Source organism: Molothrus aeneus, chromosome Z (assembly GCF_037042795.1).
Source record: "Molothrus aeneus isolate 106 chromosome Z, BPBGC_Maene_1.0, whole genome shotgun sequence".
NCBI classification, from domain to species: Eukaryota; Metazoa; Chordata; class Aves; order Passeriformes; family Icteridae; genus Molothrus; species Molothrus aeneus.
The window spans coordinates 49,576,933-50,153,648 of record NC_089680.1 but is presented as its reverse complement, the minus strand read 5'-3'; the positions used below and the strand labels follow the sequence as shown (position 1 = coordinate 50,153,648).

The 576,716-nt window shown below is 41.2% G+C and overlaps 5 protein-coding genes across 16 annotated transcripts; 4 read left to right on the top strand and 1 right to left on the bottom strand.

Annotated features, from left to right (window-relative positions):
- The first annotated feature begins 117,411 nt into the window (after positions 1-117,411).
- Positions 117,412-400,780, top strand: NRG1 (neuregulin 1). Of its 10 annotated transcripts, none has more exons than XM_066568740.1 (13): positions 117,412-117,481; positions 255,800-255,977; positions 262,723-262,847; positions 270,470-270,520; positions 273,384-273,434; positions 369,161-369,290; positions 376,071-376,129; positions 381,906-381,929; positions 386,402-386,504; positions 390,146-390,272; positions 390,794-390,924; positions 391,416-391,619; positions 395,528-400,780. In XM_066568740.1, exons 2-13 carry the CDS (start codon positions 255,823-255,825, stop codon positions 396,177-396,179), a joined length of 1,812 nt encoding a protein of 603 aa, XP_066424837.1. In that variant the 5' UTR covers positions 117,412-117,481; positions 255,800-255,822; the 3' UTR covers positions 396,180-400,780. The 10 variants fall into 10 exon arrangements, with proteins under 10 accessions (XP_066424837.1, XP_066424840.1, XP_066424841.1 ...); XM_066568741.1 differs by lacking the exon at positions 117,412-117,481 and adding an exon at positions 225,193-225,273; XM_066568743.1 differs by lacking the exon at positions 270,470-270,520.
- On the top strand, positions 299,638-299,932 carry LOC136568642 (uncharacterized). Its single transcript, XM_066568746.1, has one exon. The coding sequence runs from the start codon at positions 299,771-299,773 to the stop codon at positions 299,930-299,932; it is 162 nt and encodes a 53-aa protein (XP_066424843.1). The 5' UTR covers positions 299,638-299,770.
- A 90,690-nt stretch (positions 400,781-491,470) lies between the features above and the next one.
- On the bottom strand, positions 491,471-505,815 carry FUT10 (fucosyltransferase 10). Of its 3 annotated transcripts, XR_010785277.1 has the most exons (6): positions 505,689-505,815; positions 503,585-503,788; positions 502,628-502,913; positions 496,415-497,250; positions 491,854-495,162; positions 491,471-491,701 (listed from the first exon to the last, which is right to left on the bottom strand). XR_010785277.1 is itself a non-coding variant. In XM_066568940.1 (5 exons), exons 2-5 carry the CDS (start codon positions 503,663-503,665, stop codon positions 494,938-494,940), a joined length of 1,428 nt encoding a protein of 475 aa, XP_066425037.1. In that variant the 5' UTR covers positions 503,666-503,791; positions 505,689-505,815; the 3' UTR covers positions 491,471-494,937. The 3 variants fall into 3 exon arrangements, 2 of the variants coding, with proteins under 2 accessions (XP_066425037.1, XP_066425036.1); XM_066568940.1 differs by having other exon boundaries at positions 491,471-495,162; positions 503,585-503,791; XM_066568939.1 differs by having other exon boundaries at positions 491,471-495,162.
- A 3,736-nt stretch (positions 505,816-509,551) lies between these two features.
- LOC136569127 (protein farnesyltransferase/geranylgeranyltransferase type-1 subunit alpha-like) lies at positions 509,552-518,780 on the top strand. The gene is made up of 9 exons (XM_066569452.1): positions 509,552-509,722; positions 510,451-510,536; positions 511,087-511,201; positions 511,907-512,011; positions 512,680-512,806; positions 513,148-513,296; positions 515,331-515,393; positions 515,896-516,067; positions 517,637-518,780. Exons 1-9 carry the CDS (start codon positions 509,574-509,576, stop codon positions 517,766-517,768), a joined length of 1,098 nt encoding a protein of 365 aa, XP_066425549.1. The 5' UTR covers positions 509,552-509,573; the 3' UTR covers positions 517,769-518,780.
- Positions 518,781-530,597: 11,817 nt separating this feature from the next.
- On the top strand, positions 530,598-575,946 carry KCMF1 (potassium channel modulatory factor 1). Its single transcript, XM_066568849.1, has 7 exons — positions 530,598-531,141; positions 553,437-553,604; positions 561,234-561,373; positions 567,942-568,043; positions 571,846-572,020; positions 574,114-574,396; positions 575,311-575,946. The coding sequence occupies exons 1-7, from the start codon at positions 530,598-530,600 to the stop codon at positions 575,570-575,572; spliced, it is 1,674 nt and encodes a 557-aa protein (XP_066424946.1). The 3' UTR covers positions 575,573-575,946.
- Positions 575,947-576,716: the final 770 nt, after the last annotated feature.

Here is a 576,716-nt window from a genome sequence, read left to right as displayed (position 1 = left end):
GGTAGGAAATAAGTCCTGGAGTGAGCTGTTAGTCAGAACTGAATTAGCAGACAGAGGGCAAATGGGTTATAACTTCATAAATATTTCAAAATGTTTGATAAAATACTTTTTTATTTAGCTCTACACTCATATGTAGTTTTGGAGAGAGGCTCTCCTTAAAACAATAGTGGTCAATAACAAACATCCTGAGTCTACTGATGCATTTTGTTGAGGAGGTTAAAAGGCTGGTATCTCTGAGCAAGACTGCTGTGACCCCAAACTACAGAAATGCTGAACTGAATGTGCGTAAATGATTATGTACAAGAAACTATCTTCATATCTCACTTTTTTATTCACTTTACACTCAGTAGCTAGCTCCATTTCAAGTGTGTTGTCTTTTGTTACTTTTTGTCTGGATAAGTTTAGCTATAAAGTAAGTATTTCTTCTTTAAGATTCTTGAAAATCAAGTGAAAGTTCTCCTTTCTTCCACCTAATATTAAAAGTAACAGGGAAAATAAAGAAAAGTAGGAAAATAGGTAGCTTATTCAGCACATGAATGTGTCACAGCATGCATTAGTCCAAAGTAACTAACTGATATTTTGGAACTATTTTCATAATTTTTCATGAAAAAAAAAACTCTTCAGAAAAGCTGTTGCCTCCTCCCTTTACACTCCTTCTTTGTAGCAAATTTGAGTATGAACTTGATCACAGATTGTGTAACAAATAAGATTGTGATGTATTCATGGTGTTGTCAAATCCCCAGAATTTTCCTGAAGTAGACAATGCAGAGATTCATGTCTGTTTTCCTTGCTTATTAAATGATAGAAGAAGAGCAGTTGTCTTATACTAGATATTCTGATTTGCTGTGAATTACTAGGAAACTTGCCAGAGTTTACAGTTCAAGATACACATAAGAAAAATTTTCTTTAGCGAAGTCATCGTATCACTAGATGTGTATAATAAAACCATCCCTGATTAGGTGAGATTTTCTGGATAATTGTGTGCAAGAGGCTTGCCTAAATCATAGAAAAATTAAATTGTTTAGATTGGAAAAGACCTTTAAGATCACTGAATCCAACTGTAGGTCTGGTGCTGCCAAGTCCACTGCTAAGCCATGTCCCCAAGTGCCACATCCACACTTCTGAATACCTGCATGCCTGCTGACTTGGCCACTTCCCTAGGCAGTTTGTTCCAGTTTTACAGCCCTTTCTGTGAGTCTGACTTGGCTTTAAAACCCACACATTTAATGTGTATAAATTGACCATCTAAAACCCCCCATATTTAATCTGTTGGTGATGATGCATTGTAAAGAGGGATTTTAAATGATCAGTTTTAGGAAAGACAAGGGAGTCATATCCAGGACTTTTTTTACCATTTGCATCTACTTTTCATTTCCATTTTTTTGTGGAATCTGTTGCTGAAAGATTTCATATCACTAGCGATAGCTGCTACAGTGAAAACAAAGTATTGGATGGTAGCTCTTGGATGAACCCACCCAGAGACAGAGAGAAGTGCTTCTTGACTGGTCAGTGTGGGACCAGCAACCTCCAAAAGGAGATGGCATTTAATACCAATTATGTGACTAGATAAATGGTTGTGATTTACCTCAAGAGTTGTCAGCCCATCCAAGCTGTGGATTTTGTAGATGAGAATATTTATCTTAATTTTCCTATACTAACTTTCCCCTTCATTGGGACCTCTAAATGCAACCTAGATAGAGCAAAATGCCTAAAGGATGGTTTATTCAGTCGTTCAGACTCCTATTGCTAGTTCTCCTTGTATATGGAAAGTCCTCAGTTGTCCTTGAAACCTCAGCTGGCCTTTAGGCATCTCCTTCAGCAAAATCATGATGGATTTTAAGGTTATCCTTGGAATTAAGGGGTGTGTTACTTGGGTAGATAAGAACAAGCCTTAGAAATGGTGCTGCCTGAGTCCTGGATGCTCAGTGCAAATTATTTTCCTGAATAATTAGTGAACACTTGGCCTGAATCCCCTTTGTGTGCTCCATAACACAATTCTCCTCAGCTGCTGGTACTCTGAAAATAAAGGTCACATTAGAAAGACTGTGGCACATATGTATAAACAAACAGAATAATTGTAAATTTGAAGCTTTTAGTTTTATTTAAAACTAAATAAACTTCTGTTCTCCAGAAGCCCCATCCTAACCATGTTCTGTTCAGTGATTATACTTATCCACAGCACAACCTTTTGTTGACAGTTTCATTGCCTAAAATATCAAAAGAGAAATACAAAATTTCTTGGCAATGAGCAATTTAAAAATTCAAAAGATGTCTGGATCTGGGTGATGTGGTTTAGTGGCTTCGAGGCTACAGTGGTAGTGCTGGGTTGACAGTTGGACGGGATGATCCTGAAGGTCTCTTCCAACCTTACTGATTCTATGATTTTATTTATGTATAGAATATCTTCTTTCCTTTGGTAAAGAACAAGATAAACTAACAACCTACTGTGTTAAATTTCTCACAGCCTTAAAACACTGATTCTTGATCAAATTTATTTATATTTCAATGAAGTAAGCAATAAAAAAGTTGTTTGTTTTTTTGTTTTTTTTTTTTTTTTTCTGTCGATGATGTTTTAACACTGGGTCCAGTAATGAAAGAATTGGTTGGAATAAGAAATGTTGATATTGCCAGCTAATTAGAATGTCAAGATTCTGGTGTGAGTTGGAATTTTTTTTGTTAGTCCAAATAAAGCTAAATACCATACAGTATTTAAGGAGACCATAATTGATGACATTTTTCATTCAGTTCTATTTACAAAATAAATAGCATTTAAGTAAGGAAGGATGACAAATTGGTGTATAAAAAGGGAATTTTAAACAAAATACTTCTTTAAGAGTTTTACTGATTCATGTTGCCTTCTGAGAATTGTTTTATAGTTTTTTTCCTACTGAAACAGTATATAGTAGCTCTTACTGTGAATGCAGAATAAAGACTGTGGACACAATAAAGAAAGAATGGGTTTGGTCATCAATGGGACAAAAGAGTCCCAAGTCTGACCTGCAAAGGTGCTAAATGCTTCTTGTATTGCTTTGAGCAAAGCACTCAAGATCATATTTGTCAAGAACTTAAGCATATAAAAGAATTTTATTTGTTAACACTTGAGTTATTCCATTAAATGTAATTTCTCTTTCTAGAAAATATGTTTAGGGAAGACTAGTACAAATTTTGGCCAAAATATTTTTCATAGTTTAGGGGATAATTTCTCAAACAAAAAAAAAAGAGATTCTGAAAGCTATGTTTCCAGTTGCTGCTAATGAAAAAATTTTCACTTTTTTCTCCTCTTGGTAGTTCCAGTCACAAGCTGCCATCCATTGTTATGTTTTCACTGTGGCAGTTGTCACTACTGACATGAAATCTTTCAGCAAAAAATTTCACAAGCAAATGGAAATGAAAATCAGATGTAAGTGATATAAAATCCAGGATTTTCATTGTCAAAATTGGTCAATATTTTTTATATTATTTGTTAAACTAAAGTATACATTTTTTTCTTCTTCCAACATAGATCTCTTATTTCTTTACGTAAACTGTTTTTAAATGAAATTATCACTAGGTCAAAAAAGGGGGATTCAACAAAAATGCTTTCACTAAAAAGCTTAGATGAAGACATAATTTTAAAGAATGAAAAATATAGGAAAAATTTCCTCTGAAATGTCTGAGTTTCAAAGAACTATTTAGATAAGAAGCTGACAACAAGCTCTGCTGCAATCTGTGCACAGAAGCTGCAGCTGCAGGAGAACCTGCTGGCAGTTTCTCAGTTCTCTGTGGGAAGTTCTCTGTGACATGATTTGGGCAGGGGAGTAATGTTAGCTCTAAATTTATCTCTGCATTTGATTAGGTTTAATTCCTGTTGTGGGAAAAGAACAAACTAAACATCTTCATAAAAAGCAAAATAGTGAAAAAGGTTGTTTGCTTTTTTTTATTTTCCACCTTACCTGTAAAATCTGCAAATTTATGGTTAATTTAATTTTACTTTACTTCCTTTTCTTCACATAGATATTGCACCTCTTTGCAAACCATCTTCCACTGAATGTCATGTTGTGTTTATATATTTGAGTCAACTCAGTTTGTGGTTCTAAAACCTCTTGATCATCTGTAACATTTACTGAAAGTGTACCATCTGCAGAAGATAAGTTTATTTAACTCCCAGGTTGGATGACAAATTGAAAATATTTTCAGAACTAGGTGGCATGGCTTATTAATTTGAAAGGAGCTTTTTTTTTTGATGAGTTATTTCAGTTTCATTGTGATAGACATCAAGTAAAATCAGAATGGGTTAGACTATCTTGTGGTTTTGTAAATTTTACTATGGATTTATAGACAGCACTGCTTTTTAGTGGGAACAGCACTGTTTCTCAAAGTTATAATGATTCCTTTCCATGGCAGGAGGTTTGGAAACAAAAATAACTTTAAGGCTCCCTTCCAGTCCAAAGCATTATGTTATTCTGTGACTTTGCATCATGAGAAACAGCAAGGGAAAAATGTAAACAGTGTTGTTCTGAAGTTTGCTCAAACAAACTGTGCAGAAATAAACAGTTTTGATCTCCATGTAACTCATGAAAGTATTTATTTCAAAGTTGGTGCCTCTTGTGTAGAATTGCATTTGGGTTTTCTGTCTCATGAAATTCAGGTGATATTCACACCACTGAAAAGTTGTAAGATTTAAGCAACAAATAGATGTAGTGAGGACCCTTCTTAGTCTTTTCCCTCTAGGAATTTGCTTTTCTTCCCCCACTTTGGAGACATGTGGACATTTATCCTAATGTTTCTATCCCAATGCTGGAGTCTTTTCCGATGACTCAAACAGAGGAAATTGTGCTAGGCGCTGTGTGTCTCAGTCCTCTTTGTCTAGGTGTTTCTGAAGTTTTCTTGTGCCAGCAACAGGGGGGATTGTGCCAGTTATCAATACAGAAAAGAGACTCCCTGTTCCAGTAAGACATTGTTTAAGATTTAAGAAACAAACAAGAGAAGGAAGAAAAAGAGTTTTAAAATCTGAAAAGTTACCTAAGCAAAACAGTTCCCCAAAATAGTAATTGAAACAAATGGAGACTTCACTCATAGAAGGTAGAAATAAAAATACACTTGGATCTGTCCTGAAATGTATCTTTCCCTTTGACATTGTCATCTGGGCAAAGATAAGGTTCAAGCATTTTGAAAGAGCCACCTGTATTTCCTATGTAAACAGATACTGTCCCATGCTTTAATAGTCCTTGATAACTTTCCTCTCTAGGGCTCCTGCCTTGTACTATCAATCTGTGCTTTGCTGTCTGTCACAAAAATATTTCACAGTCTTGGTCTGTTTTTCCCTAGATTATCCTAATGATAGCACCTCAAGTATTAACAGCTATAAAGTCAGGCTTCGTATACACTGACTGTCTGTAAGGCATTGGGGAAAAAAACTGTGAAATTGTAAATCTGAATAAAATATATGGCAAAGAGGGATATATCTTTCTGTGTGTGCATGTGAGTGAACAAAGGCTTAAGGTGGGTGAAATCAAGAAGTCTTGATATAGGTTATAATCTGCTTTCTAGTGAGTTGTAGATTAAATTTATTGTAGCAATACAATATAATTTATTCCCTCTGTCTCTAACCCCAGGCAAAAGGAAAGGTATTTGTTTTCAGTAATAAAAAGCTGAAAAATGATGAAATATTCAATGGAGAAATGTTGATGTTTCCTGTTTGTGATCCTGGAACACAAACTTGCAACCTTCACATGCACAAGTAGTGTATGTTGATACATCTCTAGTCAGCTAGTAATTGGTGGTTTGTAGACATAATCTCATCACAATAATTGTGGATGTTTGGACTGTAAATACACACCACCAGAAAAAGACACTAGAAAGCAATCAGAAAGGCTGTGGTAGTAAATGAACATCTGCTGTACTGCTAGACTGTAAAGCTCTTGAAAGCACTGAGAACTGAGAATAGTAGGAAAGATAGGCTTGCATTCAGCCTCAGTCATCTGTTTGAAATCAGCTAAGAGGAGCTGACTAACCTTGAGGTAATAGCATTTATTACCAATGGACAAGCTGAAAGTGCATCTGAGAATCCATGAGATTAGTAATGATTCTTTGCAGTTAGTTTATTAATTTTTGCCTGTGTAGAGTTAGTTTGGAGACAGAGAGCTAATAAGAAGAGACTGAATACTTAAAGTGTTGCATTCCATAGTCATCTTGCAAGGGAATTGGCTCAGAGTGTTATTGGACCTCCTAAAATTTCATATCTTCTGCAACTACACAAAATATGAAAAATATTAAGGGAATTCAAAGCAGCCATTCAGACTTTTAATTAATTGGTTGTGTTTGGTAACATAGTCTCTTTTCCATTGTTCCACCTTCAGTAGTGAAAGAGCAAGGCACGGAATAAAAAAAGTTAGGCAGAAAGATCTGTTCTTCCATATCTGAGGTAAGGGTTTGTGTAGACAGTGTAATGTCTTCTTCTCCTGAAGGCTAGGTGATATCTAAGGGCATCAGTAGGATGGGTGAGGAGAGCTGCAAGCACCTGAGACTCATTCCAGAAAATGCTGATAAATTCCATGAGCAAGATTTTCCAGCATGTCACAGAATGAGGCACTCTTTCAGAGGGCAGGGGAACATGGGCAATCTTGTGCCCAGTGAACAACTATCTCCTTGGCTTGAGTTCCTTCTTGGCCTGTTCTTTGAGGGACTAGCCAGGCATTCTCTTTTCCATGCTGTAGAAGCAGACAAAAGTTTATTTGAGCATCTCATAATTTAGAAGCCTGCAGTAGCTTTGTGCTCCCACTAACACAGGTCTGGTTTCTCTTGGTAGAGCTCAGATTGCTGCAATAAAGTGGGTTGTAGGATCCAGAGCTGATGGTTACTGGTGCTGACTCTGGAGTTATTTATGGAGAACTGTTGCTGGAACCTTTCAGTAACCTGCTGAAGTGGTCAGGAGTGGAACAAACTGCCAGCTGCAATGGTAAATAGGAGGATGTTGCTCATTTCTATGAACGTGCTTTTCTTTAATTCAGTGGAGTGGAGAAAGAGAGTAGTCTTTGGTAATTTGATTCAGTGTAACTGTGTACACTAATAGTGTACCCTATTACCCTTTAGTGGGTGATGGGGGAGTGCTTTCACTGTAGATACAGAAAGTGAGTTAGGGTTTTGGGTGGACGAGCCTTAGGGGAGCCCTTATTGCAGTCTACAGCTTCCTCTAGAGGAGAACAGGAGGGGCAGGCACTGGTTTCTTTTTTGTGGTGACCAGTGATAGGACTTGATGGAATGGCATGAAGTTGTGTCAGGGGAGATTTAGGTTAGATATCAGGAAAAGGTTCCTCACCTTTTGGGCAGGGAAACAGGCTCCCCAGAGAAGTGGTCATAGCATCAAGCTTGACAGAGTTCAAAGAGTTGGAACAACAGGCTCATGGTGTGAATCTTGGGGTGGTCCTGTACAGGGCCAGGAGTTGGGCTCAATATTTATGGGTCCTTCCAACTCAGCATATTCTATTACCCTTTAGTGGGTGATGGGGGAGTGCTTTCACTGTAGATACAGAAAGTGAGTTAGGGTTTTGGGTGGACGAGCCTTAGGGGAGCCCTTATTGCAGTCTACAGCTTCCTCTAGAGGAGAACAGGAGGGGCAGGCACTGGTTTCTTTTTTGTGGTGACCAGTGATAGGACCTGATGGAATGGCATGAAATTGTGTCAGGGGAGATTTAGGTTAGATATCAGGAAAAGGTGAGAGCATATTCTAGGATTCTGTGATTCATTTTTCTGAAACTATGGCATAACTATCACAAGGCTTTTGTATTCTTGCACGCCAGAGTGCTAAGCAAACAATAAGCCCCTGTGACAAATGACTCTTTGCTGTCAGGTGAGGACTAAAGAGTGAATCTTAAGTTTTCCTTAGTGAGTGATTCTTGTTTAGTCTCTTTGGAAGTTAGAATATCCCAGGTTTGCAAAGAAAAATATCTGAATTCAGGTTTACTGAAACCATTGATAATTGTGTGCTCATGGGGCAGAAAGAGAACAAGTAAGGTCTATAAAACAATCTTATATTTTTTTAATGTGGTGGGTTGCACACTGTCAGCCCTGAGTGATGCTGATATACTAGTTTGAAAGCAAACTAGTGAGAGATTAAATCTGCAATTTAATTAGAAAACTAAAATAAAGACAATGATAGAGAAACACTGGTTTAACCTGGCAGAGTCAGAATACAACCTGACACCCCGTGGGTCAGGGTGTTGGTAGCAGTCTGATTGAATGGTGGCTGCAGTCCTCCTGCAGTGACAGGTGTGATTCTCTTGGAGCAGGGATCCTGTAGAAGGGCATGATCTTCCTCTGAAGGTCCAGTGGATGGTGATGTGGCTCTTGTCCTGTGGGAATCCAGTAGGTAGGGTAGTTCTGGTATTCTGACCTCAGATTATATCCAGGTAGGAATGTTTGGTTCCTCTCCCTGGGTGGAGCATCTTGGAATGGGGTGATGTGATTTTATTAGTCATGCAGTTACCTGATGGCCCATTAGCAGAAGATAGCCCTGGGAGGGAGTTATCAGAGATGAGTCACGGAGGAGATAAGGAACACTGCCCCACCTGTTTTGACAGCTTATGAAGATGGTAATAGAATACATACTTTGGTTACTTCTTACATTGTAACCTAAGACAGCTGAATGAAGCAATGCTCAGAAGTTTGAGAAAGCCAGTAAATGTTCTCTTTTTTGCAAACTGTTGTTCTTGTGCAATTTGTTGCAGGCTGCTTTCAGTGAGGCTTAAGAAAAGGTGCCCAAAGCAGTAATCTCAGATAAAAACAGAAAAAAAAATAGGAAAAGTTTATTTAGAGGATGATTGCTGAATATAATTGACACTGAGTCAAAAAGGAAACCTCATTTAAAAACGTGACTCTACTGAAGGAAAATGCTAGAAGATAAATCTTCTCTTTTGGAGCCCTTGCTACCATGAGTGAGAGAAAAAGCTAGAACAGAAGCCTAGTCATGGAGAACCATTGTTGTATGAAATACCCAGACATATCTAGGAGTAAAATGCAGGTAGTTTTGGTCCTTCCTGAGCAGGCTTATGATCCAACAGTTGGCCAACACAGATTCATTTTCTACTGATCAGATACAGCAATTTCACAACTGAGCTGAACAGCAACAAACAGGTGTGTGTGTATGTGTGTGATAATGTATTTTGTGACTCTATTTACATTCCTAGTGTTACTACAATGACAGGACTGACAATTCAGTGCTGCCACTAGCATCAGAATGATTATGACAGAATTTCTGAGCCATTTTACATAGCAGGGAAGAAAAATGGTGGGGTAAAGATTCGATTTCCCACTGCCTGAATGACCCATCAGGCTGCAATCCATCTGCTTTCCTGAACTGCATGTGTTCCCAGAGGCTGCCAAGTGCTGGAATGAGAAAAAGGTGATCCTCAGGGGAGAGAAGAGAGTTTCAGCAGGGCCTAGAGGAATGCTCCTGTTGTATAGGAGAAACAAAAAAATTCCAAAACAAAGCAAAACACAAAAAACCCTAACCAAATAAAAAAACAACCCCTCCCTAAAAAACCCCAAAAAACCAAACCAAACAAACAAGCAAAAAAACCACCACCATCACCATCACCACCAACAACAAAAAAACCCAAAAACCAAAACCAAAAAAAAACCAAAAACCAAAAAAAAACCAAACCAAAAAAACAAAACAAAACAAAACAAAACAAAACAAAAACAAAAAAAAGAAGAAGGAAATATATATTTATGTACAACTGCCATTCTGCCAACCAAACTGCTGGTTTCTGTAGAAAGATCTCTGAGAGTGCCAGATCCTAGCACTGAACAGCCAGAGGACTCTGCAGCAGAGGACACTGTATTGGATAAATGTAACATTTAAGAACAGAATAGAAGTAGCTTCTGATCCTCCTCGGCCATATTTTTACCAGTTCTGTGCAACTGAGCAACTTGAGAGCAAAAATAGTGGAGCAAATGGGAGCCAGATACCTGGGTAATACTGTGGTGATTGTGAGATGGGTAGTCTAGGGCTGCCCATATCTGCAATGACCCATAAATTATATAAGTCTGTGTAACACAGACATAAAAGTCTGGATGGTGAGCAGTGTTCCACTGTGGGAGCCTTAGTTTTCTGAGGGCTCTTTGCCTGCAGAGTTTGAAATAACTGCTGAACAGCAGCAAAACCTGTTTTAATTCATCTGGCACAAGCAGGCACTAGATGTGGTCACATTGCTCCTTAAGAATGAAGGGCAAAATGATGAAGATTTGGTTGACCTCCTGAATACCACAGCCTGGGTCATGTCACCTGAGATTGCCGCAGTTTCCTATAAAGGCTCCCAAACTGCAGCAGTTCTTTTTCAGAGACATCTGTTCCTCCTCTACTTAATTGATTGCCATAGAATAAAATAGATAAAATAGAGAATAGTCTGCTTCTCCTGTTGTACTTTTCCAGCAGTTAATTATTTTCCACATTTTTCTGTCTTCTGTGAGTCCTGGTTTGAACACCAGTTTGTGCAACTGTTCAAGTTCACGGCCTCTGGACCTCATTAGGTCCTTCACCTGATGAAAAGATAAATCCTTTGTGTAGCACAGGGCTTCTTCTTCACATGAGTTGGCACTTACTTCTCAGCTTTGTGTTCAGAAATCATAAGTGATGATAAAGAAGGAAAGGATGATAAATCATCCTTCTCTCCTCTCTCTAAAAAAGTGTGCTCTCTCTCTAATGAAACCTTTATGTGGCCCTTTGCAGCTTTGGAATCCTTTTTCAGGTTGCACAGCAGATCAAGGTTCTGTTGGTATTTCCCTGACCTGGTACTTGTAGAGGCTCTTGCTCTTCCCCTTTCAGGCCCAGCTCAGTACCCAGGCCTGTCAGATGTGAGCTGTGCTGCCCTGCACAACTTCACCCCATGGACAGAGTGGCCATGGACAGACACAGACTACCAAGGGCTGCTTCCACAGAGCCTGGGCCTCCTCCAGCACAGCTAACAACAGCCTCTCAGCTCTGCTTTGCCATGGATCTTCACAGCAAGCAGGCACTCTTGCAATCTTTGCACTCAGACCAGCATCTCCTTCCCCTTGACCTCCCAGGAATGTGAAATCCCTGGTCCTGCAACTCTTTAGAGCTGTGTCTTCCCCTTGACCTCCCAGGAATGTGAAATCCCTGGTCCTGCAACTCTTTAGAGCTGTCGGTAGGAGGGAAGAGGCCCCAAGAGCTGGGTGATGTACCTACAAAAAGAGCTCTGGCATTTCCTTTGCATTGACAGCTGGTGGATATTTGCTTGATGTGACTGAATCATCATGTACAGCACCAGTCTACAGACACAAAGGAATTTCTAAGCCAGACCATTCAGCAGCAGCATGTGGCTGTGCCATGAGACAGAGGGGAACCTCAACTTCAATATCTCTGAGGCTGGTTTGCAAAGCAGTGAGCACACTGCCAGCAGTCATCAGGGGAAAACCACTCAAGCCACCTCAAACACTTGGCTAAACAAACCCAATAGAAGTTTAAAAGCTTTAGCAAGCTGTCTGAAGTGCTTTTCAGGTTTTAGAGCTCAGATGCCGTAGGATTGCTGAGTACAGCCCTGAAAGATAAAGGTTCTCAGTTGTTCAGTTCACTGTCTCATGGGAAACAGTGATGGTAAACTCCCAGGAGGTACCCAAGTCATGCTGTAGCGGCCTGGACCAAGCAACAAAAACTTAATGCAGCAACAATTAATAAACTATGATAAATACATTTGTAGTTTAATAGGAAAATAAAACAGAAGGGAGAAATATTCTCTAACAAGTGCTAAATAGCTTGCTGTCTTGAGTCACTGGGTTTTTATTATCACAAAAATTCTTGCATCATAATTGCAATACCTGGAATCAATAATATGAAATTGGGTTATAAAGAAACATTGCTGTGATGTTAAATACATTATTGGCATACTGAAATAATTTACAATCCAATAATCATACCTCTAACACTGGTTATTGCAAACTGTAATTTGAGAAAGTTAAATTGTGAATTGTAATTCAATATGGTGCTTGACAATTATTCTATTACGCATAAAGATAATAGGCATCACAATTGGCTTGTTTACCTGTGGCAGAAAGCTTTTTAATTTTGGATACTCATTTTAATTTTGGATATTCCAATTGGCTGTCTTTTATAAAACAGTTAGAAGATAACTCTGCTCTTGCTTACCCTTGAAAAGATAAGGGTGATTCCACCAAAGACATTTTGTATTTTTGTGCCATAGATCACAATATTGTCTCTTGAATTTACCTCTTCATATTGTCTCTTGAACTTACCCCTCCTTCTATATGTTAAGAAGAATCTTTCATCTTAATGATAGATTATTTTGGCTGTATGGTGTGGAGCACTTGTGTAAAAAAATAGAAGTTTGTTCAGCTCCTGGCATGACCTCATCCCTTTAAAACTAAAGTAGAGTTATCAAAATGACTCAATTTTAATCAATTACATTTCTGCAGATTGCCTGATATTATAAGCTGGCAGAGATCTAGAAATTCAAAAATCAAAAGCAATACTTTTTAATGCCTCAGATGTTGAAATAAGCTAGTGATTGGTGTGTGACTTCCAGAATAACATATATCAGGAGTAGGATTGTTGTGCTCTTTTTTCTATCTAATTTATCTTTTTGCTTTGTTTTGGAAGACGAGGAAATATGAGACTTACCATAGCTAGAATTTTAGCTACCTTTATCTGATTAAATGGGGTTTTTTTGGTCATTTTTCGTGTATCCCAGCATATCTCTGACATAAGATTCTTAGGAAAGTGAAAGAAGGCAGAAGAAAAATTAGGATATATTATTTTTCTCTTGATAAATAAACCTCACACAAAAGAACCCTGCAAGAAAACTGTGATTCTATTCTTTTTAATTTGTTCTCTAAAGCATTGTGTAATCCAATTGTTTTCCACAGCAATCATCAGAAATTCATTCTGTAACAATAAAGAGGGAACATTTTTTGTTTTGTATTCAAAACAACCTTCTGCTTAGAGCTTCTAAAATGAAGTTAATACTGCACATGTACAGTGTTCTTATTTTGATGATTCTTCAGATAAGGTGAATAAAAAATATAAGTTTTGTTTAATAAATATATTTTTTGTTACTACTATATAGAACCAGTCACAGAATAGGGGGTCGGCTTTTACCTCTATTAAAGAATTTATGATTTTTTTTCTCTTATTAAACAGGAAATTTCAGAAAAAATATTTTGAGTTTTTTTGCCAAAGGACAAAAAAAAATTGTATTGCCTTTACTGATTAAAGTGATTGAAGCTTAAATATAATTTCTGCAGATAAACGTGATGACCTTGAGAAGTGATGTGCTTCAATTTTTGAAATAGGTTGTTTAAGCCAGCCTAATGGCATAGAAGTTTTCTAACCATCTCAAAAAAATCCCAAAACCTAAAAAAAACCCACAATTTTTTTTTCGTGCTGTCTGGAGGTGCTTTCCATGAGCATGGCATCCAGGCTTGGGGGACCAGGGAACAATGCAAGTCTGGTTAGGTATGCTACTGTTAATGTGCCCTTGCAACAGAGAGTGATATTCCAGCAGTGTGCTAGTCTCTTTTTTTAGAAATGCTTATTTATATTTACAAAAATTTTACAAAAGGTTAAAAGAAATGTTGGTGAGATGTTAGATCACTGAATCCATTTACAAGAAAGGGAATCCGGGTTGTCTCTGGTTGTCAAACTCCAGCTGACTGAAAGGTAATGACCTTTTAAGCCAGCAATGGCAATTGCCTTAGAGACTGCCTAGTGAAACAGCAGAATGTTTTTACATGTTAGCTGGCCTTGCAGTCCCCCTAGCCAGTTTATCAGGAGATAGGCCTGATTTGCTTTTCTAACACCTGAGTGACTTACCTGGAGCCTATAACCTAGAAGATTCTCAAATTCTTTTGGTTATAGGAGCAGTCCATTGTCTATTGAGTCCTTATCCTTGATGCATTTGGGGGCAGGCCAGGGCTGTCCGCTCCTCCATGTGCACAGAGAAGACTTGGAATTATTATCCAAAATCATACAGAACCTTATAAGTAAACTAGGTTTTGTCTCTGGCACCAGAGACAACTGACACTCCTTTTCGAGTGTGTTTTCTCACCACCTCAACCTGTTTGTGTCCACTGAATATCCTCAGGGCTATGTTAGATTGTAGCTTCCACTAGCTGTGGTTGTTCCTTCTTCCTTCCACAAATAGCAGCATTTTGAAATGATTTAGTTTTGGTACTTCAATAGGAAGAGTAATATAGTGAATAATGCACTAGCCATTGAGGACATCTCTTAATTTGACAAATTAATGTGATACTTTTCTATTAAAATAATTGCATCCAAGCAATTTTCTTCTAAGAAGGCAAGTAATGTGCAAAGCATAAAGGCAGTGTAAAGAAATGGCAGCTATTTTACCTCTCTGCAATGATTTCGGGAGAGATTGCAACTTGATGCAAAGCAAAATAGCTCAGCCCAGTTTTACTATGAGTGAATACTGCACAACTCGTGTATAACAGCTCTCTTATATAAAACTTGCAAAACAAAAGCAACTTCTGGAATTGTGATATGGGAAGGACTAGGAATTTCAGAGCAGAACCTGACATTGTGTCCAAGACCAGAGGAAGTGAATATATTTTTTCATTTACGCTTGGATATGTTTAATCTAACTTCACAGCTAATTTACAGAACCAACAATAAAAAGACCTGATAGAAAATCCTATGGCACCTGTTAAACAAGGAAAAATGTGAACATGACTGGAGGGAGTAATAATCTACTGAGGGAACGTAGACCTGTGTGGAACGCAAGGTTTTAATGAAACCACAGGCTGTAACAAAATCCATTCAGTCCAGGTTTTGCCACAAGAAAGCAATTTTTTTTTGTCACAGGCTTGTGACACCTGGCATTATGTAAAGAGTTTTGATAAAAGGGATTATGTTCAAACACAAAAGCTTATCCTTCAATAAACTGTGGCTGAATATCTGATGTTGTTGTCAAGACTGACCTCAAAAGGCCTTGTCTATCTCCTGAGTCGCCAGCTAATATTGCTTAAATTAGTGTCCTGGTTCAGGGCAAATTCGGGAGAAAACCCCCAGAGGGGTTCCTCTAGAAAAGCAGATTCAATCGGCCCCTCCCCCAAGCAGTCTGGGAGGAAATACCTCCTTGGAGAAAAGTGGAAAAAAACTGTTTATTAAACAATAAAACCTAAACAATATTAAGCAATAAAACCCCTTGCCACTCCAAAAGAGATGACAAACTTAGAAAGTCTCTTCCCCGGGTTGCAGTTCAGCTCACTCAGTCTCTGATCAGTCCCTCAGGTGCTGGAAATGCCGCGGCCCAGGCCTGGCCCGGTGGGCCACAGGTGCAGCTGCCAGTGCTCCTCTGGGTGTTCAGTCCAGAGCAGGTTTAAACAGCTCCAAGAAAGAGGGGAAAAAAACCCCACAGTCCAGGGAACTTCTCTGCCTCAGCTAGCTAAACTAACTAAAACAAAGGAGAGCTCTGTCCCACTGTCTGTCCCTCTGCAGACAACAGTCAGGAGCAGGAATGTGGAGGGGTGAGTGCAGTGTCTGAAAACAAAAACGGCTGCTTCTTCCCTCCCTCCCATCACTCACTGGAACATGTCTTAAAGGTGCAAAACTTACTTCAGCATAAAAAGAGCAGACGACTGGGGATAAAAGCATCATATAGTCAACCCAGGACAATTAGCGAGTGTACTTTTTATCGCTATGCTACAGGCGAGGAAGGACAGACAAAGAGGTTGAAGTTCAAGGAATCACAGACAAAGTTTTAACATTGACTCAAAAAAATCCAACTGAGGTATTAGCTAGCTGGCCAGGAAAGGGAAAAGTTCCCAAAATGCACCTCAGCTTCTAGAAAATTATCTGATAGCTCATAAAAATTCTTCATCCCTCAGAAGGCTTGAAACATGAAGGGGCACCATTCTCAGGGGCACAGTCCCTGAGAAATAATAAATAGGAGGGGGGAAATCAAGCAGGCCTGTAAGAACAGAGATAGTGTGGGGTCATATAACAGAATCATAGAACCATAGAATGGTTGGGGTTGGAAGCGACCTTAAATGTGACCTAGTTCCAGCTCCCCTGCCTCGGTCCAGGACACCTTCCTCTAGAGCAGGTTGCTCAGAGCCCCAGAAGACCTGGCCTTGAAAAGATGCAGGGATAGTCATCAACAACTTCATGGGGCAACCCATGCCACTGCCTTGCCACCCTCACAGTAAAGAATTTCTTCCTAATATCTAGTGTAAATCTGTCCTATGTCAGTTTTAAGCCACTATCTTGCCCTTATGGAAAGTCCTTCTGCAGCTCTCTTGTAGCCCCTGTAAGTACTAGCAGGCTTCTAGTACTAGCAGACCTACTAGCAGGAGGACTACTTAGATCTTTCCTAAGCCTTCTTTTTAATAACTTCATTCTGTCTTCATAGGACAGGAGCTGGAGCCCTCCTATCACCTTTGTGACATTGTTCTCAACTCCCTCCAACAGGTCCATGTCACTCTTATGCTGGGTGCTCATCTTCAGGGCAGGACACTGCCTGCATGCATGTTTATCTCACACTGACTTTGCACCTCAGACATTGCTGAGAATGGCAGAGCCCAGGCATGGGAATGGTCTTGCAGAGTAGTATTGTTACCAGACATAAAAGGCTTCCTGTAAAATAATAGACAGTTTTTACAGTTTGTTTGGTACAGGAGCAGGCAACTCTTAAATGCTGAAAGAAATGTAGGCGAGGGAGAAGGCCAGCTTGTTTGAACTGAGATCTTCTCTTGGAAGTAAGGTGAACAAGATGCCCAGTATAAGCAAGGTCAGGTGCCATGGGGAGATGACGGTGATGCTACTCACCACTCTAGGGAGAAAATGTGCAGCCAAAGCTCAGCTGGAATTAAAGCTGGCCAGAATTGTGGGAGACAATAGGAAGAGGTTTCTCAAATATATTAATGGCAAAAGGCAGTGTAGAAATAACATCAGCCTCTTACAGGATGAGGATGGTCACGTCACAAACAGGGACATTGACAAGGCAGAAGTGTTTAATGCATTCATTGCTTCTGTCTTCAACATGGATCAGTGCCCTGACTGGAGGAGCAAGGCTCTGAGAATGATCAGCTGCCAATTAACCTTGAGGTTGTGCAGGATCTGCTGCTTCAGCTGAATCCCTACAAATCTATAGGGCTTGACAAGATTCATCCAAGAATCCTCAAACAGCTGGCTGATACCATTGCAAAGCCTCTCTTGATGATATTTGACTGGTCTTGGGGGTCTGGAGAGGTCCCAGCTGACTAAAAGCTGTCTAATGTTTTCCCAGCTTTCAAGAAGGACAAGAAGGATGACACCAAAAGCCACATGCCTATCAGTCTCACTTCAGTGCCTGATAAAGTTATGGAGAAGATTATTCTGGGAACTATTGAAAATTACCTGGACAACACCGTAGCCATTGTCACAGCTAGTTCATCCTCATGACAGGAAAGTCCAGCTTTCCAACTTGATTTCCTGTTATGACTAGGTAACCCATTTAGTTGATCAAGGGAAGCCAGGTGATGTGATTTTTATTTATTTTATAAAGCTTTCAATATTGAGTCTCTCAGGACCCTCCTGCAGAAAATATCCAGCCCACAGCTGGATAAACACATCATGTGGTGGGTGAGCAGCTGGCTCACAGGTCAGGCACAAAGGGCTGCAGTGAATGGGGTAACATCAGACTGGTGTGACCTGTCACTAGTGGGGTTCCTCAGGGCTCCATCCTTGGCCCACTTCTCTTGAACATCTTCATAAATGACCTGGATGCAGGACTGGAAGGAATAGTAAGCCAGTTTGCTGATGACACTAAACTGAGAGGAGCTGTTGACTCCCTTGAGGTCAGGGAGGCCCTTCAAGAGAGACCTTGACAAATTACAGGAAATCACCAACCATACAGGAAATCACCAAACCTGAAGTTTAACAAGAATTCTGCACCTGGGATGGGGCAACCCTGGATGTGTGTATGGACTGAGGCAGGAGGCAGGAGAGGCGGGAGAGCAGCACTATGGAAGCAGATGTTGGGGTCCCAGTTGATGGCAAGTTGAATGTGAGTCAGCAGTGCCCTGGCAGCCAGGAGGGCCAACTGTGTCTATGGGGCATCAGGCACAGCATTAGCAGCCAGGCAAGGGAAGGCATTGTGCTGCTTTGCTGTGCACTGGGATGGCCTCAGCTTAAGTGCTGGGGGCAGTTTTCGGTGCCACAATATTAAAAAAACATGAGGCTGTTAGAGGCTGTCAAAAGCAGGGCCACAAAGATGGTGAAGGGTCTGGAGGGGAAGCAGTATGAGGAGTGGCTGGGGTCATTTGGTCTGTTCAGACTTGAGGAGACTCAGGAGAGACCTCACTGAGGTCTTCAACATCCAAGAGGGCGAAACAGAGGATTAGGTACCAATCCCTTCACTCTTGTGACTAGTGACAGGACTCAAGGAAATGGCATGATGCTGAATCAGGGAGATTTGGGTTGGATATTAGGAAAAGGTTTTTCACCCAGGGGGTGTTTGGGCACTAGAACATATTTCCTGGGAAAGTGGTCACAGCAGCAAGCCTGACAGGCATTTGGAAAACACTTTCAGGTGCATTGTGTGATTCTTGGGATGTCATGTTCAGGGCCAGGAGTTGGATGTGATGATCTTGATCAGTTCCTTCTAACTCAGGATATTCTATGATTGTATACCTTGGAGGTCTGAGTTCAGAAATACAGGTGAAGGTACTAAGTTGGAAAGGATTTTTCTGCTGTTGAGATGTTAGGGTGAAGGAAAACCTCACTGTACTTGCCAAAACAGAATATACTCCATCCTGCAAATGGCTGAGAAAGTGAACTGACCTATCTTTACCCAGATTATCAATTTCTTCCAGCTATGTAGGCTCCAGAATGGATGGATGGATGGATCTCTCAGCAGAACAAAAGTGAGTGTACATTTATTCACTTCCAACATAGGTCACTCCTCCTGAGACAGCATTTGTGGAGGTCTGTTCCAGAAAATGTCACTGATTAAAAGGGCTACAAAGGGCTATAACTAACTATTAACTATTAAAAGGGCTATAATTAACGGCTTATGAAAGCAAGTGAAATTAAGAAGAAAATGGCATATAAGAACAAATCAGTAAAAATAAGTAAATATTTTTCATCAACATGCCATTCTTAGTATGGAATATCTGTGCTGTGGAAGTCTATCAAATATAGTGTATTCCTCTTCCATTTCTTCTTGTGTAGTTTGGCTTCAATCTGATAATTCTTAATGCATATTTAAGAATGTTCTGCTGGGACAATTTGCAAATCTGAAAGGACAATTACAGGCTTGGATTTATTTCTTGGGGGGTAATTTGTTATAGGTCTTATAAATTTCAGCTTGGCATGTGAGAATTTTTCACCAGTGGATAAAATGATAAGGGGAACTCAGAAAATATTCCTCCTCATTGAGCACATTGCAGTGATTTAATGGGATTAACTCATGTAGTACAAATAGCCCAACCCTGTCCAAATGCAAACACTTCTTCCTCTTCCTTGTTTCTTAGCAATGATGCAAACACTTCTTCCTTTTCCTTGTTTCTTAGCAATGATTGCTTTAATTATAACTCTTCATGATTCCTACTGTTTGACAATGGAGTTCTTTCCTTTGTTGATCCCTACTCAGATGTGTTTAAATTGCCAGAAGTTTTGAAGTTTATCCCAAAAGCAGCTATGACGCATTATGAAGTCTGCTTTACTCCAGTCTGCTTGCAAAGGTTTTTGCAATACTTAACTCTGGAATCTTTGCAGAACAAGATGCTTGCCTTTGCAAAAAAAAACCTGTAACATATAGTGCACCTGCCTTTTTTTCCTGTTTGTCTCTTTTGCCTTTAAAAAAAAAAATAAAATTGGAAACATCATAGGTTCAGAACTGTGAAGGATAGGGTATCCCCAGAACTATTAGCCCAATCTAATCCATTTATTTATTAATTATACTTACATATTTTATGAGAATTATGATCTCCCCAGGGCTAAAGCATCTGCTTTATATACAGTATTGGCTTCTGGACCTCAGTGAAGTGCAGTAAGTGCCTAGTCTTCTTGTCTGTTTTAAAAAAAGAACGTAACTGCTGTTTTCAGAGGAAGACTAGCTTTCAGCATAGAACTGGGGCTACCAGTATAAAAGGTTTTTTGCCTTTTTACTCTCATAGCCCAGCCAAAGCTGACTCAGTCTGTTCAATATTTAATAATTCAGGTAAAAAGCGTTTTGGGATTTATTTGTGAAGAATGTTAAATGGAGTATTCTCAGAATTGTCTATTCCCAAAGAGTAATCAAGGCCTTATACTGCCTCAATGCCTGCTTCTGTTCAAGGCCTGTTCTTTGATAACAGCAGGCTGGTCTAGCACCTGAGAAAGTAAATGTGCTTTATTTAGTTACGCTAGAGGATCAAAATTGCTGCACACAGCCTAGGTCATGGCAGAATGAAGTGCTTGAGGGCACAAATCTTCCTTTTATGCTCTGCCAGGTTCAGTAATCCCTGGATTATTCATTTTTCCTTTTCATGGAATAACTCTGAAGATAACTAAATTTCAAGAAGTATTACTTAATGCTTTGGACTCTAGAGCGACCAACCACACCACCACACCCACTGCCCCTACCCTCCCCCACCCCCAATGGAAAAACCAGGAGAAAAAGCGAAAGAAAAGCAAGCAAACAAGCAAATAAAAATATTTCCAAAAGATTCAGAAGCTTAATGCCTTGAATTTTAGAGCAAAAAATAAAAAACAAACACTCCTTCCCTCTGGAAGAAAAAAAAATAAAGAATATAAAGGTACTCAAGTGTCTTTAAGAAAAAGGTACTTAAAACCCCAGTGTCAAATATCAGTGTGAAATAGATTTTTATAAATTTTTGTGGGAAAAGCCACCGACAAAACCAAAACCAAAACCAAAACCAAAACCCTTCTATAAACAGTTCTCATGCAAGAGACTATTTTTCCATCTGCAGCAGGGCATCATCACTTTGTTCCAGTATGGATTCAAGGAAAAGTATCCCTTCTATTAATCATCACAAAGTAGTGATAGTTGGAGTTGAACACTTCAGCTGGAGCTGGAGTATTATGGCTTTCAGCAGCACCCTGTACTGTTTTTTTGTCATAAAAATGAATAAAATCAGGAGAAACACACATTTCAGAGCAAGCCTAGAATTCTTCTGAGGACAACCTGCTTCAAAGTCTTCTTCCCTCTCCTATGTACTCTCTTCAGAGTCCATTTCAGAGCTGTTGTCAAGGGGAATTTAAGGGACGTGGCCATGCTTCCCTCAGAATCATGAATAAGTTGGGGGACCATGAATAAGTTGGTTATCAGTTTACTTATACATTCCTGTCTTTTTACCCCTCCATTTCAGACACATGCTTTGTGCTGCATCACATCTTTTTTAATACTTCACAAAAGGCAGCTACTTTAAATGATTTATTACAGCACAAGTACTTAAGCAAAAGATTAAACTTTTAATCTTCAGCATTTGGTTGAGAGTAGTTTGGCTGAAATGTCAACAAATTGCTTGAGTGTGTTTCCCAAGCTTTAGTTCTCCAGAAAATGGAGTCATAAAGCACTCTGAAGGCCAGAGATGGCCCACAAGGAGAGGTTGATATAATGGCGAAAAAAATCACATTTAAGCTTTTCTAATGTAAAATCTTTACACAGGTTAGTAATTGGCTATTTTTCTGTTGAACTAGTCCTAGCAGATCTTTGCATAACATTAGATAAACATGTTCTGTTTTTACAGTAGTTTATTTACCACTGCATCTCGAAGCTTTTTGCAAATGAGTCAGTTATGTGGTGCCAAGTGAACATCAGATGAGCTCAGAGCAAGAACATCATGTAAAACAGCCAGTTTTATTTCTTTTTTATAGTTGTCACTTATCTTACAGGAAAACCTTAAAGTTCTCTTTAAACAGAAGAAACAGATGTGGAGGTTTTCAGTTTCATATTCCATTTATTAAGATATCATATCTCTTATCTCTTTACTTTCTCATCCAGCAACACAATTTAGGGTCACGTGCTGTGTAACTGACTAGATTTTTTTTCCTAAGTCAAAATGACAACAGGAAAACAGGCACTTAATAGTTCAGTATGTCTTTAATACATGACAAAGTCAGACTTCTGGTTTTGGTACATGCATAAGTGAAAAAGGAAAGTCTAATTGAATGAATCTTAAGTGTCAAGTGGTACACTTCAAATTGAGTCAGTGAAAAGACATGGAAATCTTTCTTCTAGTATCTCTGAATTCAATTCAAAGTACTGAGATTTTCAGAAGCATGGCACCGGCATTTTTCTTGGCACTTTCCCCTTTTCTGCATCATCCTTTACAGTGTTTTTTTCCCCTATTTCCTACCATGGAGCAACAATGGTGAGCTGCATGTTTGCATGCTGGGAGGACTTTCTGGGTTGGAGCAGTCACTTCCTCTTACTCACTGTTATCCCATACATTCCTCTAGCTTCTTCTTGCCTTTCCCTTCATGCTGAAAGCAATACCATTTCCCTCTCATGAGAGTGCCTGACAGTAATATTACTAACTGACTCTCTTTGGGGGTATAGGAATATGTAACCTATGAACTAGCCTAATGGACAGCAAAAAATAATTTGAAAGGAGCTTCTTTGTAGGACTTCTTGACAAACCTGGTGAAAGTTTGAGTTAAAAAACCACAAAAACCCAAAACCAAAACCTCTCCCCTCAGAAGACAGAAAAGAACAACGACAACAACAACAAAAGCACCAATACCAACCAACCAACCAAAATGCTCCCACTCACAAAAAGAAAACATTACTCTAAATCTTCTTATGAGAGGTCATGGGAAAAAGTACATCCAAGTTTAAAACTTAAATTTCTCTAGTACCATTAAACATTTCAGTCATAATTTTCCTAAAATGCCAAAGAATTTTGTTTTCTGCATGTGTAACAACAACAACAACAACAACAACAACAACAACAACAACAGTAATAATAATGATAATGATAATGATAATGATAATGATAATGATAATGATAATAATAATAATAATAATAATAATAATAATAATAATAATAATAATAAGTGAAGGGCTGGCATATGAAAAGATATATCATCACTTAATAAAATGGCCCAATATTTTAAAAAGTAAAATAAAATAAAACATAAATTAAGTTGGAGCATCTCTTCTATGAGGAAAGGCTGAGGGAGCTGAGCTTTGTCAGAGAAGAGATGACTGAGAAGGGACCTCACCAATGTCTAGGGAGAGTGTCAAGAGGATGGATCCAGGCTCTTCTTCATGGTGCCAAGCAACAGGACAAGAGACAATGGGCAGAAACTTATGTACAGGAAATTCCACCTGAGCATGAGGAAGAACTTTACTGTATGGGTTAGCAAGCACTGGAACAGATTGTCCAGAGAGGTTGGGGAGTCTCCCTTACTGGAGGTATTCAAGAATCTTCTAGACATAATCCTGTGCCATGGGCTCTAAGATAACCTGACCCATTCTGTGAGTCAGTGATTCTGTGAAATACAGCATTCTTAGAGAGAGTGAACTGGTTGTTCTGAGAACTGCAGGGATTTACAGAGGTTACAAGTCTTTGGAAAACTAGTGGATATTTTAGGTGCCTAGCACTATGTTTGTAGCATGAAACATTTGGGTCCTCAATATTATGTCCTCTTTCAACTTACTGGTTTATTTATAAAATAAACATAATGGATTAAAATAATAGGTAGAAAGAAACATGCAGTAAATAAATTGTTGATTTGTGAAGAGATGTTTGAGCATCATTTTTAATGAAAGCATATTTTAATGATCAGTCTTTATTGCAAACAGCTGCATAGTATTTTAATTGACTTCTTGGGTATGATTTTCAGAAGGACCTGTCTGTGCTTTAGTTTTTTCACTTCAAAAATAGAGGCGTTATTAGAAGATCTTCTCAAACAGCCTTTTTTCTGTTGTTATGCTGTTAGGTTATCCAGAAATCAGCTAAATTTCTTGCCTCATACATCTGTGTTCAAAGCAGCTCTGGTGCCATACCAGAGCATCCTACTTCTGTTTCACTTACTTAAGTGGAGTTTGAAAGCTGAGACTGTCAAAGATGGTTGGTGTACAGCTGTGATTTTGACACCAAACTACCCTGTGGTTCAGATATGATGGTAGGCTTTGGAGATGATTCCTGCCTTAACAGAACCATCCTGAGACACTAGCATCCATCCCATTTTTCAAAACTTTCAAAAATTAAGGTGATAAATATATCAGAACTGAATGCTGAAGTTTTGCAAGCTATTTTCTATGAGTCTCCCAAATATTTCTACTTTGGCAAACAAAACCTTTAGAATCTGATTCTTAGAAACCACCACTATTCCTTCAGAGACTTTGATGTCTTTCAATAGACTTCTCTTCATCAAGAGTTAGAATCATCTGAATTACTTTGCAAGTCCTAGGAGGGTAACTAGAAAGTAAATCTATGCTGTCTACTCTAGTGTATAATAATTAACTTTTTCTAAAGGAAATTTCTATAGTGATAGAATAGGGAAGTCATAGGACTGGGAGGGGAAAGAATAAGAAATCAATTCAGAATCAATTCTGTGTTTCGACCTCTCTGAAGGATTAATTTATCCCTAAGTTACACTCTGTTTCCTGCCTGTTTTCTGGTTCTTATGTAACTCTGTTCTTTTCCTCAGGAATTAATTTTCTTAATTTGAGGAACACTGAGTTAGTGCTTTGCTTTCCACAACAAGTTCAAGTTTATAATGCTAGCTTTTTTTTCTCCATTAATAGGACTCTAAAAGATACATTTTTATTGCTGTTGTTGTTATTAATTGCAAGAAGATCTTTACAAATACACTCTTGAATTAGGGTAATAATTAAGAAGAAATGTATTTGTCATTTTGACAATACATGAAAGCTGAAGTACATACTCATCTGCATGACTGACTTGACTCATCAAAATCAAAACACACCCTTTCTGTATGGCTATCTTTAGCTCTCAACATGTGTTACTATAGAAATGGTATCCACACTCATCTGTTCTCCTTCAGCAATTTAAAATCCCTTTAATTCATGGATTATCATAAGCTTCCAAGGAAGGCTAACCTCCTTTATCTCTAAAGATTTGAAAATCCCATGGCAGCTAGGCTGCCTTTTACTTACTGCTACAGTAACTGACACTGACTTTTGTGTTCATCTCAAAATTTTTTGGATCAAACATAACAATAGATATAATTTATGAACATTATTAGCTCTTTCTTGAATGTTCAGCAGTGAGCTTCTTTTCTTTCTTGGAAAGATAGAGATAAACTATCTGGACACCTGCAGAATTTCATACCTATTTTCCCAAAAAGAATCAGCTTATACAGTCCCCCTTAGGAACTGCAGATCAGCTTTCCCTGTGTAGCTTCTAAAGAGTAAGGCTGTAGCTTACGTCCCAGTTCTTCCAACTGTATTAAGCTAAAAAATAAATCTTTCCAGTATACATTTCTCATTGATAGTTATTTTAGGTTATCATAAGAGCCAGTTTAAAAAGTGGAGATGGGAGTAATATTAAACCAAGTGGAACTATTTTTCATTTGAGAAAAGATAAATGAAAAAAAATTTTGAATTTTTAGACTGCTGATTGCCTAGCATCTTCAAATGAAATAGCACTGTAGTATTTGTTGAGTCTAAAGAAAATGGAATTTAATTTTCAGGCATTAAAATCTCATTAAGCTCAATTTATCATTGCTAGTATAGCTCCCTCATTTAAAGGTGGAAGAGACTATTATGGGAAGATTGCAACTCCTTGGAAAAAAATCCTAAATCTGTGTGCTAATAAGTTAGACTGATAAAAAGGCCAAAAAGAATACAGCATCTCAGAGAAGAGAACAATACACCCTCTGATTAGACTTGGATTTACAGCTACCCTGTGGAGTTTCCAATCAGAACACATTCAGGTTGTCCTTTATTTGTAGTGTCATGGTTTGGAGCCCAGACCTAATTATTTTATTTTCTCCTTCTGTTACTTCATCATTTATTTTCTCCCCAGGATGATATGCCTAATATTCTTAATAAATTTAGCAGAAGATGCGAGGGCAGATCTTTAGATGCTGTGGATTTATTACCACCATGTTCTTATTCCTCATCAAGGAGCAGGCTTACTTCTATCTGACCTTACACTTTTTGCATCCAAAGACTACTTGATGTGACCTGACTTAGCTTAATTGTGGTTGATGTGTTTTTCAAGATAGGCAGTTACTGTAACTTAACAGTGTAGTTTCTAGGAAATAGTATCTCTGGTGGAGACCATGCTTTGCCCAGAAGGGCATTTGGACTAAAGCAAATAAATGTTTTATGCTATTAGTTGCTTAGGAAGCTTGGTTCTTTGAGTTTCTGAAGAAAAAGTAATTGCTCTATCTAATTTCCTACCAAAATGGAAATCCATTTCCATGTATTTTTGAGCTGAAAATAAGCATTTGGACATCATTATTAACATAATCAACCAAATTTTATCACCTTCTAAAATCAGGTTCTTCCAAAGCATACCACTTGCCCAGGGCAGGTCACTGCAGTGTTCAGGTTAGTGATCTTTTTCTATCCCAAGGCAGAATACGTGAAATTAAAGGGCCTGACTAATTAATGCAGCAACTTCTACATAGGGCAATATGTGCTTTGACTCTCTGCTTTCTAGTTGTTTTTTTTTTTTTTATGTTGGTCACTTTTATCCTTTCAAGCCCACTAGCACTGCATATTTGAGGATCAGGAGTATTTCAGAGTAAAGAGGACATCTCATAATATATATTTGTCTGGTTCTTTTAGTTTTTTGTAATGTCATTTGAGGATGGTTTGAGTGTATTATCTGCCTGCTCTGAAGTTCACTCCATATCCGTTTTTGGAGGTCTCAGGCTCATGCCAAGTGGTGTAATCTAAGCTGTAGGGTAGGGAAAGAGCTGAAGTGTTTTCTGCACCCTACCTTCAGACTTGACTTTTCTATCTCTTGTGGACTGGATCTGGAAAAAAACTCAACTGCTGCAAATTAGATCATCATCACTTCTCTTGATGTGGTGTTTTTCTGAATCACAGATGCTTTTGAGAAAGAACTACTCAGACTTACTTTGCCTTAAATCTTGAAAGGTGATTTTATTCCTCCTTTTTAAATTTTCTTTTTAAACCAATTATAACAGAGAGAAAAAAGAAATACATTTAGGAAATTAAAAAAGAAAGACATAGAGAATAGAAAGGACATTGGAATAGCAGAAAATGGTAAGTATAATTATTTGCCATTGGTGGGAGCATCAACTGATCAAACGGTATATGAATGTGCAGTGTTGTCAGATGTAGTCCAGCAGAGTCCAATGTATTTTTTCCTCAGGTGCACTATTTATAAAAAGAGGGAGAGGGATGAACCTAAATTTGGCAGATGCTGCAAAGAAGTGAGAAGGTACAAAGAAAGAGAGATTCAGCATCAGGAGCCGTAGTTTTATCAGCTGATATAAGCTCCCCAATTAATTTGTCTGTGACCAAGACTTATATCTCAGCTGTAAATCACATTACAGCAGGAGCTACCATACCTCAGGGTTATGGTTGGTTTATTCCCTCAAAACCACACATTTTTTGGGACACCAAATTAAAGAGTTCTCATGGCTTTGAAAAAAAGGATTCATTAAAATGCACATACTACATTTGTATGCAAACGTCGCATTTTATTTTGAAAACCAGTTGCCAGTTGGCTCTGGGGTGTGTGAGTGTCACCTGGGTTTGAGCTGTGAGGAATAGCAAGATGGGGCACAGGACTGGCCTAAACTGTGGAGGCAGCAAGGTGGGAAGTGGTCATCTTTAATTTAGGTACAAGGCATTATATATTCAAAGGCATCCTGCAACACAAGTACTAGAGCTTCTGGCAAACCTTTGGAACTGGGGAAATAGACAAGAAATAAAAAACAAAGCAAGTTTAAGTAAATATTAATACTACTCACACTCCTTTGGAATCAATGGCTCAGCTACCATTTGAATAATGAGCATTACTTTTGTAGATGTTTTTAGAGATAAAAAAGTGGAACAGGAAATTGCATTCTCAGATGATGACTGAAACACCACAAGGGAGAGAGAGTACTCAGGATTTGACAGGAGTTATGAAAGAGAATCAGTAATTTACCCTTAAAGATGAGTCAAGATGTGTACTGATGTCCAGTTCTCCAGTATGGGATGTTCATGTTACAAGCCTATCACCAGGTACATTTCATCACTTTTTCTCTCCCACCTCATCTCCTGAACAGGTAAATCTCTGAGCTACTGTGCCCCAGGTTGAAATTCCCGTGAGTCAACCTGGTAAAGAGAGAAAGTTTTTTTCCAGAAAGTTTCTTCATCACAGTAAGATTCTAGAAGTCCTGAGGTCCCCTTTTTACTGAAGGGGTTTGAAGTAGTAATTACACTTTAATCATATGTGAAGTTAACGCAGGTCAAGGACAAGTCTCAGTGCTGTATTTTGATACACTAGCAATATTAAAACCTGGGCCTCTTCTTATTGAGCCATCCAAATGAACGTTAACAAAGTCAACAGTGTACATTTGTACACAGTCATCCAAAATTTGAAGATTAAAATTTTATCTGATATGATTTTTGTTTAAACCAGAAAGAAAGCTTGAAACTGCATTTACCCATAGTTTGACTTTAATCTTTTATGGGCAGAAATGAAACTGAGGGTGTTGTAGGTGCTTTACTGTTGAGAAATTGTTTTCCTAATGTTTGCTATCTGTGAAGCTAGCTGCTAAGCCTGTTTGAAGCATTACTGAAGAAAATTATATTGAAATAACTTTATTTAAAAATTTTATCAAGATCATGATAGATGAAATTGATTTCCTCTCTGAATCAAGGAACAAGAATGACTGCTTCTTTCCCTTTTTATCTTTAAAAAGTCCAGCTCCTAGAGTCCATTACTACAATTCTCTGCTTTTATTTCCTTCTTTTTTCAAAAATGAGCTGTCCATATGCTTTGAGAGAAAAGCTTGACAATACGCATTTTAAGCTCAGCAATATGTATCTCTCTGTGCTTAGGAAAACAAAACAAACACAGCACATGCCAGTGACTTCAGACACTCTGATTACTGTTCACGTCACACTGCCTCAACAGCCCTGAGCCAAAGAAGCTGAAACTGTCCTGTACACAGACAAGAAGAGGGAAGTCTGACTGCAATATGCAACACTTGTGCATGGCAACTTCTCAGAGCTTGAACAGGGCTGAAAGACACAGAAAGAACATTATTAATTTGTCATAGCTAAACAAGTATGCCTGAGTTATATTCTAACTTAGTGGGCTCATGGGGTCTCTTTTAAGCAAACCCCATGACTTGACACAAAACAGAATACCCCCATGCTCTACTTCCCTGTGGATTTAAAAGGATCTTGTTGCTATTTTTCACCTTTGTTTTCCACCTCTTTGTGCTGTTTCTGGCATTTTTTCACTGTTCATCTCTTTTTCATGCTTTTCTCTGCTTTTTCAAATCCTCTCAGTAAGATTCTTGCTTTCAGTTTTGTCTTCCCTTGCAGATCCTGCTATGTAGATGTCTTCTTCTCTAGCTATCTTGTTTATACATCAGTTCTAAGGGCTTTAAAACAGGCTAAGGGGAAAAGCAAAGTTTACCTGTTGGCAGCAAGAAATTTCTTTACTAATGCACAGCATTTGGACAGCATATCTGGATTTTTCCTTTATCATTGGCAAAACAATTTAAAACAAATATATATGATACGCTTTTATATCTGAAGATTATTTCACTCAGTTGCTAAGGGCAGCAGGCAGGGATCTGCCCCCAGATATATTCTGACTGGTGATTGTTGGGGAGGATGAGGAATGTACAGCAGCAAATGTATGCTGATGAGGTAGCCTTTTACATTTGCTACCAGTGGACACAAAATACAGGACTACACAGTTGCTGTGATTCAGAATGCATTTTCCATATTACATATTTACTTTGTTAATATGGTAAGGACTAAATTTTCACTCTGAGATTCTCAGATGAAATGATTGTTAGTCTCAGTGCAACTGTCACCACCAGATGGTAGCGTTAAAGACTTATTTGGTATGTAAATATTTCAGTCTTTCCAAGGTTTGGGGTTTTTTTTTTGGGAGGGTTTTTTTGTGTGTGTGTGTACATTTTTTGCAGAATGCTTTTGCTTTGTTTAGGTGTAAATCACAGAAGGATCCTAAGGAACTTTTAAAAATTTAAGCTTTTGGGTTAAGAAACATTGGTAATTGGTATTGTAGAGGTACTCAACTGTATGAATTCTAATCCACAGCTGAGATGTACACCAGAGATAAATAAACCTTTTCATGAAACATCCATTCTCTATGTTTCATACTTGGTCTCCTGTGCAGTGGGCAGAACTATGAGACCTGCTAGTAGGGCAGCAATAGGAAGCTGGAGGGCTTTCCCTGTCTGCTTTTTCTTTGTGTTGTTTTTACCTCATCTGTGCTCCTTGCAGAACACCTGGTGCAGTTGTGCTTCCTCCTCTGCAGTGTTAATGTGTCTTTACATCAGTTTCAACATCAGTTTCATCTTGTATTCCTGAAGTTAAAATCTTTGTTCCCGCATAGAGAAGGGGCCACTCTCTGCTAACAAAGACTCCTCAGTTATATGCTGATACATATTGTTGCTCTCCTACAACCTGAATTCCAGTTACATCTGTATACTGTCTTTAGATACTTTAGGCATAATTAGTCATACATTTGCAACCCAGGGATTTCTTTAATTTGCATTGTTTAGACTATAGGTCCTGAATCATAACAGTGCTATTTGGTATCCATTCCTCTAAAATGGACAGAGAATTCTGGAGAAGTGAAGGAATTATGGAAACCTGTTTTGAAATGCCCTAATCAATGCAATTAATTTTTTTCAAGTTAATTTTTTGTTCTGTTTTTTTGTTCTGTACCTATTTTGACCTATTTCATTGGCTGTAAGGCTGTAAAGGGAAGGTGTCTTTCCTGTGGTAGCTGAGTTGTCACAAAGATACATGTGCCCTTTTAAGTCCTAAAGTCATTTATTTTCACATCAAAATCTCAACAAACCTTTTTATACCCAGACTGAAAAGACACTCTGGGTAGGCTGCTGTGTTGTAAGGGTACTGAACTATTAATAAAACAGATTAAGACAGAGAGAATCCAGGTATTTCATGACTTTACATTTCAGAATTTCATGCAGAAGTAGTGCTCACAGGAAAACTAACAAGCCTCTTTCTTCTAACTAAACACTTAGTTACTAAACACTTAGTTACTTTAAAGCTGGATTTTATTTCATACACATCCTGGATCTCTAACAGAGCTGTAAAATAATGTCTAAACTGAAACACAAAATAGAGGGAAGAAGACAGGGAGGAGATGATCATATGAGCCAGATTAAAGATTTCTGCTTTTTATATCTTGAAAAAGATCATTGGTGTTTTATACAGTGCATGGGGAGATACATTTTTCCCAGGTTTATATGTGTACTCTTACTGGAAGCACTTGTGAAGTAGCCTGGGTGAGTCTGATCTTGCATTGCAAAGTTATTTTTGCCAGGAAGCACAATATACTTAGGATACCCCCCATCTTTTTAACAATTCTGATGAGTGCTTAGGATTTCTAAGAAAAGTTTAATTTAGGAAAAATTCCAATTTTTTTCTTTTCAGTAAGAATTAAATTCTGTAGACAACTATCAAAATCTCTTTTATGTTCCTCTTAGAAGGAGACCAAAAGAATAACAGAAAGTATACCCTACTGCAGTTTAGTCAGGTTATGCTTTTCTGCCTTGGGATATATATTTACATTGATTTTGGGGTGAAAAATTTTCCATGATATTTTTAGAGTCATCCCACAGCAGTTTTGAACTCTGTGCATGACTAGATTCTTGATTTGCTGCAAGGGTTTGCAAATAGGAGTGGAATAAGACAAGGTGACCTACCCACTCCTGCATTTTGTGAGCTGAGTATTGCTGCCTCAGCACCAGGACCATTTTTTCACTGGACTTGTGAATGGCTAGTCCTTAAATGAATGGATCAATAATTATCCCTTAAAATAAAATAAAAAAAAACACTTGATCTTCTGTCTCTTCCCTCTCTCAGATCTGGCCCTGGTATGCATTTCACACTCAGCCTGCCTGATGTCATCAACCACAGCTTTCATATCCTTCTGTTATGATGATGTTCATTCAGATGTGTTCCAATTAGTCATAGCAGGAATCATATGTTCTTGTTCATGTCCCTGGTGAGCTGTACACACACATAAGGAAATTTTCTGCCACTTGAAACTTGCTGACTTATAGCCAGCTGGCTTATTGATGTAAAGTGTCCTTTCAGATTTCTCAAAATTAAGGTAAAATTATAGGATTTCACCTAAGATTTTTCCCACCCCTTTGTATTTTGAGAAAGGCTTTTTTTTTTTTAACCCCCACATTTACATTCACAATTCAAGTTTAGTGATGTGTTCCTTATTGCCTTCAAGAGCAAGTGTTGTTTTGGATTTTAGTGTCTGACTCTAACATGAAAGATTTAGGCATTACCGATAAAAGGCAAGCTTTTAATTTTTACAATAGTTTCAATGAAAGCCACTGACTGCATAGGAGATCATGAAGATTTCCAAAAAAATATAGAAAGGAATACTAAGAAACCTGTTACACTCCTCTCTCTTTATCAAGGGCAAACGCAATCCACATTAGAGATAATAATAAAAAAATGCATTTCGTGCCTCTGCCAAATGATATGTGCACATCAACACTGAAAGGTGTGACTCCAACTAGGTTATTTGCTGATAGTCTGGGGGAAAATGAGGATGCAATTTGGATGGGGTTTCCCAGGTCCTGAGCAGGTTTTATAGGAGCTATAAAATTTTCTGATCTGGATCTAAATCAAATCTTGCCGAGGATTTGTGATAGTATCTTGGTCTAGGTTTATATATTCTTACCCAGCCTGGAAAAAAAATTAATGAGACCAAATAGCTGGACAATGCAAAAGAGCTGGTGCAAACATTGTCCACAATTTCCTAGAAAGGAGGACAGGTCCTGAACAAGCTGCATTTGTGAAAAAAGCATTTACAGGTTCTACAGGAAATCCATTGCATTTCAACTATTAATGTGAATGTGATGCCCTGTGCTTGCATAACAGGGTGGTATAAAATTCTGACACGTGGTAAAATCTGCCTTCTGTCTTTATATGACATAAGACAGAGAGAGGAGGGATGAGATCCCCAACTCATGGGGGATGACATACGTTTCTATGACAATTTACACCAGCTAAAAATAAAGTCATGACTACTTAAAAGTCAGGGTAGTAAAAGCAATATTCCCATTCCAAGATAAAAATAAGCAGTTTTTTTGAAGTTCAGAAATAGGTAAATCTGAGGAAGGTATTTTGACCTTGAGTTATGTATCTACATTCAAACCATTTAGTCTCTGCAGCAAACAGTAAACAATTAAAAGTTGAAGTTGTATAGAAAATATATAGAGGGTTAATGGGTTTCTATGGTGAATTGCCTGTTTCTGCATTTGCAAGTTTTTGGACCATGCAAAGAGTACATGCTAATTGGTCCTAGATATGACTTTCTCAAGCAGACAAAGATTTGTCAGTACAAATCATTATGTCATGTCCAAACAAGAAGTGTACAGGAATAGTTTTCCAAATCCAAATAGTTCTCCAAATGTCTCTGTCAGTATTTTTACAGTACCATCGTCTGCAGAGTGGGCTGGAGTTCTGGTTCCTAAATAATTATTCAGTTGAAAACACAAGTGAGGATGTGGTAGGTCACACATACACCTCCTCCTTGTCACAGTGTTTCTTGTGCATGGTTACCATATACTGCTGGAGAAGACAGAGTTGTTACTTTGCCTCTCTGATGTAGGTAAAACCAGCGGTATTTACATGGCCCACATTCTAGCTCAGACCCTGTGCCTAATTTACTGGTGGGTGGGCATAGGTTTTCAGTCCTTAGATGAATCACCATTTGAAGGAATCTGCCTGTCTCTGCTGAATTTCAGGAGAAAGTGCTGTACTGTGCCAAGCAGTGCTCCTCTAAACTGGGAACCCTAGCAGTGTTACTATTTATCACGAGACTCTGTAATTTACCACAGGTTTCAGCTTTCCAAAGATTTATTAAGGGCACATGGCACTTCATTTACAATACAAAGTTTACATCCCTAAGGCTGCTTCATTGACATTCAGTCCCTTTTTACCTGCATCATCTAGTTATATCAACAAAACCATGGCCATTTTGAACAGGCAGTCATTCCAGTGTGAAGAGTCACAGAAGGAAGGCCTCAAATACATGCAAATCCCAGGCAATGATGTGTAGCCTGATGCAGGTGCTACTTTTACACCCTTCTGAATCAGATAACCAAAATAGATAAATCCTGTAAGTATGCCCAGGATGCTTTAGTGACAGTTTTTACCATTTTTGCATGTTAAGATTCGATATTAGGAAAAAATTCTTCATTGAAAGTGTGGTCAAGCATTGGAATAGGCTGCCCAGAGAAGTCATGGAATCACTGTTCCTGCATTAATAAGTGTGTAAATGTGGTGCCTAACAGCATTGTTGAGTGGTAAACCTGGCAGTATTGGGTTAACAGTTGGATTCAATGATCTTTGAGGTTTTTTCCCACCTAAATTTTTCTGTGATTTTCAGACACTCGTGTAACAGTAACTGGAAGAAAGTAAACTTTTTACTTTTCTGTTGTTTGTAAGTAAGGTTATGCTAAATTTAACAGAGAAATACAGGTAAGAATTGAAAAGAAGATAACTTAAAAGGCCAACTCTTCTACTCATTGTCTGAACTGCGAGACAAAATCTCTAGGAGAACAGATTATAAATAAAGTTAAAAATGTATACTGTAACCAGAATAGTTCTTTTATTTTTATCCAGGTCAACAGTGAGATGTTTGATGTTAACTTCCTTTTCTTCTGTGTCTTTTAGATCAGGGTGCACAAAGCTCAGCTTGTGGTAACCTGCTGTACTAGTGCATCCATTCCTTCAAATTATTGTATAGGTGTAAAATTTGACAAGAAGGTGTAAAATTTGTATATAGGTGTACATAGGTGTAAAATTTGACAAGAAGGTGTAAAATTTGAGAAGAAGAAAAATTCTTCTTCTCAAAATACTGGGTATTTATCAGCAAACAATTTGAAAATAACTTCACACTACTTGCACCTCTGTTTAATTTACTTCATCCAGTGAATGAAATCTGGTTTTGTTCAATTTTGTATTTTATCTAAACATAAACAAACCACTCAGGAAAATGAAAGTCTCAGTAAGGTCCATAGGCACTTGCCGTGGCTGACTGTCTTCCTGAGGCAGAGCTCTAGTTACACATATGGGTAAGCTTGCTCCAGAGGTCATGTGTAGTTTTGCAGAGACGGCACTGCAGATAGCTGCTGTCTAGTTAGATAAGTAACCAGATAACTGTCCAGTCAGCCTGAACTTTTCACACACCTTACTGCATGCAGCAAAGTCCATGATGTGTTTTTATGCAGTTCACAATCTTGTCTATAGGTTCCTCCTGTATACTCACTCCCCTGGCAGGTTTTATCATACCCCAAGGATGAAATGCAAAAGGCTGCTTAGTGTTGTCAGTATGTGGATCATCTGGCTGCCAACCTGCAGGATGGATGTTCTAGCACAGTTTGGTACCTAATTCTTACACAGGAGTTTCACCGAAGTAGCATCAAAGAAATATATTGCTATAGGTCTCAAAAAATCCAAAGGAGATTGGAGGAGAGGAAAATAAGAGAAATTAAATCATGAGTCTAGACATCTTTATTACAAATACACAACAAAACAGTGGATAGAAGCCTGTCACTATGATAAAATCAAATATGTTTACCATATGTTGGGCTGCTGGATGAGGACATACCAGCTCCAGCACAATACAACCTTCTGTCATTGCAATACATGTGATTTCCAACTCTGATGAATACCCTCTTATGTCCACTGCCACATCAAGAGTAGTGATATGCTGTCACTATAAATATCTATATATACATCTTTGTCAGCATGATGAAAAAAATTTAAATTAATCCAACAGGATCTGTTTTTTTTTTTCCCAACACAGAAGAGAGTGTCACTCGCTTTTACAATGGCAATCAAATCCCCATTTCAAGGAATACTTGAAATTTTCATGTACATAGATAAGACATTTCATGGAAAAACCAAAATGTCAAGGAATTGAAATGTGTGTTTGTTTTCTTTGAGTGTTGTTTGTGGGTACAGCAGAGTTTGTAAAGAAATAAGGACAAATCTTGGCTTTATAAAAGAGAGAAGGAATCACTGAGTTAATTACAGCATTCTGAGGCTGTCACATGCTGATGCTTCATAGTTCTGTACTGGGGAGTTTGGTCACAAATGTCCTTGAATTCCTGAATTACAAAGATTTTCTCTTATATTGATATTCCTAATAGTGGGAGCTACATGTCAGCCTGAAAAACAGGCTAAGTATGAGCATACCTTTTGAAAGTCTGAATTCTCAGAAAGCCAACAACTGGGTGTTTGGCTATGTCTCAAAGAGGCATAAGGAGGTGTAACTCTTCTTCTCCTCTCTTCGTGATAAAAGGAAATCACATCCCCGGGCTAACATGCTGTGCTGCTACAGAGACACTGGTAGCATTAGAAATTGTCAAAAATGGAAAACCTTGAAACTCTGAGCCTCTGAACTGCATGCATGTCTTCATGGAAAGTATTTTCTTCTATTTCATACTAACTTTTAAAATAGAAGAAAGGAATAATTGTAAATTATTTCAAAGACAATTCTTAGAGTCTTCTAATTTCTTTGGGTTTTTTTTCCCTTTACTTTATTGTGTTGTTTTGGCCTAAGTAGCTGGTACCAGCTTAACAGGAACACATGTAATCCCACAAGATGGGGACTGGTGTTTAAGAAAATGTGCTCAGCATATGTAAAAATAAATGCAGTGCAGTCCCATTAAGACTAGAGCCTGTCAGCCTCAGTCTGAAACAAAACCTTGTGTATTATATCCTCAAAATTTAGGCACAGCATCAATTGTATGGGAGTGTATGGGAGAAAACTGAGTCCCAAAGTCCTCACAGTCTAGATTTCTTTTTCACTTCAAACTTTTTAAACTTACCCTTAATTCTAGGCTGACTAAGATGTCCAAGCTCAGATAGGCTCTTTCTAGTGGGCCTACCATCTGTCTTGGTGTGTTTTTGTGCATTTTGAATGCTTTGCAATGATTGTGGTGTTGTGTTTGATGGTGGAGGCCATGCCTGGAGCTGCTGGTGCAAATGCAGAGTTCAAGAAACACCTTCACTACACAGAATGCAGCACTATATTTGCAAATCCAGCCTGTCTGGATGCCTGGAATAAACCTGCAGGCAGGGGCAACAACACAGTAACATTGAGAAAGTTGAGGTGAATTTTGTTATATTTGCTGTTCAGGGCAAGCACAGAAGTGCAGTTTTCTATACTAGGGAAAGATAACGAAGCAAAGAGCAAAATGAGAAACTTCGCAATAGTGGGAGAAGAGTGACAGCGGTTGTTAGGAAGGGGATGAGTGGGGAGATGCAATAACCCTTTTGACTTAGGCACACAAGAGATTAGCAGCCTGGGAACACCAACTGTTGCCATCCCTAGAAAGTAACAGGATATATATTTTTGCATTGCCTTGCAGTATGCCAGGCACAGCACCAAGGTTAGTGATGACTAAATAAATGACTGGGTCTGTGGACAGGAAGGGAACTCACAGCTTCATTCCCACCATGCCTGCAGACTTTGTAGCCAGGCAGTTCCTCTGCTTCAGATCCTCTGTGACAAGCTCAAGAGCCCTGTCCTAAAAGGATGTTGTAAAGACAGAGTGTTGCAACGAAAGGATTCAGGTCAGTTATCTGATGAATGAATAGCCCCTAGATTCCACTGCTGTGCTTATGGGTTTATATCTGATAGTGACAGTACAGATGGATGTAATCCCCTCTGCTCAGTTCCCTGTACAGGGCTGGGAGCAGATGGTGAGGTTTCATGAGTTTTACCTCTGGTTCTGAACACCATTCTTAGAATTGATCTTGCCTTGCTAATTATTGTTCAAAAGGCAGACAGCACCCTGTCTGCATGGATCCAAAAAATGTCCAGTGCTGAGGAATACACTCTTTCCTTGGGGAAATCAATCCAATGGCCAATAGTTCTCATTGTGAAAAATTTTGCTCTGTGTCAAATAGGAATGTCCTCAGAAGTAAATTGCATCCATTACCTCTCACCTTTTCTGTGTGAATCTTGGCAAAAAAGGAGTCTCAATCTTTTTTGTAGCCACACTTTGGGCACTTGAACATAGTGATAAGGTCTGCCCTAAGCTTTCTTTTCCCCAGGCTGAACAAATCCATATCTCAGCCTTTCCTCACATGGCAGTCTTCCCAGTTCTTTGCTCATCTTTTTGGTCCTTCTTTGAACTCTGTCCAGCCTGTCTGAATCTTTTTTTTTGTGTCCAGCAGGGACCAACATGGAACACAATATCCTAGAGGTGGCATGACAAACACTGAGTAGAGGGGGATAGAGTGATTTTTTTAATCTCTGCAGGGAATGCCTTTTTGGTGGAACCCAAAATCCTCTGGTCTTTGAACAGCAAAGTGAACAGCAGTATATTGTTCACTCCAGTTGAGCTTGTTCTGCATCAAAACCCCAGGTCCGTTTTCTACAGAGCTGCTCCCCAGGTGGGTAAATCTCAGTTTGTGCTGCACTCCTGGATTATGTTTTCCCCAGGGCAATGCCTTACATTTATCTCTGCTGAAAGTAAACCACAAGCTATTTTCTACTTCTTCACATAGAGTTCTAAATGGGCTATCTCCATATCATTTGTTCTGTTTCTAGAACTGTGGTAATCTGCCTCCTGGTGTAGATAATAAAAAATCAACTTCTAAGCATGTCCTGTTCAGTAAGTGGTGTTAATTCATAAAGTCAGAAAGCAAATTCTGGAAATCAAGATCCATTGTCTTGATTTGCTTCTGACATGTACTGAGGATTGCTGCAGCTTCTTATTTTAATGTTTAACAAAGACACATACGTTGGTTGTTGTCAGTTAATTATTTTCTTTTATAGTCAAATAGATTTAATAATGCATCTGACTAAAACAGGCAGCTTTTAACGTAGGTTAGTCAGTACATCTGAAATAAGTATTTTAAATTGGGGGGAAAAAAAGCCCAAAGGATTTGAAGATTATCTTCAGCTTTTTGGTGGGATCCTGCAGCAGTTCTCACATCTCTCATTTGACAGGTAGTAACAACGATGAATCTCTTAATTTTAGAGTTGACAACAAAGGTCTCCATTTTCTTAGTTAGTTTTTTCATTTTTCTTCATTCACATCAAGAATAGCAGGAGAGTCTCTGATCTGGTCTGGACACTCTTCCTGACATTCTTTCAGGTAGGCTGACAGTCTTGTTGTGACCAGGGCTGTGGACACAGCTGTTTGGGAAGGACAGCTTATGCAGACACTAGTCTGCTTTAGTGCCCTGCTCTTGGATAGGTTGCACAGGTGTAGATTGTCAGTATTAGCTGAGCATCTATCTTTGATGGAAATAAACAGTTAACTCCAATGATAGTCACATACTGAACACCTTTTGGATGACCTAATTCCTGTACATATGACTCTTCTATTAGGTGGGTGAACTCTTCTGCCTTATCTCCTTGCACTGATGTGCACTAGATATGTACAAGACTTTGTGAGGAGACCTTTTACAAAAAAGTAGGATCAGAGGTCTAATAGACAGCCCTTTCAACACACTGTTACTGTTTTTACTGTATCTGAAGATGAATAATGACATAATTAAGTATTTTAGCACTGAAAGACTGGACTGCAGTCATGGAAAACGTTTATGCTCTTATTACCATTTTTCTTAGATAATTCCACAATGGTTCTCTGTAATATTCTCTAGAGCTTCAGCTTGATCATATTTATGTTTTTGCATGTTTTTTTTTAATTTCTAAGAAGGCTGCAGATTAACAAATCTGGTCTTACTCATCATTACCAAATATATTTTCTGTCTTCTGCAAACCCTGTGATGACCTCCACAGTAATGCAAATACCTCCACCACAATTACTCAAATCCTATTACCCCTATGGTGAAGTAAATATTTTCTCTGTTTAGTTGTCAGTTTTAAAATTGTTACAGGTCTCCCACTCTGCTTCTGAAGACAGGAGAAGTGTCTAACAGTAGAAACAAAGCAGTGTTAATTTATCATTAAGTACAACTTAGTGTACGTAAGTACTAGTAATGTACATAAGTATGTTACTAGTACTCTCCTTGATATTTATTAGTACTTGCCTTGAGTTGGAGATAGATTTGTGGGTGAAGATCTGCCCTTAAGCTGACATGGCTTATTGGTTAATACTGCAGGGCCCCATGTGGGATATCTCCACTGTAGTCTCTGTTGTGTGCTCAGCATCTCTACTTATTCACCAGATCAGTGTAATCTAGCAGGCTCATTACCTTGTCATGACAGGGAAAATATTCAGAGCATTCACTTCTTTTTACCCTACCTTTGTTCCATGAAAGTGGGAAGTGGGAAATGTGTCAAGAAAAGAACAAGTTGACACCAAGTTTTTAAAATAAAATGAAGTAATAAAATTTTCTTGAGATTTTGACAAATCTGCCAGCCCTGCATAAAACTGTCAGTTTCTTACAGAGTCTTTGTCAGAAATGATAAAAGATGAATAAAATGAGACTAAATCGCAGAGCCCTAGCAGTCCAACCAGAGCTTATTCAGTAAGAAATTTAGATTTTTGCTTAAGCAATCAAGGTTTGGCTGTAAAAAGACCCTTCTCTCTTTTGTTAAAACTTGTGAATATTCAGTAATTGACTGAAGATAACTGAAACGAGTTATCTTCATTGACCATTGTCCCTGAAAAGCCGTGCTCTAACACCTTGACATACTGAATGCTGAGTACCACCGATATCTGTGAGAATAAATACGTGGAAAAATCATCTTTAAAAATTGATCAATTCTTTTACCTTTCCTGTTAAAAAGATTGGCATGATCTAAGGTATTTGACTTGAGATATATTCCTTATCATCAGCAACCTATTTGTGCCCACTTTAGAATAGTTGCAGAGAAATAGGTCTCCTTGTTATAGATAAGGTCAGACCAACTGATGGTCAGCAGTCCAAGTACAGGTCAGAGCAGTCTACTGATACTGTTTACAAAAGGAAACACTTGTCTTAATGTTGGCAGAAACTTGTGGCTTTGCAAAGATCCATTATTAGAAATAGCTTTGATTGCTCTTCTTGATACTTAGCAACATGAAAGCGACAGATAACTAGCAGTTGCAGCCACTGGATAGGTTTCTGACAAAGTGCTTTGTGACAAAAAGCAACAAGAATTTCCAACAGCTCAGACAGCATCAATTCAATGTTTGTCAATAGCCTCCTGCAGAGCAGAAACTAAGGTGAACCCAGGAGAAATTAAAGACCTTGACAGGTGATGTAGATGCCACAGCAATTTCACTGGCAGCAAACCTCTTAATCCTCAACTGAATTTGGGAAGGGATTTCCTAAAGGCTCTGCCCTCCATATCTGCTCCAGCGCAAAGCAGCAGAGCAGCACTGCCTGACTTCTGTCCAACAGCACTGCTGATCAAACCAACAGACAGAATGGAAAATCCACCCTGGTCAGTGGCCCCGAGCATTCATCACCAGAGACTCCAAAGGAGGACTTAGGCCTTTAAACTCTGAAGAGAAGCACCCACTGACTGCTGAGGCACAGCAGGCAGCACGATGGGTGCGTGAGGGGCCTGATTTCACCTCAGAGAAGGTGAGTTAAAAACACCTAGGGGTAGCAACCTAGCTCTTCTCATGGAAAGGCAAGCTGCTGAAACAACCAGCTGGAGAGCACAGCACAGCATCCCATGGGATGTAGTGTCTGGTTCCTCTTCAGGGACAGGGTTTGCTTCCTCTGGGGCAGATCATTGCTTTCAACAACTTTCAACCAAGTGGCACCCCCAAACCTGAACTAACCCTTACACATGGTAGCATTGCCCAAATCCAGGAAAAAATCCAGGTGCATCTGACACATGGAAGCACCCCCAAACCTGGCATCATGCACCTGATGCCCACAGCAACACCTAAAAACCCTAAAGTTCACCCAAAGTAGCGGCAACTACTACACCCTGGCACACTCCCAAAACATGTTAGCAATATCCAAACCCACAAGTACACCCAAACCCGGGGACACATCTTAAATCTGCCAACAGCCCCCAGGTTCAGAGAGCCACCCAGATACACCCCTGAACAGGGCACCGTTCCTCAGGCAGGCAGCACCCCCAACACCTGGCAGCACTGCATGGCCCAAGAAGGGCACAGCAATCCGAGCCCAGTGGGCTGTTGCCATGCCAAGGCATCTGGGACAGCCACTCGGCCAGGCTCCCAGCTTGGCCAGGACAGGGAATGAAGGCCGAGCAGGAAGCCTATGGCCCAGGTCTGGTGGCAGCCTCACCATTGGGCTGGCTGTGCTCTTGTCACTCCTGGGGACATGCCAGGGCACTGGGGCCCAGCCAGGCATCTGGACAAGGTGCAGACCACAGGTGCTGATGGAATTCAGGCATGTGAATATGCCCTGGGAGCAAAGGTCTGCTCCAGAGGGGTACGGACCAGCTATTCAGGGCCAGCAAGGCTTGAAACACGTGGCCATGGCTCTGGGCAGCCAGGCAAGGCCAGTCTGTAGGGAGGAAGGTCTGTGGAAGATGCTACCAACCCTGGCAAAGAAGGTGAGACCCCAGTCCATCCCCTAACATTGATCCCATGAAAGGCAGAAGATAATGATTGGCAAATAAGTATGGGATCTCCCAGCACAGATGAACAGATCACTTTTTGTGACAGGTGAAGAGGGCCAGCCAGTCTTGGGACTGTCATACAGCTGGTCCTGCAGTGGCTTTCAGGCCAACTTTAGAGCTTTTTTCCTCCACCATGGCTGCTAAAAGGTGTGAAATGTCCTGACTGGCCCAGTCTGGGCGTGGCTGTCACTCTTGGCTGCCACAGTGGTATGGAGAAGCCCTCTGACTTACTGGCAGTGCTGAAGCTGCAGGTTTCAGCACTCTGTGCTGGTACAGTTGAGCAGTGACATTTTTCAGGCTGGTAGTGTGAGTTTTGTGCCCACTGTCATTTCCTTGAGTACTTTTAGATCCAGTCTGCCCTGGGTGGCTAGAGAGACCATTGCTACCCTGATGCCACCTGGCTGGCAGTGCTGAGGCTCACTACATCCAGATTGTCACTGGGGTTCCTCACCCCAGCACAAGACACCCAGGTGCTCTTCCCCTTACCAGTGTCCAAGGGTACAGCTGTCACACTTCAGGGTTTTTCACTGTTCCTCTAGGAGAAGTAGATTTGCTTTGGGCCAAGAGGACCAGAACAGAGACTGTCCCCTGCACTGGGAATTGGTGGGGCTGTGCCTTGAGCCCTGTGTCCAGTTCTGGACCCTCAGGACAAGAAAGACATTGAGGTGCTGGAGCATGTCCAGAGAAGGGCAACATAGCTGGGAAAAGGTCTGGAGCACAAGTCTGATGAAGATTGAGGGGTTAAAGTGCTAAACTGGGTTAACACTTGGACTCAGGATCTTCAGGGTCTTTTCCAACCTCTCTGATCCTGTGATATCTGTAAGTTTTATCACAATTATTATGAATAGCAGCATTACTAGTTCTTGGTCATGTTTCTCTCACAAGAAGTCTTCCCTTCTTGCTTTCGGTAGGTGTATTTTGCTTGTTACCTATTTCTCCCCTGCTGTTAGTCCATCATCTAATAGTTTACTGTTGCAAATATTTTTTTTAATGTTAGTATTTTATCAAAAAGTTGGAAGAAAGGATATATTTGAGATACTAAACCCTGTGTAATAGAGACAATTGAAAGATAGATCGGTTTATAAGCTGAAAAAAAAGGATAGCAGTGCCTTTTGGGGCATTTTAAGAAAGGCAACTGAATTCCTTTGGGTGTTATTGCAACTAAGTACCTCACTGCGCTAGAAGAGGACATGCATATGCAAATCTTGCTGAGGACTTTGAAAAGTGATCATGCCTTTTGGGTATGGTGGAAGTGTGTTGAACAGGGTGCCTAAACGAAGGTATCCAGTGTCTGGTGACTCCTCAGCTTTTCTCCTCAGTTTGTAGCACTCAGCAGACTTCCCTGAACACATGAATGGTTGCAGGGCAAGACTGATTCAATAGTCTATCTTCAAGACCAGTTTTGAGCTTAACTGGGCAAGCTGATCTTACACCCGAAGTCATACAAGCCTCTTCAAGGGTATTTCCTTAAATACATGTATCCTCTTCTCAGTGAGGGATTTTGTCTTCAATTTGATTTTCTGCTATTATGTCTTCTATGATTTGGGTCCTATTAATATTAATTCATATTAATATTTAAAGATTCTTGAAGATATTTCCTCTTATGTTCTAACCTGGGAAAAATATGTACAACATAGACTGCATTTAGGATTCAGGATGAGAGGTAGAGTCATTGAACAGGGTCTTACTGAAGAATACAATACTGTGGGCAGTCTTCTGTCTATGGAATATCTTCTTGAATTGTATTTGCTTACCTCAAAGCAGTCTCCACCTTGCCTTGTACTAGAAGCCATAAGGCCTCTCACTAACTCCCTTAACTAGTTAGTAGAAATTAGTTTTTTTCTTTATTGTTTAAAAACTGTAAAATTCCTGACTAGTCTTGCCAGTGCCTTACGTGGAAAAACAGCCTGAGCGAACCCTGTAATTCAGAAAACTGAATCAGAGCTTGGTCCTATATCTCATGTGGCTTGAATAAATACATTCTAATACATCCAGTTAGTATCCAGGACTTATTCACAATTTTTACTGAATTGTGTGTACAGTTCCAGAAGTCAAGGGGAAAGGAAGGTGTGTCAGGAACCTTACAACTTCTAGTCAGAAAAGAAACTAATTTTTTAAGGATTTGAATGTTTTGCCACTATTCAAGCAGCCATTACAGTAACTTGAATTTAAGCTTTCCCACTTTTTGTGCAGAAAATTAGGAGGAATATAGGAAGATCTGTGAGGTTTTTTACTAAGATGTGTTTCAGTTTCTGGCTAGTATGTAGAATTTTAGCTCAAATATAGTTTCAAATGTGCGTGACCTACTAAAATACTAGACTTCTCCTCCATATGCTATCCTCTCTCTGTATTAGATATTCCTTTATAGGATCACTGTCTTATTTCAGGGAAAAGCAGGACTTCCTATACTCTGTGCCAGTGACACCCATCCCAGGAGCATGCAAGCTGCACTTTTGTTTTATTAATTAACACAATATTAGTAAAATACTCTGAAGATGGCAAACATCCTCACTGTGCTAATGTAATTACTGCTTTTTACACCAACTATGTTCCTAAAAAAAGTTATTTGGATATGAATGGTCAAACAAGATAAGAGGCCAGGGTCACAACATGTTCATGGCTTGGAAATCTCAAGTTACAAAGTTCATGGCTTGGAAATCTCAAGTTACAAAAGCATCATTGGTTTGCAGTTTAAAATAGGCCCAAGTGCACTATAAAAGCACGAGCACGTTCTGATGAAGTTAAGGAAATTGTGTGTATGCATATGTATGAATAACGGCATACTGCACAATAATGCAAAGATAATTAAATGCTTTTGGGGAGACTGGGTTGCATTTTCATATTTTTGCAATGATTAATTTTTTATGGGCTCTCTCCATCAAGAGCATCTGTCCCACCTCTCTTTCTTGCCTTCTGTCACTTCCTTCCTATGCATTTTTGTCTGTGCATTGCTCCATGACAAAATGCTGCTGGTCAAATACTGCAAAGTTATATCCTTACAACTTTACAGGCATCCCTGACAGGGCAGGCAATAAGGTGAGAATTCCTTGAACTTGAGTGATGACAGATTTTCAGACCAACTTAAAGAGTCTAGTCACATCCAGAAAGGTACTGCACAGTTAATATTTCAAATAGGTGACTGGTGTCTTTGAATCTAAGTTTAGAACAGTTATGAATGTGCAAATATATCTATGTTTCTTTGAGAAAGCAATAAATAGAATTGTACTTTACCATGAGTTTGCTGGCTGTAAGCCAAACCAAGGAAGCAGAGACAGGCAGTGAGGCATGTATATTCATAGGCTCCTGCACTGACCGCAGCGTTTACCCCAGCTTCGCATAATTTCTTCTTGATACAGCAAACTATTTTTTACATTGTTACAGTATGTCACCCCTGAAGCTCAATCCTAAATCCAAATAGTTAATTATATGAAAAGGCCTATTAACTTGAGTAAGAGGACTACTCATGCACAGAAATCTGTGCAGTATTGGACCAGGTGCTAAAAAAGGAAAGCTGATCCTGTTGTTTTGAGAGGCCAAGACTATAAAAAGTCCCCATATAATTTTAAATTAATTCTCCCAGGGAAGCGAACTAGGAGTTTGAATTTCTGTGTTAGTGATAAGTCTCTCACCTTTATAGTCCATCATTTATATTCATTGGCTGCAACAGACTGGAAGCTGTCCAGAGAGTAGAAATCTGTTTTTTCATTGTGAAAAGATTACTGGTTTCAGTGAAATCCTCCATTGTTTCCCTTTTTCACCAGTATGATATTGCTTATTTACAAAGGTTGTAAGTTCTAATGAATATTATCTTTTGTTCTGTCTCAGCCTGTCAGCAAAGTTTACTAAACTTTGTGCCTTGTGACAAATCCATTTACCAGCTGGATGCAGCATATTTGCAGTGTGCCCTCTTTGGAGATGCTGTCTCTGTGAATTACTGTGGTGCAGACCAAAAACATCTGGCATTCCCTTATGAGGAAAGGTAAGCATAGATCCATTATTTCTGGCCAGTCCTAACAGGGCTCAGCATTTGGCTTCACCAGAAAAAGGAGTTAGGGAAGAACATGTCTTCACCATGTGTGCAGAGATACATGAACCTCAGGGCAAGGAGGCAACTGTCCCTTCACTCCTCTTCCACACTTCCCTTGCGTGAATACTACTGACTTCCTTGTGGCATGGCACCATTCCAAGGAATGAGGAAAAAAAAAGCTGTGGAGGAAAAAAAAGCTGTGGTGCACTCACCAGGACCTTCTTTGCATCTAGAAATTGCAAGGTGGCAATGCAAAGAGTAGACTCTTTTGAACATGTGCTATTGACCAGACACAGCACAGCCATAAGCTCATGCTCAAAATGTTATATAGGACTTGAACTGCTCCCCTTTGGCAGTCATATGGAATCACCATGGCAACCGCTCTACTGGGAACAGCATGGGTACATTGGAAAATACTGAAATATTGAAAATAATTTTGGGATGGAAATCTGATTTGGAAACCAGCTCTTGTATGAGATAATTGACTCTCTCTGATAAAATGCTAGAGAATGCTCACACTCCAAAGAGGGGCAGTTCTTGAGACCAACAAGTTTGTGAAAATGCTGAGAGCTACATGAAGAATTAAAAAAAAACCTCTGGAGTATCAAAAAGATCCCAGTTGTCTGAAGTTGGTCAGTTGAACAGAATAATACTTTTGTCTCTACTCAGTGTGCACACACAAGGGCCCTCAAATTGAATATAAAGTCATAGGAAGAATAAACACATTTTCTTCTTGGGAGAAGATGAAGGAGGTCCCATTGCATGGTTATGCGCTATTTGATGACCCTCACAATACTGCCACGGCAGCTGCCTAGTAGAGAAAGTCACTATAAACACGAAAAGAAGTTGTCATAGTAAGAAATTGTAGGTCATGTAAAGTACATTTTAAAAAAAAGTACAACATTCATTTTGTTGAGATTTTCTTTGTAGTTAAAAAGTTTCCAAGTTTTTTAACACTCCTGGGTTTCCATAATGGTTTACACATGTAACAGACCCAAAGAATTCAATCCAATATGTTTATTTCTAAGGAGCTATTACATTTCTAAGTGAATAACCTTGTTCAACCATTGCCTTTCTTCCTTATGATATTGTCTGATGGATGCTGGAAACAGAGTAATTACAGTTCTTCCAGATTACTGTTCTATTTTAAAGAGAGTGGTTTGGCCCAGTGGGCTGGAACACAAGAGATGGATTCTCTACCAGATAACCTTGGGTGGCTGGTTTCACACCTGTGCACACCAGCTCACTTTGTAGCTGAAAAAGCAGAAAGGGAATGTGGAGTGGATGGCACCACTACTTGACTAGTGCTCGAGTCACAAGCAAAAAACTGTGACACGAGGAAAAAGCTCTATGTAAGAAGCAAGACTGACCTACAGCTACTTCTGAAGCAGGCTTATTTTGGGACATTATTCAATTCTGCTATGTCTCTGTCATTTCATAGCTAAAAACATGTGTATTCCATCTGAACACACTCTGTTCTGTCTGTTCAAGCTGTTTTTCAAGGTTAATGGTTAAATGGCTAAAAATATAAATGAGGACGCTCGCAGGGGTTGCTGGAACCACCATGCAAAATTTTACTTCCTTTGTAATGCTACCCGTTCTTCTCCGTCATCATAATCTTAAAGCACAACAGGTACATTCTCCTATGCATTACAGTTATTGGAGAAGAAAAGCATTTTACTGAACACTGACATTCTAAGCTTTTGCAACAGCTCTTTGAAGACAGAAGCAGATAATCTGAATTGTATTGCAGTTGCAGATACAAAAGACATGAAGAAATAGTCAGTGAATCTGTATTAGTAGTGAATGTCCATTTCAGTTTAAATGTAAAATGTTAAAAGAATCTGTTCTTCAATATCTTTGTGAGGCTGAAATGGATGGAATCTATTTAATACTTGTAAATGAAGTAGAAATATTTGGATGCTAGTGTAAGGCTATTTTAGAGTTTTCAGAGGCAATCAGACTAGGAGCGTGCTGTGTTGTCTAAAGGAAGAACATTTAATTGCTCCCAGAGCTGATGTGAGTCATTGTTTGTTCTCTGTTAGAGCAACACCTCAGTCCTCAGCAGGGACTCTGAAAAGAGTTAGTTCCATAGTATTTTTGTCGAGTTGTCTGCCTGCTGTCCAGATTTCTACGAGGCATTATCTATCTCAAAGGACTTGAAGTCTTACTAGGCAAGACAGCAAAGTTCAGAAGTATACACAAGGAGGAATGAAATGAGTGGCCAATCCCACTTAACAGCTGGGACCAGTATTTTGTATCCTAGAGGTATGTCCTATCTGTCAAAACACTTCCCAGTCTGCTATTCAAAATAATAATTCCAAGGAATCAGAAGAGGGATAAAATGTTGTGCTTTAGGATAAATATGGTGGTGTTAATGATACTTTAATGGCTTACTTGTGTTTTGGATTTTTTTTTTTTCTCAAAATTGTTAAATTTTATATTCAAGCCTGGAGGTATAATGTGATTCTTTCAGATACTTATAAAAATGATTTTTTTGCTCTGCCAAGTGGTTTTCTACATGACACAACATGGAATTTCTATTAATAATCATAATAAACAATCAACAGTGTCAAATGCAGTTCTCCACATTTAGGGTGTTGTAGTCCATGTGCGTGTGTTTCTCTCCTAAATGATGGCACAATGTAGAAGAATAAGGCAGTGTCCATTCAAAGACTGTTCATATTTTCTGATGCCTCAGTTTTCAAAAGTCACCAGAAAACAGAGCAACTGGATTCCTCTATGTCAAATGGCTTGAAATAGTTTAGTGTAGGTTGTAAGGAAAGTTCTGTTGCAGCTGTCATCATTGATTGTTTTTTCAATACTTTTGTTCCCCAACAGCACTAAAGGTGCTATGAGATCTGAAATATTTCTATATAAAATGCGATCTGGGTGAAGTAGATTTGTGAACCATTATGAACTGATGGTTCAGGGTGGCAGTTCAGACTGGCAGTTAAGAGATGTAGCAATCCTGAACTTATGCTATGTTTTCATAATGCATGGTTACATGTCCTCTCTTCCTCTAAGTGATAGATAATTGTATAGAAATTAGAAAGACGTCTAAAATAAATCTCCCATAACTATCTACTTGATATCAAATATTTCAAAATTACTCAGGACTATGAACAAGACTGAAGAATTTCCTACATTTTTGCCTGCAATTTTGGGAGCTTTGGTCCAAATATAGTGCTTTACATTACTAATGACTATTCCTTAATTTGTCTTACAGGTATCCTTAGCTCAGGTCATCATAAATAAATATTTCCAAAGAAGGAAATAATTTCACTTTGATGTTTTGTTTACATCTCCTGCATTGGGGGTTTTTCTGGTCTCATAAATGAGTGCTCCTTTTCCTATGGTGAGATCATTCGTCAAGCTTCTGTCCCACACTGAGTCTCAGATAATCTGGTTGGGTTAAATTTGCAATGATCAATCAAAAACGCTGCAATGCACTGACTTTCTCATGGCTTTGAGAAAGTGGCAGTACATATAGGTACTGCACCATATAGCAAGTATTTGCAAAACTGTCATTTTAAATAGTAGGTTTCTACCTTTCTTGAAGGCTAGTATGATAGAAAATACATATATTCTTTCTACAAGCAACACTCTTCAGCTGACTTTGATCTTCCCATCTTGCAGATTTAATGACAGAAAAGAAGGTTTTGAAGCCTGGTATATTGAATTAGTCATTTGCTCATTTTACCATGCTGTGAGAAGTACAAGCAGAGTAACTGACTAGCTGTTCTCCTGAGGTGTTCTGTACTAAAAGATGATTGGTGTACATTCAATGTTTGGAGTCTTGGCATCATATGCAATTACAGAAGTGGTAATGGAAAGGTTTCAAGAACAGCAATGATGGAGCGCAATAATTTTGGTGCATAATTATGATAGGTTCAATAAGGTGAAGTGCTGAATCCTGCCCCTGGGTTGCAACAACCCCAGGCAGTGCTACAAGCTGGGTACAGAGTGGCTGGAAATCTGCCTGGTGGAAAAGGACCTGGGGGTGCTGGTCAATAGCAACTGAACATGAGCCAGCTGTGTCCGGGTGGCCAAGGTGGCCAATGGCATCCTGGCCTGTATCAGCAATCATGTGGCCAGCAGGGCCAGGGCAGTGACTGTCCCCCCATACTTGGCCCTGGTGAGTCCACACCTGGAGTTTTGTGTTCAGTTCTGGGCCTCTCACTACAAGAAGGACATTGAGGGGCTGGAGCGTGTCCAGAGAAGGGCAACAGAGCAACGGAGCTGGGGAAAGGCCTAGAGAGTAAATACTGTGAGGGGCGTTTGAGGAAGCTGGGGTTGTTCAGCCTTGAGAAAAAGAGGCTCAGGGGCGACCTTATCACTCTCTACAACTGCCCTAAAGGAGGCTGTAGCCAGGTGGGGTCAGTCCCAGGAAACCAGTGACAGGATGACAGAACATGGCTTCAAACTGCGCCAGGGGGAATTTCTTCAGGAAAAGCAGAGTCAATTATTGGAACGGACTGCCCAGGGAGGTGGTGGAGTCACCATCTGTGGAGGGGTTCAAGAAACAACTGGACATAGCTAGCAGTGCCATGATCTAGTTGATGAGGTGGTGATCAGTGAAAGGCTGGAACTGTTAATTTTGTAAGTTTTTTCAGTCTAAAGGATTCAGTGGTAATAAGTCTGTCTTTCTAATCTAGTTTAAATTTTTCTATTTTTGAAAAGTATATTTTATTAATCTGATAAAAAGACAGTGGTAAATAAGAAATAACTATAGCAGTAAAAACCAACCTGTATTGTCTGAAGTATGAATGTAATTCTGGCACTTTGTCAGTTCTCTGGTGCTGTCTGAAAGACAGTCACAATTTAACTACTTAAGAGATCTACAGAAAATCAAAGAAAAGCAGAGCTGATGCTGATCCATGTCAACAGCAGAGCTTTGAAAATGAAAATGTTCACCACACATCAGACCTAACCATGAGAAGAAATGTGGCAGCAAGCATTGAAACACTCATGAGGTGTGGATAGAGATGCCAAACCTATCCTGAATTAGAAAACTCTGCCTAAAAAACACTATATGCTCTTAAAAATCTGAATATTTTATTGAACAGGGGAACAGGGCTGCTAAAAATCTGCAACAAAATCCTTCAAATGCACACATCATATATTCAGACTTAGTCATCATCAAATAATAAAACTGCGATTAAAACAGGAGACAGTGAAAAACAGCTAAAGGAACTAATAGTTGCAAAATAAGTGAGGGCAGCTGTCCTAGATTATGCCACTGTTCACAGGTGTTTGTGAAACCTACAAACAAACATGCTTATATTTTTACAATAATGTCGACTTGGGAAGTTTTTCAGTGATACCAGATTAGCAGAACATCACAGTGATTAATGCCTTAAAGCTAGATAAATTAAAGTTTTGCCTACCTGGCACTTGCTCAGCATATGTATTATTCTGATACTAAGAATGTCTGTTCCAGGTCAGAAGTGTGCTCAACTGAAAAGGGCCCAGTCCTGAGTGAGCCAGATATCAGTAACACAGTCTGGAGCAAATACAAAGCATTAAAGAATTAATCTTGGATAGGTATTCCTCTTTCAATTCAAACCACTACATTATCCAAGATTTACCTCCTATGTATATAGTCCTTGAGAAAGTGGGGCTGACAAGTCATATTCATTAGGTCATTTGATCCATCACTTTAGTTTAGAGCTGGGATTAGATGAGAGGCTTTCCAGTGTGCACATGCTAACTAATGGTTTGGCTTACAGTAAGAGTACAAAAAAGCTATTTAGCACTAGATATTTATGTAAATAAATATTTATTTTACAATGCTCTATTTGGACTCCTCCAAAGTGGATTAAGTTGAACAGCTCAAAGGCAATTTTTCTGTGAAATTTGGTGACCCACAAAAATAGTTAGGGAAGAATAATTGTGGCCCATTTGATTCACACCTGAGCTTATTTGACAGAGAGTTCTCTGTGTTGACAGGTCCTGAGAGCACAGAGCTTGTAAGTCGATTGTAGAGTGGTGTGGTTGCAGCAGACAGGCAGCCAAACAGCCTTGAATGCTCAGTGGAAGCACAAAAGGTTATGCTGTAGAGCAACAGAGCTTTTGTTGGCTAAATAAACAATCATGCTGCTCCAGAGCAAAACAAATTAAGGAAGGGAAATATAAGGGGCAGGGTTGAAATAGCAATGTCAGCTGGAAAGCTGTTGCATAGAGCATTGACTGATGTGAAGGGCTGTAAACACATGGACTTCAAGATTTAAAGGTATTTAGGCATCACTTCACAAAGCCCTGCAGTGTATAATCTGTTTACAAAAGTGACCACTTAATGTGCTCACATTTTTTTAAAAAAAAATTTCTTACCCATTGTTAAGGAAACTTCCCATTCTCACCACTGATGAGACTCTGGCAGTTGCAGTCCCAGTGTCAGAGACTGTCACTGTTGGGACCTCAGCCCCTTTGCAAGCAGGGGCTGCACTGAGCTCTTGGCAGCTCCACTTGAGTCACCCCACTCAAGTCACCCCACTCTCAGTCAGAGGAGACTTCCCAGGGCAGAGTCTCAGAACAGAACAGTTTATTCACAGTGCAGTAACACAGAAACAGCCTGAGCTGGTGCCTCCGAGGAGGATCCTGAGCAGAGGAACCCCTGGGCTTTTACACCCTCGCAGTCCAAGCCGTGTGCAACTCTCAAGCCTCCCAAAGCTCACCCTTCCTCCCAGCCCTCGGCTCCTGCTGTGTGTCCCAGTGTCCCTTTCCCTGGCCGGTGCCACCGCTCTTTGTGCACTTTGCTGTGTAAGGGTAAGCAGCCCATGGCCTCTGTGGGCTCTCAGCCAGAACTCAGCCTGCACCTCAACCTGCATCCTCAACTGCAGCTTGCAGAGCCAGCTACCTGCACCAGGGGTATTCCTCAATACCCATGATGTAAACACAGGCACCAAGTCTTTTCTCTTGCTGCCACAGCTGTTGGTATAGTCATAAAGCTCGATGTGATGTGCCATGCATATTCTTGAGATTGGTCTTCTGGATTGTGTACACGTGTGGAGAGGGTGGCTTTGGCAAGCTCTATGAGCTGTCTTGCACAGCACTGCTTCAGGACAGGGCTTTCTGTGGCATCTTTGCGACTCCCAAGTTTTTGCTGTGTTCAGTAACACATGGTGATCTGAGAATTCAGGTTAGCTATTACAGGCATCTTATGCTTGGTGTTCTGGTGCCACTCTTTGTCTTTACTTGTGGTTTAATGCCATTTTAATCACTCAGTCACAGGTTGCATCTTGGAAACGACAAGGCTTATTATGAAGACAGGTCCCAGTATGGCGCTGCTTTGGATGATTTCCCAGGGGACATTTTGTTTGCTGGCAGTGGTCCCCACCACTGTGCTTCAACTGCTTGTTTCATAAGCCCAGGTCTGACGTGCCCTGGGAGTAAAGTACTGGACTGACCAGGAAGCAATAATATGGGAAGAGGGTGAAGGCCCTGCCCCTCACATCATCTGGGTGGACAGAGCTCATACACAGAGATTTGTGGTAATCAGACACTTATCTGTATCTGGAGTACTTCCTACTGTTAAAAAAGGGTAGATGAGCTATAAATTACTTTCTTTGTCAGTACTTTGACATTGTTTATTATAGCAGGGGGCAGAGGGCTTTGCTGAGTTCAGAAAGTAGTTCATGTTTATATGACAAATGGAAGATGGGCTGAGGAACGTGACTTCAGAAAAAACCATGCTCTCAAATCCATGTTCTCACTCACCTGTTACTCAGGTAACACTGCTGTGCACAGGCACACTGTAGTATGCAAGCACCCTTGCTCAGGAGAGCAGCTGCCTTGCCCTCTCCATTTCCTTAGTTACTCCTCCACGATTCTAGGCAATGCTTCTTGTATATTTTATCAGTCTTGATGGCCTTGTACTGTAAATGTTTTATGTGGAAAGGCACTGCTCTGCCATGGAAGTGGGAAGAACAGGAAGGTGCTTAGCAGAGCTGTCATGCTTCAGAGTCTGGGTGAGTCCAGAATAGAAACCCACAGGCTGGGCTGGGAGGTGTTGCTGAAATCCTCTGCCTTTTTTAACTGCAGTACACCCTGCCTTAAGGGGACGGGAAGTGCAGGCACACCACGCCAGCATCATCCACATGGGAAATTCCTGTGCTAGCACAGAGAGGTGTCTGCAAAGACTGTCCCTATTCCTGAGGCTGCACTGCCACATAGGATGCTGCCAGAAACAAGCATTCCGGGCTCAATCCTTGCTCTACACAGAAAATGTTCTCTGTGACAAGAGAACCTCCTCCTCTGGCAGGCGTTTCTCAGATTTTTCTGGCCTACTCTCCCATAGTTTAATATAATTTTCTAATGAAATCATTGTGATGAAATGAGGCAATTGTCCCACATGGGATTTGAATAAGCTAACACGTGCTTGCCATTAATTAGTTGGGTTTCAGTTCTTGATTTCAAACTATTAAAATAATTAAGTTTGGATGAAGGCTTAATCACAGAAAGTAGCTGAATCTTACAGTGCTGTCAGTGAGAGTCCCAGCGGGGAACATGTTCCTGGTTAGCTGCTTCTGAGGTTTGCTTCTGGTGACCTGCTCATAAGGTCTAATTGGTCTGCACTGAAAGCAGAGTGAAACCAATTAGAACTGCAGAAGTCTGGCACATAGCTGGGGCCAGCTTAGGGAGTTTTTTCTCATTATGGTTTGTTAGAGAATCTTTCCCTCTGGCCAGCTGTTGAAAAATGGTTTATTCTCTTTTGGCAGGAGCTGAAATTCAAGCCACATACTCATGCCCATGCTGCATAAATTTGAACATCTGAAGTCAAGAGTGTGATTAAAAGTAGTGCTGAACCCTTGTCTAAAGAAACATGGAAAGCTATGAAGATGATCCAAATCTGAGTAGGGCAAAAAGTGACTGTACCTCATGCTGAGCTATGACAGTGTCCAAGTCAGGAGTGCTGATGTGAGAATTTAGGTAGCACTTAAAACTTTTTCCTGCTCAAAACCATCCCTCACTCTGTTCCTGCAGGTAGATCTGGGCCTGGGAAAATTGTGCATTTTAAAACACTTCAAGAGGCTTTTCCTGTTTTGCACAAGCTCAGAGAGTGCATGTATGCAATGTAAACATGCCACATGGAACTGAACTGGTATTATTAAATACAGAATCTCTTTGTCCAGGACAGCAGAGTTATTAATCAGCCTGGATGAAAATTGTTTTCCCTGGCTTCCTCTGAATTCCACCCTGACTAACAGCTTCATGACTTAGGAGATCAGTTGTCTCAGCTTCAGTTGCATTATATTTTTGTATGTCTAATTGCTTTCCATTTCTAAAAAATACTCCTAAATTTTTGGCTTAGCTGTAATAAAAACATAGCTTCACAAGTCAGGGTGTTCTGAGGAAAAAATTCTAACAAAAAGACATTTCTTCTTTTATTGTCTTTTAAATTTTTTTTAATCTTGACTAGAATTTTCCTCCATTTTTGTCTACCCTTCTTAGAGGTACAAGAAAAATAAGGCTTTACTGGGGAGAGAAATGAAACCATAGATGACTAAATTGTAGAAAGATGAAAAAAAGGGAGGGCAGTTTCTCCTTGCTTCTGCAGGGTTGTCAGTTCACTGTGAAGTAACAACTAACAATCCAGAAGAGAACCAAAGCAGGAAAGGACCAGAATACAATGTAAAACGATACTGAAATAAAAATAGTGTAAGTATAAATGCAAAACCTTGCCCTGAACCTTGCTGCACTTTGTGTCTGTTTAAAATGGAGGGGATCTGTAAACAGGCAACAAAAATAATCAGAGTTGGAGAGATGGCTGCAGGTAGAGGTGGCCGTATACCAGGTTCCAAGTCAGACAAGAGTTGGAAATCAGTGACAGGATAATCCTCAATGGAACAAGGCACCTCAAGATACTTCAAGATGTCTACTCAGTCTTCCTCACCTTGTAAATCCAGAAGGGGACTCTCAATAATACTGAAAGGAAATCTTTTTACTCATTAGTTAATTAACCTTTGGTATAAGACAATGTTGCTCTCAGTGATGCAAAACCAAGGTTGGAAGCTTTCCTTACTATGAAGGATCCAATCAGTAGAATAGAATTTTCTTAAGTCATTCAGCACACTTTACATACAAAGACTTGATTAGAAGATGTATATTATGATTACTTTACACTGTCAACGTAATACTGGTGGTGCAACACTTTAAATTTCATTACCATATACACCTCCTCTAAGAAGGTTCTACAGCTTTTTATTTCTATGCAAAGGTAAATATAGGTAAAATCTATATATGCAAAGGTCAGTATAGGTAAAATCTTTGCTGAAAAAGCACAGTTTTCAAACTACATCAGAAATATGCAGTATAGCTCTTCTTCCAACCATTGGAAGCATAGTAGTGTTGTTTGCTTGATATTTAAGAGCCAGTGCTTAAGGAGATGGAGGTATGGTACTCTGTCAGCTTTTTTGTGGCTACTATGCTTGCTTTATTTAGGGGCTGCTGGAATTGTGTTGTGTTACTTCAAAATGGCCATTGATATGTTCTAATGCTGTGTATTTGTAGAAATACAGTCCTGTGCATAGATAAGGGCTTAAGCAGGTTTCAAAGTCAAATTATCTCAGTTTGCCAGCATTTGGATAGAACTTTTTTGGTTTTCCGGTATTTCCTATTGATTGTCTTAGGTCCAAACTAAGCTGAACTCTTATGATTTTACAGCCACACGTTTCTGGTTGGGAAAGACAAAAACAGGCTGTACCTACTGGCCTTTGGCCACAGCTTATAGCTTACCTTCCTTCTTGTACTTAACACGTGCTAAATCTACTTTCAAAGAACCAATCTACCCAATTTCCTGAATAAATTCTATTCCAAATGAACATGCTGGAGTAATATTTTCTACAGAAATAGGACTGTTCTGAGTCTGTTTCTTAATGTTATTGGTGGTGGGACACAACCTAAATTCACGCCTTATATTTCAGAAAACTTCTTATGCACAGGAGTGCTGGATTGTTGAGCTTATAATCAAATCCATGTTTCCCAGGTGCCTGGAAAGACAAATAAGTGATATCCTTGTATACTTATGCAACCCATTCTGCTTAGCTTTCGTTTCTTCATCCCCAGAACTGCACTTTTTGGATCTTTCCCATTTTCCTGGTAGCATTGCTTTTTTCCTTTCTTTCTGAGAAGCTGGGCTGAAAATGACTTCGTTTACCTCTTTAATTCACAAAATAAGTTGACTGATATGATGAAACTGTTCCCATTGCTCTCTGAGGACTTAAAACCAAATCTTCACTTTCCTGGCATTGAGAACAGACAGCAAAAGACACTCAGACCTGAGATGCTGATAGGTATTGTAACCACCTGGCCCCTGAGCCAAACCTGTTGTCAGCCCCGGGTTGAGAGACCCAGATAGACTGCAGAGGTCTGGTGACAGGGGAGCTGAATAGGAGATACTGTGAAAAAGATTTCTGCTGTGACTTCAGCAGGGAGGAGGTCAGGCTTTCTTCACTTTGAAAGTGTGCAATGGGAGATGCTTTTCATACAGAGCTCTCCAGCATCCCTTAACTCTTCTGCTAAGAAAGCCTGCCTTTGCCAGTCTTTAAGGATCATAAAGGGAATTTATTGTTACATTATGCTTGTTTGTCTCAGACCAAGCAGAAGAAACATTAAGGAAGGATTGCCCTGCTAGCTGCCAGTTATTAATTTTTTATGAGTGTTTTGAAGTCCAGATCATGTGTTTATATTTTTGGGCTGTATTATTTTTTCCAATTTTTTTGAGCTCTCCTCATGTTTTATCAGAAGGGTTTCCTCTTAAGCTAAGCCATTAATCAGTCACGAAAGAATTATCATGGCACAGCAGCTGTGCAGCTCATTGCAATATCTAAGGCAGGCACCAAAAGGTTTTTCCCAAAGACCAGCAAAGCTTTTTTTCCTGAAGAAAAAGATATTACACCTTCAAGTGTTCTGTTGCTCTGCTGAAGTTGACTCTTGTCACAGCTTGGATATTCACAGCTATCCGCAGCTTGGACGGCTCATCCCAAGAGTGCTCTTCTCCCTATAACTTCAACGAAAGACATTTAAATGCATTATGATAATAGCAGTATCTGATCATCTGCTGCAGACAGTCAGAGCTGCAGGGTTTAGCAGAGAAAAAGGGTGGCTTCAAAAAGCTGTAACTCAGGCAAATTATAACTCTGGGAGGATAAATTCTATGCACAAAATCTGTGTATTATGAAAAGGCACTGCTCTCTCCTGTGCTGAGCAGCCTTCAGGAGAACAAGGATGTGGTTTGCTTTGTCACTTGAGCAACTTGAGCTGAAGCAGTATGCTGATCTTCCAGCCACTGTCCAGCAGAGGACAGGGGCAAGCTGCGCAGTTTTACAATTAGTTTAGGCAGTCCATCAGTACCTGCCAGCAGGGACCATGTAGCCGGGAGAGAAAGCCCTGCACAACTGCACTACAAAGCAACAAAGGCAAGGCCACATGTACAAGGAGGTGTCTGCCAGATGAAAATATTAGGGTTTGGCTGAGGCCTGGCCCAGAAGCAGTTTTGAAGCACTTAGGTCCTCTTCATGTTCTGATGAGAGAGCAGACTAGGCACTTTTTCATCTCTCTGGGACCAGATATGAAATCAAGACTCTTGCAGGAGGTGAAAATACCACCAGGATTTCACAAGGATATTTTTGGCATGCAATAGACAGTGGTGGATCATGCAGATTTCCTATGCATGTCCCTCACAAGCAAGCTGTGGTATGGTGGGAGATAGGGGATGAACAGTGCTGGAGGCTGCCACATCCTGTTTGTGTTCTGTTTGTGAGAAATGTTGCCTACATTGCTAAGAAAGGTAGTCCAGTCTGCACCACTGCTGGGAGAAGGCAGTCAACAGCTCTTCTCATAAACCTTGGTGATGACAGCTGCTTTTCACCCAGTAAGCCTGTGCATGTAATCTGAACCAAAAATGGACTTGCACTTAGCACGCTTTTAACAGGAATCATATCTAGCTCATTACAGTTGCTGTGGCTAATAACCACTGACAGATGTCTAAATAAAACCAGGAAACAGCAACACAGCAGAGGAGTGGGTGGTGCCTGTGCTCCTCTCGGTGACCAAGTTCTGTGTGTCACTTCAGTGATGGGGACTGAGCCTGTGCTGTGATTATAGATAGCACACCTCTATTTCTGTTTTGAAGTATCTCCATATGGGAGTGAAGAGATACTGAAAGCTACCCTAGATTCTCCAGTCTGTTGCTGGCATTTTTCCCAGAATGCAGCCTGCTGAAACTTTGAATTTACCATTGCAGAAATGTTGGAGGAATGGCTTGTGAAGGAATGAATAATCTTTATTTCCCAATTTAAAAAATACATGTAATGTTTCTTGCACCTAGAACTGAGTATAATGAAGAGACAAAACTGAAATAATGGAAGATATTTTTGACATGTTGATGTGCTTAGCCTTAGTCATCTGCCTTTAGTGTTTATGCACTAGGCTTCGAGAGGCAAGGAAATAATAGAAAATGTAGGAAATGGAAATGCGGAAGTAAAAAAAAAATCACTTATGAGGATAATCTCCCATACTTTTTCTCAACTTTTTGCCGATGTCTGTAAATACTACTCATACTGAGATAAGCTAATTGGAAAAAGAGGACTGTGAGCTTGAAGATTCACAAAAACTGTTTTAATATACATCCCTTGATTATAAAATTTTCATTTCTTCAGTTGCTTGGTGACATAAATCAGGCTTAGAGAAAAAAAAGACATGAAATTTATGCAACTTCCCACATTTCAAATTGTAGTTTCATTGCTGTGTTTATAATCTGTGTTAATAGTCTAAACCACTGATAAAGAGGACAAGCAACATAATATGGAATAATTCACAGTGTGCATATAAACACCTTGAAAATCTGTGTGGACAATTTCAAAGCACTTAATGAACAAAGGTTCTTGACTTTAGTCAGCTTTAATGAACTGTCTTTTATTAAAACACTGATTAGTCCTGCTCTAGTGGTAGGAGATAACTTGAAAAGGGCAGCTAGACCTTGAGGCGTGAAAGGATCTGGAAAATCACATTGGAGCCTAGACCTAGGAGAAAACTCTAATTGGCTAGTTTGCATCCTATCCTATCAGATAAATTATGATCAGAGGTGCAGTAAGAGTGCTGTCTGCTTCGCACTACAAATGCTTTCAAGAGCCAATTGGAAAGTGCTGCCAGATGTGTGCACTGCAATTGTGCACACTTTTTGTCATTCACTGATGGAATGGCTTTGAATAAATGGTAGGGAACCCTACTGCATAGTGATGCATGCAGCACATTTAAATTAGTTTTGTTAACTAACTCTCAGCCTTCTGTATAACTCGTACTTGCTGTAGAAGGTGGCAAAGAAACCATCATTTTTCCAACAAGTTAGTTTTGGACAGCTTTCGTCAGTTTTTAATGACAATGTGTGTCTTGAAGGGCTTTGCATCATTCTGCTCGATTATAGAAATAGCTGGAGGCAGCAAAGGGAAAAATGTGGTTATTTTGAGATATGATCTCTGAGTATGGTTGGGGTTTTTTTATCAGCTAGGACAAAGAAAGATGATCAGGAGTATTAGAAATGTCAGTCCAGTGGCACATAGGTGAAGGCTCTTATCAAAATTTAAATGTTAATCAATGTCTCTGTGTTTTCTAGGGCTTGCAAAAGCTCAACTCTGAGAACCTAGGCAGAAAAGGAAGCTTAGTCACCTTTTCCCTGTATGCAGAATTCCTTTCCTTCTTGTATTGCTGGCTACCTTACAACTAGGCAAGCTAAACCTAACAATGTTTGTGTCACATATGTTCCAGCTACTGTTCCATTCAGTACTTGAATGTGAAAAAGAGCACCTGAAAGCCTTAAGTATCATTTTTTAGTGTGCCTAAGTGGCCGTGAAGTTAATGGCTACCTGTAACTTGTCATAGGTCACTAGGGTCCTTGAAGACTGAATTCTGTTCCACATAAAGCATAAGGAAGAGATGATCCAGCCACATGAGTTGTGGTGAGTAGCACGTGGCCTGTAGTTGCTAAAAATTTTGGTTTCAATGATTAGCCTGGCATTGAATACCAATAGTACTTCAAGGTCTCACAATTTTTGGAAGTTATATGCCTTGTCCAGCTCGAGGACTTTCTACCATTATGCCAAATCCTGTATGTGTATGTCCTCCAAGCATTTGCTGTCTGTGAGTCTCACAGAGGAACAGAAACTGAAATGTGTGTGGAAAACCACAGTGGAAGCCATATAGATTATGGATTTTTTTTCTTGTCTAATGGGGTCTGAAAAGTGCCCTGATGTTTCTGGATTTAAGGAAAAAATAACTGACAACAGAATTTTTCCTGTTAGAGCTAGATCTCAACCTTTTGGTTTGTTCCAGTACACCTGCAGCTGAAAGAGGTAACATTGCATGTGCCAAGAGAGCTGTGTCAATGCTCATCTCTGGGAGGGAAAGAAAATGTCCTTGTTGGATCTTTGACAATTTAGTTTCTTTCACAAAAATTGAGTTCCCACAAGTTAAATCAACGTGCTTGATTTCCCATTTCACTCCCCTTTATATTCCCCTTCTACTTTAGAAGTTACAAGGCTGTGTAAAGTCTTGGATTTTCTCTCTTTGGTAAATTGCTATTTACACAATCTGGTTGAATCAGGAGAAAAACAGCAATCCTAATTATCTGTCTGAGCCACCTATTCAGGCTAAAAAAAAGTTTTAGCTTCAATGAGAAGTGATTAATACTTAATATATTTAAGTAACTTGGGAGCTCTCCAAATTACATTTGCAAAGGTCAGGGAGACGCTTGTCTTTTCTGTTATTTTTACAAATTTCTGAGAAGGTGCTACTTCTTCCATTCTTTTTTCTAACACAGAAAAAAGCTGATCCATACTAAGACTGAAAAAAACTTAACTGAGAGGCATGGGCTGGATTCTGAGAAAATAAAACCATTGTCTATTGTATACAAGGGCACACTCAGAAAACATTTGGGTGGCAATTTACAAAATCAGATCCAAGAAGGTATCGAGACACCAGACACCTATATCCTACATCTCCTCCCACAGAAAACTTATGAACCTGGATTAGAAGCAAGATGAGCTGTAGAAATCAGCCCTGGGAATGGACTGCAAGCGCTTGCAGAATATGGTGGTAAAACAGGTTCTGAAGAACCAAAGTACTACTGGGTTTTTTGGTGATTGTGGTCTTGGTTTTTTCATTTGTTTCTCCAGCTCCAGAGTTTGTGTATGATGTGAACAAGTTCTGTGGACTCTGTCTCTGATCTTCAGAAGTATTCAGGTTTTGGTCTATCATTGATAATATCTCTAGTCTAATCTGTATGTGAGAACAAGGATCTAAATACTTCAAGCTTTTCTATCACAAAAAAAAAAAAAAAAAGGAAAGCTGAGGTAACAATTCTTCTCTCACAGACTGATGAGAAAATTATGAGGCACTTGGATTCTCTAGTAACAGAAAACATATGACTTCCTGAGGATGCCTAGAGGGGTATTTAGAGGTACCAGAACTCCCAAGACTCCTAGGACCAGGACTCCCAAAATTTCCTGCTTAGATTGATCACTTTTTATCAGTTCTGTTACCATTTCAAGCACCTGCCCATATGTTATCTTTTAAAAAACACTACAAAGCATTACTGGACAGCAATGTAGGTTTTATATCTGCACAGGATATCCCCAACTACTTCTTTAGGGAGTAAATCTCATGTTTCTGACCTCACCTTACTTGACTCCTTTGCTTCAGAATTGCCCTGCTCCTTGTCTAATCGTGAGCAAACTATTGGAGGAAAGTGAGATTGTCTTAGTATTGGAATACTGTTTTACGAGGAGTGAAGATTCTGTTCATGAAAACACAGTGACTGAAGACAGTGTATGTCCTACAACTCTGCACTTCACTGGCATTTTCTCATGTTTTTTTGTCACTCCAAAATTGTAGGCTTATGTTTGCATCATCTGTATCCAACTGACCATACTGCACTGGCGAGTGATTCTCAAGCTTCTAGCATAAACTCCAGGAGCATGCTGTAATCCTAACTCATTTGTGGGGCTAACTAGTGAATCGTTTCAGTGTTATTCTCCGTTGTCAGATCAAATCCATAAAACTGGAAGACAGGCAGGATATTGCCCTTACTTTCTCTTTCAGAAGCCTCAGCTATTAGAAAATATTAATGACCTTGGTTTGCTCCACTGACCGAACTTAGGTTGCAGGCTTTCTGACTGTGAAGTGTGAAATATGTGCATTTAGGAGATTCTGCATTTCTCTGGTTGTTCTCTCTGGTCAAGGGAACATAGTTGTCAGCTGAATCCTGCAGAAGGTTTTTTTTGAGAAATCCTTGCCAATTCAGCTGCTCTAGCCATTAATAGCTGGATAGTTGTCATAAGGCAACAAGGAGTTGAATAGAAAAATCTTGAGCTCTTTTTCACACTCTACAAGCAATCATCTGAGAAAGACAAAATGATGAAAGTTTCTTTTCCTGGGTGAAGCTTTAAACATTCACTATCAAAAAGACAGTGAAAACTTTTTATCTTGGTGCATACTTTCTAGTTTATCTTTAAGGCAAAGATCTTTTTAAATGTTGTCAATCGAAAGAGTGGGGTATATTAGTCTACAGACATTACTTATTAGATTACACAGAGTGCACCTGGATTTGATCATACAGATTACATTTGATCATACAGATTACTTAGATCTATTAAAAAAAAAGAAACCCAAAATATTTTGAAATCGATGTTTTGTCAAACTTTCTAAAAGGAGGGAAGTTTCATCTCAGGAATTCTTTCCTCAAAGTCAGCTGCTTTGTGTGTTAAATTATTTTATTTCATCACGTCCATTCTGTAGCAGCCTTTCTTGTATGATTTCTCTTTGTGGTGATAGTGATGTTGCCAGTACAATGTGCCCCCACCCCTTCGTCCAGTCCTGGGAGCTTCCCCTTCATCTTCCATGTAGAAATTTTGGCTGCTCCTCTGTGCTCCAGAAGTACCATAAGATATGGAGCTGCTGCTTTGGGATGTGATGTCCCAAAGCCATTGTTCTGCATACAGAGATTTATGTTTGACCTAGCTGATGCACACTCCTTTGATGACCCAGAAAAGAAGCTCATAGTAGGCTTGGAAAGGAGGAAAGCCACAGTATTCATTCACAGAAATTGCAGACATTGAATTGACTGGAGCTTTCTCTGATACCATAAGTTATGTGGAATTGTAATTTATCTTTTGACTTGAGTCTTCAGCAGCATTTCGTCTACCATAAGTTTCAAAGATGGAACGGGCCTCACATTCCTCTTCTAATTTTTTCCCCTGTCTTAGGTTTCTGCAGTTTTACGTGGACCTGCTGCAGCTGCTGTCCTGTACTTGGAACTAATTTCCCACAGTTAATTTATAGGTGTCAAATACTTGCTGTTTAAGTCAGCGTATAACCCTTTATTGGCAGTGACAAGTGAGTACACACAAATTATCCCATTAACCTCAATAAAGCATCCCTTCAATGACACTAATTTTAGCAGGGGCACATGGAAAATTGTTTATTTTTGAATTTAAGGGAAAGTGCCTCAGATTTTCAGCTTGTTTTTATCTCTTGTTTCTGAGGGAATTTTGGAGGGCAAAATAGCTCTAAAGCATATTTATTTCAAAGAGCAGCCATACAGTGAATTGTGTCATTATATTACAGTCTGCTTCAGGAAATCTTTGGGACACAGTAGTAGTGTTTCTTCCATTACTTAACTGCTCCTTATAGAACCATTCAAAATTAGAACTTGTATTAAAAAATAATCCTTTCATGCAGGTTTTGGAGAAGTCTTTTAACTCAAAATATTCCACTGACGTTTTTAATCCAAATTGAGCCTTTATTCCAGTACACTTAAAGCAAAATGAAATGTTCTCCCCTTACATTCTACCTGTTCTCACTTCTTCCGCTGGAAATGAGCTATCCTTCCTTGCACAAAAACAATTTTCTGTCCTGAGTGCATCTGCGGTACTGGTAAAGCTGGTTGTTACATCGCCATCTAGTGATTTAAAATCATTGCAAAACTTACCCGAAGATGTTTCACTGACGGCCAAGTCACAGCGTTGAAGACCCTCACTTGGCTGCAGTGCAGTTGCCTGTCGTTACACGTGGAATGTCCAACCAAAATGAGTGATTTCCTAGAATTAGAAAAATTAATATTTTCTCTGCTGTCAGGGTATTTTTATAAAAATTGGATGCAAGTGGAGGGAGGAAATATGTCAGAAAGCCTTGAGTACAGAGCTAAAAAAAGTTCCAATGTATCATTTTAAAGAAGTATTGATTTGGTGTACTGGAGCATAGTAGCACTAACTGGAAATGAACTTCTGCATTTTCAAGTTAGAGGCCTCCTCCATTCTGTTTGATTTTTAACACAATCTGTATTATCTGTCTTTGTATTCTATTCTTGCATTGAATGCTCATATTCAGCAAGTTAAGATAGCATGGGAAACAAATGTACAGTATGCTTTAAAAAAAAAAAAAAAAAAAAAAAAAAAAGACTTGCCTGGCCAGAACCAGTTTGCTTTTTTGTTTACCAGTTACCAAGTGAGCAACAGGGATGGTCATGTACACATGGTCATCACATTTGTAAAGGTGGATGAAATACTGCAGAAGCCCAGGTGCTGCTTTTGATTTAGATGTGGTAGAACAGGTTAATAGAATGTTTTGAGGGCATTTCTTTGCTGAATGCTTCAAAACAAGCAACTGGTGTTAAGCATATCTTATTTCCTGCTTTTATTATTCACAGATGTGCTGAATGGGGAAGGACATAATTTCTAATCAGAGATACCCACAGCCCTTTTAGTTCTTGCAACAGGGTAATTTCTTACTCTTCATATCTCTCAGTGTTCTGTATCTCTGTATGTGTTGTAGGTGCCATTTTCACTTGGAGGTGCCAACAGTGGTAGTTTTGTCGCCTGTGGACAGCAGAGGGACTTTTGCTAAGATAATGACCAAAAAATTTATGTCTGAAAGAAGTAAGATGGATGTGCCAACCTGTCATTATTTCTCAGAAGTCTCCTTTGTACTGGTAGCTCTGTTAGCTACAAATCTGTATAAGTACCAGTGGCTGAAATATCCTTCCTCATGAGTGTTAAGCTAGGGTGCACCTATTTAAAGTGTCTTTTCTTTGGATGCAACAGAGGGCAAGATGGGCAATACTGCTTTCTGGCAGTATTAAAGAGAGAGATTCCTCTACCACTGGCATTGGGTTCCCAGGAGCAAAAAGTAAGAGTTGAAATATGAGTTCCTCTGTTTTCAGGCTGAGTTATTGGCACTGGCAGTAAATTAACTGCTCAACCCCCACCATCTCTCACTCCTGGTCTTGTACTTAGTGCATTTTCCTATTTAGTCACTTCTGAAATGATCTTTTGGATACAGTTCGGGTTTAGCAGAGAGAAAGTTTCTTGCAGTGCTAAAAGATAAGATTTACATTGACTGCCTTTTAAATTTGATGTGTATTTTCATGGAGGCAGAACTGCTTCTGAAAGCTTCCTTTACACAAATATATTCCTCATCTTTGAGATAATCTTATATATATTATATATAATATATTATATATAATATATTATATATAATATATATAAGATATATTATATATTATAGATAATATATCTTATATATTATATAATATATATATCTTATATATATCATATATATATCTTATATATATTATATATAAGATATTATATATCTTAGTTCACTAGATTTGCATCCTCTTTGTTTGCACATGCATGTAATCTGATTTTCAAACTGAAATACTGGATTCTATATCTACTTGTATAAGTGGTGGGGGAAAGACTGTTTGCAAAATAGAGACATGTGAAAGAATTTTTGGAAAGAAGCTGGTATAAATATCTTCTTTTTACAAGGCGGGAAAAGGGAGCTAATGGCACTAAAAAAATAATTTTTATGATGTTCCCTTGCAAGCCAGAAAGAAAGGCAGAAAATAAGTTATCAAATACTGAGGTGTTATTGCTAGAGAACATAAGAAAGGGATCATCACAAGCCATCTAGAAATTTAAATCTGGGGGTCCTTCTGTCCTGAGCAGTCTATCAGCTGTTTCCATGTCCTTTCAGTGAAGTATAAGGAAAGTCTCCACTCCCTTGAGCACTAAAATTACTCTGTAAGTCACACACATCCCCATATGCTGAGACAATTTGTCCCTAAGAGAACAGAAGCTTTAAAATGCAAGAATTAATTTTCTTTTTATTTTATGTCTCTGCAAGGCTAATTACTGATAAGCTGACTGCACTGGTGACTTGTATTACTGTGTGGGAGTCATCAATTTACCTCAAAACACACTGAGTAGAGAACAGAGACAGTTTTTTGTTCCTTGGGCTCTATAATGGATTTAGAACTATGCTACGTGACTTTGTTACTTTGTCTTCAGGTATAAATATCACCATAAATTGGGTTATGCATATATAGATTTAGTTCATTCTCACATGAGAAATTAGGAAGTTATCCTGACTTTAAATACTGTTAATGCTAGAAAGATATTGATAGAGTTTGATGGTCAGCATGATGGTCACAGACAGTAGAAGACAACACTAGTGACCTGCAATCTTTCTAGAGATGATCTGATTTTTACTATGACAGTATAAGGACCTGCAGATCAGCTCAACTGAATATTACTTTTCTGTCTGAAAAGAGCATTTCTTCCCTGTTCAGAGCCAGGACTGAGGACAACTCTTCATTTTTCTCTCCACTGAAGCTCATTAATCTTTTGTCTGTAGTTGCTGTCTTTCCTCAGCTGTGTATTTTGGATTCTTTCTTTCCTGTTGCCCTATGAAATCAATAGGTCTCTGTACTGGCTACTGTCCACAAATTATATAACAAGGACTCATGGATCTGTTCAAAATTTCTCCAAAAATAACAGATAGTTTCATAGAGGCATAGAATCAAAGAATCGTTTAGGTTGGGAAAGACCTTAGAGATCATTGAATCATTAAATGAACACTGCTAATTTCACCACTAAACCATGTCCCTCAGTGACATATTTGCATGTCTTTCAAATGCCTCCAGGTGGCTCCACCACCTCTCTGGGCAACCTGTTACAGTGATCAACTATTCTTTCAGTGAAGAAATCTCTCCTGGTATTCAAACTGTATCTCCCGTGGTGCACCTTGAGCCTATTTCTATTTGTCCTCTCAATAATTTTGTGGTAGAAGAGGCCAAACCCACCTGGCCACATTGTTCTTTCAGCCAGTTGTAGAGAGTGATAAAGACTTCCCTGAGCCTCCTTTTATTCAGACTAAATACCCCCCACTACCTCAGCCAATTCTCATAACACTTGAGTTCTAGACTTTTTCTAGATGCTTAATTGATCTTCTTTTGACACGATCCAGCAGGTCTTTGTGCTTCTGGCTGCACTATTAATGTCTAAAAATGCAGAACACTTGAGCCTTTTCCTGGTTTTGAGGCATTCCTAAAGCCTGTGGAATGATTTCTGTAGTTCTCCAGCACTGAATAATAGGTTTGCCCAGCCTTTTTTAGAAAAACAGATTGGTGTTTGGCAGCATTATTTTCCCTCTCTTTTTCACAAATCTTTTCAAATCTTTTAGAGCTCTAAAGAGATGACTTGAGAACTGACCCTGCAATCAAATTTAGATGGAGTTGGCCTGTGTGGTTTTAAAAGCTGTTGCAAGGCAGGGATGGAACACATTTTATTTTCTTTGGAATCCCTGCTAAAAATAAAGAGTATATATGGTCCTGTGCTGTTGTACAAAAGCAAATTTGTAATTATTTTTCATTGTCCACATGAAAATGTTCTAGCAGATCTTTGTATGTCTAAGCCAACATCAGATTGACCCTTCCTACATTTTAAGATCCTGTTAGGGAAAGAAACATATTTTCTGGTGCTGAAATTTGTATTCATATCAAACCTTTGAACTTATTCTCCTTATAAGGTATGTGTATTAGCTGGAGTAAGACATCACTCTGTAAACAGCTTAAGCTCAAAGGAATGAAGAAATAAACAGAAATAAATGCCTTCTTCTCCCAAAAAGGTAAAGAAGCATCTTTATTGAGTGATTTTCTGATCATCAAATAAAACCAAATTGTTGCATGATCTCTAATGAGGCCTCATTCTACAGAAATAGCAGCGCCCTTAAAGTATTGATGACCTTTGCTATGCTGTTAATTTCACCTGAGACTGTAAGCAAAATTTTAAAAAGGTCCATCCATGATGGATAGCTCTGTCCTGAGCAGTTCCACTCAGTAGTCTAGTAACCATTGGACATTTTGCCTTTGTGTACATTGGATCATGATGCATGAAGGTGATTCTTGGAACCTTGCAATGTAAGCACCCAATACATTAATTCTGAGAGCTGTGGATCCTTTCTGCTCCATTGACTATTCCATGAAATTAGCTGTTAAAAGTACACTTTCAGGGCAAGTCGCTTTGTATCAGAAGGGAATGTTCCCTTTGGCCATTTGTAAACCTTAACATTTGTTGGAGTGATCTTGAGAGTCACTAGGCATGATCAAATAAAATATGAATGTTATTTCCTGTGGCAGGGTGGCTTATTGGCATTGCTTTTGATTCATATTAAATGAGCATCATGTTTCTCACCCAACAATGTTGAAATTATTGTGATTTCCCCAAAACTTTGGTTTATCTATTTACAACCATCTGCTATTGATATTTGGAGTTCTTTTTGCTTATGAAACATGGTAACAATGGCGTGCAGTGAAGAACTGCTTGCTTCACCATCACATCACAAGAATTTGCAGTGCAAAAATTGTATGTACAGAAACTCATGAACTGAGGCTCCTGTCAGTCAGAATTCCACTGAATAAGATCATCTAAAAATGTTCATCATAAGGGATGATCTGGTTCAAATGGGCTTTTTTTAGGTATGACAATGTGAAGGGAAGCAGGAGTACTCCTGAGGTCAGGAGAGAAGACTGTCACAGAAACTGCTCTCTCCCTTCCTGCTCTTTTTTAATTCCCAATGCATTTTAATTTTCTCTCCAAATGCAAAAATCCATCAGCCTAAGCTGGTGGACTACAGACAGAAGGAAGGTTGAAAAGGGAAAATGGCTGAGAAAAAATAGCATGCAACATCTTGGTGTCCTGGGAATTATAATACACAAAAATAGAGAATAAAGAGCTGCTAGAGTAAAGGGATTTTTAATAAAATGTAGGTAACACCTTAATTAAAAAAAGAACAAGGCGGAAAGACACAATTAGTAGACTGTAAGCAATACAAATTTGAATTATGATATTATTCTTTAATTACCATTTCTTTAATCAAGGCATTTTGATACCATTTCTTTAATCAAGGCATTTTTAGTTTAAGTCTAGCAGATGGTATATCTTGTAGTTCACAGTAAGAGACTGGCCATTATCTTGAGCAACCAGCTCTGAAGACATTTGGAGCTAATACAAATGACTAGAGTTTGATTTTCATGTGGGATTTTTTTGTGTCCAGCCAAATTGCACCAGTACTATCAGAAAGATCAGTCTGGGTTCCTAAAAAGTTATCTCTGAGTAAAATGAGGTCAGAGCTATAGGGAGAGGTAAACTCTCATTGGACCAAATGGTTGCCTGTCTGATGCCATCACAGTTGTGACACCCTCTCTGCAATGCTGTGGAAAGTTTGTCTCAGATATCAGATTATCTGTTTGCAAAAGAGATCAAACATGATCAAAATGTGATGGGGAGGTGGAGTCAGAAACCAAAGTGGTATCATCTGCTTTAGTCAGTGCACCTAATAGAACATAATATCACTTTCTGTAAATAATATTGTAACACTACATCAGCAGAGTTACAAAATGGAATTTAGGGTAGACATACCTAAATGCGTCTCAGTAGTAGCACTTCTCTGGAACTCCTCTGTCGTTCTTCTTCAAGATACATCTTAAAATTTTATTCAGTACAGCTGACTGATAAGTGTAAGTCGTTCATGACTATGGAATCTCAAAATCAGAAAGTTTAGACATTTAGAATTTTCTTAGTTTATGTCACACGGAGGGACTTCCATTGTCTGGTAATTAAGATTTTGCATTGGCCAAGCACTTTAACATACACATTGATTTGGTACTCTGTAAGTTTGCTCTCCTTCTGACTCTTCTGGGAGAGCTGCTTAACTGAGATCTGACTTCAAGTCACAGTGGTGCTTGTTAGTACTGTAGGTTTCTCTCAGTTTACAGGAAACTTTTGAGTTCAGAGCTCCTTGAAGGGCCCAAGTGTGGGACATCAGTGAGAGTAGTGAGTGGTCCCCTGCTGCCTTGTCCCATATGAAGCCTGGCTGTGGGATCACTATAGGGCTAAGCACACCCAGCTACCCACACTGTGCCACCCACTGCCCTCACTGGAGTGCCAGAGCTACAACCCACCCCTGCAGCAATACCAGCTGCCAGCACAGATTCACTTTTCAGAAGCACTATTTTCCAACACGGAAAATTTCTGGTGATTTGCATCCCTTGAGTGGATCTATGCTGAATATGTAAGAACGAACATAAAGAGACCCTTTGAGCTGGAGTGAAAAAACCTCCCTCTTAAGCTTCTTTTCCCAGGGCAGATGGAGGAGGCCTAGGGTGATTCTGTACATCAATACACAATAGTGCGCTTTGGTCTTTTGCTTCTTGTTCCCCACAGTCAGGTCTCCCAGGATGTCGCAGCCTGCCAGCTTTCCACAGCAAGAAGAAGGTGAGGTGTGTCCGTAGGTGCCCGCGGGCTGTCCTGCTGGCCGCGGCCGGGAAATGTGTAGCCAGCAGATGGCATTAGCAGCCCGGCAAGGCCTACCAGGCCGCGCTCCCCGGGCTGCCGGCCAGCCCCGCCGGGACGGACCGGCCCGGACACTGCGGGCAGCTCCCCGGCCTGCTCGCTGCACGGAGCAGGCGTCGGAGCCAAGCTTGCTTGTGCTGTGCTCAACCCGACCCTTGCTGGCACAGCTGGTACCGCTCCAGGCGTTTTGGAGGGGTCACGACATCCCAAAGTGTCAGCGTGCGAATTTTACAGTTTTAATTGGGGGCCGCTAAGCCGTGGGCTTGAAAAATAGAAGAAGAAGGTTTGCCATCTGTCCACCCCAACATACATCTGATACAGTCTTTCATAGCACTTTTGAGGCATGTCTCTTCTCTGAATAAGGTCTGGTACCAGTAACTCATACTATTTCTGCTTGCTCAACTCCTGCCGTGGACAAAGTTACCTGGCTGCACAGTTTTGCCCACCAGATAAGTTTTGCTCCTTATTCCATAGTGGCCATCAGGGTTCTGATGTGCACCTTGTCAGAACTGGCATTAGCTGCAAAGTTAATGTGGGTTTGCTTATCTTTAGCTTTCCGTGTTTTACCATGTATTCAAAAAAAGAAAGCAGATGCATAAATACACAAAACCTTCTTACCCACATATTTTAGTCTTTCTTTTTTTTTTCATTTTTTTGAAATTAATTCCTGTCTCCTGACTATCTGTGTGAGTGAGCTTCTATCTCTATAATATCTTGAAGCTTCTATCACATTGGCTCTTCACTGCATTATATACTGTTCACATAAATTGTAAAACTGTCTCTGCACAAGTGGATTTGCATCATGTACTTAAGAAGGAGTATGTGGAGAGAATGGCATGGAGAAGCAGCAGTGCAGCACCTTCTGGAGCATAGAGAGTTTCATGAACTCATGGGCTGACCATGCCACTTATTTTCAAGAGCATGAGTGTTTTTCCACCTAAAATATCTGGGTGGTAAAACAAATGGGTTCCCAGGCAACCACTGATACCAGCAAGGGTAGGGATCTATGCTTTTACTTGTCTTCTACAGGAGGCTATCTCAGTGTTTCCTAGAAGGGTAGAGACAGGCCAGCCATGTCAGGTATTAATGCAGGCATCACTTATATATGATAGAGTTGTATTAGGCCAGAATACATGCTTAGTGACCATTAGAAGGAAAATACAGATAGATAATCTCACTGCATGCTGCTCCACAAAGAATTTTGGCTCACATTAGTAATATTCTACTAGGAAAAAATAGATCCATGATTTGTAAAGTGAGTCTTTGGGGAAAAGGGGATACTTTAATGTCATCTAGAAAAAGATCAAGCCAAATCCTTCATGTAGCAGATTATGCTTTGGCAAAATTTTGACTGTGTGCTAACTAAATCAATGAATTAGAGTTTTCTAAATGTAGGGAGGTTTTCTACACTAGAGAACTTTGCAATAGCAGTAAGTGCACTGATGCACTTAGGTACAGATTTTAAATCCTTTAGTATTTGATTTCTGGATTGAGTCTTTTGGATGTACTCCATGTTTTAAGCTGCATACTTACAAGGCCAAGAAACTTCTTAAAGTGAAACCCTAAATTCTTACTTGCTGTCAAGTAAGAATTTACTTATATCTACAAAATAAAATGGAGTTGTTACCATGAATCTGTAAAATAAAAAACTCCTTAACCCAATATAGTATTAAGAAGTAGGTATTGTTTCTTTGACCAGATGCACAGGGGGATAGCTCCTCTGAAAGTCATGCATGAGGAGTGCAGGAAAGGTTTTGTTTACATACTATATTTTACCTTCATATTCTTTAATGGTCCCAGAATAAACATACATATGATAATCATTTCCCTAAAATCATTAACACATTTTCTCTCCCCTTTACGCATGTGGCCTCTTCAGTCCTGAGAGTCTCTTCAGTGGAGCCTAGTGCTCAGGGACCCCAGTGTTACAGCTGATCTATTAATTTGGCAGGGCATTGGGGCTGGTGAACTTCCAGTTCTCCTTCTCACACAATGGGCATTGAGCAGTTTCATAGGCCAGTGGTCTTTGAGGAATAAGCATTGTGTTAGCTCACCAGGTGTAGACAATTTATCATCTAGCAACAGAGTGACAGGAGGCCCATATTGTAACTGAACAGTAACTTCACCTGGAGTGTGGGTATTGCTTGCTGAAGTAAATAAGTACATCACATTCTCAACTCCAGAAATGGGTACTTCAGCCATGTGATTTCTCTGTCATTTGGCATTCTTTGCCCATGAGAGAATTTTTGGTCTCCTCTCACAGTTTTGAATATTTTCCTAAAAAACAGGCCTTGCTTGACTCAAAATAGGAGCTGAGGCAGGTATAAGGACTAACAGGACAGCCAGTGGCTGAGAAGTTTTATTCCAAGCAGCTGGCTGAATGACAGAGTTAAATTGGTTGCAAGCCAAAGCACAGTAGCCTTGAGACAAACTCAGGAAGGAGAAGACAGCCTGGAGTGCTATGAGTAATCTAGATGTGCACCTACACAACCCCTAGCAGCAGTTGCATTGTGCTCATCTGAGACAATTCTGTTTTTCTAAGCTGTATATTTCTGCAGATATTTTATAAGACAAGCCACACAGTCCCCAGTTGGGTTTTTCTTGGAATTATGATGTTGCCACTTCCTGAAATAGGATTTTTTTATCTACGAGTTTTCTTTTGGTTGCAAAGTAAACAAGTTAAGCTAACACCCAGGATGAAATCAGCAACATTTGGGACCACAAACTTCGTGGGTTTAGGTTTCAGCCAGAGTATATTATTATAACTTTTTACTGTAATTTTTTTCCCCTCCAAAACTATGTTGGGCTTCATGCCAGCCAATTTTCTCAATATTCTCTGCGGAGTTGTTGGTTTTTTTTTTTGTCTGCAAGAGATTTTCAGAGGTCTGAGAATCTAAGGCAGCTTGTGGATTTCTTCTTGGTTGCTTCTAAACTTCTGCTCTGCAACATTCAAATTCCCCTTTCTCTGTAAGTCTTGCCAGGACATCTTAAGCCCCCCAAATCACCATATGCCTTGAAAGACACAGCAGAGTTTATCAATTTTCTCTCCAATTTCAGAGCTTTTGAGTTGCATCTCTCCTGTCTTTCACCCTTCCCACACAGCTAGGAAATCTAGAAACTTGTTCCTTCATGAAAATGGAGCTTCTTATCTACTTCTGTACCTACAGAACCCATAGTGAACATGAGGAAATTCAATTTAATCCCAGGCATTGGTACTATGGCTTCCTTGCTGCTTTGAAAGTGATGAGTTTAAGTTTTCAGTGTTGTCAAAAGTCCCTTAACATGACTGTCGACTTAAATTTGTGGGAAAGACCTAATTGAAAAAGGCTACTGCAAGGACTATGAATCCCTTATTCCTGTTGTTTCCCACTTTTTACACAGTTAAAGTGTTACGTAGTGCAAATGATGGTAATATTGCACCATGGAAATAAATTTCAGACTCTTACTCCAATGACAATTCTCTTGTTTCTAAGATAAACTCTGGTTTTGCCACTTGCAGTTTCCAGGTTTGCTTTAGTTTCATGATATGTAATGATTTAATGTAATACCATTGTTTTGCAATAGGGAAATACCATTTCATATTATTTCTCCTAAACCATGTATACGTAAGATTCTTTAAGGTAGCATGTCTGTAGGGTCCTTGCACAACAGATCTGAGGTCACAAGAGCTTTTTGTGTGTGACTGAAACTCACGCCTTGTAGGGAGTCTGCAGAGCTTGATATCAGGTTCATTCAACTGCTATTCAAGAAAAGCACAGAACAGGTGATAGTGCATGATATTACCTTGCTCATAAAAATGCTCTGAGATCAAGGGCAGACTCTCAAATGTCATATGACTCTATGAGTCATATGTCAATATGAGTCTATTGCGAAGCTGGAGATATATGGGTATTATCTGTGTTATTACACTTTTGCAGATGGCCAAGAAATGAAAACAACTTGCCCAGAGCCATCCAGCAAATTAGGTCTTGGGGCTAATCAAAGAAAACAATGTTTCCAGCTCTTTAATTTTAAACATGTATGAAGTGATAAAAACTCTCTATATCTGGAAAAACATTAAACACTTAGGGAAATGCAACACTGAGAAATACAGCAACCAATATTGCCCAAGAGTGTCTTTTATCTCATTGCTGTTAATCTGCAGCATTTAATGACCAGCTTGATACTATCATAAAAGTTCATCTCTAACTTCTACAGGTTTTTGAAGAAACACTATCCTCAAAGCAGTAATATATTTGTGTTGTTTTTAGACAGTGGATCTGTAAAACACTAAGTGACAGGTATTTTAATTTGATGATAAACTTGTTAACTCTTTTGCTATGAATCTGACTCTGTATAAACTTCCTTCCTGTGTGAAATAACTTCTCTCTCCTTCTACTTAGGATTCTCAATGGTGAAAGCAGGCTTAAGTTAAGAAATATGCCTTTATTGTGCACAGAGAAAAGTAATTTTTATGATATGCTTGGCTGACAGAGCAAATATTAATTTGTGTTCAGTGTGGTGGTCCTTGATATGTAATGATTGTCTTGTCTCCACTACAACTTTGATAGGTGTGAGTTAAAATCTGATGCATAATAGAGAGGCAGAATCATTTGACCAAAGCATGAATGCTTCCCTCAAGAAACTGCTGTGTAGCAGGGGGCACTTGGGGTGGAAGGTGGAGTGCCAAGCTGGCTTCCTGCTGGAAAAGGAATGTTAGGAGAAGGCATTTTGTGAGCACTTTGATACATTCAGCTTGTTCATTCATGCTGTATGTAGTGTTCCCTGGACAGAAAAAAAACACAGAAAAAACCTTACCTCCACAATCCCAGCTTAAGCAGCTTGACTCTTCAAGCAAGCAGCTCTTCCCTTGGAAGATTCTATTTGCTCTCAGAAAGATTTTTAAGTGGCCTTGCAGTTCTTTGTTGCTTGCCACATCACTCTTGCCCCAACCATCAAAACTCTACATTCCACTGCCTAACTTTTGAAGAACTAAGGGAAAGGGGCCTCTAAAACTTGTGTATTACAGCATCATCTACCAACTGCTGATCAAGCAATCCTGGGAAACAGTGGAAAATTTAGAAGACAGTCATATTCTGCATCTGTAAAGTAGCAAGTGAGTTGGGGGTATTCAGAACAGAATATGCCCTGGATGTAGTTGTAATACCCAAAATGAATGGATTGGATATCCCTAGAACACAGGGCTAAAGGAGGGTGAGTGGATTTCAAATAAGGATGAAATTTCTTAAAATTTTAAATATTTTATACTGTAGTAATAGTGTATAAACTTCAAACTTTCCTCCTAATTACTAAATATAAAATTCCAGAATAGGTAAATTGGAAAGAACTCTAAGAACTCTTTTATCAAAAACAAGTACTTGGGATTAAGATGGGGTTTTTGCATAACTGAATTTTACACTGTTTTGCTGCTTAGGAGAAATATGGGTAATAATTTCCTCAGTCTTACATTATTCTTCCCACATACAAATTGCCATAAACAAAGTGAATATACTCAATAAATTACACCTGGTCCACTTGGCATTTTGCCTTTTAAGAGAAGCAAAATGTTTCTCTCTGAAAGATAGATTGCCTTGGACAATGAGCCATTGAAACTGTTTTCAGGTGGAGTTTTCTGACCAGGCAAGAACAAAGAGACTGATATTTCTTACTTCAAAGCATGAGTTCTGCAAAACACTGCAAGGTGTAGGTGCCATGGGGTATAATACTACATGATACTGCATCTGGCATCCTGTGTTCAATTTCACAGCAGTAATTCCAGTGTTGTTTTCTTCCTATGTAAATTAATATCCATATATCAACAGTGTGGGTGTGAACAGAGTTTGATTACTCCATTGTTCCAGGTTGAAATATATCTCTGAATATATATTTTTGTTATAAAATCTAGAAATGTAAACCAGCATCACCACACTTGTAGGTGTTGAGACAAACTGGGAATTCTCTGCCTGAATAGGTCACGGACTAGGCAGAGGCTAGAACAAAACAGCTAACTGAGAACATGTTGCACAAAAGAAGTATCAGATTGTACTGAACTCCAAAATAATAATAATAATAATAATAATAATAATAATAATAATAATAATAATAATAATAATAATAATAATAATAATAATAATAATAATAATAATAATAATAATAATAATAATAATTATTATTATTATTATTATTATTATTATTATTATTATTATTATTATTATTATTAAAATATTAAATCAATAATAAATAATAAATAATAAAATTATTATTGATATTTTAAATTGCAATTAATAGTAATAATTTTTATTACTATTATTATTAAAAATCCCTCCATGTGACTTCAACTGAAGTCACATGGGGGATTTTTTCTGTCTTTTAGAGTGAAAATACCATTTTAAGCTAGTTAGTACAGATCACTTGAATTTAACCCAAAATAAAAAAAAAATTGGCAGTGGAACTAGGAATTTAAAATTCTGGAAGATAAGAAAAAAGAAAAAAATAATTGGAAACAATCTGAAAAACTTTCTAAAGTCTTTCCTTTTTTTTTACTTGCTGTCAAACTCATGAAGTATGATTCTCTACATAATTTTTTTCAAATAGTTTTTAGAAGTTCAGTTAATCGCTAGTTTATGATATTATTTGTGATAATAAAGCTCCAACAAAAATCTCAGGGGCATGTGGTAGTTTTTCTCCTCTAATTGCTTTTTGAATGTTCACTAAACTATTTCCTTTCTATCTGTGAAGAAAGTATCTGTGATTTATGATGACAATTCTTGGCAAGAGCTGTCTTCAGAATCATGTAGCTGTCAAAATATGTGATGAAGTCAAATGGCCTTAAGGGAGGAAAATGTCATTCATTTGTCATCATGACAAGTGATATACCTCTGTGAGATAGTCTGACATATTAAAGTTTATCCCAAGAATCAAGAAACTTACTTTAATGATTGAACTCCCCCACTTCACAGCTTACCAGCTGTGTCCTTCTTCCTTCCTTTCTTCCTCGCTCTGCGCTTCACCCTAGACAATTTTGCTGGTTCTTCAATGTGAGGTTTCTACCTCAGACCCTTCCAAACAGCCAAACATACTTCTATTTCCTTGTGGTAAGTCCATCCAGGGCTTTATAATCATCTGCACCTTCGAAAATATTTTCCTTTTTTTTTGCCCAAAACTTCTGAAATGCAATCCCTGACCTTGTTATTCCACCTGCAACTGATGGTAAGGTTTCTGTGTAATGCCCTTGACATATTTTTAAGTTACTGCTAAAGAACTCCAGGCTTATCTTTTTCCTTACCAGACAAGCCCATCTTCCTCACCTTCTTTCATGGGTCATGCTCTAGGCCCCTAATCACTTTGATGACATTAAATGCTTCAGGACTGAGATCTCTGATCCAGAATTGCAAAACTAGGCAGTTTTGAGAATCTTATCCTCAAACCTGCTACTGGTAGTTGTTTTGTCTTTGTTTTTAGTTTTGTTTGATGAGTTTGAGGAAGACAGAAAAGGAGGTGCTAAGTCTGGGATGCAGATATGGAAAATGAATATTTCTGCTATACAGAGAAAAAGTTGATCGTATGAATAGAGGTGAAAAAGTGATGTGCTCCTTAGTAAAATGTCTGTTTGTTGTGCTAACAGTTAAGGTAGGTGGAAATATTAGTTTTGCTTGAAACTCCTTGCTGTCTGACAGTGTTTCCCAGTGGGACTGTATTTTGCTTCAGAGATGTTGCACGAATTTTACGGGATTGCTAACAGCAGCTGTGGATATAGGAATACTGCCTCTCTTTGCTGCCTGTAGTATTCCCTGCTGGTGTGCTTTGATCTGGGTCTCGCCTCTTTACACAAGCTGTAGTTTGGAAAGGAAATAACATTAAAAAACTTTCCATTGAGATTTTTCTCTGTGTTCTTGCAAATCGAGTAGATGATAGCAGTAAATAACAGCACCCTTGTCATGTCCAGAACATCACTGATATTCTTGCTTGTGTATCGAAGGAAGAACAGAAGTTCATCACCCCCATGCTCTGCTACTCTGAGCAACCAGTCTGTGCACGTCAGCCCATCAAGCAGTAGCATCCTCATGCTTCTGCTGAGATCAAGTGTCTAAGTTCAGACTCCAGAGACACTGTAGTATAAAATTAAAGTTATAAGAGCAAACAACCAGGAGAAATGGAAGGATGGATTTGTGGGCACACAGGTTGTTTGTAGTAAAGTTAACATATACCGACAGTGTTCTAAATACACTTTCTTCCCAATTAAGGTCCTTAAAATTTTGGGTTGTATTCAGTGCTTAACACAACTACACAGAGTCTAGCAGGATTACACCAGAAAAGTTTTCCATGAGAAGGGAGTAATTGATAAAAAATGTGTTCATTCAACTTTATAGTTTACTGCCTGCAAAACACCTTGTCTTCCTCCAGTGGTACCTGTATTGGAGCAATATATTGTCATTTACTACACTCTGGGGAAAACTGTAATTCAGAAGAAAGCTGAGCACCACCTGCCACAGTATCACAGCTAACAGCACCTGATTTTTTGTTCCTATCTTCAACAGCACTTGCATGGTAACTTCTATGTTCAGCTTTTCTCTTATCCACCACTTTGGCAGCAGAGCAAGACATCTCAAGTAAAATTGAATGTGAATGATGCATCTAAGTACTGGGTCTTTCTTCCACAGTTACTTAATAGGTATTAAGTACTGCAGTAGGGTGGGTTCAGCAACCTCTTCAAGACCATATGGGTCTCGATATGTTTCTGTACTTAAATGTGCCTGAGCCACCAGAATTTTTCACTAGAGGTAGGCATGAGTACAAGCAATTGCAACAAGGAAAGGGAGGTTGTAAATCTGCAGTTAACCACACAGAAAGATTAATTGCCTTTTGCAGCTCTTTCTATTGCTATGTCCTCGATTTGGTATAACGTCTGCTTGAATTATCCTGATAATCAGAAATTTGCTTGGATGGGGGACTTTCTGTCTGCATACAATGAGCTGGACCAAGTGCAACCCTTGGAGATCTGGTAAGGTAGAAGCAGCTTGATCCATATGGATCTTTCTTATATGAAACCCTGAAACCATTATTCAACAAAAGAATGTGCCAGTCCACCTGCAAAGCACCAGGTCAGTTGGTAGCAATCTCAGCCTTTGTGAGTGATGGCTACAAATTCTGGCTAGGTGTGGAGAATGCTCATTCATGTGAGAAGGCTTGTGTTGCAATGAAAACACCACAAAGCTGTGCTTGTGGCCACCAAGGGCTGGAGGAGTTCAGAGGCAGTCTTGACCTGCTGTGCTTGTATGCTGTGGCAGGCAACAGTTTTAAAGGAAGGAAAAGTGATGGCTGTGGGAAGGGGAAAAGGTGGGAGATGGAGTCATCTCCAGCTGAGATGTGAAATATGGCATGGGTGTGGAGCAGCTTCAGAAAAGCAGAGGAATCCTCTGCCATGAAAACAGAATAGTCAAATTTAATGGGCTTCTCTGCCTGAGAATTTAATGCCCAAAGCAGAGAGGTGACAAACTTAGCTTTTTGATCTCCCTAACATGAAAGTGTGCAGAACAGGGGCAGCTTGTGGAAACAGGGTTGACAGGGCAAGTGTTTAGGACAAGGGTTTGACTTAATCCTACAACTGAGAAGCTTTTACCTTTATTATGGAGGACAAAAATCTGCAGGAGGAAGATATGGAAACTGACAGATGCAGGGGATTGATCTGAGAGGTGAATGATAAAGGCAAGTGTAGTGAGGGAGTTAACATATTCAAGGCCTGTTATACACACTGCTGCCCTTGGAAGTGGGTGTTGGGACTAGATGCTCTTTAGGGTCCCTTCCAACCCCTTAATCTTCTATGATTTTAAGATTTTAATAGTCTGGCAGAGGCACTGAATCAGGCATCCCCCAAGGCAGGGATACCTTGAAGTGCAGAGCACATACAAGGGTGGGAGGAGGTTCTGTGAAGGGCTTGCTTCAGCCTGTTGAGTCCCACAGGATTCCATGGCAGCTGTAGGAAATTTACTACTGACATAGGCTATGGAAAAAATAATGAGTATTTGCAAAAGCTATGAGGTGGCCTGGGGCACTGCATTGTACCCAAAACTGTCTGCGCTCTACCCTCTCCTCCCCCTCAAAACAGGATTTATTACAAGATTGCTGTTGTCCTTTTATGCTGTAGGAATCTTACCTTTAACACATTAGTAACATTGTGTACAAAGAGGCAAAGCACACTCAGAAAAAATAAGTATAGTGTGTTGTCTGTTGAAGTGTTACAGCTGTAAAGCTCAAAAGGATTTCACAGGTTTATGTCAAACGTACATATTTAGAGTTTTACTAGCTTTTATTAGTTTACTAGCTAGAGTTTTCACATTCAGAAATAAGAAAAATCCAAAACCTTCTATGTTCCTGCACAACCCTTCTGTAAGGAATATGTAAGACCTTCAGATGTAGATGCTGAAAGCAGTCTTAGCTGCTGGGTATCCCCTTGATACTTTGAAAGGAATGATTCTTCAGTACTCAGCACTCTCCCTTACCACATCCATGGAAAAATAAGATGTCCCTACAAGATACCTCTGCTTGACCACCTCAAGCCATCCTGGTTTCAAATGCAATCCATAGGCTCTGTGAAACATGCACACAATGGTTTCTCAGTGTTCCGCTGACTGATTAATCCTGCGAGCCTGGCAGGAGCTCCAGGGCTGACAGCTTGGAGAGTGCTGTGTGTGCTGCTGTGCATGGAGGCAGGCCATGAGCAACACCTCTGCTGCTCAGGTGGCCGTGGAGACCTGGGTCTGCTTGGGTCTGCACCTAGGGGCCACAGCCTTCCTAATAATTCGTCAGCAAGCGGCTCAGCCTGGGCTGCTAACCCTGCTGCTCAGCCAGCACTGAGAGGCAGTTTATTATAGTGAGTCCTTATCAGTCTGTGCTGGTCCACAACACAAATCCTCCTCTGGATGCACTTAGATGCACTCTTTTGAGTAGCAGAAAAATATTCTGCAGAAGAAAATGGCCTGAAAATGTTCTTGGACTACTTAGAAGAACTGGCCTACAATTTTAACTACAGTACATGTAAAGTGCCCATTCTCCGGATTTGCTTTTTAACTGAAACAAGGGGGGTATGGAACAAAAAGGGAAGCCAGCAGATTGCTGTGCTTATGGGATGCTTTGTTTTGCCAAGCAGGACTGCCTCATGCAGACTGCTTCCTGTTGCTGATAGGTGAAATGCAATTTCCCTTGCATTTCTGCACTGTTATGTTGTTCTTTGGCCAAGGTTATTAATCCACTTTTTTCCCAAGTGCACTCTTCTCTCCATCTTTCCCTTAGTCAGAGGAACTGGTACTTTATAGGTATGTCACTCCCTATCTTTTTTGTCTTCTTTTCCACAGCAAGCTTACAGTTTCATTAACTTCCAGGTAATACTGAAGCTGTCAAAAGCAGTATAAAGTACCCCTACCCACATCCTCAGATGAATTCGGAGAGGATAGGAAGGTGAGTCTTTTCTTGTCAGTTACTAGAGTAAAATCTCTCTTGTGTAAGGAATTTGGGACTCTATGCTGTTTTGGTCCTGTCCATCACAAATGGCAAACTACAGGGGATAGCTAAAGAACTTCTGAACTTGCTTTCAGAAGTTCTTATATGCTAAAGATTACCAAGAGTAAACTTCACCAGAGAAGAATGTTTTAAATCAACATTTAAGTTTGCTGTTCTTGAGTTTCTCACCTGAAAAGCCTGTCATCCCAAATAGCTTGTGTAATTGCCAGTTTATAATACTGACATGGACCAGAGCAAATTCAGTGATGGCACTGAGCACTCAGAGCTTTTCCATCATGGGAAGTTCTATCCATTTCATTTCCTCCAAAACCCCACAATAAATTCCTTCTATTAACTGATGTTTTGGACAATTGAAGGACAGTAAAAGAATTTATGTTGAACCACAGCCTAGATAAGTATGGACCTCATCTGAATTTTCAAATCATGGCTATTTGTCAAAGAAAAAGGTTTGAAATGCTTACATCTATGCTATACTTAGTAACAATGTGTGTGAAATAATTTTATTAGATAGACTGACATGCATACTTTCCAAAGCAGTTGGTAATTAGAAGTGAGTGATATTTCCAATGTGCTGGTTAATGATGGCTGTCATCCAAACATGGTACTTCTGGACATTAACAGATCCATTTGCTAGCAGCATGAATACTGGCTTTTGAGTTGTAAATGTATGTTCATGTGGCTTCCTCTTCCCCCTTGTCTCAAGAGTTACTTGTAATAATGAAACACTCAGATCCTCCTTGAAATAAATTGAACCCAGGGAATTTACTTCCTTGGGTGCAGTATTTGAGGTGCATAGTCTTGATAGCTGCAGGGCTTTGTTGGTATCTCTGTTGCTGTCCCACTCCATCTGCTGTTCCGTGTCAGGTGTGGCCTGTCTCTGGGATTGTGCTTTTCTCTATTTCACTATTCCTTCCACAGAAAATGGCTCAGGACCACCCCTGAACCTCTGCTCTACACATGACAATGGACTTTTTACTTTTGCACATGGGCCAGTGTGTGGAATCAGAAACAGCCAGACATGAGGTGACATCCTTATATTGCAGCTGAGTGACTTGGGGAGAGAAGTACCAGAATTTGGCTGTGTCTAAGTATGAAGTTAGTGATGGTTATGACCTTCATGCAAACCAGCCAGTAAATTTTACAGGTCCCTTCACACCTTAGTTTCTAAACTGGTTATGTTCCCAGTTTGAAACCTGAAAGATTGGGAAAGTATTTAGGTACAGGAAATCTTACTTATCATGCATAATACACTGAATTCCTTTCTGCAGTTCTTCCTTGCAGGAGGATCAAAGCCTATTTCTTACGTAAAAACAATTTTCTCAAGTGTAAGAGGTGGGAAATTGCTGAAAAAGTGATTATCTAAATAATAACTGTGCAAAATATGTTCACTGTAGTAAAAAAAAATCCCTCACTCCTCTCAAAGGACACAAAATTGCTGAGAAGAGCATGGTATACTGGGAAAATGTCAATGAGCAAAGTTAGCTGTGTGTTACAAATGAAGCAGTAATTAAGAGTACATATTCTAGACTTCATGGCCCTTCTTCCATGATTTTTACTATGTGTGTAGTCACCTTAAAATGATTAATTTACTTCCATCAGAGCCAAACTTGGCTAGTAAAGAAATTCAAAACAGAAAAAAAAAACATTGTGAAAGGGGATAAAATCTTCAAAGGCAGCTTCAGCGCACAGTGATTCTGAACTAGAAATACAACAAAGTTTAAGATTTGCTTGTGGACTGCCTGCAGTGTCATCAGTTAGGATTAATGTACTTAAACTTACAGGTCTTCAGTGTCTGTGTGACACTGTTTTTATTGTTCAAAACATTTAAAATCCATGGCACAAACAAGGTAGGATGCCTCTTCTTCTCTGTTTCAGTCCCTTGACTATTTCAGTGCGTATTGTTCTAGAAGGAAAAGTGACATCATCACTATCAGTTTAATAAAAATGAACTGAGATTGGAAAATTCTACGTGCTTCCCTGCAGGTATAGACCTGATTTCACACATACCTGTTGGATATTAACTAACCACTTGAGTCCTGAGGATGGCACTGTCTTCAGAAAACTTTACAGTCCTTTGAGTTACAAATCTAAAAACTTTCTTTCACAGCTTGCCAAGAATAAGCCAGTCCTGGAGTCTTTAGTATCTTTGTGTGCTTACTGTCCATCACCACCCAAGAATACTCTCATGGCCTTGTTTGGTCTCTCAGGCAATCCAGAGAGAAAATATTTTAGTAATCTGGAGAATCACTGTGCTTTGGATGCAGAATAAGCTTGGAGAGTGGACAGTTTGCCTTGTTTCTCTTTCTCTTTTACTAAGGTCAGATACATACAGAGCTCCCAAGCTGTTTCAGCAGGGTATGCAGCACCAGTATTGTGGTAAAATTCCAGGTTATGGGAATACTGGAGTTCTGGGGTGTAACTCTTCATGCGGTCCCAGAGGAAGCTGATCCTGCAATTGTCAGGCCTCAGATGTAAGAGTTTTGGCCATATATCTCTTTAGGCATGGAAGGAAGGATATGAATTTTCAAATTTCCCAGTGCAATTTTAGAGGACCCTCTGGGAGTATCAAATAAAGGTGTCAGGTGGGAAGGACTCCAGTAAAGTTAGTCTCACGCTCACGTGCAGCAGTATGAATGATCATCCCACAGGAGGGCAGAACACATTCTCATGAGCACAGTGCATGGTGTATTTTTCAAGGCAGCGTGGGTTGGACAGCTTTTTAGAAGAGTCTCTGCATTCCCATGTATTGCTCTGAGAACAATGTTTACTGTGTTGCTCAGAACATAGAAATTACTTACTTTTGACCTCTCTGAGAAACTGTGCTTTAAAATGAGCTGTGACAATCTTGTTAACTCTTCTAGGTGGCATTGTGTATCTGCAATGCAGAGTGAAAGTTAGATCTTTCTGATATTTTTTATTTTTCTTTTTGCAAGTGCATAATTTATCCCAGGACAGGAGTTTTTGACCTTCTAGGTTACAAGAATGTGCTTGACATTATGTGACTCTTTGCTAACATCTGGTACAGATGTTGTTTTATTTGCAGAAGTATTGAATCAGTGAGGGTACAGTGCTATATTTGTGGTTAAGCCAGCACAAATAACTTATCACATAGAAAATTTGCACATGAGTATCTGCCACTGGGGTGAAGATTAATTTCCCTATAAAGGATGTTTGGCTGAGTGAGAACCCAAAAGAGGTTAGCCCCATGCCTGTGAAGCACCTTGGAGAGGACTGGGCAGAGTGGAAAGGAAAGACAGTAGTAAGGGGAAAAGCTCTGGAAGTGTGCTGGACCCTCTTCAGTCCTGTTGCAGCCAGTCAGCAGAAGCCTCCTGCCTGCCTGCCTTGGAGAAATAACCTTAGCAAGGATGGCAAGTTTGTCTGGAGAGGAGGGGTGATCTGGAGATGGAAGAGCCTGCTGCTGCCCCAGAGGGGGCCAGATGAAAGGGAACATGGACAGAAAGAATGAAGACTTTGAGGAGGGTTGGCCTCTGGCACTCCTGTGGCAGGTTTTCCTGTAAGTGAAGTGGAGTAGTAATGACCAGGGAGGCAAAAACAGTGCAGCTGCCAAGTCCCAGCTGCACTGTTTTAGCACTGTTTTAGCACACTATCTCCCAGATGAAAGTACTCTCAGCATTTGCTTGGAGGTGTCTGCATGGCCTTCCATCATTGTTGCCTCTGAAGAAGGCTTTAGAATGCAGACATCTCTGTACCACTAAAATATATCCATACTCAGAGGTCATTGTGTGCTGGGGGGGATCTAAGTTCCATGGCCTGAGAACAGTAGCTTGAATGCATGGCAAAACAAGGTTGTGCCTTGACCTCACAGCACGTTCCCTCATTTGAATGGATTACTCTTACAGTCAGTCTGTAGTAACTTAAAAGCCCCCAAAGCAAGAAAAGTTAGATAGTGACTGGAACAATTCCTGCAAACTGGTGTCAGTGTGTTTAATTCCCATCACCACTGTTAAGCCAGGAACCTCAGTCCTGGTCCCACAGGAAAACAGGGAGCTGGCTTCTTACTTTGAAGGCTAATAATTACATGCTTCTGAAGTCAATGTTCTTTTACTTCATCTGGGTCACAATGCAACTATTTGAGTTTTGTCAGGTGGAAGCAGGTGTGTTTAGATGTAAGAGAGCCAATGAGAAAAATTAAAAGTGGCACACTGCCTTGTCTACAAGTTTTAGATTAACTCCAAGTCTTAACTCCATGTTTTCCAGGATTTGGGCTTGTGTTTTTCTTGGCTTGTTTTAAACTAGTTGCCCTATGCTCTAAATATTGCAATGGGATGTTTGTAGTGTAGGAGGTAGTTTTTTGTTTCTGGAAACTTCAGGAATAATCCCTGTGAGGCCAGCACTGTTCCAAATTCAGAAAAGTCAGTAAACCAGAATGTCATCTGCCCAGTCATTTTCAAATACTGAAAAATTCATATCATTTTATCACTGTATCATATCTTGCCCTCTGCATCCTTTCTGAGACCTATCAGATGGAATATATATTATTTATGCATTTATTTTTATAGTGCATATTTTTGTCATTACTTTTTTTCAGGTTAGCCCTAGTATATGTCACCTGAGCAACAAAAAGGAATAATCCTAATTTTGTCCTCTTGGAGGTCACCTCACTCTATCCAGGTGCCTTTGATGTGAACTTCAGAAAGAAAAACATGGTCCTATGTAGAGGGTCTATGTGAGATCTGGGATATATTGTGCCAGACACTGTACACAGTGAGAAAGCATTGCTTCTGCAAGGATTATGAGGAAGAAAGTGATGATTGCATGTGATGGGCAGAAATAGAGTGGAGGTCGTTCCTTTCCAAATGTCTGCTCTGGCTGCTTCCCTGCTCTTGGTGTCCCATGGAGTTCCAGTTGGTATCCAGCTGGACTGTTGAAAGCTACCCAGAGGCCTTGCAACATTGAGGAGCAAGTGAAATCCCTGAGGTTACATATATTCCTGTTCCACACTCTTCAAGAGGAAAAGAGAAATATAATTTCATAATCAGCATGATAAATCAATAGAGAAAGTAGTTATGAAGAGGGAAAGAGAAGTCACCTAATGGCTCAGTGGAAACAGAGCATGCGCAATGAACCAACAATGAAGAAATCAAGTGTTTGGAAATCTCAGAGAGCATATAGCTCATTCGGGCTTGTGCAGTTCATTGTGGCACAGCTCCTTAGTGCATACTAAGAAACAGAGGAAGGAAATCTGAGGTAGTGGGTTTTTCTTCATGGGCGTTTCGAGAGAATTTACATACTGAACGTGCTATCACCCAACAGCCTGTACCTGCATTCAGAGCTGATGGAGGAAAATATTCCAACCTCACTCCTTCCTTGTTTGAGCACTGGTTCCTGTGAGAAGTGGGGCATACCATAAGATGTACCCCTTGTTTCCAAGTCAAGCAACCCCATTTCAGGTAAAGAGGTACACAGTCTTTGCTTATAAAGGGTGTTGCCGCTGAATGCATTTGCAAGTACTTGTGCTTGTGAAAGAATTACATACAGTATATGAAAGAAATCCAGATAGTAGTTCAGTAACAGGTTTGACAGTATAGGGAAAATGTATGCCAGTTCCAACGGGACCCCAGTGTGATTAAATTGCGTCCATTTTAAACATTCATACAGCAGGGATCCTGATCCACCCTTCAGCTTTGGGGGAAGAGATTTTTGAAGGACTCATCACCTCCACAGTTTCATTGAGAAAGAGGTGCTGACAGAATGAGAACTGTCTTACAATTCATGAAGAAACTATTTCTGCCTCCCCTTTGCTAGCAATGCTTTTGCAGGCTTAAATGAGCAGCACTACCAACACACTTGCTCTTCAAAAATACACGAAAATGGGTGAAGTACCACCTTTTAAGTCATCTTCTATCTGCTCCAAACTCTCACATTTGCTTTTCAACGTTGCTTTCTCTATACCTATGGGAATATTTACTAGTCTTCTTTATGTAAAATGCAATCATAGCTGCCACTACTGACACAAGCACAGGAGTTTCCCAAATTTATTCTTCAGTGTTTAATATTTCACACATGTGAAAGAAAAACAAATTTAAAAATCACATTTCATTATGATGCTGATGACATAGAGTGATTTTTGGCATTATGGGGTTTTTTGTTGCATATTGTATATAAAAAGTTTTTTTTCTTTTCTATTTTTAGTATAATGGGTACTGATACATCAAATAATAGACTGATGACTGTGCAGAGAAATCCAGAGCCAGGCTAATGTTTAGCAACAATAAGTATTACAACAAGCATTTCTTTATAGGCAGAAGAAGCATTCAGCATTGCGCTGATACATATCTGAGGGCAATCAATACCTAGTCATGACAACAATGTAATAAGAGTGCTGTGGGGTGTCCTCTCATAATTCATCTTATGATGAATGAACCCACGGCAGGTCTTGCCACAGCTGTTGTGGCACCCATTATCTCTGGAAAAGTCTTCTGAGGGTGTTCCAGACATAAAGGAACAAGTGGAAGCATCAGACCTGTGAAGCATTCAGTAGCCCATGTGTTGGTCCTGCCTTTCCCAGATCAGCAAAACACTGAAGAACGATAATGACTATTCTTCAGGTCCTGCTTTGTTTCTGTAAGCATAGGAAGCCCTTGATACAAGCTCATTCCTTTCAGGAGGGAATGCAAAGCCCTGCCCTGCTGTGCATGTGAGCTCAATTTTGTTTCTGATGGTAGACTGCACACCAGCGTGGTGCCAACACTGCCAGGCCAGGGACTGCAGCCAGGTGACACCTGGCACTTCTTACCAGCCCTGGTATCTAGCAAAATGGCAGGCAGATAATCCCCTGAAGCTAGGACAGAATGCTCCTGTCAGACCAAGTTGTGTATAGGATCAGGCACAACTGAACTTGGAAAAGCCAGGTGTAGAAATTCCTATGATGCTGTATTAAAGCTGTGCTAAAGTGGAGTAGCTTTTAAAAGGCAATGTTTCAATGACACAGAAATGGAGAAAGTGGGAAGGCAGGTGATGTGGTGGGTAGCCTGTGCTCCTTGTACCTGACCCTTGCTCCAGTACCTAGGGTAGGTAGCAGCATGGGAATCTGTTTTGGGGCAGCTTTGGCAAACCCTGCAGCAGCATCTACTGCAATTTCCTTATGCTTCTAAGACCTGAGAGAAGGCAAGATGTTTTGTGTCGTTCTCAGTAATGCCATTTTTCTTCCAGGTATCTTATAGCTACCAGTTCCCAAAGTATCATTAACATTTCCAGAGGTGTGAATAAATGGTGAAGAAGGGGCACTTTTTGCAGTGAGTGGGACTGGAGTTGAAGAAAGCAGTAGCTGACAACCTGTTACAGATAACTAACTCTTAGAAACCTTTTTTTTTTCTGCTAAGTTTTCAAGATGTTGCCTTATTTTCTTGCTCCTTGTTATTTCTGTTTCAATCTCTGGAGCTTGAGGTGCAGCATTAGGAGTGCTGAGAGGAGTAATTCTTGTATGTGAAAAAAAGAGGACATAAACATGAGTGAAACTTTTGTAGCATCTTCCTTAGCAAAAGGATGAGGAGGGGCCAAAACTTTCTTGTTTGTCTGTGTTCCTGGAATCACCCAGATGCCAGAGGTAAAGATGGAGAAGTGTGTTGAAGTGTGTTGTGCTGAAGTCAAGGCTTTCTTAGCTAGAGACTCTCAGCTTGACATTTTCCCCTCCCTTTTCTTGCCTTTAATTGATTCCTTGTCTTTCAGCTGAGTCATGGAGTATCTTGAGGCAAAATGCAGTGGTCATAGGGTCTGGTGTGAAGGAATTGAAGTTCTAGAATACGCTCCAAATTCTGAAGACAGCTGTCTTCTCTTGAGTTGTTCTTCATTTGTATTTCAGTTTCTTCATGTGTGTTTTTCACCCAAAATATGCTGGAAAAGACAAAGGATAGGGGAAGTTATCTCTGGAGTTAACCTTGCCTCATATATTGTCTCTCCTTGTGAAGTGTGTAGCACCTGTACTGGTCAGAAAACAAAGGAGTTCCCAGGAACAAATCATGCCATCTTTGTCAGATACCTCTTGCCTTCAGATGTCCTTTAATTACTTATGTGGCCTGGAGTAGCCTTGTGGGCCTGGGGCAGTTAGGAATATGTCCAATACATGGTGGGAATGAGCACCATTCTGGTGTGTGTGTGTGTGTGTATGTACATATGGATATATGCATAAAACTTTAACCTGACCTCTTGGGAATTCTGTTAGGTTGGTAATGCCTTAGAAATGTCCCATCACCTCTTCTTGTAAGCCATTGTTGTCACTTGTATTTACATTTTAATAAGAATATTATAGAAGTGATGAAAGCAACTTTTGCGAATCCTTCTCATGAAGGATCTGTATCTGCATGTAAATACATGCATGTGTCTGACTTTATGCTGTTTTCTTCATATTAATTGTCCTAGAATCTTCCAAGATAGTGGCTTTGTAGTGTTTGTTTTTCTTGCATCTTTTTATTAAGAGGAGGGAATTAAATAGGCTGTAGGACATTCCTCCTGGGTGCCTCATATGTGGGTTTTGTCCATGTTTATGTGCCCAGATCTATATTTTGTTGCTTCTTTGCACTGTGTAAAGGCCATTTGACCTCTCAATTCCACTGCATTTGTATCTGTCTTACAGAAACTGAATGCACTACCTCCTTACCTCATTCACGGTGACTAACTTATTTAGTTCTGTTTGCAACTGTGGACAGCCAAATACAGCTATTTCAAGCTTTTATAGTATTGGCAAAGTGCTGACTTAGAAACAAAGTGAAGCTAGTTTTAAAAGGCTCAGGGATGATTTAAGTATGCTGGTCACATGGAGAAAAAATTACAGATTGCATCTTTACCTTTTCAGCCTGTGGGGATTAGCCACAAGCTGAAGGTGGTAGAGGGGCAACAGATTAGGAAACAACCATGCTTAGTGATGTAAAATATGCTGTCTGCAAGGAGCAGCCTGCAAGCCCCAACTGCTGTTCAGGGACTTCCCAGTAGAGAATGATGGGAATGAAATCCATGCATGTTTCATCTTGAGAAAATTTCTTCCCTTCTGCTTCTTGGCAGCATCTTAAATGGGTTCTATAATGAGTTCTTTAAAGTAATGCAGTTGTTAACTGTGCAGAAATTTCAGTGCAGTGACCCTAGTGAATTATCAGAGGTAGGTGTAATTATTTGTAAAGTAATTCAGGCCTGGATTATGAAATATTTGCTCATGTCATTCTCTTGAAAAGAGAGGGCGTGCAGCTAGAATGGTATTGACCTTTTCTAGGCAGCTCTTAGATGTGCCATGTAGGAGGAGGAAATGTGGAGGTGCTGATGTTGCCAACACGAACATGGAAGGAAGGGTAATGCCACTGAATCTGAGGATTTTGGGAGAGAGGGGGAACACACCTACGCACTGCAGAGCAGAGTAGTGAGTAGCTGGCAGGAGGCAGAAGTCACATCCATTTTGTTTCTTTGCTTGTGGAAGTGAGTGACACCTTTGTGCAATAAAAGACAAGCAGCTGGTCTCTGATTGTTTTCTAGCTCACTAGATGTGTATGTAATGCAGGGGGGAAAGCCTGTGGGAAAAGTACTCCTAGTGACCAAAAGAGGGCAGAGGAGCTTAGCCAGAAAAACAGGCAGGGCAATGGGAACTGAGAAACCTGTTGAGCCCTCATGGCAGAAGGCTGGGCATTGGTCTTTCTTGGGCGCCATGCCACAGGACAATTTGTGTTTCTTGCATACCTTGGCTCTGCATCAAATGCTGCCTCTTCAAGTATAAAGGTAAAGGGAGAATGGATACTCATCACTCCACTCCACCAAACCTCATCAGTTTACTACGTTTTGGCAGCAGCTTAGTCTCCTTTTTGTCACTTTTTGACATTGGAGATAGTGCAGAGAATGTGCTGTAAAATTGTGTGGTTTGGTGTAGGTGGTGGGAGAGCAGAAATTCTGCTGTTGCTTGGCCATGGTATGTGTCAAATATACACAGACAGGGTTTTGAAAGTTTCAAAAGTCATTTATCTTTTTATCCAAAGGTCACTTTTAACTCATTTGAAAGACCTATAATGGTGGGCCTGCCTTCCCATGTTGCCCCCAGGAAACCCTTGCATTGCCTGACCTTTCTGCTGTTAAGTCCACAACTGCATGTCCCATCTGCTGCAGGTGCAGAGACAGAGAGCTCCATTCCTCTTCACAACAAGGCTTTGGAAACTGCAGTATCTTTTCATGTCTTTTTCCCTTCTAAAGAATGTAATTTCACTTGCAAATCAGTCTTATTGTTATTTCTGACCTCATGTAATTTTTGTTGTCTTTGGACTTTTTCTGGTTGGCCCACCAAACATGGGCTCCAAGATGCCTGCTCAAGTCTACAAACAGTGAAAAGTAGTTGATGCTGAACTCAAAGAGTGCAATGTCACTAAACAATTGTCAAATCACTTTATATCAGATTGTTTTTAAAAGCCATAAAATCAGCTAATGTCTTTATGTGAAAACAAATTTTTGTGTACTCTCTACCATTTTAATATATTCCCCACATTTTATTTCCACACAATTAACAAATAGTTGATTCTTTATTCAGACTGTTTTTACTCTGGTAAACTCACCTTTGGTCCCAATACACAGTGAACAGCAAAGATAGTGGAAAATAGTGCTAGAAAAAGTTCTCAGATGGACAAGTCCTGGAGTGTATATCCATCCCATCCTTGGAAGGCTAGTTTCACTGGCAACTGTATTCTGTAAAATCCCACCCTGTCTCCTGGTTTACCCATCCTTTTTTTCAGGCCTGCTTAGAAGTTAGTGTGTTCTAATATTGGAGGAGCAATTCCATTTGTATTTCCATTTTGCAACCTTCCAGTATTTACAGTTTGTGACAAAAAATCACAGAACTGTTGGTCTGATTTGGTGACATGTTTCAAAAATATCAATACCATCTTTAAAGAAATAGAAAAGCCCCCAGGTTTTTGTCTGAGTCCTTTTGTGTTTACCTCTTGGTCTGTGAACTTTAAGGGGTTCCTGTTTGCAAAAGTGTCTCCACAGCAGCAAAAGAAAGATATTTACTGTTAAATTAAAAAAAAAATAATAAAAATTGTTGGCATCCCCATTGAGTTGTATGACTGCAAGAAATGCACACTATATACATTAAAAAAACAAGATCAAAACCCCCAAAATCGTATGGATCCCAATAAAATCAGGTGAGTAACCAATGCTGACCTCAGTGTTTTAAATTATTGCAGACATTTGAGTTTTCCATCAAGTTGGTAAGTTTAACAAAATCCTGTTTGCTTTCAAAAGTAGATCACCATCAACAGCAGTCAATGGCAGGACCAAATGCAATTTTTTAATGTAAATATATCTTGCATACAAATAGTGAGATTTGGAACCTTTTGAACTCCTTCTGCAAATTCAGATAGCTGATGTCAGCAATTACATTGCATTGCATATTCTCCTTGTTAAAAATGGTTAATGCTTGTCAGTTATCTGTGTTTTGCAGACCATAGCTGTGTAGCTCTTATAGTATAGACAAATATTTGCTTTTTATCATGCAGTTGTTGTAGTAGCAGTTATTTCCAGATGATAATTACCTTTAAGAACATAAATTCTTGTCAACATCAAAGAAAAAAAAATGCAATTTCCCATGCAGTACATATTCTAACAGTATTTTTAAAAGGTCAGATCCTGGCTATTTATAAATAATCCGAGACAGTAATTATTGGGCCAGCTTTAGGTAGTTTTGCAAGGCGTATTTAAGGTTGTTTTTTCCATGGCTAAAATGATATTGGCTGAAGATTAATCTTGCTTCTCACTGAGGAGCTCTGCCCAAGGATCACAGTTCTGCCAGCATTTGAGATATAATCAAAAACTCATAAGTGTTGCAATTTTAGGTTGATTTCTTTGGCAGCCAGTGGTTTTCAGACTACCACAGGCAACTCAGTAGTTTTGGATCATCCCTAAATTGACTGTATTGTTTGCGTCTATTTTGAAGATCATTGAGCTCTCAGCTGGCTTCATCACACAGATGCCTCTGAACGTTTGGAAAAACCCACTCCAGAATAAGCTGGCTTTTGTTAGAGTTGCCTGAATACACATCTATATTGGAGAGCTAATTTGGATTGCAACAGGTTGTGAATTAAAAACAGATTAGCTATTTTCAATTAACAGCTTAAATTGGCAGCATTGACTGCATGTATACAGTGTAATGCAAGGCAAACTGATTCTTTTGTTCTCACAGGATAATGCTCAAGAGGCAATTTCCCAGTGTGTGCCTGCATGGAGCTTATTGATCCAGAAAATTTTTCTTTGGCTACTTACACAAATCGAACTCGTGTCTCTTTGGCTTTTTTGTGCATTGTCTTTAGCTGTTAGAGAGCATGTGTATGTTTGTAGGCCCACTGAAGTGCAGAGAGTGGAGCTGTGTTTTCACTGGAAAGCAGGAAATACTGAGCTATATTTTTAATGGTCTGTTCATTGGGTTTTTTTTTTTGTCCAGACTGTGAGGACCTCTACCTTTGTCATTTAACTGTGATTTATTCTATTCTCCAGAGAACTCCCAAAGCAGGTAGCACACAAAGAACATCCAAACCCCTCAGACACATATTGTCTTGTTTCATACACAGAGGCTTCACCTGCTTTGGCCTGCTTTGTAGAGTCTCAGTTATATATGTGGGTTGATGTCCACACTCACTGATGCACAGAGACTTCCAGCCTAGAACCTGTTAATGCTTAAATATTAAGTCTGCATATAAAATATGCAGATATGGTCTTCAAAGAGGACAGCAACTGCCCACACAGTAGAGAGCTTCTGACAGGGACTAGCTAGGGAAATTCAACTCACTGAAGTAAAAAGTCTTTTCTCCCAAGAGATTTAGAGGTGTCTCAAATGTTGTGCTTTTAAAGTTTTTATTTTATGTGTATTTATTTCACACACACACACACACACACACACACACAGAGAAAATTTCAATGTTGTTATTAGGATTGGGATTGTTGGTGTTTGTTTGCACCAGCTTTAAGTAATGTTTATTAGAAGATCCAGTTTGGATTTGATGATCTCACCAGATTCTATGTATGTCTTTGCAGGAGGAACAGTAAGTTTCATATTAATAATTGCCATAGAAATACCACAGTACAGATGCTTTTTTCTTCAGATTAGGGTACTCCCTGTTGCTCTTCTGATTTTATGGTTTTAATAAACTGTAATTTGAGAAGATTGCCTTGCAGCAAGACAATTGTTTGGCTTGTCATCACTGTCACTTTTTGAATTGACCCAACACATCCAACTCATGTAAAAAAGTGTAGCAGCACTCCTACCTCAGGCAGTAAAGATATAAGTGGTATGTTGACTGTAACTGGTGCTGCTCAGCCTTTCAGCTGCTAAACCCACCCAAGTATGTGGACAAGTGTAATGTAACTGAGGCTTATTGTGTCTGTGATGCTTTTGCTCATGTCCATTACCAGATTCCTGAGGCATCTCCTATGACTGTTAGTAGTGAATTACAGTATTATTGCTGAATTCATGGGGACTGTTTTCTTCTGGATCTGCAGGGAATTGTGAGAATGTATCAGAGAAAAATTACACGTCAGTGGTACAGCCGATGTCCATATGTGACACATATAAGCATGGAGCTCATTAATCTGCAAAATGCACTTGGTCTTGGTATACTTGATTTAGATCAGACATCAGAAACAGGCCATCTCTGATTGTGAAGAAACCTTTATCAGACAAATTATCTCCTACAAAGCAGCATCCTATCTGAGCCTCTTGGATTGTTTACAGTCCCTAGAGTGGATATATGCCATTGCAATTCTAAACATGGACATGTACTTTGTGATAGTCTCAGATAAGTATCAAAGCTAGAAACCCAGACAGGGGCTTTGGGAGGTGGTTGCATTGAACAGAGTTGAAAAGCTTTAATTTTAGGGATGGAAGACAGGGACAGTCTGCTTGTATTTCACTTAATGCCATTTTCAAGGTGAAAATAATGTTTTGGGATCACTGCCAGCTTGATTAAGTGATTGGAGTGGCAGTGGAACAGCAGGAGATAGTATATATGTCATTGCTCAAGACTTTTTGGAAAGAAAACTTGTTTTACTGTAAGTGGGAAAACACAACCCTGGGGTTCATCTTCACAGAATTGCAGAATATTCTGAGTTGGAAGGGACCCACAAGGATAACTGAGTCCAATTCCAACTCCTTGTCCTGCACAGGACATTCCCGAGTACCACACCATGTGCCTGGGAGCATTGTCCACTTGGTGCTGTGACCACTTCCCTGGGATCCTATTCCAGTGCCCAGCCACCCTCTGGGTGAAGAACCTTTTCCTAACAACCAAGTGTCCCCTGACACTTCAGACCATTCTCCTGGGTCCTGCCACTTGTCCCCACAGAGCAGAGATCAGTGCCTGCCCCTCCTCTTCCCCTCACGAGGAAGTTGTAACTGCAATGAGGTCTCCCCCCCTTCAGTCTCCTCATCTGCAGGCTGACCAAACCAAGTGACCTCAGCCACTCCTTGAAAGGCATCCCCTCAAGGCCCTTCACCATCCTTGTGGCCCTCATTTGGATGCTAATAGCTCTATGTCCTACTCATATTGTGGCACCCAAAACTGCACACAGGATTCTGCCCCAGTGCAGAGCAGAGCAGGACAATCCCTTCCCTTGCCTGGCTGGTGATGCTGTGCCTGATGCACCTCAGGACAGAGCTGGCCCTCCAGGCTACCAAGAATCATATTGTTCATGAATGCCAATCCATTAAGTGAATTAATAGTTATGTGTGTAGAAGATTTTAGGCTGGTGCATTTTAATGCAAGTGAGATGAAAATAGCATGGCTTTGAGACTTGTCATTGTGACTCTGGACAACTACAGAGGAAGGAGCATTCATATTTTTAGCTGAATCAAATTTGCCTCAGACTTAATTGGACTACAGATGTGTATGTGTTTAGAAAATAGTGACTGTTGTTTAATTGGTTATAGGTCAGTTAGTTGCATATAATTTTGCATTAAATTACTTGGAAATGGGTTTTCATATGTAAAAAATAGACCTTTAAGAACTGTATCATGCTTATTAGGTTAGCCATTATATAGGTATTTTATGCCACAGCAAAAAAACATAAAATATGACTAGACTCTTCTCTTTATGGAGAAAACTACAGTTAATCAGTAAAGCATAGGTTTTGAGGTCTCCTAACATTTCAGGTCATCCTTGTAGGATGCTACATTCCTTGTAGGCTGAGGCTGGATGATGTCAAAAAAAAAGGAACCCTGAGCATGACTTTGTGCTATTCTGCCTCCCCTGGAGGTACCCCACATTTTAGGGAGATGAAGTAGAAGATGAACTCAAAAAAGTGCTGTGTTTTCAGAACCTTTACCTTTATAATGGTTCAGTAGTGATTGGGAGCCTCACACAACTGTGAAACTGGAATAATGTTCCATAGGTGCAGTATAAGACACCCTCTTCCCAAGGGTCAGACACCATAAGAGTGATGTATGACACCCCATGCTCAGATGCTTGTGGCTGGGGAGCTCTGAAAACACACTGAAATTAAAGAACAGAGGAAAAATCCTGAAAAAAAAAAAAAAGAACAGCAGCATTTCTTAAATGCTGCTGAAATGCCTAAAAGCAGATCAGTGAGATACCATTAGGCTTGTTTGGCACAAATTAGGGAATGCATGAGAAAAGGACGTGCTCCTATTGGAGTGGGCAACTAAAACATTTGCTTTCTTCTTTCTTTTGTTCAGTAATTATCCCTTTGCCATCAGTGGGACTATATTGAATTTTTGTCAAGAACAATATTCTGCAGTTAGTGAGATGAAACAGAGTTTACACTTCTGACACAAAGTGAATGACGTCCTAGGAAATAAAGCACATCTCTTTACAATGAAATTCACATTGACAAAAGGAACTTTCAGATCAAAGAGGCACCCTATATTGAATCTAAACAACTTTTGTTTCAATCCAAACAGCAAGATGTTTTTCAGCACCACGTCACTGAGTGAGATAAAATAAGAACAGCTTTATGGTCCATGTTGGTATTTACATTTTTGTATGGTTGCTATCAGCAGATATGACAGTTAAGATCACAGTACTTCTGACTACCATTTCTTGCTTTCATGTAATTATGAATTTGTGATGTATTTATTTTTACCCTCTTTTTTCTTTGCTTCAGAACCATTTATTTATTTGGAAAGAACTGTGCTCGGGATTGTTAGATGTCTTAGATCCATTGCAATTTTACCCATTCAGTCTCATGCCTTGGTAAAATATAAATCAAAACAGGTTCATTTTAAAAGCAACCAAGGAAATACTTCATGTAATTTTTATGATTATTCTGGTACTTTTTCTTGTCCATTGATAAATTGAAGATGATTATATCATTAAATGTGACAAAAATAAACTAGTCCTTTTTTGTGAAAGGGCTGGGAGAGTTCATACAGATCTTCAGTAGGGAATGATACACTAGGTATTGTTTATTACTCAGAGAATTTCTTCTACTACAATAGGATGTCTTCAAAGTCAGCTGCAACAAGTGAGAATTAATGTATAAATTATTTAGATTATTAAGTATCAAATTAAGAATTGCCAATAGGCACAATATGTATAAATTTCCAAGTATTCCTGCCAAAGGTCCAATATTTTTCGTTTACTTCACAGCATTTTGTTTGGAAAGAAACATTCTACAAAACCAATTTATTCAGTCAGTTAACTAAGAGTGGCTATTTTTGGTTACACAATAGCATAGCACGTAACTTTTGTGAAGTCAAGGGCTAGGCTATGGCCCTTCAGACAAAAGTCTTTCAGTGGTAGAGATGCTGCCTTTCTTGCTCTTGCTCAGTGCTGAAATTGAGTCATTGGTCAATTTACTCTTGTGTCATTTGTTAAATTTGCTTTCATTCTCCTTATGCCTTTCTCGAAACAGATAGAAAATTCACCTCCTTCAAAATTTCTCCTTCCCACTTGAGCAGGTGGCCTTAATATTAGAAAAGGTTGTCAAAGCCAGGTGTTCACCATGTATTCACTACTGTTCCAGGTCATTTTGTCCTTGCAGTTAGACCTTAACTCACAGAGTTACTTCATTGCAAGTCACTGTAGTTACACACTGGGTAACAGCATGTTGAGAAGAGAAGCACTTGCAGTTGCTTTTTCATATACTGAGTTTTAATTTGTACCTTAATTCAAATGCTTCTTTCTGAGGCCTGCTTTTCTCACACTCTGGAGATCAGCAAGTGTTTGGAGTTTCCAGTATAGACAGAACTAAAAAGTATAAAATTAACTAATTAAATTTGTAGTTGAAGGTTGCTTGGAGCCAAGCTTTTTCTTGCTATAGGAGAGCCTTCTTATTGTAGTAATGATGCTGGTACTGATTCCTTCACAAGAGAGAGCTTGCCTCTGCCCTTGTGAAGCCTTCCAGGAACTGATGGATGTGACACCCAGAGAGGTACAGCCCAGTCCCATAGGCTTACCACCTGTGAATAAGAGCAGAGTCTGCATTCTGAATGAGGCATTCCTCCAGTCTTTGTAAAGGAGCCTAGAGGCAGAATTTTTGGAAAGATGTAAATAACTTTTCATGAATGTGTTCAATGCCATTTTCTGTGAGTTAGGAGTTACTTCTGAAGAGAAGTTCAAACACCTTGAACTGGGGTCTGCAGAAAGACCTCACCTGTGGTGCAGGGAACAAGACATTTGGATATGAAATCTTCAGGTTGCAGCCATCTTCTAGATTTCAACCAATTGATTACTACTTAAACCTTCAGGCTGCCTGTAAGATCTAGTGGGCCCACCTTGACTTTGCAGGTGTACAAATGTTTGATGAGATTTAAGCTCTGAAAATCTTACACTCTTCTCAGTGCTAGGGTCAGTGCAATTGCTATTTACCTTTTAAAATTTTGTTTAAAAAGCAACCAGAAAGATCCCTTGCCAGCCAAAGCCCATGTAAAATAAGGATAACAACATGGGCATCATCTTTTGATTTGTAATTATGTGAGGATAAAAAGCCATATGTGAGTGATGACTTGCCAAATGACAAAGGAATTCTGTTAGTATATTTCTGATAAAATATTTCTTATTTTTACAAATTTTTCCTATCAGAGCCCTTCTCCAATATCTTCAAGAGGGGCTTTTCTCTTTATGTTTTCCAGGCATAGATCCATCAGAGTTTCCTCTTCTTTTAGAAAGCAGCACACATAGAAAATCTGTATTCACTGGATGAGTGAAAAGATGCTTACTATCAAAATTAGCCAGCTCCAGAATATATTTAAGTGGAGATTCTAAAAGTTGTAAGTGAAATTAGGAGATCACATGCTCCAGATTTCAGTGTTTCATCATTAATCTTTAAGTTTCAGTTTAAATTCTTCACCTCAATGTCCTACTAACACCTTACATGGAAACATGAGATGCCCAGTAGTTACACTTTGTTTGTGAGGTATTTCTTCAGCACTGTATTTTGGTAAGGACAGTGCTGACAATCTTCTCTAAAACATCTTGGGAGAGGCACTGATGAATGCACAGTATTTCATAAATAAAGTGACTGCTAATTGACCACGAAATGTAAATATTCACACAGAAGTAACAGGTGCATGATGAGAAAAGTGGTCCCTGAAGATTTTTCAACCTATCCTTCAGTCCCCAAAAAGAATCAGCCTTATTCACATTATATACATTCTTCTTTTAGACTTTGTAGTCTTTGAGAATGTCCCACAAGTTGTGTGCTTTGTAGCATAGAAGATGTGAATGTATGGAAAATACAAGTTTTGGGTTTGGTCAGGGTTTCCCTTCTGCTTTTTTTTCTTCTGACTGCACTATTGTGGAGTTCCTTCCTTGATCCCCTCCCTCACACACACACCCGAGGGGAAATTCTATGACTGCTTTTTGCAGAGCCATGGCATCTGCTGTCACAGGTAGGAAAGTGAAGCAAAACAGAGGCAGAGCAGCTGCTGACATAACTGAAGGCTCTGACATTAGTCCTTCTAAATGGAAGGAGAAAGAAGAGAGCTAGAAGATATTTTTAGAAAGTGCCAGGGAAAATTACCTCATGCCTGAGGTCTCTGGTTTTTATCATTTTAAGCTCTAGAGTGAAAAAAAATTGAAATTACCTCTTTCTATTTCTTTCCACTTCCTTATTTATCCCTTGCCATTTTTTCACCCTGTCTCAATAACTGGATTATGCAAGACCTTTAATCAGAAGTTAGTTCCATAAACTTTTTATTGCCTACCTGTCTTCTGCAGATCAGTTGTGTGTAATTTCAGACCTCAAAGACTAATTAACAGAAATCAAAGCCAAGAAGAAGGATTAAGGGGATGTGTGTGTTTAAATGCACTTAAAGTCCATCTCTCCCTGCTACCATCAAAGCCCAAGGTAACTATTCTGAATTTCAGTTTCCTCTGTTCCCATATCCATGGTAGAGCAACTGTCTGGCACAATGCTTGGGTCTTGTGAGCATGTCCAAGTGGGTCTGACCTGCAGCTAGTTGCAGGTTTTTTGAATTTACATAGGCTTGCATCAACTAACAAAGTGCACCAGTATTGGCAGCACAATTCTCCGAGGTTTTCTTCCTGTAACTGCTCTGCTCTTATTTCTCCCATTGCAAAACCCAAGAAGCCTCCTCACAGCCCACTTGGATACTTTTTCTGGAAGAATCTACCAGATCTCCTTTGGTACTTCCACAGATGAAACTTTCTTTGCTGCTGACCCAGCTGTTTTTTTCTCACAGGTTTACTTCTTTGGTGTTTGGTTGATATGGGTCTGTTAGGAAATGCCTGCCCATTCACAGAGTCTGTACCCAGCAGCCCACAGAGCAAGAGAGATGCAGAACTATTGTCACAGTGAAGTGAATTGAATTAATGACAGATGAGCTGAGCTACAGTAAATGGCATAGAGTCCATAGGGGAGGCTGCAGTGCAAAAAACTCTGCAAGTGAAATTAATTTACACACGTATATATATTAGCTGTCAGACAGCATAGTGTTTACCACCCAATACTTCTTCATTTTCTACTGAGTGTTCCTTCATTTAATAGCCAGTGTTAGTCAGGAGGTAAAAGAGTTCAGGAATGGGTACATTCTCAGCTCAGATTTTCTGCAAACTGCAAAGATTACACTAAATTGGGAAAAAGCTATGCAAATTTTTAATATCCCTCTTTGGTAATCATGAATATTATAAGCATGGTTCTTTACTCTGGTTTCCTAAGAAAATGAAGATTTAAAGGTTATGTGTAGGTGGGTACTTCAGTCAGTAAGTTTTGGTACCATGCCTTTGTCTCCCAAGTAAAACTTAAGACTGTTGATGAAGTTCAGGTAAAATTGGCAGCAGGATTCTGATCTCCAAATCTTTGAATTTCTCCAAGTCTTATTAAAATGGACAGCTGGGTCCTAGTATGGAAGGACTAAGATATTAATATCAGCCTTTATCAAAATTTGTGATTCAAGCAGGAGGAATTATGATGACTAACTCTAGAGAGTGCACATTTGGCACATGATATAATATAGTGTTCAAATCCATACAGAAAGAAGTCTGTAATTTCTGCACTTCAATGAAGTATGTTTTTCACTGCAGAAATTCTAAACATGGGACTTGCAGACACTTAATAGACTGCAAAAACCAAGAGGGTGGATTTTTCTTTTGGACTGGGTATTTGATAGCTGCTGCCTGCCTTATGCAGAATACTGTAGTTCCCATAACACCAGTGTTTAGTAAGAGCTATAAGAAAGCAAGAAGTGCTTTCTTATACAGTGTAAACTATCTGCAGAGTTGAGGTGAATTAGCATAGCTGCTTCTGTAGCCTGTAATGTACAATTTGATCCCATCATTTGTGAAGCAAGAAAATGAAACCCATCATTTATCATTACAGCTCAAAGCTATCTATTTGGTGCTTGAACAGCCTCTTGAGAAAAGCAAGTGATACATTTTTATTGCAGCTAAAATATTTATTGTTACCCAGGGATATCTTTCTAAAGGAATACTGGCTGTATGAGTGCTTTTCAGATGAATGGAGGCAGTTTCTCCTGATGCCCAGCTGTCTGTATACCATCCCACATTGACTGCAACAGCTACCATGCAAAACAGCCTTGCAGCAAAACCATTGAACAAGTACTGCTGGTCAGAGAGCCAAGCCCTTGAGGTGCCACTCCCATCTCAGCTGGAAAGCTGTGGGTTTTGGCCCTACAGTGTGCCATGGCCCTTTCATCTGTGAGATCTGAAAGTCTTTGTGTATTAACTGGTACCTGTAGTTATTTTTATGACTTTGTTCATGTTAGCATACAAAGTATCCTTCAGTTTTGAGTGGAATTGAGGTCTAAACTAAGGTCACTGTTCATAGAACTCAAAGAACTACTTTATTTTAAGGATGAAATACCTAAGTGGTCAGATACAGTGTCTGGTATTGTTGGCGAAGACATGTGTGAAACAAGTTTGTAGAGAAAAATAAAAAAGGGAACTGAACGCATTGGTGAAGAGAAACAAAAAATAGTTGACAACTTCTAAAGAGTATTGCTGTACCTGGCAGGATGTTTTCTGGAAGCTTCCTAATTTGCTTTCTAAAGATTAAGTTTCTATAGAAACCTGGAATGTTAAGATACAAATTCAATACAACTTTATCTTTTTAAACACTTAATGCAAAGCCAAAGTGGGTTACGGCACTGTTACAGAAGCAGTGAAAGCAAACAGTCTTTCCAGTATAGGACAGCTCCAGGCTGGACTCACTGATGGTCAAGGCCGAGCCAGTCAGAGATGGTGATAATGCCTCAGTGATAACATATTTTAGAAGGGAAAAAAGTTATTGTGCAAATATAATTATGCTCAGGGAAGTGCAAGTATGTGAGAGGAACATCTCTGTAGATACCAAGGCCAGTGCAGGAAGAAAGAGGGACAGGAGGTGCCTCAGGTGTCAGAGCTGGGATTCCCCTGCAGCCCCTGGTGCAGCCCATGGTGAAGCAGCTGTGCCCCTGCAGCCCATGGAGGTGCATGAGGAGGCAGAGATCCACCTGCAGCCCATGGAGGAGCCCCAGGCTGGAGCAGGTGGATACCTGAGAGGAGGCTGTGACCTAGTGGGGCCTGGGCTGGAGCAGGGTGCTGGCAGGGACTTGCAGACCAATGGAGAGAAGGGCCCATGATGGAGCAGGTTTCTAGTAGGACTTGTGACACTTTTGAGGATCCACAGTGGACCTAGCTGTCCTTGAAGAACTGTACCTTGTGAAAAGAGACCCACAGCAGTTCATGAAGAACTGTCACCTTTGAGAAAGACTCATGCCGGAGAAGTTCCTGGAGAACAGGAGAGTTCTGTTAGAGTTCTGAGAGTTAGTGAGAGGAGTCCCCGTTTCCTGTGTGAGGGACCCATGCTGGAGCAGGGGAATGATTCCTCTCCCTGTGTAGTGGGAGAAACAAGATGTGATGAACTGACTGACCATAATCCCCATTCCCTGTCTCCCTGCACTGCCGGAGAAGAAGGTAGAGTTGGGGAGGAGAAAAAGGTGGAGGGAAGGTGGTTTTAAAATTTGTTTTATTTGTCATTATCTTGCTCTGATTTTAGTTAGTTATATTTTCAGTTAATATCCCCAAGCTGAGTCTGTTTTGCCCATGATGGGAATCAAAAAATGATCTTGTCCTTGTCCTTATCCCAATTCATGAATTTTTCTCTCCCCCATCCAATTACAGAGGGAGGTGATAGAGCAGATTTTGTCAGGTATCTGGCATCCAGGCAGGGTCAACTCATGACTATGAATCATTCTTTGTAACCCTAGGAGCCCACTTAAAGTCAGGGAATAAACTACCTGTGCTTGCCCATGCAAGGAAGAAGCAGAACAGTTTTCTTCTTTTGTCAGTCTTTGTGTCTGTTTTAAGTGTCAAGGTACAGAGAGGTTTGTTCATAACACCAGAAAAATGCCCACAAGTGGGAGCATAACTTCAGCCTCAAATGTTCATCAAAACATTAAATGTTAATGAATGTTTGTCTGTGCAGATATTGGAAATTAATGTAGCTATCTGCATCACATATCCCATTCCTAAAGCCTTTTAATCTTTTTATATATAGGGCAAAGTTATTAAAACTGAAGCCAGGAATACAAATAGCACTGTTCAAAGTTTTCCATTTGGACTTGATTATCTGAATGCACTACCAAGAAATCAGGGTAGGAATTTTATTTTGAAGGGTACATGAGGCTTGGAGATGGCTCTAGATTCTGATTCTTTTTATTGGGGCAAGAAGAAAAGTTAAAAGATGATCTAGAGGTTACCAATACTAACATCATTTGGAGAAGTTACTGAAACTCTGTGAGCCAAAGGCTATTCAGACCATGTGTTTATATCCATGGCACTGCTTATCTGCTACTTGCAGTGAAGATTCTAACCAAGAAAAGGGCAAAGATATCATGCCTTACTGTGGCCAGATGTTGTCAGTCCCAGGGTGTGTATTAGCTTACTGTTGGGATCAAGATATGTGTAGGCAGAGGCCTTTGTTTACTTCCTTCACCCACAGAAGACTTATGGGGAAAGGAAGTAAGCAGAGACAAAGGAGCCTGCTCAGTCTGGATCTGCTTTTCTCCTGAGAGGTTTCACTGCTTAGACAGTGAAGTGAAGCCTGTGTGAGATGAAGACAAAAAAGCAAGCTGAGGAGCTACAGCAGTGCCTTGCTTTCCATGCATGGGAGGATTTGAGCTCCAGGATCAGGAGGAATTATTTCAGAGCAGTCCATGACTGCGTCACTGGAGCTCTGAGATACTTAATCCAATCAGCTAAATATTTCAAACTTTATTTTAAATTACTTCTTTCTTCCTAGCAAACAGTCACCAGATAAAATAAGCATGCTTGCAATTTAATTTACACACCCCCCTGCCCTTTGAAACCAAGTGTCTTAAGTGCATCCATCCTACAGCTGGAAAGGAAAAAAACCTTCTGATTATCCCATTCAGTCCCTGCAGTGTTGCACCCTCCTCACTTCATTCAACAAATCCAGAACTACAGGAATTATTGCTGTCTTTATTCAGGCCACAACTGATGGTGCACATGGAATAAGGTTGCTGAGAAGATACCCAGGTTTTGCTCTGACTCCAAGTGAAAATGAATTTGCTGCATACCCCATTCCCACTAATCATGGCAAAATGCCTTCACTGCTTGGTATCACCCTTCTAGAGCTGCATGATTGGCCTCTCTTCTGCCTCTGCTGCTGCTTGGTGAGGCCAGACTCTCAACCTGTGCCTGTGAGAGGATGTTCACTCAGCTCTCTGCTCACTTTTGAACCTACACTTTCAATCAGCTAAACACATTCTGCTGTTGCCTGTTGTAGCTCTCCCAGGAAAAAGGCCTTTTCCATCCATGCATTTGGGAAATGCAGCAAATTGTCAGTATAAGGGACAGAGAAGAGGAAATCGTGGGCTATGCTGTTCTCATCCCAAACATCAGTTGCCTTAAAGCTTTTGGTCTTTGAGATAACTGGTATACTGACACCTTCTTTCTTATCTCTCAGATAGTTCTGGAACTTAATTAATTGATATTTGTGTACTGTGAACACTTCATCTGATAGGAGTTATTACATATCACAGCAAAATGTGAATAATCTTGGCATGCTCAAACTAGCTCAGCTTTGGTATAGGTGAAAAGAGAATGAATGACACTTACTACATCATAGGGAGTATCTCAGGTTATTTGAAATGCCATAATCCTTCTCTTATGGATTTCTGGGCTATTTTTATAATACTAATTCTGATTAAAAACTCTAAGTCTGACTGTCAGTTCTAATCCATGCTTCATTCTTGCATATCCAGCAATGTTAAACACTCTGACTAGTCCAAAGGCCTTTAAAAATAGTCCCATGTATAGGAGCTTCTGAGGAACATCTACAAGCCACACATATTTCCCTGCTTCTGCAGTAGGAATAGTTTATGGGGCTACACAAGCCATCAGGATGGGTGCTATATTTAGTGTATTGACTTTGATTATGTCCCAGTTTGATAACAGCTGATTTAGTTTTTAGCTGCCTGTTGTTCTGAAGTGAGTAATTGGAGTTCAACAGTGATGACACACTAACAAAAATTGGGTCTTTCAGCTTTCCTTTTTTTCTCATTTTAGTAGCGGCTCAGCTCCTCTTTATAAGCTAAGAAGCTGTATAAAAATGGGCTGGAAATGCATCCACCAAAATGAGTAGTGATGCCTCCTACCTGTGCAGGTACTGCTTTGAGCTCTGACCAGATTTTAGCCAGGCAAAGAAAAGTTTCCCAAAACTCAGCAGCATGTAATCCATGATAACAATGGAGAAAAATGCACATCGCTGGAGTTATCTTGTGTTCCTGACACTTTTGCCTCACTTTATGTTGTACTTTAGGTTGTCCAGTCTGCAGATAGAATTGAAATAGTATTGAAATAGTATTGAACCTACATGTTGGTACTTAAAATGCCCAGCTGACCTTCCCAAGCTGCACGGCTGTTCTAAGACGGTTTTCAACCATAAAGCATGAAGAGTTTAGCACTAGTTTTCAATCAAAATGAGAAAAAATCTTGCAAAAAGCACTTTTTATAAAAATATCTAACTTGATGTTGGTTTTCAATACCCTGTCCATAAAACCAGGACCTTTTTCTCAGTTTTTTGAAACCTAATTTGACAATGTAGGAAACAATTGAGCTAGAATATGTTCCTCTGTTTTATCTGGTCTTTAAATAATTTAGAGACTGAAATTAGTTCAATTTTTTGTTATTTGTACTGAATGATAATAACTTTATTCATTATATGAGCAAGTAAACACAGCAGGTAAATTGTTTGAGGCACATAAAAGTGGAAAAGGATTAGGAAAAAGTATGGGCAGAATGTAGTTGTTCTTGCAGATTTTGGTAACTCTATGTAGTGTTAAAATGGACAGATAGAAAAATAGTAATGTAAAAATGTAGTAATGTAGAAATCATCCTGTTCAAGTGTACATTTCCAATTAGTTTTATAACTTCAAATTCTTAATTTCTGCCTGATACATTACTATAACAAATGCAGCCACATAAACATCATTCTTATGGGAAAGCTGGGATTCATTTGCAATATGGATGTGTGTAAGAACATCCAGAGAACATATTAGATTTTAGTTTTGTTGTTAAAGCTTAAAAAGTGATTTGAAAGCAAAGTTTTTCATTAAACATATGAGAAATTTCACTGTAGGAAAGGTGTTTGCATGCTAAACACAGAAGAACACTGATTGTTTTCTCCAGTGGTTACAGGGGGAGAATGACCCACAGTGTTGTTTTGCTTGGACCATGTAAGTATAACCCAACCACTACTCTTCTTCACAAAGACTCTTCTCTGTTTTCAGAGTGGGGCACTTGGTAAGAAATTTGTCTTATACTTCAGCCCACTGTATTCAACATTGCTGGAGGAAGGTTGCTTTGTAGTGGGGATGTACATGATTGGTCAAGGAGAAGGGACATGAACAGAAGTAACTGTAATTGCTTCTGTGCAGTGGAAGATGGGTATGGAGAGAAGTGGCAGGGGAATGATAAGGGTATAGCTGGTGGGGGTTTTTTGAGGACAGACAGTAGCTGTTTTGAATGCACAGATGGTGGTCGGAATATAGGAAGCTATAGAAAAGCAAGACTTGAAGGATGTCTAAGCCACTTTTTCAAGTGGGCTATGAGTTCAGGTTTCTCTGTTTTCAAGCACGCTTTTAGAAAGATTTTAAAAGAGTGTGGGTGAGTCTTCAGAGTGCGTGGACTCAGCACTCTGTGCAAACTAGCTCTAAATAACCCAGGCTGTCTCCCACAACAAAAGTCAGTGCAGTCACTAGTTACTTTGAAAAACTGTACTCAACTGTCCTAGAATTATAATAATGTTTTGGTAAGAGCATTCAAGTTAATTATTTTTCTTACATATGGTAGCCACTGTGTAACCGTTCTTTGCTGCTGTTTGATTAATATTCCCTAGGTTGACCCTTTTGTTGCTAAACAAAGCCACAGTGACTGTTTTTGCATGACTTTTTTTCATGACTCTAGAAATCCGTTTCATTTTTCTGTCACACAGTCATGAACCAAACAAGGCTATGTCAATAAATCGGGGTTAGTCTTTAGCTTCCTGCAAGCTTATCCCTGCTTCTTGACTCCTATCTCTCCAGACAGCTGAGAGATTCTGTCTTCTTCTCTCACAGCCCCTGGTGATTGCACATCATTCTTTGTGTCCATTCCCCAAGTAAGAACAAAGATAAGATGTGATTATCAGCAGGATATCTTGAAGCCTCAGTCTCTGCAGATGAATACTCATGCCAAAACAGGTGTCTGTCAATCAACTTCCATTTCATATACTTCTTTTTCTTCTTTGAAATTACTAAGTGTAATTGCCCTGATCCTAAACATCATCACTTCCATAAGCCTTATGGAATCACACAGAAACTGTCATAACAGATGAAACCAGTGTTCACTAAGCCAACCAAGTGTCCTGTACAACAAAATAAAGAATAGAACAAGGACTTAATGTTGCTTCATAATCATTACATGAATTTTTGTAAAGTAGTGGCTGTGGGACTCCTGAGCCAGAGATATGTGCTTAGAAACCTGTCAGCATTTTATTATTTGACTAAAAAATTATCTCTGCTCATTTCCCTTTGCTGCTTATCTTTTCTTAGACATCATATAGTTCCTCAGCTGCTTTATTTTCTTTAATCTGAAGGGGTGGCATTTTCTGGAATTCACACCTCTTTGTAAAGATGGATCAGAGACATGTCACAGGCACTAGAGTTTCTGCCTGTTTTGAGTTCATACTCCAGAGGAAGAAAACTCTTGCAGGGAATACTTTAGTTTTGGTTCACCTTGAAGTCTTTCACACATACAGCCTTACTACACATGAACTCCAAAGAAAAAGTATGTAAGGAGTAGGCTGGCTAGTGTCACCAAATAACTCTTTTTGAGCTCTGGCTGACAAATACCAGGAACTATCTATCTCAGTGGTTCCTTAAGTGAAATAAGAACCTGATCCCATTCCACTTTTTTGACAATCCTTTTTTTTCTAATTTTCAAGATGAACACAACAATGTTCTGCCCACCTACAAAGAACAGAAACACACAAAATCCTCTCTGCTTTGGAGACTTCTCATAAGAAAAGCTGGAACAGCAGAGTTTCTGTGACTTGGTGCATTGGTTTCTGACTGCAGCTCCCTGCAGGATGTGATAGATGACATTATACTGGGGGTCTGCTACAGGCCGCCCAACTGGGAAGACTTCCTGGATAAGTCACACTGTGGACAAATCGAAGCAGCTTTCTGTTCACAGGCCCTGGTCCCCATGGGGGCTTCAGCCATGTCAATATCTTTTTGAGGGACAACACAGAAGAGCATAAGCAGTCCAGGAAGTTCCTGGAATGCCTTGATGATACCCTTCTTCTCCAAGAGATACAAAGAAAGGTGCTATGCTGGATTTTGTTCTCACCAACAAGGAGTAGGGGAGGGGATGTAAAGCCCAAGGGCAGCCTGGGCTGCAGTGACCATAAAATGTGGAGTTTCAGATCCTCAGGGTAGTGAGGAAGCCACATAGCAAGTTCACTACTCTGGATTTCAGAGGAGCACACTTTGGCCTCCTCAGGGATTTGCTTAGTTGAGTACCATGGGGTAACTCCCTGAAGGGATGAGAGGCCGTAGAAAGCTGGTTGATATTCGAGGATCACCTTCTCCAAGCTCAGGAATGATGCACCCCACTAAGGAGGAAGTAAGGCAGAAACAGCAGGAGACCTATGCAGATGAGTGAGGAGTTTCTGGACTAGCTCAGACACAAAAAGGAAGCACACAGAGGGTGGAAGCAAGGACAGTATCTTGGGAGGAGTGCAGAGATATTGTCTGAGCAGCCAGGGATCAGGTTAGGAAAGCTAAAGACCTGATTAAATTAAAGCTGTTCAAGGATGTTGAGGGAAATAAGAAAAGCTTTCATACGTACATCAGTGATTAAAGGAAGACTAGGAAAAAACATGGACCTCTCCAGAAGGAAACAAAAGGTGTGATTAACTGGATCATGGAAAAGGGTGAGATGCTAAGAACCTAAAGGTGCATAAGTCTACAGGTTCTAATGAGATGCATCCATGAATCCAAAGGGAACTGTGGGAGAATGTGGCTAAGCCACTATCATATTTGAGAAGTTGTGGCAATATGGTGTAGTTCCTGCTGAATGAAAAGGGGGAAATATAACACCCATCTTTTAAAAGAGAATAAAGGAAGACCTGTGGAACTACAGGCTGGGCATTCTTGGCTTTGTATCTTGCAAGGTTATGGAGCAGATCCCCCTAGAAACTACGCTAAAACATATAGAAAATAAGAATGTGACTGATGACAGAAAAAGTGTCTTCACTAAAGACAAATGATGACTAAGAAATTTGGTGACCTTCCATGGTGGGGTTACAGAAGCAGTGCATCAGAAAAGAGTGACTGATGCCATCTACCTTGATCTATTCAAAGCATTTGGCACTGTCCCACAAAATATCCTTGTCTCTACACTGAAGAGGCATGAATGTGATAGATGGGCCACTTGGTGGTGGATAAGGAATTTGTAAGAAATCAGCAGATGGTGTGTGTTTCCAACAGGGCTTTGCTTCTGTTCTGGAGGGAACTCCTTGTCCTGGCTGTTCTCTCTTGGCCATGGTGTGAATTTGGGAGGCTGAAGGTGAAACACTGAATTCTGGCTTATTGTCAAAGAGCGCTGAGGAAGCTTGCTTCTGCTGGATGTACATTTCCAGGATGCCCAGTGATCTGCTAGTTTTTTCAGGGGCCAGATTTATACTCATATAGCACTGTGTAAAGTACACTTCCATCTTCTAAAAACTGAAGTAGTAACTACTGTTTCATTTCTTAAGCAGAAGGCTATTCACTGAAAGATATTTTAGGGACTGCAATTTCTCTATATATCCTTTATCTTGACTTTTATATCTGTGCCAACACAGCACCTTTTTTGCTGCTTTGATTTCCCTGTGATTCTATCTTGTATTTTGCACTGTTCACTCCAGCTATCTCTGGTTGAATTACACGGAGCATTTCATGTGAAACCAGGCAGAAAATGTAACAGATAACCAAATTTGCTGGTTTTTAGCTGGTGGAAAGTATCTCTCTTGAAGGCACCATAGCACCTGTCAGTGGTTATTCTCTCAAATGTGTGGCAGGTAAATACTGATATTTAGTATTGCTAAATACCTCTGTCACAACTCACAAAACTATGTAGGTTGGAAGGACCTGTGGAGGTTGAATCTGCCTCCCCACCCTCAATACTAGTCCAGCTAGTGCTCTACACAGTGACCAGCTGTTTTTTTAGATAGCTTCAAAAATGGAGTATCCATGACATCCCTAAGACTTTGTTATAGTGGCAATCTTCCTCTTTGGGGAAAAAAAAAATTCCTAAGTTCTCACATTAGTGTCCTGTGTTGCATCTTGTACCTGATGGCTCTCACCCTTTCTCTGTGCATCTCTGAGAAGAGTCTGTCTCCATCTTTTCCCTCCCATGTGGTTGATGAAGAGAGTAGTAGGTCCCTGATAACCTTCTCCTCTTAAACCTGCCTTAAAAATCATTACCTTGCATAAAGAAATATAAGTTGAATGGCTTTAAGAGTTTGGATTCTGAGCAGGAAGGGATCAAGTTTTCAGGCTTTAATGCACAATTTAAAAAGCTGTTGTTCTTTTTGTCTGAGCTTTTCATTGTTTCTCTAGATCAGTGGTTCTCTACTTTTCATTTATATAGAGAAGCTAAGCTGTAAATAAGTGTACTAAGAAATTATAAATGCAGTTTTAATTGAAAGTGTTTTTGTAGGCATATGAACATATTTCAGTATGTCAATATTTTGCTTCAGGACTTCTGAAATAATTCACAGTTTCCATAAAGAAAGGAAAAAGCAAAGTCAAAAGAGGAGTGTTGACAAAGGACTGGTAATAAGCATTTTTCAGGAGCACTGAAATGATATGATATGGTATGTTCTTATACCTTTAAAAAAAACCCACTTTTGGTTTCTTATTTCTTGCTTTGAAGATGCAAACCTTCAAGAGACTCACAGAATGATATGGTGGCAAAATGTGTTATCCCAGTATTTGGGCAGTGAGGCTTCTACAAGCTTTTTATTTGAGACATTTCAGTTTCAACACGCAAAAAATGTTTCAAGAAATAAAGACTTCATTAGAGAAGTAGTGAGTTATTGAAAAATGTTGAACAGTTAAAATACCTTTGTAAGGAAGCAAAGGCAAGAAAAGCAGAGGGTAAACAATCTGCGAAGGATGAGTGTTAAGTAATATGCAATTAGAGGAATCAAAGCTATTGTGCTAAAAAAAGTTATGAACAGCCCAAACAGTTGCTGGAGATCAAAAGGGCTTGGAATAGAGGTGGGCAAGTTCTGAGAAAAACTTTATAAACAATAAGACCTTAGAAGCGGTTTCTTAGAAAAATGTGGAACAAATGAAGCCTGGGTAGGTAGCATGATGTTTTTTAATACGTTTGAGAAGGCTGTTTTGGAAAAGCAAGGAAAATAGCACTGAATAAAGAGTACTTCTGAATAAAATGTGATCTTCAAAAAAACAATAGGCCAGTGTTTCATCACCTCACTTCTCTCTTGTTGAGAGAATGTGGGCTCTTGTCACATGTAAAACAGCAAGCAAACAAGAGCTCATGACCAAATTCCTTTTTTTTTGGTTATTCTTTTAGCAAATCTGAAGAGTCTGGATGTATTTGTAATGTTGGTGATTTTTAGTTAAAAGTTTTTGCAGGCAGACATATAAATAAAAAGCAGCATACTAATAAGTATACAAAAGCGCCAAAGTGACTGAGATCTTCAGTCAAAATAACTCAAGAATAATGAATTAAAACTTTATAAGACATCAGAATTTGGTGAAGTTGCTCTATATCTTGCTTTAGCTGATTCTGCTGCAGGGTAGACATTATAAAAGTGAAATTCCTCCTCAGTCTTTTGATTTTTAAGACACAAATTACTTCAGTACTATTTCTCTGCATTTGTATAAACGGGTGTAAGTCTGTCAACAATCACTTAGCATTAATTGCTCTTCAATTAGTATAATGAGTGTTTGTAATGCTTATGTATGCATTCTAAAGCTTTCTCAAATGAAGCTTAATGTTATATGTCCTTTCTGAAAAATCCCATAACTAATGTGAATGCTGTTACATAGAATCAAATAATCTTTCGGGTTGGAAGGGAAGTCAAAAATCATTAAAATCCAACTCCCCTGCCATAAACAGGGACACTTTCCACTAGACCAGCTTGCTCAGGATCCCATCAAGCCTGGCCTTAAATACTTCCAGGGATGGGGGATGCACAACTTCTCTATGCAATCTTCCGGTGTCTCGCCTCTATTAAAGTACAGAAATACTTCCTAATATCTAATCTAAACCTACTCTCACCTTTGTCATCCATCTTCATTACTAAGTAGTAATGAAGTATAATACCCAGTCAGATTCTGTAAGAACTAATCGGGCAGGGAGATTAGAACTCAGTAAGGAAAGTGCTTATTTATAGCATGGCATTCAGATTCCCTTACTGTTGCCATAGTAGTCGGGCTGAAGAACAGATGCCAAGCTCCTTTCTTCCTCACTGGTAAAATCTTCTACTGTTACATGGCAATTGCCATTGGTGCTCATGGTTTCACTGTACTGCAGCAGCAGCACAGAAACTTTATTTATTAAAAACACCATGACCCTTTCCAATTCCTTGAGTTGCTCACAATATAGCACATAGATACCCAATGGTCCTACATCAATGCCTCAGAGAAGACAGTAAGAACCAAAAAGTGGAGAAGTAGATTGAAAATGTAGTGAGCAATACTTCAAATGTCAAAATATGTGGACTCAAATGCTTTCAAACGGAGAGGTTTCTCAGTCCACCTCTGGTACCTCACTTACAGAGCTGCACATCTGGAATAAAGAAAATCAGAGCTGTCTGATGCTTTTACCTTTGCACCTTCTGTGACAGGGACTATTCCCTCCATAGCAAATTCACAAATGCAATCTGCAAAGGAGACACATGTCAGGTTAATTACAAAGCCCTAGCTGACCTAAACGCAAGAAAGGATTTGAACTGCACTTTTCTGAGGGTAAAGTTATTCATAACAAGAAATCCTGCAAAGATACTTTTTTTTTTTTTTTCCTGCTGCATCCAATGTCTATTAATGAACAGGACAGCAGGTCTGGCATGCTCATGTTTGACATCCAGGTCTTATCATATGCATCTGTCCTTACAGAAATGCTGAAAGATAAACTCAGTCTTGACAGTCTGATCTGCAAGGGTCTGATCTGCAAAGATCTGATCTGACAGTGAAGTCACACACGCTAGGTGCAATAACATCATCTATTCTGCAGCTTGCATGTCTTCCACCCTCTTTAATGACCCCTGTTAAAGGAATCTCCCGTGGGCTGACAAGCAGACAAAGCAAATGAAGGCAACCATTTCCCCCAGATTTTGGCTGGGATGTGTGTTTGTGTGCATGAAAAAGTGTGTGTGTTGGAGGGGGGAGGAATATACAGCAAGAGATTGTGTTAAAAAACATGAGATGGTGTCTGCATATCTGTTTAGTGAATTTATCTAAACATTCCCTTTTTCTCCCATCTTTTCCCCTCCCCTTCCTTCTTTCTCTTCTGCTGCTTGCTGTCAGGAAGGGCCACGTCTGAAGGGCCAATTCAGTACAGCCTGGCACCAACACAGACGGACATCAGCACCAGTTCCAACTGTGAGTCAATTTGCAGCTGGGGGACTCTGAAGCAGCATTGGTTTATGTGCTTGTAGAAGCTGCAAGAACTCTGCACGGCACTTCCAGAACAGGGAGAGTGTAGGTTTGTTAGCCTTAGCTCCCTCTGATTAGAGTAGCATGCAAGTTGTTGAAGTCTTACTAAAAAGCACTAGATAAATGTAGCTTCTCCTGAAATACACATAAAGGATTTTGGTATCTGTGGGCCAGTGCCAGGGAATTCTACTAGCAGAACAGATTTTTTGAGCTGGATGCTGTTCAGAGGAAACTGTCCACCAAAAAAGCTTAGGAAATCTTGTCTGACTAGAGAAGAGGCTGGAAGTCATGCCACAGACAAGGATCTTCATTGAATTGTTATTTTCACAGTTAGAGACAAGAGCTACCGGTCTCAGATTTGTGTAGGAGCACTTTTCTGTGTTCAGACAGGTGAAGAGAACTTGCTTTCAGTTTTGAGGTCCTTGAGGTAATTTGGCTGCTGTCAATTTGATTCGCTGTGGGAGCACCTACAAGGGGGAAGACAAGACATTGCACAGTTCTCTCTCATTATGCATGTATAAAAAGTTATCCTGCACCTGTGATCCCAGTCCCCAGTGGCCCATGCTCCTGATAGGTGTGTTGGGTGAAGATACTCCTAATGGAATTGAAGGAGGGGAAAAAATATTCGTTATACAGAGCAAGTGCAAAATGACCTTTGCTTTTCACTGTTCCTGGAAGGTACTAGTCTCCCATATTTTCCTCTTGGTGATTTTCCTGGTCCCAGTAAGCTTTGGCCCAGCATCACAGAGAAGGTAGCTGAGGAAGGAGATAGTGATTTAAAGGAGAAGTAGCCAACTCTATCAGCTGCAAAATTTGAGAGAATGTGATGGCAAATGCAGAGGACAATAGAAGGCAAAAAAAGGAAGAATTCTCTAATACCCCTGCACTTCAAAGAGAGTAGGATAAGTTACATCCTCTGTCAGGGACTGAGAAAGTACTGGTTCAAGACTATTAGAACTATAAAATTTGTATCTACTCATTCATGGAAAGGTAGTATAAAGCAGTAACAACCTACTGTACAGTGAAGGGATTAGCACTGTTTTTTCTAGATGCACTGTCCTCAGCAGAGTTCTAACATTTTCCATGATTCTACTAAAAATTCTATCTTTGATATATATATATATATATGTTGATACAGATTTTATGAATATACTTGAATAGATTAGTAAAGATCTTGAGCACAATCTGTAAAAGTGACTAATAATGTTATCATAAATAATGCTGTATTCTGTATTTTTAGCTTATTCTGTTTTTATGCTGCACAGTGATCAATGGAAAATTCACAACACAGGCCAATGTGTCACTGACCTCTTACTCTTAAGCAAAGAATTTCTTCAAACCATACTTTTTCATCTCAAATGCTTGAGTCATACTGTGTTTGTCCTGCCTTATAGTTTTCTCACGATTTGTTTATGTCCCACAGTTCCTGCAGTCCGATGGCCCCTTCTGTAAGCTATTGTTTGGAAATGCTGATATCCTGGGCAGTGCATCAAACCAGATGGTTTGTCAGCTGTATCAAGCCTGTGAGCAGTTCTGTGTGTCAGTAAGCACATGGACATGGGCCTTGAGATCAACAGCAGAGACTCACTGTTAAATTGCAGCACACAGTTAAGGAATCTGTGCTAGAATTTATACCAGGTGGAAGTGATTTTAAAAAATTTTTAAATCTCCCAAAGATGGGAAGCTGTCTACGGACAGAATTCAGGCTGATGCTTCACTTGTCATAGAATACCTTTAGCAGTTAATGAGTGGACATGAACTAAAACTCTGGGATTACATTTCTACCAGGTTTTATGTCGAAAAAAAGAAAAAGAAAAAAAGGGAAAAAAAGAGACAAGAGCCTCTGACAAGTATAGCCCCATAGTTTGGAGAGAATTAGTTTCAAAGCAGATCTTGGGTACTTAGAGTCTGAAAACTATCCTACTCTTCCTTTTAGCTTAACTGGTAGTCCATCCTGTACTTGTGTAGAGCAGCACTCTATTTTTGGCTTTCTTTTTTTCTTATTCAGTTTGTTAGAGCACTTAATCAAACTTCAAGATGGACTGTGATTACATCTCAGGCTCCTCTTTGCACAATGATTGATTTTGTTAATGTTTGTTGTGGCTCCTCTCTGGTAAGAGCAGTTTGAGACTGCACTGTATGGGGGTAAAATTCAGACAAGGAAAGCAACAGCCTAGTAATACCAAGCAGGTGAGATATTGATCAAGGCTTTTAAAAATGCTTGGCCAATGAATGTCTTTTTTTCACCTCCATTCATTGGTTTGTAGCCTCTCTGAGTCTCCTAGTCTCCACTGAATTTGCACAGTTTAGTGTTGAAATTATTGTAGTCAAGCAATTCATGAAGATTCATAAAAGCACCTAAAAATGTTTTTAGAACTTTATTGTTATTATTATTAAGGAAGTTCTCCTTTGAATGACAAGCCTTGTACAAACAGGAAAAGATGGTCTATCTAGGTAGACAGACTAAAGGGCAAGAAAAAGGAAGGGGTTCAAGCCATGTAAGCCCATAACAATTTCCCTCTAAGAGATTAGAACAAGGGGCTGAGCATTCTTGGAGATTCTCAAAACTTCAGTATAAAAGGCTCAGAACATGCTGATTGAACCTGGAGTCCATGCTTTGAGTAGGGGTTGGACTACGTGTCTTACAGAATGGCCTTCCAAACAGTGTCATTTTTTAATTCTACTGTCTGTGGTAAATGCAGTAACATGTGTTACACAGCAGTCCTGTGTAATTAAACTCCATATAGCCTGATACTTGGTCTAGTACCTAAACTACAAAAAAGTCCTTCTTCTTTGGAATTAAGCTGTCTCCTCCAAAACCACCAGATGAATGTTGTCTCCTGGTAACATGCAGTTGACAGAAGAATGTGATGTGATTTTTTTGGCATTAAATTTAAGTGAAATCTGCTCTATAAACAGAGCAGCTAAGAATTTAGGAAAAAAGGGCTAGAAATTGAGCTGACAATCTCAAACAAGTACAGAAATCTTCCTCCCCATAAGACTGACCCTGACTGAATTTTTTAAAGGGCAGAAAGACAAAACTGTTCTTTCACAGATGTCTTGGGGATCAGAGCTAGAGGCGTCTCACTCTGACAGCACTGTTCCTGCGGTGTAGCTAAATTGTATGGGTCAGGTCCTGAAGCTGTCAATCCAGTTAGAACTACACCAGTGTTTAGAAAAGAAGTAGATATTCTCCTAAGGCTAAACGACAGTGACTTTGATGTGACTTTGTGATAAAGTCCTGGACTCATTCAGTAGGAAGAAAGTACTGTTGCATTAATGTAATGACTTGTGATATCACATCTAATACTCTTTTACTGTGTGTTTTCAAACCCTGGGCTCCCATTTGGTTTTGATGGACAGCAGATTTTTTAGCTCCAAGAGGTTTTTGGAATATTTATTTTTCTGTAGTGACAGTAGTTTAAACAGAGAGGTCATTATAAATTCCTGCTGTGCACAATAAGCTCTTAAATATTACCTGAGGCAGGGTCTGTGGGAAAAGGTAATAGCAGATGTACTCTTATACCAACTGACATAGATGTGAAAAACAGAATTTTTCTGGGACACTAGCCATTATCCACATCTTCCTTCTGAAACAGGCTGCCATGCTGCGTTATGGGTTTCTTGGCTTTTGTATTTTTCATCTTAAAATCTGTATTCAGAACCCACTGAGGCTGCTTGGGTGTCTGCTCTTTATTTTAGTGGGTTTGGGAATAAGTATTACATCAGCAAGATTATTGATTGTAATTCCATTTATAATATTTTCTGCCTTTTTTTTATTATCTATATAGCCTTAGAAGCTTTTTCTTTAGCCCTTCATTGAAAACCAAACAGTTGCCTTTCTGAGACATGCCAAGGTGTTTCTGCAGTCTGCTAATGACTGCTTACTCTGCTGGCAGATTTCATAGGGAAAATTTGGAAAATTAATCTATATTGCCAACAGCACTGCTGCCATCTGATTGTGCTATTACAAGAGTTAAACTCTTATCCTTTCTGTGCTCTGACTTATACACCGTGATGCTTTGATTCTGTCCACCTCCTAATCATGTCTGTCACAATACAAATTAGATGGAAAGTCTTCAGAGGAGCATCCTGCCCATGATTTTAGCTTTAGCAAGAAATAATTGCCCATGCTTTCTATGGAAACATTTCATTTTATCACAGTTGTCAATTTCAAATTACTGGTTTTGTTCCAGTTAATGAGAGCTGCAACAGGAATGTCAGTCTGGCACATATCATGGTGGAAAGATCTGCAAGCAGCAGAAAAACAGCAGCTCCTGTGAGAGAGGGTCAATGGTGCATGTGAAGCAGCTTTTAAGGATGGCTGGACACCATCCTCTGGATGACAGATATAAAAGATAAAAACATCCAAAATTTCTTTTTAATATATGCAATATAATGTATTTCACAGATATTCTGGAACCTGTTTCATGGGGACATTCAGACAATAGGATCTAAATTAGTTTTTGAAATGCATTTATTACACAGAATTAATATGTGGACACTTTCACTCAGAATTAAGCTAAACTAAAATAAAGGGTTAAGTTCAAGAGCAGAGTATATAAGACAATGAAGACAGAAGAAGAATTTTCCTTCATCCAAATTTTATGAAAATCTCATTGAGATAAATTGCTATAAAACATGCCCTCAGCCAGTAAAAATGAGATTTATCCAGTGATTTGATTGAGGTGTTCAGTAGGGTAGAGATTTGTCCATAGCGGGTATTAGACATGCAGTGTGTGAATGCTCAGAATTGGATGGAATATAGGAGAAGGGCATAAACCGCAGAGGTTTACTTTTAGATCAAGTTAAAACTTTGACTTTTCCTGCTTTATGCAGATATTGTATTAATTGAGTGAATGCTCTTGCATCTGACTCTTTGTTTTTTGATAGGACAAATAGGAGGTGATAGAAATATAGAATAGAATTATTTAAACATGGAGGAATAGACATTTCTACCTCAAAATATAAAATTCAGAGACAGAGACAGAAATTAAAGATGTCAGTTTCACAACATGTGAAACTGGGGAATTCACTGCAAAAGAAAGAGCATGAAGCCAAGGATTTAGTTAAATTCAAAGAAGCATTAGTAATTTACATGAATTACAAGAATAACTATAGAAGTAATAATTATGAGGAAAATTCTGTGAAGGATATTAGATATTGTACTTTGATTATTATTCTAGTATCTATCAAGATGACACAACCTATCAGACAGGCAACATGCAGTAGGCAGAAAATTAACTGAGAAATGTCTGAGATTAGTGTTTATGAGACATAGGATTTAGATGACAGCAGGTCATATCCAAGCTATCACTTGATCTAGCTTCTTTTTTTGAACTTCTCTATCCTCATTTTTATGAGTTAAGCATTTCAGGTGTCCAGCTGCTGATGAGTAAAGGATTCTGATCATACTGATTCTTGGTGAGTCAGGAAAACTGAACTTTTAATGCCAGTTGCAGGAGTATCATGTTGAGCTAACTGTGCTTGGAGTCTGAATATTATCATAAATAACAGCTCAGAGAAAATAAGTGAATAGGTTTGACTCCCAGCCCAGCAAGAAGTCAGTGATCAAGATGTAGAGTTTGAACTGTTCAGTACTGCCATAATAGCAGTGTCCAAGTTTATTAGCAAACTGAAAAGCAACTTGCAGTACCTGTGCATCTTGTGAAGAAGCAATTTGTGGAAACTGACGTGTGGGTTTGCTTTAAGGATCTTTAGGAATGCAAATAAAACATACATATTCAGGTCTGCTGGGACACATTGTGCAACAGACTTTCTCCTTAGTGAAGAAATCAATGAACACAAGGGATCGCAAAATGACAAAACACTGCTCTCCTTCCTTCCATGATTTACAGGTGAAGAAATGTGAAGGGGTTTATATGAGAAGGAGGAAGGAATCACAGTGCAGGTCATTTCACATGTCAGATCTTTCACATGCCAGCTCAGACAGTCCATAATAATTCACATAGAAGCACAGAATCATAGAATCACAAATCATAGAATGGCCTGATTGGAAGGGAATTGAAAGATCATCTAGGTTCAGCACTTACACTGGTAAGTGGCTCAGAGCTCTGTCCAACCCGGCCTTGAACACTTCCAGAGATGGAGCATGTATGTGGAACATGAAAGATGTTTAGATGGTGTTTAAGCTGTTGCCCCTAACATCTGGTATTATCCAATTATACTTGTCCAATGTCTTGAAATTCAATCTTAGCTCAACATCTCTGTATGTTTGTCCTATAAATACACAATCATTTAAAGCCATCCAAAACCTAGGAGACCAGTACTCGCCCCAACATCCAGCCATGCTTCTCTGATGCCTCTCTTTTGTCATTCCTCCCATTCTTTCAACTACAAGAACTGGCTGAAAAACTAGTCAAAACTACAGAGATAGTTTTCAGGTAAATCAATGGATCAGTGGTGAAAGAAATAGCCTGTTAGCGTCTTTGCTTAGGAAAAGGCAGATATTTCAGCTCAACCCTTACTAGACATTAAAGTCAGAACAAGGATTGTATTAGGAAGGCTCAAGTGGGGAAAGGCTTGTACACATAGAGAATTTAGCTGTGAAATGCAACACCACAAAACTCCACTGTTTATTGTTTAGTCCACAATACTAGTAGGATAGCAAGAAAAACTCAGTTCATTGCAGACATTACTGGGAGGCTGGTGAGGCACTGAAACAGGTTGTCCAGATCAACTGGGGATAACTCAGCCCTGAAGATGCTCAAGGCCATGTTCGAGGGGCTCTGAGAAACCTGGTCTAGTGTTCTGACCTATGGTTAGGGGGATTGGACTGAGATGATCTTTAAGTTCTCTTCCAACCTAAACCATTCTGTGATCTTAAGGGTCCCTGCCAACCCAAACCATTCTGATTCTGTTATTATTGGAACATGTCAACACATAGAAAAGACTCAAGCTCCATGCTTGGTGACATTTCATAGGACTGCCTTCCCAACAGGACAACTCTCATTGTCTTCCTATTAGTGTCTGTTGCCAAAAAAGTACAACCTGAGGCTATTTCTTGTACTGTCCCTTGTTACCTGGGAGAAGAGACTCTACCTCACTACAATCTCCTTTCAAATAGCTGTAGAGAGAAATAAGATCTCCCCTGAGGCTCCTTTTCTCCTGGCTAACCACTCCTTACATGACTTGTGCTCCAGCCCCTACACCAGCTCCATTGTCCTTTTTGGACACACTGTGGAGATGAGAGGCAGACAAGGCAGGCCACAACTACAGTAACAAGCTCCCATGCAATCCAAGATATAGCTTTACAGAAGGTTGAGACCTCAATGTAAAATGAGTTCAGTATATTTTGATACCCTGTCACCAGCATGAGTGACATGGAACTGTGTCTGGTTTAGAGTAAGTACAGCAGTCAGGTTTCTAGTTTGCCACGTTTCTATCGTGTTTTAAGACTGTTAGCATGAGCTAAGGAATCAAGCTCCAAAATTTCTTGTCCTCTTTCCAGTTAATGCACAATGGTTTCTGTTTTGCTTACAGAGAAACAAATCACTTGTTTTCTGCTAATGCCTTTTGTATTGGGTTTCATTTCCCTCTCTGATACTGAAGGTTACCAGCAGGCATCAGCTGGCATCTGTTCTTCAATTCGGACCACATAGCTGTATCCTCAGTTTCCATTCTTTGGAAACCTGAACATACCATGATTAAAATAGACTGCAAACAGATGCTTGATGATAAAGAGGTTCCTCTTGCTTGCACTGTTTGCAATTTGTGCTGTGAGGATTTAGTCACAGCCTAATGGCTAATCATTGCAAGGGTTCAATGAATCTCCTGGCCTTAAAGTTTTGGCATAGCCATAATAGCCTGTGGGTTTAATTGGTGGAATTTTTGCACTCAAACCTCACTGAGCAACTCAGAACTGCCAGCCACCAAATCATAGAATCACAGAATGGGTCAGGTTCAAAGGAATGACAGTGGATCAAGCAGGGTCATTCTAGAGCCCATGGTACAGGATGGAATCCAGATGGTTCTTGAACATCTCCAGTGAGGTAGACTCCAAAATCTCTCTTGGCAACCTGCTCAGCTACCTGCACAGTAAAGTTCTTACTCATCTTCAGGTGGACCTTCCTGTGCATCATTTTCCTTTTGTCCATTGTCCTACTGCTTGGTGCTTCGGTAGATATTGTAGAGATGTAGATATTGATAAAGTCCCCTCTCAGTCATCCCTTCTTGAGGCTGAACAGGTCCAGGTCCCTCTGCCTTTCCTCTTTAGAGAGATGCTTCAATCTTGTAATTATCCAGGCGCTACCTGTGTTTCTTGTACTGAGCAACCCAGAGCTGGACACAGCACTCCAGATGTGCCTCACCAGGGCTGAGCAGAGGGACAGGATCACCTCCCACAATCGCTGATATGCTCTTCCTAATGCACCCCAGGATGCCACTGGCCCACTCATCCACATGGACACACTGCTGGCTCATGGACAGCTTGTTGTCCACCAGGACCCCCAGGTCGTTTTCAGCAGAGCTGCTTCCCAGCATCTCAGCCCACATCCTGTACTGGTACATTTTGGAATTATTCTTCCCCATGTGCACTTGTCACAGAACTGACATCAAAATACATGCTCTGTCACACCCTCCTGCTGCAAAATTGATCAATAGGGACATCCCTATTCTACAAGGCATGGAAAGAACTGTAGAGTTGGCTGTATGTACCTTGCACTGCTTATGCATTGGGAAATTTGTCCTTTGGCTTCTGGATGTGGAAAATATTTCTTAGTGCAGAATTTAGAAAGGACTCCTCAGTTTTCTTTCTTTTGCACCAGTTGAACTTCAGTAAGCAAAGATCAGTAAAGGTCTGTATAGCGAAACAAAAAGATCTTTACAAAGAGGTGACTTGAAATTTCTTCTGACAGCCAGCAAAAGCAGGTCACTGTATATGAAAGGAAAAGGCAGAGATGATCCAAGCTTTTTGGAAGCCTGTGTCCAAAGCAGACTTTGTTGATATTATCAACTGTGCACATGCCTCCAAGATGAGTTTGGTGACCCTGACTCATGACAACCAAGGGAATAGTGTCTCTACTCCTGCAGCCCCAGGGCCTGCCTTTATGTCAGACCTCACAGTGCAGTGGAGGGCACAATCCAAAATAGCACTGTTGTCTACTCACCCTTACACTGTTGTAGATCAGGACTGACCCCCTCCATAGCAGTTTGAGACTGGTGCAAAGTGTCCTCCCAAATTTCAAGATGCATGCACATGTCTGCAGGTGTCCAGCCAACAGCCTAGCTCAGCAATCAAGGCAGATCTGCAGCACAAACCACTTCCCATCTCCCTCCTGCTGTGGGTGCACTGGAGGCACCCACATATATGTGTTTGTTTTCCTGACTGCTCCATTAAACCTTTAAATCCTGTATCAAGAATAAAAGTGAGCTAAAGGCAAAGCTGAAGTTGGCCAGGCATGTGTTTATAACAAACACATCTGGGTTTTTTCAGTAATTCTGGATGAAGTTGGATTTTCAGCCCATGTTTATTAACACTCTTAGTTTATGTTTTTGTAAAGCCAGTGTTTCCATGAAAATGAACAGAAATGGCAACATGCTAGAGAATAAAATAAGGGGAAGAAAGCTAAGTGGGGTGGTTAACTGCTCTGGTACCTGGGACCTTCTTTTAGGGATTTGCATATTACTGAAAATGTACAAGAGGGGAAGCAGGGAAGCTGTGAGGAGCTGATTTTAGCTCTTAGTGTCTTGAACTTTGTATGTTTGGGTCAGAAGTGAGCAATTTCAGGGCATGTAGGGCTGTGTTCCAACATGTGTTCATGGCAGCAGGTATTCTGTGCTTGGTGAGAGCATTTGCAAACTGTTATGACATAGTCGATCTTTTTTTCTTCATAGGGTGAGCTTATTATAAATATCCCTGTGTCACATAAACCATCTTAGCAAGTAACTTTGGTGGCTCATAAATCATGCCAGGTGTACCTTGTCTATGTTTCACAGCTGTAACATAAAAGCATCCAACTCTTTTCTTGCACAAGGTAAAGATGTGAACTTTTTAACTTTTAACTTTGCAGAAGGGAAATTTGAGAGACCTTTAGTTCCTATAAGAATTTTAGTAAGTCAATATTATTTATTTAGTTGATTAACTTATTTGAACTTGGTTTTTACTACCATGACAGCATGTGCAGATGGCCTGCATGATCATGGTAGGTCCCTTTGACTGAAACATTCAAGTCTAGTCTAGTCTAGCCTAGTTTAGTCTAGTCCATGAATGTTATAAAATGGGTGGCTATACCTTTGAATGTAACAGTGTAGGCCCCTTTCTAGAAGTCTAAATTGAAATTAGAACTTGGTATTTCTGAAGTGTTTTGTAAAAATTGAGAACAAATTGAGAACAAATAATTACATAGGAGGAAAAAACCCTTTTTTTTCTGCCTAACATCTATTCTCTTTTCGTTGTAAGGTTATTATTTCTTGTCACCTTCACAGACCCTGTAAATTGGCATGTTCCATTTGATCAGAAAGGAGTTAGTGGATGAGTTTCATCACCAAAAAGACTCTCTAAACGACAGGAGAACTTTCAGAATATGTCAATTTCTTTCAGAACAGTAAACCCAGTCCCAAAGTTGTATTTTCCATGATTGCCCTCAGAAATCTTTGCACAACTAAATGCACAGAAAGTGGTTTAAATGCTTAAGTTTCCTTTCTATCCTACTGAAACTTCTGCTTGAGTTCCCAAGTGAATAAACTTCTCCAGCACAACCCTGGAAACTCAACTGCAATTGGATGGGAGTGGCCCATGCCAAGAAAGTACCATTCCTTCACACTGACTACCAAGGAGAACATTCCTTGATGAAGCAAATGCCATCCAGCAACAGGAGCCAGAGTTCATTACAGATTGGCCCATCAGGGAATTAGATTGATAATGATCAAGATTTCATAGACCCAACAAGGCTGAAAATGAAAACCATTGTCCATAGCAAACACAAAGAGAGGATATAATGGTGTCTGAGAGTGGCTGTAACACAGATGGGTCTGGAGAGGGTTGGGAGCAGTTAAGAGTGCACAATCAACTTTTGGAAGTAATGATGCTGGCATCAAAATATGCCATGCTCTCAGATCCTCTCACTTCTTCCACAACATTGATAGTCATGTCATGGAAAAGGACATACTTTTAAAGCATCATATATTTTGTGTAATTATTTTTTATTTTCTGCTAGTCTGGTCTGATTCTCTTATGGAGAATTTTGTTGAAATTTTTTTCAGGTTCCCGCCCAGTGGTTACAAAGCAATGCTTCTTACAGAAAAACTCCATGTGGTTTCCTTGCTTTTCCATGGATAGGACATTTTCTCACAGTCTTACAACCCTTTACAACAAACTAGAGAAAACAGGCACTTGAGTTTTTTCAAGAGTAATTCTAAAATAATCACTACTCCTCCAGCGTTTTAGTTTTCTCTACTCAGGGGTCAGATTTATAAAGGTGATGAGGAATATTTTTATTCACATAACCAGTTCCTCTCAGACTTGTTGACCCTGCACACAAGTTTGCAGTCACGTTACTGTGTTGCAACATATCTTTGAAATAAGAGCAAAACTCCAGTGCGGGTTTTTGCCATGGAATATTCCAAGCTATGAAGATTTGCTGTCCAGCTCCACAGCTGCAGAAGAGCACCTCTGAAAATTCTGGCCTGTGAGTCTCATGGTATTTAAAGGTCTGCTAGCAGTTACAGGAAATCCAAGAGACACAGCAGTTCATAGTACAAACATTTTTGTTGGGCCAAGTGGGTGTTTGCCTCTGGTCTGGCAGGATGCAACAGCCTCAGCGATGGCTTCATCCAGCAACTGCTGAATTGAACCAATAAGTCTGTCTAATTTACTTTATGAAAAATAAGTGGTAGAAGTTTTTCACCTTCCAGTCTATTCCACTTTGGGAGGGAGTTTGCATTGTAACTATCCTAGACCTGCTCTGTACTACAAACTTGGACAATCTCCCCATTTTCTTTCTCAGACCACCACAAGTTCCCATCATCTTCTTAGTCTGGGGAGTTTTTAGCATTTTATGCTGTGTCCAGATTTTCTGATTTCCATTTTGCTGTGTAAGTCCTTTGTTTTTGCCTAAGGCAACATACTTCAGGAATGAGAGAGTGGCTATAAGCCAGGTCAGTAGTGACAGATAGCAAGAAACTGCATGTTGATACAGTCAAGCATCCAACAAAGTCTCCCAAGGCTTTGACTGCATATTAACACCATGCCCCTTTGTGACAGGAAACCCATCCAAGACCTGCATCTCAGGAACTGTACCCTAACTGCCTTCACTGGTTTTGGTATAGATGTCATAACATTTTGATGAAATTTCCACTTATTGAAAAAAAGGAGTTTGCTTCCCTGAAGAAGAAGCTTGTGTCTATTAATGTCTTATATTAGTAGTTTTAGGTAATTTTAACTATGCCCTTAATTTGTAATTTGTGATGGTAGTAAAGTTGTGCATTTGCAGTGAGAGCTGTAAACTGGTGGCACCATGGAAGAAAGAAGAAGAATCTTTGTCACAATGAGTCCTGGGGAGACACAGGAGTCCTTTAACCAGGGTCCCACTGACAGTTTTGTGAAAAACATGTATCAGCACCTTTATAGGATCCCATTTCTGATGGGGACAAGCATTACTGAAACAGGACAAGCCAGTGCAAGAGGCACTATTTAAAAATACACCTGGAATGATTGTTTGGTGGCAAAGAAGTTTGCATCTAGACTTGCAATTGAGGACTGGACAGGTCAAACCACAGGAAAAATAGCCAAAATGTGTAAACAACTAAAAATGAACTACTGCAACACTGTCTGGGATTCTTATCTTATGCAGGACATAATTTTGCATTAAATTAGGTGTTGAACACTGAGACGTGGGGAGGAAATGTGACTGGGCACTCTCCTCCTCCAAGGGGAGAGACTTTTTGTAACTCTGCACAGTGTATGTTCTGTGTAATTAACTATTGGGAAGATGCTTGACTGTGCTTCTGAAGGGCATGTCTTTATTTGCTCAAGCGTTCACCTCTGCCAGTCTCTGTGCACATCACATTCTGCATGGCTGAGTGGAGGGATCCCCCCGCAGAGAGGTTACAGAAACTTGACTGTAGAGATAGGTTTGGGAGTCTGACTTCATGTGTCCAGGTTTGAACATTCTATTCAGATTTTGTCAGGAAACAAAGAAAGTTAATTGCTAAACTTTGGACAGTGAGACTGTGTCTCCCCTCCTCTCCCCTTCCCTCCTCTTCACCTCATTAAAATGTAGTTGCTTCTACAGCTTCCTGGTCTAACCAGCCTTGTTTGATTGCTTTCTCCACACACTCGTGCCAGTTATTTGCTGGGTAAAGGGAAATTCAGAGATGTTTGGGACCTTTTTTGTAGCATATTCTGCAGCCAGGGTCAACTTGCTACACGCTGTCCAAGATCTCTTGACCTTTGGATTTGTTAACCAGAGTTTAGATGGATCCATTTTACCATGGATTTATCCTATTATTAACTTTCATTATGAATTTGCACATTTTATGAGAAAGTGAGTGATTACCACTGTAATGATGCTGTGTCATCATGGGCTGCTTTTAGTCTGAAAACTTGCTCCAAATGGGGTAGGAGTGCTACATGATATCATAAGCCACAACCTATAAAATCTTTATTGGGTACATCACAATTTATCATTTTAATCTATCATCCATAATCAAAGACAGACCTTCAATAATGTGCATTTTTGTAGTTCTTTTCTCTCAGGCACCCTAACTGTTTTTACTGAAATTCTTGTGAGCAAATGCTGACCATTTACCCAGTACACTATGCAGGATGCAAGGAGAATTAATAGGCAAAGGATTCAAAAGTCTTCCTCTCCATTCAGAGGATGATTTTCTCTGGCTTAGAGAGCATTGCACTGCAATTATTTGACATTATGCATTCCAGCATGGTCATTAAAAAATAAGAAAGAATCTTTTAACAATTCTCTTACTAATTAAAGCAATTCCCACAGTATCCATGACTCTTCTCAGGTCTGTAAAACTACCTACTACACAGAAATGTTTCTGGAGCTTTTAACCGAGACTTCAAAAACCCCTCAATTACTCAGTAAGGAAAATAAACATACATGCCTGCACCACTCAAAATAAACCCAACATTAGAAGACACCAGTTTTGATAGAAACCTAGAAGTAAAGCCCTTCTCATATAGCTGCTGCTAAGGCCTACATCCTGTTGGTTTGTGGCCTTAGTCTTGTTATAAGGGTACGTTGTGACTTCATACTAAAAGGCCCTTGTTCTGTAGGTTAAAAAAGGTGTATAATTCACCTTAAGGGACAGAACCTGTGTAACAATACTGGGGGTGAACTACTTTTCTGAACTTTGGTGATTGATTGTAAAAATATGTTTATAGATATGACTTTTTTTGCTCTGGACCTTGCACTAATTAGAGGGAGCAAATGTGGTTGTACTAATGGACTCAGCCCTTAAAAATTGTGTTTCAGTGTTGGATTCTAGAAAAAGTATCATTTTTGTGTCAAATCTTGTATTTATCAGTTCAATTAGTTCTGACCTATACCGTGTTTCCATCTAAGTAAGAAGTAGTGTGTGCATTTTGACACTCCCTGTCTTTCTGTTAACAGGTGCTGCAGAATTATTGCAAAACTGGCTGCTCAGAACAGTTCCCAAGAGCATGAACGGGTGATCACTGGGGGCTGTTGAGTGCTCCGTGGTCACCGCCTGGGAAATGTGGCTGCTGATCCCTCACTCGCTGCCAGTGCCCCGCAAACTGCCCGTGTGAGGACAGGCTGCCCTTACCTCAGGCACACTGACCAGATTGCTGGCACTTGCCCGGTCATGCTCAGATGCCACCCCTCTGCTTGTGGTTGTTCACAAGCTCAGATTTTTCAGCTTTAGGGAAGTAAGTCACAAATTCCATGCTGTAGGCTGTGTGGTGCCAGAAGAAATTCCTGCCATAAGAGCAATGGGGAGCTTCAGAAGCTCCCTTCCTATGACTATTCAATTTTTTTTTTGTATGGAGAAAGCATCCCTAAAATGAAGGACATCCTGATCAAAGAAAGGCTGAGGCGTGTCTGTAACTAAAATAAAGACTGTCACAAAGGGAGATCAAAGCTCCACTGCAGCTAACCATCAAATTGAGGGAATAACTTGCAATGGTTATAATAATTTTAAGACATTTAAAGTACCTTGTTGTAGAAATTGTCGCAGGACCAACAGAAATAGACATGGTACCTCATGGTCTCAGGTGAAAAAAATCGTCTGTGGCAATGAGTTGATTTTAATTAGCATGGGTGACCAATACGTGACTCACTAGAAGCTGTGATTCCTACTCTCCCCAGTGTCCTTGTTATCACAGGCCAGATGGTCCTGTTGGTGGTCCTCTGTGGCAGGGAGCACTCAAGCTGTCCAGAGCTGCAACTGAGAAAGAGAGACAACAGGAAACCCAGTACTCCCAGAAGACTCTGAAGGGGTACACAGAGCCCTCTGTGGGTTTCTTTCTACAACAGGAACCATTTAGATACTTGGAGTATATGTTTTGTGTGTGTAGGATACCACACTGCAAATCCTTGCAATTTTGTGCATGTTTATACTTAAGCATTTGTGCTTCACTCTTTGAAAAAAAATCTCACAAAAATTCTACCAGAAAAAGCCAATTGCAGCACTCTTCCTGTACAAAGCAGAACCAGATTTCTAAAAGTAAAGGAAAGGTTTCCTGCCTTCTGAGATTCAATTACCCAGTCCTACCAATATTCTGACAGAAATGTTTTAAAGTTCATATGGATATCACACAGACACAGATTTTGCATTTGCAAGAGAGAGATAGAGTGCGTTTCTAAATTTGACCTAGTCAGTATTTTGCCCAATAATGCTGAGGTTTGTAGTGAGACCCAGGATATGAATCCCATATTCCTAAACTGAGATTTATCTCACAAGCCTGTCTTTGCATTATACATCAAAAATCTATTCTGTTTTTCATCACCTCCCTTCCCTCTCCACTTTATGAGGGCAACAGCATTCTTCAAAATACTTTCTAGATCTAGTTGTGGCTCTAGTGCTTCTCTTAGAAACATTTCCAGTTCAGGCATGCATAATTTATGCATCATTATATGGTAGAAAATGCTGCAGCCTGATGTAAATAGGGGTCTAGCTGCTGGCAGAATTCTTGAATTAAAAAGGAAAAAATAATTCAAAAATATTCACATTGTGACACCCTGTCTACTCATACATGTAGCATAGGCTTTGCTTTTTCTTTAGTATGGTACACCTTCCAAATCAGGAGGAATGTGAACAACTAACATTACAGGCCCTCACAAAAAAAAAAGCAAAACATCAAGTTCTGGTTATGTTTGAGGGGCCAATTGCAAGGGATTCAATTCAAATATCAATGAAAGCCATTATTTTCCACTCAGAAAGAGCTCACCTGATTCTATTCAGCCTTCAAATGGAGAAGAAAAGAAGGCATTTGCTTTTGGACAGAGATGTGAGTAGATATTCACTGGAGGCATCTTGTTAGACAGCTTTGTCCCACGTGTAATTCCATAGCAGGCATAAGTAACCAAAGACCAGCTGTGTAACACAGACCCTGGGGTTGGCTTCTGCAGTAAATATTCAGTTGATGCAGAGCTCAGGGGAAAGTTGGCAGGGTAAGTGGGACTTTTGCAAACCAAGGTTGAGGAAATAATTCCCATAAAAGAGCACAATCTTCCTCCATAGTCTGGTCTCTTTTTGGGCCTTAGTCACATGGAGGGAGACTCTATACTACACATACATGGGAAAGAGAAGCTAAAAAAATTGGTTTAATGGAAGATAAGAAGCACAGAAAGACAGGGAGTTATTCAGTTAGTAATTATCGTAGGCACTGCCTATAAATGCTGTAATTCTTAAAAAATGTCAGCATTCATGTGCAAATCAAACAGATCAGGTCTATGCGTGTGATAGTGCAGTCAGCAAAATCTTGGATTGTGTCATTGGGATAGAAGCGTTTGGGATTCTGCTGAGCCAGCTCCTTAGAGTTTTTACAGTTAATTCATTTATAGCTGTAATTTGGAATTTATAAAACTCATTGCTTATAATGTCATAGTTTCCCAATGTCAATCAAGATTGGCCTCTGATGCTATCTGATAGCATCAGATATTTTGAAAGTCAGTAGGAAAAATGTATCTGCCTTGCACCAAATCTGCAAGAATTAAGAACATTTGGACTATGAATATCTTTTGAGGAGATAGAAAACCATTTAGGAGGTTGTAGAACAGCTACAAGCAGGAGCTGAACCAGAGGTTATAATGCCTTTTTTGGGGAAATGTAAAAAGTGATTACTAGATTTGGCAGACAAAGCACCTCCTTGCAATACACATACATGTCTACCACATGAAAAAATTGCAGACTGTTGGTATTAATGTCTCCAATATACTCTTCTATGTTACAGACGCTAGTTAATAAAATCCAGCATGGACATGAAAGACAAGTGAAATATTATGTATATATTGTTGGCACTTAGAAGTGCTGGCACTACTGAATGAAGTGTTTTCTAAAACTGGTCCTTCAGGTCAGTATTGCATTTTGTGATAATGGCATTTATTGAAACTCTGAAAGAGGCTCTTTCACTGACTGATAAAGGTTTGTTGCAGTTTGGTTTGGTTTTGGTTCTTTTGGGGGAGTTTGCTTTTGGTGGTTTTTCTTTTGTGGCCCTGGATTTTAAACTTTAGGCATTCAAACATTTGAGTAAGTTTTTAAAAACTAACTTGAGATACATATGATCTGAAAAGAAAGTGATTAATTTGTATTCCTTCTGGTTAAAGTTTCCAGCAGTATTACCTCTCATGTGGTGGAAGTATTTTGCAGTTATAAATTCTGAAGTTTTAATGCTCAACTTACCTGGATGCACATGTATTAAGCCAGGCTGTTTTTGGAGAAAAACAAGCATAAAAAAATCTTTTAAGCTACCTGTGTTTTGGGTAGACATGAGTGAGCTACCCATAGCATGTCATGGCTTATTTGCATGAGTGGCTTTTCGCATTAGTAAATACCAAGAATTAAGAAAATTTTGTGGAGTACAAGTCCTTTTCCATAGCCAAATGTCTGCAGATAGAGTCCCAACAATACCAGAAAGGACCATCATGATGAGTTAACACCCTTTTGACCCAAGGAGCCTTGGCTGTGAGGAGTAGGAGACCTGCTGTGATACATCTCAAAGCCTGGGAGCTGGGATTGAGTGGAGCTGCTAGAGGTGCAGGTCTTGGTGGCAGCAGCAAATACTCAGCCAAGAGCTTGGAAGGCCAAAGTGGTTGAACATGGGTCAGTCATTACTCAGTGACAGGTGAGCACCATTCTGAAAGGGCTGGCATCAGGTTGTGCCATGGGATGTTCAGGTTGGACATCAGGAAGAATTTCTTTGCAGAAAGGGTCAAATACTGGAACACAGGAAAGTGGTGGAGTCGCCACACCTGGAAGTGTTCAAGAAATAACTGGACGTGGCACTTAGTGTTATGGTTTAGTTGGCAAGGTGGTGTTTGGTCAAAGGTTGGACTCTATGACCTTGGAGGTCTCTTCCAGCCTTAATGACTCTATGTTTATATGATTCTCTATCACAAGCAAAGGATTGGGTTCACCCAGTGTGCTCTGTGTGCTGTTAGAGACTCACACCTTCCCCTGGGAGGAATCAACCTCCTGCTCAGGGGTGGTCATCACTGGATGTGGCTCAGGCTCCTGAAGAATGCAGTCACTGTTTTGAAGCATGCAATACCTGGATTTCAAATTCTGTGAGACATTTTTGTCATGCACCTGAGAAGGTATAGACCACTGCAAGAAAAAATAAAGTGAGAGGTGACAAGGAAAGCTGGTAGTGGTGGCACAGCTTTGCTGTGTTCAATAACTAGATGGACAAGCACTCTTCAGAGAGCACATTCCCAGAGCCATGACACCACAGAGCAGACTGTCAGTGTCCCTTCATCATGTGTTTGCAAAGTTAGGTGTTAGTATCCAGTGCTCCGAAGCAACTTTCTGCAGATTTTGAATTTATTAACCACCACTTGCCAGGCAGAGCTTGAGACAATCAGCACAAGGCGAAAAACTCCTCAGAATCATAGTTTTTCACAATGCAATCACCCTGTTTGTAAACTTTTGGTTTGAATCCTCAAATGAATGTGTTCACTAAACACTTTCAAAGGACAAGCCAAGAAATTAAATTTCCAAACTGTCAAACAATGAAGTCATACACTCTAAAGTGATATTTATTGTATTGCACATTATTTTTTTTTTTTTACTATTAAATGTAATCATCTTATCACCTCTCCTGCTGCTAAAATCTTTCTTCTGCCACATGAGAGCCAAGTACTGTTTTTTGGGCTTAGATGGTCTGACTAGTTAGCATGTCCAGTAAAAATCCAAAGTACTGTTCTCAACTTTTGAAAAATGCTTTCTCTATTTTATACTTGGAAAAAAAGGGTCATTGGCTAGAAATCATGTCTTCGGTTTTTTTGTTTGTTTGTTTGTTTTTGTAGGTTTGTTTTTTTTTTTCCCAGCAATATTATTTGGTCTGGTAGAAGACTTAATCTTCTTCCACAAACGTCACTGTAATGGCATCATAGACTTCATTACTGCTAGATATTCAGAAAAGGATCAATATGTTGAGGTCAGAACTATCACTTACTGTTCAAAATGGCAGCTGGAGGGCATTACAGAAAAGAATGACTCTATACTTACCTTTATAATTAATGCATTTTCTTAAATTAGCTGTACGAGAGAGAATACCAGGCTCTTTGGATCTTTGCATGAGGGCAGCTCATATTGTGAGCTTGTAAATCATCTACTATCAAATATCTATCCCTTGGATAAGTTTTTTAATCAAGTTGCTCTTTAATTATATTTTGGCTAATTTTAGAAAAATAAAGGCAGTGCTATGTTTCACCCTTATAAACAGGAAACATGAAATCCATTGGATTTTAAGGTTAACAGCTCAAAACAGAGCACAAGCTCCTGTATAAACATGTATTTGCCACAGACTTTCTTTTAGAGCAAAAAATAAATCACCAGTTAGAAAATAAATATGTAGACTCTTGAGTCTGGTCAGAGCAGGTGTCCAAATGAATGTTACATTAGTACTGTTTAGCAACATAAGCCTTTTTTAAATTTGGCATTATGTGGACTACTTGTCTAATTGCAGGACATACACTGCCCAAGTATTTCAGTATCTTGTTATTCTTGTTAACTCATTCTTAGCTTTCATAGTTTTACATTTGACTTCTGAAAGCAGTGTTTTCTATTCATATTCAGCTTTCTGCAGGACCACAGAGCAGGAATGATGCAGCATTTATATTATTTGACTAAAAAGAGAAAAGTCAGTCTTTGTGATGTGTGTGCTCTTCTTCATCCTTATTAATGTGTCAATGTTTTGGACCTACTTCTGCATTTTATGCATTTGATGTGCTCATTTGCAACAGCACAGAACTTTTTTTTTGTTTCCAGGAATATGTACTGTGAGGTTCTTTCTGTTAATCTAGCAGAAGGCCCACCAATTAGCTAATTGCTCTTTGTTTGTTTTTTGGGGGGTTTTTTGCATTTTTGGTTTGGTCTGGTTTTCTTTGTTTGGTTTGGTTTGATTTTCTTGTTGTTGTTTTCATGTTGGGGGTTTTGTTTGTTTTTTTGGGGTTTTTTTGTTTTCTAATGACTCCTTTCTCCAGGTGCCAGCTGGGACTGAGAGCAAGTTGAGACACCTCTTTGCACTCTGACAGCAAGTTTCAGAGGTCTTAACATCTAATCTGGTCTCAAAAGCTCTTTCCAGAAAGCAAGAGGTCATTTTTATCAATAATAATAATCAGAGATTTTCATCACAAATTAAAATATACACAAGAAATTTTTGCTGGAATAACTGAAAGGATTTGTATATTGTACCAAATTCTTTTTTCAGTTGGCAGAGTGAAAACACAGTATTGTAAACAGAAGCAAAAGGTGGCTGTAGGTGTATTATAAACTCTAACTTGTTATTTAACTTGTTATTTCACTCTAACTTGTCACACTTACAGTAAGTATTATTTTGGGAGTAATAAAATTACCAAAGCTATAACTGACATATTCACTGGAGGGGGTTTTTGGTGGGTTTTTTTTTTGGTTGGTTGGGTTTTTTTAATTATTTTTGTTATTATGTTACATCCTCTTTTTTTTCCTGTTACAGAATTCTGCGGGTGTGCTGCTTCAGAAAAGAAGTATTTTCACACTTGCAGGGGACACTTATGTGCAATTTCTTTGATTCTCACATATTTTTATAGCATTTTGAGTAGCAGTATGAGTTTTCTTCAAAGTACAATGGATACTCTTTTACCTTTTGGGGAGTGCTGCTGGGCGTGTACAGTAAATTCACTCCTTTACCTAAGAAAGAATTGGTTTTCCTCTACAGTAGTTAAATATTCCTTTTCCAACTATATGTGAAGAATATTTTGCAAATATTGTGATTCCTTTCTAGCCTTTGGCCCTTAGTCATGATATGTACCAATTATTTAAAAAAATATTATAGCTCCTAATCAGAGACCAAAAACCAAACAGAATTTTTGAGGCACAATATGAGTATTGATAAATTTGTAAGCACACCTGAATTGTGGCATGTGCTTTGCTTGGTGCATAGAAGACCTCAGAACTTCCTGCAGTTTTCTCATCTTAAAATTACTGCACAGGAATGCACGCTCTAATCAAAATTCAATTCTTTGTAAGAAATTATTTTTCTTCCTTTTTAAAAATTTATTTTCAATCATTTCAAAGATTTTTTTCCTAAATTATAGGTTTGTACTTAGTTTTTTTAAATTAATATTTTTTAATTTAGGTATGTGGATATAGGTGACACAGATCCTGTAAGAAAAATGTCACAGACATTTAAATTTTGGTTTGGCATAGAAATATGCATGGCAATACTAATTTTAATATTTTTAAATTGTTAGTTTTGTGCAACTCAAAAGTACTTTTATCTTCCATATAAATGCAAAATAAAACAAAAGTGTTTCTTCTTATGGGTATAAAACTAGAACCTGACCATCTTTGCCAATATATTCAAGAACCTTTGTAAAAAAGCACAAAATCTTGTAAGGTATTGAGTAAGTTTCAGCTAAAGATTGCCCTTAGGCTGGACAAGGTTTGGTTCAAATACATGTGCCGGGTGGAGGCTATTCGGTGGTAAGATCTAAGAAACATTTGAAACACTGTCATTTCAGCAGGATAATTCACAGGGAAAATGACCTTGTTGGCCCTAAATACTTTATGCTGCTGTAGGCATAAGATATTGGGGTCTTGTTGCTGCTTCAGGAAAGTTGTTTTATGTAAATTAAATGCCCAAAGAATGGCCAAAGCAATTGTTTTACAGGGGAGATTTGACCAACCTTAGCAATGAGATGGAAAGAGATCCTGCAAGCCTGGTTCAAGGTCTCAGCTTGTTGCAGTTTGATTATCTTCCAGATAAAAGTATCTGGATAGCTCTTCATGGACAGGTTTTCCAAAAGAAATAAATCAATCAGTAGGAAATTGAGGAAAATAGCTCCCTCCCCAAATTTCCCACAAAGTGCCTGATTCCCTTGCCCTCCATAGAAAGAACCCACCTGCTAAAATCACTCACAAGTCTTTAGTGGCCTGAGGAAAATGAGTGGTGCTACTTCAATCATTATTTGTGTCAAAGAGAACTGCAGAAGTTATCTCTATGCATGGATGCATTTGTAGAATGAATGAATTGTAGAATGCATTTGAAGACTGAATGTCACTGATTTGAGGAGACAACACTGAAAATTAGTGGTGAATTAGTATTTTTCATCTTTTCCACATATCAGTATGTTTATGTAAGTTTAATGGATAGTGTCTTTGAGTGGACGTGGAGCATCTCAGGAACCTGCTTCTACTGCTACAGTGAAAAGCCTTTTCCACTCCACCTTTATACATCCAAGCCCAAGAGGACCATCTGTAGTTTAGTGGTGTTTCTATGCCAAGATGAAGTGGCTGAGAAAGTGACTATAAGCAGCAGATGCATTTTCTCTGACCCAGGTGACTACCTCATGGGCTGTAGCCTTTTCTCTGGATATAAGATCTCTGAACTTGTGTCTGTGACTTCTGTTTCTGCGATCAGGCTTCCAAAACACTTTGGAGTTGCAATAGAGAGTCCAGTGAATTTTGTGTGTCTTAGCCTCACATTTAACTATGGGATTCTTTTTCTCTTTAGCAATAACTGATCCTGTATGTAAATCATTTGCAGAAAAGCCTGAGAAAACTCAGGATGCTTCTTACCATAGTCACTTCCTTGCTTTTCATCAGGCTTCAGTGAGAAGTACAGCAATTTCAGTGTATATTGACTGTTTCTCAAGATATTTGATCTGAGCCAGTTTTAGAGGAAAACACAGCAAGATGAGACACAAAATATACTGTGATTGCTTCTTCTTCTGCTCTCTCCCTACTCAGATAGGTGTGTACATCTGTGTGTCTCTGTATGTGCATGTGGGAATGAAAACTTTATAGATACTGTTATTTATTAGAAGTGCAGTGACTATAACAGCATTCACAAACTTGTTGTCAATTTAGGTGTGACACAGGATATAGCAATATGCTATCCAGAGAACATGCACAGTCCACACTTTTGAAAGAAATAAAGGAGTGATTGATGATCATGAATTAGTCACAGAAAGTATTAATAGTAACATACACCATTCCTCTATGTTTTGCATCAAGAGACTCTTCTGTGAAAGCAGGCTTTCTTTTCAGTTTATGGATTTGAATATTTGAATGCACATCCATAGAAATATTTTCATCACTTAAGAAGTAAATATTTTAGTTGAGAGTTTTGGAAGATGCTTTCACATAATTATAGTGTAGATCTGAAAACTTTAGTATCATCACCATCCAATAGATAATTTTTTGCAGCCAAAATCTTTATAACAAAGACAGGCTTTGTAGCAACAAATATCCATCTTAGGTTTTGCCAAGAAAATACATTTTCTTAGCTCAAAAATGTAAGAAGTCTTATTGAATTCAGTATTTTGCCATTCAGTGGTTAAAAGTAAGTGCAAGATCTTGGTTCTGCTGTGGCCCTCTTGCAACCTCCAAGTATGCCACAATGCTAGTTTTCCTGGGTTTGCTTCTGACTGTGTCCCTTCTGTGGGTTGAACGGACATGGATAGGTAACTTCATCCTCATATTTCTCCTTCTTCTGCCTTTTTCTCTTAAAATATCATTGAATAACACATCACCTAATAATCTCAGGTCACCAAAAAGTGAGTGGTTTGTATCAGTAGGCAATATTGAGGTAATTATCTTGAGAGACTAATCAGTTCCTCTGTCTTAGTTGGTTTTAAGCACATGGTACCAAACCTATATCACACAATATATTTTTTCTGTTTAAATTATATGCACTTTAGGTGGTATCTGCACCCAAGGTATATTTGGAAATAAGACCTTACAGATGTCTCTGAACAAGAATGTAATTTCCACCATATAGACTGACTCTAGTGAGCTTATCTGAGCAAGGAACACAGATAGATACATCCTCTGAACACATAGACTGCTCAGGGTGCTGGTCTGGGCTCAGGGGGCTGACTGGGCTGTTCCATTCTTTACCACAATTCTTTTGGCAGAGGTGGCATGCAGCTGTGTTACTCCCACTCTGAAGGGACTCAGAGAGCACGGTCCCTCTCTGTGTTTCCAATACCTGTTTGTAAAAGTGGCTCACTGATCCCTTAGGACTAATAAAAAATCTGGAGAGGGGTGGCAGGGCAGAAAATCAGATTCTTTCTCACACCCATTGCCAGCTCTACTGCTGAGATGAGTGGTCCCTGTTGTCTGACAGCCAGGAAGCCCACGGGGTGAGCGGGGGCACTTTCCAGTCCTCTGTATAACCCTGTGCTCTCAGGGCGCTGGGAAGGACACTGGCTATTCAGCACTGGCTGTTCCTCCCACTCCCTGGACAGTTGTATGCACAACTGATTGTCTGAAAAATTAGTCTGGCCAAGTATTTATTTGTGCTCTGATGAAATGTAGGCATGCTGGGAATTTATGTCTCTTTACAAGAAAGGCGTAGCTCAATCTTCTCAGACACATCATTTTTGAAGGGTGCAAGCTGACCGCTTGGCTTTCAGTGTAACTGCAGAAGGGAAGGAGTGCTTTTACTCCCTGTTCCCTTGGCAACGCTCACTCTCGTATTCAGCATCAGTTCTGGAGGCTGGAGAACATAATTAAAGGGGGAGTTGGTCCTGGGGATTTATTCTGAGCGTCTGTTGTTAGGGATGTCACACTTTGAATCTCTGCTGCAACACCTCTGTCCCCAGCCAAAGGAGCTTGTAAAACGAAAAGGGTCTTCTCCAACACCCTCCTTCTCCCTCCCCGGCCCCGTGCCGCCTCCTTCGCAGCCCTTTGCTGTCAGAGTGGGCGAGTGCCCTCCCATGCACTAACCAGGGAAGTGAAGAGAAGGTGGCTCCCAGTGATGTCATTGGCACTCTTCCATCCGGGGAACCCCTGGGCAGAAAAAAATCCTCTTGAGCACCAGACAAGCAGGAAATCTAGATCTATTTAAAAAATTAAAGAAAGAAGCAGAACGGCCACTGTCCACATTGCTATTTTTTTACACATACCGCTGCATTCTGCAGATTTCCCTTGGGGGAGTGGTGGGGGGAGAAGGGGAGAAAAAACCACAAACTTTATGTACATAAACACTTGCTGAGCAACAATGCCTACTCTTTACCTGATTGCTTTAATTTTTTCATTAGCAAATTCAGATATGTGGAATAAATGAAGAAAAACATGTAGGCATTTTTAGGCCCTCCATACCCCAGCTAAGCTGCCAAGGGACAAACCTCTGTCATACAAGTCATTTAATGCAGAGATTTACTTCAAAATTATATTATCTGTCCAACCAGAAGAACAAATAGAGGTTCATTAACATATCTTTATTTGCCTTTCACATACATACACACAACATACAAATACATAAATATATATATACATGTATGTATGTATTTATAATGCTATGGTACCTACAGGCAGAGCCCCATGCCGCTATACAGGACAGATAAAAGATAAAATGTATAAAGGATGTTTTATCCTTTCAAGATCTTTTTTGGACATATGAGACACTGATTTTGTATTTATTAACTTTCTCCTTTAAGCAAAAGAATCCTAATGGCAATAAATGTTCCCAGAATGGCCTTTCATTATTCTGGATCCAACACAAATGTATGGAAAAGTCCCATAGTATTGCTGACTACCCGCTGGCTCTGCTGAAACTCTACCTCAGTAACTGAATACAGAAGCATAAACAGGTTAGGTGTTGGCTTGTATATTGCCTCTTTCCTCTCTTTCAAGGTAATTAGAGATTATTTTTTTCAGACTGATGCAAAAAGAATCAATTTGTCTCCCTCCCTCCCATATTAATTAATAGAAACAGAAGATCCAAACTGAAAGTGAAGAAAATTTGAATGCTGGACTACACTTACTTCAGAATTTTAGTAGGGAGCAATGTTACTTTAATTTATAACTTTTTAAATTAATGCTTTAATTTTATTTTTCTTTTAAAAAATATGAAAAATTTATTGTATTATTAAAGCCCTTCATTCCAGCTGTTGCTTCAACTTTGGAAATTTTTTACCAAAGACCTCAAGTTATTGTTCCTATTCCATAAAAAACAAAATATAGGATCTGTAGAGATACATCCAAATTTTTTTATTATCCAAATTAGAAAATATTTTTTCTTACTCAAACTAAAATCCAGAAATAGATTTCCTCTTATCAGATTAGTTTGGAGTTGTTTTCTTTTCTATTTTAGCTCCTCAAAACCAGTATACTGATTTGCCAATGTATTTTATTTATTCTGTGTTATTTTTAGGGAGTTGATGTGAAAATTCAGAAAACCAAAATCTTTAGTTTTATTCTTTTGGAAAGGTCTAGCAATGCTATTCTTATCCTTTGTGTAAACAAGATACTGGATGATGAACTATTTGATAAGAAAGTATTTCTCTTGCAGCATCCAAAAGTATGTCCTGAACAAACTAGTCTTTTTTTCTTCCCGTTCCTTCTTTCTTTTTTTTTTTTTTTGGTTAAAATGATCATCACAGCGCTGATGTGTTATTGGTGTAGTTTAATTATTGCAATAAGCATGGTCCATTGCAATGGACCATGACTGTAGCATGAGCTAAATCATGTTTCTGTAAACTCCTCCATAGCAGAAGTTCAGGGATACAGGTGAAAAATATCCATCCTTCCCATGTGAAAGCCATTTTGCAAAGGGTCCACAAATTCTAAGTGTTGTGCCCTACTGCCACACAAGTAGCTACTTTGAAAAGACAGTTCAAGGAAACTTTTTTTTCAGTGTCTGAGTCAGTCATGTAGATGAAGATAGGGCCATCTCCTTCAAGATACTGGATATCTTTCATCTAATAGGTTAAAAGGATTAAGGTTCATTACACTTCAGGGTAATGCATTGTCTGAGACTGCTGAGATTGCTCTCCAAAGCCCTTAGTGCCATATTCAGAGGTACAACAAGCCTAAGGGTTGGCTCATCTCATTGACACATCCGGTACAGCCAACTGGTACAAACAAGACATGATTTTGACCTACTGCTCCATAAATCACTTGTTTCATCAGCTCAGTGGGCAGTTTCTATATGCCCCCAGGCTGCAGAGGGTCAGGCAGGGTGGTGGAGTGACTCATCTCCTGACATATTCACTGTTTACAGAATCAAAGGTATCATCATCTGGCAGCAAGCAGCCAAGGTGAGCACACAATGTGTCATATGGCAGAAGGAAGGGTTAGTGGTGAAGGACATTTTTCATAACCCCCTACAAATCATTTTGCAGTCATCAAATTTGCATTGGAAAAATGGTCTAACATATTTTGCTTTCTGGAGAGCAACTCCTCAGACTTAAGCTCTGATGGCCAGAAGTCTGTGACACATTGATGTTCACCTGGGCAAAGAGAGGGAAAAGAGCAGTCTGGATGTGCTCACCTCAGGTCTTTTTGGATTTTTTTCTCATTCTCTTGAGGCTTATATTATTAAGGCTTCCTTAACTTTCATATCAATATCTACTTCAACTAGTGAACATATTCCTGTAACCACAATGTTTCTCATCTCCAGAGGAGACTCTGAGTGCAAGGTCTGTCTCTATGCCAGGGTCCTTTTCTCCATGACGTTACCTGGCAGTGATGCCTGTTGGTCAGAACTGTACTGCAAGAGAAGTCTTGTCATCAGGGGTTTAACAAATTGCTTTGTAGTGTAATAGCATCACTTTTGGATAGCAAACCGGGGCTGACTCACAAATTCATCACAGGAATGTGCTTCTGGGTCTGTACTACAGAAGAAGGGAAAAGGTGACTGTCAGCAAAGGTATCATTTGGTTGAGGCATCTCACACTTTCCATATCTTCCAGATATGGTAGAAGTGAAAAGATAGGTTTTAAAAGGGGAAACCAACTCCTAAGCTAGAAAAATAAGTTTCAGCATTAGAACCAACATATAGGCATACTATGAGATGGCTCTGGCCAGATCACAAAAATATGTTAATCCTGTCCCTGAAGGGAATGAGGTATGCCTTTCATTTCAGCCAAAGCAAGGTTGTGTCTGAATCATGATGTATGGATGTAAAGAGATGAATCAATAGGTAGATAAATAGATGATGTATTTATACACTTAGATTTTATTTAATGCAGTAAACTTGCCAAGTAAAACCAATCAACTAAATAGCACCAATATATCAGCTGAATATTATGGACTAGCTCTCTGTGTAGAGAAAATTGTTATGGCTCCACTGGCAATTGTCAGTTTGGTAGTATTATTAGCTATAAACTCCAATGTTTCAAATTTCCATCAGTAAAGAGCACTGGATCCTCCAGCCTGATGCATAGCAAATGCTATCACATTCCTCTTCACAATCTGAACTCCTGTTCTGATTCAGCTGAAGGGGTTTTTATTTGGTAATGATTTAAAGTGCAGAGAATCCACAACCTCCTTTGAGTTGTCTTTAGTATTAAAATAGAAATAACTACAATTTAGAAAATAAAACTTCATTCTGCCTTTTGTATAGAAGCACTGTCTGGGTTCAGACCTTATTACATGGCTTTTGTATCTTTTCCTTACTAACTTAAGAAATTTTGCATGCTTAGTCTGCTCTCAACATCTTTTCTACATCTCAGTTTTCTTTCAATTGGCTGACAGTTGTTTATGGCTAGACACTATACCAGTTCAGATTCTCCTTTGTAGTACTGTTCTAGACCTAGAGCTCTTTATTGATCTAACTTTTAGCCCCATATACAGTTGAGTCACACAACTGAAAGGGTGATGGATGGGAAATAGCAGGAACTTCAGATGGAAGAAAGGGAACAATTCACAAGTTAAGAATGTAGGTGATTCCAAATCCTTGATGGCTAGAAACTGTTACGATGTTCTTCCTTCTAAGGAAATACTTAACATTAATTCAACTCTTACCTTTCTCTTTGCAAAATTAAAGAAACTTCTTTTCATCTTTCCTGAGAGGCAGATTTTCTGTATCTCAGACATTATTTTAGATTCTTTTCCTGTACCTTCCAGGATCCTTTTTTAAGATGTGACTGAAAACAAACACTGTTTTGCAACAGTGGCAGAAAGAAATTATCTTTGTCATCTTGGACTTTGCCATATTTCATAAATCATACCATACAAAGACTTGCTTAAGCCCACTATACAAGACACCAAGCTCATCTCAGAAAATTGCCGACAGACCTAGTCTTTATTCCTCCAAGAGGGATATTCTTTTCCATTCTGTTTTGGGAACAGTTTCATTTACCTTCTCTCACTTCCAGTCTTCCTAAAGCCTCTGTTAGGTACTAAGCCTGAAGTGGAAGGTTCAGTGTTTTATTTCCGTGCTTTTCCCCCATTTTGGCTCTGAACCATGAATAAGCTCATGAACTTTGGAATTAAAACATTTAGCAGCAGGCAAGCATGTCATAACAGTCAGGTCAAAGCCACTCACAGAACTTTGCTCAGACTTGCAGGAGTGAGGGAAACTGGGACCTCTTTGTCATGCTTTGAGTCTTTCTAAAAAGGTGTGTCTCTCCCCTTTGCCCAAACTTGAAAAGTGGAGGTTGCACTGCAGTGCATTCAGTGTACACATAGCGTGCTGTTTTCTTTTAAAGGGAATTTCAGAGCAGGAGTGGAGAAATGTGCCAGCAAAACATGGAAAAGTAAATACTTTTCAAATGCTGTTTACCAGTCACCAAGACTTAATTTAGTTCTACGCATCAGTTCTCTAAGTGCATCTGTTTCTTAGAAAATTGAGAGGCAGGTAAGGATACAATACCAAAGAAGCTGTTAAAATGTCAGTCTTTGCCAATCATTACCACATAGCTACACTGACAAAGATGAAGGTAATTGCAGTATTTGCATAGTGACAACAATGTGGTGAGCGATTTACGGGTATTTTCGCGTGCTGTGAGACTCACCCTGTTCTCTTCTAGGTTGGGTTTCCAGTACTGGGACACTGCAGACTCTGGAAAGATGCATCCTGTCGTGTTAGGGAGACCCCAGTGGATTGTCTAGGGGTTCAGGGTCTCCTCCAATAAACATTTGGGAATACCAATGCAAACAGAAAGGTATTGCATAGTCTGTACAGTGGTTTTTAAATGTTTCCCTAATTCCAGCACAGTACATGGCAGCAGTACGTTTACTGAGTATTGCTTATGAAAAGAGATGAGGGGTTGATCTCATATCACGATAAGATGCTGTTTGCACTTCACATGAACTGGGTCTGCAACCATCACATTGTAGAGACTTTGTTCTCAAGATGCAGAAAGGACAGGTAAGAATAAGAGCAGCAAGACATGACTGCTCCAAAGAGTGCCTGGGAAAACAGATAAGATGGAAGTACAGAGAAAGGAAGGAAGGCTAGCAGAGAAGGGTGATCAAGAACTTTATGAGAAAGCCTACCCAACCATCCTATATGTTTCTGAGGAAGTAATTTCCTTTTGAGGTTGTATCTTCTTGTCCAATACCACATCAGAAACAATACATTTCCTGCCTGCCTAGGTTGTTACTCACCTTCTGCCCAGAAAAATTAGTTTATACTCTTTTTGATTTTTGTTTTCTCCAAACAACAGCTTTAACTCCCCTTCTGCTAACCCATTACACCTGTAATTTTTGTTAATATTCCTCTTAGGGAGAAGTTATTATGAAGCGAGTTTAAGTGGAGGCCATGTCTTGTCACTTACTGGATACAAAGTATTTGCACTCTTGTCAATCCCTTTTTTGCTTTGGAAAAACTGCAAATAAAGTATTTGTCCTACTCTTAAGGAATTGTTTATGTTCTGTTCTCCTGAGTTCATGACAGGACCTAGACTGACCCTGTAATGGTGTGAAAATGGCAAAGTAGATATTGCTGCCCTCCAAAGAGCATGACTGTGGAGTATAACTGGCTAAGGTCCTTGCAGTAATCACATATAGCAGAATACAACACAATACACTGCATCCAGCAGCAGTTGGTTTAGGCTACTTATCACTTAAAATAGTAACTTGGTGGCTCAATTGTGCAAGGAGCTGTGCAAACACATATTGGATTCACCAAAGATATGCATGCCAGGGAAGAGAGAGGAGCCCGTTGAAGCTGAGGCAAATCTCAGAGTTGTATCCACAGTCAGTGGAACAGACACAGACATCTCTGCATGTACCCCATTGCTGGGAGCAGACACTTTTTCTGAGGCATGTGCAGAGAACTGGCTCGTCTACCTATAGCAACTTTGTCCATAATGATGATAACGGTGATAAAGCCAGGATAGCCTGATTGACAGAGCTGTTTCTAGAGCTACCAGCAGCATTACTTTTCCACTCCTTGAACTCTTGTGTTGGTCGCCAGTTTAAACTGGTGTTTAAATCAAAGCACTCTGAAAAGTGTGCTTTTGGCCAAATCAAAGCACTCTGAAAAGAGAGAGTCCTCGAGCATTTCTAACCCATCTTGGATTATTGTTTGAGCAGCTGCATGTGATAAAATTACAGAATCTTATATACTGTAGGAGCTGTATGCTATCCTTTGGTGGCAGTCGATTCTGTCTTTGAATTGGTGCCTGCACGTCAATCTTATTAGTACCAAGTACAAACCCAAAGGCAAAGACTAGGTTCAGATGGTGTGATTCTGCCTTTGCAAATCAGCCCATACTGGTGATGTCTCGAAAGTTTAACAAGTATGCTTCCTTCAGTGTGGTTTCATTGTATTTAAGAAATATGGACATGTTGTCTTAACACAGCTGGTGGTCTCTCAGTTTTGAGAGTGGTTAGAGGGCCTTGTAGAATAATTTTTATGAGGAAAATGCTGTAGAAACCCCTTTGGGACTAGATTCAGCACTCCAAGTGCTCCTGGAGAGGCTAAGGAAAAATGTGCAGGCTGGGAGATAAAAAGTACTGAAAAGCCTGGGAGGCATTCCAGCCCTGTTCCCCACTGGTTACCAGCTTAGTGAGACACCACATTTTAACCTTCTTACTAATGTCATAGATTGCTGTCTTCGCTAATCTGGTGGACAATCCCAAATTCAGTGTCTGCCCCAGAGGATCCCTGCAGACCCTCTCTCTCTATGTCACCCAGCAGCCTGCAACCCTGCTAGAGAGTTGCAGAGGTGATTTGGAGCTGGGCAAGCATCTAATCTGGAGTAAAACGCCTCTCACATTATTCCCTTAACCAGAGGAGAAAGCAAAGGACACAGATTGTTGCTAAAGCTGAAGAAAAGTCTTGAGTAAAATCAGAGATTTTACTCAGATTAAAATCGGAGTGAGGGAAAACAGATGTGTGAACAAAGACCAGAGGGTGTGTTGGTGTCACTGGGGATCTGTCTCTCAAAGCAGAATTGACTCACTGAGTCCACAGGATGAAAGGTGCACCTGAAGGGCATACAACAGGTCCCAGCCCAAGGTTTTAGGGGCTGAAGGCATTTTCAATCCCAGTGAGTGATACCCAGGGAAAGGTGCATGCAGGAGAATGGATGCTCATTGAAGAGCTCTCTCCCACACTACCCCAACACAATCATGCACTTTCCTACATCACCCTGGTAGAACTTCTTAAAAAAAGATGTCATGAAGAAGCAGCTACAGGTAATGTTTAAAGAATCAGTTTCATCTGGAAATATGTTAGAATAAAGCTTCTTGACCTCTACCTTATTCTTTTTAAACTGGGACGTCTGTATTGCTTGGTAGTTTGCTTCATTTGAACACCATGGGTTTTTATTCAGCAAAATGACAGGTTGGATATCCCAGAAGAGAGGTAAATAAGCTTTTCCTGCAAAATGGAGATTTGTATCCTATAACACACTGCAAGGGAGCTAATGGATCACGGCAGAAGTCTAATTGAGCTGGGACTTCCAAAGAAGCACTCTAAGACAATTAGAGTTATATATTCAGGAACAAACAAGGAGCAGGAGGACTGTCATGGCTGTATGCAACATTAGGCATCACAAAAGGTGTTAGAAACCTGTGAAGGGAGACAGAAAAGAACTACAGAAATCACCCCAAGTCAGTAAAATTCCCTTTACTGTGAGGTTATTTGAGAAGCCTGGTCTATCTCATATGTTGAAGGGAATCAACTTGATGTCACTCTCTAGAGCAATACCTCTAGAAATTATCACAGGCCTTTGTTCTCAGTAGTGAACCAAAGCAGAAGGAAGAAGGCCATGGCTAGGATCCAGAGCTAGAGTAATTCAGACCAGGAAAAAAGTTAAGAGATTTATAAAAAGTGAATCACAATTCAATGAGCAACATGGCAGATCTTTCTGTGTTTGCAGACTTGGAGAAAGTCTGCAAATAATATCAGAAATACTATCACTCAGTTCAAATTTGCTAAAATTGAGTAGGTAACATGAGACCAAAGTTGATGATTTCTGTGATGTTCCGAGGTCCTTAGAAATCATCTTGTGCTCAGATACTATCATGAGCATTACACCTTTTAAACTGTTTTCTTACTAACCAATATCCTCATTACTTATTCATTTGTGTAGACATGAATTTTATGGCTTGAGCACAAGTATTGAAAAGATACAATATCCGCTATGTTCTGCTCAGGTTTTGTAGTGAAAATCTGTCTTCCGGAAGAAATAACTAGTGAGGGAATGCAAGTTGCAAAGACATGACAAATAAAAGCAAGACGCAGAAATTATTTCCAGACCATCAGATGCTTTTCTGAATGTATTTCTGCAGAAAAAATCAATCTAATTTCTGATAAAATGACTGAAGTAGTAGCGCTAGGAAATATAGAAGCTGGAAAGCAAAATGTTTCCTCTTTTTATTCCTAATGCAGTACTTGACTGTGTTAAATTATATATTATATATATTATGCCGTCCTTGACAGTGAACATACATACAAAATATTGCAATAGTCGTAATGTGAGGAAAAAAATCACTATGCAGTGAGCTAGGTGGCAGGAGGCCAACAAGTTTCCTTTTTTGCATCTCACAGTAACATTGTACATCCGAAAGCAGATTTCTGCACTCCATCAGTGTACATGAGTCTGCATACTGGTACAGAAAAAGAGCAGGTTTGTTCTGAGTGCTCTCTACATTGCCAGGGATGGATCTTGACACCAAAATTTTCCTTCTCTCTTAAATAAAAGTCTGATTTTGTTATGCTAAATATAAGAAAGCCCATTTGTTTGTTCTTCTTCCAAGGTTCAGTCAGAGCTTCTCCATTTTGGATGATGAGTGTTGGCTGTCTTTTTCAACCTAGTTAATTCTGTGGTTCCTTGTGTAAGCCTGAGTATCACAGGTTACAGAAAGGGGAAAAGGCAGAGGGGCCCTTCTGTAATTAGGTCCCAGTGGAGAATCTCAGGCCTCTCTCCACAGTCCAGCTCCTTGTCAGCAAGTCCTGGATTACTATTCCCAACATGGCATCAGAGTGGGTCAGAGACTCGGAAATTGCTGTGGATCCTCTTCCAGCATAATTTTTTTTTTACTTTTCCTCCCTGCAATGTCTTTTTTCAGTATGCAGCTACATCAGCAGGGCAGAGAGATAGGTCTGTGAGCAGCCTGCACTGAACACTTAAGTTCATTAACTATTCTCTAGAGCAGTAGCTAGCAGTACAGGACTCATTTCCAGCTAGCAGATGAAAAGCAGGAGGTCAGGAACAACTGAAGGTCAGTAACTCAGCCTGGAAGAGACAGCAAATGTTTTAAGTGCTTATTTCTGTAGCTGATTTTAGCGAATCACTCACATGCTGGTACTTGGAAGAGTACTGGCTGTGTTGCTACACCATCAATCCCTTCTCCACTCAGCTACACCACAGTCATAATTTTAGATCCTAATGAACCACCTTCCCCATGTACTGAATGGGGATTTCCTAACTACTTTTTGGAAAACACTTCAAAATTTCTGGAAAAGGGAAGCTGAGTCAGAGATTGCAGGGATAGTAAGGCAAAGCACCAGGACAAAGAGACCAGTAAAATGTGATATTACCACGAACCACTTCCTGTGGGATATTCATCCCAGCTGCTCCTTGTAGCAGACCTTCCAGCTTCTACGTTACAGTTAACCAACCTCAGGGAGGAGGCTGGTTGTGTTAAAAGGTCCTTGGCTGAGATGCTGTGTAAAAGAGATCCACCTCTGCAAGAAAAGACCAACACATCTAAGCTGTGACATTTGCAAGTGTGTCAATTCTCCTGCAGGCGCACAACTCAAGAAGAAACTCACCTTCTTCCCTGTTTTCATCATGAGCTAATGAGTGTGTAGATTCCATACAGATGGGATGATACAAAGGAATTGCAAAATGACAGGGTACTGATGTTTCTGGGCAGTTTGAGGATGTGCCATGCCTTTAGCATTTATCAGCAGAGAAGTAAGGGGAGCCCTGGCCCAGGTTTTATAACTCTTGTTGGCTTCTGTTACAGCACAACCACCACAAGACAGCAGAGAAAAACTTTGCATGGCTTGCTTGTGTGTCTTTGCCAGCTGGTCTCAATCAGGCATCTATTGGGAAATTGCATTTTAGACCGAGTCTGTAATATGTACCTGTTCTCAACTACCTAGGAATGTTTTTCTCTTCTGCTTGATGAAAATTACTTCTGATAACAGAGCCATCACTGCTCCATATTATTGACCAGGAGAATGTGGTTATGAATAATCTCTCCTTCTCAGCAGCTTGGTGTGCAAGTACCAAGAAATTGCCAAGGGCAGTAGCCAGGTTCAATGGGGCTTTGATCAAATGGGTTTAGGGGAAGGTGCCCCAGCCTGGGTTTAGGGGAAGGTGCCCCAGCCCATGGCAGGGGGGTTTGGAACAGACAATCCTTAAAGTCCCTTCCAAGTCAACCTATGACTTTATATTGGTTGGAGAATTTGTGTTCTCCTACCAAGCTGTCACACATTGCCAACAGAGAGGGAGTGACTCCTTCATCATCACAGCCTTTCTGCCCTACTTCCCCTTCTGTGCAAGGACTGGGCAGTCCCCTTGGTCACATCAGGAAGGCAAACACCGAAGCCAACCCTCCACGGTGCTGCAACCCACACTGCCATGGTGCAAAGCATGCAGGGTGTCCCCTGTGCACAGTGTTGAGAAAGAAACAACTGAATTAGGGCTGCCTTGAAAGGGACATTCATGTATTCAGCATGCACACATTATAATGCAGAGTTTTGTGGTGAGAAATGAAACTCCTGCATTTTCCTGTTCCCCAGGATGTCCTCTCTGTGGCCTGGGGAACTGCTACCCTGTCTTCTTACCTTATTTTAGCCTGACGAACTACTGGTTTTCCAGGCAAATTTTTCTCCTCAGTCACAAAGAAAGGGAGATCCCCAAGGCAAATGTACCAGTCTCTTTTCCAAATCAGGGTCCTCATGTGGGTTTCAGCAGTAAAAAGGGCTTTTAACATCCATGAACCCAGAGATCATGTACTACACAATGTTCAAGAGGAAGTTTGTTACTTAAATGAATTAATTTCACTTAATTAATTTGAATGCATTTCAATAACTCTTAGTGAAACTGGCAAGAACTAGTTAATCAAATGGTGAGGGGGTTTTTGCATGTTTTTGCAGCTATAGGCATTTTAATACTCTGAAAAGAATGACTTCTAGAACTTGCTTGTGTTCCAGTGGATTGCCCATGTGCTGTGAAAAGGAGGAATTACGATATCATTACAATATTCTCAATTAAGCTGATTGTAAAATTTTGTGACATTCCTCAGGAGCTTGGAGGCCTGAGCCCATAAACTTAAAGAACCACAAATTTTTTCTGTTTTCAGAAACTGAGCAAAGGATGCCTTTGCAACTGAGGAGCTGAAAGGACATGTCTCAATTTCTTAGTGTCTTATACAATATATGTTATCAACTCAGACTTAGAGAAAATGTTAACCATCCTAACCCAGGCAGTTTTAAAGTGTAGGGGAACCACAACATTGCTAGTAATGTAGATTCTTTTCTCAGCTATTTACTGAAAGAGAGGGTCTCATGGAAAGAAAAGTATGCTGGAGAAAAATACACAGCCATGCTCATTAAATGAATTGGAGAGAGCTGTTGGCTATAATTCAAAAGTAATAAATAATTGCAGGTTAACAGGGCCTTCAAATTTTGCTAATATGTTCATGTCACCAGTCCAGCAATATCCTAAATGCTGCAGTTCAATGCAATTACAACAACTAACACAATATTTTATGAGAATATTCCTGTCAAAATATGGCACACACTTTGATACTCTTGATATTTTGGAAGTACTTGACAAGGTTTCAATTTCATTATGCTTATTTTGCATGCTTTTGAGTGCTGCCACATTACTAAAAAGCCATTTTACGCACATCAGATCTCTCACCAGGAGGTCATTTCCTTCAGTAGTTCATACCTAAATGTTAATGATTGTTCTCTGTTTATAATATTACTAATGACTAAGCCCTGGTTGTTAGGCTGGGATATAATCAACTTCTATCCCACTTTTGAACAGAGAACTGAAACTGCCTTCTAGCTTGAAAATCCCCTTCATTTTCAATATTAATTAGGGGGGAAAAAATTTAATCTGCAGCTTCAAGCAAACTATGTTTATGACCAAAAGGAAAAAAATTACAACTGTGCTGGGGATTTGTCCAGACAAGTTAAAGCAGAGGCGTATAGACTTTTCCTAGTGTTCTTTTCCCCCACATCTGCTCCTGAACATGTTTGCTTTAACTTGACAATATTGTCACAGGGGGAGAAGCAGAAACAGTGCCAGAGAGGTGGGCTGGCAATGATGCTTCCGCACAACTGGAATGATTTCCCTGTGAATCACCCATGTCACGAATGAAAGTACCCATCCCCAGCGTGGAAGGTGGAGAGGCAAAAGGAAAGGCAAAGTATTCCTTGCTACTGCCTCTCACAATGGAAGTGCTTGTTGTTAACTACTCAGTAACTGTAGGGAAGGGGATTCACTTTCATCATAGGGGGTTTATGTGCTATTCCATTCACACTGTTCATTTTTCATGCCATGGGCACAGAGGCAAGCTACACATTAGAGCTTTGGAGACTTCCATGACTCCCACTGTGCTTATTAGATATTTACTATTGTTAGATATTCATCTATTATTAGATATTTACTTTTGTTAGATATTTATTATTATTAAATACCTATTATTAGTAGACTTTTAGAATAGAGACAAGGTAAAGACCTCAGCAAGCCTTTAAGGAGGGGAAAGGATGCCTTAAGTTTTAGTTTTCTTACTTTCCAGACTCTGTACTGCATTAGTATATAACTCCAAACTTCATATGAAGTTTTAGCAAATTATCCCCACAGTTTAGTTAGACAAAACAATCCTTTTCCAGCCTGAGAACCAAGGACATTGTTGCAGCTTCAGCCCCAAAAAGTGTAAACAACAGCAAATGGAGGAGAGCAATCTGACAGGATGGGCCTTCATAACCTGAAACTGTAATTGGACGATTAACCCCAATTTGTAAATGGAACAAAACTTATAGAAGTATGAAAACTGCTGACACACCTTCCATTTTGGGTCTGTCTTGGGTGTAGCCCTGGCCAGGCTCTTGTACTGGCCAAGGTGTGTCCTTTGGAGGCCTTTTTAATAAATACCTACTTTATTCCTTTAACACTGCCTAGCCTTTGTTCCAGATAGCCTCTCTAGGCATCACATGCACATTAGTCTTTCAGTTGTTCAGTAAGGAAACCCCTCAGAAGGGTTGTTTCCTGGTTACACCTCTAATGGCTCTGGTCCTGGAACAGCAGGAAAAGTGCAGGAGCAGAGCATGATGCTTTGTGGATCTTTAACCTCACCCTGTTTTCCCCTTCCCATGTGTCATTGACAGTTCCCTGCTCCCTGGTGCCCTGAGATCAAAGCAATGCTGAACCAAAGATTCTGTGTTTTGTCTGTGTTTTGGCTTGGTGTAAGTAACAGAATATATTTTTGAGAAGCAGAAAATTTGTCTTGTAGATGGCATTTTCAATTCCAAGCCTTCAACTCATCATTAAATGCTGGTGGTAGACAGGAAATGGAAGATGATGGTCTAGAGGTTGAAGTTGCCGTTTTGGATAATTATATAATCTGTCCTGCAGCACAGGCTCTCTCATGCAAATATCACTTCATCAGCAGCATGGCAGAGAAGAGATGAGGAATCAGAAAATTCATTCATTCACTACAGACTATCGGCTAAGAGCCAAAATCCTCTGCAAATAATACAAGACTTTGGTACTGGACTGTTCTTCAGCACTGTCAAATACTATCACTCTAGTTCAAGCCCTTTGTGCACACATTCCTGCAGGAGATAGAATTGAAAATCCAGAATGCCACACAAATATGTTTAAACTTTTCTTGAATTAAACATTCACTGAATTAAAAAATATTGCATTATCACAGACATTTTTAATAGAAACTGTGTAGCACTCTAACAACACTATCTTTTTTCTATCCCAAAAATGGGCATTAAAAAAAAAGCTTAAAAAATTTAAAAAAAAAATTTAAGCAGCATCAAAAACCCAGAAAAGATTCCTGCGAACACTGGTCAACATGGAATTGTTTCCCAAGGTCTGGCTAGAGGGTTGGGTTGAACAAAGGAATGAAAGAAAAGAGGTATCATATAAACTAGTATATAAATATCAGAACAAAACATCAGATGTTCTTGTGCATCACCTACAGTATCTAGAGGGGTCTTAGTGTCTGAAAAATATTAAGGAAGCAGACCACTCTGTAATCTAAAGCAAACAGAAAGCAAGATTTTTGCTGTCTTCCATAGAACAATTCTTGGAATGTTTCTTAGGTAAGAATAAAATCATTAAGAAAGAAGCAAAAAAGTTCACAAATAGGCCAATAGGCAGCTTTTGAACTTCTTTTTGCATATGTTTTCTGAAGTATTCCAATGTGGATAGGTAGTTGAATTAAAATATTTGACTTTAGTGTGTTGAGCTTAGATGTTCCTCTTAGATTGTCATTGAGAGACTACCAAGTCTTGCACAGTCCTTTGGTCACTAACTGCTGCTTATGTTGTTGCATGTGGGCACCTGTGATGGAGCCAGAAGTACTCTGAGGAGCATCAATGATTGCAGAGCCCTGGAAAGTCCCAGTAAGGGACTCCGGAGCTCACGCAGTGTTTTCATTGATCCTCACAGTCAAAGGGAAGGTGTTTGAAAGGGCCAGTCAGGCAGGTAAATCAACAAATGGTTACAGGCTGGTACCTCAGTCCAGGTTTCGGTTTCTTGGACCACATAACTCACCTTGCGGAACTGGGTGTACTGAGGGCTCATGGGCTCTGTCTGTCAGGGAAGGGGAAGAGCATCTTCAGCCATAGGCTTGCCAGGCTGGTGAAGAGGGCTTTGAATTCAAGGTGTCAGGAGATTGGAACCTCAGTCCCTCTTAGTCCTTCCAGTCTGATGGGAAGTCAGCAAGAGATGCCCAGAGCTTGGAGTGGGTCAGGAGCAGAATACACGAAAAGTTATGAAGGAACTCCTGACACTCCAGCCAGTAAGTCTGCTTCATCAGGGATGGAACTTATGCCACAGACATCACAGGGAATGATCAAGAGGAGTTAAGAGATGGGCTAAGAGGCACCACAGAGATATGGTGGGGTGGCTCCTATGACACAAGCATTGGAATGAGAGGTTACAGGCTCTTTTGAAAACAGGCAGGAGAGACGAGGAAAGAGTGTTGCTGTCTGTGCCAAGAACATGCTGAAGTGGATGGATTTCTGCCCTGGGATGGATGAAGAGCCAACTGAGAGGTCGTGGATCTGGATTAAAGGCAGGGCAGGGACAGGTGACATTATAGCAGGGGCTCACTACAGGCTGCCTGACCAGGAACATTGAGCAGATGAGTCCCTCTCATCTAGACAGATGGGCAATTCAACTACCTCAGTTCTGTTGGATGGACAACACACAGTACAAGCAGACCAGGAAGTTCCTGGATTGTGTTGATGATAACTTTCTTCTGGAAGCATTAGAGAAGCCAGCAAATAGAGATGATATGCTGGATCTTCTTCTCAACAGCAAGGAGGGTTTGGTGTGGAATGTGAAGGCCAGTGGGAGCTTTGGCTGGATCCTTACAGTGTCAGAAAGGGTGCACATCAAGCCAATACTCTAGACTTCAGGAGAGCAGATGTTGGCCTCCTCATGGACACGCTTGATAGAGTATCATAGGAAAAAGCCCTGGAGGGAAAACACACCCAAGAAAGCTGGTTGTGATTAAAGCATCACCCTCTCCATGGGCAAGGAGCAAGATGATTGTATACTTCCGAGTAAGAAAGAAAGCAAAGGAGGTGGAAAGCTTTCATTAATGAGCAAGGAGCTTCTGGCAAAACTCAATCAGAAGAAGAAAGTTTACAGATTCTGGAAAAAGCGATAGACCACTTGGTAAGAATATTGCAAATATATCAAAGCATTCAGGGCTGCGTGCTAAGGTTCATTTGGAATTGAATCTGGCAAAGGATGTCAAAGACAACAAGGGGCAAGCAAAAAGAAGACTTGGGAAAATGGGCTCCCACTGCTGAATGACGTGGGTGCTCTTGTGATGAAGGATAGAGTGAAGACATTGGCTCAGTGCCCACTTTGCTTCTCTCTTTACTGCTAATGCCTATCCTTAGGAATCCCAGTCCCTGGAGGCAAGAGAGAGTCTGGAAGATGATTCTACACTTCTCTGTGGTAGAGGAGGATTGGTTTAGAAATCATTTAAACAAATTCGAAACTCACAGAACCATGAAGTCTGATAGAATGTACCTGTGAATACTGAAGTTTGCAAGTGTTAATCCGATCCATCATTTTTGAAAGGTCATGGAGAATATGACAGATCCCCAAGGACTGGGGAAAATCCAATATCACTCCGATCTGTCAAAAAGGGCAAGAAGGAGGACCCAGGAAATGAGTCAGCCTTATCTCCATGTCTTCGAAAACTGATGGAACAGTTCATTCTGGATGTCATCTCTAAGAATGTGGATGAAAAGAAGGTTATCAAGAGTAACCAGATTCACCAAGCTGTAATCATGCTTGACCAATCTGGTAGCCTTCTGTGGTAGGATGACTGGCTGAGGAGAGAAGGGGAGAGCAGTGATTGTTAGCCTTGACTTCAGAAAGGCTTTTTCCCCAACATGCTCATGGTAGCTCAGGAAGTGTGGGCTAGCTGAGAGGACAGCGGGGTGAATTGGGAACTGGCTGAATGACTGAGCTCAGAGAACTGTGACCAGTGGCACAGGGAGTAGCTGGAGGCCTGTAGCTGGTGGGGCTCCTCAGGGGTCAGTTCTGGGTTCAGTTTGTTCAACTTATTCATCAGTGACCTGGAGGCGAGGCAGGGACAGAGTGTACCCTCAGTGAGTTCCCTGGCAGCACAGAGCCAGGAGGAGTGACCGATACCCCAGAGGGCTGGGCTGCCATTCAGTGAGACCTGGACATGCTAGAGAGCTGGGCAGAGAAGAAACATCTGAAATTCAACAGAGGCAAGTGCAGGGTCCTGCACCTGGGGAGGAGCAACCAGCACAGGCTGGGGGTGACCTGCTGGGAAGCAGCTCCGTGCAGAAGCACCTGGGGGTCCTGGTGGACAACAAGCTGTCCATGAGCCAGCAGTGTGTCCTGGGGGCCAAGAAGGCCATTGGGACCCTGGGGTGCATTAGGGAGAGCATTGCCAGCAGGTTGAGGGAGGTGATCCTGTCCCTCTGCTCAGCCCTCGTGAGGCACATCTGGAGTGCTGTGTCCAGTTCTGGGTTCCTCAGTTCAGAGAACTACTATAGAAGGTCCAGCAGGGGGCTGAAGAGAGGACCAGAACATCTCACCTATGAAGAAAGGCTGAGGGAGCCAGGCCTGTCCAAACTTGAGAGGAGACAACTGGGAGGGGACCTTATCAATGCATAAAAGATTCTGAAGGGAGGGTGTCAGAGGATGGACCCAGACTCTGTCTGGTGGTGCCCAGCAACAGGGCAAGGACCCTGGGCACAAACTGAAACACAGGAAGTTCTATACGAAGGTGAGGAAAAATGTCCTTATTTTGGGAGTGACAGAACAGTCTCCTGAGGAAGGCTGTTGCATATCCTTCTCTGAAGATGTTCAAAACCCACCTGGATGTGATTCTGGGCAATCTGCTTTAGCAGGGAGTTGGACTAAAAGATCTTCAAGGGTCCCTTCCAATCCCAGTGATTTCACAGTTCTGTGATTATGTGAAATTTTGTAAGAGCGCTATATTCTGTAATAATTTTTAGTAGCTTGAAACAAAAATTTTTATCCACACGTGTTTTCTAACATGCTGTTTTTCAGGTTCAAATGCACATCTGATGGCATCAGGCACATGGTTTGATTTTGTACTTACTTTTAACAAGAGGATGATCAAAACATTTGTTCTCAAATCAGCTTTGGCTTATATGCTTTGTGTATGCAAACAGACAGGAGAAGAAGAAATTCTTAGTTGGATTTCCTAAATCCAAAAAGCTATAGATAAAAATTTGCCAATGAAATTTTGTTTTGCAAAGCTTTTGATATGAATTCTGATGCAATACACTGATATTGAAGCTTCTGGGTGGAAAAAAATACTTTAATCCAGAAGCAGCAGAGGGAGCTATGCCGACACAATTAGCTGCATTCCTAGGCTTCTGCAACTGTGAAAGGAGACTTTTGGTTGTATGCTGCCTTTTCCTGGCATCTGTAGAGATTAATATGTTTGGATTACACTAAACTGTGATACCAGCCTCAGGGAACAGGTAATCTGAGAGTTAAGCAACACAATGAAAAAGTAAAACAGGACAAAACATTCAAATGCTCCTAGGTACTAAAATACCTAAAAGACCTTGCAGTTTGGTGGTATGCATGCTTTTCAGGAACTCTGACATTTTTGGAAATCACATTTTTATTTCAAGAATAAATAAACCACTGGGGAATTCCAGTCATTACTTTGGGAGCCCAGACTGGCCTTTAACCATCACCTACATCTTTCTACATCTTCATCATGACAATGGTACCAACACACAAAGCCCTTTGCCATCTCCCCAACACATATATTCTATTGACTGCTCTGAGGTGTAAGCATGCATTGACAGCAAGACACATGCTTAAACACATGGTGGAAAAAAGAAAGAGCTTAATTGCTCATACTTAAGTATATGTCCAAGCCTTTTATAATTCTCCTTGAAAAGATTCACTTGTAAGCCTCTTAATGTGAAGTGGTAAATCCTTTGTGAGTGAAATATCTGGTAAAGCTTTTAAGTTTCACAAAGAGCCCCTCGGACTTTTTACACATGTTGTATGACTTTAAATGTGCATGCCAATCTCTGTGTGTCGATTTGCATATGTTTAAAAAAAAATCTCATGAAGCTACATAACAACATACATATACCTCTTACTGCCTTATTTCCCACCTCCCTCCTATTGCCCCTGCAATTTGAAGGCCAGCAACCACGGAGGGAAATATGTAAAAGCAAAAACAAACAGGGTCTCACAAGTCACCACAGAGTCTTTGGTTCTCAGTGAATTTGACCAAAGCAGAGAAAAAACTAAAGAAAACATAGCCCTGTGGAAATTATAAACTTGAATTATATTTTATATATATATACGGAAATTACTTGACTGAATTCAAGTACTTCTCACAGGAGTATAGAGGAAATGCCAGAAAAACTGGCTATTGACTTTGTATAGAATTATAAAAACATTGGTTTGTCGTTTTGTTCAGTCAGACCATTTTAGTATCAAATTATTTGTTCTTTTTACTCAGTACATGACAAAGTCAGGGAATGACACAGAGATAAAGGAGGGTTTCCAAGGTGCCTACCAAACAGATATTTTTTGAAGCATTTCCCTGACTTCTTTCAAAGTTCAGGGGCAAGATGGGGACCCATAGCACTGCAGGCAGGAAGGGCAGGAGTGTGTACATGGGGACCCATGTAACCATAACTACAAGGGTGTTTTTATCCCACTGCTGAAGACTTGTCCAGAGCTGAAGGTCCTTTCTTCTCCATTATTGTTCTTCTCCACAATTGTTCATACAGGTATTGAAATGGAAGGATTGAAATGTTGCCTCATGATTGAGATGGAAACCGATCTGAAGCTGAGCAAGGGGCATATGGTTGCTCTTCCATTATTGTGACAGGCCTCACAGTAAGATGTTAAAGGGATCATCTGCTTTATTTGTTTAGTAAATTCATGTTTGCCATCCTGGTTTCCCTCACCATCACTTTCTGTCTGTTAATTCATGCTTTTGATAGCTAAATGTGAAACCTCCTGAATGCCACAATTCTAAATGAAGACTTGGGTACTCCCTTACAAATGACCTCACTTTATTTGTTTGTTTATTTCCTGGGGTTTCTTGAGAAAAAGAAATGGTTTATAAAACAGATATACTGAACAGTGCAGTTCCTTTGAAATGCTCTTCAGTTGTACCAAGCTGTTACTACAGAAAAAGTCTGAAACACTGACACAACTCACTACAGAAGAGATTCAGTGGCCCTCAAAATCTTTACCATCCAGTCAATAAACAAGAGAAAAAATCCATAGCAAATGTCAACAGTGTATTTCCATTACACAAAAAAAAGACATAAAGAAGTAACATTAAAATTGACATAACTAGGTAAACATTGTTGGATACCAAGGGGTGAAAAAGCTTATGGGGCTTTTGGTAAGCGGCTGAATTTCTTAATCATCCATGTATAGACAGACCTATAGACCTGGGCATAAAATGGATGTGAGGAGGAAGGGTTCCTTCCTCTAGTGAGAAAAAATGTCAGCAGAATGCATTTTGAAGAACTCTTTCTTTTTCTTCCTTTTTTTCCCCCATACAAAAATACCAACTATAGTTATGTAGCTCTATAATTTTCATCCTGGGACAAGGCAAGAATTGCAACTTGAAGCCCCTCTACATTCTACAGATCCTGTCAAAAACTCTCAAATATTAAATGTTTCTGAGTAAAAAGAAAGCTGCAGTTTTCAAGTAGTAACTAAAACTAGTAGAAAGAGCTTTAGCAGAAGCAATGTATATCCTTGAGCTTGTAATGATGCTGCCATCATTGGAAATTCTAGTCTGTGAAGTGGCAGAAGTCAAGCCAGGTGTTTGGTTTTTCTGGGGGGCATAACTCCTTTAAGGTAGCCTTTTCCAGAACTGATATTAGTCATGTTGGGCAAAGATTGCAGGTCCTCCTTCAGAGGGTGAGAAAACTAGTTGTACAAATATGAAAAAGATTCTGAGATCAAACATTAGTATACTTACCACAAAAAAAAAAAAAAGTGGATTCTTCACAGTTTACACACAGCTGGTCTGATGCAAATGGCAATCTAAAGATGAGTGTTTGCCCTAACAAACTTCAAGGATACTCTTTGTAATATTTATGTGATGGACATTGAAGAAGCCTCCTTTGACATTGCTTGGAAATTTGTTAGCACAAATTTGTTCTTATACCTAAATTCTTAATCACTATGAACCATTGACCTTTTTTGACCTTTTGTAACCTTTAAAACAATGTGTAGATGAAGAAAGAATCACTTATTTTGGTGAACCATTAGACAGTTAGACTGAAATCCCAAGGAAGCAGAATGTGCAGTTATGTAGTTTGACTGAATTCTAATTTAAACACCATCTACCCTCCAAGGCTGCATTTTCAGGGGAAATTGGGATCATACCACACAACACCTGAAATTATAATCTTCTCCTTATCTACACTTCTCAGTTGGGAATAACTCATTTTCATTAAATCACAGATTTGCCATTTCTTATTAGAAAAACAATGAACTACTCTACTGTGTCTTGCAAGAATCATTCTTCTCTGAGTTGGTTTTAAAAGGTTATAAAGTGTTGCTGATACCATTTAGATGGCACAATGTCATCCCACATTTTGAGAGTTTAGCCATTTTCATTCCCTATGCTTCACACAAAAGGTCTCTACACTTCTATAGGTTACAGGTGTTAAACTACCAGAACAGCTTAAAGGCAGCTTACCACAAACTGGAATTGAAGAATTCTCCAATCAAGGAAACACAATATAACGCAGGCACACCTGGAAACTAGACAGACAGTGCTGCTGCAGTTCAGGCTGCTGTGGCCAGCTTGGGTACCTTCATAGCACTGGGCAGCATTCAGGATATTTCTGTGATTTTCTGTCAGGGTGGCATGTTTTGAAGGAAGAACAGGAATGTTTCTAATAAAGAATTTTGTCAGGAGTGCTGGGAGAAGCACACCCTAGGTTCCTTCTGGTGCCACTGAACCGGGATTTCCATGCTGGCAAACTTTCAACTGAAACATCAATGCAGTCTATATTATTCTGAGTCTGAGACAGTGGAGAAAGCATGAGAAAGTTTCAAAAGCAAATATAATATTGCCAGTGTTGCAAGCACTTGGGAGCATAGTGAGGACACATCATTGCGTGGTTTGTTTCTCTTCCCTGTAAGTATTTGGTACGCAAGCAATTCCAATCTTATGAGCCTTTCTTTGGAAATCCTTCCTTTGCTTATAATTGAACATCACTACTGACACAGAGGATCAGATTAGAGGTCCATTAAGCCAAGTAGCTTTACTTCAGGTGACTATGTTTAATAAGGAAATAGTAACAACCCATATGCCAGCTCCAGAATTAAAGACAAAGTAATATCCCAAAGCACGTGGGGCAAGGTCTCCACAACAGGGCTATACCTGCTGATCCTGGACAAATCCTCAGAAAATATAGTAATGGGTTAAACTACTCCCTTTAATGTTTTTGACGGCCTGCTCTTTTTCTCCCCAAATCCATTTAAGGAAATCAGCAGGGTTTGGAGGAGTTTATCTCCCTTACATGTTTTGAAGTTTTCATTGAGGCATTTCCCTGACAGACACAAATTATTTCTAACATTCTTGTCTCATCTAGTGAGTTAATGAAAGTGGAGGCAGTGGCACTGCTGTTTCTGGTGTTAAGATTCCCCTCTTATCATGCCTCCATCAGCCACAAGAAGTCCCTCAGCTACTCCAGGAAGCAACATAGATGTACCAAGTAACACTGGGAACGAAGGAAGTGTTGATCAAGGCTAAATCATGGGTGCAGGAATTTGCATTTTCTCTCCTTGACAGATGAAAACGTGAGCTCAGAAAGTGACAATGCTTGCCCGGTTTAGAGGAAAGGTGCGAAGGTTGCACTTTTCCCTTCCCTTCCCTTCCCTTCCCTTCCCTTCCCTTCCCTTCCCTTCCCTTCCCTTCCCTTCCCTTCCCTTCCCTTCCCTTCCCTTCCCTTCCCTTCCCTTCCCTTCCCTTCCCTTCCCTTCCCTTCCCTTCCCTTCCCTTCCCTTCCCTTGAGAACATCAATTCTGAGAGCAAATAGTCTGATTTTTAAGTATGCTAAGCTCCTGGGAATTAACATTGACCCGGGCCTGGGTCTCACAGCAGTGTACAACACAAATCTCTCTGATACACCACAGAGGTCAAACCTATCTCAAACAGCACACATTAAGCATATTTTTACTTATTTTCCTCTCAGCCCCCGCTGTGAGAAGAGGATAATAGCCTCTAGTGTCATCAGGGTGATAATTGCATGTTTACAAAGCCTTCAGATAATAGAATAATGAAAGCCATAATAATTGAGGAAATAAATAGCAGTTCATTTTCATCCAATTTTAAATACTTTGTAACCACTGGAGAGTGAAAGAAAACAGAAAAAGGGAAATGTGTAAACATCAGAATGGAGGTAACTCCACACATTGGAACAACAGAGAAAATATTATATATTCTTACTGCATAAACCACATTACTTTTCTCCTAAGCATCACATAAATCTGAAGTCAGGCTGTTGAAGCACAGATCAGGATCCATCTACAAAAAACATACAAGTGGGGGAATCAGTGTTTAATAAAGCAAGTTTAAACTTCTTCTTGTGTGATTCTCTATACAAAAATAATACTGAGGATAAGAGCTTAATATCGTTCCTTTTTACTTTTGAGATATAGATCTTGGTAATCTCATATTTGGATTAATACAGCTGTAATTCTGTCACGAAGTTTTAATGGTAACAGAGACCCCAAGATGAAAAACTCCAGATGCCTTATCTCCAAGGTGCATGCAGTTAGGAGGACCTTGCAAGAACTGAAATTGGGAAGTAATCTGAGTGCTGATTTAATGGTAGTTTTATTGGTGTTGTCCTTCCTACAGATTTTATCTGCAGAATCCATCTGTGATCCATGAAGGATGTGTGTTGTACTGGGTGGGGATAAATATTCATGGCTACCTGTGAGCTCTTTTGAACTCTGCTGGGGTGACAGAAGCCAACATGGGCCAGCCTGGATCCTGCCTTTTCTTCAGCACAGCCAGCAGCGACTTGCAGAGGGAAGGTGGCAGTGAGTTAGGGCTGTGGCTGTACCACACCACCTGTATGTCAGGAGACTGCCTTCCTGCTTTTAAGAGGGGATGAGTTTGTTTATTGCATGTGTTTATCTTCAAGGCATATACAAACAAAGAGATCTACCTTCTTGGGCTAATATTCACATTTCCCTCCCACCTGTGACCTGAGTCATTGTCACTACTAAAAGTAGTGTTTTACAGGCAGTGGAGGGATATTCCACCTGACCTGCAACATAGGGAGTTTGTAGGGTAACTGAATGTTCCCTATCTCCTGCCAGGCACTGGCCTGGACCACCCCAGTGTACTAGCACATGGTCTTCATTGTGACTAGCACAGTTTAGAGCCAGAAAAAGGAGATACTTTTCTACTTCATTGTGGCATGCCAGATGTTCCTCTGCGGAGCTGTCCCAAAGCTCCCTGGAACTGGCCACATCTGACTATCTGTTCCCCTGATGCTTTCACCTTAGCAAGAGCTTCCCAGGTCCTGTCCCATCAGGTGAATGCAGTCATTGAGGAAGAGATTTCAGGAGAACATGAACACAGACTGTTTCACTGAAGTTCCTGATTCTGACTGAGAAATTGCCATTTCTCACTGCTACACAGTTGTACAAACAGCTTTTCCCAACTTCTTTTAGGCCTTTGCCAGTTAAATAAATCTGAGTGAAATGAGAATAAAACTCTGCTCTTTTTGCAGTATCTTTTCAGGAGACCCTAGACCCCAAAATCTTCTCACAGACCTAGGCAAGTTCAGAATACTTTGGATGTGTATTAGAGAATCACAGGAACATTTAAGCTAGAAAAGACCTCTGAGATCATTGAGCCCAACCTTTGATAAAGACATTGTCAACTGGACCAGAGCACTAACTGCTACATCCAGTCATGTCTTCAACACCCCCAGGGTAGTCCATTACAGCTTCAACACCAGCCCCTGGGTAGTCCATTACAGTGTTTAACAACCTTTTGCATGAAAAAATTCTTCCTGGTGCCCATCTTGAACTTCCCCTAGGGCAGCTTGAGGAAGCTTATTCTGCCAGTTATTGCCTGGGAGAAGAGGCTGACCCCCACCTAGCTGCACTCACTTTTCAGGCTGTTGTAGAGAGAGTGATAAGGTCACCCCTGAGCCTCTTTTCCTGAAGGCTAAACAACCTCAGCTCCCTCAGCAGCTCCTCATAAGATTTATAATCTAGACTCTTCCCCAGCTTTGTGCCATTCTCAGGACATGCTCCAGCACCACAATGTCCTTCTTGCAGTGAGGAGCCCAGAACAGAACACAGCACTCAAGGTGTGGCCCCACCAGCACCAAGCACAGGGGAACAATCACTGCCCTGGTCCTGCTTACCTCACTATCCTTGGTATAAGTCAGGATGCCATTGACCACCTAGACACAGGTTGGCTCATATTCAGCTGGCTGTTAACCAGCATCCCCAGGTCCTTTTCCACTGAGTTGCTTCCTAGTCATTCTGTCCTAAGCCTGCATGGATTTTTTGTGGCTGAAGTGTAGGAAGTGTAGGCACTTGGCCTTGTTGAATGTCATACAGTTGGCCTAGCCCATTGATCCAGCATGCCCAGATCCCTCTGCAGAGCCTTTATCCTCCCCAGCAGATCTGCACTACCACCCAATGTGGTCTCATCCATGAATTTACTGAAGGTGCACTCAATTGCCTCATCCAGATCATCAATAAGGATATTAAACAGGACGGGTCCCGCTACTGACTCTGAGGCACAACACTGACAGGATGCAGCACCATTCATCACTGTCCTCTAGGCTCAATCATCCAGACACAACACAGAAAAGAGAGCTCCTGTCCAAGTCATGGGCTGCCAGCTTTTCCAGGAGAATGTTGTGGGAGGAAGTGTCAAAGGCTTTACTGAAATCCTTATAGACAACAACCACAACCTTTCCATCATCCACTGGATGGGTCACCTTGTCATGGAAGGAGATCAGGTTGGTAGGGAAGACTGCTGTTCCTAAGCCTGTGATGGCTGGGCTTGATCCCGTGGCTGTCCTGTACCTGCCATGTGATCACATGCAAGATGATCTGTTCCATAGCCTTCCCAGATACAAAGATCAGTCTGACAGGCCTGTAGCTCCCGGGATCCTCCTTCCAACCCTTGTAAATGGGCAACATACTGGACAACCTTCAGTCATCTGGGACCTTCTCAGTTAACCAGGGACAGATGATAAATGATGGTGAGCTCTTCTGCCAGCTCCCTCAGTTCCCTTGGAGGAATCCATGCAGTCCCACAGGATTGTGAGGGCTAAGTGCCACAAGAGGTCACTCATGATTTCCCCCTGGATTGCATGAGGTCTGTCCTGCTCCCTGCCCCTGTGACCAGCTCAGAGGGCTGGTTGCCCTGGGGATAACTGGTCTTACTGCTAAAGACTTAGCAGGTGCTAGGACTAAGACTAAGGCATTAGGCCTTTTCCTTTTCCAATGTTCCACCCCGGGTCCAGTAAAGGATGGTGTTTTCCATGGCACTCTTTTTGTTGTTAGTGTATTTATAAAAATTATTTTTATTATATTTTACACCAGTTTTCAGCACATTGAGTTCTAGTTGAACTTCTGCCTTTCTGATTTTTTCTCTGCATGACCTACAAACATCCTTGTACTCTCCCTGAGCTGCCTGCCTCTTCATTCAAAGGTCATGAACATTTTTTTCTCTGAGTTACTGCTAAAGCTCTCTGTTCAGCCAGCCTGGTCTTCTTCCCTGCCAGCTCATCTATTGGCACACGGAGATGGCCTGCTTCTGCATTTTTAATATTTCCTTCCTAAAATATGTGCAGCCTTCCTGGACCCCGTTGTTATTAAATGCTATTTCCCCAGGGGACTCTGTGAACCTGTTCAGTGCCCTGAACAGGCCAAGGTTCACCCTCTGGAAGTCAACAGTCCAAGTATTTTGCTGATTCTCTTCCTTACTTCTCCAAGAATCCAAAACTCTATGATTGATTCCATGGTCAGTGTGCCCAAGATGGTCTCTGACCACCACATGTCCCACAGCCCTTCTCTGTTTGTGAGGAGCAGGTCTGGCCGGGCATGCCCTGGTAGGCTCCCCTGCCAGCTGTGTGTGTTTACCTTCTACACACTCCAGGAACCAAGTTTATTGGTTTATAAACTAAGTTTATATTTTATATCCTCTGTTAGGAGAACAAAACTATCCATTATTGTGACTAGTAGTTTTTGTGGTATTTCTGACCTTGTCAGAAGAAAAAAATTCTTCGGAGTTTTAGAAATGTATGTCTTTGGTTATTGTCTTAAAAATGGCTTCCAACTGTATAGGCACTGTAAGGACATAGGAAGAATCACTCTTCCTGTTCCAAAGTGCTTAGATACATTAATTAATTAAAAGATACATTAAAGCTACACCAGGAGTATTTTACTTGCATCAGTGTATGAGGAATACTGCCTTTTTCCATTGCTACATTTGGCACAGACTAGGATGGCTGTATTCTACTTTTTCCAATCTAATTTTATCTTTAGTGGGGTGACCTGGAGCTTTCTGTCAGTAGGGACTGTCCTCCTTTATACCTCTGGCTGAAACTGTGGCAAAAGAGCACAGCTGATCCTGTTGAGCACTATGTACCTCCCTCTCAGCTGTCTCAAGGGCTACTTAGAGACCCAGCATTCCTAAGTACCCCCTGGCAGAGTTGAGTGCGTGGCTTGTTTTTCTTTATTGTTACAGTTTCATGCTTAAGGTCAAGAAAATGGGCAATGCTTTTTGACTGAGATTTCCCAGTCCTACTTTAGCAACAGAATGGGACGAAGGCAGGGAAATGGTCTGATCCAAATTGGGCTTCTGGGCTTTTTGATCTTTCCTTGTCCCTTTTCCAAGTCTGTGCTTAGCACAGCTTACATCTCTAAGATAAGGGATATCCTAGATTGCCATGACCTCACATTGTACCTATTAAGGACTGTTTCACTGTGTCCAAAGACTGTTTCATAAACAGCATCGTTGCCTACAAGATGTTCTGGCAGCCAGATGTGTAGGTTTATTCACTAGTATACAAAGAAGACATGACAGCCTTTTGGGGTTTTACGAGCTGAGTCATTGGATAGTGACTAAGAATGGTTATTCATCGGTAGCTGACTACTAAACCGTCTTCCAGCCTTATGGGACAGCACCCATCAAAACTTTGCAGAAAGTTGCCTTTAACCCCATATTTAGTTATCGGATTTTAGGTCATATTATGAATAACATTGTGATTCAGATGTCTTAGAGATGTTCAGAAATCTCTTACAATAAGGTTTCCTTCTCACAGTTATTAGTCATAACGTTTCCAGAAGCAGGTCCTCCCATGTAACTTGAAGATTGAATGCAGGTGCTGGAAAGCAGCCTTCTCCATCCATTTCATAAGTAGTCAATGGAAAAAAACCACAAACAAACAAACAAACAAACAAAAACCCAACCAAAAACCAAAAACACCACCAAAAAACCCCAACAACAACAGAAACAACAACTCTGTGGAAATTTCCTCTGATCAGGAGTAAGAGAAGTTACAGTAAGGACTACTGACTGCAACGAACATTAAGGATATTCATTTTTCAATGAATATCATAGCTTCAATTTTCAAAATTGGGTGATCTTACTTCTGCTGTCTCTGGGGTTTGTGTCACTGGTGGAAGAGCTGCCTCCATATCCCTGAGTGAAGACACTAGATACAAGCATGAAAATCCTTCACCTTCTGCATACCTGGAGGTTTTCAAGGGAATTTGTCACAAAGGTGTTTGTGCTATGCAGAGCAGCAGGCACATGAGACTATGCAAAGGAAACTCCCTCCCCTGCACTATTTGCTCTGCATGAACAAGCCCTACCTAAAACACTTCAGGAGACAGAGATCCTTCAGAACATAAAGAGGACTTTGCAAATGAGTACCACTGCTGTAGCCGAAAAGACATGTTTTTTCCAGCCATAAACATCTGTTGTACCAGCATCCAAAGCATATGCAGTTTGAGTATTGCAGGTTGTCAGTGGAAAAAAAGGAAGAAATTATTAAATTTACCAATAATTATATATTAAATCATCAATTATTTTCATTCCATGTAGAAAAAAAAATTAAAATTAATGCCATCCAAAGTCCAATGAAGAAATCTTTAAAAAAAGAAATGTTGTTTGAAATTGGAAACTCAAGCCTGTATCTAAACCAAGCCCCTTATCATTGTACATTTTTAAAAACTCATCCTACTTGAAATCTGTAAACCTCCTAAAATTACTGTCACGTTCACATGAGAAATACCTAAAATGCCAAGTATTTGTGGATAATTGCTGTTTACTTGACATTTGTTGCTGCCCTGAACTTCAGCAGACATATGCTTGCACAGTTCAGCCATTAAGTTTAACATCGGCCACTTTGCAAAGGTAAATAATTCAGCTGTTTGCATTTGCCTACTAATTGCTGAGAGCAGCCATCCACACAAAGGATTAAGTGACTATTATTCTTGAGAATAATATAAGTCTTTTATTCTGTAAGAAGTCTAAAAAATGTCATTTGGTACTTTCATGTATAGCATCTCTAAGAATAACTTAATGGAGCACAGGAAGTTAAAAATCTGTTTGGGCCTGTATATCAAATTCCATCTTAATGTACTTTTAACTCTAGAAAAACATCTTGGAATGGAAATATTTGGCTCTTAATTTCCATCTACTAGTAGTGAAGCACTGTTTTACTTCTAGAATGAAACAGCTTATTTAAAAAATCTCAAAACAAATAAATAAGCTGTCGTGTCCAAAAGTATTTGAAAGTTTGCAGTAGGCATTAATGAAGACAGCAGACTCTTCCATGATAGGGGTGCTGAAAACAACACAGCAATATATAATCAAATGAATACTTTATGAGTCATTATAAATCTGTCTTGAGATAGTGCCTAGAAACTAGAATTACATTCTTCCCCTAAACACTTTTAACTTAGTGGACTTTATTGCAGAATTTTTACAAGCATCCATGACTTTTAAAAGATTTCCTTCCCTTTGCATTGATAACTCCTCCACAGAGTTCATCAGTAAGAAATCAAAGCATCTCAAGACAGTAGTTTTCAGACTGTTCTGTTCAGTTTGACTAATCTGCTATATATACATCTCAAGGGTTCTTTCCGTGGTTAAATAAATACAGAGGCTTTCGCTGACTCTGGCACTTGCTGCTCTGCAAGTAGCAATAACACTAATTTAGAAAAGGAAAAATAGTTGCACTGGATTTAGCTCTAAATTATTAGATGGTAGCTCTTGCATAAAAAAAAAAAAAATATTTTCTTTGTACCTCTGGCAAAGTGATGGTGTCTAAGGCTGGGGTTCTTTGGTGCATTTTAATGACTTCTACATGGCCTTGTAAGCAACGGCTTGTGTCTGCACAGCAGCGTGTGAGTGATGCTGTGCTGCAACACCACTGCAGGTAGCAGCAGTTGCAGCTGAACACGTGCAGTGCCAGAGCTCTGTAGGTGACTTGAACTTGGAGTAATTCTCTGTCCAGCCAGGCAGGCCCATGAGCTAGTGATGGCTCAGAACTGGCTTCTGGACTATCACTCTGTTGCGACAACTTATGGTTCTCACTTACGCTTTCAAAAAGATGTGAGCTTCTAAACTCACATCTCACAACCTTTAGTTAGCGTGTGCATCCCTGGGTTTATTTTCCTGAGAGGTTTGGAGCTCAGTCACGGCTGAAGTGTGCATTCATCGTCATCTTTGACCCTGCTGCCTTGTGCCAACACCTTTGATGCCAGGTGACACTGGCTAGTGCTGCTGGAGGAAGGATGGATTCAGACGCGTGGCTTAGGCATACAGAAATTCCAGAAGCACCTGTCCCTGCCCATACTAGTGGGAGCTGCAGTCTCAAGACCAGTTTTGCAATTTCAGCAGTTACTTTGCTTCCCACAGCGTTGCTTGGTTTAGCATTTGTTGCTCACCTTCAGGTAAAACTCAGTGTTGCCCCAATGTCTGAGAAGACCCTCCATAAATGTCACAGGCTCACTGTTCTACCATATTCATGGACCTGGCTTTCTGGTAAGTTACCTCTGTCCATGCCTCAGCATTTCTTCATAGACCCTCATCACTTAAAATGTTAGCTATAAGGCGTACACGCACTTGCTGCAATTATTGTGGTCTGGAGGATGCTGGAAAAAGCCTCACTTCAGAGAAGCTGTCACTCTTGTTTTGCCTTCCATAAAATCTACTGAGCTTCTGTTATTCCAAAAGGTTTTTTGGGCTGTTTTCTCTTGTGTAACTTTTGGTCACAGAAAGTGTTTTGTGATTTCATATGACTGTTTGTCTATATCCCTGTGTCATCTCCAAAACTGGCCATGTTACCGTGTTCTGGAAACAAAGCTGGCTCAGAGAAATACATGGCTTGTGATCAGTACTGGTAGTTTTGAAAACAAGTTTGAAGCCCTTTCAATCCAGGGACTGCCTATAGTGCAGCACTTAGCTGTACAAGAACCAGCTTCTTACTTCTGGGTGCTTCTTTCCTTGCAGAATTGAAAAGGGGAAGAGCTGCCCAAGCTTTTTTTTAAAGTTACGTTCTTGCAAGAGCAGTATGTGATTAATGAAGGCTTTGAGCTTGTTATAGGCATGATCAGTCTACGCTGTAAATGGCTATAAACAAAGCAGGGGAAGGTAATGTAGCTAATTCTAAGCCAATGTTTATAAACAACTTGTCAAACTTTATCACTGTTGGTTAATGTCTATTAGTGATGTATTAATACTTTATAAACTATTTATAAATGGAATCTTAATATAGGAAGGAACTTATGCAACTTGGTTCTATGCTTGTTGTTAAGCACAGAATCTTCTTCAGCTCCAGCCTGCACAGGTATTTCTTCTAATGTTCAGAGAGGTAGTACTGCACAAACACTTAAGTTTCAGCCTTGATGAATTCAAAGCTGATATGCTGATAGAAGAAAGAAAAATCACACCATTCAGAAGGTTCTTACCCATTTACTACTAATTATATTCCCCCTGATACTCTGGTCTGATCCCTCTCCAAATGGCTGAATGGTTAAAGTTTGCAGTATTTGGTTGTTGGTCCCAAGTTTCATGTTGGGTAAATATACAGAGGATAATTTTGCGGTGTAATTTTAAGTAACCAGATCACACTACATTTGATCTCCTAATCTATGAAGAAAGTAAAATGCTACTGAAGAGGTAATGATTCACTGGCCTTAAGAAATGAGCAGACAACCCTCTCAAGATGCCACAAGAAAGTGTTAGGATCAGGTATTTCAGTGGAGCTCAGGCCAGGTAAATACACTTCCTTGACCTCTCCTTGCCACATGATCCCTGTAGTAATAAAATTTTTAAAGAATTGTTGATGTCACTTCTTCCTAAAGATGAACACTGTTTAATGCACAGTTTACCCTATTGGATATGTCATAGGGATGTGGCATGTTATAAGACCATATCCAATCCAAAAAAAAGAAAAATTTTGACAGATCAGAACAGCGCTGTGATAAATATTTCAGGACAATAGGAAGCAATAAGTGTTTTTCCAAATGTAATCTAGACCAATTTTTCACATCTGTTCTTTATAAACAAATCTTTATTATCCATGACTGGATTACACACTTTGCAATTTAACTAAACCATGCTAAAATAAAATAAACTCAATATTTTTTTCTTTCTCTACATTTATGAGTAATTTTATGATTTTTTTTTAAAGATCCCATATTGTGCTAGCCTAATTTACATGTAAACTGTTCCCTTGAGTCCTTCCCTCCACAACCCACATCCCCTGTTTGGACTATCCATCATTTTCCCTGAGTGTCTGACACTTGACAATGCATCCACCCTATCACAACAAACTGTGCTCCAAAAGAGCAACTTTAATGAGGCAGAGCAAAGACCAAATGTCTGTACAGTACAACATACTTGTGACCTAGCAATGGATGTTTCTTGTGGCATCCCACAGGCTCTAGACCACACCTCTCAGTCCCAACTTCCTTCCCTAGCCTTGCTCTTCACTCAGCATCCCATAATGGGATGGGAAAGCCAACATGAAAGTGAATGCATTCCCTGAGACATGTGTTTTTCATTTTTTTGGTTTTTTCCAGTTTGATGTGAGCTGTATTTCGTTGAGCTTGACAAACAAGGCAGCATTGCTGTGTATTAATGAGGCAGTGCAAGCTCTCGACATGTGTTCAGGGTTAGCTTGAAATTTAACAGATGAGGACCTGTATGACCCATTGAGTTGTTTCTGATTCCTGTAGTGTCACTAAAAGGAATGACCTGTGCTGTTTGTCTTCATCTGGGAAACACAGTCATTAATGTTAGACAAGACAAATTGGCTCTTCTAGACTGTAATGCAGTCTTGAAAAGTGATCTAAGCATGATGTTTTACTGAGCTGCACCTAGGTGAGGAACACAAATGGTTAGGAACAAGCAATCAGTTAACATTAGTGAAGCTCAAGGAGAAAAGCAAAACACTGAGATCTGCCAAAAGCATTTTGTAGTAAAGAGTCCAAACTTGTGTGTAATTTTTTTAATTAAAGGTCCGTAAGAGGAACTTGCAAATTCACTGGCTGTGCTGGAAAAACAAGCACAAGAAAGTGGTATGATATGCACCACACAAAGCAAGAAAATCAAAGAAACGTTTTTAAACCATCTCAGTGATTTAGGACTTATTGCCATCACTTGGAAAAATGACAGGCTTACGAGACTAAAACATTTTGCCTGTCAGGGAGACACTCCTTCCTAAGTGCCTACAGACCCCTGCCTGCAAAGGCATCAAAATGGAATTAGGAGTAAGTGTTCAGAGCACAGGACATTGGGATGTTGGCAGGCCACAAGCCTTTACTCAAATACCTTCCACCTCCTCTACATTACCTCGCACTGCATGCATCAAAGGCAGACTTCAGCTTAGCTCTGCAAAAATCGCTAGAGTTTGCCATAAGAGGCTGTAAAATGTAGCAGATGAGTAAATGAGTCCTCTTAGAGACTTCCTAAGGCCAAAGCAGATGGTGCTTGTGATGTATGAAGAATAAACTATTGTGGCATTTCTGTGTTAACTCATAGTCTGTCCACTCCTTGGGATGAAGTATCATGTGTGAGAGTTTGTGGGCAGTTTAACCAACTACCATGTAAAGAAAGGGGAAAATGTGAAAAATTCTCTTTCTGCCTCTTTAATATCTCTTTTGGTTTTCTTCCTATTAACAAATTTTGCTCTTTGACAATTGAGACAGCTCTGTTTAACAATGCCCTGGTCTGGTTTCATGGGAGAAATGCTGGAAAGAAACATCTGAAAACAACATGTCAGACAATTACACTCACTTCTGAATCAATAAAAGCTCTCCTTCAAAAAAAAGTGATGGGAAATTACCCACCAGTCTACACTGCTTCTTTCATTTTTCCCACTGCTTTCAGCTTTAGAGATTGGCCAGCAGTACCTCTTCATCTGCTCATATTGTCCCATCATGAACTCTCTGGTGGACTCCAAAATAATGTGAGAATGAGACTTACAGATTAGCTCCTTAACAAGTTTTATTTTAAGCCTGGTGCTTCTATGAAAATGCAGAACTCCACCAAGCTACTCAAGTCTTCTCTTTGCACCGTGCTCTCCTGCCAGCCCGAGTGGCAAACTGTGCAAAGCATCTTCACAGCAGATCTGTGACCAGGGTTAAGAGCACTTTCTTTTCAAACAGGCAGTCTTTGTACAATTGTAGAAGCTGACCTTTGTGCTCTCAATGCAGTGAATGGGCTTGAAACTTGTAGGGCTGAAAAAGAGATCTTTGACACCTTGCACATTAACACAGGCAAAGATGTTCACCCAGAGCAGCAGCTTGGCAGTCAGTGAGGAGATGAGGGAAATGATGCTGGCACTTCTTCACAGACAAACTGCAACAGCAGCTCTCTGTTGTGGCTAAAGGGACACCAGGTTTGCACTGAAACAGAGGAGAAATCTGTGTCACAGACCAAGTGCTACTTTGCACTCCCAGTTAAGCAACAGTTGAGCATTGGTAAATGATGCACTGCGGGATGTGTAGAGCACACACTTTAACAACCAACTGTGACAGTCCTGAAAAAGACAGACAAAGGGCTTCAATGCAAAGTAAAATGAGTGGGAAAATGAAATTAACAATATCCAGAACTCAGAGCACTTCTATCCTAAAGTCAGGACTCAAGGTCTGCACACCTGAAAATTTCTCCATTTCTCTACTAGATAAAAAAAACTTTTTATTTTTCTCTTTATTTGTTAAATGACAAAAGGAACTAACAGAAAAAAACCTTTACCTAAGTCTCTAACTGTTTTGGATCTGGATACAAATGTATTTTGCAAGGGCTCTTTCTCTCATCCCAGGCTAATTTCTTCTAAACCAGCAAATTACTGAAACTTCAGCACAAACAGAAAGCTTCATCATTTTGATTCTTGCAACTTTCTGATTAAACTTACAACATATCCGTACATTTAAGGAATGTTGCTTGTATTTAAGTAGAGAAGTCACAATTTCCATACCAAACATGGACAGATTTTAGTCATAGTATTACTGAGAGAAACACATGTTCCTGTAGTTCCTGAGATCTCAGATGTCCTGTGCTGATGTTTCCTCCACATCTGTTGCAAAGATCAAAGCTGTAGAAGGTGAAGTTTCTGTCTTTTTTTAGGGGAGTGAGGTACCATAAAGACAGCAGGAAGGGGATAGGAGCTAAATAAGTCACATAACTGCCTCCTAGTTGATGGACAACGCAATGGAAAGAGGAGCTGTCTTTCCTCTGTGCCACCTACACCTTCCTGTGATAAGCAGTCAACACACAAATATCTGCCATTGGTTGCGCATCATAGGTATAAATCAGGAGTCCCACATGGTGGTACAAAGATAAGGACTTGATCCTTTGCTGGGTTGCAGGAACAGTCATTTATCTGCTCTGAGTCTGATGTCAGGACCTGAGGAACAGATCTTTGAAACACAATTTTTCAATTCATTTTAAGGTCTCCACCAAAAACCACCTCCCTTCTTTGGAAATTCAGTTGTAGTTTACATATAAACCACTAGGAATTTAATTTCATAGTGAAAGTTATCCAGCTTTCCTACACAGCACTGAGCTAATTCATTGGGTAATCTCTCACTCTGTCACACAGTGAAATAATAGGAGACTGGCTCCATCCATCCTTCAGTTCAGCCTGTTGTGAAATTATCAGACTTATTTCTCTGAAGCAACGTGGAAGGAAATGTGCAATGAAATTATGCTGGTGCTCTTTGAGTGATCAATGTTACTAAGTAGAAGAAATGAGGCAATGTGGCCATTCAGTGCATCCTCTGTTTCAATTTGATAAATTTATCCAGAGGAGATTAAATTGTATTCTGCCTATATTTTTTCCAGTTTTTTTCAAGTGAGGTACCATTTTCTTCCTAGGTTTTAACTTATATTCATGCTTATTCCTTCCCTTCCCTTCCTTTCCCTTTTCTCTCAACTCTTTTCTTCTTTAGTCTAAGTACAGAGAAATCAAGGCTAAAAAATATAGAAGTATGTCCGAGAAAGACTTGGCTGGAAGAAATCCAATGGAGGCAATTGAGAGAGGGCTAGAGCACTGCCCCTGCAAAAACAGGCTTTGGGATGTGTCTGGCTCAGCCAGGAGCAGGAGCAACTTTGGGCATGCATTAGCACCCAGTGCCTGTGGGGTGGGGATCAGCAGCGCTTACAGGAGATGGAGAGACAGTGGTCATGATTTGAAACAGGAGAGTTTGTAACTGGATATACAGGATGGAGAAAAACACTGCAAGAATTACTAGACATCAGAGCAGGGTACAGAGTGGCTGTGAGGTCTCTCTTGGAGGTGGTTTTCAAGAACTGACTTGACAAAGCTCTGAGCAACCTGTTCTGAACTAATAGGTGGTTGCTCTGAACAGGAGGTTGGACTAGCCTCCCTCCTAACCTGAATCATTCTGTTATTCTAAGAATACGCATCAGAATCAAGTGAACTTTTTTTCTCAAATAAAGACAAAAATAGAATACACTATATAGGTTTCTGTAGCCTTGGCTACAAGCTATTCAAGCACATTTTATTTCTCATTACCATCTATGCGCAAAACTCAATTACAGCAAACTCAAACGCAAAAATCACAGAAGAGCAAACAAATGCTCCTCATATAAACACAGCACGCAGTGCTTTAACCTCACGTATGGACTCCATTGGAAAGGCTTTGAGGGTTGACCTCTGCCTTGGTCTAAGCCTCCAAAATATTAGTTTTAAATTTGAAGACTTTTGACAAGGCACTTGTCCCAAAATCTTGGGACTGTCTGATCCTCTTCTCTTGAGGCAGCAAAATGCTTCTGGTTCAGTCTGAGTCTTTAGCTGATATTTTACTGTTGAAGCAGGCATGCAGCTCCTTTGCTGATCTCAGGTTATACAAAGTGATAGTCTATAAAACGTGATAGTTCTGTACTACCTTGTTCGATGAGAGTGGCAGATACAGTCTAATACCTCAACGAGCAGCTGCCCCAGAGCACTGTGAAATGCCTGTGCTGGGCTTGATTAAGTTGGTATAGCATTAGAGCTGGTCATTCACTGCAAAATCCAACATCAAACCAAAGTTTTGCAAATCCAAAATTTGTGTGGCTTGCACTGCACCCATGTCTTTCACTGAAATATCGTTGGTTTCCCACTTTTTCTCTGAAAGTGGGAAGGTCACTATCTAGAATTAGTAAAGGCTCAAGTACAAGGAAACTTTGCAGAGCCTGTTGGAGTTGAGTACACTCTGCAAAAATGATAGTCATTTATCTTTGTTAACAGTGCTAAGAATGTTGCACAAACATAGGAAATTTCCATCCAGGGCAAAGGACAGCACTCCTCCCACCACCTTGTGTTTTTATTGTAGCTCTTGCAGGACACAAACTTACAAAATGACCCAGAGCTGCATCGCAACAAGGCAGCCAAAGCCGCCGATGCCTCTCCTATAGTCCAGCTCCCCTGTCCCAGTTACTGGGTGAAGGTCAGTGCAAAAATTAGTTCATACCTGTGATTTGGGAGAAGATATTTAAAATACAATCTGGTAAAAAACCTGAAAGCCACTACAAAAGTTTGAATAGTATTTTGTGGGTTTATGATTTCTCAGGCTAATTTCAAAACAGAAGGGGATGAGGCAAGGGAGTAGCTGACTCAGTTTTTGATTTTTGAACTCTCACAAATAGCAGTATGCTTTCCAAGGATTTTGATCCCTATTCCACCATCAAAATAAAACACCTCCATTTTGAAACTGCTCCATCACGACCCTGCTCTTTGAAAACAGAAAAATGGTGTTTTCTACTTGTTTTGCTAGATACAGAGAATGAATCTGAATGCTTTGGTTTTAACCAAACAAATGGGAACTAGACATTTTGGGATATATAAAAAAATAAATTTTCATGTAGATTCAGTTGGGATTTTTGTTATCATTTCTGTTCATCTCCCATTACTTAGTGAAAATTAAAATGTTAAGAGAAAGACACTTTCAGCCTGTGAAGGCCAAATCTTTACTGGCAGAATTACTGATTTGGGAGGTTCTGGTGTCCTGGAAGCAATTGTGGTTGTTTGGTATGACTCTAAGGCCCCACGTCACTGTGGCAAACACAGTCAAGTGATGGAGTTTGTTTTCCATTGCATCAAGAACTGATTTATCTCTGAGCTGTTTGTGTTTATTTTTCTGGAAATTTGCTAACATAGAACCCAGGAAACTGGTACATTCAAAGAATTTTTTTTTTTCCAAAGTGCTTCCTCCACTTTAAAGTGGCATCCATTTCATGTCTTAGCAGATTCCTGTGCTGTTGGATCTATCCTGCTTATGTCAACACTCTGCCCTCTTCCAATAGGGATTAATTGGTGCCCTATGCAGATAGTTTAAATTATTTTAATGGTGACAGAAGCAAGGCAGAATTAATTTTCTCACAATTCAGTGGATTTTGTCATAAAAGTAGAATTGACTCATTGAAGCAGCTCTATTATGTGCATAGGCAAACACAAAAACAGCTCAGTTCACCCAGGGGTGAAAAAGAGGCCTTGGTGCAGCACCTGTAGGAGGAGATACCAACACAATACTGCGTGTATCAGGACAAAGGCAATAATTGCACTTTCTGAATCCACTTTCTCCTACTTATGGGAAAGGCTACCACCCCCTGGGAACAGCATTGCTTTCATTGCTGGTCAGAGCTGAGATGGGCACGCAGTGTTCATCCCTTGTGCTGCATCTGGCCCCCGTGGGCCAAGAACATGACATTTCAAATAGATGCAGGTATTATAGCCTGCAGGTCAGGTTCGCTAGACCTCCACAAGTCTTGTAGATATCTTCCTGACTGAACTGACATCCTAGGAAGACATCACAGATGACAGCTGCTGATTCTTGGTGTATAGAAAAGTGTCTTTCTTTGGACTGTGATTTCCAGTCCCACACACAGATCCGCCTTCCACCCATTGACTGTATGTTGCCTTCTTGTTCACTTTTTCTCAGATATCACTAGTCTCTCCAAGATATCTGGCATCTCTAGAAAGGGCAGGATTGTTTTACCCTTGCTGCCTGCCTGGTGGGAGAGAGGAAGTGGTGGGAGGTCTGTATGGGAGTCATACAGCAAGTCCATTGTCCCTGTTTCATTGTGCTTTAGGATTTCTGAAGGGCACCCAAAAGAGGGTTGATTGGCCTGCCTAATGCATATTCCTGTCAATTTAGGAAGCAAAATGTATTATTACATCCTTACGTTGGAGGATTTTAAACCTGGAGGAGGATCTCCACTTGTTCAATGCAAGTTTGAGAAAAAGTCCCACCAGATAACAATGTTTTGCCTTTACATCTTTCTGAGTAAAATTAATGTTAAAGCACTGGACTCATGTGGTGGAAAATTGGATTATGTCCTGGGTCTCCATTAGTTTGCTTTGGTACCTATAATCAAGTAATTAAAAATAAATTTATGAAGGAATACAGATGTCCCAACTACTGTATCCCAACTGAAAACAGAGCTAATCATGTATACCTTCCAGTAGGTTTTTTGCCAGAATTTCAGAATACAGACTGAGGCGTGCTTTGGGTTCAAGCAGCTCCCAGAATTATTTAACCAAATTTTTGGCTGAGGCCTCACCTTTGTAGTAGTAGAAATAAATTAGTCATTTATCTCAGTTTCAGAATTTCTTGAAGGCAGTAAAGGTCTGTGTAGAAAATAAGGAGATGGTCCTGTTCCCAGCTGTTTGTTGGTACCTTATACCAGCTCCAGTGCCCATGCATATATGACCAGACAGATCAGAGAGCTGATCTGCCTTGAAAGTTAGCATCCAAAGTCTCTCAGAATAATTTTTCAGGGTCTGTTCTTTGTCACATTATTTTGCTTGTCCCTTGTTGTCAATACAAGGAAGGGACCAAAAACCAAAGCAGAAGGGCAATACAACCTCTTTAGAAACGTATTACAGGATATCAGTCTTAACTTTCACAAAGAGAATAACTTAAATTCTTCATGCCAAGGAACATAAATAATTCCTGCTGTAGAATTTGCTTTCTTTGGTTATTTCCATTTGCTTTCCTTGGTTATTTTATACACAAACCACTTAAGTGTGAATTGGTCATAGTGGTAGTTTTAGTTAGGCCCCACTTTTGAGCAACAGGAGTGTGTGCTTTTTGATGTAGTGGGTGCCATCCTTGGATTACCCAAAATTGTATCGGAGTCTGTCTCCTCAAACTCAAACTTTTTCAGTGTGTGCTTGGAAAAGAAAGTAGCATTGTCATACTCTTAAACACAGCATGGTAATCTGCCCCACAGTTCCAAAGTAGAAGCAAAGTGGAAGATTCTAATGGTTGACAAAGATTATCTTCTGTTTCCTGTTTCAGGGAAGAAAAATGAGCAAAAATAAAGGTCATGTGTGTTTATATTAACTATACAACAGTTCCACTATGTTTCGTAACAAACTTGGGTCATTATTTATCCACTTGTCCTTTATATCACAGCTTTGAACTCTGGGATTGCTTATCATGATATTTCTAAAATCTGTAAACAGTCAGGGAGAAGTATTCTAGTTTTCTAAATAGAGCATTAGGTCATTTTATTATCAGAGAAATATAACGCTGCCCATCTGTTGTTGTTTCACATGTGGAACAGCAGCAGCCTCCTCCTAACTGTTAATTATTTCAAGGAAGTCACTGCAGCAACTTTGCCATAAGGGCCCAGTTTCGTTTCTGTCCTTTGTGGTAGCTTTCCCCACAGCCATCCAGGAGGTGTGGGTAGTGCTGGGCTAAGGAAATGCCCATTCATGCAAATCCCTGGCTAACAACACGCTCTTGGTACAATTTGCTTAAAATGCTTAAATTTTCTAATTGGAGCAAAAATGGAGTTTAGTTTTTGCTTTCATTCATCTGTCAATTCAAAATCCTGTTTGCATCTTTCTTGAAACCTCTGGACAAGATGAAATTCTTTACTTCCTAACCCTGGGATATCATTCCCTGTTAGATCACTGTACTGCTTCCTGCAGCAAGATGTCTCTCTTGTTACTCTCATATACCATAAAATACAGGAGAGCCGTAATGAGAAATCACTAGATCCCAAAATCCTAAGTCCCTTTTTGGTTCACTGAAAACATATTCTTCCATGTCAGAAGGTGAAAAACATGTTGAGGTAAACAGGTTCAATCACAAAGTAAACAGAAATCCACTGTGGTTAGAAGCCGCTCTCAGCGGGCATTGTATTTCTGCGCAGTGTATCTGCACAGTGCTTAGCAAAGTTTGCTAGTTCTTGGAAGTTCTACAGTAGTGCAGAAACAGAAGATGTTATTTCATACAGATAAATACAACTAAGGAGTTATCAAGTGGTTTTGTCCCCTCTTGAGCTTAGGTAAAAGAGCAAATTGCATGTGAACTTACTGCAACCCCATATGAAGAGTCCTTCTCATATTCTATTCTTCCCAGTTCCCACCACATCCCCTTTGCAGTACCATCTTCTTCAGACACATCCTGTGCCCTGAGAATTCATCACTTCCACTGCATTACTGTGCATTGAACACCAAACTGTGCATCAGGATGTGGTGCTTCTCCTTCTGTCTAAGTGTTAAAAATATTTACATTGAAAATGTCTAGCAAATCTCAATTATCAGGTTACTCCTACTGAAAGTGTAAAATAAGACACAGCTTGGGGGTACCGCTTGAGTCTCTGTGGTGTCTCTTTTCTTGTCAGGAGGTCTCAGAGAACATTATACCCTGCAACACACTGGGGCTAGCCTGGGCCATGGAATTTTCTGCAGCACCTGTGGTGTCTCTGTCCTGGGAAGATAATGCTGGTTTTTTTGTTTTAGTGTGAAGAGAGATTTGCCAGGGATTCTCCCTAGCAAAACTGTGACCTTCAAGGGAATTGTGATCTTTAAGAAGTCCCAAACCTCTTTTAGGTGTCCTCTTAGAAAACTTCCAGCAGAAAGTAGTAGGCATGGAAAAGAAAGGCTGAAAAAGATTTGATGGGCCAGCAACATTCCCCAGATAATATTATAAGAAAGCATGCAATGGAATGCTTGTGTCACTTCTATACAGACTTTACAAAGGAGTGTAGACCCAAGTGGACCAGTCAGACTAGGGTAATATTTCTTTAAGGATCAGCTGGATGGGAATATGAATATTCCAGGTTTATATCAAAATATCTATTACCTATACATAGGCGAACCTACATCAGGACATAGCTTTGTATATTTTCATGCAGTAGGGATAACTTTCTTTGTTCCCTTATACAAATAAATCATGGGCATGATCAATATAACAAATAAGGTACATGAAAAAAGCACAAGAAAAAGTTTGTAAGATAGCATTCACTCAGACTCTACAGAGATCCTCTCCAGAAGAAATGAAGGGGACAGAAATGGGAAGACAGGTGACTTTGAAATTGCTCTATAGTTGAGAAGAGTCTCCAGGGAAACAGATGCACCGTCTTCCCCTTGCTGCAAAAGGAGGAGCATGCTTATACCTTGAGGAAAAGTAAGAAGTACAATGAGACTCAGCCCTGTACAAGTCCCTCAGACAGATTAGCCTGGGTTGGTACCCTGCTCATACTGCCTGACGCTCATCTGCCATGGGTAAAATCAGAGCTAGGTGCTGGCTCACTCTATATGCATCCTTCCATGTACATGCTTTCAGAACTCTATCCTAATCACTGAGAATTTTATGAGCAGGGACCTGACCAAAAACGAATTTTACTGGGAAAACTATTGTCTTCTTTGAGGCCCTACTGTAAGTAACTCTTTTATCCGAGTGAGTATAAATAGTTTTCAATGTGAAGACTGCCTGAGTTGTTTTAATGTCCTGGAGAAGAATCAGCCTGTATTATTTTTTTGTAATTTATGTAATTCCCAATGACCCATAACTGTTTGCATAGGCTTGGGCCACTTTTAATGCATTAAACAAACACAGCAATGTGCAAACTAAATGCAAGCTTAGATTAAATTGTTTTGTTTTCCTTTGTTTTGACATGTGTGCATGTGGTTCTGATTAGGGCTTCATATGGAAAAGGATACAGGTGAGATGACTTCTAAGTGTTTTAATACTGTAAAATATATTTCATTCTCAGTTATAATCTCCCATAAGCAATGGGAGTTCATATTTCATATAGCAGCAAGGACAACCATAAAATATGTGCTATATTCAGATATAGCTAGAGGCCATTGCAAACACATTTAATGTCTCCTTCTTCTACATTACCTGTCCCAGATTAGTGTGTCTTTCCTCCGAACAGCTTATTACATGTTACAAAAGTTCTTTAGCCCCCTTAATCTTGACTCCCCCTAATTCATGTTGGGAGTATACATTGTGCTTGATTTCATACTGATTTTCATACTGATCCCACAATACAATTTAATAATTAACATTTAGCCCTGAGATCTTTGCTGGGTCTCTTAAATGTTGTGTTTTCTCTTACTTATATAGCTAACAACTATTTTTGTCTGGATTACTAGATATATATCTGTCCTTTTCACAAAGGCCAGCTTGCCTCTAGAATGCTTATCCCCAAAAAAGTGGAGTCTGGGCAGAGGAACTGACTAATCCTACCATGATTTTCCACCAGGAGATGCCTGTGCTTAACCCTAGCCTCTTCTTAAATCACCATTACACTGCTCTGTATCAGCATCAACACTACTTCCAAAGATAGGAGTACTGCTAAAGGCAAGGCAAAGTTTTTCCAGCAATCTTACAATTCTAATCTTCTAAGGAGACTTTATGAAACACATAGTAAGTATATAATAAAATCTTTATAAAGTAATAGAGCAGCAATAAAGTAAATTGGAGTAAGAATGAGCTAGGTTCTTGCAGGTAAGCAAAGAGACTATAAAATAGGAGGAAATAGAATGAAGGTCAATGAGGTTTTATTGTAGAAATCTACTCCAGAGCTCCAAATCCATTTTCACAAGGACAAAAATACATGTGTGACACGTGAGGAAATGAACTCTCCAGGATGTGCTTTGGGAGTGCTCTAGGACAGAGGCATTTTGGAAAGAGGTGATAATGGCCTTAAAAGAGCAGTGATGAGATTGTGGAACTCCTGTGTGTGGGTTCTGGAAAAAAAAGATACATTTGAAAAGCAAAGAAAACAAAAGCTCCTGGAAAATGTGAGTGGCTAAACTAATTGTAGACACTTGGAAAATGGAAAGATATTTCCTTTTTTTCTTTATTTTTAAATAGGAGCTTTTATAATCTGGCTTCTGTTCAAGGCATAACGAAATATGTCTTGATTTCTGTGTCTGTTGTGCTCACTCTTCAAAATCACAGCCTGCAACCTAAAATAAAGACAATCACTGGAAGGTAAACCCAAAATATTCCAAAATACTGCTTACCAGTATTAATAGGAATCATCAGTATTATTAGGAAGTGTCCTTTTTTCAAGGATGGGTCCATATTGCTACTTCCATTTTTACCTATCCATCAAATAGAAGCTTAGGAAATACTCGTGTATCTAACAGAAAAAGATATCAGCTAGTAAACTTAAGTTGCAACTTTGAATTGTTGTAACTAAAATAATATAAATGATGGGGAAATTTCCAAAAGATGGCTCTAGAGTCCATTACTAATTCCAGTAGACCTATGGTAGACAATGCTTTATGCAGATGTGATTTATGTAATGCTTGGTGTAATTTTAACTGAGGTTACAGCATTTATCTTATGTAAATAAACCAGATCTCTATTGGACTACATACCTGACCAGATTCCCTCTGAAATCAATATTTCTTTTTCCAGTTAACACTGATCACCTGGAAGTAGCAACTCTGTGAAAATGGTGCTATATGGTAGGCTTTCAGAGATGGTTCTTTATCTGACTCAACTGCAGGAATAATTCATTTGTTTCATTTTTGTTTCAAGGAATTGAAGAAAAACCTAGAAGTCTCTTACTGAAGTTACTGTGAAATATCTCCATATTGTTGGTCACTAGGATCTACAGCAAGACCCAGTCTTTTTTTCTAAGGCTGCTGAAAAACTAGACAGAGGGTTTTAATTAAAATTAGAAACTTGTATGCTTCTTCTCTGCAGTTGTGGCTATTTTTTTTCCAACTCTCATTGTTTCCCTATTATGTTTATTTCAGGACTACCCTGCTGTTGATAACAGTGCCAGTTTTGTCTTAAATGGTGATGTGGTTGTCTGTTGCCCTTGTATTTGGTCAAAATTAATGATATCCTAATTATACTCCACCTGTATTTGCTACTTAGTGCTGGAAAATGTGATTTGTTAAGTTATAGGCCTGAAATCCTCTTAGAGAGGAAAGCACAATCTTGGATAGATGGTTTTCTTTGGTGGGTATAGCATCTTTCTGTGATGTCTGTGACTCACATCCCATTATGTCCTTTGAAAGGCATCTTGATGTGACCTGTTCTGATGTATAATGGATTTCAATTTAGTGCCAGAAGTGCACAGTACACAGCAACAGGAAGAAGGCTCTGGAAAGTAATACAGTGCAGTTTTTAAAAGCTGCTGTGCAGTATCTCACCTGTTTTACCTGTCCAGAAAGAGCTATCCCTCACAAAGTCTTTATCACCACTGTCTTGCCTGTGCTTTAGCAGCTCTTGAGACACTTACTAAAAGCGCTGCAATGTACTGGAAAAGCCAGAAGAAGTCTACAACACTGAGTCTAGAATTGATTTCTTGAATCATATTTGAAAGCAGCAGTTTAGTCAGCAGAAGATCTCGGTGCACAAGCCATACCCTTGTCTTTCACTTCCTTCATTTAGGCCAACAATTAATCATGGCACAAGAGGTAAATGAGTGGGGGATTTCAATGTAAACTGTGCTGGTGGATTGGTAAACATTTCTGGTATTGTTGCAAATAACCAACACAAGTGTAAGGAATGGAAGTTTAGCTTTAGGCCCGTATGTTTACCATTACAATTTTAAACTGTTTATAAGAAGAAGAGTGCTTTAAATGTTCCTGAGGAGATGGGCAAAACCAGAGGACTGCTAAGGGTTTAACTGAGATAAAGTGTTTGCCTTAAAATTCAGAGAAACATGGTCATTTTGCAGGCATGGTTTGTCATTTAAAAGATTGCTGTTGACATTTTGTTGTGACACCAGCCTAAAACATTTATGGTAACTCCAGAAATGGGGTGTACTAGAAGCTGGAAGGCAACATCTGGATTCTTCCTTATCATTGTGTCCTTAAACAGCTAATTCAGAGGTTTCCATGTAAAATTACAGTGCAATCCCACCAGCATTCCCTCCACCCTCTTCCCCCCACCCTCTCCACCCCCCTATTTTTATTGGAGATGCTAAGATGTGGATTTAAATGTCTTTCAGTACAGCCCTAGATCCAGGATGCATTGCAGTAGGGGAAAGTGTCAGTTGTCATGGTGAGCAGTAAAACATTGACTGGGGCTTTCCACTAGCTAAGCCACTGGCTAAAAGTTAGGTAGAGCTGGATGCTGTTCTCCTGGAGGCTGGGAACTGGACATGCCACCTCCCTCATGTCTGCCAAGAGACCTGACCTGGCAGCTGCCTTCCATGTTGGAGACCTTGGAGTCTGTAGCTCAAATTCTTCCTCTGCATGACAAGGGTCAAAACAGCCCTTATCACCATCAAGTTCTCTAAGAGACTAGGAACATTTTCTGGTTTGAGGTTATTTTCTATCCTGTTTAATGCTGCAGAGAAAACTAGGAATCTCTAACTGGATTATATGGTGCTGGTATGAGAATGGGACAGCAAAGACCTTGGTTCCAGTTGGTGTTCCAAGGTATTTTTAAACATCCTGTGAGGTTTGGCGCCCTGACTTAGGATTTGTAAACATGCGATGTTGGCAAGTAAGAAACCAAGCTTTGCTGCCAAAGCAGGTGGGGAAGGACATTAGAAAGACAAAGTCACTTACCTTGGTGAAAGGGATTTTCACAGCTCTGGTCAGCCTCCACTCAGCAGCAGGTCACAGTAGCCTGGTGTTACCTGAGGAGGAGCTTTCACCTTGGGACCATAGAGAGGAAAAGGACAAATACCTAGCTTGTGACTATGACAGCCTGAAGTTAAAAAAAAAAACAAAAACAAACCAATTTTTTGTTACTTTGTAAAACTGAGTGCTCTTACAGTGCATTTCAGGCTGACATCAGTGTTCATTAGCAAGAGGAACACAAGGACGGTTGTAAACAAGACAGCTGTCTTCACCTGAGAGCTCTCTCTCACTTATTAACATGCTGAACTGATTGCTTTTTTTTTTGTTAGGATGATATCAAGAAGGCTGTCTGACCATGGTAAACTCTGCAGAGCACTGAACTGCCAACAAATTACATCTGCTTGAAAAATCTTTAATTTAAATAGAATAGACCAAATAAGAAGGAGAAGGCCAGCATCCCTATCCCATGTCATTGGTTTTGCTCTTTAACCTTGTCTTCTCCACAGCTGGATCCGACGCCTGTATTTTTCTGCATGTGCCACTCAAAAAAGACCATGTAATTTGTGTGACTTTCATGTGCAGGTGGGTGTGGCCTCTCTCATGCTGCCCTGAAATCAGCCCTTACCAGATGGTGTTTTGCTGTCAGCAAAGGTCTTTCTGGATTGTACTACTGTAGAGTCTGCAGTCTTCACTGTGTTGGTCCTTCCTTTGTCTCTGTGCCTCAAACACATTTTAGAGAGCTATTTCCCAAGGTTTTGACCAGCACCCAACCCATTAAACAACCTCAGTATTCCAAGTCTTCTGTTACTGAAGTGGTACTTAGGAAAATATATTCCATGTCATGGAGCATCTCCCATGAAATGAGGAAAATGCTGATGAACTGGATAAGGAAGATGCCTTTGCAAATACAAATTATTAGATGTATACATGAGGTCTGCCATGTTCCTGGAGGAATTCCTCTGATTTAGAAACCCTGTCAATGAGGGCCTTCTGGATTACCCAGAGCTTGCTGGGGACCATCTTAGATGGAAAATACAGTTTAGTCTCAATCATATGGACATTTTTCTAGTCTTTATAAATTTTTTTAGTGTAGGAGTAGCCTTTCAAGACCATGCTACCTGGGCCAGTACTTAGACTGAGCAGTTAGATTTTACTTTTCAACTCTGTCTCCAGCCCAGACAAGGGGCTTTGGTAGTAATGGAGTGATTTCTAGCTGCTGTAAATGTGGGGGGCTATTTGATTTGCCAAGCTTACTTTAGCTGATGAGCTGATGAGGAAGAACTATCAGTGCCATTATAAACAATCAGTCATAAACATATAGCTAACTTCTACCTAGAAGACAGACTGCTGACCTGGAAACACTGCTGAGATCATAGCCAGACCCATAGCAATATGTTCGCAAGAAAAAGACTGTTAAATACATACTAAAAGGCTCAGTCAGCAGGATTAAAGTATGCCTCTTTATACAGCAAAATACTAACTTAATTATCTCTGATATACAGGATAGTTGATTGTGTCTTATGGCCTTTGATCCTTCCTGGAGGGAAAGATAGTTTGTTGTTTACTAATTCCAATTCTCTATTGAAATAACCTGGAATCATTAATCCTGCTCTTATTTCTCTTTCTTTCTCTCAAAGTTAAGAATAATCAAAAAAATCTATTTGTCCAGACATTTTTATATGAAGTTTTGCTGAAGAAAAACATTATCTAGTTTATATATTCAGAATTTTAAACAGACATGTACCAATTGATATATGAATTTACATCTACATACAAATACACCTGTGTATGTACATATAAAAGTACAAAGGCTAATATATACATACAATTTATGAGTTTTTATACACACACACACTCTCACATGTGTGTCCACACTACCACCCTGACACTCATAGTGACCATTCTCTGAAAGAAATCACATGAAGAATTTCCATACTGACAGTCATCTTGTGACAATGCTCCCTTTATCAGAGTACAGCGGTAGGTTAGTGGAAGGATGGACTGTTTTGTGAATGAGCTATTGCAGTGGTTTCAAGCTCCTCATGGGGATGATTTGCCTGTGAGATCTCTCCATTCTCTTGCCAATAAAACCTCTAAAAAAAAAAGGTTATTGACAGCACCCATTGAAGCTGTAGCTGAGCCAGGGAAGGCCAGGGAAGAGTGGAGGATCTGAGTATGTTTTAGACTATGGACCACAGCAAGAAAGCAGAGGAACATCTGGAAGATTTCTAAAAAAAATGATAAGGTAAAATATTATGGAATAGAGTCAGACATTGAGGGCATAAGCCCATGGAGTATCTATGAGGTTAGTAAATTTGAGCTTATATAGAAAGCAGAGTGGGAGGAACCCAATGAAAATGAAGAGAGACGGATCCCTGCAGCTGGGGAGGAACAGCCCCAGGCACCGGCACATGCTGGGGGTGACCTGCTGGAGGGAAGCTCTGTGGAAAAGGACCTCAGAGTCCTGGTGGACAACAAGCTGTCCTTGAGCCAGCAGTGTGTCCTGGGGGCCAAGAAGGCCAATGGGACCCTGGGGTGCATTAGGGAGAGCATTGCCAGCAGTTCAAGGGAGGTGATCCTGTCCCTCTGCTCAGCCCTGGTGAGGCACATCTGGAATGCTGTGTCCAGTTCTGGGCTCCTCAGGACAAGAGACACATGGAGGTCCTAGACTGAGTCCAGAGGAGGACTGTGAAGGTGATTGAGACTGGAATATCTCACCTATGAAGAAAGGCTGAGGAAGCTGGGCTTGTTCAGCCTTGAGAAGAGATGTCTGAGAGGGGACCTTATCAAAGCATACAAGTATCTGAAGGAAGGGCATTGAGACAATGGATCCAGGCTAATTTCAGGGGTCCTCAGCAACAGGGCAAGGGCCAGTGGGCATAAACTGAAGCACAAGAATTTCTATATGAAGATGAGGAAAATCTTATTTACTTTGAGAGTGACAGAACGCTGGAACAGACTGCTCATAGAATTTGAGGAGCGTCCTCCTCTGCAGGTGTTCAAAGCCCATCTGGATACAACCCTGAGCAATCTGCTTTAGATGAACTGGTTCTAGCAGTGGGATTAGACTAGACATCTACAGAGATCCCTTCCAACCCAATCATTCCGTGATTCTGTGATTCTGGTGAATTTCTGTAATGTAATCACTCTACAATCTTGCCTCAGTAATGAGGAATGACTCAGCACAGTTTTTCTCCAAGCGTATATTGCGTGTGGGATTCCTCATAATATAGACTTCAGTTTCTTTGCCTTTAGCATGCACCATGGACAAGCACTAAAACCTAGCAAACCCCACTTCAGAATACAAGTTCATACTTGGACACTTGGGTCTTGATTCAGGAAGATGTTTTACACTTCCTAACTCTTCTTGATTTCTAAGAAACTAATGCAAGTTCTTGGAAGTTAGAATGTGTGTCTGCAAGTACTTTGCCGAATCCATTAATAAAGTTTATGTTTCCATCATAGCTCAGTCCCTGTTCAAGTTAATCATATTTATGAAGTTCATTAGAAATAAAAAATTACTCAATTGATCAAACAGCCATGAATAATCAAACATAATTGAAATATAAATTGCATTTGCAGAAAATATGTGCCAGTGGCCATTCTGCTCAGAATTGCTAAAACTCATACAGTAACTCACTCATTGTGAATTATTCACTCATTTGTAATCAACAAGTAGTTTTCAGCACAAATCTTGGACTGTACTTCTAAAGAAAAAAGATATAAAGTGAAAATTGGAAGGGTTCTGGTAAATGGCTATTATTGAGGTACTGTTTTCTATGTCATCTGGATTTGAAGCTGAATATTTTGAAGAGGTTTTATTAGATGCTAAAAACCAACCACCAAAGACTAATTTGACTCTAAACCAGGGCTCATTTAGGAAAAATGGGAGCTCTGTCAACCCTACATCAAAGCGCAGAACATATTCAAAAGACTGCTCAGGCAAAGATTTAGAGTGACAGAGAAATCAAGTTATAGAGAAATTTATTATGTGATTAAGACTGTAAAAATACTTAGGGTTAATTTAAGCCCTATAAACATCCAAGTATTTGCTTACTAAAACTGGGTGGTAATGGATCCTTTCTATATCCTATCTGGATCCACATATACAATCATTAGAAGATTCCATTGTTTCTGAGGAATGATGGCAATGGAATGATAAAGGGGTGTTAAAAAAGAGAGACAAATACATATTACCTGTAAGAACTAGAATAACCATCAAAATTACCCAAATTTCCATGGTAATGGTATAGAATGGCCTTATTGCAGGTGTGGGGCAGTCACATGTGGCCCTTCAGGAGTCATAAAGCACAGCTTGATTGGATTCCACCTCTGGACATTCTCTGGAGATACTTCATCTCTGGGGATAAAGCTCCCTTAGTGGAGCCAAGCCTTAAGAAATCCATTTATATCAGTTGGTGACCTGTCTTGGTTGGATAAATCTTGTCAAAGTTAGTCCCTTCCTTTGCCTTTGTTCTGCACTCTTTCTCTGAAACATCTAAGCAACCTAAGGAGAATCAAAAGGAAACAAAAGACATCCCTGGGCAGTAAATGGTACAAATAGCAGACAAATCAAGCACATCTTTTGTAGCATAAAGATGAGCCTAAATGCTGTTTTTAGATACATAATACTGTAGAGTATAAAGACATGGAGCTGCTATCTATGCACTGTGAAGATGGGAACCAAACCGAGGCACAGGGCAAGATCTTGTGATGGTTATCTTCAAGAAATCTATTTCTTTGATTTAAGTTCATTTAGGTCAAGGTATACAGAAACGTTTTTTTCAGTTTAAGAATGGAATTAAATCATGCTCTACACTACATAAGGCTTAGATCCTCAAAGATATTTGTCTTTGTAAATTTAGTGCCTGAATAGTGAATCCCCACATTACACTTTGGATCAGAAATGTCTTCTGTTGCTTTGTTCAGGCACTCTTTTGAGTCAGCTGTTCAGGTGGAGGTGTCAGCATCACCCTAGGGGAAGCTGCCACTTCTGCAGTTCTGCTGGCAGAGAGGTTTCCTGATATGCTGTAGGCAAAAACAGCTGGCATAGTGCAAACCTAAGCCATGTAGTTTACATGTGTAAACCAACCTGGATGATTTTCCTTGAGGTGATGTTAAGTGTCTTGGGCATGTTAATGTCATCATCTGGCTCAGCTCAGTGCAGTGCCAGAATCTGCGTGTAGCTGTAAGGCATGGCACCAGCACCATCATGCTGGCTGCAATGACTTGCCTGCACCTGGCCTTCAAGATCCACATTGGAAAAATGTGCAAGCAGAATTGACACCTTAAAAATGTTGAAGGAGAACCAAGAAAAAAGTAATCTATAATATGGCAGCCAAGAAAGGATAAATAAAATTAAAACTCCATTGAAACAGGGAGACGTCTATTATTTCAACTTTTATTCTGACCATATGGGTCCTTTTATAAGCATTCTGAAACCACCATTCTGGGGACTATGGTGTGCTTTTCTTCTCACAGGGCAGCTAGGTGTCCCAGGAGAGTTGCAGTAAGACCTTTTTTCATTCCTGACTCAGCAGGCTCCCTTCCTCAAAATACTAATAACAGTTCATAACATGAGGAGAAATTTTGCTCAAGAGATTTGACAAACTGTGCCTACAAGACACATTCCAGCATGGCTGGAATTCACAGTGTAACAGGCAGAGCACAGAATTCTGTAGAAGGTATGTGAATGTATCTGCAGGAGGGCTAGTTAGAAGTAGTGTGTATCAGGACCCACTCTCGAACAGCCTGCACAGAGCTGCACTTGCAGTTTTTGCCATCTCCTGGACCAAAATGGTGGTGATTCTGATCCTCACCCCTACCCATCTTCAACATTTGTATTTGATTTCTTGGTGATTTTTAAAGACTAGTTCATGCTAAATTTGAAAAAGAAGTGTGCTCTTTTTTTGGTGTAATTCTCAGAGGTCAGAACTGGGAAATTCAAAACTCTGAAAGAAAATAAATGCAGAGTTTTCACAGCCACCAGGCAAAACACCAATTTCAGTGGAAGCCAGGCAGTATTATCCATACTTTTATTTAGAGTAATGTAACACAGAAGCAAAATACAGCCAGAAAACAAAAGGAGTGGAAGATCCAGAAACAACTTGGCTACCAGCAGTCATCCACCCACTAAAATTTAGTAAACTGCAGCATCAAACTAGCTTTTGTCTATTCTGCCAATACATTTTTTTTAGGTATCCATATATAGCCACCTCCATGGCCTCAGGACTCAAAAAATGATGGAAAATCATGTCTCTTCATTGTCAACAGGAACCAAATAGGACAAATGTTTTCTGCACACATGGTGTAAAATAAGTTGATGTTTCCCAGCAGCTAGCTCTTCATTGCCTGCCCTGTTAATCCAAGTCCCCATATATTCCAGCCTTGGTGGCAAAGGCAGCCAGTTTCCATGTGGGCTGAGCCATCTGCTTATTCCCTGACTGAGGGATGACCCAGACACTGTTGAATCAGACACCTCTGCCATCCATCTCCTGCAGGTGCAGGATCTGCCCAACGCGCATGTGCTGAAACACTCCCAAGGCACCTGGCCTGCCAGCCAGCAGGCATCACATGGACTGAGGGGGGCTGCTGAGTCCTTGGGCTCGGAATCCACTCTTCCTGCCCTATGGGAAGCTAAAAGCCTGATCTATTGCTATCTATTCCGCTGCAGTACACAACCATCTTTAGGCAGTGTGACTCATCAGTGGTCTGCTGTGACTTCTGCCCAAATTGTATTTGGTGTCCTTTTATTTAAGAAAATAACTTCTCAACCTTGAAGACTGATTTGATTTCTTGAAAATACAATATTGATTTTTTTTTATTTGCCCTTCTGCTAATATTTCCTGTTAAAATGGACCAGCAATGTAAAAGTTATAATTAGAGCAGGTACTGAGCTAGAAGACAGCAAAATACAACTGACCCCATAGCACCTTAAAGCCTTTCTTGTAATCACAAATATACATCATTATCATATCTGTAAAGAGCTTGTTGCCTTTTTTTTTCTTTTCTCTGGTTGCCCTTAGGGCTCTGGTGCCTCAAATAACATGGCATAAAAGAATCAGGCACAAAACCTGAAGGTGAATCATAAATAAGTCTGATTCTAAGTTACAGTCAGCACTCCAAGCCATGAGTTCTGACATCTTCATTTGCAGCAAATCAAACTTACTTCTCCCAGCTGTCTACACTGCTTCTCTGCCAGAAGATGTTACTCCCATGGTGGAGTGAGAGACATGCCTATGCCACATCCCAGTGAATACAGAGTTTAAATTGGGAGGTGGAAGGCAGAGCATGGTTACTCTTAACCTACAGCAGATGAAACCACCAGAGCTTGTGATTTAAAGACATATATCCTAGCTGCACCTCATAGGTAGTGTGAAATGGCCTTCATGGTTTCCTACAATTACAGTAGCAGTGCTACTGCACCTCAGTGCAAAGGAGATTCCTGGTCCATTTAGGAATAACCTCAGCTTTATAGATTTAAAAGAAATCCATCTATGCAGTGACTGAAACTGCTCCAGTTGTGTAGAGAATTCATATGCACCTTGCATGAGATAGTTGGAAACATCTGAAGGAAAACCAACAATTGCTTTGAGTATTTCAAAGTTACAAGACACAACTGAATTGGATATATTTTCTTAAAATTTACCAAATCTCTAGTGCATTTCTTCTCTTCACTTTTTGAGCAAAACCTTAAAGTCAATTCTCCATAGATTTGCTGTGTTTTCAAGGTGCATTAAAAAAGGTTGCATGGTTTTCCTCAGAGTTTGTTGAAGCTTTTGTAGCTATCTACCAGCTTGATGTCAGAAGAAAGTGCGTGTGTTCCTCTTTCTACAAAAGAGATTGACTACTTCAAGTGGATAATCGATTGGACAGATGACTTAGCAGTCAATTGTCCAGTCCAATATCCAGTCTGATTGATGATTTTTCCTTCTTTCCTGGTGAAGTGAAGCAGACAAGTGTCTCTTTTGTTGCTATGGGAGCTCCAAGGCCTAATGTAGCCTTTCATTTAGGTAATTTTACCTTTGAGGCAGGAAAAATGGGTCTTTGCAGTCAATGTGTGCAGGTGCAAATGAAAGACAGAGTTCATAAGGTAATAAGTTGAAGCACAGATTACTTGAACCAAATCAAACTCTCATTTTGGCAGACAGGCAGAGCACCCACTGGCCTTGCTGTTGCTCAGAATCATAGAATCAACAGAATCCGTCAAACTTCCATTGACGTCAGAAAATCTTTGAGATCATCAAATCCTGTTGTCGACCTACCACTACCACTGTAACCCCTAAACCACATCACCAGATTTGAACACCTCCAGGAATGCTGACTCCAGCACCTTTCTAGGCACTCCAGTGCCTTTCTAGGCACTTAACATTGGAAAGGACAGGACCATCACCTCTCTTTTTTGATGCTTGGGAAATCAGTTACCATCTTTGCTAGGAAGGGGAAAAGTCTAGAAGCATCATATTCATACAGTTTCCTGCACACCTCTCAGATGGTTTGGGGGATGCTGATCCCAAGCCTAATTGTCCATACAGACATCAGTTTGAAAACTGAGGCCTAGGGGCAACCAGAGAGGGACCTTCAAAGTCCAGGTGGTCCTGAATTCAGCTGTGCCTGGAAAGAGTCAGTGGCTCAGTGCAGTGATAGCATGGCATTTGGCACCTACAGAAGAACAAGACACACCTATGACAAGCTGCTGAATGGTGGAAAGGTCACCTTTTAATACAGTCACCTTTTAAATACAGTGCAATCACATTCTCCTTCATATCACAATCACTTTAAAAAAATGTGGCCAAAAAAAATGTGGCCAAAGTCATCAGGTCCCTTGGACAACACTAAAAAGTGTATCCAGAAGCAAACCAGCTTTCTGTGTAGTTAACATTGAACCGGAGTAGAAGTTCATAATGAATATTACATTCCCTCAGTATGAAGAACAAGAAGGTTCTAATTTCTGTGTGTTCTCTTTGCATTGTTGCAGGAATGTAAAGAGGGTGTAAATATAATGTGTAACCAATATAAAGCTACAATATGCTGTCAGGGTGATGCAAAATGGTATCTTAGCAGAATAAAGGGTTGCCTTGAGAGTTCATTATTGTACTTACAGTCACAATATAGCCAAAGGATTAGAAATCATCCTGAGATGCAATTCTTTTTTTGGCTGAAGGTGATTCTGCATTCAGAAACAGGCTCCATGGAAATCCAGGTTGGACAGCCACAGTCCCACAACAGATCTTATTTCTGTCTTGTGCATTTCCAAGCAGGAAATCCTCACTGAATGGCTCAAACACATTCCTAGTTCCATGGTTTCTTAGTTCGTATTAATACAGCAAGAAACTTCCTTCATATAATGGCAAAAAGAAGGAGTGAGGTCTACCCACTGAGGTGCAGCTTTGCTGGGGAGATGAACACAAAAGAGAAATTATGTTCAAATCAAAAGTACCATTTTGGATACTGTTTCAAAATTCTGCCTGCTGGCTCTTTTCTCTACTTTCATTTTGATATGCCCCGTGGTGGTATCAAACCCACAAGACACTGACAGGTCTAGATTTTATGTTCAGTGCTCTTAAATTATTTGGCCTATTCAGGAGTCATGCCATTGTGGACATGGTTTTACCTTTCTCAGTGATACATGGTGAGGACTACCTGTAAAAGACCTTTGAGATACAGAATAAGAAAACAAAAACACTGAAAAAACACTTGCAGAGTGTTTTCTATATAACCACTTGTACATGTTAGGATGTTGGATTGCTCCAGCCTTATTCCCCATTATGGCTGATGGCAATTCCCCCATTTGGAGAGATCAGTGGGGGATTTACCTCATATTCCTGGTAGGGCAGGCTACAGAGAAGAATTGAGAAAGGGAAATCCTTTGAATCCTTGGGACATCACATCATAAATCTCTTCTGTGGCACACAGTTCTCCCTGCTGGGCAGTAGCCATTTGCCTGCTGATCCCTAGGGAACAAGGACACTGCTTTTTATCAAACAAAACAGAGTGTCAATTGAAACCTCTTATGACAGGAAGCAGGATTTTAAATTTCTTCTATATTTTTTTACGTACTCTTTTCCTCTTCCTGTTTTTAGAGAGTAGGAAGAAGTGATTGAAAGTGAAGCCTGGAAACAGCTGGCTTTTCTTTTGGGTCACAGAATTATCCAAACTGTTTGCAAACTCAGGTCTGTAAAGCTAACAAATGGAGAGTCACTAAGTCCACCGTATACTTTAGGTTTCATTTGACGCCCACATGCTGAAACTACCTCACTTGCATCTGCTGATATAGAGAGATCCTTGCTGGAGTAAAGTACCACCCTTGCAGTGCTTGTCTGAACATGCTGATTTTCACTTCTGAAAGAATTTTCTTCTGCTTTGGGCACAATGACATCTATGACCCCCTCTCCCCACTTGCTTGAGCGTGAGTGAAGTCACTTCCAAGTTCCCTTTACATGTTTCTGTAACAAAGGTGTTGCCTTTGTAAGAGACAGACTTAGCAGAGCAAGGCATGTGGAAGAGAAAGCAAACACTATGGCTATGTGTTTCCATAACCTCCAACACTGCAGCTTTAAGTCAACATAATCTTTGCCTTAGGGGAAAATAAATCCAGGAGGAGCAAAAGTATGCTTCACTCTAAAAAGAATTGGTGGGGGATGTATGTCACTGTCTTACTCCTTTGGCTGCTCTTTATACCTGTGCATGGTGGAGCACAGTGAATGTTAAAATAAAGTACATTTAAAAGTTATCATGAATGCTGGAAGCCTCCACTATAATGACAGATTGGTTAGGCTGGCTAAATGGTTTCAAACATCTCAACTTTTCCAATGGAATTTCTTCAACATGATTATTTTAGCCGTGTTACACATTTGCAATATGACAGTTTTCAAAGCCTCTCCAAACCTGTGCTGTAATGATCTAGGATTTACAGTGTGTGCAGGAGGACATTGCAGAAAGGTATCCCTCAGCTTCATTGACTTTAAGATGTACCAATGATCCTAATGTTGCAGCTTGTGAGGGACAGAACTCGAGCAAAAACCTGCAACCGGGAAGACAAGGCATAGCAGATGGATTTCAACAGTCACATGATCAGAGAAAAAAGGCAACACAAATAAAGTGAGCTTTAGAATGGCCTGGCCCCTATGCAGGGGGGGCTATCTGTATTTAATCTTTGTGACAGCTTTGGTAAGGGTTTTTGCAAATGGAAGCACCAACATGGAAAAGCTGCCCCTGGTGCACTTTAAGCAGTTAAGAACTTTCTCAATCTGTTCTTCTAAGGTTTAATTTGTTAAACTAACAGTGTCTATCCACTAGCAACTGCCATCTTAAAAGGAAATCCTCAGAGGGAGAAGGAAATGTGCCTTTCTGGATTGTATGGCTCTGACTTCCAACCACAACCAGATGAGCCAGGATATCAGTATTAAAAGGACTCCTCAATGGTCTCTGAAGCAGCTCTTTCTGGTGGAACTAATTTTGGGGCAGGGTCTCAGAAAAGTTATCAGGTGTCTCATACTAACATAAAGCTACATAAACAAAATGGGTACTTCTCCATTTTGGGGTTTTTTTCCAGACTTCACCTCTAAGTTGGAGAAGACTTTTTTATGTACTCACTGCTTGTCATGCACTTGGCAGGATTTGGGGGGTTTGTGTGTATGTCTTTTAAAATATCCACTTAGCTCAAATGTATTATTTGTGGTTTTGCTCCATCAAAATGACCAAGGCCTAAACACACAAATTTCACTGTGAGACTGCCTTTTAGGTAGAGACCTAGGCAGTAACCTAGGTCTTCTGACATGCAGTTGTAGAAGGTGGCCCTGCTGAGATAATCTGTTTTCCCTTTCCTTTCTTTATGGAAATGGTAGATATATCTGCTTGAGCAGCATATACCACCTGAAAAGGTGATCTCCTTCTCTTACATGCAAAGACCTGCACCACCTTGCAGGTGGCACTGGAAGCTGAGAAGGGGTGTGAGGAACACGGGACACAGCTCCTTCCCCTCTCCATCTTCACTCCTAGTGAGAGATCTCTGCAGAAAGATCCAGCAGGCTTTTGTTCTACCCTGATTTCCCTCTGCCTCACCCTGCTCCCAGCCTGCTCAGGCACCAGCAATCCAGGAAGGACCAAGACATCCAGTTGTGATAAACAGAGAGAAGGTCCTACAAACCATTCAGTCAGCTAATGAGATGAATGGTGTTGAGGAGGACAAAGACACATGCGGCATTATACAGAATTGCCTGAAACCTCCCCAGGCAAAAAATATTTTAATACTGAATTGCAGTAAAAAAAAAAAAAAAAGTTAAATTCCTAGAATGTTTAACAACAACAACAACAAAAAAAAAACAAAAACAAAAAAAAACCCCACAATTTTAACTTGTATTATTTTTACCTAACATAACTTTCAAAAGTCCAAGCAAAGCAGTAGAAAATAAGTTGTTACCTGTTATATATTGAAATTAGATATTTGGCTTTGTGTTCAATAAATATTTTGACTGCTTACTATTTTAAATTTTTGGTGAAAATACTTAGCTGTGCTATCACTGAACACTTGGAATCTTCTAAATTATTTTTATTCCCAAAATTATTTACAGCAGTTGAATCCAGAAATGTCTGTTATCAGACACTCTCAGATTTTCCAGCATATTGAGAGGCACCATTGCAGATGAGCAGTTCAGTTCATCAATGGTCTAAGGAAAGACAGGAGTTCACGGGAAAGGTCTATAAGCTGTAGTCATGTACAACAGGCTGAATGATATTTACAAGATGGGTGTCACTGAAATAAGCAGAAAATCCACAGTTTTCTTGGTGAGCACTGACATAACAGCTGAGTGAACATGCATTTGTTCTTGTTTCACCCAACAGTTCGACCCACTGCAGCTGAGAAGCATCAAATTCACAATTATTAGTATGCAGTCCCCACTCTTGCATTTTTGCTCAGTATCTGGTGGGGACAGGGCAGAGGACATACCTCTGTCATTGAAAATTCTCTTGACAGATTAAGCTCTGCACTTGTGATTATCCAAGTGAGAACCTGACCACATGAAAGGGAAAGCTTATTTCAATGTCATCATTCATCTGTGCAGATCCATCACATGCTAGGCATGGGTGGATGCCCACGTTGGGCTTTTTGTGCTGCAAAGGGAAATAAATAAGTGATGCTGCCTCTGAAAAGCCACCAAACAGAGGTGTCACTGTGACCAACATGGGCTTCTGATTTCCATGAGCTTTCAATTAATGATAAAGCTGTACTTGTTATTTTAACTCAGTTCTTCAAGTCCTATCTTGGCCATCTGTTGTATGAACAAATACAGCAATCATTCAGATCAAGGGAATATGTGACTGCTAGAGCTGCTTGCTCTTCCAACAGGTCTTATTCAGATAACAGAACTGGTCTGATTTAAAGGCATTGATGTGACCTTTATGAATAAGCAATTTGCACTTAGGAAGAGGAGGAACACAAAGTGTTCCTCATTACATGAAGAGCCTAGACAACAGGAAAACAAGTCCCATGGTTTAGCAGGGCGATCCAAGAAAAAATTTTCAAATCAGTCTAGAAAGCAACTCCTTAGCCTATTTAACTGACATGGTTTGTATGGAGAAGTCAAATCCTCTATAAGAGTAGCTCATATATATAAAAATACAGTGAACTTTTGCAGACCTATTTTTTCTCTAGCTCATCAGTTTTTTGCTACTGTTATCAATTGTTTCAATTAAGAGACAGTCACCCCTCCTTCAATCATTGACCCATTTCTACTCCTAAATTATCACAGTTACAACACAGTCCTACCAGTTTGTCTGTCTGGTATTTTCTGTAGTATTTTCTGAAATTATCTCCAGCCTCTTTTTGTGACATGAACTAGCATTAATATAATTATTTTATTGGCTTACACTTAAAAGTTATATTAAAGTACTAGGATCTCTTCAGAAATCTGATCCTGATTGCTGGTGAGAGGAAATTAAACCTCACTTATAGGAGCCTTTGAGTATCGAAAATTGGCTTAGCTAGTGGATATTGCTTGAAGCACTAGGAAAGTTTTCCATGACTTGAAGTAAACAAAATATCAATTCTTCAGATAAAGGGTTAAGCAGTATTGAATTGAAGACCATTTAATGGAAAATAAGGAACACTGTCTAAAAGGCAATTGAATGGATTATGTTCGCTACACCATGCCCAAAAATTTAAAAAATGGATGTGGCACGCCCTTGCTTTTAATTCCTATCCTGCTTCTTTCTTAAAACATTAATCTTAGTTTTAGTGCAGATTTTAGTCAGTCACATTTCAAGCAATGTGTTGCTTTCCTCAGGGCTCAAAGGCTTCTGAGGAAATGGAGACATTGTTTTATCCTAGGGCACAGAAGGGATGATTTCACTGGTTATAAATTCATTAACTCTTAAGATGTTAAACATACTTCTGCCATTAACTACCTGCAGAAGTAAGAATCCAAAATGGCACCTTGAGTAGAGTTCTAGGTGCCATCATTCACTTACATCACTGGAATTTCACCCATCACACAAAATGGGCAGGGCTTGACATGAATTAATATGCTCAGGTTTCGACAGGTAATTTGGAAGTGATTAGTTAGGTTTAAGCAGAGAGTTTTCAAAACACTACCAAAGATATATAAAAAGAGGAAGCTGGGTTTTTCACTGTTATGGCGGGGAGGCTGCATCAGTTTTGCCTTTGACCAACTGCTATTTCCCCTGCTCATGATAGGGATGTCTCAGCTAGCATTCAGGGATGGCTCTGCTGGGGCCATGGGAATGGGAAGCCTGTCCCTTTTATCTGCTCCCTGTCTGCCAAAACAAAGAGGGTGATGCCCCCACTATGAGTGGCTGATTCCTACTGGACTTCAAGTACAGAATGAAAGGCACAGGAAAGCCTGATCACTAGGGCATGCACAGCTACCTAAGAGGCTATTCTCTTAATGTGAGTATTTATGTACCTTCAAAGTAAGTCTAAACAGTGATTTTCCACCCTAAACAAGTATCAGCTGGAAGGCACAAAAAAGTAAAGGAAAAAAAAGATCCCTCTCTGTAAACTAAAAATAAAGGCTTTAAAGTTGCGTCTAACTAGGCACTCATAAAGACAAGTGATCATCAAATGTTTCATCTTTGTTCTGAAAATTACTATTTTTATGGGGTTTGCACCTCTCTTCTGTTTCCCAAGATCAAACAAATAAAAAAACCCACTTTGCCAGTTCCCTGCCTGTTAAATCAAGGTGGATTTTACCATGAAGAGAGCCTGGGCCAGTGCTTGAGAGTTCCAGCACCCTTCGTGAGGCTGTTTCTTGTAAGGATTTTGCTGGGGCTGAGTTTAGCTTTGCTGAATTTTTTGGCCATGAGAGACAGTCAGGCATACTCTTTTGCACCATCAGGGAGAAAACCTAGATATGAAAAGTGCAATTAACAGATCTGGACCAGAACCTTAGCAGCAGCATTAGCAGTTTTTTCCAAAGAGTCTGCAGTTTGAAATCCTTGGTCATCCCTCCTATGATTGAAAAAAAAAATTCAGAAAGAAGGTTTATAAAGAAGGGTGGTAGAAGGGAAGTAAGGTGTGTGACTTATACTAGACTCAAGCCTTGGTATCTGCCAAGAGAGAAGATCAGCGCCCAGACACATGGCACCAGTTGAAGTAAGTCTATGCAAGAAGAGTCTGGATCATAAAAAAGTAGCCAAAATGTTTATTTTTCTCTTCCAAATGCACATCTGTCCAGGGAAAAATGTTGTTCTTCCTAGCTATGCCTCAGGTCAATATTTTCCAGGATTCATTTAGTCTGACACTTTCTGTTCAGGTTTCTTCAAGTGGTGCTACTAAGCACTCTAAAGGCTTCCTCAGCAGAGCTGGCAGACAGTAGCAGGATCCTGTGCTGTTGAAAGGACATATTTCAAGAGGAACTGAAAAATTAGTGAGGTCTTTTGTAAATCCCCTCAGCTGGCCCAGGGTAAAATTCATCTTCCATAATACCAAGGAGACTTCGGTTCTAGACTCTAGATTCAGAAGCCTTCCTCACCCGGCACTTGGAACCCAACATTTTCTTGCCTGGTCCCTCCTTTTCAATTTTGTCATCCAGCTGGTCCAAACAGGAGGATATTCATGGGGTGCACACATACTGCAAATGATGAAGGTGATAGGAAAAGCTGCTCATAATGCAGGGAAGATGTTCCTGGCTCTTCAAAACACAGTTTTGAAAACTGTCTGGCTTGGGAGTATTTTGAAAAGTGGTGTGATCCCAGGTAACTCCTGTGCCTGCTGAGATGTTGCTGCAAGGCACAAACTGGCCCCAGCACGTGTCCTGCAGTGTGCTGTACAGGAAGGGTGTGAGCTTGTTTGAGGTGAAAGAAGTTCCACAAGGAAATGCTGGCACTTCCAAGAAATCACTCGGGACGTGAGTTGCCTGTGGAGTGAATGCCAGGATTTGGAGAACAACAACCCATCTGACCAAACAAAAGAGAAGATAATCTCTCCTCTTTGGCAGTGGGGGCTAAGTCACCCTGCTGAAATTTGAAATACCTTTGTATGATTTACATGCATCTATGATGCTTGAACTGTGACCATATACTGCTGTCACTATCCACTAGGAAGATATGTGGCAGAACTGCAAAACAGAAACAATCTGGACATATAATACACTACAAACATAAAGACAGTGAAGTTGAACATAATATCTTACAAGTTTCTTCACAAATCATTTCATAGAAGTCGTAATCCATACAAATCAAAAGAACAGTATTAGTGACATGTAGTCTCAGTCTGAGAGCTTTGTTGTTCAGGGAACAAGGGACTAAAAACACCCTTCTCCCTGGTTTCCAGTTCTCCAATAAAAATAGAGATAGCTTTCCCACTCAGTGACTATTTTGCAAATACAGCAGGTGATGTACACAGGGCATGTACCTCATGAACATAGTTTTTAATGCTTTTTGAAGCAGTCTATTATATTAAAAAAGTGGAATGTTCTCACTGGTACTAATAGATCAGCTCAAAAACCAGCCATGTATTGCATTTTTTTTTACTTTCCTGCTTTTTTTCTTTTGATTTTTGTTTTTCTTTGCAATGTTTTCTTTGTTTGTCTGGCCTATGTTTTTTTTTCCTTGAAACATTACGTCAGTCCTGCATTACTCTGACTTTTCAGAAGCTTGTGGCTGTTCTAAGGCATCATGTTTAAATCATGCCTAAAGCAGACATACACAAATTTAAGCATGATCATGATTAAGCATTTGTGGCCTGCCTGGAGTACCTCTTTTCCTGATGACTAGTGCTATAGTAAGTAGTCCCACTAACATAAATGAGATTACTCAATCACTCTGTGTTGCAGTTAAGAGGTTGGACACAGGTGGATCACCAAAATGTGTACGGAAATTCTTCTCTGCTGAGTGTGCACCATGAGCAGCCAGTGCATGTGTTCACAGGTCCTCTGTGGAAACACATCCTGCCTGGCTTCACGCTTTGCTGGGAATGAGAAAAAATATCTCCCACTACCTTGCAGTGCCTACCAGCCAATATCCTGGTTTTTAAATGGGAGTTTGGAAAGGGAAGCAGGAGAAACAGCAGCATAAATCTGGATAGAGAAACGGGGTGCCTGAGAAATCATGCTCAAGACCCTGATTTGCTGGGTGGCAGTGATGTGTTACAGCTGGGAGCTTCCTTCTGGGAGGAATTTAGCTTGAAGACTCAAAGGCTGTTCATCATTAAAACCATGCTCATAGAGGGCAGGCTCCAGCTCCTCCTCTAAGCACAGCTGCTGCTGCCAGCCAGGACATTTGCTCTTTTCTGCTCCATCTAGAGAACATGGATTAAATGCTCCATCACAGTATTGTCTGTGTCCTCACTTTGTTTTGGGAAAAGAGGCAAAGCAAAACAGGTGCCTGGCGATGCTTTGTTTTGGATATGGATAGCAAGCAGAGTGACACTGATAAGGTCTAAAGTATGCACCTGCATTTTTTAGGCCCATAGAGAGCATCAAAGCTAGTTTAACACTGAGCTTGCTGGTAGGACTTTTGCTATTTCTATATAACAAACAAATTTGGCATTATACTGGACCTGTGACAATGGTGGCAATAATCTAGCCCATTAGTCTTGGTCATTCCAATACAGAGTAGGATGGATGTTTGGAGTTAGCAAATCCCAGGCAAGGGCCATTCCTCTTTAAAGAGCATGTTTAGTGCTGAAGTAGGAAAGGGAAGCTGTGCAGCCATGCCAGCACCCTGCTGTCAGTCGGAAGACAGCTCTGTAGTGTGCTGTTTGGGACCCCGCAGCACAGCCACTCACACAGCTGTGCCTGCACCCTACTGCCCATCCAGCAGCACCCTCCAAAAGGAAAGGAGGGTCCTGTCAGCTCAGCAAGAGGAAGAGGCAGCACCAGGCTCCCTTTCCACCTCCTCCTCCTGTGCTGAGTGCCGGTGTGAGATGCCTGGCTAGACTCTCTGCCAGCGCGACTGAGACTGAGCGAACTCTGAGCACTCTTCCCCCAGCACAAGCACAGCCTTGTGCCCCAGCCAAGCCACTTCCCAGCCCATCTACCTGCCTCTACACCCACAGGAACCCTGCAGCTTTCCTGACCACCCACCCACGCTCAGCCAAGTGAGGGGGGTGGTGAGGGACAGACATTTGAGGTCTGTAAGGGAAGACTTTGAAATGGTGCAGCTCAGCACAGCCTCTTTGGTTCCAGTGACACTGCAATGACTTGCAACAGCTGAAAACCTGCCCTCTGCTTTTGCCAGAGTTAATGTGCTTTCTTAGCACAGGGATGGAGTGGTCTAATGGTAATTATTGTTAAGGAGGAAGTTGAAGTTAATATCTGTTTTCGCATGAGTATAAATGCCAAGGCCTGAATACATGTATTTCAAAAGCTAAAAGAAATGACACACCAAAATTATGGCATTTCATTAGCATTTACATTATCTTTGGGTCCAGAGGGCTCAGTGGAAACAGAGTCTAAGAACTTTACCCAGGCTTTATAAGGACTTTTTAAATTGGGTCTTGGAAACCTCCAAGGATTAGAGAAGGCTTAGCCTCCCTGGGAATCCTCTTGCCCTGCCTGGTTATCCATGTGGGAAAGAAGCATGTCTTTATATCCAGCCTGAACCTCTCTAGCTTAAGATTATGCCCATTATGCTTCAGTTTATGCCCATTGTCACTCCCCTTTCCACCAGCCACTGCCAGAATACTGTCATGTGCCCCAAATCCATATCTTCTCCAGAGGAAACCAGCCCCTCCTCCAGTCCCACCCAGCCAGAGGCCTCCTGGAACCCCTGTTTTGTCACCTCTCTGGGGCCCAAGCAGAACTCAATGCTTGGATAAAGTCTGAGGGGCCCTGAGCTAAGGGGACCATCCATCTCTCCTATACAATCCATCTGCCCTGTAGGACTTACAAACTGAAAAATAAGGAAAAAAGAGACAAGCTGAATCACAGCAAAAACAATTATATGGAGAAAATGGCTTGCCTCAACTTTGTTGAGATCGGAAGACCATGTACCTCAGGATACCTCATGTATCCTGCCCCTGAGACTAGCCAACAGAACAGCATAAGGACATGGGAGGCACACAGAGAGGGATTTTGGGGAATGATTTCCCAGCTTCCAAGAACTTGACTCTCAATGATTATGAGTTTAGATGCACGAGCTCCTGAATCACTTTTTGTCCTTAAGTTTATCAGATTGGTTTTGAACTCCATGCAAATCTTAACCTTTTCCGGTGTGCTGTGATTAGGAGTTCCACAATGTATTTAACTAAATGATGTATGAAAACGTACTCCTTTTCATACTTCAAACAGGGCTTGTGTTTCTGTGCCACTTTCTGTTTTATTGATGTTCCTTACTTCCATAATTCCCTAATAATTGCTTTCTATAACAATTATATTGCGTGCAAGGGACTCCACCACATCCACCAGACTGCATGCCTTCAGCCATCTGTCTTGTTCTCTGTACTTTACCCAGAGCAGATGCAGGAGCAAGAACTGCACATGGTTTGAAGTTTTTTAATGTGGCTATAAACCATGCTTGGCAGAGAGATGTTTTCTGTTTTCTTCTCCTTTTCTTTCCCAAAAATTCTTATCATAGAGTTTGCTGTTTGGGTGGAGCACCAGCTGTGCTGTATGTATGGGTATCTGTTTAAAACTCAAATGCATTGAAACCCATGTACCAGTAAAAACCATGAAATCCATGCACTAGTGAAGGTCAGGAAGAGTTTTTCAACTGTAATCTTCCAATCCCTTTACCTCCACTCCAGTGTCCTGCCTTCTAAGTTCAGCTGACCTGGCTTCCAGGAATACTCCTTTGGGGTATATCAGTTCTGCTCTCATGTCCTTTCAGTTGCGCCTAACACATTCCAAATTTTGCGCCTCTTTGTCAACAATGAAGTGATAGGTCAATGAGAACTACGCCCCATTCTTTTCCTGTTGAGTGGAGAATTTTATGGCATCTTTGTATTCCTTTCTTTCTGCAACTCTACTGATTGCTTTAGGCTTCACATTTACCCCAAACACCCAAAACTCAGCTTCTGGAGTAACTTACCTCAGCATGTCCATTCCCAAGAAAGCTGAGAGGCATTGAAGAACTGTGGAGAGAGAGAGCACATGAAGAACAGAAAGAGAGAATGAAGTATCCCCTCTGTGCACAGAGTCATCTATAACCTTCATTATGGTGGTGACCAACCTCCAAGGACACTGTTTCACAGACAGTAAAATGGCTCCAGCAGGAGCTGTGAGTCCACATATTGGCATTCCTCTTATGCTGGGAGTCACCCAGTAGCACCCAGGGCAGAATCTGGCCCTCTGGGTGCTACTGGGAGTTTAGTATTGGTGGGGTCAAATCAGAGCTGTCTTGAATCATTGCCCATGAGTAGGGAACAAAACCAGTTTTCACGGTTTTACCTGTCTCAGAGAGCAGCAACATTTCTGAAAGCTGACATATAGTTAGTCCAGCAAAATATAAAGGCCCCACTCTGGTTATATTTTTCTTCCTATCAACAACTTTTTCTGTGGCTATTGCAATGCTGCAATAATACTCTGTCTCTATTCTCTCTGTGAACAACAGATATGACCTTTTACCATTAAATTGATGTTGCCGGCCTTCTTCAAAAAGGTTCTGGCCTGTGGTGTGTTGTGGGTGAGGCCATGTGGTGAGGTAGCCTGTCCTCAGAGGCTGTCAAAAAGGCCAGAGCAGGTCTCATGTGTCCTGCACCCTATCTCAGAGTGGGACCACCTGATTTTACCAGCAACACAGCCTGAAAAAAATAAAGACAACATCATGTGTAAAGACATCAGATAAAACAGCTCTGTAGTTTGACAAAACAACATTTTGAACATCCGGCATCTTTATGGTTCTGCCATAGTTTTCATGTGCTTTCCTGCAAAGAAATGGACCCATTGTATCATGTCTGACTTTCCACATCTGTTCCATAGGAGTCATTAAAAGAATGCCCTAATAGCAGAGACTTAGTTCAGTTAAATCCAGGGAATGGTGCTGCTGACAATCTTCAAGAACAGTTAATATTTCACAGAATCCTAGAATGTTAAAAGTTTTGAATGGACCTTAAAGATCATCTAATCCCAGCCCTTGGTGCCATGGGCAGGGACGACTCCCACTAGACCAGATTGCTCAAGGCTCTATCCAGCTTGGCTTTGAACAGTGCCAGGGTCGGGGCACCCACAGGCCCCTGGACAACCTGTTCCAGTGTCTCACTAATCCCACAGGAAATAATTTCTTCCCAGTATCTAACCTATATTTCTCTCCCCTTTCAATTTGTACCTATTACTCCTTGTCCTTTCACTACAGTTGCTGATGAAGAGTCCCTCTCCAGCTTTCCTGTAGAGCCTTTCAGATACTGGAAGGCTGCTATGAGGTCCCCACGCAGCCTTCTCTTTTCCAGGATGAATACACTCAACTTCCTCAGTCTGTCTTTGTAGGGAAGGGGCTGTAGTCCTCTTATATATCATCTTATCAACTTCCTGGTCAGTCAGTGGACTCACTCCAGCAGTTCCATGTCCTATGCAGGGGCTTCAGAGCTGGCTGCAGGGTTCCAGGTAGGGTTGCACCAGAGCAGAGAAGAGGGGCAGAATCCCCTCCCTTGCCCTGCTGCTCACACTGCTTTGGATGCAGCCCAGGACACCATTGGCATTCTGGGCTGGGAGTGTCCATGGCTGGGTCATGTTGAATTTTCATCCACCATCATCCCCAAGTCCTTCTCCTCAGGGCTACTCTCAATCACTTCTCCAGCCTAGGAGTCTCTGGGACTGTCCTGGCCCAGGTGCAGGACTTTGGCCCTTGCACCTCACCTTCACAGAACCACAGAATCACAGAATGGGCCAGGTTAGAAAGGACCCCAGTCTCGTGGTCCAGCCTCCCTGCTAAAGCAGAGTCTCCCTGGAGCATGGGGCACAGGATCACACCCAGATCCTAAAAATCTCCAGCAAGAGAGACTTCACCGCCTCTCTGACCGGTTTGTTCCAATTCATGTTTACCCACACACTAAAGAGGTCCTTTCTCATGTTCAGGTGGAACTTCCTGTGCATCAGTCTCTCTCTGTTGCCCCTTGTCCTGTTGCTGGGCACCATTGAGAAGAGCCTGGCTCCATACACTGACACCTTTCCTTCAGATTAGACATTTCTGAGATCCCTTCTCAGTGTCTTCTCAAGACTGAACAGGCCCAGCTCCCTCAGCCTTTCCTCACAAGTGAGGTACTCCTTTCAGCCCATCATCTCCATTGCTTTCCCTGGACTCACTCCAGGATCTCGATGTGTCTCTTGTCCTGAGGAGCCCAGAACTGCACACAGCACTCCAGATGTGCCTCACGAGGGCTGAGCAGAGGGGCAGGATCACCTCCGTTGAACTGCTGGCAATGCTCTCCCTAATGCACACCAGGGTCCCAATGGCCTTCTTGGCCCCCAGGACACACTGTTGGCTCATGGACAGCTTGTTGCCCACCAGGACCCCCAGCTCCTTCTCCACAGGGCTGCTATTTCTTGGAGGTGAACATTGTCATTTCCTTACTGATTACCAGAAGGCGTCTATGGATGTTATAGTAAACAGTATCTAATTGACCATGTAAAACCACAGATGACTGAAGAAGCTGACTCACATCCCACCTTTTTGTTTAAACTTGCTGTAAATTCTTCACATTTTTGATTAGTAAGAACAAGGTAAACTGCTTTAAATGTAACCACAATCTGTAAACACTACATGCAATGTCTGAAGCATGGGTTGGATTTTCTTTTGGGTGAATGGGTGCAGCTCTGACTGAGGCTGAGAGGTTGGATCAGCAGTTTCCAAGCCATGAGCATTTCCTGCCTGAAAAAGAAAAAAACCCGAGGGTTTCTGCAGAATGAAGAAGAGCAAAACAGCTGTCTTAAGGCCAAAGGTGTGTCCTGATGTGCTGGAAGAAATGGACATGCAGGGGGAATTTTGCTGGAAGAGTGTTTAGGTTTTTAAAGAACAGAGGAGAAGTGAGGAAAAAGAGGCTTTTTATTGTGGACTCCAGTCCAAAATGCAGATAATTAAAGGTTTTTAAATTATTCTCCTGAACACATGAATGAAAGACAATAAACACAAGGGAATGAGAATGCTCTTCCCCTCTTGAGCAAATTTTGCATTTGTTCAGAGCTACACTGGAATCACAGCAGATTAAACACTATTCCCCAAGCATTTCAGACACCAAAAGCTGCTGAATGTTGATACTTCTATCTTTTTTCAGCCTGCTCACTGCATCCACCCCATCCAGATCCTCAGGCAACTTGGGCTGCAGAGTGTGGGGTCAGCCTGGATGCTAGGGCACTCTTCTGCTCCAAGGGAAGTCACAGCACAGTTTCTTTCTCTTCATCACATTACAGCCTGCCAAAGCCATTAGCTTATCTGAGAAATTACAGTAAGTTCAGAAAAGTGACTTTTCAAAACTAGGCCTGCCTTCTCCAGTTGTTCACAGGGTACAGCATTTGCATTTGCTGATCCTTAACTATTTTGATTTTATTACAGCAACTCTTGCTAGTTAATTATTTCCTCCAAACTAGTGCAGCTTATCCTCTCTCTCTCAGCACTTTACTCAGGATAGTTCTCTCATTACTTGCTCATTTTTGCCAGAACACTGGGATCTGTATGAATGTGACTTATTTTCTTGAGGTGTCCCTGACCATCAGACACTTCATCAGATTCTTTAATATCTTTTGCATCCTGTTGCTGTAGACAAGTTATGCACCTGCTGAACCATCTGCCATTGCAGACTGCAATTCAACCCACGCACTCAAGAGATTTCTTTATCCATTACTTTGCACTTTGTTAAATGGTAACTGTCTGTACAGTGAGGCTCTAGTAAGGTTTTTCAGAAGGTGTCTGAAAAACACAGGCTAAACCTGATTTTTTTCTGCCATTAACGTTAGAGGACTCCAGTTCTGCTTCCAGAGGTTGAAAGCAGTGCATGGGGAAGCCTGCAAGGCAGAGGGGCATGCTGAGTGCTGCTCATCCTGCAGCCAGGGAAAGGGAGCGCTGTGGCACTAGACAGCCTAGATTTTCAGGACTCTTGCAGAGAGTGGAGAAGTGCTTTTATTCCTTTCCTGACTAGTTTCTTTTTTATTCCCTGCCTTTGTCTCATGTTCTGGGTTTTGTTCATGTTTCTGGAATGTCATGAAAAAGCCATGCTGTAATCACCTGACATTCGCATGAATTTTTGGGTTGCTGTTTATTTTTTCTCTCCTTCCCTCTTGTCTCTCAAAAGTCAGCCTACTGAGAAGTTGTTTTGGAGGTTTCTTAGGCAATTCAGATACTTAGCTTTCCATCAAGCCCCCAAACAATTGAACTCACAATATTTTCTTTTCCAATTTCCTTGCAGTATGGGCTGAGAGTAGAATGCCTCCAGTTTGTTTTGTTGCTTACCATGATCCTGCAAAACTGGGAACTGTACAGCTGAGTTTAGTGCTTGCAAATCAATTGTCTTTAATTTCTTTACCCTGTGTAAGAAGAGAACTTCTTCCCTGAGAGAAGAAAATTGCAGGTATTGTTTTGGTAATTCTTAATGTACTGTATTGGAAGTGTGCGTTCCCCAGGGGTAATTTTCTTGGATTTACTTGCTTAGTCTCTCAAGGTACTTTGGAGTTGGTCATTTTGGTCAGTGTCCTTGGGCAACTGATCACTTGTGAAGAAACTTGATCAAAATATCTTTTACTTTTCTTTGTTCAATATGTTGCTATCACTAGTGCTCTCCTACAACCACTCAGTGGGAACACATCAGTTACTGGAACAACCCAGAATATTTCAAAGCAATAGCTTTTACTGACAGATTCTTATCAAAGAATCAGGCTGTGGTCAATTGTATTCTCTTTGCTTTTGCTACACAGTCTTTTTCTCTGGAAATACCATACAACTAAAGTGGCAAACTGAATGAATGCTAATAAGAGGCTGACCACCATTTACCTGCAGAAAGAAACCTAACAGAAGACAGAATCTTTAATACCCCTTGACAGAGAATAGATGTCAGTATGAAGTGGAAACAGAGGCTGTTGTCTGCTCTCTGATTAGGTTCAGACCTTGGTTTTGGTTATAAATGTTACCTTCCCACCTCCAGATATAAATTATGAGAACTTGGTTACTAGTCCCACAGCTGAGGTGGTGACTCTAGATTACCAAATTCTCTGTGGCAGCTGTGGGGAATAGTTTAGGAGCAAACTACAGGATAAAATGAGTTTGCATATTGGCCCACATAGAGCTACACATAGCAATCAAATCAACAAATACCACTTTCATATGTTCCCCTATTACCAACATATTTGCAGTCTTTCTGTGGGTTAATCATGAACAGGCAAAGGTCTGAGCTTGTGGAATAGCACATTCATTGTCAATTGTAACTCATGAGTAAACTTGCAGGAGGAATTGCCATTAAAATACTTTCTCTGCTCAGTGAGGTGCTCCCACAACTTTCAGAGCTTTACTAGCAAGCTGTATAGAACCAGTACATTTAGGGAAATAGGATTCCTGTCTTGGCTCAGTTTTGAATGTTTTATGAGTCAATTAAAACCACTTGAAAGAATTTAGTGACAGAAGCACCACACATTTTATTCCCTGACAACTATGTTCTGCATTGTTTTCATAGGGGTAGTATTAAAGAAGGTTTTTAAAAAACTTTGCCCCAAAAGGAAGTACCCAGATTCCAGTTATTTGTGGTTTTAAGCACTGAAACTTGGCAGTACAGCGTGTAGGAATTTTTCAATGATCCAAAAGAATCCTAAATATACATGTATTTAGGTCTTCAAGCACGCTGAAGTATTGTGTTTACTGGGATCTGTGTGGCCCCATAGCTCCTTCTGAGTTGTATATTTGTGTGTGTGTGTGTGTGTGTGTGTGTACGACCTGAGAATCTGGAAAGAGTTCTGTCTAAAGAATACTTCACAAGTTTTATCCACAGAGGAAATCACACCAGTCCGATTACATCAGAACACTAACACTGCTGAGGCTCTCCCACCTGACTCCATATTCAGACTTCCTTTGGAAAGGGAGGAATTAGTCAGGAAACAGAAAACTATTTGTTATCTATATATTTTAAACTAGGGATCAACTAGAAGTAGCCATGATGTATTAGGGACACATTTTCAGGCATGAAAATCATTGCTTCCATGGACTTAAAAGGAGCCATACTAATTTTCAATCCCCAGACGTCGGATCTCTGGATTTTTCTTCAACTTTCACATTAGATTCACCACCTTCCTTACCACATCTTTTGCCAAATAAAGTTGTATTTAGCCTTTTTCTGATATTTTATGCTGAATTCAAATTTCCCTCCACCATTATTCAACCCATATTACCTTCATTTGTGATTTTGCAAAGCCATTAAAAACAAACAAACAAACAAAAAACCCAAAGAAAACCAAAACCAAACAACAACGAACCAACAACAACAAAAACAAAACAACAAAACCAAACAAAAAACAATGATGAAAGACCCAAACCACCAACTCTTTAATATGTAGCTTTAACTCCAGCTTGGCAAACTTTAATCAAGCGTACAGCTTTGTAATTTCTGGTGCCACAAAATTAGGACAGTGACAGTGAGGGTCCAGTCACCACAAATGTGACAGGAGGCTAAGGCAACAGGACTTCACATCATGTCTCTGCATTTGTGGAAGAACAAGAAAGTAATTATTCTGGGAAGAAGTAAAAAGTTCTTATGAACTCTAAAGCAGCAGATCACAGATCACTAAAGTCACCATTTGCTTTCAAAAATACTATGAAGTCTCATAAAGACCTGAAACCTAAGACACTTATTTAATTGAATGCAAAGTTAAAGAATACCGAACTGATCATATAAGGTCAAACTAAAGTCCCATCCAGCTTAATATCCATTTTCTAATACTGGCCAGGAGCAGGCTCCTAAAGGAGATTACAAGAACTAGGCATGTAGAGAACAATTTTCTGGATTTGTGTCCCCAAGTCCTGTATTTCAGCCAGGTGCTATGTTCTTAGGATAACTAATGAGTCCCTAGATGTATTTGGGGTCCATTCCTCCCTCTGCCCACTCCTCTCCCCCTCATCTTCCCTGCCTGCTGTGGTTGGCAGGATCCAAAACAGACAAATACACAGTTTTGCACTGGCCTGTCTGCAGGTAAACCCCACCTCCACCCTACCCACCAGTGCACTGTGTTAAACACAATTTCAAAACATTATTTTTTGAGGCTTGAAATAACTGGATTTCCCTGGGCTTTAATTTACCACTTGACTAGTTTCCTATTTAACCTTTCACTTCAATCCTTATTTCACAGCATGAAATGATACCCCTGCACACCATATTTCTCTTTTTGAGGCAAGCCTACCAAAATTATCTTTTGCTTGGGTGTGATGGGAAATGAATGCAACTTTCTGAAACAACTCAGTGAAAACAACATATTTCTCATAGAAAATTCTCAGTAAAGGCTGCAGCTGAGAAACTTTGATAGGAGGAATGGCATATCAGACACACTTTACCCAAAGTTCTACTTATTTAGAAAGGAAAAGGCATGAAAACTTTCTGAAAGAACAATTTCTCCCAAACCCCATTTATAAAAGGTACCTAAGTGTGTATCTGGCTTTAAGCAAAGGAGTTGTAAGAGAAATACTCTTGTGCCTGATATAATGCTTGCTAAACCATTGATTTTACCAGGGATGCTGCAATTAATCACAAGAATTTTTGAAGCCTGAGCTTCAAAGAGTCAAGATTTGCTAGCTATCAATATAAATTTCTTACATAGATAAGACACAGCAGGGAATCTTACCACAGTTTCAGGCTTTGATTAGACACATCTTCATTTTCTTGCTGGATGAAAAACCCTAAAACTAAACTGCAGTGACTGTACATCCTCCCTAATACTCTATTTATTAATTTTTGCTTGGGATTTAAGTAAGAAGAGTTATGGGGAAAACAAAGCCCACACAGAGAGCCCTCTCCCCATAAGCAATATATTTTTGTTTACAGCTGGTCATCTAACTGACTTTCATGAGCAAAAATGTTGAAACTCCAGTTGAATCAGGGCAGTTCTATAGTAGCTGTGAGCATGTGTGTGTGAGTAGGTATGTACATAGGGGAAGTCTCATCCTTCATTTTGTATATTAATGACAGAATGGATCCAAACAATTTCTGCATTTAACTGCAGGACTTTTAGCTGATCTCTCAGTGAAATCCATACAAGAAATGTATATCTGCATGTGTGGTCTATAGTGCTAGATTTGTTGGTATGTTTAAACTAGAGAATATCCTTAGTCAGTCTAGTCAAAGTTGTCCAATCCTGTACTGGGACAAAGAAAGAAAGCATGGCACTGCTCTGAGAGCTTATGTGAAAGAAAGGGTGGTTTCAATTCCAGTTCCTGCTCTCTGAAGTATTTTACCAGTCCAAAATTTCTGGCAAAGCTTTCTAAGAGCCTGACGGTCTCCTGAGAGATGAGAGATGTGCACTTGCATCTCTTCAGGCACATGAAGAAATTGAGCTCAGGTTTCTCCTCCTTGGGGAGAGGGCATTTGCCACCACTGAACTGTAAGCACATACAAGAGGAAAGCAGTCCTTTGTTATCCTTTACAAATTGTATCTTCTCTTTCTTTGGTGTTTTTGCTTCATTTTGGGGCTGTGAAGGCACCTCATTGCCACAAGGAGCTGAAAGCCTCCAAACCTTCTGTGAAAAATCCTGTTTTATTGTTAACATTTTGTTAGTTTCTTGCATAGCAGACATGGCAGTTGTGATTCCCACCCTCAGACACTGAACACTCCTCAGGTGATGAATGTGAAGCCTGTGTGGCTGACTCAAGATACTGTGTTGATGACCAGACTATGACGAGTTTGGAGCTCCAAAGCTGAGAGCTTTTTGCTTGGTCTAAATACTCTTTAGGTCCTGTGCCCCTTCTGTAAGGAAAGAAGCTAGCAGCTTTGCCACACTCCCACAGGGTTACTTTGAAGATGATATATCGTGGAGATTGCATACCACTGAGATAATCTCATAGAGATGCCTGTAAACACCTTGGATGATGGTGTGGGCAGAACACGCTCCAGAGTGCGTGTTGTATTGCACTGACTGATTCCAAAAGGAAGTTGTTTTCTTCACAGAGCCTGTGGAGAAAGGTAGCACAAAGTGGAGCCTTGGAGACCCCTCAGCCAACTGATTTCAACAGGGACACTGGGATAATAACACACCTCAGTAAATTGCACCCTGCCAGGAGCAGAAATTTTGCTCCTGCAATATGACAGGGATGCATGCTGGTGCCTGTGCTCTCTCAGCCAGCTTGCTGCAGGACAGGCCAGCTTGTGGTTGCAGCAGAGGGGGCTTGCAGGGAATCAGAGAAGCCAGAACTCCCCTGAACTCATGGTGTTAAGACAACACAAGGCATACCTGTGTGACATGATGGCCCAGAGACAGAACAGCATTAGCAGCCCCACTGGGCTGAGCACACTCCAAGACCGCTGACCATGAGAGAGCAGGCTGGGAAGGGGCTGGGACCAACATTCATTCTGAGATGTGTCACCACAGAGATTTGGGGGCTGATTGTGATGGGGTACAAATTCACCACAGATTTATGCACACTGTGCCAGTCTAATTTGGAAGGCCTTTTGGTCCCTCACACATGCACTGGGACAATGGGGATTATCATGCTTGGCCACTAAACTCTTGCCCACAGAGTAGAAAATTGGTCTGGATCCAAAACAGTCATGCCTTTAATGTGAATTTGTTAAACCACATTCAAGCTCTGTTTCAGCATTTTTAATCAAAGGTGATTGGTCTTCTTTACCTTACCAAGTGAATTGATCTGAACGTAATTTCATATTTTTTAAAGTATTGAATTAGAATACCCACACACAAATTGAATGAAGCTTTAACATACATTTAAAAAATTAATTTGATTTGCTTCCATGAGAGCAAAATGTCTGGACTGAACATGAGTCAGTAGAGTCACATCAGTGAAGTGAGAGAGCTGTCAATCTTCAGAGCAGTCCTCACTGCCAGAGCTGGAACAGTTTGGATTCTAACAGGGAAAGCCAAATTATTCCTATTAATAGATTTTCACCTTCCATGCGTTTTTGCTTAGGTATTTTCAGAGGCCATATCCTGGGTTATAACTAATGATGTATTTCAGGAGTGTAGTAGTCTGTAGAGACATTCAGCCCACACCAAACAGCATCAATGTCTCACACATTAATGGGGCTACCACTGTGTATACACACTGTGTGTGTATATGTATATATTTATCATGGGAACTGAATGACGTAAAACGTTCTGAAATATTAGATGTTAAAGTACCCATTTCTTTTGCTGTGAAAGTCTCCTGAAGTTTCACAAATTGAGTCTGTAAAAATTGTTGGCAAATTGGAGGCTATCAGGTCTTGTTTTATAGTAAGATATACACAGATACATGTACAAACAACTCTGAAATGTGCCATTTCCTGAAAAAAGACATTAACGAGACGTCATCACCTGTCACAGTTGCTGCTGTTGCCAAAGATGTTGCCTTGACCTTTAAACCACTGTTAGGACACTTCTGTGTAATCAAGATTTGCATCTTCAAAATGTCAGTAGAACAAAAGGTACTGTTGTCCTGACTCAGCTGAGTTGATGTCAAAGACTTGGTGCTTAGCTGCTGACAAAATTTCAAGTCAAACTTAAGATAAGAATGTGTTTCATTCACAGTTATGTTTACAATACATCGTTCCCATTTCAGTCTGTTTATGATGACAATTCTTACTGTTTTCTTGCTACCAGTGGAGGGCAACAGGCAGTTTTGAAGTTCATGCAAATAGTTTTCTACTTGTCTTCATGGGTTTTAAGGAGCACAATATGAAGAAAAAGAAAATGGCAGTCCTCAGTTGAGAGAAGAATAAGAACAGGATTAAACCATGAACTTAATTATCAATTCAGGAAATGATTTTGTTAAATGAGTACATTTTCTGTGCAGAAAAAAAATAGTCTTAAACCATTTTTTTTTCTCTTGGTAACGCATTGGAATTCCAAAGTATTTGTAATTAGGTCCCTTTTACGGTCAGTGTATTTGCAAAAATGAACTTAGAAACAAAAGAAAATCAGATTGTTAAAATTATATTCAACTTTTTTACTCTGGAGCATGCTTTGTTTATTTTTATTTACTCATCTGTCTCTTCTAGCTTGCATTACAGTTTGCAAAGATGTATATATGAGTGAAATATTAGACTTAGCAGGATTCTGCATTCACTTCACAAGCAAATAAGCAAGTTCACATAGTGCAGAGGTCCAGAAGAGCCAGACTACCAACAATGAGATGAGCCTGGGAATAGGCAGAGCTTAATTTTTGTGCTGAAGAAGTTGACATGGAAATAGCAAAGAGATGTAAAACTCCATACACAGTCTCTACTTGTGTATTGGTGACAGGCAGCACTCCTTTTTACCTGTCCTATTATGAACTGATGTACATGAACATTTGACTGCTGTTCTGAAAGTAACTGTGCAATTTTTGTGAGATTGTGCAACACATCTGAGCTATGCTTCCCATTCCACTGAAATTATGTAAATGGTCCCATCTCTCTAGTTCAAGAAGTCCAAAGTGTCCCTTGGCTGTAGGAAAAAGCAAAGTATTTCAAGATTTGGAATAACTAGAGTAGACTGGACTGAGCTGTACTAGCTCAGAAGATTGATGTACACTGGCCATTTTCTGACTGATCTCTAAGCCAGCTGTTTAGTATAGTTCTGCCACTGAAGGGGTAGAATGGCTGCATTAATGTGGTGTTAGATCAGCTGCTACCCACTCTGCTCAAGTATCTCACTGATGGCAACAGCAGAGAAAGAGAGGCAGACTCACCTGTGTAAGCAGTACCACCTTCTTTGGCATTGGTGTATATAGAAGTAAATCACCCCCTTCTGCAGTGGATCTATGACACATTTTATAAAATGAATTGCAATCTTTCTTCTCGGAATAATAGGCTTATTTCTGGAACAGAAATTTTGCTATGTTTTTCTGAGAAATTTCCCACTTCTGAAAGACAAGGTGCAGGAATTCATCTGGAGTTTCATTTTTAGGCTGTCAGTTTGAATGCATTCTTGGGCTGCTGGGGTCCCTTCACAGAATCTCACCCTCAAAACCAGCATCTTTTGTCGGGGTGCATCCTGTGTCTTGCTCATGGTGCCTCAGTGCTGATAACTCCCTGGAATGACGATTTAATACTGATGAACACAGTCTGAAGATAATGCTTGAGTATTTAGATTTTTCAGAAATCCAGGTTATTTCGAGATCATTTAAAAGTACATTTCGTTAGCCAACAGTCTCTTACATTTCGCTGCAGGCTCCCTCCTTGCTAAGTAGTGACCCCTTAAGGAAAAACCGAGCTACTGCCGCCAGTGTTATCTCCCCATCTTCAGCATCTTCAGCTGTTTTTCAGTGAGGCTTGCTTTTCCTCCCTGCCCTCCCTGGAGCTTATCGCCCCAACTTCATTTCAGCACACTTGAGAAAGGATGTCATAACACTCTCTGTCAAGAAACCCAAAATGTGACACAAATGCATCTGTAACTTTTCTTGTCAAGAATCGTATGCGTGTCGTCTCCCCTTACTCCCCGACCCATCTTGATTTGATTTTTCACTAAAGTTGTATCACCAGGACACTTAGGAAGTATATTTTTTTTTGCCTTGATGTTTTGCAGTCAATGTTGTTTTCTGCTCTTCTTTTACCAAACAGATAAGGACTTGGACCAACATTGGGGGTTTTTTTCTGTTTGTTTCAAAGTACAAATGCTGAAAAATGCTGGCTAGCCACTGCTTCTTCAAAACTTTCTCACTCCAGGAGAGTATGTTGAAAAAACTGAGTTCAAAAATTTCAGCCAGTATAAGGAACTCAGTATATATAGGGTTTCACTGTTTTGTCTTTTTTAGGCCTGATTTGGGAAGATCTTTTAATGTCTTCAGTCCAAGAATACTGAAGAAGAATTTTAAAGCATCTTTTGTGCATGATGGTCATAGTTTGATGTCCAAGGCACATGCACAACTCTCCTCAAGAGGAGGAATCACCACAGACTGTGAAGTAGCAAACCTAGTTTTAGATTATGACTCAATCAGCTTTTCCAGATTGCATGACTTTTCCAGGAAAGACCCTCCATTATGAGACTTCAAGTACTTTGTATTGATCTTTTCTGTAACTTCTGAGAATTCTGTTTTTCACCGAATAATGTGTAAGTGCAAGTCCTACAGGTAACAGTTATCTCCACCATCAGGGACTATGGCTCAGGTTAGCTGAACAATTATATACAGATTCCTGAAGTTTTCCAGCTGATGATGGAGTTCAGTTTGGTGCCTTTAAACGGTTATCAGCTACTTCACAGTAGTCTTGGGTATGGCTGTGTTGGGTGCAGTTTCGTCTGTGGACTGCAGCAAGGTAGTAGACACTTTACCTGACCAACTGTTGGCTGTGAGAACTGGTGGTTCCGGGACCAGCCCCATGGCAAGGTACCAAAGTAGAAACGGACGCACAATGAGAACAGTGAGACCTCCCCGGGACAGGACGTCCTTGCAAATCACCAGGTGCGGAAGCGCACGCTAGTTTTTCAGACCCTCCATCCCCTGAGCATCCCCGCCGTCGGGGCGGAGGCGGCACTGCCGGTAACCTCGCAGGTTAAGCGGGAGCTTCAGTTTAAGCAGGTGCCTAAGCGGCAGCATGTCGGTACCCTGATGAACACCGCACCCGCGTCACGCTCTCTGCGACCCCACGCCGGGGCCCCCCTGACCGCCGGGGAAGACCCCGGCCTCGGCCCCTCGGCGCGCCAGCAGCGCGCTCCGGGCAGCGCCGACCGGCGGGGCGGCTCCGGCGGCGACACCGCCCCGTCCTGCCTGCCCTGCCCGGCCCCTGCCCGCCCCGCCCCGCCGGGCCGCGTCCCTGCGCCCTCCCCAGGGCTGGGGCTGGGGCTGGGGCTGGGGCTGGGGCCGGGGCCGCCCCGCACCCTGGGGGCGTGCAGGGTCCTCCCGAGAACAAGCGAGAGGTGCCCGGGGTGGGCGTTAGCGAGGGGTGTGCCGAGGGGTGTGGTTTTGGGCTGGAGTTTATTAGTAGTAGTGAAGAAAGGAGAGCGGGGGGGGTGGGGGGGGGGGGAAAGGGGGTGGAGAAGGAGGGAGGGGGGTGAAGGAAAAAAAAGGCCCGAAGAGGAGTTTCCGAAAACTTCCAAGGAACTCGCGGCTGCAAGTCGCAGCGGCAGGCAAGAGCGATGCTGGAGCCTCGGGCGCTCCGGGAGCCGACAGCGGCGGCGGTGGCGGCAGAGGGGGTGACCGCGGGGATGGCGGCGGCAGCGGGGAGCGCGGTGCCGGCCGGAGCCGGGATGGCCGAGAAGAAAAAAGCCGGCAACGGCAGGAAGGGCAGGAAAGGCAAGGGGCCCGGCAAGAAGTCCGCTCCGCCGGAGGAGGGCGAGGCGCCCGGGTCCACCACAGGTAAGCCCGTCGGCAGGTGCGGGGGCTGCCTCGCGCGGACCTTCCGCGCCCTTTCCGCGGCCGCGGATCCGCAGGCAGCGGGCAGCTGAACAATTGTTCAGCTAACCCGAGCCTGCCCGGCTCGGCGGAACCTCCGCGCCCCACCGCGGCTGCTCGCAGAGCTCCCGGCGCGGCGGAGGCGGCGGCGTTGCCGGGAGCCCCTCGGCCGTCCGACCACGGTTCGGTCTGCTGCCCTATTTCCCTCCCGCTGGCCCCGAACTCCTGAGAGGCTCTCGGTCAGCTGTTGCTTTCTTCATATTTTTGCCCCCCTCCCTCCATTTTTTGGAGGGCGTGAGGCTATCTCTCCTGTTACAAAACACGTTTTCTGTCCCTTCCTTTCCCCAGAAATCACTTAGCGTAGTTGAACAGATGGCCAACTTTCATATGGGGTATTTGTCTAAACTTGCATCTATTTACTCAGGGATGATCAGAGAGGACATTTTGCTCACTTAGCAGCACGTGTTGTTCCTCTCGTGCCTTCTCAGTATTAAGCACAAGAATTCATGCCAGTGATACCCTTGTCCTCCTCAATAGGTGTCGAGAAGCAGGACCCAAAAGAAGGGTCTCAGCTGAGTGTGCTGCCCACCCGCCATAGTTACCTGTCTGCGTCCGCCAAAGCCCCAGTCAAGATCAAGACTCCTAGTGCAGAGTACAAGCACATATGAGTGCATGGTGCTTTTCATAGAGACCTTGTGTTATGCCACCTAGTTTGTCAGAAAGCCTGGCAGTATCTATGGATACTTCTAGCTTTTTGCAACAGCAATGTATAGCTGCATTTGAATTCTTTGGGGTTTTGTAAGGAATTGTTTTGAAAGAAGCATGGGAAAAGCAGTCAATTGCCTGTGGTTTGGTTTGGGTTTTTTGTTTGGTTGTGTATTTTTTCCCCCTTTATGTTGTTTTCCTGTCCCAACAGACAAATTAACATAATGCCCAGTAGGGTAAAACTTTCTAAATATACCTACATTAATTTTGCTCAGTGTATCATGGCCAACATAGTGCTGCTCTTGACTTCAGTCGTCAGCCATCAGGGAGGATATATGTGATTCAACAGCAGCAGATATCCCTTTGGGCTACTAATTTTTACAAACTAGCACTGCCCACTGCATCCTCTTCTCTAGGTTGTTTGGAGACAGCTCACCCAGCTTCTGCTCAGCAGTGGCTGTAAACAAGTTTCAGTTGCAGCACAGGAGGTTTCCCTTGTTATGCGAAGATAGAGATAAAAACTTCTTTTGACCTTCTTTTTCTCTTTCACCAGATTTTATAATGCTGTTACACTATGCAAGCATTGTAAGCATCTCCTGCTAAAACTAACCACCTCTGCCATTAAAACATTAAAACCTCTGGCAAACTTATCTGTGACAGCTGGGCTGTTTGAAGTGTTTGCAAGGCTTTTTGTTTGTTTTTGTGGCTGACAGAAAACAGGAAGACAGTGACAAGTTGGACAATTTGTGATAGGAAAGATCTGTCAAAGAGACACACGTTTTCTCACTGTGCACCTCAGAGTTTTATAGCATCCCATCCCATTTGTGTAGGAGAGTTTTCTTTGTCCTGTTGTGCAGTTTTCCTTTTGCAGTGGAGCGGGGTGCTGAGGGAGTAATGAAAGGAGCTGTGAACCAGAGGGCATATTTTTTGAGTAATCCAACCAAGTCAGCTTCTAAACTAGGCAGAGGTTTTTGGGAAGATGGTCTTCTTTCTCTGTAGCGGGGAGCTAAAAGAGCAGAAAAATCCATGCAGGTAAATAGCACCTTAAGTTTAGGTATTTAAGTGTGGTTAATTCTCAGTCTGATTATGTCTGCCATGGTGAGTATTTTACCTGCAAATCTGAAGGATAGCAAATGTAGATTGAGATTCATCAGGGCAGGTCTCAGATCATGCCAGCTCCTAAGGCTTTGCTAAAACTCCAGAAGGCTAAGTCTTTACTAAGCCAAAATATGTCAGTGTTTGAACCAGAAATGAACCACTTTTCTGGCAAGTGCTTACCTCAGGTCTCCAAAGCACCAGTATGTTTTTATAGGTATGAAGGAGTACCGCCTTCGTCCATACCTGACATTACTAGTCAAAAGTTTCCTGTGTGGACAAGAACTGAACATTCTTCTATCTTATGTAATAAAAATCCCGTTCCTTCCAAGATGAGTGTATGTGGCAGGATAGTTCACATGTGTAGCTAATCCATGTAGTCTGTCTAATGGGAAAATTAAATACAGCATAACGCATGATTGTAAATTTTACTCTGAATCAGATAATGTCACACTGGCAATGTCATACAGATTTTATCTAATCTGTTACTTAAGATTAGATTAGATTACCTGGTTGGAGGGGCATTTAGAACTAGAACTGATACTTGGAAAAGAAAGAACAGAAAGAGTGGTTAATGCAAAAAGTAACAAGAGAGTAAGTAACAATTTTGCATTTCAAGCCATGGCTTTTATTCTCTCTGTTCAAGCAAATAAGAGCTTGAATTAATTACTAGTCTACTCATATTGATTAACAGTACTGACTGGGCACTCTATGAAGGCCTTCTGACTTTGACAGGACTGCAGTTTTCCTTTTTGCTAATATAGGTTTGCAACCATACCTGTTGTCATTTGGTGTGTTTAGGATGTGCAGAGAGGTTATGAAACAGTTTTTCTTTTAGTTACCTGCTTTCTTTAGTTGAATTATATTAGGAATTATCATCTTCTCTGTTGTGTTCTTGTCTACACAGAGTTTTCATCCACTTAGGCTTTGCCTTACGAAGAGCAGTGGCTTGCAGAGAGTCCTCAGTTTTAAGATCTGGCACTAGCACAGAAATCTTTAGGCGGTGTTCAGTTTTTTGCTTAGTGCAATTTTTTGCTTAGTGCAGTTTTTTCTGACCAAAGCTCCTTGCAACTTAGTTTGCTTCTGGCTGTCAAAGGATGTCATATGCACTTGAATCCTGGGTCTGGAAGTTTTGGTAATTTCTCAATGGATTGAGAATCAGCTTTGTTATTTGGGAAGAAAGGGTATAAGAAAATCTTTCATATTCATATTCCAGAGCTACTATTGGACAAGAAAGTTAGTTATTGGAAAAAAAAAAAAGAGATTAAGGAGTTATGGCCTTCTCTGCTCACCTGCACAGTGGTAACAGAGAAAAAAATCTTCATGTTTTCCATTGCTTAGGTGAAGTCTGGGCTGTGTTAAAAAGTTTGGGGAGGTCCATGTTGGTATGATCTCTTTGTCACTAAAATTATTTAGAACTTTTACTCCCCTTTGCTACAAGTGCTCTTGAATAGACTGATAGTGTCTGGCTTGTTCCAAGACCAGAGTGACTATGTCTTCCTTTAGCAGGGCACTGTGGACCATGATAAATGCAAAGCATGGAAGACTGAAGAGGAGAGTGTTATAAATGGACAGAGGGTTACAGCTTTTCTCCAAGTTATGTCAGTGAATTGCCCTGCCAACTGAGTGTGCAGACAGGCTCCACAAATCTGCCAGCAGGGCTTCCTAGAGCATTGCCAGCACACTGAAAATGCATCCAGCCTGGGCAGAGAAAGCTTATGCAGGAATGCTGAGGTTGGGCATCCAAGGTCCCCAGACCTGACCCTCACACAGGCACTGCTCCTGATTTAAGGTGCTGTTAGAGCAGGAACACAGGGGCTGGAAATAGGCCCTTCTCCCTGTGTCAGCCCAACCTTCTGCCTACCCAGCTTTAGTGCTGGACTGCATAACGTGGGGCTTGTGCACTGAGAGAAAGGGGTCAGCCCTGGAAAAATCCCCCTGTGCAAACTGTGTTTGTGTCAGCAAGGTGGGGTACCAGCACATCAGCCCAGCCCCTTTGTTCTTTCCAGACAGCTTGGGGAATGTAAGTTTTCAGGTGGTTCTGCTTAGCAGAGAAGACCAGGGTGAGGTTGCTGGGCTTGAAGGGATAAAGTGTGAGAAGATGTGAAGCTTTTCTGAGGAAAACACCTTGATGTATGTGAAGACTTGATAGTGCTGCGAACTCTGTCCTAGGGTTTTGTCAGCCACTCTCTAGTGGTGTGAAGAGCAAGGTCTGGTGCCAAAACAGAGAGAAGAAAGAGGGAAGACCATCAGATGGGTCTCAATTATCATTTCAGTGAAGTGACCTCAGCAGCATTGTTCTGAACATATCTGCACTAACAGAGCCCAAAGTAGAGAGACTCTGGCCATTGACATAGAAAATAAGTATCTCCTGGTGGGTTTAATTTAGAATTAGATAAAATGCGAGAGCTTGAAGACTGCTTGACAGAGTAAGCAGCGCAAAGTTCAGATGAGATGAGTGTGGCTGAGCAGAATGTTTGACCATATCCTGGAAGCAGGCTTGGTTGCCAGAGGAAGAAATGGTTTTTATCATATTAAAGACCAAGCTGCAGGTGAGAGCTTGGTTGGGAGGATTAGAGCTCAATCTGAGAGTTGCTAAATTTAAATTGATATTCAGTATTCATAAAGAGATATCAGAAGACTGGTCACTGTATCATCATGAATTGAAGACTAGAGTCTGGGAGATGGAACAAAAGCTGTGATTTCTGACAAAACCAGTCAACTTCTAGAGATAAGCTATTGCTTAGAAGGAGTGACAACTTCTTTTGGTGTTTCCAATCCAAAATATTTATTTGCTGCTGGTATGCTCGTACATTTTTCTGTGAGGAAAGCCTCTCTACCTGTGTGCAATGCCTGCATTCTCCAAACATTCCACACAATCTTCAGAGCAATTTTGAGAGTGAATCCTTTAAAAAGTATGCGAGTGCATTCATGTTTTTTTTGAATAAATGAGATTAGTCACCATTCAAACTTTTTTGAATTAACACTAGAAGTACTACTTGACTGCAGCCATGGGAATGCAAACAGAATGGTGAGAACATACCAGTACAGTTGTCCAGTAAATACTGCATGTGTATAGAAAGACATTCCCCTGTGAAATAAATCCAGAAACTGTTCTGAACTTTGTGCAAATATTGATGGCTGGGGAAGGCTGGACAAAAGTTTTACCTTTAATGTAGAAATGCCAAAGCCTGCTAAGATATGCATGGATTTAAAAACTTTAACCTCTGGCAAAGCTTGTGAGCTAACTCTTAAATCTAAGTTTGACTATTTGTAATTGTGGGCTTCTCAGATTTCTGGAAAGTCAGTAACTGCAAAAGGAGGGGGAAAAAGGTTGAACGAGGCAGTTTGAAACAGCACTCATAAGTAAAAAAAGAAAAAAGATCCCATGCAGCTGATATTTCAGAATAATTCAGCACTCTCTATTTGGGGCAGCTCATTTTTCATCCTCTCTACTGAATCAGAGTCACTTAGTTTTCACAAAAAACTTTTTGGGTGCCTGGTTTGTGAATGCCTTGCCATAGAGGATTTTTGACAACACATTCGACTTTGGGCACCTAAGTGGCAATTTGTTATTCTTAAAGTAAGGCGAGTTAAATGCAGAGCTGTGGAAAACTTTCTTCCAAGCATCTCCCTTCCCCTACCTCCCCCTTTTCAATCTATCTACAAGCATCTGATAGCCCTTTGAGGCAGGTGGTTGTAACCAAAAGCAAAACAGTGGAGAACAATTGTGTCTCAGGGTGTCAGGATCTGGAAATGCTATGAATTCTTACCAAATCAGTGTTTTGCTAACATTCCAAAAGTAACAAGAGTGAATGTGCCTTTAACAGTACTGATAGTTTATCGTGTTCCGTTATGATACAAGAAAACAAACCAAGTGTCAGTATTTTGTATGAGTCATTCTAGTTGTGCAGAGAGCTGCTCGAGTGTGCTTGAGGTGGTTGAGTTAACCCTCAGTTGCTACCTCAAGTGCACGGACCCCTGGGTTCGGCGGGGGAGGGAGTCTTGTTGCAGGTCTGGAAAGCCCACAGTGGCAGGCTTGCTTCGGGAGAGTTACAGTGCCGGAGCCGGGGTTGCGGCGGCAGCGGCGCCGCAGGGACAGCACGGCCGAGAGAAGAGACGGATTGCGGTGCGGAGGCGTCTATGGACGTGCTGCTTTAGAAATAAAGAAAACAATCGAACTGGCAGTGTAGCGGGAGAAGAGCGGCCGGTGGCCTGCGGGGAAGGCAGGAGCGGGCTGGAGGGGGCTGCCCGCGGGTCGGGCTGCGGTGCCCGCGGCGGCCGCGAGGGGGCGCGGCGGGAGCGCTCTGCTCTGCCCGCGGCGGCGGGGCCCGGCCAGACCGAGCGCGGCCCTCGGGCCCTGAGGGAGCGCCGCAAGCACCGGGGGGTGGTGGTCAGAGCGGGGCTTCTTCAGGCTGCTGTGCTGTGCTGTGCCGTGTTATGTTGTGTTGAAGGTCAGTGGATGTGCAGTAAACAGGTAGAGGAGCTGTGAGGGAGGAAGACTTGGGTCGTGAAAAACACTCTGCTCTGATTTCGTGCAATATGAGCATGAAGTCACCTAGCGTGAGGTCACAGGAATGCTCTTCTTTTTGTTCATTATCTCTGTTCTTCCTTTCCTACCACACTTCCTCTGTCCCTCTTCTTCCCTTTCTTTGTCCTTTCTCTCTTTCTCTTCTTTCTTCCCTTCTCCTTTCCATCCACCCTGCTGTCCTTTTAGGTATCCCTTTTTGTCCTTCTTCCATACTTTTCTTTCTCCCTTCTTTCTTTTCCCCATCTTTCTTTATTCCCTATTATTTCTCCATCCTTTTCCTTCTTTTTTTCCCCCCCTTTCATCCTGTCCATCCCATCTGCTCTATTCCTGTTAATGAAGAAAAAAAAAACAATGAAAGGAAAGTAGACCAAGATATTTCATAAGGGACTGATAGAGGTCTTTAACGTAACCTCCTGTCTGGAGTAATTGCTAGTTTTTTATTTATGCACAGAATACTACTTGTTTCTGGTTGTGTAATTTTCTGTGGGAGCATTAGATTTGGGGAGAAATTGACCGTGTTATGTAGCTTGTTCACTGTGGGCCATTTGAATCCTAGCTCTGACAACCAAATCCACAGGCTTCACAGGTCAGGGAGGAAGAGAGAGATGTTAATCCACTTGAGACAGTTCACTTGGGAACCTTTACTCATTTGCTCAGTGCATCTCTTCCTCAGGTTTTATGAGCTGATTGTCCTTCCACCTCTGTAAGCAGAGGGAATCCAGATCGGGGAGTTTGGGCTTGGCATTCAGTCATGGACTCAGGCTGAGCCTTGCTTGATGCCTTTCTCCTGCATTAACAGCTTCCATTTCACCCTTGAGTCAACCCCATGCCATGTCCTATGGCTAATGGTTAATCCCTTTGAAGACAGTTACCAAGGCATGAATGCATACTTAAGGTGACTAAACAGAGTCCCTAGTAACATCCAGTTGTGGAGGTGATAGATAGGGCTTGTTATCACTGCCCTTACTGCCAGAAGAGTTAAATTCTAAATCCAATTTGCATGTATTTGTGTGTGTATATGTGTGTGAGCGCATGTAGGTGTGATGTTTTAGTGGGACTGTTGGCTTCTACAGTTACAGTCTATTCAGTTTTCCTTTGGGGAAGTCCACTGGACTTAGAAAAGAGAAAAAGGGGCCATAATTTGTCCCTGTAATGCCATATTAATGCCATATTGCACCTGTATACAAAACAGCACTGAAAACTGCTCCAAGTTATTGTACTATATTTGGAATGGGTGGCCCTGTTATTCTGTGAATATATTTTTGCATGTCCTCTTGAATTGCACCAAATAAACTGATAATGTTTGTGTCAGCGCAGTCATTGAGGTCTAGCTGAAATCTCTGTCCTCAAGCCACCCTGTGTGGAAGAAGCTCCCGTTGCCTGGGATCATACAGTCTTTGCATGTCCAAAGTCACAACAGATCAGTCTGATCACAGAAACCAGAGTCTCCTGGCTCTCAGTCTAACCTCTCCCTTCTAGCCACTGTGGTTTCTAACATGTGGCCATAAAATATGTGTACCACAAACCTGCCACCTGCCCTTTGTTTTTTTTTAATTGTCAAAAAGATTCCTTTCTCGATGTGAAAATAAGTTTTCTGAAGGACACTGCGCATAGTTGATATGTCTACTGCAGGAGACATAGGAAGAGGAGGGGTCTTTTTAGGTAGCAGGCACATTGCTGTCCCAGTGGAGCTGTGCAGCCCTATAGTAGGAGCTATTTCTACAGGGTGAATACGGGGATGAAGGGCATCAGAGAAGATGTCAGCTGTGCCATTGTGCCAGACCTGCAGGTTCAGGGAGAGTCACTGGCAGGACTCTCCCTGAGTGAGGAACCCTCAGAGAAAAGGTTTTATTAGAAAAGTTTTCCAGCAGGCAGCTTCCAAGGACAGTATGTACCTTTGCAAGAATGAAAGAGAAATCTCCCATGCAGAGCTTCCCCATTCCAGTGGGAACAATATGACCTGTAAAAACTGGTGTTCCAGGGCAGCCAGTGCCTCCTTCTGGTTTCCGTCCCTTATGCAACGATCCATGCCAGCTTTAGGGCAGTGTCCTGATCATCTCAAGAGAAGTTACATTAGGACAAGTTAGCTAAGCCTTTGAAAAACAAACCTGAAAACATAGTAGCTGCTAGTTGACGCTGTTCTTGGAAAGAGTGGACTGGAAATGCAGAAGTAGAAACTGCCCCATAAAGAGTGTGTTCTCTGTCAAGCTCTGGAGGACTAATGCAGCTGCAGCTGCTAGTGCTTTAAAAAGTCAAGGCATTTGTGCAGTGAAAGAGCTTGCCTGGGCATGTGAAGGATTTCTGTCCCTCACAGCATCTCAGATGAAGATTGGCATAATTTTTGAAAGATGGGCTATAGTTCAACCAAAAGGTATGGGATGAATGCAGAAATTATTGTGTGAGACTTTTTTTCTGTTACAAGCTTCTAGTCCGGCAGACATTCTGAGCCAGACTTAGTGTTGTAGATTCCAGCAGTCCTAGCCCAGTCTTTTTTATCTTGGTACATTTTGATTTAAATGCAAGTTTTACTTAAGCATGTTGCTCATGGCATGTGAGAAGGTACAGCAAGTGTACAAAAGGCTAAGTGTAAATGCGGGATGATAAGATGAACTGTGGAAAAAAAGAGATTTATTATCAACCAGACTGAAACTGATGTTAAGCACAGGTTTTCCTGGTGTTATGAAGTGCCAGCAAGGTCAGAAATTGGAAAACTATTTCAGAGCAATAACAACAAGCTGAAGCAAGAGCAGGAAGGTTTTTGAAACAAGGTCAGAGAGAGGGATTTAAAATAAATAACTGTCCTGTTTACTCAGCTCCATTCCTAGGTTGTTTGGCATTGATATGCCTTGGGTTTTTTTCCCATCTGTGAGTGAAGATGTTTCTCATTCCACTCTGTCCTCACACTTAGAGTGAAGACCACCTCACCTGGGGGAGAAGCCTCTTTGTAGGGACCATCCTACCATCCTCCCTCATTATAGCTGCAAGGTGTCTCTTGAGGCTCATGTCAGTTCCATAAATAACAGAACCCGCTGGTCTCAGCAGTCAGTGTTCTTGCTTCCATCCCCAAATTTGCCATCTTCTCTTATCCCTTCTCCAGCTCACACCTGCTTCTTATAAGCTGATAGCAATGATACAGCCAGTTTCAGGCATGGAACAATCCAGTTTCTAGGCAGATTGCATGAGGGGAACCAATTCTTTGGCTGCAGTAAGAGTTTTACCTTCATCCTTTACAGCAAGATGAAGGCAGAGCTTGTTGTTGAGAGATTGTCACTTCAGTCCACAAGAAAAGACCAAGGGAAGGGATATAACTTCTAAGAGATGTTGAGAGAGAAGTAGCTTCATCTAGGCATTTTGTTTTGATGGTATGGAATTAATTGCACAGCTGCTGTCAGTGACATTGCTTCCTCTTGAGGGGAAGTGGGAAGACAGATTCCCAGGACGCCAAAGGTGGCTGAGGATTGCTTAGTGCCAAGTTGGATTTTTAAACGCTTCTCATGGTTCACTCTAGGCTCCCGTAATTTTTCCTCAGGTTTACTTTGTATGCAAGTGCCATTAAAGTAGCTGCTTTGGTACCTGCTGAAGTAAGCTGCTAGGTCTATATAGCTCTTTTTCTGTGTAAAAGAGCTATATAGATCTTTAGTTTGAGTTATTCGTGTCTGTTTCCCTTTTGATGTCAAGGTCAGACTTGTTCCAGTGGCAAGTTGTGCTGAGCGATTGCTGCCACAGTGAGCTTGCGTGAAGGTACCTCCATGGCACTGACAAGAGGGAATCAGCATGAAAATGAGATGAAATGGCAGAAGGACATATAATGGGTAGGAGAGATGGTGTCCACTGCTCTGCCTGATGTTCCCTCTCAACTGCACAGGTGATTTTGCTACAGATGGTATCCTGTCCTTGATTTGCTCATGGCTTTTTTACCCCTTAAGTCTGTGATGAAAGGTTTTTTTTCTTCTGGGCATTTGGATCAAAATCACCAGGAGCAAGTTTTATCCAATCTCTCTTACCCATTACAGGCAGTTTTGAGGTCACCATGTTTGTGTATCCCTCTGTTGTGTCCACACCTAAGCCCTGAAAGGAAAATTATCTTCCAGCTTACTTACAAACACAATTTTACCTTTAAGGAATACATTGAAACTCCTTGAGCATCGCTGGAAGTATTTGCACACTAAAGCTTAAGCACTTTCCTAAGGTAAATTAAACTAGCTGGAGCTGTGTGCCTAGGTCTAGGTTTTCCCTTCTCTTGGGATAACCATATATCTTAAACTCTAAGCAGGCCATCCTAGGTGTTCTTTGGTCACACTGCAAGTTATTTAAACTGAGAATAATGAAAGGACCCACAAGAACCATTTATGGAAGAAATTTATATAATGTGCTGTATCGTGTCTGCTGGCCAAGAGGTAACAGGCAGAGAAAGATGATTAAATTGAATATTTAATGTTTGCTGTTGAGGTTTGCTGTTACATCTAACGTTTGCTGTTAACTCATCTGATGTGTGAAATCAGGTACATTTGGGATTGTTTTGGCATCTTTTTCATCTTACCCTCTTTATTACAGCAAGGTGATAGCTTTTACTCATTCTATCCTAAACTACTTAGCCTTCATCAAGAGAAGGCCAACTCTTTTTTTTTTTCCCCAGAGTCATGTTAGAGCAATATTAGTGTAAACATATATGTGGAGTTGTGCATACACATGCACTCCAGTCCATCACAAATGCAGGAAGAGAGGAGCTTATTTGAGGTTCAAGACCTCCTAGAGCTGTATTGCAACACAGAATTTATCCACTGGGGAAGCGTCAAGAAAAGACTTATTTTCTAAGACATTTTTAACTCATGATTCCATAAAAATTATGGAGCTCCTGAAAAGACCTCCTTGGGGAGTGGTCCTGTAAAATATGCTGACAGCCAGATGGCACAAATTTGGAAAACACTGCTTTCCTTAAAGAATAGAACTGAAAGCCTCTGTGAGAAGGCAGTGTATTTTCCTAAATAACCCTTTTAATTCTGTATTAATGTGATAGAGAGCAAAAAATACATCTCCTTTTGATAATGCAGGGAAACAACTTTTCATGGAAAAGCAGAAAATCTCACCATGGGTCATCAGGGAAGTGTAGAAATGTCAAAAGTAGTGAGTTCACTTTGATTTTTTTTTTTTTAAGCTGCAGTTAGTAAACAACTTCCTTAACAGATTAAAGAAATACCGAGCAGTCTCAGAATTGCTTTGTTTCATGGCACATTTCATGATGTTTCTTGCTATCAGTTTCATGGCAAAGCTTAGTTCATTTCATATCAATGCCAAAGACTCCAGGCACAAGTAAGAGCTATAAATCACTTTGGAGTTGAGGGATAAGGAACAACTTGAGGTATTTAGAACTGAAATTAGTTTGTGAGGCTATTTCCATTCAGAAAACCATGGTGACTGCTGACTCTACACCAGGGAGTAGATAAGATAAAAAGCACTAGACAGGATTACCCTCACAGGGTTTGCACATCTCCTCCTGACCATCAACAGGGCACATGTCTGTCCATTCTGCTCAAGGGTTGGCGTCACAGATGACAGTGGAAAGCCCCACAACACCAGACCCATGTCCTGCCTAGGAGCCTGTTGAGGTTTCTGTCCACCTCCAAGAGGAACACCAGAGGAACAAGAGGCAGCTTTTGAATCTACATCACACCAAAAAGGCTCCCAAGTATCTCACCTGCTTCCACTGCAGCTTGCTGACCTGTAGGGCTTTACTATGTCCAAGAGCATCACAGCCAGTGATTGCTGTTTTTTTTTTCCCCTGTCACCCATAATCAGCTGTTGCTGAAGGTGGGGTACTCAGCTAGTTTAGCTTTTTGTCTGATCAGAATGGTCATTTTTTTACATGTCAAAATATGCTTCAGGATGAAGTGATGTGGGCCTGCTTGAGAAGGGAAATCATTGTGTATGGAGGGTTTTTCAAACAAGAGGGGAGGATATTCGCTTGACCAGGAATGACAGGGCACCTTCCCTAGGCAGTTCTCTGTTTATCATGTTCTCAGTGCTGTGCTGCTGCCCTGTGTCTGCTATATCTCTTTCCCCAGAACCACCATCCACATTTCTAACTCAGTTCTTGCCTGGAGCATACTGTATATAATGTTTCTAGGTAGGAATGTGGGGGTGGAAAGACCACATGAGGTCATAAAGTTTTTGTGGAGTTGCAATTTGATCCAAAAAGTGAATTACCAGGTGCTTCTTCAGCGAGGGATTGAGGAGTTGTATTTAAATACGTCATTTAGTAAGGCCTTTTATTCCAGAAGATAATCAATTCCATTTATTCTCTAAATGTGCATTTGTTTTACTATAGCATAATTCTAGGATGATGTTTAAATTGATCAGTAGATTGAACTTAACAAATTAAGAAATAAAAAAATAATAAGACAATGCTACATATAATTTTTTCCTAAGAAATAGGATTTTTACCAGACTACTGAGTAATAAAACCTTAAAAAGGCAATACATTTCTTATGCTTATTTTCATAAATTTACCTCTGTGTTGCAGAGAATGGGGAGAGGAAATGCTTCAGTAACCAGCATGTGAACTCTCAGGAGTTCAGGATGGGTATAACATCAGTCAGTAGGCTTTGCTCAAGAGGGGGTGGCAGAGAACCTTTGTACCACTCTGCAAATGTATGTACTGTTGCTGAAATGGTTGTTACCTCTCAGGGAGGCTTCTTGTACCAGAAGGTTCCTGTGAAAGGGCGTTACTTTCCTGTGAGCTGTAAACAGGGGTGCAACTGGTCATGGCTTGGCTGGGAGGCTGCTGGGTCTGCTCTGCAGTAGAGAGCACTTCTGGAACTGAGGTTATATTTTATTGCTGCTGTGTTTCTGAACAAAACCACTGAGTGCTGCCCCTCTACCCACTTGTTCAGGCACTCATCAGGGAGAATCAAATGCAGGCAAAAATGGCTTGGAAGGCAAGATTCTGTGGTCAGTATTCTGCTTATACAGGGGCACCTGGAAAGCTCGTCCAAATGAACTTTAAAGTGCATACATCGAGTCATATTGGATCATCACTTGTGGTTTTTTATTATTTTTAGCTATAAACCAGAGAGAATTAAGATGACATTTTTCTGAAGGTGTGTCCTCACCTAAGTGTAATGGAAGTTCTTTAGATTCACACTTTGCATAAGTTCAGCAAAAGTTTTGCAGTCTGTCCTTGCACCAACAGCCCTAAAATGCCAGGAAAAGTTTCTAGCCCTAGCCAGGGGAAAGCAGATGCCCAGTCTGCAGTGTTGCTGTGGTATTACACATGGGATGTTACCCAGGGAGATGTCCGGTTGGGACTATATTCAAAGGAACAGGTAAATTGTTGGAAAAGCAGGGACAAGACTGAGATTTGTGGGACTGGACATTGAGCAGTGGGGAAATGAGTGAATAGAGAGGTCCTCGGTGGAGACCTAAAAAAGGAGGGAGGAGAGTGAGGGCAGAGAACTTGGGGAGCACGATGTGTCTGGGAGATAAGGCTGGAGGAAGAGCAGGGGAGAAGCACATGGTCATTTTTGGCTCAGTGGGAGACTCGAAGTTGGGAAAGGGGGGAAACTGAGATGTGACCGACCCACAACAAGGGTGGAATGAGTGGAACAGAGAAGGAAGGTGGCCTTGTGGGAGAGGAAAAAAGGCTGTTGATACAGATGGTGTCGGGCAGCCCTACTTCCCCTGGGGTTAGCCAGCAAAGTGACTTCACTGACCACCCTCATCATCTTGTCCTTGCCTGCTTAGCCGTGCTGTTGCCATGCAGTGACCATGGCAACCCAAGTTTCTGACTGGCTGTCCTAGCTTGGTAGCTGTAATGATAGTGGTGGTGAGTATTGACAGAGAGGAGGGGCAGGCAAGCAGCTGTGGAGCACGGGAAGTTGCCTGAGTACAGTAATAGTCTTTGGCAGGTCAAGGGTGAACCGTGGCCTGCGGGAGTTGTACAATGCCCAAGGCTAGCAAAGTGGTGTTATAATAAACCCCAGATGTTTCCGCTATTTACAATGTATATATTATGTTTAAACCTGAAAATGCATCCTAGGATCTGGTGGGTAGGGAAACAGTTATTAGCTGCTTGGAAATGACTTGCTGGTAATGTATCTGTTCCCCCTTGATATTAGCTGTTGCCTGTTTAAAATATAAATCTTCTAAGCAGAGACCCTCATGAGCAGCTTCTTTGCCAAACCAGTGGTTCCATTCGGTGTCATGAGGAGCAGCACGGCTCTCCCTGACAGGTTCCTGTGACGGGGGATCCTGGGCACGGCAGCCCCGGGAGCCACGCTCACAGCCGGCCTGTGTTGGTGTGGGAGAGGCACTGCTGTCAGGCAGGGGAGCCCAGCCAGCCACAGGTGTGCAGAGAGCACTGTTTAATTTCCCCAGACTAATTATTTTAGATCTGGGAGCCAGAACCCTTGAGTTATGTCATGGGCCAGAGCAGAACTTTGAATAAGCCTTTAAGAGAGGGATAGGATTTAGCTGATCAGGCTTTTATGCCAAAACAATTGCTTGTCTATAAGAGTAAATTAGTCAGCTAAACTGTTTGTTTGTGGCCAAATGGTTGCTTTGCACAGACCCTCCAGTTGATCAGTCCTACAGATGGTCCAGGCAAGGCACTCAAAATGCTAATATTTGAAATGAATGAGTTTAATTGTGGGAAGGCCAGGAGTGGAGGCTCCATTTTAGAGATGAATCATTCTGAGTGAATTATACCAAAGCCACACAAATTTGGAAGAGCCATTTTTGCTTCAATGTTTTATTGGATTTAACTAATCCAAGAAAAATGCACGCCTTCAGTAAATCCTTAGTAGTTCCTTACACACGTCCCCTGCCTGCCCTTGCTTCTATATCCACCAGTCTGCACTAGCCACATTCATGCATCTTGCAGGCACTTGGGGTACAAAAGGACTTGTTTGGACCCCTCATCACAGGGTGTACTGAGACGAGTGGAAGAGAAGCGCTTTAAGGTAGCTTGTGCAAAAACATTGCTAAAGATCAGTTTGCAAGAAAAATGGCCAGAAATTGAGTCCTCACCCAGATGCACCAGTGTTGTGCTATTTTGCCCAGGATACCTGGGATATGTAGGAGAGAGGAGTGGTCACATTACACAGCATTTGTCATGTCTGGATATGGGGTTTGGGTCTGCATAGAAATGAATCTTGGGGCCTGGGGAGAAAACAATGCTGATTTTGAGGTTTTGTTGCATTTTTCTCCCTTATTTTCTGTTCCTACTCCAAACAGTCCCCATGCAGCTATTCCATCAAAAGTCTACTGTGACTTCTATTAAGGGCAATGCCTTTTCTTCCTGAGGTTTATTGTCCTCCCACATCTCATGTGCCTGCCTTAGAGTGATTTTCTTGAATGTTCGCCCTGATGGACAACTCCCTGCCTAGACATCCAGTTTTACAGTATTTCACATCACACCTCATAAGAAGGGGTGCAGTACAAGCTTTCTGCTAGGCAGAGTGCCTGCATGATGATGTGAAGGACCCTCTGTACGTTTCTCTGATTCACTTGGACTCAGTATTGTGGGTGAAAGACTGTTCATGTCAGTGGTTTCTAACATGATACTACAGTTTAAAATGCAGTTAAGCCACGTCAGTCAATATGAATTCAATGCCTGGGGTGGCTGAGTGTAAAATGACCAGAGTTCTGTGAATTCACATCCCATCCTACTAACTAGCTTCCCCACATGGAAAGTAGAAATGTTATTTGCCTGAGATCTTTTTTGATTATTAGACTTATCTGTTTTGGTGATTGCAGAAAAGTTTTTTCAGTGTTTTTCATCTAATTCAATGTGATGACCAAGTCACAGTGAAATTGCTGAACAAGAGTTAAAACAGAAAAAAAAAAGAAGTATTTTTCTCTCTCAATCTGTGCCTAAAACTGAGGTGACTTTTTTTGGGATGTGATGACCATTTACTCAAATGTAACTCATAAAGTCACTCCTAGTACTTACTTGTTTAGTGATCCTGTTGAGTCTGAATTCAAAACATTTTTTAATAAAATTTCTGCTTTTCTCCTCTCTCAGCGGTCTGGTAGATTCCCCTAATACCCAGTCCTGTCTTTTTCTGTATTTTGATCTTTATCTATCACTCTGCAGAATAATCAGTAAGATAACTAATGCATCAAAAATGTAAGAATTTATATATTGTTCTTGTAGACATAGAATATCCTCAGAACTTGGAAAACTTAGTTATCAAATTGAAATTAAGGGCTATGCCTAATTATGAATAAGGGTGTCATAAGAGTTAGAAGCCAGTGACAATTTTTCTCCTTTTTTTTTTTTCCTTCTTTCTGGAGAAAATGATGTATAAGAAAAGAAAAAGATGGTTAAAACCTGTTATTTAAATTCAGTGCTTCCTCTGATTAGTTAAAGAATGTTTTGACTGGGGAAACAAGCCACGAGGATAAACAGCTGTCAAACATCTCAGTACTGTCAAAACCAATGCCATCTCCTGAGCAGTGATAATATTAAGGAATTCAAAACTTTCTTTTTTTTTAATCTACTGGGAAAGGCTAGGATGAAAATATTGTGAGAAAGAGGGTATGTGGCCCTGGAGCTATTTGCCTTTCTCAGTATGGAAACCTTGGCTTCCATGACTATTCTGTGTTTGGTGCATGTTCAGTCAACCCTGGATGGGTCTGCAGAGGCTACAGATGGAGGTGCCTTGCACTGCCAGACGAGACAATCACTTTGTTGGTGATTTGCTGGATTTAGATCCTCTTCTATTCTCTCTCAACTTGTGTCAGAGTTGTTGCTGAGAGTCCCTGGACACATAGTGTGTGCTCACTTCCTCCATTGCAAATAGCTTGATTGTTGTATAGGCTTCATGAAAACACTTATTTGATGCTGCTTTTCCTCAGTCCTTGATCTGTTAGTTTACTACTGGAAATTCATGAAGCTCCTGGAAGAAGCAGTATGTAAAAAGATTAGACCTGGGAATAATGTCTTGCAAAGTCCAAAGCGTGCCTTAAATTCTTTCCAGAAACAGTGATTAAAATAGAAAAATATGGTAGACTTTCAGTGTAATTATACTGTTGGGGTTTTTTATTGTGTTTTTCAGCCATTGGGTTTTATGACATCTTTCAGTAGCCAGATACATATTAGGAATCAGTTAATACTCTGAAAACAGAATGCTTATCATCTACAAAGTGTTTTGCTCTATTAATTGTTTCCATTTCCCCTAAAAGTAATGGTGTCTGGCTTGGTTACTTCCTACACAGAATTCCCTTTGCAGCCAGAAGGGGGACTCAGGATATTAAATTTCAGCAGATGCGATGAACCAGTCCTTTATGTTCTTATTTTTCTGAACATTGTTTTCTGATACTGTTCTGATTTTTCCTTGGCTTCTTCCATCAATCTTTTATGGCTGTCATTGTCATAGCTTTCATTATTATGTACTTAGCAGTGTGGGACAAATTTTGCAGAAGGAAATACTGAAATGGGCATTTGGACATGTCTGGAATCAGGTTCCAGTCCATCAGGAAGCGGTTTGGTGTATCAATTCTTTGTTTATCATAGGAGTTTCGAGCCCATGTGTATATCTCCCCAGGGGTATATCTTCCCTTCAGTGTGTCAGTAGGATCCTGGACTGTAATTAATAAGGGTGTTTTATTGGCTGTTGTGATATCCAAGCATAAGAACGTGTGGGACCCAAGAGAGAGTCCTGGTCTGCTCTATGGATTTCAGACCATCGTCAAGCTCATGACAAAAGAGAATAAATGAGCATCTTTAAGCAGAGAAGTGCATGTTGCTTCATGTGCAGTGGAACAAGCTGTGAGAGAATAGCCAGAAGTTTAAAAAAAAATTACAAAACAAACCAAAAAGCCAACCAAAAATAACAACAACAAAACAACCTGTAGAAAAGACAAAGTGTGTTCATATGTTGTTTTAGGTAAACAGCAGACTCAGTTTTGCACAGTAGCAAGGAGTGAATCCTACCTGCCACAAGGTTTCTTGTGAGACAGCCGTGTTATCTGTTGTCGTGTCACCTTGCTGGACTGAGTCTTACAGGAAACTTAATACACCTGCTAGTTCTCCTGCTGGGATTGCATAAGTTTCCCTCATAAACCCCTGTGTTTTGAAACCCTTTTAGGATCAAGGTTTTATCTCTGATTTTTTTTGTGTAATATTAGTTTCATTCTCATGTCTTCTAGAAAATGTGGACAAAAGAGATGACTGACAACCCCCTAGAGTTCAGCACAGATGGGGAGAAAGTTATGCATTCTAGCTGTGGTGTGCTATTTCCAGTGAAAATCTAGATTGTAATTTGACATCATACCATCTTTTTAGGATAATGTGGTTTTGTTTGGTTTATGAAAGACTGGTCTGTGGGGGATTTTTGTTTTGTTGTTGTGGGTTTGTTGGTTCGTTGCTCAGGGAATTGCATTTTTCTGCTTTTTTTTTCCTCTTTTCTCTTTTTTCTCCTTTCTCTTTTTCCTGTCCTTTTTCCTTTTTCTCTTTATCATTTTTTCTTTTTCCTTTGTATCTTTTTCATTTTTCCTTTTTCTCTTTTTCCTTTTTATTTTTTTTTCTCTTTTTTTCTTTTGGCTTTTTTTAAATTAGTTAAAGAAAGATAAGACTGGCACTGTGTAAGAATTGGTTTCAACACTATGCAGATAGTCCCTAAGAGAGATTTGAATCTGCTTTCATTCTTGATCTCATCTAGCTTAGGGAAGCATCCTTCCTGTGCCTGATAAGGAGCAGCCCCTTCTCTTAACAGATTTTGAAGTTATTTACTTCAGATAGCTTCAGAGAGGCACAGGGGCCACATGTGATGAGGCTGGAGAATTTATTTTATTTCTGGTTCTCCAAGAAGGATATAAGCAATCTGCCAGGCTGCTGCAGCATGACACCAACACCACAGGGTGAGAACCTTCTGGCTTTTCCTAACTTGGACTTTTTCCTGAGCAGTTGTCTCAGGGTACTCTTGTTTGAAATTTTCTATTCTGTTAATATAGTAAGGATTATGTAGATGGCTGCCTTCCTTGGAGCTTACCTGTCCAAACCTGTACAGAGCTGGCTTGAGGTCTGGCGTGAATCTGTGAAAGCAGCTTTGCAGTTTGCAGTTGTTCTGTGTGCTCTTCAGTAATTCCTCTGCAGTAAAAAAAGCAGATTTTATGCTGCATGCTTTGTGTATGCAGTCCACATGATTTATGACTGAAGCTGGTGCCTTGGATAGGAAGTAAAAGCAAAGGAAAAGTTTCCTGTTGCACAAATTACAACAAACTGAAACTTCTAGTAGATATGATACAGAACAGAGAAACCACAGAAGATGATATACAAAAATCTTCAGCTCAGTAGTAGAAAAATTATTATATTGTACTCAAGGCTATTTTCCCTGAGAATGAAATAAAATGGAAGCTAAGAAAGGTTTGGGACATTGCTCTGATTAGTCCTTTTGTGCAGAAGTTTATGATGACATTGATGTCTTTCTACCCTGGATGTTGAATGCATACAAGAGTGTTGGCACACAAAAGTCATTGTCATTAAAGTTAGATTCCTTAATGCTATTGAGGCAGAGAGAGCATTGCCTCTAGAAAGACCTGTTAGGACTAATTTAATCCAGAAGCTTATTGATTCAACTTAATTTATTAAGGAATTGATTTTATGTGAGTTTAATCATGGATCAGCTTTAAATCGGTTTAAATGTGTTCACAGTGAGACTTTGCATTGGTCTAAATATAATTGATTAATGTTTTAATTAGATCCCTGCAAATTTGGATATAGATAAGGTCTCTATATTTTCTTTCAGTGAAACTGTAGCACATTCCTCCATCTTCTGGGGTGAAAGTCTAGCTGTAACGAATCAATGACAAAGCATTTTATTTTCACAGGGCCTGAATTTTACCTTAGTTCTGTGCTGGGCCTTGGTTCTTATCATATAGTAAGTAAAGCCCTGGATACAGAAAATTGATTATATCAATTTTCTGGGTGTGATTTTATCCAAAACGGTAACACACAGAAACCACTAGTAAGTTTAAAAAAAGTAGTGGGGGAAGGGAGTTTTACTTGATTTACCATGTCTTTATTCTTTTTGCTAGCAGGCTGTTCAGAATTTATGTGGAATTTATTCTCCAACTCCTTTTTAGCTAAAATTTACCATATAAATGCTGTTCTGCTGATGGAGATTGGGGAATAGCCTTGGCAAATGATACACATTGCTTACTGCCCTTGATATATTTGGGCTGGTCCACTAGGTTCATTGGTGGCTTCTACATAAGGAATATCATTGTTCTACAATAAAAGCTGTAATTTCCTCCTTGACAGTAGCTACTGGTGGCCACCATCACAGGGGTTGGAGTGTTACATAATTAGCAACTGTTTGATGCATGTTTTAGTCTTTTTCAAGTACTCAGATTTTGAGGCTGTTGAGAGATCTTGAGGAAAGGCTGAACTAGCAGCATGGGCTACATTGTTGTGGACAGATGCCCCAGGCTGGACTTGATGGCCTGGAGATCTGTGTCACAGTTTTTCTGTATTGGTGTGAAGGTTCCACTCCTGTTTGGATCACTTCCTACCATTCACACATATTTCCCAATATGCAATTCCAGCACCTACTGGTGCTGGAATATACTTTAAAAAGCCATATAGTTTTCCCAATATATTTTTTTGACTTTTACCTAGAGTCCAAAACCATTTCAGAGTGCATAATTTGTCTTGTCCCTCCTCCAGTGATTGCTGCACCACAGCATGTATCTGCACGCTTTACTTATCACGTGGTTATAGATTTTTTGGAGGTTGGCCTTTAAAAGGATGTCTAATCTTGTATAATAATTTAGCCAATGGGGAGATTTCCAATTATGTATTTTTGCAAGCTGTTCCCAATTGCAAGTATTTAGCAGCATTTGTAAGAATTCTGTTCAAGTTCTCATTTGTCTGAAGATAGCATGTACATTTTCAAACAGTTGTGACACAAATGCTTCCTTTTCACTGCAGTTTCCATTTCTGATTTGCCATAGCTGCAGAGTATAAATTGCAGTTCAAGTATGTTGGAAGTAAATTATATTGAAGGGTACATGATGAAATGTCTCTGCCTACTGTGCAAGTCCGTAATGTTAAATGCCATGTTTAAATTTTTGCTGAGCAGCTGGGTTTGAGTTCATGATTTTTTTTCTAATGCCCAGGTGTATCCAGTTCCCTGACTCCTGAAATGTGGCAAATGGCTTTCTGTCTCATTGGCTAAAGGGTTTGCAGTCCTCCTGGTAACAAAAACAAGCAAACAAACAAAAAACCCACAAAAAAACCAAAACAAAATTAAAAAAAAAAAAAAAGGAAAAAAAATTCCAACAGGTTCTTCCAAGTGATGGCCACTTTGTCAGCTTCAGTGACTTGGACTAATTGTGCTGTGTCCCTGGGGAAAAACACATCCTTTTGCTTTGGGTGTGTCACTTCTGGAATTGTCAGACCTCATGATTTTTCCTTTATTGTGCAGGTACAAAAGCAGTCATATTTCAAATTGAGTAGAGGGCAGGGAACATTGAATTTTCAGTTGTTATATAGTTGGGGTTGGGCTGGCATGTCCTCTGCTCTGTGATCAACACCAGAAGAAAATTATTAGAAAATCTTTGAGATTGCAGTAGAACTACTGTTGTTTTCCAGTCTGTGCAGTCTTCTAGTACACAGATGTTTTTTAGGCCTATATCTTTCTACAGCCTGTGCTGAACACCCACACAAATCCTAGAAAGGGAGTATTGCTAGGAGAGCTGACCACAAAGAATTTAAATGAGAGGAGGGGAAGGAAAGTGAACCATACCCACAGTGTTAAGTTTGACTTGTGCTTAAGCAAATCAATGTCTTGAAATTTTCAAAATTCTTCACACTGCTGTAAATATTTTTACACAGCCAGTAATGCAACATCAACTTCTTCATTTTGATGTTCCAATTAATCTTGGTTTTCCCAAATTCATTTCTGTGATTTTATTTTCTTTCTGTTCATGTCAAGCAAGCCAGCAGACAGGTTTCAGCTTAGGTTTTCCACATTCCCGCTCCAAAATTTCAATATAGATGAGTGGTTCTTCGTGCAGAGGAACAAGGGTGGACAAATAAACCTCCTAAACTTCCAGTTGTGTCTTGGGATATCCAGACATTTTCTCATCTAATTTGTGAAAAGTGTTGGCCTCTGTGTGAACTTAGTGAGAGAGAGATTGTTTTGGTCTTTGGGGAGTCAGTTGTTTCGGGGAACTCCATTTTGTTTCTTCCTGTATGCTAATTATTCATTCCAGTGGTTATATCCCTAAATTCAGATTACTCATGTGTCCTTATTAGTGGTGGCAGTGACTAGCTCTGTGAACCCATACAGGAGAAGGTGATTAGTGGTGACCTGTTAAGGTAACCTTCATTCCACATTCTGGGTATTGCCTTCTGACCACCATTTCCATGGTATTTCATCTGTCTTGGCACTCCCTACTCCTGTGTTTTCTTATTTTTTAATAAGATATCCTTGTGGACAGCAGGTCCTTCTGGCTTTCTTGTTCAACATGGAAAACTATTTTAATACTGGGAAAGCTTATGTTCATACAGTGGCCATAATATTGTTTGATGTTATTGAAATTCTGCTTGATGCAGGGTGTTTCTCCTATACATATATGATTGAGCTCTCACTGCTGGAGTAGGGACAATGTACCATGCTCAATGAGAAAGACCTCTGACCAGGGATGTAAAAGTGTGCTGGCAGTGTTGCTGGATGTGTATTGTTACTACTTCTCATAAGTCTTCCACAGCCTCAGGAGGAGGAGGAGGATTTTTAGACATGTGAAGCCCTGCCATGGGTAGATTTACACTGGGCAATTTATTGGCTGAGTCACAGTACAATTTGTCTGGGAAGTGGAACTATTGCAGAATCAGAAAATGCTACAAAGCCAAGAGAACAGTGTAAGCCAGAAGCAAAAATGGGCTTCGGTGACTAGGATCAGAAGAAAGCGATGACTCATGTCCTTTGCATGTGAGAATCCCAGCTTTGCTGGAACAATGTGAAGAGAAAGAGCATGGTGGACAAATGCTGAAAGGGTGGAGAAGCATCTGGGGCCTGAGATAAAAACAAGAGTTACAAAATATAGTGCATAGGATTTGCAAAGCTTACAGGATTTGACACACAGAAATCTCTGTGTTTTCTGGTGATGTTGAAACAGGAGTAGAGCAGAGAATATGAAATGTGAGAGGGCGAGGAGGAGATGGCCACAGCAGTTTTGAGATCCTGAAGCCTGAGAGACTAAAGCTCAAAGGAAGCTATTTAAAAAAATAAATTCTACCAAAAAGAGGAAAAAAAAGGAAAAAAAAAAAGGACTTGCCAAAGAACTGGATTTTCATCATTAGTGCAGAGAAATAGCTTCTGAATTTATACCATTTGTTTGGTTTTTTAATTCCCAACATTATCTTAGGGCATACCATTGTAGCTACACAAGTACCATAGCTGAGTCCCAAAGTTTAAATTTTCCATGCTCCTCAGTTCAGTGGTCTGGTGAACCTTACAGCTCTGGCCATAAAGTGAACACTGAGACCCAGACAAATTAACAGTGTAGTTGCAGCCTTTGCTTTTACATGGTTCTATCAGCTGCACTGCCCTCTGTTTAATGAGTCACTGAATGACTTTTTTCAAGAAAAAGTAGAAATTAGTGCTTAACATTCTTACACTGGAGAGCAAACAAGAGAAGAGATATATGTATGGTATGGCAAATTGCCACATCATTCCTTCTTTCATCTCACTTCAAGGCACACAACCTGAGTCAAACTTTTTTTAAATCTGCAATCCTGAAATTCAGCTCCTAAATCGAAAGTGGCTTCATGTGAAAAAAAATTAAAAAATACTGAGTACCTGCAAATCCCCTTGAAGTCCAAGGGACTTGCCCTGCCCAGCATTTCTGTGTTTGGCTTACTTTAATTTTAGTGTTCAAGTAAAGATTCTGGAGTCCCCTTTTATGCACTTAGGTATGTAAAATATGGACCTGCAGATTCTTCCATGAACTTTACAAGCTGTTTTCCCTGAATCACTTTTTGGATATCAACTATATTTGTTTTGCACTGTCCCACATTTTCAGTCTGCGTGATCAGGTTTTCGTATTGACAGTGTCTAACAGGATCATCAAAGCTTACCAGGGATGCAGCCAGTTGGAGTCAGCTGAAGCACTGAGAATCAGAGGAGAGAGTATTTAATGTGATCAGGCAGTGTGTTCCCGCAGACACGATCATCAGTAAATAAATTAGGTGTTGACCTTTAAATCATAATCTTTAGGTTAGACACTTGCTCACACCCAGCTTCCGTTGCAAAACCTACATTTTGCTTTGAACACAGTTCTCTGTCTCTGAGGAGGCCTAAGTTCAGAAACTGATATCTTGAGTGTCTACAGGAGAATGGAAAGCCTGTCATTATCATGTTACACTGAATAAATGGATGCTCTCAGGCTTTCCTCCTGGACACAATACTTCTAGACATGCTGCTTTGTCACTACCATCCTTTTTCACTCTAGTGGAGATGCTTTTTGCTTGTTGAGTGGAAGGGGGGGGGGAGGCGGGGGGGGGGGAACGAGGCAGGAGAGGGACCTACTCTTTGTGCATAGTACTTCTTCCATGTGCCCGTTTTCAGTGTCCTGTTGAAAATCCTGCCTACCCAAGGCCATGTTATGAACTGGCCCATGATACTCTCATCAGCAGGGTATACTGGGCTTGTGACAGAGAGAATGCAGAGAAGATTAATGCAAGCTCCCAGAGCAGCTTCATGGCTAGGGGTAAATATCCATGAATACTAGTATGACACAGCATGCACTTGAAAGCATCTCATGCCAAATAACAAATATGTTTGGTAGAGATCTATGGGTTTGTTGGTGCACCATTACTTTGACAGGACCAAGTGAGACTTCAGTACCATCATACCTAAACCTGGTTGTCAGATTAGCAGCTGTCTTTGTGACTGGCTTTTGGGAGTCGTTACTTTGATTTATAGAGGCATTTGCTGCTTCCATGCTGTTCCAGTGCTTAAAGAGCACAGCTATAGTGCTATTTCTCTCTATTACTCTTATTTCTTGGCTCCTGACCATGTTGCTAGCCATTCCTTTGGTACTCACCTTTATTTTGGCTTTTGCAATATCTGAAATTTCTGTAAAGATTTTAGCATCACTAGAAAGAATTATATTCTGTGGATGCTGGTTTTATGTGTAGTTCAAGATAAATGTCAGGTTTGCATTTTTCTTTTTGCTCTTGTCTGTGTAGACACAAGTATCAAATATCAAGACCCAGACCTGAAATGCATCTGACAGTATTTTCAAAATAATTCAGAATTTCCCATTAAGTAGCCAAATAATTTGTTTGGTTTCTCACTGAACACGAGTCCTTCAGCTGGTGTTCAGTTACTCTGGTATTTTGGAGAGCTGGGTGTTCTATCATTTCACACAGGGTTTTATCTTGTAGGTAATCTGTACCAAGACTCTTCCTGCAGAGAGGTTGGCAGGAAATAGTCCCATTTTGAAAAGTGTTCGGAATTCAAATTGAGCTTCCATGTTGCCTGAGAGAGTAATAGGAGGATTAAAACCAAGAGAAGCAACACAAATTTTTGTGGGTTTTAATTGTTTATTTGTTTGTGGATTTTTGTTGCTGTGTGGCTTGGTGGTCTTGTTTATTTGTTTGGTTAGGGTTTGGGGGCCTTTGCAGGGAGGCTTTTTGTCTGAGTGGGAGCAGTGTACATTTTAAAGTGCAGCTTATATGTTTAGAAAACCTGGTCTGCTGATGGTAGGTCTGACCTTGATTATAATCTCATGTGCAAGGGGAGAAGGCTTTTGGAAATAATGTAATTTGTCCTGCATTACTTCCCTGCCTTGAGCATTATGCAGGAAAAAAAAAAAAAGAAAATTAAAAAATCAGAAAAGAAAAAGGCAGTAAGTCTGAGGCCAAAGCAATGGATGTTATTGCTGTGGCTTCTATTAGCCCTCACCAAGCTGTTTGTCACAATTCTGTGCAGCAAACTCTGCACATGTGCCTACTGGCAAGCATGCCTAATACATTCCTGTGCTCAGGCCCCCAAAAGGCTTTGTGCCTTTCCAGGGAAAGAAAAGACAGGGAAATAAAAACAACCACTCATGGAATTTCAGCTGAGTGTAGTTGTGTGATAATATTTTGCAGGTTTCCTGTTTAATTTGTTCAATGTGTTGAGCTTCCATGCAGATTAACTATGCAATCAAGCACTGAAACTGAGGAGATTGATGTTCTTTGCCAAACTCACAAGTCCAGGGAGAAGAAGTTATCTGCACTCATACATTATCAGTGAGTCTTTTGCAGAGAGAATATGGAAATTTGTGTTCCTTATCTACAATGATATTATGCAGTCCAGCAGACATGAGTTTCTGAAAAAAATTGCTAACAAAATGACAGCTATTCAAGCCATGTTAATAAGGAAATATCTAACACCTTGCTTGCTTTTGCCTGTTAAACCCTTCCAACTGTGTGTGGCTTTGCTGACACAACTGCTCTACTGCTTTGTGTTCTCTCGCTGTTATCACCCTTGCTGCTTTCTTAGAAAGTCTGTCAAAGCAGGGGAGGTTCATGGGTCACAGAGAGACATCCTGACTGGGTAGTGTGAGAAGCCTGGGTGCCTTTCTGTGTGCCTAATTGACTCTTAAATGTGAGGCCCTACCGCATTTTGGCAAAAGGAATACAGATAAAGTAGATGCCCAACCCAATCTTTAATTCAAGCAGTTCCTCTTTCTGGGTACTTCCACACTTAGTTTATGCAGATTCTCTTCAGGATTTGTCTGTTCTTGGTTGCTCCCTTGTCATTCTGTGATGAATGGCATGTGTAACACCTCTGCTGGTGCCATACCAGAGCTGCTCACAAAGGCACTGCCCAAATAGTGACCTGTAGGAAATGCTGTGAGGCTCCCTTCCATTTTCATTTTAACTGAGTCCTTGTGTCCCCGTTGGCACTTCAACATGTAGGAAATGCAGCAAGTGTTTTTGTCGCCCTTCCTGCCTCATTCCTGCCTGCCATGGGCAGTCTCACACAGTGGGCAGAAACCTCGCCGGCGGCAGGAGCGGTCCTCCTGCGTGACAGGCATAGCAAGGAGAAGAGGAAGGGAGCCAAGCTGGCAGGAGATGCTGAGGGGACAAAGGGGGAAGGGGTGAAGAGGCAAGGGGTGGGTGGTATCAGGAGGAGCCATGTCTAGTTATAATTATAAGCATTTTTGTCTCTTCTAAAAGCATTTTTGCCCTGCAGACAAAGTTCTGTCTTGCCAGCACCATAGAATTGGCACAGACTGTGATGAAACTCAACTACCTCTTGCAACAGTTGAAGCTGTAGCTGATCTTGATCCAAGTGTACAATGCTGTAGTTTTATCAGCACAAGCTTTCTCATATGCCTGGCAGGTCTGATTAACTTTTGCAAAACTGTAACTGAAAGGAAACAAACATCGTGTAAATGAAAAGAATAAAAAAAGCCTCCAAGAAACAATCTCTTTTCTGTCATGTCTTTGAACAGCTTTTACTGTTGTCCCTGGAGAGCCTGCATGCTTGGACAGCGAGTTACTGTGAATTAGTGAGGGTCACTGCCATTGATTAAATCCTCTTTTATGTTTCCCGGTAACTCCTGAATTATGGCAAGAGTTGAGCATATTAATTTAACGCTTTTCTTTTTTTTCACTGACAGCTCTGATGGAGGAAAAAATCTGCAAGTCATTTTGAACAGATAATACTGAATTAAAATAAAAATCAGGAACAAAATGGCATCTCTCTTTTATTCCGAGTTTCACATTGCTATGTTGAAAGAACAGGCAATAACTAGTTGAAGTCCTTAGCACAAAAATTTTCATCCTTGCAATTGTGGTGATGCTTTTAATTTATGCAAGATAAAGTCTAGGACTATTACAAGTGAAAGATGGTAAAATAAGGAATAATGCCTTTGTATTTCAAACCTCTGCATCTCCTTTTCTTACATAGTGACAAAAGACTATAAATTTAACTCTTCAATGACAGAATGAAGCTATTAGTACAAGCCTCAGTAGTAAGGCTCTTACATAATGCTAATTATTTTTCTTGGAAATTTTAAACATTATTAACCTAAAATTTTATGTTCAGACAATATTTACATGTGTTCTTATATAAATGTATATATATATATACAAACACACACTTATAAAAGTGTATGTATTTATTTAAACATATTGGTTTCAGGATGGTGAGTATGGTGTGTAGGCACTTGTTTTTCTGAAATCAAAAGTTGTTTTCATAGCGTTTTGAGAACACACTGAAATTTCCAAAATTATTCAGGACAGTGGGAGAAAATGAAAAGCAACATATGAGAAGATTTTCTTGTCATGAAATGCTGGGCCTTTACCTGATCCATCCGAGTGGAACACTGACAGATGTGCCTACCCTGTGTGTACCACATCCTTGGATGCCATTGCTAGAGAAGTCTCTCTCTCAGACATTTTGTTGATGTCTAGAACACTTCCTGCCAGAAACTTGTTGTCCACACCAGCAGAGGTTCATGGAAAAAGTTGTCACCTTCCTGTTAATCAGGAGTTTTTTAATTATGGAAGGCTTGTCCATTTTCTGTCTTCTGCTGGTGTCACAGCAGGTATCAGCTCATTTGGTCAGTCACTGGAGACTACGTTTTCCCAAACACCACCATTTATGCTGCTCTGGGCTCAGTTTCCAGGAAATTAAAAGTTTCCCTGTGCTTTCCTGGGGTGAGAAAGGCTGCCCCTTACATGTGTGATAGGCCATGCTGCTGCCTTCAGCAGTCACCCACTTACTGGACATGTGCATATCAGTCCTTTATTTAGGCTTCTCATAACTATGGTTATGATGGTGCTACTTGTTTTTTGTCTTATTGGAATAATAATTAGGGGCAACTGATGTCAGTAAGTCTCCACAAATATGCAAGGAGCAGATACCAAAACATAATCAAGAGTGTCCAGTTTTCTTAGGACAATTTCTTGCACAGGGCTCTGTCAGAGACCCTCTGGTGTCTCTTTAAGTCTGCATGTTATGGAGAATTATTTGACCACAGTGGCCATTTGTGTCCTTGGACAATATTACAGCTGTTCAAGGAACAAAATGCCCTGCAGCTGGAGGCACTGCATGGCCATAGTGACTCCCTGGAGGCTCAGGCAGGGCACAGCTGAGCAAGGGTGGACTTAGGGGCTATCACCCACCAGCTGACCAGCTGCAGTACCCCATATTAGCCCTCCCCAGTTGTGTAGTAAAGGTGTTATGTTAAGCCTCAGGGGAAGCAAGGTCAGGTATAGGTAGGTGTTTTACCTATGTACTGGAGCACAGTAGTGGCTGACTTGCACCTAATGCACGGGGGTCAGAGGAAGGGTAGCATCTCACAGAAGGACTGCATCTTCTTGTGAAGCCTCTCCTCAAAGACCAGTAGCCACGTGGAATTTTAGAGGTCTATAACTTAGAAAGTCTGAAATGGTTGGAGGTTTACACATAGAAGAAACGTTATTGCTACGACATGGTAGAAATTGAGATGCTTCAGCTGGAACCCTACAGTGTGTTGGCTGAGCCTTTTCAATGCAGTGTCCCCTTCTGGGTCCAAAATACCCTTAATTGATATTGATTCTGTTGATGGGCTTCCAGGCCTGTTGTCTTTTGCCTCAGGGAAAGGATATGGCCAAGCTGAGGTTTGAGGTAGGTGTATAATGTGGGTTGTAATGTTTGGCTGGAGCAAAAGCCTTTCCCTGACATGAGGGAGGCTGTAGAGCTTATATTTATGCTTTTAACTCCCTGTCAGATCAGTTGCACCTGGAGCCTTTGGGTAGTCCCTAACTCATAGCAATTGAAATTAGTAAACCAGCAAGGTACCCTCCCTTTGTCTTTCTGTGTTACCAGTCAGGGATGCCTGCCACAGTGTGCTGTCTTGTGCCTAGGTGCACACAATCAAATAATGCTGTTAGTGCTCCATGCTATATTCAGAGGCAGTTTGGTTCTCGCTGTGGCTTGCGAGTTGTAAGACTGTCATAGGAGATCTCCAAAGCATCAAAGTGGGCTGCCATTAAATGTGCCCTTATGCTTTAAGGACAATACAGATTCTTGTTTTTCAGGGGTTTTTGCTGAAGCATTGCTAGTCTGGTTGGGGTTTCACTGTCCATGGTTTGCCTAGCTCAACTTGAGTAAGCGTTTTCCCTTTTGAGGATGGCTTAATCACCACCACATTCTTTTATTTCTTTAGCGGTGCCCCTCAAATTGAAGGAAATGAAAAACCAAGAGGCTGCTGTGGGTCAGAAGCTAGTGCTAAGGTGTGAAACCACTTCAGAGTATCCTGCGCTCAGATTCAAATGGTTAAAGAATGGGAAGGAAATAACCAAAAAAAACAGACCGGATAATATCAAGATCCCAAAAAAACAAAAGTAAGTACAAAATAATATCTTTCAAGTGGGGCTGGGAGGGCTGGGAAGTGATGTTCACCAGAACGTAAGCATTGAGGTTGTTAAATGCAGTAACACAAAGCTGAAAGCTATGAGTTACAGAGGAAGAAAATCTAAGCAAGCAGAAACCAGTATTACTGTTCCTGAAAGTATGAATGAAGTGTGAGTGTGTTATAAAATTAATTTTCTCTTCTCAATTTCAGTTTGTTTTCTGATAGCCAAAGGCTGTGATTTCAACCAGTAAACCTTGGAGACCGGCCATTTTTAAACTGCTAACAAGAATAGAGATACTTTTTGTTTATTGTTTAAAAATCAAACACTTAAATTCATCAAAGGGTCACAGATTTTGAAATATTTTAGAGATTTTCTTTTCCAGCAGTTTAATCCTTTAGAAGGGCTGAATGCTGTCCTCATTAGCTCTGAATGTCCTTGCAAGCTTGCAGTAGTCCTTTACCAGAGGCATTCCTGCACTTGCAGAACAAGGCACTGCTGTAGCAGATGTCAGAGAAATAGCAAAGCATGCAAATCCTATCCTCCTGTCTGGTGATAAGTTCTCCCCACATGCAACTGATGACCAGTGCTGGAAGATAGACTGGTGCCTTGTTTCTGCAGGGGAAAACTACACAATGCTTTTACTGCATTGAGACAGGAGAAGGCTTTTGCTGTTTTGTCTCTGCCTTGTCGTTTACATTAGAAAGTTGTAATTGTCACCAGCTATGAAAATCTGTTTGAACACAGTCTTTTAACTCTCACTTCTGCTCTCAGTAGGCCGGGCAGCTCTCTGGTGCACCATGCCATGCCTTCCCTTCATTCAAGACACAGAAATTTTGGAATGCACTCTGCAAGAGGTTTTTCTTTCAAAGGTGTTCAGTGCCCCCATACTTTGTGTCAGGGCTCACCTCACTAGATGAAACAAGCCATAAACAAATAGATATTTGACTATTTAGAGTTATTCAGGTTAAAATTCAGAAGTCCTACCCTCCTTGGCAGTTTCTTGTACCCCAGCCTGGGGCACAAGAGGAAATATGAAGAGGGACAGAGCAGCACCACCACAGCCCCCATGCCACAGTTGCACAGATGTCAAGAAGGAACCTGTGATGTCTCCTTTCAGCATTTGCAAAATGGAGCTGTTCCAGGTGGCAGATAGCCTGGCAAATTGTCTGGACTCATTTGCAGAGCCATATGTCTCCGTCAGAGTTGTATTTTCAGTCTATTCTGTAAAGAAAATGTTCAGATCAGAGCCTAGCCCTCAGCTTTCCCAGCAACATGGTGCTGCCTGTGAGGGGCAATCAGCATTTCCTCCACTTGCATTTGGCTGATACTGATTGACCAAACTCACTGGGGCTAGGATTTTACCTTGTGGGGCTGACCATCACCAGTTCAGCATTGAATCAAGGAAGTGCCTTTTGCCAGATCCCTTCTTTGTTGTTTTTTTGCCACAAAAATCTTTGAGGAGCTGTCAGAAGGGAAACTGATAGCCATTGATTTGATATTGATGCATGTGGAAGTGTGAGACTCTTTTTCAGCTTATGTGCCAAAAAGCGTTTAAACTTCCCCAAAAGATGCATAATGAAAAAGGTTAAAATTGTGCCTTTTTCTGGAAGATAGAAATACGAAGTCATCTTTACTCACCATAAATGGAGAGGGTGCAGGCTTTGACCTGTATTTCACATGTTTGTGCCTCCCCAGTCACAATGATGCCGTGCACTGTTGGAATTTCTCTCTTGTGTTTTAGAAATGTCAGTGTGGAATGGAGAAGCACTTCCAGTTAGAGACATGAAAGTCACTAGATGTAGAGTACAAAAAAGGAAACGACAAGGGATGTCTGCTGACATCTGAAGGATATTCTTTGCCTTCCTGCTTTGACATTTTAGTTTGGGGATGGGTCACTGCTTTGCCATTTCTTCTTTTGCTGTTCATGTGTGTATCTGGGGCTGAGTAGAAGTGAACACCTTAAGAGAAAGTAGATTTTATTTTGATAAAAGGTGGGACAGACACATGTTGTAAAGCTAAAAAAGAGGTGGGGGAAATGCAGTGTAAATGAACACATAAAAGACATGCACATTTCAGAAAGCAAAACCACGTTCTAAAGATCCCATTGCAAATTAGAGCAGTATCAGAGATCAAGGATGTTTTTTCCCCGCTTATGTTCTGTGGTTTTTTTTCATGATAGCACGCTGAAAAGTGTTTGTCATGTTCATATGCTTCTGTATTGTTGCACAAGCATTTTAGTGTGAATTTTTTACTATTACCAAGTGTGAGGAACATCAGCTGCGAAGGTTGGAGTAGTTGATAAGCCGTCTGGGATTAATGTTTGTTTGAAAGTTCAAATGGCTACATAAAAAGTAGGCTATGTTTCTGAAGAACCGTTAGCATGCAGAATACCACAGCCTTACTGGCATCTTCAATCCAAACACTTAAAAATAACACTTTCTAACACATTTGCAAAAAGTTCACAAAGTTTATTTCTGTGTGTTATTATTCATTGGCCTCTAATTTCTATCAATTTGCTAAAAATCACCCTTCTTTTTGTGTGATGGCAGAATAAAACATGTTTATTGTTGAAATAAATTAAAGGTCTTTTGTTTGGCTATGTAGCCAGAGCTAAAGCTAAATAGCTTTATGTTTTTTAACAAACTGAAAAAAATATCTGGCAGTATGATGAAGTATCTGTCTCAGAAATTGGAAATGAAGACCTTAGCTTTACACTTGAAGTAGTCAAGGAAAAGATAATAGAGCAGCTTGGTGTTTTGGGCACAATAGCCAGTGTGAATAGTACTGGATCAAAGGATTTGCCAAAGTGGAGCACATGCTGACTTTTTTTAGTGTTTTGAGAGTTTAGAAGACCCTGTGGCAATGCAGTCTTCCTCAAAGCCTAAAGCTTCCAGAGACTCCTTTGCATGTCAAATGACTTCACTTCTCTAAGCTCCCTAGGTTAGTTTCAGGGTGGCCGATTCAGAGGGTGCAGAGCCCCAACATGTGATGGCCCCACCTGGACTACTGCATCCAGCTCTGGGACCCCCAACGCAAGACAGACATGGATCTGTTGGAATAACCGCAGAGAAGAGCAGTTGATCACAGGGCTGGAGCACCTCTCCTGTGAAGACAGGCTGAGAGACTGGGAACTGTTCACCCTGGAGAAGAAGAGGCTTTGGGAAGACCTTACAGCACCTTTCACTGCCTAAAGGGGGCTGCAAGAAGGCTAGAGAAGGAATTTTTACGGTGATGTGGAGTGACATGACAAGGGGGAGTCTCTGTGAACTGAAGGAGGGTAGTTTTAGGTTAGATATTAGGAAGACATTTTTTACTGCAACTGTGGGAAGGCACTGACACATTGCGCAGAAAGGTGGTGGATTTCTAATCCTTGGAAGCTTTCTGAGTAACCTGGTCCAGTGAAAGGTGTCCCTGTCCATGGAAAGTGGGTTGGGGCTATATGATCTTTAAGGACCCTTCTAACCCAAACTACTCTGACTTTATACTTCTATGACAGTATGGCAGGTGAATCGCACTAAATGGCTATATTTGTTCTCATTACACTGGAGAGTCGAGAGAAATTGAATGACTTTAAATTTTAATGTAATGCATTTAAAGCACTCACTTTTACCTCAGATTTGTCAGAGTAAGAGCATGCAGTCAGTGAGTTTCTACTGATGATTGATGAGGCCATGATTGGTTCATTTGTGTGTCCAGGCTCTAAGCCATTTCTTTGTGACAGTAGACATTCAAAAAAAAGCAGGCCTCAGACAAAGCATTTCACCTACTGGCTAACTCTCCCATGGCTGTCTTCTACTGTGATAGCATTTCATTTTCCTTCTCTGATTTCAAATGCAGGTGAGACTTGTACGTTATTTGTTTGGGCAATGTGCTGTACGAGTCAGGTGCTCTTCATTACATGTAGAGAGACTCCCTTATCAGGTTTGGGCTTTTTTTGTGGCAGAGACAAGGTGTTTGCCACTTCTAGATGATGGATTTGGGTGCAGCAGTGCACAAGGAAACTTTGTGTGTAAGTGCCCTGTACCGTGAGGTTTTGGTACCAAGCTTAGCCTGGATATTTGCCTGCAGACAGGCAATTCTGAATGACAGATGGAGACTGGAAGCAAAATGAATTCAAGCAACCAGATAAGGTCGGCTGGGACTGCATTCTGCAGATGTGTTTCTATCCCCTTCATGTATGAATACAACCTCAGCAGTGTCACAGTGGCAATGAGCTCAAGATTCAGCAGAAGCAAATCTTACAGGGAGTGGCATTTTTTTTGGAGTAGCATAGTACAGTTTGAGGAAAGGACAAGCCTTTGAAAATAAAATCCCTTGTCAGGGGCTTTAAGTCAGTACTGTTGGAATACTGCATTGCTAGGAAACTGCTTCATTTACAACCATTAATGAGTCATCTTCTGCTCTGACAGTTTTGAATTTTGTCTCAATACCTCTCAATGATATTTTTAAGGCTAGAAATATTCATATTATGTCTCCTGCTCTCAGAGACAACACTCCATACAGGGATTTTTCCTAAAACCAAGTGTAAATTTGGCTTTTTGGAAATGGATTTTTAAGAAATATTGATGCTTCACCTATTTTAATATAAAAATAAAATCAAAAAAGGAAGACACAATTCCTTGTATTTTCCCATTTGTATCAAGGAAAACAAAAACAAGAAAAATAAATGTGCAGGGAAAAGAGTTTCTTCACAAAGCCAAGCAGGCCACAAAAGTGTTTTGCATCAATATTAATGTATGGAGAGGACTGCAGCAAGTATACAATGGGTGTCCACATTAAACTGATATAGCTGCAGCTGTGCTTGCTTCCTTTTCACTGGGTTACAGCAAATTCTTAAAATCACTAAGCCTGTTTACATTGCCAGTTGAAGCTTCCTAAGGTTACATCTTGCTCTCCATCTAGACAAGGGTCTGCAAGTATGGCTGCAAGATAACCTGTTGCAATATAGGAAATAGCACATGTCCACACAAGCTGTTAGGTGGTGTAGAACACCACACCACATTCTGGTCAGGCCCTCAACAGGCTGTTGTGAAGGTGAATGGCTGGCAGGAAAATTAAAAAGCAGGCCACTTTTACTCTTGTATAAGCATAGCTGTTAGTCAGGTGCAAAGTTTTCACACAAAGATACAGCAGCATTCAACTTTGGGACGTTTCTGTCAGTGCCTTTACCACTTTTTTCTCACGTATTTATGGTCGCCATGAGCTAGTCTGTTTTTGTATGCCATCTGAAGTGCAGCCCAGGTAATTAATTCAGTACTGGGAATTGGACTCCTAACATTTCCTGAGAAGGGAGCCCAAATACTCAGCTATTCATTACCATTTGAGAAAACCTGAGTAAATTGCTAATCCTAGCTTGGTGCCTCCTCCCTCTTCCAAGCCCAGTGGCCTCAAAGAAGCAGTCTTCTTTCAGGACACGGGGGGCAACTCTTGTGATGCAGGTTTCTGGCAGAGAGGGGTCGACCTAGCACCCTGCTTTCATCCCATGAGGGCTGACTCCTCAACAGAAGACTGACCTGCCAATAGGCAGGGGTCTGGACAGCAGATAGCAGATGGGATAATGTCCTGTGATGGAGGTAGGGGTGGCTCACAAAGATGTGTTGAAAAATGACATTGGACATTTTGGTTGCTTCAGAAGCCCACACTGCTACAACAGACCTGTTTGTGGTCTGAACTAAGCCCTGCTCAGTGATTTGCAGAAGGGATAACCAGTTGTGATTTCTGCATAGAGAGTTAGGAGACATGGCAATGTTGAAGCAAAGCATCTCCCCAAACATTGTTTATCTCAGCAGTCATGGTGGTTACTATGAGCTTTCAGAGTGAGCAAACACTGCCTCCTGGGGATCAGCCCTTCAAGTAAGGATGGGCCTGCTTAGGGAAGGCAGTGTTCATGCACTCTGAGTGACTATTCTGTAGATCAGGTTTTATGATAGGCAGAAACTTCCCCAGAGCACTTCTTTTAAATAGTAACTGGGAACAACAGTAATGTGTCCATTTTCCCCAAGCTAGTCATTCTGTGCAGTCTAGATAATGGGATTATTGCCATCCTGTGAGTTGGGGACCCTATAAATGACACCAGAACATGTTCCTACAAAATTAATGGGTAGGCAGGAGTTCTGCATTTGAAAATCTAATCTTAAAACCTTGGAGACTGATTAAATTACATCTCTGAGCCAGGAACAAAATGTAGCTTCATGCAAATTGCGCTCCGCTCCTGCCCTTTTTTTTTTCTTTTTGTTAGCACTGGAGAATGATTTGGGGCTTCAGTGGCTGTTAAAAAGTGTGTTCTAATCTCATGATTATTTAGTCAGATGTTAGGAACTTCAGTACTTGTCCAGAACTCTACTACTGGTAATATGAACCTATAGGGAAGGGTAATCTATTTTAGTATTACACCCATCTTGGTGGCTTCTGGACAGCCAACGATTTGTCTGAGAGAGGATGGTTGTTGGATGGTTGTTTTCCAGATTTTCTTAAAAGCAAAGACTCCTCTCATACAGAAAAGCATAAGCAAGTATCTTCATTTGGGTTCATGAATATGCCTGTTTTCCAGCAGCCTGTAGGAGATTTTTTTTATTATCCTCCCTTCTTTCAGCCTGGATAGTGTTTATCTGTCTGTAAGAATGGAAGACAAGACCCTCTATTTCGGGGTGGGGAGAAAAGTGCTTTGGTTGATGCAGTGACTGTTATGTATTCCAGTATAGGATGTTTACATAGTTTTTTTCTGATTTCACAGGAAATACTCTGAGCTTCACATTTACAGAGCCACGTTGGCCGACGCTGGGGAATACGTGTGCAGAGTGAGCAGCAAGCTAGGAAATGACAGTACTAAAGCGAGTGTTATCATCACAGACACCAATGGTAAGGCTTGACTCATTATTTTATTGTCACATTCAGAAAGACCATGTATTTAAGCTGCCAACAGGACAAGGGCTTAGAAGCAGGACAAAGCTTGGCACATGAAGTGGAAGCACTGAAATCTTTTAGGTATACTAAGAAAAGTAGTTGAGCCTGACTTGTCTGTTATGTAGTTGAGATGTTCAATTTCCCTTATAGGCAAATGGGCTGTCTCCTACACATTTCAGGATAGATGAGCATTTTCTGTGTAACACGAGGTCTAAGACACAAGTCTATTCAAGATTAGAAAATGATAAAAGGAATATTATTCTAATTCTTGTTATTCACAGTGAAGGAAGTTGCATTTAACCTAAAACATATCACAGTCTGAACTGCTAAACCAGCACTTCTCACTTTTAGTAATATTTGCATTGCTCTAATTGCCACCATTTTTACTTTCACATATGTTGATAGGTTTTTGTTTTGATTTCTAAAACAATAAACACAAAGGCATGAATGTATCTGAAGGAAAATTATTCAAAGGCTTGAGTGTGATTCAGATGCTTTAATTCAGGTATTGTAATTTAAGGTTGGTTGTGATTTAAGCTGAAATCATGTTTTTCCAGTGTGGCTTTGTATAATTCAGGTCCCATAATTCAAATGCCAGTGTCCAGCCAGTTGTGAAGTACGAAACAAACATATCCATATTAGCAAACAAAGCTGAAGTTCTCTACATATCATAGATGAGTTAAAGATGTTATAGCAATGTGAATTTACCAGGCATGCTTTTCTGTTCCACATTTATGTGCTCTTAAGTGGGAGATAGGCATTTACATAAACAGAAAACCAAATGTAAACCTTTTCCAGTGGGATTTGTCTTTGTCTGTCTGTTGTTTTGTAATCCCACAGCAATTGCTTGACTGTATTCACTTTGTGTATTTGCTATTCTATTTCATCAACTACAGAATCTCTATTTCATCAACTACAGAATCTCAAGTGCTAGAATTTCATTCTAGCTGTATGGTATTATAATCATAAGCAGATGTCAGGAGACTGATATAAAAGATCAAGTGTTATTTACTGGAATGTTGCTAAGAGGAAAAATAGGTAGGTGTTTCTGTTTCCATGAATACAAATTTTGGTTGCTCATTAGCTGCTTACATGGAAAGCTCCTGTACAGTTTCCGTAATTCAACTGTAGGCACTGTGCCTAGGCAGTGTTACAGATAAATGCAAAAAAAAAAAAAAAAGGGAACCTCATTCCTTTGCTATGTGACATGGATTTTTGAACTTCCTTTTGGGCTATGCTGAATGACTGCAAAACACTCCTGCTGCAAGAGGGCATGGGCTTGGTCTCAGTAGAAAGTATTTGTGGCAAGCCCTGTTACGTGCATCCATAACATATATGTTAAAATCTATCTAATTTTGTTATGAAGTGTAAGTTGTTTAAAACACAGCCATGCATGCCAACGCAGGGCCAACTAGAATCCAGTCCAAACCTGCCAGCTGGCTCTTGTCTGTAAAGATCTGAACTGGAAACTCAATGATATCTGGACTGGAACATCTCAGTGATATTTGATCATCTAGACTCAGGCATGGTAGCATTCATTGGTGGAATAAATCAATCACGCATATTTGGTTGCTGTACATACATCTGAGCCCCCTCTGCTTACTGTTCCTCATAAATTACCAATAAAATTGTTCATAATTTTCCTGCTAATGGTGGAATTTTCCACCTGGATTTGAGAAACAGCATGGGCAACATCTGGTGACTTAAGAGCAATAGATCCTTATGGCCTCAAAGGGCAACATCTGCCTTGCAAACAGGGATAGACCCCCTGCATGGGTGACCTTCTCACCCCCTCCCCCACATTCCCTGACCTCTTCCCCTTGCTAGCTTAATGACAGATTTGGGATCCAAACTCGGTAATGAGCCCTGAAGGGGAGTCATTACTTGGGTCCTGTATAGCTGGGAGGTCCTACAATATTCATAAGAAAGAAAGAATTTAAAACTAAAAGAAAAAAAACAAAACAACAAACAAAAATCCAGCATATTTAACTCTTACTTGTTATTACCTGTTAGTGGGCCTTTGGGGGAGCTCTTGGGGTCCAGTGTACTCCAGGAGTCCCTGTAGAAAACTAAACTGTAGGTATCTGAGAAGGCTGAGTCTCTCAAAGTGAGCAGAGATTGCTTTCTTCTAACTCCAGCAGGTAGGGTTACAGTGAGATAAAGAAAAATGCGCCAGAGGGCCTGACTTTCTTATGGTGATACTGGTCTGTCCTGCTGTGTGAACCATAACTTAAGTTATAACCTTTAATTTAGTGACCTCACCTGGTCATATTTGTTATGTATGCCTTGCTGTCTGCAAACTAGGTCTTCCTTTCCCTTTGTGCTGGTTACTTTAAGAGTGAGGGTAGGCAAGATAATGGGCTTTCTGGGAATGGGGTTATTTTTATTTCCTCCGTAAGGTTAGTGTTTTTCAGTATCTAAAAAAAATCTGCATTTAAATTCCCTAGAATTTGTCAAACTAGGAGTATTTTAGTTGAAATTTTCTTTACTGGTGTATGCCATGAAAGAAAACCCCAGAGCCAGACCAAAGGCCTTGTCTCTAATATCACCTACCAGTGGACATTAGGAAAAAACATAGGAAGAACAAGGTAAATGTGTTGGTGTTTTCTCCCCAAGAATACAAAAAGCCATACATTTTCTACCACCAAGGATGCTGATTTCAATTCTCTGCTCCAAGCATAGATAAATTAGTTATTTCTCAATAAAACAGCTGTAAAATATTTTTTGTTGTTTTCAGTGAGCAAACACCTTTTTTTTTTCCTGATCTCATTCCCCAGGTAAACTTTTCTGTCTAAAACAGTAATATTCAATGCAATAGTAACTCCTTTCTTTCTTACTATTATAAACATTGTTGTTATTTAAAAATGCCAAATTTGCTTTTGTGCAAGTTTTTGCTACACATAAACATGAACATACATCCCACACAAACAGTTTTAACCTCCACAAACTTCTAAATTTCCCCAGTTTTACTGAAAGATATATTAATCTTTGTATATAGAGCCATGTGTGTGGATTAAAAATTTAACAAATATAAAAATAGCTAGACAAACACAATTTTTACCAGACTTAATAGCAAGTGATAGGGGCTATTCTCTTTTAAATTTATAATGAGTGTAACTTGCCCACAGGATATGAGCTGCCTTCTTATTTCATTCACTCATACTCACATATGCTCACCTAAGATTGTAATTGAGGTCAGAAGAGAGGCATGAAGTTCTCCTGGTGGTGTATAAATAGTACACAAGTTTGCTAATGCAATAGTAACTGCTTTTTTTGTGCATCCTCATTTCTTACTTTACCCAGGCGAAATTCTGCAGTGAATTTTTCAGGGATTTTCTCATCAGCATAGGACCTTATTATGCTTGATGAATAACACTGACAGAATACTTCACAGCACACCCAAAGCTTTCAACTTATTCACAAAACCCTGTATTTAGGCAACTAGCTAAGTGATATCTTTTTGATAAAGAGTCAAGCATGCTCTATCTGCACGTGGTGTCAGTCTTTTCCATTAAAACCTGTTGGCCTGATTCTTTGGCTCTCTGAGGATGTTTTCTGTGCCCAGCATGTTTCAGGGTGCAAAAGGGTGTATTCATGCAGAGATATTTCAAAAGCCAGAAGTCTGCAGTGCTGGTTCTGCTGGGCTGTGTGCTGGGTTTTGGGTGAGCACTAATCCTTGCTGTCTGTTGGGAAGTGAGTTGATGTAGTTTGACTCATCATTGTGAGTGGCTGGGGCAATTCTGAGTGAATTGATGGGTGCTAGAAGAACAGATCACTCAGGTGATCTGTTAATGTATCTCAATTGTAGGCAGAGGTGAACCTTGGTAAATTCATTAGCTACACAGTGGCCTATGCAGGCTTTTGGTTTTGCATCCATAGGACTTGCAGTAGTAGTAACAGCTCCAAGTCATACAATAATCAACAAGAATCTGACACTCATAATTCATTCAATTTTAGTTTGCTCTTCCTCTTCTGAAGACAGACAGTAGCTTAGCTTCAAGAAGATGACTGAGAAATAAGTAAGTAAAAACATAGTACTTATATCTAGTACCCATGGAGCATGTGACAAACTGTGAAATACTTCAAGTGCAGAAGAAGTCCCTTCTTCTGTCCAAGACTTGATTAAAATAGATCAGGGTACCTCTTCTCTCTAGCATAATTGCAGGCAATCTGGGACATAGTTTGCTTTTGACTGGCTGGCATAATGAGTCAGATTCTCACCTGGAGCAAATCAGCATGCTTAGACCACTGATTTGGTCTTAGAAAGAAATGTGGCCATTACTCAATTTGGTATTGCAACTCCCCTAAGAGTAGTCTTGAACCTTTCCTTGCAATTTGACATACTTGGACTGAGGGCAATGTTCTTTTAATCTGACTCTGGTCAGTAGTTTCTTGGAGGAAAAAGGGGAAAAGTATGGTAGTTTTTAGAACCTAAAAGTTAGTTTAGCCCCTGGATCACCCTGTGTCTTTTACCACATATGCCTGCATACTCTGAGGCCCCTGACTACAGCCTTACCAGCCTTCTACACAACTACTCTCTGCTCTGGCATCTATAGACCAAGTGACAGAGATGGAGAATGTGCTCCCCTTTCCTCAAGGTGTATGTTAGTTTGTGTCATTGTTTGTATAATTCAGATGGTATCACCCTAACAACACAAACAATTCAAAAGACTTAAAACTTACATCATTTCCACAAAGTACACCTCAGGATGACAGAAAGCTTGTTTGCAGCTCTAATGACCTTTGGTGTCTGAATTCTTTTCAGAGCCCAGGTTGTTGTTCCTGTCAGGGTTCTCAGAGTGACCTGCAAGTGCTGAACTAAAACCTGTGAGCTCAACCAAAATTCCTTCAGCTTGCTCAAGCAGCCTTTTTTGCATTAGGCCTCTGACAAACTAACTGGGGGCAAAAAAGCTGTGAGAGCATGCAAAGAGCTGTTCACAACAGCAGCTGTAAGGCTTTAAATATTTGGTTATCCTGGAGAAAAGGTTTTGGCTGAGGAGGAGAAGGACCTCCTGCCTGACAGCCATACAGCAGAGCTTGTTGCCCATGCAACAAGTACTCTCAGCAGCCCAATTAAAGTTCCCTATCTGGAAGGATGGATCAACATATCAAGTCCATGGGGTTACTGGGAGTCTTGTGTGAGTTGGAGTTCTTCCCTGTTATGTCAGGCTAAACAGCAGAAGATGCTGGCCTGAGTACTAAGGAAATAGGACTGAGAAGCTGCAGAGGCCTGCTATTTACAACATCCCCAAACAAGGATCTCTCATGGATCCTTCCTTATTTTTATATAAGTTAGCCCCTGCACAAGCATACAGTTTCAGGAAACAGCACTTCACCAAGACTTAGTATTCCTAAGTGCCAGGAGACAGAACTGGTTGTAATGAGGTAGCTGCTCCTCCTGGGAACTTAAATATGATGATGAAGACAGGGCTACAGGCTGCCATCTCCATACCCTAGCAGACTGCAGCAGTAAAAGTATTATGATTGAAAAATGGTCCCAGCTCTTTCACCTCAGGCAAGTACTGATGGCCTGCTATGAGAAGGCTCTTTTTTGTTTGCTTCTTGTGTTCAGACAGCTTGCCATGCGGATCTGTGCTAGCCTTCCCAGGCACTGTAAAACATCTTTCTTATGGTTGTGGTGTACTGTGTGCAGTAAGCAATACGCACAAGTGCTGTGTCTTCCAAATTTTAGCATCCACTGTTAGTGTTGCTAACATGAATGTTATTAGTGGGGCTTGGTAAAGTGTGACTTTGCCACATGTTTTCCAAATGTATTTCTCAGCACATTTCAGGTGTAGGAGGCTCTGGCTGTGTTTTTTTTTCCACTGGCAGCTTCCCATCAGCATTTGTACTAACACAGCTGGGCTGGGGAGGTGCCAGTAAGAAATGCTTCATCAAGCTCAGCACAGGCACTAAATGGAACATGGTTGCTTTAATGGTGAAAGAAAAGTTTGCTCCAGTAGTGCCAGATGCTGAGCTATGCAGCTGTCAGACCTGTTCCATCTCCTGACGTGACTAAGAAAGGTTAATTGCTCAGACGACCCAGCTGCACAATAGAGAAATTGCCGCTATACCCAAAAAATGGTCCTGAAAGCTGCCTGGCTACAGGCCACTGTGTTCCAAGACCTAATGCAAAGGTTTTGATCTTAAAAATTTTAATTATGATACACACTGCGTGCCATGCATCGCTGGCTGCCAAGGAAATGCTGCATAACATGTTCTCTCCCATTAGTGAGATGAAACTGGGATGTACTAACTAGGCAAATAGTACATTTGCCAAAGAAAGCTGTACCAAAATGGAAAAAAAAATACAAAAGAAGAGCAAGCAAGTAAGAAGTTAAAATGTAGAGCCAATATTAAAGTTTAACAAGAGGGAAGTTGAAGGGAAGGCATTTGGACTAGTTTTGTCTCTGGTCAAGTTTCTGTGAACTCTGGAGACAATGAGCGGAGAACCATTGGAATCCAGATTCACAAAACAGAATAAAAACATTCTGGAGTTTCTCTTTCCTAAATATCTTATATTTTTTAAATTCTGTGTGTTTGACCTACTTGGGGATTCTTGGTGTGCCTTGAGGTTTCAGGGCAAGACTTTTCTCTTGGCATTCAGGGCCTTTCTCCAGCTGTAGAGCTGAAACTCGTGCAGCTGGATTGAACTGCACCACTTAATGTCTGAAATGGGTTTTCAGAACTTGGGAAAGTCCAAGACTGTTGATGAATACAGCTGAAGAGTGATTCGTTCACACCTAAAAAATTGCAGTTGTGGCTTGTGGGGACAGCAGAGCACTCGCAAATCAATACTGTCATTGGAAAAAGATCTCTGTGCAAGTCTGTGAAACCTAAACAAAGGCTTTCTACATTCTGCATTCTCCCATCTGCGCGTTTTTCATTAGCAAGGATCTCAATATGGCAACATCATCCCCCTTAGCCATCAGCTGGTTCAACCAGTGAGTGTAAGCAGTCCGTGCCAGTATGTAAGTAGCAACAGTGTATGGACATATACAGAGGACCAGTATGGAAGCAAAACTTTTCCCATCTCTTCAGCAAAACAACTGTTTGATTTCTATCACAGAGCCCCCAGCAGTCCATGAGGGACGGGGTTTGCATGTGTGGCTCAGAAGATTTCCCTGAAGCAGCAAGTGACACTATTGGATGTACTTACCAGCAATTCAAGTGAAATGAACAGAGACATGTCTTTGCAAAATTTAACTGCCTAGAAGCATAAGGAGTGAATACTCACACTGACGTCTTCCAGAAACAGAGCCATCTGGATGATTTCTCCTGTTGCCACTGATCAGTTATTTCCAGAGGAAAATGAGATATTGAACAACTGGCTGCTTTCAGGAGCAGGCTTTTTTTTTCAGTTTTGCTAGTAGGCACCATCATTTTTTGGTTTTTTTCCTGAAAAGAAACTTCGGCAAGCTGATATCTGATTGAAGCCTCTGCCCACTGGAGCAAAATTTAAGCTTCCTTCTTTGAACACCTTTTTCTTCTTTACCTTGTGCATTCTGGAGCTGAATGCTGCTTGAGGATCATTTGACACCATATTATAACTTCTTGTTGCCTCTTGTGTTTTCCAGAGAGTACCAGCAAGATACCAGTATCAACAGAAGTGACAAAAACTTCTTCACGTAAGTTGAATTAACAGTCTTTCTGTCTCTTTCTTTTCATTTCCTCTTGAAATTGTTTCTACAGCTCTGAAACAGCTCCTTAACAGAGAACAATTCTTCTACATCAGCAGCTCTCTTTCTGCATATCACCTTGCACCTTGAGCTACTTCAGGGACCAAGAAATGAATGAAGAAGGATTAAGCATACTTTTCACTATCCTGGCTGTATTGAGGAAACAAACCTGGCCTATAGTTGTCAGGCCACAGCAGCCCAATTGAAGAGGTGTTTGTGGTGTTAGGAGCTATGTTTTAAAAAAGCTCTTACCTCCTTCTCCTATAAATCCTAGCAGCTGCTTGTGAGTTTGCTGAGTGTATAGGCATATTGATGTGCCCTTAGGAGAGTCTGTTGCCTAGACTTTTCTGTGTGCCTCTACATAGAATTCCTGGCAGCTCTGCAGGGTCTGTGAGTGTAGACAGGTAACTCACTGTCAGTAATTTAACCACTTTTAAAGCTGCCTTGGCATACTAGGAGCCTTCTCCAGGTGGTTTCCTTTCAGGCTGATGGAATTTGCTTTCAGCATCCTTCCTGCAGTTACAGATTGCATACTTACAGAGTAGCAATACTGCCGGAATTGACCCCAGTGAGAAGCTGCTTTCATTACTTATCAGTTAAGAGTTACTTTATATATGGCCACAATACAAGCACTTGTCCCTACTGATGGCTTTGGCTGAGACAATTGTAGATAAACGTGTGTGAGCCAGGCAACCCAAGGATTTACAAGATGCACATATCCTCCTTGGCAAAGAGGCTGGGGTCCTGCTAGCTTTTTTGGGAAAGCTATGTCTGGCAGGGACAGGTTTTAGTGTGAAATGACAGTGTTTGTAGGCTAGATCAAGGAAAACAGTGTGATTGCCAGATTTTGCATTTAGCATGCCTGCAGTCTTTTCTTTGATGCATCTGTGTGTGTGGCGACCTACTTCTGAAATCTTGGCATTGCTGCCTGACAGAAGAGACATTGGCTGTGCCCATATTCTTTCATGTTCTCAGTGGGGCCTGTCACTGGTGCTTCACTGGAAATATATGAGACCACATAGCTAATAGCAAGTGTCCTGTAACCATTGGAACCATTTTTTGTTCAAAGAAGGTGACACGCTGGTCACTGACTCTGCTGGGCTTGCCTTGCCTTCTCCCTTGTTCAGCAAGAATGTAGTCCCTGTACTTTGCTGCCTCCTTTCCCATGGATTAAAGTTCTTGTTCTTGAGCGGTCTCTTTCCCTGCTTATGTCCCTTCAAGTGCCTGCTGTTACAGTACTTTCCTTCTCTTTGCTGCTATTGTGCTGCTGGAGAGGAGGAAGCTGGGATGTTCAAAAAGCTGGCTGCATTCCTGATGAATCTCTGCGTTGGCAGATTTCATGCCAAGCAGCACATCAAGGTATTGTCCCCAGAACAGCAAAAAGCAGTATGTTTAGTGGCTGCTTGTGGAGGTCTCCACATGGAGCCCTGAAGAGGTCTTTGATATGTGACTGGAGCAGAGACCAAACCCAGACAGGTGCTGTTTTTCCTGCTGTTCTAGCCCCACTCTGGGTCCAGACCATGTCTTTCTCTAACACTTCATGAGTTTCCTGGTGACCAGTAGTGCCTGGGGTTTTGGGCATTGATTTTTTTCCAGGACTTTCAAATGAAAATAATTAATTATTGTGTTGTTTCTTTACTTTAAGATAGACTATTGTGAAATCCTAGTGTTCAAATCACCAGGATGTAGATCTCTTGAAGAATTGCTACAGTTACTTTTTGATGATAGGAGGAATTAAAGAGCAGTCTTAGTTTTTAAGAGTGGGTTTTTTCTGCCTGAAACCAGGCTTTGTTAGGCAACAGATTCATCTTTTCTGTATGACATGAAATGTTAAATGTTTCACTACAGAGCATGCAGTATGCCTGACCTGCTCCTTAGAATTCACAGACTGGCTGTTAGCCACCTCTACTCCACACCAGCACATCACATTGCCACCTTAGGCAAAGTATTCTCTCTTCAAATTATTCCTTTCAGCTGATAATACTTCTCAAGCCTTCTTTTGAATTCTTTATTCATGCATAACACTATATATGATTTGCTAGATAGTGAAAGCCCATGAAGCCACCCAAACACATGGCTTTTAATTGCTGTGTGTTCAGGTTCCTATAGTTCAGACCTAGATTCAGGCTACCTGCTTCTTCTCTAAACTTTTCTGATTGCTTCCTTTGTGTGATTTATGTTGGGGTCCATTTCCTTCCATTATCCTACAAGATTATTTACCATTCTTTTTCTGTTCTTGTAACCACTTTGGGGCTGGTGCCATGTCCCATTTTGGTCTGGAATGTGTTCTGTTTTCCCTTTCATCTACAGCTCTCTGCAGAGGTGGTGACACTCATTGACCTCCTATCTTTCAAGCCACAGAAGTCCTAAACTATAGTTGTGATTGACTGAAATTCCTTACTGTTTAATAGGAGTTATGTCAGAAGAAGATAAGAAACTAGTGCTTCCTGGATCAGTATGTGGAGCTTCAAGACCTACTGCTTTCCACTATCCTCTGATGCTGTCTGTCAGAAACAGCTGAAAATTTTACTCTGTCTTTGCCAGTTTTCTCACGGCCTTTACTCCCAGGAGCATTTTTGCTATAATTGATTATTTACAGTGCGCCTAGGACATGCTGAACCAACTTTGAAGTTCTTTGCTTTCTCAAGCTATCTCATTTTTTTTCTCTCCTCTGCTGGGTTTCTGACTACTGAGGAAAAAAACTAAAAATTAAAGAAATCTCTACTGGGGGAAGATGTTCAGGCTCCTCCAGTATAGTGCTGTAGCTGTGGCTGTATTCTTACAACTTTATTGTTACTTCTGTGTGTTGCAGAACCCATGCTTAGGATACAAGCTTCAACAGAAGGAACAAACACTTCCTCCTGTAAGTATATGCAAGTTGTTTAAATTATTGCTGGCAGGACCCTCTAAATTATTCCTAGTTCAGGAAAAAAAGTGCATTAAGAAATCAGGAATTACTGAGTGGGATTTCTGAACCATCAGTAAAATTGTTATTTGTTATATATTATTAGAACTCTCAGAGATATTCTTTTTCTATATTGAGGCTCAAACACCTTCCTTCAGAAAGGTCAAATGTAGGTTTGGGCAGGGCAAAAGAGGAGGAAACTACCCCAGTGTTTCCTACTTGGAATTCCCTTGCCTGCCCTCCCCACACAATGTATTGCTTCAGACACTGTCTCCTCTGCCTCCACAGCCCCTGGCCATGGAGTAGCTGGAGCACCATCAGGTCCAGCCATCCCCACCTGGGTGCATTTCCCATCATCTGTATGCCAGCTGTGCTTGTTAGAGTTCTCTCACTCTTTCTTCTGTGCCCCACTACCCTTGGGAAGAAGATGAGGAGGGTGACAACATCATTTAGTGTGTCTTCCCTCAGCTGGGACAGAGAGCCAGCAATGGTTCTTTCCTAGGAAAGAGAGATTATCTCTCTGCTTTTCTCAGGAGCACACCGGAAAGTGCAGAGGTACCAGTAGGGAAAGTGACTCTTTTCTTCCTCTGAAGTGATGCTTCCCAGGGATTATGGTTTATGGATCAGCCATAATCCTGTACAATTGAGAACCTTTAGGAAGAGCCTTCCAGTTCTTTACTAGAACCAAATCTACCATCTATCAGGCTGGTTTTGAGCAGTGTGGAAGGCCACCTCACCCAGTGGGATTGGGAGGTGGGGTATTAATCTTGCCCTAAACCAGTAAGTGTTACCAGCTGCTAATAGGATGGCAGGTGAGATAGACCAATGTTCTGGTCTACTCTGACCGCTCCAGGGCTGCTAAAAACTGTGCTTTACAGCAAACTATACATGAATGCCCCTAACTCACATTTAATAGCTACTGTAGCAGCACCAGGAGGAAAGGTCAAAGCCATATCTCTGTATTTTTCTAGATTTTCATCTCAGCTGATAATTTTTAAGTGTGTGTTGAAAGAATTAGAGAAATTTGATGGGTTATTTAAGAAGCTTTCTGCCAGCAAGAGAAGAGTTGGATTTTGGCCTCTATTTCCCCTTGATGACTAGCAGCAGAGTAGGCAGGACTAATTTCTGGAGCAGCTTAAAACAGTAGATCCTTGCCGTTCTGTTCTCAGGAGCATTAATGTATACCGGAGTTAGTACCATTCAAGTCACTAAAATAAGTAATGGAGGAGAGAGGGCAATATTGGATATTGCTGCCTGTGCTGGGTAGGAAAAGCAGGAGGGAGCCAACATTTATTGCTAACAGATGTGAATGTCTACTCACACTACAGAGTGATGAGGGAGTTGACCATGTACTTATATTAAAGTTCTTTAGGGATTTTCTTCTCTGAATTTCTGTGTGACATGTCCATTTCACACTTGTCCCTGTCAATCTTGTAGCAGCCACAGGAGATAAAATAAACTGTGTTCTTCCACTTCTCAGACAATAGCAGATGTTTATACAACATGCCAGCACTGTCACTGTTGGCCAGACACTGGGAAAGACCTGAAAACAGCAGAGTGATTCAGTAGGTTCTCTCCCCTAAGGCTTTCACAAGAGAACAGACATGTGGCATGCTTTGCTTCTTTTAGAGTTTCAGTGACAGATATTCAAAGAGGAAGAAGTTTAGAAAAAAATCCCACTTCTGTAAGACCCTCCACAACTAACATCCCAAACATGAAGATCCCTTTTATGTTCACATATTGCTACACTCCTCTAAATCAAGTCCACTTTGAGAGTGTGTACCTCCATTCTTAAGTAAAGGAGAAAGGCTTGACTCATTATTTTGCCATCACATTCAGAAAGACCGTGTATTAAAGCTGCCAGCAGGACTGTTTATGGGCAACATCAGTCTGGAGACCCATGCTCTGAGAGCTATACTGGATCAAAAGCTGAGCATTTATAGGAGTAGGAAATGAGGAAATTACACAGAGTCTATGGGAATATGTGTCAAATAGAAGCATTTGCTTAGCTGCACCTTGCAGCATTACCCTCATACTTTTTTGTGCTACTTACTAAGGGCTTCTCCCTGAAATGTCTGTGGAGACACTTCCCCGAGCAAAGAGCCTGGACATTCCATGCGGTCTGCCTGTTTCAGATGTGATTGTCTTATACAGGGATTCTCAGTTCAGATTTGTCTGTTTGAGCAAGATGGTGAGCTAGCATCATCCTTCCATCACTTGGAACATACTCTCTGCAGAGTGCCTCCTCCTGTCCTCTATCTAGCAGGTTGATGTGATGCCCAGCTGGAGGCAAGAATATGAATAAAGAACAGGTAGGAGGCTGATCCCACCTTGTCTGTGGCTTCTTTTTCAGAGGAATACAGAATGGTTTGTTTAGCTTTTTCCTGGAGAGAAAGACTCATTGCTGATCATCTGTCCCATAGATGAATTTAAACTTGTTTTCTTACAGACTTTCTTGTTGGCCTCTCAAACCTGCACAGAAATTTTAAAAAGAAACATTAATTGGGTAAGAATTCTGCCAGTTTGGATTGCTCATCCTTCCTCTCTGGAGTTATTAACTTACAAGCTCCAGGCCTGGTGCAGCAAGGCCCTTTCCTAACACTTCATCTTCTTGTCATGCAGCAAGAGATTCCAATATGTATATTAAATTATGACCAGATACACACATAGAAAGGAAATTTGAAAAGATTTTTTGCCTGTCACCTTTTTTTTAGTACAATACTGATAAAAATGGTCAATGCTGAGCAATAAAACCTTCTGTGGTGTGTTGCTAGGGTCATTGGTTTACAGAATATTTTTAACAGGAACATCTTTGCATATACAAAGCAAACAGCCTGGCCAATAAATCATTTGTGTACTAAAATCTTAAAAAGCAAGTTAAGTTTTTGCTAAATTATGCTTTCCTTCATCTCCTAAAGTGAACCCAATTCTTCTCTCTATACCTGACAGAGGTCCACCTTCAAAAACCATGAATTTTCTAAAACTCATACAAACGTTATCCAGGGCTTCTGGAAGACAGAGTGCTTGGGCCCCAAATGATACAGGTTTTAGGTGGCTTTTTCTTCTGCCTTAGGAATACCCAAACCTGAAGAGACCTAATTTTTTTGGTATTTCAAGCAATTTTTTAAAGGGTAATCTTGATTTGTATCAAGTCCTCAGACCATTTAAGTTGTTCTGCTGTCTGATTTTTGGAAGTTTGTTTAGATTTCTTTATTTTATTTTTTTAATGGTGCTCATGCACAGATACCTACCTACCAACAGGAGGACACTTGCCTTTCATGTGTGGCAAAAACTTAGGGAATCAAGGAAACAGAGATGGAAAGTCTTTCCTGCTTACTGAGGTCCATGTGAATTGCAGTTCCTTTAAGATACAGAATGACTTGATGACTAGGTATCTTGCAGTATAGTGAAATATAGTATATCTGTTTTTTTCTGCATTAATTCCATTTACTATATTTTGTTTGTTTTATTCTGAATTTGACAGATTTTAATTTATAATATTCCCCCTACAATGGAGAGACAAAGGCGATAATATGATTGACAATGCTGCCACGCAGTGTAAGGATCAGAAAAAAATGGGAGATAATGCCTAACCATTGAACACATGTTCAGCTTCTTTAAAACATGTTCAGCTTCTTCTCTAAAAACTTTTGCTGCTTTGTCATAAAATTTAAATACAGTGGTAGTACCTCAGAAACTTCTGAAATGCAGCTATTTTGGGGTGAAAAAACAGAATTTTTCTTATGAGATAGTAAGTAACTGTACAGTCAGTTGAGGCAGGATGGGAAGAGGAGAATACTGTAACCAATTTATACAGCTGAAGGAATTCAGATGTGGAAGGCAATTACTTAGGTTGCAGTTATGCTATCAGCAGGACTCCTAGCTCCTGCTCTTGTAAAAATTTAGTCTGACATCTTCAGCTATCAGAATTTAATTCATCTGTGCCATAGTTTAAAAGGCTACTTCTCCAGGAAAGCCGTGGTGGGACAGTGGGTCAAAGGAAGACACAATACCACCTTGTGCATTTTTCTGTGGGTTTATTTCTCTTAATAATGGTCTCTGGAGAGAATACTTTGCTTTGTTCTAAGGACACGGTGAGTGACTAAGGGAAGGGAACTAGATAACTAGTTCTTATTTAATGTAAAATGAGTTTAAACCTCCTAGTAGGTGAAATCCTATTGAAACAGCGGTGATGAAGTGTCAGTCCTTTGTTATAACCTATCACAGTGTGGAGTATGTTCCAGTTTCATTCTTCATAGTGGGCACCAGTGACAATGGACAATGCAGGGGTAACTTCAGTACTTTTATGATTTTGTCTGGCATGACAAACCCTGCTTCCCATAGTTATATTTCACAGATAAGGCAAACTTATGGAAACAGGTAAAATCTCCCAGAGACACAGCTTTCAATCTTTCGTATGACTCCCAGTCTAAAGATGGTGTGACAATAAATGCCTTCTCCCAAACCACTTAATCTCACAGGGTTTTCTGTAGTTGTATTCTTGGTCCCTCAGTCTTGCTCTGAAGGAGAGCTTGTGTTGTCACTCAGCTGGTGAATGCAATGGTTTATGTCTGTTTATTTCAAGATGTGCTTTCCAAAGGTCATGAATTACACCATAAAATGAGTTATCAAATATGTGGCAGTCTATTTTGTTGGAATACAAGTAACAGATTTCTGTTGTCTGTAGTATTTCTAAAGGAATTTCTCAAGCCCCCATCACATTGCCTTCAACATGTTGGGGATCCTCTCTTTTCCAAGATCCTAACTCCAGAAACTCCTCCCATCTTTCAGCAAAGGGATTTTTAAAGATTGTATGCGTCGTTCATGATGGAGTGGGGGAGGCCCTCACACCAAGGCAGCTGTCCAAAAGTCGCATTGTCAGTGGATGCCTTAGCTGGAGGGTGTGGGCTTCATCCCTACCTTTCCTCAGGAACCCTCAGTATGTCTGGACTTTCTTTACTAAGATCCTGCAAATCATATGGGAAGTTTTCTTCAACAGTCTATTAGTAAGGCCTGGTTTCTCTTGAGGTTCTTCTCACAAAGTCAAATCATGGCAGATTCTTTCTTAGGAGAGAATTACTTTGTGTCTTTCAGACTTCTTCATACTTTGCTGAAATGACACATGCTATTTGCCCACCTGAGAGCAAAATAAGCATCTTCCTGATCTGCCAGCAAAGCCTGTGCTATACTGGAAGACATAAGCTTGTAGCACAGGGATGTGTCAGTGTTTTGATTGCAGTTGTTTGGTCACTGTGTCTTCCGAGGAAGTCCCAGGTACTGTCACTGTGACAAAAACAGGTACTCAAGGACTCCTGTTCCTCCTGGCCTCCTCCTGTTCGTCTTATACTCTTTCTGGGTAGCAACTGTGAACATACTTTGTGGTACTGGATCAGCCTTCTCAAAATCTTTCCTCTTCTGAGGCATCAGGGTAGTTCTCACTGAGTAAAGGTACACAACAGGTGGTCGTGCCAGTAGGACAGGGATCTATGAATAAAATGGAATCTGTAACCTTGACAGAAACATGCATCTCTTTCATGTTGTTATCCATGCTGTAGTCAAGACTGTCAGTGTTCTGTTGGAAGGCATGAGGGAAACAAAGAGCTCAGAATAAGTATGAACAATGGATACTCTCAACCAACAAAAAATTATGAGCATGTGCATGGATACAAAATAGTATTTGTATTTTAATACAATAAGGAGTTCCCAACTTACTCCTATAGTCCAGATATGCTGTTCATCTCCTTATCTTCTGTGTACTGCCCCCAAAGAGTTTACCCTGAGGCACTCTCTTGAGTTAACCTCAGGAGAGACAAGCAATGCAAATTGCTTTGTGCTATTCAGTAGACCCTTCTGTCCTCAGAAAGACATGACAGTCCACTTTCTTGTTTTTAGAGGTGGAGTTTCTCTTGTGTCAGTTTTAGAGGGAAAGGTCCAACAGAGATAAAAATCCCAAAGGGAATTTAAGTTAACAAATTTGAGTTATACTATCAAACCTGAAAGCTTGCTGGGCTCCCTTTGACAGGGAGGCACATAGAGCAGGCTTTCTTAGATGGTGTGTTTTGGGCTTTCTAGTCCACATTCTTCCAGGAGGGATCTTAGGCTGCCTCAGCTGTAAACAGACACCCTGAGGCATAGCATGGTCCATGAAGGGTTGTTTCAAGTTCATGGACTGGCAGTGGAGGTCTGTCATGAAGTAGAAACACAAATTTAATGAAATACAAGGGAGTCAAGAGCCTGGATCTATTGCTTTGTTTTCATGATGAGCTTCAAATTCGGGCAGTTCTGGTCAACCACAGAGGCAGATGGTGATGTCTAGGGAGAGGGAACAAAGAAAAACACAGCGGTAGATAAAAGATGAACAGAAAAGTAAGCTGTTACTTTTCAGAATAACTTGTCAAGTATATGGCTCTGAATGTTTCCATTTACTTAAAAAAAAAAACCTGGATAAATCACTATTTACTTCTTAAAAAATGTAGGCTGCATCACAGAAATGGTATTTCAAAAGCTATAGGGAGAGTATTGAACACATAAATGTGAACTTTCCATAGATGCATGGCTTTGAAAAGCCATCACTGTGTCCCCTCATTAGCTTCTCCACAAACACAGTGACACTCCATGGCTGAGACTCAATTTAGACTACAGCAGTTTCTACAGGTAAATTAAAAGCAATAGTCTTCTTTCACATTCCTGTCTAGCAGTGCTGTAATAGTGCAGTGGAAGCCAAGCTAAACGCTCGGGAAGAAATTATTATCCTATCCTTCATGTCCACGTCTCTTCTAAATTGCCTTTTGGTAACCTCTTCTAATTGGTTGCAAAATGGGAAAGTTGTATCTCCCGTGACTTTCATTATCAAAATGTTCCCGGAGGTTCTTAATGGTTTCTGCTGTTCTTGACATTCTCCCCCTGTACAGAAAGGAGAAGGAATCACTGTAGTCATTGTGGCTATTAAAGAGCAGCCTTTTACAGTGTGATCTTCCTTCTAGGTTTGCATCTTGCTAAATATTTAGCAGTAGCCAGCTAGTCAGTAACTTTGAGTTGAATCCACTGTAGCTGGCAAGTATCACAAAACACCCACTCTGTGTTTTTTTGAAAAGAAAGCTGTGCCCTAGAGCAATTATCCTTTTACTCTTGTCTGATGGATATCAGTATCTTCTTTCAGTGACTATGTATGTATATAAAGGCTCTTGCATTTCCTCATAAGATTTTCTTTTCCTGGCTGCCTATGCTTCATTCTAGTCCTTTCAGCTTCATTATGGATATACAGAGCTCATAGGCCTTACAGGTAGTTTATATTGATCACAGTATGTATCCAGCTGTCTGAGATCCTTTGGTAAATAAAAAAATTCCAAGTTTATCCTTCTACACGGATCTGCTTTTTGCAAAAAAGGAAACTTTTTCTTAGCCTTCCAGTTTCCAAACTTTATCAATTCTGTTGAAAGCTAAAATAGCATAGGGCATTTCTAATATATGGTGATCATAAAGGCTAAACCTAGGGTGCTATGTGGAGTGAGGCTGAGGAGTGAGATGGAGTGCTGGAGCAGTGTTTGCCCATTTCATCATTACCGTGCTCTCTTGTGTCATTTTGGACCATGCCAGCTACTGATTTTCAAGACACCTAAGCACAATAAGAAGGATTGAGTGCACTGAGACCTTTACCAGGAGGCAGTATGGGTACCACCCTGCCAGCCCAGCTCCCTTCACTCTGAGCAGTTCTCCCATATCATCCCAACAGACATTGCAACTCCCAAAGACTCATAGGTGTCTTTAACTATGCCAGAGGGAATTAATCATAAAGTTATAGTAATGCCATAAAAACACCACTTGGATGGGCTGAGACTCACTCTTTCCACAATATAGACACTGAGAACTGGAAGAAGACACAGGTAAACGATTTTTAATGAAGGGCAGAGCCACAGTGAAGTGGTATGTGATGTAGATGTAGCCTAGCCATGCTCGCCCATAGACTGATAGCATGATCTGTCTTCTTTCCTGCTGAGCAGTGTTGGAACATCTGAGCAGTCAGGCTGCCTATCCCACCCCAACCTTCCCAATGACCATGTATTTGTAGGGCAAAAAGCACCTGACATTACACCCAGCCCTCCCAACTTTAGCAATCATGGTCACTGCTCTTGAGCAGAGATGTGAGATACCACCTACTGGACTGCAGTCCAAGCCAGCAGAGGAGACAACTTCTCCCGAGCCTGAGCATTTGGCTCTTTTCTTTGTCCATTTGTTTTTGTTTCATTTATTCAGCACAGAAAAGCTCCTTGCTCCAGAGCATTTAGTGTTCAGAATTGATGTTGAATAGGGAAGGATTTGACTGGACACAGCTCTGCAGTTTAAAGTTTTACCAATACCATGTGCCATTGAGATTATCTAAAAGTTTCCCATTTATACATGGGCTAGTAATAGCCCTTCAGAATTTAAAACAGTGATTATTTTTCTGAGGTGTATCAAGTGGAATCTGAACTCTATTACTGATATCTTTCTGGTAATATTCACAATGATCCAAAATATGACTCTTAATAACACAGTCAAGTGTCTGACAGGTATTTAGATGAGCTTTCCAAAATGTCAGCACAGTTGATGAGGAGTATTACTGGAATGGTTGGTTTCTAAAAGAAAAGGATAAGCCATACTCCGGGAAATAAATTAGGGTATTTTTTTTAATAATATCTATTTTGCAGGCAGATAGCCAGCTGTGAAAGCCACAGCTACTTGCATTGTAGAAACCTACTCATTGGATCTACTGGTGCCAGTTGTGGCACAAACTGTCAGTGGCAGAAAGCTTTTTCTAGTCTTTTCAAATTAGAAGTAAGCTAACCACATGTGATGCTTTTATTTGTTTGAAATGTCTACATTTTTATATATAGTAACTGAGAATGTTCTTTCAGTTGTAGCTAAGAATCTATTGTAAGCTTTCAAACACTGACGTCCAGTGCCATGGGGCATTAGTTCAACAGTTTAGTTATTGTTCTGAGAGAACAGTAGCTTTAAATGTCTGGTGCTTTTGCCTGATTAGATCCCACCCCCCCTCCACCACCACCTTTTTCCATTCTAAGAAAGTCCAAAACTTGCACTGATTAATTTGCATTCCTAAATATTTTATGTTATTTAAGACAATACAAATATGGAGTGATTCCACAGGGCACACGATGAAATAGGACTGGATCTTGCACTTTTAATACTGTTAGTATGACTTTTATTATTTCCCTGGAATGGCTCTTTCCTTCCATTTCCCACTGGGGAAATATTTGGCTTAGCAAGGTTATGCATAGTTCTTGAATATTTTAATAATCTACACAAAACCCATTAGCTGACACAGTGGCAACTAATACTTGACAGACAGTAAGATAACAATTGTCTCAGAGACTGTGAGAGGCCAGAAGAATCTTAAACACTAATCTTGCAGGAAGGATGAAGAGTTGCCTTGAGCAGTGATGCAGCTCATTCAAATGCATGTCGATCTGTCTTGAAGAACTGGTGCTTCAGATCCCTAGTGTAATGAGCTCTAAATCAGATGCTGTTCTTGGCTACTAGGCAAGCTGCATCTGCAGAGTATATCCTTGTAACTCGTTTAAATATTTCTCACTTTGGAGGGAGCAGGTTAAGACAGATCCAGGGAAGGAATGCTGTGAACATATTCAGATTCTGTATCTTTTTTGGTGGACTAGTAGTCATGCCAGCGTAGCTGTGATCACTGAGTGGCAGATCAATCCCAAGCGTCATGGGAGGTAACACAAGTCTGAAATCCTCTCCCATGTGTAATCAGCCAGTACTTTTGGTCCGTGCACTGGTGAAATTTCTACCTGGAGGCTGGCAAGAGGAAATTAGACATGGGTTAGGGACTGTTTACTTTAACCAATTGCATGTTTTTGCCAGATGGAGAGAATTCTCTGTGTCTTACCTACAATGTCTCTGTCCTGCATCAAATCTGTAAGTGACCTCTCATGTTGGCAGCAACGCCATGACTGAATTACACATCCAAGGTCAAGAGCTAAATGCCAGCACCCTACTAATTCTTCCAGCTAAATAGACACCTGGAGAGCTAATGTACTGCTGTACTTACTGCTTCAGTTACATGTAGAAAATAAGCAGTAAAACTCTAGATAATTGGATATGGATGGCATTTGTTCATTATATGTTCACTGGATAATATGCATACATCAGAGACCTAATATTCACCCCAGCAAGAAAGCTTAGTTATAGGCAGGCTGAGCAAATGGAGCTTTTCAATTTAAATATGCAAATGAATTTCATACACACATGGACACTATTAGCAGATGGTCAGTAAGGAAGGCTGTGTACAGAGGAGGGAGTCTTTCTTTTAATTTTATAAGAATCTGTTCCTGTGGATGTTCTTTCATCCTGAGGAATAGCTTTTATTATCTGTAAATATCTTGTAAAATATGAGATTGCCATTCACAACAACCCGAGAGCATCGTGCATGAAGTAGTGGATGAAGAATTTTCTCTGGGTGGAGAAAAAGAAAGTCAGAAAGAGAGAGTCAAATATTTTTATTGTCACCAAATTTTCAGAACACAATGTGGCACAAGTAACTTTAGTAGAAACACATTAGCAGAGCTGATGATTCACACGAGATTGTTGAAAATTTTGAGATTTCTTAAGGAAGAAAAGAATTATTTAAAAATACTTATAAGAAGAAGAAATGGCATCAGCCAACTCTGAAATGGGAAGCAACCAGAGAATTGGCTAACACATCTTTGACCTTCTGCTCTAGATTTCATCTGCTGTATGCTAGTATTGAAGTGGTGGTGGATCACAGGAAAAGATAGTATAAGCAGAAAGGAGAGGAAAGCATGGTAGTATGAGCTGGCATTTCTGCTTAACCTCTGTCTCAATCTCATCACTGACTTCTTAGACACTGCCATATTATTGGCATATCCCCTTTTATTATCTCAAGAAATTGTCAGTGTGACAAAGTACATTACAGCATTTGTGAGAAACACCGACTAATAACGGCCTTCTGAATTTTTAAAGAGCTTTGTATGCTTTTCTGATCTTTGAGGACTCCTCAGTCCTAGTGAGGATCATGTCTTGACCCTCGGTAGCTCTGCAGAAAATAGTTGTTTCAAATAAATTTGAGCATGATCTCGCGCACAATGCCAACTTTCAAAACTGAAGTATCTTGAACAAAAGCCCCAGCTGTCAGCCAGTCAAACTGATCACATGTGAAGCAATCATGGTGCTCTACCTCTTCTACCTGGTCACAGAAAGAAAGGGTAGCTGACCTGTTCTGGAAGGCAGCGTTTGATGCTGGGCAGAATTTCTGCCATAACCCCATACTCACAGATGGTGGGGAAGCAGAACAGCCAGAAACATGCATCAGCAAACAGTCTGACCAACCCCAGTGCCCACCAAACCCTGTGTTCTTGTCTCAGGCACAGGTAGCAACTGGTGCTCAAGGACAAGCCTCAAGGACTCAGGGAAAGGCGCAGCAAAAAGATGATTGTTTTGCTAAATGAGTTTTCTCCCACACTGTGACCAGGAGAGGGAACTCAACCTTTCTGACTCCCATTTTTCTCTAGTTAGGTTTATGAGGAGTCTTGTCTCTTCTGTAATCTTGATTATATTACTTTCTGTAGCCTTGTTTGGCCTCTCCAATTTATATGTCAATACTTTACTGATTACTGTCCACTGTCTGTGAGCAAGGTCAAAAAGGGAGAGACAAGTGCAAAAACAGTCCTCGTGGAAAACTGTTGACTTGTTTCATTACCTAGAAAATGTCATCCTTAACCTCCTGTGGTTAACTATTGGCATATATGATACAGCATGAGATTTACTAGCCTGGGCATAAGAAGCATTTGGTTTTGTTAGTGCAGGAGTAATATTCCTATTTTCCATGCAACTATCAAATCTTTTCTCAGAATTTCCCTAAGAACTCTACTTGAATGAGGCATAAGCAAATAAGTGCTTCTTGATGGCAGATATTTTTTTCTTTTCTATATCCATCTGGAAAAAAGAAATGTCTCTAGTCCCCTGCAGGACAATCTGATTGCAAAGGACTGTAAAATCACCTGACAGGCTGCAGAGGTGTAATTTGGCCTGCTCCTCACAGTCCACAAAAGTTCTTCTCTTAGCTCAAGAGATGGAAGGCTATACTCTGCCTGTCTGAAAGCACTCCCTTCACTACCCTGGTGATGTAATATCATAAACTGGGAAGCCTTGGGGGGTTTCATTTTGCACTTTACTTTGTGAAGTGCTGAGAAATATCCCTATGTCAGTCTTTTCAAGGCTTCTAACTGATCTTAAAACTGGCCACAGCTTGACCTGATTATGGTTTAGTTGTCCCAGGGCAGATACACTTAATATGTATCACCCACAATTAATATGTGGGTGAATATACAAGGAAAACAATGTCTTCAGCAGGGCATTAGCACAAGGCTTCTGTCACTGACACTCGCCTTTGCCCTGTCATTTCACCCACTGTAATTAGAAATTCATCAAATATGTCTGGAGAATTTGCATGCTTAGCCTGCTTTGGAAAGAGGGGATTGTCTAGCTGTGAAAGGAGATTATGCAGCAATTTCCTCCTCAGCACAGCAAGACAATGAATCTGACTCTTCATTATAGAGGAAGGACGAGTAAGAACGGTTGCATTTCCTGTGTGGCAAGAGCAACATGAGCCGTGCTCCAGATTCCTTTGGGAATTTCCATGATCATGTCAATTTCAGACACAATGCATAAAGTTACTATAAGAAACTGTAGATGTTTAAATAGGATTGTTTGTGGGGAAGGAGAAGGGGAAAGGGATTGATCCACTAAACAATGTGTTTGATCTCAGCTAGAAAGACAGCTCTACAAAAGAAGACAGGCTTAAAATTAGTTACTTGAGTTTTATAACTCATGCATGAATTACTGACAGCAGCAATGTACTTTTCAGATGGCCCTAGCTTTTATTAAATATTCTCACATTCTCTCACCACTTATGAAAATATTTCCCTCCACTTAGAAAAATATTTTGCTGTGTTTTCATTATGTGAAAGGCTGTAAAGAAGTCTTGCAGTTACTTGTATATTTGCTAAATAAATGGAGAGAGGTCCCACAAAGCATCTGCCTCTTTCTCCTGCATTTTCACACTCATGTTCAGGGTAAACACAACTGGTGCTGCTGGTCAAACAGTCTTTCTTTCCCAGTCTTTAACAGATATACACTCCTGCTTAGATTTTTTCTAACTTGAGGGAAGTTGTACATCTGCAAATGCAAAAAATTATCACAGGAACAACAGTCACAGTGACATATTTTCCTTCTCAAAAAAGACTGTCTAGGAATTGGATGTTAACAAGACACTGGTCAGAAGAAAAATTTCCTGAGTGGCCTTAGGCAGATACCTTAGGACTAGTATGAATGTAGACTGGGAATCCCAGACCAGCAGTTGGCTCCTGAGGGACCAACCCATGAATTCTGAAATGCATGTGCAGAAATCCCAATGGATGCCCAGGAAGACTTTTGATGCCTCAAAACTAAAATTATTTCTTGTGAGTATTAGTCCAAACAATTGCCAAAGGATGTTCCATGGTCATGTGCTGAGTGGGAAGCCAGGCAGACAGCCAGCATGCTTAAGATTACTACAACGGAGATGGGAAGTTGTCTCCACGTCTGTCTATCTCCTAGATCCTGCCTTTGAGGAGCTTCCTCGAAGTTGTAAGGAAGGGGAAAAAAAAATAAAAAAGAAAGAAAAGCAAAGCATTAAACTGTGATCATCTAAATGCACCTACTATTTTTCTGTAAGAGTGTTCACCATGTGTCTTCTCTGTTCATTAAGTCTTCAAAAAAGCTTCAGTGACATTCACATCTCTGATGTAAAAAATGTATCATAATTTCCTGCAAAGCTGGAGACTTCTTCAGCAGGAGGAATGTGGAATTTCTTCCTGAAACAGTCTATCGTGCCAGTGTTGAAAGTGTGATCTCAGGAGAGAAAGAAGACTCTCAAGGGAGAGAAAAGGGTAGCCATGATAGGTTATTTTAAAATACAACCAAAAGCTTCTATTAACACGTTGGGTGAAGTCTATGATCGCAAAAGGATCTGAGCAGGATTCTGGTTTATCAAGGAACCTCTAGGGTAAGGAATGAAGGAATGGAGGGGAGACACATACAGTTGCAGGTATGAGAAAGCAAATGATAATGCCCAAGACCACATGGTTGTATCTGCCAATTTATTAAGTTAGGCACTTAAGGTTCATTTTAAGTGCCTGAGTAGAAAATTTTTTTTTTCTTTTTTTTTCTTTTCTTTTTTTTTTCTTTTTTTTTTTGACTGGCTTCCTTTTTTTTTTCCTCCCTCATAAAGGAAATGCAGTGACTGCACATGCCTTATTAAAAGATTGCTTGTTTGGCAGGTGGCCATAGAAGAATAATTCCTTTTATTGCTCAGTAAATCAAGTTACTGTCATTTTAAACACTCTAGCTGAATTTCTGATGAGTACATGAAGGAGTTAATTCTACCACTGTCATGGTACCACAGCATTAAAATAAGAGAAAATTTTAGGAACATAAATTGTATCCTCTCTCGTAGAATAAATTTGGAGCCTAAACAAAATCCTTATAAAATTATGCCATTCTGTAAAAGTCTTGCAAAATATACAAGTAGAACTGTGGACTAGTAAAGTGCAAATAAAATACAAGCAGGGAAGCAGTCTCTTGAATTTGTAGGTATTTCAAATGCATTTTTAAAATTTTAAATAAACTTCTTATAATGTGAAATATTTTTTCATTTCAGTTAACGCAACCTTTCTTATGTACGATAATAATCAGGCTATCCTGGACTGGATGGGCCTGTTGATTTAATTTGAAGTGGTGGGCTCCTTCTCTTGAAGGTTTTTTTTGTTGCTTTTGCAATTGAAAGCCTTTCTTTCCTAATAGGATTAGCCCAAATAATTACCAAAGGATTTTTCTGTCATCTGTGCACTGTTCCCCACAGTGGTATTAAAAAGCCTGTCTGCAGTACTGAAATAGTCAATGGCCGTGGGTAGCTGGAAAGGTCATAGTTAACTGTTGCCACTCAAACTAGAGAAAGTCATCTACAAAGGCAAGACTGTGGAGTTTTTTACTCTAATCTCCATTATGCCCAACTGTTCCCATTGTGGGAAAAATAAACATTTGGCCTGAAGCCACTAGGGAGGTTCTGTCAGACAGCAGGGTTAAGTGCAGGATTACAACCCAAATGGTAGGTGTCATGACAATCCTTTGCAGCGCTTGTTCAGTAACACACAAGTGATCTGGGATAACAAAGCTTTAACACTGTATGTGTGCCAAATTTCATGCTAGCTAGCCCTTTGGTTCTGAATGCAGACCAGAGACCTCCACTCTGACCTATTGGGCAGGGAGTCTACTTGAGTTTTTTTGTCAGATCCCTTAAATCCGTGAGATACATGAGCAGCCTGTGGGAGAAGCTTCCGACTCTTCAGCTTTAGGACAGCTCCTTTTTATAATTTTTATATTTTTGGCACTTTATCAAGAGCAGTTACAAATTTTGTACAAAGAAAGGAACCCCTTGAGGAGGGGAAGAACAAATTGTGACTCAGGTTGAAACTGCACAAAGGCATCCTGCTGGGGAAGCAGGTCTGAATTAGTGTCTGTGATTTTAATCCGTGTATCTAATCTGTAACTTTACTGCTTGTTCAAGTCACACAGCTTTATTGCTTGTTCAAGTCACACAGCAGAAACCAAGTATGTTTCTGCTGTTCTAAGCCTTCATTTCAGGAGCTCTGGCTCTGTATCCGTGTTCTGTGCCCCATGATATGTTGTACAGAGCAACAGAAAATGAAATCTGAAAGGCATTTCTTTAGCATTAATGTACAGATACCAATTTGAGAGGTGCATGTCTGTAATCATAGGTCACTATTTGGTGTGCCAGGAAATGAGCACTTCTGGCCTGACCTGTCCCATATTCCTTGAAATCACAGAACATATATACATACTTTTTCCAGCTTGCTGTGAATACTGTTGTTTTGGTAGGAAAAGGGCATCGTAAAGGTCTTTATTTGAGGTGCTTCATCTCATGGGGTACTATCTGTACCTGTTTCCTCTCTGCCCAGCCTCTGTAGACTTCTAGCTTGTGTAATTGCTTTTGGACATAATCCCATCCATAGATCAAAGAAAATGCACAACCTTATTGTTGCAACTTAATTTTTCCTGGACTAACTCTTACAGTTGTCCTTTGTTGTCCATCTCAATGGTAGATTCAGATGCATCATGCCTTCCAACTTCTGTGCTTTTCCAAATAGCTGATATTATTTAGCCTCTTCAGTTGAAACTCTTGGAAACTGTCTCATTATCTAATGCATGGGCAAGCTGAGGTTGTCAGTAGCTATAACTTACCTCTACACTGGTAAGCAGTAAACCTGAATTTTCTGTCTGCTGCAGCCGCATTAATAATGCATAATGTTTCCTGTAATTACATACATGCACAGAGATTACTTTTTTTTTTTTTTTTGTTAGAGGAGGAAAGAAGATGGAGGTGGGGGTGAAAGGTGGTGGAAACAAATACAAGTAATTATTAATGCTGATGAGACCCAGCTGCATAGGTTTTTAATTAGCCCTTGTCTAACCCTAATAGTCACTGTTGGGATAATACTAGCACTTCTTAAGCAGGCTAGTTTAGAAAGGGAAGTGTATTGTCTGCTCACACCTGCACTGTGTAGTGTTACTAGCACATACTCAGCAATGCAGGCCAAAACTATATAATTCTTTTCAGTTCACTTGAATTTTAGTCATATTGTATTCTTCAAGGCAGTCTCAAGGAGTGAACTCTATGCAGCTGCGCAGGGCTGCTTTCCTGATGAAACCATGAACTGATACCTGATGAAGGAAAGGAATGCAGTATACCAAATTTCACATATCTTTCAAGTGTTAATAACAAGAGAATGTTACTAATATTCAGAGGATCATTTCAAATTCATCAGTGAAGCAGGAGCACAATCTCTACTCTTCAGAGCAAAAGGAGTTTGAAATTCAAGACCCCCTGTCATTTCATTCTTTAACTAAGCTGAAGGCTTCTGGAATACGTAGAAATGTTTTGCCCATGAATGGGTGTCAGCGTGATCCATCCTTGGGAGCTTGATCTTTGTCCTGTGGAGCTAGTGCCTTTAGAATGGAATCTATTTTGGTCACATCCTTGTTTTCTCCTCTGGCATGTGCAAAGTTGTTAAAATGTTGTTCTTTTGTTGGAAACCTGAAGAAAGGACAAAGGATTTAGTGTGAAATTAGAAACACTGAGAGGTTTTTCTGGCCTTTGGCAGCTTATAATTTAATTGGAGTTAAGCAACAGTTAAGCAATATGCAGACTTAAAGCAAGAACAAAGCATCTCTCAAATGAAATAATGTATTGGATCCTCACTATTTCCATAGCTGAGTAGGATGAAATCTTGCTCACACGGGCAAGATATTTGACCCCATCATTGCAGAAGCAAATTTCTGAAGGAAAGGGAAAGTTTTATAAGGTCTGACTTCAAAGCGTGGCCCTGGTCAGAAAGGGATTTAGGGACTCAATTTAATTTATGTGCATATAGGCCAAAGACACAAAGTGCCTTTTTCTTTTTCTTGTAGCCCTGTAGGCTTCACTTCTCCACTTCGCAGCCACTATTCTCCACAGGCATAACATACCTACAATGGTGTACATGAGGACAGCTCTATTTTATTTGACTTTCTCTCTGGATGCTAATATGGATAAGCTTGGCTGGGAACACAGAATACAGGATGACCTTAGCCCTGCCTCTCTGGACCAACTTTTCAAATAATCGTTCAGACTAAATGCATTTATTCCTTAGACACAGTCAAGAAGAAGGAGAGGCTGTCCTCTCCATTCTGTTTTTGAAGTCTCACTGCTACTCTGTAGCCTCTGTAGTGAAACACAGGCACACATAATGCACCCCCAGTGGACATGACCTGCAGTGTGAATGCAGGAAATGCTGCTGGAACAATGAATCCTTCAAATGAAATTATAGTTACAAACTCATTCTGATACATATGTATACATGTATCAGCTCTGTCACTGCCTCTGATGCTCCATTTCTAAGTTGTTCAATGTCCTGCAGAAGGGGATGTTTCCAAAGCTGCATTACAGGACTTGTATCACCCAGTACAAGTATTGCCCATACTGCCCAGTGCTCCATGTGTTAAGTATGAACAAGTTGTAATAAATCTGCTTTGCCCTGGTGTAGGGGTCTGCTCAGTGTCTGGAGCAGCACAGAGTCTGCTCTGTAGCTTTGAACCTGCATCAGGCAAATGAACATTTCTTTAAGGTTTCAGAGTTTCTTCTTTGCCGGTTTCCTCACTTGCTCTTGAAAAGACTCTGCCTGATGCACAAATATTGAAGTTCCGTGTGTGAGAAAAGTTAACTGCCTTAAATCAATTGATTTCTGGAAGATGAGAGTTTTGCTTTTCTGCTAGACCATACAGAGCACCAAAAAAAGAGCCTAGGCCAGAAGTGATAAAGATGTGACACGTTAGGCTTTGCATTTAAAACTTGGCTATGGAATAAAAGCATATTTGGTAAGACTACTCAAAACTCATTACTAAACAAGAAATATCCTTCGTTATACTTATTTGAATAAGTCTCAATTTGCTGGAAACTGAAAGTTTCAGCCAATTTCAGCGGAGTCATTCATGCCTTCTATGGCCTTCTGAATGCACTAAGAAAGAATATTAAATATTAAATGGTACTAGGTACTAAGATTCTGAGGCATGGTGAGAGCTGTTGCTTTTGTTATTGCTGAATTTTTGCACTTAAAAATATCTTGTTGATTATCTGTTTCAAACAGTGGACATATCAATTCTGCTAACTTGTGCATAATCAGGCAACATATAAACATGACCAGAACTGAACCTTACAAGTGTAATTGATAAGGTGGATTCATTTCATTATTTAGACGTATTTGTAGAAAGTTGCTAAGCAAACCAGCTCTTGACATGAAATCATAATATTTTGTGCAAGCAGAATTCTGAAATTTGGAGATTCCTGCAGTATAACTTTACTGTAAGATATACTTTAAAAGTCCAAGCCACAAATATGTTAATGTCCTATCATTGATACATGTTTATTTAATGATACAGAAATTCCTCCATGCAGTAGGCTGGCTCCATGCCTTTGACTTCTTTTTGCTTTTCTAATAGCAAAACTATTGAATACACATATAGTAATGAGTTACTCAATTAAAAACTCCTTGAGCAGTTAGAATATTAAAAAGTGAAATAAAGTACGGTGCCTTAAGATTTAAACAGCAGCTGTTGAGAATATGTGCAGGTACAAAAATAATTCTATTTATTCAAACAAAACAACAACAACAAAAACAAAAGGTGCAGTAAGTACAGTCAAGATATTTCAGAGTGATGTGTATCCTGTTGGGATCTTCTACATGCCTCTGCCTAAATTAAGCCCAAATTCAGGAAGCGCTTTGGGTCATGGTTTCACTCTGTGAAGTCTTTTTTGAGAAGACAAGATCAAGGCTTCAGGCCTCTGGAGCATGGTCCTATTCTCTTTCTTCCAGCCTAGGAGGTGTATAGGTATTTACTGGATCAGCATGAGAATTAGGGCTGAACAATGTTAGTGTATTAGTGCAAGTGACAGAACAGAAGGAGCAAAAAGAAAGGAGAGGCAAGGAAAAGGATGATATTTCCACCCAAACTGTTCATCATGAAACCACTGCACTATGCTCCAAAAATGCCTTCTCAATTCCTGATTAGGCTCTGATTCAAAAAGGCACTTAGATATATGATGTGGCCCATCTCTAATCAGGAAGGCATTTCACCACCTTGTTTAACTAGATGCACATTTAAGTATTTTATTAACTGTGTGTCAGTGAGGAAGGGGTAATGCCTTGATTCGGGGTTTTCAGGACCTTGAATCGAATTATCATTGTCCAGTGACTCTGCCAGCAGTTGGAGCACTGTAAATACAAAGGCTGACAGCACAAAATCCTGCATAGCTGAGCCTGTGCAAAATAGCAGTGTGTGCAATTGCAACTGTCCTATGAATACCATGAGGAATTTTTTCTGTCTGAATAAAGTGGTTCAAAAGCAGGAGGGCAGTACTGAGGTAGGTGGGAGTGAATGACCAAGCCTGAGCCCTGTGACTTCGCTGCTGCTCCAGCTCACTGCCACAGTGGGAAAATAAATAATCACAACGGCCCCAGCAGGTTTACTGGAGATGCCAGTGACAGAGTGAAGAACTCAGATCTGGGAAAAAAAGCAATTCCCAAACAAACAAATTTAAAAAACATCTGAATTGCACATGGACTTTCTCTGTCTTGTTCTGCCCTCAGGCAAAAGAGCCTAGCAGAGTGCATTACTTGTCTTTGCACCTCTTAAATGTTCCTTTACCACATGGTCGAGGTAATTACCTTTAGCCTGAACAGTGGTGGGGCCCATCCCCGTTTTGTGACTTAGCAGAGGCTGGGGAAGTGAGTCAGTGCCATTGATGAAAAACCCTCACATTCATGGTTTCATGTCCTATTTCTGTGTCTAGCTCTGCTTTAGAATAGGATGAAAGAAACTCAGTGTCTTACATTTCACTTGAAGATGAAAAGACTCAGAACACTTTTTTTGTTCCCCTGAAATAACAGCCCATTTTATGGCAGTTTTCAGTTTCAGTTGCTGGCTGTAGCTATTTAAAGTATAAACTTTTCTTAGAACAATCGTTGTTGTGTTGTTTTTTTTTCAAATCACTGTCTCTGCAAGACACAACTATTGGACTTACAGCATGTAAATGCTTGGTGTAAATGTGTTCATGTGATGCCAATACAGAAAATACTGCTACAGAGGCAACATGAGCTCTCCCAAACATTTTCAGAATCACTGCTGTTTGTTTGTGTACTGTACGTCAGACATTTCCAAGTAACATACTAGTGTGAGGACCTGTTTCTGACACACCAATATCCAATGTAGTTGGTTTGCCTTGAGGGTACAAAGAGGGTTAGAATAGCTTCCTCATGTCCCATCTTTTATGTTGTCTGAGAGTAGGGGGTCTTCCCACAGCAATCCTTTATACCAACCAAATTAAGCTAATACTAATGATTCTGCTGACATTGACACATTTAGTCTCATGTCTATGCCTGAATATGTGCTTATTTTTATTGTTCATCTTCTTTTGCCTTTTCTTAGAGGCTTGATGTTTCATCTCCTCACTCACATATGGCTACAAATGGGCAGAGGGTTTAAAACCAATAAAAGGGAAGAAGGTGATGGAAATGGGCAGAAGCATAAAAGCAGCACTATCATCTATGTTATATCTGCTTTACATCAGGTGAAAAATACGGTGTCTGTGTGCAAGTGACAGTTTGTCCCCTTTTAACATTTCGAGTTCAGTGACAGGACCAGTATAGAGGCAAAATGAAGTTTTCTCTTTGTGCCATTTGAGCTGAGAGATGAGGTTCCTAGTAAGGGCTTTTGGAAGGACTCAAAGAATGCTGGCATCAGTCCAAGGGAAATGGATTATGGAAGGGAGATTGGTGAAACACTGAAAGGATGAATAAATGAATCATTTTCTACTATGTGTGGTGGCCCCTCCTCCCACACCATGACTGCTGGCAGTGATGTCGCTCATTGGGCCTGATCACTTGCTTTGGGTCACACCTCCATCTTTATATAGTGCACTTATTTAATTTGAAGAAAGTGCAATCAATAAAAAGCGATCCTTTTATCTTCCTCATCAATCTCTTCTTAATGAACATGCACTTTTTTTTTCTTCTTAGATTCTTAGTTACAATGCTTTTAATTTCTCAGTGTATGGTAGAAAAAGGGGTGCAATCAAACACGATGGAGCAGTTGGTGCTGCATGTTGCTGGTTGCTTCTTAATGAAGAATGGGCATGTTCTTAAAGGAAACCAGTCGGGGGGGGGGGGGGGGTGCATATCACTTGTCCTATATTGATGTATGGTCCTCTGAGTATTCTTTCTTAAGCTGTTATACAGCAGAGCCATGAATAACCACTTGTGAAGAGGTATTTTAATTTCCTAATGTCCCAGCAGTTGCAAGACGGCAGATAATTCTTAGGGAATCTTTTTGTGGACTATTGAGACTGTATTTGAAGGACATAGATATTTGAAATCCAATGGTTTCCACGAGAATGACTCATCAAGCTTACTTTCCAGAACTTTCAGCAGGTTTGGGTCTTATTATGGTATGACTGAAGGGTCAGCTGAGTTAAATGGTACTTGTGCTCTATTTGGAAGGTTGATGTTGGTCATAATCACACATCTATTCACATCCTTGTGGCTGGCCAGAGAAAATAGTCCTCTGCCGTTTGAAGTCCACCTCCTTTTAGCACCTATAAAACTGGTGTTTTGTGCTATTTCCTTGAGCCTTTTGGGAGTGAAACTTTGCAAAAAAACCCCACTTGATTCTTTGCAAAAACACTCCATGAAATAAAATTACAGTTTTCTAAGGCTTTTAGTTTCAACCTGTTATTTGGCAAGAGCCCAAATCTCAGTCATAGATCAGCTTCATTAGTGTAGAGTCAAACTGCATTTTCCTCTAAGCCAAAGAGACCCAAGCTATGTGGGAATCAGGAATAAAGCTTTGCACATGAAGCTAACTTTATTGAAACAGGCAAGTAATTTCCTTCCTTATCCTGCTGTATATACCACCAATGGGCTACCCCAGTAAAACTTCATTTCCTTCAAGGTCATGCCCCCATTTGATTTTCCAGGCCTCCCTTCCAATGAGCCATTTGCTGACTCTTCCCATCCTCTCATCTCCTTCAGCCGGGCAGAGTCTGTGTTTAAGCACAGCATGCAACTGCTAGCGTGTCACTACAGAAATGTAAAAAGCTCAAGCCTGCAGGATAAAGTATTTCTGCATTGCTTTGGGGGCAAGAGGAACAGGAAGGGCCCCTGAAGTCAGTGACCTGTACCTTCAGTTTATATTTTTATCTTCAGACCCGAAGTGAGAGATCATCATCAATGAGCGTTTACTACAGCCTCGAGAGCTGACTCAGAAAATAATGTGCTCCCGTACCCACCCCGACGTGGTAGAGCGCACGGGGCTTTTTTGGTCCGAATGGTCCCGGGAGGAAGCAGCCCGTAAGGTATAGGATTGCAGCATGGCGGGCAGGCTGTGTTCTGGCCCTGGCTTTGGCCACCTGTGGAGCGGGGCCAGGGAAATTGGCTGGGCGATGATTCAGCGCCTCCTTTCTCCCTTCTCGTCGGGGAATAACGGGAGCCACCAGGCACCCCGAAGGCGGGGACAGAGCGCCGGGTGCCGCCCCGCTCTCCGGGTGCCGCAGGCCCCGTAGACCCTGCGGAGCTGGGGCGCTGGAGCAGCTCTGCAGGCTTCCCTGCGGAGGGGAGGAGGGGGAGGAGGTCTGGGCACAGCCGGCTGCGTGATGCTGAGGCAGGCAGGCAGCGCGCCAGGGCTGGAGGTGCGGCGGGGGAAGGGACCCGCAGCGGAGGAGGGCACTGCAGCCTGGCCGGGAGCCAGGGACCGCGGGCACGCTGCGGCCGCGGAGCCGGCGGGGGTGTGCGGGTCTGCCTGCCTGCCTGCCTGCCTGCCTGCCTGCCGGGAGGTGCTGCTGCGGGCGGGCTTGGCCTGCCGGTGGAGGAGAAAAAGGCGGGGAGAGATGCTCTCCAGCCTCAGTTTAGCCAGCCGGGCTGGGGCAGGAGCCGTTTGGAAGAGCCCATTCCCGGTCCGTGCGAGCTGACGGCTCCTGGCGGCAGCAGGGTGTGGAAGGGGGCGATGCCCCCGCGTGCAGAGGACCCCCTGAATGCGTCCCCCCTGCAGGTAGCCCGCCATCCCTCTGTCCAGCTGTGCAATGTTTTGTGTGTTCGGTTTAACTTCGTGGCAACCCTTATACGGAATATGCAAGGTCTCCACGTTCGTTTCTGTTCAGCCCCGCACCAGGAAGATGTGAGCAAAGCAGGAACATGATTTAAAGGAGGGCAGATAAGTGTAGATAGGATGGAGGGTCACAAAGATTACTGGAGATTGAACGCAGGCAGTTTGCCAGGAAGACCAGTGCAGGAAATATGTGGACAGGACTGGGGATTAAACACAGACTCGGAGAAGTGTCAGCAGGGAAAATTATCTTACTGGAAATAAGAAGGTTGAAAAATTAGACATGGATAAAGAAGGAAGGGAATTTTAAAAAATTTCTGCCAGGCACTCAGATGCTGTAGTATCTCATCTGTGCAATGAATAGAATATTCCCAGCTGGTTGTCAACTTGCACTCCACTTTGAAGAGTGATGCTGTAGCTTCACACTTGAGGAACAACTTGGGTGTGTGAAAGTGTGTCTGGTTTTCCCAGATTTATCAGTTAATCGAATGAAAGGTGCATCCTTTCTCTTGAAACCGTGCTTACTTGTAGCCACAGACCACTGCACCTGTCACGGCAGTGCTACTTTTTGTTACCCTTTCTACAGAGGTTGTGTTGTCAGTGCTGTTTGAAATAGGTTTTGAGATGCTCTAGAGAGACTGCACTGATGCAGGATATTACCAGCAAAAGGGAACATGTGCTTTGTAATAAGAGAAGCCATGTATGTAAATATGCAGTGCAAGCTGTTCGTTCTGTCTGAGGCTGCTGATCACATCATTAACCTAAGGACCAGACACTTCAGTGGTAATGTAGGCTAGATTGTAAGATGATTTATCTTTTTACATTCCTTCAGAGAGTGTTATCACTAGCTGTACTTTAAGGTAAATGCTCCAAGCACTTGATTGTAGTAGCATTGTGATTACTTCAGTGGGCTACAGCCACCTCACAGGAAGCTTTGTGATCAGACATCCATCAATTAGTCCTTGACATGACGGTCCGTAAAAACACTATGGGATTCATTCAGATTTTGATAAATCTTTTCCATGTGAATGTTACTAATGTTCCCATGGAAGGAGGGGTGAGATGGGAGTAGAGTTGGAGGCAGAAAGAGAACATGGATAGAATCAGATGCCTCTTTTGACACTACCAAAAATAGATAACTACAAAGGAATTTACCTTTCATGTGCCTAAACAAGACACCAACAAAAATTAGTTCAGAGCAATTTTTAGCACTTGATTCTTTGTCTCCTTATGCATCCTGCAGCCATTCATACTATGGAGAAAGGGGGATTCTCACCAGCAAAACTTCAATGCAAATCTTTCATTAAGTTCAAGGACCTGGAAATTGTATTATAAGTGCCTTGCCTTTCATACACATCTTTATTGTTGCACAGGTGTATTTTTCTGTAAGAGACAAAAGAGACTGGAAATAGATCTGATTCTAGTCTTACTTTCATTATGTTAACTGGACTGTTGATTTACCCCTGTATTATACTGCATTGGTGGCAATGGTAGTGCTACATATTAGTGACAGTGAGAAATGGCAGCCAAATTTAACGAAGTGTAAGCCTTTAATTAATAATAATGATAAATAATAAAAGAGTTTATTTTTTTAATTTTTTTTTTTAGTCTAAGGTGAGTGAGGATCTATTCTGGCAATATGTGAGCTCTTGAAAAGTGCATTCAGGAACTGATTTTAGTGTGAAGTCTGGGGCTTTTTGTGTTTGGAGAAGGGTCTGGAAAGGAGGTTGGAAAATGGAATTTTAAAAAAAGCAAACCTCTTTGCAATAGCTTGAATGAAATTTATCAGAGATGGGAATGGCTTGGGGTTTTTTATTTCCTCTGCTTGATCTAAGATACATTCCAGCCTTATTCCTAGGAAATAAAACTTACTCAGGAGCTTGGAAAGAAAAGCTGTCTCTAGGTGTTAGGCAGGGAGAAACTGCTTCTGGAAAGAGGTCTTCCCCCTGGGAGAGATCGAATATCAGCCTAAGCAAGCCCAGTCCAACCCAAAGAGCTCCAACCGACACCCAGTCCTTGCTGGAGGACTTTGCCATGGATGGCCGCTGCTGCCTCTGACCACGCTTTGCCTGGAGAGAGGGAGTGGGTGGGTGAGCAACTCCTGTCCGCTCCCTCCCTTTGATTTGATGGCCTTTATTCCTCCTAATTGGATAAAATAGGAAGTCACTGACAGTCCTGCGTTGCTGGGTGTACTGATTTCACTCAGAGCAGCCCTGCAGAGTGCGGGGGGTGGGGTAGGGGAGGAAGGAGCGAGTCTGTACATCAGGGAAACAGGCTGCGAGGGGGCTGGGGGAGCGGGGCGGGCGGGGGGGGGAACGGAGGAAAGTGAATGAGCGCTCAAGGAGGACAAAGAGGGAGGGGAGATAAAGGGAGTTACCACCGTCTTGGCATCGCTCTTGCTTTCAAACCTCTCTGTAATGATATTGTTTGCAGTGATGCTCAGACAGCGAGCACCTGCTGCTCTGTAATGATTCAGCCTCTTTCAGCCGCCGCTGTAACACGACAGGATGCTGCTTCTACTGTCACTTCTGCCGTTGCCGCTGTTGTTAGAGATTTTGCTTTTGCTCCTTCTACCGCATGACAATTGTTTTCCTCGTCTGAGCAGATACCAGCCTCAGATGCTCAAGGTGAGAGTCTTGCCTTTCGCTCTGGGCTACTGGTTTACTTAATCTGGTCAGTTTGTTCAGTGTTTGTGGTTTTCTTTATCTCATGAACCCTCCTTATCCCTATTTTGTTTTGTTGTGCTTGCTTTTGGGGGAATGTTTCTTCCCCCTGCAGAAGAGCTGGAATTGCTTGAGAGGCATTTAAGGAATTATAAAAGTGTCTAGCAAACAGGAGCTCAGTAATTGCAAAGCTATTCTCAGTTCAGAGAAGCAGAGACAGTGACAGAGGGCTTGGGGGCACAGGGACTGGGGGGGATCTAATTTTTCCTGTGCATTACTCCTCTCTCAGTTTGGATGATGTTGCTGAGCTTCGACCTTTTATTGACTCCCACTCTGTGATTTTTGCGGAGCACTGTGACTATTACTACCATCTCTTTTTGTCTGTGTCTCACAGTAATGGACTGTGATAGAGTTAAGGCCTTTTGGAGGTGAGCTGTTTGAGAGCTGATGCTTAAACATGTCTGAAGTAGCTGCCGACACTTTCCCCAGCCCCTCAGCTCAGCTGAGCCCTGATGCGTCCCTCAACGGGCTCCCGGATGAGGAGAACATGCCGGGGACCCAAAGAGAGGACAGGAGGGTCCAGGGGATAGCAGGCCTTGCCGCAACCTGCTGTGTGTGCCTGGAGGCAGAGCGACTGAAGGGCTGCCTCAACTCTGAAAAGATCTGCATCGCCCCTATCTTGGCTTGCCTGCTTAGCCTTTGCCTCTGCATTGCTGGTCTCAAGTGGGTCTTTGTGGACAAGATTTTTGAGTATGACTCTCCTACCCACCTTGACCCTGGGAGGATAGGACAAGACCCAAAGAGTGCTGTGGATCCTACAGCTCTGTCTGCCTGGGTGCCTTCGGAGGTGTATGCCTCACCCTTCCTCGTACCTAGCCCCAAGAGCGAGGCTGAAGTGACAGTGCACAGTGACAGCTCACTTGTACCCTCCAAACCGTTCCTCCAGCCTTCTCTATATAACCGCATCCTAGATGTTGGGTTGTTGTCCTCTGCCGCACCTTCGCTGTCACCACCCGCCCTGGAGCCTACCACAGCATCTCAGGCACAAGCAACAGAAACCAATCTCCAAACTACTCCAAAACTTTGTAAGTAAAAGCTATGTGTTTCTTTGGGTTTTTTTTACCTTTCACATTAAAAAAAAAAAAAAAAAAAAAAGGCGCTTAACTGTTCTGTGACTGTCTACAAGGAGGGCCTGTGATTGACTTGTGAAGCTTAAGCATGTTAAGAAAGGTATAGCATGGGTTGCCTTCTGAGAACAGCATCTAGAATCCTCAGAACTTAATTCTGAGGTGGGCAGGACTTCATCTGGGATGTCTGTAAAGGGCTAGTACCACCTTTTTCTCTCCATCCGCTTGCAGGGAAGTACACGATTTCTTCAAGCGTTTATCTGATAGCTATTCCACATAGTGTATTTTCCTTATAAATTGGCTTTGTCTCGTGTGCTGGATCTTCCATGTGTGTTCTTTGCCTTGCCTGCAGAGCATTTCTGATACATCCTTCCTGAAGTCTGTGGCTGCCAAATATCCCTATCATCCTCATGAAACTCTCAGAACAGTGAGAAAAAGCAACAGCAGATTTGAAGCAGTTAGAAACTGGGAACTATTAATTTAGCATCTAGCTTATGATTTTTCCCTTTCTCTTAAGAGCAAAGCATACATTTCTCTGTGTCTTCCCCTATCTCTAGGAGCTGCTTCTTGTTTAACTTGTTTCTCATATATTGCCTTACTCCCTTTTGTGGGGCATTTCAGGAAAGCATTCTTGCCGATGTGAGAAGAGTCAATTTCTAAATTAATCTTTGCTCATCATAAAAACAAACAAAAAAAGGTATCTATATTATTTTCTTAGTAATCATAAAGCATCAAAATACTGCATTGCTGAAGTGTCATTTCTTTGACATTCATGATTTTAACCCACCAAATTCAAATCAAACCAAGCCAGCAATTCCTGAGCTGTGTAAAGCTGTGTAACTCTAGTAATAAAGAAGACAGCACACTCTTCTGCTGAGAGCACAGGGCTGGGGCTCCCTGTGGAAAGCTGCAGTGATCAGAGTGAAAAATTGCATTCCTCACAAATTTCCTTGCAGGACCCCATGTCATTTATTCTCCCTCATGCCTTCCCTGTAATGCCGCAGGCTGGCACATTGAAGATGGCACATTCTGGACCTCACCCTGGGGCTCTGAAGTCACCAGAAGTTCACTTCTAAGTTTAGCCCGACTGGGACTGAACTTAGTATAGATATGTGGTGTTTAGATTAAATCTAACATTTTAGGCCAACCCCCTTGCCAGTGAAAATGAGCATAATTACAGTGATTTCAGAGGAGGTGCTTTCAGCTTAGAGTCAATCTTGAACAGCAGTTCCAGAATGAGTGAAAGAAAGTTCTGAGTATTCCTGTAGAAACCCTGCTGCCTCTTGCTTAGATAATGGGTGGCAGCCATCCATCAGATCAAAAGTAATTTGTCAGATGAAAACAGTCTAATAGAGAAATACTGCTGTACCATTAAATGACAGGGGGCTTTGCCTGTGGTATTACTTGAATTAACCACCTTTGCAATTAAATAGAACTATACTAAGTGAGCTTTCTTTTAAATGTTGCTGATGCATAAAATCTTTTTTGTAGTGCAAACATTCTGACATTAAATATATGACTTTTTAACACATTTTGCTTCATAAAGTGACCAGACACCACTATTCAGTCATAATTGCCTCAAGAATCCCACTTAATTTCTACGTATGTGGCAAACCTTTTTCAAAAACATGCTAACTTCATCTCTGAAGTAAAGGAAAGGGCAGAGGGGCTCAGAAAAGATTCTTTGGAGTTGTCACTGACAAACAGCCATTATCTGCATTCAGAGCTGCTTACATCTGGGAAATAAATTGTGGTCCAGAAGTTTGGTGATTAGGTTGAGAGGGGTTTTTTTGATTTTTATTTGGGGGTTTTGTGTGTGTAGGAGTTTTTGGGGTTTGAGGTTTTTTTTAAGGCATTGTGGAGTTCCATAGCTACAGACTGAAAGGAGAGGGACAACTGGTAGCAGATCAAGTTTGGTTTGCTCTAGGGGAGAATGTTGCATAGACAGAATTTATTCTAACTGTGGTACATAATTCTGACTGTGGCAAGCATCTCTGATTATCTGCAAAGAAAAATCAGAAAATCTAGCTGGAAAAATACACGGCAGAAGGTCTGCCTAAGAATTCCAAGAGGCATGAAAAGAACTTTTTTGGATGGCTCTTAAAGCACTGTCTTGGGGTTTTTGAAACAGCTGCATTTCAAACACATCATTGTGTTTTATGTAGAGCAAGATTTGTTGAAGAGGTTGACAGATTGCATCAGTGCTAACTTTTTTTTAATGCCTTTGACAGCTATAAAATTTTCAGTGACATGGCTTGAAAAGTAGCATCTGCAAATTGGATTGTCCCTTCTTTTGCCTTTCAGTGTCCTTTTTTTCTTTTCAGGCAGAGTGAGGTAATATGTTCCCAGAAAGTCCTTTATATGCTGAATTTTTTTTCCAGTGCAGAAATAAAAAAAAAAAAAGCACATTTCATCTTCTGTGCTTGATGTACTGTTTCTGAACCTATCCTCTCCATGAGTTTCCAAATCTTTTTCTCTTCTCCTCTCTTTTCTGTCTTACTCAGCATATTCCCCTTAAAGCTGTATCCTTCAAGGTCATAGTCTGCAGAGGGCTAATTGATTCTTCTTTCTCCTGGAGCCTGAAAGAGAAAGCAGAAGAGAGACAATCCTGATAATTGTGTCTGGTGTATTAGATTCAAGACTGGTCTTGTTCCTTTGGTTATTCTTTGCCCTTTATCAACAGAAAAATATTTCTTTCCATTTATCTTACCTTTTGTATTTTAATATAATTTTTTCTTTGCTGAAAGAGAAAGGAAAGATGAATGTTTTAAAGCATTCCCATATTTAGGGAGATTGTCAATCTTAGCATAATTACGCCAGAGAAGATATTATTACAAGCAGGATATAATAATACACCCTAACCTACAATCTCCCTCCCTCTGAGAAGACATGAAGATTGTAAAAATGCTAACTCAGTTCAGGAGCTAAATTTCACTTCTTCTAACACTATCACCTTCAAACACAATTCCAGCCTTTATCCAGGCTGGTTAGAGATTCAGTTCTGTAGTACTGAAAAAAATGTGTTTCTGTAACAATAGCTTTTATATATATCTGCAAACCAACCATTCCGCTCTTTAAAGATCTTCCAACAGCCTCCTCTTTCCATTTAAGTCCACACAAAACTCCCAGAAAGGCCTGTGCAGAGCTTCCTTTCTGGGGTGACAGCTCTGCCAAAAACAGTGCAGCACTCCTGGGCTTTGGTTCTGCCCCCGAGCAGAGGCACTGTAGGCCCTGGCAGGCCAAGCAGGCCTTGGCTTTGGGACCACAACTCTTATAGCTTGGTCAGGTGCCACAGGGCACACAAGAGACAGGGCAGGAGACAGACCACAGCATGAGTTTTCTGGAGTGGGTTTCCCTGAGAGCAGAGCTTGAGGACCATCAGAGAGCAGGGCCCAGAGGATGCACATGCCTGGTGGCACATCCATGCAGCCCCTGCACCCATTTCACTTCTGGCTTCCCTGGCCAGCTCAGGTACCATGCGCTGATGTGCCAGCTACACACATGCCATGCTGGTGGCCAGCAGACAATCAACAGGTGTGTCTTCATCTCCTTACAGCACTGGACCTGCGCATGTCCCTTGGGAGGCAGGCAGTATTCCTTCTTTTCTCACTTTTGCTGGGCCTCGCCTACAGAATGTGGCAAAGTGGAAAAAGAGTTCTACATTACTGTCAAATACCTCTGACTACTCGAGGGACAGCTCTCTTCCAGTGTTTCTGATTTCTGCTTCCACTTCAGGTGTGCTGGGTCATTATTAGCAAAGGAGGTTGCTTTCTCATCCTAAGTGGAAAAACGTTAAACGATTGCTTCTGAAGCCTGGTAGTGGCTGTTTACCTGGGAAGTAGTCTCAGCTCGCCTTCTAATTCGACAAACAAGCTCCCTAATTATGGCAATGCTTTAAAGCATTCACCTTTCCTTTCTCTTTCAGCAAGGGAAAAATAATATTAACATACAAGAGGTAAGTCAAAGGAAAGGAATATTTCTGTATTGATAAAGGCATAGTGTAATAAAAGAAGCGAGACTAGTCTTAAGTTGAGGCACAATCGCTAAATTTCTTGTGTCCTTTTAGAGCTAGAGATGGGGAAAATTGAATAAAAATTGTACTGTACTTTGTATCATACCGTAAATATTCCTTACATTTTTTCCCTGCCTCTTTCACTTCCACTCATTCTTTCTCAGCTCTGCATTTGATGTCATTTCTCCTATTCACAGTAATTTGGGAAGGTCTGTACTTTAGCTTGATAGCAGGCTAGAGGGAGCCTCTCCCTCCACTTAGAAATGCTGCAGCCCTCTAACTTCAATTTAAGGACAGAGGGTTTGTTCACAGAATCTTCATGCAATGTTTGTTCTTATTCTTGAAAGACTAAATCTGACCACCCATGCTCTATATTTCAAATCCCCATCACAACACCATAGGATTGAGTCCATGCCTGGCGATCTCTGAACGTGTCAAGGTCTGGGATGTCTCAGAGAGCTGCAGGGGGCTGTACTCAGGGGAGGGGAGAGGACATGATACAGCACAGGCTCTACTTTAGCCTTTTCTGTGCTCACTGTTGCTCTGCAGGGCAGTGCCACGGGAGAGATTGTTTTTTCCTAAAACTTGAAGATGCAGGAACTTAGAGCACATGCTGGTCCATTTCTGACACAGTACTGGATTTGATTAGCTTCAGATACTTGACTTAAGTGCCTGCATTAGGAAGCTAGCTAGCCTTCAGCTATATATCCAGCATAAAGGGAGGGACTTCCCCTAGACAATTCCCAGAGTGACTCTTTAACAGGAGTCACTCTCTTTCCCCATGGGTCTACAGGGAGACTACCCTTGCAGTTCAGTTTCTAAGTTAAATATCTACTACACAATATGAGGAGTAATTTTGAAAGCCATGACTTTTCTTTATGTGTCTTGTGGATTAACAACATCTTGTCACAGGGAATTTACAGTTAATCATGATTAAGATGCCAGACAAGTTTTGAGCCTAACTCAGGAGCGTAGTAAAGGGATGCTGATCTCAGTAGGCCCAGGAGACACAACCAGGCCTCCATTAACAAGCAGCAATAAAGCAAGTGCCACTGTACTGAGCCAGCCAGTCTGTATTGCTCTGCTGTTCTAAAGGTCATGATGGCTCCTAGAGGTATATACTTGTGACAGGAGCACTCATGGGGACTGATGGGGTGAGATGCATAAGATGGAGCAATTTTTAGGGAGTTCAGGTCCATTAAGCCTTGCAAAGCAATAATTGAGACTTCCCCTCCCCAGTCCAGTTAGCTCACACTGTCTTTAAAATGTCCTTAGCAAGCACAGTTTGCTCAGACAAATTTATTGTTTTGTTTCTTTCAGTATCTCTACCACCCCCCTTTTTAGCTTTCATTGATTGCATGGAAACAGTTCTTCTGTTTAACATGTAGCAAACTATACGGATTGGTCTTGTGTTTCTTTCTCATGGACAAGCACCCCAAATTCATGGCTTTTAAATTTTCCTCATGGGTGTGGTTTTCCTTTCATGAACCACTCATTGTGCACAGAACATGGTGGAGAAAAAGCAGCATTTCTTGGGGTGTTTTCTTCTTAATAACAGTCTGAATTTCTCAGTACAAAACAGTAGTCTGCATTTGTATTTGTTTTTTAAAGCTTCATTTTGCTTTGAAACTTCCCTGAGAGTAAGTAATGTATGTGTTCTGCATGGAGCCTTTTGCATGTTCTCCCTCCTCATTTATATACAGATGGATATGTGAGTATAGAGAATACAGTAAATATGCAAAGTATATGGCCATTATTTCTTTATTTTAAAATGACATCTGCAACTGTTCTGCATCAAAAGTTCTAAGGAAAACAGATTAATAATTTATGTAATTACAAAATTCAGGATTGGATTTTCACTGCAGAGGACTAAAATTATCCTCTTTCTTTATCTGTTGTATTTTTTACACTGTTTGATTTCCTGTTAATGCACTGCAAATAAAGCACACAGCAGCCTACCTCAGATTTGCTGTGCCTAACTTCTGGTTACAGAGAAACCTTGGGGAACTTTCTCTGCATCAGATGAGAAAGCACAATTTGGCTTGCTGGAGGCTAAGTAGCAGGTTAATTGTGGTGCAGAGCTGGGATGATATAAATGAGCCTTTTCATCATTTGCAGTCTTGCTAATGGAAGTGCAATAGATTTGCTGCAGAAATCCAACTCAGAATCAATAGCAATGCAATGAGGCAGCTGGTTCAGGGGGAGCACATGTGATGCCAATCTGCTGCAGACAGTACCTGGGCAGAGATTGCGCTGTCTCTTTCAGGAAAGGGGAGACAGACCAAAAAAATGCCATAGCAGGTGATAAAAGAATTTTGAAAAGAAAAGGACTGTTTCACCTTGGATGGGCTGGAATTAGGAGAAAGGGCTTTTTCTGACTAAGGGAAGAGATTTGTTTTCTTTGAGGGATTCAGATCTGTTTGGACTCAAAGCTGGGTTATTGTTACACATTACTAAGTTCGGCGGCAACAAAAATCTTGGCGCTTCAGGTCATGTTCAAGTCACATAAAATTAAGGACTGAATCATGGTGTGTACTTTGGAGCTGGATAGATGGGTTTAGAGTATCTTCTGCCAAAGGCTTCTGCCTTCTTGTTCCCCAGGCAGACCACAAAGAGGAGCAGGCCCTGTCCTTTGTGGACGGTTTTATATTAGGCACACTGGCTATCTTTACAGTTTATACTGAAAGGCAGCCACTTTCCTGGAGAGTGAGCACTGTGAATCTCATCTTGATCCTTCACTTTAAAACATTTTGTGAAGTACCAGACACAGTGGGAGGTACACATGAAACTCAGGAGCTGGAGCATGACCACTGTTTGGCATTTAGGGAGCAGCAAGGGAGAAATGCATTATTTTGAGGTAATATGAACTCTGCTTATTTACACCCTGACCTGTCTCATCTTTCTCCCCCATTCACATTAAAGTCTTAGTCACTGAGACAAAAGAAAAGGTTTTAGCTGAGGGAGAATGTGCGGGAACAAATCCAGTGGGACATGGCTGGCCATCACTAAAGGCTTCCCTAAGGTAAACCAGAGGCAAGGTCTGTTCAGCTCTGGACAAGATCAGTAGTATTGCAGCATCCATCTGTTACATTTGGTCCTGTACTGTTTAGCTACAAAAGCCTTATTTCAATGTATATCTTCTCACAAGAGTAAATTCAGCTTTTTCACATATGCTTTCCCTACCCCCTCCCCCACTTTTTTATATCTCTGCTTCATCCTGGAACTTGCTGCCGGTGCATTCTCATAACTCACACAGCTTTTTATTTTGGCAATGAATATTGTCTCAGTTTTTGAGATGAAAGGAAATCAATACTGGGTTGGTAGTCACATGGCACTGGGGGAAGTATATGAAGCTGTGATCTTAAGCATGATTTGTGACATTGTTCAGTATTTGTATGGAATTCCTGAAAGATGAATTTTTACAATTTTTAACAGTCAATTAATTCATGTGATTAGACAGATCAAAGTAGAAAAAAAGAGTATCAAGCTCATTCAAAAGCTTCTCTCATATTTAAATAAAATGAAATATCTCTGAGGTCATAAAAGATTACTTAAATCGTCTAAGGAGGTAAGTGGAAGCAGGTGTAAGGCTACTGGAACAGCTTCTTGAGAAGAGAAACTTGGGCTTTTCTCTATATTAAATTAATCTGGATAATTAATTTAGTATTTCAGCTAGAATTAAATGGCCTGAATTTTCACTGGTATAAAGGTTCTCAGATCTGTAGCCCTGTAAGACCTGTAAGAGCACTGGAATGCACATGACACAGTGTCATCCCTACTAAGGGGTCTTCCAGTTTTGGTGTGAAACCTGAGGGCAAGACGTTGTCTGCCTTTTCCCTTTTTCTAGCATCTTTTTTAGATAAAACCACCTACTTTGACTTTGAAAATACTTGTTTGTATTCTGGCCACTCGTTCATTTACACCTTTTACTCCTTCCTGCCATGTGTTCCCCACTCATGAAGATCCATATACACTGTAATCAGCTCAACATTAGTAAGCCTTTTTGACAGGGTAGGTAGGCTGAACTCTATGATTCTTCCCATGAAGGAAGTTGTTTTCAGTCCATGAATTATTTCATCACTCTTCACATTTTCTTATTTTTCAGATAAATAGAGACATAATTTTGATGGTACTTAGACATGGACTAGTGCAAAATCCCAGCAAAAGACAACAAAACCTGCTCATTGCCTTGATCACTGTTTAGAAGTACTCAAAATGTATAAAGTATCATCAGTGGCTTTTTAATATTTTAAGCAGTAAATCAGTAGTCCAGTCAGAGCAGAAGACCAATGACTCACACATGCAAGGACCCTCACCAACCTGCTTCTTTAATTCCCAGGGCTGCACACTGCTTCTCACTGGAATAATAATTCTAAGGGCCAGTCAAGGGAAGAAAAGACAAATATTGCCCAGCTGTAGCAATGCTGTGTGCATTTTAGGAGGAGTTTCAGCTCCCTCATTCCACATCTGATTCTGTCCTACTCCAAATGATGCCTTCAGCAAGTCTCTTTGGGTAAACAGGAGGCCAGCTCAATAATTTGAACTGTGCAGAGTTCCCCTGTACACTTGACTTCTGCTCATGCTTTCAAAGATTTCTCCCTCTATGCCCCACTGATACTTCTCCCACTGTTGGCTCAAGGACCATTTCATCACTTTTCCCTTCATTCAGCTTATTATTCATTACTTTGCCCTTCATTCAGTTTATTATCTCAAATTCTCCAACATTCAGTTCTTCCTTCCAAAAGTGGAAACTGTCCTAGTGCATGAATTAGTGGGATGGAGGATTTTGGTCCTTACTCCTGTCTTCCCAGCTTAAAGATACTTTGCCTATGAATTCTTTTTCCTTTCTGTCCTACAGTGGATATGCTGAATGGACTTATCCTGATAGGGTTTCATTATGCCTGAGCATCTTTTATAGTAACAAGACATGAGAATAATGGGGCATGATCATAGACCAAGAAAGTCACAACGGCTAATAATGTCAAGATATCTGGGATTTTTAAGACATTTTTATATTTTCAAAATAGGTTTTCTTGGGTTGTGGGTGGGTTCAGCAGGACAGTTAGCAGTGTGACAGTAAAAATTCCTTAGCAAGGGAAATAAAGTGTGTCAGGGTGAGAGGGACAAGAATAGGGGAATGGAAGAATGATCATTTATTTACTAGCCTGAGTTGATCAGGGAACCAACCACTGAATATGTTGTTATGGTTTTAGGAGTTAAGGAGTACAGGATCAAAAGCAAGACAAAAAGCTTCCTGCTGTGTTGGTGCAGGATCTTGGATAAGCTTGAGCTCATACTTAAAAGAGCAGAACGTAATTAAGTAGCCAGGAAAGGGCCAGGAAACTGCAAAGAATTGATTGTAGCTGTCAAGCACAGGAGACCAGGGAAGGTCTGATATTTTCTTCACTGGATAAAAGCAGGAAGAATCTGTTCTCCAGTGCCACAGGTATTTACAGCCTGCATGGAACTTGCAGCAGATCCCAAAGCAGCTTTTCCCCCTGCTGAGGATCTGAGCTAGGAATGCAATCATTCCCCTGTCCATCCTTCATTTCTAAGGGATCCTCTGTAGGGCAGATCATCCTGCCATCTGGCCATGCTGAGTGCACACTTTTTGTTGATGGAGAGATCCAAGGAGTTGCCCTGCTTTCTCCAGCCACCCCAATGGCTGGAGTTGCTCTGCTTCCGCTGCAGACACTGCAGAGTATCTCTCTGTTACTGAATTCCCTCCCATCACTTTGTTCAAAACCCCTCAGTGTGCTCCAGCCTTTGCCTCATGGAGGTTAGTCAACTTACCCTTATTTTTGGAAGTGTTGATTTAGTATAGTGTTAATAGATTTTGAATGTCATTACTGACAATATTTGCAAATTCCTCCAACTGCATAATTTTTAGGACATACAACTGTGAATGCATTCTCTTTGTGAGCAAAGAGAGGCTGTGTTTCTGGATGAAAAGGCCAATGAATGCATTAGGACACAGACTTTTGCTTCAAAATCAGTTAACAGAAAGGCACCTTAAAATTCTCCTTTTGGCTTATAAAATGGCATCTGGCCAGTAAAGCCATCAAAATGGGATTTGAACGTGTGAATGTTTAAGAATGTGGCTAACAACCTTTCTGTTGTTTGCTATCTCCAAGCATTTGAATTTGCTGTGCTGTAGAGATTAATAGAGGCCTCTCATATAAGTAGCTTCTCAAGCAACCCTGTAATTTTCCTAATTGTTGGTAATAGATTGCTTAATGTGTGTAGTTCTTCCTTCCCCAAATTTGGAGGAAGGATTAAAATTACATGTTCTGTAAGTGTATTCAGATAACTATTACAAGCCCAGGAAGCAGATTTGCTAGCTGTGAATCAGAGAAAGTACCAGTTCACAAAAATCACTTAGCTGGGCAGAAGCTTGCAGGGGAGGGGGCTGAAGATGAACAAGGCAGAAAAATATTCTGATGTTTCCTGAACAGGACTGAGATCCAGATTGCATTGCATGTCAATATACCAGGATTCAAAGAAGAATCTAAATTTATTTGTCCTTAACATATCTAGCGGCTTCCCCAAGTTGCAGAATAATATGTGGCTATACTTTGCTTTTGCTTTTGCAGATTATCTGTAATGTCTTCTCAGGGGTGTTACTGATACTTTCAGCATGCTAATACACATTGATTTTTAACAAATGGGTACACCAGCATTACTATCTGATGTTAACTTACATTTAATTCGTATCTTGGTTTTCATACATTATTCTGTTTTACAAATGATGATGACATAATGGCATTTTTTGTCTGATAATTGATCAAAAATGATGACTTAGCAGAAACTCAGACACAGTTGAAAAAAGCACTATTGGCAAATGTTGGTCAAGTCATGTAAGTACTGCCCACTCAAAGGAGATCTTAAAAATGTCACTCAATAGAGAAAAATCAAACAACTTGATCAGGACTTCTGTGTCCTGATCACGTAAGAGAAAATCTGGAGTGTTCAGATCTGGCAGGAAAATCTGCATCATGCAAGACTGAGCTGAAAATAGATTTTCTAAGCTGGAAATTAACCACAGTTCTTTTAAGAATAAACATGTTAAACTGCAGGAATTTTTCCTTTGGGGGTTAACTAACCCCCATCAACCACAGCAATGTCACCAGTTGTACCACGGTAACTTGCTACCCTAAGGTGACTGTTTCATATCCCAATCTCATCAAGAGAAAAACTTTCGCAAATTCAAATCTCTCTCTCTCTGGTAACTTTGGGTTGATGGAGATTTCTTCATGATTACAACAATTATTTGAAACAACTTTTTACCTACACACTGACTCTAATTTTCACTGAAAACCAGTGGGCAATTCAGCTACACTGACCTTTGTTTTACCTTGTGTTTAATTCAGGATTGGAAATGCTGTCTACCTTTCCAGTTGTAGCGTGACCTCTCCTGGCTTAAATGTAAAAATAGAAGAAATGTTGGGATGATAATTTAAAACCTTAGAACGATGCTTTGAAATCTAACACTTAATTTGCTCTGAATTCTGCTTATTTAAAAAGCATTATACTCCTTCCTCATGGAGGACCCATAGGGTGAATATTCCTGAAGTATAAGAAGACTGTGTAGCAGAAGGGCTACAAATCTAGTGATATTTCTTAAAGTATGAGAGTTTCTGGGGATGTTCACTTGTTAAGAGAGCTTTTAAAATTGTCAGATTGTGATGTGTAATCTCAACCTCAGTCTTTCCTGTGCTTCATTTTCTTTGCACTGTTAATGATCTGCCCTTCTCATTGCTTCTCAAGCTGGTGCTGTTTGTAATTCTCAGCAGACTTGGGCCTAGAGTTCTGCTCCTTAAGGCAGCTCATGTTTTGAATTATGCATGTGTCCATTTCAGAGGGGCTGCATTTCATGGCTCCTTTTTGGGGGTGGTGATGTAAGGGAGTTTAAGTACTATAGTGACACTTTTCATTTTTCATGTCCTAGCTCGGTTAAGAGCAAGCCTTGAATTGTGTCATTTTTCTCTCATGTGACTGTTTAATCACCTGAGAGAGCACCAGCCAGTTTTGTGGTAAGATTGATTATATTCCCAACAAAGTGCTTCCTTCAGCTGAGCGCCAGGAAGTAGCCAGTTTAGCAGCTAATGGGCTTCAGTCTGATGTGAAAAGGGTGGCTGTGGTGGAAATGTCACTGCAGCTCACGCCAGCCCTTTCAGCTAGGCTGCATGCTGAACTGAAATGATTGGAGGCTGCTCAGGTTAAAGATAAGGGAGATACTCCTAATCTGGGCTACACAAAGCTGTGCTGTGTGGGCACATCACCTCCTCCTTTGAAAGTGTCAGGGCAGCGCTTGTGGGAATATCCAGACAAGCGAGTGGAGAATGGTGTTGCTGCAGGGGTAATGATGACTTTTTTTGCCCTGTTAATCTTTATAGGACTGATATAAAGATTAACAGGTATAAAGATTATAGCCATGAGCTCTGCAATATCAGTGCTGGCATTGGCAAAGGGTGCTCCAAGATCAGACGGGACCCCAGTTTGCATAGCATGAAATGGAGAGAACCAGAATGGTCTTCCATTTAACTCACTCAACACACGTTCTGAGAGCAGCTGACTTTCATATCCATTACAAGACTGGGAGAGAGCTAAGGAAATATACTCACCAGTCTCATTTTGCACAGCATATAATAACATTGTAGGTGACAGTTTTTGCACAGTCAATAATAACATTGTAGGTGACAGTTTACAAATGTTTTGCCTTGCTTGGATGAATTCGTAGTCTCTGAGTGCCAACAGCCCCTCTTACAGATGCCTCTGTGATTTACCCTGTACAACAGAGGAAAGTCTGGCAGCACCTCTGGCAGCACCTCTAGCAGCACCAAGAATGAAGTCCCCCAGACCGAGAGGCAGTTGTGCTCCCTTTAAGTGGTAGCATCTACTAAGGAAAATCCAGGAAGAAAAATTCACAAATAAGGGGTAGTAAGTATAGACTTATACTTACAGGCGTGTGCATAAAGACAGCGCAAAGTAAAAACCATTCTGGAATCCTTCTCTTAGCAAGATTTTTTTTCTTTTTTTCTTTTTCATTTCTGCAAAGAAATATTGTCTAAAATACATAGGAAGACAATATGTCTTCACAGTTAAAATACCTTTCTAGCATTTCTTACTAAAAATGAATGAAATAAATGCAACGAAAATAAGATCCTGACATTTCAAGTCAGACTGTTTTTGTGTCATTGTCACTGAACGTAATAGACTGTTGGCTAATGGCTCCCTTCAGGGAAAAAAAAAAGAAGCAATGTTGCTCTTCTTTGACAACTGACAAAGCACTAGTTAACCAAGGTCTGCTGATCACATTTCCCTAAGTTGAGAGCTTTGAGTGTTATAGAATAGTTGTTCACCCTTTATCTGAACCTCAACTAGCTGCAGGGCCTGTTTGTTTGTGTTTGTTTCTGGTTTCTGGTTTTGTTTTGTTTATTTGTTTATTTTTAATAGATTGCTTCTTTCCAATCTTGGCTAGTTTCAATTTTTGTACATAAATACACAAAATCGGATCATCGTTTCATTGAGCACGGTCTGGTCCAGTGGCTGTTTTTGACCCTGTCCATTGTATAGTATGGGCTCAGCCCTCAGTTCCTCAGCCACTCATGAAGCTCCATTAAACTTAGCAGCCTTCATGTGCATACACAAAGCATGGTTGCAGGCATGACCTTCACACCATCATCTCCTGTCACTGGCCAAGGGATTTCTCCCTGGGCAACAGTCACAATGAGAGTGCTTATGTCCCTTTTTCTCCTGCTTGGGTTGGAGGAGGAAGGAACCCACACTCTGCCAGATAGAGCAGCACTGCTGTAGGAACAAGAGGAGCTGTGAAGGGCCTGCTGTGCATCACCACCCCACTGCAGTGGTGACAGGTTGCCAGCCCTGTGGCTAGAAGGGCCAGCAGTCCTACAGCACTGACTGGGGAGGTTGCAGGTGTCTGATGGATACACAGCACAAGGATAGTTCCAGCTCAACAAGCAAAAAGGCTGATCCTCTGAGCAGGAGAAGAAGGGACATAAGCATTCTCTGAATACCCATGGGACACTTACAGGCCTAAGTGCAATTTCTTTGGCAGAAACCACCTCCTTGCTTGTCAGCCCTGTCCAGAAAGATTTTTTAGCTTTGCCCTTCACTATTGTCATTAATATAATAAATTGAGGATAATTGCTTGGTTTGAAACAGCTCTGTCTTCTGCTGTGTAGGTGGAGAAATGATGCCAGGAACAATCCTTTCTTCTCCTGCCAGTTTGCTTTTCTCTGCAGCAAGAATATATACCAGTTCTGTATAGATGCTGCTGTTAGCAAAAAGCAACCTAAGCATTGCCTCAGCTAGAAATGCAAGATTGATTACATTAGATGCGCTTTATTCCCAGTGTCCTGCATGAAATCAGCTCCAAAACAGGTTTATACTGTTGCTTCTGAGTGTAAAATGCCAGTGTTAATATAGGGTTTGTTACAGATAGACAGCTTGGTACAGAGCACAAATGCATGGGATTGGGTCGCTGCCAGACTTGTAGAAGAGAGGTCAAATGAAGGTTTGCGTGGGATGATATCTCCTATACCAAACTTAGCATGTGACCATTTGTTGGGATAACCCAGGGAGCTGTATCCTCTTTATATCTGAGTTCAGCTCTGCTATGATGCTATTTACCGAAGACTGAAACACTTTTTCAGCCATGATCCAAATTATTCTGCTGCTTCACAATTAGGATAGGACACCATGACAACACTTTAAATCTCACTTGACAATGAAACATATCTTCTGGAAAGCATCTGGCTTGGAACTGCAGGGAAATTACTGGAATCAGAGCAGAGCACATGATGCCTACTGCAGGGACAGAAGCCTCTACATGATCCTTGTGCACTGCAATGGATGGATCACAACTTTTTTGGTACAACACACAATAACTAAAAGGTAGCAGGCCTCTGCTCCAACATCAGTTATGTTGGAGAGGTTAAGGGATTTTTCATTGCTTCAGACTTAGGAGATCAAGCTTGACTTTGTCTTTGCTTTGTGAAGCTCTTCCTCAGTGGTCCACGGAGCAGAGAAGAAACTGACATTATCAACCATATGAAGCCAGTGTACCCCCTACATGAGGCTGTGGTCCTTGACTCTCTGGGGACTGATGTGCAATTGAATGAACAAACCTTTTCCATCTGTCTTATCTCAAAGTGCCCTTGGAGTTCAGATTATGAGTGTTGCTGCATGAGCAGTGTGGGCTCCCACTTGGAAATTCTGTGGCTAGTGTGGGTCTACTCACAGTCAGAATGGAGATTTGTGCAGAGCTGGAGTGAATGCTTAGTTTGGAAGGGTGCCCCAAGAGGGGGCGAGTGATGCTGTTCCATGACCAAGGAGTGCTGCACAGACCCTTCCATCATGCTCCCATATCCCCAGTCCCCATGTGCTACGTAGCATCTCATTTGTGGCAGCCCTCTGCTGTAAATTTGCCTTCCAGAGGAGACATTTCTAGAGCAAGATTGTGCTTTCACACAGTAACCTGGAGATGCCTGAACGGTAAATGATCTTTTGCCCTTGAGGTGAGGACTGGTGCTAAGCTACCAGTACAGGGCTCTATACTTGGTTGATTGTTCTTCAGGACTGCAGGCTGTGAGGAGGTCCCAGTGCTTCTTCAGGGAATGATCACGCCAACATAGTTCAAATTTGAGGGTCAGGATCTGCTAGTTCTTTTAGATAATTTCCTGGCTTTTGCACCTTCTCAGGTCACAGCTTATATCCATCCTGCACCCCAAGTGCTTTTTGGTAAATATGAGAGGACTAGTCAATTGTAAGGTGGGGACACAACATTTCTGAGACTTCTCAGTATCTTCTGTTACTGAGAAAGGTTGCATAGTTTGTGTAGTGCTGCAGTCCACAAGGCATGAGGTAAAATGCTTCACACCTCTTAGACACCAAACGGTAAGAGCTCTTTGGTTCACAAACTATCAGCAGCCAAAGTGATGCTCTGCCATGTGATACACCTGTTTCACATTCAGACTGGAGCAGAAAGCAAACACACTGTAGGCTATTTTTTACTCTTCCAGTGAGTTGGTGGATGTGGCAGAGGGCAGATCTGTCATGAGAGTTAATATCATTAGGAGAGAGTTAATATCATTAATTTTCTTATAGCTAGTCGTACAATAGAGTACATGTGTGAGTTAATGCCTGATTAATGAAGCTGTAATTTTAGGCCTGACTATTAAGCTTTTACCAAACACACTGGAACAATCAAGCACCTGTTTTCACTTACTTTGTTGGGATGATCTCTGAGGCTTGTGTGGACTTCTACAGGTATTAAATCTAAGTATCTGGAAGATAATTGAGAAATATGGATTCAGCATGCTGTAGGTGGTGGCCTTCTATGTTATAGCTGTGTCTTCTCACCCTTTCTTAGAGAATTGAAAACCCAAAACCAAAAACATCTGTAGTAAACAAGGTTGATTTTCCTGTCGTGTGAAGGTGATACCTGTGATTAATTGTCTCCCGACCACCTTCATCTACTTTCTATTTCCAAGGTAGTTTTGGGGTTTTTTTTCTTTAAGAGGTCTCTTGCATCCTGAAGCATTTCAGTGGAATATTGTTTCCTGTTCACATACCTTGTATGTCCTGGTTATCTGACACTTTTAGAGAATGGCAGGGAAGCTAAAGGCTCTTTATCTATTGCCTTGGGACATGGCTAAGAACTCCTTTTGCTTAGAAATTCAAGGTCTTTACAGGGGAAATGGGAGAGTTGCAATGGCTTCTCACTGGGCTAAAATTACTGTATTGTTACAGAGATTAAATAGAATAATCCTGAAAGCCCCTAGTATATTAGCACTGCCTGATTCCAGCTAAAAGCTGCTGGAACAGTTTTTCCAGGGGGTCATCTATTATTCATCTCTCTTTTTTTCTCTAAGAGAAAGACCATACACCCAGAGTATAACTAGTTTTACTTTTGCTTCAAAAGAAATGTCATGCTGTTTATTCTTTCATGGTGCAGTTAAGTCCTTTTGGAGAACTATGTAACAATCTGTTCCTGCCATGGTTGGGGAGGCCATAATTTATTCTGGCCAAAAAGGGCTTCTCAGGAGCATAAGGCATTAACCATGAGCAAGCTACCAGGTTCATAAATCTGCAGAAAATGATAGCGAGCTCTCTAGTAAATGAGGATTCTCGTACAGCCTCCCACTCCCCTTTCCAGGGTGTTGCTAATATTAAGGATGACAATTGTACCAGACCTTTTCTAGTAATGTTTTACTCACTTCCTCTCATGCAAATACACTTAGTTCTGTAATTGCTTTTCATAAATTGCACTTGTCTGCCTAATTGCTGCCATGTCATTCCTGCAGTACATGGTCTTCCTGGTACTAATAGAGCTCTTGCAAGTTCAGGACCATGCAGCCATGGGGAGAGGTTCTGAAATCCAGTCAGGGCCTAGATTATCACAAAAGGGTGTTTTATTGTGCAGTAGTTGCCTGGGACAGGAATCATCCCTATATCAACCAGCCTACTGTGGTACAACAAATTATCTGTGTGCTGGCATGGGAGCTGAACATGACATGAATGGGGGGCAGAACTAATCAGCTCTCTCCACAAGCACAAGAGTGGTGCTTTGAGAGGCACACTGTTCTGGGCAACATGGACAGCAAGGACCTGTTTTCTCAGGGCTGCATTTTGTTCACCTTTTGTCTTCATGGATGTGACAGACCCTGGCTTTGCTCTGGACAAAGGTCAGAGGACTTCAGAGCAGCAGTGCAGAAAGCTACAGGTTTGAGCCTCAGCAGAAGCAGAGTGTACCAGCCCCAGTGCCTGGCCAAAAACAAAGCACTTTCCAAGGATGTTGGATGTCCCCTGTACTGCCCAGCTAAGGGCAAAGTTTGTGACTACTCCTCACGGGCATGTGAGAAGGAAGAGCACAATAGCTGAAACAGCAGGGCTTGGTCTGTAGTGCCTGCTGATTTGGGCTGTAACTCTATGCAAAAGCCCTACAAAAGCAAAGTCACAGCTACTGGTTCATTTTGTGTGGCAGCACTTAGTTAATGCTGTGTAATATAAGAACTGCTCTCTGCCAAGACCACTGTGTCCCTCCTTCCTTTGGCCTCCCTCCCCACTACCAGACACATCTCCAAGCTCAAAACCTGTCCCTCCTGCCCCAGATGAGAAATACATCAGGGCAGACTATACATGAGTGGACAGAAGCAAAATCCCTCCCAGCACAGGCTTTGTTCTGTTACATAAAAGCCACATGGACATGGTCAGGATTATTGCTATTTCCTTCTTTGATCGTGCAAGTTGACATATTGCTCCCACAGACTCATAGCAACTCATGCATGGGAGTAGATCAAAGTAACCCCTCTGTACTCAGGTGTGAAATCCCGACCTGTGGGAGAAATTAATATACAATACCCACCCCAACCCCCCCACCTTCCTCCCAAGGAGAAGTGAAAGGCACTGGGGGAATTGCAGTGGGGCTGACATTCAAAGGTGTGGAAGATACATGCTCAGCTATTGCCGGTGGATGTGTCTTCTGTGGCAAATTGTTGGAACCCATTGGTAACAGATGAAGTTATAGAAATTACCATATGCAGAAGGAATTGTGGACAATGCATGAAATGTCCTTACTCTCCTCTCTCTTTTTCCTCTTAAAAACTCTATGAGATGGAGACAGGCAAGGAAGAATGGATGTGTTTTACTTGAGGGTAAAGTTTGACCCTTTTAGTAAATCTCCTTAGGTGTCAACCACCTTATTTAGGTATATAAATCTCTCTGAAGATTTGCCCATGCATTAGAGAAAGGTTGCACTGCCAGTGGAAAAACAACTTCTGCATCTCTAGCCTTGGTCTATTTCATCACAATAAATATTTTGCTGTTGTCAAAAATGAAATCCAGCATTGCTTTCCACTGGCTTTCTTGCTGCAGTAGCACATTTGCCCCATAGCATCTGTTCAGCCATTATTTACCTAGATTGTCAGTAAAAGCTCTTGCTTTTGTGATTTCAACCAATGTAGATGGTGTCAGCTGTTACTTGGATCGAGGCCCTGATTTGGTCAGCTGTTGTCAAAAATTACTAATGACAATTGACTAAAGATCTGCAAATGTTAATTATGATAATAGTTCTTTAGAGATACCTGTTTTGCAATAAAAAGCCCTTCAGAAACATGGATTGTCAGAACAATTGACTCAGAGGTTGTTTGTAACCAAGTGATATATTCCAGTGATGTAGCAATTAAAACATAAGCAATGGAGCATGGCTTGTGATAGCATTAAGATACAGACATGAGACTCTTGGTACTCAGAACTTTCTTGACAAGTATCAGCCTATTCAGTTCTGATACTACATGAGCATCTGTACTTCATTCCTCTATTTTTCATATAGAGGAATAGTCTTTTCAAAAAGACTATTTTTTCATAATTTCTAATTGTGATGATTGCAAAAATAAGTTTGAAAATCTGCATAGCTAAAGATGAAAAATCCAGAGGCCAAACCTAGTGTATCATTTAGTGAGATTTTCATTTTCATACCAATTTCATGACTTGGGATTGGCAAGATGAACTATATAACCTTTTATTGAGAACACAGGCTTCAAATCTTGGCAACTTCAGGAATCTAGACTTCAACAGATTTTTTTTTTCTTCAGGCCTGACTTCTGGTTTACTTTTTCTTGTTCTAAAAAGTATCCACTTTGGCTGAATAAAAAATAAACAGGCCCATATATGTTATTGGTGGAAGATCTGCATGATGTTACAAATGTTTAAAATCCTCTAGAATGTTTCAGAAACACATTGGATAATCTTTTAAACTTTTTGGAATTACTCCATTAATAGTTTTTCCCCACAGGAAATGACTATTATATTCCCAGTAATAAACATCCAGCATCCTCCAAATGACACTAAACTGATGAATTGCAAATATTGCTTTCCACTCAACCCTATACAGAATTTCTTGTGTTCATATGCACATGTACATGCACACAAACACACCGTGATCCAAACACCAAATGTTTGCCAAACAGAGCATCAGGATCTCCTTCACTCCCTACTAATTCCTCCTCACTGTCTCAAGACTTGTATGTCCTGTGTTGCTCAGAAAATCATGTCCATGGAATATAACAACTCTTCGTGAGTATAAAAAGAAGTTCTGAGCCAAACAAATGGTTTTCTCAGCTGCCCCAAGCAGACTGGAAATATTTGCGTTCATTGTAAAAAAGCATTGTAAGCCTACTCTAAAAACTAAAGTCCTTTAGCTCTGTTGTCTTGTGCTAGTGCTCTTAATGTAAGAGTTTAAAGGTTGCAGAAAGAAATTTGCTGAATGCTCATTTAATTAATATGCTTCTACCAGAAGAAGCATGGAGCAGGTTATCTGAAAAACCTTCCTTGAAAATTACAAGGGATTACAAGGCCTGTTGTGGTGCTAGCCTCTCCTATGCACTGAACTCCATTAGAGTTTGAGCTCTGAAAGGGAAAATGCAAACAGCATGTATTTGGTATCAGAACGGAACCTCCATATCCTGGTAAAGTCAGATTTTGGTCTGCAGCAGCAGTAGCATTAAGTTGTTACACAGCTTAGGGCCAGGTCTGCATCTTGAATGTGTATAGTATCTGTTGCCCCATTTCAGCATTTCTGACCTTGAAGTCATTCACTCATTTCTATTCATGTGTTCATACGTTCATGCTCATGTTTGGGGTGATTATTGCTGGACTCTTCTTGGTTTGTCCACATCTTCCTTCTTCAAAGAGTGGACTGCAGTCTTCCATGGGGGGCTTACTGATGCAGCATGCCATGGGACATGATTGTTTTGTGGCTTTGTTGTTTCCCACTATTTGTGATCCATAATGACTCAGATACCCTTTTGTAGAATCGTTCATCCCTACCTGTGTGTTTATGGCTGGTTCGTTCTGTTCCCAGCATCCTGCTTCTGTTTTTCAAAATCTTTTCTCATGAAGAGACTGCCTGCTGTGCACTCATACTATCAAGACCATAACCAAACTTCTCAACCTTTAGAGTTTTGCCAGTGTGTGACACAAGCAATAGCAATGTGTGACAAATGACAAAAATGTGGAACATTTGTGCCCCATTGCGTAGCATGCTGTAATTGACAAATTATAATCGTTTTTAGCCATAAAAACTGTTTACAGAGTGCCTTTTCAGAGACTATGAGTCACATAAAACAGTTTGGGTCACTCACTTGTTTACATGTGATTTGCAAAATGGGTTCTTTGGCCGAGTTATCAGATGGCTGTGGCCAAATTATCAGATAGCTAAGTCAGAGATCCTCAGCTGAGAGTCTTTGTTGGTACCTTCAAGGGTGAGATAGTGGCCAAACAAGAACTACCCCACTGATTTAGCTCTTATGTGTGATCTCTTATGTAGCTTTCCAGGTGTTCATGCTCCTCCCTACAGGAACTGGAACAGGTGTTACCAGTTGCAAATGTGCTACCATTTTATATAGCCTCTCCCTTATGCCCTCAGAGCTTGAGCATTGAGACTTTTCTCTTATCCATTCAGTCCCTTGCCAGCAGTGCTCAGAAGGCACAATGTTTTGGAAAGATCAGGCCCCAGCTGTCAGAAAGATGAGTGAAATGACATTAGTGGCCATGTCTGAGAACATCCTCACTTGCTAACATTGCAATGGAAGCATATAGCAGAGCCATGAATAAAGCTCTAGTTCCCTTCCAGCAAAGCACAAAACCTTAATTGGGTTCCACCCCTTCCTCTATCCGTGTGGCTTCTTCAGTGATGGTTCTGGAGTTAACTGGTAGAAAGCAGCACAGTACCAGAAAAAAAGCATGTATCCTGTGGCAGGGAGAGAGCCAGGAAGACATCCCTTATGCAGAGGGACAAGAGACCACTGGTATTGCTGGCCTGGGAGTTGTGCAATTATAAATGTGATGGTGGAGTCTGGGAGTCCCACAAAAAGGAGTCTTTCACCCTTCTCTTCCGTGCCAGCACAAATCCAGTGAATGTGTCGGCAGGATAATAGAACCAGTCTTAGAGCAGCTTTAACCCAGATCACATTTAAATGTGCAATCTCACACCCATTCTATAAATTTGCCACATTCCAGATTTACAATTGAAATGAGGGAGCCTTGGTGAACGTTGCTTTTCATGGGATGCCACAAGAAAACACTGGCTTTTTTTATGTAGTTTTTAGAAAGCTGCTACCACTGTGCCCTCATTCCATAAATGTATGATTATGAGAATAAACTAACAGTGAGAATGGAAAAGGGAAGTGTAAAAAATTTTGGAAGAAGCTCAAAGATGTCTGTTTGGTTACCTGGAAAAACTCCCTAGCCATACTGGCTCTTGTAATCCTCACTTAAAAAAACATCAAGAATCAGATATTATAATGGCAATAAGTCCTCAGTGGGGGAGAACAGATAACTTAGACTGACTCAGCAAAATTTGACATTTGCCTTCTCTCCCAAATGTATGATGAGACTTGTTATTTTTCATGGTTAAACATGCAGGGATTGTCCACAACAGTGTTTGATCTAGGCTTCACCAGGAGCAGTCAAGGCACAAACACATAGCTAGCTGAAAATCCATCCCCACTCCGCCTCCCCACACTAAAACATAAAGGAGGAGAAGCATATTTTAGTCCTTGAGAAACCAAATAAACTTGCACAAAGAAGCTGCAGCTGCTCCTACATAGTCTCTGCAGCAAAAAGTAAAAACTCTAATAAAAATCAGGTTCTGAAAAAAGTGCTTGCTTCTGTAGTTACCACTAGATCTGCACAGCAACAGCCACTACAGACTGCTATGCATTCATTAGTTATTACGGTTATTTTAATGAATTGCTTAAAGATGTAGGGAAGCATAAAGTTCCAATACCATGGAATTTTATATAGATTTTTATATAAACTTCTAGATTTTTATATAAAATTCAGCACTTAATAGTAAATTAAAAAGCTTTTGCAGTTTGTTAGCAAAGGTTTTTTTTGCAAATATATTATGTAATAAATCTTCTCAGGACAATATTGTCATGAAAATTGTGTCATTCATGCAAATATTTGATAACTTTTCAGAGCCTGTTAATTTTCAGGATATAGCTACTTACTTCACAGTGGGGGGACAAGAAATAAAAGAAGACGTTCACATTAGTGTTCATTGTTGCAGTATCAGTAAGACAACTTATTATGTCAGGAGTAGGTCCTTCCTAATTCAGCTGCACTCACTGAATTTTTTTGCTCTTGCCTTCACAGTACGTGCTTGCTATACAAAAATATAGGTAACAGAGTCCTAGAAGATTATCTTATGAGTTTGAATGCTTTCTAGCACATGTATGCCTAAAAGTAATTCACTCTCACCTGAGGGCTAGATATTATGTCAACAGACCAGAAAGGGGGAAAAAGGTACAAAACCTTGCAGTTTGTTTTGCAGCCCCATTTTGGGCATCAGCATGTTTTCCCTTTGTTGTGCACTGAGGGGACTACCTCTTGCAGTCAGAGTCTATTAAGTGCTGGACCCATACTGACCACAGTGGATGGGAAAACTGAAGGGACCCTTTCCGTCAGCTCACGTTGCCCATGTGCATGTAGCTGGTGAAGCAGGTCTCATGGTGTGATCTCATCGGGAAGATCTTCATCACAGCTTTTTCTTTCTACAGGTAACAGTAATAACTTCAGATACCCAAATTCATAAGCAAGCCTTCACACAGGATTGCTTCCTTCTAAGTTCTCTTGCCATCGCAGTTTTAGCAAGGCCTGAGCTCTTGTGACACGAGCTCATGGTGACAGCTGCGAAGAGTCTGTCTCAGGTGCATTTCTGGACAGGCAAGTGGGGATCACACCAGCATCTCAAGAACACGGCCCACACCTGCATTAGTTACTGTGTGTAACAGTGACCACAGCACAGAGAGCTTGGACCTCAGCATAGCGCAATCATGGCAGAAAGTGCATTGTGTCCTTTTTGCTGCCAGATGAGTTGTGAATGTGGCAGGGTTTGTCTTCCAGGTTCAATCTCACAGCAAGGACATTCTCTTCCCCTACACATACTGATGAGGCTCTGCCAGGTGAACAAGTTCTAACTGTGTGAAAGCAGTGGATGTAGATTGTGTGGTACTAGTTTTCTCTTTGCTGGAAAGAAGTAAAGAAAGTGTGAGCTTTGAAGGCACTTAGGCCCTTGAGGAAAAACCATTGTTTCATTCATTTCAACAGAAGCCAGATAAGCTGGACACTGTTTAACATCTTGGTCCTTGAGGACATCTCTGATCACCTGCTGTTAAAGTCCAGCTCAAGGCAAGATATCAGGCAGTTCCACTTACAGCAGTAATTGTCTAATTATTGTGGAAAGGCTGCCTTTCTCCCTATGTCCCATTGTGTTTCCTTCACCAGTACAGCCTGCTACGTGACTCATCTGCCTAGGGCTTAATGAAGTTATTCTGCAGCATCAAAAGCAATTAAAGTACTTTTGTACAGCAGCTCCATACAGTTACCTTTAGCTTGTCCTCTGAGAAGTCCTGTACTGCATCTGCAAAGAACCCTCTGCAGTTTTGCAGGAACAATTGTGCTCAATCTGCATGTGGGAAAAATAAGCCAGGATTGCTCTTGCCCTCAGTTCAGCACTGCTCAGGTCCTGAGCACCTGTGAATATAAGCCCTAAGATGCCAATGTGCTCTTGGGTTGCTCAGGACTCTGGCTGAGGTGTTTCAGTTGGGCACCATAACAAAACTCATTCTTTTCCAATGCACTGAGCACTAGAAGCTCAACAGTGAACATAATCCAGTTGAGTACATGGAATGCAGATTCATTCCCACTTCAGGGGACAAGGGCCTTGATACCATGTCTCTTATGCCCTCACTAAGCACACCAGCCATCCCTTCTCAAAAGGCTGCTGTCTCAAGTCCACCTGAAAACTTTGTAGGAACTAGGACTTTTGGTTTGCAACAAGTCAGTGCTTCCTAAAAAAATTTCACTGCAGAGTACCCACCTCAACTCTCATGCATGCTAATCCACACCCTCTGGGATTTTTCAGCTATGGAGATGACATTGACAGCCAGCTGCATATGCATATCTCACTCTCCCTAAGGCCTATGCCTTGTTAGTATCTTGCTTTCCCTGATGCTGAAACTGATTCTCCTTCCACACACAGGGCCTTCAGGCCAAAACTGAAGGTTAGGTGGAGCAAGTTGTATGCATAGTCAGAGGAAGTGAGCAAGGGGTTAACAAAGTTGAGCAGCAAACACATTTCTGGAAATGCAGGGACTAACTTCCTAAGCCAGGATGGAAGGCACCCTGAGGAGAATGCAAAGATGCTCCAGAGATTTACAGGGAGAAAAATAAGGATAGCTGCGGATGCAGAAAAAGCAGTATGCAAAGCAGGAACAGGATTTGAGAGGAAGACATAACAAGTAGTGTAATTCTTAACAGCTCTTACTCTGAAAAAGGGAAGTGTGGCAGAAAGGAGAGAACAGCTTGCTTTGTAGCTGTGGCAGCATCAGAGATCTGACACCCTCTCCTCCTGCTCATACCTCCCCAGTACATCTGTCTGACCCCCACACTGGAAGGGATAAGATCCCTGTTGTCTCATTCTCCATAGTTTGAGTCTTGTTTCTTTAGTTTTTAAGCTTCATTTGTGGCCATTTCATTCAAGCAAATCAAAATAGATATGTATTTTTCATCTTCTTTTGTGCCCTTTCTCAATGCTTGTGGTTTTATGCACATTATATATTATCTGTAATGTTTCCTGGCAGTGGATGGAAACAGGATGCACAAGCAAGGATGTGTGTGTGTGGTCTCAGGAGGTGATGTGAATGCATGGGCAGTACCCTGGGCCAAAACCATGCAACGAAGAAGATAATTTTAGAAATAAGGGGCATGCTCTGCCTCTAGGATACAGTCTGGCAGGAACTGGTCTTGGACTGTTCTGCAGTGTGTTGCTTTCCATTACAAGGATAGGACAACAGTATGAACAACTGAGTTGCAGTCATACAGAAGAAATCAGGTCCCGTTTCATTGCTGCAGCCCAGTGCTGAGCAAGGAGTTTCCTCCTCTAGTGTGTTTTTAAACTGCTACTCTGGGGTATCAAGATGGTAGTATCACCATTAGAAAGAGTATCACCCAGGTCTGCAATGGGCACATCTGCCTTGGTATGTGTACCAGCTTATAAACCATTGTGCAGTGATTTGTTCCTCACTATATGTTCCAAGACTTCAGGCTGCTCTGCCAGGGGCCAGCCTTCATCCCAGCTGCCCAACAGGTTTGTCATGAAGACCCTCAGAAGGTTTGCTGAAAAGCACCTGTTTTAGGAAGGTGTTAGTACTCTTCATCACAACTGGAACAGGCTTTGTTTCCTAGAAATCGAGGAGATGCAAACAGTAAAACTCATTAAATAAGCAAACAACAAGCCGAAATGCTACACAGACAAACCCAGATTTTCTTGTGCTTCACACCCTTGGACAGAGTCTGTGGCACTGTGGTTTGAAAAATAGTGATCTTTCACATTGTGATTCCAGCACAATGTGAAGGAAGAAATGTTGTTTGAATATTAAAAGACTCAAAAAGACAAAAATAGCTTAGTCATGAGTGAATAGCCTCTGTAACGCCCCATGAGCTGTCTCCATGTCCTCTTCCAAGAGTACAAACCTGCTGCTTCTACAGCTCTGCTTTTGGTTTTAGGGTGTTGGGGTTTGGGATGAAAACTGATCCATTGCAGAAATACCTACCCCAGACGTGAGGAATGCCACGTGGACATGGCCAAAGACAGCTGTGTGAAGCGGGAGGGGGTGGGTGGTGGGGGTGGCAGGTGGTGCCCTCTGGGTACACACAACTCCTATTGTGAGATCTGCAAAATGAGAGAAAATCTCTGCTCTCACACAGCAAGCAAATAGGCAGGCAGCACACCAGCACCACAGCCAGCATGCTTTTAGTCAGTAGCATCTCCAGATTGTAATTTATAAGACATTTCTCAGTTAGCACATCAGTTTCTGCTAACTCACCATGCAGCAGAATGAGAAAGGCTGGATTCTCAGGAAGTGGTGGAGTGCAGCAGTCTCATTTGAATGCTGGGACCATTTTGGAGTAACCTTCCTCTGCCCATGGGCTACAGAGACTGTTTTAACACCCTCATTCTGCATTCTCCTTGAGCCTCTAGATACCTCTGATCACTTACTGAGTTCAGGGGATTGCTAACATGCCCTCCCTGAAAGACTGCTGTCACTGGAGCTCTTGCCTGTTTCTTGCAAGACAAGAATAGGATGATTATTTGTAGTATTTTAGATGAAAAACATGTGAACCAACCTTGTAAAACTACTAGCCTGCCCACAAGTTTCCAGAGTACTAGTACAGAGACAAAAAGAGGTTATAAATTAACTTTGGAAGAGAGTGATTTAGTGTTGAGATACTCATTGAAATTCAGAGGTAAATGACTGGGGAGACTCAGAGCTGTTGAATATTTTCAGTTCTCCATCAGTATAACAGCTTTTGCCTGCTGGGATCTGCCTGTTTCTAAGTCACAGGGACAGAGAAGCCTTGTATATTTTGGGGACAGAGCTGGAGTAGGTGAGGAAATTACTGCCCATGGATGTTTTTACTGCCAGTCTTTTGGACTCACAGTTGAGTTTGAAAGTACAGCACTAATTTGGGGTAACTCTATACAGATGAGGACAAGATGCCTTGGTTATAGTGGCGTTACTTTGGAAGTAGTCCAGATTCCATCCTAATATGAGGGAAAATAAGGGAATTCTTAAGTGAGGGGAATTCTTTTAGATACTAGTTTAAGAGAATTTGATATGAAAAATCAGTTCTTATTTAGAGGCTATGCATAAGACTGTTAAAATAACAGTTTAGTGTAGCTGAGCATTTCTGGGTAGTAACCATGTTAGAGTCCTATTTTGTGCTGTTGTTTGAAATGCTTTACCTGATTTTGTTTGTAAGTGCAACACTATCCTTTTTTTTTCATTGCTTTGCCAATCTTATCATTACTTTCTGGTGCCTCAGACCATTTGAGGTATGTTTTTTGGACATGACATAGCATAAAACATAGCAGAATAAAAATGTATTGTGCCTCTATGTCAACACTCTGGGCCCTGTGTGCTGATGAGGCCCTTAGAAGAGCCCTTCACTTAGCAGATTGTGTGCTGCTTCTGTCATCCCCAACTCTAGCAATGCATGTGAGGGCTGTGTCACTCCTGTTAACCCCTCAGGCTCCATGATCTCACTTCGGCTGGGGATACCAGGAGGCACATGCACTTGCAAAGTCATTATGGTAACAAAATAGTGTCAGTGTTTCAGATTCTGATTGCTACGGATCACATGGCGCAATGCAGAGAAGGTCATGCTTCAACCCTGGGGAGGAAGGGAAGGGAAGGGAAGGGAAGGGAAGGGAAGGGAAGGGAAGGGAAGGGAAGGGAAGGGAAGGGAAGGGAAGGGAAGGGAAGGGAAGGGAAGGGAAGGGAAGGGAAGGGAAGGGAAGGGAAGGGAAGGGAAGGGAAGGGAAGGGAAGGGAAGGGAAGGGGAAATTCCTGTTATGTGATCGTAGAACTGTCTGTTGATCTGTTTGTTGTGAAAAGTCATGGAGAAAGGAGGTAAAACCTTCTTGAATGATTGAATGAACCTTCTTGAATGTTGTCTGTGTGGAGATGGAATCTCATTACCTACATCACCAAACGTCTCCCAGATTCCATAAGAAGGGGGAAGTTTGGGGAAGGGAGGGTGAAGACTTGAAGAGAGGGGAAAAGAAAATGGAAGGCATGGGATAAAATTTGGACACTATACTGACAGATACCCTATGACTGCCCAGTGGCTAAAAATAGGCTGCTGATAGTGCGCACATAATGGATATTCAGTCTGTCTCCAAACTAGATGTGTGCAGGCTTTACAAATGCCCATTTTCTTCCCATGAAGACACAGAAGCAGGCTGCACCCCTTCTGCTTCCATGCACACAGGCACAGAAGCTCCTGACTTTCATTTGTACTTATTTAGACTACAGATGAAGCAAACTCTGCATGCTTAATCTAAACAAAGAGCCCAGGCTCCCAGTTTCACCTAGCCATTTCATGTTTCAGGAGGAGTGAAAATGGACTTGGAAACTAGGAAGAATGAGAACCCTGTGCAGGGCCAGCTTGAGGAGAAGCTGCTTGGGCAGCTCATCCCCTGAGATTTACAGGGCAGGTTTCCAGCTGGTGTTGCTCTGAGGAGCTCTTGTAGCCAGTGGAGCTGCAGGGATTTACAGTTGATGAAACTGAGACTCCCAAGTCTGCAAGCATCTGGTGCTGACTCACTGCTGCGTGCAGCAGGGTGTGGATATGGTGTGAGAAGGCACTGACATCTCATGCTCTCTGCAGCAAAAGCAGCATTAAAAATGGGAGCATGGCAAGACCAGTTCTTCATGCTGAAGGAAAGGCTCACTCTGCCAGCAGCTTTCTGATGAGGCTGGGAGGGGGATTGGGGGTAACTGGGTGGGTGAAACGATGCACGATGTGTTATACAGAAGCTGTGAGGCTGTGGATTTGTTTTAAATTTTGTTTTCAGTTCTTTGCTTATAAAGAGATTTCTTAATCTAAATCCCCCTCTTCTCACTGCCCACACCAGGAACAAGAAAAGAAAATACTTGTAAACAGCCACTTTAGTCACATAGTATTGCTTCTGTCACATTACTGGCAATAGTGTGTAGCTCTGTACAAACTGCTGCCTGCCTGTGCTGCCAAACCCCTGCCTACAGGAGCCCTCCTCATTGTCAAATGTCTCAGCTTCCACATGTACTCGGTGAGAAGCAAGATTTATGGCAGTGATAAGTGGTCTCTGAAGTGCAGTTCTGCTGCTCTGTAACTGAAGCCAAGAGCCCGGCTGTTCCCAGGCCTCATGTGACTCTCAGCACAGCCAGCACTGCCTATTCCCTGTAGTGTTCTTGGCTGTACTTCTTCCCCATGCCCAGAAGCAATGCCCCCCTGAGACTTCTGCCCTATTCTATCTCCAGTCCTGTGTCTTAGATTCACATAGGCAAGCAGTTCACTTCTGAGGCATGTGCAAGCTTTCCTCTGCCCACCAAAGTCCTAGTTAAGGAAAAGGAAAACTCTTCTCTTATTGTGAGCAGACATCAGTTGTGAGCATCTACTTAAGATAATGTTACAAACAGAGTGTGCTGGGTATGGGCAGCTGCTTTTGTCAAAGTGGCCAGGCAAAGCTATCTCTCCTAGGCAGACCTTTCACCTGAGGCTTTCTGAACAACTTCCCAGGAAACATCACATTAATAGGGGAGTACAAACACTGCAGGATGGGTAAGCAGCAGCCCAGGCTGGAGGGAAGGTCCACATGCTGGGTTTGTTTTTGTTCTTATTTGCTCACTTTGTCATTTGAGGAATTTCTCTGACACTTCCTTTATGAGCACTGCCTTGCTCCTCAGGTCCCAGCAGTCAAATACACAAAACCTTCTGCAGGGATCCCAGAGGGTCTGAGAACTTTTTCTGCATGGAACTGTTTAGGGAAAGCATCAGGAAATGAGGAGAGGTGAGGATACAAGAACTGGAGAATATGGTTTCAGTTACTTTACAGCTGAAACATTCCGACTAAGGACATTTAGGTATTTTCCTAAGCACTGTACCTGTCTATATTTCCAACCCAACACAAGCAGTGTAGAACACGGAGGGACTGTGTCAGAAAAGCTGGAGTGACCCAGCAGATTCCCATTGCCCCAGTCAGCCAGAAAGAAATGCCAGTGATGTACAATCACATTGCTGACCCTCGACAGGATCCAGCCCTGAAGACTCAACTACATATTAAATGTCTTGTTGTGCTGCACTCACTGGGAAAGCCATTTGCATGCATGAGGCTCCTTACCCTGACTGCCCCAGGGTGGATTTCTAGGCTGTGAGATGTGCACAGAAGTCACCCAGGGCACTGTCTGAAGTCACCACGGTTGTAGTTCCTTCCATTCCAGCACACAAGAACAGGCCAGAAAGTGAAAACAGGAATGGTTTCCCAGGGTGTCTTGTTTCTACCAACTGCTGTGATCCTTGGCAGTAGTGAAGGGAAAGAAGAGAAACTGTGTGCAAAGAGCTCAAAGAATGAAGCAGAGCTGTTAGCATTATTGAACTGAGGTCTTTCATACCTACAGGCATCTTAGAAGCTATTTGTTAGCATCCATGTTGCAGGCAGTAGGCTGATGCTGACTCTGACCAAATGCCCATGGATAAATAGTATGATCGTGTTACCTGAGGATGGTGGGACACAAGGTGCATATGAGACAGGCTGGCAATTCACAAACCTCAGACTTAGTGTACCCAGTTTCCTGAGTGTTGGCAGCAGAATTGCTGGGTTTATGAGCAATGATGGGACACAACAGTAAAGCTTTCAAAAATATTCTTGGTTTGGTTGCAGCACAAAGAAATCAGGACAGATGGCAAGTGGTCCAGAAGTGTTTGAAGTGTTTGAAGGCAAGAGATATGACAAGTTTAGCAAGCTTAGCCACTTACATGTTACTGTGTTTAAGGACAATACCTGTAGGTGATAACCCAGCATCCGCAACATTGGGACCACAGCTAAGTCCATGACATCTTAGCTAAGTCAGTTTCATTAAGAGAGGCTCACTAATATATATACAGCACATGTACACATACATCAAGCCATATCCACCACAGATGTGGGGAGCCACACTGACCTTTGTTTAGTTAAGTCTCAGCACCAGCAGAAAGCGATACTTGTGGAGTAAAAGAACATTGGGATTAGATTAATTTGTGGAAACTGTAGAGGCTTCAAAATACATTGGCGGGCTCAAAAGGTTGCCTAGCTTGTTTCAGTTCAGTCCATCAGTCTACCAAAAGACACTGCTGGCTAATAGAGACCTTAACTCATTTAAAAGTTAAGATGTACGAGAGTTACAAAGATAACAAAGAGGGTTCTGCCCTAAGGCAGGACAAGGTAACTCGTTTACCTCTGTTACTGCAAAAAGTACGATTAAATCTTCAGTGGTGTGACAGGGATATCTCCTGCAAACATCAAAAGCATTGCATACACCCATTATATTTAGCGGAGCATGCTTAAAATGGAAGGAAAGGTGTGAAAAGCAAAGAAAGTTTCACATCCATCAATAAGTTACAAAAAACATCCTCCTCTGTTTTAAGATGGTAATGAAAGAATCAAAGCTTTCCTCTCAATGGAAGACATGGTTGCTGTCAACTGAGTACTATTCCAGAGATGTCCAAAGTAGCAAATAGCCTCAAACGACAAGCAATTAGCTTCAGATGAGAATGAAAGTGTGCCCAAGATCTTCACGTCCATCTCAGCCATGGCCACAATACACTGTAAAAAGCCAAACCAGAGAGTATGTCTACTGTTTTATGGCCCAATCTGAAAGTCCCTGTGGAGCAATGTGTATAGTACTCTGTGTTCTTGAGACAAATAATGCCTACAACAGGGCAAACCAGAAAGAACAGAGAGGCAATGTACAAAACCAGTAACAGTGAGGAGCCAGACACACTTTAGTTACTAATGCTCTTTGCAAGAAGCTGGATACTTCATGTTTAGTCAAAGGCAAATTGAAAGTAGGATGATGCAGAGAAAAGTGGATTCAACATTTTATCTTTTGCTGAACACCCACATGAAAACAGCATAGGCATCTATCTCCACTAGAAGGCACAGAGACAGTAATCCACACTGCTGAGTGTGATGGTAGTCTGTGTTCATGGCAACAATGTCAGAGCAGAAAAGCTTTTGACACAAAAACAGAGATGAAGAAGATCCTTCCCAGCACTCACTGATTGTTTATAGGGAGTCAGGAGGGAAAAGAATCCAAAATACCATAAAGCTTATTGAAGGAGTGACCCTGTCTACACCTGGCCCATATTTAGCAAAGCCCAAATGACAAAGAATCATTAAAAATGGGAGGAAATGAGAAAAAAAGTAAGCCTTCCCAGTCAGGAAGGTGGCTAGTGGAGATCTGCCAGATGTCTGGGTTTGTCTGCCAGTGAAGAGCAGCCAGATGGATAGCACCTCCCTTTCTTCAGTGCAGAATATCTTCAAGGTGTCCTCTCCCACTGGAGGATGCAGGACAGTCTTAGCAACCCTGTAGGGGTTTTGCCAACAAACCCATATGCAGTACAATGCCAAGCAGGAGGGCAAAGGATGCAACTCCAGTGCTGCTCTACGGTTTCATTTCTATGGATTTGCCCACCCCCACCAGTCCTTTCTTGTCCTGCTTCTCCAGAGGCTTTCCCATAACCACAGTGAGTAGGCTCTGTGAATTCTAGACATGAAGACTGTGGGCCAGCTGAGTGCTGGAAAACCTGTCACCAAGACACCCTTAACTTCCACCAACACAAACAGTCACATGTCAAACCTCCAAACCTGAAGAGCACTGGAATAGAAGACAGGTCAGAGGGCAGACTATGAGGAATTTGCCAGAAGTGACTTGGGTGATAGTCACCTGAGACATTACCCTGGATTTTATGTAACAAGGTGGTATGCTGAGTGACCTGTTTGATGCAATTTTCCTTGAATTTTGGTCACTTAAAAATGATTGTTATCCCTCTGTGTTGCAAAGGTTCTTTTCTTCACTGCATCCTCATCTGAGATGAGCATCATGTTTGCAGGCTGTCAGTTGAGCATCTCCAAAGGAAACCTCTATTACTTTTTATTTCACTTAAAGTTTACTGCCTTCAAGTTGCAGTCAGCATCCCTAAGTCATAACACCCCCCTCTGAAACATGTGTGCTTTTTGTCCCTGATGTGTTAAAAAAAAAAGTTTTGCAGCCAAAAAATAGTTTTAAAAAATAGTTTTAAAATCTTGTACTCACTGAGAGACCTGCTATTATTAAAAACATCTGCACAGTGAGCCTTACAATAGACCAGAAAAACTGAACATTCTACTTCTAAAATGATGGTCAGTGCATTTTCCACCAACCCAGCTAGTTTTAAAAATCTTTCTCTATATGACAAAAATATTTTAATTCCCTAAATTGTTTAAAAGTCTTCCCTTCTCAAACAGGTACTGTGTCATTTTTTTTTTTATGGAAAACTTTTTATAGGACAAAAAAAGGATGAGCATGTTCATTTTTTTTCTTTAATCACCTCATCCCAAGGAGATGTACATTGCATCTATCTGTATCTAAAGTGAGAAATAGATAAGTATGAACCTTGTGAAGCTGGACATAGAACAACTTGGTTTTGTTGTTGTGTGTGATACAAAGCACCGTGCTTTTTGTAATTGTTTAGTACTGTTCTGCTCTATGCTGCCCACCTTTCAAACTCCTGAAGACAATATAATGTATTATTTGCTAGTAAGTGGACAAATCTGATAGCCCCACTGTGGTGAGACTGCAGCAGATCTGTGCCCTAGATCCAGGCAGCAGTGAAACTGGGCACCCATTCATAGCAGGCGTGCACACAGACACATGTATATATACACATGACATGTAGACACAGGCACATCACTCCCCCATTAAAAGAGTTGGAAATGGAGTTTCATGAGAAGATTGGACAGACTGCTCTCATCATATGCAAGGCACAGCCACAGAACCACAGTGATCAGTGCCTGTTTATGCGTATTGTCCTCATATCTCCCTGTTTCCCCATGTGCATTCCCTGTCAAGCCTCTCAGATCCCTCTCCTTCCCTGCTATTGCTTCCTTCACTAAACATCTTGAGCCTTGTACCATGCCAGAATGTCCTTCCCTCACATCCCATGAGGAGTCCCAGACATCCAAAGGCAGCAATACCCCTCTGTTTGAAAGCTGCACCAGGAAGCCTTAGGAATTGGATCACAGTGGTAGATTTCATCCCTTGATGTGCGGCTGAAGGCTCCTGTGATGGCTCTGGGAGGGGCCAGGCAGGGCATGGTTTGAGGACCCCCTATCTCCCCTTGTGTCTGTGCACTTTCTCAACAGTGGGCAAATGAGCTTTCATCACTTAACCTGATTAGAATAAAAAATAAAGGTGAATTGTGATCAAAGTAAGTTGTCCCCCTCTCTTTCACTTCTGTCATTCTCCAAATTTAAGATTACTTTCATTATGGGTCTTTGTTAACTGTGTCACTTACCAGGAAAATAACCCAACCCTAAACAAAAAAGTCAGTGTTTCCTGCTGATTTTATTTGCCTTTAACTGTGCTACAGGCACAAATTATTTCTGCGTGTTGTGATTCCTAGGTTGCCTCCAGAGGCATTTTATGTGTGCTTAGTGCTGTCACTGGTTGGGGTGTGAAGAAGCACAGCCACAGCCACATTCCCATGAGGTGACGTTTCAGTTTCAGATCTCAGACAGATCATAGTCACACAGGCTAACCTGGTTTGTCCTTTTACATTGCTAAACCTCATACTACAGCAGTACCTTCAGCTCTGTCACAGATCTTGCCTGTTAAAAGGCAAGGGTTTCCAGCCCAAATTTTCCAAAGAAAGGCATATTTTGGTGCACCACCAGTAGAGCTGAGGGTCAGAGGAGGGAGCTGACCAGGACAACTCAAGTACACAGCAGTTTGGGGTCCTGTAAGAAACTGCTAAGTGAACATGGTGCAAAACTCAACAAGCCACTGCTGCAGAAATGTTCACCTCTTTAAAAATGCTCTGGAAAAGGCACGGTGCTGGGGAGGATATAAGGGTGTCAAGAGAGGTTTGTTTGTAACCTGATTATGGGGCTGAGAGCATCTGGCTGCTTTCAGTCCCTCTGCTCTGCCTTTACTTTTTATCTGTCCAGAGACTGGGTGCCTAGGGAAAGTTTACCAGTCTCCTGTCAGACCTGACTAGCATTCAAGTAAAACAAACTTTATTTAAATAAACACTTGTTTAGAGATTAAGTGCAAAACTGTTTTTTCCTGCCAAGGTCTAAGCTCAGAGCTTTTTACTTCCTCTGCAGCAATGAATGACATCATTGCCACTCTTACACTGTGTTAAGCATAAAGGAGGCCATCCAGTGCTGAGCAGAAACAGAAAGCAACTACTTAGAAATCTTACATAGCAAAAATAAGTTACTTTCTTTTAAATATTGAAATTTCAGTAGCCAGTGCATTGTAGCTAGGTGTCTATGGAATTTGCCATGACAGGTCCATGCTGTCAGTTGTTTGCAACTTTTACACACTATTCAAATGGAAATTTTCCTTTCCTCATGGTTTAGGTAGAGCATTGTTTGAAAAATTTCACTGAAAAGAAGTTTTCTGTTTTTCTGAGAGACAGATTAGGGAAATTTTTGCAGCACAGGTTTGGTGGTGCAAAAGAATATCTTGTGAGTACCTACAGGATGAGCTCACAGTCACGTATGAAGCTGGCTCTTTAGATACGGAGTTATGTGGTGGCAGCAGGGACACTACTTCAAAGCACCCATATGCAGAATTATGTTTCAATATCAGTGCACTTGTCAGACAGGTAGATCAACCTTGATAGCATTTGGAAGAGAGAGAGAAAGTATTTTGGCAGCAGGTTGTAGTCGGCATCTTGCATGTGCAAGTCGGTCCTTTTCAGGCCATTGTGTGAGCATTAACTCACATCTGCCTGCCTCCATTTTCTGCTTTTCTGCCTATTAGTTTTGCAAGTTGTTTGAATCGTGTGGGATCTAGACAAGGTACAAAACTGCCAGCCCAGTGAGGGTTTCAGGCTTGGTCACTGGCGCTGGGGCTGAAGGTCTGACCCAGGCAGAGATTTACCAGTCCTCTGGATGCCTGTCAGCTCCCTGGTGGTTCATCAGCTTCATTCAGCCACTTCATACAGCCATTTCTTATTAGTGACACCCAGTTTGCACCCATGTGGGATGCTGACTTGCTGCTGTTATGATCAAGGTGTGTCTAAAATATCTCTGTGTCTGTGGATTGCAAATACTATAAAGGGGAGACAACAGGGAATTAGTGGGAGGACAGAGATGTTAACAGCAGATTGATTTGATTTAGTGTGGTCCTGATAGGAAATGGTGGAGATTGGATTGTGCTCACTATGGTAACCTTGTTCTTCCCAAAAGAGAGGGGTGGAGAGAGGATAAGGGGACAATTTAAAGGGAAAGTATATACCTGCTAGTAGTAGGATCCCTGAGAAAACAGTAGAATCTCTTACTTCATTTTTGGCATGGCTGACAGATTCACCATTAAGGGAAAATAAAGGTGATCTGCCTCCCAGAGTGAATCAGCATTGTATGCAATGTTGAGAGGAGTTTGCTTGGTGTTACTCATCATTTGGAAGAATAAATATCTGGAATTGTGACTAAGGACCACATTGCCCTGAGGCATGGTTTTTGGGTTTTTTAACTGTTATTCATCTCCTTATGTATTTCTTTTTTCATTTTATGAATTATCTGCTTTACTTTTAGCTGAAAGACACATCCTAGCTCATTCACTTGGAGCAGTCTTAAACTGCAAATGGAGAGCAAATTAAAAATTAACAACTGCAAAGCACCCCAAAGAGTCAAGGATAAGAGCTGGCATCATCAGTGATCCTTCCAATTGCATTGAGAGGATGTAGCACAGGCCACATTTCTGTTTTCCCCTTTGATTTGCTACAAGTTACTGTGAGCAATGTTAAATAGCTTAGACTTCTATGCTTCTCTCATTCATTTCCATAATTTTTCGGTCATCTAAGATAATGCCCCAACAGACAGAAAAGAACGAACGTTGGCTTAGAAACAGCGGCTATTTGTCAAACTAATTCTGGCCGCTCTAGGAGAAAAGTCTCTCCTATATGTCTAACTCCCTTATACTCTCTTCATCTCCACTTCCCTCCTCTATTCATTGTCAGTTTTTGTTCTGAAGGGCTTGTCTCAAACTCAGCCATCATTTAAAATCCTGGGATAGTAATCATAAAGCAGTCTGGCCAGCATTTTAATGAGCATACAATATTTCTGGCATTGGATATGATTCTGTTGTTTAGCCTTTTGCATCCAAGAGCGAGTGTAACTACATGCACCCCTGTGTGTGTGTGTGTGTGTGTGTGCACATGCGTATGCATGGAGGCTTTTAGTCATTAGTTAGCTAATTTTCTTTGTCACTCTACGTGCCATACAAGGTAGACTCCTGTTGGGCTGTGCATAACAGCTTGGATTTACATTCCATCTGATCTGGGTTGTGTTTGATTCATACAGTTGCATTGTGGCCATTGCATGAAGTTGCATTCAAAATTACAAACAGTGTGGCATGCAAGAGTGCATGAAAAGCAAAATGTGCCATTTGTTACTGTATCTCTAACTGCTCTTAGGCAGCTCCTAGGGCTTTGTTAAGGGCTTGCCTATCTTGCGGTGTCCGTCACTGAGTACCCTGTGTCTTCCTCTCATGTCAATCCCAGCAGCCTGGAGGCTCAGCATTAGATCTGGGAGCTGCGTAGTGCTGTCAGTGGGAAAGGGGTTTTACTGTTCCTCACAACCTCTGTTGTGAGACAAGAGATAGCACCCCTTACACTGCTGCCCTGGGAAACCCAACTCCATTGGTCAAACAGCCTCTAAACCTGCAAACGTACAGGTGCCTTGGCAGAGCAGCTCTGCAAACCCTGCACTGGTCAGGGAGCAGCAGTCCCATGTGGTCAGGAACTGGCTGTAGTGCTTGTGGGGCATCACCATAAGCCTGAAAATGATGGAGAAGGGAGTATCAGGGCTTTGCAATGTGGGAAGTTACAAAGGCTGCCCAAGCTGAGGACCAGTGGAATCTCAATGCAAGCAGGAATTAGCAGCAGCGGGGACAGGCCCTGGTGGAAGAAATGTCTTTGGGAGCAAACAACTGGTTTTGGAGGACAAAGCTGTTGAAATCTTGAAATCACAGATTTCAAAAGATCTTTTGTAGACTCACACATGTTATGAATGCTCATCAGCTGAGAATGGATTTTCTACAGATAGGAACGGGGAATGAAGTGTCACATTGGCAGTCAATGGGTGAAAGTAGCATGTCCACCAAGGTGCTGAAATGTCCCTTTCCTGATATGAAAGAGAGTCTCTCATGACTCTGGACTTTGGCCCTGAACTACCCTTTGGAAATCCTCTGCAGAATATCTAAATCTGTGGTTGTTCTTGATAGTTCTGGAGTTTTTCAACTTCCTGTATATAAGAAAGAAAGAGCGTAGAAAGATGACCTAAAGTGGTGGTCAGGTTTTGGTAATACTGCAGCCTTCATTCAGGAAGAAGAGTGTAGATGGTGGCCTCATATTCCCACATTTATTTTTTAAATTAATTGCATTTTCTTCTGAAGTGAAAACTGTTATCTCTAAGTACAGTTAAGAACTCATAATATAGAGATGGTGAATTTCTTTGTATCCTCTTCTGTCAGAGAAACCTCATCAAGTTACAGTATCATAATTTATTGTAATACTTCTGCATTTTACCTTCTGATAAAAAAACTGTAGTACTCTTCTCCCAAGAGCCCTAATTTTCTGTGTTTTCCTCTCCTCACTTCCATTTCAATGTTACAGATCATGACAGCAAAGGCATTCAATGTACCCTACCATGGTACAAAAGCAAGTGTACAAGCAGAGTCTCAGAAATGCCAGTTCTGTCAAAACTACATTTTAACTGATGCAACTGATGCACTCATGCAACTGATTCTTTTCCCCACCACCATGGTTTCAAAATCTTTAAGCTGTAGACACTGTCAGTGTAAAAAGCAGGCTTTGCAGTGTCAGAACAAAGGAGGTGGTCTCCCTGTACCTAAGGTTGGATTAGCTTTCCTTGTTAAGCTTGGAATTAATCCCTCCTATTACAGTTCAATGAAATTGGTCCATCTGTGATGTACTTGTAATTCTTGCTAGGTACTAACAGCTTTAGAAAGTCAAGGATAATTGAACGGGAGAGAGGAGGAAGGTTGTCATACATAAAAACTCAATATTACAATTTTTGCATATCCCTGGTGGCTACTGGATAGGATAGAGGGGGAGGATGATTTACAGAAACAACTCCAGCAAGAGACCTAGATTTATGTTTTTCTGTTGTTTTAATTGAAAGCCAATGCACTGGTCTGTGTAAAGAGTGAAGTGTAGTAGCCCTAGAGGAATGGATAATCCAAATAAACTCTTCCAAATATCTGGCTTGGGTTTTGTAGTAACATGAAAATAGATTTTCCCTAAGTCAGGAGAATGAAAAATTGTAACAATCTTGCTTCATATTAATAGGGGTTGATTTACAGTCTTTTAATTGTCTTACAATTATTTCTTTTTTTGTATCCTGCATTGTGTCACTAGCAAAGTTTGACTGCTTCCAGCTTCAGACTTCTTAGTTAGTAGTCCAGGCAATGTTGGAATTAGAGTGATCCTTTTTTTTCCTTTGAAAGCATTTAAGCACAACCTGGCATCAGCCCATGCCAAAGCACCACCTCTTCTAATTACATGGTAGCATTTAATTTTTTTAATTCAAAATGCCAGTCATCCTCTTTCTTTCTCTGCTCAATATGCATAAAAAATGTTGTGCAACATGAAGATCCAAGAGGGTAGCTGTGGCATTTTGCTAGGGCCTGCCTTCAGACATTCTAGGGACATTTGCTAAGGAGTTGCTAAGTCTTCCTCGTTTGGAGTGAGGCCTCAGTTCTTTCCAAGTGACTTGGCTGCACCTACAGCACTGCTACATCTTGTTACTTCTTCCTGCCCAGATCAACTGGCAGTTGCTTTTCTGTCCAGATGGTTCCTGTGGTTCATCATCACGTTCTAAGTACAATACAGGCAAGATTACTCTGTACCCAGTTGTGTCACCAGGGTGCCCATGACACTCTGCTTGCACTAGGGAAATTACAAGTACTTCTACGATTTTCCCAATGTAGGTCTTTCTCATGACAATAAAATTAATATGAAGAGCAGTCTTGCTTGGTGCACTTTTCCTGTGTAAGATTTGGGATGTGTTTCAATGCAGCAATAGATGGAAACCTGTCCTTTTACTATGTACTTGTGAAAGCTAAAACTTTGAGTATTCAGAGCTGAAACAAGTGAAGTCTGACTGTGAATGGGAGAGAGGTTCAGGAATTGTTTGTCTTGTACTTTTCCAAACACAGCTCCAGCCCTTTATTCTCCTTTGGGAGACGGTAGCTGAGAGTTACTCAAGGTCTAAAGCAATGTTCGGAAGAGACATTCTAGAGGAAAAGGCAATGGTAGAAGCTCCCCCTCTCCTGCTAAGCTGTCATACCTGTTAAACATGACTCATCAGGGTGCTGCAGCAAGCAGGTTGCTACCTGCTTCATTTGTTCATCTGTATCTCCTTGCAATCATGTAATCTTGAATGTCCTCTCCAGATTTTGCTCCCATCATTCATGTTGTTATCACTTGGAGACTGGATGTTGCACAGTGCCCTCTCTTACTGCCACCTCCCATCCACTCCATGCCCATACCCCATTCAGGAAGCACCTGTGTAAGTGGAAAAGCGGGAGAGGCAGAATGTGTTCAGGAAGTTCAGTGCTGTCCTTTTAGTAGCACATCATCACACAGGTAGGCAGATCCCTAGCTATGGCTGGGTGCTGTACTTTGGGGTATGCATAGCTTCCTCCCAGGTATTGCAATGTCTGGACTGTATGGGTTCTTCGGGATGTTCTTTCCAGTCCTTGACTAGCTTATGAGACCCACTGTAGTTTCTCTTCCAAATAAAAAAAATAAGGTTGCAAGAAAGCATTATGGTTCTACAAGATCCCAAATGCAGACAGTTCTACCGGCTTTACAGGGAGATCTCTCTTTCTCACAACACACCATCTGAGAGTTGTGCAAATGTTCTTCCTTTTCTGCAGTTCACAGCGGCCCTTAACCCTGAGTAAGGACTTGTGCAAGACCCATCTTCTTCACTGCCTTTTGTTTTACTTGTGCTTGTGTTGTTTATCTTTGTTTATCTTTGAACACCCAGTACTTCTGCTGCTTCACCCAGTTTTGCAGAGAGGTCCTATACCTGTTCATGACTCCAGACATCTCAAGCAATTACTTCGTTGTGACGCCTATTAGGAGAAGGGCTGTGAAGCATTGGTTCTTTGATACAAGGCAATGCCTAAGTATGGAGAGCAGCTACAAAGGAAAAGTTCAGTGTCATTCCTGTTTCCATGCCATCCTTCACTGAGCTGTTTATGTTGTCATTTGAATAGCATCTTGTTCTTTGAGATACTGTGGTAACCTTGAGGCCACCACTGGACCTTGCCTGTACTTTGGCTTGGGTGATCTCCCAGAGCTCCCAAGAACACATCCATGAGATAGAATGCCTAGCCTAGCAATCACCCCCACTTTCTGTACTGCTGTCTTCCTCAAATTCCCTGACCAGTGGCTATCCATGAATAAAACTGCCATGCCACTTCTACTCTGCCTTTAAATAAGGGGTTACTGAAAATGAAGCAGTTTCACTTCCTCCAGTCCAGTAGATGACAATGATGGAGGGGCCTGGTATGCCCACAGTGGCACTGAAATTGATTTATTACATTGCGTCAGCTGTAAGACCCAGATTTTGATTAGTTAAACAGCTTGGTTGGCTAGTGATTAATGTGCCTGGAGGACTGAAATATGTTTTTTCTAGAAGACAGAGAAGAGAATCTGTATAAAGTAGAGGCTGTGGTACACACATTTGATTGTCAGAACAGTGACCAGAACAGATTGCAGTTCTGGGGATTTTTAAGGCAAAAGGTTAATGCTACAATGCTCATTGTATTGCATACTCCTCTGCATTGCATGAGGAGCACACTGATGCTGCTGCAGAGCCATCCATGCAGCCTTGGAGTAAGTGGAAACTTACATCTCCGACTCACGGATCTTTATCGTTTGGAGGCCAGTGGAGCCCATTCAGCCTGAGATAATGTGAGTGATGGCCGCTGGTAAACTTCCAGTTCTGCACCTCCAGCAGAGAACCTTCACAGTGACAGGAAGTGTGGGAAAGTAATTCATACTTCTCATGTAGTAGGAGATATGAAGAACATGGAAGAGTAAGTCCTAAGTTACTTATGCAGACTTTTCTACTTGGTTTCTCAGAAAGCTCAGCTTTTAATTTAAGGAAGTTTTCCTTGATGGAAAATCTTCAAGGAAGTATGTTGCTGGCACTGCCATCTGTCTCTTTTCTGGGGAAGTATATCTAGTGAGTGAGGAGGAATGCTAGCTGGTGACTAATAACAAATTTTACCCTTGCAATTGCCAATTCTGGTCCTAAAGACTGCTGGTCTGTAATAAAGCAGTGAAAATATTACATAAATAAATAAATACATAAATAAATAAATACATAAATATCTGAAATAAAATATCAAAAATTATAAGCTGTTACAAGAAAGTTTAAACAATTTTTGATCTAGGGACATCTGTGACTCTAAAAGCTGTTTACAGAAGCTCTGCTTTTGGGGTGCTGACACATCCTAGTGCAGACTGTTTGGGGTTGCCTAGGTGTGGGGTTGGCTGGGAGATGTGTTCTCTCAAACCCATCACCTGTGTTTTGGGCCACAGGCACAACTTGGACCAGTAGTACATATCTCTCCCTTTTGCTCCAGCTCTGGGGTGGATATTTGTCAGGAAAACAGGAAAAAGGGAAGGAGAGATAAAATGGTGAAATAATTTTTATTCGGACAAAAAATTGAAAGCTAGTAGAAGGAAGTACTTTCTCACATAATACACAATTAGCTTATGAAACTCACTGCCAAAGGATACAACTGAAGCCAAAGATTGCAGACCTGTTCAAAACAGGATTAGGCATAACATGAAAAGCAATATTAGCCAGACTCATAACAGTTAATACTTAAAAATAAAGAAGACATCTTGGAAGGAATATAAATCCTTGGGCATCAGGACAGAAGCCAAGTTCTAGCTAGCAGGATTTAGGGAGAAATTATCCCTCGGGCCTGCTTCTTCTGTAATAGAGTCTTAGCAGAGTACCTTGCACCTTCCTTTGAGGCAACTGATGCTGGCCACTGTCAGAGAGGAGACACTGGGTGAACTGGCCCACATCCAGACAGAGTCTGGCAAAAGCAATTTCCCTTATTTAAATAAATTCAGAATTAAATAGAAATGAAGCAAAAGTTTTGGGAAAGCAGAATGAGTTTTCTCGCTTCAGAATCTGGGAGCAAAGAACAGAAATTAGCTTATCCCCATACTCAATAGCAGGAAACCTAATACCTAGCCTCATATGCTGATGTAATCTATTGAGTTCAGTGAGACCTAACCACATACATCTTTTCGTATGGACATCAGTAGGAGTCCGAGAGGCCACATCATGCTCTTCCACTGTAACACTGGAGCCAATCAAAACCCTCTTTTATTTTTAATGCAGCTTTTTAATTTTTAAAGCAATCTCTGTGGGACCTTCTCTGCAGGAGAGGAGGTGTGCCAGTTCTGCTAACACAGCAAGAGGTTTGCCAAGACTAGGTTTCTCCTAGGACCTTCCAGAAAAATCTCACTGAGCTGCAGCCCCTATGAAAGAACAGCATATCAACACAGTTGACATTAATTGTTCCTAGTGAAGAGTTAGGGAGGAGTTCCCATGTAGAAAAGAAAGCTCTGCAGAGGGATCTGGACATGCTGGATTGATGGGCCAAGACCAGTGCTAAGACGCGCAATGAGTCGAAATGCCAGGTCCTGTCTTCATGTCACAACAACCCCAGGCAGTGCTGGGGGCAGAGTGGCTGGAAAGCTGCACAGTGAAAAAGGACCTGGGGGTGTTGGTCAACAGCAGATAAACATGAGCCAGCTGTGCCCAGGGACCCAAGAAGACCAATGGCATCCTGGCCTGTATCAGCAATAGTGTGGCCAGCAGAACCAGGGCAGTGACTGTCCCCCTGTACTTGGCATTGGTGAGGCCACTCCTCAAGTTCTGTGTCTGGTTCTGGGCCACTCACTACAAGGATACTGAGCTGCTGGAGTGTGTCCAGATGAGGGCATTGGAGCTGATGGTGAAGGATCTGGAGCACGAGTCCTGTGAGGAGCAGCCGAGGGAGCTGGGGGTGTTTAGCCTGGAGAAAATGAGGCTCAGGGATGACCTTATCACTTTCTACAACTGCCCTACGGGAAGCTGTAGCCAGGTGGGGATCGGCCTCTTCTCCCAGCTAACCAGAGACAGGATGAGAAGACATAGCCTCAGCCTGCAGTAGGAAAAGTTCAGGCTGGACATCAGGAGGAATTTCTTAATGAAAAGGGTTGTTTAATATTGGAGTGGACTGTCCAGGAATGAGATGGCTTCCATCCTTGGAGATGTTCAAGAAATGACTGGACATAGCACTCAGTGCTCTGCTCCAGTTGACAAGGTCATGGTAAGTCAAAGATTGGACTCCATGACATTTGAGGTTTTTTCACAACATTATGATTCTGTGATTCTGTTTCAGATGGGACAGTATAACTGCAGCAATGCAATGGGGAGGGCAGGGAGAGAAGAAAAGAGGAGTTTGGAGAAGGTACTGAGGTAGGCAAAGAGGAGACTGGCCCAAAAAAAAAGGTGGACTTCAACCAACATTCAGATGCATCTTCTTCTTTTGAATAGGCATGTACAAAAAATGCACATCTGTTTTAAAGAACAGCTCCCACTCATCTGGATAAACCTGTTGGCAGAAAGTTTTCTCAAAGGAACCAGCAAAAGCATCACTAATCAATTTTGAAAACTTCCCTAGGCAGCATTCAGTGTCACCTCTGACAGAAAACAGTCCCCACAGAAAGCCACAGTTGGAGAAAATCAGACTACTAGTAGAAGCAGGCAGCTTTTCAGTCTTTGGAAAAGTCTGTCCTCATTTTATCAGGTTATTCTTTATTGCTGCAAGATTTGGCACATTTTGATGCCAAAATTGAGCTCATTTTCTTCTTCCAAACTTCAAGGCAAACTTTAGTTAAATCTAGAGAGAGAATGATACCAATACTGGAAATTTTTCTATTCTAAAATCAATTTTGGAAATGGATGAAGGAGGAAATAGAGGGTTTCTTCTTCATTTAGCATCACACAGGCTCAACAACATGAGTCTGGTAACTGGAAAACTGTCACTTTAATAAGAAAGTTCATTAAAGTGTCTGCAATAATTTCCTGTCTAGTGGCCATTCTTGGACCAGATGTGCCAGCAGGAACATGACAAAGAAGCAAGAAATAAAAAGTGAGACATATACCTATTTATAAATCAGACCAGCTGTAAGACTCAAAGAACCCCTGAGACCTATGGAATGAGGAACATGAATTAAGAGCTCCCCATTTCCTCCTTCCCCTCTACCCTGAAAAATACTCTGTAGAGTGTATTATGTCTTTCAGGAATAACTGGCTGACTTTTATCTTTGGTTTTCTTCTTTTTTTCTTCCTTGAAAACTTTGGATCAAAGTCATTGCTTATTTCCTTGCTGAAAGTTACGCTTTGGCTACAAGTAGGTTAGTTAAAGTTTCGTTGTCTCTTGGGTGACTGTATCTGTGCAGATCTGTTAGAGCAGAGCTTGTGAAACAGTTATTTCTCCTGATTCATATTAAACAGATCTGGCAAATAATACATGATACAGGGAGAGAAGAGGAAGAAGAGAGCCTCTGGGGGGACAGTGTGAGAGGTATGCCTCTGGATACAAGAAAACAGACTTTGGGAAACAGGTGTATTCCTTGCAGTTCTTTGTGATGCTTCCTCTCCCATTTGGTTAGATTGCTTGGAAGTGATAAAGGACATAGGTGTAATTAGCTCAGCTATCCATTTCCCAAGAGAAAGCCAGAACCACAGCACTCAGTCACACTCTTGGTTTTTACTCAGGATAACCAAGTGTTTTCTCTGTCTCTGCTACTGACCCTCTCTCTATCATATTGCCTCTTTTGTCTCTCTGCTGACTTTGTGTTGGAAGGACCTTAGGGATGAGTCTTCATTTGCATTACAGATGTTTCTGAAATGCAAAGTTTATTCTGCTATTTTAGTACAGCTGTAGTTCAGTAATTGTTGTTGTTGTTGTTGTTTTTAAAGCCATAAAAGGGGCCCTTCTGCACATACCACTGTGGTCAAAGACCCAAGCAATTGTTAGGTAACATAAAAATTAGAATAGGAAAGCTATAGAGAAAATGTCGTCATGCCGTAATACAAAATGGTGACTCTAGTACTCTGGAGTGCTGCCTCCTGCTTCATTTCATATTTAAAATAGCAGAGTAGAAAGGGAATCAGCAAGAAGTTAGAGGAATAGCAGTTGGCTTGGAATAAGTCTAAGGGGGATTCCTGTGTGAGGAGTTCTGTGCTGAAGTACTTGGGGGACAGCTTGGGGAGACTGGAGATTTTAAAACTGGCCCTTAGAGGATTGATAGGAGGTTCTGTTCTCTTTATCCAATAGTACAAAAGCAAGGATGTTCTCAGTCACATTGCTTGAGGGACTAAAAAGCTGATCAAAGTCAATCATATATTGCTTGTAGTTAAAATGTGAAGCTTGTCACCACAGAAAATCATAGTTTGAAACCAGAACAATGATTTGTTGGACTGGGTTTCTGAGCATGGAATTGTCTAAAAAGTACTGGAACTGCTTGGTGGAAACTGCCATTTTCTTCTTGGAAACATTTGTTTCTTAAAGGTACAAGTAGCAGTATCTGGCCAATTTCATGTCCTGCAGCAAAATAGGAATTCAGGACAAGGTGATGTGCAGGTGAAGAGGAAGTTTGTGCTGGCTCAGTCCAGGAAACAATGCAGTTGAGATTGGTCAGCAGAAGGAAATGCTTTAGCTAAGGAATGAGCCATTGGCTAATCTATCAGGTTATCAGAAACCGAGCTTGCTGGGGTCCTTCAGGCCAGTCGACAGCATCACGAGATAAAAATAGCAGCTTTCCAAGGGCAGCCAGCCAGCTGCTTCTGGGCAGACAGGAATGCACCGCAGTGCTGCAGAGCTCTTTCACCTTCAGTCCCAAAGCACACAGGCAGAAGAATTTTCTGCCTCAAGTTGGTACCGTGTTTGTCATATCCCCATAGAGGAGAAGGTCTTCTGAAACTTGTAGGACAATCCACTGAACAAGAGAGGGATGGTGCAGAGGTGAGTAACAGCAGCAAATGTACCATCAGTTCTCCCTACAGGCCTTTCTCCTGGGTCTGTCTTTTGCTGCCAGGTGATGGTTGAGCCTTACAGATTTGTCTTCCTTGATTTTCAACCACCTTGCAACTGCATATCCAAGATGAAGGGGCAGGGACAGCACAGCTATAGGTGAGCAGTGGGGCTCTGGCTAGTGCACAGGCTGAGCTAATAACCTGCTTCAGGCTGTGGGATCTCTGTCACAGCTGATGAACATCTCACGACTTCAGAGAGCAGTCCCAGAGTTTGCTTTCAGTTACTCCACTCTGCTCTTGTAGATCTTTGTAGAAAACACAATTCTCTTTATAAGATTATGTCCTGGCCCCAGGCTGATAAAAAATGAATGGATTTGCTCCCATGAACAGGTTCTGCGTGGATCTGGGCTAGGAACAAATGTAGCTAGACTTTTGCTCCCCAGAAAAAGAGAAGGGAAAAAAAAAAAAAAGAGAGAGAAACACATAGCACATTAAAACTTGAAACTTGATTCTTTACAGGTGGATTTGGATTAAAAATGTTCACTGTTTCTCTGCACTAGCAGACCAAGACCATCTGTAGCCCTTATCAAACAGTCTAATTTGGATGTTGTAACAAGAGATTAGATTTCTTTCAATAGCATGCTTGTGTGTTTTAAATAATTTGTCAGATGAGCAGAGAAAACTTCCTGTATGCTTTGTTAACTCAGAGAATATATGGTCCCAAAAAGTAAAGCAGAGAGACTATGAAGAAAAAATTAAACATTATAAAGAAAGTTTTCTAACTAATCAGATCAAATTTTCTGAAGTAAACAGACTTAGGACACTGAAAAACAGTAAGACAGAAGCACAACCAATGTGTGATACAGGAGCTGATATATGTTTTCACTTACAAACCATAGCTGCAAAGCAAAATCAATTACTTTTTTCTACTTTTCATAATACTAATAGAGTAAATCTCACAAGAAAGCAGTAACATTTTAGTTCTAGTTGGAATAAGACAAACCCCTTCGAGTGCATTCCCAATTTACATTTGTAATTTTTCGTCTGCCTTCTCTACGGCCTTGAAATTCATTGGCCCTTTCAAGAATCTTTTTCCTTTAATAATACACATGTACTCTTGGTGGGAGAAAAAAAGCAAAACAGAACAGTGATTGCACAGACACTTAGGTATGATGAAGGAGATAGTTTTTGCCTCGAACAGCCAGAGGAACTGGGAGACTCAAACCACCCTAGTACCAATGCGTAGCAGCAACTGGTTCACAGGTGAAGGCAAGCAAAGACTTTTCTTTCTTCATCTACCCTGAAGGTTTTTACTTTCCGGCATTTTTGCTGTTCAGAGGCTTAAAGAAACAAAACAATCAGGAAATAAGACCCTGCACAGGCTATTTTGCTTCAGTGTTTTGGGACTGATACCAGAGACCAGCTGTTTGCCCCATGTATGTTCTGGCAGTGATTGGGTTCCCTGTTAGTTGATGTGATGCTGCCCATGTTGAGGTCTTCCTCCAGCTTGGCAGCGGGAGAGTGATGTGCAGGTGTCCATGAGCTGATGCTTACCTGCAGCCAAACTATGTTTGTTGTGATTTCAGGAACAAAAGCTGCTTGAGCCTACACAGTTTTGGAATGTGACGGTTTTTTCCTGTGTTTCTGCATGGTAGGGCTGTGGAGCATACAGAAACCTGAATCTCTGGGCACAGGGCTCTTTCCCAGCTGGTGTTAACCAGTTTGCTGTCTTTCAGATGTTTTGCACATCCCCTGTTGGGCAGACTGAAGCCCTTGAAATAAAAGGATTTATTCTCTTCAGAGCCCTTTATAAGCAGTCTGAAAAGTTACTTTCCTGGTTTAGAGGTGAAAGGGCAGAAAAGCATGTGTTTACTCAATGTTAACTCTCAGCATGCTAATGAAGAAGCCAGTTGTTTTCAGTCCTCCTTATAGCTGGTGGAGACATTCCCAGAATATGATTTAGGGGGAGCACACCAGAGTGTCACTATTCTTTCCGGTTGTATGGACCTGTCTGCCTGAGCATTCTGTTGCTGCTCTGCCTGTTCACCCATCTCTGAGGAACAAGTATCAGGTGCAGACACAGAGCTGTTGCGTGGCAGCACCCTTGCACAAAGATCTACCATGGTCCATAAAGAAACTGGCTGTCCTTTTCCTCTTTCTCCTGATGCAGAGCCTTAGCAAATCATTCAAAAGTACCCACGGCCAGAGAGGGTACCTGTCGCACATGTCTGCTTTTGAGGTCTTGGTCGGTCACCCTGAGAGATATAGCAAGGCTGGAACAATAAGTTAGCAAGAGGAAGAGGAAGAGAAAGAGAAAGAGGAGGAAGAGAAGGAGGAGGAGGAGGAGGAGGAGGAGGAAGACTCCAGACCTATTTTGCAAGTCCCATGCCTTCCCAACAGCACCTTGGACCATCAATGGATGGAATAGGATTTTGGTCTAATTGGATTTCCCTTCCACCCCATCCTTGTCCACATTTGTTCATCACTTTGAGGGCTCCTCCACAGAGGCTTATGAAAAAAAGAAGGCAGGTGGAGGAAAGATACAGTTTCATCTGCTTCTGCTGCTTCCCAAGAGAAATGAGGTTGTCTCTTCCCAGCCACTATTTCATCTGGTTTTAGCAGTATCTCATCTGTCGTGTATGGCAGAAAAATTTCCTTCTTCCCTTAAGACTCCGGTGCTGTCAAAGAGAGCACACAGCCTAGAGTTTTGTGCAGTAGAGGAGATCAAGCCCAGATTTTATCTATTCTGAAATAGGCTGCATGCAGTTACAAGGAGGGTTTTTTGTGGGGTTGTTAATGTGTTGGAAGAAGAAATTCTGATAGTAATCCCAGCATAAGCATTTGTATCCTCACAGAAACCTTAGAAAAGGCTAGAGAGTCTGGATGTACTGTAACTATAAAATGTCCCTAGATTCTTTACCTCCATGTACTTTTAGTGCCACCACAGGGAGCTACATGGAAATAAGAAGAAAGAGAAGGAAAATAGAAGAGCTGTTAGCATGCTTCTCACTGCAATGCAGCCTCATTTTAAGAAAGGGCGATGAGGGCAGTTGCAGTTAGTCCAGCTGGGTACTCACATGCTCAGGTGCCCAAATTCATTGATCAGTTCAGATATCCAAAAGCAGTGCTTGACATCAAGGGCCTGCAAGCCTTTGGCAATGTGCCATCCATCCCATAAATCATTGTTCTTTCACTGAGAGCTGCCAACTACTACTGCCATGCGAGATTTCTGTTGTGCATGAATGTCTGATAAAAAACATAGAAGATTAATTAAACAGAAGTAATAAACACTTGCCAGTGCCTTTGATTTCAGTGAAAGCTGTTCATACTCAACACCTATGAAAAAATATACTGTATGAGATCATTATTTAATTGAAGAAATATTTAAATAGAGACAGAGTCAAGGGCAAAGCTGAATTCTGGAATATGTTCAATAAAATCTAGCCAAACCTTTTTTTTTTTTTTTTATGTGGTAATGTGCTGATTCTAAGGAATGAGGGAATTGATCCAGACTCATGAGCAGGGAACTGGGAATTGCATGTGATATGTGTTTCCATATGCTTAAATGTCCACCTGGAAGTGCAATCTTTCATTTAAGAAAAGTTTTGCAGACATTATATTTAGAAGGCAGGAAACCAAACATAGGAGTTTAAGCACTCCAAGGGACAAAAATAGCATCATAGTCATACATAAAGGATGTGAAGATCTGTAAGTCTTGGGATCCATAAGCACTCTTTCCCATATATGTTTTTTCTTTTTCAGGGTTTGCTGATCCTTCAAAACAAATATTTAGAATACTGAAGTCTGCTTTACAAATTGGCTGTAAGCTTAGTGGCTGAACATGCTCTTTAGAAAGTATAAAATCATAATTGCGGATATACTGTAATGGTCAGAGATACATTTTCTACTTTTTTCCTTAGGTTTTCACATAAGTATCTTGCCTTTAATTCTGTGAGCTAATAATCTCTTGTAGTTTTTAATTTACATTGGACTCTCTCACTCAACAGACCATTGCCTCTATGCATGCCACCAGCTGGAAAATTTCACTTGATTTGCTTGATCTGAATGAGATCCCACTTTTTGAGATCCCACTTCTTGTGAGGTCACTGTAAAATGATTGTGGGTGGCAGACATGATCTGCATTCGTGCTTGTTTGCTGTAAGTGTAAATTTTGTTCAATATTTAAAAGAATTCCTGAGAAGACGATCTCACAAAATGACATTGTATCATAACTGGGGAGGGACTGAGGGAGCATTACTAAGCTGCACTGTGTAGGCTGCAATGTGTGAAAGCACAGGCTGAACCAGCACATGATTTGATCAGACAGTAAAATCAGCTCCATGGGTAGCTGGTGCAGAGCTGGAGCAGAGCACAAAACCTAGCACTGAGCTGGTTGTGTTTTAGCAGGAGGGGCAGGAAAGATTGGCATGTCTGGGAAATTTCTGTCCTTGATGAGCAGGGCTGGCATTACCACACAGTCAGAGGATGCTCCCACAGCTCTGCTGACTGTAGCTTGGCACTGAACACAGCAGGACCAGGTGACCTGAGCTTCTCCAGATCTACTCACTGACGTTTGACTCTGGACGGGGCTTTTCAAGGCATTTGAAAGCCTCTGAGACTGAGATTCAGTCCCTTTACAAACCAGTGGGTATTCCTTGTGCACCTTTAGGAAGGTATGTGTGCATGTTGCATCAAGGTAGTGCTTTAAGCAGGCTGTCTGTGCCAGGTTTTGCATAGGGTTGAAGCCCAAAATCTAATTAAGTTTATTATTTAACAGACTGAGAAAGGGGGGTTCTTTCTTCAGCTTGCTTACTTCATTGCTGGAATTAGCTCAGATAAATGCCTGTCTTCCTTTGAGGTCTATTGCTTGGTCATTTCCTCTCATAATGGGTCTGTCACTCTCTGCTCTCTACTGAAAATCCAGAAAGGCCTAGGTAAGTGCTCAGAAAAAAAAAAAATACACAGAAAAGCTGAATCTCCAAGTTTGAATCCAGAGCAATAAGCTCTAAAATACCTTTTTTTTCAGACTAAGTAGCTGAACTGAGGCTTTTCTTTGTGACTCTTTATTTAATACCATGGGCATGTTCTGTATCAAGATATAACCAGACCTGTCTCAAGAGAGCAGTCAGTCTAGGAGAGGAGCCAGGCACACCAGAACATGCAGGGGATGCAATTAGTGATGGGTCTGGTTACTGTGTTGAGCCTGCTCCCACACATAAACTGTCTCCCAGCCTCTCTTCTAGACCTGATTACTCACTTCTCCTTCCTTCCAGACAGACACATACCTGCAGGTAGGGAAAGAGGACAGCCCTGTTCATGTTGGCTGCAGAGAAGTTGTCCCTTTGCCATCCCAGCACATCTCTGGCTGCTGCACATCTGGCTGGCATGGGCAGGAGCACGCCAGCGTTTGTCAGGGTGTGCACGAATGACAGAGACACCCCACAGACACTTCTCCTGTCCTTGCCTCCTGTAGGGCCACTGCTCCAAGGGCATGCTGAGGGGAAGGGAGGAGAAAGAGAAGTGGCTTCAGCTGGTGAAGAGAAGGGCTGTAGGGATGGCTAGAGGAAAAATTGTGACAAGAAACAGAGACCGACAGAATGGACTGCTGGTTTGACATAGCCTAAAATAAACTATCGGGTAGAGGGTAAAAGGATCTGAAAACAGAAAGGGTAAGTGTTAAATGGTAATGAAATGGTACATGTGCTTCATAGGTCCACTGTTGCAACAGTGAGAGCCAGACTTGGACTTCAGTTCTGTGTGGAGTCAGAAGTACCATTTTAGGTAGCCATAATGCTTTTTGAGACTGGAAACAGTCTAGTTAGCAGATTTCAAGCAGTTATAGATAAAACCCTGAAAATTGCTTTTTCCTGGTTTATCTCAAAGTGATAGCTTCTTCCATTTCTTTTTCAATGGGATACACTCCTCCAGATCACACTGAATATGTGTGAAAGATGGGAGTTAATGAATGGCATCCTGTTCTCCCTCATTAGTAAAATGTGTCTGCTATTGACTTTGGGCCAAACACTGATCTCAGTTATAAGACAACAGACTCCTAATTCTACTAGGAGCTTATACTGTTGCCATTTAAACTCAGAATTTAGGAAGAGACTGTTGATTTTTTAGGTACCTCCAGTTTTGGACTCCCTAATTCAAGGTAGCTTCAAGATAGGATCAGTTCAGTTTCTCAAGTTGGTCTAACCAAACCAGCAGTATGCCATAGCAAAATGCTTCTATCTTTTTTTTTAGGAGAACAACTTTCTGACTATCTCGACTACTGAACACTAAAACAAGGTTGGGGGCGGGGGGGGGAAGAGGAGGGAAAGCATTTTTGATAGAATTTCTTGAAAAATTGGTATTTCTTTTCAGACAGAGGTAATGATGTTCATGACACAAGCAGCATATACTGCACCTCTCTGATAGAGACAAAAGGTGCCTGACAATATACCTGAAAGATTTTTATAATTATTCAGTTCAAAGCTTTATATATCTTCCTTTTTTTGCCAATATTTCATGTAGTGTATTTCCCCATAATTTAGAGCAAATTCATAAGCAAAATTGTTTCCTTGCAGCAAAAATTATGACTGTCAGTCTTTCTGTTCTTTTTCAAGAAAGTATGGAAATAAATATTGATCCAACTCCTTTTCCAAATTGTTCATTTTCAAATCCTTTCTAAAATATTAAACATTCTCCTTGTGATCTCCTTCTTCATAACTGCTGTCCATTGATTTTTTGAAGCTTTTCTTTTTGCTTTGATTACTAGTTAGGAAATAAAAGTCAAGAACCAAAAAATTGTTCCTCGTGCTTTTGGAAGCACAAAATTGTTTAATATGTTCATCGGACTCCTTGAGCCTATTTCTAGTTTTGCAAAATATAAAAAGGGGTTTTTTTCATTTATTTTTTTCTAGCATCATCTCTTAATGGATATCTCTTTGATATCCACATTTCTTCTTATCAGCATGAGTAATGAAGGGAAGATTCTATGCCACAGTAAATTTCTGCAAGACCACATAGAGCTAACAGACCAAAGCAAGGAGAAAAAAAAGTAGTTAAGCAAATGTATTTCATATCATTCTTAGTTTATTATCTGTGAATTCATTTTTCCATTAGTCAACTCCTTAATCAGAGCTATCATCCACTGATTTAGACTTATTTTTCCCACATGTGCGTGTTCTAATCTAGTCTTTGTTTTCATCCCTAGCTAAAAAGGAAAATTTTCATCTAGATGCTCAAATTTACTCATTTCCATGCCAGCACTGTCTCATACTATTTATTTTGAAGAGCTGCTTCTAGCATTAAGGCATTAAAGAAAACTTCTCCAAGGACCACTCTTCATTGGTACATGTAAATAAAGGCAGAGAAATCATGCAAAAACATCAGAGAGAAAATGTCTCTATCTCCCTTCCCCCTCCCTTAGTGGCATTACTTTCTTATTTCATTCAAGTCATAAGTGACTTTGGCAGATAAATTCTCCTGGACTGTTTGCCCTTTTGTCTCAAAGCAGACTCCTTGCACAGCAAAATGCAATTTCATCCCATTCAGTCAGTTTCATAAAGGCCATGGAAAATTAATGGCATCCAGAGGTCACATCTACAGCACTGGTGAGAGTAAGAGATTGCACAAGCCATGTGACTTAGCTCACCACTGGCATATTACCAACCCAGGGCTTTCATTACCTCCACGATGTGGCAGCTGCCACTAACAAAATGTAGGCTTTGGTGGAACGAAGCGATGTTGAGTAAGTGGACGAAGACAGCAATGTCTGCCACAGCACTATCTGTGTCCTGCTGACCAAGATTAAATAAGATAGACAGCTGACACAGGCCTCTGATACAAGAGGAAAGTTGGAGAAGACATGAAGTCAGCTTTGCTTGGCTGTAAGAGAATCACCCTGAAGAAAGAAAAGTCATTCTTTTTTGCCTGACATACTCAAATTTGACTTGTCTTCACTGACCTTGAAGTCATTTTCCAGCAAGGAAATGCATCCTCTAAAACACAGGTTTAGGCTAGAAGTGATGTTCTCAACTTATGTTTACTGAGATCTTTGTGCCAGGAAGCTTGCTGAGTTTCTGCAGGTTGAAGATTGGTAAGGAAGGCTGCAGGAGAGGGCTGACAGCAGAAAGGGAAGAGGCACCACTCCCCAAAAGCATCTCCCACAGTCTCAGGTGCAGCCTTGTGCCAGCAGCAGCAGCTCTGGCAGCACAGAGATGTGATGTCTGGGCACAGCCACAGGACTGTCACACATGCCAGGCTGGCATCCTAGTCCTTTCCCCCGCACTCTTTCCAACCCTGGAGAAAATCAACCAGTTACTAGTTTTGCCCTGTTAAAAGGCTCAACCTTTTTAAAAATTTGTAAGAATAACAAAAAATTGCCATTACTAAATCCTTTATCCTTTCACAGGCTGGTAATGTGCTCCTTGCAGTTCAACCTGCAACATTATGGGGTACAGCAGCCAAGGAACATTTGAAAGCAATATTTACAGGCAGTTTGCAATGGATTGCAATGTTTTCCTGGCTATGGTAAAATGCTGAATTACTGCAACAGCACACAACATAGAGAGAATCCCTTCAAAAATTATTTCCTTCTTCAAGCTACATTTCAGCTTTCACTCAGAAGGAAAAAGGGAAAGTCTAACTGTTTGGATTGCAATACAAGATAAGCTCAAAGGCTTATCAACAAAACAATAAAAATATCTAGTGAATTATTGAATTATATATATATATATATAAACTAAACTAAACTCAGGGTTTTTTAAGATTGGCCCAGGATTTTAAAAGAGCTCCGACTTTTGATCTTCTTGTTTTACCTCATATTAGAAGATACTATTCAAGAAAAAACCTGCATCCTCTCTATCCTCAGGAGAGCTCCACTGCTGTCTTTATCAAGCATTCACCTGTGAATGCTCTGAACACTTGGTAGCTTCCCTTTGTTGGCTCTGAACACTTGGTAGCTTCCCTTTTCACTGATTTGTGCAAAATTTCTGTCCTGTCCTCAAGACTTTCAGGAGCTTCTCTCTTTCTGTCCTTAGATTGGTACATCTACCCAATAACTGTAATACGTGGAACACATTCTGCTTTTTGGTGTGAATAACACTGAGTTTTGCTGGGCTCAGGTGTGCTATTCTCTTCCAGTCTTTGGGTTATCTTTTGGGCTTTGTTAAATTGCTGGCTGAAACCCATGGAATAATGCTGTTTGACAAGCAATGAGATGAGGGAAATCCCCAGGGTCTCTCTTGCAGGGTGGTGGACGGCAGTTTCCTGAGTCACCTGCAAGAGGCAGTGACACATTTGATACTCAAGGTCCCCATTAGCACAGATTTCTTTCTTAAATGTATGCCTCCTGGCACTACAAAACAGATGGGTCAGTTGAGAAACCATAACAGTTCAGCTGTAGACTGAAAGAAGATTTAAAGACAAACCCACCTTAACATTAACTAATGAAAATATACCAAATCGCTCAAAAAATTGTGAGCAGATGGAGTGCTTGGAAGGTCATTGGTAGGGTACCACATGCACTAATAGTTTTCTGTAAGGAACCTTAAAGATTAGGCCCAGTCTGCAGAAGAAAGCTGAGCCTCCATCTTTCTTGTAGGCTCCCTTCAGGTACTGGAAGGCCACAGTTAGGTCACCCTGAAGCCTTCTCTTCTCCAGGCTGAGCAAACTCAGTTCTTTCAGCTTTTCCTTGTATACATGAGATGCTCCATACCAGCAAAGAATCCCTTTTAGAACTGAAGAGCAAGGACCAACGATAGGACTGCCTTAGCAACTTGCTTTATGCTGGAAAGGCAATTGCTAGGTGTACATAGTGCAGTTCTTTTGGCTGGGTGGCTGCATGCATTGTTGCCACATTTCCTCCCTTAGCTGGACAAAAATCTTTGCTTTCTGTAGAAAGTATGCTGTTCATCTGGACTGCATGTTCTCCTTCACTCAGAGCCTGTCTTGTCCTGATCAGACTGCTGAACCATTTTCTCATTCCTGCAAATCCATCCTTTCTGCATGTCTAGTATCTGCATGAATACATGAGTATGAAAGTGGCTCTATTAGCAGAGCAACTACCCAGAATCTGTTAGCATTCCATTATAAATCTGATTTATGACAGATTTATAACCAGATTGTAGAAATCAGCTGCTGGAGAAAATGTGCCATTTATTCTCAACAAGAACACATTTTATTTTTCTGCAATGGTTGTTACTAGACTGTTTTTTAGAGGCTAGAAAAATAATGTTATGCTTGTTTTCATGTATTTCTTTTTAAGTGAAAAAAACTTCAATCTTTTGATAAACATTTGAAAACTGTCTGGTACAGTAATGTGTTTACTGTGTAGTCCTCTCTGATGTTTCTTGAGAACAGGAACTGATTAAATGGCATTACTGTACCAGCACATTAAAATACATCTGAGCTGAATAAAATAAGATTAGCAGGTGAAAAATACATGTCAGAACAAACAGTATTGTTGATAGAACGAAGGTAGTCCTTTCTATTGCAACAAATATACTACTATATTCATTTTTTAAAAAGCCTGAATTGACAGCAGATGTAACATACAGCATTCCAATTCTCTTGCAGGAACTTCTGAAGTTTTGCTGCAAAACTTTGTCAGTGAGCCCAAGGTGAACTACTGCACACCTTTTAATGCAGGCAGTGGAAAAAGTGTCAGGAGTGAGGGCAGGGGAAAGAGAGCAGACTGTCAAGACTGGTCTGGGTGTAAGAATTTGCTCCTCTGCAGTCACAGCTGCCATCTGCAGCAGTTCACAGAGGTCCTGGGCAGGGTTCACTGAGGACACCAGGCTGCTTTCTGCTAATGTGACTGCTCCTGACACATCATGCAATCTTTTGAAGCCTGTGGGAGTCAGTCCCACCAGGACTACGCTACACAGTTATGAAAAAAAATTCTTTCAGGCTAGGCAACCTGAAATCTTTCCACTTTGCCCTACTGGTCACGTTTTCTAGGCCATTCTTGTTTGTCTTTTTACTGTCACAAGTATGATTTCCCTGAGTGCCACTTCACACACACTCATTCTCAAGCAGCACTATAAACAGTGACAATTTCATACCTCCAGGCAGGAAATTAGGGAGGGAAATGAGAAAAGGTTCCCTTGCTACAGAAAGCTCTTTCTTTGATAGGAATTCTAAGGGCTTTGACAGTTTGCAATTAAAGGACCCTGCTTAAAGAATCCAAAGGATCTTGTTATGAGCAAGGCATAACCTAATATTGTCTCTCTCCACCACTGTTCTCTGGAGAGAGAAATTCCAAACAGGGAGGTGGTAACTCTGTATTCTTCAAAACAATAGGTCCCATTGCTGTGCTGGTGGATAACGCAGTCAAAATTTCCCTCTGCAGCCACCCTGAGAGAATTTTTCTCTCTGGTCTCAATGAGCAATTCCCAAGGAGGACAGAAGACTCAATCATCTCGCAGAACCTGCATAAGAGACCTAACAGCTCTGTCTGAGATTTTATCATACCTTTTTCCAAAGAAACTGACACATTTCAAGTTGAGGTATTATTTTTAACAGCAAAAGAATAAAGCCTGTCTTCTTGCCTACAGGTTATATTTCAAAACTTTATTTTGAATTGTACAGGAAATTTTAAATTTAGAGAAAGGTAAAAAATCAAAGGCCATGGAAATCTCTGGTGTAATACAAATATCCAGGTAAACTGACAAATAAATTGAGTGCATTAGAAAGGAAACTGTCTTTAATGAGAATGCTTATTCTTGTTCTTTGCTTATCTTCCTATCTGTCTGTCTATTGAGAGTCCTTTCTTGTAATTCTTTCTTATCAAAGATATCAAGGAGATATTTGGCACTCTGTGAGCAACCCTTTGTGTTTTCTAGAGAAGTTGCCTTTGCTGTATCTTCAACTCAGAACTGAAGGCACATTTCTGCACTAGTCTGTGTCAGAGCTTGTGACAAGGTACAATTATATCTTAAAAGCTAATCTCTGCTACTCTGCTCTTCCCCACCGCCCAGGGTCCTCAGGCTAGTTGAACAGATTGAGCTTCCATTGCCTTCAGGTTTAGCACATCCCTTTCATGCCTCACATTTCCAGAGGCTTCCTCTCATCACCACCTCCCTGAAGCAGATTGCCACAAGGAAAGCAACCAATAGCCTTCTGTGCTTTGGGGATGGGGGCATGGGCACTAAACGTGTCCTTAATGACTTTGAAGATGTGCTTCAAAGTCCATGAAAGCTTGTTTCATTGTGGAATTAGTAACCTATATATTTTTCACTGCAGAGTATGCTGTAGGAGACAAATTAATGGGTCCCTAAGAATCCTGGACTGGACATTTAAAATTTTTCAAGGAAAGGTTGCAGACACAGCCTCCTCTTGCAAATTTATTTAACATGAAGTATTTCAGTGGGTAAATCTTGCTTTCAACAAGACTAAAGGCACTTCAGGCTTAAGTGCCTTAACACTTAAGGCACCATGCTGAAGTCCATTCTCCTTCAGAAAAACTTTATAAAGACACAGGGGGAAACATGGAAGTGAATGTGTCAATAAATTTAGTGGGTGCTTGAGTGCAATCTCAAATTTGTGTGGGCTTATTGGCTCACTTTTAGTTATATTCTTGCTGTAGTGCGTTTCTGAAAGAGGATTCATGACAGGGATTATCATGAATTTATATGAAATGTAATTTGTAATAAAAAGCTTTCAGGCTTTCTTTCATAAGCTGCTAAATATTCTTTATTATCCCTGCTTCTCTGTGAGTTGATAGAGCTAAAGAGGTAAAGCCATTTTGCACTGATCTGCACAAGTATAATTGGTTACTTGGAATTAATAACAAAAATCCTTCAGAGGAAAGAGGAACAAGAATAGATTTTGACTGACTATGTTATAATGGAATGAAATTATTTCAGTACTCTATGTGATAAGGAAGTAGTTATGACAGTATCACTACATACCCATTAGGGCAAACTTGATGGTACCAAATGGAATCTGTAATCTGCCACAGTAACTTTCAGGAGGAGTAAGACAGCACGGCTACCTGAGCTGAATCTAGCTGCAGCTAATCAGATCTAGATTTTCTACCATTATCTATTTGAGTAATTGAATATTGGTTACAGCACAAGTGAGCTAAATGATCAACACTCACAGAAAACATCATATGTGGACTGTAATAGAGAAAAAAAATTCCAGAGTTTGCATCCTGAGGCAGGGAAAGCAGTGGTAATACAGCTATACTTGCTGTCTCATTTCCCAGGAAGCTTGCTGCCATGCAAATCTGCAGTTGAATTTGGGTAGCTGGCAGGGCCTTAAGATAATGTTCAGATTCCCTCGGGACATTCTCTTGAAGGACAGCCATCTGTCTTCATAATCTTCATAGTCTTTGTGTGCTTGTCCTTTCAGTTCTGTCAAGGTTGTTCTTCCCTGCTTTTTAAGTGAAAAGTCTTCTTGAGTTAAAACCTTTGGCTATGGTGGTTTGCTTGTACAGAAAGGATGCTGTTTGGATTAGGGTGCCCCCCCACACTGCCTTTCAGAACCAGGACATTTAGGACTTGAGAAAAGAGCCTAAGTTCTCTGCTTTACTGTCTTGAGTCCAGACCTCCTGCCAGCAGTTTGATTTCCATATACATCCAATCAGTCACCTCTTCAGGCTGCAATGCAGCTGCAGATGGTTGCAATAGCACCTTTCTTATTGCTTAGACAGGGCCATGACAACAACTGGAAAACTTGATCTGCCCAGTGATTTGGTGCAGTCAGTTCTCCTGAGGTTGGTATCTGTGCCTTGGCACTCAGCAGAGGATGGCTTCTCACCTGTCCAACAGCTGTTTTCTCTTCTGAGTGAAATGGCTCCACTGGGAGCAGGGCTAACAGGGGAGGAACTGGACAACCAAGGCAGCTCTTCCTTTGTCAAGCTCCACCTCTACTCTAAGTCTCCTTTTCAGTTTCAGTGTTCTCCTCTGCATCTGCACTGGTGGTCAGCAGCCTGAAGAGACCTTTCAGAGCTCTGTAGAAGAGCTGTGAGATACACAGGAATAAGACACACATGATGAAGCATCTCCTAGCAAATGTATTAATGGTTGTTTAGAATGGGCTCAGCCCATTATTTAGCCCATTACTTCAAGACCAATAAGTTATGTACCTTACCTTGATGCGCAGTGAACATGGAAAAGAGGCCTTGTGGCCTCCAAAACAAGGTGAGCCAGGAATACTTCCCTAAAGTTTATTTGGCCACTCAGGTTTTTCTGCATGATGGGATCTTCTCCAGTGCAGCAAAGGACTCCTCACTGGATAACATTCATTGTATCATGACATTTGGATTCAGCTCCTTGTCTGCTGTCTGCTTTAATCTAAGGTCTCTAAATTTTCAGACCCTCCCACCCATTCCTGGCTCTTGCAATGTTGTCTCCCAATAGTAAAAGCACTTCCTTGTCTGGCTTGTCTGACCACTTCCTGTCAGTTTAGCATTCCTGAGCTTAGACCTGTTTTTCCTGCATTGGTCCAATCTATGTATATTTCCTCTGTGCCTCCTTTCTTTTCTTTACCTTCTGTCTCTTTCTACCACCCACACACTTTTTCCTCTAGGAATGCTCTTGTCTGTCACTGCCTTGTGTTTCACCATTCATGTTTCCCTTCATCAGGTGGGGAAAGTTTTCTAAAGGCTCTTACAAACCTTTCACTTATCACACCACTCTCAAGTGCAAGCTGACATCTTTCATGGTAATGAAACAGTATGCCTTGTCTCAAAGCTCAGTTTCAACCAAGTCTTTCCATTCACTAGTAGTCTTCCACAGCCTATGTTTTCCACCCTTCTTCTGAAAACTTTCTTTTGCAAGCAGTGATTGCATGTCCTCACTAACAACTTGTGAACTTCATGTGTCTGTGCCCATGCTTTCTACCATCTCAAAGTTAAATGAAGCAAACAGAAATTGTTCTTGATCAGCAGTGTTTAGCATGTGTCACCTCTTGACCCTCTGTGGTGAGCCAGATGCTGTGCAGGTCTCGCCGTCGCGCGCCTGCCAACTGGGTTAGTCTGTTGGCCTATCGGGGAGGAAGCGATCGGGTGGTGCAGCAAGCTGAAGCGTCTGTGCTTTGTTTTTCTTCTTTTTTTTAATTATTTTTTTTTACTTTGCTTTGCGAAGGTTGGATTTGTGAAAGGAAACCACCACTGAGTCCGTGTCATAGGGGGAAGAGAGACATGCTGCCTTGGTTCAGCAAGAGTTTATGTGCTCTCAATCTTTCCTGAAGTTTCTATCTTGCAGACCCGGCGATTTCCTGTTTCCTTCTTGCTGGCCCTGATCTTCATAGAGATAGTGCCAAAGTGAGAAAGTACTGTCTTAGGGCCAAAGAACAATTCCACTAACTTTCAAGCACTCAACTCCAGCTGCTGGCTGAACAAATCCTCCTCTCGTGTAGAGGTCCCAGGAATCTCTTACACTGCATGTTATTTGTGAAGAGAGAAGCTGAAAAAAATTTTAACTGGATTGAACAGCCAGTTTAGGGTATTAAATCACAAAAACAATGTGAAAAATTCTGAGCAGCCCCATGAAATAGACTTTAAATGTCTTATATAAAGACTTGGCTGTTTTGGAGGGTTTTTTCCTCTGGTGTTTATCTGTTGGTGTTGGTAGTGTTTTTTAAACCTTTGGTATGTTCACAGCTACATGAATGCAGTTTGAGGTCTGAAACAATTAAGTGTGAAGGACTGTATGAAATATATCTTTTTACACACCTGGTAAAATAGAAAGTCTTGTGATGTTGTCTCTTCAGAAAGGGCCTAACTTTTGATTGCTCTCATGTTTTGGCTTCTCTTCTCCTTGAAAGTACACATATAGCTTCTGCTGCCCACAGTTACACTGGAACCAGCAGCTTTCCTCATTCAGTACAGTACAGAAATGCCAAGCTTTTCTGTACTGTAAGTACCTTGCAAGTTGGATTCATCAGGGAAGTCAGAGTGAGTTGAAGAGGTTCAGTACTCAGCAGGAAGAAAGTGTAGGTGGTTTCATGGAGATACAGTGCTACAGCCAAGGTTGCACAGGGAATCAACGTACCCTACAGATCAGGGATGTGCATCGCTAAACTGCTTATCAGCAAGTCAAGAGGGAGCTGGACTGTGTTTTCAAAGAAATGAATGAACTTCCAAGTGTAGGGATATGAGTTAGTAAAACTGGCTTTCATCTGGGAGCAGACACTCTGTTGCCCCAAAGCATGTTTGTGTGTACCTCCTTCTGTCCCTCTGTCCATCCTTCACTCCATGCAGGTCCCTTTCTCACCAACAGCATGAGCCACAGGTTCACAAAAGGGGACTGGAAAGATGTCCATATGCAGTCCAATAAGGTGGCATATTTACCTCCAGTAAGTGGCCTTCTAGTGAGAATGGCAAACTTTCCTTTGTGCTGCAGATGCCACTTTGCCTCCGTTGAGTCATAAGCATCTCACTAGCTACCTTGCATGAGTTTGAGTGTGTCCTCTGATTTTACACCACCTTTGCAGAAACTCAATTCAAAAAGGAATGGATACTATTCTGTTTAGGTTGCAAAGCTCTTCCCTCTTAGTCTGAATTGAGTAAGAGATCCCTTAGGGCTCCTCTCAGTGGACCGTCTAGTCTGTGCATGGTCTGGGAGTCTTGGTGCTGTAGCCACTAAACATCAGAGGGTTTCTTGGAAAGTAAGAGAGAGAAAGAGAATGCATTTTTCTTTCAGACCAGAAAAAAAGGGTCAGAGATTTCCCAGGTAAGAACAGAATTACATGAAGTTTTTTCAGTTTGACATGAAATGAACCTAAGGTAGTTTTACAACAGTAATTCACCTTTCATAGAACTGCTTTTGTAAAACGGAATAACTTATATTTTTCTTCTTGTTAATGTCTTTAGGCAATTCCCATGAATGGGAGCCAATCTCATTGTTTTTCACTGCCGTGTGAATATTTGTTCTACAAGTAGTGACCTTGTTCACACTGCCTGCAGCTGCTTTTTTAAATATGGTGTTTCTGCCTTCAGAGAAGGAAGAGGGGAGTGTTTTCAGATATTCTCTCATGCATGATATTTTCAAGTTGTGATTTACCTGTACTGTGTGTAACTTAGTCCTTGCAGTAAGCTGTGTTAGAAAAAAAACAGCTTTTCTCTCTTGTGCTTGTATAGCTGAAGAAAACATTTTAAAAAAGAAAGTAGGTACAAATTTTGACTAGGTGGAGAAGTAACAGTGTACAGATACACATTCTACAGCTGTGTGCTTTACCTCATCACTGCTGGTCATTCCCACTTAACATTTTCCGAGATCATGTCTGCTAGAGATGTACTGAAAGGCCATATTCTGGGTGTAGTTATGGGCTATATGAAATGGCTCTGATGAACACCTGCTCCCAAACACAACATTTCTTCTGTTATGTGGTTTTAAGTGAAACCCAAACCCATAGTTAGTGTTTCTTGTATTTAATTGGCAATTAGGCTTATAGTGCATACACTGAATACGGGCCATATGCCATAAAAACTATGCATTCTTTGCAAAGAAAAATTAATATCATAATTAATTCCCGGTAGATCTTTTTTCTCCCCTCAACTCATTACAAAACTCAGACAGACAGGGACTATGGTGCCAGCAGAGCAGTAATGCAGAGAAACTTCTTGTGCAAGATTTATACAACAGTTTTGAACATGTGATGCCCAAAACATGGATGAAGATACTCCTCACAAATATATGTGAAGCCCTTGTCTCATAAGATTCCTCTGAGAGCTGCAGATTATTCCCATCTCTGATAATCAGTTCAGAGCAATTGCTGCTGTCCAAATCTGACTTATATCAGTTGGAAAATCACTGGTAACTTTGAAACTCCATGGTGTTCTGGTTTTGATTGAACTTCTGCTTAAAGAAAAAGCAATTACAGATAGCTACAAGTCCACTTGTTACGGTATCTACCTTCAATGTTCAATTTAAAACATTACATTAGCCAGCAGGTTAGCAAAATGGTGGGGTTTCTTTTTTTTTCAAAAATGTTGCAGACAATATTGCTGGTTTTCCCCTTTCAAATTAATGCACTAGCTTTCTGAGCTCAGGGACATCCTCAGGTATTTGACTCACAGCTTGAAGTGTGTCCTTTATTAAGGGGTGGACTGTTTATCAGCAGTGATAAGCTTAATATTGTGTGCATGTTGAGACTCACAAAGGCTTCAAAGTATGCATTAGCTATGCAGATGGAATTTGTTCACCCCCGTTGTTACATCAACATGGTATGACACAGCCTGTCATGTCAGGCATCTCCTTTCTGATAATAATCCAGGCTTCTTTCAAACTGGCAGAGAAGGAAAGTCTCTTCTACAAGGCAAATCGCCCCATCCTAAGGGAGGGGAGATCCTCAAGGATGGTGGTCAAGCCTCTGACATCAGATATAGAGGACTCTTCATTGCTGAGCGGATGGCAGTCTGGAGGCCAGCCTTTTGTCAACATTGGGTGCAAAGTCCTGTTTGAACTGGTGCTAGCTGAAAGAGTGTCAGACTACTCTTAAAACATGACCCCTTTTCCTGCCCCTAGACCAGACATTAATTTATCCTGGTCTGAGAGGATATAAATCATGCTTTGAGGGGCCAGGAAAGAGGAATGTGTTATTAAGAGGAATCTGTACTCCATGTTTGCATTTCATTAACACTAAGAGGCCCCAGTCAAGACCAGGATCTGTGGAGATGTGAAACAATGTGTGGATGCAAGTGAGAAGTAGAAGGGAGCTTCAGTTTTGGAGGCCAATGGAGGGTTTTTCCTGACCTGTTAGAGGAGAGCACCCCATACAAGCAAGGCAGCATGGAAGAAAGAGAAAGAAGGCAAGGTAGTGCACTCGCCCAAGTACTGAGTGCTAAATATGTGTTTACTTGGAAGATAATGTGAAATGCATAAAAGTGAAATGTGACAGGGACTGTATCATACTATAGTTTGAAATGCATAAGTGGTATTTGTTCGTAGTTGATCTGCTAAAACCATGTTTTCTTCAGATTCAGTGTGCACAGGAAATGGTAGAATGTCACACATCACCTATTATAAGCATACCCCTTGGGTGCCTTTGTGTTAGAAAAGGTTTCAAATATCAGACAACTTTTCTGTAGGTATTTGCAGCTTTCTAGTCAACTCCAGTGAAATCAGTCAATAGGCAGTAGCATTGTTTCACCTCAGGGTACAAACTGTCTCTCAGAAACAAAAATATTGAGTTTTTTTGATCACAGTAGCAAAATTCCTAACTTCTGTATGTCTGGAAATAAACAAATATCATGCAAGAATCTCCACCACTTTTTACAGTTTGCAGGTAGTCACTTCAGTTAGTTTTAGCATTTAAAATGTATGGGCATATTGTCAAGAGTTTAAGCTTCACCTGCAATCAATGTGGACAGACCATCACCACCAAAGGGGCTTATCCCTCTCCTTGGGGGGATAAGTTGAGTTGCTTTCTGTGAGCTTATGAAGAGCATATCCTTGACAGAAATTGCATTGGCAAATCCTAAGACTGTGATTGCTTATCCTTCTCTGGCAGCATCCCTAAAGGTTGCTAAATAAACAATGCTCCTGCCTTCTCTAGATATTCCCTAAATCCAGCTCGGAGTAAGCTACAAAACACTGTGATCAGGGTGATCCTTTCATTTAATAGCAATTTAGACACCTAATGGTTTTTAGCAGCATTGGTGTCCCAAAACGTCATGCTCATCTCAAGCAGATGAGCCCAACTGCAGAAGATGCTAGGCTGGCCTCTGGATCAAAGATTCCTGTGGACACAGTGGTTGCAATTGTATATGCACAGGAAGGAACAAAACCTCTCTTCCTCCTAGAGAGTCAATCCAGAAAAGTCACAGCTGTCATTTATGAGCAAGAACAGAGACAGCCAGAATTCAGCCATTCACCCTCTCCTCAGGGAGAAGGAAGTGGCTGGACTTGAATAAGCACAGGGCTTCAGGTTAAGCTTCACTGAAAAATACCTGCTTCAAGGCAATACCAGGAGGAAATATCATCCACGACCTTATCACTGGACACTGTATCAGCAATCGGTAATGACTGTCACACCCCAGAATCACTTGAATGCAATTAATGCAACAAAAATTACTGCACATAAATTACACATTTTCAAGGAAACACCTATGAGTGGTGCAAAAATTTTAGGCCACTTCATGGACAGGGCTAGGAAAACCCTCACTTCCTCCCAGGCTGAGTATGGGATTGTGTGTCTCTGAAGTATGTATTTAAACTCCACTCTCTCTGGCAATCAGCAAAATACAGGGTCAAGTGATTAGTGCTTATGGTAGCAGCAGATAGAGAGCTCAAAGGGCTTGCCATATCCTCCCTAGCATTACTTCTTCCCTCACATAGAAGTACACTTACCAGTCAGAAAGAAAAACAGCCTCTGATCTGTGTTTTCATTCTTATCTTTTGCAGCCACTTCCACATCTACAACTGGGACAAGTCATCTCACAAAATGTGACATAAAACAGAAAGCCTTCTGTGTGAATGGGGGAGAGTGTTACATGGTTAAAGACCTCCCAAACCCCCCAAGATACCTGTGCAGGTAAGAAATCCTATCTGTTTCTTTTGTTGGAGCCATCGGGTCTCACAAATGTTTTTTTCTTTAGAGAAGCACCTGAAAAATGTCTTCTTCTGAACTTGCATTTCTTCATTTTTTAACCATGTGGATGTGGAAAGAATGCCAAGAATAACCTCTGTGTTCTACAGAGGCATATGAAACAAAGCAGAGGCTAACTGGGAAATATTTCTACATGGTGATGGCACAGCATCTTCTATTGGTGTTTATATGGCACAAAGTAACACAACTTGATCCTTATGTTAGAAAAAAATGAAACAGACACTGTAAAATAAATATGCTACATTTAGGGAATAAAAAGGAGGGGGTGGAAAACTGCATTGAATATTACACTTTGTATAGAAGAAACTGTTCTTTTAATTGTCTGATGTATAACTGAACAGTTTCTGGTGAGACCAGATTCACAACTGTTGTTGCATTTAATTGCATAAAATCAATGAATGTCATGATCATGGTGGAGGTTACTATTTTGTGTGCTGATCTTGATTCATGAAATCATATGAGTTTTGTCTAGTGGGGTGCTTGTGCACCTTTCTCAGGTCCTGGTTGTGCCGTGTTTGTCTGCTGCAATAGTCCCTTGCATCAGAGAACATCCATGAAGAGCTGCAGCACTGGAATTTATCTCCTGTCTGGGAGCATGTCATGTAGCTTTTACCCCTGAAGATGAGCTAGCCATAGGGACTTCTTCACGCTATTTTGAGAGGAAACTCAACCTTTAAACCTTGGTACCATGCTTGGTACCTAAGAGTGGTGAGTGAAAAGGGTGCACTTTTGTGAGGATAATACTGTTTTCAGACAAAGAGATAGTGGTTGGTGAAGACTGTCATCTGCTGAAACTGCAGAATTTTTCAGTCTCCTTGGACTAAAAATTCAAAAAATTAAAAAACACTAATTTTGAAGATAGCTTTGGTAGGTGAGTTAGGTGAAGGTCTGTGATGCTTTCCCTAGGCCAGGAAGAAATTGACGGCTTGTCTTTGTTGGGTTTTTTGGGTTTTTGGTATTCAGGTTTTTCTAAAGGAAAACAAACAAACAAAAGCCAACAAAACCCCACCAAACCTCACAATGTCACAATGTGCAGGCTTACCTGTAAGTTTCGTCTTTTTTTTTTGTCTTTTTTTTTTTCTTTTTTTTTTTTTTTTTTTTTTGTAGAAAGATATTACCTGCACATCATGGGCTTTGTTTTGCTTTGAATTTTCATGGATTGCTGTACTGCTCAAAGCAATGAATGCTCCATTGAATTTTAGGATCATTTTTAACTAAAGCAAATATGGAAAAGTTATATGTGCTGTGGGTTGGATTCTTTTTTGAGAAAGAGAAAGAAAGATTTGTGTTAAATTTACATGGTCATTGTAAGCCAGCAGTCAAGATGAGCAGTTTGCTATGACTCTCCAGAGCATGTACAAGAGCCTGTGGGTTTCAGCTTCCTATCCAAACAGTGCTCAGAAAACTCCAGTGGATGGCAGAGCTGAGCATTGAGTAGGCTTGCTAATCATGAATATTGTCTTGGTAGTTTCAGAGGTATCCCATCTTCACTGGTATGAAGACGTCTTCATTTTAATTCAGACATCTGTGTATGTTCTGTAATGATGTTATAGACTGGCTAATTTTTTAATAAAATATCTTGGGGACATTTGAATAAAGTGGGGGCTGTTTTTCCCTATTGTGGACAAGAAATAACCTTTAATTCTGGGGCTGTGTTTCAAGGAAAAGACGATTCCCAGATTTGGCAGATGTGCCTCTGCCTGGGTGGTCCAAGACCTATTTGGAAAAAGCATCAGAGCTGTTAATTTAGACAGGATGAATCTCATTTACAAGAAGGCAGTGGAGAAGAATTCTTACCCTGAGAACAGTCAGGGCCACCACTATTTTGCAGGGCCACTTGCTATGCCCTCTAATACTTGCCAGAACAAAAATTTTATGTTGTGTAGTAAAACAGTGCAATTCCACTACATAAGAAGTAAAAGTGAGTCTTTGAAAGTGGATGAAAATGAAGGGACAAAATACAAATACAAATACAAAATTAGTTTTCTTCTTATTTCTTTAAAAATAAAGATGTCCACTATTTATTCTAACATACCAGTTATCTAAAATAGGTATCTAACCACTACACATTGTCTTCATTGTTCTAAGAAAACAAATCTACTCCCAGAACATGCTTGTGGAAACAGAATGCTTGAAATATGGTACTTGCTCTTCATATTTCTGCCTCAGTAGCAAGTTCACATTTTTCCATATGGTCCATCTGTTGAGAGCAAAAACAAAATTTCTAAAGCATGAGCCATATCATTCTAAATTGGTTTTATCCCTAACCAAAAAAACATGACTCAGATTCAAAACAACCATGGAATTTTCCAAGTAATCTCTGGTTTTTTAAATCCCCTATTCTACTAAAAAAAATCCTAAATTCATCTTCAGTTAAAATCTGGCTACATATTAAAAAATAAAGTTTTATTAAATACATAGTGATGATCTGGACAGGATCAGATCTTGCTCTTCTGGATACTAGTGTGAACTTCAAGAAAATTCCCTGCTTTCACGAGGTAACCATGTGAAATGTTCAAGAAATGTGTGAAGACGTAGTAAAGCAATGTACAGCTACATCTGTGGTAGCATGTATTTTCCCCACACGTATTTTAATTAAGGTCCAAGATGGAGTAAAACACTCTCAAAATAGGACAGTTGGAATAGGAAGCTTTGACTATTTAAATAAACTAGTGTATAAAATTTTCAGAAGCTTTGTAAAAACATGAGTCACATTTTGAAAACATCATAGACTTAAGAAGCCTGGATGTTACTGGCTTCCTATGAGACTGGGATTCCTAAGTCATTTCTCTTCTGTTGGAAATGAATCCCCAGGTTCACTGAAGAAAAAAGATTTCAATAAATGCAAAATTCCTAGCAATTCCTTCTTGCTTGAAAAAATCTATGTGAATATAAGATCTGTTACACTTTTGGAGTGTTCTGCTTCATACCATGAAGGTCTTGATAATCTGACCAATTGATTTCTGACTTGCAGACATCATCTTTTCTAGTGGTTTTGTTATTACTGAAGAAATGAAATTTACAATGGAATTTCATTGGATTAAAAAAATGCTACTGTCTTAACAGAAGTGTGCTGCTGCTTTTCTTAACAGCAAAGGAGTGGATTATTTACTATTTAATGATATAGCCATTTTCTACATCTGTCTCCATGTAAAGGCCTTTGTAGAATAGAAATGGGCAGAATTTTCTTCAAACCAGCAAGTTTGCAAGCAGAAGTTCCAGAAGTATTCATTCAAGAGACAGGATAGAAATACTAGTTCTTATTTAGGCCATGAAATGGATTATTAAGTACTGTACTTCCCATGGTAAAAAAAAATTCTCTACCACAATGCATTTGTTTGTAGGCAGTGAATGAAATGGAAATACAAACAATTCAGCCATTTCCCTCCTGATGAAAAACAGTCTGATGATATGTGTTCAGTGTTCTGAGAAGCATCCACTAAGCATGTGCAAATGCTGCTCTTTGCAACTAGTGTGTGTAGAAGGAAAAAAGCAATTATTTTGTTATATGTGGTTTGTTATTTTGGTTTTACCCAGTTAATACAATAAATAAATGGTTCAAGTAGCCTTTTTTAAGGCAGAAACAAAATTACAAAGCTCTCACAGCACAAACATACACATTTTGCTCTAAGTTGTTTGACCTCAACTTTTGCTACTGTCCTAAAGGAAAATGATACATGGATAACGATACAGAAAAAAAAAGCCATAACAAGAAATAATATCTGAAAACTTTGAGTAGGAAAAGGTGTTTGGGAAAGGATACCATAGCAAGCTGATTGTAAAAGTACAGTCTACAGGAAACAACCTTTCAAACTGGAAACTGTGGAAACTGTGCTGCAGTGCACATCTGAGCAATGAAATACCTTTAGCATTCACACATCCTCGTAAGTGGACAGGCTCATCTCAGCTTTCCTCTCATCTGTCCCACCCTGAGCTCATTCTCGAGGCAGATGCTGCAGCCCATTTGCTGACAATGGTTTCAGAGCAGTATAAACACACTGGAGCTGTTTTCGGCACCATCTCAACACGGCTGACCCTGCTTGGTCTGGAAGTGATTTCTGCATTGTCTATACCAGTGCTCAAGTTGTTTTCATCACCTCCACAGCTGCACCAACATCTGAAAACTAGTACAGACAAAGCAAGCAACCACCAGCAGCCAGTGGCAGGAGGAAAACATGAGGCTTTCAATCACATTCCTTGGGAATTTGTAGCATTTAGCCTGATGACAAAGATGTAAAGGACCCTGTGAACTGAAAGCCAAGCATAAGCAAATGCCAACTTTCCAGGGACAGCCATTTAACAAGATCAGTAGTGCAAAAATATTTTTATTGCTGATTCATTAACACAGATCAAAATTCTTGCTATCAAAAGCACTTTACCTTCTCTCAAATGTGCAAAGTCTTCTGTCATGCCTAGCAAAAACATCTTCTAAAGACAGAGTTACCCTTGTTGCGTTTTTCTCAGCTGAATATGTCTGTGGAGACTGGGATCTCTCCACACTGGGTACTCGCCAAAAGAGGTGACTTTGGCTCTGAAGAACCCAAACTCTCTTCCTTAATAAACAAATATATCATTGCAGCAAATCAGGTTCAAAGAATCATCTTCAGATTCTCAAAATATACCTTTATTGCACAAATATCATTCCTGCATGGTTTGTTTGAACAAGATGCTAGTGTTTATCCCTGACGCTGATCCTTTGCCAGAGAGATTTTCTGAAAGTCTCACTTGTGCAAGGGCAGCATCCCTGCTTTTTAGGGCTAGAGGCAATTGTAGAAAAGCAGAATTTAAAATATTGGGACAGCTTTCAGCACACATGGAACTCAGATGGATAGAAGAAATGGAGGATTCTTCTGACCAACAAGTATTTGCAAATAATAAGGCTTTTTAGCACATGGCAAGTAACTTATGAAGACATTTGAAAAAGAGGCCAGCACCATGTCATCAGCAGGAGAAAAAGAGTGGGAGATTCTTGCATGATGGCAAAGTCACGGAAAGCATCACGAAGACAGGCAACACAACTGAAATGTTTTCACAGGAGCAGATATCAGGTAATTTCAGGTTAATGCTGAGTAAGAGTGGAGAGAAGAAAGAGAAAGAGGAAAGATTGAAATCTGTAGATCCTTAGTATGGTGGACAGTCATTCACACTTAAGTCTGAAGCACAGGAAGCCTGTCTATGGTGATATTTTGGGAGCCTGAGCCCTACCCCACCATGGAGAATGAAGGTGAAGGAAGAATTGGTAGGAAGCATCAGAAAAGAAGGGCAAATCATTGAAGAGAAATTCCTTCTCTATGATCAAGGAGAAAGCTGCCCTGAAGTTTTTTGCAGAAGAGCTTATAAGCTGGAAGGACAGATAACTCCAGGGCTGCAAATCTTGGGAGCACTTCTGCCCTCTCATTTTACTTATTGTCTGGACTGACTTATTTTACCTTCTTGTGAGCTATGTTGAATATACTTCCCTTTGGGTCTGACTTTGTCTTCTCACCTTTTGGATTTTTGCAGCTTTTTGGTGATCACTGTACTAACTATTCCTCCTCAAAACAAATTACCAGAAGACACAACGTGCCACCACAGAAATAAGAAAATCATGGTATTTTCATAGATTTTATGTGACTAATGAAAGCAACAGTGTAAATTGTTGTTATGCACTGCATTGCAAGTTTTAAAAAAGAACTCAAACTGGGCCCTTCATGAGATGGAATAAGCAGTGAGCTGGTACACATTTTTGCTAGCCATGATTCTTCTATCTTTTTCAAAACAGACAAGGGAAAATACTTTTTTTTTCTCTGATGGATTTTTGCTGTAAATTTTGCAAAGTTTTATCTTCTGGAAAGGTTATACTTTCTTGCTTCTCTTCTGATCATTTGTCACTAACACCCAACCAGGAGGTCACTTAATGCACTCGCACTCCATAGACCAGCAGATGTAAGTCTGTTAGTGCAGTGGTTTTGGTGTACTATTGCTTATCACGTTTTTGCCCTTTAGGTGCCAACCTGGATTCACTGGAGCAAGATGTACTGAAACTCTGCCCATGAAAATCCAAAACCAAGAAAGTATGTTAAAATAATCTGAACTTTGCTTTCTTCCCCAACTACAGCAACAAAATCAATAGTACTTGGTGTTTTCACAGTTCAGCTGGAACCGGCCTCTTTACTCACTAATTTGTGACCTGATTTTCTGAAGTACAATCTGTACACCATGGCATTATTGACCTCCAAAATATTTCTTGTTTGTGTGATTTTTGATCTTTCCATTCATTCACAGATGCATTTGTTTTGCACACGCTGGCAGTTTTCCTATTTGGGAGACTGCTGCAAAGTGCAACCCTAAAAGACCAAACTCATGGAGATGACTGTGTACAGATCTTGTGTCCTTGCTGCCTTGTGGAAAGAGCATCCTAAAACCAATCTCGGTCTCTGGAATGGTGAATTTCTGTCTCAGATCTTGAAACACATTTTGATCTGGATTGGTTTGGTTTTGGCTGGTTTTGCAGGGGGTATTTCTTTACATTTCCACAGAGCAAATGACTTGCTCTCAACATCCTGAGCTATTTTAACACACTAAACCGAGATTCAGTTTCTGAAAGTGAACTCACCAAGTCATATCAGTTGACACTGAAGGAGCTTCTTTCTTAGCATATATTCACCTCTTCTCTTTTCTCTGTTTTTTTCTCTACCATTTTTTTTTGTTTGTTTTTCCTCTCAGGTGCCCAAATGAATTTACTGGTGATCGCTGCCAAAACTACGTAATGGCCAGCTTCTACAGTACGTCCACTACTTTTCTGTCTGTGCCACAGTAGAAGCATGCTCAGTCGGTGCTGCTTTCTTGTCGCTGCATCTTTCCTCCAATTTTTTTTTTAATCTGTAACTAGATTTGTTGCCTAAGGCCTAATATTGATTGTCTCTGCCTGTTGCATGAGAATTATAACAAAAAGCAATTGCAAATTATAACAGAAAGCAATCCTGAGATTGTTTGGCATTGAGGGTAGGGGGAAATGCAAGGCTTAGGAATGCTGTGAAATTAATTCTGACTGTGTGATATGGACTCCCTGCTGACATCAAGCAGAAAAAGTACAAAAATGAGATTTTGAAAGTCTCCCGTTTTATTTGCCACAAAAAGCTTAAGAGTCACGATACAGGCCAGCACTCCCTCAACCAAAGGATGGGTAGCTAGTCCTCTACTTATATATGACATTTGGAACTAAAGGTTAAAGGTAATTGAAGTGCTTACATTGTTTCTAGTGAGTACTTGCCAAATAGGATCAAAATTTTCTTCCTCCTCCTTGTCCAAGCTTCAGTGGAGAGAGCACAGAAAAAAAAAAGAAAAAGAAAAGATGAAGACATTACTTAAAGAATGAGGTCTAACATGTTTTGGGTATATTGTGAGTAAGAGGTGCAAGAGATAAAGATTAATTGGCCAAATGAAAGTGTCAGACACGCACATACACAGACTGCTAGAATCAGCACTGTAGTCACATCCCATAAGATTTCCCATGGAGAAATGGGCTAATTATTATTGTTTGACAAGGATGTAGCAGAAGGTACACTATATATTTATTTTCTCTCATTGGCTATAGCAAAGTCAAAGGTAACGTAGAAGAAAATTGCTTAGGTCTTACATTTAAATGCATGTGTACTACTTACATTTGATTGTTCCTGGCATCAGAATATGTGATCTAAAAGCAGTATTATAGAAACTGGTTTTTTGATGGATTACTTGCCAGCACAGAAAGACTATAAGCCAGCTTAGTTTAATTTCCATTGGTATATAGGACAAAAAGCTGTAAGTATGTGCTGGACATTTTGGAGCTTGAAGAGGTGCACAGGTTTTCTCTTATACTGATGGATGAAAAGCATCCATACATAATTCATATTTTCTGTCATAGAAGCTACCCACATAAATCCCAAGAGTGCTGACTGGGGAACGGACCTTCCAGCACTCAAGTGTGCATTTTAAGCCCTGCTTTAGAAGCTTTATTAGTGTGAGTTATATTTAAATGCCTCTGGTAATGATGGCTCTAAAAATTTTAATGCTGTTACGGTATTTGTTTATCAAATGTTAGATTTAAGTGGCCTTTTCTGTGGATTGTGGTGGAAAGTACAGTTCAGATTTTCTGATCTTAGAATAATAATTTAAAAGGAGGTGGTGTAAAAATATGAGATCCATTGTTTGCTGCTGAATTTTTTCTGAAAACTAAAGAAGAATTGTATGTTGATTATAAATTCATTTTCCAACCTAGGAGAAAAAAAAAATTTTAGGCAGGTTTTCCTTCCTTTCTTTTTCAGTTTCCGAACCCTGGTTGGGATTTTTAGAAACACCCGGTTGAGATTTTCTGAAGTTGACGCCATGGAAAAGGCACAGATGTTCTTGCCTTGCTGCAAGAATTACACATAGTTATTAGTACTTAAGTTGGTCAGCACTTCCTCTCCTTGAAATGCAGAGTCAGAGAGCACACCCCTGCCTACCTTAGGCCACCCTGAGAGCCCCAGCCAATGGCTATGAGAGTCTGGCACTTCTGCCTGCCCTGCATCTGCACTGCAACATCTGATTTCTTATACTGCTTAAGATCTTGGAATGACACTTTTGGAAAGGGTCCACTGAGGGCACATTTATACTTAACTAAAAAAAAATCAATGAAGAAGCATTTATATGACTTTTTATTATCATGCCCAAGGCAGACCAGACCATGTTATTTAACAGAGAACTTGGAGAGTTCTCTAAAGGCAAATGTTACATCTGGGACTTTAAGCCAAGCTCATATTTTGCACCCAATTTTGTGGATGATTAAGTTAGTTCTGTGGATGCAGCTTTTGCAAAGTACAGAGCAAACTGAGATGCTAAACAGCGTAAGTGGTAGTAGGAAACAAAAGTGTATGTGTGAACCATACAGCTATCTAATTTCATTTGCTTTTAGAAGGGTCTTTCTTCATTTGGAAAGAAAGAGTCAGTGGGGTTCCAAGCCATGTGTACCTAACGATGAGCTGTTACTGTCTTAATTTGGCTGTTAAAGAAAATTTTTCTTCTGAAATCTCCCCTGGAGTTGGTATTTGAGAGCCCTGAAGCTACTGGGCTGAGGACCTTTTGCCAGATGAGAACAAGGCACCACTGGGCATTCTGGAAATGCCCTGTCCCAACAGAGTGCAAGGCTAACTTGACTCATCTCACAAGCCTGGCTCGCAGACCCTGTAGTGTCCTTTCCTTGAGCATAGCAGTCACAGCTGCTATTAGTGCTGCCCTGGGCTTTTTCTGTGACTGCTTTGACTTTGAGACTCGTAATCCACCACTGGTCCGTAAGACAGCAGAAGGCAGTCCACAAATTGTGGCAAAAATACATCAATTCCATGCATTTTCTGTATGAATATTCACACATTTTCCCCCTTGAAGTCAAGGAATCAAGGCAAATGGAGGACAGCAAAAGTAATGAGTTAACATTAAAAGTTTTGGGTAATTTTCATGTAGTTAGGCAAGAGAACTCTTACAGCAGCAATGTGCAGAATGGTCCCTGGGATAAGAAACAGTGATAAAACCATGAATTAATAGAAGGTTGAGGGAACATCTCTAGAGTTTAATCACAGGTGAACCCCTTGTCCTCTCAAATGCCCCAGATGGACCAAGGACCTCACTCAAAGGAGCTATGTACTTGCTTACTTCACTAGTTAACAATTATATATGAATTGTGAATTTAGAACCTGCTGGGGGCAGGCTGTGGCCCTTCTTGGGCATCACCTGAACATGGTCCATGCCATCCTTCAGCATGAGGCACCAGTTTAAACAGTGTCCATTTCAGTCCTGCCATCCCTGATGAGCAAGAGGGACAGTACCAAGAGGGGTGGAAGGAATTTTCTTTTTAGATTATAGTGGCCCTTGCCTCATATTGTCACAGTGAAGCTGGCTGAGGCATTCAAGGGGGCAAGAGAAAAGCTCTGATGTTCTAGAAGGATGATCAAAACTGCAGTTACTGTGTGATGGCCTGATTTTTCAGCCTTTTCATATAAACTAGAGGTCTTCAAAAGTCTGCCTTTAGCTATTCTACTACTTCAGTATTTCTCATTTTCTACATATTTCTCTATTACCCTCATGCAGAAGTAGTCACATCTGCATGAGGGTAATAGACAATCTCACCTGAAATTTTCATTTCCTAAAGCCTTTCAGCACCCTAAGTTGTACACTCTGTGTGCTGAGACTAAGACTCCTAAATGAACAAGCAGATTTGAAAAATTCCATTGTTCATCTTTTGCTCATAATTTAAAAAGACAGGTTTTCACTATAAACTGATCAGTTAATGTTCACAAAGTGCTAAAATTGCTCTGATAGGATACTTCAATTATGAAAGGACAGATTTTCCATGCTCCTGAGGTTTGAACCAATTGTCACTTTTACAGGAGCCATAGGACTTAAAACATTAAGTTCAAAACCAATTTTGCAACCTGAGTACTCTTGAAATGAACCAGATTTTGGATCCAAAGGGGAATCTAAATGTCACAAAGAGACTGTATCCCAGTCTCTTAAATAGAAATTGTTGACAGACAGGGGTTCTGCTCTTTGGTAGTTTAGGAGATTTGAGTTTGTTTTTAATTGAAATTGCATGAAGAAGGACTTATATTTTTTAACATTTTTCATTACCCACAGAAAGAAACATGACACTTAGGTGCTTTAGAGTTGGAATGGGTCTTCCTGGACCTCTCTGCTGTTGCAGTTGATCCAGATGGGTCCTTTCTTTGCCAGGTGCAAGTTCTCTACAAACACCTGAGGTAGTGCTCACCCCTCCCTGGGCAGCACCATGTCCCTTGGCTACCCACCCACCTGAATCCAGCAGCCCCCTCAACAGCAGCTGTGGCACACCACTCATAAACAGAGCACATAGTGCTGAAGGATTCTGTTCCACATTTCCCAGCACCATCCTCTTGTTCCGTAGACCCTGCATCTCAGCAGGCTACAATATATCCAACAAGTTGTAGTTTTAAATTACTTTGGTGAAAAAAAATTGCTTCCTAAGCATTTTTCCTACAAGACTGCCTATCACCCCCCAGTCACAACCAGAATGAAAACAGAGTTGTTAAAAAATAATTATTTGTATTTATTCTTAGAGCACCTAGAGACAAATATTCAATAGAAGCCACATTGCATGTAAAAAGCGTGAAAAAATATCAGGCTAAGTAGGAAAATATCAAAAATAATCACCTGTTTATAAAATGAGAAGTGTTGGGATGTTCTGCTTTTCAGATCTAAGGAATGTAACCAGGAATACTGTAGATAAGTCAGAGCTACATAACATCTAGGTTTGAATAAGCAATGCATGTTTCTTCAGCATGTTTTCTTGTTAGGCCTCCCAGACAGAATATATTCTGATTTTAAATACCAACTCCCTATTGAATTATATGAAATAGAAACTGCATGATATGAATGACTTCCCTAAAATTAAATTACCTTCAAACTAGGTGTCTTAGTTATAAGCAAGCATAATTACAGCAATATATGTGCATGGGCATGTCATTCATTTTACTGAAGATTTAATCAAGCTTTCTATGCAACTAATGTATATCATTAGCAGAGGTCAGGTAGGCATGTGATACTGGCCCTTTCGGAAGAGACCTGGATGGATTCCAACGTACTTAACCCTTAAAATGTTACTGATTGACAACAAAGAATTGACATTCCCCATGTGTGCAAACTACATTAAAAAATCCATTTGCTGTGAAAATTATCATTGGATGTAAATTTCACAGCATACAAGAACAAAAAAAGGCAAGAGCTACTATGGCTGTGGTATTGACCCCATGGGGAGGGTCTCCTAGGGTACCTGCTGGGGGGAAACCTGTGTTCCTCTTGACCCACAGGTGCTGGGGCCTGGGTGTGCTGATTTAGGCAGTGATTACTGTAAGGGATCAGGACCCCTGCACCCCAAGGTCCATACAGTTGGTCAACAAGTTGTTCTGCCAACACGGCACAGTCCAAAGACAGGGAAAGGGGGTTGGCTCCTCATTTTCCAGAAGATGGAGGCCTGCTGCAGTCCATTTGCAAAGCAGAAGACTCCCACTACTGAGTAATCAGTGCCAGCCCCTCTGGGTCACAGCCTTCAAGAGCAAGGGTACACATTGCGGGGACAGAAGCAGGGTCAGAAGAGAGAGCAATGCACAACCCATTTACAGGGGTATGCTGCCCTTCATAGAGCATCCCTTTGCTGTCATGTTCCCAAAACAGTCAGCCGTTGTACATGGCATGCTCAGTCCACAGCCCTGTTTATCTCAGTAAGATCTTTAAGGGTTAATGGTTCCTGTTGCGTTCCCTAGACTGTGGCTGCTCAGATGCTCCATGTATACATATTTTTGTGTATAAGCCTTGCAGAAGGTCTGGTCACATAGCTAAGAAAGGTGCACTTGAGCACTGCCCACATAACCATGTGCCCTTTGTCCTGTTTCATGTGCAGACACAGAATAGCTGTAATTCTCATATGTAATTTATTTTTAAATACAGTGTATTGCTCTTTTCTGAAACTTTTTCCTTTTTCTTTCTTTTTTTGACAACTTTCTGCATTGGCAGAGCATCTTGGGATTGAATTTATGGGTATGGAACAATCATTCCTTTTAGCCTGCAGATTCTAGACCCTGAGAGATAAACTCCTTTTAATTTTTTTTTTCTCCACTTCCCCCTTTCAATTCCTAACCAATTTCTTCATGCTTTAAAAGGGATCATACAGCTATAACAACAACCCTTGTCGAAGTGTTAGTGGAGATTAGTTCACTAAAATGGTCATCAAAATATGGATAGGATATTAATAGACTTAAGGAGTTTCTAGGAATTACTGGAGTGATCATAACATTGTGTACATTCCTTTTTCTGCTGTATAGTTGTGACTAGTTTTGACCTCTGCTTTTGGTGAGTTTTTCTTGGGTTGCCAGGTTTTGGAAATACTCTAAGTGTTAAGCAAAATGTCTAACTAGTATATTAAAAGGCAGAAACTGTTATGGCCACTTAAAATCATGCAAATTTGCAGTGTTGAGCTCCGATTTTCAAGTCAAGTTTCATGTCTAAACCCACATCTTGGTGGTTACACATCATGTGTAAACCAATTGCCTATACATATCTGTAAATGATATGAATATATACGTTCCTTTCCAGGTCTGTAAATTCAAAGTGGACTGAAAGTTATTTAGGAATTTAAGTAGAAGTTTACAGCTAGACTCCAGATCCTCAAGTCAGCAAATAAATTGAATATTTCTAAAAGTAAGCTCAACAAGAACATTGGCAATGGGTACTGTTTTCACACTTCAGCTTTAAATATAATAGAAATAGATCTTTTAAATCTTATTCATGAATAGACTGTACTTATAACTAGATATTTGTATTCAGAGGTACAAATAATGCATTACATGAATAGGCTAACTTGAAATTCAGATCACTTTTAGTTTGGAATCTCCTATAATTATTGATAAATAAAAATATAAAAAAAACAGATGGTGAGGCAGTTTTCATTCATGTTCTTATTAAAAATGCCCCCACAAAATGTCATTAGCTTAAGCTATGAACTGTGGAAAACCCATTAAAAGGCCAAATTTTAAAAATCACTCACAACCCAGCTTCTTTTTGTTTTTATTATTATCATAAGTTAGCAGTAATTCCCACTCACATGTATTAGATTATAGTGGAAGAGTGGAAGACGTACAGCTACATTAACATATGAGGAGTTAAATTAAAATCCTTTTAAAAACTGGCATGCATGTTATGCTTTATATATGGAATTACATTAGCAGAACAACCTCTTGGAATTAAATTCTTTTAAAAATCCCCAGAGATATGTAAGAAGAAAAACTTTAAAACAGAGCAACTTCAAGACTTCATATATCATCAGTTATGTATAAATTAGAGTGATGTGAAATTAATTGCATAATATGAATATTTGAAAGGCTGCTTATGTAATACCTTGACTTAAGTATTATTATGATTTGATTTTCCTAGCATTCTGTAGGGTAAAAAAATTATTGAAATTCTTTTTAATACTTAACAGGGTAAAATCTTTCCTAAATTCTCACTGCACATAAAATTCTTTACAGACTTTCCTGCAAGGCTGCTATAAATTTTTTTCAAGGTAGTTTAATCAGCATATGTAATTTAGCTGGGTGTCATTAATTGACTCCATAAATGTAAACACTGGTCAGAGACAGAAGGCAGTTTTGGGGCAAGATGTAGTGTAACCCAAGTGCCCCACAGGAGTTCTTCACAAAACTCTTTTTGCCCTTAAACAGAGTCCAAGGCTTGTCTTTGAGGCACCAAGCCATCTGCAAAGTCTTGACCAGGCTATCCCAGTCACGTCCCAGCTGCCAGCATCCCCTGTCACCCTCACTGGCCCCGCAAAACATCTGGGCATCCCTCATTTGGCCTTGGCTGTCCCCTGCCAGCTCGGAGCACAGCCTTGTTTACATGAGAGCTTGCTGGTTTGCTGGGCATGACATGCCCAAGTGCTTTCCTGGGCAGACCTTGCTCCTGGAGTTTGAGGGAGGGCATGGCAGCACCACCATTCATGCACACCATGTCAAGCTGCATTTTCCTTCGGGCCTTGTTTCAAAGGGCACAGGAGGGAACTAAGGCTATGAAAGCAGATCCAGGGATTTAGTTTCCCATGCCCATCAAGACCTATAGTCCAGCAGTATTGCTGGTGCTGGGAGCATTGCTCAGGGCTGCACCCACAGCCCTGCTCCCTCTCATCGTCCCCCATCCCCTGCAGTGAGTGAGCACCCAGAAAGTCCCACACATATGAAACCAGCCTCAGCCCACAGGCAAACTCAGTCAGACCATCACCAGCCAGCTGCCCAGCTCATTTGCAACTGCCTCAGCCTGCGCCAAACTTCCCAGAGTCAGTGCAATTTTTCCATCAGTACAAAAACTGAGCAGAGTGTCCACTGTTAATCTTCTACTTCCTCTGCCTTGTGCTCAAAAAAAAAAAAAAGAGCTTGATACATCATTATTCATTTTGCTTTCATAAGCTAACAGCTGACAGCATGACAATAAAATAATAATAATAATTCAAAGCATTTCAGATTAGCCCCTAAATTGCTTAGCACAATTCTCCTGTTTCCTGTGACATCCTTGTAATACACCATTTCCATGGCTAACTAATAAGCGCTTTCAGAAGGGGCAAAAAAGGGAAGGGGATCCAGTGCCACTAACTAGCCTAGGTGAGGAGTTATGCTGTATGAGAAATCCCTTCACACTCTGCTTCAACCTTTTTTTTTGTCCCCAAGCATTTCTTCTCTCTGGTTTTTTCCAGTTCCAAGCATGCTGTGCCAGGCCTGTAGTTGACTTCTGTACCCTTTTTTCCTGTCTTTCCTTATATTTCACCTTCCTCTTTTTCTTTGTCATAGTTTGGTTTGGTTGGAGTTTCAGCCATTTCTTCCTTCTCTTCTTTGACTTTCTGTTCTTGGAGTGATATTTATTTTTCTTTAATAAATTTTTGCAGCATCCTAGTTTTACCACACTCACTTCTTCTTTCCTCTTCCCCCATCTTTGTTAATAATTAGTACTATTAATTTTGTCTGACAGTGCTCATGACCTGTTTGCTGGTGTTTGATTTACAGTGGGTTTGGCTTGTAAGACAAACTTGTTCCATGCTGTGGTGCATTGTATCAGAGAAATTAAGATCTATTTTTGCTTTTTGGTTTGTTGCATGGAGTATTTGCCACTTAACCCCAGCAACTTTAAAATAAAACTAGACAAGCTCAGGAAACATGAAGAAGGGACGTCTACTCCCTGTTCAGTAAGGAGTATTTTCCCCTTAACTGCTGTGTCATTTATGACAGCACATCATTTGGACACGTGAAAGATACATGGCACGTGTGAGAGATCACTGTGCACCTCTGTACCAGCCAGATGTAAGTCCCTTCCACCAGGAATAATGCTGACATTTATCCCAAAGGTAGTGCAAAGCTGTGCAGTTCTAATTCATTCATTTATTTTTAATCACCTGCTTGTATTCTGACTGTGGTCAATATGGCAGATCACTATTGTTCTCTCTGCCTAAACTGCCTAATCAAAAATAAGACTTGAGTAAAGGTAGACATCCATTTTTGTCCTAATAGCAGGAACACAAATCCTCATCTGTATAGTGTCAACACAGAACACGCCTGTGTTTCAGAACTCCTTACGTAAAATTTCCCCAGCAGAGCACTCAGCACTGCTCTCTGCCAAGCACGAGCAAGGCTGGAAAGCATCAGTAGCTCCAGCCCAAACATTAGCAGTGCTACTAACACCTTTATAAAAGCGAAATATCTCCGATGAATGAGATTGGTAGCGAGTTGTCATCACTGAGCAAGCTGCCACCCTAGATAGAGTTCCTTTGTTGATCACAAACAAGTTGAAACTCTGCATTTCTCTCACACAAGGCACTGCTGGTTGTGGATATCGTTGTGTTTTAGGAGGAGCACTGGAGAAAGGGTCTGAATTTTATGACCAGAGCTCAAAAGCTGTCTTCATTTCCATTGGTGATATAATTACAAGCCAAGCTCATGTCTCAAATGTACAAGAGCATTTTAAAATTTCTCCTGTAAAGACAGCTGAGATATAAATTGATGTGGGACCAGAGGGATATTGCACGTGAAAACAATCCAAAAAAGATAATAAGAAAATAAATTTCTCATAAGACCTGTAAAAATGGCTTTCATTCCAGCTGTCTTTGCAAAACTTCCAAAGCATTTGCAAATTCTTGTTATTACCTTACCACACTTCATTTTTATTTCCAGCAAATGCTGTGTTTGTCAACTAAGAAGTTGTTTCTTAGATATTATTCTTGTTGGCTTAAAAAAAAAAAAAAGTGACTTTGACTGTAATTCTGTAATTGTTCTCATCCCCAGTATTGTGTTAATAGTTTGTGGTATAGTCCTGTTCTTGCAGTCAATAATGAGTCTGCCTGAAGTGTGGTGGCTATGTCTCGGTGTGGCTGTGTGAATCTATGCAGTGGTTTGTAGCATGACAGCTGTTGACTGTGTGTTCCTTGCCTAGCCACCCTCCATGTTGTGACTTTCTCTGTTTTTGTCCCTTTCTAGAAGCTGAGGAACTGTACCAGAAACGGGTGCTGACCATAACTGGCATTTGCATTGCTCTTCTAGTAGTTGGCATCATGTGTGTGGTGGCCTACTGCAAAACCAAGTAAACTTTTCTCTTCTATTTTATATCTGTGGTTGTTGGTCAGGGCCTTCTCAGTTGACTGTAGCTTCTCTGGGCAAAAGGTTGTATCTGGGTTTCTCTAGAGGGGAGCTTAAGAGACAAACATGTGACCAGGGTGCTCTGGTCCAAGCCAGATGAATGTGAGTCTCCATGTCCATCAGCACTGCAAAATTAAGAGAGGTATCTGAAAGATTCTCAGTCTTCAAATGTACTTTGAAATTTTTTGTCTTTTTTTGTTTGCTTTCTTTTCTATCACCCATTTCAGCTGGTTTCCCCTGTTGAAAAGCAACAAACTCCAACCCTGGAATCACGTTGCTTTCCAGCAGTGAATTTTATGTATAAGCCTAATTTGTTTGTACTTGAGACACAATTAATGATGGTAGAAGTTACTATACACCAAAGGCCAAAAAATGAACACAAAAGCGCTCTCAATGCAAAAGTAGGCATTTAAATGTGTTCTGTGAGTCTCTAAATTACAGGGGGTGACTCTCAAACATGCATGAGGCAGTCTGGACTATAAATTACACAGAACATCAGCAGAATTTCTGCTGCCAAAACTACTGGCTGCCTTTATAAATCTCCCCACCAAAACACAGAAAGACTTTATCATAAATATTCTACATTTGTATAAACCTGATTTACTGTTTCAAGGCCTGATTGGCAGTTGGTTTTTGTTTTAAGCCCCACCAATAATGGATGTGTTGAAAGTGGGGGAGGAGAGAGATCATTTGTTCCTCTCAGCAAGAGTCCAGACACATACACACAGCTGCTCCTACCCATAACCTTGTGCCAGTGGTCAGTGGGGAGCAGCTGAAACAGTAATAAAAAATCGGATCAGTTACTGCTATTTAGAAATCACATCCCCATGTATTTCAACAAACATTTAGTTGAGATCCTGAAGTAAGATTTTCTGTATAAAGAGCCCAAAGAATCCGTCAGGGGTCTGGATGCTTTTTTTGTCCCAGACATCAGCAATCACTGTGAACCAAAAGTTAACTGTTTTCAAAAACAGTTGATGAGTGTCCCATGCCAGGACATGGCCCTCCAAATGCAGCAGTGGTGCCAGACTGGTATCTGTGAGGTGATTTGCATATGCTCTTTCCCTAAACAGGGGAAAACTCAGAAACCAGGATAAATCTTGGAATGGTGTTAGGAGAACAACCAATGTAATAATCTTAATAGCTTAGATTTTGTTGGTCTCCTTGCAAGAAATACTGCTACTAAATTGCCAAGGCATTAGCTTCAGACACTGAATCTTAATTCAGAGGTACTTTATTTGCACATCATTCACATTGAATATAAAAGCTTCTTAAGTACACACTAGCTTGCCCGTTATTCTCTCATCTCAGTTTTGTAGAGTCATTTCTTTTTTTAGTTAGTGTCCTTTTACTACAGGACCACCAGCACAGATAAAAGCATGCAAATTCAAATACACTGGTCACTGAAGGCGGAATAACGCAGATTTCTAGGGACAGATTCCCAGATTACATGTGCCAGGATTTCAGTCCTGTAGATGACAAACTCAGACTCCTTCTAGAACTCGCTTTCTCTACCATGTTCAGGAATTCAGATTGTTCTCAGTCTCCAGAGCCTCATGAAGGGGAGCTTTAAATCAAGTTAAAACCTTGCTTGAATCCTGCTTCTCAGCCCAGGAGGTGTTTGGGTAGCTCAGATATCTCCTGGCACTGCTCAAATATCTCTGTACACCTTAACTGCTTACATGTCCTAAGATGATGCCTGGTTATCCTCAAAGCATAAAGTCCACATGAACCACAGAGTGTATCCTTCTGAGACAGGAGCATTTCCAAGACAGATGTATCTGCATATGCCATTCATGTGATGTGATATAAATTAAGCATTTTCCACTATCCAGGCACATACACACAGAGAAAATATGTGGAATGCTGTATGTCAAATCATGTTTTCATTGTCTTTAGGCTTCATGACTATCAAGCTTCAACATATTTATTGCACTTCCTCACTCCTCCTTTTCTGTAAAGCTTAAAATAGTCCCCTTGAGTTCAAAACAGGGTTGAAAATAGTTATCTCTTATGCTGTCCTACCCTGCCATCACTATCTGCATACAGCTTAGTATTTTAGTTTTTGCCACAGCCAAAGTCATATGCATTCCAGAGTGTGTTGAAGCCTGCATCCTCCCTTCACTGCCCTGGATTCTGTGAGAGTGTGGTGGAAGTTCTCCAATGTAATGAGAGAAAAATGGCTAGTATTCATAAATTAAGTCTGAAATTGAATAGCCCTTTCTCTGGTTATTTATTTTGGTGTTTTAGTTAGTGTGTTCTGCATAGCCAGGTTTTACTGTGCTGTAAGTTTTGCTGCTGACAGCTTGTAATGGTTCTAAAAAGTTCTTCTGAGGAGAGCTGGAAGGATTACAGAACCACAGAAACATTTAGGTTGGAAAAAACCTCTGAGATTGTGTCCAACCTTTGAATGGCCACCACCTTATCAGCTGGACCATGGCACTAAGTGACCAGTTATTTCTTGAACACCCCAGGGTGGGCGACTCCACAACCCCACTGAGCAGTCCGTTCCAATGCTTAATAACGCTTTACATGAAGAAATTCCTCCTGATGTCCAACCTGAACTTCTCCTGGCCCAGGAGGCCATTTCCTCTTGTCCTGTTGCTACTGTCTTGGGAGAAGAGGCCTCCCTCACCTGGATACAACCTCCTTTCAGGCAGTTGTAGAGAGTGAGAAGGTAACCCTCCTTTTCTTCAGGAAGGAGCCTCCTTTTCTTCGGGCTGAACAAGCCCAGCTCCCTCAGGCACGCCTTGTAGGACTTACACGTTGTTATCAAGTGGGGAAACAGCAGCTAAGGACAGGAGACAGTAGAAGCATCAAAGTCAGTCAGAGATCACGTCATTAGTACATGGATAGTTCTACTAAATGCATTAGCACCCATGGCATCCACCTGGTAATCATTAGGCTTCAGAGCAAATCTGGTGTTGCTGAAACAAAACCTTCCAGAGCTGCCAGGAGGTGTGTAGGCTCAGGCCTATGCCATTTACTCTCACTTTGGATTTCTGAGGCTTAGTCTGTCTCTTCTATAACACATTTATGTATTTGAAGTACGCTGTTGAGGTAGGGGATGAATCCCTCCAAAAAAATGTGTAACTGCCACATCACAAAGACCATGTTCCAGTGTCTGCAAGCAAGCCCTGAGGCACAGACACCTCAGCTCTCTGTGGTGAACGGAGAGGTATAACTTGATGGGCTCTCAGAAGCTCTGCCTTGGCCCTTGTGAGGGTGTCAAAGTGTTGCCTGGGTTAAAATCTCTCCCCCCTCCCTTCTGAGTGCAGAAAAGTCCTCCTCCTAAGACAGAGCACTGCTTAGAAATGGCTTCCCTTTTCCTCTCACTTATTCCTGTCCCCCTTTGTCCTGCTGACTCCTGGAAGGGATCCCAAATATCTTTCCACCTGTGCAAGTCCCCACAGCTCCAGCTGCAATTAGGCCTGTGGTTTTCAGAGTTACTCTGAGCTCTAGCAGCAGTGGAGAAAATTCTGGCAAAAAAAGTGATGTTACATTATTATCACCAACATCAATATGCTGAGAGGTGCAGCTGCTCTCCTTTTGTGTATTAAAATTGTTTCTGTGTTTCATGCACAGGAAACAGAGGAAAAAGTTGCATGATCGCCTTCGTCAGAGCCTGCGCTCGGAAAGGAACAACGTGATGAACATGGCCAATGGGCCGCACCACCCCAACCCACCACCTGATAACGTCCAGCTCGTCAATGTAGGTTTCACTGTACCTGTTTCAGCCTAGGCTGCCAGTGCCACAGGAAAGCTCACCCCACAGCTTTTAAACATCTACCTGCTGCTGCAGGCTGCTGGATGATTTCTCTTGGCTTTCTCCACACAGAAAAAATTGCTATCGCAAACTGCTGCCATCTTCTCCATCAGAGAGTAGTATTTTTGGTGTATCTGATGGTAATGGGAGGTTGCTTTTCTACACATCTGTCTACTGGGACTCGTTCCCTTGTTAACTACATTTTTATACCTTCTTTGTGATGCAGACCTTTGCTACTTTCATCATTTGTCTCCTCCTATTTTGAGTCTAGATGGGCTGTGTACACAGAGGTGTACATTAATGTCCTCAAGTGTGTCAATATGGTTTCTGCATGTATTTAAATGACAAAATTTGTGCTTTGGCACATGTAAAAGGTTGAAATCTGGGAAGGAGGGATTGGGAATTATGTCTACAAATGTGCTGTGAATTACAGTTTGTAAACCTGATGTTTGTCTGGGTTTTTTCAGCAGTACGTTTCGAAAAATATAATCTCCAGTGAGCATGTCATCGAGCGAGAAACAGAGACCTCGTTTTCTACAAGCCACTACACCTCAACAACACATCACTCTGTGACAGTCACCCAGACATCTAGCCACAGGTACTAGAGGGGAAGGCAAATAGCAGCTGCAATATCTGATCTGTTGCTGTTGTAAAAAATGTGTAAAACAACGAAGCAGGGAAGATCTATGCTCCCTTCATAGTGTTTTCATTTTTAAGGCTAATAATATTTGATGTCATATCACCTAACTAATTATCTTCCCAGGAACTGACAATGACCTTTATTTTCTGAATGTCATTCCAATACTGTCACACTGAATTTTAGTATATGCAAATTGCTAAATCAGTGACAGTTCTAATGACTGGAAAGCCCTCCTTTCCTCTCCTTTGATCCATACATGCAAAATCACCTTGATTCCTGTGGATTCTCTAAATTCTGCAGCTCCAGTTACCCAGCCAAAGGGTATGCTGCATATCTTGTGTGGCAACAGAGCCCCTCCTTTCCCTGTCTAAACTTCTGCTCATACACAGTTGCCACCAAAGGCCACTCTCACACTCCCCCTTTCTCTTTCCCTGGTTGCTGCTCTCCAGCTGGAGCAATGGCCACACTGAAAGCATCCTCTCTGAAAGCCACTCGGTGCTCGTCAGCTCCTCCATGGAGAACAGCAGGCACGCCAGCCCAGCAGGGCCCCGAGGCCGTCTCAATGGCATCGGTGGGCCACGGGAAGGGAACAGCTTCCTCCGGCATGCCAGGGAGACCCCCGATTCCTACCGAGACTCTCCTCACAGTGAAAGGTAGGACACACCACCCCATCGCTTTCAGCTAGCAAGATCTGGTGTTTTCTCAGATGGTTTCAAAGCTTGGGAGCACAGGAGAAAATGCGGCAATCCAGCTGTTCATGTAGGGCATGCATCTCCTTATTCATAAAGGTGGAGAGCTGAGTAGCAATTTAAAGTTTACCAAAAGCATTTCTTCCCTTCTTGCCTCTGCTGAATTTAGTCCTATTAGCCAGCAGTTCGCACTTGGAAAAGCTCCATTGGATTAATTAGAAATCAGAAATTTCCATTGGAAACTATAAACAGAACTTTGCCTACTTACCTATTTCTTAGAAGATGCAAATGAGAAGACTGAGAGATTTTGCAGTGAGAAAGTAATGTTTTGATCCACAGGAGAAGGGCACTAAGGACTCCTAAGCAGTATAGAATTTATGCCACCACTCACTTTCTGGAGTGTTCCAGCTCCTGAACTCCCCTTAACCCTTTATTAAATAAAAGCAAGAAACACAAAGTGCAAGCCAGAAGGACTCAGGCCAGGAGTTTTCCAACCAAGTAATTTTTTTTCTCTTAAAAGATTGGTTCATCAGCTCCTATGGTCTGCCTAGAAGTACATCAGTAACAAAAAACTTTAACTGAAAAAATCGTGCTCAGGTTTAGGCTAGCATTTTAGTTCAAGATGGCCCCAGAATAGCAACAGAAAGATTGACAAGAAACAAGACATTTAAAAAGAGCTTTTATTTAAAGGCAGAATAAAAGGAAAACAAAAGGTTATGGACCAGTTCTCTGAAGACTTTGAAATCACAAGGGATTTGGCCTTGTGGAGTGTCCATGATGCCAGAAATGCAGCCAGGCAATCCCCAAGGAGACTGAGTTGTATAGGAGACAAATTGTGGTTTTCATAAAAATGAATGCACACATACAGCAAACACCATTTCTGTGGTACTCCCTCTGCCACACAAACAACTGCTAAGCAGCAGGAAGAGGGACCACTGAGGAAGGACCCTGAGTGTAGTACCACCACCAAGGATAATAAACTACCCTCTCATTAAAAATTTTGTGTTATTTACTATGGAATTTAATTTGAAGATACGTGGCTCACATGACATAAACAGCCATGGCTCCTATCCAGCAGAGCACTTTGACAAGATTATCTTTTAATTGTGCAAGTAGGCCCACTGAAATCAGCAAGATTACTCACATGGGTAGAGCTCAGCATGTGCTTAAGTGCTTTGCTGGATCAGGACCTGTAACAGTAAATACCATGTTGTCTCCTGCCTGGGAACCAGCAGGATGCACGGCCACACGCCTGCCAATGGTGAGTAGTACAGCTTAGTATATTTGGGCATCTGCATGTGAGAAGTGAAGACCATTCCTGCTGTCTGCCTGCATTGCATGGAACACCCAAAGCATCATTCTAATACAGACTGTTTAGATTTAACTGGGGGGGTGGTGTTGGGGGAGAGGAGAGACCATATTCCTTTTTGTTTCTCTAAGAAGAAAGCAGGCATTTCCTCAATTATTTTGTCTCTTGAAGGTTGTACTATAGGTCAATAGCAGCAACATTTCTGTGATAATTCCTCAGGCATTGACATCCTTGCCTGTGTCTGAAGCAAACACAAATTTGGAACGTGGGAGATGATAGTTCCCTGGGCATTAATTGCAGGCCTCATCTTTTTTTAGCAAGCAAGAAATACATCACCCATTGTTCCTGAGATGGCTTGTGTATATAAGGGAGAAAGTGAGAGTTATTTGGAACTAAAAATTACTTAGAAACATAAAGGAATGTAGGAGCTGACAAATTACTTCCTGAAGCCATCACATGTTGCTGTACTGAGAATTGGTAGACCAAGGCTCTACTCCCTCAATTTTCAAATTAAATTGAACAGACATTACAAGGGGTTATTTTGCATTTCCCATATATTTGCTGGATCCCATGCCCTGCCACCTGTGTACGCAAGCAGAGGGCACAAGCAGTTTTGTCTTGGATGTCCTTAGCTGTCTTACAGGAGAGAAGATCAAAAAACACTGTCTCTGCACAAAAAGCTGGACTATATGATGAAGCTGGCAGCATATAACAAGTTAATGTGTGCTGGATGGCCATGGGTACGCTCTGATCCCCTTTCACTGAGCCAGCATAGTTGGCCATGAAGCTGGATAAATCAATCACCTTTTAACCTTCCTTTCAGGATGGGCTAGAGCTGCACAAGTTCAGCTCCTGAGCCTCAGATTGCAGACAGCAGCTAGTTAGCACTCCTCTGTTAGGGTGTGGGGGAACAGACCAGAAATGTGTGAATGCACAACACTTCAGTGTGAGTAACTTGACACTGTTGGAAGCCTGCACAGTACATTGAACACATTTAACCAACTCAATAGGTTAACAGAACCAGTTTACTAAAATCCAGTGTGTCATAAAGACATATATCCAACAGTGTACCAACTGGGAAAGTAGAAAGGCTTCAGTTTTTCAGACAATGCCTATTAAAAATGTGAAAGGAATTAAAAGCTCACTCATGGAAACAGAAAAATTACTTAATTCATCCAGTGCACAGACCTATTCATTGCCCTTTGCTTACCAACTTAATTCCTTTGCATAACTCCAGGTTTGGTTTTTTCCTTTCTCTTGCTCCTCAGTTCATGTAAATCAATGTGCAATCAATGCGCCTCTAGTGAAATCAATTTATGCTGCTGCACATCTGTCCAGAATCTGTCCCATTTTCTCCCTTTTCCTGTAACTCCATTTTTATCAAGTGTAATATGTGCAACTGAGTCATAGATTGGATAACAAAGATGGATTCAGGTTTATTTTGGTAATTTCAGGCTCAGATAAATAAACCACTAATGGAAAACTAAATAACTACATCAAGCATAGACATATAGCTTTTCTCAATGGGCCTGTGATGGTGCTCAGAACAATTTTAACTTCAGACACAGACGAAATTCGGGCAGGTGAATTTAGGATAAGAATAAAAGCAAAGCCCAACCATGCAAAGTGTCAGGCTGGGCACTGTGGTTTTGATCGAGTGGTTTTAGGCAGATCCTCACCTGGCATGAATCCAAATGACCTCATAGCATGTCTACTGATTAAAACTAGTTGAGAGCTTCACATTTTTTGTTCTGTTTCTTTGGGACAAACCCTGTAATGGCACCTGAGCTTCATTTTCAGAAATCACTTGTGACCACTACCCTTCCCACAAGAACAGGGAGAAATTTTGCAGAGAAGTCATGGGCACTAGGCCAGATAATCCTGTCTTTCAGCATTTGTTCCCATATGAGGACAAATGATACTCTGTGCTTCTTTGCAGATAGATCTACCAGCCAGGGTAACTAGCACCCAGGAGTGGAGCAGCACAAATGCTTCTCTGACTACCCTTGGTGATTAAAATTAGCAGAATCTGGCTCTATATTTTATTCAAATATTACTTTTCTCCCTAGCCTGAGACAGTTTGGTTGCCAGAAGAGGGTGAAGCCCCAAGAGGACTGTCCTTCAGTTCCCTTCCTTTCTTTCCCCCTGTCTGTTTGCATGTACCCCAGATTCTGGTCAAATCCTTCCGGAAGTACAACAGCTGTTTTCCTTTTGAGAAAATACTTGCAAATGTGTTTTGTTTCTGGCAGCCTGTCTGTCTCTGAATCCCATTCTTGGATTCATTCCAGAAAGTTATTCTGGTAAAAAATTTACAGCATCTCCATGGCTGGGATCTGGGAGTTTTGCTGTGTTCCTCCTGCTTTCATATGTTTTTGCCCAGAGTCCCAGAAGTCAGCAGTTTATAGGATTAATATACAGGAAAGGTTTCTTAGTAGCCCTGTGTGAGGATGCTGGGGATCTTGAGGGAATCCCTGTCATTTCTCTCCCAGTCCACGTGAGCTGCTGTTTTTACAGGTCACCACTGCTCCTGTGCTCGCAACCTGTCCCCATCTCTTTTCTTCAGGTATGTCTCAGCTATGACCACACCAGCTCGCATGTCACCCGTTGATTTTCACACTCCAACTTCTCCCAAGTCCCGTCCGTCCACGACGTCACCCCCGGCTTCCAGCCTGACCATCTCCATCCCTTCCGTGGCGGTGAGTCCCTTCATAGAAGAGGAGCGACCTCTGCTCCTGGTGACTCCACTGCAGCTGCATGAGAAGTACGACCACCACCTTCAGCAATTCAACTCCTTTCACCACAATGCCACCCATGAGAGCAGCAGCCTGCCACCAAGTCCTCTGCGGATCGTGGAGGATGAGGAGTATGAGACCACGCAGGAGTACGAACCAGCACAGGAGCCTCCAAAGAAACTCACCAACAGCCGGAGGGTCAAAAGAACAAAGCCCAACGGCCACATTTCCAGCAGGGTGGAAGTGGACTCTGACACAAGCTCTGAGAGCAGCAGCTCTGAGACCGAAACGGAAGATGAAAGAATAGGTGAGGATACACCATTCCTGAGCATACCGAACCCCGGGGCAGCCGGTCTGGAGCCAGCCACTGCCTTCCGGCTGGCTGAAACCAGGACTAACCCGGCAAATCGCTTCTCCACACCAGAAGAGTTACAAGCAAGGTTGTCCAGTGTGATAGCTAACCAAGACCCTATTGCTGTATAAAACATAAAACACATAGATTCACATGTAAAACTTTATTTTATATAATGAAGTATTCCACCTTTAAATTAAACAATTTATTTTATTTTAGCAATTCCGCTGATAGAAAACAGGAGGGGAAGAAAACTTTTATAAATTAAATATACGTATGTACAAATGTGTTATGTGCCATATGTAGCAATTTTTTACAGTATTTCAAAAATGGGGAAAGATATCAATGGTGCCTTTATGTTATGTTAAGTTGAGAGCAAGTTTTGTACAGTTACAATGATGGCTGTCCCATAGTATTTTGCAAAACCTTTTAGCCCTCAGTTGTCCTAGCTTTTTGTGCACTGCATTATAATGACTGGATGTATGATTTGCAAGAATTGCAGAAGTCCCTCTGGTCGCTTGCTGTAGAGTCTCGAAATCAGAAAGCCCTGTAATGGCACTCTCACCCTACTCCACCAGAAAAACACACATATACACACACACAGAGTCAGAAAGGAAAAAAAAAAAGATTAAAAAAAAAAGATAAAAAAAGTAAAAAAAAAAAAAAAGTTTCTTATATGAGAACTTTTATTTGCTTTCCGTATATGAGATGAGTTTTGTCTGCTCTCTGCCAGCCAAAAGGTTTGCTTCTTTGAGCACTGGGATAATAGTAGATCCAACAGCATGCTACTATTAATTACAGCAGGATAACAAAAAACATACAAACAAAAAAAAAGCCAACCTGCATTAAGTAATTTAACTTATAGAAAGAAAGTAATACTGTGATTTTAAACCAAATATATTATTAATCAGAGGTTAGCTTGTAATCACTAGGAGCTGCCATTTCATTATTTTCCAGATATTAATTGTTCTAGTTATCCCTTAGGAAATGGGTTTAAGTTAGCTGAGGCTTTGAACCCAATACTCTATTCAAACAAAAAAAGAAAAAAAAAAAGAAGAAAAAAGGAAAAAAAAAAAAAAAAGAGAAAACATTTATATTAGTTTATGTTAATGGGGCAAATATAATAGATATCTGTAATCAAGCAAGGAAGAGATCTAGCTGGAAAACAAATGCCACTAATAAAAGTGCAATCAGTTTTCACCTCTATTTCTTAATGTTGATTTCTAATACATGACTTATTCTTTTGTTTCCACTCAATTTTCTTCCCCTTTTTTCCTTCCTCAGAAAGAACCCTGACAAGCTTCTAGCAATACCTTGTTAGAGTTGCTGTTGGAGTAAGGCTTACTCTTGGACAAAGAAAGGCCTTTCAGGGAAGAAGAACATGATTTGCTGAATGGTTAAAAAGTATAGGCACGTAGGAGGGACAAAGCAGATGTGTGGAGTTTATTTCCACTCACCTTTACTGACTCCATTGCTTGGGCTGAGAGAGGCAAGGCTGATGCAGAGCCCATTTATGAAGGCAAGCACACCATGTGAGGTACAGCCCTAGTAACCCATGTGTGACTATTTAATATCAGTGTTTATATAGCCAGTGACAGTCTTCAAGTCATTGACTAGTAATGAACAAGGATGCTGTCAGTGCTGGAGTAGAAGCATCCATCCAGACAGAAGCAAATGGACTCTTTTGCACTGAATTCCTATCAGTTTAGTCAGGGTCACTCTGCCTCTTCTATACTTTTGATTTTTTGTTGTGTGTTCAGTTGGCACAGCATTGACTCAGGATTGATGTGGAAAACAAATGTTTTTCCTAGACTCTGGGGATTCTGAAAATGAGAACATGTGTTTTACAGGTATTACTGAGCTCTAAATAAGAGCCCTGTCAAGACAAAAATAATTTCAGCCAAACTACACTCATCCTTTGGGCCACATTCTGGTCCTAGTTAAATGAAGAGAAATACATCAAGGAAAATTTGTGAGATGCAAACCTGAGGTACAAAAGTCCCAACTCAGTAAATTGTTCAAGCATATGCTTATGCTAATCCCAGCAAAAGTTACCTTCAGCATGTGCTAGACTCTCATTGACACATCCAGCACATGCAAAAAGTTAAGCATGTGCCTAAGAGTTTTGCTAAACAAGGTGTCCTATTGATTTGAGGCTGAAAGCAAAGTATAGCAAAAGAAGATCTTTGCCAGGATGACAAAAATCAGTGAGTTCCTCACTGTATAAATAACCATATCACATTAGTAAGAACACAAGTGAGTCTACATGAAGACCAGATTCAGCAGAAAAAGAACAACAACAAAAAAAAAAAACTTAGTATAGGAAACAAAGTTGTTCAATAGAATGTCAGGGGTAGAACCAAAAGGCTAGGAAACTAGCACAGCTTTGGGCTATGTGGTGGCTGGAATAGCACTGCTTATTTGAGAAATCTGTGGAAGATGGCAAATACATACTGTCTGGACATAAGTCCACTTTGCCATTTTTCCCTAGCTGGCATGTACTTGAACACACTTTGCCTTTGCAGACTGAAACAAAAGCTCTCTACAAATTCTATATGCCATATTCTCATTTTCATCCCTTTAGTCATGCCTATTTATCTGCAATCCCATGCAGCAGAATATCCATCTCTCCAGTAACTCTGCAACTCAGTAGTACAGAGGGTCAGGTGGGCTTTCCTAATGAAGGCCACGAGTTTCCAAAAGATTTGCACTGTTGAGTTTCCTCGGGCACTTGAATATCTTCCCTTCAGGAAGGCCTCTGACACTGCAAAGACCTTGCAGGACAGATGAGACAGAAAAAGGATGGCAGAGAAACAAGAGATTTGCCCCAAAATCACCCATCTTAGTTGCAGAATAGAGATTATAAAACAGGTCTTTTGTAAACTCCTCCAGCATATATCAACCACAAGGCCAGCTCTCGTTTAAGTATCTATAATATCCCAGACAGATTAATGAGGATGGAAAGGGACCATGCCTTGATGTTGAGTAGATTATTTGACTACTAACACTGTTATTGTGGAGGGACAGTACAAAATGAAGGAGCAATTCCATACTTGGGAGCTGTACATGTGAGATTTGTTTGGTATAGGTCTAGGGGGAAATGTCACACCTCTTGTGTTGCAGTGCCTCAAAGTCAAATTGTTGTGCAGTTCCTGCTATTCCTACCCCTCGGAATATATAACAGTGTGTTATAGAGCAAGCATGAAATTAGGCTGGAGACTTCACATGGACCTAAGAACAAGAAAATACAATTGGGGATATGGCTGCCTAAGCCCTTAGATCTTTGTGAAGAACCCAGCCTTACAGCACAATTCATGCAGCAGTGAATTCGGGAATTGCCCTGGCTTGGCACGCGCAGAAGTGGGAAGAGTTCACCGACCCTCACCTCTCAGCTTGTGTTTATCGCACTGTGAGCGTTCAGTCAGGTCCACACCCAGAAGTTAGTGAGTCTACGTGGCCACAGGTGCTGCTGGCAGGCTGCAGCCAGTTCCTGCTGGCCAAGGGGCTGGAGGCTGCAGCAGCATGGAGCAGAGCCAGCAAGTGCCTATGGAAAAGGCCAGCTCCCCTGTTGGGGATATTTGCTTCATTTCCCAGACCTTTGAGCTAGGCAGTCCCAACACCCTTGAGCCATCACTATGTGATGCTTGCCAGTTCTTTGGCTGAAAGTCATGGCAAGAAGAAACATACTTTAAAAAGGGGGGAAATATTCCAGTGGTGGCAGAGTTGTTAAGATTGTCCTGGTTTATTTCCATGTCATTTAAGTTGAGCCATGAGTTTTTCCTGTGTATTTGTTTATATGCAGGAATTCTTCCAACATGAAAGGTTTCTTTCAAGAGTGTATAGCTAGATAATGTTGTGCACAACCTGGTACAGCCTGCCTATTTAAGGGGTGTAGACCATTACAGCTCCATACAGGTTCTCATGGAACAGAGAAAAGCCTACTCCCTCCTTTTGGCCCAGTTATTCCCTTCCTCACTTGAGCCACCCCAACACACCCAGGTTTAAGAGATCAATCACTGCCTTTATCAGGGAAACAGGAAAGCTCCTTCTTTCCAGTACTCCAAAACAACAATGCTGCATCTCCCTGCTTCTCTCACACACACTGCAAGCAGTTTCCTGAGCATCCAGGATAGCAAACTGGTGTCTCCTCCTAGGACACACCTCTCAGCCTGTTGAGCACTTCTTGGCCCTGCAGTGTGGCTACTTACCATTACCTGGGTCTTACTTCTAGTAAGAAACATAAAAGCACCTATGAAATGCTGCAGAGAAGGGCAGACAAAGAACATGGCCAATTATCATAATTTGTAATTCTCTATTCTATTGTAAATATGTCTTGTACATATGTGGATGTTTTCATTATTTACTGTCTTTATGGATATTGTGTTAAATGAGACGCTCTTAGTTTATTGTGTAACACTGTAAATAACATAACATCCTTTATTATTTATGCATAGGCATCTAACACTCAGAGAAAGTTATCCTCATATTATTTTAAGATATATGTCAAAAAGATGTTGCATTTTTCCTTTTGCTTTGAAAAAATTGTAATATATCCTCTTTTTCCCCTCTTTTCCTTTAAAAAAAAATGAATGCTAATTTATTGTTCAGGAGAGAAAGGGGATGTAACTGAAAGGCAAACTGTTCAAAGAACATGCTGTGGAAGCCACAAGCTACTGATAAACTAAAGAATTTATTACCCCAAATACAGCAATAAGTAATGTTGATTTATTAAGGTTTTGTTATTCATTTTCAGTAAAAGAGGTGCTGGATTAAATTGTTTATGTGTGGTCCTGGCCCAGCTGCTCAGCAGACTGTGCCAGGTCACTAGCTACCATCTTTCTGTATCTAAACACTGTTGTAAAGGTCTTGTTCTATTGTTGTGGACCCCTGTTCCTTGAGATTTCTGGCTCATCCCTGTGGGGGTGTCTGGCAGACACTCTTGCTCCTACAAATATTTTTAGTTTCTTAAGTTAGAATTATTAGCTCTACCCTGACCATTACTACTTAAGATGGATGGGATCTGGGGAGAGGGAGGAGTTGGGGGGGGCAGAAATGACACAGTCTTGGGACTGTGGGAGGCTGCTCTACAAAAATGTCACTTCACTGTTCAGCAACAGTCAATAAAGCAAAGCAGATACTGGGAACTCTTAGATGGCACCACCATGCCACTGTATAAAATCATGATTTGTGCCAGTTATAAATATAATGAGTGGTCCTGGTCTTCTTGTCTCAGGATAGAAACAGTATTACAGGGAAGGATTTGAGGGGCAACTCAGGTGAATAAATATCTGGAGCTGGTGAGGTCTGGGGAGCACTGGGTAGGCTGAATATCATTATTCAGAAAGAAAGGACCGCAGAGAGAAGATATTAAAGGTCTGTTGAAACATACTTATCTTGTAGAAGGTAAGAAAGGACTGGATGTTTAATACCTCTTCCAATAAAAGAAATGGAGTTACCAATCAAAACTCCTGGGTACCGTATTCCCAGAAAGATATAGCTCTTCATGTAAGGGGTAGGAAACTTGGAGAATTACTTGGTGCAAGGGACTGTGGATTGTAAAAGTTTCCATGGGTTCATGGTGGGGGCCAGATCTTAGGCATTAATCCCACGAGGATTACTAAATCCATGAAAAACACATCAGATGCAGGAAATAACTGAACTGAAAACATGTGGAGATTGCATAAATTGGAAATATTGTGTATACTAGTGCTGCTCTTACCCTTCTCCAACTCTCTGCCACACTTAGAAAGAAGGAGGGCAGATATCCGATCTGTCTGTGCTTACGTGATATAAGTATGTAAAGCCATTTGCTCTTAACGAGCATTAAACAAAAGAAGAAAATCTAGTCATGAGCAGAGGAGAGAGGAATGCACTAAAAACATCTTGGATGTGTTTCACATCCATTTGTTCCCAGGGCTAGCGCTCCCAGGCCTACCTGTGGGTGCAGAATGAGATGCCAAACTGAGAATGGATGGAGAAATGGGATGATGGAGGGACAGAAGGATGGAGGGAGGGAGAAACAGAGACAGGGAGGGAGGGAGGGAGGGAGGGAGGGAGGGAGGGAGAAACAGAGACAGGGAGGGAGGGAGGGAGGGAGGGAGGGAGGGAGGGAGGGAGGGAGGGAGGGAGGGAGGGAGGGAGGGAGGGAGGGAGGGACGGAGGGAGGGACGGAGGGAGGGACGGAGGGACAGAGGGACAGAGGGACAGAGGGACAGAGGGAGGAAATGACTGGCAAGGGTTTTCTGTCACTCTCCCTCTTTCCTGGTTCTCAACACAGAGAGTAATGACCTCGTGGTCCAGTCTGATCTCAGTTTCCCTCAGACAGCTTCCCTGTCTTTCTTTTCATGTGGAGGGATCCTGTGGCTGGAAGGCTGGATGCTTAGGCTATTTGCTTCACCTGAATGCCTTAGCTGTATATGGTCTTGTCACCTCACAATCAGCCCCAAGCTAGCACATTATGGCACAGTGCTACAATGGAGGAAAGGATGGTCCTTCCATTGCAGGATGTTGAAATGGACTGCTTTGAGAGGACAGACCTGTCCTCAGGCATTCCCACTGTCCTTTCATGCATGGAAGTGGAGGTAGACAATTTCCAAAGCAATTAAGTACCATAAGAACCACTCAGAGTCAACAGAACCAAGGACCTCATGACACATTTGATACACACAATAGGGCTTTAGGGAGCACATCCTTGTGTGTCCCAAATGTCTGTCCTTGCAAAAGTTGTTTGTCAGTCCATGCTGTCTTTATCCTATTGGCTTTCTCTGCCAAGCTTCTGCCTCTGCACTTCCCCACAATGTCTGGAAGCAGATGGCGTCAGGGAGCACTATAGGAAAATCAAGCAAACCCTTCTCATTTCTGCAGCCCACAGCTGGGTATGCTCTTAGCATGCCAACTCCATCCAGTTATGAGCACATGATTTGAAGAATGCATTCCCCAAGTTAATCCTCTCTGTCTCAGTTACAACTGATGGAAAGAAAACTATCTCAAATGCCTTGAGAAGTTGCAGTTAGTCAGTGATGATTAACCTGTCCAAAGTGACATGGACTGTGCCTAGGTTATGAGCCTGATAACTCTTCTTTACTGACAACAAATCCTTGACAATGGCACTTTCAGGGCTGAATCTCATTCTACCTTCCAAAAAAAAAAAAATCAGAGCCTTAGGGATTTCTGATGTTACAACCTCTTGCTGGAGTTATTTCAGAGTAGCTCTCATGACAAAAGTTCTACTGATTGCAAAAATTATTTCACATGTCTCCAGACTAAAGCTGCCAGGAGAAATGTCATAAATCACTGATATCCTCCTGATGTCCCCATTTCCACACATGAAGACAAGGACTAAAGGACAGTTCAACACTTCCAGCAAAGAAGAGGTGGAACAAGATCAGGCCAATGCACATCTGGAAAGGTTGCCATGTCACTGGGGTTGGGCACAATATGGTGACTCCAGAAGGTATTTAGAGTGCTGCACTTTCTAAGCATCGCAGAGACTGTCAAAACCTGAGACAAAGCCTTCAGCATGAATGGAATAATTCCCTTGAAAGCTAGACCTTACTCTCTAAGGTTTTAACTCCAGAAGGTAGCCAAGCACCAACTTTAGTTGGAAATTGGACTTTTAATGTAAATGGCAGCTGCTAAGTTTCCACTTAGGTTTTCCCCCCTTGGGGATAGCAGGAGTTCCCTGCACTGGATGTAATAATGCCTTAGGAACTAGAGAGGAACCCTGGCAGCAGTGCATAGCAAACACCTGAAATAAGGCCAGCTCATTTGATGACAGCAGCAGAGGAGGTGTCAAGGGAGTCTTTGCAAGGTTGTATGCACATCAGTTGGTAGGGAGTACAGCGATTGTTAACAACTGATTAAGTCATTACTCTGGTAATGGCCAATTTGGAGCCATGCTTCAGAAGCCAGATATTGTGTGGGAGGTATTTTAACTTACCCTGCACATTACTGCATCAGTTGGGTTATGCATTCTCTATGTGTACACACACACATACACAGTCTCTCAATTTTCTGTAATGATTTCCTGATGTTCAGTGCATGCTCGGTGACAGGAAAGGAAAAAATGTCACAACAAGACCCATTCAGCAGCTGCAAAACTGCCTGCATCCAAGAGAAAACACTTTTTCATCTCAGAGAGGAAAAAATTGAGGGTGGTATTTGTCCTGCACAGCTGTGAAAATACAGAAAGGGAATGCCTCTTTCTTCCCAATTGGACAGGCTGGGTCACTGATTGCAGAGGAGCTTTCACAGGGCCACAGCTGAGAAGGGACTGGTGAGGTAGAAGATTGAGGTGACTCCAGCTAGGGTAAAGGATGGCCATGTGCCTCTCATTTCACTGAAATAACCCTAGAACAATGGATTGAATCCCAAACAAAAAAAAAAAAAGAGTCCCAAATACTGTGTCTTGGGCCTTCTATATGTGGCAAAGAGAGACAATTTCCAAAGAGCAATTATTGTCCCATATTCTGGTCCTCAGGATGTTCCCATTTTGTGCCCCCTTCCTCACCCTCAAGGGCCCAAAGCTGAGGGTGAGGTGAGTCAGACAGTAATGTATATGAGAAGACCTGTGCTCAATGTGTATGGGAAGACCTGTGGCTAGAGCAGCATTCCTAGAAAAAGCAAAAGGAACTACTAAACAGTGCTGTGAAAGCAGTAATCCAAAAATAAAGGCCAATTAGGAAATAAAGGTGACTTAGATGAATGCCACAGTATAAATCCAGGAACCTGAAATTCAGCATACTGTTTTAAAATCATCTCCTAATCAATGCTCCAGAAAACAAAATAATCCTAGTGATACATGAACCATTTTAATAATTAAAAATGCCCTGTAATTCAGTCAACTTAGTTAGCCATCTGCACACACCATCTTATCATATACACCTAAAACATGCAGTATTTATCTGCTGGCTAATGATTATGAAATAAAGCTGAAAGTAATAAAACTCCAAATAAGAACTGGCAGACTACAGCTATCGTGTGTCTGTTTTTATAATCAACCTCTCAGTTGTCATGGTAAATCACACATTCTGAGTCATATCAATGGAATAGCAGAAAGGAACTCTTATGTAGTAAGCCTATTAGGTTGATTTCCAAGTGCCAGCATCCTTCAAATAGAACATCCATGGCCAGTTACAAACTCTGTTTACTGAGATAACAGAATGGAAGTTCACGTAACATAAAGTCCAGGTAAGAGGATTATTATTGCAGTGATTCTACACACAGCTCTTTATTTTGCGGTCCAATACAGTCCAGAGCTTATCTAATTATTTCTGTTTCTCTCAAAATTAGTTAAAATTGCCATTTTAGGGCTTAAGATGGAAACCATGGTATTTTTAGCAAACTTCACTTTCTGTTTTACAACTGCATTTGACTGACAAGAGCTGTACTGGCTCAGCAGCAGAGCAGCTCTCAGCTTGGTCCCGATGTGATTGCACTAGGCCTTCAGCTGCAGGGGAACAGCATGCTTTCCACTCCTTCTTTGTTATTTCACCAGGATCACATCATCAATGTCAGCACGGCTGCTCTTAGAAAAGATTTTTGGTTCAGGATCTAAAAGAGCTGATTTTGTCTGTTTCCCACCTCATTTCCATATGTATGCACCACATCGTTTAGATTTTAAAACATTAAAAGAACTGGGGAGGGGTGGGGGGAATAACAAAGCCGATGCCATGAGATTCTGTCTCATAGAAGAGAAATAAAAGACAAACAGCTTTGCCAAAGTGTCCACATTTAGCTTCCTCACATACACTGAGCAAGATACTCTTCATCTCAAACTGCAGTGGTGGGAAATAGACCATACTGCCTGTGGAAACTGGTGATGCTGAATTTCAGAGCAGAGACTCGAGCCCCCTTGCAGTCTGTCAACCAGAGGCCTGGATGCCCGGGAGTTCCAAAAGTATTTCAGAGCCTTGCTCTAAACAGACAGCTGAGTGCGTTGAAGTGCGTCAAGCCCTTGGCATGTGTGGAGGTTCCAAAGGTCAGCCATCCTTGGGTGCAACTTGCTTTCAGGGGTGTTAAGTGCTCCCACACTGGCAGGGAAGACCCTCGGCTTGAAGTCACCTAGCCAGAGCTTTCACCCTGAAGCAAGCTGACACGCTCAGGATAGCAGCAGTGCTCCTTCCAGCCCAGGGGAGGAAACAAATGCACAGCTTGACTTTCTGTGTGTTGGCCTGAAACCAGACACTGTGTCAATACTCTGCTATGACAGCTATGGTAGCAAGAATTACTTCAGAACACAGGCATCCAGTGACTTAGAAGCTGAACAATCTCTTGCACCAAAGAGCAAATGTTTTCCCTGATTTCTTGGAGGGGTGGTGGGTGGGAGCTGAGACGATGAAATGCAATGGAAACCTGCAGCCTGCAGGCTGGATTAGCATCCTTCAAAGCCTGGGGGCACAAAAAGCGCTCAGCAGCAGATGGTCTCACCCACTACCAACATGGAACCTCTCCCTTGTACATCTGAGCATGACATGAGTGTCCAGTGACTGCAGTTTTGTAACCAGCTGTTGCATTCACCTATAGATAAACATTGTACCTATGTAGCAAGGACTTGCAGGATATTATCCACTGCCCATGCAAGATATTTATTTTGCCTAAAGCACGTAACTGCACTTGTCCAACTGTTGACTCTCACAGAGGACTAAGTTACTAAGGAGTCTTAGTAACTCCAAAGGTGTGATCTCTCTGTGAGAGTCCTCCAGATTTTGCAAGCTGATATCCCTCTAAGTGGACAGGATATCCTCTTTGCTGCTGATGGCAAAATAGCAGTGACAGCAGAGAGCCAAGCATGCCCTGGCCACAAGGCTACTTGGCTAGACTTGTGCTCTACAGATGGCATTTCTAGGAATTGCTGAAATATCTCTATGGCTAAACATAGTGGTCCTAACTCTCAGTCTTGTACTGAGGCTAGTATAGCCATCTCACCATCTCTCTCACCAAGGTATTTTACTCAGTCCAAGTACAAAATTACCTATATTGAATTCTGCCTCTCTGGAACAGCCTTTTCCACTATTGCATTAAACGAGAAAGATGCCTGAAGTCAGATTCTGGAGGAGGGGCTTGGGAAAATGCAAAATCTCTCAAGTAGCTGGGGAAAAAGAATCCTACCTATGAGCCATTAATGCTTTTGTTCATCCCTAAAGAAAAAAAAGTTGTTCACTTTTAACATTTCATAGAAATGAAAAGAACTGGGTTAAATGCATGGAGTCTTCACCCCTGCCCTTCCGAGGAGAAACTTCACTACTTTTCTTGGTCTTTGAAGAGTAATAATTTGCCCTGGAGCAGAAAACCTTCTACAAGGATTGTAGCCCTGATTTGCATGTGCTGATTAGCCTCAGTAGCACCACAGTTTTGTTGTGCAGATGAGCACTCTGAAGCCCCTCTAAAGGTAATGTATATTTCCTGCCTTCATTCACAAAGCTGCAGAGGTCTGGCAGCTTGTGAGTTACTGTTTTGCTAATAGTAGTCACTAATTCAATGCCTGGTATTAAAAACAGGATTGCTAATTGTACTAATAAGTGACAGTGATAATATCACAGTGCTATGTAGTACATAACCTTGTTATAGCTGAAGTTTGTTACCATGCTTTTGGGTTCTCTCTCAGCTAATCTGCAGGAAGTTTCAGCTGCAAATGGCCTGTTTGAAGTATGAAATACCAATCCCATGCAATGTCGAAATACTTGAAATTACCCCAGAAAATAAATCTATCTGACCCTATTGCCATTACTAGAAAGAGAGAGGAAAATATTTCTGCTGGTGGGTGAAAGACAACAAAGCTGCTTGGAGTGCTCAGTAATACAGTCTAGTCGTGTTCCATGATGTCTGAAGATGACTTTCTAGGGTGCATGTGAAAGAGGCCATGACCAGCTTCAAAGACAAGGAGGCAATCATCTCTCTGCTACTCTCATTTTCTATTGACTGCCGAGTAATTCTGCTTGGAGTAATTCTCCATGTGGGGTAGGGCAAGAAGCTGACCAGCAGTCAGTATTTAGTACCTTTGGGGAAGAAAGGCAGGAACAGTTCTGAAGGTATAACTGAATTGGATCATCAGCATCTTGCTGATGAGAGAGAGCAAAAATTCAGCATAGCTCTAACACTTAGGGATGTCCCACAGCTATTAGGGACAGCACCACAGTTCTTTGGGCTGAATAGATGGGACTTGCAGCTCTGTTTTGAGCTCACATGTGGAGCTCGTTTCCTTAACACCTACATGCAGCAGCCAGAGTGCAGTGGCCCAGGACAGGACAAGTGCTTTAATTATTTAATAGAAAGCCAATTCTAGAGGGGCTGTGCAAAGCACTCATCTCTTCTGTCTCCTACATTAACAGGAGCACATTTGCTGCACATCAAGGGCTAGTACTAAAAGGAGGAACAAAACACGTGGGACTATTGTATTATCCAGCTTCATTAGATAGAAGATTGCTGTTGAAGAAGCAGCAGTTTTCTTGTCCATTGCAAACAGTTATGCGCAGCGGCCAGCACCAGCATGACAGAAGTTACCCCTGTGTGATCAGGAGGATCACACAGGAAAATAAATGGAGGAAAATAAATGTGAAATGAAACAGTCAGTAAGGCAGTCTGCCACACTGCAGGGAGAGGTCTGCTTCCCTCCTGGCACTGATACCCCCCACAGCAGAAAAAAATATGACAATGGATTTCAGCAATTAGTAGCAGTAGGCTTCCAGAAAATGAAGACTTTCCTCATTTACTCTACAAATGGAGAAACAGTGACTTTACTCGTTGGCTGGGGCATGTTTATATGGCTGTCCACTAATGACTCCCAGGCAGTGGGCCAGTCAGCAGGCCTGTGCCACATCTGAACGGTGCTCACTAGAGCATTCTTGCATCCTTGCCACTTCTGAATAGAAACACACTCATCTTCCAAAACACCACCTAAGTGGTGACCTCAGACAACAAAAGCACACTAGAAAACAACAAACTGTTCTTTACACTCAGAGGGGGACAAAGTTTTGCCTTTTGATCTTTTGCCCATTAATTTCTCTCTGATATCTCAACTTAACTCTTCTGCTCCACTTCAGGGTGGCTGCAGCCAAAGCACCTTCTGAGAAAAATGTTGTTCCTGTTTTGCCACACTTAATCCCAACCTAGGCAGCTTTTCACCTGCGGAAGACTACAATTTTGTCCCTGCAGGGGGATTAGCAGCAGACCAATTAACATTTTCTTGCTGACCCATAGGACCCTGAGAGTTGGTAAACTGGGTTTTTCGAGGTATGCTGTGGCTGTCTTGCAAGGATAGACAGTAATTATCAGGTTGCACTTTGGCACTGCCAGTTTTGTCACTTCTGTGACATGGCCTATAGGTTGGGCCATGCCTCAGCCCAGAGGCTCAGCTAGGCTCTCACAGACCATCATCTCTCTGCAGTTATAGATGGAAAACAAATTGGTGTATATGGCCAGAGAAGTCCTCCTACGTTAGCCACAAGGAAAGGAGTGGTCAACCTGCACAGGGACAGGCACTGTGAAAGCTGAATCAAGGACAGGCACTGTGAAAGCTGAAGACAGACCCAGGCAGACAGTTCTTCAGTGGCATGCCTTGCCCCTTGGCCATACCTGTTGTTTTCACCATTAACAACCTCTGTCCCCCACACTTTCTGAACCAGTACCTGGTCTCACTAGAAGGACCCCAGAAGCATTTATATCTGATACTAGTTGTTGTAGCTATAATTACTAAAATCTACATCTCTGTCAACAATTTGACTCACACAAGGTCACATGATGGGGGAGGCTGTTCTAAACCATTGATATTCTATTGCTTCCCTACCTTAATTTGCACAAAATGAAGCAGAAAGTCCCTTGCTCCCTAGCTGTTCCAACTTCTTCATTAAAAACATCTCTCAAAAACATATCTGCAATTCTAAGAATTTTTCACTTGAAACTGCACTTAGAAAAAGAATCATAAAGGCCTTAATCATGTTGAAATGTATTGTCTGGTTTCTTTTTCAGTTGAAGGAGCTAAGTTACATTCTGGTTTCCATTCAATTGCAAGAGAAATAAAAGACCCTCCTGGAAGTGGGAAATAGCCTAAGCAAGGTAAAAGTCAAGAAGGTTAATTAATTTTTTTTTTTTAACTGTGCATTGAAGTGCAGCCCCTTAGAAAGCAATTTTCTGGATGTGTAGACAGTGTTGCTGTAGGCAACAAGAGTAAGCTAGAAATTTGATCAGATTGCTGGTCTCGCTTTAATGCTGACCTATCCTATCCAGTGCTATTCATGCATTTAAAAACTCTGAGAGAGGGCAGGCAAAGTCAATTTCAGATTAAGTGTGCTGAAGGCTAAATGAATGCTGTAGGAAAGGGTTTCCAGAAGTTATGGACAAAATAAAAGGAAAACCAAAGTATTGTCTTAGTTGCAAATAAGTCCCTGTAGCGTATTTATTCTATCTTATGCAGGGAGATATCCAGTCTTTGAACAGTGCCAGATGATTAATTTTGAAATTATTGGGATCTTTAGAAAGAAATCTGTTACATCTCCAGTATTTCACCTATTTACCAGCTATATTAAATATTTTCTTGAGTGTATTGCTCAAGTGGCACTGTCCTGACTGCAGAAATGCAGACAGCACACATATGGATTGTTCAAATGATTCAGTACTCAACCTAGTAATGCTAGTAATGCTGAGGCCAGCAGACAAAGGTCTGTTTACTGCAAAGTCTCATATAGAAAGGACATACTAAAAGGAGGCAGAGAGACTGGAAAGGTAGGTGTTAGTCTGTTTAGTAATGTCAGCTTTCTCAGGCCGTTTAATGGCAGACAATAAAAAATTGTTTCAAGGACACTGGCTCAGCTTTGGCCAAGGCATCTCCTCTATGAGCCTTCTGGAATGACTGAATTCAGTTATCTTCTTCAAATGCACAATTTCTTTCTCCATTGCCTGGGAGGAATGGATCTGCTTTCTCCAGCATGCACTGTGCTGCCTTGCATCTGCCCATTCCTGGTCTCTCACTGAGGGACTTCAGGATAAGGCACTTCAAGTGGATGGGAATATTCCCTTATAGCTTTGAACAGACCCAGTCTATTCAAAGCAGAGTATCTATAGCCAGCTACACAGCTCTTCCCTTCCAGGACTCAGCCACCAGTTTAGAGCTGAAAATGCTATGTCATCTGGCTCCCAGGCTGACATATTTTATGCAGAAATCCCAGCAGAGGGGTTCCTTTTCACCTCAGAGGTCTGAATTCAAGCTCACTCTGTGGATTAATCACCCTAATATCCTGAGCTGATATTGCCTGGAAGACAAATACAGCAGAGAACCTTGGTGGCATCTCCCAAATGAGGCTTTGGGATGGAAAGCATACAGTGAACAAGTTAAAAAGCAAGTGTACTTACCAGAGAGAAGACACAAGCCCAAATATATAAAGATCAAAAAATCTACTGTGCTCTATGACAAAACAGAAGGGCAAAGAAACAGCAAAATTGCAAACATCTCATCCACCATGATGTTACACTCAGTGGAAGTGGAGTCTGACAGGGCCACAAACTCCAGACAATTTTACCCAGCCTTTGGGACCTTTGGGACCCCTTGAAGGGCTGGATTTGCACATGTATGCAAGGCATGAATCAAACATTGGCCATTTTCTACAGTCCAAAGTAGCAGACAGAGTACACGATCAGGTAGGTAAGGGAGTCGATTTTGACCTAGATTTTCAAAGGTAATTTTTGTCCGTTCCTGTTTTTTAAAAAAACCTTTATTTATTTCCTTGTTTCAGGATGACATCTCTCCCAAAACTGGGCACAATCTTTGATTTCGGGGCAGAAAAATATGGATCTGCTTGTGTGACTAGCATTTTTATGGATGTCTATGTGTGTTAACAGAAGCACGGTGTATCTGTTTAAACTGTTTCAGCAGCTCAGAGAGTTAGGGTGTCAGATTTTTTTCAGATTAGTCCTTTTAGCAGCTGATAACATATGGTCTGAACTGAAAGGCTATGATGTAAGCCTTGCAAAAAGCCTGAAAGGCAAATTAAGCAATAACACGGTTGGTGCTCTGGCATCATAACAAACTGTTTTTCTTTCTAAGAGGTGCACAGTGGGGAGAGGTATTCCCTCCCCTTCACTCTTCTTGCATTCACCCTCAGGCACAAGATGACAGACTCTGTGCTAAGTATCTCAGGCTGCTCAGTACAGCTGAGGGTACCAGCTGTCCTGCTGGCAGACCCCAACAGCTTGACAGAAGGACAGCACCTGGAGGAGCTGGCAGCCTCATTTCCTCTCCCCCTGGGCTCCTCCAGTCCACCCCACATCCATGTAGGAAGGGCATCCCAAAGATGTGAGCCTAGGGAGAGGAGAAGAGAGAGAGAGGGAAAGGCAGGGAGGAGAAGACTAGGGAGTTGGATTAAGAAGGAATGAGAGACTGCTTTAACCCTAGACCAGTCACACTTTTCCTGGTCACCATTGCCTTGTGGATGGATAGAAGGCAGATACAGCACGTGGAAGAGGACAGGACAGCATGGGAACACAGGACAGCCCTTCTGCCCGTGCACCCTCTGTTTACAGCCAGAAGGCTGAGATGGGCTTTGCCTGCTGCCTCCACTGTGCTTGTTTCTTGCTGCAATCCAAGAGGTTTGGGAAGGAGACAGAAAAATGACAGGGAGAATGAAACAGAGAAGGACACTGCTGGCCATTATAGTCCGGGACAAAGAGCCACCAATCAGAGCTCAAGAGAGTAGGAGGGGGAAGGGGACCATTCCTGGGGACAGCTGGAGAATTTGCTCAGGCAATAAGCAGAGGCCTGCCCTGAGCCCTGCCAGGAGCATTAGCAATGCTGTCTCTCCTGGTCAAAACAGGGACAACTTCTCTTAAGACCCAAAACCTGGTACTGTCTGACCTATCATTACATGGTTTCTTTCTGAGAGGAGGTCTGCTCAAAGCGGGTCTGAGAGGGGGAACACAGGGCAATAACTCCCTGCCTGCTCTGGGGAGCTGGCAAGGGGTGCTCAGTGGCAATTTCAGGATTTCAGGATGCCCTGGTGATGCTTCAGCTGGCACCCACCACCTGATCAAAGAGGGCTGTGGTCACACACCAGTAACCATGAGGTCGCCTCACTGCCATGCTCCTGCTTAAGCAATTTGCTGGGAGAGGAATAAAATATGCCCCCAGAATGGTCAAAGACCTGCCAGGATGCCAGGGAGAGGTGTGGTGTGGAAGAAACAGGAGAGATCTGTGCAGTCAAGAAAAGCTCCATTGTTGCATTGAATCCTGAGACTTCCTGAAGTCCATCTTCATGTTCCAGTGGCAGTGCCAGCATAACAACTCCCAAAGCTAGCCCGATGCTTTTCTGGATCCTTGTAAATCTATGCTGGCCTCAGTAACAAAGTGCAGATACACATTGGAACATACAGGCATATCCTGTGCTGTAATGCTGTGGTGAGGGAAACTCCTGTTTTTGAAATCATTGTACTACCTAGCTGAACTGCATAAAGTTCAAATAACCTCTACTGGCTGTAGTCTAGCCAGGAAACCTCGACCTCTGGAGTGAGGTCATTAAAGCCAAACTTCTGGAAGCTCAGAGGTGTTTAGAGAGCCTGTTAATTACTGTACTAATCCTTTAGACAATGCTGGCTCCCGGCACTTCCGGAGCATTAGCACTTTAGTAGCACTTGAGCCCAGACCACTCCACTCCCCCCTGACAGGAGTACCTCCTGATGAAATTACTGCCAGCATCTTTTCCAAGTCCACACGCGCATAAGTAAGGCAGTCAGGAGGCTCACAGGGTGTCAGAAGCTGGCCCTGAGCATTTCTTTACAGATGTGAGTCCTTTTTGTCTCATTATCTGGAGCTGATGTCATCTGTTTGCTGTGTTAGTCTGACTCTTATGAAGCCTCAGATGGTTCCTACCCACTGTGGAACAAGCTGCCTATTTTTTCCAAAATCATGTCTCTTCTAACACCTTAACCCTGTAGGCTCAGCAAGCCAACAGGTCAGCAGAAAGACAGAGCACTCTGGATCCTGAGCATGGGTTTAATGATAGTGTGGAAATCAAATGCCGAATCCATGAAAAATGCCTATGACAAAGTATGAACAACCATGATCACAGTAACACTGGGAATAGAGCTCATCAAAACAGTGGTATTCATTCAATCAGACAGTGTCGCTGCTGCCCAGCAGCTCTTACTCTTTCCAGCTGGACACTTACATTCTCAAACACAAGCCTTCCTTACAGGAGAGCAAGCGATGCCCCTACGCAGCAGAGGTAGTAGCAGTGGTTTTTGGACCCCTTGTAGTCACTGATCTTTGTCTTGCTGATTTTCTAGCAGGTTTACAGGGCCATGGTTAAAAAGCAGTCACAAGTGGTTTGTGTTACTGCATCTACTGTAGCAACATACATCAACTACCACTCTATCATGGACATGAGAATGCTGCTTAGAACTTCTGGCCATCAGACTTCTTGCCTGGTACTCCTTCAGCCCAGCACATACAATTTCCCAAGGACATTTAGGCATGCCAATCTCACTGATTAGGCACTGAGGTTTCCAGCACAACTGTTCACATAGTGGGAGCCCCAGGGGCCCTCGGGGATTCCCTACTGTCTCACAGACTATACCTGCTACTCTGCAGGCAGCTCAGAAAAGTCCAAGAGCAGAAATTGAATTCATGCCCATGTTTAACAATGAGTGCAGTGTCTCCTGGATAAGGCCTTACCCAAGGACTGGCATTTGCCTGGCTTTGAAATTCACACGGCATAGAACATGCCACACAAAGCATGGTGAGACAGAGACACAGTCCCTATTAGCAGGGCCTGTACCTATTGACAGGCATTAACTGTTATGGCAGATGTTACTCTGGGGGGAAAATAATATTTGAATTAGAAAAAAAGAAAGGAAAAGTAAGAAAAACCTCTCTGGCAGCCAGCTGGGAGAGAGGCAATGGAGAGTCAAGTGTCCTTTTCCTGTTTTTATCTCCAGGGCAGCAGATGATCCCCTGTAACACTTCACCACAACAGTCATAGAGTTTTTCATTAGTCATCTAGACTCCCTCCTGGTACTCCCTGCTTATGGGATGCTGCACACACTAAAGCACCGCTTGCTCAGGTGCAACTGTTGCACATTGCCTGGTTGCTCATCTTTGCGCTTACATAAAACAGGCTCCCAAGTATAAATCAAAGCAACCACAGGCAGGGAAAAATGGGGAAAGCAGGCATAAGTCTCAGATTTGTGGCAGTCACTTTCTGCGGGAGCACTGCACAGCACAGAGTCAAGGCTGCACGACCATGAGAACAACAGCAAAACAACAAAAAGAGAACACTCCAGCAGAGGATCTGCAAAACACAATGATAACACCTTGGGGGTAAAATTGCTGAGTTGCAATTAGAAGGCAGGCTGCACAGTTGCAAGTTTCAACTTGCAGCAAGTCTATCTGCAAAAGCCTTTGACCTTAAAAGAGTGAAGGCACTTACCGTACCCTGCAATCAGCAGCTTCAGCAGGGAAAATTGCAGAAGCCTTGCATTGGAGTAATCACTAAGGTAGTTCATGAAGTGCTATTTTTCACTTTGAGAAAAGAAGGCCAAAGTTGCTGCCTCATACCTGGTATAGAACCATCAATGCAAGGATCTGAGCTGCTCTCTTCCCTATCCCATATTGCTGCCATGTGTCTGTGTCTGCTCAGCACAGGACTGTGCTCTCTTGTGCAAAGACAGGAGCACTCTGTTTAGGAGCTGGACAAGTGTTTATGCTGGGGATCCAGAGAGAGGTTACCTTTTCTGGCTCTGCTCTAGTCCTCTGCAGCTTGCTTGTGCCAGGCTTAACCAGCTGTAAGCTTGTCCTCTTTCTTCTGGTGCTAAAGTCTCTTTACTCATTGCTTTGAAAAGTCTCTGCATCTGATCTGAAAGCAGAGAGTCAGAGGTGTGTTACTTAGCTCTTTCCGCAGACCTGAGCAATCACTCCACCATGTGGAGTGTCCTCAGCCACTCCACCAGAGCAGAGATGTCCTCAGCCAAATGATAGCACTTGAGCCATTGTTTAAGAGAAAATTGGGGCCTTCAGGAAAGTGTAGCAAATTAATGGATATTACAGACTAAAGCTTTGCTGCAATCTATGGTTTTCTGTCTCTCCTTATATGAAACAGTTTTAGCACTGGCAACTCAGTGAAGATAGTCTGTGAAAACACAGTTTGTTTGTGAAAGAAACTGTAGGGCAGTTTTCTGTGTTTGTGACCTCATGTACCTCAGTAAGGCAGACTGGTGAAGAAGGCTAAGCCTGGCCTAATCTTGGATTGAGAAGCATAAAATTGTCACACTCTGAAAGAAGTCTTTCTATTGCCTCTGTGTGTGAGCTTCAGTTAACTCTTTAGTCACTAGCAAAACTTAGCCTGTTTGTGGCCTTAGAATTGGATCTAGACCATGTAAGTATCAGTCATGTAACCTGAACACCATTAGGCCCGGGATGATCATGGCAGTTGTGCTGCTGTAGTGTTTCAACAGTTATTAGACAGCTCTCATCCTTGTGTCCATTCGTGAGCAAAAAATAATAGTGGCCAAACACTTAGGTGTGAATAAATCCAACAGTCCTTGTTACTTGGGCAATCAAGTCATGTGAACAAGCCATATTTTATAACCTAGCAGGTAAGATGCTGATTTTTAAAAGCTTATCAACCTTAAGCTAAACACAACAAAAGCTTTTATTTCTGTTACGCAATTCTGTAAGAGGGTCTTTAGAGAGTCGCTCTACCAGGTTAGCAGTAGATTCAATACTTAAGTGTGTATATTCTTTTGTATCCTCAAAATAACAGGATACAAAAGGGACAAGTGGGAAGAAAGAGACAAGCCCTTCACCTCTGGTCAATAATGCGCCATAGATGAGTTTCCAGCTTGAGAAGTACAGCAAGATGCGGTGTCTGAGGAAGGCAAGCAGTGCAGCACCTTCCTAACAAGAAGTCTCTTAGTCTTCATAATCATGTCTGACCTTTGGTTCCTGTGAAGAGAAAGAAGATGTTCTGCCCCAACTTGCCCTGCCATCTCTTTCTACAGATGGGGAGAAGTCTCTTGCAACAGGGAAAACAAAATAGTTGCTACAAAATTATATGGTGCATAGTGGTGAAGAATCAGTCACAGTCACATTTTTGAGAAGATGTAATAGGGTGATGTTTTCTTTCCCCTTGTGCGTTGCTGCACAACACTGCCATGGACAAACAAGATTTTTCACTCTGAGGGGCAGAAGGAGATCTTGTTCAGGCTGTTATGTATGTCAGGAACAGCTTAATCACCAGTAGGGTTGATTTCTTGCCTGAGACCATTGCTTTATCTTTCAGGAATCATCAATGTTCCACTTAGGAAATATTTTTGACTCTAGTGATTTGTATGTGTGTGTTAGCTAGGCAGCAAAAGATGGCATGACTAAATAATCCAACAAGTGTTTTATCAGCTTGTGTTTGCTCCTGATTCAAAGACAATGCCCCCCAAATAGTCATTACCCAGGAATGCAGATCTTAGAGCTTTGGCATTAGATTTCACTTAATGGAATTTGCTGCACAGATAAAACACAAAAAACAGCTAGTCCTGACTCTGAGGACATTTCCTGTGATAACAAACAGTTGACATAGGAAAAAATATAATTTATCCACTGGTTTTTCTGAGGTCAGTGATTTAAAAAAACAAAGGGCGCGTTTTGAGGGATTTTTTTTTACATCCAGACAAGCACCCATTTCAAATTGATGAGGTATTTCATCCTGATTTTCAAGTCATATGAGCTCACTTGTTGCCAGATATGCTCTAGAGGGCTGGCACTAGAAACTGCAGAGGAATTGTGTTGCCATTTCAGCAGCCAGAAGAAACCATGCTTCATAGCTGGTGCCCTAAGAGCACCCTGGACAAGCAAGTATGACAGATATCCAACTCTGCCCAGGACAGTGGAAATGAGTGTCACACATACTTCAGATGTCTTAGGAACAAAACCAGCATCCACAGACATGTTGGTCCTGATGGCCTCCTGTGTCTGATGTGTGCCAGGGCAGTCACGGGGAGACTTTCTCTGGTATGCCATCATGCTCTGCCAATCTGGAGATTGAACATGCTGGTGAAAACTCAGGGAAAACCAGAAAGGGCTTCCACCTTTCCAGAGTACACTATCTTTTACACAGGCAGCTGTCTCTGTAAGTTTTGCTATCATGTGTTCTTTACATCCTATGTCAGGGGCCACTGTCCCCTCCTTTGTGGATTCGGCAGGCTGCAATGAGTATGGAAGGGAACTGAGAAGGGTTGTAATGTGTTTTAAAACCCTAGCACGTTAAAAATTTGTGTGATGTGCAATTGCCTTTATTAGTTACTTCCTGGGCAGTCAAGGTTCCAGAAAAACTAACCTAAAAACTCCTCCATCAGGTGGAGACCATGTAATTGGACAGGTATATTGTCCAGCTACCACTCTCTTAAAGGATACAATCCCTGCTTTTGCCTTCTTCATGGCCCACCTTCCTCTCATGGCCCTCTTGTCTGAATTCATGAAGGTTCACCTCTGTTACACCATGGAATTATTTATTTCTTTATGCCAAAGCAAAGGCCTGGTTTGTTCCACAGCGCCAGGTAAAACATAAACAATCTGGCACTGCTCCCTTTTTAGGCAGAGAAGCACACTGCACAGAACAATGTGTGCACTGGGAGTATGAAAAAGGAGCATTCTTCTCAGTTCCTGTGTTTTGCTTGTCTCCCTCAATGACAGTCCTGAAACTAAGGAGTGTGATGCATTTGCCATCTCTGGTAAAAAAGAAAACAACACTTCAGCCCTAGAGGGTATTACAAAGAAGCACTGAGTGGCTTGACATTTGCTACAAGAAATGGCACAGTACATGTTCTTTTCAGGAGTAGGTTTCAGTCCCCAGGTGAGGCATTTTTAATAACAGTATACCTGGATAGGCACAGCCTTTCTCAGGGAAAAAAGAATAGAGCAACAACTCAGTCCCTTAGGCAGGCAGACTTCCCTTCCCTACCCATACTCTAAAAGCATGGGTATTGCAAGAGTATCTGGTGTAGATACATTTGTAAAGTAAAAGACAATGTGCTATGGGGTTCCCTGGTTGTTAAAGCCTTGAAGTCATCTAAGGAAGCCAGCTGGTGGTGGAGAAAAACATTTCCTCTGGAAAGGAACTCAATTTTCAATAATTTTCCATGTGTTTCTAGAATACAAGTCTGCCCATCCAGTATCATATTTCCTGAAGTACAAGGGAAGATGTGGCAAGGGAGTTATCAGCCATGAAGGATGACATCATGACTGGCATCCAACAGCATCCAGGAGCCTGTTCCCATCAGGAGCTAGGTGACTGTCCTCTCCAAAGCTTTGCATCCATAATGGGCTGACAGTGACAAATGTCACCAGGAGCAGAGCTCTTTCTATTCAGCTCACTTTCACAATAATCAAGTACTAAGAAGTAATGCATTTTTGCTGCTGGGAACTCTGCAGACTTTCAGCTAGTTCTGTAGTTTGGAGGGCAAACGAAGATGACAGCAGGCAGAAGAGGTTATTTGTAGAGTGAGTTGGAAAATTGATTTGTTCCAACCATAAAGTGGTATGGCTGAGATTAAAAATAGAAACCCTTACTCAGAAATTTCTGCATTCACTCTCCATATTTATAGCATTTCTTGCAATGTGGACATGAGCCTTTGAGAGCACTGAAATTTACTTTTGCTTATCTCCCCCCTTTTCTTAATTATTTTCACTTGTCAAAATCCTTAATCCTTCTGATGAAGACGAACTGCCTTCTCAAAAAACACCCTGATCTGATATTCATCAAGAATCGAGATATAAAAATATGCAGCTTGCTTGCCATCAGTCACTCTGTTCTATAATAGTCATTGAAGGTATTCACCAATATCTCAGAGAATTATATTTCCATGTTTTGTGGAGGCCAAAACTTGGGTAGGTAATCCTTTGTAAAAGGGACTGTAATTTAAGTTCAACAGGTGGCCCTGGGCTGCCTCATTAGCTTATGTCACCTGCCCAGCTGGCAGCTGAGGGCCAGCTGAAGGGACAAAATAGTGTATGGGGACAAAATGGGGAAGAGTAGCAGTGCTATCTAGTAGAGTGAAATCCTGTAGAATCTTCTTTGGAGAGTGAACTGGAGTTGTGAAAAAATTGCCTCCATTAGTTTTTCAGCTAGTTTGATAGACTTTCTGAGAGGAATTAAATACCCCAATCCTCTTCATTCACCTCTCCAGGATAAGAAAAGCAAGCAGACAAATTGCCTTTTTCCTCTAATTCATTACTGCTCTGAGCAAACAAATGCAGAAATCCAGCTGTTTCCATTGCCTCTGTGGTCCCAAGATGAAGGACACATCTGGAACTCTCTTGGTGGGCAATGGAGGTGTCACCTTGAATTAGGCATTTGGGACAAAAGACAAAAATATCTATTTCAGCCCAAAAAGGAATTATAAGGTCCTAGCAATATCACAAACTGTGCTTCATTATCCATTGAGAACTTGAGTGATAACATGCTAAGAACACAAATCTTGCAGGCATACAACCTATTTTTTTCCCCTGACTGCTAACAGAATATGATGGAAGAGCAGTTAAGTCATCTAGGTCTCTATAAAATTATCAAATCAGGTGAGATTTGAGCCTTGCTCTGCGTTAAAGCTGAAATTGTATTCCCATTGATTTAGGTGTGAATGACAATTTTCTGCCTTGACTATCAACTCATCACTCTGTCATGGAGCCAGTGGTGATCTAGAGCTCCACCACTTCTCAGGAGTTTCCTCAAGCCAGCCTGTGATCTGCAATAGCACAACTGTGAGTTGTTAGGAAAACAAAGATGTATCATGCTATGGCGCAACTTCCATCAAAATGTTTGCAGATTCATTTTAAAAGATCTTTCATTGAAACTGGGAACTCAAAAATATAAGGAGGCTGTTTTAATTGTTTTTTTCCAGCTTGCATGAAATCCATCTGTCCTTTCATGGATGCAATTAAATTCTTTCTTGACTCTACAAACATAGTACCTAGCAAGTGCAATTATCAGAATGAAAGAAATACTTAGGTTTCTGAATAAGTTCTGACACTTTTCTTGTTTGGTTCTTTGACCTTTTCTGTATGCAGCCATTGTGCTAATTCAACTGAAATGGACCCTTTGTGCAAATTTGTCTGTAAAAACTTTGTCAGTGGTTTTACTAAATTCTGTGGTTTGCACCTCTAAACAAATCAATTGAAGTTAACCCAGGATAAGCCATTTTCTCTGGGGAAGCTTTTAAAAATATTTTTAGAGCTCTGACAGGTGAATTGCAGTGAGTCAGCTACAGCAATTTAAGGATTTTTAAGACATTCCTTGATCCTGGTCTTTGCTGCTGCTACAACAGAAGTAATCACACTGGTTCCCTTAGAAGTGCAGGGGAGATGGGTTGTAAGCAGCAGAGGCCAAGCTGCAGAAAACCCCTTCCCTCAGCAGCCCCTGCTGCTCATAGGCTGGGAGTTACTCTGCTGAGTGGGACCCTGCACAGACACTCTCCAAAATACTGCTTTCAGGTTTGCTGCCTGAATTGCCTTTATGGCTTGGCACAACTGGGCCTTCAAAGATTGGTTTGTCAATTCAGCAGTCAAATATGCCACAGAGCTGGAAGAACCCCCACTGACCCAGAGTTTTGGCCTTATGTGAATTCATATTGGCTGGATATGGCTTATTTAGCAGTTAAGTGACATGAATCCACCTGAAACTGTCAGCAGGCTCTGTGCCATTTGGACAGGTAGCCCAAATTTGTTTTCAGGTTTTCTTCTAAACATGTCAAAGGGCTTGCTGAAGATGCTAACGTCCTGAAATGCTAAATCACTATCCAGGTTTGATTCAAAGTGCTGGCCATTTGTTTTATCAGACAGCCCATCTCAGGTCCACAAAAATTGCATGACCTTGGCCTGTACATAACACCAGTAAATATCACAGAATCACAGAATACGCTGAGTTGGAAGGGACACACAAGGATCACCAATTCCAGCTCCTGACCTGGTGTCTGGCCATCCTATCAGTTACTGCAGGCAGAGTTTCATGGGCCAAAAGTGAACAAGGCATATCTGGGCTCGCTCTTGGCTATAAGACTTGTTGTGCCAACATCTTAAGCACCCTCTGGAAGGAACGGCCTGGGAAAATTCAGTCTGTTCTATCTGATATGAAGACTCAAAGGCTGCCCTATTCCTTTCCTAGGTGTTCAGTGACATGGATCACTTGAGATCAGACTCAAGAAAGGGCCACTGCAGCACTATTTGTCTCCTTCAGCTAGGATGGAGAACTTCAGCTGGCACATTGGATGCCCTCCAAAACAACCACTGTAATAACTGGATATTGGATTTTCTTCCATCTCCTGGCTGGACATCTCAGTTGCATTTGTTACTCAAGGAATTAACTGGTAGACAATGGCCAGCAACCTGACATTTTTTGTTGTTGTTAGATTTTTAATGAGACGGTTGTCTACTGTGCATATCCCTCCTGAAACAAGACATGTATGTGAAATCCAGGTTACCAGAGAAGGTGATAACTTTCATATTTATCTAGTGTGTCTGTTCCTGTATTGTGGAGCATTTACTCCACTTAATTCAAGCACAGTGGGTTTCTCATTCTTATTTTTCCTCTCCAAACGCCATTCTGAGGCTGGTGTGTGAACTGTCTCTCATTCAACTAATTTACTGTGTGTGGTCATACCCTAAATGATGAGTTTTCCATAAAGAAACTACAACCCTTTTAACCCATGGCATTTTATGCTATACTAATACTTCCTTGTGGAGGAATTGTAACTGATGAGGAATTGAACCTCGTCATTCTATTCTGGTGATACACCCAAACTATTATTTGTGCCAGACTTGCTTTTCTTGCTTCATGAATTTGTTTTGCTGTGTTTTTCTCAGTAATTTAGTAGCTTTTTCCTACAACTTTCCCATCTCATGAGTCTCTCTGGGAAGACAGACATTCAGACTTCCTGAATTTTGTTTACCTACTAAACAAAATACCTGAAAGTCATTTATGAGAGCAGAGTTTTCACAGTGGATTGAACTCTGACTTTGTGTGTTTTTTGTGTGTCCCTTTGTTTACAAGGGTCTTGGCCTATCCCAGATGTCTACTGGCTGAGAAAGGCACAGCAAGAAAACTGCCTCAGTCCCATGCCTTGCCTTTTTTTCTCCTCTTCAAAACTTAACATACTTCTGCTTTACCTCTTTTTCTTTGGAGACCTTTGTCTGCTGAACTCTTCCCCACACTATGGCAAGGAAGGTCATGGACTGGATGGAATGCTGTCCATAAAGATTGGTGTGTAGGGAGACTGAGGATGTTGAGAGTTGTGGTCCCAAGAGAAGAGCTGCAATTCTGGCTTCCAAGGGAGGAAAGGTGATGTCCTGCATTTGCACAGGTCACAGCCCAGAAGAGCACAAAAACTAAAAGAAAAACACACATGCTGCATGACTAGTCTTACATAGTCTGGTGAAAACAAGTAGAGTAAAGGGAAAATAGCTCTTATCTCTCCGGGTTTCCTCTGATACCTTCTTTTCTTCAGTATGTTTACGGATAGAGAGAAGGCATCGGGGAAACACTATTATTTCCAACTTAGTCCTTAGTCACTTTCTTTATGTAAATACTCAGAAAACACAAGGCCAAGACTCCACATGAGGATTTTTCTGGCCATTTTCATCCTGAGTCTTAGCAGTTATGATCATGCTCTAAGAATTTGTGCTATCAGTAAGCCTGGCCCCTCAGAGACTGGTCATGCAGCCAGTCCACACAACTGTGTCACCACACACCTCAGAGCAAGCACAGCTGTAGCCCTGTATACCTTGTCAGGTGCCAATCCAAGAAGCTTTTTAAGGCCTCCCACCTTGGGCACTCCTTTTTAAACTGAATTAATGTCTTTTAGGGTATCAGTCTGTAACACAACCTGTATTTAGATGCAGATCCCTTATGGAGACCTGGCTTTGAGGCAGGACTTGCGCATTCCCTCTGTGCAACTCAAGTATGGCTTCTTAGTATTCAGTGAACAGCTTCTCCAGTTTGCTGAGATTGTTTTGATTGTTAAACCTCTCCTGCTACTGTTTATGCATTGCCTCTTTCCACTTGGCAGACTGAATGAAATACAAGACATGGCTGTTTAAAGGCAGAACAAGGTGCTACTGAAGACGTGATGGTCATGTCCAGAGAAGAGCAAAAAAAGGGTCTAGAGCACGAGTCTTATGAGACTGAGGGACAGCTGAAGGAACTGGAGTTGTTTAGCCTGGAGAAAAGGAGGTTCAGGGAAAACCTTATCACTCTCTACAGGTACCAGAAGGGAGGTTACAGCAACATTGGGGTCAATCTCTTGTAAATCAAAAGCAGTAGGACAAGAGGAAATGGCCTCAAGCTGCACTAGTGGAGGTTTAGACTGGATAGGAGGAGAAATTTCTTCAGCAAAAAGATTCTCAAGCGTTGGAATAGGCTGTGGAGTCATTAAAAGACCTGGAAGTGTGGCACTTAGGGACATAGTTTGGTGATAGACTTGGAGGTGTTGAGTACATGGTTTCACTTGATGATATTAAACGCCTTTTCCAACCTCAAGGTGCTATAATCACAGAGTTATTTAGGTTGGAAAAGACCACCAAAATCATTGAGTCCAACCTTTGACCAATCACCACCTTGTCAACCAGACCACAGCACTGTCTGCCACATGCAGTCGCTTCTTGAACACTCCAGGGGTGGTGACCCTATCACCTCCCTGGCTAGTCCATTCCAATGCTTAATAACCCTTTCCATGAAGAAATTCCTCCTGATGTCCAGCCTTACCAGCAGTTCACTAACAACTCTTTCCCGGATTGCAGGGGGTCTATCCTGCTCCCTATCCCTCTCTACTCTCAGCCACTACTCCGCAGCTGAGGGGACTGGTTGCCCTAGGGATGTCTTGTCTTATTGTTAAAGACCAAGACAAAGAAGGCATTAGGTACCTCAGTCTTTTTCTTATCCTTAGCTACAATATTCCCCTCTTTGCATCCAAGAAGGGTGGAGATGTCCTTGACCCTCTTTTGTTGCTGATCTATTAAAAAACACTTTTTATTATCTTTTGCAGCAGTGGCCAGATCGAGTTCTAGTTGAGCTTATGCCTTTCTAATTTTCTCTTTACATGACTTAACAACATTTTTTTACTCTTGCCTGCCCCTTCTTCCTAAAGGTCATAAACCCTCTTTTTCCATGAGCTCTACAAAAGCTCCCTGTTCAGTCAGTCCAGTCTTCCTCCCCGATGGCTAATCTTTTGCCACATAGGAACAGCCTGTTTCTGTGCCTTCAAGATTTCCTTCTTGAAATGTGTCCAGCACTCCTCTATTTATTAAGGACAATAGTGGGGCTTTAATTCTAAAATTGTATTATACTGAATATATGTAGATGTGTGTGTATGTGTACAAACAATAGTACACGGAAATGATACTGTAATTCCATGGTCCACCTGATGAAAATTAGCATCAGTAATAAATTCAGGCCAGCTCCAGCCTAACACTGATAATCTTGCAAGTTTATGTGAGCATCAGGAACACCCTCCCAACAGTCTTTTCCATGTCCAGCAGTGACACCAGGCACACAAACAGCACTAGATCCAACTTGTGCTAGCACAAAACTATTTTGAACACATTGGTGGTTTTTGTATTATGGGCGTTTGTCCTAGAATTTCAAATTTTTTAAGCATTCCTTACTCTTCTGCAATTTCTTTCTTTACTGAACTTTGCAATTTTTCTTATTGCTCACACCATCAGAAAGAAGGGCCTTTCTATTTCACATTATGGATTTTTCACACACTCAGATTGAAATGCTGCTTCTACTTTCAAAAGCTGAATTGATTCATAAAATAGGTGTGGTGCTCTAATGATGGGAAAAGAGTGCGGAGGTAAAGAAATCTAGTTAAGGAAACATGAAACTGAGGAGTGCTAAAGCAGAAGGTCCAGAAGTAATAAGAGGAAGCCATGAATTTCAGGCACCCCTAAATAAAGAGTCTCTCAGTTAGGATACCTGGCGATCCTAGGGGCTTCATAGCATAGTCAAAACTGAGGTGGAAGAAGTGGAGGATAGGTTGTGTGGAGAAGTTAGGGTGATGTGGATGAGGACTACCCTGCTGCAAAGAGAAAAGATCATTAAGTTGTACTGAATCATTCAAAAAGAAGAGAACTGGGGGATAAGAGGCCGGGGGGGGGGGGGGGGGGCATATGGAGAGAGGGCTGTACAAAACATTATTTGTGGGCTGCATGGGCAAATTTTATTATTAAACATTTCCTAAATTTCAAAAATGAAGGCCTGTGATTTCATTATTGTAAATGGCTTCCTTCTCTCTTGACAGTACCCATCCTTAATGTCACTCATGTTTAGCATCTTGGCCTCCTCAATACCCACAACAAGGAGAAATTGCTGTAAAGATGATAGTGAGTGTGAGATCTGGCAGTTCAGCACAATTTGTTCAAGGTCTTTATATATCAGTCCTGGTGCTTGTTCAGAAGCAAGGAAAAATTTATAAGAAAACTGCTGAAGAATGTGTCAGTCTCCAAAGTGAGAAATGAGTGTGTCCTACAAGAGTGCATGTTGGCTTTCAGGGAATAGTTTGTCTTCAGCAACTGGAGGCAGATTCCTTAAAACTTCTTTCACTAATCTTTCATTGCCCTCATCTCTGTTCTCCATATAGAGCCAAATAACTCAAACTTCTGCAACAATAAAGTTCAGATTCAAAACAAGTTCTGACAGCTCAGAACACATTTCCCTCTCATGGAATCCATTCCCAGTGCTGCAGCTCTGCTTCCCTGGGGTTTGGACATCACACCATGATGGTGAGCATGAGCTCTAGCATATTCACCCTCAGCCAGCTCTTCTCAGGAAGAAGCACCCTGCTTATATTTAACCACCCTGCATGCTGCAGCCTCTCCACACCTCAGTCATTCCCATGGTGCTCGTTTGGCTGCACAGAATTCTGTGATGAATGAATTGGAGTTGGTATTCAGGATATGGATATCTTAGGCCTTATGGATTAACATAGTAATATAGCCTCTTCTGTTGTCTTCCCATCTACTAACTTTTAGATTAGTTCCTTTTTGTATTTTTACTATTTACTGAACAAATGTTTCTGCAGACCAACCCACAGTAATATAATAATCTGGTTTTTAGGGAAAATGTATAATTCACAATTCACCACTTTGTATGCAGCATTGACACTGCTGTTGCCACATGGTAACTGCTTTGTATTAAATACCAGAGTTTAATCTAAAACTTTTTCTTACGTTATTTTGCTTCTTATGATTTTTTGACAACCCTTCTCAGTACCACTTGTTTCACTACGCCAACTTTGTCTGCTTGCCAAAGTTGATTGCCTCATTAGGCAACTACCCCTTCTAATAATCATCTGTAAACAAGCTGTACAACATGCATTTCTGTCTGGATCTGTTTCATTTACAACCTGTATACTGTAAATTATGACTTTTTATTCGTTTACTTTTTCCTTTATTTTATCCTGTTCTTTAGCTAGGCAATACATTTTTGCTTGTAGCCTATCAGAGCTTCAAGTCTCCAAAATCCTGTAGGGAATCACAGAATGTATGGATGCAACAAATACAGTCAAGCAGAGTCCTTAGATCCTAAGAAATCCTAGGTCTTTCTGACAAACAAATTCAGTGGTTCTCCAAAATAACCCTCACAGATAAGTGAAACATTACTTCCTTCCACAAAAACTGAGTACGCTCCTCTTATCTGTTATATCAATAAATTCTATCTTGTATTGCTCAGCATGTACATCAGAATTTCTAACCTGCACACAACATCTGTCTCCACAGGTCTTTTAAAACATACCTTACCTGCCACCCACCATTCCTCCACTGGGGCTGTTGTAAATGGTAGCACTCACACCATAGTAACTGATGTGGGAATTTCATACTTGGGCTCCTTTTCAAGTTTTGGATGAATGGCATCATTCATGGAGACTTTTTCATTCTTTATTTTAAGAGGTTATTCTATAGGTTTATTTAGATACAAATCCTTGAGCATATCCCAAGAGATATGCCTGAAAATGAACTGTGAACCTCAGAGAGCTCATTCTGAATTAATGCAGGCATGAAGAATGTATTTGGTTTTCTGCTGTGACCTGATCTTCTCACCTTGACCTCTGCAACCATCTACAGCTTTTACACAGCCTGTGAAGAGCATCCTTCTCCTGATGACTGGAGTAAAATGATATGCCCTTGGCATGTTGCTTCTCTAAGGCTTTTGTCCTGCCTGCTCATAACAGACTAACCAGAAGGATTCCTGTTGTCCTCATTTGGTCCCAATTGGAACTCTTATTTCCTTTTCCTGATAGCATCTTTACCCTGCTGTTCAATCCTATCAGCCTTTCTCTTTTGAGCTGAGTCTTGCATATTGCTAGCAGCAAAGTAGTCACCTGCTGTGACATTTCAGAACTCTATTAATTATCACTCTTCTACCAAGTTTCTGCTACAGTCTGTTTATTAGTAGTTTCATTTAAAACCATGTTTTCAGTTCCCACACATTTCTAGGATGACCAGTATTTGACAACCATATGTATGTATATTTCTACATGTGTATGTATGTACGTATCTATATGCTGTGATTTAATTTCCTATTGCCAATTGTCTGCTTAAATGAGAATTGATATCTTCTCACTTCCCCTTTCCTTTTCTTTCCCATGAGCTTTTACTGCACTCTTCTTTTTCTGAGGGTGCAGTTTCTCTCATTTCACCCTTACAGACACAACATTCCAAAGAATATCTTTGTTGTACTTCATTGCTTTTTCTGCTTTTTAATTTTCTGATTTGCTGTTTGACAGCTCGGCCCACTTCCATGCTGGATTAGCTGAAGACATTCCACTCCAAAAGTCAATTATTTGAGTGTTTATGATGAAACTGAACATTTCCCCCTCATACCTTCCATATATCATCTGCTCAGCTATTCATCAAGGCTTTGCTTTTCCACATCTCTGACTTGCCTTGAATACCCCAAAGGACTTCCAAAGATGATGCTGTCTGAAGCCATAAACTTTACATAGAGAATCTTCTTTCTTTCCCACCCCTTGTTCAACCACAACTGACTGTCTATCACTATCACCTCCTTTCCAGCAGTCCCTAAAAGGCCTGTCTAGACACAGAGAGCAATTTACTACCTTTGTATCATCTGCTAAGCAGGTTTCCATGCAGTCCTCTCCAATATCCTGAGCAGATACTTACACACATGCTATTTACATGCAGGCACTGTAACTGCCTGCAACTTACTCTCTGTCAGGATACCTATTATCCTTTGTGTAATATGTGCCCTCCTGTTTCTCTCCTTTTTTAGTTGGATTCATCCCTTTCACAGCTGCGATGCACTGCTAAAGCTGCATTGGACTGCCCTGACATGTCCAAGAAATGTCAGGATAAACCCCTCTTTCCCACTGATTTGGTCTAGACCAGTCTCTGGGGTAAGTGGTCTGTGTGTCAGAGCTCGGGATTGATCCACCTGCCTGGCAAGCAATGGCATGAGCTATGAACAGGTACATCCCTTGTGCTCCTGTGCCTTGCAGGCATTCCTGGAGAGGAAAATGAAATTTCCTTGCTACTCTTCCATTAATTTATTCCTTGGTTTAGACAAGTAACTTGGTTTCCATTTGTGGTTGATTTCTCTGACAGGGTCAGGACAGGCTCTCTGTTACACAGCTGCCTGGGTGTCGGGGCTTGTTTTGGTTACAAATACTACAAAAACCTACATAAACAAACTCTGTGTGCCTCAAATCTTAAAAGTAGATATTCTTCCAATCTTTTTTTCAGAATGAAAGCTTTTCCTGGATCCTCAGCATGCTTGAAATATTCCATTTCAATTGCCTTGTCTCCGAAAAGGACTTATCCACAGCACAACAAAGCTAATTCTGCCTGCATGAAGATCATAACGGGAGTTACGTGCAGCTAAAGACATATAATTTGTTGTTAAGAGGTGTACTGGCCTGCTATCTCATACATAGCATCCGTAAAGATTTTGTCAGTCAAGAAAAAATGTATGATCTCAAAAGCACTGGAGAATAACACATTTTCCTCCTAGCATCCTTTTAAAAACAAAGAGATTTGGGTATAGCCCTGGAACTCTCTGGCCTAATTCTGGACACCAGGGATAAAACGCTGCTCCCTAGTGGTAATCAACAACCCCTACCAGTAAGAAGGCAAGTCCCTCTGTAGAACAGGGGTTTGAAGAAGATGCAAAGCACAGCATCTCTGAAATACAGCAGTGGTTTTCATACCTCTCTTTTCCTGGACAGCAAAAAACTGTGGTAGGAAATAGTAGGGGAAAAAACCCACAAAGAAATGCTGTGTTGTCAGCACCATGGTCAACATCAATTCCCCAGGCTGCCAGGACCAGAATGAATGCACTTTCCCAAATGAATAAGGCTTCCATTGTGTTCTAAAGTACCTCTTCCTTAAAATAAGCATGGTCGAGGAATCAATAAGTCCTGTTAAATGGATTAAAAATGGACCAAAAAATAGATCTCAAAAAGTAATTGTTCAAGTGGACCAGTGTGTGAATGCAGATGATATTAGCCGTATCCCTGAAGGATGGATTTCAGTCCAAGGGCTGTTCAATATTTTAATCAATAATCTGGAAGGAAACAGGAAAATCATTGCTGATAAAATTTGCAGAAGAAACAGGAATATATGGAATAATGAATGGCTAAGGAAGCATTCCTCAGGGAAATCCAGATTACTGAATTGTGTACTGCCCGTTACATAGTCCTTTGTGTTTGGCTAATAGTAAAAATCAGTAAGAAGCAACTTCTGGTGAGGGAAAGGACAGTTTTGGAAAGCAGTGCCTCTGGCAGGCTTCCTTAATGTGCATTTTAGGTGAGAGGCTCCAGCTGTAAGGGTTAACACAGTCGCTCTGTACAGGGGCTGTGAACAAGGAGCAGAGACAGGGAGGTACAGACTGTTGGCTTCAGCTGTGGTGGCACCATCCCTACCCCACTGTGTTCAGCTTGGTGTCACTGGTACAAGGAGGAGGATGCTGGAGGATGCTGGAGGAGGCAAAGACATGAAATGGGACAGCAGAGGACTCAGAATACAGATATATAAGTGGTGCAAGGTCTGAAAAAGCTGCCTGAAAGTAACAGCTTCAAGCACCTTGGTTTATTTAGAGGGAGGAGGATGGGATGTTGATCTCTTTAAAAGCAGTTGTTTTCATCCTGTGGTTACTGATGCACTGACAGGGGACAATCCAAGATAACAAAGTACAATTGGAAGTTCAAAATTTGCTGGCCTGAAATCAGCTTTTGTATGGGGAAAATGCTCAGATATATGTAAATTTAAAAGCTGGGAAAAGAGATGTTTGCAAATAATAAAACAATACGACAGTATTGGGTTTTTATTTGCAAACAGTACTAGAGGGAAAAATCCTTCTAAATCCAGGAACTGCAAAGACAAAAGAGGATGGAAATGATTGTCAGGTAGAGTAATGGCTGGAGTGGTGGATCATTGTTTCATTGAAAGCTACATATCCTCCTGCAGAGTGAGGTATGCTAATTTACCAGCTACACATGGCTTGCAGCAGATCAAATGAAGACGGAGGTGTAACAGGGCACGTAACAGGCACAGCATCTCCCTGGCTGAGAATTAAAATGTTTCTGGGGCCTGTGCTCTGTGGACTTGCAGAAAGGTCACATTGAGGAAATTTATTTCAGGTACTACCTTCACTTGACACTAGCAGCTACTACAGATGAGCTACTTTCCATGGGAAAATTTCATTTTTGGGATGCAAACTCAGAAACAGGGTGCAAAGGCATTTCTGATTCCCTGAGAAGTTCTGATGTGTGAAAGAGCATGCATGAAAGATTTTACAGCAATTAGTGAAGTGTAAGGTCTATTCCTAATATCAGTAAAAGTCTGAACGGAAGAATTCTTAGCACCCAAAGCTTCTCAACTCAATTTGGTTGCCTGACAAGTATCCTGATCTCAATGTACCAGATGGCACAGTCTCCTGGAGGGATGGAGCTGTGCGGATGTGATGAAGATAGCTGCAGGTTTCAATTTCAGTCCCAGACTAATTTTCTCTAGTCACTGATGCAAAATATTGATTTCGAGACAGATTTAAAAGTGCTGCTAATCCAGAGGGGAACGACAGTATATATTTAAATCCCATGTGTTGCTTAGAGCAGTCAAAGGTCTTATGTGTAATTAACAGCGTGTTTTGGAATACATTTAGTTTTCAGCTCTGTAGAGAACAATCTTCAAGATGAGGGATAGAAAAAGAAATAAGATTGCAAGAGTATAGAAATGGAGCATTATGAGAAATGAAATAAACTGCCCCAGACATGTAGTCTCAGGTGCAAATGGTGGGTTCCTTCCTTGTTCACTCAGCTTAGTGGCTTCAGGTCCATTGCATGAGGATGTCAGTTTAGAAGGGGAGAGCTCCAATATTACAGGGCTTTGGCAGGGTCTTGACAGTTCCATAGTTTTCTCATTCCAACACCTTTTGTGAAAGTTCCCTGGCCACTAGAAGAGCTCAGTGTAGGACTCACTGAATCCCTCACTGAGACTTTCCCAAGCAGTATAACTACCAATTCCCATGATCTCTTTTTGATGCTGCTGTCTCCTTAGTGCTGTTTTCTTCCTTCATGCTCTTGCAGGCATGTGGCCAAATACGTTACAGCAGCCAGCTCTGCTTTGGGTGGAGAAGCTCCAATCCCTGATGATATTTCAGAATCTTTCCCTCGATTTCTTGATTGCTTTTTGTTTATCTGTTGTAGTATTTTGGTGTTAAGTGGAAGAAGTGTGTTAACACAAATCAATACCAAGTGCTTTTGGAGCAATAACCTCCTTGAAGTTGCATTGAGCCTTGACTGTCTAAGTCTCTAGGGTGTGTTGGAAGCTACTTGCTAAGTATCTTATCAGAGCTGGTTGAAATATTCTGACTGGACACCTGTTCATCCAGCAAATGCTCTTTTGATTAGATTGAAACATTCCACAGGAACATGTGAGTTTTTATGAGAATTATTGAGGTATTTTGTTTCTTCCAAGCTGGAGCTTTTGGTATGATGAAATTTGGTTCACTGGAATGGCATTATGATATGCATAATGGCAACACTGAGGTGAAAAATTGGAGCCTTTGCTGAGATGTTACATTTTGATAAAATTATTTTTATTACACTTTAAAAATTAATTTTTTAAAATTATTTTTATTATTTATTATATAATTATATTTATATTATATAATTTTATTAAAAATTAATTTTAAAAATTAAATTTTAAAAAAATTTAAAAATTAATTTAAAAGGGGCTGTGTGGGGGACAGCTTTGTGGAGAATTGATAAAAGCAAGGCTTATCAAAAAGACAACTTACACTTTCAAGCTACCTGTCTAAAAAAGCTCCAGATGCTAAGCAACCTGCTCTTCAAATAGAGCCTGTTATCCTCCCTTCCCACATCAGCAGCCCACTTCAGCTCTGCTCCCCACCTGCCCCCCTGTGTGACCTCTCTTCCTTCCAGCAAGAAGCCTCTCCTTCAGACAGGCATCCTCAGGTCCTGCTAAGGATCTGCTCCAGACCTGCTTTTCTCCGGGGGGAATTCAGAAAAAGGGTCTCAGGAAAATGGGTATGCCCTAGTGGGAAGAGAAGGTGCAACTCCTGAATAGCCACTTTTCTTCTGAAAATATTGAAAGGAACATTGAAGAGGTTGCATGGGGCACTGCAGAGGATGCCAGGATGCAAATCTCACAGAGAATGTGTTCTGAGTGTGCATCTGCAGGATGAAACCCTTGAGATTCATTCTGCAAGGGAAAAAGCAAGCTGTGCACTCATGGGTATTTATCTGTGCACCCTGGGAGAAGAGGGCAGGTGGAGGAGTCGAAGACAACCACAGGCTCATGGGAAATTCCCCTTGAACGGAGACTAATTAAATTTGTGCTGCCATGCAGAGAAGCAGATTTGTCAGTAAGACTTCCAAAAAGGGATTAGATGCCTTAAATGGCATTATATACAATCTGCATTTATAATTACACTGCTTAAGATAACATTTCTGTGAGGTACTTAGCCTTGTTGTTTGGGGAATATAATGATCTGCAGCAGGGCTTAGGACAGGAGTTCCCTTGTGCTGAAGAGTCTTGAACAAAAGGAGCATTACACATGTTTTATTGCTTACTCCAAAACATTTGGTTGCCAGCCACTGCTCTAGGCAGTCCCTGGACTAGACTGACTATCAGTTTGAATCTCTGGAGCATTTCTAATGCTCCTCCATTATATTACATTAGTGTGATAATGCAGGCAATTCTGCTCTGCAAAGCCAGAGCATTAGGAAGCACTGCAGTATTAATGCAGCTTTCTGTTACCCAATCTGTTGTTGGGAAGAAATACAATGAAATATAACTAATCTTTGATATTACACCTGACCTGCTTTCAAGGGAGATTTGTTGTCTTCTGGGAGCCCAGATCTGCAATGTACTGAGACAGTCTCAAGTGTAGTTAAACCCAAGGATTATTATCCACTAGTAGCATGCCTTGTGGTTGCTGGTGAAATATATATTGAACAGCAGTCTGGGAAGCATTAAGAAGGACTGCAGAGGCCTGGGTACAATGGGGACCACTCCATGGATAAAGAAAACTGCCTGTATGGCCACACACACAGAGCTGTTGTTACCAGCTCATTGTCCACCTGGAGTCCAGTGACCAGTGGTGTCCCTCTGGGGTCAGTTCTGGGGCCAATACTGCTGAACACCTCTGTCTGTGACATGGACAGTGGGATCAAGGGCACCCTCAGCAAGTTTGGCACCAGCACCAAGCTCTGTGGAGCAGCTAACACACTTGGCAGGCAGCAATGCCATCCAGAAGGGCCTGGACAGGCTGGAGGGCTGTGTTTGTGCAAACCCCATGGAGTTCAACAAGGCAAAGTTCAGGGTCCTGTCCCTGGGTTGTGGCAATCCCAGACACAGCCACATGTTGAATGGAGATTGACAGCAGCCCTGAGGAGGACTTGGGGGTGATGATTGAAGAAAACCTTAACATGACCCAGCCATGAGCCCAGGAAGGCAATGGGACCCTGGACTGCATCCAGAGCAGCATGGGCAGCAGGGTGTGGGAGGGGATTCTGCCCCTCTGCTCTGCTCTGGTGAGAGCCCACTCAGAACCCTGTATCCAGCTCTGGGGTCCTCAGCATAAGAAGGACATAGTGGAACTGCTGGATCAAGTCCAGAGGAGGCCACAACATTGATAAGAGGACTGGAGCACGTCCCTGTGAAGCCAAACTGAGAAAGTTGGGTCTGTTCATCCTGGGAAAGAGAAGGCTGTATGGAGACCTCATAGCAACCTCTGATATCTAAAGGGTCCTACAAGGATGTCAGAGAAGAGCACTCTGTCAGAAATTGTAGCGATAGGACATGGAGTAATGGGTGCAAACTGAAAGAAGGGAAATTTAGGCTAGATGTTAGGAACAAATTCTTCACCGTGAAGGTGGTGAGACACTGGACCAGGTTGCCGAGGGAGATTGTGGATGCCCACTCCCACCCCCCTGCCCCCACCCCTCCCATCAGTGTTCAAGGTCAGCTGATAAAATGTTGAGAAGCCTGGCCTAAAAAAAGGTGTCCCTGTCCATGGCAGGGATGTTGGCACTAGATGATATTTCAGGTCCATTCCAATCCAGGCCATGATTATCAAAAAACAACAAACATGAGACACATAGATGGCCCTTTGGGTAATATAAGGCTGTTTGGTATGAATTTATCACTGTTTCTACTGAGCAGTGTAGCTTTCTGATGTGACATTAGAGGCTTAAATAATTGCAAAGTAACAATGGTTTCTCTCTTTCAACTGTGGAAGAAAATAGCAATTTCAAATAGAAATTAAAGCCTTCAAACACTGTGAAAGTAAAGCCTTCAAACACTGTGAAGAGATAAACAGTCTTTATGGGCCACCTACTCTATAACTCATGACTGAAGGGAAAGGTAAATGGAAATGTTTAATCCCAGAAGAGTGACAGAAATAACATTTGGGATTAAACTACAAACTTTTCAGAAGCATGGAGTGAGTCACAGGGGAAATTCTAGAGAAGATCAAGGGGATAAACACAGTGTTTTATATTGTCTGAACTTCTGCACAGAGAAATACAAGATTTCATTGCCTGAACAAACAATGACACTTAGGTTTGTCTATCTGGGATAAGGAAGACAAATGCACAAATTCACAACATATGTGGATTGTATCTCTGGTGATTATATGATATTGTTCCTTCAAAGTTATGTATGCATTTGTAAGCAGAATCCTGTCAACAATCCCATTAATCCCAGTGCAATTACTTTTGATTAGAAAATTAAACACAGATGTAAGTCTTTTGGAACTCTTCAGCACTAATTCCTGAAGATGTAAATGGCCGGTATTAAGGAAATTGTTTTTTTTCTTTTCTGTGTTCCTAATATCTTTTCTGTGGTCTGTGTTCCAATCACCCCAAAAAGTCAGGTGTGAACTGTCTGATGGCTAAAAAATCATGATACTGCTCTGAGAAATGGACAGGTCTTGTGCCATATGGGAGTTTTGAAGACCTTGGAGTGGAACACATCTGCACCATGGTTAAGGGCTCTTGATTTTTTACTCAGAGACATTAAAAAACCTCCAACTATCTCCAAATAGATGCTAGAGCAGCATATAGACTGCTGCTAAATAAGATCTTTTTCAGTGCCACTGGAGTGGCCCAAATATTCAGAGAGAGGTTTTGTTATGCTTGTTACTTTTGTAGAATCCTACTATCAATAAGCCTAGTTAATATTTCAGGACGGGAGAATTTTCTCCCACCTGAGGAGTTTAAGAGAGCTTATATATATAAACAATATGTATTCATAGATGTTTAAGCCACCATGACTTATTTTTAGAAAATACTACTACTGACACTGACATGATACTTACCCTTTTAAGGAGTTTGGTACTTTTGGTTTCTTTCTTGGAGGGTCTGGACCTTTGGCTAGGATCTTTATTTGCTGTGTGAGAACTTCAGCAACTCAAGATGAGCCCTAAGGGCACCAGAGATAGCACAGAGGACTGAAATATTTGGAAACAGATATGCACATGTAATGAAAAGCCTATGTGTTCACTGAGTGGGTCTCACTGTTCACAAGTGGGATTACCATTGTTCTGGTCTCTGCTTAGGTCTCAGGGTGGTTTGCAAGCTAAATGATCAAGAAAACAAAAGGCCACAGAGTCAGCTGATGATAGAGGGTATCTGTGAAAGAAACAGTGAAGTATTGGGATACTGTGTCAAATGGGCAGTGCTTTAGCTATGGGACATGAAGCCATGGGAACACGGGCTCCACAGCTACAGAGAATGGTCCATGGCCCAGTTACTGCCAGCTGTAACAGCAGTAGTTCTTCTCCCAGTGCTGCCTTTTCATCTCTGACAGACCATATGCCCCATCCAGGAAAAGGCATGAAGAGATTGGAGTCCTTAGCATGTTTCATCCCCATTATTGCTAAATTATTAGCTGTGGATGCTAAAGCAGCACACACACTCTCTCATCAGAGAAGTCACTTGATATCTTTCAGCCCCTGAAGCAGCAACATAACAGATGGATCTTCCTGGTAAGATGGCCAACGATTTCTGAAATCATAGTCTGAAACCCTTGGAAGCAAACATGTATGTAAGTACACAACACTTCACATTTACAGGGTAGCATATCCAGAGCTTGATCCCTCTGGCTCTTGTGATGGCTTTGACCTACAAAAACTTCAGTCCACCATCAATAGGGGCATCCATTTTCTCCTGACCCTTACATGCTGGTGTCCAAGTAGGCTGTCTTGCTTTCATGCTGTCTTACTTTCCTCTTCTGCCACAATGACAGAGCTTCTTCTCCCAGCTGTTAAAACCTTTCCTCCAGCATGATCTTCTTGCCAGGCATTTCCCTTATGAGATGTGGCTGAGTCATCCAGGGGTCAACTGCTCTGACATATTACTGGAAATGTGACAAGGTAGGGGAGCTCACAGCAGCTCCTCCCACTGCTTTTCATGCTGGCTGAGCTCACCAGAGGCCGATTACTAGCTGCCTGCAGGACGAAACAGGAGGATTGTGCTGGCAATTTGGCACCCAGCACTGAACATATTGGTTTCCCAGTTGCAGGCTGTTTCCTGGAAACCAAATAATCTCTGTGGCCTGCACCATCCCCTATTATTCTTTATTAAGAATTTTGCTTAATGCTTCAAACTGGCCACAGACGCATCTCAATTAATTGGCCTCCTTGGTAGATTTGCTGCTCTGATGTAAACAATGAGGCTGCCTTGGGACAGCAGAGCTTAACAAGACCAGACTTGCTTTCCAAGAGGAAAGTGCAGAGAGGATGTATGTGCTGAATGACAGAGGGAGCTGCACATAGTGCTGAAGTCTAGCAGGCATGAATGGAGTGTGCTCATCCCACCCACTGCTCACACAAGCACAAAACCACAGAAGAGCCCCAAGCTCCAGAGAGGGTGAGGGAATGATTGAGGGAAAACATGAATGCCTTGGAAAAGGGCTGCTCTGGCACTTGTTGCTGAACAAAGGTACCAAGCCATGATTGCTGGGCATTGCAGAGGTTTCAGCAAGCAGAAGCCCCTTTTGTTGCTCATGGAATGGCACTTGCAAGGTTTTCATTACATCCTCATGGCCCTTTGGAAGGCATAGCCCTGCTGAATGCTGAGACTGCTGTCTCAGGACTGTTGCTCCTTAGGTGCATGGGGCAGAGCCGGGGTTGGGATTTCCAGCTTGGGAAGAGCTGTGTCTCCAAGTGTTTCATTCTGTTCAGCACCCCTTTCCTTCAAACTCATTTCTCCACTTCTGGTCCAGTCCACTGAAACATCCTGAATTTGTCCTTGGGAGACAGACTTCCTTGAAAATCTCTGCTGTGTACTCATCCATTTCACCTCTTTTTCTGTACTTTTTTCCAAATCTTTCCACTAGAGCTAGTACAGAGTCTGGCACATTTCCTGGGAAGCACTAGTATACAGCAGCCAGTGATGTCTTAGCCATTGAACACTTTAGAAAACTCCAGCCTGACCAGGAGGGGCCAAATTCTTGTGCTAGAGAGTCCCTGGCAGCAGAGCTGTCTGTTGAGGGCTAGGTAGAGCATAGAAGGTCTTACCAGGGATGAGTAGCTATGATCAGACATGTCACAGGGAGTTTGTAGGTAGGGATGGAGACATGCACCCAAACCTGAAATCTGTGTTTGGACTTTGAATGATCCTTCCTGCGGTGATCCCTGGACCAGTGCACTTGTTCTAGCGCTGGGTGTGAATGCCTTTATGATACTCAGTTCTATTTCTGCACCCCACACAGGACTTTTCTGCAAATTGCTTGGTTTATTTTTACTGTTAACATTACCTGAGGAATCACAACCTTTTGGTACAGAACTTGTATTTCAACAGACACAAAATAGACTTTTTTTTGCATAAATGGAAGTATACTTAAACTATTCTAGTTATTTGTCTTTTTCTAAACAAATATATACAGGAAATAAAAACATCACTTTGTTTAGAAAGAATTAACCAAGACTAACAATTTACCATTAGCTTTCATGTGAAATAAAATTTTATTCTTAACTACATTGAAAACAGACAAAGGACAAAAAGACAACAAATTCTAACCATCTTTGTTTCAAAAGACTTTTAAAACATGTCTGTTTCTTAGTTGAGTTTGAGATCACTATCAGCTGTTTAAATCAGAAAACACAACCATACCTTTCCTTAAGTGTGAAAATATTGCAAGAAAATTGTTAGATAGAAGAAATAATTGAAAAACTAGTGTGTCCTTTGTTTAGAAATCTGTTTGCTGTCTCATAAGCATTTTTTGTCTGACACAGAGAAAGAAACAAGGCGTGTCAAAACTCTGAAAATACCACTATAAAGACCAAACTACCACTTATAATTCATTACTTAGATGTTGTTTTCCTCTGAGAGATACAGCTATGTGTCCAAGTGAGCCTCATCCCAGGGTCACCATGAAAAACAGTCACCTCCCTCTTGTCACTGTTCCCTGCTCATTCAACACTCACTACACCACAGGCACCAGAGTTGTGTGACCTGCAAATTGTGCTGCAATCTCAGAGGTGATGTGACCTGCTGCAAACTGCTGCATTTCCAGCAGATTTGCATACAAATGCCTAGGAAACCACATGCTTTCAGTGGTGAAGCTGGCTGACCAGGGAAAACCATTTCTCCAGAGTGAAATGTGCCACAGGCATATAAAAGCTATAGGCTGATGCAGAGATAATTGGATGAAGCCCTACAGCCTGTGTGCTTTACCGGATGTCGTCCTAAATGAGATAATGGTCCCTACTGACCTTTAAATCTATGAAATGCTGACTCTTGGACTGCTTGGTTATGGACTTCTCTGATAGAAATTCTCCTGTTTGATTTTTAGGCTGGATCACAACATAGGGTGCAGACATTTTCACACAAAAGTAGCTGCAAAAGGGACATCCTTCAATTAGGTCACAGAACATCTTTGGTTTTCTCCAATAATTCTGCTTCTTTTTCAACATTAAAAACTACTTTTGTTGGGGGGTGGGGAGAGGGGGGTTGGTTCTTCAGGAGTAACTTGCAGATCCTTTTTCAGTTTCTGAATGTTGGATGTCCCCTGTGATTTTTTTTGTGAAGGGTTGACAGGAGCAATTATTTTGCCAGAGGAGGAGGAGGGTGTCAGTGATGTGACAGCAAAGACACTTCTACATAAAATGCAAGGGCTTAGAGATGCGGCTGGCACACACCTGCTGATTCACAGCAAGTGTGCTGTGTTGTGGTGGTTTGACAGGAAATGTGTTTTTTGAGATGCTGTGTTTTGGGCCAATGGATATTCAGGCTTTAATATTGGCATTTAACCTGGCCATTGGGACATGGATCCGCCTCTGAGAACACGGGGTTAAAAGCAGAGCTCTCCCCTGGGAGGGTCCTTTTTGGGTTTCGGTGGGAAAGAGTTCGGGTCTCTCCCCCGGCCCAGCTGCTGGCTGGGCAGGGGGAGGGGAAAGCCATGTGGCCGGGAGAGGTAGGCCTGACCCGGGGGTGGAAGGGTGGAAGAGAGAGGAAGAGACACCGGGAGCCATCAGGCAGCCCCCCCTGAGAGACACAGAGAGAGAGAGAGAGAGAGAGAGAGAGAGAGAGAGAGAGGGAGAGGGCGAGAGAGAGCCGCTGCCTGGGACTGTAACCTTGAAGCTTGATAAACATGGGCCTGCGCCGGCAGCACGGCTGGGACGGAGAAGAAGGGGGGGGGGGGGGGGTTCAGCCGGCCGCTTGTAGGAGCTTTTAACCCCTTTTTGGAGAATGAGAACTTTACAGATCATTGACCTCTCCTGGAAGATAGAGTGGAAGATGAGGAAGGAAATGTGCAAGTGTGAGAGAGGTCTGGGCGAGCGAGAGATAGTAGAAGAGTAGAGAAGAATCCTAGTGGGAAGAGATGATGGAGTGGCTTTTGCTGGACTCTTTTTGTATAGCCATGGACAGAACCATGTTCCTTGTGATACAGAGACTGCATTCTAGGGGGAGGCAATGGCCTCAGAACCAAGAGGGTTCAGTGTTGATGCCCCTCGGCCCCAGGGGGTGAAAAATATGGGGGGGACAGGTGTCCCAAAGGAGAGATTGTGGGGACAGGTGTCCCAAAGGAGAGACTGTGCCTTTTTTGGATCGGGACAGAGCATCCTTAAAAGACAACCCTAGAAGCAGCTCTGGTCCGTGTTCAGTGGTGAGAGCACTGGACATGAAAAGGAAGAAGTCACGACGGCAGATGTACTCCGGGCAGTGCCACGAGTGACACGGAAACACACGGGGTTTCGACTGTGTTTCCAGGGGAAGCCCATGGTACAAGAAGGACTCCTCTCCTCTTGATGAACTGAGGATTGATTGTCTAAAAGGTGGTGCTGGATCGAGAGTTGGTGATTTGAGGAATAAATGTATTGTGTTGGAAATTTGGTGGGGGGAGGAGGAAATGCACTTGTGAGGTTTTCATTTTCCCTGTGTGTTTGTTCCTTTTTATTTGTAGTTGTAGAGTAGTTAATAAAGTTCTGGTTCTTTTTTCCCTAAGTAGGAGCCTGCTTTGCTTATTCCTGGTCACATCTCACAGCAGCTACCAGGGAGAAGGTATCTTCATGGGGGCACTGGCATTGTGCCAGTGTCAAACCATGACATGTGTTCACTGCTATCCCATGCATTTTCCCCACCTACTCTTTTTGTTGGCATTAAAGCCCTTTCCTGCCAGAGCTGTGCAGGTAGAGCAGCGTTCACACCTGCTCACCTCCTTGCCAAAGTGAGAATGAGGCAATTACTGGCTAGGAAAATGCTGGAAAAGCTACAACCAGTGGTGTCCTGTATAACCTGGAACCGCCCTCACATAGGAAACATCAAAGGAGACAGAAAAAAAAGCACAGTTAAATTAGAAAAGTTGAGTCCACTAAAACATTCAAAAGCTGTTTTATCAGGGAAGTTGATTTTGGAAAAAAAAAAAAGCAGAAAATTAAATCAAACCCTTAGCCTCAGCCTCTTGCTCATTTAATCAAAATCAATAGTATTGTAACAAAAAGTGTTCAACATATCAGCTTTTTGGCTCCAGAGTGATTCTGGCAGGACTAATAAGTATTAAAGGGCAGAATCATGAAATTAAGAAAGGTAAACTGTTGAACTGAGACCATAAATTTATAGTATAGGAAATAATGTCCTGTCACTCCCTTGTGGGAGAAAAAACTAGTCATCAATTAATATATTACTTTCATCTCCAAATTTTATAGGAACTGTCAAGTAAGTTAATTAATGTGAGAGTATGTTCTATGAAGAGGGACAGTGCAATATGTGCCCGTTGTATTAACCTGAATCCTCAAAAATATTCCTCCTGATAATAGATGCATAGAATCATAGAAGACTGCAAAGTACTTAAAGATCATATAGCTCCAACCTCTTGTCATGGGCAGGGACACATTCCACTAGATCCAGTTTCTCAGGGCCCCATCCAAACTAGTCTTGAATATTTCCAGGATGGATCATCTATAACCACTACAGAAAACCTGTTCCAGTGCCTGAGCACCCTCTGAGTAAAGAATTTCTTCCTAACATCTAATCCAAACTACTTTCTTCCACCTAAAAACCATTGTCCCTTGTCCTGTCTCTACATGCTCTCACAGTCTTTATTCTTCATTTCTATAAGCTCCCTTAAGGTCCTGGAAGGCTGCAATGAGGTCTCCTTGAAGCCTTCTCCAGGCTGAACTATCCCATCTCTCTCAGCCTGTCTCCATAAGAGAGGTACTCCACCTCTTCAGTCATCCTTGTGGCTTCCTCTGGACTCACTCCAACAGGTCCATATCTTTCCTTTGTGAAGGACCTCAGACCTGGTCAGAGCACTCCAGGTAGGTTCTCACAAAGGCAAAGTAGAGGCAGAATATCACATCCCTCTAGCTGCTGGCCACTTTTCTTTTGCTGAAGTGAGGATACAGCTGGCTTTCTATGCATGGCTCATGTCCAGCCTTTCATCCACAAGAGTCCCCAGGCACTTCTCAGCAGGGTTATTCTCAATGACTTCTCCCAGTTTTCACTCCTGTCTGGGATTGCTGATCTGGGTGCAGCACCTGGCACTTGGATTTGTTGAACTTCATGAAGTTCATAGGCCAAATTTTCCAATTTGTCCAGGCCCCTCTGGAACACATCCCATCCTTGTGTTGTGTCAGCTGCACTGCTCAGCTTTGTGTCATCTCCAAACCTGCTGGGGATGCCCTCAATTCCACTGTCTGTGCCATGGATGAGGACACTGAAGAGCACCAGTCCCAGCAGAGAGCCCTGACAGCATCACTTGTCACAGCTTCCACCTGGACAGAGAGCACAACTCCTGGTGGCATCCATCCTGCCAATTCCTTATCCACTGAAGAGTCCATCTATTAAATCCATGTCTCTCCAGTCTGGACATCAGGATATGATGTGGGACCATATCAGAAACCTTACAGAAGTCTAAGTAGATGACATCTTTCAGTCTTTCCCGTTGGCCACTGCCATCACTCCAGAGGTCACAAGATTGATCAGACACACTTTGCCTTAGTAAAGCTGTGCTGGCTGCCTTGAATTACCCCATCATCTCTTAATGTGCCATAGCATACTTTCTAGGAGGATGCACTCCATGATCTTCCTAGGCATAGAGGTGAGGCTTGCCAGTCTGTAGTTCCCCTTTTTCCTTTTCCTTCCTTTTTCCCCTTTTTAAAACTAGGAGCAACAATTACCATTTTCCAGTCCTCGGGGATTTCTACTTGACTGCCATGAGTTTTCAAATATGATGGAGAGTGGCTTGGCAGCAAAGTGAGCCAGATCCCCCAGAACCCTGTGATGTATCTCATCAGGTCCCATAGACTGGTGGCTATTTAGCTTCATTGAGTGATCCCAAACCTGCATATTGCTTACAGTGAAACGGACTTCATGCCCCCACACCTACCCATAGGGTGGGGGTCTTGGAAGAAAGTGGAAAACCTGACTGCCAGTGAAGACGCAGGAAAAGAACTCAATGAGTACTTCTGCCTGCTCTGAATCAGTTGTTACCCGCACATCTTTCTTGAGTATCAGAGAAGTACAGTCTCCTTGGCACTCACAGGTTTTTCAGACAAGATTTCTTTTGGTCCCTCTCAGTCTGGGACTGAGAATGGTGCCAGCACAAATGGTGAATGTGGGGATAGAGATAGAATGTGGTGCTCTTGAATCTTTTCTGTTCACTCTGATTATTGCAAATTCATCACAAAGCTGGACCAACATAGAAGTCCTAGACACATGAGAGGGATTTCCTGAAATACTGGCATACCTACCAGCCTAAAACATTTTTCTCTGGGGGAACTCAGGGTTTAAAGTCATACTTTACAATGCTTGCATGTCACTGAGGCGTTCTCCACCTCCATCTGCTTTCTTCCAGTTATACTGGAAGAAAGGACAGAGATTAAACCCCACCAAGGTGTCCTTTCTCCTAACTTGCATTGCCCAGATCAGTGCTAGGCCTTCACAGGAAAGGAAGAAAAATGGTAGGGTAGCTTTTCTGTACACTGATAATTGGCAGCAGAGACAATTTCTTAGGCAGTGCCATAGATACTATGACTACTGTGCATCTTCTTTAATATTCTTTACCTCTACTACAGCACTTAAGCACATACCTCACAGACCTTTCTATTTACTGTAGCTATGTAACAGACTGAGGGATTAAATTATTTTGCCTTAATCTCTTTTCTAGTTATGATGTTTGCTGAATGTAGCAGTTATTCCCTAGATTGTCTCCTTGAACTCAGCCTCATTATTTTATCATTTTGACAATGAACTGCATTTCCCATCTGCCGGCTCCAATTCTCAATATAATCCAAATCCCTTGGAATCTGGTTACGCTCTTCCTTGCTATTTGTTCATCCTCTGCATCATCTGCAAACTCTGAGCTCTCAGAGTTTTGAGCTCTCAGAGTCAGACTGTGCTCTCCATCTTTTAATTAGAGTAAATCTGGATCTTCTCCACTAAGGTCTGTGGAATTACTCCAGAGTGAGCAAACGGAAACTAGAGCTGGATATTGCTTAGGTTTTCAACACCCTCATCCAAGTAATTTTATATTTATATATAGACACATGTTATGAACAACAGATGTCCCAAAACTGACCTTGAGGACATTTTCATCTATTCTGTTCCTATGCCATTTTTCTAGTTGACACCCATTTTTCCTCAGTCCTGAGTGTTTGTTTGAAGTTAATTCAACATCAATAAACATGTTCATACTGTTATGAAAGAAGTTTTGGCAAAGTGAATATGCTTTCAGGTTGTGTTTACGCTCTTTTTTCCCTTTAATTTCCTGCGTTTTTTTAATTGCTTTTTCTCAATAATTTTTTCTTTACTACAGAGGAAAAGGGTTACTGTGCAGCAGACCACTAGACATGCCCGAGGAGAGTAGGTTTACTGTGCTCCCTGGAATACACAATAAAAAACTTGCAAAGTGCCTGAATGCATGGAGTTTGACACTCCACAACAATATGAAGGACAAACCTAGTGGAACTGCTGACCTGTCACATAACTCTGCAATTTAGTCTTATGAAATCCCTTCCCTTCCTCACACCTCTGGAACACCAATGTGCAGCAGAAAGAAAAATATATTTTGTCTCTATGTTTCTTTCCCTTCTGTTCTATTTTTCCCATGATGGTGAATCTTACTGTTGGTCGTAATCACAATTTTCTGCCTAAAGTCCCAAGGACAGACCAGACCACATGAGAATAGTATGAATGCAGGTGGAATCTTTTATCAGGACATTTGTGCTAAATATTGCCACACACCTTGAAAGTGTTACATCTCAACCAGATGATTTTCTTGCTTACACCTGTTGCCAAACTACCCTATTCCTCACAGTTTTCTGTTTTGCATTTTACCCCCTAACTTCTGTCACCGGAGCAGGAGAGACGTAGAATCAAGGCTTTCCTCCAGCTTACAGCACCTAGTATTCTTGACCTGTGGAAACAGGAGTAATGTGATCCTGTAAGTAGAGACTGTTTCATAATGTGCACACATGAGGGAGTTCAAGTGTTTTTGGCATTACCTAACTCCCAAGTACTCAGCTTTTACCTCTTATGTTCTCCTGGCAACATATATATATTTTATGTGCAATATATATATATTTATATTTATTTATATATATATGCAGTTTCCTAGGTTTTTAACACAAGAAGATACAAATAGTGCCACGTGCAAGTAAAACAAGCCCACCCACATGATCCATCAGGATTTGAAATATAAGAATCAGCAGACATTACTGGTGATTGGGTTAAAGGTTTAAGGTCACCAGCTAGCTGCTCTGCTGCATGGTTTGGCTTTGCAGACAAGCCTTGCAGAAGAGAGGCACCACACTGAATCATAAATCAAACAGCTTGGGAGAAGAAGTGTGTGGTTTATGCATGCTTAAATATACAAGTTTAGGAGATCTGGCTTGAAAGTGAGCCCGAGAAATCACAAATGGCATCTCTCCCTACATCATGCTCTGCCTGGATCACCAGTGATCCTATTCCTCCTCTGTGGTAAAAGATGTGATGGGGTCTTTTCCTCTGATTCTTCTCTCTACAAATAATATGGTAAGAGATAGAGGAAGAGCACGTCTCACAGGGAGGTTAAATGATAAGCTGAGGACCAGATAAAACAACTTGTCTGAAGACAGAAGTTACTTAGAGACAAAAAAGATAAAAAAGTCATCTATTTCTGACAGAGCAACATAGAGAAAGATCAGAGTGGCATGAAAAGCTGGTAAGTAAAGAGCCACAGAGGAACATGAATATTTTCTCAACTTCAAGGTGAATTTCCTACTGATCTGCAGACAAAAGTTACTGGAGACCTTCAAAGTAATTGTAGCTGGTTTAATGGTTTAATGATAAAAGGTTCTTCAGAGTGAAACAGCAAAAGTATTTTCTTGAGGCTTTGCATGCTCTACCTGGCCTTCCCATGTCCAAAGATACTTTTTCAATAAGGGCTTATACTCTTATTGAAACCAGCCAATACTGTGGCTCTTACTTCTGCACCACACCTCAGGAGAGTAGAAACACACAGACCCCTTCTCCCTGCTTCAAGTGACAGAGACCAGTTGATTGCATTGCAAGATGGCTAGGATACCCTAGCCATCAGGCTTCACTGTGCTATTACCAGTGGTGAGGAAAACAGCAACAAAAACATTGTCCCTCTCACTCTCCTGGGTGAAGCAATTCTTCCAGCACCTGGGCATCTCATCCCTCACAAGGTCAAGCTCCCGTGATGTGCAGAGCTGCTCTACTATCAGCAAATGCAATGAAAGTCCAGTATTATCTTCTTTGGTCAATGGTAATCCACTAAATACAAATAATAAGTGACAGTTTGTGCATCTGGATGTCAAGCAATGGTTCTGCAATATCATCTGGCATCTGTGAAATCTATATACCATAAGCTGGAGAAGAAGGTGCAGAGAGCACAGTGATAATGGGACTCCAATGCATTTTATGTCACTGGAAGGGAAGGATGCACCATTGCCCCTGTCTGGCTTTATCTGTACTCCTTTTCCTCCTGTTTCCTTTCCATTTGTTTCCATAGGATGAAGTATCTCCAGTGTGTAATGCTGAAATGGTAGGTGCAACTCAGAGACCTCACATGGTCTGTCTCCAGTACCCAGGCTCAAAACCAGGTTGCTGTGATATGCCTTGTGCAGCTCCTCCTTGCAGGGAGAGCATCCTTCCCACCTTCCCTGGGCTGAGCAACTCAGTTCTGCTGGGGTCCTTGTCAGTCCTGCACTCTGAGCCCTGGCATATGCAGAGTACCAGTGCAAAAAACATTCAGAATTTGTTTTCTGAAGTGTCTGCTGCTGAAGAGGGATTTAGCAAGGTAGGGAGTTATCATGGTCCATTGAGGAGCTGCATGGAGCCACGCAAGGCAAAGCCGGAGGACAAAACCTATTCATGCACTTGGAATTGTCTCCCCTGTCAAAAAAGCCTCTGAATTTCAGGAGAACTTACTAGGGTTTCTGATAGAACTGTCATCTCTGATTTCAGTAAGTTTTCTTACTGTTTTAATCCAAACACGAAAACAATTTTTTTAATAGCAGCTGTAAAGCACCATAAGCAGCAGAAATGTGAGGGCAGAGCTTTTGCTGTAGCAAAGTGCGTCATGGAGCACGTGTGTCAAGGAGAGTGGGACTCCTCACAAAGTCAGGGAACAAGGAAACCAGACATGTCATGTGAGTTTGAAGTTGAAGACAGGTAATAATTCAACACAGTGGAAAGCTGCAGCACGTGCACTCTGCACTCAAGTGCAGCATTGGCTGGATGCTGTGGAGAACGCTTTTTAATTTGGAAATCTCTTCCTTTCAGTTCCAGCAGCTACCCCTCTCATAGAAGCTAGGAGATTTTTTTTGTCAGCATTAATCAATACATACCGTAATTTCCCAGCCATATTGCCTTTTCAGCTTCACATGTAACAAGTTCCACTGCTATGCAGTCATCTTAAAAGGACTTACAACAGTAGCTATGCCAATATATCGAATATACATTTTCACTGAAATATATTGAAAATATATGAATATAGTGAAAAATTATTAGTAGCAGCTTAATTGAATTACTGACAGCCTTCCTCTTCATCTCAAATTTGTCAGCAGAGTAATCCAGCATTCCCACAAACTTCAAGAAGGATGCTATGCAAATTGTAATCCTGAACATAAATTTGCAGAGAGTATGCCTGTACACCTTATGGACCTAAGATCTGGAAGAAGCCATGGTTTGATGAAAGCAGCTCAAAATCATGCCTTTCTCAGGTCTGTATGCAGATAGTGTATTAATTCTCACAAGTATGTGCAATCTGATATCTAAAAGTATGAGAGATCCACTAATTTGGCTAAAGCCAGCATAAGGTAACTGTAGTACAGAAGAAAACTTAAGAAAAAAAGCAGAATAATTTATGTCCATTTCAATTCCACATGGTATGGCTTCTCTCACTGTTGTTTGATTTAGAGTCTGTTGAGTTGCCCATTGAGAAAACTAACCTTTAACTCCTTCTATAATAGCTATTCTGGGCTCTTATGTTCCCAGTAGTAAAATTTATTTCCCACTCTCAGGCCAAAGAAAATTGTTCCAAAGAATGTAGCTGAGACATGCTGATGTCTGCATTCTCAATATGTGCACACATGCATATCTGTGCATGCATGCTCCTTGCTAAGGACACACCTTTGGTAGCATGACACCGGTGCTAAAATCTTAGATTCATGCCACCATTAACCTCAACAACATTTCTCTGAATTTATTCCCCTCTAAAAGGAGCAGAGTCTCAGCCACTCCCTTGATTGATTAGGAATGTCGTTGATCCTGATGTCATGCCTAGTCTGTGTTCACAGTCTCTGAGCTACATAAATTCATCCCACATCATTTTCAGATTGAGAGGTTTTTGTTAATTTAATTAAAGTTAATTTTCTCAAGTTTGCTGGAGAATGAGTGTTTGGGTTGGATTTTTTAATCTGTATGTGCACTTTTAAAAGATATTTAAAGTCAGACTGTTACTGGTAAAACTGATTTTCATAAAACAGTCTATTATATCTACATATTCTACCATAAAAATTTGACTGTCAACATTTTAATTGAAATTTTTTTAAGAAACACTTACAAGTTCTGTTCCACTATATCTGTTAAAATTCTGTCTTATTCTATTTTCTTTTTTTTATTGATTTCATGAATAAAGGAGATTATTTATATGTATAGTTATGTATGTGTACAGTATTTCCGGGGAAAATGCCTTGGCAAATTCATTGATCTAAAAAGGAGTTTCTTTTCCTCCTTAGGAACTTAATTCTCCAAAGCAAAACTTCATGCCTACATTGAGTTACCCAAGAATAGTTCCTGTTCTTTAGATCTTCACTGTCAAGCAAAAAGAAGTTTTACTTGAGTTCAGCATGAGCTTAAATAAAAGAAATACAGGAAATTACTTTAGAAAAGCAGTGCAGCACCCTCTAGTGTGGACACATTTACATTAGTCAATATCACAGCTTTATGAATATCTGATTAACTTGATGCTGACCCACTAGACAGCCCAATGTCTGATTCAGACTCAGTTACTAAACTTCTCATTGGCCCCAGGTACCTTGGTTCACTTTGTCTCTTTTTCTTCAACTGTAAAAAAAGCAGACAAAAATTACCCTTTTAAAAACATGTTACACTGTCCTAATGACAAGATCTTCCTGTACAAAAGGTGAACTGGTATCGTAGTCATAACCACATGATGATGGCCAGATTGTCCTCTACCTCCAGAAAATGTACTGTGCAGTGCCAGGGCTAGGCAAGCTCTCTTGTGGGGTGCTGCACATCATCTTTCAGGCAAAAACTTTGGTTTTTTCACAGTGTGATTTGCACCACCAAAGCCATGCTTTACGTACTGGGATCATAGTCTCTACTGCCACATTTTCAAAACTCATCAATAGTGGACTGGTATTTCTACCCCTTGGAATGTCTGCTGCACATTCGCTCATGTAGACTGGGATACCACTCTCTCCCATTAATAAATCCCATTGTCTTGCATCTTCTTTTGGGACTTAGTTAAGGACAGAACTTGCTTGGGGAAAATGAGTGAGAAAGGAGGACCTGAGATTTGGTCCCTGTATGATTACCTCTTCTAATGAGGTAAATAGATCTTCAAAATGTCTGGGCTCTTTACAGAGGCAACATTTAGCTATAAAAGAGACCATGTGAGGAGCTGATCTTTCACTTTGACTTTGTATTGCCCTTTGTCATCCTCCACCATTCCTGTTGGTGATTACTGAGCATAGCTATTGCTAAAAGCTGGAGATTATCATATGTGCCAGAGAGAGAATTTCCCAGCAGTTTTAGTACTGGAAGTGATAGGGAGGGGTGGGAAAGAAGATTAGTGTGCAGAACTCCTTCCTTAGAGTGATCTGCCTGGAGCTTGTCTGGAACTGTGCTCATCCTGCATGTATATGTGATAGGCTCATACATGGGTATATATTCCTTTCAAGACATATTGCCATTCCAGTGCATAGAGAGATCCATAAATCCCAGGTGCAGTTAGATAGAATATCTCCCTGTTGACACTGTATTGACAGGACTGTGTTGCAGGACTGGACCTGCAATGTAATAACCAAGAACTCCTTTGCTGGAACTTGCTGGGTACAAACCACCAAATCTTGCATGTGTCTGACTCACGCATGAAGCGACAAACTAATAAAGTAATTAGGGCCTGTCTAGGCTGGCCTAATAGAGAGCAGACAAGGAAATAAGCACCAACACACAGACAGTTCAGATGCACTGCTGCCATCTCGATAGCTGGTTTTCCCACTGCTCAAGCACATGCAAGAAGAGCAGGCCAACCTCTTTCTAGTTAACCAAGTATTTTATTATTTTGGGAGGTGTTGTAAACCTTTCTTCCTGTCTCCCAGTCAAGTTCTTCTCTCCTTACAGCCAGCAGTTATGTCAGTCAAAAGGCCCCTCCCTTCTTCAGTCCTTTTTAGCCCCTGTGAGAAGAAAAAAAAAAAAAAAAAAAAAAAAAAAAAACTATCAAAAGTAGACCAGGGGAGACAGCAGCCTTTTTTGTTTTCCCTCTGCAACAGGATCCAAGGCATAAAGTCAGGAGAGAGAAGTCTCTTCACCTGTGAAAGACAGGAACTGGGACACACGCAATCTCCAGGTTTTTCTTAGCACTATTCCTGCTTTTGGGTCTGCAGTGATCATACTTCAGATCAGAAATCTGTGGTTTCAAAAAAAAAGATGGGAAAAGATATTTTCTGTGTCTTGTAATCAGCAGTCTTCAAAGCCAAAATTCAGATTTTCAGCAGGATTAAGTTAACACATGCTGATCTCCAGCAGGCAGAGAGGAGTGAAAAAATTGTGAAAAGTAGTAAGATTAGAGATGTGCTGTAAGGAGACAGAACATTCTAGGGGTTCACAAACAATATATTATTGTTTTTTATACCAGTTACATATTTCTTCTTTTATTTAAAATAGTGTTCTTGGAGCATCAGATTATACTGGGTTCAAGTGTTTCACTGATGGGACCAGTGCTTTGGACATCTGGCAGGAGGACTTGCACAACTTTCTTATGCATAAAACCAGCAACATGAAAGTGACAACCAGAGATTAGAAATATTCTTGGATCTAGTTATCACAACTCTCCACTATATTTAAACTTATTTTCTTCTGTTTCAAGCAGAATTGATAGATTCTGATCCTGTAAGAATTTAACATTCCAATTATCCCTTGCCTTGCTTTGGACCAGTTGAAGGTCAGGGTGTGCAGAAAAGTGGCCAAAATATCTTATGCATGGGGCATAGGAGGATACTTTTTTGAACAAAGGGCAAGCCTTCCTTAAATAAAATTTTAGGTGCTATTAGCTCTGTCTTCCAGTATAGTTGCTTTATCTGTTCAGTATAGTTGCACTTAACCCGTGCATCAGACCTCCTGACTGGCAGCATGTCATACATATTGCCCAGCTATCATAAAGCTGGATACTATTATTGTTCTGTCTATGTCCACCAGCTGGGACCAAGCCCTTTCTGAGCAACATAACGCTAAGGCCACATATAATTTAGGATTTAGGCAGAGGATTTTATCTTCTTCAAGATAATTAACATATTTCATAAGGCTAGATGAAACAAACTACTTGAACATGAGCTTGTGATTATTTCAGCTTCAACAGAAAAGCTTGTCAAGTCCAAGTGATTTAGCTGGAATTTTAGGAGACTCTTACTGACCTGAACTATGGCTTTTTAAAGCCAAGGCCCTGCATCTCATAGGACGGAAAGCAGATTTTTTTTTCAAGTGTGATTGTGGAGACAATACAGCAGCAGTTAAATGGGGGAAAAAAAGAACAGCAGCACTGGGGGAGAAAAAAGAAAAGCTGCAGAAAATCTGAAACTAACCAACAAAATGCATACTGGATAGTTGGTAATTCACAGTGGTATTTTTCCTATATGGAGCAAAGTGAATTTTTTTCTGTGTTTGCTTTGTGATATGCCTAACACAGAGAGGAAAATACCAGGCAGAGATGTGTCTGTGCTTCTGTTGCCATGTTGCACAGAACTGAGCCACAGACACGTCTAGGTGAATCAAGCCCAGCACATGCTGGACTTCTTTTGCCGATGCAAGGATAATAACCTGTTAGCTTGGTGTGCCTGTGCTTGGATGCTGCTTGGGAAAATTTTCTTCCAGTCTGTGCTCACCTGCTTCTCATAGAGCTGTGCCCACACCAGCCCACAGCTGGGTCCCTCTGTGGAGCCTGACAACCTCAACCAAGACTGAGAACTGTGCAGGAGCTTCCCAAAAGAGGATGGGGCACAGAAACACTGACACAATGTTGGACATCATTCCCTGAGGGGAAAGAATACATACTCTGATGGATAGCAAGACAAGGAAATGTCAGAAATTTCATCATCTGTGCTAGCAGGATTTTCATGCATGTTTCTAGCTCTGAGACACACTTTGGGGAGGACAGCGGAGGCTGACCAGATGGCACTGAGGATATGAAACATACACAAGGCAGATGCTTTCAACAGCCCTGATCCTCGTTATGCTTTCTGAACAGATCTCAGAATGATTCTATGTACTGCTGTTACTCAGAGCAAGGGCTGGGACAGTAATGCACCAGATGCAGCTCTTTTCTGGGTATTCTCCACATTTGGGCTTTTCCACCATCATTTACATCTTGTATGAGCCAGATTCAGAGGGAGATTTCACAATCTTCTGATAGCGATGTGCTTACTGAACAGCACTGTGTTAGCAGTCTCAAAAAAAAGTGCTGTTTCTGATTGCGAGAAACTGGGAAAGTTTCTCAGAAACATCTCTTTGGAATGCTGTTAAATCATTTCTGTACCAAATTTTATCAAATCACCTAGACTGACAGAACAATGTGCTTCATGGTGCTCCCTCAGTTAAATAGGATGTGACATTTTTAAGCTATCTTTCACTGCCCTCCGCAGTCAGATTAAACAGAACATGCAGAATGTTCAGTTGTTATTGGCATTATTGCTTTCAAAACACTTGCAGTTGCAAATCAGGATGAGACCTGATAAACACAACACATCCACGGTGGAACCTCAATGAAATTTCAGGAGCACATTTCATCCAATGCAGTACCTCTGCAATGCCCAATACACAGGAGCAATGTGTGAGACAAAGAAGATACCACTATTAAATCACATGTGCAAGCACCAACTCATGGTGAAACCACATATCTTGTGGGTTGTTTCCAGTGATACGGGTATATGAAGATATTACTGCAAAGTTTTTTCATTGTGATAAATTTGTGTTGGCAAATCCTGTGTTATGGATAGGTGAACTGGTCCAGGATTCTCTTGATTCTTTCACTTGTCTAAAATTTCTTCTTCTTAAACTGAAAGCAAAAAAGAAAGCCAGAACAGAATAGTATAAAATTATAAAAAGTTCTGCTCTGTGCTCACTCTAGATTTTTGTCACCTACAATTTCATCAATATAATGTTTTAGTACTCTGCAGGTAGCAATTAACTTTTAGTCAACAGGCTCATTTATCACATTAGGTTTCCCCAGTCCAGACACTGAGAGTCCATTCTACTGCTCATTATTTCCTCAGTCAGGCAGGGCTGAGACTTTGAAAGGGTTAAAGAATTTGCTTATATTTCATTAACAGCAAGGAGAAAGTTCTGTTGCACCATACAAATGTATCGGCAGCAGAAAACAACACAATATTGAAAACAAGAATTTTATTACTGAATTTTTTTCTAGTTAGAGGTGCGTTTTGTCAGTTTCATCACCTTGTCTACTGGTTCCCTCTCCTTCTCTGACCCCAGAACCAGGTTATTTCATGGGGCCGGAGTCCCTGTGTCTCACTTGAAACACCTGTAGCCTTATGTCTAACCCAGCCAAGACATCATGCCTGTCGACCTGGTACAACACCTCCAGCCTGCAATTTATCCCAAAGAAAGCTGACTAAGATGAGTGGACTGTGTTGGTGGTGCCTCTCTTTCTGCCGCTCCTTTCTCAGATGTGCAGGCCATTTGGAGGCAGCAGTCAGACTGTTTAATTTATATTTTGGTTGTTATTTTGAAGAGAGAGAGCTCCATGCCTCAGTGAGGTTCTTCCTGCAGCACCTGTCTGTGCAGGGCACTGCGACAATTCTATGAGATCCCTGCTGGAATTGGGGTCCCATATGGCACACACCCTGAAAACAGATCTGAGCCTTTCCTAGAGAGACAAATGAAGTGATTGGACAAAAGAAAAGCACATAGAGGCAAAGTGGTTCCCTAAGATCATACAGCAGGTGAGTGGCAGAGTGTGGAGAAAATCAAGGCACCTTTACTCCCAAGTGAATAGCACACCCTACATCAAATCACACACTACTTCACATTAAAATTTTTATATTTATCTGTCCTTTGGATCAGAAAGGTTGCTCTGTCTTTCTCCAGCTGGAATGTCAACCTAGCAAAGTAAAGTCAGATTTGACAAAATTAAATGGGGGGAAAATCAAAATTCTGTCTTCTTGGGTGAAAAATTGTGTGGACCACAGTTTTGCCAGAGATGTGCCCGATTCAGAGAGGTTTCTGAAGACTGGTCAGTTAGCACAGATTATGTTTTTCTAAACATCACAATCTTTGACTGAGTTATAATAAAAGGAGAGAGAAAAAATTATTAAGACAATGTGCAAGAGAAGTGAGCGGATGTGTTTTCCATTAAATTACTTCAGTGGAGTCCTGGCCAAGTGAATGGTTTCTTCTTCAGTTAAAAACGAGAGAGAGAGTTTCTTTGGCCAGGTCATCCTTTTTGCTTGTTCTTGTGCTGAGTGTTTTCTGATGCACTTTCTCACTTTCTTTAGACTAATTCCTTGATTCCTCTCTGCTTCTCACCTTCAGAGATGTGAAGATTTTTAATTTTTTTTTTTTTTAGTGTCCCAGCAACACACTAAACTTGCTCCATGGTGTTTCCCAGTCTGATAAGCAGTGAAGACAAGCCAGAGAAAAACGGCTGTGCATTAAAATGCCAGCCTTTGTTCCACTGGAAAAAGACTGGCTGATACACTGTCAGACAGAGTCTTTATACTACTGATGTCAGCTGTGAAAATTCAGTGCCCACATGCAAAAGCACTTCCTTTCTATGGGACTATAAGAGTTCAAACTTCAGCATTTCTGCCCTGGTGTGTGACCATCTCCCTGAAAGAAGAGATGATTGCTAGGCAAAAAGCCAGACCTCCCTACACAGCAAGATATCCATGCATGTCTTCCTACACATTCTGGAGATGGGAACTTGGGATCCTGCACCCACGCAACCCCTGCCTCCTGCACACTGAGGCATCTTTGTGCTCTGCCCTTGCCTTGGTTCAGCCCAGTCTGCAGAAAACTCCCTGCAGCTGGCAAAATAGTTGACAAACTGGCTGTTATCCCACTTCTCCATTGCTCAGACTGGGAGAGGGGAGAAAGAGGAAGGCTGTGTCTCATATTCTGAGTTATTACTCCAACATCTCTAGTTGCTATGGTGTCCCAGCGACACCTGTGCATGCAGTGACACTTGGGCAGGCAGTGGCAACTACATGGGGGCCATTAGTTCCTGGCTTACCTCAACTCAATTTTGGAGCAGAAATTGATGAAGAACAAAACAGTCTAGATGAAGTGCTATACTAAAAGAGAAAGGTATAAAGTAGGCAATGATTGACATAAGGTGGGTACAATTTTGCTAACCCCCTAAGCAGAGGCGTTGCCAAGCACTCAAATTTGTGTCAAGCACTCTCCATCACCTTACTGCTCTATTCTTCACAGCCACAAGCCATCCATCTATGTTTGGAGGGCAAAGTGCAGTCATTCACTGCAGCAGGGAAAGCTGTCTGTGTGTGGGGAGCTGTCTGACTGCTGGGCACTGCTGGGGCTGGTGAGCTTGGCTGTTCTCAGCCTGGCCCCGGCAGCCTGACATGCTACAGTGGATGCCAAAGGAAATGCAAGCTAATACCCTGAACAGGAGCAAAATGCTGCCTCATCATAGACCTTTGATCTCAACCTGTGTTTTATTCACCTCAAAGCTATTTCTGGATTAGGTGTGGGCACTGAAGCCTCACTTTTTAAATTAAATATTCTTCTTTGTCCCTTCTTTTTTTTTTTAAGGAGAGAGACATTTAATTTCTCATATTAATTTCTCCAATAAAGCACACAGAATTTGTTGGATGATTAAAGGCTGTACTGCTCTTTGGCATACAGCACAGTTCTGTAATTCCAACCTATTCACATCCCTCAGCTCTCCTTTGAAAATGCCAAGATTTCCCTTCCTTGCCAAATGATGAAAGAGATCTGCCAGCTGAGAGGAGGTTTTAAAATAATTGCAAGTACAAAAACTGTAAGTAGAAAAAAACTTGTTGGGCAGAAAAACCACCTGTCACTAGTGCCGCACCATATATACCCCAGAAGAGCCCTTGCTGGTTTGGGGCCTGTTTTGACTGATTCACTGATGACTTCTAATGTTCAGCTGTGAAATGGTGAAATCAACATGCTGTTCCAGCTCTCAGAGTTGCACAAAACAGAGCTTTTTGCAACAGTATTCGGATAAGAGAGGGGTAATGGCATTCTGGATGGTGCATGCTGAATATCCATCCTGTAAGGCTCCACACTAGTGCTGCTCTCCTCAAGGGAGCTAACAGGTGGCATACTACAAACAGTGGTCATGTCAAAGCCAAAGACCAACACAGGTTTCCTATGGTACACAAAGGTTTGTGTCTGAAGGAAGAAAAAGCATGTAATTTGTCTTACACTTAATGTCCATGGGCTCTGGATTAACTTTGAATACATATTATTAATCTTCATTTTTACTTTGCTCCCCAAACCTAGCAAGGTTTTCTGATGACCTTCCTGGCTTCAAGATTTCCTCTGTAAACACAGAAATTCAGCAAGATAGCATCAGATGCCAGGTATGAAGAGCTATCTCTTCAACAGCCCTCTCTGTGGCACGAATAAAAAAGGACACATGTGTCATAGATAATATATAAAGAGTTGCTGGGACCCCTCACTCACCCTGACACAGAACAAAAGGACTTTCCACTGAAAAGTGAACAGGAGAGATTGGACCATGGAAAAAGCCCACAGACCAGAACTATATATGTCAGAGGAGACTACCAACCTAATCAGCCAGACCTTTCTCCAAGGATCACACTGTGTGTATCTGGATATCCGTCCTTGCCAGTGACATCCAGCCCAAATCCCTCTCCTACTCCAGCTTTCAAAAGGAAGGCAGAAAAGGAGGGAATCTCATCAGAGTTCCCTCGTCATGCAGATGGTGAGGAGAACAACTTTCCCCTCCGCAACACTAATAACAGGGTGCTCAGAGGAGAAAAAATAAGTCTCCCAAAATATTTAAAGCAGGGATCGCTACATCCCAATGTCCCCCAGAGACTTGACTGATTTGACTCTCATGGCAGGTGGCAGCAAAGACCTGACCTTACCCATTAGGAGAAACATGGTTTATCACCCACAGTTTGTCACTCAATCTTATGATCAGTTTATCAGCATTACAGTGGATCCAGATCATCAACCAGCTGGCTGAGGGCAGCCTAAATAAGTGCATCAACAGGGTCCAAAGCTGTCTTTTAATTTCAATAATGTAATATCTATTTTAAAATAAGAATTTTTTTATAATGTCCCTGGTTTCATACCCTGTTATTACTCTAGTGTACTTAAATAATATTTAACTTCAAGGGCAGTTTCAGTCATCTGCTCCAAATATATTTACATACAAGTAAATATCAAACAATAATGCCATTGTCAACAAAAAAAAAATAATGAGAGAATAAGAGGAATATATTTGCAAACTTGGGATGACAGTCCAGAATGAATGTCAAGAATATACCGGCAGCCATAACAAAAAGATACTAAATGGTTTTTTCTTTATTTCCTCCCCCATCCCACCCTCCAAAAGGCTACATTAAAAAGGGCATTTTCTAGCAAAGTGTTTGGGTTTTTCCAGCACACTGGGATCAATACTTCCTCTCCAAATAGTTGGAAAATGAGTCACTGATCAAATGTCAGCCACAATTTATTCATTGTGCAATGTTCTGATCTCAATGCAAGGCCTGCACTGTGAATATTTCTAGACTTACGAAGAGCCAATTCTGGTATTTCTCCCTCTCTAAATTGCTTTTGTTCTTGAATGTCACCAGAGCATCTTAGTGGACACATGCAGTCAAAGCAGTTTTCTTAAGAAAGCCAATTGTTTACTAAATAATTCATCAGCTACACAAAAGCCAAAAAGGGGCAGAAAAGCCCCAGAATGAAACACCACTTTATGCAAATCAATGTTGCTCATACCCTTCAGTTTCTGGAGGCAAGTGGTGCTTTGCCTGGAGCTTGCAGAGCACAGTGTGTTCAGCAGCTCGCCCTGGCCATACAAGGCAGGTTGCAGGGACAGATTGGTGTTAGCAGCCAAGTGAGTGACCTTCCTGGTGGTGGGCGAGCTGCAGACCTCCTTGCCACGGGATGGGATAAATTTTGCTAAATTTTGTTGTGCTTTCCACATCCCTGGTGGCTCTGCACCAGCATCCCTTCCCCTCTTAAAGGGGAACAGCTCTCAACCCACTATATCAACCCAATTTGTTGCTACCACAGCACAGTATTTTGAAGTTCTGAGGGCAAAGAATAATTTTCTCCCCTGGGGACAGTAAATGCAAATTTTCTGCAGGTGATAAGTGCTTTGGTTCCTTGTCCTCAGCCAACTCTTTTTTGTCAGGGTGGAAGAAGTGGAATGAGCTGAGGAAAAGAGTTTATGTCCTTCCAAGTGAAGAAGTGGAGACTGACTGGAAACCCTCATTGGCTGACAATTCTTCCATGTTCTTTCATAATCTGGACACATCTGTGAACATCTGGTAGTCTGCTTCTGGAAAACTAAGCCATTCCTTGAGCAATGGAAAGAACAAAGCACACATCCAGTGTGTCTCCTGTGTGGGTTCAGTTACGCTTTACAAAAGCCCTCTCCTCAGCAGGAGAGTGAGTCAAGACTTCTCTAGCTCTCTCCTAGGACTGGGTAATGTCATTATCATGAGATCCTCCTCTTCAAACTGGATTGTACCTGGCCAAGATACTCACAACTTGTTAGAGCTACAGGGACACACACACAATGTTACTGCATAACATTCATTTTCTGAATAAATTGGTCTGAAAATATCTCTCTGCTCTTAAGCAAGCAGAATGTGCCTGTCTCCCTCTCTTCACCTTCATGTTCATATCTGGCTGTGCAATTTTTCATTTGGTTTGTTTAGTTTACTACTCTGGATTTAATTTAAATAATTAGTGTTGCTAAAATTAAACATGTGGTGGTCTTTGCTGTAATTTCATTAAAAAGAATGTGCAATTTTCTCTCACAAGGGATGAGGGTGTGGGAGTGGAGAGAGAGCAAGACCACTCCAAAGATTAACAGTAATAGAAGTAAACCTGGCTTTGATTTAGACAGCATCAGCCAGATGTATTTATAGATTTTCAATTACATATATCATAGCCTGCAATACATTCCTAATACTACTTTAGAATTTAAATCACTGCCTTAGGTTTTTTTCCTTATCTGTTTCAAGTCTAGCACTTTGAAAGAAATGAAAAAGAGGGGAGAGAGAGACTAGGTAATGGTGTGTCCAGAAGACAGAGATATCAGTTTTCTGAGCTATTGAATTGCAGAGGTAACAAAGGACTGCCATTCAGCACATTAAGGAATTAAATTTGGACTAGCAGTTTGGAATGGATTTCTCTGCAGCACTCAGCATTTTCCTATACCAGGATTCTTCTGGAACAGCTACCCCTGATGGTCCATTCTATGACAGCACTTTCTCCAGAGCAGATGAGATTAAATTAGTATACTTAGGCCAGCACGAGAAAAGCTCATGCACAGGGAGTGAATCACAAATCACTCTTTTTCTTTATGTTAATCCCATAACATTAACGAAATTAATGTCCCTTTGCAGACAAACATTTGTTCTTTGTTGGCACAGGAACATTTGAGGAAATTAATTCAAAATAACTTTGAAAAGGGATTTGTTAAATTCCTCTAAAGCCCTATGACCTCAGTTTAGTTTAATTGGGCATTAATTTGTTTAACTCAATTCTTGCCCTAAGTCAATTAAACTCAACAGAATTGTGACCATTTCAGCTCTGAAAGAGAATATCCACACTGTGCTCTTAGCAGTTCAATTATGGCAGTGGAAATGCACACCTTTTGTTACATTTGGATGATTTTTCTTCAGTGTCCTGTGCTGAAAAGTCCTCTGTGATGCCCCAACAAGACCAAAGTCTGCTTCATTTGCAAAGGTTGTAAGGATTTGACCTCAGATCTTTGGCTCCTACCCTTGCTATGCACTGCTCCAGCCTTCCTCCCACTACTATGCCTGATACCACGGTGCATTTGGGGATGGAGTCAGTAGTCCTTTTTATTTGTATAGACATTAAACTCCTCTGAGGTTACATAGGACTATACAGAAAAACTCAGTAGGGTTATTTTTGCCGTGGATACATCAGCTTGAGTCATCAGCAGATCCTTTTTGCTCAGGCAGATCTTTTGCACTGTTGAACAGCTAATTGGGTGCTTGGCACAGGAAGGGTCTTGGTAGCCTCTCCATGCATCCTTGTTTGCTATAGTTGCATGGCTTATTTTACCAGCTGATTTTACCAACAAACCAGTTGCATGATTGATTTTACTACTCTCCACATATGGCAGTCACAGAAGCAGAGCCTTGATTTAAGGAGCCTCTATGAGACCACGTCATAACAACACAGTAAATGGGACCCCAAGGGCCAGTAGTAGTTGTGAAAGAATGAAAATGAGCATCACAAAAGGAAAAGAAAGGTTTCCCTGCCATTGCTGTGAGATATTATAAAAGTCTCCCTCCCTTAGGAATGCTCAAGAGAAGCTACGTTTTTTGCAAGGTACATTTCAGCTTCACAAAATGCCTAGAAAGCATGGACTCAAAGCAAGACAAAGAAGTGTGACAGCTGTGCTATATTTTGCCTTTGCAACTTTTTTGGTGCCCATAAATGCACATACTCACCATCTAAAGCCGTATCATTGTATTGGGTTTGCGTGGCAAGGTTTTGCTAGTGGAGGAGCTACAGAAGCGACTTCTGTGAGAAGATGCTAAATGCTTCCTCTGTGCTCAACAGAGCCAGTGCCAGCTGGCTCTAGGATGGAGCCTCAACTGGCCAAGGCTGAGCCCATCAGCAACAGTGGTAGAGCCTCAGGGATAATGTATCTAAGAAGGAAGGGAGATGGGGGAGTGTAACAACTAGGCAAGGCAATTGCAGACAGAGGGAGTGAGAGTATGTGAGAGAACAGCCCTGAAGACATTAAGGCCTGTGAAGAAGGGGCAGAAAATGTTCCAGGCACCAGAGCAGATGTTTCTCTGCAGCCCAGAGTAAAGACCATGGTGAGGCAGCTGTACCCCTGCAGCACATGGGGTCTGCAGTGGAACAGAGATCACCTGCAGCCCAGTGGAGGAGCCCCGCTGGAGCAGATGGAGGAGGAAGCTGTGACCCCTCAGGGAGCCCAGAGTGGAGCAAGTTTGCTGGCAGGATTTGCAACCCCATGGGCAACCCACGCTGGAGTAATTAATTAAGATCTGCAGCCTGAGGTAAGGGCCTACATTGAAGAAGTTCATGGAAGACTGTCTCCCATGGGAGACACTCCATGCTGAAGCAGGCAAAGAGAGTGAGGAGTTCTTCCCCTGAGAAGGAAGGTGCAGCAGAAACAACCTGTGATGAACTGATCACAGAGCCATTCCCTGTCCCCCTGCACCACTGCGGAGGTGTGGAGGGTATAGAGAATTTGTGAGTAAAGCTGAGCCTGGGAAAAAGGGAGGGGTTGGGGGAAGAAGGTCTAAGATTTTTTTTTGTTTTATTTCTCATTACCCTACCCTGATATGATTGGTAGTAAATTAACCTAATTTCCCTATGTCTGTTCTGCCCATGACAGTAATTGATGAGTGATCTCTCCCTGTCCTTATTCTATCCCCTGAGCTTTCCATTATATTTTTTCTCCCCTATCCAGTTGACGAGGGGGATAGAGCTTCTGACAGAATAGCTTTGGTGGGTACCTGGCATCCAGCCATGATCAACCCACCACCACCCCACTGCAAACAGCAGTTCCACAAATGTGGAGACACACAAAGCACACAAGCTACACAGAACAACTGAGCCGTACAAGAAATCAGCAGTTAAAATAACTCCTTTTCTATCTGTTCCCAATACTGTTTTTCCTCCAGCACCTTGTGAAAGTTTGGCAGCTTTGCAGTAGCTAAAGGAAAACTAGAAGATAAAAGGCAACATAGGCATTCTGTTAAGAGTCTCTTATAAAATTCTCATTAATCATCCAGCAATTCTGCATTTAAAAGTCATCCAGCAAAATGTGTGCTGTTTTTTTGTCTCAAGATGAAAGGCAGAGAATAGTAATACTCTTTCTTCTTTCCAGAAAGGAAATGGGGGGAGGGTTGGCATAGAGGCATGCAAAAGAACAGTGGCTGGTGGAATATGTGACAGTGTCCTCCACGGAAGTTGAAAGAGGTAATTTTCCTGTTAGCTGTCAAAGAGACTAACCAGACCAGCAGGGTATTGGTAAGCACACATCTAAAGTGGGCAAGGTCTTGCATTAACTGGTGACACTGTTTTGCTTGCATGTCAGTTTCAAGGCTCGCTTAATTAAAGGAAAACATATTCTAATGAATATACAGCAATGGTAACAACATCCTGACTGTACAATGCACTTTCTGCCCAGACAAGATACAGTTTTGCACAACCAGTTCCCACTTGAGGCTGTCCTGTGGGCATGTCCCTTACCCTCATTTTTGCAGCTATGCACAATTACCATTCTCCATCAGCTTGGTCTTACATGACTTTTGAACCTGATCAGCATGAACACAGCAACTGTGTCTGGCTTGTAGATTCACTGCAAGGTGGAGGGTGCAACACAATTGGATAGATGGAAATCAATAGAGGATAGCACCAGGAGTCTGTGTATGAATCAGCCTGACAGACATTCAGGAATTTAAGGAGTATAAAGGATTAAAACTGGGGGCTGCTCTTGGGCACTTGAGAAGAGGAAATCTGAATATCTACAGACCCTTGAAAGAGGTGAAATATCCTTACTCAGGTTAGCTGTGATCTGCTTTGGTCTTTGGAAATTTTTCCTCTGCCTGCATGTGACACTGCATAGTGTGAAGTGAGCTGGTAACATCAGAGGCAACATGCTGGGACAGGGCAGCCATTCATTATTCCATTACCTGTCACATGTAGTTGTCCTGCCAGTCTCACCTGTATTTTCAAGACCACTTCCCCACTCCTTCCTTGCCTCTGCTGCTTCTCCAGGACCTTGGCTCCTGTTTGCTTTCCTTCTCTACAATTTGGTGCTCTCATGTTTTTCCTCCTACCATAAAAGATGTTGCCACTTCCAGCACTGAGAATGTCTGAGGAGCTGGAGGCAATAAATAGCAGAGTTCAAAGGTCCCCTTTTCTTCAACTGACAGATCAGAAATTTGAGCTGAAGTGAGTTTCTGCCAGCTTTACAAGCAAGGCAATCAGCCCAAGAACAATGATTGTTTTAGATGTGTATCTGCAAAGAACAACAATCCCAAATAAGGAATTACACCTCTGACAGAGTGTACAAGCCCAGTGCTCTATAGCAGCAAGTTCATTGAGATTCAAGTTGTATTAAGCCTCGTTTCCCCAGTTTGACTTTATTCCAGCCTTTTGCTACTGCAGATAAATTTCTTCTTCTCAAACAGTGATGACTTTCCCAAGAGCAGACTTAAGATCTCATGGAAAGCCATAAGCACATTTTTAAAATCTAGCTCTTACCAAGGTTATCCTGCCAACATATGCTCACACAGCTACCTTTGGTGAAAAGTGAACCTGATGGTCCTGTCTGAATCTTAGGGGTGTATTTTCAGCAATACACTTTCATGATTTCTCCAGCTCCTGGCAACAGGTAGTCAAGAGCACAGGACAATAGCAACTGAAATCCTGAATGTAATTTGGTACTTGCAATATGTGGCCTTGAAAGAGTACACTCACACATGTCTGTGTGTCCCAGGGCATATCCAACATCTTGCAGCTGTTCTTCTGAGGGCTCTGCAGAGGGACCTGGACAGGCTGGATAGATGGGCCGAGTCCAACAATTTGAAGTTTAACAAGTCCAAGTGTTGAGTCCTGCACTGTGGTCTTAACACCCCCCTGCAGCACCACAGGCTGGGGATGGTGTGGCTGGACAGTGCCCAGGCAGAAAGGGACCCGGGGGTGCTGGTCCACAGCTGACTGAACATGAGCCAGCAGTGTGCCCCGGGGGCCAAGAAGGCCAAGGGCATCCTGGCCTGTGTCAGGAACAGTGTGGCCAGCAGGAGCAGGGAGGTGATTCTTCCCCTGTACTCAGCACTGGTGAGGGCACACCTTGAGTGCTGTGTCCAGTTCTGGGCCCCTCAATTTAGGGGGAATGTTGAGATGCTTGAACATGTCTAGCAGAGGGCAACAAGACTGGTGAGTTGTCTGGGACACAAGCCCCATGAGGTAACTGGGGTTGTTCAGCCTGGTAAAAAGGAGGTTCAGGGAAGACCTTACCTCTCTCTACAGCTGCCTGAAATGTGTTTGTAGCCAGATGGGGGTCAGTCTCTTCTCCTAGCAACAACTGACAGAATGAGAGGACACAGTCTTAAGCTGTGCCAGGAAAAAATTAGACATTAGGAAAAGATTAATCACTGAAAGAGTGATTGGGCACTGGAATCATCTGCCCAGGGATGTGGTGAAACCACCATCCCTGGAGCTTTTTAAAGAAAGACTGGCATTCAGTGCCATGGTTTAGTTGATGAGGAGGTGTCAGGTCATAGGTTGGACTTGATGATCTCAAAGGTCTTTTCTAATCTAGTTCATTCTGTGATTCTGTGATTCTTGACTCTGGGTATGTTCAAGCTTATACCAAAAAAGGTACTCCTTAGTTAGTAGCACATCACACAAGGAGCTGTGTTCAAATCCTCTGTTTGCCTGGAGATACGTGAATGTGCAACCTGACCTGTCCAAGAAGTGTATTTTCACAACACAGGATCATGAATGTTGGAAAGAACCTCCCTAATCAAGTCCGACCTTTGACTGAACAGCATGATGTCAACTAAACTCTAGTTCTAAGCACCACAGCCAGTTGTTTCTTGAACACCTCCAGGGATGGTGATTTCTCTACTTTGCTAGGTGTTGTAGTGTGTTTTCATACTTTGTAATACTTTGAAGTAGTTTTGTTTTGTATCCCCGTATTTTTCCCAAATGGTTTATCCCAGACTGTGCCCCCCTCCCTTTACCTGTGTAATCCCTCTCCCTGGATGAGATCATCCCCAAACCCCCACCCTGGCTCTCTGTCAATCACTCAGCATCCCATCCATCCATGCAGAAGTTTTGGTCCAGGTCATCGAGTGATCAGCCAGAGGCTGGGAGTCAGCCCCCCAAGCCTTGCCCCATACGCTGTCCTATATGTCTGTCCCCCAGTACCCATCCCTTAGGGTCACTCATTGGTTGGTAAAATGTTATCTACTTTGGGTTTCCACCTCCCTTTAAATGTAACCTTGGCACATCTCCGGGGGCTCTCGGCAGGAGGCCCCTGAGGTGCAGGAGCTCCTTTGGGATCCTAATAAAACCTTGGATTAACCCCTGCTAAGAGCCGGGCCTTTCTCTTCTACCGATGTCTCTGGTGTCTCTTGTGCTGCAAAGGCGCCCAGCCCAGGTGCCCTCAGCACCCTCGGGGCACACACAGAGAGTGTCTCCCCGCCAGCCCAGGTGCCCTCAGCACCCTCGGGGCACACACAGAGAGTGTCTCCCTGCCAGCCCAGGTGCCCTCAGCACCCTCGGGGCACACACAGAGAGTGTCTCCCTGCTGTCAGCCCAGGTGCCCTCAGCACCCTCGGGGCACACACAGAGAGTGTCTCCCTGCCAGCCCAGGTGCCCTCAGTACCCTCAGGGCACACACAGAGAGTGTCTCCCTGTCAGTCCAGGTGCCCTCAGCACCCTCGGGGCACAGAGAGTGTCTCCCCGCCAGCCCAGGTGCCCTCAGCACCCTCGGGGCACAGAGAGTGTCTCCCTGCTGTCAGCCCAGGTGCCCTCAGTACCCTCGGGGCACACACAGAGAGTGTCTCCCTGTCAGCCCAGGTGCCCTCAGCACCCTCGGGGCACACACAGACAGTGTCTCCCCGCTGTCGGCCGTGTCGGGGCTGCCCCCCAGTGTCTGCCGACTCGGGACTGGCCCAGAGCTCCTGAGAGGCTCGCAGAGGGACAGAGAGACTGGGCAGCACATTCCAATGCTTAGCCACCCTTTCAGTGATGAAATTCAGTGATGCTTCTGACATCCAACCTGCACCTCTCCTGGTGCAGCTTGAGGCCATTTCCTCTTGTCCCATCACTGGGAGAAGAGACTGACCTCTACGTGGCTACAGCCTCTTTTCAGGTAGCTGCAGAGAATGATAATTCTCCCTTTTCTCCAGGCTAAACAATCCCAGCTCCTTCAGCTATTCCTCAAATTACTTACATCATGACTTAGCAATTTCTGGCTGCCTACCTTCATGCAGAAGGTTTAAATTGCGAGTGATATAGGAGGACAGTGTTCCAACCAGTGAGAAAGTGAACATATATATATATATATATATGTTCACCATGTCAAGTCTCCCTCCTTCTTACTATGCAATATCCTCATTTCCCCAGTCATCCCTTTCCTTCTGAAGGAAGGGGCTCACCTGATTGCAAGGTGAGCAAGAATGGTCTTGCAAGGGTAGCAAAAGAACAGCATTTCTGACTCCATACGAGCACTAAAACTTCCTTGAAGACCTCATGACATCTCTTACCAACTGATCTCAGCACTCAGTATGCAAGTGTGCTGGATATCATGGGTAATAATCTCAATTACCTACCTATCCTTACGCATCAGAGGCAGCTTGACTGTAAGACATCCAAAGGAGAGATAAGTTCCCCTCATTTTCCTCTCTCCTACCAGTGTGTTACATCTACTATAATGGCCATCTCTCTGCTATGTACAAATTCACAAATTTTCAAACTTCTGAAGTCAACAGCCCCAAGGAATTCTCCTGGCTTGCAGATTTCCCATTCTCAACACATGTGTTTCAAAAAGAGCTGCCTTGAACTTGTTTTGAACATTCACTCCACATATTTGCAATGGAAAGATACATTGCAGATATGCATAACATACATTATACATAATAGCTTTATCTGTACATAGATAGATGGGTATGTGTATCAGCATTATATAGAATTATATAGATAAATATACATTTTTCAGTATCCCATTGCCCTTGCACTGAAAGCTGATGGTCATTTTCTGACAAGCCTCTGGTTATATTTTTTCTCATCTAAATTTTGTCTTCCTAGCTGAAATCTGCATCAATCTCCAAAGATTAATAAAACAAAGAGGCACTACTGGAGGCTGCTGGAGGACATTTTTCTTTTAAATTCTGATAAACTTAAGTGCTGGTCATTAATTTTTGTGTCCCAGAGGAGTGCCTGGAGCCTCCAGAATAATTTCATTCCAACAACTTGCATAAAATTTTGCAGTGCACTTTGAATCCAAGCCAGGTTGTCAGGATTGTTATTTATTGCAACTAGTAAAAATGATTCTCAGCTGCTGTAATCTGGAGACATTTGAATGACTTTGGTGGAGCAGTGCTCATTTGGCTTGGCAGCCCAGCAAATACCCTGCAATGAGAACTAACAACACTGACATATCAGCTACTGTCACAGCAGTTACCACTGGATTTTTAATTACTCAGGGGACAAAGGGCAAAAAGGAGAAGGCAGCCTTCTAACAAAGACACTGTGAGTTAACTGCCCTGCTCAAGGCTCCAACATTGTAAATCTCCACTTTCAAGCACTTTCATGCTTACATCCTCCCTTTTTTTTTTTCTAGTTTTTCATGTAGTCCATTGAGCAACCCATGGCCACCTGTACTGATTAAACACATCTTCTTTCACTATGGGGAGCTAAGGCCCTCCTTGGGTCTTGGCAAACAAGACTTAAAGAAAGCCAAGAGATAGTTACCCAAGAAAGAAGGTGCAGTCAATGAAGGGGAAAAGGGCATAGTAAGGTGGTGATGCTGAGAAGCCCCATCAGTCACCACTGTTAAGAATGGTCAGTGGTTTGAGGCTAGGAAGAAACCTGCAAGAGCAGGCTATCATGTCCTGCTATGTGAATGCTTCAGGCCGCCTTAGACTGTCATCTGACAAGAGAATTCATGAAAATTCAATCTCTTCATGGAGAAGGTATCTGCTCCACTATAAAACTGCCAAAAGGAAGAAGAAACCTCTGAAAAATGTTGAAAATCTGTCCAGGTTCTTCCCAAGGCAATTAATTCTTCATCTCAGCCACTGTCTGCTTGTAGAAGCAGAACTTAATATTCGTGCTGTGCCTGGAGAAACACGAGCTAAGGGTTGACCTAAGCTACAACCTTCATCTCCTTGCTTCATGGAGCATTTGCTTTTAGGATTGATTGTGAGCTGGCTGGCTGATCCTGAGCCCTACCAGTCAACCTACATCTGAGCTGCATGAGCACAGGAGATCGAACTTGTCTTCCTCCTGTGTCTGCTTAACTCCTGGTCTAAGTGAAGAAAAGCTGACAGCTGTGTCTTTCTAGCTGATATGGACTCGGTGGCTGACTCCATTATTTTTCCGTAATGATCTCTCCTCACATTAAACCTTTCTAGCTGACATAGTTAGACAATGATGTCATTCTTCCCCTCAAATAAACAGAGTTCCAAGCTCTTAAAATCAAAGGCAATATCTCCTACTATTCCCCCTGTGCTAGATCCCAATGTCTTTGCAGACTGTGTATTTGTGCCCCCTGCTATTTTTGCTTGATTTTTAATATGTTGCATTTGATTTTATGTTCCCCTATTTATCCTGGCCACCTGATCAATGTGTTAAATAATCACACAGAATGTGTTCATTGGAAGAGACCCACAAGGATCACCAAGTTCAGGTCCTTGCCCTGCACAGCACTATCTTCAAGAACCACACCATGTGCCTGAATGTATTGACCAAACACTTGATCTCTGTCAGGGTTGGTGCTGTGACCACTTCCCTGAGGAGCCTGTTCCAGTGCCCAACCACCCTCTGGGGGATGAATCTTTTCCAAATACTTAATCTAAACCTTCCTGGACAAGTTCAGGCCATTCCTTCAGGTTCTGTCACTGGTCACCACAGAGAAGAGATCAGTGTCTGCCCCTCCTCTCCCACTCATGAGGAAGTTGATGACTGTAATGAGGTCTCCCCTCAGTCTCCTCTCCTCCAGGCAGAACAGATCAAGGGACCTCAGCTGTTCCTCATATGGCTTCCCCTCAGGACCCTTCTCTTACCCTGAAGACCCTTCACCATCTTGGTTGCCCTCCTTTGGACACTTAAAGATGTTAATATCTTTCTTACACACCCCTGCAGAAAGTCAGACCTGTTAATATAACAAATTTTTTTGTGCTCTGTGGTTTCTGACACCAAGTTTCTTTTCAGTGGCTGTAAGTTATGGCATTGAATTTATTGGCCATTTATTGCTCTTGAGATCTCTGCAGCCATTATGGACAAAAGCTTATCTGGGGTAGCTCACTGTGGTTCCATTGTCTTCAGTTAAGCAACACAGATTTCTGTCTACTGAAATTCTGGTCCTGCATCTTTTTCTCTTTTTCTTTTGCCTTCTCATCAGAATCTCTGTAAGGATGAAGGAGGATGAGATTTCAAACCTGCTGAAGTGCATAGGGTGATGAGGTCTCAACACTAATGGTAGAAAGACAGCAAAATGTCTTATTTGTTTTGCAGATTTAAACTTTAATGTTTAGCAAGTTAAATGGATTCATTCCCACAGTGCAGTGTTACAGAGTTACAGTGTTACAGAGATCCAAGACCATCTGAAGTCAAGATAGTTTTGAATTGATCAGGCAAGCTCATGACTATCATGATAAGCTCATCCCAGCTTGATGAATTCTGCAGGTCTTTATGCAGCACCTACAGAACTGCCTGGCTTCTCACTTGCTCTCTCTTTAGTATGAGTCTGACATGCTGGGTGCTATAGACCTGACTCAGCAGCTGTCAAGTGTTTAAGTCTCTTTCCTTTTTTTTAAAGTTAAAAAAACAAAACAAAAAATTGATTGTAGCTCATGTTTCCACCTTTTATTTCGCTCTTTGGTCAATACCGTTCTTACTGGAAGAGCACATTGCAGAGCCTGCATTTCTCTTTTGGTGTTATTTTTATATACCACTTTTGATCTCAGGTAATCTTTTCATCCTTGCTTCACTGATGTTTAGTAATATTTTAACAGCATGTACATCAGTGAATATGTCCCCACTCAGTGCTTAAGAACATGCTGTCCCTGTGGAAAGAGGGGAGAGTAGTGAGGGTGGAGAGAACACAGGTCATGGCAGCAATCAGGATTTGAGGTGAATCTCACACATGCATTGGAAGAATCATAGGCAGTTGAGGAGAAACACAAAAAACTAAAGCATAAAACCATCAGGCTCACAGAGCTTCAGATGGGTCGCAAGTAAATGAACTCCCAAAATCCTTCTAGCTGAGGTTTACCTCTGCTGGCTGAACAGGTGCTGACAGAGTGGACCCAGAGATTCCTGTACCAGCTTGTGCCTGTGATCACACATGAGATTATGTCCCATGTGCTTCCATGTTACTACGTGAGTTCAGAACTATCCAGCTTCTTTCTGTATCCTTAGGATTTAAACAGGCAAATAATAGGAAGGGAAATAATATGACAGACCCAGAAAAATGTGAAAAATGGGCTCAGAAATACCTACTGTCACACTAATATGTTTCTGGTAGAGAAAAACTATCCATTCTTCATCAGACTCAAGAGCATTCAGACTTCTGCCAGCATCTCCTCTCTACTGGGCAATAGTGACATTAACCCTAAAGAGAGAGAAATGTTCCTTTAAAGAGCCACAGTCAGGTTTACTACTCGTATGAAGCAAAACAGATGACACTGCTATTGGGCTCCAAAAGAAATGCACTGCTTCCTGGGGCATCTGCAAGCAGCACAACTGCCAGGTGGGTGAGCCTGCCAAACACGGACATAAAATGTGCCACCTGTGGCTGGAAGTATGGATGCAATGTGGTTGGATGTGCACTGGGAGAGGGACAATGGACCTCTCTACTTCCACTCTAGCAGGCTTAGGAAGGGGCAGCAACTCATTCCTCCCTCATACCCAGTGCTGGAAGGGGGATGCAAAACGCCTTAGCGACATCAGGCAACCAGCCAGCCTGCAGAGGGGATGTTCATCTTGTGAAGCTTGGCTCAGCTTTGAGCAGCAAGAAGAAACAGTGTCACCATTTCCCAGAAGTTTAGCTGACAATAGCGGTGATTGCAAACGCTAAGAAAGTGCTTCTTGTCACATTTTGCTAACAAAGCAGGGGTCAGGTCCTTTCTGCCTGTTGAGATATAAATATCTTAATTTGATCTTTGAAAAAGAAAAAGAAGAAAATCTAAAAGCCTGGGAGATATTTTATTATTTCTTTGTTATTTTTAGTATTAAAAGTATAGCTCAAGTAGTGCTGGCACCAGAATGCATAATCCACTTACCAGGGCAGAAAGGGCTCTGAAGCTGCACCACAAATGCATCATTTGATAACAGTAATGAAAAAGACACCAATCTATATCTGCAAATAGCATTAGAGCTGACTTGGTTTGAGGACCAAAGGAAGCTGATGCTGAATTTATGAGGCTGACATCTCAAACATTTGAGACCAGAGCTTTCTTTCCTCCTCTGTTTTGTTTCATCCTCCCTTACTTTTTTATTTTTAATAACTTGACCCTCTTTTTGGGTCAGCTCTTAGCCCCATAATGAAAACAATTTAGTCAGGAAAGATCACAGAGAGAAGTGGGCTTGCCTTGTCTCAGGGGTTGAGTGGCACCAGCCGGCGTGTGCTCATGCACCCTGCCCTGCAGGCCTTGCTCCAGTGCTGCATGGTGCACGTGCTTTGGGATGCCCACACCACATCAATCCATGTCTGCAGTGCAGTGCAAGGCTGGGAAAGCTGCAGGGCCACATGGGAGACACCCCATCCAGCTAGGGACCAGACAGGATCTTGTCCAATGTGGGTGTCTCTCTCCGTCCCATCTGACACTGTCCATCACACAGCTCCTTGAAGGAGCCTCCTAAAGGAGGAGTGAACTGTTGGAGAAAATATATGGGATCAGGAGTGAGCAGACATGATTAAGAGAGAAAAAAAAATACCCTACTGCTGCTACACAGTAGTTCTTTCAGCTAATACCATGTGTCCAGCTGTGGCAGCAGGAAAAGCTGCATCAGCAAAAGGCACAAGCCCATTCCCTTACACAAGTTTCTCCAGCTCTTTGTGACACAGTCTGCTCCCACAACTTCCTATGCCAACAAGTTCCAAGAATTCCCTTCCCCTCTGTATACTCCTCTGTGCAGAAGCAGTTTCTTTCTTTTCTGTTTTAAATCACCCCCTTGGATCCAGTGTTGTAGGATTTGACGAGCTATGGTTCCACTTTAAGCTTGGGCTCCTATTTACTGATTTAGGATATGCCAGTCTGATAGCCTTCAGTTCAGTCCCAGACTAATAGCTCCCACCTTTTTAGTGTCCTTTGAAAGTTTTTTCATCTCCACAGACATTTTAATTGCTCTTTTCTTTCCATTCTCTGTATCCAGCATGCTTTCTTGGAGACAACACAAAAGACCTGCATTCTCTGCACAAAATACATTAAATTTTCTCATTCACATCATTTCCCAGCATTTTGACGGACATGCTGAATAAACTGGTGCCAGCACTTTTTTTCTGGAGGATGATCCACAAAGACCCATGAGGCAAATGGGGCAGCACACAGCTTTACAAAACCATGCCTTTTTGTCTCAATGTGCAGTGCTTACCCATGTGCTCTGTAATTTTATTCTTGACTGTACACTTTTAGCATCCTCTAGGAGTGTAAGTCAGTTACTGTTTGGTAGTTCCAGCAGCCACCTGACAGCCTTGCTGCAATGCTTGTTTGCAATGACAGTGTATGCACCTCAGGCAGCAGATCAAGGGGTTCACACCAGAACTCCCACTCAGTTCTCCAGTGAATGCCATCTCGTCATAGGAACTTGTTAACATCTTATTAATCACGGAGCCAAACACTTTTCAGGCTTTTAGGCTCTTGGCATTGATGCAGACTGTCACTTGTAAAATTTGCCCTTGATCTGTCTCCTGGCACATACCAAGGAGCTGGAAGTAAAGGTGACCCATTTTTCAGTGTGACTGTGCTCTCTGTTTCTCTACTGACACTTAGGCACACCAAGAGTTAGTCAAATCCCCTTTGTAGGCCATGTCAGTCAAACAAAGTGCTTTCTCCCAGCTCAGAGATGATGTACTCATCTACAACTTTTCTCATTTCCTGTGCCAGCAGAAAACTTCCACTATGATGGGCAACAGCCAATCCTTTCTGCATGGGCTCTTCTTCTCCAGAAAGGTGTCCTGGATTCTTACTATCTACTTCTTATAACATCACCCACCAAAATTTGAAGGTCTGAATTTCTCTGCTGGCTCCTCAGCCTCACACAAGACAGGATTTCAGACAGTGCTGACAGAGAGGTCACAGCGCCCAGTCTCCAGTTTCAGCACTAAAGTAGTAAATTTCACCTTCCAAGGCAGAAGTAGCCTAAAGAAACTATGCTTCGCAGGCAAGGCCTACTGCAGGGCTGCAAAGGGGTCTGCCTTATGATCAGTGGGTGATAGGGGTGGCCCAGGCACCCAGGAACCTCCTGGTTATTCTTGATCTGACCCTGGCAATGGAGGTCTGGCCTCAAAGATAATCTTTCCATTCAGTGCTTTGCTTGTCCAAGCAGATTTCTTCAAGCATGCTGTAAGACATGGTGTCTGACATCCTTGTGACAGCAGCTTGAAGGCACTTGGAGATTTTCACACTACGTGAGGGCTCCCATCAAAATGACTACTGGTCTCTTTAGCTCCATAGCTCTTAATATCATGGATCATTTTAACAGGATTTCTAACAAACCTTAGGAGAACACTGTGATCTGAACGGGGTCAGACGGTGGAGCAGGGCCAAGCTCAGTGTGTCTGTTTTAAAGAACATAGGGTGCTGGCAGTACCCTCAAGGCTGTTGAAAAATATGGGGACTGTGCAGAATTAGTTTTTAAAAAAACACACCTAAATATCAAGCCCATCACTTGTGCTTATTTCTGTGAGTTCTTCCTTATACTCTCACAACAAACTACAGGAGGAAATTGCATCTCCAGAAAGTTGGCTGAGCTGCACATGCTGCCCAGCATAGCTAAAGAACCCCAGGGGTTATGGAGGAAAAGTCATTCAGCAGGTTAGTGCTGTAGGGACAGCCAGGAGAGCTGGCAGAAGGAGGGGCAGCTGTGGATAAACAGCAAAAAAGACTACTCCCAGAAAAGCAAGGCAACTGCATCAATATTTCTGATCTGCTGATGAAACTGATCTGCTTTATCCTCTGACTTTGTAAAGTACTGGCACAGGAAAGGAGTACAGACCTCTCTGATTAATACAGTCTAAAGCTGGGTTGCTTTATTTCTGCTGATTTGGTTTTTTTCTAGTTTGTTGATGGAAAGCTTCCTTAATCCTTTTCTTCTACTAAATTTAAGCCAGGTTTTCATGCTGAGCAGCTGCTGACTCTTATATGGAGGAGGCTGCCTGTGGTTCTACACGGTCTTGCACAAGGCACAAGCTGACCCAACACTGCCTGTGGAGTTACAGAGCTACAAGCTTGAAGTCATCAGAGAGGTATAGGAGAGTGGAGCTCCTAAAAGGAGTAGCTAGACAAATGCAAATCAGCTAGAAAAAACAGCAGCATTTACTTGCAAGACTTAAGGTGTTATTGTTGAGAAAGAATTAATCTGGTACTTTATTGGTTTTGCTAAAAATGTGTGTCCCTACACCCCGAAAAGGAATAATTGGTCTCTACAGTACCTGCTTTGCAGAAGTTTACTCAGTTACTCTAAGGTGTCAAGAGCTCCAGCTGGTGTCCATCACTCTCTTGGGAAGAGCTCAATAATGGTGTCCACTCATCTGTGCTTGTAAAAAGGAGGCAGGGACCCAGACAGAGCTCACTAAATAACACACAGCTGTCCCAGCATCAGGCTATAGGGAATGCCTAAGCTTTCCACTGGATTGTAGCAGAGATAGCAGTTGTGTCAGATGTGATCAGGTGGATAACCTGCTCAGCCTGGTAGCAGAGCTGCAGGATGAAGTAGAAAGGTTAAGGAGTATTAGAGCACCAGAAAGTTTGATAGACTGCTGGAACCAAGCTCTGGCCTCCATGAGACAGGAGCAGCCACCAGAAATAATGCAAGATCAAGGGAATCCTCTGTCTATCCTACAGCAAGTAGGTAATAGTTGTAAAGAAAGGAGCATATGGAGTGTAGTCCATGCTTGGGGTACAAGAAAAATCATTTTTTGCCTACCTCACTCCCACAGTGAGGTGAGTCTGCACAAAAATTATGAGCTTTTGTACATGGAAGACCAGCCAAAGGATGAGGAGGATGAAAGTTTGGTAACACCAGAGGCGTCACCACAATTAGAAATGTCTACTTCCTCATATTGCAACAACTTCCAAGAGGAATAAAACACGGGTTATAGTTGTAGGTGATTCTTTTCCAAGGGGAACAGAGGACCCAATATGCTGACTGGGCCCAACCCCTAGAGAGTACCTGATGACTCTCTAGGACCTGGGTTAAGGACATCAGCAGGAAACTTCCTAGCCTGGTGAGGCACCCAGACTACTACTGCAGCAGGGCATCTCACCTCCCACAGGAGCTTATCTGTTGTTTGTTTACTGGTCAGATAACTCAAACAGGACAAGCTGTCTTGTAGTGAGTTATTTTGGTGCCATGGGGTTAACAATGGTCTGGCTCTCCCAGCTGCCAGTAAACATCATACTGCTAAAGTGAGATCTGGAAAGATAAGCTGGATTTCCAACTAATAGACACCTCCCTTTATGATTATAAAAGTGACACCAAACTTTCACAAAGAAGAAATCTTCTACACATTTCCCTGGAAATGTGTAGAATTTCCCCCATGAGTAGGGATGCTTACTTCCCAGTTACTCCCCAGGGGTTAAGTGAAAGGAATCTGTGTACATTATTGTTGTTACGGTGTTAAAACTACATTTTACTCCTAATTAATACTATTTCTTTTGCTGGCTTTAATATAGGTACCTTGATAGAGTGCACTGTTTTATGTTATGCTGTAGTCTGCTAATAGTTCTTTTTAGTTTTGTATTTTCTAGTAGGTCTGATTAAGTCCTTTCATCTGTTATCTCTCATCTATTTAATAAATAATTCATTTTTTAAATAGACAAGATATGAAGTCGGCCGGCTATGCCAGTCTTAAAACTTGTGGGCCAGAGTAATTTCTTACATTTAAACTCCTGCCAAAATCTGAGACTAAGGCAAGGCTTGTCTGAAGCTTACACTTGTCCCATGACAACTACTCAATAGTATTTGGGGCTGATGAAGTGGCAACATAGAGTTTGAGGGAAGTCAAAAAGATCTTTGGGATCTTGGGACATTTAGAAATTTGAGACACATATTATAGTCTCCTCTATACTTACAACTGAAGGTAACAGCACTGGCTGAGTCTGTTAATACATGGCTATGTGGCTGGTGTCACTGCTAAAATGTTGGTGGTGTTGACAATCAAAGGCCCATGCAGCACTAGGCATGCTGTCATCAGATGGGACTCACCCCCTACACTTTCTCACTGAGGAGTCTTTGCTCAGGAACTAATAGGGCTGATTTGTCCCTGGTGAGCTGTGGGATGAGATGCAAAGGTTAGAGAGACAGGGTGCTAATGAGAGGGGCAAGAAATCCAGCAGGGATGGCAAGAGTCTGGGATGGGAGGGAACAGCTGATTAAAGTAAAGGGAAAGAAGGCAATCTACAGGGAACAGCCACAAGAACAGGAAACCTTGGATAAGTGCAGAGATGACATTTGATTGTATAGGGATGAAGTGAGGAGGGCCAAGGCAAAGTTGGAACTGAACCTGGCAAGGGATGCAAAAAATAACAGGAAGGGCTTCTACAAGTATATTAACCAGAAAAGGAAGGTCAAAAAAGGTATACCCTCCCTGATGAACAATGCCAGAAAACTGATAATAAGGGATGAAGAGAAGGCTGAGGTACTCAGTAATTCATTTGCCTCAGTCTTCAATGGCAACCTCTCTTCCTACACTTCTTAAGTGGATGAACTGCAAGAGGGGTAACTGGGGAAGTCAAGTGCTTCCCACTGTATGTAAAGATCAGGCTTGTGACTACCTGAGGAATCTGAAAGTATATAAGTCTGTGGGACTCAACAAGGTGCATCCCAGAGTCCTGAGGGAATTGGCTGATGTTGTCAAACCACTCTCCATGGTTTAAGTTCCTGACAGTCAGGGGAAGTCCCCAGTGACTGGAAAAGGGAAAACATTGTACCCATCTTTTAAAAGGGTACAAAGGAAAACCCTGGCAACAAGGGACCTCTCAGCCTCACCTCTGTACCTGGGAATATCATGGAGCAGATCCTCCTAGAAGCTGTGCTCTGGCACATGGAGAACAGGAGATGATTCAAGACAGCCAGCACAGCTTCACCAAGGGCAAGTCCTTCCTGACCAACCCAGTGGCCTTGAATGATGGAGTGACCATGTTAGTGGACAAGGGAAGAGTTGAGATGTCATTTATCTGAACTGCTGTAAAGACTTGGACACCGTCCCCCACAACTCTAAAAAGCAGAGTGGTGGATTTGATGCATGGACTGTTCAGTGGATGAGAAATGGTTGGATGGTCACATCCAGAGGAAGGTTAGTCAATGGCTACCTGATGGACATTGATGAAAGTGGCCCCTCAGGGGTAAATATGGGGACCAGTGCTATTCAGTATCTTCATTAATGACACAGAAGAAGGGATAAAGTGCAGTCTAAGAAAATTTGCAGATGACACCAAGCTGAGTGCTGTGGTTGACACACATGTAGGATGGGATGCCATACAGAGAGATCTGGACAAGATAGGAAAAGGGACCCATGGGAACCTCATGATTTTTAACAGGTGCAAGGTGCCGCATCTGGTCTATTACATGGCAACCCCTGGTACAAACACAGGCTGGGGATGAGCAGATGGAGAACAGCTCTGTGAGAAGAACTTGGGGGGAGTTGGGGGTGAGAGGCGGGACATGACCCAGCCATGGGCACTTGAGGGCGGCGAGGGAAGACAAGCAATCAATCAATATGATTAGTAAAGCAAGCTTTGGTTTTTTTTGAGTACACCGGTACTTTTATATTATTTTCCAGTAATTATGCATACTCGTCATTAGTTTGTTGGTTTAAATGCTCATACATGTCGTGAGTTTATTGGTTTAAAGCAAGAGATTATATTTACATATTCCTCCTACTTTGTGGTTATGCATACTTTATGGTTTCTATTCTTATCGCTGTGCTTGCCCTTTCGACCTTGTCAGCAGGCAGGATACAGCATCTTCCTATCACGGCGTGTGGCCTGGTTATGCTAAGTACAGCTCACTTATACTAAGCTGCTAAATTAACATGTATGCTAAGTTAACATGGGGTTTGCTTGTACAACATTTCCACAGATCCATGGCACTTTTCCTCCAGCCATTCTTCCACAGGCACTCCCAGCCCAGAGAGCCAAACGTGTCCTGGGCTGCATCCAAGCAGCGTGGGCAGCAGGGGAGGGAGGGGATTCTGCCCCTCTGCTCTGCTCTGGTGAGAGCCCACCTGGAGCCCTGCATCCAGCTCTGGGGTCCCAGCACAGGGAGGACATGGAACTGCTGGAGTGAGTCCAGAGGAGACCACAAAAATGATTAGGTAGATGGAGCACCTCTGCTATGAGGAAAGGCTGAGAGACTTGGAAAAAAAAATGCTTAGCAGTAAACTAATTATGGCCTTCCAGTATCTGAAGGGAGCCTACAAGAAAGATGGAGAGAGACTTTTTACCAGGGCATATTGTGACAGGACAATGGGGAATGGCTTCAGATTGAGAGTACATTTAGATTAGAGATTGGGAAGAAATTCTTTAAGAGTAATGACAGACTGAAACAGGTTGACCACGAAAGTTGTGGATGCCTCATCCTGGAAGTGTCTTAAGGTCAGGTTGGATGGGGCTGTGAGCAACCTGGTCTAGTGAAAGGTGTTGTGCCCAGTGCAGGGGGGTTGCAACTAGATAGTCTTTAAGGTTATTTCCAGTCCAAGACATTCTGTGATTCTCTGTATGATCCTTCCCTTCCTTCCTTTCTTTTCTTTCTTTCTTTCCTTCCTTCTTTCTTTCTTTCTTTCTTTCTTTCTTTCTTTCTTTCTTTCTTTCTTTCTTTCTTTCTTTCTTTCTTTCTTTCTTTCTTTCTTTCTTTCTTTCTTTCTTTCTTTCTTTCTTTCAATAAACTCATATTTCATAATCCAAATTTTTTAAATGGAAAAGTTACATCATTGGGCACCAGATAAACATTTTCTGTTTCAGCCTGACATTCTTTTAATATGACCACTAAAATTTAAAAGCAATTATTGCTGCTGCAGTGAACTACTGCTGAAAAGATTCCTATATGTTCTACACATGACCCTCAGCTGAAGTTAAGCTCCATGTTTTTGTTAAAGGAAGTGGAGAAATTGATTTTCTCAGCCTCAGCGGCTAAAAATAACTCATTGCTTTTCTCAAAATGCAGTGCGTGTGTTTTATCTGCCTGGGAGAAGGAAAGACTGTACCACAAGGGAGGTCAGGTTTCCTCTCCAAGTGGATGCTCTCAAAACCTTCACTTAAAAAGAAAAATAAACAAAAGAAAACCTGATGTTGTACTCCTACCTTGTAACTCCAGGAGCTGGGACATTGGCTCACATCTTGTGGCAGTACTGAGTTGGATTATGAACTCCTCATCCATCAGCCCAGTAACAGGTCATGGTAGGCAGTCAGTACCACTTCCCACTTCACATTAAGGTTTCAGATTTTCATTAAAGTTTGGGCCAGGATGTGCGATCTCTGCCAGAAAAGCACAGGGAGGCATATTACTTGTACAATGGGCAGTACAATGAATGGCTAGGCTTCAGAGAGCCAAGGCCACTGTCCTTGCCATGCTGCTGTGGCTGCGTCTGCCATGGAAATCACCTGCCCTGCAGCAGTCCCCAAGTCCAGCACACACACAGTCAGAGCATTTTGATGACTTGGAGTATATTAGGTTTTCCTTTTTTGAGGATTGCTCACCTGAAGCATGTCCAGTGCTGTCAGGGGCGACAGCACAGAGGGCTCCTCATGGCCAAGCTGCCTCCACCTTACATGCCACCATCACCACCTCAGCTGCTTCCCTTTTGGCATGAGGACAGCAGCTAGTTATTGCTCAGGTGACACAAAGACTCAAAGGAAAAACGTCTCCACCTCTCTGGGAGAGCTCAGTTGTGGGAACTGCCAGTCCTTCCTTCTCTTCACCAGAAGGTAGAAAATATAGTGACTTACCTTTTTTTCATTTATGTACATGAAAATATGAGTAATTTCTCTTTATACCAAATTAAGTGAGTCTAGTTTAAAAACTAGAGCTGATGTTTGAAGAGAAGAGGGAATCCTGAGCCAGTGGAAATCCTTAGCTGTGCCATGGAGAAAGTGGTGTTTTGAAAAGATAAACTGAGTTTGGGAGAGCAATCACTTCCAAAAGCACAGAGAGAATATTTTCCTCATTCAGGATCACTTATTTGTCTGGTCAGAGCTGTGAAATGGAAGGCAAAAGGAAGGGCAGAAAAGTTTAATTTTCCTCTTCTAATCTATGAATGTAAACAAGATGTAAAATGAGATTTATTACTGTTAAAATCTTGGAGGTCATTCTGACCAGGAGCTAAACTCAAATAACTAGCTAAGGATCATATTACTTTTGTTTAACAAATCACTTAGTTTCAAATCTTGGACATGTTTTGATAAACCTTCCCTTTCGCATTATTCACTCTATGAAAATACGAAAGCAAAAAGAAGAAATTAGATACCATTCTTCACACATACAATGCTAAAAGGCTGTTTGGAGGCTAACTAAATCCCAGTTCTCTTCCAGAAGTTTAATCAACCTCATAAGAACAACTAAATAGGAGAAATATATGGGTCTTCATCAGCCTCCAGAATCATAAAGAAAGTAAATATTTTTTATCTGAATAAACATGTTAAACCTTGCAAATGAGTGAAAAATAGCTGTGGGTCCTGAGTGTATCCCTAGCTCAGTCAAAAGATATGCTGGATTTTATCTCCAAATAGGAATCAGACTTTTTTTAAGGAAAAAAATGAAACACATAGCAAAATGCAAGCAATAATTTAAACTCAAGCTTTCTGCTTTTTGATTTAAATCATGATTAAACATGATGCTTTAAATCTTCATGATAAATCAATTTCCCCTCTTAGCAGGACTCTCCTTGTTAAACTGACACATGTAAATTCTCCATCAGAAAGGAGTGCAGCTCAGCTATTAGTCAACACAGGTCCCCTTGATGAAGAGGGGCACAGTGGAAAGTTTAATCCTGTTTTCCCATCCCCCTTTTCCCCATTTAATTCCCCTTTCTTCTATTTTTTATGTTATTATCACAGATTTGTGACTTCTTTGTCATACGGGGTGCCACCTGCAGTTAAAATCATGGCAAGCAGGCTAGAGCATGTGGTAAAGATGTTTATCAAGCAAATGCAGATGAAGGTCATATTTACCCTGGTTTTCTTTTAGGGTCTGTGTCCATGTGAAACATCCTCCCCCTCAGCCTTGCTTTTCAGGTTTCTGTTTCATGGTACTCAGACCAAACAAGACCCAGTGTATTTGTCCAGAGAGACTTGTGACAGAATATTCCCTGTGCAGCCTCATTCCTTCCAGAGTTACCCAGCAGGTCCCTGCTGCAGCAGGAGAAAACAACTGCCTCTCAGCTCATGCCATCACCATTTTACTTGAGCAAAATCATCACCCTTGTTTGAGCAAAAGCTTTCAGTTCCTTGGGAGCTGAGGAGAAAGCAGCCACTTTCTCCAATAACCACTTCATCAGCCAAGCGTATCTTGACCCTCTCTGCCTGATTTTGAGCACCATAACACCTGGGCACAGAGAGAGCTTACAGCGCAAAACAATCCTCTCATCTGGGAACCCAGGCCCAGCTGCATGGCAGCAACAAAACCTGCCTCTCCATGGAAGTGGGAATGGCTGCAGAGGCACTCCCGTGCCCACACAGCCTATGTCTCTAGGCATGTTGCCAAACCTACAGGAATTTATCTCAATGCAATATTGCCCTGTGCCTTGAGGGGCCATTGCAGGAAGCCCTTCCCCTCCCCAGCCCTGTTCATTTGAATATAGTGCTCTCCTGGAAGATGTTCACAAACACTGTAAAGTGTGCTTCACTCATCTTAAGTAATTCTTTTGAATGATTTTATATATGCCTGTCAGAAACCAAATGAGGAGGGAAATAGCAATTTTTTTACTAAAACACTTTTTCCTTTAGTAATCTCTAATGGTTCATTTGTTAGTTGTGTTTTATCATGCCGCTTCTGGCATTTTCTTTTATTTGCCAAGGGTCCATTATACTGAGGTTTTACTGCTTTTAGGTAACAACTAAGAAAGACCATATGAAGAATCCCTGGTACATAGCAGGTTTCTTTATCACACACATGGCAGCAGGCACACAGTGGCGAGGCAGAAGGGTGATTGCCAGTGAGAACTGTGCGGGTGACAATGGCAGACAAGCAACTCCCAGACTCAATGACTGAGTTGATTGTGGGAAGGCAAAACCAACACTTTTGTCACCAACCAGAATACCATGCAAAACCAGAACTCCCTGCAGATGTCAGGGAAGATGGGCCAGGACTTACTGACTTAATGGCATAAATGCTTGCGAAACAGCATCTACCTATTTTCTTAATTTGTGCAAATAAACGGTATTATTATATACAAATTTTATTAATTTAGTATTCCTAAGTAAAACTACTGATGGGGTATTATTAAAATGGTCAATAAATTGCAGATAACTATTGCTCCAGAGTGAGCCCAGATGTTTGGAAATATGGCCTCTTACTATGGGATGTGTTACCATGTTGTATGGATTTAATGTTTTCATTTTCCTCCTTTTTGTGTTTCATGGCTGTCACTGATATTGTCATTTTGCAGCTAGCTTATCATGTTTGTATCCCAAAGAACCTGCAGTGGACTGAAAGGGAATATTTCCATTTGTTGCTATCTCTTGGAGCATAATGCTTTTTAGGATGGTAAGGGAAGGTCCACATTCATAGGATTTTGCATGTCACAAGTGCTGTTGAACTCAGTCCTCTGTTGTGTTGGGCAACACAATGCAGGTGTACATCACAGACAGGACTTACCTGTGACTGCCAATGCCATATACCCTCCATATGCCTCAGAAAGCTTCCTGGCAGAGCTTAAGGGTCATATGAGCTATTTATACAGTCACAGAGTACTGTCCTGGATCCAAGAGATACAGCAGCATCAGGTGATCACAAAAGCAGATCTCACTTCATTGTACAGAGCAGAAAGAGCACCAGCATCTCTCCACAAATATGTCCTGAAGGGAGAGCTGTCTTCTGAATCCAGTCTAAAGTCTGATGTTAGGTCTCACTGTGTTGTGACAGAGGCATCCCCATCAATGGAAGGCTCATGCCATAAGAAGTCTTCTCATGACTATGGTCAGTTGCAGGAGTGGTATTGTGGAATGGTAACATTCTTCACACCTGTCTTTTAAAAGAATATTTAAACAACACACAGTATGGTGTGAAATTGTAAATAAACCATGAAATGGTTCATGAGCTAGCAATTCATGCTTTCTTGAACCTAATACAATGGCAGTTTTTGCCTTTACTGTACAAAGAGTATTGTGAAGAAATAGTCCACAAATGCAGCATACTAGAAGCCACTTACTGGTGCTCACATTTCCCTGAGCATGCTTCTTCTAGAAATCTGAACAGTTAACTCACTTCTTGTCCTCACAAGTATTTGGACACATCATTCCCATGACTACATGTCACAGGAAAATAAACAGTGCTTTGAGTACCTCCTTCAAAGCATACTAGAGAACGCTTGTTTGTTATGCCAGCAATCATTAAGGATTCCCTGGGCTGACAGGGCAGAAACTACAACTGACTATGCCAGATGATGTTTCTCATATGAAGGACCATGTATTTTAATTTTCCTGCCCAAGGTTTCAGCTGAGATACCACCTACATGAGGACTGTTTCCTGTCTCTTTACAGGTGAGTAAGATGCAGAGCTCTTACATTGCTTTAAGAGAGGTTCTCTCTGTTCGACAAGAGTGCGAGCCACCGAAGCGGCCCACAGAACCAAGAGGAAGAGCCGCGGGGCAGTGGCAGCAGCAGGACCGCAGCGATGCCTGCAGAGGGACAGTGCCTGCCCTGCAGTGGCACCTGGTGGCCCCGCAGGACACCTGCACCCGCGGCGCAGGCATCCCGCGCCAGCAGCAGCGGTGGGCGCGCCGCTCACCCGCGGGGATTTGCAGGGATATTTTTTACTGCTCGAGTAGCCGGGGGAAGGCGGGGCGGGGGGCAGCAGGGGATGGGTGTTGTTAAATATTGATATTGATTCTGAGGATGCGGTTGGCTGAGGCATCATGGATATGAATTCAGGCTAATCGACACAGGATGTATTGACCGTGAAATGCATCCGCAGGGCTGAGTCAGTCGCGTCATCTCTCAAGGTTATCTTGCCCCATCTGTTACCGCATGCCTCGACAACTTTACAGTCAGTCCTGCTGCTGTCTGGGACATTTTGGTACCCACAGCTGTCCCTGGTACATGTGGCAGACCAAAGGACAGAGCCCCCCATCTCTCCAAATTAGACAATCTCCACCCATCCACTTCAGATATCCTTCATGCACCACTAATTGCCAACCAGCTCATGCCAGGGCAGATCTTAGGGCTCCCTCTGAGGACAGCAGGACAACTCAAGGGACACATCTGCACATGAAATCTAATGTTTGGTCCCCTTACAGAAGAAGACATTTTCTGAAAATGGGACTTTTAAAGTGGCAGAGTATTCAGGTAATTGCAGGTGTTGAATTAGTCTCTTTTCCAAAGACATCCCTAGCAAAGGATACTCCACAGGATAACGATCTGAGTCTGCAAAGAGCCCAGAAAGAAATGCTGACAAGGATAATGTCCTCTGGCATCTTAGCCATACATTCAGTCATGGGCAGAGAAAACACCATCAGGAAGCTGAGCACTTCCACAGAGATGAGAAACATCTCTCTGATGGCTTTTGCCCAGAGTACAGGTAAGAGTACCATCAAATAGCTGCTTGTGAAAAGGTAGACCAGGCACAGTACAGCCTCTGGCTGCTCTCCACTGATGCTGGAGTCAACTTCAAAAGTAAAATACAGCCCAGAAGGCTGAAGATAAAAGGAGTCTCTCACACACCTTAGTCTGGCTTCAGAGAGCTGTATCTGATTCTCCACAAGTAAAAGCTTTTCTATAGTCTTGCAGCTTTCTATAGCACCCAAATCACAGCTGCTGCTCCTGTAGTGCTCACTAGCATTTCCTGAGTTGGTTTCTGGCCCAGAAAACGAATCTTTTCCTCTAGATGTCAAGGTTGGAGACATGCCTTTTGGACAGGTGGGAAAGAGAATGCTGGAACTGCTGCATCATGTGGTCACAGATACAGAGTAACCCCACTTGATCAGACTGGGTGGCTCTGTAGTCACCACCATTCCCCCACAGTGCCATCAAGCATTTGCATTATCTACAGTCTTCTGTGTCCTGGAGTTCTCACCAGCTCCCACACTGTGAGCTGGTGTTCCAAGCATTAAGCCTTTACCATAGATTTACATTTATGCTAGTCCGATGACGTACAGCAATTCCTGAGTAGGGTTACATTACATTACACCTAGTATAAGCCCCTTTGCAATGCCTCCATTGTATAAAGAGGATCCAGTGACTCATGCTTCCTTCATGGTTGGTTCTATGTCACCAGGTTATTGGACAAATTTGCTCTTGGATGAAGCTTTAATTAGTTTTGATTAGCAATCCTAAACCAGATGATACAATGCAGGTCACAACAGCAAAACTGAGTTTTGTATTTGTGAGAATAAAGTAACACTATGTCCAGAGGGGGAGATAATGTGTACACAATCTCCCACTCAGTGCGGGGTTGGGGTAGCAGCAATTTCCACCACACCTGAGAGTTCTGAGAATTCTTCCTACAGCAGCAGGAAAAAGGATTCTTAAAAACCTTATTTGTTAGTTAAATTGTGTAGACAGTCATCTTCCATCTCTGAGCGGGGTAAGCTTCAAAGATGAGGTTTTGTACTCAAATGCTTGCATCTATTTGCTTTTTCCACACTCTAAAGTTACATTTAGGTCATCTCTATAATGGCATTTCCTGTCCACCATAAGTAGTGCCCTGTTGGACACATTGGTCTTCTGCAGGAGGCTGAGGAGGGGCCAGGAGCAGGGGCTATCAATTAAAATGCTCCACAGCAAGGAGGCAGAGACTCACTTTTCTTTGGCCCCCAGCAGGGCTGCTCAACAAAACTAAGGTTTGAAGACACAGCCTCAAACTGCACCAGAAGAGGTTCAGGTTGGAGATTAGGAGGAATTTCTTCACAGGAAGGGTGAATAGAAATTGGAATGGGCTGCCCAAGGAGGTGGTGGAGTCATTGTCCCTGAAGGCATTTAAGGAAAGACTGGACACGGCACATGGTGCCATGGTGTGGTTGACAGGGTGGTGTTCAGTCATAGGTTAGACTTTATGAACTCGGAGATCTTTCTCAACTTATTGGTTGGAACTTACCGGTTCTGTGATTGTGTAAAAGTGCAGTCCCTCTGTCACACTACCCTGTGAGTCACTCAAAACCAGCACTGACAGTAAAGATGTCCCTGTGGCTGTTGCCTACTGCCTGAATTCCTGGCCACATTTTGACTGTGGGCCTTGATTTTAGTCATCAGACCAGACAGTCCAATTCTGACCTCTCAGACAGAAGAAAAAAATTTATTTAATTCTAAGATTAAGTGTTTTGGGGCAACGAAAGGTCCGAGAGTCTAAATCTAATTCCATTATCACTGGGATTTTGTCTGTACTGCTCTTACCCCCAGAATTAATCATCTTGGGTTTCTGCGGTCTTTGTACAAAACACATGGCATGGAGAGAAAGGATGTATTTTTGCTGACTCTGGGAAAATGGTAAATAACCAAATGTATATGTTGTATATGTCAGGAACAGGGACTAATAGCTTCAAATGCAAACAACTGTTAGCAGCACATTTTAGTACATTAATAATTTACACTCCACAAAAAGTTAAATTTACGCAGTGTGAGTTTTGTGGTGTAGTTACTAAAGGCATACATGATTCTGGGGATAACAAATCTATAGCAAGCCTGTGACTGCCAGGACTCTTGGTTCCATCACAGTTTTTGCATACTGTTTGCACAGTGTCTTTCTCAACACACCTTACTGGACTCATACTGAGTCCAGGCTCATCCATATTAAAAAAAAATCTTTTGAGGCCTACCCAGGCAAAATAAATACCCAGAATGCCTAAATATGCATTCAGCACAGCAAAATATTTAGAAAGGTTGCCAACAAAAGGGAAACACCATAAACACCATACAATTACCTTCCAAACCTCATGAGTCTGAACCAGTAATAACTGATGCAATGTCTCTCCAGCTGCTGCATCTCAAGCTGCTGCAAATCCAGCCTTGCTCCAAGGACACCCACAGCCAGTATCCACTGGAAGCCTGAGGACATCCCACCATCCAGCAGACACATGTTAGTGGGCCAGAAGGAGATGGCTTCTCTGCTGACAACATACAGCATTGAAAAGGAGAATGACAAAGCTCCCAAGCCGTCCTGCAGCTTGCAACAAAAACCATCAAACAGGAAAGGCTTTCCTTAGGCTTCCCCAAACATGCTGACTGCAACATGCTTCAGTCCTCTCAGCCTACTGCCCCACTCACTTCTTCCAGGCCAGGTAGCCATGCAACCACAATTCTGCATACCCAGAAGACCCACATCCCAGAAAGGTTATTCTCTGTTGCAAACCATCAGAAAGCAATGTGCAGCCTCTTCCCAGACTCTTGCCCTGCACCTGAGCCAAAGGATGAAACTTCTGGCTAAGTCTCTTTTGATAGCGCTTTTCCCAGACTTCCACTTCACTCCAGGTTTGGGATGGAGAGCAAATGAAGTTGAAGGAAAATGTAATAGGCTAACTTGGTGTGTGTTTAGTTTTGGTATGGAATTGGGAAGGCAAAATGAACTGGGTTCCATGGACTTGACAGTGCCCAAACTTAATGTTTCAGAAGAAAAATCCTAGGTTTAAGAAGACCAGTAACACAAATGTTTTTCTTTCCACTTTGCCTTACAACCTTAAGCAATCTTCAGGTCAGTTCTTTTCCTGCAGAATATATGTGCATCCATTAAACAAGATTGATTTCAAGACATTTGATTTATCAGATACAAAATAATGTCTCTACACCCTATCTTCCAAGGCCAGAGAGTAAAGAGATCAGCAAAAGGCTGCAGGTTTTTAATAATTGATTAATTAACCCTGCATTTAGAAAGCTAACTAAAAACAAAGTCTGCACATGAGGCTTCAATACTTGTGGTTTAAAAACACTTAAGGGGAATGTCAGGCAGCAGGACACAGCAGCGTATGTTCATACCACCCCACCCTACCTAGCCTTCCATGCCTTGTGCTCTGCAGGAAGTGCACCTGAGAAGGGTAGTTCACAACCTCTCTCTTTGCATTAATTACAGAGCCTTTAATCCTGGCCTGGTTTGTGAACAGTCCCCACAGAGCTGTGCAGCACAGCACTGTAGTGTCAGTCATATGAGACCTCCCCACTGTCACCTCATGCATACACAGCAGCGACACACTTTTCTACAGAAGCACAAAGCCACCCTCATTGTATTTCATGTCAGGCTGACGCCATGCAGACAAAACAGAGCATCACGTGCTCTGCAAATGTGCACTACCAGCATCGAGATCTTTGCTTTTCTTTAATGTGTGCCACAAGCAAGCATTCGGCTTTGTTTCTCCGTAAATGCTGCATGAGGGAGGAAAGCTGGGATTTGACCTCTGAAAAACACAATGCACAGTTGTGCGCCCACAGCATAGGATCAAGGTTTGTCTTGCACTGAAATGAACACAGTTAAAGTCCTCCTCATGTTTTTTAATTACTACTTCAGTCTTCAGCTTGCTGTTCATTTTCTAGGGCAAATACTCCATTGTGCCTTTAACGTATTCCAAGCACACCAATCTCATATGATCTGCTGTGTTTACACCCCCACTCCACTAGGCCCTTCCAAAGTGTTGGTTAGCGTCAATGTTAAGGAGATTTTTGAAAAGCTAAGAAATATGCAAATTTGAATCAATATGGGAAAAGCAGGTCAAGTGATCAGAGTTCAGAGGAGGAAAGAAATTTTAAACCTCAATTCTGTGCATACTTGGGATCAAAGCTATGTGGCAAGAGGGCCCCATCACTGGAGTGCTGCCGGAGGGCATGGAGGAGGCAGAGCACTGTAGGCAATGAGCAACCCAGCTGCACAGCACTCTGCCACAAGACAGGGCACTGTTAAGGGCTCATGGATAATGGCCAGGGGGTTGCCAAACACAAGGGGTAGCATGGGGGCATCTGCTGCAGACCACCTCAACGAGAGGTGGAGCAACTCTTAGGAAATTGAAGGAAGCTTCACTATGGCAGGGCCAAGTGTCCCAAGTGACATTCCCCACTAGCTGTAGCTTCTGGTAAGGCCCTGTGCTGGGGTACAAAAAATCCACTGGGAGTGGAGCAAAAAAGGGCAGTAGCTGCATGGGGATGCACCACAGGCAAGACACACAAGACAGGGGTGTGGTGGAGTATGAAATATAAATCCCAATATTTCCAGGTGGACGTGCCTGGGTTTGTCTGACCCTTGCTGCTGGGCCAAAGGCGGCAGCTGTGCTGTTTCACCTCAGAGACACCTTTGGCTGGCTGGATGCTGCAGCTGGGCACTCGGAACAAATCCAGGCAAAGTAGTAACTCAGTTTACCTCTGGTGGAAAAGGTTCAGGCAACGGTGAAGAGAAACAGGAGAGGATTCTATCATAGAGTTTTAATCCAGAGTTTTATTTCAGCATGACAGACCTCTGAATCTTGTAACAGCTCCCAACAGAATCCTGACCGCATGGTCCCGTCTCCTTTTAAGCCCAGGGACAGGGGGAGGAGAAAGCAGAAGGTGGCACACCTGAGGGGTTGGGATAGGTGAAACGGGAAATGGCATCACACTGCAACAGTGGAGGGCAGGGTCAGTGACAGCCCAGCAATCGCCCAGCAGGTCTGTGGGAATGAAACAGACGAAGATTGAGACAGAAGGACTGGGAACAGGTACAGGCATGGCACAGCACAGCCCAGACAGGGACTTGGGACCTCAAAAGGTATGACAGAGGAGGGCCCAGATGAGGCTTCTCCCAGCTCCTTCTCACACTCACCTTAGCTGTTTCCCTGCAGCCTGACTCCAGATACCACTGCACTTCCCCAGACTTTCCCAGTCTCACCAGGGAGATGCTGCAGATTTCTGACACCTCCAACTTGAATGCAGGCATCTTCTGAAGGGGTCTTGAAGTTTTGTACTTTAAATGCAAAGGTCACTGTGGGCTCAGAGGCCACAAATATTTATGACTCCAGAGGTAGCTGACAGGTGTGGGTTCAGTGGAATAAATGCAAACCCATAAGGAACTGTCCTTGTCATGTCAATATGCCACACCAGAGGAAATCAGGACATCTTGTTACCACCATGTAAGAGGCTGGGAAGCATGCACTTCATACAGAATCAGATGTTCACACAGAATCAGCTCTCATTTTTGGAAGTACAGAGTTTTTCTCAACTATTCTGCTATTGTCTTTCTAGGGCAAAAAGAAACAAAAAAAAGAAAGGAACTGTACCATCTGTGTCTGTGAAACAAACTGCATCCCTCTGTTGGCTAGAATTACAAACCTGTACATGGCAGGAAAGCTAGCAAATCTGCTAAATAAAAAAATCTGCTTTTTCCTCCTCAATGCAGTAGTGGGAGAGAAGAGCTCAACCTAGAATTCATGGTGGTCAGTCTTTCTTACACTTGATAATTTTGCACAAATTCTTGCCATAAATCTCCTAGAGTGATGTTCACAAACCCTCCATCCAGCACAAGAAAAAATATTCTAGAAGGTAATTAAAAAATGAAGAGGCCAAATGGAGATTGCTCTGAACTAGTCTGTGGGACCCAAGAGTTTACCCTGTAAAAAGAATGCACTGTGAGAGGACTAACAATTAAACCACAGTACACCTCTAGGCAACTGCTCTGGAGACTCATCTTTCTACTGTGTACAGCAGTGGATGAACATGCTACCTCTTCTGAAACAGACTGCTGACCACTTGAACTATCAGAATGTGGGTCGCAATCCTTCTTTCCCTCACACTCCACCAAATTAAAATGAAGGATAACAAAACACTAAAAATTGAGATAAATATATCTTTGGGTAATATCTATATTATCTAGACTGCTCAAGATGGTCAGAATCTGACAGATTCCACCACGAAAACACAGAAAGAAATCCAGTTGTGTAGTTCCTGAGGTCTTTAAACAACGTGGCTTGAGAGTTTTGGCCAAGGAGACAGCAGAACATCACAAAACAAAACAAAACAAAACAAAGCAAAACAAAACAAAGCAACCAAAAACACAGTAACAACAAAAAGCAGTCTTTCATGTTTCTTTATCATCCTGGGAGGTGAAACAGACATTCATGGCAACAGATAGGCAATCAGCAGCTCCCTTTGCAAATGTTTTGGTGTTTATGTCCAGTTTTCAGCCCTGATCTAGGGAACCCTGTAAGTCACTTTAGTTAATGTCACTTTCCTGAAGAACTTCATTCGTGGAGCCTAGTCATCATTTGCACTGCAGACCACTGGGGAAAGTGTTTAAGATGTCCAACAGATGCTGTGTGTCACACTAGGAAAACACTAGTGGTGAAAAATTTCAGTGGGAATATTTTGCTTCATCAAAACTAAATACATTCTCATAGAAACAATACCTGATACTAATGACCAATACTCTATTGTTCATGGCCACGAAACTCATGTTTCCTTTAACAGATTTAAAAGTAATTAAAAATTCACCAGCTATTTGTTGAGGAAATTTCTAGTGAGGAAACTTTTCCAAGGTAAGTAAATTTCACAGCTCAATTTCTTGGTGTAAATGCTATTCACACCCTTCTCCATTGCCACTATTTGGCTACCCCTTCATAAAACAGAAGTGTGTTTGACAGAAATTTTAAAATAGCCTGGTGCAATGAACAATTCCATGGAAACTTCACACAGGTGAAAATCTGCCTTTCCAGCAATGTAAAGAATCCTGGATTAGTGATTCCATTTGCCTGCATCATCATATGTGAGCATGTGTACGAATCAGTGTCATTCATCTGAATGGCTTCACACAGTTACTGCCATTTTTCAGATCCTCTGAAAATTGACTGAAGAAACAGACTGAAGTTGAAAGAACTTGGAAAGAAAATCGCAACAGTCTAAATACTAGGCAAAGGTGTGTCTTTTGGCAAGTGATGATTAAGATCACCAAATTTTATTCTTCATCAGATTAAGAAATTTGAGATTTTGTGTATTAAAACAGGAAGGCTGCCTTTTTCTCCTTGGACCTACTGAAGACTTCAGCACCAATGGACTCTGTATTATCCCTGCCCTTTTAATTGTATAATTTCCTGTTTATATACGATACAAATACTACCATCAGAATACAAATACATCATCAGAAAGGCAAGAAGATAAATCAGATCTAAGCCAACCCTATTTCTGGGGAGTAGAGATACTCATGTGCTCTGCTTATTTTTAGCAAAAGATGGTGGGTAAATCTGAGCCAGCACGTTTTCATTCAATCTGTCCCCGGACACTAACAGATGGTGCTTCCTCGTGCCAACCACTAATGTACGTTATATTGGCACTCAGTGTCAGGACACAAAGCCTGCCAAGTCGCTGCTTAAATCTGCTGATGCCAGGAAATTTGATAATAAACAGCTAGCCAGGGACACAGTCCCAAGTTTTTAGTCCACCTCCAAAGCAGCACAGAAGCTGTATCTCTGCAATGGTGTCAGCTGCTCTGCACCTTGTGACTATCAACACAGCAAAAGAGGGTCCTGGACTGGGGAAAAAGGGGTCTTGAGACTAAGCAGGTATGTATCTAAAGATGAAGGGAGAGCCATCTGCTTCAGGGTAATTAGCTGTGTGCTTAAATCTGGGCTTTGAGAATCCTGACAACCAGGACCTTAATGCCCGAACAGTTGAACAAATGACAATTAATATAAATCATTCTAAATATAAATATATGCATATATATGTGCATATATTACCTGGCAGAATTATTTGACTGTTTAGCATTTCTCAGTGCCCCTTGAGCACTGAACATACTAAATTCAGTCTCACAGATCTACTTCCCATGGCTACTAATCCTAAATGATAAGGTCACCTGCAAAAGAAAATTCCACAGAACTCCTCTGAGGCGCTCACTCATTTTACAGGTCCATTGTGTTTATTCTTTGAATACAAGCATCCAAAATTCTTCAGCTGTAAAATTCTTGTTCCTTTCCACCAGGTGCCTCAGTGCCCAGGCTTCTTTCTTGGATTGCTCGAAGCTTGGTATCCACATCTTTTGGAGAGAAATCCAGCCAGGGTTTGACGATGAGAACCAGAATGCCTCTGGTTTGGGGCAGCTCAGATGATTTACCTGAGCCTCCCATCTCTGGGGCAGCCATCCCTGGCAATGAAGACAAATAAAAGGGGTTATTCAAGGACCCAGGCAAACAGAGAAGAAAAGTGCTATGCCATTAGTAAACTGTCAAATCACGTCAGTTACACTCTTCTTCCTGCTGCAGGCTCTACCCATGTCCCTGTGGAAGGCTATCCCTAAGTGACTGGGACAAGATCAGTCATGCTGACGAGTCATGCATCTGAGTCTCAGATAAGGTTTGGCTGCAAATGAGCAGCACCAGCCCACACAAAATTAAATTACAAGACAAGGAGTTACATTTTCATCATTATAGTCTGGTTTCATCTTAAATATGCACACACTTACTGAGATTCTTTTTCTAAGGGAAAAAAAAAATCCACGAATCTGGCCAGTAGAGTAAACTGGTCTTCATCATTTTACTGACCAGAGAGCCTCAAAAGCACAGGGAAGGAATATCTGTATCTATCTATTCTCTACCTTTCCATGGCTGCATTCCTAACTCAAAGAGAGAACAAATGTCCAGATTTGCACCGGACTTAAACAGAAAAGTCTGGTTAAGTGTAATGCTTGCCAGTTTGTAATTCTCACATTTCAGCTCACCTTAATAACTTCAAAAGTTTTCTCCATCTCCCCTCTACTGGCTGACCATTTAATGTATTGCTCAGATGGTTATCAGCTAAAGTACAGCTTCTCACAAACACACAACCTGGCTTAAAAACTGTTTCAGTGTTTGGTCACCAAATGTGCTCACAGACAATGGCATGTGAATGCACCCACAAATATATAGAAATTGACAGTGATAGAGTGCTTAAGACAGATCAGAAGACACGGATCTCTAGTTCAGTTCCCTCTTCTAAACAGGTGTAATCATATAAAATTGCCTAGGGCAAAATTGAGTTTAGTCTTAAAACACCTCCAAGGATAGAGATCCCACAACCTTTCTGGACAACCTCTTTCCAAATGTTCCAGATCATCTGAAGAAGGTCAACATGTTAGGCTGCTTTCTGCAACGTGAAAAAAAATCCTCTCCCTGAACAGCTAAGCCTGTAGCTGAAAATGATCACCAGTTCAGTGGTCAATGTCATGCGCTCACACACTGCACTGCAGCACTGTGAGGAACACACATTCTCAACACCTGTTTACATGAGGATGTACAACCCAATGGCACTTGAATACCGTGGCTGTCAGCTAGCTGGAAATCTGGTAACTTCCTGGGACAAACCTGACCCTGATGCCATTTTAAAGCCTCTCTGGGACACAAACACAAATTCACACATACCTTTTCTTTCCGTCTGATGTTTTCCCACACTCTGTTACAAACCATGCACTCAAAGGTGTCAATGTAATTGTCCTGGGTGATATCCTGCACTCCCCACTTGCGTTCCTTCATTGTTCTAAGCAGTCTTGGGTTGGAAATGTCCCCTTTCAATTTCCATTGTAGGTAGGACTCATATTCTTCATCATTTGTATCCAGTGTTTTGATATAGTGGGCCAGATCTCGAGGGTGTGAAAAACTGGATACCAGGATTGCACTCTTGTTACTAGGAAGCCAGTCTACAATGCTGGGAGACCCAAAGTACACTGGCACTACTCCCAACTTCAGTGGCCGCCAGAGTTTTTCAGTGATGTAATCTTCACAGATAGCATTTTCAAAAGCAAGAATGAACTTGTACTGTGCCAGTATTTTTAAAAAGTTTCCATCATCCATGGCAGCTGGATTTCTGAGATGCTGAGGAAGGTCTCTATTATGCAAACATTCTCCATAAGAGTCTACTTCAATGTGGCACATCAGCTCACGCACATAGCTGTCCCGGTCAGATGGGGGGTTGCAGTCAGACTGCACGTACACAAGCGGTGCAAGCCTTTTCCTCAGACTGTTTTTCATCTGCAGGGGGATCATGAACCTCAATGACTTCAAGACTTCTACACCCTCAAGATACTGAGTGGTCAGCGGCAGGTGAGAGTTGCGGCTAAATGTTGCAGTGTGGTTGAATAAGGTGATGGTTGCTTCATGGAAGAGTTTGTAGTTGTTTTTCGGTGACTCTTCATGGAAAAGGGCCCAGTCATGATAGTCTTTACGAGGGAGAGGTAAACTGTCTATACTGAAGTCAGTACCTAGACAAAAGCAAACAGTGTTCATCCTGCTCTTATCTATCATGTGACACTAACTACAATGACAGAAGTCTAGTTTTAATTTAGTATCAGTGCTACAACCATCACATTTCTGACACTATAAGGCAGTTATTTCAAACAATGCAATTAATGCAAAGGCACAAGAGCATAATGACAGATAAAAATGAATTGCATAGCAGAAGAACCTAGAGAAGTGGAATCAGTAGTTAATATTAAAGTGGTCTCCTTTCATGTCATATTAGTTTAAAGGCCTCTCATTTCAAAGGATCACTAGGAATTCCATATTTTAATGCACTGAAATGAGACTAGTAAGATGTTTCATAATCCCCTGGTTCTCTAAACAGGGGAACAGATGGTATTTCCTCTGTGATGTGAAGAAAATGGTTACCACAGAACTCAATTTGGTTCTAGTAATAAAACAACTAAATGGATGCTAAAATCCTGGACAGGATTAAGGAGAAAAAAATAATTACTTCAAGTTTTTAAAAGACATCGTACTGTAGAGACTTAGGAACTCTTAACTTTTCAAAGAGGAAATTAAGAGGTGATGTATCACAACTGCCTACCAGATACATAAAGAAGTAGCTTCTGGCAGAAGATAGATCCTCAAAGTAATGCCAATAGTAGAAGAAGAATAATGTCTAAACTCAAAAAACAGTCAACTGCAGAAATTGGGAAAAGTGTGGTCGAAACCTTAGGACAAACCTAGATGACTTTCTCAGAAGCTGGTCTGTACAAAACTGAGTTAAAAGTACCAGTTCATTAATGCGCTGCTTGCTCTCCCTTCATTATTACTGCACTACACTCTCACAACCAGCCTTACTGCAGATTATATGCAAACTTGCCCCATTTCTGTCAAGATACTTCCTCACTGTCCTAGAACTGTATCTGTTTTCTACTTAAGAAAAGGCACTGAACATACAAAACTTTTAGCTAATACTGTCAAGCAAGACAGGTTCAAAAACTGAAACTAACACTGAAGAGCTGGTTCAGAAAATATCACAAATTCTTATCTTCAGATAAACTACCATCTGTGGCAGCCTAACCTTTGTGTAGCAAACTCCATGGATGGCTGCATCTAGGACAATTGGGAATATAAGGTCTTAAACAAGCTGTGTTCAAACCAACTAAGGGGAATGGCCAGTAAGGAGCAGATTCTCTGGAGGCAGAGTAATGCTTTCTCCATGCCAGCTTCCCTCTTTCACCATAAGACAGAGATGCACAGTCACAAGAAGCAGGGTCAAACAGTGGCCATATCTCTACAGGGGGCTATGACCACAAACAACCACAGAGCACCTCAACTCTGACCAGGAACTCTCCATAAGAAGACTGCACATGCCTTGTACTGTTGCCACATGCCTTGTACTGTTGCAGACACAAAAAATTCCCATCCCCGGGAAGGGATATAGGTGTTCCCATGCCAATTTAAAAGTATATAACCCAGAACACTCTTTGTTTTGCAGGCCCCTACCCTCAATGAATGAGGACTGCAACCATCACTCCTACCTCGGACATCAAAATTGCAATGATCAAGAATCATCACTGGATCCATCAGAGGTGGTCTTTTTCCTCTTCACTATCTACTTCCTTCCTTTTATCCCTTCCTCCTCTTTTTCTCTTTCTTTTCCTTACATATTTTCTTCACGAGATTTTTATACTTTCCTAGGAAAGAATCAGAAGAGCCATATACCTCCTTTCCACTGCAATTAATTTGTTTTGAAATTAACCTGGCTGATCTATACACACCAGTCATCCAGAGTGGTTTCATTCTAATTCATCCAAGGAATCTATTAAAAGGTACCTCAGTTACCATCCTTCAGAGGTGGGTCCTAACACTTGTAACTTTTCACTCTCCATTCTACAGTGGTTTGAGGTCTACCCCTGACCTCAAACCACTGATGGCAAAAAGAAGGGGGTGCTAGCAAAAGTCTTACACAGAATACTGATCTAAAAATGAAGATATAAACAAGATTTTAAAAAATGCCCAGTGGTCCTTGCCGCTATATGAGCCTGTCAAAATGACTCCAAGGACGACCTTATAAAACTAATATGAGACTTCATTACTGCAGCAGAGACAGAAGTTAGCTGTCAGTAATATAAAAATCTCCTATAGAGCAAGATCCTTCAGGAACATCAGGTGGGGATGTTTAAGGCCACTAAACATTGACCTTCTGTCTTCTGCTCAGGTCCTAAGTCCTCAGCACTAAAAGAACAAAAGGGTATGCCACTCAAGGAAAAATGCTATTTGTTTCTTCTGTTTTTGATGTGTTATCTTGTTTTTGATGTGTTATTTTATGACAGAAGAAGGTGACGAAAACTGAAAGCTAATCAAATTCTCATGGAGAAATTCATAAAGTCTGTCTGGCTTTGAAAACACTTTGTTTTAGGCGATGCCACGAGAAGAAACAGTGCATACCTACAATAATCAAAGGCTGTGGATTGAAATCACAGCACTGCAGCTCGGTCTCTTACAAGGGTGCTCCCTCTTTCAGGTAGTATTGCAGGGAAAAGGGGATGGAAACACAGACAAGAATGAGAGAAAGACAAAAAAGCAACACATAAAACTTACCAAACTAGGAGACAGTTAAGTCAGGCAAAGAGAAATGTAAAGAAAAATGCACCATAAAATCACAGAATCTCAGAATCATTTATGTTGGAAAAGACCTCCAAGATTATCAATTCCAACCTTTGACAAATCACCACACTGTCAACTAGACCATGGCACTTAATTCCATGACGAGTTGTTTCTTGAACAACCCTAGGGATAGTGACTTCGCTATCACCCTGGGCAATCCATTTCAATGTTTAACAACCTTTTCCATGAAAAAATTTCTCCTGATGGCTAACCTGAACATCTTCTTGGTTCAGCTTGAGGCTGTGTCCTCTCATCCTGTCACTGGTGGCCTGGAAGAAGAGGCCAACCCTCACCTGGCTACAGCCTCTTGTCAGGGAGTCATCAAGAGTGATAAGGTCACCTCTGTGCCTCCTTTTCTCCAGGCTGAACAACCCCAGCTCCCTCAGCCATCCTCACTGAACTTCTTCTCCAGACCCTTCCCCAGCTTCGATGCCCTTCTGTGGGCATGCTCCAGCACCTCAATGTCTTTTTTGAAATAAGGGGCCCAAAACTGGACACAGTACAGATCAGAGTGCATCAGAATGACTGAATTTAATACAACACTTAATCGACCTCAGTCCAGCAAGAAGACAAAAAGGATTAAAGGGAAGATAACATCAGCATGCCCCCTACCTCTTGAGATGAAGGAAATAAGGAAGCACATGATGAAATAGAAAAAAAGTACCACAAGACTAGAATTATGAGCAATTTCACTTCCTCACTATTAATTTGCAAATCTTAGATATGCAGAAGAGAAATATATATGCTGCTAGGAGAAGTTATGCATTTTAGAAGACATCTTGCATTCAGAAGTCATACTCCAAGGACTCAGTGCTCCAGTACAGAACAGCTGGACATCCTTTCTCTCTTAGGAACAACATCCCTGAGGCCCTGACAGATCCAGCTCATGCTGACTCAGTCACATTGACAGCTCATGCTAAATACTACATTCTATGAATTATGTGACACTGAAAAGGTGGAGCTGGGAATCTCTCCCAAAAGCTGAAAAAAGTCTAGCAAGGAGATGCCACATTTCATTTCAAAGAAAAGACAGTGACACTTGACAAAGTTATCACCTACACTGAGGGGCTCCCCAGGCCAGGACAGTGAGTCAGGACAAGCTGCAGAAAAGTTGGTGTTCCTAACAAAGCAGTTGTGCTGGGAAACATCAATATCCTTTGCACAGTGCTTTTCTTAATCTTTGGATCATTCTTCTCTTGACTAGCTTACTGATCAAGTACTAGGGAAATTATTGCATTTTTTTGGAAGGTCAAACTATGTTCTGATCCAGCCTTAGCATGGAAATTCAGATATCAAATTTTCACTCAGCAGGCTCTTTAGAGGGAAAATCTGTAAAAGTAAAATATGCCTTTTTGCAGACTCACAGCTCACTGCATCATGGCAGGGGGGAGAGAGGGAGAGAAAGAGAGAATGAAAGAAAAACTCTGTTTTGGCATTGTGAGATCATTTAATGTGGTTTAAAAATAAGTAACAATTTTGCATATTTTGACACTTTTCTTTACAAAATTCATAGGCATCATCACTATAAAAAGAAAAAAAAAGCTACAGGGAGAGTCTTATGCCCAGTATAAATTGTCTTTTAAAAATGTGAGAGTAAACTATGTCCAGAAGCCTGCTAAAAATGAAGAGCAACAATCCTTCTAATACTGAAAAAGACAAATGAAACTACTACTAGAGACCAAAATCACCAGACTTTACAGCTTTCCTGTCATACAATCCAGCTTTCTTTGTCTTTAATTGGGTCAGCTTTTAATTCCTTTGCTGTTATTCCTTTGCTTTCATGATTAACCACCATATCATCTGATAAAGCTGACCTACTTGGAGATCTAAAAAGATCAGTGATGAGAAGTTTTTCTTTCACTGATAACAACAAAGCTTAGGGCACTTCTTCCCTTTATTTCCAGTTTACCTGTATTCAGATTGAGCAAATGAGATTCAGTATCCTGATTTATTTTACTTCCAGACAAAATATCTGAACATACCAGTCAGAGAAAAGCATTTGAATTTATTTTTCCACCTAAAACTTGGGCTTTCTTTCAAAAAACAACTGTATGGGGGGAAAGAACAAAGTTGATGAAGTAAGATCTACTTTTAAATGATGCATCTTTCATGCTCTGTAGACTCACTTTACAGTGTATGTAATGGGAAGTCCCTGGCAGAGCCAAAGCAGCTCAGAAGGTTGCACTAACTGTTGCTCCCTGTATGGAATCAATAGGTTTCTTTTGCTACATTCCATTTAGAGTCTGCTAGTAATTTCTTGGCACATGAGGCAGGGGAGTTGCATTGTTACCAGAGAATGCATTATTTTTAGACAAAAGACTTGCACAAGTGCAACAAAGGCCTTGTAGAGCGTCTGCTAGGGGTGACAAGCCAGAAGACTGGAAAAAGTTGGCTTGATCTCAGACTCTCAGACTCAGACTCAGATCTCAGTCTTTAAATGCTTTGGCAATGACATGAAATTGTCTTTTCTTCCATGAACGGGGGTACATGTGATTGGAAAGCAGAATGAGACAAGGCATCAGTCATACTGCTGATGTACATGGTCACTCTTCAGAGTAGTTTTACAGAGCACTTGTAATGGTATTCAGCACCAAACAAAGTTTAACCCAATGAGCTGCATAAATTTCCTGTTCTAAGTCATTGCCACGTAGAATATTTAAACCCTATGGGGAAAGAACTAAGCAGGAGTAAAAGTTACTTCTTTAAAAACAAATAGATTCTTACCATAGAACAGAAATGCTCTTGTCATCTGATTGTGCTGGTAGGTCTTGTTTATAGTAAAGAAGCAAACATCCTCTCCACACTGACTGAATCTCCCTGTCTCTCCAGTCAGGGGAGACCACCAGAGCAGGACAGGATAGTGATTTACATCAGACTCTGTCTTGAAGATGCTGTGGAGTTCCTGCTTCTTAAACTGAAAAGCATGTCTCTCCCCAGGCTTTAATGGGCTGCTGTGTAAACTGGAGATTACTGACACCTTATTCTCTGAATTGCCCAGTTCGGTGATAACCTTCAGGGAAATAAACATACATATCACAACACATCACTATCATTAGCCAGGACATCTACTTGCAATCCAGAATTAAGGTATCAAGCACTAAGTCAGTATGTTAAGTTTCTGTCAGTCAAACGGGATGCATTTCACCGACTGCAAACATGAGGTCATACATCAGAACAGCAAAAGCTTTAATTTTAAATTGTAAGGAGAAGGCAGAAAATACATTTCTGTACTGAGACATGGCCACATAATGTGGGGCTTAACAACACAACTTCTGCTTTCTCCCTGGAAAATGCATAGGATAGAAAACAGCCCTTCAGTAGCTAGGTTTCTTCTGAAAATTAGCTGCTAAAAAACCCATTACAGCCTTGTCCCCCAGCCTAAGGAGTTCAAACACGTGAACAGAGGAGGCAATGCAGGATAAAGGCAAGACAACATGGCATGGTATGTTGCAAAATTGCTGAGAAACTCCTCCAGGAGCTAAGGATATATGCAAGAAAATTATTCTCTGGGTTATGTCATTTCCAGAGTCAGCTATCGCCACAAGGCCAACGCTGCTAACAGAGTAACTCCTGGTGAAGCACTGACTGGTATGGAAAATGTCTGTCGCCTCTCTCATGTGACAGAATTGTGCCCTGCTTTGACAGCAATCTCATATATACCCCACCCCCTTGCCCCTGTACCTGGAGTGTCAGCACAAGGAAAAAGGCAGCTGCAAAGCAGAAGCAAGATGCCCAAAGTATCCTCCTCCTCATCCTAATCATGCTGCACTACCAGGCCTGCCAGAGCAGTTACATCTAGGCATTAGGAAGGTCAGCTCATCCAAAGTCTTCACTCTTTGCTGCTGGGCTTTCCCACTTTATCCTTACTGCTCTTCATGGTGACTGCTGCTGAAAAAGAGTAGAGCATCAACACAGACAGCGCCTTCAAAGCTCAGTGGTTAGTTCCATGTCTACCCATAGCCTTCTGTAGGTGCCAGAGCCACATTTTCAGCCAGGTATCCAGAAAGCAGCCTGCACAAGACAGCACTCTTGCTTACAAAGCCCCAGGCACATACTCTCCCTGTAGACATCCTGGACATCCTCTCATCCTTGTAGTGAGTGTAAGGAATGCTAATGGCACTGGCTCAGTACAGTGTGAGGGCCACTGCTTTCATGAGTTTCAGATGTCAAGCTGTGCTGCTTTTCAGCAGACTCACAAACAGGGAATAAACGAAGGACTTTCCTTCTCTGGGCAATCTCTGAAAATGCTCCTGGAAAGGCACACAACTACCTGGCCTTGGACTTACTACATTTCAGTCTTCTGTGACTTCTCTTCACAAACATAAAGAAAGCTCATGGAATATGCTCTGTGTCCAATGCATAAAGAAAGTAGCCACACAATACACACACAAACCCAGTTAAATTTTAAAAGTTCCCCTTTCTGAGTAATCTGCACCTGTGTTGGTCTGCCTCTTTTCAAATAACTTTCCCTTCCCCAGTGCTTTTTTTGGCTTTCAGAGAACCCTACTGTTTTCTTGCATGATGGATGTTTTTGCACAAAAATCCCAACTCCTGGCAACAGGAGAAGTTGTAAAATTCCAGCCACATCTTGAAAAATAAAAATAAAGGATGGTAGAAAGATAGGACCGTAGCACTTCACACAGAGATGTGAAGTTTGAAAATGGGGGTGTTCTGAAAATTCAGAGATATGACAATGAAATTTATGCTCGTTTTCCTGCCAGCTTTCCCCCATCGTAATCCCAATCACAAAGTTCTAAAGCCCTGACAAAGAGGGATGGGTCCCAAACCTACTTCCTGCTGTTGTATTATCAGGGTGGTGCTGACAGCTAGAGGATAAAAATTATTCTTTTTCTGCTCCCACTGACACATGAGTTCATCCCTTTCCTTCAAACATCAAAAAGGCCTCTTTAGCAAAAGCTGACATGAAACCCTGCTGGGCAATTCTGCTCTGCACAGGCCAGCTGCTTTTGAAGGTCTGTGTGGGTGTGAAAGTGCATGGCTGCCAGTTAAGTGCTTCTAAGATCAGGCAGGATTCTCCATAAAGCCTCTGCACCTTCTGTGCCTCCTGCAGTATAGCCAAAAAGTAGCACCAGGAGGGGAAGGGGATGAATTCTGCCCACTGCTGTGTTGGCACACCTGGAGCTGGACAGTATTTTTAACACCACATATCTTACCAGGCCAGTGTATGGCAAAAAGCAAGATTCTGATGATCCACTGAACACCGCCCTAACCCCTGCCCTGGTAAAAGAGTAGCAGTAATTGTCACATTTTCAGGTTCTAGAGGGGAACTGATCACAGCATGGGTGTACTCCACCTATTAACCCAGGGTACCACTGAGCCACTTCATTTTTGCATCTGCGGTCCCCAACATGCAGTACTTCTGCCCAGCACTGCGGTGCGTGCTTGGACTGGGCCAGGCAAGGAAAGCTCTGTCCCGTCCAGCGCCACTGGCAAGGACGACCTTGCAAAGCTTTCCCACCTCTGTCAGGCTCAGCGGCGGCCCTGAGGACTTGAGGAAAGAAGGATAAATAACCACCCCAGGCTGCTCTGCGGGAGCAGCAGCTCCCAGCAAATCCTTCCAAACTTCCTGCCAGCTCTGGCCCCCGCCTCTCCTTCCAGCTCTGTGTCGCCGCAATTCTATGGGCTCAGCATCCCAGCCGGGGTTTTTCCCGCTCCCCTAAACGCTGCCCCTTCCGTTCCCGAGGCTCTGCGCATCCCGCAGCCCCGGCCCTGCTCCCACCGTGGGTCGGACATCCTCCGGCCGGGGGCCCGCCGCCGTACTCACCCCGAGAAACTCGCTCCCGCCTCACCACCACCGTCTCCCTCTGGCCGGGTCTGAGGGGTTTGGGGTTTGGGGTGTTTTGCTGCTTTTTTTTAACTTTCAGCTAGTGCACCCACTTGGAGCGCGGAGGGGCGGCGGGCGCGGGGCGGGGGCGGTGCGGATGCCGCCTCCCTCCGCCCAGCCGCGGGGGCGGGGAAGGGGTCGGCTCTGCCTCGGGCCCCCGGGGCCTGCACAGGGTACGCGGAGGACTAATCGCCATGAGAGCGCCATCACTTCCACCCCACCCGACTGGTCTTCTGCAAACCCTCACTGCAAGATCTCACCCAGTTCCCAAAAATAAATCCGCCCCGACACTGATTCCTATAGCTGTTTGCATAATAGCGCGCTTTGCGGTTTTGTGGGGGTTTTTTTACAACAGTGACGGAGACTTTACATCGACTGCATGAGGCCAGCGGGCAGTCAGAAAGAGAAATGCGTCACGGCACCTGGGAAGCCCCGAGGAGAGAGAGCCGACCCGCACTCGCCGAGGGGAGGGCGCATCCCTCGTCCCTCTGGAGCGGGGCTGCGGCAGGCGCCCCGCAGCTGAGACCCTGCCGTGCTTCCAGCCCTGCCGGGGCATCCCTGCCGCGCCGTGTCTGCCGACCAGTGAACGGTCCTGTCTGACTGCTCGGGGCTTCCTGAAGCTGGGGAACACTTGGTGCACCTCTTACTCTTCACAGATGTTTACTCCAAAAGCCTGGTTCTGCAAGGTCAGCTCAGTACTTACCCACCAGTTACAGACTTAGGAACCATCCATTCTTGTATATGTCATTAACATATTGCAAACATACACATTTGTATTAACATAGAAATACCTGATACGTATACGCTTCTCCATAGGTACTTATATTTTTACAGAAACGCTTGAAAGTGAGGCATCTGCTGTTTCTAACCCAGACATAGCAGGCAGGGTTGGTTGCAAGGGGCTGATTACCTGAGGGAGTGGAGGGAAGCAGAATTCCAGAGGAGGCAGAGGCGACACCTGCGACTCAACTGAAATGCATGACTGATAAAAGCTGTAGAAATTTTATGCACACAGCTCATCTCCTTACTCTGGGTGTGTAATGCTGGCAGCCTTCCTGAGAGGATCAGAAGGGCACCCAGCAGGCAACGCAAATCCAGCCCTCTGCAGCAGTGTCCATGAGACCCTAGCCATGCTGGCTCTGCTCCCTTTCCACTACAGCTATTCTTGCCGGTAGCCCCTCTGGAGCAACACCGATATCTTACTGCACCAGAGAGCTCCGATTTCTCTCTGAGCTACCAGTCTCTTCCTAAGATGAAAACTGACAAGTGACACTACAATGCTGAGACATACAGATTTACTTATACGCCAGTCTTTGTTTAGGGATTAATCCCAGCTCTTGTCCTATTTGTTGCTTCCTCCCAACGGTTTTAGCTGTTGGAGTCATATTTTTAAGTAGAAGCTTTCAGGCTGGGTTTTTAGATTATCTTTGAAGTTGAATATTATCTTGAAGCATTTACAGATATTTGACCTGAACATGAAGGATCTCAACTCACTTTTAGTCATGAGGGATACAGCAAGAATCTCCAAGTATTATTTTGCAAAGCAGATTCATGTGAAAGCAGAAGTCTGTGAGGACTGTGTGGCACAATAAGTGCGTAGTTCAGTAAATTAAATTGAGTAGTTGAAAATGGATCAGAGACCTGGTATGTTTTATGGAAGGACTTCCTGTGATCCCACTGCATTTTGATCTAGTCTGTAATTTTAAACTTAGTTATATTCCTGGCTTTCACATTTCCTCAGCTGGTGGACTCCTAACTGCTCTCACAAAGACAAAACTTAATTGTAAAATGCCTCAGCTTCCATCAACAGGCATGACTTTTCTTAGTTACTGTCCCTCAAACCTTTTGAAGCAGTCTACAGACACAATAACCCACATCTTCAGACTGAAAATACAGAACTGAGTCCTGAGGGATAGCTGTATGATCTGGTATCCGTCCCATGCCATACACAAGCTGTTCTTGGACCAGCTCAATCCAGTGGCTTGCATCAGAGAGACTCACTTTTGTTTCTTATCCTGTTATGCCACTCTGAGGAAATAAGCTCTTATTGCAGGATTTGGTTTGTCTGTAATCCATGTTAAATAGCTGGTAAAGATGATACCAGCATAAGCAATGGCAGGGCCAAATCATCACGTAGGAATTCTGGACGAAAATGACCAAAAAACCACAACTGTTGCTCAAATAGCAGAGCTAATAAACCAGATTTCTTAAAGATCTGAGTTTCATGGTGCCCTCTATCCATGGAGAGCTATTGGTATCTAATAAATGTGCAATGCAACTTGTCTTTCCTTGGGTCAGGAACAACAACTTTTCTTTCTGCTCCGTCTCTTACAAAAGGATTTACTGCATTTGAGGTTTCTCTCATTCATATGTACACACTTCCTCTGATCTGTTTTTAATACACTTTGTTTCTTTCTACACCTGTGTTCTTCCTCTCTTTTTTTATTATTCTGCACTTTAGAACATTTTTCTTTCTTAGGTCGTGCTAGGTATCCTCTCTGTCTCTATATATGCCCATTCCCTCTCTGTTGTATTCATAGCCCTGTTATTCAAAGTAGCCTTTAAGTAAATTTCTCTGGTTTTTATCCTCAATTACAATAGTAATTCCAATGGTAATATCCTTAATTAGTATAGTCTATATTACTGCAACACTCAGAAGCAGCAAACACACTATGCACTCCAAAGAGTCACTATATGAAGATCCTGGCAGGAACAAATGAAGTCCTCAGAATAAAACAGGGCAGAAGAAAAGGCAGGGAGACAAGGAAAGCACAGAGTTCAAGTGACTTCCCAAAGGAAACAAAGGTGCTCATTGACACAAGAACCACCTGTGGGCCTGATTCTTCTTTGTCCTGGATCTTGTGTCTCAATTTGCAGCTGTGCATTTATACTCCCTCATTGTCACTGTGGCACCATTCTTCTTTTCATAAAATCACTGTAAAACACATGAAACACACAGCAGCTCAAAATTAAAGACTTTAACCATTTCCACCACATATGGAATGATTTTCCACCTCCCTGAGAATGCCGTACAGATGCAGATGTATGCACAGCCCTTGCTACTGCACATGCTCCGCCTTTAATTCTCTCCATGCTAATGCATCTCAAAATGCCCCAGATTACAAACATCAGCTGCTCTCCCTAATGACTGTCCTCAGCTACTTTGGCCTGCTGACAACAGCACATCAGGGGATCACAGAATCATTTAGGCTGTAAAAGACCTCTGAGATCATCCATCCTGTCAGCTAGACCATGGCCCAGTCTACCCTGGCTGCTCCATATCAATGTCTAATCACCTTTTCTGGGAAGGAATTCCTCCTGATGTCCACCCTGAACCTCTCCTGGTGCAGTATGAGACTGTATCCTGTCACTGCCTGTGAGCAGAGGCCGATTCCCATGCGGCTGCAGTCTCTTTCAGGTACTTTGAAGAGTGACAAGGTCACCCCTGAGCCTCCTTTTCTCCTGGCTAAACACACCCAGCTCCTGCTGTGTCTGCTGCCTTCTCCAATTTCTCCCACTCGTTAAAGGCGGCTGTTTCAAAACCTTCTCCAATTTCACTTTTTGCAGTGGCCAAACTCCTCTGCCTTGTCCTGTCAGATCGCCTGAGGCTAAGATGGCGCCAGGCGTTGTTTTCCCTCCCCGGAGTGAACCCTCCGTGAGAAAGCCCCGCGGGCGCTTCCCTGGCGGAGGGAGGGAAAGCCGGCAGGCACCTTCCCAGGACGCGGCACACGCGCCCTCCGCCCCAGGGGCGGCGCTGTCGAGCCGCGCCGTCGCTCCGCCCCCGCCTTTGTGGTGCAGCCGGGTCCCGGAAGCGGCAGCGGAGCGATGGCGGCGGATGGGAGGGCGGCGGGAGCGGTGGAGCTGCAGCCGGAGGGGGACGTGGAGGGTGGCAGCAGCAGCGAGCCGGAGGGAGGCTTTGGGCAGCTGCTGGAGGAGGAGGAGGATGGGGAAGATGCGGGCTACGTGCTGTACAGGTACGGCTGCGGCGGCATGGGGCCGGGCCGGGCCGGGCCGGACCGGACGTGCACGGCACAGCACGGCACGGCACGGCATGGCACGGCACGGGAGGCGCGGAGTGGCGGAGCTGGGGCCGGAGGAGTGGGGAGCTTCTGGGAGGGGCAGGGACACCTTTCACTAGATCGAGTTGCTCAAGGCTTTATCCAACATGGCTTTGAACACTGCCGGAGCTGGTGCATACGCAGCTTCTCTGGGCAGCCTGGTCCAGTGTCTCACCACCTCTACAGTCAAAGAATTTCTTCCCAATGTCTAACCTAAATTTTCCTTCTCTTAGTTTGTACCCATTACTCCTTGTCCCATCATGACAGTTTCTGACGGAAAATCCCTCTCCAGCTTCCCTGTAGGTCCCGTTTAGATACTGGAAGGCTGCTCTGAGGACTTCACACGGCATTCTCTTCTCTAGGCTGCACAGCCCCAACTTTTTCCGTTTGTTTTTAAGGGTGGTCCAGTCCTCTTTTCAACATCGTGGCCCTGCTCTGCTCCCACACCTCCATGTCCTTCTTATGTTGGGGACACCTTTATGTATTTATATGCTGGTCTGTGTTACAGACAATAATGTAGCTAAAATAGTAGGGACTGTTCAGAGCAAGGATGTGTTACTGGACATGTGTTCGTGCGTGTCATGGTTTGAGTAGCATTTTGTGCGTTTTAGAAACATTGAAAACACAAAAATATCTATTTACAGGGACAGGAAGGAATGGGCTGATATTGAACCTGTTCCACAAAATGATGGGCCGAATCCTGTTGTTCAGATCATCTACAGTGAAAAATGTAAGTCTTAAATATATTCTGCCCTTAACCATTGTTGAAACAAGACTTCATGTTTTGGATAACATTTTCTAGAGTGATACTGTGAAGAAATTAATTCATTGTGTTACGGTGCTTGTGTGTGGTGTTTTCACCAAGCATCTTTGAAGCTGAATCTTCACCTGAGATGTTAATAGCCAGGGTTCTCCTTTAGAATCCTATGGCTTAAGAGGTAATACAGCAGACAGTATGGTTCATGTCACAAGGCATTTCCAGCCCACAAATGGAAGCAAAACATGAAGTTCTTGCAGCTGGTGAAGTAGTGAGAGTAAGCAGCACAGATCTTTTATGATTGTTTTGGCTATTATTCTGATGGTGTGCTTCTAACATACTTGTGCAGCTTTGTGGTGTGCTAATATCCTGCACAGGTCTCAGTAGAAAATGCTTTCGCATTGATAGGTATGATTCGTTTTACAGAGGTGTATTTAGAGCACAGAAAGTAGGAAGCAATTTAAAGGATTATTAACCTTACCCCCTGTTCAGGCCATTGGCTAAGATGCTATTCTCTATTTAGTCCGAGATGTCTATGATTACTTCCGGGCTGTTCTGCAGCGGGATGAGAGAAGTGAAAGAGCTTTCAAGTTAACAGCAGATGCCATTGAGTTAAATGCTGCAAACTACACAGTATGGTATGTAGTAATCTTGGTATTATTATTTCTGTGGTTATTCAACTGCCTACCTTTTAAGTCTTTAATGTTTTGTTCATTGAATTAAGGCATGCCTAGTTGAATTTACACAGAGGAGTAGAGTACCTTTCCAGTGAGCTTCCAACGAAAGCCCATGTTCAGTATTTCCCATGCCTCATGTTAAATCAGTGGTTTTCATTCTTTTGGCTCTAAGGATATTATCAGTCAAGGTCAGGGATAGCCACAAAAAGGACGTTGCTGTTTAAAATTAGATTACTTACCTGATAATGTGTCCATGGCAAAATGCTGAAGATGCCCTCAGTTGACTTTGAGAAGAGGCATAAAAACATGATGGCAAATAATTTATGTATTTACTACTAATAATAAACTACTAATACTTTTTGCATTTTAAAAGATCTGTCAAGTTAGGTAATAAATAAACAGTGAATTTCTGATATTCAGAGTAGGGCATTTTACTCACAAGCTAACAAGTACCTCTTGTACATCTTCATTCCACTAATTTCCATAAAATCAGAAGGTTTGCATTGTTTCAAGCACAGAAGTCTTAGTTTCTGTGACAGAAAACTATCATGGGTACAGGTTAACTTAACTATCATGGGTACAGGTGAACAAAGGTGATTCCATGTTCTTCTCTGTGAATTTTAGGAAAGTCCTTTTGCAATGTTCAAATGCTTGACTTTTATACAGGCATTTCCGGAGAGTCCTCCTGCAGTCTTTGGGAAAGGATCTCCATGAGGAACTTAAGTACATTACAGCTATCATTGAAGATCAGCCAAAGAACTACCAAGTCTGGTAAAATCATGCTTTCTTTCCTGTTCTTAATGTTTTTGCAGATAATACTTGTTTTGTAAATTGTCCAGTCGTGGTGGGGGAGTTAAATGGAGTTGCATCATGTCAAAGCTCCTTTCAGATATTTTTTCTAAGTATATAACATGCTAAGCAGGTGTTGTTTTCTTGTTAATTTCAATTTTTAGACTGCCAAAATAAGTCTGACAGGTAAAAAAAAAAAGACTTGTGAAAAGGCAGCTGAGAACACACACATAAATTAGTATCTTTTCTTTTATTGTGTTTTGGAGTTTGCCTGCTTGTTGTTGGGTTTTTTCCAAAATTAATAGGAATAGGCGAAAGAGCAGTATTGTTATTGCTAGAGAAATTATGCAGTAGTAGAAAACTTTACTCTGCTGAAGACTTTGACCATAAGTGTGAAACTGTGTTGTTTCAGGTGAATATTACTTGTCTAAAATGAGATGATTGGCCATGGTGTATGTGTGGTTAGAATTTTCTATAATATAAATATGTATCATGCATTTCTCAGAGCCAAGTGAAAAGTTCTGGTATGCTTAATTTGAAGTATTTAACTAGTGGGGTTTTTTTCCTAAGTTGTGCACCTGCTATAAGCTGCTGTTATATAGAACACACACTCACCAAAAAAATTTAGACTTTGTTCTTCTCATCATTAGGCATCACAGACGGGTGCTGGTTGAGTGGCTGCAGGATCCATCCCGAGAGCTTGAGTTCATAGCTGACATTCTTAACCAAGATGCCAAAAATTACCATGCCTGGCAACACAGACAATGGGTTATTCAGGTATTGTATCCACAGAACTCTTGATTCTTTAGATAACTTGCATTTTAAATGTGTGGCAGAGGTTAGCTATAAACTTTCCTTTTAGGAAATGAGTTCAAAGAATTGGGTTGTTGTCTACGTACTGTTGTGTGTGTGAATTTAATGATGAGCCAATACCACTGTGTACCACTGAGTAGTGTAGCATGTTCCTAGCTCACCTGCAGTCTTTTTTTTTTAACTTTCTGTTGATTTCTTCAAAAAAGGCTCTATCTGATGTTCAGGCAACTTAAGAACAAGAAAGTATTTTAAAAAATAAATAAAACTTTTGATTGTGATACTTTCTCTTCCTTCCCTTTCTGTAGGAGTTCAAATTATGGGACAATGAACTAGACTACGTGGACCAGCTTTTGAGAGAAGATGTGAGAAACAACTCTGTTTGGAACCAACGGCACTTCGTCATTTTCAACACCACTGGCTATGATGACCCAGCAGTCCTAGACAGAGAAGTCCGGTTAGTAATGCTATTCAGGCTCGTATTAAACAGTCTCCATTACATGAAAGCAAAGGAATACTTTCACAGTCCCCATGGGCTTTGTTTTCTGATTTTTATTCACTTCTGGGACTAACATTCATGGTTAGCAGATCAAGTGTCAGACTGAAGTAAGCTCTGCTTATCCTGAGCAAGCTGCTATCATGAATCGGTTTTCCTGGCCTGCTGTTTATTGTGCAAACAAAACTTTGGGGTTTATGGTGAACTAGTTATTGTAGGACAGGCTACAGAAGATCTGTGACACTGCTGTGCTGTTCATTAGAAAGTTTGGAAAGAGGCACTCTTCAGCTCTGGTGCCTGGAGCACCCCCGCCCTCTTCCTTCTTGCCTGACCTTTGTGTCTGCAGCAAATAAAACTGTGCAACCACCTTTGTTTTTTCTCTTAAATATGTTACCACAGAGGCGTTACCATAATTTCTAATAGGCCCAGCCTTTCTAATGGCACATCCATCCTTGGAGCCACCAGGGACTGTCTCTGATAGACATGGAAGAAGCTTCTAGCAGCTTCTCACAGAAGCCACCCCTGTAGCCACCCTCCGCTACCAAAGAAACAGGCCATGCAAACCCAATACAGTGACATGGTTTGTAGGAAGAGGAGCTGCCTTTTATGAGGAATTTGATGCAGCTGGAAAATTAAACCTTTCAGGAGTATGTGGTTGGAACAAAGAGAACTGCCTCTGTGAGATGGCTAGTTTCCAGGAAAAAGAGTTTTGTGTTCACTGTTTCTAGGTTGCGTGTTTGTAACTGAAGACAAACTGGGCTTCTAGACATATTTTACTACCCATGGTGGTAAGAGAAGCCTCTTCATATGGTTTTCACATCTCAGACTGCTGATTAGGGTTGATGTTTATGAGAAGATATTTGTCAAAAGTGAAGAAACAATTAAGGTACTCTGATTTTTAATAGAGTTATTTTTCAGAAGAAAGACTGAATCTCTGAATCTTTTGGTGCATTATTCATAGAGGATCCCAGCCCTCACCATCTTCCATGGTTGTCTTTGCAACCTTCTAGAAGTTTTACTTCTCTTCCAGTTTATAACCTTCCTGTAGATCGGTGAATCTGAACCATTTCCCTGACTTAGACTTTGATATCTTCAACTTTTTATCTCCAGAGTTTAGATTGGACATCCTCTCCTGATCTTGTCAAGATAATTGGGTACCATCTTAAGAACCAGACTGGCTAAGATTAAGATTTCCCAGATGTCACTATAGAACTGCTGGTTTATACCACTATGGTTCGTTTATAAACTTGTTCTTTGTCACAGTGACTGCAGAATGTTTTAAAACAGTTACAGTTGTGGGTATTTGTTAGTACTCTTGATATATCAGATACTCCTCTATCTGCAGCCTCTGAAAATCATCAGAATGCTTCGTTATGCTGGGAAAAGCCAGAAGATAAATCTGTTTTGTGTAGATGAAATGTGGCTTTGTGGCTGTATTGGAGGTGCCTTTTGTTGCTTTGCTTTTATAGCAGTTGCCTCACTGTTGCTTTCACAATGCTGCAGAAGGCTGTGTGAGCTGAAAGCTCAAGCTCTGCCTTTCTGTGGGTTTGTTTGAGTGCAGCCTGAGGAAAAAATGCAAATAGGTACTGCAAATAGGTACTGAACATACCACTTGTAGTCATATTAACAGAGCTCAGTTACTCCGGCCATTGTCAGCCCCTTGCCATTTCTGAGCATCAAGATATAAGTTACTCCTTTAGCGTACCAGGAGAGTGTATTATGTTGTTTTCTCAGTGGTTTTGCTAATAATTTTGAGAACTGATTCATTATTGTACAAATTCCAGCAAATTGAACGCTTAAAACATAGTGTCTGCTTCTTTGAGACTCCTGATGATTATATTGTGAGCGATTTTTGATCTACCCAGGTGAGATGATCTACAAAAAGAGTGAAGTATAGGCTAGAGATATGCATTTGGAAGCTTCTGAGCACATTCAGGTAATTTCTAACTGCATTGTCATCAGTTGCATTCATGACCCATTACCTTTTTCTTGCAGGTACACTCTTGAGATGATCACAGCAGTGCCACATAATGAGAGTGCTTGGAACTACTTAAAAGGGTGAGGTGTATTTCTCCATGAGACAAAGAATCTGTGGAAGGTGTCTGATGCCTACTTCTTAATTAAATTTTTTTTTTTCTTTTTGTTCTAGTGTAGTGTGCTTAAGCAGGCAGGCAAATACTGTCACAAAGGGTTCTTATATTCTAACTTAATTTCTCTGTAACTTTTCACTAAGCTTCTGGCCCTATAGTTCTTGCAGAAGGGCTACAAGTACTTCTCATGCTTTTAAAAACTTGACCTGTAATGTCACTGTGTTAAAAAGCATAGATAGGAAATAACTAACATGCTTTCAGTCTAATTCCTGTTCAGTTGAACAAAAACTATACCAGCTTACTACAACATGAGGCTATACTAGTTCTGCATGCTGCTTACTTTCTGACTTACTTATATCTGCAGCCTGATTTCAAACCTAATCTTCAAGTAACGGAATCATAACAAAAGTGCAATTATTCACACCAGATTTCCCATAATTATGTGTCAAGCCTATTAACCTCTCTTCTAGGATTCTGCAGGATCGTGGTCTTTCTAAATATCCAAATCTGCTGGAAGAACTGTTGAATTTACAGCCCAGTCACAGTTCACCCTATCTGATTGCCTTTCTTGTGGACATATATGAAGATATGCTAGAAAACCAGTGTGATAACAAGGAAGAAACACTGAACAAGGCATTGGAGGTACATTTTGAGAGCTTGGTTTTTCTTCCCAGGGATGCTCCCTATTCCTGTCTGGTTTTATAGCTTGACAAAATGAGATTGATTTTCATAAATAGAACAGGTTAGTTGTTAATCATGAGAAGTCTATGAAGAGTTTAACACAAAAGCCAGACAATTACAAGGATCTCATGAATTTAAATATAAATAATAACTAGCCAGTTATTAAATTACTCTTAAATTTTCTTCATGTGGTGGTGAAGGAAGGTCTCTGATACTACTGCAGAAGAAAGAAGATGTTTGAATAATAGAGGAGTTTTCAATGTTTACTTTATAGCATTAACTCACTCTCTTCTCTGTAGGTTAATGAATTTTTCTCAGAATATCCATGTCCAAACAACCTCAGTTGAACTCCCTTGGCCCTTCTCAGCTTTTTCTAAGAAAGTTGACAGAATTAGCTTATGGACAGCAGGCACTGGGGTATCAGTAAGAAATGTCAGGCACCACTTCCTAGAGAGCATAAATTACTTCTGGCAATGTTGTGTATCTCCCAGAGTTTCATACTTGGCTGTTCTTTGTTGCAGTTTGTAGCATAGTTTTTATGAGAACATTTTCCATTCACTGTGAGACTGACTGGAACTTAACGTTATTAGATCTGCAGTTCCGCCTGGAGTCTTTGTGTTCCAACATTGTTCTTTCTCAGCACTTTTCCATTGTTGTGTTCCAGGACCAGATTGTAAACAAGTGCAATTGGCTCCTTTATACTATTTCACTGATTTTGACTTCTCTGTTTAGACATCAAAGCTCTTAATTTCTTAACTCCATTTCACTGAGTAAGGCAATGTCATCTGCATAATAAAAGGGAATTTAGTCTGAACATTTGTAGTGTTCAGACTGTGTAAAATTTACACAGCTTGTCCTGTAAGTAGTATTGATTTCTACTGTGCTGCTTATTCACATCAAAATTTAAAAAAAACCCAAATATATAGAAGTATAAAAGAAGTATATAAGTAGAAGTATAAAAAAACTTTTTATAGAAGCATAAAAAAACCCAAATACGAAGAGTATACCAGCTCTTAATGTTGCATGAGAGAGGGTTACTGACTTGCAGGGAGAACCTTTTTGGGACAGTCTGCTGAGGAAAAAAACAGAAATAAAAGATCTCCTGTTAGTCTGTCAAGAGTATTGAAGATTCAAGACCAGGATCATCTTCCAGTGTTTGGAATTAGGTGGTTTACAGCCTGTTGGATGACTAAAAGACATTCGAGGTTCTCAGGAAGTATCGTGTGCTCTACTACTGGGTGCATTAGGTTGGCATGGATGATGAGTGGTAGGCATGGGAATGAGTGAAAGGGAACTAGTACAACTGAAATGGGCCTGGAGGGATTTTTGTGCAGTGTCAGATTGGTTGGCTACCAACTGGGGTTGTCCTTATTTTGATGTCATTAAACAGTTACAAATCCCATGAATAAAACAAATGTTGCAGAGGAACATATTTCTAACACTATCTGTAATACAGGTTGTATGCATTTTATAATTAAGGATTGTAAGCTTTTCGGTTTAATACTCCAGTCTCTCATTTTTCTTTCATAGTTGTGTGAAATTCTGGCTAAAGAAAAAGACACCATCCGAAAAGAGTACTGGAGATACATTGGAAGGTCCCTTAAGAGCAAGCACAGTTCAGGCACTGAACAGAGCAGTACACTGACGGATAAAGAGCAGTAACTGAAGATGGAAGAAAACAGTGTTAAGCTTTCAAGCTGTTCTAAAGCTGTACTAAGTAGGGTCATCAACAAGTCCATTTGTAAGTATTGCAAGGGGAGAGGAGTGCAGACTGCTGTATAGTCCTCAGTTGCTGCTGCTACTGTTGATGGCTCTAGCTGCAGTCAAGACATGTATTAAGGCTTAATTATTAAAATGTACCAGGTAGAGGTTTTAGTTCCTAACTAAAAATACATAAATGTATATCTATTACATTGACAGTGCTCAGTTAATGGTTGGCCTTGATCTTAGAGGTTTTTTCCAACATAAGTTACTCTACAAGTCTGTGAAGCACTAAAACCATGTCTCATGTTGTGGCTTACCCACTTGTAGTTCCTAACACTGTCTCATGAGTTTGCTGCAGTAGTGACTGCAGGTAACTTAACTATAGGGGATATAGAGTAACCTGATTAGTGCAAGTAGGCACTGCAGGTGTCGCCATGTGTGGGAGCAGCTGTGTAACACTGTCAGCCTATGCTGTTTTATGCAACTAACACCAAGTGTAATTTTGTAATTAAAATAGATAACTTAAAGCATTTGTCTGATTTTTTAATGTGTTTCTTTTGGTCCTTGTAAGTGCATAGTTTGGTTTTTTCAGATGCTAATCGAGGTAAAATATCCCCTTGTATAAGTATTGGATTCTATTGCATTGAGATGTCTTTTGCACTGGAGTATTCTTACCCCAGAAACTTTCAGTACACCTGATATATTCAGTGGAGCCCTGAATTCTTCCCTGCACAGACAGAAAAAATGCTTTGAGGATCCTGGAGAAGGTGTATACCTACATCAGAAAAATGCATCTACCCTGTTTTCAGCAAATGGTTATTGTAAACTGTGTTCTTATGGAGTGTTTGTCTGATATGAAATATTTTATTGGAAATGATCATAGAGGGAACAAACAAATGCTGGTGTTTATTCCTTAATATGCTGTCTTTCTGACACTAAACATTAAAAGGTGTTAACTGTGATTAAACAATAGTGGATTTTTTTTTTAACACTTGAAATTCTTTAATTCAATGCAGTCTTGACATTCAGAACAACTCACAGGGAGTGGAATTGATATACAAAGCTGTGTAATTTTGTAGTGGTTTTGCTGCTTTCTCAGCAGAAGAGAAAACATTTTTGTGTTTTCTCAAATGAACATTCAAAACAGACATGGACTTCAAACTTTTGGAGATTGGTTAACCTGGAGGGTTCTTTTTCTTTCATTCTTTTTTTTTTACATGTTTGGGGTTTTTTACTATATTTGAAACTCTAGTACAAAGCAAAAAGTGTGTTTCTACCCCTACGAGTTGTTCCTAATTGAAACTGTACTAAATATGGAGTACTGAATAGTCAGGGTGTTCAAGGACTTCAGGATAAAGTAATGTATTTGCCACTATGAGTCAAGAAAGCTCAGAAAGATGAACAGTGAAATACAATCCTTTAAATAAACATCATCAGTGAAGAGGGAACAGAATTTTTCCTGTATCTTTCACAAAATTCAGAGGACACTTGGAATAAAGCAGAGTATTCTTTATAGACACTAGCATAAATTTCAGCAATAAATCATCACAAGGTAAGATTGATGAAGAGTGTCCACAGGGACAGTGTATTTTGGGATGTGATCTCAGTCACTTGTGGGCTGAGGCAAGAGCTTAGATTTAGCCATATAGACTTCCTAGTGGTTAGAATAGGTAAGATTCCTCTGACAAAACCTTTTTAGGGATATGGTCAACCTATGGCCTTCTCATTCTTGAAAATGATTGGTAGGGTTTTATACTGGTATCCTGGGTTGACTATATGATGCTTTTATCCCCAGTCGTCTGCTCTTTTTATGCTGAACAGTAAGTTTTGCACCTTTAAGACATGTTCCAGTGAGTGATGGTGGGGAGAGAAGAAGCAGCAGTTTTTGTTTTCAGACACTGCACTCACCCCTCCACATTCCTGCTCCTGACTGTTGTCTGCAGAGGGACAGACAGTGGGACAGAGCTCTCCTTTGTTTTAGTTAGTTTAGCTAGCTGAGGCAGAGAAGTTCCCTGGACTGTGGGGTTTTTTTCCCCTCTTTCTTGGAGCTGTTTAAACCTGCTCTGGACTGAACACCCAGAGGAGCACTGGCAGCTGCACCTGTGGCCCACCGGGCCAGGCCTGGGCCGCGGCATTTCCAGCGCCTGAGGGACTGATCAGAGACTGAGTGAGCTGAACTGCAACCCGGGGAAGAGACTTTCTAAGTTTGTCATCTCTTTTGGAGTAGCAAGGGGTTTTATTGCTTAATATTGTTTAGGTTTTATTGTTTAATAAACGTTTTTTTCCTCTTTTCTCCAAGGAGGTATTTTCTCCCAAACCAGTTGGGGGAGGGGCTGATTGAATCTGCTTTTCTAGAGGAACCCCTCTGAGGGTTTTCTCCCGAATTTGCCCTGAACCAGGACAACTGGTTATGCAAGCATAGTGGTACATGGAAAGATAATACCACTTCTGAGCTCCATTTACCAATAAATAATCAAATACATATTTTTAATAGAAAAAATACCTTGTCTTATCTACATAAGACAAACGTAACCTAACAAATTGTGTAAATCCTAGAGAAAAAAATGTGTCGGACCCTAGAGTTCTGCTTAAACAACAGGAATCAAAAAAAGTCACTCTGTTGAAACAGAAGTGTTCCTTCTTTCAAATGTTTATATTTATTGTCACTTGGATTCCAAGGAAGCTTTCAAATTCTCTTGTAAAGACACCTCAGTTTTCTGCTGGTCAACCATGCACAAAAATACTGAGCTGTCAGAGCTGGAAAAGGATGGCTACCCAGCCAGGTTGCAAGTGAAGCCACTAAACCTTCAATTTTAATGCATCCGAGACAAAATGTTTCTGGTGGAAGAAGGATCTTGACAAAATGTACAGAAAAGGGTCTTAGAGTAGGAAGTTAAGAGATGACTTTAATCTGTAGGCATTGGTACTGACTATCTTTGATCAGGGCAAACATCACAGTTATTTGTCCCAATGGGTTCATCTGTACAAGAAAATTTACTGTTGTTATTGTTGTAATGATGTGACTCTTGTGTACAATTTTATTATTGAAGAGCTGTGTCTAAATGGAAAACTACTGATACAACTCTCCCTTGTAAATCAGTGTATCTGGAACATTCAGTGGAGTATGGAGCATTAGTAAAGTGTGAAATCATAATCTATGCTTGCTTTCATCAGAGCCGATATTCTTGCCTTGGTGTAGCCCTGACTTAATAACCATTATTGACTTCCACCTTTTTGTCTTTGCAACTTCGGTGACAAAACAGTGTATGTCTTTCCTAATCTATTCAGTACAAAATCACTGCTAGCATAATGTGCTTCTCTCAGATGCTGTCTGGTTGTGCTGAGGCAGACTAGGAGTGCGCCACTCAGCTGGACCTTCTGTAGTGGCAATATTCTCCTGTAAAGAAGTAGGGAGGTTACATGAAACACTTTCATCAAAGTGCTAGCTGCCAATGCATGCAGTGCCATGGTGATGAGGGACTTACAGAGAGATGAGACACACAAAACTGAGGGTGCACACACTTTAGGTTTCTCTAAGTATGTACCATGATGAGCTACCAGAAGCTTCACCAAATTTAGCTAAAAACCCTACCTCAGGATGCCCTGATGCCTACATCATAATGTCTAATGAAACCGCTTGGGGATAGGACTGTGCTCCACGAGGTGCATGACCATCACTGTCTCTGAAGAAGCACTGACAACCTGCATAGGATTTCAGCCTTGGGGGATCAGAGTCGTTGCTGTATGCTGTCGCCCCGCCGAGAAGGTGGACGCTGGCCACTAGATGACACTGTAACACGCACCCCCAAGCCCATCGGCGCCGCTGATGTGCAGGACAAGCAGCGGCGTCACCACCTCCTCCGTGCAACATCACCACACCTGCTGATTAAACACGGAAGAGCAGCTGCTTGGTAATTCAATACCTAGCGCCATATGAGCATCAAGCACAAGTATTCTGGGAGGGGCTAAATGGTCATCTTCATGTTGGTGTTAATTGGAGAGCAATCTCTCGTTAACAGAAATGATGTTTCCTCTGACACTGGACACCTTGTACAGATTTGGACTCTGTTTAGTGCTGGTGTTCTAAAAATAATGCCATTACTAAACCCCTCTGCTCAGAACTTGGGGTTTGTGGTGCATTTACATCTTTTGGAGACATGCTTCCAATCAGAGTGCTTCACTCATACACCTCCACAAGCTGGAAAGTTTTGGTCCCCTAGAGCTAGCCTTGTTATGATAAATTTCTCTGGTCCCTCTGTAATGAAATGCTGGCTATTGCTGGTTGTTTCTGGGAATATAGATTGAAGGACAAGATGACCTACTCCTGCTTCTTGGAACTCAGGGGAGGACTTGGGCCAAACTGAGGAAGCCAAGCATGCTTTTGCAGATCTGAAAGCGATTTCCTTTCTTTCTGGTAAGCAGGACTGAAAACTTTGCTAAAGAAGGTCAAAGACAGACTTCTCTTTCTCATGCACTGGTTTGTCAAAACTGAGTCATATGGGTTGTCACCACAGTGCAGGGATTTTAAGTGAATGAAGAGATGCTCTGTGTCACTTCAGCCAAGCCACCACTCAGAGTGACTCAGGTGCAGCTGCTTGTTCTGTGTGTATGCATTGAGCTCCCAGGACATGCTACCATTACCTCCTCCCACAGCCATTATGCTAGCTCTGGTACCTCTGTCCACACCTGAAACAGTTGGGTGACAGGTATAATGCTGCCATCGCAGTGCTGGTCATGGGCAGTGATCTTATGACACAGAATACATCTTGTGTGTTTGGGCTTCTCATTCTTTTGGGATTGGGTTGTTTTGGGTAGGTCTATTTCATTATTTGCTTCTTTGGTTTTCTGATGTGCCCTGACTACTGTTCAAGTCATCTCTCCAACAGATCCAAAACCAGCTAAGTGCTTGTGCTGCTACAAAGTAACTTTAGAAGGCGGAAAAGGGAAAAAAAAAAGAACTGCTGTACTCCCTTTTCTGCCAAAGCCTGCTTACCAGGATAAGAAGGTGGCAGGTAGATAACCTTCTTTTCTTTCCAGGTGCTGGCACACATCTGCCTCTGTTCTAGCTTGCAGACACACAATGAATATGAGTTTTATTCCCAGTTTTACAGGACAGTGAGACCACATTATCCCTGTACACAATAGCATATGGTGCTCACTGGCTTTTCTGGCTGCCTCTTGCACTAACAGTTTCTCTGCTGCAAAATGAGTCCAAGTGTCTATTTGCAGGTACCTACAGAGCAGGTCTGGAGGGTTCCTGAGCAGTGTTCCAGCATTCTGATACCAGTTTAGTGGTACCACCAATCATCTTGCTAATTTGTTTGAGGTCTAACCTGCAAAGATCCTGCATTGAGCTGAAGACTACAATAAAAGGGAGTATTTACATGGGCAACTGAAAACCAGAAACACCTGGTTTTAGAAACAAATTTTCAAAATATCAATTTTCAAATTATTCCTTAACTGAAAATTTTAAAATTTGTAAAGTGAGAATAGAAAACTGCTTGGCTTCTGACATTCAGAGGAAAATACGTGAGGAGACAGGCAAGACTTAGTTAACTGCTGGAAGGCATGTCTGGATAAAACCCCAAAAGCTGGATGAGACCTGTTTGTCATTTAGTGGTGCCCCAGACATAGCTAAGTTGCATTTGGAACTCAAATTTTCTCCAGTTTCATTGCAGGAAGAAGGGGAAAATGAGGGATGACTGGAAAAGGGCAGGCCAAAATCACTAGTCATGCATCTCTAACAACAGCTAAGAATATTACAGCAAATTATTTCAGTAGAGGTGCCTGCTGCAGAACCAGACAGAGGCTCCTGGCACACACAGCAATTTTGTGCATTTCAAGTAAAAGCAGTCTTTTCCCTCCAGGTTAACTGTATTGAGTTTCTCATTTCTTTTTTTTTAAGTGCTAATACACTGTCAGATACATGCTTGTCTGAGCCATGCAGGCTAAAATTTCTAGGGAGAGAAGAAGAAGAGAATGATGAGATATAACCTGTTTTACTGCAGGATTGCTACTTAGCAGCTATGGCCAAGACAAAACCCACATAAACCTGGTTTTTATATCCCACAATGCTGGCTTTCAGCTGTCACTTTATAGTACAGGCTTTTTCCAGCAGAAACTATATATGTTTGAAAACTCCTGGTGTACTGAGAGATGCCCCTTATTCCAACATGTGCTAGTAGTCTTTGACACTGTGGGAGTTTCAACTTGCTTTCTGTTCCTCAGCACTGTGCCTGCAAAGCAGACACAAGCAGTGCAGGCAAACGCCTCCCCAGGCATTGCCATGTTGCACTTAACCTGGATAGTCCTGGAGCTGATGAGATTTTGCAGTGAGTTCTAGAGTGCCCCTTTGCTCACAAGGGTCCTCATGGAAAAGGAGCCAGCCATGAAGGCCTTCTCAAGTCTGAAGCCAATTTTGGAGACTGGCATTGTATCACCTCACCATAGCATCTCACACACCACCTGATTTCAGCAAGTGAATTGCAAAGTCTAGGCATAAGGTACCAATCTTGAATTGTACTGAAACCGAGGCATAAAGATCCAAAGATTAACCACCAAGTTTTGCAAAGAGTAGCTTGTCTCCTGTATGTCAGTATCCAGTGCTTATAAAATAGGCACAGATCTCCACTCAAAAAGGTGAAAGAGAATCACTCAGTGATTTAAATTCCTTTTGAATAAGGGAATTCCTTATAAATAAGAGCAGGTGTTGATTAGAAAGAGAGAGGGGATAGGAAGAAAAGGGCCAAAAAAACCCCAGAGGGTAATGAAAACTTAGCTCATAGCCTGAACCAGTATTGCAGCATGGCCTCTGAGAAATACATGCAAAAAACACATCTGGGCAGCAGAGGAGTTTTTATGGTGATGAGCAGATAATTTTTTAATTGCTTCCTCCTGTTCACAGAAAAAAGGCTTTGTAAGTACACAGGATATATCCCTGATATCTCCTCCTTTTGGGAACAGTGCTCGGGACACTGTGTTTCTCATTCATTCACACGAATGAAGTCAAAATGGCAACATTTGTGGTTATCAAGTAGAGGATTATTGTTTTGTTCAGCGCTAACCTCCAAAGGAACAGCAAAAGTAATTTCAAGAAAGGATAAATTCTTTTTTTCTTTGTCCTCTTCTAGAGCTGGAATCTGGAGAATTTTTAAAAGCTATTTCTATTTCCTAGTGTGCTGTGACTTTAGGTCCTGTAAGAACAGTGTGCCTACTGGAGCCATGCCATTACAAGGGTATGTGATCTGTAATCACATACCCTTGTAATGGAGTTATATGCAGTTTGGAGTATTTCTGTAAAAGGACAGAATGATTTGATGAATTTTCAGTGTTTGTTTTGGCTCAAATTCTTCATGCTGGGGCACTTTAAACTTTATATCAACATCTGGTATCTTAACTAGCATCAAAAACTGACTACAGAGAAGATGAAAGCTCACAGTAGTGAAGGACCAAACTGGGGTAACCTCTGAATGCAGACTCTAAAATGGAGGAGATAAACAAGGCAATTCCTCATTTTGCTGAAGTCCAGACACACTTGCTGAGAGAAGGAAAAGAGCAGCAGTATATTAGAATTCCATGCAGCGCCTGCACACATATGTCTGGCTGTGTACAAGTACCCACCAGCTTAACCTCTTAATACCACCTGCCCAACTAGCAAAAGGATTCTGGGATTATGCAAAATCTGTTACAGAGGGCTTGGGAGTGGTAGTGATTTCAGGATATGTGCAGGTGAATATGGGGATACCACTCATGCCATGATGATTTTCTGCCTTTTCTTTTATATACCTTTCATGTATCCTCAGTGCTCTTAATATGCATACTTGTAATTCCTTAAATCTGATAACTTAACATAGTCCTGGTATTCTGTTAGGCCAGGACATCCTAAAGGCCTGCAACTGGAGTCCAGAAAGCCCTACGCTATATTGAGGAACCAAGGTCCTCCCTAAAATACATCCTGTAAACTAGGTTTAAGCCCATCCAGGAAGAAATTCTTCAGGAAGGGATGATATCACACTATTCATTCAAGCCTTTCATTAGGGCATCTTTACTGGAAATGCTAATTTGCAAAGTCTATAAAGTTGTATACACAATCTATTGGGAAAGTACATTTCGGCATGCTACATCTTGGCGAAGTGTTGCACCGTAAAAATCCTTATTAAATAATGAGATAAAAACCCCTTTATCCCTTAACTGCATCTGCCTCTCAATTTTAAGATAAAAATAAAGAACGCATTACCAGAGCTCAGGAAAGAAGACAGATGTGACATTTACTCCTGGACTGTATGTGTGAAAAAATGAAACCGCTTTTGCAACTGCTAGTTGCCAGTAAATTATGGGCATAGCAGCATAGCATTTCCATTGCACATCCTAGTGGTGTCCAGAATTCAAAATAAGAACTTCTAATAAAAGTTTAAACTGATAATCAGCATTTTATAGTATATTTAGTTGTGCTTAGCAGAGTGTAGCTCTAAGGCCAAGTAGTTTCCATGTGAGGGAAAAAAATCTGCTGAAAATTCAAGTCCACTCTTGTCCAGTGAGATGCTTGTATTCCATTGCAAAATCTCCAAATGGGACTCACTAAGCAAAGCCGTCTGATGTTCCGGATTCCTACCATTTCACTTGTGCGGTTCCAGTGCTTTGGACACTTCAAAGTGGATCGTGAGACACCATAAGCAGGCCTGGGAACATGAAAAACTTCAGTTATTAAGAACTATTTATGTAGAAATACCATTTCCTACCTAGTATCCTAGAATCCAGCCAGAGGAATCCCAAGGTCCTTGTGTTTTCTGGACTGTTTTCATGGCAAACCAGGCACCCCTGCCACAGAAAGTAAAACAGAAAGTAAGAATAAGTTAAGTTATTTAGGGCTTTCCTCATAAATTAGAAAGCAGCAAGAATGTATTTCTCTTAAAAGCTTTATTTACATATGCTGAACACAGCCAGGAAGCAACTCTGTATCATGTTGAACCACTACTGAGCAAAAGGAGGCAGAAAAACAGCAGAAAAGAAAAGTGCAGTGGAAGGCCCTGACATGTACCAATGTACAAATTTGATATTTGAGTATGTATGCATCCCAATTCCATATGCATCTAATGATGAGCAAGCAACTGATATATGTGAGTTTTTGAATTAAAAACCATTCTAGTGTTTTTAATTCCAAGTGTGAGCCTGAACCACCAAACCTGCAAGGAGCTCCTGTGGCATGCAGTGGGTTGCCCAGCTTTGGTACTGACATGTTCAAGCAAAGTAAAGCGTTCCTCAAATGGATGAAGCCATAGCAGGATAGCAGGCACTGGACATAATAGCACTGAAGCAAGTTAAAAACACAGTCTCAGCGGGCTTTCAGTCGTTTACAAAGCAGTGAATAGTTCTGAGGACATTAATGGCAATTAAGTGTCTCCTAATGTAACAGTTTTAACACTCAGGAGTTCTGCTCTAGGGTGTTACTGTTCAATTCAAAGTTCAGCGACCACTGTTCAGTGGTCAAACTTCTCCTGGTCTGTTGTAGACACCCTTTTTACAATGGCAGAGAAAGGAACTGCATGAGGCCACACAACCATTTCTTCCCCTATTTCAGAGGATTTTTATGACTTTCAGACACAGATTTTATCATACTATTATTATATGCTGGGAAAATCCATCAATTTTTCTGTTTATCACTGTAGCTTATCCAATGGCCTAATTCGCTGTGAGAACTGGGTCTCTAGTCCCTTGTCTGGCTCTGACCTTGAATGACTTTGGGTAAGAAAATTTTTATTTCTCAGCTTGCTTTTATCCATTGGGAAGATACTAAAGTTGAATTTTTTTCCCTCATGGCTTTAAAGGAAATATCACCTATGAATTCTTCTGTTGTATGGGAGAGAAAGACCAAGAAACCCAGTTATGCCAGGCTTCTTCCTTAGAGGCAGAGAGATTCATCCACACCAAAACTTCATAACCTAACTAAAATCTTTCTTTCTCGTTCTGCCTGCAGAATAGCAGCATGTGGGTTTGAGAAACAGTATTGTTCAAAACCAGGATAGTATAGGTTATTATCACGATAATGCTAAGAAAATAATAATTTCTACTGGTGGCCATGACCTTGTAAAGGACATTCAAATTCTGTTATGTAGCTCTTTGCACATACAGACAGAGTTGCCACGTCCTAATCACTAGTCATCTTACATTTGCAGTATTTGCTATATTTGCAGAAGAGACAATCAGCAAAATTCTCACTGAAGGATATAATGCAGGTGCTGCATATAATGCTGCACGTGCAGGCATATTCTAGCATTATTCCAAAAGCACCAAGGCTTTTATCTATACTGTGTCTTTGGGTATAGATACAGGCCTTAAGGCAAGAAAACAGGAAATAATAACAGGATTACAGTTTTAATTTTGGACTTCAAGTCTACAAAGATGGAGAATACACCACGGAAGAGGCACCATGTGTACTCAAGGGATATCCATCTGAGAAACACTTAATAGAGGAAAGTTTATTGAACTGATTTTTAACTAAAATGCCAAGAATCAAGATGATTAGATCAAGGAATTCCAAGATTAAGCACAGAATCTTCCAGGTCCCACTGAAATACTGGCATGCAGTTTGTATTTTATCAGATGCACGGGGAGAAGATCCTGTGGGAGGTCACTCTTGTGTAACAGGATAAAACCAAGCACAGTCAACAAATCATTGTAGTGCTCAGAGGGAGGAAAGTTATCTTCAGGAGGAGCCACAGTCTCTCACAGAAATGAAATATCTCTAGCCAGCTTGCTCCTTTAGGGATGAAAGGGAGAAACTGGTGGTCTATAATTTGCATCTGGGTGAAACAGTTGCCATTTGCATTTAAAATTGTTGGTGACAAAAGAAAGTAGAAAAACACATCCTACTAACTGCTCTAGTCTGTGTACTGTTGCTGTGAAATGCTGGCAGGATAGGTACAGTTTTGTCACCAGAACTAGACTGGTGACAAACACTCCTGAGACATGCTTTCATAGTTTGGTAGTGAGTATTATGACAGCTGCAAGGTGCTCTTCAGGTTCTTGTCATCTGTGGTGTACTTCTTGCAACCTTTTTGCATGGTCATTGACTGTCTTCCTGTTTTCATAAGCAGTGAAGTCATTGGCTCCCATCAAAATGGTCCTCAAAATGATCCCCTACACCTTATAGAATTCACGGGTATCGCTTGCTGCCACTGGAAATGCCCACAACCAACTGGAATTTTAGACTTTTAGATCCAAGCTATCTTTTCAGTAGGCACTGTTTATGAAACTGCATGTAGCTAAAGGAAAGCTGGAAGTGAACCAGTTGCTCAGAAACCAGGAACACCTTTGTACCAGGAACAAAGAGTGCACAAGCATGCACTGTGTCAGGCAGAGGCTGTATAATGCAACTGGCATGGGAGTGAGGTGGTGCCAGGAATGAGGTTGGCACTTCCTCCTTTCAACACCTTCTGGTTCACTCCTGGCTTTCTGAGCACCTTGATACTTAAGCTGCACTGGTGTGGACCCTCATGGCCTTTGAAACAGACTAAGAAGACATTTCACCAACATAAATGTTTAAGAATTTTGCACCTGAGGCAGACATATGGGAGCTGTGGTGTAAGACAGTGGAGAAGACAGAGGTGTTGGATTGGCAAAGGGAAAAGATGAAGGAATGCCATGAGCACAGTAGATGGAAAGCTTCGAGAAAACAAAAGCAGGTGGGAGAAGGTAAAAAAGATGGTGCTATTATCATGGATGGAATCTAGGGAAAGGCCAGGAATTCACAGTAAGAAAGGCAAAAACAAAATGCATGAAATATGTGCCCTGTGAATCTGAACCAGGGAAGGAACGTGGCCCTGTTGCAGGTCTCTCACTCGTTTCAAGACTGGCCTGCTTCCATGAAGTGGTAGGAAGCCAGCAATGACAGGATGAAAAGTCCTTGTGGTGTGGACAGACCAAGACACTTGTCTGGAGTACAGGGCCTTGAGGAGAAGCCATATGAGAAGTGGCTGAGGTCTCTTGATCTGTTCAGCCTGGAGGAGACTGAGGGGACACCCCACTGCAGTCTACAACTTCCTCATGAGGGGAAGAGGAGGGGGCAGACACTGATCTCTTATCTATGACGAGCAGTGACAAGAACCGAAGGCACAGCATAAAGTTTTGTCAGGGGAGGTTTAGGCTGGACATTAAAAAGAGGTTCTTAACCCAGAGGGTGGTTGGGCACTGGAACGGGCTCTCCAGGGAAGTGATCACAAGACCAAGCCCGAAAGAGTTCAAGAAGCATTCAAAAATGCTCTCTGGCACATGGTCATTCATGGGGCTGGTCCTGTGCAAGGCCAGGAGTTTGATTTCATGATCCTTTTGAGTCGCTTCTAGTTCAAGTCAAGCTATTCTGTGATTCTGTGAGTGGGACAACACACGGCACACTGTGGGCATCCTTTTTACAGAGCTGGAGTTTAACTGAAGGACACTTCTGGCAGTCCTCTGAAGGCCTGACAAAAGCAGAACTAGGAAAAAACAAAACAAAAAAACCCCAAAAAACAAAACAAAACAAAAAACACAAAAAAAACCCCAAAACAAAAAAACCCCACAAAACAAACCAAACCAAACAAACAAATAAAAAACAAAAACAAACAAACAAAAACAAACCACCAAAAAACAAAAAAACAAACCACGAAGGAAAGACTCCAGCCCTGTGCCTGGAGTCGCAGCTCCGCAAATCCGGCAGAATGAGTAACGCGATCAGTGACAGAACGCCGGCTCAGGGCACGCTGTTCTCTGCCGCTCTTTCTCCGCTCTTTTTACATTAAAAATAAACTGATTAATGCGTGTCCTTCGGGTCGGGCCGGTGCTGGGTTCCGCTACCTCGACCGCTTCCTTGCCCCGGGCGGAGCCCGCCCTGGCCCGGCAGCCCGCGCGGGAGGGCCGCCGCCCTGTTGGGGAGTTTCCTCTTCCTCCAGCAGCGCGGCCGGGGCGGGAGGAGGAAGGGGCAGGGGCCGGGGCCGGGAAGGCTCCAGCGCGGCCGCCGCCGTCGCTGGTGCGGCAGGGGCGGAGCGGCGCGGGAGGCGGCGCCAGCGGCCGGCGGGGCCCGGAGTCACCGTGTCACGGCGCCCGGGAAGCCGTTGCCGCCGGATCCGCCCCCCGCAGGGCGAGCGAGGAGGCAGGAGGAGGAGGAGAAGGAGGAGGAGGGAGGCCGGCTCCTCGCCGCCTCTTGTGTTTTCGCCCCCTTCCCGGCCCAGCCCCGGCCCCTCTCCTCTCGCACCGGGGCGGCGGCGGGGGGCGAGGCCGCAGCGGCGCCCGAGCTGCCCGCGGGAGCCCCGAGACAGGCCTGGGCCGCCGTCTCTGGACTAGGATGTCCCGACATGAAGGTGAGCGGCGCGGGGCGCCCAGGCCGCCCCCGGCGGCGGCGGTGGGGCCCGGCCCGGCGGCCTTGGGGGCCGATCATCATCATGGCGCCGCCGGGAGCGGGGCCCGGGGCCCGGCGGCGGAAGGAAGGAGAGGCCCGGGCGGGCGGGCCGCGCTCTGCAGTGTCATAGCGGGGGAGGCCGGTACGGCCCGTTCGCCGCGCGGCCTCCGCCGGGCGGGGCCGGGGCCGCAGGTACGGCCGGCGGGGGGGGTCGAGCCACCCCGCTCCTCCGCCCGAAGGACGGGCGGAGCGAGGTGCGGCGTCCCCGGCGGGCCCGGCCGCTGTGGGTGGGCGGTGGCGCGGGGCGGCCCTGCCGACGTGTCGGCCGCGGCCGGTCCCGCCGGGCTCCGCGCTCCAGGGCCCCCCTGGGTGCCGGGGAAGCGGGGCCCGGGGCAGAAGTGTGCGGGCGGCTTGTCTGGCCCTGACGAGGGGTGGCTTGTGTTCTGGCGGCCCCGCGATCTGCCCGTTTTCCTTCGGTTTTGCCTTGCGGCCGAGGAGGCCGGTGCTGGTGTAGTAGTGGCATGTTTTGAGGCCGCCGGAGAAACGTGTTCTCTGTGTGCTGCTTGCCTCTGGTCCCGTTGTGTTTACTGCCGTGCAGGAGTTCAGTGGGTAGTTAGTCAGAAGGAGCAGGGTGGAGGGAGGGATGGAAGCTAAGAAAGGAATTTCTGCAGGAAAAAGATGGGAGTATGAAACCAGGAGAGAAAGTTGCTCAGTTTTTCCGTGCTTGTTTACCAGTGGGTAAAGTGTTTGAACCAGTATTTTATAAAACCAAGGTTTGTCGTCTGAAAAGGTAACTTTCTGCCATGTTAGGAACATAATATAGTATTGTCTTAATTTTCTCTTATCTAACTTATTATTTCTACGTTTTATCTAATCTTAAAACATTTTGACAGAAACATAGGAGAATTTGATATTTGTGGCTCTTACTGCTGGCTTCTAGTTGGTAGCTTGATTTTAGGCAGGGTTTTTGGTGTGTGTTGCAGTATTTTGCAGACTTCTTGTTTGTGCAAGTACATGTGCATCTCTATCAAAGAATTGTCTTAATCAACTTTTTTTGGTTGTTTCCTTCTTAAAGTTAAAGCTTAGTAAGGCTGCTGCTTTTTCTCCCCTTCCTCCCCCTGCCTTCATGTTTTCCCAGGAGGGTGGAGATGGATTTTTTTGTGGTAAAAGATGCAGTTTTTAACTGAAATGAAATGATTGATCACAAAGTTGCTATTGGTGGTGGTGTAGTAGGATTATGCAGTCTGCAAATATGTGCTGTTATGCATGTATCCATAATACTCTCTTTAATGTACAGTAGTGGAATACAGGCTTTTCTAACTTGAACAGGTTAAAATTATGCGGGTTTTATCATAGTCATAAGTGATATCATATGTTGTTCTTTAGTGATTTTCAGTGACAAGTGCATGAACTATTATAAGAAGTGGTGATATGTGTTAAAAAGACATCCCATCTCTTTCTTTTTGTTAAAATAGAATTTGAAAGTAGGTTTTCTTGTGTGTTTCTTATGGAGACTATAGCATGAATTTTCCTTTCAGTTGTAAAGTGTTTGTGGCAGGGAAAATTACATTTCCTGTCTTTGATATTTGTTGGTGTTTATAAAAGAGTGACTGTGTATGAAATTGGAATTAATATTCTCTTTCCAAAGCAGATTCTTTTAGACACACCTAGTTGGGAAAAAAGAGATAATTGCCTAATTAATTACCTAATTGGTAAGCGAGTGTGAGTTTTGGATCCTGGATGTGGACTTCTCAGGTGTGTGTGTGAGCAAACAATGCATTCCTGAAACCATGAGAACACTGTGAGATTACGAATGACATGTACCACTGTATCCTTGTGATTTTTTTTTTTTAAGCTAGTCTGTCTCTTAATTTCTCAGTGATTCTCTTACTTTGCACTTAGATATGTTCTTTAAGGCAACTTTAGTTACAGGGATAGAATAACACGTATTAGTATGGGAGGGATGGCTTTCCAGCTTTATGGAGAAGAGGTTTGGGGCCTTGATTTTGGTAGAACTCTGGAAATCCATAGAAATTATATACTCAAAAAGAAAGGTGATTCTTGCTTCAGAACTGTGCAAGGTTATTCACAGCTGACAGGTTTTGATCCAGTATGACTAGTCTGGAGATGGCTGTCTTGGAAGAGTATGGGAAAAAGCAAGTTTTAATCATGTTTATGTTAATTTTTTCCTCTGTACTTTTTTTAAAATGGTCTGTACACAAAGTTACAAACAAGATTTATTGATATTTCTTGACAGAATCAGGATACTGTACCAGTTTGATGGTGGAAACATATGTATTTGAGTGTGTAAATGCTGGAGAAGTTAGAATTCTAAAAGCTTGGGACTTGAAGTAGGCTGTAAAGCATCTGAGGGAGATTTACTTTCCATTGGGCTTTCTCGACTGCCTCTTTGGCATAATAATCTTTACAAGACAATTATTTATGGTATTTTGGTTATTTGGCTTTGTTCTTGTTTTTTTAAAAGTGAGATTTTGTTATCCTTCACAAAAAGTTTCACCACAGCCTGCCTTTTCACTGTGCTCTCATTTCACATATGAGGTCCAGACTTCTGTTCCTCCCAAATCCAGGAAAATGGACACCAAGTAGAATTTGAATTGGTGTTGCTTCTTTTAATGTGTTTATTCAGTGTTCAAGAGACTTCTTGGTAATATTGTCAAGAGTTAAGTACTTATCTCTTGGCATTGCTAGGCTCTTCTAATTTTTCAAAACCATTTTTGTTCTGTGATTTGGTGTTAAGAGGCTAGCCTTTGGTTTTGTAGAATGCAACATGAGGTCATTCCCTGGTCTTGGTATTCATATTGTTCCCCTTTATAGGAGCAATATGCTGTGTTTCTCTGGGTTAAGCCCTCTGTGGAGGAATAGGTGATGGTGTAATATTTGGCAGCCTACAAGGAACAGGTAGGTAATTTTTTTTTTTTTTTTTACACTGTGGAAAATTTATGAAGAGGTATTTTGCTTATTGCAGGTTCTGTCTTTTTGTGAACATGTGGCAATGATTCTCTTATTTGGCAGTAGACACCACCCAGGACAGCAGAAAAATTGAGAATTGTGACTTCCAATAATATCATTACAGGACCACTTTTGCAACTTGTTTTGTGGAACTAGGTCGCAACAGCATTAACTGGCCTGGGTTCAAATTCCCTACAGCTGGCATCTCCAGAGGGCTCCCAGTTCCATATCACCTGCATCACTTAGTTCTCCATCTCTCATGCTCTTTGCCTCACTCCCAGACCCAATTCCATCCTGTTCTGCTTCTTCCCACTAAAGGAGGTAGTCTTTAAGCTTCAAGGAGCGATCAGCAATGCAGGTTCTGGGTTTTTTTGCAGGTTCCCATTTGTCAGTACTTCTTACAAAATCAGTAGGTAATCCTAGTCCCAAGTGAAGTAAATTGTGAATGGATGGTGGTAACACAGTAGGGAGGGAGAACAGTGACTGTAAGGACCACATGGCCTTTCCAAATTTTATTCTCTGGCTTTGAGATCCTTTTAGTGGAGGGAGCCAGTGTTTCTGTGCTCCTTTTCTTTGTGTGTATACATAAATATGTTGCTTAGAGATATCGAAATCAAGTGCTCATTTGTATTGGAAGAGTAAATAAGTAATTTTTTTTAAGGAAATGCATGTAACTTCATCTTTGAAATTCAAGAAATCATAGTTAGAGTTGAATATATACCAACCACTTGAAAACCATTAGTATAAGGGTAATGTTAGTTCCAGTCCTCTGGCTGTACAGTGAAAAGATTGGGAGTCTGGGTTGATGATGTTTTCTGTAAGGTCACAATATAAAACATAAAACTTAATCTGAAACAAACTTTTTGAAAACATTAATAGCAAGAGTAATTTCTGCCCTTTGTAGTGATGCAATAACTGTCATACTTGAGCTGCAGAAGGATTCTACAAACTCCAGTGCTCAACCAGTTGATACACAACTTAATACGTCATATGGTGTCAGTTAGAAAGGTGCTACACAAAATGCAGAATCAATGTATTTTTGCATGCAAAACTTCTAATTCACTTAACAAGACTACATCTTTTTCGTACAAAGTACCCAAGATACAGTGTTGGTGAAGTGTGGCGTGTAGTAATGAAACGTGCCTCTGTGAGACTAGTTACAACTTGCTGCCTTCCAGTGCTTACTTTGCTTGCATCTCCTCCAAACAAGGAGTTTGCTGTATTTCACAATACAGAATAAGCATAAATTCTTTCATATGTTGCTGCCATTGTGATCTCTTTTGTAGAACATAAGTCCAGATTAAGTTGTACATATAACATAAAACAGTTAGTTTTTTTGAATTTGCAGTAATATTTGAGTCTTGCAAAGCATTTTCTAACTGCATATGCAAAGTGTTTCATACTCTTGTTAGTTTTACTCTATGGTATCATATTAATGCATCTAATTACAGATGCAGTGCAGCAGTAGTGCAGTATCTGAAAATGAGTTAGTGTGACAATTTGACTAGCAAGAGCCGTGTTTAGGCACAAAAATGTTAACATTAAATGTGAACAGCTGCAAATGTGATTTGAAATATTTGAACACAGTAATTTGCTTTTTATTAAACTTATTTGATTTCAGTAGAAAAGTGAATCATCATTTAATGATAAAAAGAGCTGGAAACAGAATTCATATTTTAACTGGTAAGATACCTACTGGCTTTATGGAAGCTACGTTTTAAAAAAAAAGGGTTCTGTCTCTGGTTTAGGAAGCTGTGTGAACCAAGCTGCTGCTGTTCCTGCAGAGTCTGAACAAGGTCCTCCAAAAATGTTTGTAAAGGGAGCTTTTTCTCTCAGGTCTTTATAAAAAATAATTGCACCATCATGGGAAAAGGGAGAAAAAGATCAGATATAAATTACTGATGTTGAAAGGCTGATAGCCTATATCTTAAGCAGGAAAACTGGAACAGAACTGTGATACTTTTGGCAGTATTGGGTGGGGGTGAAGAGAGAAAACAAGTGGTAAAAAAGCTCTATTTCATATGTTGATTTGAACATGAAGGGATTGGGGGAAATTTACAGAGCTGTGAAAATTGCTTGAGTGGTACTAGACAAATAAAATTCATACATGTTAAATAAAAAGAAGAAAGCTTTTCAAATATTTTTGCATGTTTACATTACTGATAACATTTGAGGGAGAGTTGTTCGTGTTCATTGTTGTGTCTTTATTGTTAGGTTACTTCCGATATTGTTAAATACGAAACCAAATCAGTGACTAATACAAAAAGTGTTAATACATTCAAGAAGCTGCTGGACACAGCAGTATATTTGAAGAATGCTGCTCAGGAATTGGGATGTACCAGAGACAGATTGCAGAGACAGCAATAATTCAACCTTGTTGGGTATCTTTATTTTGTGCACAGCTGCATATTATCTACTCCATACCACCCTGTATTCTTTACGGTGTGCAGGATGGTTCTCTATGTTAGACCACTGCTCAGTCTTCGGGAGTGTGCAGCAGATGAGCAGATACAGATATTATAGAAAGAAAGGATGGCCAAGGTGTTGACAGTGGAACTTTGTTGTGGAAAGCTGGATCAGCTGTCCTGTCCTCTGTTGCAGTTCATGTGAACTGCTAGGTGAGTTACTTTGTCAAGAATTCATGGGTAGCTGTTAGCTGTTTGTTCCTTATGAAGACCTGGTTTGGGATTTTGGGATCTGAGCATTCACACCTGCAGCTGTATTAACTGAGCAGTGAGCTTTGAAAGAATACTTAGTTGTAGAAAATCAAGAATTCTTAAAAATACATCCTTTAGCATCTCAGATTGCATGACTGAGTTCAGCAGACTTAGAGTTCTATCCTCTACATGCTGTGTTTTCCCTCTGTTTCAAGAGAAGAGAGATCTTGCTTAGAAGTTGAAGTTAATTCATTGATGTTTGGGCTGCACTGAAATGCTGTAGATAAAATGCTTACAGAGAGAAGGCAGTGAGAAAATTCATAGTCAGTGCAAATTTCTTTGAACTCTGTGATAACTGAGGGCTCATGCTGACCAAGGAGGACGAAACAAACAGGGGCTCTCTCCTGTTTGTTTACTGAACATTGTACACACTGGTGGACTGAGTAAGGTGGTATTTTTTAAGAAAGGAATATAATTGTGTTAGATGACATCTGATAGGTTCTGACCATAAATTGATACTTTGGATACATATATTCTAATGTGAGTAAGGTAGTGAACTTTCATGATTTTTGTTTCTGGAATCATTTGGGCTAAATCCTCCACAATCCTCCACATGCAATGTGTTCTTCCCCTTTACAGGATTTACAACAGATGAGTAGATTTGGTAGCTGTAGGTTCTGAAAGCGGAGACATAATGGAGAAGGGTATACAAAACTTCAGCTAAAGTCAGAAGTGTTGCTCACTCATACAGAAACAACATTATTAACATTATTAAGGTACTGCGAGCAGATCAGAAAACTCAAGCAGGGTGCTGTTAGTGACTCAGGAGGTAAGACTTGTGTGAGGGGGAATTATTGCATGGACAGAAATTGAAAAGGTGTTTGCCTCAGAAAGGCTGATAGAGAATCTGAAAGAAAGGTATCACTGCATAAAAAATAATCTGTGATCTCCCTTTTCAAATACAAGAAGAAATTCCATTAATTCAAGGTAAGGAATAAAATTGAATTGCTTTTTCATACACTGTGTGATGAGATTATGGAGAATATTTATTGATTGTTCTTGAAGCTACCTCACATCCAGATTTAACAGTTAAAGCTTTGAATTTTATCTTAAACTTTCTGCTCCAGGTATTTTATTTACTTCTGATTCAAATTTGGTTGTCAAGGATCTTAAATCTTAGCTGTCGTTCCTTTAAGCATCACTTGAGTGTCTGATTGAACTTGCTCCAATAGTTTTCTGTATATCTATACCTAATTGTTATCCACATTTTTTTCTCAGTGTAGCATTTTAACACAATAAAGTAAGCATTTGGAATTCAGTGTGAGGCATAGAGACAAGCTCATTAGTTTCACTGTCTCAGAAAATATGTATAAACCCAATGTTTCAGTTCAGATCTACTTGAAAAGTTTTGTGTGGCTTATTGCCATTTACTAAGTTTAGAAGTGAGAACTGTGCCAAGTAAAAATTGTGAGGCAGCATCGCAGAAGCCTTAGAATTGTGTATCAGAGGTGTGTGCAGGTAATGGCTTTATTTCTACCACTTGAAGTTACTTGTTTTAGTTTAAATTTTTAAGTATGACTGGAAGTCACTAGAGCCTCTGACATGTTACAAAGAAATTACTCTGCCCCACCTGCCAGGTTTGTTCTGAGAATGTAGTTTGAATAAGTTGATAGGGGGAGGATGAATGGATTCACTTGACGGAATTTTTATTTTCTTTGTTTTTTAATGTTTAAATATTTGTAACAAATTTTAGGTATAGTCTATGATTTGCTTTTTATGAGTGTTCCTTTTTATTGCTCATTTGTCACCCTGCAGTGAATTTCATGTTTGTGTTAGTTCTTTCTATTGTGATTGCTTTATTTGGAGCTTCTAGGAGACTGTCTCTAAAAGTCACCCCATTCTCAGTTGGAGACCTGGGTACAATTTTTGTTGCAATAAACTTGGAACCTGGACACAAGAGACTGTGATGTTTATCCCATGTCCACGTGGGATATCAGGTGTAGATTTTATCTTGCCAACCGGCAGTAGGCAGTCAGCAAAGTTTCTTACAGGTAGAAATTAGTGGTCTTGTACTCTGTTGCAGTGAGTTTTATACATGTAAGTACATTCTTCCAAATTTTTCACTCATTGGGACATTTCACTAGTATATATTGTTGGCAGCTATCGCTTCATATTATGCCCCCACATTACTTAAAATTTGTCTTTAATTTCTCATTTTTATCAAAATACTGTTGATCCTATTCTGCATATGATTTGTATCATCCCACTATCAAAACTGACAAATAACAGAGGAAGAAAAATATTAATTTAAAAAATGTTTTTTAAAAATATGCTGGAGAAGTAAGATGAAACAACAGAGTTCTAAAAAAATACATAACTGCATTTCTTTTTCTTACCTCAGGTCATATTGGTCTTTCCCCCTTCTGCCACTTCCTGGTGCCAGATTCTTTTTGGGAGGCAATGTTTCTTGTCTTGACTGACAAGAGGTGCTGTCTCTGGTAGGATAAATTATCTTTGCTTTCTTTCTTTTTGTCTTTGATCTCTTATCCTTTACCCTCTTATTTTGTTGTCACTGTTCTTTCTTCCCCTTGCTGTGCTCTCCCTCTCCTACTTTCGTCCTTTGAGTGCTCTGCGGTGGGATTTTCAACAACCCCTTGGGAAGCTGTAGACCCCTGTTGAGTGCAAGTGGAGTAGAAATTTAATGCCTGCCTCTGTAAGCCTCTTTGAAAAGCAAAGCTCTGGTGTTTCTTGGTGCACAACAGAAAAAAAGCTGTTGCTGGAAGGGTTTCAGGCAGCCAGATAAAGAGATGGATTTGTGTTTTGGTTTTGTTGGTAGGCTGATGTGATGAGGTGCCTTTAGTAGTGAAAGCTTTACTAGGTTATGACTGATGTATTCTTTAATTATTTCTTGAGCAGAGTCATTGTTTATAAAACTCTTCAGTAACAGTTGATTCCTAGTGTAAATGCTATTTACTGTTAGCTCATCGATACTAAAGCAACCAGTATTCTTGACTGACGGTGATTTCTAATGGCTCCTTCTATGAGACTGTATTTACTCTAAAACTTTGAAAGGATGAAGTGAAATATATGTATAAACAGTGTAGAAATTAGCATAAATTAATGTGACAGATAAAAATATCAATATTCATCTTAGGGTTGTAATTTTAAACAAATTTCCAGACCAGCTTTCAGACCAACAGAGTTGCTTTCTGGATGCTTGATGGTATGGGAGGAACTTCATGGCAGCTTCTAGAAATAAACACCTGGGTGTGTGCCTAGAACAACATTAGAATAACTTAGCAGATGAATAGCGGCGCCCTGGAGGTGCCTGGTTGGAGAGCAGTGCTGTGAGCTGTTAAATAGGCGACACTCTGGGTACTTGATAGGTATCTCAAGTATCCTAGCTCCGGCAGCAATAGATCATACATGATTTTCAAGGTCACAAATGCATTAGTATGTAGTCATGTAAGGACCTCCTGTGTGATCATCAATAACTTCTGTCATTATCTCCAAATAAATGATTCTGCTAAGAACTGACATTCAGTTTTACCGAAAAAATATTTTTGCATGTTTACCTCTGTGTGTGTATGTGTGTGTATTAGCTGTGCATGCTCAGAAATTGCTGTTCACCTGGAATGAATTTTAACTGCTGTGAGTTTTGATTATAAACCCTTGTCTGAAAGAGAGTTGGACTTTCTTTCATGATAGAATGAAATTAACCTTGAAGAAATCTGTGGTTTGGGCACAAAGGCTTCTCTGTGCTCAAGATACCATCACATCCCTTCTACTCAAGATAGCAAATGTTTGAATTATTGCATATTTGCATGTGCTTTTAATGTAGGCAGGAATGCTGAGATGGCGTGGTGTTTAGTGTACAGCTGTTATGTGTATTTCAGCATGCAAGCTGAGGTGTGGGTTATTTCTGCAAGTGGAAAATATCTGTGGTGAGAAGCAGTTTATGATCCACCAATGAAGTGAGAGCAGCAGTGCTGGAATGAAGGTCACATCTGGACTGATAATTGTGCCTCTGCAGCTTCCAAAGTTTCTTCTGTCTTTACTTCCTGAGAGTAAATAAGGCCACTAACTTCACCCTGTGAATTATTGCTAGTTTACTTTTCACACGTCTAAAGCAGACTCTTTGAAAATAGTTGTGGAAAAGGAGGTAAGTTTGGGAAAGCGATTTTAGGGATGCCCTCGAAGAAAGACATCTAGGCTTCACAAAACTGTAGAGAATTTAGAACTTTCTATGTAATGACTAAGCTTTTTTCAGTCTAGATGTGCATAAGGTAGCTCAGTTGATTTTAATTCCATACCTGTTTCCTGCTATCATTTGTACTGTTCTGGTAAGATGAAGATGTCGGTAAAGTGTTGTTTGATCTCTGACTCTGCAGGATGAAAGTCACTTATTTCTGCTGTTAACCATGACCTGTTGATTATATTAATTAGGTATCTTGCAGGTTTAAGAAGATGGAGTAGAAACTGCAGAATGTCTTGACTGAGGAGTAGGTCAGACACATTTTCCAGCTCTCTTCTCCCTTGGTTATCTTCAGTTTTAGAAAATTCCAAAGATGTATAAAAGCCTATTTGCCATCCTGAATTCAGAAAGAATGGATACGGTGATCTGCAGGTGTCTTTTCCAAGCTTGGTTGCCATAAGGCCTGTGAAATGCCAGGCAGGATCTGACATCCTACAGTGTTCCTTATTCTGAAAGATGTTTGTGATGAGTGGAGAAAACAGCTTGAGATTTTGTTGTAAAAGAAAAGCTTTGTAAATGAAGATGCACAAGTAAAGATCGATTAGAATAGAAACTTGTCTTTATAGTGTAGATAATTGAATAATTGACTGTTATTGGTCAAATTTGTCCTGGCAGAGATTGCTACTGATAATGTGCTGCTGCAGATTGCTGTCTGAAGTTTATTTAGAAGCAGAGAATCTGCAAGATACAAACTTTCAATTTTAACTCATGTCACATTAAAAAAAAAAAAGTATAAATGGAGGATATTAATAAGTTTTGGGTTATGCCATAGTTTGTTAGAATATTATTCAGCCCTTAAGTATTGGAGCCAGTTACTGTGAGGTATCATTCTTATTGTGCCTCAAAGCTCAGTTGATAATGTTAATGGGGAATTAAATAAAAATTACCAGGAAGTGAAGGAATGGATTGTTGGGAATTGCATACCAGAATACATTTATTTAGCCAAGACTGAACAACTTCAAGAGGGTAGTTGAATGAGGTGCAGGACTCCAGGCTCAAACCTTTAGGAGTACTGTGATGTATATCTTCAGGGGAAGTATTTCAAGTCATCTGCTGATGAACCCTCTTGTCATGCTTGCATTAAATGTTGTGTTGAGCTTCTTCCAAACCTATTATTCCTTCTCTCTAAATGTCCTTCTTCCAAAATTACCACTTTCCAAGAAAGCAGACACTTTCGTAGTTTGTGCAATAGGGCATGGCATTAAATGTCCCTAATCAGTAAGATGACATTGCCTGCATGTTCTTTCACAGTGCTGAGCATTTGGAGATCTTGGCAGTGTACAGCAAATTTAAAAGTCCACATTGTAGTTTGTTCTAGTTAATTGAAAAACTTGAGAGAAGCTGCTGGACTCAGGAATATCTCAGAAATTAGAAACTGCAGAGGAAATCTGATAGCCTTCAGGACTGAGCAAGCCTTAGGGTTAAAGAAGATGAAACAAGTTGTGTGTAAATAATTGGGTCCTTTAGTTTTCCTCTTGCAATAATTGTAGGCATCCTGTAGTTGTGCAAAAGAAAAATAGACTCACTATTAACTATACCATAGGTTCTAAGTTACAACATTTGGGTCTGTTACTGTGCTGAAAAATGCCTGCAAATCAAAAAACCCTTACAAACCTCTTAGCTGTAAAATATATTTTATGTGCATGGCCTTTCAGGTGCATTGGTATACCTCTTTCATCTTGAAAAAATATTTAGTTCTGACAGAGCCATAAGCTTTGTGAAGGTGAGAAGTGCTGAGTTGCTGCTGACTTTGCTCTGCTTAAACGTGTGTCAGTGAAGTAAGGTAGCTGCCAACTCTAGCACATGCAGAAGAACCTGGAAGGAAAGTAGCTAAAGTTTACTGTCTTGTGATAGCTGGTGTGTTGCAACAGTCAGTAGAGAGCTCAGAAAATAACAGCTGTTAAAATAACAGCTGTCTTGAAGCTGTACCAAAACTGTAGACATCCTGCTCAGCTGAAGGTGTCTCTTCATGCATGCATCCCAGTGACATCACCTGGAAGACTGTAAGGGAAATTGAAGAGATATCAGCCCTTCATACCCAACCTTAGTTTACAGTTATGTGTAGACTAGGAGACTTGCTATATTTGTGGTTGCATGTTGGACACATTGAACTTAAGAATCCAGCACAGTGTGCAGTCTTAAAAAACAGTGTACATGTTTAAAGAAGGTATTAATTGCAGAAGGTACAAGTTTGAGGATGAGTAAATTTGTTCATCAGCATTTGAGAACTTGAAGAAGCTCAACTGGTCAGTGGGTGAAAACCACGTTTCTGTGTGGAATTCAAGCAGTGTCCAGTGGGCAGTGGAGAACAGAGCTTAGTCTGTTAGTCTGAAAATGTAAAAGAAAACCTTCTGCTGCCAAGAGGCAGATCTTGAGATAAAACAGTTAAAATACCTCTCATATGTCCAACTTCCCGTGCTTCGTTATCTAGGTTTTCCTCACTAGTATTCTTTGTATTATAGGATTTTTTCCTAATAGATTGTTTAAATCTTTTCAATGGAGATCTGTCAGATTTGTTTGTTACACTTAATTTTTTTATCCTTAAAATACTGTTTCATGCATTTTGTAGCTGTAGCATGACAGCTGAGCCTGTAGTAAGCAGTGAGACGTAAAGGGTGTTTGACTATTCCTTTCCTTTTTTTCTTAAATTGTGAAGTGAGGTATGTTTTATCTGTTTTGATAAAATGCTGTATTATTGACACCTGGTTTATTTTGTGGTTCAGCAAATAAAGTAAAACATCTGAGTCTTGTTTAAGAAGATGAGCTAATTACATTAAAAATACTTAAATACAGAAGGCTTTTGAGCTGTGGTCTACAAATTAGTGATGGACTTTAGTGTTTAGTGACAGACCAGAAGCTCTTTAGAAAAATTATGTGACATATTGTTTTCAAATAAAGTTGTTAGTAAATTGTTCTTTAAAGTAAGCTGGATACATATAAGATGATCAGGACTATCAGGTAAGCATTCTAGAACATAATACTTTGATTGTGTTTGCTTCTTTATGCATGTACAGTTTAAGGTGACAAGAAAAATGAATTTTTCGCTGAGCTTTTTTGTAATAAAGCTCAGCAAAACTTTTCCTCATGGGAAGAACAAGGGGAAAGGTAAGGCATTTGTTATGGCTGACAAATGATTGTGTTGCCAATACAGGGAACACATGAACAACATAAGGAGCCCTACTGAGAAGACTTGGGAGGATGCTGGTGGTTGAGAGGCTGGACCTGATCTGAGAGCCCAGAAACCCAAACATGTTGTGTGCTGCATCCAAAGCAGTGTGGCCAGCAAGGGGAGGGAGGGGATTCTGCCCCTCTGCTTCCCTCTGGTGAGAGCCCACCTGGAACCCTGCATCCAGCTCTGGGGTCCCAGGGAGGACATGGAACTAACTGTTGGGGTGTGTGTTCAGAGGAGGCCACCAGGTTGATTAGATGGATGGAGCACCTCTTCGAAGAGGAAAGGCTGAGAGAACTGTTCAGCCTGGAAAAGAGAAAGCTTTAGGGGTACCCTAAATGTGGCCTCCCAGTAACTGAAGGGAGCCTACAACAAAGTTGGGGAGGGACTTTTTACAAGGGAGAATGGTTTCAAACTGAAAGAGGATGGGTTTAGATTAGAAAAACTCTTTTGAATATGGTGAGGCACTAGAACAGGTTGCCCAGAGAAGCTGTGGATGCCCAATCCCTGGAATTGTTTAAGGCCAGTTTAGATGGGGCTTGGAGCAACCTGGTTTAGGTGAAAGATGTCCCTGCCTGCAGCAGGGATGTTGGATCTAGGTGATCTTTAAGGCCCCTTCCTACCCACACCATTCTGCAGTTGTTTGAACAAGGAAGGAGGTCTGCTGTGAAAATTGGAAAGAAGAGGGAGGAATGGGAACAAACTCAAAGCCTGATGGAAGTAGACATGAATCATTTTTGCTTTAGGTTACTATATTTCCCACAGTGCACTTCTGGAATAGCCTTCCTATCATAATCAGTTGTCGTTTCTGGAGACATGTCATCAACATGAGAAGCAGTTCTGTGTAACGGAGAGTGGGAAGAAAAGTTGCCAAGGCAGTCTGTTTATGTTCAGAGTAAGAAAAATGCTTTGAGAAAGGCCAGGATAGAATATTGAAACTACTTAAATGATAAATTGTAGGATTTTAACCTCCTATTTCCCCTCTGTGTTGTGTTCAGAGAGACTTAATTATTTTTACAAGGCACTAGACCTCTTGTGGTGTTAAGGAAAGATAAATTCCTTTTATGGTAATGTGATGCCATTCAAAATGGTGATTTTGAAAGTAGACTGAAGTTCGAAGGTGTTTTTGTGCTCCTCTCTATGGCCTGAGTTGGTTGGGAGGAATCTAGGTGTGACTGCCTTGTATTAGGCATTACTGCTTTCTTTAATGATGAGAAGAACCACTTGCTTTTATTTCCCTCCCTCTTCCAACTGCTTTCTAGATGTGTTTTCATGACCTGAGAAGTGTGTATTTCCAGACCACTTGGTGCAAGTCTTTTAAGTCTGAGCTATTATGAGACATGTAATCAATCACAAAGCATTACTACTAAAGCTGGAGCACTTGGCTGCATGCAGACTTCTTCTATCTTTCACTTCCAGCCCTTTGGTTTCCCAGCCAGTATTGCCTACTTTCTGCATTGTTACCTGTAATAAATCTTGCCTTTTCCCCATTCCAACAGGTGGGAAAAGGTTGCCATGTTTGCCTATTTGGATGATGTTTAAAAGGATCAGGAGTGAGTTTAATAGGAAAAGGAAGTAAAAGTTGAGTGTGTATTCCTTACACGAGAGCTATGTCTAAAGTGTACCTAAATAGTTAATTTTGGCTAAGCTTCTTTTAGCCTCTACCAGGTGTTGTAAGTTTTTGGTTTTTTTCTTATCTGTCTGGAACAGTGGCTCATAGAAAAGCATTCTTCAAGTAAGTTTACTTCTCTCTGTTCAACTGATCTGTATTACTTAATTGTCTCCCAAGACTGATGGGACATTTGTCTTATTCTCCTTGTGTGTTTTTCCCTTTTTATGCCACTCTTCCTAAATAACAGCAATCCAAATGCACCAAGGTTTATTTTTGGAGAGCACTGTATCTTAATTTTTTTAGGGGACTACAGAGAAGTACCACTTCTTTTATTTAATTTCTTTTTAGGATTTTAGTTTTCTTCATGTCTCTTATACCTGTAAAACTCATTTGCGTGTGATAGACTTTCTCTCGCCCCAATTTTATTTAGCTGGTGCTTGCCTGAGCAGTGTATTTCTGTTGTCTCACCCTGAAAAAAACTGAGGAACATGGTCCTGTCCTATTAAGTGAGAAACTTTGCCATTGATTTTACTAGATAGAGGATGTAGCTTAATGCTTTTACTGTTATTTTCTTGCCCTGGAGCTGTTGATAGCTTTCTCAACGTAAGTATTTTTCTTCTAATAGAGTTCACATGCTGTTAGCCATCTTCCAGATTAACAGAGCTGTTAATGAAATCATGTCTGGTGCCAGTTCCTCTGCTGCCACACTAAAAATTTCCTGTGCTCTATTTCAATATGTTTATTTTTAATGTATTTACAGTATTTCAGCAGGTTTTTGTGTTGTGATGTTTTTGATGGCCAAGTTAAATTACATTGAGTGATAAGAGATATGTGAGATAGTATTAAATATTAAATTGGAAATTCAGATTGGCTTGACCATAAATCCTGCATGATTCCTGCATAGAGTTGGGCATGTTTTGCAAGTGCTTGCTAATCACTTGTTCCTGATGCCCAAGATGACTGAAACTGTTGTGTGTATAACTTCCACAACCTGAGATGTGAAAGCAGAAATGGAAAAACTTCTTTTTGCAGCAGGCTGGCTGATGTTCATGGAGCAAGGCTGAAACTTGCTGGGCCGGCTGTACTGTTACGTTCTTTGTTTTTATGCCAGGGAAATGGTTGTCCCCCTGTCCTCAGCAATGCTGAGGCCATGCCTCGAGTACTGTGTTCATTTGTCTTCTCACTTTAAAAAGGACATTGAGGTGCTGCCCTGTGTCCAGAGGAGGGCAATAAGGCTTCGAAAAGTCCAGAAAAATGGAATAGCTGAAGGAGCTGGGATTGTTTAGTCTTGAGGAGGCTCAAGGGGGACCTCATCACTCTCTACAACTACCTGAAAGGATGTTGTAGTGAGATGGGGGTCTGTCTCTTCCAGCATGCATGCAGTGAGAGGACAAGAGGAAATGGCCTGCTGCTGAGACAGGGAAGAATGAGATTAGATATCAGAAAAAAAAATTTTTACGATAGTCAAAAATTGGAAGTGTTTGCTTGGGGCGGGACAGGTAGGGGAGCCAGGTATCCAAAATGCATCTGGATCTGGTGCTGGGTGATATGGTTTAGTTGTTATGGGATTACAGTGGTATTGCTGGGCGGACAGTTGGATTTGGTGGCTGTGAAGGTCTTTTCCAAACTTGGTGATTTGGTAATTCTAAGTATTAGGCACCATGCAAGTGAGCTTCATGAAGATTGTTGAAAACAGAGAGGTGAGCAGATTCAGGTGTCTGTTTCTACTCCAGACTCCAGAGAGGAAGAAGGAGTGCAGTGAAGAAAACAAAAGCCTTTTGTAGGCCCACCTCCCTTCCTTTCCTTCTCCCTTTCCTCCTCCCTTTTTTTTTCCCAAGTCAACAATATCCCTGCCTGCAACTTTAGTCCTACTAGTTCTTTTCAGTCTGGTTACTTCTTCCACTTTGCTGTAAGAAGATTCTGCATGTTCAGCCAAGAGAGAATTTTTGATTATTTCAGGAGTATCATGTATGAATTTTCAGTTCAGTACTTGTAGCTGCAATGGTGATGAAGTAGGTTCTATGTTGTAGGTGTCTTGAATGTTTATTTTCATAATTTGCTTTAGTAAACACGAGGAGAAGTAAACAAAAATGAATGTTCTATTTGGTTGATTTTTCTGGTGAAATGCTCACAGAAACAGCAGGAGTTCTTAGAATTTGACCTCTCAAACTAGGCAGTGGTCTGCTTTGAGAAATGAATCTATTAAAGTAGGACACAGTTGGCATTTCTTTTTATTAAGTATCAAATGGCATATATTTTCCTTTCTTCAGTCTTGGAAACAAATGAATTGCTTAAGTAGAGTGTCTTAAGGTTTGGACTTGCTGTGTGTCATGTAGATTACAGATGAGATAGTTAATGTCAAGCAAATTTATTTAAAACTGAACAAACCCAGAGAGATCCTTTAAAAAGACATCTTACACTAAAACATATCAGATGCATTTTAAAAGTAGTGTTATGTATGATCTTCTGAATATATAAATAAAATGCAGTATACAGGTTGCAAACTCTTGTACCACAAAAGAGGCAGCCCAACTTTCTAATTTTCACTTGCATGCTTAAGTTGGGGCTTTTAAAAGGTAGAAACCTTTATGTTTGTCTGGTCCCTTGAAACTGAGTGGTACTCTTCCATGTAATGCTTTTTGTCTTTAGAAGGATGAACCCTTTCAGTACTTCATGTAGGTTAGGAAGAAATTCTTAAGTAGCTGGCATTTTCTTTCTGGAGAAGAAATCATTGATTGCCTGATTTTGCATTTGTGTTGTACATTAAAGAAATACAGTGATTCTCACTCTGAGCACTGATGAACAAAAAACAGTATACCTGATTTCAGAACGTTTGGTTTAGGATATTCAGCTGCTGACAGGAATGCTAAATGCAAATAACTACCCATGAAACTAGTGTCTTCTAGTGTATTGCTAAGAGAAAGGAATTTAATTCTCAGAACAGCAGAATGACTAAATATTCTTATCTGGAGCGAATTGTAGTTTTCATGGTTTGAATACTTCAGATGCTGGCTTTGTATGTGTTTAAAATGTTTCCTAATGACTGGTATTTTCTTGGAAATTTCTAAAAATTTAACAATACATTCAAAATATTGATAAAGTCAAGGCCTCATGTTGAGGCTGGAACTTATTTCACTATCTCTGTATTACTCGTCTTTAACCATATGCTCTTTACAAGAAAATAAGTGCTGAGTTTCCTACAATTTTCAAATAATTTTTTGTCTGGGTCTGATTATTGGGCTTTAAATATCATTATTTTGACTGCCCTTAATTCACAAGGACACTAAGTAGGGGAGAAAACCTTTGCTTTTTTTACAAATGTGTGTCTATCCAAGGCAGTAATGGCTTGGGACATTACAGGCACTTTCACTGATGTTACCTTATAGCTTTGCTTGTAGTTGTAAATACAAATTGATCCTAGTGTGTATAGTATTTGAACCATATGTTATTCTCTCTGTTATGAATTCAGATTATATGCTCTCTTTGGTGTATCTATTAAACCCAGGACCAATTACATTCATTTTAGTTAATTTCTAGCAAAACCAGTTCAGTGTCATAAGATCAAAGTATGTTTGGCTGTCAGGATTAAAATATGAAAGTTGTTGGAAAAGAACATTTTTTTTCCTAGAATCACTCAACAAACCATTCAACATGTAAAATGCTGAAGTAATTGTCCTGGATGAAAAGGAGATGTGGGCTTCATATAAATGTAGTAAGACTTCTGTAGTGAAAGGGTAGAACATACTTTATTGATGGGATGTTAGGTGTGTCCTGACTCACTTCACTCAGAGTAAAGCTAGAGAGACTGAGAGTTGATATTGCAAGGGAATACTTCTGAAGAAACTTTCAGAATCTGATGTTTGGTTCACCTTTAACTATCAGAGTTTTTAGCACAATGCTGTCCTCTGCTGGAATAGTGTTGCATTAAAAGAGCATTTTACGCTGATCAGAAAGGTTTTAATTAGATGCTATGTGTTATGCAGTGTATGTTGGTACTTGTATAGCAGTAAAAAATAAAATTTAAGGATGCCTCAAATATCACGTACGATGTAATGTGATCTGTAACTAAAATTGATATTTCTTACTCTTACCATTCCAAACTAATATTTTCAATAAGGTGAATCAGAAGTTCATTGCGCAGCAAGTCTTTTGGGTTAATAGGATTTCATTCTGAGTCTTTTAGAAGGCAATAGTAACAGTTCTTGCAAGTCAGAAGTGTATCTAAATACTTGTCACAGAGTATTCATGCTTTTCCTTAGGCTGGTTCTGTGCTTTTGTTCACTGCTTTAAAGTGAACTTTTCCAGAATGTGGGGGGGGTTTTCACAAAACCCATGATTAATGTGGATGCATCCTATCTGATGGTCTTGAATCTGTTACATACCTTCAAAATGTAAAATGCAGGGAAATGTTGGATAGACACATACTAAAAGACACGCTGTGCTAAATAAAATGTTATCTTTGGGGGTTGGAGGCAGAATGAACTTAAATTTTGGAATTTAAGTTGATATAAAGATGAAAGTTTTAAAGATTAAAATCAAAAGCTTTTGTTATAACAGAAAGAATAAGGTGGGAGGAAATTATTTGGTTATTTCAGTTTCTAGATCACATGTTGGATAGATAGTCAAGATTTTGGCAGCGAAGTAATAGGCTTGAAAAGGAACAGGAAGAACTGTCAGGTCTGACTTTGCTCAGACTGTTATATAAACGGAAAATAAGTAATACAATTTCTGGAAAAAAGATCCTGCTGGATTTGAGAGAAGGTCTGGGGCTTTAACCATGTATTTAACTCCGAAATTTCAATTTCATAATTTTCCCTTTTGCAGTTTCCATTCTTTGCTACAGATAAGGATATAAGCATAATGTGGTACATCCCTTGCTGCCAGCCTGTTCCTCAGAGTAGAGGATGTGGTGATTGTTGTAAAATACCAACTTTGAGAGATGTAGAAAGAACGCTGTCTCTAGAACATTGCTGTTCTCTTGGTCTTACTTCACCAGCCATAGGGATGTGTTATGTTAATATGTTTTTCTCTTTGAAGCAGATTGTAGGTGTTCTAATAATTGATGATAAGTAACAAAGTTCATCTGTTATTTGAAGACCTGGTAGATTTTCACTGCAAATGTTCTAAAGTTTTAAATGCAAACATTGTTGTGGTGTATGTTTATGGCTGAATTTCCCCGAAGTTAGTATCACATCATATATGGAGATTGCAGTTTGGAATAATGTGGAGAAGTGTGGTATTCACATTCTCTGAAGAGAGAGACATAATTCTCTCTCCCAGGATTTTTCCTGGGGAAGGCAGTGAGAAGCACAAAGAAGAGAAAACAATTATCTCTACTTGCTACTCCTGTTGTTTGGCCTGTGTGGAATGTATTATGGAGATTGTTTACTAAGAGTGATTTGTTAATTGGACTCCAGTGATGGTTTTTTGGAGTGATCGGCCAGTTCGGTCAAAGCTGTGTTGTGTCTGTCTGGTAAGGGTCACAGGTTTTTCTTTAGTATCTCTTTAGTATAGTTTTAATATAGTATTGGTGTAATATAGTATAGCTTAATAAAGCATTTGTTCAGCCTTCTGAAATCATGGAGTCAGAGCACAGTATTCCCTACATTGGGCTCATCCTGCATCAATAGAGAAGTATTGATATGAAGAAAATCTGTAAATGAGAGCTTCTTAAAAATGTCTGTCTTCAAGTAGGAATGATGTAAATGTTTGAGAGAACATATGACAGGAGTTTGTTGCTAAGAGGCTTACATCTGCATTAAATCAGTTATTCCAAGCTTAAATGAAAAGAGTGGGAAAAATGCTACCTTCTGGAGAAGCATGGGTTAGTACATCAGTTGGAAAGCTGTTAGTGTCTGACATAGACTCTAGGTTGAACTAGTCTGCTTTCAATGGGACATCTAACTTGCTGATCAACTGTTTTCTAGAAAGTTTAGTAGGCAACAAAGAGACTCACAGTGTTGCCAGTAGCTGCTAAGTGTTGTATGTACAGCGTTCATTGTTGGGGAGATCTGCACACTGCATAGGTAGAATTTGTGGGTCTCTGTGTGGGAGGAAAAAAGCAAAGAAACCAACTGAAGCAGTGAAATTCAGACTACAGACTTAGCAAGAAAGTGCTCTCAGAAACTAGCCTGCTGTCAGTGTGTAAATCATCAGATTTGTTAAAAATCCTTCAGAGTTGATGGATGAAACTTCAGGGAAAAGAAAGTTTGAGAAGGACCTTTTTTTTTCTTTTTTAAGCCAACCAAACCAAGTTTGAAGATGGTAACACGCCATCCTCAAAACATAGTTCAGCTATTAACAAAGATTCTGGAGATACTTTCTTCTAATATGCTAATCCATGTAGAGTGATGCTTGCAGAATATATAAGCAGTGAGGTGAATAAAAAATAGGTTCAGTATTCACATAAGCACCGTGCTTAGACATTAGAAGCTATTAGTGCCTGAAGCTGTCCTTGTAGGTGGAGAAACTAAAGGCAAAAATGATAAAATAATTTTGCTCACTGCTCCTCTGAATGTAATGATGCAATTGTTTGAACAAGTTGGGGAGATTCAAAAGAAATTGCGTATTAATATGTTTCTGAATTACTTGTGGTAAAGCTTATATTAGATGCTACCAAGTGGAGTAGTAAAAACAAAGGCAAAAAAATTCTGTAACTTGCACCAGTCCTCTGACAACTAGGCTTAAAAAAAAATAGGGATATGGCTAATGTGACTCTTCTGTTCTGGCATTTTGCTCTAAAATTGTCTCTGCTTTTGCCAGACTGTGAAGAAGAAATCTTAAGTGATGCCAAAAGAAGGTGTTGATCCAAATCCTGCCTTAGTTGTACACTGTAGTTTCTTTTGTGAAGACCCTTAATTTGCTGCTGCAGTTGAAAGACATTTGTGTTAGCCTTTGCAGGTTACAAGATGATGCCATTTCTGCACTTAACCAGGCAATCCAGAGAGAACTGAAACCATACAGAGAAAAATGAAAACTTCTTGAAGCTATAAAACCTTTGTCAGATACACATGCAGATGTGACAACTTTACATTGCAAAGAATGCGTTTAAAGGAAAAATAGAATGGAGAGAACTGATGCAGGCTAAATTAAAAGAGCATGGGAAAACATCCTGATTTCTACACCATATGAAATGTCTGGCTATTATGTTATTCAGAATTAAAATATTAGGAAGTGTTGAATTAAAGGCTGAAAAATTAGTACGTTTTTGGCAGTGGTTGATTGTTGTTTTTCTTTTCTCTCGGTCAGCCATTATACAGTTTGGCTTTTAAAAGGGCACAATTCCTGACTGAACAGTCAAAATACCAGTTGATACTACGAGGTAAAGGTGTCTGTAGGAAGATGCAGCCAAAGAGCTTTTAGAACTTAACCTGTTGTTCTTTCAGGTGCTTGAGTGTGCCTCAAGAATTCAAGATCCTAATTTTGGGAGAATGGTGTCTTTTAAAGATGCATTTAAGAATTTGAGTCTTGTATCAGCTGCACATGTCAGACATGGTTGGCTCTTAGTAGTTATTGAGAGGCAATAGCAACAAATCTTCCTCATAAAAAATAAGTGCATTTGTTGCTGTCTTAAAGGAATTTTATTTGTTTACAGGTGTCAGCTGTGATGCATGTTTAAAAGGAAATTTTCGAGGTCGCCGGTACAAGTGTTTAATTTGCTACGATTACGATCTGTGTGCAACTTGTTATGAAAGTGGTGCAACAACAACAAGGCATACAACTGACCATCCAATGCAGTGCATACTAACAAGAGTAGATTTTGGTAAGTGATCATTTTAAACTCCAGTAATTTGTTGCTGTATTGTGTCCACAAACATAATGCTGATTTTCATGTTTCTAATTATTAATCACTTCCCCTGTTAGTGCAGTAAAAATAAGGGCTAAGATCTTGAGTTCTAATAGGCAGGCATGTTTTCTTTGATAGAAGAACTGCTTTATTTTTTTTTAACTGATGCATATGTATTTCTGATTTTGTTATTTTGGTCTGATTACAGCAGATTATCAAACTAATAAATACACTTAATAACAGTGACTACCTGTTAAAACTGCCACAATCCACAAGCAGAAAAAAAATCCTGGTGAGATTTTATAGGAAGGTAGTTCATTTGTAGTTTTTGTGAGACTGTAAATATAGGAAAGGTAGTGATGGGCTGTAATGAGTATGAGAGATTAGTGGTAAGGACTAGAATGTAGTCTTTTTGGAATTCCTTTGTAGATCTCCTAATCCAAGAGTTATTTCTAACTGTAAAGCCTTGTCAATATTTAAAATAAATAATAATTGTTCTTGTGTCTTTAAGAAATGACCGCTCACTTAAAAAATTTCAGAGGTTTATTAAACCTTAACAAAATACAACAAAGGACTGAATAAGGAAAAAGGACAGTGCTGGGAGCGTGGAACTAAACTGCCATGTGCTCACCCACAAAGTGGCTGCTCTGCCTTTTATACCCTTGGGCTTGCCTCAGGCAACCCTGGACCCTTCCAAAGTCTGTCAGTCACTCTTCTTTGCTGTCTATTGTTGCAGACTGCTTTCTTGCAGCTTGATTGGAGGTCAGGTGTTGTCATACCACACCCCCCCTACCAACACACTTTTCGCATTCTCAGCTGCCCCGTGCAAGGGGCACACATACACGCCTTCTCTCCAGGTGTCCTGGACAACCCAGGCTGTCTGGTGGCAGCAACACAGAGGGGGGAGGGGGGGGACCCATGGGGAGAACAGTGGACATCTAAACAATAACATAACCAATAACATAACCATAATAACATAACCACCATGATGTAACCATACATCAATAAAACTTCTCTTAACATACACACAATATTCATCCCCTTATTGTCAGAGTCAATTATCATATTACCTATCTGTAATATGTCCTGTCCACTTTGTTGTTTCTGTTGCATTGTAGTTGAAGTAGGTTGTAACTTGTGAGAAATGATTTTGTGACAGTTCACTGCTCCATGATGTTGCTGATGCTGGACATGTATTTTCTTTTGATGTCAAACACATGGGACTAGCATTTCAGTATTTTTTCCTAGTGCTTGCAGCTGTAATCTTCATTTTTTGAATCCTTTAAATATGATGGCTTCTCAAAAGTCCTAAATTCTTTACCTTTTTGATTAGAACAGAGGTAAAATTTATACTTTATTGGTCTAAAATTTTGAGAATAGCTACATATAGAAACATGCAGTTTCTTAAAACAGCCTTTATATGAAGCTGTCTTCAGTTTTACTTTTCATTGTCAGGGTGCCTCTTGCCCTGAGACTGCCTGGTCGTGACTCCAGATCACAGGAGTCGGTAGTTCAAAAGGAAATAATTTATTGCATTATCAAAAATACATGCGCTATTTTAACTTACATGTTTCTTGTCCGGCTTTTCTTTATTCCTTTGTGTACAGTATTAGCAATTGAGGTCACTGTTTCAAATGCACAGTTGAAACTTCTTAACCTGTTAGCAACAAGTATTTTTGGATATTAGACATGGGCTAAAAGGACAGCATTGCTGTAAATACTGAATACTAATCACGGGGGTAAGAAGACTGAAACATACATTAAATATCACAGATTTCAGTGTGCTGCAATGAGAGCTTGTTCTAAATTAATCTTTTTTTAAAAAATGCCTATAATTGGAAACTGAGAATGACTAAGAATTATGTTTTGTTTCTTGCTACTTGAGTACTTCTCTTTCAGTTGTCTTTGATAAATGTACCTTTGGCTTAATTCCTTTTATGTGTGTGTGTTGTAGAGACACAGAGGGGTTATTTTTTACTATCTAAGTATGCATTAAGAAGGTTCACAGTGAAGTATTGAGATGGGTAATAGGATTTGAAGGGCAACTTCTATTTCGCTTGATGTTTATGCTGTTTATTCTCTAAATGAAAATAAGAGAACAAGGTCTAAGTATTGCTCCCACAGAACTAGCATCAGGAAAGAAAATACTACAGCTCAGCTCTACAGTAAAACTTCTGGTTTGATTAACTCTGCAGAATAATTAATATCACCAAATTGTGAGCCATGGCAAAGTCTGATGGCGTAGAATTACTACTGACCTTACAAGCTTATAGAATGGAGAATGAATTGGAAAAATTGATAATGACATGTTCTTTAGAGTTGAGAAAGATCTGTGACATCGTTCATAAAATGTTTTGATTTTAGAGTTCTAGAATACTCTAGATTTAGAATAGAATACACCTAAAGGCGTGTACATTACAGTATTGTATAGATGCTTAAAGAAACTGGTGACTTTTCAAAGGGCCTTGTGTGGCCAAGGAGATCATGTGACTTTGAGGAACATGAAAAAAAATTAGGTGCTAAGAAATGTTAAATTTAATTAGAAAATCAATAATAAATGGTAGAAGTAATCTAAAAGTACCGGATTTGGGGTTGTTAGGATAGTTGTATTAGTGGATATTAAAAATCACCAAGGTTAGATATTAATGTCTGAGAAGAAAATAATCTCAAGGGTAAAATTTGCAACTAAGTGGTTTATTCCTAGCCAGCAGCCAAGCCCCATGCAGCCACTTGCTCATTCTCCACCAGCAGAATCAGGGAGAGAATTGGAAGGGTAAAAGCTGAAAAGTCTTGTCTTGAGACAGACAGTTTAATAGGGAAAGCGAAGATGGTGCACGCAAGCAAAGCAAAACAAGGAAGACAGGTAGTCAGAAATCTCTGGAGAGCAGGGTCTCATCATGCTTCGTGGTGACTTGGGAGGACAAACAGCATCACTTCAAATATGCCCTCTTCCTCCTTCTTTCCCCCTTCATATACATTATATCCTGAACTTTGGTATCATTATGGTCCAGAATCTCCCTTTGGTCAGTTGGGGTGACCTCTCCTGACTATGTCTCCTCCCAGTCTCCCATGCATCCCAACTTCCTCATTATTGTAGCAGTGCAAAAAGCAGAAAAGGCCTTGGCTCTGTATAAGCCCTGCTCAGCAGTAACAAAAACATCTTGATATTGTCAGCCCTGTGTTCAACACAAATCCAAAAGATAGCCTCATACTTCACACTGTGAAGAAAAATTAACGGTATCCCAGCTGAAACAAGCCCAGAACTAATAAAGTCTCCAGTAGTTTCCAGGTGATGTGGGAAGTCAAATGAAAAAAGAGCGTTTGCAGTGATGACAGTATGAGTAGGGAATGTTCTTAAGTAAGGAAGATGTTACTAGAAACACAAACTGGAAGGCTGTTAGTGTAACTGGGTGTGTGAATTGTGGTTTACTTGGCTAGTGACAAACTTCAATACTGTCATCTGTAGACAGGTTTGTTTCAATATGAAAATATTTTAATAGCAATAAACGTGCAGTTTTTGCTTATGATATAGAGGAAAATGGACAGCTAGTGAAAAATTAGTATTTTATCAATGAAAAGGAAGCAGAATGGGGAATCCTTCTGATGCAAGCACTTCAAAGGAAGTGTCACTTTGAAAAGTGACAGTTCACTGTCATTTTTCTGATTTTAAAAGTGCGCGTGAAGATCAGTGAATCATTTGCCCAAAATCCATCTGCTATGATGATAAGGGCCCTGTACCATTAAATCCCACCACCACTCCAGCCAGCACTGTCTAGGTGTGGGTATCAGTGGAGTTCACTTAAGTAGTCTGCCTGAAGCTGCAACCAAATTGTTTGTGGTGGACAGCTGCCAGCACGGATGATCCTTTCAGCATAGAAAAAGTCACATGCTGTTTACCTCTGTGAAAGTTGCGATCAGTTCTTAGAGTTCCTAGGTACTGTAATAATGTTGCAGAATATACTGCAAGAAGGTGTACTTTTTCAGGTATGCTGAAAGAGCTTTTGTTGTCAGCTTGACACATTTTGATTTTTTTTCCCTGAGATTCAGGCTATTTTGGAGCCAATATGAGAACACTGAAAACAAGTAAAGAACTCTAGTATTTTCTGGCTGTGTATGTTCACTCTTGCACCATCTGGTTGCCATAATTATCTTTCAGGAGTCAGTATATAACCTATATGTATTCATTTTTAAGCAAGATGGGGTCCAGAACAATGGCAGTGCTGTTGTTCCTCAGCCCCCACAAGAGATACTGGAAAAAATGATACGCTGAGTGATATGCTGCTGTAAGAGGGACAGAGCTTAAAATAAAGTATCAAGTCTAATATGTAATGAGAAGTGGCCTTTAAAGCACAAATCCAATTAGTTTATTTCAGAAGGGTCAAACTGTAGAGTCAAGAGTAGAATTGTTAAAGGCCTGTGTAAAGAACAGGCATGTGCTTACCAGGCAGACACTTGTACTTCTCTGGTCTTTGTAGATCAATTTGTCAGGACAATGGAGAAGTTCACAGCAAATGTCCTAGTTTACTTTTTCTTAAAAAAGCATTTTAAACTGTTGGGATGCTTTAGGGTCTAAGCATGTGGCTTGCCCATTACCACATCATTTTAAAGTGGCTACACTGACAAAGAAAGTAATACAAATTGGTTAGTAGGATTCTCTGCCAGAAATTGTATTGTGTTACTTTCATCAAAGTATACAGAACCTACCATGGTTCAGAAGTGCCTTCACTTGTCAGCTAAGGTGAATGTGTGACAGAAGATCCTGCCACCTTTTGTGACCAACAGACAGATCCTGCCACCTTTGTTCCCTAGGCAGAGGGAACTGATTAAATAATGGGTACCATAATAATATGTAGTGTGGGATTGACTGGATTCACCAGAATTGAGCTTGAGACTTTTGTGGGTTTTTTGATTAGGGTTTTTTTTTTCACACACTGGAGCAAGATATGCGTGCTAAATGTGTGTCATGCTAAGTCTGAGCATTTGTCATTTTTTTGGATCAAGACTCTGAAGCAGCTTTGAGGGTAATATGGCTGCTTGATAAATGATACAAGAACATACATACTTTGTTTTGTTAAATGGTGTGTTGCCACCATTTGGTTTCTTCAAACTTTGAAGAAGATTAAATAACTACACTATACTTGTATCATACCAACATTTTTATCTCTCTCTCTCTATATATATCACATTGAAATTGTATTACTTATATGAAGAAAAGTGAAACTACAATTCCATACTGCTGTGTACTCTAGTAAAGAATTATGTCTTAACAAAAAATACAAGCTGTTAGAAAATGTAATCCTGAATCAGATGTCTCTTTGAAAGATTGATTTTTATCTAATAAATTCTATGATATTTCTGTTTTGTCACTAACCTCCTACTAATTTTAAGAATGCGCTAGTTAGATTTTAATATTAAGTATTCATTTAACTTTTGTAGCTATAGATGGATAGAAAAGCAGAACTGCTGATGTTTTTGGTTGTATTTTCACATTTAATTCAGGTTGTTTCTTGGAGTTTTTTCCCCACCAGGAAGAAGCTATAATGTCTAAACACTGCTGTGCTTGAAAACTGACTTCATAAACTACTATTGGGTCCTCATCAGACAGTGTTGTGATCCTTCTGCTCCTTTTTATTTCTCCCTTAATTGATAAGGAATATAGGTCACGAATCTTAGCCTAGAGGGATGCAACTGAATCTGGTTTTACTTATTTACTAAATACTTTTACTTGTCTTCCTAGACATCTTGAACAGAGGGCTTTAGAGGTCTAGAGGAGTTTGAAGAATTATGGACTCCTGCTTTTGTCTTTGAAATGAACCAAAATTTCAGAATCTGAAAGATTTCTTTGTGCTCAAAAGAAACAATTCTTCAATCATGGGCACATTGCATTCTAAACTAATAGATTTGTAAATGAAGAATGGTAACACAGTTGTAGCTGCAGCCAGGGAAGCATGGTGTTTCTGTTTCTTCCCATATCGCCTCTAATTCTTAGTTAACTTCATTAGCAAAGGACCCCTTGGTAGTTGGGGACGTGACTGTTCATAATTGTAGGATTTTTTATGTGCTTGTAGAAAGAACATGTGGAGGAATACCCATTCAGTGCTAAAATCAGACACAAAGATTCATGCGACCACTTGATAACCAACCTTATTTTTTTAACTTAGATTTTCATTTAAAGGAAATTTTATCTGGTGATCTGTATTTCACATTAGAAAAGAGCTTTTGGTTGTAAGAGAGATTAAAGTTGAAAAGGAAAAAAAAAAGGAGGTGTATACTTAAAAGGAAAAATATCTAGATTTGCCAGCTTTAACTTCTACGTGCTTCTTAATATTTCTTTTTTCAGACAAAGTCATATTTGTTTGGCATTCTCATGTATGTTTGATGTATATTACAAGAGGATGTGGAAGGAGGTATGAGTGGGAGAACATGCCAGAGGTATAATCAGGAGACTGCAGAGAACTCAGATTTTTATTTCATTAGTGAATAAATGGGTTTTTTTGTATTCTTTGAAAGCAAGGAACAAGACAGGATTTGACAGTCTTGTCAGACCTCCCCCCTCTGTGATAGAACTGTGGGTACTGCTAAGATTCTTGATATCTGGATTGAGCTAACAGTGTATCCAAGGAAAAGATACCTCTATGTGCATGCTCATCTATTTACAACTCTCATCAGATGGGTTGCAGCCCTGAGCCTTTTGCTCAGGTGTGAAGCTGGAGTTGGTGCTGTTGCCTTACTTGAAAATATATACGTTCATTCTCGGTGTGTTTCATAGGTAGAGGTTTTTAAGCAATATGATATTTAAGAGGTTTTCTTGTTTGGTTGGTTTTTTAGGATTTGTTTTTAATAATGATGTGAATGAGAAGCTTATTCATGTTTCCTGTAAAATATAAAATACCTGTACAGGATGAGAGAGAATAATGTTGTCTTCTTGCATGGTTTAATAAAATTTCATCTGAAGTTTGGGGAACTTCTGTGTTAGCAGCTTAAAAGTGCCTGCTTTTCATCAGTGATGCACAAGTGCTCACATTCACTACACCTAAAAGTTAAAGCCAGTGTTTAACAGATACTCAGATTCCTTTCCCATTATCAAACTTCTATGTTATATAATTGAGACATTTCTGAAACTACTTACTGCAAAGCAGTGGTTCAACTATGGCATAAATACTGACATTTGGTGTCACCAAGACCTTCTAAATTTTGATCTGAATTTGAGGCTTTGTCAAGAGTTCAGCTTTTGAAATTTCATCATAAAAAATATCATACCATAGTTGACCCTCTATGTGGGATAAGAACAGTAATGGAAAAGTGAAAGTTTGCCAGTATCAACAACATCATGATGGAAGTCTTTTTTTCTAGTAAATATTAGAAAACTAAGTTATGTGTGCTAATCAAAATTAAATGTAGTCTCTGTTTTTTTTATCAGTAACTAAACCCCTCCTGAATATAGCCTGAATATTCAATTAATATTTTCATTGAATATTCAATGAAAAAACTAATTTAATTTAGCAGGGCTTACAGTGAAGTACATGTAAAAACTGAGGTTGATGTGAACAAAATTAATGGTGATATTCTTTAAAGTAACCTCAATTTAATTTCTTCCTGTTTCAGATTTGTACTATGGTGGAGAAGCTTTCTCTGTAGAGCAGCCACAGTCTTTCACTTGTCCTTATTGTGGGAAAATGGGTTATACGGAAACATCTCTTCAAGAACACGTTACTTCTGAGCATGCAGAAACATCAACAGAAGTGGTAAGAAGCCTCAGAACTTGCTTTAATGGTGGAGGTATATTTTAAATAGTCTCATTTCTGAAATATTGTCTTTCTGTTCTTTCTTGAAGCATGTATTCATTTAAATGCTTTGAAGAGAAAATACCTATATTTGAGAATTGCATCAAAATTCTATGATTTACGGGTATCATGATATAATGAGCTTGCTTCCTTCTTTTAGAGTTTTTGTTTGTTGTTCTAATGCAAAGGCTGCCATGTTTAGGAGATTGTTATACTGTAAGAGAGAATTTAGAAAGTTGTCACAGTTACTCTGTCGAGCTCTGTCTCCCTTTTCATAATTAGTGTATAATTGTTTTGCTAGCTTACAGCTATGCCAGTCTTTTGTAACTGTAAGAGAGAGGAAGACATGCAGATAGTTTGTTATGTTTTCTAATAGCTATTTTAATGGATCTCTTATTTTATGCAGCAGAATTCTATAGTTATTTTAAACTACTCTTGTCAAAGGACGTGGTTTTCCCCCATCCCTAACCATCAGTGGTTTAAAATGCATTTCTTCAACAAGTCTCAACAGAAATACTTTAATTGGAGATGTTAACTCTCACTGTCTTGATGCACCTTGGTAACAGGAGAAACTGAGTTAGCAGTTTAGCAGAATGACATGGAGCGTGCTGTTCTGTGGTTAACTGTTTTACCCTAGACCCCTAGATAAAAAGTGATGCCTGAAGTGGATTACTCATCACTAATGCATTGTGTGAAATTAGTTATAAATAGGTTCTCTATTCTAATCTTCTAGTTTTCTTAATTTTCAAAGAATTCTGTGGAAGAAAATGAATGACTCTTCAAACTTAATAAGGAACTTGAGTGAAGAGGTGATGTGGAAGGGTGTTTGTTCACCTTTTCGGGGATTCAAAAGTGTTATGATCTTTCATAAAAACACAGGTAGTGTTTACTTCACAATCAGTCGCACTGTGATGTATTATTTAACTCAGTGACATGCTGAAATTTTTACAGTCTCTCTGAGTTTTTCTTAGACTCTGCAACTTTCAAATATAGCATCAACCATTGAAAGTTCTGCATTTGGATGACTATTTTTTCTGGTGGCTTGGTATTGCAGTTCTGATTTGCACCTCTTGATGTCAGTGATATGTTCCTAACACTAAGTGTTCACAGATCCCAGGTTTTTAAACTTGACATGCCCTTGTTTGCAGTTGTGATTTCTAGAACCCCACACATAAGGCCTAAATTTGTGATTCTTGACAGCTGCTACTCTGGTAAATCCTGAAAGAGTTATATGTGTAAAAAAAAAAAGATCCCACAAAACTTTTCTGTTTATATATCAGTGTGCAATGCTGCTGTATTGTTGTTTCAAACAATGATAAAGGACAATATTTTAATCCTTTAATATGATTGTTACTGTTTGTGCTAAGTTTTGAATCTGGCATTTGTGATAAATGTACACATTTATCACAAATGCCAGATAAATGGTTTTATCACAAATGCCAGATAAATTTTAGGTGCCTGCACCTAAAATTGTTTGGGTACTGCACCCTTATTGGGATATTGAAGAGCTACAAGACTAGTAAAGAGGAAAATATTATGGATTCTAAATATTTGTGCTTACAGGCTTTCAGACAATTACTTATGTTTAGATACTGAGCTTGTAGTCCTTTGAGTATCACCTTCTGAAGATGTGTTTTATTTTAGACATGTATTTTTAGGGATGTGAGGGAACTTTACAGGGACAGAATTATTTATATTTTAAAGGCTTTTTGCCCCCAAAAGTTTTTCAAAGAATAAGCAAAATATTTTTTCATCTGGTAAATTTTGCCATTTTTATGTTCAGAACGATGCAGATAAGTTTACTTTTCTGCTGATTTTTCTCAGATGTAGGCATCGACAAGTACCACAATGGTAGGTATCTGCAGACAGGAATCGCAGTCTGAATGAGGTTGAAAGGGACCTCTGGAGGTCATCTTGAGCAGGACTGTGGTACAGCTGGTTGCTCAGGACCATGTCCATACAGGACCAGTTCTTTAATAGTGACTCCACAGTTAAATCTCTGGGTAACTTGTGATTGGTGATCCTCACAGTGAAAAATGTTTCAGTGGTTCCTGATGTTTATGAGGAAGCTCCTACATTTGAATTTATGCCCACTGTCTCTCATCCTTCCATTGCATGGCTCCATCATCCTTTCAGGTTCCCTTCAGGTATTCATGGATATTCCTAAGATCTGTCCCCCATTACCCTACCCTTCTCCAGGCTGAACAGTTCCATCTTTCTCAGCCTTTCTCCCTTCCTCTTTGTAACCATTTACTGAGATTTTTTCTGTGCGTGCATGTGTGGAGCTGAAAACTGGGCACTGGTGCTGGGTTAAGGCAAAGGATCACAATCCTTGACCTGCTGGCAGCTCTCTGTTCAGTGTAGCCCAGAACACCACTGGCTTTTTTAGCCACAAGAGCACACTGCTGGCCCATGGTCCACCAGAACCCCAGGTCCTTTGCTGCAAAGCTGTTCTGTATGACTGGTCTCCAGTGTGTGCTGATTCCTGGGGCTGTTCCTTCCCAGGTGCAAGACATTGTACTTCCTCTTTATGAGGTTCTTGTCCCATTTTTTTAAGGTCACTGTGCATGGCAGCACAGCTCCCTAGCGAATCAGCCACTTCTCCTAGCGTTGTGTAATCACCAGAATTCCCACTGATCACCATCCTCTGAGCCTATTCACTGAGACAGTTTTCACTCCACCACACTCTCTGTTTATCCAGCCTGAGCATCAGCAACTTATCTTTGAGCATGCTGTGAGAGGCAGTGTCAGTGGTCTTACTTGAAGTCCAGGTAGGCGATTTCCCCTACGCTTCAGTCATCCACCAGGCCAGACACTTCAGTACTGAAGTTTGTCAAGTTGGAGAAGCGTGTTTTCCCTTTTGTGAAGCCAGTGCTGACTGCTGTTGATGATTTTCTTGTCTTTAATACTGCCTAAAAATAGTTAACAATAGTTTCCTCACTTTCCCAGGGATCAGAGCAAGCTGACCAGCTTATAGTTCCCTAGGTCCTCCTCTCACTTGCCTGTCTTTAAGATAGGAGTGAAATTTGCTTTGCTCCAGTCCTCAGACACCTCACCCAGTCACCGTGATAGTTCAGAGACTAAGAGGCTCACAGTAGCATCTGCCAGCTTGATCAAAACCTCTTGATGCATCAGAGCCATCACAGCCTGTGGGTTTAAGTATTCCAGTTCACATAAGTATTCTACAGAGTAATCCTCTTCCAGTAGGGGAATGTCTTCAGTACTTCAGACTTTACCCCTGCTCTCTGGGGCCTGGAGTTGCTAAAGACCAGTCTTGCCAGTAAAGACCATAGCAAAGGAGTTACTCAGTACTTCAGCCTCTTCTGTGTCCTGTGTAACTAGGCCTCATGTCTTTTGAGCAATGGGCCCACATTTTCCCTAGTTATCTTTTTATTTCCTAAGCACTTCTAGAAGATGTTCTTGTTACCTTGGATGTTACTTGCCTGATTCAGTTCCATTTGGGCTTTAGCTTTGCTTACATTGCCCTGTGATGCTCAGATAATGCTTAATGGTAGGCTGTGCTGTGGCTTACCCTAGGAGGGTGACTTCTGTATGCTTTCTTTTTGTGTTTGAATTTGTCTAGGAGTATCTTGATCATCCACGTAGGCTTCCTGGCATTTTTGCCTAACTTCATCTTCAGTGGGATGGAGAGCTCTTGAGTTTGGGAGGGAATGATCTTTCAATATTAACAGGCTTTCTTGGGCTCATTTACTCTCCTGGTTCATACACCATGGGACTCCTCCGAGCAGATATTTTAAGAGGCCAGAGTTTGCTTTGCTGAGGCCCAGGGTCACGAGCTTGTTTTTGATCTTCTCCCTGCCCTAAGGATCTCAAACTGCACCATGTTAAGGTTAGTGCAGCCAAGGCTTTCTTTGACCCTCACATCCCAACTGAGCCCCTCTTGTTGGTAATTATGAAGTCCCGTATAGCACCTCTCCTTGTGTGCTCCTTTGTCACTTGGAGGAGGGAGTTACCTTAAAAGCACTCCAGGAGCTTCTTGGATTGCAGTCGTGCTGTGATGTCCTTCCAACAGATACTGGAGTGGTTGAAGACCTCCACAAGGATCAGGTCCTGCAAGTGTGAGGCAGCTGCTCTGTGTCTCTAGAGGGCCTGATCTGTTTGTTCCTCATGGTAGCCTATAGTAGACATGCCCTATAACATCCCCTTTGCATGTTCTCTTCTTAATTCCAGCACATAAGATCTCCATCAGGTCATCTTCCATCTAGACAGCTTTTAATGTACCCCAGCTGCTCTCTCACTTAAAGGACAAAGTGAGACAGCAGCTGGGGTGCAGCTCTGTCTTCCCTGTTCAAAGAGCCAGCCTTCTTCTCTTCTATAGAACCAGTATTTCTTCACCCATATAATGTCTAGGGACAATGGTTTAGAGTTATAAGGCAGAGGAATCTGGAAATCAGTATGATGATTGTTTTTGTTGGTGTTAGAAGTTTCAGGTTAGTTGGACTGGTCAAGATGAAATGCAGTGCTCAACTAGAAGTCTGCTAGCATTGTAAATAAAAACAGATTTAGTAGACTTCATAAAATGCCATCTCTTCAGTCTTCTTTCATAACAGAGATGCTAATTTTCTGCTATTACTTTGCACTGCAGCAGCTTTCTCACCATCGGGAAGGCATTACTAGGCTCCTTGTAGATGAATTGTAAGCACTCTGTTGTTGATACTTCAGTGGTTAAACTGGAGAGAGCTTTTTCTTGCAGTAATGAAATGGACAATCTGAGTCAGTCTCAATGTCCCTGTTCATCCTCTAAGATCCCAGTGATTCCTGTTGAAGTTACAGAACTGTTGTCACCTAAAGTGGTTACTTTGTATGTAAATGGGGAAGTAGTGCTAATACAAGGACAGTTCTGGAAACTGGCACTGTTCTGTTAAGGGGATTGACTTAGGCCTTTAGAGTCATCATTCAGGGTTGCATGATGATTTCTTAATGCAAATGCTCATAAGTTCAAGAGAAAATTCTGACAACATTTGCCTTTCGTCTGCACCATTCGTTCATGCATGTTATAATTAACAGTGACTTTTAGCTGTGTCACGCTTAATCAGTGATCTAGCAGTCTTTGTTGTGGCTCTGTCAGAGCTTATGCTTAACTAAATTGTTGTTTGTGCATAACAGTATTTAAGTAACTCTCCCTAGTCAGGAGTTATTGAAAGTTTAGTTGATATTTAGAATTAGGATTGGGATTCTTTGATTCCTTCTTACTCAATATTCATTATAACTGTTTCTTAACTGATGTTTTTCTGAGGTCTGAGTATATTCACAAATCTTTGTCATGTTAACAAAGAAATTTCTGGTGATTTCCTGCTTTCTGGAGTGGGTTGTTGTTCTTGTGTTGGGTTTCTGCTTCCTCAGAGTAGCTTAAATAAAAGAAGATTGCTTTGAAGGTCTTGCATTCTTTTGATATGAGAAGATTAAGCAGCTGTAATGAAGTTTAGGGAATTCACAACTATCTGTCCAATACACATCCATTTCTACATGGTAGCTTTGATATGTTGGCATAGCTGAGTATTTATCATATTATGCTATGATAAGATATGCCCTGTAGTGCACTTGCTTGGCATCTGTAGTGGTGAAAAATCTGTGGAGAGAAATGCTGAACATTGAAAATAAAAGGGGAGGAGTTGTAGCAAAAAGCTTTTAAAATGTCTGGTTTTCTTTTCAGAACTGGCCACTAAAATGGAAGTGGAATTAGATGCAGCAGTTCCTATTGAAAGCTGAGATTTTATAGTAAATTTATTTCAAGACCTTGTTCTCACCTCCATGAGAGTACAATAGATGTGTGCTCTTTTATGCAGGTGTTCTTAATGCTCATGGTCTTTTGAGACCTACACTCAACAGCTTAAGTATACACATGAAAAATGAAAGAAAAATGGAAGATGATGCTGTTTGTGGAGTCATTGAAAGAACAAGTCATAATTATGGCAATAGTAGTGGTGATGTTTGCCTGCTTATTTAACTGTATTTCAGTTCAAAAAACAAAACAAACAAAACCTGCCAACCAAAAGCTCTTAAGTGGGGGAAAAAAAACCCCAAAACCAAAGAGAAATCTCAGTACCTGCTCAGAAAATACTGTTCTTTGCCAAACCTACACTGCCTGAGTGGGATGGTCTCAGCTTGATACTTAGGAAATAAGGGCAGTTTCATTCTGATTCCTCTGCTGGGATGAGTGTCAAGTGGGCAAATAGCATTCCTGTGTGATTCAACTCTACTGTCTGTGGCAGAATTGGCATGCAAAAATACTAACTTTCAAGACATTGCAAATTGATTTTGAGAATCCTAGCTCTGGTTTTCTGAAATTCATAATATTTTGAAATTCATAAAGTGAAAGATTACTAAATTAATGTCTACACTTCTGTAATTTTTCTGAGTTTATTGAATACGTTGACATCCAGGTGTTTATGAATACCAAAATGTTATTTTAAAGCATAAGAGGCAATGTCTAATGATTGACTTGATAAAAATTCTGCTTCTTGTAATATTCATAAAGTTGGGTTTTTTCCTTGCTTTGTCATTTCAGATTTGTCCAATATGTGCAGCATTGCCTGGAGGGGATCCGAATCACGTAACAGATGACTTTGCAGCTCATCTTACACTGGAACACAGAGCTCCTAGAGATTTAATATCCTTTCCAATTTGAGGCAAAGAGGCTAGACTGTTTCACCTCATAGTCACAGTGACTTGGTTTGATTTTTATAGTCAAAGGGTCGTATTCTGGATTTCCTGGAACTTAGGTTGCTAAAGACATGTATATCAAAAATAAAAAGATTTCTCTCCTAGTTTAAAAAAGACAGACTGTGCACCGACTTGTAGGTATACTTGTGAGTGTTTTTACTCTAATAGCACAAACATATAAAGGATTTTGACATACAGAGGTTTTTTCTACTTGCACTGTGTTTCATCCTACCTCATGATTACTCTTGGTGCTGTTTTACATATCAAGATTCAGTGCTGTATATATTTAGGACATAAAGATAATTCTAGCACAGCTGCTTGTAGCAAAAGATTGTAAAGTTGTTTAACTACTTTCAACACAATGTTTTAATAATTTAGTTTTGTAGTGCTACTGACATTTTGTAATACAACTCAGAAAACCTTCAGATTTTCTGGGAAATAGGATGTTGTCCTTCAGTTACCTTAGCAGCCAGTTACGGACATTTATCTGTGCTTGATGGCTGAAGAGCTGTAACTGTTGGGATTCTTTCATCAGTGTTATAGGAATATTTGTCTCCTTTTAAATTTTTTTACTCCCTCAGATTAACTGATAAAATATCTTTTGGTTTGGGCTTTTATTTAATGACATGCAAGCTATGTAGCATCCCTACAGTAAGTAATCTCTGAACTATTCATTTGTGTCTCATTTAAACAAACAGAAAAAAAGACTGCATTATAAATTTGATAGTGGCTTTTTTGTTCGAGATTTTTAAAAAGGAACAAAGAATAATGTAAGCTCAGGCAGTTGGGGGAAAAAAATCCAAGCCCTATCAAACAGAGTTAATTACAGTAATAGAAGGACAACAGCATTTGAGGTGATGGCTCCACTTCAGTTATGATTGTATTTGATTGCGTTTGTTAGTATATTTGTTAGCATGGTTTAAGGTCAGGACAGACTAAATGTGCAGGTTAGTTACTGTGCAATAATTGGATCAGTATCAAGGAGTTTGGGTGTAGATTGGCTCTGTGAAAGGTGAATGATGAAAAAGTGCTACAAAAGTGGGTACAAAGTCAGATGAAAGCAGTTACCTGTACTTGCCTTTCTGAGGGAGAGGAATAGAGCTCTCAGCACTGCGGAGAGCAGGGTGCTGAACACGGTGGCTCTGGCTGTGGGAGCTTGATCCCAGGCATCCCTGTGGTCCTTAGTAGCCAGGAGACATGCCATCCTCCCTTTCCAGAGGAGGTAGGATAAGATTGATGAGGGGAGAATATTTTCCAGACCACTGGATCTTTCCTGGCCTTTGGACAGCCTTGGAATGTTGCTTGATGACTGATGTAGTTTGTGTCATTTTGAATTCTGCTCATTGTACCAACTATGAGGTTTTCATAGCACCTGCCTAATTAGGCTTTTTCTAACAAGAATTACATAACTACATAGCAGTGTGCCAGAGTTCTAACTGTGGGCTTCCAACACTGTCTTAACTGTAAGGCAGGAAGTTTAAATTTTCCTAGCTACAGAATGAAATTAATTTCCTACTGAAATGTACAAGATACTTAATTAGAATTCAGGCTATTGCTGCATTTTCTCCCCCCTAGTACCAAAAATGCCGCCAGATGACTTTTACTTAGGGAATTTTTGAGCCAGAAAAGACAATCTTTTTTCAAATACAGAGTCAGGTTTTCAGTATCAGTCATCCCGAAATGGATCTGTTTTGGGAATACATTGCCCATGATTAAAAATTGTACCTGTAGAATTTCCTGCTTGTACTCTATTGTGATGGCATCCAGTGTTGTCAAATTTCCAAAACGTGGTAAGAAGTATCTTGAAGTGACTATTTGACATTGGACTCTACATCATATCCAGCAGCAGGGAGATCTAAGGCAGGAAATAAGGAAGAGAAGATGCCCTTTTTCACTCAGGTTCTGCAAGTGTAGGAAATAAGAACCATGACTCTGATACACCAATATGTTGCTGAATATGAAGTTGAAGCTGTACAGAACAATTCTTTGTGCTCTGTAGCTGCCTTCATGTACAAAAAGGAGATAGAGAAGGCTCCTTCTAGAGTAAAAATTTATTTTGCAATTTGAGGTAAGACTTTACTGTTGGATTTACTACAGTCCTGAGAGGTGGCCTTATCCACCAGCTATTAATTAGACATGTTTGGTTAATTTTGGTTTTTGTTCTTTTTCCCTGAAATTGTCCCAAAACACTGCATGTGTTTTTTACTACAAACCTTGTGCAGCTATTGCAAGGTGTGTCATTTATTCCTACAGTCTGTAGGCAACTCTTTAAAACTCACTTTCTTTCTTTAGCAGGAAAATACCTGAAAATTCATTAAATACATCTTTTCAGCATTAATCATACAAATAGTTCTCACATGACTATTCAGTTTAAATGTTTTGTCACAAGATAATGTTTGCAAAGTATTTTCTTACTCTAGCATAGCTGGTAAGACTCAAGTGCATGTTTAGCTGTTATTTGAAGAACGACATCTCAAAACACTTTAAAAGCTGTGGTTGGGAAAGTTACCCCAGAGTCCAGTGTCTGCTTGAAAAATCCCCAGATACTGTCCTGTTTTAACATGTTTAGTTATGAAAAGCTTGCAAAACTACATGGGGTCTTTAGTCCATCCAATTTAGCAACTCCAGCAGCACCCAAAATTGGCACACTCAGAGGTGCAAGATGCTCTGTACCTAGCAAAGTGTGTTCTGTGCTGGGGAGGTTTTTCTTTTACACCCTAGATGTTAAGTTTTACACTGTAGCATAACTAACAGTTTTGAAAGAAGGAAACATTCTGTAAAGTCTTCTTGTAATGGCCAGAAGCTCTCTCTTGCCATGGGAAGTCAAGTCATTCCTTTCATGACCTCCCATGATATGATGAGGTTCTGCTCCATAACTGTGATTTATGAAAAATACATTGGATGCTACCCTTACACAGAAATTGATACCATATGAGTGGTAACCTGGTAACCATACTGTGATAAAAAACATAGGAGATGGAGATGTGAGCTAAATTATAATAACACTAAAATAAAATATTAAAGTCTATGCTATTTCATTTTACACCAGTGAGTAATACTAATGATTTTTAGGAAGAAGACTTATCTGGACTGTCTTGGAGGATGAATGTTAACAAATTTATGACAAAAATAACCTTTATTTAAGTTTGTTAATTACTTAAAAATTTATACGAGAACCTATTTAAAAAGTGACAGAAAATGCAAGCATGTGATTGGGGGAAGTGGGGGAAAAAGACAAAATGAAAAGCATCATTATGATACTGGAATTAGTGATATTTCTTTGGCTGTAAGAAGAAAGGTGAAACAAAGGGAAGTGATGAATGTGCTGAATACTCCAGAAACCTACAGTTTCCTAAAGACTGAAATTTCTTGGATAAATGCATCAAGTACAGAAGTCAAAAGGAATTGGGTAATTATTCTGATAGGAGTTGTAGTAAATGTTTTTATTGGTTTTGATACTTAATGTAAGAATTGGGAAGGGAGAAATGAAGTCCCTATCTCAGCAGTAAGCTTGGCTGAACATGGATTTATGTGGGTTTTCATAGAAAAGTTTGATTAAAACAAAATTACCAGATCAGTAAGTCTGACCCGTAGCAGAGCTACAGTGTACCCTAGCTTTGCTTCTGAAGTTGAATCATTACTTTATGAATCAAGAACACCATACCTGAGTATTTGACCCATCAAATGTCCTTTAGTGGTTGTTTAACACTCAATGCCAATCAGTTCTGTTTTCTTAACTTCTTGTCCACGATGAATCCAGTGGCGTTCGGCATGTACGTAGGATGTTCCACCCAGGCCGCGGTTTGGGAGGCCCCCGTGCTCGTAGATCAAACATGCACTTTACTACCAGTTCCCCTGGTGGGCTTTCGTCTTCTCAGAGTTCGTATTCTCCAAGCAATAGAGAAGCCATGGATCCTATAGCTGGTAAGAGCTGTAACCACAAGTTTTACTCCACTGTCCTCCTTCCGCAGGGGAAGGAGAATGCAAGGTGGCAGTAGTTGCCCTGCTCTGTGTTGCTGTGAAGCTGCACATACAGGCACAGCATCCCACAGAGCGGGTGAAGAGGGAAAGAGTGTTCTCACTGTCAGCATCAGAAAATAATTAGGCCGTGTCTTTAGGATTCCCAGAAATAACTTGTTTCTTCTATTTTTACCTCTGATGTGAAAATAACTTTTTTTTTTACAATGAAGAAAAAACAGTGAAGACCATTCTGAAAACAAATACAGTTTTATCTATGGGGAAATGTAAACATTTTAATGCCATGGTCTTTGACCATACCAACACGTCAGGGAAACCTCAGAATGTCTGCCCCAAATCCACCTTCAGACACAGTGCTCAAACTGGAGCTTGCTACTATTAGGCTGTTACTTCTTCAGGGGGAGGTAGCCAGCCACCTGGCTTAATGAGGCATTTCCTCTGGAAGGGGAGCTGTGGATCCACTGCCTCCCTTAATCATGGTCCCCTCTGCCTACCTTCTGCTGGCTCTGGTTCTCTGCTGGCCTGGTGTGCCCTGATGTAACTCATTAAATTAGCTGTGAAGAAGTAGCCCATCAAGAGAAAAAAATAAGTTAAGTGAGGTCACAGGTGAGTTTGTTCAAAGAGGGAGGATGTTCTTGAAGCTTCCAGTGTAAGACATTCTCTTTCTTTCCCCAGGTCAGCCGCTTCAGTTCATTTAAAATTTGAGGTGACTGCTGAAGTTTGTTTTCAGCCTTGCTGGACCTTCCCACTTAGCAGCATTAAATGTAGGATAAAATGTCATTCTTCTGCATCTATTCTTTTTTGGTGGAAGACGTGTTTCTGCATTCAGAGCACACTGAGCTGTGTGTCCATCTTGTTCCTGGACTGTTTTGAGTTCACACCTCTTTCCAAAATACTGCTTCCCTATTTTCCAAGCTTTAGATTACAGTGAGAATAAATACATCTTAATCTTGCCTGTGAGTTTTAACATGTCTGCCTTTTTACTGGAGTAATAAATAGGGAAGACTACAGTGATTTTTCTATTTAAATTTATAGCATCAGTTACTTTTCTTAAACATTTTTTTCCTCCCTGTGGCATTCTCTAGTAATAAAAATTTACTTTATTTTGGTGCTGCTATCAGTGTTGTTGAAAATTACTCCACCTCTCTAGTTTGTATTTTGCTTTGTTCCTTAAAAACCAGCTTGTTTTAGTATGATTACATTTTGTTAATGCAATGGAAGAAAAATTGTCACGACCTATATAGTAAGTTTGTAACGTAGAGCAGAGGGACAGGAGCAGGATTGTCCCATGCTTCCTCTACCATTGCATCAACTGCAGCAGGTATCTGAGATCAGAAGTACCTTCTGCACAGGGCATAGAAGAGATCCTGCTACAGTGTACCTTAGCTTTGTGCAGTAACTGTGCAGTAACTGGCTGCTAATATTTATTTAAAAAAAAACTTGGTGGATAAAATTTGCAAGGAGCATTCCATCCTTCTGAATTGGAAAACTTAATAACAGAGAGAGTTTTTAATTGCTAGGCCTTCTACATACTTCTGCCAGAAATAAGAATTCATACAGAATGCTTTTGCTGTCAAGCAGTGATTGAATATATTTTCTTAACTAAATTTCCTTCATTGAATTTGCTGCAGCACAGCTTCCCTCTGAGATAATTGGGAAGATGAAGCTTGTGTTTTGAGGGAACACTTATTAAAAGGAAAAAAAAAAGTCACCATTCAAAGCCAAAATAAAAAAGTTTCTTAGTCACTGGCTATTTTGGCTTAAAGTCTCAGAGGGTGGCTGCAGAGAGCTGTCTTTTGCCAGGCTCTACCTGTTGTTGTCAAGACTGTAAACCTCGTCTTGTCATTTGGACTACATCTGCATAAATTACTTTTAATCTTTTATGGGCATTAATCTTCACAGTCTTCTCTGAGCGTTGTTGGGTTTTGATGTTAGTTGAGAAGAATGGAATTTATGCACTGGAATTCGGGGTGTATTTATTCTGCTGTGTAATGCTCATTTAAGATCTTAAGTCATGGAAGCTTTCTCTTCTTTGGCAGAGCTTTTATCCCAGCTATCAGGTGTGAGGCGTTCTGCAGGAGGACAGCTCAACTCCTCCGGCCCTTCTGCTTCTCAGTTACAGCAGCTGCAGATGCAACTGCAGTTGGAACGACAACATGCACAGGCAGCGAGACAGCAACTGGAGACTGCACGCAATGCAACCAGACGCACCAACACGATCAATGTCAACACCACTATGACACAATCTACAACAACAACCAACACATCTAACACAGAAAACAGTCAGCAGACTATCCAGAATTCCCAGTTCCTTCTGACAAGGTAATTCGTTCTGTGTATTTACTTGTATTTACCTCTTATAATTTCTGTTTACCTTACTACTAGTAGAGATACAGAGCTTGATGAAGCTTATATGTTTGGAGTCAGGCACATGCCTAGGATGGCATTAATTAACAGAATATTTACGTAGTTTAGAAATTATACTTAGACCCCAGGATTATTTAAAAGAGGATTCACTTCCTGTGTCATCCCAGTTCTTCTAGAGCACTGACCAGTGACCTGAAATAAAAATATTTTCCACATCTCCTCTGCAAGCATACTTCTGTTTGTCTGGGATTGTGGAAGAGTGTGGTAATTTTAACAGCTCCTGTGCCTGAATTTGAATCAAGTGGATTTTTATGTAAGTTCACAATAATGCCATGTGACATCTTTGAATCAGAAGTTCACTTGAGAACCTTAATTAAAGCATCTGCAAATGTCACAGATTGTGACTTTCAGAGCTGGAGTGAGCAGTTTCCTTGCCTTCATCAGGGCATGCCATGTACCTTAGGAGAAGTGAGATTACGTTCAGTAATCCATGCACAGTAGGCTTTACACAGTGCAGTGATGTGTTTTGTAGCCACTGTGAACTTATAAGTTGATGTGGAGGCATATAATTGCATGTCCAGGAAATGGCACCAGCCCTCCCTAAAAGACTCCTTAAATAGCAGGAAACCTCACAAACAGTTTTTGATGTTCCTCTAACTTTGGGCTCCCCTGCGAATGCTGTCACAGCAGCAGAGAAGGGGTGGGTTCTTGAAGGCATGCCTGTTGTACTGAAGTGCTGGACGTGTTGATGGGCAGGTAGGACTGTCCTGAAGGAGCAGTTTCTGAGCACATCTCAGCCTGTCCCTGGTGTCACCAGTGAAAGGGACTTTCAGCAACTCTCTGTCTTCTCTTCCCTTGCTGCTGCCCAGGTTGAATGATCCGAAGATGTCAGAAGCAGAGCGTCAGTCAATGGAGAGCGAACGGGCAGACTGCAGCCTGTTTGTTCAGGAGCTTCTATTGTCCACCTTGATGCAGGAAGAAAGTTCCTCCTCAGATGAGGATGAGCGGGGGGAGATTGCAGATTTTGGTGCTATGGGCTGTGTAGATATTATGCCTCTAGATGTTGCTTTAGAAAACCTAAATTTAAAAGAGAGTAATAAAGGAAATGAGCCTCCTCCACCTCCTCTTTGATGACATCCCACTTTGCAGACAATGTCCTCTGTGCTGTATTTGCCAATGAAAGTGGACAACAACTATCTTGGGTTTGTTTTGGTGATTGTAATTTCAGGTCTGTCACTCTTGTTACATTGTGTACATTCAAAAGAAAGAGAGAAAAGATATATATGATAATCATTTCCACTTAACTAATTTTTACTTCTAGCAGGTAAATGTAGGTTGCAGTGCAGAGCCAAGGGCTCTGTGTCCTGTACCTTGACATGCAAAAGGCTCTCCTAATACTCCACATTCAAACTGAAGAGGAAAAAAAAAAGAAAAATCTCTAATGAAGCTGCTGTGTGTATTTATGAATATTAATGAATAAAAACTGCTTGGATGGTTTACCTTAACTACTGCATGACGTTTTTTGCAGCGTGCATGAGTTTTAGTGACCTTGTCATTTAAAAATTTAAATACAAGGAGTAAACTATAAAACACAAAGCTTTCCCATTATTCCAAGGTTATGTGATGAAAAAGGTTAGCTCTGAGTAGCAGTTTGTGGCCGCAAACTAGCTTTTTAATAATATGTGACAGAATGACATCTTCATGTGCTGTTCCTGCACAGGATGGAAACTCTGCAGTGGGATACATTGTTGTGACCGGGGTGTGGCGTTTTGCTGAATGCGACCCTTATGTTGCCCTCTCAGCTGTCACCTCAATGTGGAGTTAAACTTCATTTTATGCATCTGTAGGAGACACAACAGTAAGGCCACTGCTGGAAGCTACTGCAAGGGGCTTTTGTGTGCCCTAAAATCAAATGATGTTCACTTTCGTTTAAAGTTTTTCTTTGTTGTGGTTGTTAAAATTTTTTAATTGTTAAATATGTTTTATTCAGGTGTAGACAATTCATATATTCACTGTGTTTCTTAAAAAAAAAAGTTAGCCTGGATCCTATTGTCTTAGTTTAAAAGCCTTTCACAGCCTCAATCATATTTTTGAGTTATTTATGTATTTGCTTCATAGTTTGCAGAGACCTGGCAGTATCAGGAGAGCTTGAGGATTTGGATTCCCAGACTGTCAGTATATTACAAGAAATTCTTAATGCTAACTTTAGCACCTTTTATTTATTGTTTCCTTTGGTTATTTTTGCTGGCATAAAAAAAGTTGGGGAAAAAAAAAG

Coding starts and splice junctions, on each gene's coding strand:
- LOC136568642 (XM_066568746.1), top strand. CDS start 299,771: ATGCTGCTTCTACTGTCACTTCTGCCGTTGCCGCTGTTGTTAGAGATT.
- KCMF1 (XM_066568849.1), top strand. CDS start 530,598: ATGCGTGTCCTTCGGGTCGGGCCGGTGCTGGGTTCCGCTACCTCGACC. Junction 531,142..553,436: donor TAGGATGTCCCGACATGAAG/GTGAGCGGCGCG, acceptor ATTTGTTTACAG/GTGTCAGCTGTGATGCATGT. Junction 568,044..571,845: donor ACAGAGCTCCTAGAGATTTA/ATATCCTTTCCA, acceptor CTTCTTGTCCAC/GATGAATCCAGTGGCGTTCG.
- NRG1 (XM_066568735.1), top strand. CDS start 300,384: ATGTCTGAAGTAGCTGCCGACACTTTCCCCAGCCCCTCAGCTCAGCTG. Junction 381,930..386,401: donor TCTTGGGATTGAATTTATGG/GTATGGAACAAT, acceptor GTCCCTTTCTAG/AAGCTGAGGAACTGTACCAG. Junction 390,925..391,415: donor ACCCAGACATCTAGCCACAG/GTACTAGAGGGG, acceptor GCTGCTCTCCAG/CTGGAGCAATGGCCACACTG.
- LOC136569127 (XM_066569452.1), top strand. CDS start 509,574: ATGGCGGCGGATGGGAGGGCGGCGGGAGCGGTGGAGCTGCAGCCGGAG. Junction 509,723..510,450: donor GCGGGCTACGTGCTGTACAG/GTACGGCTGCGG, acceptor ATCTATTTACAG/GGACAGGAAGGAATGGGCTG. Junction 516,068..517,636: donor CACTGAACAAGGCATTGGAG/GTACATTTTGAG, acceptor TTTCTTTCATAG/TTGTGTGAAATTCTGGCTAA.
- FUT10 (XM_066568940.1), bottom strand. CDS start 503,665: ATGATTAGGATGAGGAGGAGGATACTTTGGGCATCTTGCTTCTGCTTT. Junction 502,914..503,584: donor TCCTTGTGCTGACACTCCAG/GTACAGGGGCAA, acceptor ATTTCCCTGAAG/GTTATCACCGAACTGGGCAA. Junction 497,251..502,627: donor AAGAGCATTTCTGTTCTATG/GTAAGAATCTAT, acceptor GCTTTTGTCTAG/GTACTGACTTCAGTATAGAC.